At 41.4% G+C, this 532,384-nt stretch overlaps 1 protein-coding gene across 1 annotated transcript; it reads right to left on the reverse strand.

Moving 5' to 3' along the window:
* Nucleotides 1-4,221: 4,221 nt before the first annotated feature.
* On the reverse strand, nucleotides 4,222-314,536 carry LOC148442580 (interferon-induced GTP-binding protein Mx-like; the record flags this gene model as incomplete). The annotated part of the gene is made up of 7 exons (XM_088463778.1): nucleotides 314,521-314,536; nucleotides 314,197-314,387; nucleotides 308,193-308,330; nucleotides 13,315-13,469; nucleotides 9,958-10,096; nucleotides 7,272-7,470; nucleotides 4,222-4,297 (listed from the first exon to the last, which is right to left on the reverse strand). Coding segments are annotated over exons 2-7 (897 nt in total), but the record flags the coding sequence as incomplete, so codon positions are not given.
* Between the last annotated feature and the right edge of the window lie 217,848 nt (nucleotides 314,537-532,384).

A 532,384-nucleotide genomic window follows, 5' to 3' on the forward strand; every position in this document is an offset into this window, starting at 1 on the left:
GGGAGGACTTCTTCCAGTTGATCAACCACCCATGTGCCTGAAGACAAGCGACCGTCAGGTGGAGATGCTAGATCAGTACCTCCGGGGAGCTTGCCAGCAAGAGGAGGTCGTCTAGATACGGTAGCAACCGTATCCCCTGGCTCCGAAGGTGAGCCGCCATGACCGCCATCACCTTGGTAAATACCCTTGGTGCCGTGGAGAGGCCAAAGGGTAGAGCCCTGAATTGGTAGTGGTTGTGGAGAATAGCAAATCGCAGAAACCGTTGGTGCGATGTTGCTATAGGCACATGGAGGTAGGCGTTCTGGATATCCAGGGAGACCATATAATCCCCCGGTTCCATCGCCAGAATGATGGAACGCAAAGTTTCCATCCTGAATTTGGGAACCCTGAGAAACCTGTTCAGGGACTTCAAATTGAGGATGGGGCAATGAGAGCCATTGGGTTTCTGCACCAGAAACAGCGTAGAGTAATACCCCATCCCACGTTGAGATTGTGGTACGGGTATAATGACCCCCGCCGTCAGCAAGGCCTCTATGGCTTCCTGAACCTGCAAGGCCTTGGTTTTGTCCTGAGAAGGACTTGTGCAAAAAAACTGGCGAGGCGGCCTGTGCCGAAAAGACAGGGCGTACTCCTGGGAGACCACTTCTTGCACCCAGGCATCCGTGGTGGTATTGTGCCAGCATTGGGCGAATTGAAGAAGTCGGCCTCCCACTCTGGGGTCCCCTAGAGGGAGGCCCATCCCATCATGCAGAAGGCTTATCTTCTTGCTTGGATGAAGGGCGCCTAGCACTCCAGGCTTGCTTCTTTGGCCTTGAGGCGGTCTTGGTTGCGGACTGCCTCGGGAAGACTGACCCTTTGCCTTGCCCTGAACCCGAAAGGAGCGAAAGGCCGAGCTCCGGACCTTAGCAGGTGTCGTAGCTGAAGGGAGGAAGGCTGACTTGGATTTTGCCAGGGTATCTACTATTTTGTCCAGGTCCGGACCAAATAGTAACTCTCCATTAAAAGGTAAGGCCTCCAAGCCTTTCTTTGAATCAGCGTCTGCTCTCCAAGACCTCAACCACAAGGATCTGCGAGCAGACACTGCTGCCGCCGAAACCCTAGAGGTCAGCAGGCTAGCATCCAAAGATGCTTCTCCAATGTAGGAAGCGGCATCTCTCATCTGTCCTAACAACGCCCTCTGGACATCCGGAGCTTCATCCGGAAACGTATCCTCCAAGGCGTTGGCCCAACCCTCAATGGCCTTGGCCACCCAGGAGATGGCCATGGACAGCCGGGCTACAGCCCCTGAGAGAGAGTAAAAGTCTCCACCTTCCTGTCCGTAGGATCCTTCAGAGAGGATATAGACGGAAATGGCAAAGTAGCACTCCTGATGAGGCGTGTTACATGGGAATCGACCACAGGCGGAGTTTCCCATTTCCTACAATGCGCCTCCGGAAATGGATAATTGGCCGCCAACCGCTTCTGTGGCAGGAATCGCTTACTGGGCGTCTGCCAGGCCACCGCCATGTGATCCGTCAACTGATCAGACAAGGGGAACGCTGCAGAAGTAACCTTAGCTTTTTTAAAACTAGGAAACCTCGACTTGGGAGCGGGTGCCTCATCCTCAATCAGAAGAATGGCCCGCACCGCCCTAACCAGAGCCCGCACATTGATGGAAGACTTTGGGCCTCATTCAGACCCACTCGCGAGCGGCTGTCCGCTCGCAAGTGGGTCGATGGTCTGCACTGCGCATGCGCACGACGGAGGGAGCTCCGTCGTGCGCATGCGCGAGACGCGACGAGCGAAGGACTTTCCTTCGCTCGTAGTGTCTGATCAAAGGGGGCGTGCTGTCGATGTTGATTGACAGCACGCCCCCTTTGGTGGGCGTGCCGGGGGCGTGCCTGCCAGACGGAGGCGTTCCCAAGGGAACGCCTACCGTCAGAAGCCGGCCCCACTGACATCACTAGTGATGTCAGTGGGAGTGATTTTGGCTCTGATAGAGCCAAAATCACTCCCGGCCTTGCGGTTGAGAAACTCAACCGCAGGCTTCTGCTCGCAGTGGCAATGGTCGCGATGGTCAAGACCATCGCGACCATCATCCTGCACGCTCGTATGTGCTGTGGGTGGTGACCCACAGCTATACGAGCGTCCAGGAGGATGCTCCATATTTATGGAGGTGGGCCTTGATTCAGAGCGAGCGCTCTGGTCAGAGCGTCCGGCTCTGAATCAGGGCCTTAGTGTCTGCCTCCTGGACTGAGGCATCTGAGGCTGAGTCATCCTGCACATCACCATCATCTGAGGACCCCTCAGAGTCCGAAAAATGCGCAGCCCGCGCCATAACTGTGCGTTTAGACGCCCTGGAGGGCACGTCACTGCGCAACATCGACTGAAAAGCCAAAGATGCTGCCGCCAAATCTTGGACAGTGTGGGAAAGCGCATCCACCCAGGGTGGAGGAGCCGCCACAGGAGCCTGAAACGGCACCACAGCCTGCTGTGCCACAGGGGTGGACTGTATATACATTGGCAACCCCGCATAGGGACCAACAGGCTGAGATCCCGGGGGAGTCTGCAATAATTGTGGGACACCCGGGGAATGGGGGATGGTAGGCTGGGGCAATGCCCTAGTAGGGACGGCAGTCGGGACCGACAGACAGTCCGCGATGGACACCAGCACCTGGGAAAACATCGCCCATGGTGGCTCCTGCAACATAGGAGGTTTAGACGTACCAGGGACCGCCTGGCACCGTCCGCACAGACCGTCCTGTGACCAATCCTCCCTATCCACTCCTGCAGAACAGCGCCTGCAGGAGAACAATACCGGAGCCACGGAGTGCTCAATCTCCTCCTCAGACATGACAGACTATATAATTAAATATAGTTATGACATAGGAAGAAAACGTGCACACTCACCAGTGTGCTGGACAACAGCCCACAATATGGCCCTGTGTAGCACACAACTGTATGTGACGGACCTCACAAATACGTCATCTATATAAGTGAGGTCAGTAGAAACACCCTTCCCCCGCACACCTGTAGGGTTTGTAGGAGAAGGAAAGGGATAGGTATAGGCTGACAGTAAGTAGAAATTAGCACAGACAGGCAGCACTAGCAAAAGTCACATACCATGCAGGAAGATATACTCACTGCACCTTTCCACTACAATCAACCGCCCAGATTCAGTGTCTGGGAGGGCTATAGTGCTGTGTACACTGTTCTTTAGCAGGGGAGAGGTACACAGGGGGACCGGTCCGCGTGCTCCCTGAGAGTATCTGCGCTGCCACTGGAGAAAATGGCTGCTGGAGACCTCAGAGGAGGAGTGGCCGAGTATCTGCAGCTCAGCGACGCCAGACTACTAGCTGAAAGGCGCGCTGAGCTGAGGGGAGGAGCCGCTAGACAAGGAAGGCTTCCTCCCCTGGCTAGCATATTAACCCCCGGGTTGCCGGCATCCCGCTTGCCGCGTTATTTACCCTGGTGGTCTAGTGGTCTGGCGGGGTATGCCTCCAATGGAGGGGGAGCCCGCCGCCACCGCTAGCGCCCCCGGTCTGTCCCCTAGACCGGGGGCATGGGACTGCATTTAAAAGGAACCCGCGCACCGCCGCTAATCAGCGGTGCGCGGCTTACCTTGATCTCCCCGGCGTCTCCGGCAGCAGTCCCGGGGGAAACCAGAGTCCAGCTAGTACAGACTCTGGCTTCCCCCACCGCGATCCCCAGTTCAGTGCTGGCGTCGCGGCGCCAGCAGGGAGAAGGAGCGGCAGCGTGGGCGTCTGTACAGACAGCCCATCGCTGCCGCTCTGGAGAAAAAGAAAAAACTGTAGTCAAAATAAATAAATGTAACTAAGTCAAAAAAAGCCTTAGGGGGCTGCTCCTGCAGACCCCCCCCCGCAGGGTGACCCGACTCCGGCCGGGCACAATCATAAACTGAGGTGCCTGTGGCTCGGGGGCGGGGTATAGAGGAGGATGACCCAAGTGCATCCTGGGAGCAGCTAAAAGCTTTAACTCCGTGGTGCTCGAGGATCCAGGATCCAGCTATACCCCAAGGTCACCCTGTGGACCCCTATGGACCCTGAAGTAGAAATAGTGTTTTTTGATGTTACCATTCTTTTCAATAGGCCATTAATTTCAATGGGGTATGTGTTTCATGTGGAAATCCAATGGAAATGAATGTTATATAGAAATAAATAGAAGCCCTGTACACAAAATAAATAAATGCCATCGAATATCATGACATTCCGGCCAACTTACATTGATGTGCTCCACCAGTTCCGTTGTGAGTCGTGCTAGAAACGGGACAGTGGCTTTCTCTTCATTCAGGAAGTCACTGCAGCAATTAAATGAGAGAATTACATTAGCAGATGCATCACTACCGGAAAAGGGCCTGATTCTGAGTAGAACGTAATGTGGTTACAATTCCGGCCGCCTACTGCGATAGGAAGTCTCATGTGAAAATCTAAGTTGGCCGCATTATGTGACAGCACTGCCCCCAGCCCTCCGCTTGAGAGAGCCACCCTCATTACTAGTATCAGCATTTGCAACTACGCAGGAAACGAGACTGAAGGCGGACAGATCTCTGCATACTCACCTCAGAATAGGTCACAACTCAGTCAGCGCGGACATGCCATGGCCACTGGACAATTATGTGCAAATGCCCCATCACCTCCTATTTGCCACTTAGTAACTCCCAATCAGCCGCACTTGAGATGCGACTGAGATGTGGCCAACCGGGAATCGCTCATGCTTGAATAAAGTTATGTATATGCTGCTAAACATCATGGGATGCTCAGGGGTAAATGTACTAATGTGAGAGTTTCAGAGATGTTGCCCATAGCAACCAATCAGATTCTATTGACCTTTAGCTTGCACCTTTTAGAAGATAATAGCTAGAATCTGATTGGTTACTATGGGCAACATCTCCATTCTAAAAACTCTCACTTTAGTAAATTTACCCCTCAGAATCAGTCCCAAAGGGTTAATGTAGTAGCCTCGGAACTTCTGACGCTGCGGGAATATATGCGAGTCTCCCCGTATTTTTAAAGTGTCGATCCTTTTAAAGGCTAAACAAGATGGTTTAGCCTTAAAAAGGATTGTCACTTTAAAAATACGGGGAGACTCACATAAACCCCCACAGCCTCAGAAGTTCGGAGGCTACTACATTTAGCCCAAAGAGTCGATTTCCGTGCAAAGAGTAAACGTTACTGATTACTTTTTTTAAATAGTCTTTTATACACTGTCAGCCAATAACAAATATTTATTCTGTTTCCAGCATCAGGAGTTCTATTGCCGGTCTTACTGCTTGCTTAGAAACAACTTGGAGGCATCTGAGAAGATACTGTAGAAGCAAAATTAATGATTTCAAATTAATTAGAATTATTGCAATATCTGATGTCTTTTATTTGATACATTTAGCAATGTGTCTCAATTATAATGCAATGAAAGAACCTCCAATTCTTTATTCTTTTGCTGTGCGAGCTTGGAGTATATCCAACATAGGTGCATTGGGTGCAAGGATGGCTTATGAGAAGGGGGGGCCCATGTGTAGTCTCCATGTGTTCCCCCTCCTCTCTTTCCGACGGTGAGGGGAGTAGACTCGAACCCCGGGTACACAGTGCATTCTCACATACACCTCTCCCACTGTGTATGTTCAACTGGGCTCACAGAGTAACACTCAATCGCCAGTATGGGACCTCACTCACCAGAACGCTTACAAAATTATTTTGGGGGGCCCTGTGATGCTTGTCTATCAGCTCCAGGGTCCCCTGCTCTACTCTTCTGAGCATCGGCAAATCAGCCCCTCAACATTGCTTATTTTACATCGCAGCCCCTTGGGGGTGGGTAATAAAATGAAGCTTTCATAAATATCAGCGTCGCGTGCAGCCGCATATCGTGATCCAATATCTCTCTAGGTTGAATATGCCCCTATATGTGGGTTATAGACAGTAAGACGGATACAGCCATGTCTTAGATGTTGTACTATTATGTTTTATTTCTTAATCATATTAGATCAAAAGAGGCCACTATTACATTGAAAAGCAATACATTTAAAAGGCGCTATATTCTTACAATGTTTGTTGCTTCATTGTGCCCGGTAAACCACAGTTTTGCCCAAAGCACTCAGGAGCACCAGTCCTTTGCCAATATAAAATATCCATTAAATGGTCCAAAAGCTCTGTCTATTATTCTACCATAGACAACGCTTTTGGATCACTCAATTATTGTGTTTCTTTAGTGAATTGAGCTATTAGGGCCCTTAGGGGGACATTTGCCAAATTATAGGTAGGTACTGTATTAAAGCAAAATAATAAAAACTATCTAATACACAATAGTGACACATGAAATAAAAATGGATTGTATGGGGTCTATTTATTATCACTACATTTATACAAAAGATTTTCACCTACTTTTGTATAAATTAAGTGTCAGGGTTATTCATCATACATGTAACGCAGAAGATATCACTGATATCTCCTGTTCACAATTGTCCCCCGATAATTTCCAAATTCCCCATACTATAGTATGGGGATGTGTACATTATGTAATTCATCAAGTTCCGAAAAAGCTATTTTTCAGAACTTGACAGATACTGTACGCCATTCTCAGATGGCGTACAGTACCTGACTGAGCAGATTTCCCTCCCTGCTGTGTCCTCTTACCTGTAGCAGCTCCCTCCCGCCTCGCAGAGCAGTCCTCCTGTGAGCCGGGGCCAAGGGAGAGGGCACAGCAGTGGTGGGGGGCTGCATGTCTCAGTGGAGGGGGGCACAGATTTCGGCCATGCTGACAGCTGTAGCTCTGCGGAGGATGAGGGGGGTTTGGGCTGGACACAGACACCATCAGAATTGGTGAGCGGGCGGGCATACGGGCAGATAGGCAGTGGAAGGGAAGGAGGTTCTCTTTTCGCATGCTGCTGCTAGTCTCTTCTCAGTCTGTCTTCAAGCCGCACATGCACAGCTTGAAGACAGGCAGCGAAAACTGAAGGAAGACCGGCGGAGCAGGAGAAAAGTCTCTCACTTCCAAAAGACTGACTTTGTAGTAACAGCAGTATTTCAGAAGTGATAGTTTAGGGCAGGAGGCATGATGAATGCCTCCTAAATGGTGTTTGTACTCGCAGCGAGTTCATACCATAAATATCACAAGTGATAATGATGTTTTGATGAATGGGCCCCTAAGCCCGCTCACCCTCATTCTCATTAATAATTTAATGAATAAATGAGGATAAAACACTGTTTTCCCCTGTTTTCTCCTAATGATCCTTACTGAGAGCAAGAAAAACCCCAGAGAAATAATAAAGAAACACTCACGAGAAATATTTGTGCTCTTCAAAGAAAGTCTTCTCCTTCTCAATGGCCTCCTTCAGCGAGATCCTGTCCTGGATCTCCTGCTGGCCTCGGCACCTCACAATCATGTAGCCTTTCTTTAGGCGGACAGCGTTATTATTTAGTACATTGACAATCGTCTCCTCTGTGCCCTTGTCAATTAAGTCAGGTTTAGTCAGAAATCCTGCAACGGGAAACAAGGGACTAAATTGAATAATGAGGATAAAGAGATCGCTGAGGAAATCCCTGTGCCAGGTGCCTTAGAGCAAGTGTAAACTCCTGTAACTGCAATGCACCTATTATCAGCCTTATATGAATGTGCTCTCCCAGTGCTTCGGAGTATACATCAGCTAGCCTTCACGTTATACAGTAGGTGCCTGTAGGCAGGGCCCCTGGGATCTCTGTTAGGGCCCATTACTGAGGAGTGTTGCCAGGCATGAAAATGTCACCTTATATGCTTCAGGGGGTGCGGCCGTATCCTGAAACACCTGGGATCATTGGTGGGCGACCTCTTAAAAAATACGGGGATCCACGCACATCTGCAGTAACAAGTGTGTATACTTACACCCCACAATAGTTACAGCATAGACAAGTGGTTTGGTGTTAGTAAGAAGTGCAGAAGCAGCATTACTCTATGTGTACAGAATATAGTAATGTAATGACAGGTCATATACACAAAAGATAATAGAGCCTGGAAAGTTATTAATAAATGCGTAAGTCACACTCTGAATATAAAATATTATTACATACCAACACGAAAACCAGATACAAATTAAATATAAACAACTGTTGTTTTTACCTATAAAAATGAAAGGGGTCAATTTAATTGCAGACGATGTCTGCAATGGGCAACTACATCGGCGTTGGGACGAATGCAATGGCACAGCTTGGCTCCGCCCCCGCCCGCAAACTCTTGTCGTCTGGCCTCCCCCGCCCCCGTTTGCTGGCCACGCCCCCCCATTCAAGCCGATCTGGCTGCTCCCTCCCGGAAGGGGCAGCCAGATAGTCGGCAAGTATGAAGTCACCTGAAATAGTGACTCCTAGATCCCTTTCCAAAATCGCGTATTTTGCTATTCTTTCAAACACAGAGATTTACTATGGCAAACACGGGAGTGTTTTCCGTATTTTCGGAGGGGAACACGGGACGAACCCAACGTTAAAATGCACATGTAAACACAAATAGAAAATAAAACACCATCGTCTAAACACGGCAGTACTTTCCATAGACAGGAATACGACATGGGAATTTACCACAAATCGTTATTATAATTACGGGTGCAGAGCCGGCCCTAGGCATAGGCATAATAAGCAAATGCCTAGGGGCAACTGGAATGCTTAGGGGCATTCTAGGGCTCTGCCGCAGTCCCCGCCCCCCCTGCTGCATGCCCCTCCCCCTGCCCTGCTGCTGCCGCTGCCGTGTGGAAAGCCGTGCTGGGATCAAGTTGCTGATCCCAGCATCGGCACAGCAAGAGGAGATGTGTTCCCTACGGGACACATCAGTGTCCAGCGCTGGGATGCTATTTCTGCTCCCAGCACCGGGGAAGCATAGGCGGCGGGTAGGACTTGGCGCCGGTCAATTGTCGGGCAGGACTTGGCTCCGGGTGCGGGCTTACTATAGCCCGTCACCCGGTAGCCTTGGTACAGCGTCGGCCATGGCGGGTGTTTGGCTCTGGCCATGAGCCAAACCCAGCTCGCGGGCCAGCAGCCAATAGGAGGAAGAGGCCAGAAGACGCCGCGATCAAGAAGGAAGACAGCGGAGAGGACTGCGTGGGGTGGAAAGTAAAAGAGCCAACGAAGCTCCCCCCTGCAGCCTCTTCCAACAGAGCAGGTAGGCCCTCCATGAGGTCTACCATATACCCCCTCCCTAGACCACCACGGTTGTCGGGCACTAGGCTCGTGGGGGCATTGTCGGGCTATAGGCCGGTGGGCGTATAGGCGGGTGCAAGGCCCGGGCTACATAGGGGGCATTAGGCCCTAGAGGAAATTATACCCTATTAGGTGTAAGTGATCTGGGTACTAGGCCCAGGTCACTATTGAATAAAGTAGGCGTGCACTAGGCCCGTGGCCATAAGGAGGGCCACCTGTTTTTTTTCCTGTAGGGCTGTTCAGTTCCGTATGGGTAGTTGTTAGGGGGCAACAGTAAAAATTTTGCCTAGGGCACCAAATGGGCTAGGGCCGGCTCTGTATGGGTGTAATCTAAGCAAAATCGGTTAAAAATGGAGGTTTAAAATAGATCCCCTCCTGAGCAGTGTGTCTTTCTTTTTAATAAAAAACCACACATGTAGCCTGCACGTATCACACAGATATATGCCGGCTGTATGTTCAGGAGTATTGGGCTACAGGGAACACGGTAGGAAACACAATCACATACACTATCCAAAAGCTGAACATGTTTCCAACTGGTGGGCGTTAATCATCCTTCTGCCTGTCCTGTGTACATTTTACACCCCTCCCACCTTCTTGTTGACCCTTGTTGTTGACCAACACTTTCACACCCCCTGTCCTCCACAGTTCCCATCTCCGAGTGTAAGATGAGCCCAAATATGTATACGGGCGTATACATACTTTATTTTATACACCTGCACAGTTAGATAACACTTATTTTAGACAAATGACACATTTACGTCTTACTCTTACGTGAGCCCCTTTATAAGATGACCTTTGAACTCACCCACAGTTCTCTCTCCGCCAGGATCCACCAGACGAGCCATCTCCAGAGCTTCCGTTGTAGCGATGTCAACATTACAGGGGACCACAACCAGGCAGATGGTCTCCTGCTTCCCAATGTACTCTGTGATGAGCCTTTTAATCTGTAAACATAACATAATACAGGTAAAGTGCAGAATCCCGGCATTGTTATATACACAGCCGATATCTCCTGGATGTATATAGCAGAACCCCCTTCATACATCCAGGGGATGCTCAATATTTGTGGGATACCCCCCCGAAAATGCCTATTTTGGGGAGATTAATTTAAAAAATGACCTTGATAAATATGCCCCTAAATCTTACATGATACATAAATAAGACATAAAGACACGGAGACTTGTGTTTGGCGAAAACATTTGTCACAATTTATTAAAAATTAATTGGAAATTGAAATCTCAAAATAAGGTGGCGACAAAAACATTCCCCCGTCAGCTGCGCTATCCAGTCATCACATGACACGTGGTGCAGCCCAAGTACTGTATATCTCCCACTCGCTGTGTATCTGCTGCTGTTGCTGATAGAGATGGCTAGTGAGTGAGTGTCTCCACACAGTGACTCCAATCATTTAGATGTTCGAACGATTTGAGTCACTCAAAAGTTGGGGAGTCGAGACACCCACCCACCTCTCTAGCCTCCCACAGTTACATAGTCAGAGGGAGCCAGAGGTTACAGTGTGTAAATGTGTGTTATTACTGTAGTCTGCGGCAGCTCCAGGAGTCGGGACCCGGGAGAGTCATCATTCATGTGATCCTGCCAGTGTGCCTGCCTTCACTGACTCGAGTCGGGAGTCAGCAGTGCAGGGCTGTGGGGGGGCGGAGCTGTGACTCACTCAGAGTCGCGCCGCTAGAGCTGGGTCCCGGTGAGTGCGATGACTCGGGAGAGTCAGTGCAGATTAATCCGTCAGCAGCAGTGCGGGGCTGGGAGGGGCGGAGCTATCAGCGACTCACCCGGCCAATGCTCAGTCAAAGAGTCATTTCCCGAGACACTTTCTCGAGACACTCCACTGAGCTGAGCCATGTGGCTCAACCCAGTAGAGTGAATCACTCTGCCCATGTTTAGTTGATGATGATGCTGTTCCACCCATGAATAAATTCACTCCACACATAGAAAACCGTCAAGGAAGGGGCAGGCAGGTGGGAAACGTCTACTCACGGCATTCAAAAGGAATTGTGCTCAGCCACCATACGCTTATATCACCTCTCACCTCATTCCCATATATAGAAACATATGGAGGCTGCTTTCTTCCCTGGAGAGAGGGAGGGGGAGGCTGATTGACACAGAGGGAGAGGCTGATTGACACGGGATGTGTACGGGTTGCCGGCACTCACGATCCCGGCGGTAACAATCCCGACTCCGGCATCATGACAAGGTTAGGGTACCGTCACCTGTTGGTAGGTTTGAAAATCAGTTGGCGCTCCTGACCTCCCAGAAAAGTGGGCAAGTCTACCTGCCGGCTGTGTTCCCCCTGGACCCCGCCACACCCCTGCACATACCCCTGCAGTGGGGGGAAGGGGGAACAATGACGCTATTTACGCTGAATTACGTCATCATGGACTCCCTGATTCACCATGGCGGTAATCTCAACATTGTGCAGCGGGGCGGGGCCATGATGACGCGATCGCGCGGTCACACCCCCAATGACAAGTCAAGGGGGGAGCCTGAGGGGGCAGCCACAATGTCGGCAAGTATGCATTAGCGCCCATCGCTGAAACAGGCCCTTGATCACTGTGGCGCATCTATAACGGGTGCATGGTGTACATGGGCCGATGCCGCACACCCATGTTCTGTATAACTCTCCGTGGCGGCAACCCATCTGCGCATGTGTTTTGCGCTGGTCTCCGGGAAAATGGTGCAGTAGCCATCTTCCCAGAGACCTAAGTATGGGCAGTAGACTCTGGCACAATCCCATGCTTGTGCCGCCAGCTAGAGAGGAGGGGGCCTGGACAGCGACTCAACACTGGCCCCCTCCTCACTTAATAGACCCCTGCTCATCAGTTTTGTTTTCAACTTTATACCATCTGTGCACATTAAAAATGAACAGATGCGTCCTCTGTGATTTAGGGCTCTATTTATTAACATTATTTTTACTAAAATAAAGTGAAAAAGGGTGTTTTCACACCCTTTTCACATAATTTTAGCTTCACCTGTAGTTATTACAGGGCAATTGGAGTAGAATTAGTAAAATTCTACTCCAACCCCCAGTATCACTTATTTTTAGTAAAGCAGATCGCATTTCCCATAATTGTAATGGGAAATGTGATCCGACCTAAGTTACTAAAAATAAATTGTAAAAAAATACCGGGGGAAGCCCTGTGATAATAACGCCACCTGGAGGTGGCGTTATCCAGGGTCTCCCCCAGTTACCGGGCTCCCACTCTGCTCTAACGGGGAGAGCAGAGGCGGGAGCCGGTACCAGTAATCAGCTATGTGGTCTAAGTAGACCGCAAGCTGATTACTGTAAAAAAAAGAAAAAAAAATTAAACATTTTTTTTTTTACTTACCTGAATCCAGGGACCGGTGATCGGACCTCCGGTGATGGCTCCTCTCCGGTCATCTGGTTTCCCATAGTGCACTGCGGCCCGGTCATCAGGTGATCGGGCCCCAGTGCAGTATGGGAGATCACCTGATCGGGAAGCCTGGAGAAGACCACCGGAGGCCAGGAGGATGCAGGTAAGTGTAATGAAGGGAGGGGGGGTCGCGGGGGTCCGCGGTTGCGGGGGGCGGGGCTTAGCACCGGGGACGAGGCTTAGCGTCGGTGGGGGGTAATAGCGGCGGTCGGTCGGCGCATGCGCGGGCTCTTAGTCGCTGTGTTTTTTCCGAAAATACCGCGACTAGAGTGCGGATGGGATTCGCAGGGACAGAGCTTTATCGCAAGCTCTGTCCCTGCAAGGGATTTATAGTAAATCCCTGTGATATTGCTTGAATTCGCAATGCGAATTCACTCGGTAATATCACACTACAATCCGCATTCAATATGCGGATTGTAGTAAATAGAGCCCTTAGGAATTACTTTCTGCAAACAGGGATTTAATTATTTGACACAACTATAAGACTGGTGACTGCAGAAGTCGTACAACCCTTAGAACAGTCATTTAAACAAGTAATATAGTAGCCAAGTGTTAGACAGAGTGCAGTCAGGGGCCTGATTTAGAGATGTATGTAAACCCGATGGGTGCTTTTTTTCCCTTCAGGCGCCTCTTGCAGCGTTAGCATTCTTACACATCGCTACTGCAGCCAAAGAAGCAGCTGCGATGTGTTCCGCTTCCATCCCTGAATCAGGCCCAGTGGCAGCTAATTCACTAAAGGTCTCACATCTCACCTGGTCTCCAATGTCCTTTGGCTGGTCACCAACTGCCACTCTTGCAATCCCAGGGAGATCAATGAGCGTCAGGTCGGGAACCTCGGAAGAGATCACCTCAAGGCTTATAAGATCAGAACTGATCCCAAAACCTGTACCAGCCATCGCGTCCTGAGCTGCAAATGAGAAATAGGTAAAGCAACATTAGGTAAATGACTGGGTGCAACACCCCTAAAGGAAGGAACTATCCATGTAATGGCCATGTAGTGGCATGAGTGCAGGTCACACACTGGGTAACTGGAGGTACCACCATGGGGTCATGACTAATGGTGTAACGGGATTGGGGGCTTTGAAGAGGACCCCTCTTTGGTTGGCAAGATGGGTCTGTGATTGTCGCATGTGTTTCAGTTCTAGTACAAGCCACGTGGGTAACACATACTTCTCTACTTTATTAATCTCCCTTCGGGGCAAATTTATTAAACACATTTTGCAAGATATCTCCCCAAAACTGACATTCTTATACCAATAGAACCAGGAGTATCTGTTATTATAAATTCATTATTATGCGACACCCTGTTACTCCACATTCACACTTAAAATAGACTTCTCTTGTCATTCCTTTAATAGATATTGTCAGTGATATCCTCTGTCAATACTCGTCCTTAAGTTTTGGTCAGCACAGTGTTAATTAAATGAAAGGTCTTTTCCTATAGCCACAGAGATCTGTACTGCTCAGGTACTTATAATTTATAGCACTGATAAGGAGTTTCCAGCGACATCAGATGTATGTGACGCACACGCTGTGTAGTCTGTGTAAATCAGAGCCCGGTTGTTCTGCTCTTGCTTGGGAGGGTCACAAATGCTAATCCCTCATTCACTGAGCTACTTCCCTCTTGGTTATATATGGATCTTATCACTGTAGTTGTGGAATGTTATGCTGTTATTGTGATCATGAATAATAAACCGGATCCTATGATCACATTAGCTAGGCAGGGTATCTATAGGTAGCAGGGATATATATGCCGGCAGGGTTCTATCTATAGGTAACAGGGTTATACATGCAGGCAGGGTTCTATCTATAGGTAACAGGGTTATACATGCAGGCAGGGTTCTATCTATAGGTAGCAGGGTTATACATGCAGGCAGGGTTCTATCTATAGGTAACAGGGTTATACAAGCAGGCAGGGTTCTATCTATAGGTAACAGGGTTATACATGCAGGCAGGGTTCTATCTATAGGTAGCAGGGTTATATATGCCGTCAGGGTTCTATCTATAGGTAGCAGGGATATATATGACGGCAGGGTTCTATCTATAGGTAACAGGGTTATACATGCAGGCAGGGTTCTATCTATAGGTAGCAGGGTTATACATGCAGGCAGGGTTCTATCTATAGGTAACAGGGTTATACATGCAGGCAGGGTTCTATCTATAGGTAAAAGGGTTATACATGCAGGCAGAGTATCTATAGGTAGCAGGGTTATATATGCAAGCAGGGTTCTATCTATAGGTAGCAGGGTTATATATGCCGGCAGGGTTCTATCTATAGGTAACAGGGTTATACAAGCAGGCAGGGTTCTATCTATAGGTAGCAGGGTTATATATGCAGGCAGGGTTCTATCTATAGGTAACAGGGTTATACAAGCAGGCAGGGTTCTATCTATAGGTAGCAGGGTTATATATGCCGGCAGGGTTCTATCTATAGGTAGCAGGGTTATACATGCAGGCAGGGTTCTATCTATAGGTAGCAGGGTTATACATGCAGGCAGGGTTCTATCTATAGGTAGCAGGGTTATATATGCCGGCAGGGTTCTATCTATAGGTAACAGGGTTATACAAGCAGGCAGGGTTCTATCTATAGGTAGCAGGTATATATATATGCCGGCAGGGTTCTATCTATAGGTAACAGGGTTATACAAGCAGGCAGGGTTCTATCTATAGGTAGCAGGGTTATACATGCAGGCAGGGTTCTATCTATAGGTAGCAGGGTTATACATGCAGGCAGGGTTCTATCTATAGGTAGCAGGGTTATACATGCAGGCAGGGTTCTATCTATAGGTAGCAGGGTTATACATGCAGGCAGGGTTCTATCTCTAGGTAGCAGGGTTATATATGCAGGCAGGGTTCTATCTATAAGTAACAGGGTTATACAAGCAGGCAGGGTTCTATCTATAGGTAACAGGGTTATACAAGCAGGCAGGGATCTATCTATAGGTAGCAGGGTTATATATGCAGGCAGGGTTCTATCTATAGGTAACAGGGTTGTACAAGCAGGCAGGGTTCTATCTATAGGTAGCAGGGTTATATATGCCGGCAGGGTTCTATCTATAGGTAGCAGGGTTATACATGCAGGCAGGGTTCTATCTATAGGTAGCAGGGTTATATATGCCGGCAGGGTTCTATCTATAGGTAACAGGGTTATACAAGCAGGCAGGGTTCTATCTATAGGTAGCAGGGTTATATATGCAGGCAGGGATCTATCTATAGGTAACAGGGTTATACAAGCAGGCAGGGTTCTATCTATAGGTAGCAGGGTTATACATGCAGGCAGGGTTCTATCTATAGGTAGCAGGGTTATACATGCAGGCAGGGTTCTATTTCTAGGTAGCAGGGTTATATATGCAGGCATGGTTCTATCTATAAGTAACAGGGTTATATATGCAGGCAGGGTTCTATCTATAGGTAGCAGGGTTATACATGCAGGCAGGGTTCTATCTATAGGTAGCAGGGTTCTATCTATAGGTAGCAGGGTTATACATGCAGGTAGGGTTCTATCTATAGGTAGCAGGGTTATACATGCAGGCAGGGTTCTATTTCTAGGTAGCAGGGTTATATATGCAGGCATGGTTCTATCTATAAGTAACAGGGTTATACAAGCAGGCAGGGTTCTATCTATAGGTAGCAGGGTTATACATGCAGGCAGGGTTCTATCTATAGGTAGCAGGGTTATATATGCAGGCAGGGTTCTATCTATAGGTAGCAGGGTTATACATGCAGGCAGGGTTCTATCTATAGGTAGCAGGGTTCTATCTATAGGTAGCAGGGTTATACATGCAGGTAGGGTTCTATCTATAGGTTGCAGGGTTATACATGCAGGCAGGGTTCTATCTATAGGTAGCAGGGTTATACATGCAGGCAGGGTTCTATCTATAGGTAGCAGGGTTATACATGCAGGCAGGGTATCTATCTATAGGTAGCAGGGTTATACATGCAGGCAGGGTTCTATCTATAGGTAACAGGGTTATACATGCAGGCAGGGTTCTATCTATAGGTAGCAGGGTTCTATCTATAGGTAGCAGGGTTATACATGCAGGTAGGGTTCTATCTATAGGTAGCAGGGTTCTATCTATAGGTAACAGGGTTATACAAGCAGGCAGGGTTCTATCTATAGGTAGCAGGGTTATACATGCAGGCAGGGTTCTATCTATAGGTAGCAGGGTTATACATGCAGGCAGGGTTCTATTTCTAGGAAGCAGGGTTATATATGCAGGCATGGTTCTATCTATAAGTAACAGGGTTATATATGCAGGCAGGGTTCTATCTATAGGTAGCAGGGTTATACATGCAGGCAGGGTTCTATCTATAGGTAGCAGGGTTCTATCTATAGGTAGCAGGGTTATACATGCAGGTAGGGTTCTATCTATAGGTAGCAGGGTTATACATGCAGGCAGGGTTCTATTTCTAGGTAGCAGGGTTATATATGCAGGCATGGTTCTATCTATAAGTAACAGGGTTATACAAGCAGGCAGGGTTCTATCTATAGGTAGCAGGGTTATACATGCAGGCAGGGTTCTATCTATAGGTAGCAGGGTTATATATGCAGGCAGGGTTCTATCTATAGGTAGCAGGGTTATACATGCAGGCAGGGTTCTATCTATAGGTAGCAGGGTTCTATCTATAGGTAGCAGGGTTATACATGCAGGTAGGGTTCTATCTATAGGTTGCAGGGTTATACATGCAGGCAGGGTTCTATCTATAGGTAGCAGGGTTATACATGCAGGCAGGGTTCTATCTATAGGTAGCAGGGTTATACATGCAGGCAGGGTATCTATCTATAGGTAGCAGGGTTATACATGCAGGCAGGGTTCTATCTATAGGTAACAGGGTTATACATGCAGGCAGGGTTCTATCTATAGGTAACAGGGTTATACATGCAGGCAGGGTATCTATAGGTAGCAGGGTTATATATGCAGGCAGGGTTCTATCTATAGGTAGCAGGGTTATATATGCCGGCAGGGTTCTATCTATAGGTAACAGGGTTATACATGCAGGCAGGGTTCTATCTATAGGTAGCAGGGTTATACATGCAGGCAGGGTTCTATCTATAGGTAGCAGGGTTATACATGCAGGCAGGGTATCTATCTATAGGTAGCAGGGTTATACATGCAGGCAGGGTTCTATTTCTAGGTAGCAGGGTTATATATGCAGGCATGGTTCTATCTATAAGTAACAGGGTTATATATGCAGGCAGGGTTCTATCTATAGGTAGCAGGGTTATACATGCAGGCAGGGTTCTATCTATAGGTAGCAGGGTTCTATCTATAGGTAGCAGGGTTATACATGCAGGTAGGGTTCTATCTATAGGTAGCAGGGTTATACATGCAGGCAGGGTTCTATTTCTAGGTAGCAGGGTTATATATGCAGGCATGGTTCTATCTATAAGTAACAGGGTTATACAAGCAGGCAGGGTTCTATCTATAGGTAGCAGGGTTATACATGCAGGCAGGGTTCTATCTATAGGTAGCAGGGTTATATATGCAGGCAGGGTTCTATCTATAGGTAGCAGGGTTATACATGCAGGCAGGGTTCTATCTATAGGTAGCAGGGTTCTATCTATAGGTAGCAGGGTTATACATGCAGGTAGGGTTCTATCTATAGGTTGCAGGGTTATACATGCAGGCAGGGTTCTATCTATAGGTAGCAGGGTTATACATGCAGGCAGGGTTCTATCTATAGGTAGCAGGGTTATACATGCAGGCAGGGTATCTATCTATAGGTAGCAGGGTTATACATGCAGGCAGGGTTCTATCTATAGGTAACAGGGTTATACATGCAGGCAGGGTTCTATCTATAGGTAGCAGGGTTCTATCTATAGGTAGCAGGGTTATACATGCAGGTAGGGTTCTATCTATAGGTAGCAGGGTTCTATCTATAGGTAACAGGGTTATACAAGCAGGCAGGGTTCTATCTATAGGTAGCAGGGTTATACATGCAGGCAGGGTTCTATCTATAGGTAGCAGGGTTATACATGCAGGCAGGGTTCTATTTCTAGGTAGCAGGGTTATATATGCAGGCATGGTTCTATCTATAAGTAACAGGGTTATATATGCAGGCAGGGTTCTATCTATAGGTAGCAGGGTTATACATGCAGGCAGGGTTCTATCTATAGGTAGCAGGGTTCTATCTATAGGTAGCAGGGTTATACATGCAGGTAGGGTTCTATCTATAGGTAGCAGGGTTATACATGCAGGCAGGGTTCTATTTCTAGGTAGCAGGGTTATATATGCAGGCATGGTTCTATCTATAAGTAACAGGGTTATACAAGCAGGCAGGGTTCTATCTATAGGTAGCAGGGTTATACATGCAGGCAGGGTTCTATCTATAGGTAGCAGGGTTATATATGCAGGCAGGGTTCTATCTATAGGTAGCAGGGTTATACATGCAGGCAGGGTTCTATCTATAGGTAGCAGGGTTCTATCTATAGGTAGCAGGGTTATACATGCAGGTAGGGTTCTATCTATAGGTTGCAGGGTTATACATGCAGGCAGGGTTCTATCTATAGGTAGCAGGGTTATACATGCAGGCAGGGTTCTATCTATAGGTAGCAGGGTTATACATGCAGGCAGGGTATCTATCTATAGGTAGCAGGGTTATACATGCAGGCAGGGTTCTATCTATAGGTAACAGGGTTATACATGCAGGCAGGGTTCTATCTATAGGTAACAGGGTTATACATGCAGGCAGGGTATCTATAGGTAGCAGGGTTATATATGCAGGCAGGGTTCTATCTATAGGTAGCAGGGTTATATATGCCGGCAGGGTTCTATCTATAGGTAACAGGGTTATACATGCAGGCAGGGTTCTATCTATAGGTAGCAGGGTTATACATGCAGGCAGGGTTCTATCTATAGGTAGCAGGGTTATACATGCAGGCAGGGTATCTATCTATAGGTAGCAGGGTTATACATGCAGGCAGGGTTCTATCTATAGGTAACAGGGTTATACATGCAGGCAGGGTATATATCTATAGGTAACAGGGTTATACATGCAGGCAGGGTATCTATAGGTAGCAGGGTTATATATGCAGGCAGGGTTCTATCTATAGGTAGCAGGGTTATATATGCCGGCAGGGTTCTATCTATAGGTAACAGGGTTATACAAGCAGGCAGGGTTCTATCTATAGGTAGCAGGGTTATATATGCAGGCAGGGTTCTATCTATAGGTAACAGGGTTATACAAGCAGGCAGGGTTCTATCTATAGGTAGCAGGGTTATATATGCCGGCAGGGTTCTATCTATAGGTAACAGGGTTATACAAGCAGGCAGGGTTCTATCTATAGGTAGCAGGGTTATACATGCCGGCAGGGTTCTATCTATAGGTAGCAGGGTTCTATCTATAGGTAGCAGGGTTATACATGCAGGCAGGGTTCTATCTATAGGTAGCAGGGCTATACATGCAGGCAGGGTTCTATCTATAGGTAGCAGGGTTATACATGCAGGCAGGGTTCTATCTATAGGTAGCAGGGTTATACATGCAGGCAGGGTTCTATCTATAGGTAGCAGGGTTATACATGCAGGCAGGGTTCTATCTATAGGTAGCAGGGTTATACATGCAGGCAGGGTTCTATCTATAGGTAGCAGGGTTATACATGCCGGCAGGGTTCTATCTATAGGTAGCAGGGTTATACATGCAGGCAGGGTTCTATCTCTAGGTAGCAGGGTTATATATGCAGGCAGGGTTCTATCTATAAGTAACAGGGTTATACAAGCAGGCAGGGTTCTATCTATAGGTAACAGGGTTATACAAGCAGGCAGGGATCTATCTATAGGTAGCAGGGTTATATATGCCGGCAGGGTTCTACCTATAGGTAACAGGGTTATACAAGCAGGCAGGGTTCTATCTATAGGTAGCAGGGTTATATATGCAGGCAGGGTTCTATCTATAGGTAACAGGGTTGTACAAGCAGGCAGGGTTCTATCTATAGGTAGCAGGGTTATATATGCCGGCAAGGTTCTATCTATAGGTAGCAGGGTTATACATGCAGGCAGGGTTCTATCTATAGCTAGCAGGGTTATATATGCCGGCAGGGTTCTATCTATAGGTAACAGGGTTATACAAGCAGGCAGGGTTCTATCTATAGGTAGCAGGGTTATATATGCCGGCAGGGTTCTATCTATAGGTAACAGGGTTATACAAGCAGGCAGGGTTCTATCTATAGGTAGCAGGGTTATACATGCAGGCAGGGTTCTATCTATAGGTAGCAGGGTTATACATGCAGGCAGGGTTCTATTTCTAGGTAGCAGGGTTATATATGCAGGCAGGGTTCTATCTATAAGTAACAGGGTTATACAAGCAGGCAGGGTTCTATCTATAGGTAGCAGGGTTATACATGCAGGCAGGGTTCTATCTATAGGTAGCAGGGTTATATATGCAGGCAGGGTTCTATCTATAGGTAGCAGGGTTATACATGCAGGCAGGGTTCTATCTATAGGTAGCAGGGTTCTATCTATAGGTAGCAGGGTTATACATGCAGGTAGGGTTCTATCTATAGGTAGCAGGGTTATACATGCAGGCAGGGTTCTATCTATAGGTAGCAGGGTTATACATGCAGGCAGGGTTCTATCTATAGGTAGCAGGGTTATACATGCAGGCAGGGTATCTATCTATAGGTAGCAGGGTTATACATGCAGGCAGGGTTCTATCTATAGGTAGCAGGGTTATACATGCAGGCAGGGTTCTATCTATAGGTAACAGGGTTATACATGCAGGCAGGGTTCTATCTATAGGTAACAGGGTTATACATGCAGGCAGGGTATATATCTATAGGTAACAGGGTTATACATGCAGGCAGGGTATCTATAGGTAGCAGGGTTATATATGCAGGCAGGGTTCTATCTATAGGTAGCAGGGTTATATATGCCGGCAGGGTTCTATCTATAGGTAACAGGGTTATACAAGCAGGCAGGGTTCTATCTATAGGTAGCAGGGTTATATATGCAGGCAGGGTTCTATCTATAGGTAACAGGGTTATACAAGCAGGCAGGGTTCTATCTATAGGTAGCAGGGTTATATATGCCGGCAGGGTTCTATCTATAGGTAGGGTTATACAAGCAGGCAGGGTTCTATCTATAGGTAGCAGGGTTATACATGCAGGCAGGGTTCTATCTATAGGTAGCAGGGTTATACATGCCGGCAGGGTTCTATCTATAGGTAGCAGGGTTCTATCTATAGGTAGCAGGGTTATACATGCAGGCAGGGTTCTATCTATAGGTAGCAGGGCTATACATGCAGGCAGGGTTCTATCTATAGGTAGCAGGGTTATACATGCAGGCAGGGTTCTATCTATAGGTAGCAGGGTTATACATGCAGGCAGGGTTCTATCTATAGGTAGCAGGGTTATACATGCAGGCAGGGTTCTATCTATAGGTAGCAGGGTTATACATGCAGGCAGGGTTCTATCTATAGGTAGCAGGGTTATACATGCAGGCAGGGTTCTATCTATAGGTAGCAGGGTTATACATGCAGGCAGGGTTCTATCTATAGGTAGCAGGGTTATATATGCAGGCAGGGTTCTATCTATAGGTAACAGGGTTATACAAGCAGGTGATAATTTTTTTTTAGAGCCTCCGTGTTTTGGGTGTAATGATCAGGATGTGAGAGTATAATACTGGGGCTATTGTCGCTATGTTCATAGAATCATATCTCTCTTTTTTTAGTGGATGGTACTGTGTGTCCAATTCAGACGAGGTCGGAAGGCTGCGTTCGCACGCACCCGTCCACATTCAAAGTATGCAAATCCCGCTATCGCAAGCAAGACATTAACACGCCCACTATGTTTTGCCGTGCGATCGCGGAATGAAATTAGACACCTACTAGCCTGACATAAGATGCCCACTTGCCCTTAGTAACATACGTCATCTCTAGGAAGTGTATTAAACAATCGGTAACATCGGTTGACATCGGACCCGTACGGATACCGTACCGCAAGCACTGCGAGTGCTGCTGTGCTTATTTTAGCCATGTGACGTGTATGCTGACGATGCATCTTAATTATGTACTCCCCTGAAATGGCGTTTAAACGCACAGACGCGCCTGCGTTTGCACTACCACACTCCCGCTACCATAGACCTCCCTTTGTCACCACCCGCAAATAGCACGTCCTGTCACTCATGCTTGCGTTTTCCGATCACAGCGACTGGTTCGCGTACGCGCACTGCGTCTTATAAGCATGCACAGATTGCGAACATCGGCCGGCTGCGTGCGAACGCAGCCTTGCTACCAGGTCTGAATCAGGCCCCGTATTTCCAGTGAATTGTTCTTATACCAAGAGAACTAGCAGTATCTGTTATTATTAGAGATGTGCGCCGACCCTCATGTTTAGGTTTTGGTTTTGGATCTGGATCTCCCCTGCTTTTTGATCTGAATCTGGTTTTGGATTTTTTTTCCTTGGTGTTTTGTTTTCGTGTTTTGGTTTTGGATCTGGATTTTTTTCTTAAAAAATAAAAAAAAAACGATAAAATCGCATAAAATATGCCTTTTTTGTTCCTACAGTAATAATAACCTCAATAACATTTATTTCCACTCGTTTCCAGTCAATTTTGGTTACCTCACAGCTCACAATATTGATTTTTTTCATCTAGTTAAAGGGCCAAAAGGTTGCATCCAGCTTGCTGGCTCAAAACTGATTGATATAATTATTAATAGAGTTGAGGACTGTGCAAAGATGATGGTTGGGATACCCTTGAGGATTGAAGGCATGGGCCTTCATAGAGGTCAAGGAAGTTGACGGCCTTGCATTAACGTGATGACTGCTGGCAGCAGCTACAACATGTGGTTCTTGGCCTTGCTCTCCTGTCATGTGACAGCCCTCCATATTTTCTGCAGTCTTGAAGCAGTGTCACAAGCACCAATAGTGTAGCCAAGGTGCGGTTACAAAACTCACACACGTGCAGTCGTGCGCACACAGAAAAAAACTATACAAAAGACACTATTTATTTTTTTTCGGGTCCAGAACTTTGGCCCAGAGCACAGATTAGTGATGACTGGAGTCGGGCAGCACTAGGTTGTGTTGCTGTATCTTGTGTGGCTAAGCCTAACACGCGCACACACAGAAAATAAATAGACAAAAGACACTATTTTTTTGGGGGGGGGGGGGTTTCGGGTCCAGAATTTGGGCCCAGAGCACAGATTGATGACGACTGGAGTCGGGCAGCACTAGGTTGCGTTGCCAACTTGCTAGATCTTGTGCGGCTAAGCCTAACACGCACAGACACACAGACAATTATTAGAAAAAAAGACAATTGATTGTTATTTTTTTCAGCTCCAGAACTTGGGCCCAGAGCACAGATTGATCACGACTGGAGTCAGGCAGCACTAGGTTGCAACTTCGGTTGCTGGCTGGATCTTGTGCAGTACTGCGGTTAAGCCTAACACACACACACACACGCACACACACACACACACACACACACACACACACACACACACACACACAGAAACATATAAAAGACACTTTGATTGATTTTTTTTTTTACTATATATTTTTTTTTAGTTCAGAACTTGGGCCCAGATGGAGACAGCACCAGCCCAGATGTATCTGCAGTTCTGCACCAGCCCAGATGGACACAGCACCAGCCCAGATGTATCTGCAGTTCTGCACCAGCCCAGATGGACACAGCAGACATGAAAAACACCAGCCCAGAATGGATCAGCAGTCACCAGCCCAGGACACAGCAGACAGCACCAGCACCTCTTCCAGCCCTACACTACCCACCCTCCCTGTTCAGTCTCCACAGCTGGAGTGAAATGGCGTCCGTCGCGTGGTCCCTTATATACTACATTGATCATAGAGACGAAAGCTCGTGAACCGCGAGATTTCAGACTCTATCGTTTTCCTCGGTATCGAGATCCGAGTCTGGCGGGAAACTCTGAGCCTGCTTGGATCTGACTCGGTTCTGCTAAATTCTGGTCCGAGATCTGAACCCGCTCATCACTAGTTATTATAAATTCATTATTATGCAACACTGTTACTCCACATTCTCACTTAAAATAGACTTCTCATGTTATTCCTTTTACTGATATTACTGATTTAAATACCTGGAATATTAAGCAATCATCAGCATTTTCATTATCACATGGGAATTAAGATACCTGTTTATAATGCATATCGAATAAAGAAATGATTTTAAATAGAATTATAAATGTGTTTTGGGAATATGAGTGCACCCAACTGAAACTGAGGTCCTGATTCTGGTTGGATCGCAATGCTGTGTTCGCACGAGACGGACGATGTTTGCATTCTACGTATAAGACGCAGTGCACGTGCGCGAACCAGGCACTGCGATAGGGAACGCGAACGCAGGCAGTACGCAGACCCATCACTCCGTGATTGACAGGAAGTGCAGTATGTGGGTGGTGATGGTGGGTGGTCGTGCGAATGCAGGCGTGTCAGTGCGCTCGAATTTCTGTTGCAGGGGCGTGCATAAATTATTCACAGTGAACCCATGCGCAGCCTGAGGACTCACTGCGCGCAGGAAATGTAACAACTTCTGCGGCAGGGTCATGTCAACCACAAGCGTGCGTGCAGCTCCGATGTTACTCAATGTTACCGATGATTTCCCATACTTGCGCATTTGTACGGATGTGAGTAGAGGGTAAGGGGGCGGCATTATGTAGTGCTGGGCATCTACGACTCGTGCTGCGACGGCAGTGCATATGCATTCATTAGCATATTTTCGATGCGGCCGGGTACGTGCGAACGCAGCCTTGCGATCTGTGCTGAATCAGGCCCTGATTCCCTTCTTTCTCTCTTCTGGAACTTTGCATATATAATAGAATCAGTGGTGGCACCAATTACTCACTTATAGGCATGAAACTTTACCCTATAAGCTGAATATTATAGACAATATTCCCCTGGTGCTATTTACATCTACTAATAGCTTGGTGCGGGAGTTCTGGTCTTTGCTAAACTCTTAGGTGCTTATATCACACAGATAATGGCCCTCATTCAGACCCACTCGCAAGCGGGCGCACGTACGTTAGGCGTACGTACAAAATTATTTAAATTCAATGGCTCGCTCGTATTTTCGTTCGCATCTAAAATTCCTCCCTAAACTCAGGCGACCCCTCCTCTAACTAACGAGCGTGCGAAATAGCGAGCGTACATCCCCGAAATGGCTTGAAGGGAACGCACGCACAAGTGAAACCGGAAGTGGCCTTGTCAGATGTCGATTACCTGCTCCTTTATTCTGCCTACCTCCCTCAATCGTATCATGCCAATCAATGTATCAATTAGCTTAATTGTTTGTTTTTTTTCAACACAATGCAAGAAACTTTACTCTTGTCCGTGTTTGTGTTTACCCGCAGAATACGTACGGATAGAACATTCGCTTTTATTGTTCAAAAAACATGTGAACCACAATTAAACAATTGTTCTATTGCTGTGGGTCCCCGCATATTTTCCGGGGTTCATTTCTTTATTTAAATTTGCAAACGCATGTCACTGCATCAAGCCTATCATAACTCTCCAGAGATTTCTGGCCCTGTTGAACACATGACTCATACACTAACCAATAAAATTGTTCCTGTTAATTTCCAAAATACATTAGCCAATCAGAAATTTTTGCCACACTTTATCAAAAATGTTTTGTATGAAAAACACCATTGCCATCATGAGAGCCTCCGCATTCACCAGGCGCGAGCTGCTGGTGCTTACGGAGGTGATGGATAGGCGGATCACCAGCCAGCCTCCACCCATCACCAACCGGCAGAAGCGCTCCGCGTATGCGGAGGCACGGTCCCGCCTGCGGTCGTTGGGTTCACGCCGCAACATCGGGCAGCTGGAGCGCAGGTGGTCAGACCTGCAACGGCGAACGCCCTGCTTGCTGGCATGCTTTCGCATGCAGATCCTTGAAAGTAAGTGTTATGTATTGTGGTTTTCATGTTTGTGTTTGTGGGGCAAACTGCGTGTGCATGTTTTCCTGTCTGTCCTATTAATTATTTGTCCTCATATCTGCGTGTGCATGTTTTCCTGTCTGTCCTATTAATTATTTGTTCTCATATCAGCGTGTGCTTGTTTTCCCTCTATTTCTTTTTTTTTCATTCTACTCCTTTTTGCATGTTTTTTGTTGCTGGTTTTTTTTTTTTTATTTGGGCCCCGGATTTGCCCAGAAACTAACCTCAATTTGTTTGACATATTTTAGGAGGACAGCCAAGACTACGCCGTCACCGTCCGGCCAGACGGCGTTCCCGGCCACTATCCCCAACCCCCAGCCAACACTCCACCCCAAATATTTCCCCTATACCCCACTCCTCCCCAGCCTTCCCAGACCCTCTCCCGGAACTGTCGGGCCTCCTTCCCCTCCGTCCCACTTCCCCCTCTCCTCCACCCACCCCTCTTCCAATTACCCCCTCCCCGGAGTCCATCATTACCCCTCCCCGTTCTTTGGGGAATGAAGGCTCCTCCGAGGAGGAACATGGAGGGACTTCCGGAGCTCCCGTTTTGGCTCCCGGTATGTTTTTCTTTCTCATTTTTTTTAACCACAAACTGTTTGTATGTAATCATGTGTCGTGCCTTTATTCGTGCTTGTTTGGTTTACTTTTGGTGATTTAGCAGTTTGCCTTTACCTCTTCCTGCTGATTTCAACATACACATATCACACCTGTGTGAATTTGTACATAGGCCTTGTATTTTTGGCAGCACCCCCTTTTTGTTTTGGTTTTTCTTTTTTCGGTTTAGGAGTGATTTCGTTGTGTTTTTGTTTTTTTAATGTGGATTCCCTATTGTTTTATTAATCCACACACTTTTCTCACCCACAGAGGAACAGAGGCGTCGACAAGAGGTGGACGATTGTGTTGGCCAGATGCGCCAACATGTCATTGGCATTCTTGTGGCCCTTGACCGGCTGTCTGGCATCCTTCGCCAGTAGTTTTTTTTGTTTTTTTTCGTTTTGTAAATAAATTTTGTAGTTCTAATATACGTTCTGGCTCATTCTTTTTTTCAAAAACAAAAATAGTTTTCCCTGACATAAGTAGACTGTTCCTGCAAGGATTTCCCTTTTTTAAAAGTTAGATTGTATTTTGTATTTGTATGTTAAACAGCCACAAGAAACACATAACAGTAACAATGTCATTTCCCTTTTTGGGTGTAGTGTCAATTAGATATTTCGCCATTTTACAGGTTCCTAGTTGGTGTGCAAGCTGCTTAGGCCAATCTTCAAAATCCAAAGGTTTGGACAGGCTTCCTTTTGGTGTGGGTTGGGAACCTGCAAACATATTTCAGTTTACATCAACTGGTGTCAGTACTGGATTACCCTTTAGTCAAATGTAAGGTGTGTTAACCTGGTTACACTTGCTGTTAACGTCCAAAAAAAGGAAGACCATTTCACTCTCCAAACATTTATTCACAACATAAATGAGAAATCAAAGTGGTCAGTCCCAAAAAAAAAAAACAGTGATAATCTCAAATACAACACATACAAATAAAATATTTAATTAAAAAAAACAATCAAGAACTGGTTGACGAAGGACCATGCCAACATGATTCCACAAACATGGCGTTGCGATATGGGTTCCAGAATATATGGACAAAATCACCAGATCCAGGTTTGGTAAGGGTAGCAGGAAGTAGTGAGCGTTGGAGTGGCAAAGATTATGTGAACAAACAGAAGATGGTGAAAAAAAATAAATAAATTAGATGTTCGCAAACAAACACAAACACATTAGGTATAAACACTGTAGTTTGGGTCAAACTTACCTAAAAAATCTGGCCACCACATCATCGCGTATGGCCCCCCCACATACTGACCTCTGACCAACCTCGGGGGGGCCATCCTCAGGTAAGGCATCCTCTGGCTGCATTGGGACACCACTCCTTATGGCGATGTTGTGAAATATCCCACACAGGACCACAATTTTCGACACCATATCCGGCAAATACATGAGCTCGCCACCAGAGCGGTGGAGGCATCTGAATCGGCCTTTTAAAAGGCCGATACAGCGCTCCACCACTTGCCTGGTGGCTGTAAGTGCGGAATTATACTCACTTTGTGGGCCTGGTGTGGGAGCCAAATAAGGAGTGAGCAGCCAGGACATGCAAGGGTATCCACTGTCTCCTGTGAAAAATAAGAGACAACATCAGGAACACTGTGTATCAAGCTTAACATTGTTATGTACTAAAGGTCTCCACTTACCCAGAAGCCACGCATCACCAGCTTGTAGGTTGGTTAATTTCTGCCATATCCCTGATTGCCGGATGACAAAGGAGTCATGTGCACTTCCTGGTAACTTAGCATTCAGGGACAGGATCTGGAGGGAGGCATCACATACCACCATTACATTCAGGGAGTGATAGTGTTTCCTGTTTCTAAATATTGCCTCCAGCCGTGCTGGAGGCTGAAGTGGTATGTGAGTACCATCCACAACCCCTATGATGTGTGGGAAGCCAGCTATTTGGTAAAAATTGGCCTTGGCCACACTAAGGGCACCCATATCCAAAGGCATTTGAATAAAATGATGGAGGTGCTTGAAAAGTGCCTCCATCACTGCCCTCAGGATCCGGGAAAAGGAGGATTGGGAGATGCCCGCCACTATTCCCACCGTTGTTTGAAACGATCCTGAGGCACAGAAATGTAACACCGCCATAAATTGCGTCAGTGGTGGTATTGCTGTTGTACTGTCAATTTGCCGCTCAAGATCACTTTCTATTAATGAGAGAGTGTCTATGATGATTTTGAGAGGTAGACGGTAGCGTCTTAAAGCCTCATCATCGGGCATTCCAAAAAGGGTGACACGAGTTCGAAATATCTGGGGCCTTGCATGCCTACGATGCCTACGCCTGGGATGAGATTGAGGTTGGTCGGCTTCCGGGAGCATGGCCAGAACAATCCGCCCCAGATCAACCTGAAATTCAAAAATTTCAAAGTAAGGCTTTTGACCCACCCCAAAACTATATTAAAACAACTTAGCTTGATGATACCATCCATTGCTGCTTACATGCCGGGGTATTGTCATGATACATCCAAACTGAAAATAAACAACAAAATTACTTGACACATTTCACTCTGTGCATTTTTGTTGATACATTTTGTGCTAGACCAAAGTTCAAATATGCCAAACACCCATTTAGCCAAACCGCAAAGCGACATTTAACACAGTACATCAAAACGGGTCGAAATGTTGGCTCAAAAAGCGAAAGCTAAACCATCAAAAAGTTAGAATGATTATTAAGCTGTTTAAAATGCACTAATTAGTTCGCTAATACAAGTCACAAGAGTAACTACTAAAAATGCGCTAATTAGTTCGCTAATACAAGTCACAAGAGTAACTACTAAAAATGCGCTAATTAGTTCGCTAATACAAGTCACAAGAGTAACTACTAAAAATGCGCTAATTAGTTCGCTAATACAAGATAAAAAATTGACTTACCAAGAGCAAATATCTAAGATGCAAAATCAAAAGGTCTTTGGGGTCGAAAATAAACAAAATCTAAAATAGAATAAATTAGGTATCCAAAAATTACAAAATATACGAAACACAATGAAACAACAATTGAACAAAAGTTAGACTTCACAAAACTTACCAAATCAACAAACGAGGTCCCAAAAATATAAACCAACAAAGATAACGGAAAAAAAAACGCAAATCTAACCAACAAACGAATCTCCAACCTCCAACTCCTTTCTACGCAATCAATAAACTCCAGCCAAGATAACCTCCAACAATCCAAAAACGCCACCTCGACTTGAGACACACCAAGCCATAAATAGTGTTTCGTTTCCCGCACAAATTAAGGAGGGATCATAGGGCCGCACAATCAATGATGCGGCCGCAAAATAAGGATGCATGTATAAATACGTCACGAAAACACATTCAAATTCTGGTGTATTTCTTGTTTGGACCTCAGACATGGCGACAGACCAGGGAAAAAATGCACAAGAGTCAGGCGGTAAGTCTTTCATGCATTTTCTATCAACGATTAATTTGAAACATAAGATTAGGCAAGTTGTGATTTTGTGAATTCTGTAAATTTACACAAATAGGTGAGGAGGATGACATGGAAGAGGCTGCTGGGCCCAGTATTCCGGCCAAAGCGGGCAAAAAAAAAAGGCAGCCACATTTCACAAGAAAGGAGATGGAGGTTTTGATCCAGAAGTGTGTGGACATCCTGCCACAGGCAGACAGGAATATGAGTCTAAGCCAGAAGTGGAGAATGTGGGAAGAGGTAGCCGTTGCTGTCAATAGAGTGGGTGATTATGTCCGTCTAGCCCGGGATGTCAAACGGCGGTAAGTAAACCCTTGCCCCCCCTAAAAACAAACCCCATTTTAAACCAAAGGATAATGGCTTCCATTTTTCCCCACAGATGGGGCGACTTCAAATATCGCCTAAAGCAAAAACTCGCGGACAGGGCTAGGCATGCAAGGGGGACAGGTGGGGGTCCCACCCCTGTGTCATTGGAGTTGACGGATTTAGAAGAGCTGGCACAGGGGTGTGTGCAGCCTGTGGAGGTGTTTGGCGTGTCCAACATGGATATGGACATGCCAGACTTTGCGGCTCCTCATGTTGGCCCAGGTAAGTATTGTGATGTCACCAACTCTGAAATGCTATTGTGCCAATATGTAGATTCTAATGTGACTCTTTTCTCATTTTTCCAACAGAGACACAGGCGGATGAGTCTGCTCCAGAGGGAAGCCTTGGCCGCAGAATTTCTGCTGGCTCTGCAGGGGAGGAACCAGTACATCCGGCTGAGGACCCTGCAGAAGCCAGTCCAGGGCGTGCCCCCTCGCAGGCAGTGGGCCTCCTCACAGAACTCAATTTCAAATCGGATTTCCATACGGAGATTCTGCAGAGGATGGACGCCAGTCTGATACGGGTGGCTGAGGCCCTGGAGCAAAATGCTGCGGCCAACGTGACCATTGGTCAGGCCCTGGCGGAAAATACCAGGGCCAACATCCGCATCGCCGATGCCCTGGAGCAGCTCGTTCGCCAGCACATGGTGGAGCCGACCTCCCTTCCTGCCGGAACATCAGGATCCTCCACCTCTGGCACAACATCAGCCAATCCTCCAAATGTGCCTAGCCCTGTGCCTAGTCCAGAGGCCACAACATCTGCCTCTGGACAGGCCAGCCCGATGGCATCCCGGACCCGGTCTGGCGCCCACCCTCCCCCATCCAAACGGGCGAAAAAACGGTGACAGCAATGGCGACTTTTCCCACACTCCTTCTGTGCTTGGCTCATATTCCTTTCTGGTCAAAACTTCCCTCTCCTTTCTTGTGAAATGTTTTTAAGTTATTTTTGTACGTTTATGTTATCAGTTATTGATTATTTATTTTTGATAATAAGTATCTTTGGCAGAAAAAAAAAATATATATATTATGCCAATTGGTTTGTGTTTAAACAATAAATTTATGAAAAAAATCTGACATTGTATTGTGACATTATTGTACAAATGGGTTACATTTAATCCTGGCCCTAAAGGCAAAAAAGGACACAAAAAACCATTTCCTTTGTATAAAAAAAAGGCCTCTTGAAGGAACGTTTAAAAAATCACATAACGATGCAAATTGCACATTAAAAAAAAAAAGGGGAGCTAATTAAAACATGATGACATTATTGTCACAATAGGCCATAAACAACAAATTGAGGCCAAAAAAACCCCCAAAAAATGTACGCCAATTGATTGTGTAATCCTGACATTAGCAGGTATGATTTCCACCTGCGTACGGTTTTGTGCTATCCCAATAAACTGCTTTCCAAACACATACCAAGCCGGTTTTCAATACAACACTAATTGCTTTTGTGACCACCCGCGATTAATCGCTGCAACATCATGGAGTCCCGGGACGGAGGAGAAGGCCATCGCCAATGTGGTCGAGTAATCCAGACCCTAAACTGTGCGAGCATTTTGAAGGGAAAGAGGATGTTCCAGTGACGTATGTGACGGTCCGAACACATTTGACGTTCGCATCTGCTAATGTATGTACGCCCCAAAAACGCCTCGCCACGCCTGCGTTTTTCCATCTCCACCCCCGTCAACACCCAAAAACGCCCTGTTCTGTCAATCACATTTGACATGTCACTTCCTGTACGCTATTTTAGGAACGAGAGAAAAAAAGCTCGCAATCTGCCGTACGCACATGCGCAGTGTAACACCGACGCATGCGTGGTTAGTCAACATCGGAACGCAACGAGCGTACTGCTGTTTGCGAGTGGCTCTGAATGAGGGCCAATATCCGGCAGGTGCTTATATCACACAGATAATATCCGGCAGGTGCTTATATCACACAGATACTATCCAGCAGGTACTTATATCACACAGATAATATCCGGCAGGTGCTTATATTACACAGATAATATCCGGCAGGTGCTTATATCACTCAGATAATATCCGGCAGGTGCTTATATCATAAAGATACTATCTGGCAGGTGCTTATATCACACAGATAATATCCGGCAGGTGCTTATATCACACAGATACTATCCAGCAGGTACTTATATCACACAGATAATATCCGGCAGGTGCTTATATTACACAGATAATATCCGGCAGGTGCTTATATCACTCAGATAATATCCGGCAGGTGCTTATATCATAAAGATACTATCCGGCAGGTGCTTATATCACACAGATAATATCCGGCAGGTGCTTATATCATAAAGATACTATCTGGCAGGTGCTTATATCACACAGATAATATCCGGGAGGTGCTTATATCATACAGATAATATCCGGCAGGTGCTTATATCACACAGATAATATCCGGCAGGTGCTTATATTACACAGATAATATCCGGCAGGTGCTTATATCACTCAGATAATATCCGGCAGGTGCTTATATCATAAAGATACTATCTGGCAGGTGCTTATATCACACAGATAATATCCGGCAGGTGCTTATATCACACAGATACTATCCAGCAGGTACTTATATCACACAGATAATATCCGGCAGGTGCTTATATTACACAGATAATATCCGGCAGGTGCTTATATCACTCAGATAATATCCGGCAGGTGCTTATATCATAAAGATACTATCCGGCAGGTGCTTATATCACACAGATAATATCCGGCAGGTGCTTATATCATAAAGATACTATCTGGCAGGTGCTTATATCACACAGATAATATCCGGGAGGTGCTTATATCATACAGATAATATCCGGCAGGTGCTTATATCACACAGATAATATCCGGGAGGTGCTTATATCACACAGATAATATCCGGCAGGTGCTTATATCACACAGATAATATACGGGAGGTGCTTATATCACATAGATACTATCCGGCAGGTGCTTATATCATACAGATACTATCCGGCAGGTACTTATATCACACAGATAATATCCGGCAGGTGCTTATATCACACAGATAATATCCGGGAGGTGCTTATATCACACAGATAATATCCGGGAGGTGCTTATATCACACAGATAATATCCGGGAGGTGCTTATATCACATAGATACTATCCGGCAGGTGCTTATATCATACAGATAATATCCTGGAGGTGCTTATATCATACAGATAATATCCGGCAGGTGCTTATATCACACAGATACTATCCGGCAGATGCTTATATCATACAGATAATATCCGGGAGGTGCTTATATCATACAGATAATATCCGGGAGGTGCTTATATCATACAGATAATATACGGGAGGTGCTTATATCATACAGATAATATCCGGGAGGTGCTTATATCATACAGATAATATCCGGGAGGTGCTTATATCACACAGAATATATCCGGGAGGTGCTTATTTCATACAGAGAATGGCCCTCATTCAGAGCCGTACGCTCTGAGCAGAGCGCACGCTCTGAATGAGGGCAGGGCTCCATTTTCATGGAGCGTCCTCCTGGACGCTCGTATAGCTGTGGGTCACCACCCACAGGCTATACGAGCGTGCTTTATGATGGCCGCGATGGTCGAGACCATCGCGACCATCGAAATTGCGAGCCGGAGCCTGCGGTTGAGGTTTTCAACCGCAAGCTCCGGAGTGATTTTGGCTCTATCAGAGCCAAAATCACTCCCACTGACATCACTAGTGATGTCAGAGGGCCGGCTTCTGACGGGAGGCGTTCCCGTGGGAACGCCCCCGTCAGGGAGGCACGCCCCCGGCACGCCCACCAAAGGGGGCGTGCTGTCAATCAACATTGACAGCACGCCCCCTTTGATCGGACACAACGAGCGAAGGACTTTCCTTCGCTCGTCGCGTCTGGCGCATGCGCACGACGGAGCTCCCTCCGTCGTGCGCATGCTCAGTGCATAACATCGACCCACTTGCGAGCGGACAGCCGCTCGCGAGTGGGTCTGAATCAGGCCCAATATCCGGGAGGTGCTTATATCATACAGATAATATCCGGGAGGTGCTTATATCACACAGATAATATCCGGAAGGTGCTTATATCACACAGATAATATCGGGGAGGTGCTTATATCATACAGATAATATCCGGGAGGGGCTTATATCACACAGATAATATCCGGGAGGTGCTTATATCATACAGATAATATCCGACAGGTGCTTATATCATACAGATAATATCCGGGAGGTGCTTATATCATACAGAATATATATCCAGGAGGTGCTTATATCTGACAGATAATATCCGGGAGGTGCTTATATCATACAGATAATGGGCCTGATTCAGAGCCACTCGTAAACGGCAGCTCGTTCGCTCCGAGCGATGTTTGCCCAAATGCGCATGCGCACGGATCGTTATACGCATGCGCGAACCAGTCAGTGCGGCCGAAATTCTTGTGCTCGCAAAATAGCGAATGCCTGATAATTTGAGTGACAGGATGAGGCGTATGTGAGGGGTAACAGGGGAAGGTGCTTGAAGACGGGGAGTGGAGATCCGATCGCAGGCGTGCTTAAAGGTCAAAACGGGCGTTTTATGGGAGTGCATAATTAAAACAGCAGCGTCATTGACCACGTCACTGGGTTTTTTTAAGCCAGAACTGGTCGCAAAATTGTGGTAGCAAAAACCAACCACAAGAATAGCGAGCAGCTCATACCCTGTTCGATGTACTCGATTAATCTAAAAAATAGCGGACATGACGTAGGATGCGAGCGGCCAGGGGGCGTAGTTTCCCAAAAAACGACCGCAAGTTTTATTCGTTCGTTCAGACCTAGAGGCGTGAACAGACCGCAAACAGCGAACGGTGCATTTGAATAACCACCCCTATTTTCTGGACGAGCGAGCGCAAATAGGGACCGGCTCTGAATCAGGCTCAATATCCGGGAGGAGATTATATCATACAGATAAAATCCGGGAGGTGCTTATATCATACAGATAATATCCGACAGGTGCTTATATCATACAGATAATATCCGGGAGGTGCTTATATCACACAGAATATATCCGGGAGATGCTTATATCACACAGATAATATCCGGGAGGTGATTATATCACACAGATAATATCCGGGAGGTGCTTATATCACACAGATAATATCCGGGAGGTGCTTATATCATACAGAATATAACCGTGAGGTGCTTATATCACACAGATAATATCCGGGAGGTGCTTATATCACACAGATAATATCCGACAGGTGCTTATATCATACAGATAATATACGGGAGGTGCTTATATCACACAGATAATATCCGGGAGGTGCTTATATCACACAGAATATAACCGGGAGGTTCCTATATCATACGGATAAGATAATATCCGGGAGGGAGGTGCTTATATCACACAGATAATATCCGGGAGGGGCTTATATCACACAGATAATATCCGGGAGGTGCTCATTTCACACAGATAATATCCGGGAGGTGCTCATATCACACAGATAATATCCGGGAGGTGCTCATATCACACAGATAATATCCGGGAGGGGCTTATATCACACAGATAATATCCGGGAGGGGCTTATATCACACATATAATATCCGGGAGGGGCTTATAGCATATAGATAATATCCGGGAGGTGCTTATATCATACAGATAATACCCGGGAGGTGATTATATCAAACAGATAATATCCGGGAGGTGCTTATATCATACAGATAATATCCGACAGGTGCTTATATCATACAGATAATATCCGGGAGGTGCTTATATCACACAGAATATAACCGGGAGGTGCTAATATCACACAGATAATATCCAGGAGGTGCTTATATCACACAGATAATATCCGACAGGTGCTTATATCATACAGATAATATCCGGGAGGTGCTTATATCACACAGATAATATGCGGGAGGTGCTTATATCACACAGAATATAACCGGGAGGTGCTTATATCACACAGATAATATCCGGGAGGTGCTTATATCACACAGATAATATCCGGGAGGTTCCTATATCATACAGATAAGATAATATCCGGGAGGGAGGTGCTTATATCACACAGATAATATCCGGGAGGGGCTTATATCACACAGATAATATCCAGGAGGTGCTCATATCACACAGATAATATCCGGGAGGTGCTCATATCACACAGATAATATCCGGGAGGTGCTCATTTCACACAGATAATATCCGGGAGGTGCTCATATCACACAGATAATATCCTGGAGGTGCTCATATCACACAGATAATATCCGGGAGGGGCTTATATCACACAGATAATATCCGGGAGGTGCTCATATCATACAGATAATACCCGGGAGGTGATTATATCATACAGATAATATCCGGGAGGTGCTTATATCATACAGATAATATCCGACAGGTGCTTATATCATACAGATAATATCCGGGAGGTGCTTATATTATACAGAATATATCCGGGAGGTGCTTATATCACACAGATAATATCCGGGAGGTGCTTATATCACACAGATAATATCCGGGAGGTGCTTTTATCACACAGAATATAACCGGGAGGTGCTTATATCACACAGATAATATCCGGGAGGTCCTTATATCACACAGATAATATCCGGGAGGAGCTTCTATCACACAGATAATATCCGGGAGGTGCTTATATCATACAGATAATATCCGGGAGGGAGGTGCTTATATCACACAGATAATATCCGGGAGGGGTTTATATCACACAGATAATATCCGGGAGGTGCTCATATCACACAGATAATATCCGGGAGGTGCTCATATCACACAGATAATATCCGGGAGGTGCTCATTTCACACAGATAATATCCGGGAGGTGCTCATATCACACAGATAATATCCGGGAGGTGCTCATATCACACAGATAATATCCGGGAGGGGCTTATATCACACAGATAATATCTGGGAGGGGCTTATATCACACAAATAATATCCGGGAGGTGCTTATATCATACAGATAATATCCTGGAGGTGCTTATATCATACAGATAATATCCGGGAGGTGCTTATATGATACAGATAATATCCGGGAGGTGCTTATATCATACAAAATATATCCGGGAGGTGCTTATATCATACAGATAATATCCGGGAGGTGCTTATATCACACAGATAATATCCGACAGGTGCTTATATCACACAGAATATAACCGGGAGGTGCTTATATCACACAGATAATATCCGGGAGGTGCTTAAATCACACAGATAATATCCGACAGGTGCTTATATCATACAGATAATATCCGGGAGGTGCTTATATCACACAGATAATATCCGGGAGGTGCTTATATCACACAGAATATAACCGGGAGGTGCTTATATCACACAGATAATATTTGGGAGGTGCTTATATCACACAGATAATATCCGGGAGGTTCTTATATCATACAGATAAGATAATATCCGGGAGGGAGGTGCTTATATCACACAGATAATATCAGGGAGGGGCTTATATCACACAGATAATATCCAGGAGGTGCTCATATCACACAGATAATATCCGGGAAGTGCTCATTTCACACAGATAATATCCGGGAGGTGCTCATATCACACAGATAATATCCGGGAGGTGCTCATATCACACAGATAATATCCGGGAGGTGCTTATATCATACAGAATATATCCGGGAGGTGCTTATATCATACAGATAATATCCGAGAGGTGCTTATATCACACAGATAATATCCGGGAGGTGCTTATATCACACAGAATATAACCGGGAGGTGCTTATATCACACAGATAATATCCGGGAGGTCCTTATCTCACGCAGATAATATCCGGGAGGTGCTTCTATCACACAGATAATATCCGGGTGGTGCTTATATCATACAGATAATATCCGAGAGGGAGGTGCTTATATCACACAGATAATATCAGGGAGGGGCTCATATCACACAGATAATATCTGGGAGGTGCTCATATCACACAGATAATATCCGGGAAGTGCTCATATCACACAGATAATATCCGGGAGGTGCTCATATCACACAGATAATATCCGGGACGTGCTCATTTCACACAGATAATATCCAGGAGGTGCTCATATCACACAGATAATATCCGGGAGGTGCTCATATCACACAGATAATATCCGGGAGGGGCTTATATCACACAGATAATATCCGGGAGGGGCTTATATCACACATATAATATCCGGGAGGTGCTTATATCATACAGATAATATCCTGGAGGTGCTTATATCATACAGATAATATCCGGGAGGTGATTATATCATACAGATAATATCCGGGAGGTGCTTATATCATACAGATAATATCCGACAGGTGCTTATATCATACAGATAATATCCGGGAGGTGCTTATATCATACAGAATATATCCAGGAGGTGCTTATATCCTACAGATAATATCCGGGTGGTGCTTATATCATACAGATAATATCCAAGAGGTGCTTACATCACACAGATAATATCCGGGAGGTGCTTATATCACACAGATAATATCGGGGAGGTGCTTATATCACACAGATAATATCCGGGAGGGGCTTATATCACACAGATAATATCCGGGAGGTGCTTATATCATACAGATAATATCCGGGAGGTGATTATATCATACAGATAATATCCGGGAGGTGCTTATATCATACAGATAATATCCGACAGGTGCTTATATCATACAGATAATATCCGGGAGGTGCTTATATCATACAGAATATATCCGGGAGGTGCTTATATCACACAGATAATATCCGGGAGGTGCTTATATCACACAGATAATATCCGGGAGGTGCTTCTATCACACAGAATATAACCAGGAGGTGCTTATATCACACAGATAATATCCGGGAGGTCCTTATATCTCACAGATAATATCCGGGAGGTGCTTCTATCACACAGATAATATCCGGGAAGAGCTTATATCATACAGATAATATCCGGGAGGGAGGTGCTTATATCACAGATAATGGGCCTGATTCAGAGCCACTCGTAAGCGGCAGCTTGTTCGCTCCGAGCGATGTTTGCCCAACTGCGCATGCGCACGGATCGTTATACGCATGCGCGAACCAGTCAGTGCGGCCAAAATTCTTGTGCTCGCAAAATAGCGAATGCCTGATAATTTGAGTGACAGGATGAGGCGTATGTGGGTGGTAACAGGGGAAGGTGCTTGAAGACGGGGAGTGGAGATCCGATCGCAGGCGTGCTTAAAGGTCAAAACGGGCGTTTTATGGGTGTGCATAATTAAAACAGCAGCGTCATTGACCACGTCACTGGGTTTTTTTAAGCCAGAACTGGTCGCAAAATTGTGGTAGCAAAAACCAACCACAAGAATAGCGAGCAGCTCATACCCTGTTCGATGTACTCGATTAATCTAATAAATAGCGGAAATGACGTAGGATGCGAGCGGCCAGGGGGCGTAGTTTCCCAAAAAACGACCGCAAGTTTTGTTTGCTCGTTCAGACCTAGAGGCGTGAACAGACCGCAAACAGCGAACGGTTCATTTGAATAGCCACCCCTATTTTCAGGACGAGCGAGCGCAAATAGAGACCGGCTCTGAATCAGGCCCAATATCCGGGAGGTGATTATATCATACAGATAAAATCCGGGAGGTGCTTATATCATACAGATAATATCCGACAGATGCTTCTATCATACAGATAATATCCGGGAGGTGCTTATATCATACAGAATATATCCTGGAGGTGCTTATATTACACAGATAATATCCGGGAGGTGATTATATCACACAGATAATATCCGGGAGGTGCTTATATCACACAGATAATATCCGGGAGGTGCTTATATCACACAGAATATAACCGGGAGGTGCGTATATCACACAGATAATATCCAGGAGGTGCTTATATCACACAGATAATATCCGACAGGTGCTTATATCATACAGATAATATACGGGAGGTGCTTATATCACACAGATAATATGCGGGAGGTGCTTATATCACACAGATAATATCCGGGAGGTGCTCATTTCACACAGATAATATCCGGGAGGTGCTCATATCACACAGATAATATCCGGGAGGTGCTCATATCACACAGATAATATCCGGGAGGGGCTTATATCACACAGATAATATCCGGGAGGGGCTTATATCACACATATAATATCCGGGAGGGGCTTATAGCATATAGATAATATCCTGGAGGTGCTTATATCATACAGATAATACCCGGGAGGTGATTATATCAAACAGATAATATCCGGGAGGTGCTTATATCATACAGATAATATCCGACAGGTGCTTATATCATACAGATAATATCCGGGAGGTGCTTATATCATACAGAATATATCCGGGAGGTGCTTATATCACACAGATAATATCCGGGAGGTGCTTATATCACACAGATAATATCCGGGAGGTGCTTCTATCATCCAGAATATAACCGGGAGGTGCTTATATCACACAGATAATATCCGGGAGGTCCTTATAACACACAGATAATATCTGGGAGGTGCTTCTATCACACAGATAATATCCGGGAGGTGCTTATATCTTACAGATAATATCCGGGAGGGAGGTGCTTATATCACACAGATAATATCCGGGAGGTGCTTATATCATACAGATAATATCCGACAGGTGCTTATATCATACAGATAATATCCGGGAGGTGCTTATATCATACAGAATATATATCCGGGAGGTGCTTATATCTAACAGATAATATCCGAGAGGTGCTTATATCATACAGAATATATCCGGGAGGTGCTTATATCTGACAGATAATATCTGGGAGGTGCTTATATCACACAGATAATGGGCCTGATTCAGAGCCACCCGTAAGCGGCAGCTCGTTCGCTCCGAGCGATGTTTGCCCAACTGCGCATGCGCACGGATCGTTATACGCATGCGCAAACCTGTCAGTGCGGTCGAAATTCTTGTGCTCGCAAAATAGCGAATGCCTGATAATTTGAGTGACAGGATGAGGCGTATGTGGGTGGTAACAGGGGAAGGTGCTTGAAGAATGGGAGTGGAGATCCGATCGCAGGCGTGCTTAAAGGTCAAAACGGGCATTTTATGGGTGTGCATAATTAAAACAGCAGCGTCATTGACCACGTCACTGGGTTTTTTTAAGCCAGAACTGGTGGCAAAATTGTGGTAGCAAAAACCAACCACAAGAATAGCGAGCAGCTCATACCCTGTTCGATGTACTCGATTAATCTAATAAATAGCGGACATGACGTAGGATGCGAGCGGCCAGGGGGCGTAGTTTCCCAAAAAACGACCGCAAGTTTTGTTCGCTCGTTCAGACATAGAGGCGTGAACAGACCGCAAACAGCGAACGGCTCATTTGAATAGCCACCCCTATTTTCTGGACGAGCGAGCGCAAATAGCGACCGGCTCTGAATCAGGCCCAATATCCGGGAGGTGATTATATCATACAGATAAAATCCGGGAGGTGCTTATATCATACAGATAATATCCGACAGGTGCTTATATCATACAGATAATATCCGGGAGGTGCTTATATCACACAGATAATATCCGGGAGGTGCTTATATCATACAGATAATATCCGGGAGGTGCTTATATCATACAGATAATATCCGGGAGGTGCTTATATCACACAGATAATATCCGGGAGGTGCTTATATCACACAGATATTATCGGGGAGGTGCTTATATCATACAGATAATATCCGGGAGGGGCTTATATCACACAGATAATATCGGGGAGGTGCTTATATCATACAGATAATATCCGACAGGTGCTTATATCATACAGATAATATCCGGGAGGTGCTTATATCATGCAGAATATATCCGGGAGGTGCTTATATCACACAGATAATATCCGGGAGGTGATTATATCACACAGATAATATCCGGGAGGTGCTTATATCACACAGATAATATCCGGGAGGTTCTTATATCACACAGACAATATCCGGGAGGTGCTTATATCATATAGATAATATCCGGGAGGTCCTTATATCATACAGATAATATCCGGGAGGTTCTTATATCATAGAGATAATATCCGGGAGGTTCTTATATCAAACAGATAATATCCGGGAGGTGCTTATATCATACAGAATATATATCCGGGAGGTGCATATATCAGACAGATAATATCCGGGCTTATATCATACAGATAATGGGCCTGATTCAGAGCCACTCGTAAGCGACAGCTCGTTCGCTCCGAGCGATGTTTGCCCAACTGCGCATGCGCACGGATCATTATACGCATGCGCGAACCAGTCAGTGCGGCCGAAATTCTTGTGCTCGCAAAATAGCGAATGCCGGATAATTTGAGTGACAGGATGAGGTGTATGTGGGTGGTAACAGGGGAAGGTGCTTGAAGACGAGGAGTGGAGATCCGATCGCAGGCGTGCTTAAAGGTCAAAACGGGCGTTTTATGGGTGTGCATAATTAAAACAGCAGCATCATTGACCACGTCACTGGGTTTTTTTAAGCCAGAACTGGTCGCAAAATTGTGGTAGCAAAAACCAACCCCAAGAATAGCGAGCAGCTCATACCCTGTTCGATGTACTCGATTAATCTAATAAATAGCGGACATGACGTAGGATGCAAGCGGCCAGGGGGCGTAGTTTCCCAAAAAACGACCGCAAGTTTTGTTCGCTCGTTCAGACATAGAGGCGTGAACAGACCGCAAACAGCGAACGGTTCATTTGAATAGCGACCCCTATTTTCTGGACGAGCGAGCGCAAATAGCGACCGGCTCTGAATCAGGCCCAATATCCGGGAGGTGATTATATCATACAGATAAAATCCGGGAGGTGCTTATATCATACAGATAATATCCGACAGGTGCTTATATCATACAGATAATATCCGGGAGGTGCTTATATCATACAGAATATATCCGGGAGGTGCTTATATCACACAGATAATATCCGGGAGGTGATTATATCACACAGATAATATCCGGGAGGTGCTTATATCACACAGATAATATCCGGGAGGTGCTTATATCACACAGAATATAACCGGGAGGTGCTTATATCACACAGATAATATCCGGGAGGTGCTTATATCACACAGATAATATCCGACAGGTGCTTAAATCACACAGATAATATCCGGAAGGTGCTTATATCACACAGATAATATCCGGCAGGTGCTTATATCACACAGATAATATCCGGGAGGTGCTTATATAACACAGATAATATCCGGGAGGTGCTAATATCACACAGAATATAACCGGGAGGTACTTATATCACACAGATAATATCCGGGAGGTTCTTATATCATACAGATAATATCCGGGAGGGGCTTATCTCACACAGATAATATCCAGGAGGTGCTCATATCACACAGATAATACCTAGGAGGTGCTCATATCACACAGATAATATCCGGGAGGTGCTCATTTCACACAGATAATATCCGGGAGGGGCTTATATCACACAGATAATATCCAGGAGGTGCTCATATCACACAGATAATATCCGGGAGGTGCTCATATCACACAGATAATATCCGGGAGGTGCTCATTTCACACAGATAATATCCGGGAGGTGCTCATATCACACAGATAACTTCCGGGAGGTGCTCATATCACACAGATAATATCCGGGAGGGGCTTATATCACACAGATAATATCCGGGAGGGGCTTATATCACACATATAATATCCGGGAGGTGCTTATATCATATAGATAATATCCTGGAGGTGCTTATATCATACAGATAATATCCGGGAGGTGATTATATCATACAGATAATATCCGGGAGGTGCTTATATCATACAGATAATATCCGACAGGTGCTTATATCATACAGATTATATCCGGGAGGTGCTTATATCATACAGAATATATCCGGGAGGTGGTTATATCATACAGATAATATCCGGGAGATGCTTATATCACACAGATAATATCCGGGAGGTGCTTATATCACACAGAATATAACCGGGAGGTGCTTATATCACACAGATAATATCCGGGAGGTGCTCATATCACACAGATAATATCCGGGAGGGGCTTATATCACACAGATAATATCCGGGAGGGGCTTATATCACACATATAATATCCGGGAGGTGCTTATATCATACAGATAATATCCTCGAGGTGCTTATATCATACAGATAATATCAGGGAGGTGATTATATCATACAGATAATATCCGGGAGGTGCTTATATCATACAGATAATATCCGACAGGAGCTTATATCATACAGAATATATCCGGGAGGTGCTTATATCATACAGAATATATATCCGGGAGGTGCTTATATCACACAGACAATATCCGGGAGGTGCTTATATCACATAGACAATATCCGGGAGGTGCTTATATCACACAGACAATATCCGGGAGGTGCTTATATCATATAGATAATATCCGGGAGGTCCTTATATCATACAGATAATATCCGGGAGGTTCTTCTATCATAGAGATAATATCCGGGAGGTTCTTATATCATACAGATAATATCCGGGAGGTGCTTATATCATACAGAATATATATCCGGGAGGTGCATATATCAGACAGATAATATCCGGGAGGTGCTTATATCATACAGATAATGGGCCTGATTCAGAGCCACTCGTAAGCGGCAGCTCGTTCGCTCCGAGCAATGTTTGCCCAACTGCGCATGCGCACGGATCATTATACGCATGCGCGAACCAGTCAGTGCGGCCGAAATTCTTGTGTTCGCAAAATAGCGAATGCCGGATAATTTGAGTGACAGGATGAGGTGTATGTGGGTGGTAACAGGGGAAGGTGCTTGAAGACGGGGAGTGGAGATCCGATCGCAGGCGTGCTTAAAGGTCAAAACGGGCGTTTTATGGGTGTGCATAATTAAAACAGCAGCGTCATTGACCACGTCACTGGGTTTTTTTAAGCCAGAACTGGTCGCAAAATTGTGGTAGCAAAAACCAACCACTAGAATAGCGAGCAGCTCATACCCTGTTCGATGTACTCGATTAATCTAATAAATAGCGGACATGACATAGGATGCAAGCGGCCAGGGGGCGAAGTTTCCCAAAAAACGACCGCAAGTTTTGTTCGCTCGTTCAGACCTAGAGGCGTGAACAGACCGCAAATAGCGAACGGTTCATTTGAATAGCCACCCCTATTTTCTGGACGAGCGAGCGCAAATAGCGACCGGCTCTGAATCAGGCCCAATATCCGGGAGGTGATTATATCATACAGATAAAATCCAGGAGGTGCTTATATCATACAGATAATATCCGACAGGTGCTTATATCATACAGATAATATCCGGGAGGTGCTTATATCATACAGAATATATCCGGGAGGTGCTTATATCACACAGATAATATCCGGGAGGTGATTATATCACACAGATAATATCCAGGAGGTGCTTATATCACACAGATAATATCCGGGAGGTGCTTATATCACACAGAATATAACCGGGAGGTGCTTATATCACACAGATAATATCCTGGAGGTGCTTATATCACACAGATAATATCCGACAGGTGCTTATATCACACAGATAATATCCGGAAGGTGCTTATATCACACAGATAATATCCGGCAGGTGCTTATATCACACAGATAATATCCGGGAGGTGCTTATATAACACAGATAATATCCGGGAGGTGTTTATATCACACAGAATATAACCGGGAGGTACTTATATCACACAGATAATATCTGGGAGGTGCTTATATCACACAGATAATATACGGGAGGTGCTTATATCACACAGATAATATCCGGGAGGTTCTTATATCATACAGATAATATCCGGGAGGGAGGTGCTTATATCACACAGATAATATCCGGGAGGGGCTTATATCACACAGATAATATCCGGGAGGTGCTCATATGACACAGATAATATCCGGGAGCTGCTCATATCACACAGATAATATCCGGGAGGTGCTCATTTCACACAGATAATATCCGGGAGGTGCTCATATCACACAGATAATATCCGGGAGGTGCTCATATCACACAGATAATATCCGGGAGGGGCTTATATCATACAGATAATATCCGGGAGGGGCTTATATCACACATATAATATCCGGGAGGGGCTTATATCATATAGATAATATCCTGGAGGTGCTTATATCATACAGATAATATCCGGTAGGTGATTATATCATACAGATAATATCCGGGAGGTGCTTATATCATACAGATAATATCCGACAGGTGCTTATATCATACAGATAATATTCGGGAGGTGCTTATATCATACAGAATATATCCGGGAGGTGCTTATATCACACAGATAATATCCGGGAGGTGATTATATCACACAGATAATATCCAGGAGGTGCTTATATCACACAGATAATATCCGGGAGGTGCTTATATCACACAGAATATAACCGGGAGGTGCTTATATCACACAGATAATATCCTGGAGGTGCTTATATCACACAGATAATATCCGACAGGTGTTTATATCACACAGATAATATCCGGAAGGTGCTTATATCACACAGATAATATCCGGCAGGTGCTTATATCACACAGATAATATCCGGGAGGTGCTTATATAACACAGATAATATCCGGGAGGTGCTTATATCACACAGAATATAACCGGGAGGTACTTATATCACACAGATAATATCTGGGAGGTGCTTATATCACACAGATAATATACGGGAGGTGCTTATATCACACAGATAATATCCGGGAGGTTCATATATCATACAGATAATATCCGGGAGGGAGGTGCTTATATCACACAGATAATATCCGGGAAGGGCTTATATCACACAGATAATATCCGGGAGGTGCTCATATGACACAGATAATATCCGGGAGCTGCTCATATCACACAGATAATATCCGTGAGGTGCTCATTTCACACAGATAATATCCGGGAGGTGCTCATATCACACAGATAATATCCGGGAGGTGCTCATATCACACAGATAATATCCGGGAGGGGCATATATCATACAGATAATATCCGGGAGGGGCTTATATCACACATATAATATCCGGGAGGGGCTTATATCATATAGATAATATCCTGGAGGTGCTTATATCATACAGATAATGTCCGGTAGGTGATTATATCATACAGATAATATCCGGGAGGTGCTTATATCATACAGATAATATCCGACAGGTGCTTATATCATACAGATAATATTCGGGAGGTGATTATATCACACAGATAATATCCGGGAGGTGCTTATATCACACAGATAATATCCGGGAGGTTCTTATATCACACAGACAATATCCGGGAGGTGCTTATATCATATAGATAATATCCGGGAGGTCCTTATATCATACAGATAATATCCGGGAGGTTCTTATATCATAGAGATAATATCCGGGAGGTTCTTATATCATACAGATAATATCCGGGAGGTGCTTATATCATACAGAATATATATCCGGGAGGTGCATATATCAGACAGATAATATCCGGGAGGTGCTTATATCATACAGATAATGGGCCTGATTCAGAGCCACTCGTAAGCGACAGCTCGTTCGCTCCGAGCGATGTTTGCCCAACTGCGCATGCGCACGGATCATTATACGCATGCGCGAACCAGTCAGTGCGGCCAAAATTCTTGTGCTCGCAAAATAGCGAATGCCGGATAATTTGAGTGACAGGATGAGGTGTATGTGGGTGGTAACAGGGGAAGGTGCTTGAAGACGGGGAGTGGAGATCCGATCGCAGGCGTGCTTAAAGGTCAAAACGGGCGTTTTATGGGTGTGCATAATTAAAACAGCAGCGTCATTGACCACGTCACTGGGTTTTTTTAAGCCAGAACTGGTCGCAAAATTGTGGTAGCAAAAACCAACCCCAAGAATAGCGAGCAGCTCATACCCTGTTCGATGTACTCGATTAATCTAATAAATAGCGGACATGACGTAGGATGCAAGCGGCCAGGGGGCGTAGTTTCCCAAAAAACGACCGCAAGTTTTGTTCGCTCGTTCAGACATAGAGGCGTGAACAGACCGCAAACAGCGAACGGTTCATTTGAATAGCCACCCCTATTTTCTGGACGAGCGAGCGCAAATAGCGACCGGCTCTGAATCAGGCCCAATATCCGGGAGGTGATTATATCATACAGATAAAATCCGGGAGGTGCTTATATCATACAGATAATATCCGACAGGTGCTTATATCATACAGATAATATCCGGGAGGAGCTTATATCATACAGAATATATCCGGGAGGTGCTTATATCACACAGATAATATCCGGGAGGTGATTATATCACACAGATAATATCCGGGAGGTGCTTATATCACACAGATAATATCCGGGAGGTGCTTATATCACACAGAATATAACTGGGAGGTGCTTATATCACACAGATAATATCCGGGAGGTGCTTATATCACACAGATAATATCCGACAGGTGCTTAAATCACACAGATAATATCCGGAAGGTGCTTATATCACACAGATAATATCCGGCAGGTGCTTATATCACACAGATAATATCCGGGAGGTGCTTATATAACACAGATAATATCCGGGAGGTGCTAATATCACACAGAATATAACCGGGAGGTACTTATATCACACAGATAATATCCGGGAGGTTCTTATATCATACAGATAATATCCGGGAGGGAGGTGCTTATATCACACAGATAATATCCGGGAGGGGCTTATCTCACACAGATAATATCCAGGAGGTGCTCATATCACACAGATAATACCTAGGAGGTGCTCATATCACACAGATAATATCCGGGAGGTGCTCATTTCACACAGATAATATCAGGGAGGGGCTTATATCACACAGATAATATCCAGGAGGTGCTCATATCACACAGATAATATCCGGGAGGTGCTCATATCACACAGATAATATCCAGGAGGTTCTCATTTCACACAGATAATATCCGGGAGGTGCTCATATCACACAGATAACTTCCGGGAGGTGCTCATATCACACAGATAATATCCGGGAGGGGCTTATATCACACAGATAATATCCGGGAGGGGCTTATATCACACATATAATATCCGGGAGGTGCTTATATCATATAGATAATATCCTGGAGGTGCTTATATCATACAGATAATATCCGGGAGGTGATTATATCATACAGATAATATCCGGGAGGTGCTTATATCATACAGATAATATCCGACAGGTGCTTATATCATACAGATAATATCCGGGAGGTGCTTATATCATACAGAATATATCCGGGAGGTGGTTATATCATACAGATAATATCCGGGAGGTGCTTATATCACACAGATAATATCCGGGAGGTGCTTATATCACACAGAATATAACCGGGAGGTGCTTATATCACACAGATAATATCCGGGAGGTGCTTATATCACACAGATAATATCCGGGAGGTGCTTATATCATACAGATAATATCCGGGAGGGAGGTGCTTATATCACACAGATAATATCCGGGAGGGGCTTATATCACACAGATAATATCCGGGAGGAGCTCATATCACACAGATAATACCCGGGAGATGCTCATATCACACAGATAATATCCGGTAGGTGCTCATTTCGCACAGATAATATGCGGTAGGTGCTCATATCACACAGATAATATCCGGGAGGTGCTCATATCACACAGATAATATCCGGGAGGGGCTTATTTCACACAGATAATATCCGGGAGGGGCTTATATCACACATATAATATCCGGGAGGTGCTTATATCATACAGATAATATCCTGGAGGTGCTTATATCATACAGATAATATCCGGGAGGTGATTATATCATACAGATAATATCCGGGAGGTGCTTATATCATACAGATAATATCCGACAGGAGCTTATATCATACAGAATATATCCGGGAGGTGCTTATATCATACAGAATATATATCCGGGAGGTGCTTATATCACACAGACAATATCCGGGAGGTGCTTATATCACATAGACAATATCCGGGAGGTGCTTATATCACACAGACAATATCCGGGAGGTGCTTATATCATATAGATAATATCCGGGAGGTCCTTATATCATACAGATAATATCCGGGAGGTTCTTATATCATAGAGATAATATCCGGGAAGTTCTTATATCATACAGATAATATCCGGGAGGTGCTTATATCATACAGAATATATATCCGGGAGGTGCATATATCAGACAGATAATATCCGGGAGGTGCTTATATCATACAGATAATGGGCCTGATTCAGAGCCACTCGTAAGCGGCAGCTCGTTCGCTCCGAGCGATGTTTGCCCAACTGCGCATGCGCACGGATCATTATACGCATGCGCGAACCAGTCAGTGCGGCCGAAATTCTTGTGCTCGCAAAATAGCGAATGCCGGATAATTTGAGTGACAGGATGAGGTGTATGTGGGTGGTAACAGGGGAAGGTGCTTGAAGACGGGGAGTGGAGATCCGATCGCAGGCGTGCTTAAAGGTCAAAACGGGCGTTTTATGGGTGTGCATAATTAAAACAGCAGCGTCATTGACCAAGTCACTGGGTTTTTTTAAGCCAGAACTGGTCGCAAAATTGTGGTAGCAAAAACCAACCACTAGAATAGCGAGCAGCTCATACCCTGTTCGATGTACTCGATTAATCTAATAAATAGCGGACATGACATAGGATGCAAGCGGCCAGGGGGCGAAGTTTCCCAAAAAACGACCGCAAGTTTTGTTCGCTCGTTCAGACCTAGAGGCGTGAACAGACCGCAAATAGCGAACGGTTCATTTGAATAGCCAGCCCTATTTTCTGGACGAGCGAGCGCAAATAGCGACCGGCTCTGAATCAGGCCCAATATCCGGGAGGTGATTATATCATACAGATAAAATCCGGGAGGTGCTTATATCATACAGATAATATCCGACAGGTGCTTATATCATACAGATAATATCCGGGAGATGCTTATATCATACAGAATATATCCGGGAGGTGCTTATATCACACAGATAATATCCGGGAGGTGATTATATCACACAGATAATATCCAGGAGGTGCTTATATCACACAGATAATATCCGGGAGGTGCTTATATCACACAGAATATAACCGGGAGGTGCTTATATCACACAGATAATATCCTGGAGGTGCTTATATCACACAGATAATATCCGACAGGTGCTTATATCACACAGATAATATCCGGAAGGTGCTTATATCACACAGATAATATCCGGCAGGTGCTTATATCACACAGATAATATCCGGGAGGTGCTTATATAACACAGATAATATCCGGGAGGTGCTTATATCACACAGAATATAACCGGGAGGTACTTATATCACACAGATAATATCTGGGAGGTGCTTATATCACACAGATAATATACGGGAGGTGCTTATATCACACAGATAATATCCGGGAGGTTCTTATATCATACAGATAATATCCGGGAGGGAGGTGCTTATATCACACAGATAATATCCGGGAGGGGCTTATATCACACAGATAATATCCGGGAGGTGCTCATATGACACAGATAATATCCGGGAGCTGCTCATATCACACAGATAATATCCGGGAGGTGCTCATTTCACACAGATAATATCCGGGAGGTGCTCATATCACACAGATAATATCCGGGAGGTGCTCATATCACACAGATAATATCCGGGAGGGGCTTATATCATACAGATAATATCCGGGAGGGGCTTATATCACACATATAATATCCGGGAGGGGCTTATATCATATAGATAATATCCTGGAGGTGCTTATATCATACAGATAATATCCGGTAGGTGATTATATCATACAGATAATATCCGGGAGGTGCTTATATCATACAGATAATATCCGACAGGTGCTTATATCATACAGATAATATTCGGGAGGTGCTTATATCATACAGAATATATCCGGGAGGTGCTTATATCACACAGATAATATCCGGGAGGTGATTATATCACACAGATAATATCCAGGAGGTGCTTATATCACACAGATAATATCCGGGAGGTGCTTATATCACACAGAATATAACCGGGAGGTGCTTATATCACACAGATAATATCCTGGAGGTGCTTATATCACACAGATAATATCCGACAGGTGCTTATATCACACAGATAAAATCCGGAAGGTGCTTATATCACACAGATAATATCCGGCAGGTGCTTATATCACACAGATAATATCCGGGAGGTGCTTATATAACACAGATAATATCCGGGAGGTGCTTATATCACACAGAATATAACCGGGAGGTACTTATATCACACAGATAATATCTGGGAGGTGCTTATATCACACAGATAATATACGGGAGGTGCTTATATCACACAGATAATATCCGGGAGGTTCTTATATCATACAGATAATATCCGGGAGGGAGGTGCTTATATCACACAGATAATATCCGGGAGGGGCTCATATCACACAGATAATATCCGGGAGGTGCTCATATGACACAGATAATATCCGGGAGCTGCTCATATCACACAGATAATATCCGGGAGGTGCTCATTTCACACAGATAATATCCGGGAGGTGCTCATATCACACAGATAATATCCGGGAGGTGCTCATATCACACAGATAATATCCGGGAGGGGCATATATCATACAGATAATATCCGGGAGGGGCTTATATCACACATATAATATCCGGGAGGGGCTTATATCATATAGATAATATCCTGGAGGTGCTTATATCATACAGATAATGTCCGGTAGGTGATTATATCATACAGATAATATCCGGGAGGTGGTTATATCATACAGATAATATCCGACAGGTGCTTATATCATACAGATAATATCCGGGAGGTGCTTATATCATACAGAATATATCCGGGAGGTGGTTATATCATACAGATAATATCCGGGAGGTGCTTATATCACACAGATAATATCCGGGAGGTGCTTATATCACACAGAATATAACCGGGAGGTGCTTATATCACACAGATAATATCCGGGAGGTGCTTATATCACACAGATAATATCCGGGAGGTGCTTATATCACACAGATAATATCCGGGAGGGAGGTGCTTATATCACACAGATAATATCCGGGAGGGGCTTATATCACACAGATAATATCCTGGAGGTGCTCATATCACACAGAAAATATCCGGGAGATGCTCATATCACACAGATAATATCCGGGAGGTGCTCATTTCACATAGATAATATCCGGGAGGTGCTCATATCACACAGATAATATCCGGGAGGTGCTCATATCACACAGATAATATCCGGGAGGGGCTTATATCACACAGATAATATCCTGGAGGTGCTTATATCATACAGATAATATCCGGGAGGTGATTATATCATACAGATAATATCCGGGAGGTGCTTATATCATACAGATAATATGCGACAGGTGCTTATATCATACAGATAATATCCGGGAGGTGCTTATATCATACAGAATATATCCGGGAGGTGCTTATATCATACAGATAATATCCGGGAGGTGCTTATATCACAAAGATAATATCCGGGAGGTGCTTATATCACACAGATAATATCCGGGAGGTGCTTATATCACACAGATAATATCGGGGAGGTGCTTATATCATACAGATAATATCCGGGAGGGGCTTATATCACACAGATAATATCCGGGAGGGGCTTATATCATACAGATAATATCCGACAGGTACTTATATCATACAGATAATATCCGGGAGGTGCTTATATCATACAGAATATATATCCGGGAGGTGCTTATATCATACAGATAATATCCGGGAGGTGCTTATATCATACAGATAATATCCGGGAGGTGCTTATATCACACAGAATATATCCAGGAGGTGCTTATATCACACAGATAATATCCGGGAGGTGCTTATATCACACAGATAATAGCCGGGAGGTGCTTAAATCACACAGATAATATCCGGGAGGTGCTTATATCACACAGATAATATCCGGGAGGTGCTTATATCACACAGAATATAACCGGGAGGTGCTTATATCACACAGATAATATCCGGGAGGTGCTTATGTCACACAGATAATATCCGGGAGGTGCTTATATCACACAGATAATATCCGGGAGGTTCTTATATCACACAGATAATATCCGGGAGGGAGGTGCTTATATCACACAGATAATATCCGGGAGGGGCTAATATCACACAGATAATATCCAGGAGGTGCTCATATCACACAGATAATATCCGGGAGGTGCTCATATCACACAGATAATATTCGGGAGGTACTTATATCACACAGATAATATCCGGGAGGGGCTTATATCACACAGATAATATCCGGGAGGTGCTTATATCACACATATAATATCCGGGAGCTGCTTATATCATATAGATAATATCCTGGAGGTGCTTATATCATACAGATAATATCCGGGAGGTGATTATATCATACAGATAATATCCGGGAGGTGCTTATATCATACAGATAATATCCGACAGGTGCTTATATCATACAGATGATATCCGGGAGGTGCTTATATCATACAGAATATATCCGGGAGGTGCTTATATCACACAGATAATATCCGGGAGGTGCTTATATCACACAGAATAAAACCGGGAGGTGCTTATATCACAGAGATAATATCCGGGAGGTGCTTATATCACACAGATAATATCCGGGAGGTTCTTATATCATACAGATAATATCCGGGAGGGAGGTGCTTATATCACACAGATAATATCCGGGAGGGGCTTATATCACACAGATAATATCCAGGAGGTGCTCATATGACACAGATAATATCCGGGAGGTGCTCATATCACACAGATAATATCCGGGAGGTGCTCATTTCACACAGATAATATCCGGGAGGTGCTCATATCACACAGATAATATCCGGGAGGTGCTCATATCACACAGATAATATCCGGGAGGGGCTTATATCATACAGATAATATCCGGGAGGGGCTTATATCACACATATAATATCCGGGAGGGGCTTATATCATACAGATAATATCCTGGAGGTGCTTATATCATACAGATAATATCCGGTAGGTGATTATATCATACAGATAATATCCGGGAGGTGCTTATATCATACAGATAATATCCGACAGGTGCTTATATCATACAGATAATATCCGGGAGGTGCTTATATCATACAGAATATATCCGGGAGGTGGTTATATCACACAGATAATATCCGGGAGGTGCTTATATCACACAGATAATATCCGGGAGGTGGTTATATCACACAGAATATAACCGGGAGGTGCTTATATCACACAGATAATATCCGGGAGCTGCTTATATCACACAGATAATATCCGGGAGGTGCTTATATCATACAGATAATATCCTGGAGGGGCTTATATCATACAGATAATATCCGGGAGGTGCTTATATCATACAGATAATATCCGGGAGGTGCTTATATCATACAGAATATATCCGGGAGGTGCTTATATCATACAGAATATATCCGGGAGGTGCTTATATCACACAGATAATATCCGGAAGGTGCTTATATCACACAGATAATATCCGAGAGGTGCTTATATCACACAGATAATATCCGGGAGGGGCTTATATCACACAGATAATATCCGGGAGGTGCTTATATCATACAGATAATATCCGACAGGTGCTTATATCATACAGATAATATCCGGGAGGTACTTATATCATACAGAATATATCCGGGAGGTGCTTATATCACACAGATAATATCCGGGAGGTGCTTATATCACACAGATAATATCCGGGAGGTGCTTATATCACACAGATAATATCCGGGAGGTGCTTATATCACACAGAATATAACCGGGAGGTGCTTATATCACACAGATAATATCTGGGAGGTGCTTATATCACACAGATAATATCCGGGAGGTGCTTATATCACACAGATAATATCCGGGAGGTTCTTATATCATACAGATAATATCCGGGAGGGAGGTACTTATATCACACAGATAATATCCGGGAGGGGCTAATATCACACAGATAATATCCAGGAGGTGCTCATATCACACAGATAATATCCGGGAGGTGCTCATATCACACAGATAATATTCGGGAGGTGCTTATATCACACAGATAATATCCGGGAGGGGCTTATTTCACACAGATAATATCCGGGAGGGGCTTATATCACACATATAATATCCGGGAGGTGCTTATATCATATAGATAGTATCCTGGAGGTGCTTATATCATACAGATAATATCCGGGAGGTTATTATATCATACAGATAATATCCGGGAGGTGCTTATATCATACAGATAATATCCGACAGGTGCTTATATCATACAGATGATATCCGGGAGGTGCTTATATCACACAGAATATATCCGGGAGGTGCTTATATCACACAGATAATATCCGGGAGGTGCTTATATCACACAGATAATATCCGGGAGGTGCTTATATCACACAGAATAAAACCGGGAGGTGCTTATATCACAGAGATAATATCCGGGAGGTGCTTATATCACACAGATAATATCCGGGAGGTTCTTATATCATACAGATAATATCCGGGAGGGAGGTGCTTATATCACACAGATAATATCCGGGAGGGGCTTATATCACACAGATAATATCCAGGAGGTGCTCATATGACACAGATAATATCCGGGAGGTGCTCATATCACACAGATAATATCCGGGAGGTGCTCATATCACACAGATAATATCCGGGAGGTGCTTATTTCACACAGATAATATCCGGGAGGTGCTCATATCACACAGATAATATCCGGGAGGGGCTTATATCATACAGATAATATCCGGGAGGGGCTTATATCCTACAGATAATATCCGGGAGGGGCTTATATCACACATATAATATACGGGAGGGGCTTATATCATATAGATAATATCCTGGAGGTGCTTATATCATACAGATAATATCCGGTAGGTGATTATATCATACAGATAATATCCGGGAGGTGCTTATATCATACAGATAATATCCGGGAGGTGCTTATATCATACAGAATATATCCGGGAGGTGGTTATATCATACAGATAATATCCGGGAGGTGCTTATATCACACAGATAATATCCGGGAGGTGCTTATATCACACAGAATATAACCGGGAGGTGCTTATATCACACAGATAATATCCGGGAGGTGCTTATATCACACAGATAATATCCGGGAGGTGCTTATATCATACAGATAATATCCGGGAGGGAGGTGCTTATATCACACAGACAATATCCGGGAGGGGCTTATATCACACAGATAATATCCTGGAGGTGCTCATATCACACAGATAATATCCGGGAGATGCTCATATCACACAGATAATATCCGGGAAGTGCTCATTTCACACAGATAATATCCGGGAGATGCTCATATCACACAGATAATATCCGGGAGGTGCTCATATCACACAGATAATATCCGGGAGGGGCTTATATCACACAGATAATATCCGGGAGGGGCTTATATCACATATATAATATCCGGGAGGTGCTTATATCATACAGATAATATCCTGGAGGTGCTTATATCATACAGATAATATCCGGGAGGTGCTTATATCATACACATAATATCCGGGAGGTGCTTATATCACACAGATAATATCCGGGAGGGGCTTATATCACACAGATAATATCCGGGAGGTGCTTATATCATACAGATAATATCCGACAGGTACTTATATCATACAGATAATATCCGGGAGGTGCTAATATCACACAGAATATATCCGGGAGGTGCTTATATCACACAGATAATATCCGGGAGGTGCTTATATCACACAGATAATAGCCGGGAGGTGCTTATATCACACAGATAATAGCCGGGAGGTGCTTATATCACACAGATAATATCCGGGAGGTGCTTATATCACACAGATAATATCCGGGAGGTGCTTATATCACACAGAATATAACCGGGAGGTGCTTATATCACACAGATAATATCTGGGAGGTGCTTATATGACACAGATAATATCCGGGAGGTGCTTATATCACACAGATAATATCCGGGAGGTTCTTATATCATACAGATAATATCCGGGAGGGAGGTGCTTATATCACACAGATAATATCCGGGAGGGGCTAATATCATACAGATAATATCCAGGAGGTGCTCATATCACACAAAAAATAAACCCGGGAGGTGCTCATATCACACAGATAATATTCGGGAGGTACTTATATCACACAGATAATATCCGGGAGGGGCTTATATCACACAGATAATATCCGGGAGGGGCTTATATCACACATATAATATCCGGGAGGTGCTTATATCATATAGATAATATCCTGGAGGTGCTTATATCATACAGATAATATCCGGGAGGTGATTATATCATACAGATAATATCCGGGAGGTGCTTATATCATACAGATAATATCCGACAGGTGCTTATATCATACAGATGATATTCGGGAGGTGCTTATATCATACAGAATATATCCGGGAGGTGCTTATATCACACAGATAATATCCGGGAGGTGCTTATATCACACAGATAATATCCGGGAGGTGCTTATATCACACAGAATATAACCGGGAGGTGCGTATATAACACATATAATATCCGGGAGGTGCTTATATCACACAGATAATATCCGGGAGGTGCTTATATCACACAGATAATATCCGGGAGGTGCTTATATCATACAGATAATATCCGGGAGGGAGGTGCTTATATCACACAGATAATATCCGGGAGGGGCTTATATCACAGATAATATCCGGGAGGTGCTCATATCACACAGATAATATCCGGGAGGAGCTCATATCACACAGATAATATCCGGGAAGTGTTCATTTCACACAGATAATATCCGGGAGGTGCTCATATCACACAGATAATATCCGGGAGGTGCTCATATCACACAGATAATATCCGGGAGGGGCTTATATCACACAGATAATATCCGGGAGGGGCTTATATCACACATATAATATTCGGGAGGTGCTTATATCATACAGATAATAACCGGGAGGTGCTTATATCACACAGAATATAACCGGGAGGTGCTTATATCACACAGATAATATCCGGGAAGTGCTTATATCACACAGATAATATCCGGGAGGTGCTTATATCACACAGATAATATCCGGGAGGTGCTTATATCATACAGATAATATCCGGGAGGGAAGTGCTTATATCACACAGATAATATCCGGGAGGGGCTTATATCACACAGATAATATCCGGGAGGTGCTCATATCACACAGATAATATCCGGGAGGTGCTCATTTCACACAGATAATATCCGGGAGGTGCTCATATCACACATATAATATCCGGGAGGGGCTTTTATCACACAGATAAAATCCGGGAGGGGCTTATATCACACATATAATATTCGGGAGGTGCTTATATCATACAGATAATATCCTGGAGGTGCTTATATCATACAGATAATATCCGACAGGTGCTTATATCATACAGATAATATCCGACAGGTGCTTATATCATACAGAAAATATTCGGGAGGTGCTTATATCATACAGAATATATCCGGGAGGTGCTTATATCATACAGATAATATCCGGGAGGTGCTTATATCACACAGATAATATCCGGGAGGTGCTTATATCACACAGATAATATCCGGGAGGTGCTTATATCACACAGATATTATAGGGGAGGTGCTTATATCATACAGATAATATCCGGGAGGGGCTTATATCACACAGATAATATCGGGGAGGTGCTTATATCACACAGATAATATCCGGGAGGGGCTTATATCACACACATAATATCAGGGAGGTGCTTATATCATACAGATAATATCCGACAGGTGCTTATATCATACAGATAATATCCGGGAGGTGCTTATATCATACAGAATATATATCCGGGAGGTGCTTATATCATACAGATAATATCCGGGAGGTGCTTATATCACACAGACAATATCCGGGAGGTGCTTATATCACACAGACAATATCCGTGAGGTGCTTATATCATATAGATAATATCCAGGAGGTGCTTATATCACACAGACAATATCCGGGAGGTGCTTATATCATACAGATAATATCCGGGAGGTCCTTATATCATACAGATAATATCCGGGAGGTTCTTATATCATAGAGATAATATCCGGGAGGTTCTTATATCATACAGATAATATCCGGGAGGTGCTTATATCATACAGAATATATATCCAGGAGGTGCATATATCAGACAGATAATATCCGGGAGGTGCTTATATCATACAGATAATGGGTCTGATTCAGAGCCACTCGTAAGCGGCAGCTCGTTCGCTCCGAGCGATGTTTGCCCAACTGCGCATGCGCACGGATCATTATATGCATGCGCGAACCAGTCAGTGCGGCCGAAATTCTTGTGCTCGCAAAATAGCGAATGCCGGATAATTTGAGTGACAGGATGAGGTGTATGTGGGTGGTAACAGGGGAAGGTGCTTGAAGACGGGGAGTGGAGATCCGTTCGCAGGCGTGTTTAAAGGTCAAAACGGGCGTTTTATGGGTGTGCATAATTAAAACAGCAGCGTCATTGACCACGTCACTGGGTATTTTTAAGCCAGAACTGGTTGCAAAATTGTGGTAGCAAAAACCAACCACAAGAATAGCGAGCAGCTCATACCCTGTTCGATGTACTCGATTAATCTAATAAATAGCGGACATGACGTAGGATGCAAGCGGCCAGGGGGCGTAGTTTCCCAAAAAACGACCGCAAGTTTTGTTCGCTCGTTCAGACCTAGAGGCGTGAACAGACCGCAAACAGCGAATGGTTCATTTGAATTGCCACCCCTATTTTCTGGACGAGCGAGCGCAAATAGCGACCGGCTCTGAATCAGGCCCAATATCCGGGAGGTGATTATATCATACAGATAAAATCCGGGAGGTGCTTATATCATACAGATAATATCCGACAGGTGCTTATATCATACAGATAATATCCGGGAGGGAAGTGCTTATATCACACAGATAATATCCGGGAGGGGCTTATATCACACAGATAATATCCGGGAGGTGCTCATATCACACAGATAATATCCGGGAGGTGCTCATTTCACACAGATAATATCCGGGAGGTGCTCATATCACACAGATAATATCCGGGAGGGGCTTATATCACACAGATAAAATCTGGGAGGGGCTTATATCACACATATAATATTCGGGAGGTGCTTATATCATACAGATAATATCCTGGAGGTGCTTATATCATACAGATAATATCCGGGAGGTGCTTATATCATACAGATAATATCCGACAGGTGCTTATATCATACAGAAAATATTCGGGAGGTGCTTATATCATACAGAATATATCCGGGAGGTGCTTATATCATACAGATAATATCCGGGAGGTGCTTATATCACACAGATAATATCCGGGAGGTGCTTATATCACACAGATAATATCCGGGAGGTGCTTATATCACACAGATATTATAGGGGAGGTGCTTATATCATACAGATAATATCCGGGAGGGGCTTATATCACACAGATAATATCGGGGAGGTGCTTATATCACACAGATAATATCCGGGAGGGGCTTATATCACACAGATAATATAAGGGAGGTGCTTATATCATACAGATAATATCCGACAGGTGCTTATATCATACAGATAATATCCGGGAGGTGCTTATATCATACAGAATATATATCCGGGAGGTGCTTATATCATACAGATAATATCCGGGAGGTGCTTATATCACACAGACAATATCCGGGAGGTGCTTATATCACACAGACAATATCCGTGAGGTGCTTATATCATATAGATAATATCCAGGAGGTGCTTATATCACACAGACAATATCCGGGAGGTGCTTATATCATACAGATAATATCCGGGAGGTCCTTATATCATACAGATAATATCCGGGAGGTTCTTATATCATAGAGATAATATCCGGGAGGTTCTTATATCATACAGATAATATCCGGGAGGTGCTTATATCATACAGAATATATATCCAGGAGGTGCATATATCAGACAGATAATATCCGGGAGGTGCTTATATCATACAGATAATGGGTCTGATTCAGAGCCACTCGTAAGCGGCAGCTCGTTCGCTCCGAGCGATGTTTGCCCAACTGCGCATGCGCACGGATCATTATACGCATGCGCGAACCAGTCAGTGCGGCCGAAATTCTTGTGCTCGCAAAATAGCGAATGCCGGATAATTTGAGTGACAGGATGAGGTGTATGTGGGTGGTAACAGGGGAAGGTGCTTGAAGACGGGGAGTGGAGATCCGTTCGCCGGCGTGTTTAAAGGTCAAAACGGGCGTTTTATGGGAGTGCATAATTAAAACAGCAGCGCCATTGACCACGTCACTGGGTATTTTTAAGCCAGAACTGGTCACAAAATTGTGGTAGCAAAAACCAACCACAAGAATAGCGAGCAGCTCATACCCTGTTCGATGTACTCGATTAATCTAATAAATAGCGGACATGACGTAGGATGCAAGCGGCCAGGGGGCGTAGTTTCCCAAAAAACGACCGCAAGTTTTGTTCGCTCGTTCAGACCTAGAGGCGTGAACAGACCGAAAACAGCGAATGGTTCATTTGAATTGCCACCCCTATTTTCTGGACGAGCGAGCGCAAATAGCGACCGGCTCTGAATCAGGCCCAATATCCGGGAGGTGATTATATCATACAGATAAAATCCGGGAGGTGCTTATATCATACAGATAATATCCGACAGGTGCTTATATCATACAGATAATATCCGGGAGGTGCTTATATCACACAGAATATATCCGGGAGGTGCTTATATCACACAAATAATGTCCGGAAGGTGATTATATCACACAGATAATATCCGGGAGGTGCTTATATCACACAGATAATATCCGGGAGGTGCTTATATCACACAGAATATAACCGGGAGGTGCTTATATCACACAGATAATATGCGGGAGGTGCTTATATCACACAGATAATATCCGACAGGTGCTTATATCACACAGATAATATCCGGAAGGTGCTCATATCACACAGATAATATCCGGCAGGTGCTTATATCACACAGATAATATCCGGGAGGTGCTTATATAACACAGATAATATCCGGGAGGTGGTTATATCACACAGAATATAACAGGGAGGTACTTATATCACACAGATAATATCCGGGAGGGGCTTATATCATACAGATAATATCCTGGAGGTGCTTATATCATACAGATAATATCCGGGAGGTGCTTATATCATACAGATAATATCCGGGAGGTGCTTATATCATACAGAATATATCCGGGAGGTGCTTATATCATACAGAATATATCCGGGAGGTGCTTATATCACACAGATAATATCCGGAAGGTGCTTATATCACACAGATAATATCCGGGAGGTGCTTATATCACACAGATAATATCGGGGAGGTGCTTATATCACACAGATAATATCCGGGAGGGGCTTATATCACACAGATAATATCCGGGAGGTGCTTATATCATACAGATAATATCCGACAGGTACTTATATCATACAGATAATATCCGGGAGGTGCTTATATCATACAGAATATATCCGGGAGGTGCTTATATCACACAGATAATAGCCGGGAGGTGCTTATATCACACAGATAATAGCCGGGAGGTGCTTATATCACACAGATAATATCCGGGAGGTGCTTATATCACACAGATAATATCCGGGAGGTGCTTATATCACACAGAATATAACCGGGAGGTGCTTATATCACACAGATAATATCTGGGAGGTGCTTATATCACACAGATCATATCCGGGAGGTGCTTATATCACACAGATAATATCCGGGATGTTCTTATATCATACAGATAATATCCGGGAGGGAGGTGCTTATATCACACAGATAATATCCGGGAGGGGCTAATATCACACAGATAATATCCAGGAGGTGCTCATATCACACAGATAATATCCGGGAGGTGCTCATATCACACAGATAATATTCGGGAGGTGCTTATATCACACAGATAATATCCGGGAGGGGCTTATATCACACAGATAATATCCGGGAGGGGCTTATATCACACATATAATATCCGGGAGGTGCTTATATCATATAGATAGTATCCTGGAGGTGCTTATATCATACAGATAATATCCGGGAGGTGATTATATCATACAGATAATATCCGGGAGGTGCTTATATCATACAGATAATATCCGACAGGTGCTTATATCATACAGATGATATCCGGGAGGTGCTTATATCATACAGAATATATCCGGGAGGTGCTTATATCACACAGATAATATCCGGGAGGTGCTTATATCACACAGATAATATCCGGGAGGTGCTTATATCACACAGAATAAAACCGGGAGGTGCTTATATCACAGAGATAATATCCGGGAGGTGCTAATATCACACAGATAATATCCGGGAGGTTCTTATATCATACAGATAATATCCGGGAGGGAGGTGCTTATATCACACAGATAATATCCGGGAGGGGCTTATATCTCACAGATAATATCCAGGAGGTGCTCATATGACACAGATAATATCCGGGAGGTGCTCATATCACACAGATAATATCCGGGAGGTGCTTATTTCACACAGATAATATCCGGGAGGTGCTCATATCACACAGATAATATCCGGGAGGTGCTCATATCACACAGATAATATCCGGGAGGGGCTTATATCATACAGATAATATCCGGGAGGGGCTTATATCACACATATAATATCCGGGAGGGGCTTATATCATATAGATAATATCCTGGAGGTGCTTATATCATACAGATAATATCCGGTAGGTGATTATATCATACAGATAATATCCGGGAGGTGCTTATATCATACAGATAATATCCGACAGGTGCTTATATCATACAGATAATATCCGGGAGGTGCTTATATCATACAGAATATATCCGGGAGGTGGTTATATCATACAGATAATATCCGGGAGGTGGTTATATCACACAGATAATATCCGGGAGGTGCTTATATCACACAGAATATAACCGGGAGGTGCTTATATCACACAGATAATATTCGGGAGGTGCTTATATCACACAGATAATATCCGGGAGGTGCTTATATCATACAGATAATATCCGGGAGGGAGGTGCTTATATCACACAGACAATATCCGGGAGGGGCTTATATTACACAGATAATATCCTGGAGGTGCTCATATCACACAGATAATATCCGGGAGATGCTCATATCACACAGATAATATCCGGGAAGTGCTCATTTCACACAGATAATATCCTGGAGGTGCTCATATCACACAGATAATATCCGGGAGGGGCTTATATCACACAGATAATATCCGGGAGGGGCTTATATCACACATATAATATCCGGAAGGTGCTTATATCATACAGATAATATCCTGGAGGTGCTTATATCATACAGATAATATCCGGGAGGTGCTTATATCATACAGATAATATCCGGGAGGTGCTTATATCATACAGAATATATCCGGGAGGTGCTTATATCACACAGAATATATCCGGGAGGTGCTTATATCACACAGATAATATCCGGAAGGTGCTTATATCACACAGATAATATCCGGGAGGTGCTTATATCACACAGATAATATCGGGGAGGTGCTTATATCACACAGATAATATCCGGGAGGGGCTTATATCACACAGATAATATCCGGGAGGGGCTTATATCATACAGATAATATCCGACAGGTACTTATATCACACAGATAATATCCGGGAGGTGCTTATATCACACAGAATATATCCGGGAGGTGCTTATATCACACAGATAATATCCGGGAGGTGCTTATATCACACAGATAATAGCCGGGAGGTGCTTATATCACACAGAATATAACCGGGAGGTGCTTATATCACACAGATAATATCCGGGAGGTGCTTATATCACACAGATAATATCCGGGAGGTGCTTATATCATACAGATAATATCCTGGAGGGGCTTATATCATACAGATAATATCCGGGAGGTGCTTATATCATACAGATAATATCCGGGAGGTGCTTATATCATACAGAATATATCCGGGAGGTGCTTATATCATACAGAATATATCCGGGAGGTGCTTATATCACACAGATAATATCCGGAAGGTGCTTATATCACACAGATAATATCCGGGAGGTGCTTATATCACACAGATAATATCGGAGAGGTGCTTATATCACACAGATAATATCCGGGAGGGGCTTATATCACACAGATAATATCCGGGAGGTGCTTATATCATACAGATAATATCCGACAGGTACTTATATCATACAGATAATATCCGGGAGGTACTTATATCATACAGAATATATCCGGGAGGTGCTTATATCACACAGATAATATCCGGGAGGTGCTTATATCACACAGATAATAGCCGGGAGGTGCTTATATCACACAGATAATAGCCGGGAGGTGCTTATATCACACAGATAATATCCGCGAGGTGCTTATATCACACAGATAATATCCGGGAGGTGCTTATATCACACAGAATATAACCGGGAGGTGCTTATATCACACAGATAATATCTGGGAGGTGCTTATATCACACAGATAATATCCGGGAGGTGCTTATATCACACAGATAATATCCGGGAGGTTCTTATATCATACAGATAATATCCGGGAGGGAGGTGCTTATATCACACAGATAATATCCGGGAGGGGCTAATATCACACAGATAATATCCAGGAGGTGCTCATATCACACAGATAATATCCGGGAGGTGCTCATATCACACAGATAATATTCGGGAGGTGCTTATATCACACAGATAATATCCGGGAGGGGCTTATATCACACATATAATATCCGGGAGGTGCTTATATCATATAGATAGTATCCTGGAGGTGCTTATATCATACAGATAATATCCGGGAGGTGATTATATCATACAGATAATATCCGGGAGGTGCTTATATCATACAGATAATATCCGACAGGTGCTTATATCATACAGATGATATCCGGGAGGTGCTTATATCACACAGAATATATCCGGGAGGTGCTTATATCACACAGATAATATCCGGGAGGTGCTTATATCACACAGATAATATCCGGGAGGTGCTTATATCACACAGAATAAAACCGGGAGGTGCTTATATCACAGAGATAATATCCGGGAGGTGCTTATATCACACAGATAATATCCGGGAGGTTCTTATATCATACAGATAATATCCGGGAGGGAGGTGCTTATATCACACAGATAATATCCGGGAGGGGCTTATATCACACAGATAATATCCAGGAGGTGCTCATATGACACAGATAATATCCGGGAGGTGCTCATATCACACAGATAATATCCGGGAGGTGCTTATTTCACACAGATAATATCCAGGAGGTGCTCATATCACACAGATAATATCCGGGAGGTGCTCATATCACACAGATAATATCCGGGAGGGGCTTATATCATACAGATAATATCCGGGAGGGGCTTATATCACACATATAATATCCGGGAGGGGCTTATATCATATAGATAATATCCTGGAGGTGCTTATATCATACAGATAATATCCGGTAGGTGATTATATCATACAGATAATATCCGGGAGGTGCTTATATCATACAGATAATATCCGACAGGTGCTTATATCATACAGATAATATCCGGGAGGTGCTTATATCATACAGAATATATCCGGGAGGTGGTTATATCATACAGATAATATCCGGGAGGTGCTTATATCACACAGATAATATCCGGGAGGTGCTTATATCACACAGAATATAACCGGGAGGTGCTTATATCACACAGATAATATCCGGGAGGTGCTTATATCACACAGATAATATCCGAGAGGTGCTTATATCATACAGATAATATCCGGGAGGGAGGTGCTTATATCACACAGACAATATCCGGGAGGGGCTTATATCACACAGATAATATCCTGGAGGTGCTCATATCACACAGATAATATCCGGGAGATGCTCATATCACACAGATAATATCCGGGAAGTGCTCATTTCACACAGATAATATCCGGGAGATGCTCATATCACACAGATAATATCCGGGAGGTGCTCATATCACACAGATAATATCCGGGAGGGGCTTATATCACACAGATAATATCCGGGAGGGGCTTATATCACATATATAATATCCGGAAGGTGCTTATATCATACAGATAATATCCTGGAGGTGCTTATATCATACAGATAATATCCGGGAGGTGCTTATATCATACAGATAATATCCGGGAGGTGCTTATATCATACAGAATATATCCGGGAGGTGCTTATATCATACAGAATATATCCGGGAGGTGCTTATATCACACAGATAATATCCGGAAGGTGCTTATATCACACAGATAATATCCGGGAGGTGCTTATATCACACAGATAATATCGGGGAGGTGCTTATATCACACAGATAATATCCGGGAGGGGCTTATATCACACAGATAATATCCGGGAGGTGCTTATATCATACAGATAATATCCGACAGGTACTTATATCATACAGATAATATCCGGGAGGTGCTAATATCACACAGAATATATCCGGGAGGTGCTTATATCACACAGATAATATCCGGGAGGTGCTTATATCACACAGATAATAGCCGGGAGGTGTTTATATCACACAGATAATAGCCGGGAGGTGCTTATATCACACAGATAATATCCGGGAGGTGCTTATATCACACAGATAATATCCGGGAGGTGCTTATATCACACAGAATATAACCGGGAGGTGCTTATATCACACAGATAATATCTGGGAGGTGCTTATATGACACAGATAATATCCGGGAGGTGCTTAAATCACACAGATAATATCCGGGAGGTTCTTATATCATACAGATAATATCCGGGAGGGAGGTGCTTATATCACACAGATAATATCCGGGAGGGGCTAATATCATACAGATAATATCCAGGAGGTGCTCATATCACACAAAAAATAAACCCGGGAGGTGCTCATATCACACAGATAATATTCGGGAGGTACTTATATCACACAGATAATATCCGGGAGGGGCTTATATCTCACAGATAATATCCAGGAGGTGCTCATATGACACAGATAATATCCGGGAGGTGCTCATATCACACAGATAATATCCGGGAGGTGCTCATATCACACAGATAATATCCGGGAGGTGCTCATATCACACAGATAATATCCGGGAGGGGCTTATATCATACAGATAATATCCGGGAGGGGCTTATATCACACATATAATATCCGGGAGGGGCTTATATCATATAGATAATATCCTGGAGGTGCTTATATCATACAGATAATATCCGGTAGGTGATTATATCATACAGATAATATCCGGGAGGTGCTTATATCATACAGATAATATCCGACAGGTGCTTATATCATACAGATAATATCCGGGAGGTGCTTATATCATACAGAATATATCCGGGAGGTGGTTATATCATACAGATAATATCCGGGAGGTGCTTATATCACACAGATAATATCCGGGAGGTGCTTATATCACACAGAATATAACCGGGAGGTGCTTATATCACACAGATAATATCCGGGAGGTGCTTATATCACACAGATAATATCCGGGAGGTGCTTATATCATACAGATAATATCCGGGAGGGAGGTGCTTATATCACACAGACAATATCAAGGAGGGGCTTATATCACACAGATAATATCCTGGAGGTGCTCATATCACACAGATAATATCCGGGAGATGCTCATATCACACAGATAATATCCGGGAAGTGCTCATTTCACACAGATAATATCCTGGAGGTGCTCATATCACACAGATAATATCCGGGACGGGCTTATATCATACAGATAATATCCGGGAGGGGCTTATATCACACATATAATATCCGGAAGGTGCTTATATCATACAGATAATATCCTGGAGGTGCTTATATCATACAGATAATATCCGGGAGGTGCTTATATCATACAGATAATATCCGGGAGGTGCTTATATCATACAGAATATATCCGGGAGGTGCTTATATCATACAGAATATATCCGGGAGGTGCTTATATCACACAGATAATATCCGGAAGGTGCTTATATCACACAGATAATATCCGGGAGGTGCTTATATCACACAGATAATATCGGGGAGGTGCTTATATCACACAGATAATATCCGGGAGGGGCTTATATCACACAGATAATATCCGGGAGGTGCTTATATCATACAGATAATATCCGACAGGTACTTATATCACACAGATAATATCCGGGAGGTGCTTATATCACACAGAATATATCCGGGAGGTGCTTATATCACACAGATAATATCCGGGAGGTGCTTATATCACACAGGTAATAGCCGGGAGGTGCTTATATCACACAGATAATAGCCGGGAGGTGCTTATATCACACAGATAATATCCGGGAGGTGCTTATATCACACAGATAATATCCGGGAGGTGCTTATATCACACAGAATATAACCGGGAGGTGCTTATATCACACAGATAATATCTGGGAGGTGCTTATATCACACAGATAATATCCGGGAGGTGCTTATATCACACAGGTAATATCCGGGAGGTTCTTATATCATACAGATAATATCCGGGAGGGAGGTGCTTATATCACACAGATAATATCCGGGAGGGGCTAATATCACACAGATAATATCCAGGAGGTGCTCATATCACACAGATAATATCCGGGAGGTGCTCATATCACACAGATAATTTTCGGGAGGTACTTATATCACACAGATAATATCCGGGAGGGGCTTATATCACACAGATAATATCCGGGAGGGGCTTATATCACACATATAATATCCGGGAGGTGCTTATATCATATAGATAATATCCTGGAGGTGCTTATATCATACAGATAATATCCGGGAGGTGATTATATCATACAGATAATATCCGGGAGGTGCTTATATCATACAGATAATATCCGACAGGTGCTTATATCATACAGATGATATCCGGGAGGTGCTTATATCACACAGAATATATTCGGGAGGTGCTTATATCACACAGATAATATCCGGGAGGTGCTTATATCACACAGATAATATCCGGGAGGTGCTTATATCACACAGAATATAACCGGGAGGTGCGTATATCACACAGATAATATCCGGGAGGTGCTTATATCACACAGATAATATCCGGGAGGTGCTTATATCACACAGATAATATCCGGGAGGTGCTTATATCATACAGATAATATCCGGGAGGGAGGTGCTTATATCACACAGATAATATCCGGGAGGGGCTTATATCACACAGATAATATCCGGAGGTGCTCATATCACACAGATAATATCCGGGAGGAGCTCATATCACACAGATAATATCCGGGAGGTGCTCATTTCACACAGATAATATCCGGGAGGTGCTCATATCACACAGATAATATCCGGGAGGAGCTCATATCACACAGATAATATCCGGGAGGGGCTTATATCACACAGATAATATCCGGGAGGGGCTTATATCACACATATAATATTCGGGAGGTGCTTATATCATACAGATAATAACCGGGAGGTGCTTATATCACACAGAATATAACCGGGAGGTGCTTATATCACACAGATAATATCCGGGAAGTGCTTATATCACACAGATAATATCCGGGAGGTGCTTATATCACACAGATAATATCCAGGAGGTGCTTATATCATACAGATAATATCCGGGAGGGAGGTGCTTATATCACACAGATAATATCCGGGAGGGGCTTATAACACACAGATAATATCCGGGAGGTGCTCATATCACACAGATAATATCCGGGAGGTGCTCATTTCACACAGATAATATCCGGGAGGTGCTCATATCACACATATAATATCCGGGAGGGGCTTATATCACACAGATAAAATCCGGGAGGGGCTTATATCACACATATAATATTCGGGAGGTGCTTATATCATACAGATAATATCCTGGAGGTGCTTATATCACACAGATAATATCCGGGAGGTGCTTATATCACACAGATAATATCCAGGAGGTGCTTATATCATACAGATAATATCCGGGAGGGAGGTGCTTATATCACACAGATAATATCCGGGAGGGGCTTATATCACACAGATAATATCCGGGAGGTGCTCATATCACACAGATAATATCCGGGAGGTGCTCATTTCACACAGATAATATCCGGGAGGTGCTCATATCACACATATAATATCCGGGAGGGGCTTATATCACACAGATAAAATCCGGGAGGGGCTTATATCACACATATAATATTCGGGAGGTGCTTATATCATACAGATAATATCCTGGAGGTGCTTATATCATACAGATAATATCCGGGAGGTGCTTATATCATACAGATAATATCCTACAGGTGCTTATATCATACAGAAAATATCCGGGAGGTGCTTATATCATACAGAATATATCCGGGAGGTGCTTATATCACACAGATAATATCCGGGAGGTGCTTATATCACACAGATAATATCCGGGAGGTGCTTATATCACACAGATAATATCCGGGAGGTGCTTATATCACACAGATATTATAGGGGAGGTGCTTATATCATACAGATAATATCCGGGAGGGGCTTATATCACACAGATAATATCGGGGAGGTGCTTATATCACACAGATAATATCCGGGAGGGGCTTATATCACACAGATAATATCAGGGAGGTGCTTATATCATACAGATAATATCCGACAGGTGCTTATATCACACAGATAATATTCGGGAGGTGCTTATATCACACAGAATATATCCGGGAGGTGCTTATATCCCACAGATAATATCCGGGAGGTGATTATATCACACAGATAATATCCGGGAGGTGCTTATATCACACAGATAATATCCGGGAGGTGCTTATATCACACAGAATATAACCGGGAGGTGCTTATATCACACAGATAATATGCGGGAGGTGCTTATATCACACAGATAATATCCGACAGGTGCTTATATCACACAGATAATATCCGGAAGGTGCTCATATCACACAGATAATATCCGGCAGGTGCTTATATCACACAGATAATATCCGGGAGGTGCTTATATCACACAGATAATATCCGGGAGGTGGTTATATCACACAGAATATAACAGGGAGGTACTTATATCACACAGATAATATCCGGGAGGGGCTTATATCATACAGATAATATCCTGGAGGTGCTTATATCATACAGATAATATCCGGGAGGTGCTTATATCATACAGATAATATCCGGGAGGTGCTTATATCATACAGAATATATCCGGGAGGTGCTTATATCATACAGAATATATCCGGGAGGTGCTTATATCACACAGATAATATCCGGAAGGTGCTTATATCACACAGATAATATCCGGGAGGTGCTTATATCACACAGATAATATCGGGGAGGTGCTTATATCACACAGATAATATCCGGGAGGGGCTTATATCACACAGATAATATCCGGGAGGTGCTTATATCATACAGATAATATCCGACAGGTACTTATATCATACAGATAATATCCGGGAGGTGCTTATATCATACAGAATATATCCGGGAGGTGCTTATATCACACAGATAATAGCCGGGATGTGCTTATATCACACAGATAATAGCCGGGAGGTGCTTATATCACACAGATAATATCCGGGAGGTGCTTATATCACACAGATAATATCCGGGAGGTGCTTATATCACACAGAATATAAACGGGAGGTGCTTATATCACACAGATAATATCTGGTAGGTGCTTATATCACACAGATAATATCCGGGAGGTGCTTATATCACACAGATAATATCCGGGATGTTCTTATATCATACAGATAATATCCGGGAGGGAGGTGCTTATATCACACAGATAATATCCGGGAGGGGCTAATATTACACAGATAATATCCAGGAGGTGCTCATATCACACAGATAATATCCGGGAGGTGCTCATATCACACAGATAATATTCGGGAGGTGCTTATATCACACAGATAATATCCGGGAGGGGCTTATATCACACAGATAATATCCGGGAGGGGCTTATATCACACATATAATATCCGGGAGGTGCTTATATCATATAGATAGTATCCTGGAGGTGCTTATATCATACAGATAATATCCGGGAGGTGATTATATCATACAGATAATATCCGGGAGGTGCTTATATCATACAGATAATATCCGACAGGTGCTTATATCATACAGATGATATCCGGGAGGTGCTTATATCATACAGAATATATCCGGGAGGTGCTTATATCACACAGATAATATCCGGGAGGTGCTTATATCACACAGATAATATCCGGGAGGTGCTTATATCACACAGAATAAAACCGGGAGGTGCTTATATCACAGAGATAATATCCGGGAGGTGCTAATATCACACAGATAATATCCGGGAGGTTCTTATATCATACAGATAATATCCGGGAGGGAGGTGCTTATATCACACAGATAATATCCGGGAGGGGCTTATATCTCACAGATAATATCCAGGAGGTGCTCATATGACACAGATAATATCCGGGAGGTGCTCATATCACACAGATAATATCCGGGAGGTGCTCATATCACACAGATAATATCCGGGAGGTGCTCATATCACACAGATAATATCCGGGAGGGGCTTATATCATACAGATAATATCTGGGAGGGGCTTATATCACACATATAATATCCGGGAGGGGCTTATATCATATAGATAATATCCTGGAGGTGCTTATATCATACAGATAATATCCGGTAGGTGATTATATCATACAGATAATATCCGGGAGGTGCTTATATCATACAGATAATATCCGACAGGTGCTTATATCATACAGATAATATCCGGGAGGTGCTTATATCATACAGAATATATCCGGGAGGTGGTTATATCATACAGATAATATCCGGGAGGTGCTTATATCACACAGATAATATCCGGGAGGTGCTTATATCACACAGAATATAACCGGGAGGTGCTTATATCACACAGATAATATCCGGGAGGTGCTTATATCACACAGATAATATCCGGGAGGTGCTTATATCATACAGATAATATCCGGGAGGGAGGTGCTTATATCACACAGACAATATCAAGGAGGGGCTTATATCACACAGATAATATCCTGGAGGTGCTCATATCACACAGATAATATCCGGGAGATGCTCATATCACACAGATAATATCCGGGAAGTGCTCATTTCACACAGATAATATCCTGGAGGTGCTCATATCACACAGATAATATCCGGGAGGGGCTTATATCACACAGATAATATCCGGGAGGGGCTTATATCACACATATAATATCCGGAAGGTGCTTATATCATACAGATAATATCCTGGAGGTGCTTATATCATACAGATAATATCCGGGAGGTGCTTATATCATACAGATAATATCCGGGAGGTGCTTATATCATACAGAATATATCCGGGAGGTGCTTATATCATACAGAATATATCCGGGAGGTGCTTATATCACACAGATAATATCCGGAAGGTGCTTATATCACACAGATAATATCCGGGAGGTGCTTATATCACACAGATAATATCGGGGAGGTGCTTATATCACACAGATAATATCCGGGAGGGGCTTATATCACACAGATAATATCCGGGAGGTGCTTATATCATACAGATAATATCCGACAGGTACTTATATCACACAGATAATATCCGGGAGGTGCTTATATCACACAGAATATATCCGGGAGGTGCTTATATCACACAGATAATATCCGGGAGGTGCTTATATCACACAGGTAATAGCCGGGAGGTGCTTATATCACACAGATAATATCCGGGAGGTGCTTATATCACACAAATAATATCCGGGAGGTGCTTATATCACACAGAATATAACCGGGAGGTGCTTATATCACACAGATAATATCTGGGAGGTGCTTATATCACACAGATAATATCCGGGAGGTGCTTATATCACACAGATAATATCCGGGAGGTTCTTATATCATACAGATAATATCCGGGAGGGAGGTGCTTATATCACACAGATAATATCCGGGAGGGGCTAATATCACACAGATAATATCCAGGAGGTGCTCATATCACACAGATAATATCCGGGAGGTGCTCATATCACACAGATAATATTCGGGAGGTACTTATATCACACAGATAATATCCGGGAGGGGCTTATATCACACAGATAATATCCGGGAGGGGCTTATATCACACATATAATATCCGGGAGGTGCTTATATCATATAGATAATATCCTGGAGGTGCTTATATCATACAGATAATATCCGGGAGGTGATTATATCATACAGATAATATCCGGGAGGTGCTTATATCATACAGATAATATCCGACAGGTGCTTATATCATACAGATGATATCCGGGAGGTGCTTATATCACACAGAATATATTCGGGAGGTGCTTATATCACACAGATAATATCCGGGAGGTGCTTATATCACACAGATAATATCCGGGAGGTGCTTATATCACACAGAATATAACCGGGAGGTGCGTATATCACACAGATAATATCCGGGAGGTGCTTATATCACACAGATAATATCCGGGAGGTGCTTATATCACACAGATAATATCCGGGAGGGGCTTATATCACACAGATAATATCCGGGAGGGGCTTATATCACACATATAATATCCGGAAGGTGCTTATATCATACAGATAATATCCTGGAGGTGCTTATATCATACAGATAATATCCGGGAGGTGCTTATATCATACAGATAATATCCGGGAGGTGCTTATATCATACAGAATATATCCGGGAGGTGCTTATATCATACAGAATATATCCGGGAGGTGCTTATATCACACAGATAATATCCGGAAGGTGCTTATATCACACAGATAATATCCGGGAGGTGCTTATATCACACAGATAATATCGGGGAGGTGCTTATATCACACAGATAATATCCGGGAGGGGCTTATATCACACAGATAATATCCGGGAGGTGCTTATATCATACAGATAATATCCGACAGGTACTTATATCACACAGATAATATCCGGGAGGTGCTTATATCACACAGAATATATCCGGGAGGTGCTTATATCACACAGATAATATCCGGGAGGTGCTTATATCACACAGGTAATAGCCGGGAGGTGCTTATATCACACAGATAATATCCGGGAGGTGCTTATATCACACAGATAATATCCGGGAGGTGCTTATATCACACAGAATATAACCGGGAGGTGCTTATATCACACAGATAATATCTGGGAGGTGCTTATATCACACAGATAATATCCGGGAGGTTCTTATATCATACAGATAATATCCGGGAGGGAGGTGCTTATATCACACAGATAATATCCGGGAGGGGCTAATATCACACAGATAATATCCAGGAGGTGCTCATATCACACAGATAATATCCGGGAGGTGCTCATATCACACAGATAATATTCGGGAGGTACTTATATCACACAGATAATATCCGGGAGGGGCTTATATCACACAGATAATATCCGGGAGGGGCTTATATCACACATATAATATCCGGGAGGTGCTTATATCATATAGATAATATCCTGGAGGTGCTTATATCATACAGATAATATCCGGGAGGTGATTATATCATACAGATAATATCCGGGAGGTGCTTATATCATACAGATAATATCCGACAGGTGCTTATATCATACAGATGATATCCGGGAGGTGCTTATATCACACAGAATATATTCGGGAGGTGCTTATATCACACAGATAATATCCGGGAGGTGCTTATATCACACAGATAATATCCAGGAGGTGCTTATATCACACAGAATATAACCGGGAGGTGCGTATATCACACAGATAATATCCGGGAGGTGCTTATATCACACAGATAATATCCGGGAGGTGCTTATATCACACAGATAATATCCGGGAGGTGCTTATATCATACAGATAATATCCGGGAGGGAGGTGCTTATATCACACAGATAATATCCGGGAGGGGCTTATATCACACAGATAATATCCGGAGGTGCTCATATCACACAGATAATATCCGGGAGGAGCTCATATCACACAGATAATATCCGGGAGGTGCTCATTTCACACAGATAATATCCGGGAGGTGCTCATATCACACAGATAATATCCGGGAGGAGCTCATATCACACAGATAATATCCGGGAGGGGCTTATATCACACAGATAATATCCGGGAGGGGCTTATATCACACATATAATATTCGGGAGGTGCTTATATCATACAGATAATAACCGGGAGGTGCTTATATCACACAGAATATAACCGGGAGGTGCTTATATCACACAGATAATATCCGGGAAGTGCTTATATCACACAGATAATATCCGGGAGGTGCTTATATCACACAGATAATATCCAGGAGGTGCTTATATCATACAGATAATATCCGGGAGGGAGGTGCTTATATCACACAGATAATATCCGGGAGGGGCTTATATCACACAGATAATATCCGGGAGGTGCTCATATCACACAGATAATATCCGGGAGGTGCTCATTTCACACAGATAATATCCGGGAGGTGCTCATATCACACATATAATATCCGGGAGGGGCTTATATCACACAGATAAAATCCGGGAGGGGCTTATATCACACATATAATATTCGGGAGGTGCTTATATCATACAGATAATATCCTGGAGGTGCTTATATCATACAGATAATATCCGGGAGGTGCTTATATCATACAGATAATATCCGACAGGTGCTTATATCATACAGAAAATATCCGGGAGGTGCTTATATCATACAGAATATATCCGGGAGGTGCTAATATCACACAGATAATATCCGGGAGGTGCTTATATCACACAGATAATATCCGGGAGGTGCTTATATCACACAGATAATATCCGGGAGGTGCTTATATCACACAGATATTATAGGGGAGGTGCTTATATCATACAGATAATATCCGGGAGGGGCTTATATCACACAGATAATATCGGGGAGGTGCTTATATCACACAGATAATATCCGGGAGGGGCTTATATCACACAGATAATATCAGGGAGGTGCTTATATCATACAGATAATATCCGACAGGTGCTTATATCATACAGATAATATCCGGGAGGTGCTTATATCATACAGAATATATATACGGGAGGTGCTTATATCATACAGATAATATCCGGGAGGTGCTTATATCACACAGACAATATCCGGGAGGTGCTTATATCACACAGACAATATCCGTGAGGTGCTTATATCATATAGATAATATCCAGGAGGTGCTTATATCACACAGACAATATCCGGGAGGTGCTTATATCATACAGATAATATCCGGGAGGTCCTTATATCATACAGATAATATCCGGGAGGTTCTTATATCATAGAGATAATATCCGGGAGGTTCTTATATCATACAGATAATATCCGGGAGGTGCTTATATCATACAGAATATATATCCAGGAGGTGCATATATCAGACAGATAATATCCGGGAGGTGCTTATATCATACAGATAATGGGTCTGATTCAGAGCCACTCGTAAGCGGCAGCTCGTTCGCTCCGAGCGATGTTTGCCCAACTGCGCATGCGCACGGATCATTATACGCATGCGCGAACCAGTCAGTGCGGCCGAAATTCTTGTGCTCGCAAAATAGCGAATGCCGGATAATTTGAGTGACAGGATGAGGTGTATGTGGGTGGTAACAGGGGAAGGTGCTTGAAGACGGGGAGTGGAGATCCGTTCGCAGGCGTGTTTAAAGGTCAAAACGGGCGTTTTATGGGTGTGCATAATTAAAACAGCAGCGTCATTGACCACGTCACTGGGTTTTTTTTAAGCCAGAACTGGTCGCAAAATTGTGGTAGCAAAAACCAACCACAAGAATAGCGAGCAGCTCATACCCTGTTCGATGTACTCGATTAATCTAATAAATAGCGGACATGACGTAGGATGCAAGCGGCCAGGGAGCGTAGTTTCCCAAAAAACGACCGCAAGTTTTGTTCGCTCGTTCAGACCTAGAGGCGTGAACAGACCGCAAACAGCGAATGGTTCATTTGAATTGCCACCCCTATTTTCTGGACGAGCGAGCGCAAATAGCGACCGGCTCTGAATCAGGCCCAATATCCGGGAGGTGATTATATCATACAGATAAAATCCGGGAGGTGCTTATATCATACAGATAATATCCGACAGGTGCTTATATCATACAGATAATATCCGGGAGGTGCTTATATCATACAGAATATATCCGGGAGGTGCTTATATCACACAGATAATATCCGGGAGGTGATTATATCACACAGATAATATCCGGGAGGTGCTTATATCACACAGATAATATCCGGGAGGTGCTTATATCACACAGAATATAACCGGGAGGTGCTTATATCACACAGATAATATGCGGGAGGTGCTTATATCACACAGATAATATCCGACAGGTGCTTATATCACACAGATAATATCCGGAAGGTGCTCATATCACACAGATAATATCCGGCAGGTGCTTATATCACACAGATAATATCCGGGAGGTGCTTATATAACACAGATAATATCCGGGAGGTGGTTATATCACACAGAATATAACAGGGAGGTACTTATATCACACAGATAATATCTGGGAGGTGCTTATATCACACAGATAATATACGGGAGGTGCTTATATCACACAGATAATATCCGGGAGGTTCTTATATCATACAGATAATATCCGGGAGGGAGGTGCTTATATCACACAGATAATATTCGGGAGGGGCTTATATCACACAGATAATATCCAGGAGGTGCTCATATCACACAGATAATATCCGGGAGGTGCTCATATCACACAGATAATATCCGGGAGGTGCTCATTTCACACAGATAATATCCGGGAGGTGCTCATATCACACAGATAATATCCGGGAGGTGCTCATATCACACAGATAATATCCGGGAGGGGCTTATATCACACAGATAATATCCGGGAGGGGCTTATATCACACATATAATATCCTGGAGGTGCTTATATCATATAGATAATATCCTGGAGGTGCTTATATCATACAGATAATATCCGGGAGGTGATTATATCATACAGATAATATCCGGGAGGTGCTTATATCATACAGATAATATCCGACAGGTGCTTATATCATACAGATAATATCCGGGAAGTGCTTATATCATACAGAATATATCCGGGAGGTGGTTATATCATACAGATAATATCCGGGAGGTGCTTATATCACACAGAGAATATCCGGGAGGTGCGTAAATCACACAGAATATAACCGGGAGGTGCTTATATCACACAGATAATATCCGGAGGTGCTCATATCACACAGATAATATCCGGGAGGAGCTCATATCACACAGATAATATCCGGGAGGTGCTCATTTCACACAGATAATATCCGGGAGGTGCTCATATCACACAGATAATATCCGGGAGGAGCTCATATCACACAGATAATATCCGGGAGGGGCTTATATCACACAGATAATATCCGGGAGGGGCTTATATCACACATATAATATTCGGGAGGTGCTTATATCATACAGATAATAACCGGGAGGTGCTTATATCACACAGAATATAACCGGGAGGTACTTATATCACACAGATAATATCCGGGAAGTGCTTATATCACACAGATAATATCCGGGAGGTGCTTATATCACACAGATAATATCCAGGAGGTGCTTATATCATACAGATAATATCCGGGAGGGAGGTGCTTATATCACACAGATAATATCCGGGAGGGGCTTATAACACACAGATAATATCCGGGAGGTGCTCATATCACACAGATAATATCCGGGAGGTGCTCATTTCACACAGATAATATCCGGGAGGTGCTCATATCACACATATAATATCCGGGAGGGGCTTATATCACACATATAAAATCCGGGAGGGGCTTATATCACACATATAATATTCGGGAGGTGCTTATATCATACATATAATATCCTGGAGGTGCTTATATCACACAGATAATATCCGGGAGGTGCTTATATCACACAGATAATATCCAGGAGGTGCTTATATCATACAGATAATATCCGGGAGGGAGGTGCTTATATCACACAGATAATATCCGGGAGGGGCTTATATCACACAGATAATATCCGGGAGGTGCTCATATCACACAGATAATATCCGGGAGGTGCTCATTTCACACAGATAATATCCGGGAGGTGCTCATATCACACATATAATATCCGGGAGGGGCTTATATCACACAGATAAAATCCGGGAGGGGCTTATATCACACATATAATATTCGGGAGGTGCTTATATCATACAGATAATATCCTGGAGGTGCTTATATCATACAGATAATATCCGGGAGGTGCTTATATCATACAGATAATATCCTACAGGTGCTTATATCATACAGAAAATATCCGGGAGGTGCTTATATCATACAGAATATATCCGGGAGGTGCTTATATCACACAGATAATATCCGGGAGGTGCTTATATCACACAGATAATATCCGGGAGGTGCTTATATCACACAGATAATATCCGGGAGGTGCTTATATCACACAGATATTATAGGGGAGGTGCTTATATCATACAGATAATATCCGGGAGGGGCTTATATCACACAGATAATATCGGGGAGGTGCTTATATCACACAGATAATATCCGGGAGGGGCTTATATCACACAGATAATATCAGGGAGGTGCTTATATCATACAGATAATATCCGGGAGGTGATTATATCACACAGATAATATCCGGGAGGTGCTTATATCACACAGATAATATCCGGGAGGTGCTTATATCACACAGAATATAACCGGGAGGTGCTTATATCACACAGATAATATGCGGGAGGTGCTTATATCACACAGATAATATCCGACAGGTGCTTATATCACACAGATAATATCCGGAAGGTGCTCATATCACACAGATAATATCCGGCAGGTGCTTATATCACACAGATAATATCCGGGAGGTGCTTATATCACACAGATAATATCCGGGAGGTGGTTATATCACACAGAATATAACAGGGAGGTACTTATATCACACAGATAATATCCGGGAGGGGCTTATATCATACAGATAATATCCTGGAGGTGCTTATATCATACAGATAATATCCGGGAGGTGCTTATATCATACAGATAATATCCGGGAGGTGCTTATATCATACAGAATATATCCGGGAGGTGCTTATATCATACAGAATATATCCGGGAGGTGCTTATATCACACAGATAATATCCGGAAGGTGCTTATATCACACAGATAATATCCGGGAGGTGCTTATATCACACAGATAATATCGGGGAGGTGCTTATATCACACAGATAATATCCGGGAGGGGCTTATATCACACAGATAATATCCGGGAGGTGCTTATATCATACAGATAATATCCGACAGGTACTTATATCATACAGATAATATCCGGGAGGTGCTTATATCATACAGAATATATCCGGGAGGTGCTTATATCACACAGATAATAGCCGGGATGTGCTTATATCACACAGATAATAGCCGGGAGGTGCTTATATCACACAGATAATATCCGGGAGGTGCTTATATCACACAGATAATATCCGGGAGGTGCTTATATCACACAGAATATAAACGGGAGGTGCTTATATCACACAGATAATATCTGGTAGGTGCTTATATCACACAGATAATATCCGGGAGGTGCTTATATCACACAGATAATATCCGGGATGTTCTTATATCATACAGATAATATCCGGGAGGGAGGTGCTTATATCACACAGATAATATCCGGGAGGGGCTAATATCACACAGATAATATCCAGGAGGTGCTCATATCACACAGATAATATCCGGGAGGTGCTCATATCACACAGATAATATTCGGGAGGTGCTTATATCACACAGATAATATCCGGGAGGGGCTTATATCACACAGATAATATCCGGGAGGGGCTTATATCACACATATAATATCCGGGAGGTGCTTATATCATATAGATAGTATCCTGGAGGTGCTTATATCATACAGATAATATCCGGGAGGTGATTATATCATACAGATAATATCCGGGAGGTGCTTATATCATACAGATAATATCCGACAGGTGCTTATATCATACAGAATATATCCGGGAGGTGCTTATATCATACAGAATATATCCGGGAGGTGCTTATATCACACAGATAATATCCGGGAGGTGCTTATATCACACAGATAATATCCGGGAGGTGCTTATATCACACAGAATAAAACCGGGAGGTGCTTATATCACAGAGATAATATCCGGGAGGTGCTAATATCACACAGATAATATCCGGGAGGTTCTTATATCATACAGATAATATCCGGGAGGGAGGTGCTTATATCACACAGATAATATCCGGGAGGGGCTTATATCTCACAGATAATATCCAGGAGGTGCTCATATGACACAGATAATATCCGGGAGGTGCTCATATCACACAGATAATATCCGGGAGGTGCTCATATCACACAGATAATATCCGGGAGGTGCTCATATCACACAGATAATATCCGGGAGGGGCTTATATCATACAGATAATATCCGGGAGGGGCTTATATCACACATATAATATCCGGGAGGGGCTTATATCATATAGATAATATCCTGGAGGTGCTTATATCATACAGATAATATCCGGTAGGTGATTATATCATACAGATAATATCCGGGAGGTGCTTATATCATACAGATAATATCCGACAGGTGCTTATATCATACAGATAATATCCGGGAGGTGCTTATATCATACAGAATATATCCGGGAGGTGGTTATATCATACAGATAATATCCGGGAGGTGCTTATATCACACAGATAATATCCGGGAGGTGCTTATATCACACAGAATATAACCGGGAGGTGCTTATATCACACAGATAATATCCGGGAGGTGCTTATATCACACAGATAATATCCGGGAGGTGCTTATATCATACAGATAATATCCGGGAGGGAGGTGCTTATATCACACAGACAATATCAAGGAGGGGCTTATATCACACAGATAATATCCTGGAGGTGCTCATATCACACAGATAATATCCGGGAGATGCTCATATCACACAGATAATATCCGGGAAGTGCTCATTTCACACAGATAATATCCTGGAGGTGCTCATATCACACAGATAATATCCGGGAGGGGCTTATATCACACAGATAATATCCGGGAGGGGCTTATATCACACATATAATATCCGGAAGGTGCTTATATCATACAGATAATATCCTGGAGGTGCTTATATCATACAGATAATATCCGGGAGGTGCTTATATCATACAGATAATATCCGGGAGGTGCTTATATCATACAGAATATATCCGGGAGGTGCTTATATCATACAGAATATATCCGGGAGGTGCTTATATCACACAGATAATATCCGGAAGGTGCTTATATCACACAGATAATATCCGGGAGGTGCTTATATCACACAGATAATATCGGGGAGGTGCTTATATCACACAGATAATATCCGGGAGGGGCTTATATCACACAGATAATATCCGGGAGGTGCTTATATCATACAGATAATATCCGACAGGTACTTATATCACACAGATAATATCCGGGAGGTGCTTATATCACACAGAATATATCCGGGAGGTGCTTATATCACACAGATAATATCCGGGAGGTGCTTATATCACACAGGTAATATCCGGGAGGTGCTTATATCACACAGATAATATCCGGGAGGTGCTTATATCACACAGAATATAACCGGGAGGTGCATATATCACACAGATAATATCTGGGAGGTGCTTATATCACACAGATAATATCCGGGAGGTGCTTATATCACACAGATAATATCCGGGAGGTTCTTATATCATACAGATAATATCCGGGAGGGAGGTGCTTATATCACACAGATAATATCCGGGAGGGGCTAATATCACACAGATAATATCCAGGAGGTGCTCATATCACACAGATAATATCCGGGAGGTGCTCATATCACACAGATAATATTCGGGAGGTACTTATATCACACAGATAATATCCGGGAGGGGCTTATATCACACAGATAATATCCGGGAGGGGCTTATATCACACATATAATATCCGGGAGGTGCTTATATCATATAGATAATATCCTGGAGGTGCTTATATCATACAGATAATATCCGGGAGGTGATTATATCATACAGATAATATCCGGGAGGTGCTTATATCATACAGATAATATCCGACAGGTGCTTATATCATACAGATGATATCCGGGAGGTGCTTATATCACACAGAATATATTCGGGAGGTGCTTATATCACACAGATAATATCCGGGAGGTGCTTATATCACACAGATAATATCCGGGAGGTGCTTATATCACACAGAATATAACCGGGAGGTGCGTATATCACACAGATAATATCCGGGAGGTGCTTATATCACACAGATAATATCCGGGAGGTGCTTATATCACACAGATAATATCCGGGAGGTGCTTATATCATACAGATAATATCCGGGAGGGAGGTGCTTATATCACACAGATAATATCCGGGAGGGGCTTATATCACACAGATAATATCCGGAGGTGCTCATATCACACAGATAATATCCGGGAGGAGCTCATATCACACAGATAATATCCGGGAGGTGCTCATTTCACACAGATAATATCCGGGAGGTGCTCATATCACACAGATAATATCCGGGAGGAGCTCATATCACACAGATAATATCCGGGAGGGGCTTATATCACACAGATAATATCCGGGAGGGGCTTATATCACACATATAATATTCGGGAGGTGCTTATATCATACAGATAATAACTGGGAGGTGCTTATATCACACAGAATATAACCGGGAGGTGCTTATATCACACAGATAATATCCGGGAAGTGCTTATATCACACAGATAATATCCGGGAGGTGCTTATATCACACAGATAATATCCAGGAGGTGCTTATATCATACAGATAATATCCGGGAGGGAGGTGCTTATATCACACAGATAATATCCGGGAGGGGCTTATATCACACAGATAATATCCGGGAGGTGCTCATATCACACAGATAATATCCGGGAGGTGCTCATTTCACACAGATAATATCTGGGAGGTGCTCATATCACACATATAATATCCGGGAGGGGCTTATATCACACAGATAATATCCGGGAGGTGCTTATATCACACAGATAATATCCGGGAGGTGCTTATATCACACAGATATTATAGGGGAGGTGCTTATATCATACAGATAATATCCGGGAGGGGCTTATATCACACAGATAATATCGGGGAGGTGCTTATATCACACAGATAATATCCGGGAGGGGCTTATATCACACAGATAATATCAGGGAGGTGCTTATATCATACAGATAATATCCGACAGGTGCTTATATCATACAGATAATATCCGGGAGGTGCTTATATCATACAGAATATATATACGGGAGGTGCTTATATCATACAGATAATATCCGGGAGGTGCTTATATCAGACAGACAATATCCGGGAGGTGCTTATATCACACAGACAATATCCGTGAGGTGCTTATATCATATAGATAATATCCAGGAGGTGCTTATATCACACAGACAATATCCGGGAGGTGCTTATATCATACAGATAATATCCGGGAGGTCCTTATATCATACAGATAATATCCGGGAGGTTCTTATATCATAGAGATAATATCCGGGAGGTTCTTATATCATACAGATAATATCCGGGAGGTGCTTATATCATACAGAATATATATCCAGGAGGTGCATATATCAGACAGATAATATCCGGGAGGTGCTTATATCATACAGATAATGGGTCTGATTCAGAGCCACTCGTAAGCGGCAGCTCGTTCGCTCCGAGCGATGTTTGCCCAACTGCGCATGCGCACGGATCATTATACGCATGCGCGAACCAGTCAGTGCGGCCGAAATTCTTGTGCTCGCAAAATAGCGAATGCCGGATAATTTGAGTGACAGGATGAGGTGTATGTGGGTGGTAACAGGGGAAGGTGCTTGAAGACGGGGAGTGGAGATCCGTTCGCAGGCGTGTTTAAAGGTCAAAACGGGCGTTTTATGGGTGTGCATAATTAAAACAGCAGCGTCATTGACCACGTCACTGGGTTTTTTTTAAGCCAGAACTGGTCGCAAAATTGTGGTAGCAAAAACCAACCACAAGAATAGCGAGCAGCTCATACCCTGTTCGATGTACTCGATTAATCTAATAAATAGCGGACATGACGTAGGATGCAAGCGGCCAGGGAGCGTAGTTTCCCAAAAAACGACCGCAAGTTTTGTTCGCTCGTTCAGACCTAGAGGCGTGAACAGACCGCAAACAGCGAATGGTTCATTTGAATTGCCACCCCTATTTTCTGGACGAGCGAGCGCAAATAGCGACCGGCTCTGAATCAGGCCCAATATCCGGGAGGTGATTATATCATACAGATAAAATCCGGGAGGTGCTTATATCATACAGATAATATCCGACAGGTGCTTATATCATACAGATAATATCCGGGAGGTGCTTATATCATACAGAATATATCCGGGAGGTGCTTATATCACACAGATAATATCCGGGAGGTGATTATATCACACAGATAATATCCGGGAGGTGCTTATATCACACAGATAATATCCGGGAGGTGCTTATATCACACAGAATATAACCGGGAGGTGCTTATATCACACAGATAATATGCGGGAGGTGCTTATATCACACAGATAATATCCGACAGGTGCTTATATCACACAGATAATATCCGGAAGGTGCTCATATCACACAGATAATATCCGGCAGGTGCTTATATCACACAGATAATATCCGGGAGGTGCTTATATAACACAGATAATATCCGGGAGGTGGTTATATCACACAGAATATAACAGGGAGGTACTTATATCACACAGATAATATCTGGGAGGTGCTTATATCACACAGATAATATACGGGAGGTGCTTATATCACACAGATAATATCCGGGAGGTTCTTATATCATACAGATAATATCCGGGAGGGAGGTGCTTATATCACACAGATAATATTCGGGAGGGGCTTATATCACACAGATAATATCCAGGAGGTGCTCATATCACACAGATAATATCCGGGAGGTGTTCATATCACACAGATAATATCCGGGAGGTGCTCATTTCACACAGATAATATCCGGGAGGTGCTCATATCACACAGATAATATCCGGGAGGTGCTCATATCACACAGATAATATCCGGGAGGGGCTTATATCACACAGATAATATCCGGGAGGGGCTTATATCACACATATAATATCCTGGAGGTGCTTATATCATATAGATAATATCCTGGAGGTGCTTATATCATACAGATAATATCCGGGAGGTGATTATATCATACAGATAATATCCGGGAGGTGCTTATATCATACAGATAATATCCGACAGGTGCTTATATCATACAGATAATATCCGGGAAGTGCTTATATCATACAGAATATATCCGGGAGGTGGTTATATCATACAGATAATATCCGGGAGGTGCTTATATCACACAGAGAATATCCGGGAGGTGCGTAAATCACACAGAATATAACCGGGAGGTGCTTATATCACACAGATAATATCCGGGAGGTGCTTATATCACACAGATAATATCCGGGGTTGTGCTTATATCATACAGATAATATCCGGGAGGGAGGTGCTTATATCACACAGATAATATCCGGGAGGGGCTTATATCACACAGATAATATCCGGGAGGTGCTCATATCACACAGATAATATCCGGGAGGTGCTCATATCACACAGATAATATCCGGGAGGTGCTCATTTCACACAGATAATATCCGGGAGGTGCTCATATCACACAGATAATATCCGGGAGGGGCTTATATCACACAGATAATATCCGGGAGGGGCTTATATCACACATATAATATCCGGGAGGTGCTTATATCATACAGATAATATCCTGGAGGTGCTTATATCATACAGATAATATCCGGGAGGTGATTATATCATACAGATAATATCCGGGAGGTGCTTATATCATACAGATAATATCCGACAGGTGCTTATATCATACAGATAATATCCAGGAGGTGCTTATATCATACAGAATATATCTGGGAGGTGCTTATATCATACAGATAATATCCGGGAGGAGCTTATATCACACAGATAATATCCGGGAGGTGCTTATATCACACAGATAATATCCGGGAGGTGCTTATATCACACAGATAATATCGGGGAGGTGCTTATATTATACAGATAATATCCGGGAGGGGCTTATATCACACAGATAATATCCGGGAGGTGCTTATATCATACAGATAATATCCGGGAGGTTCTTATATCATACAGATAATATCCTGGAGGTGCTTATATCATACAGATAATATCCGGGAGGTGCTTATATCATACAGAATATATATCCGGGAGGTGCTTATATCATACAGATAATTTCCGGGAGGTGCTTATATCATACAGAATATATCCAGGAGGTGCTTATATCATGCATATAATATCCGGGAGGTGCTTATATCACACAGACAATATCCGGGAGGTGCTTATATCACACAGACAATATCCGGGAGGTGCTTATATCATATAAATAATATCCGGGAGGTGCTTATATCACACAGACAATATCCGGGAGGTGCTTATATCATATAGATAATATACGGGAGGTCCTTATATCATACAGATAATATCCGGGAGGTTCTTATATCATACAGATAATATCCGGGAGGTTTTTATATCATACAGATAATATCCGGGAGGTGCTTATATCATACAGAATATATCCGGGAGGTGCTTATATCACACAGATAATATCCGGGAGGTGATTATACTGTATCACACAGATAATATCCGGGAGGTGCTTATATCACACAGATAATATCCGGGAGGTGCTTATATCACACAGAATATAACCGGGAGGTGCTTATATCACACAGATAATATCTGGGAGGTGCTTATATCACACAGATAATATCCGGGAGGTGCTTATATCACACAGATAATATCCGGGAGGTTCTTATATCATACAGATAATATCTGGGAGGGAGGTGCTTATATCATACAGAATATATCCGGGAGGTGCTTATATCACACAGATAATATCCGGGAGGTGATTATACTGTATCACACAGATAATATCCGGGAGGTGCTTATATCACACAGATAATATCCGGGAGGTGCTTATATCACACAGAATATAACCGGGAGGTGCTTATATCACACAGATAATATCTGGGAGGTGCTTATATCACACAGATAATATCCGGGAGGTGCTTATATCACACAGATAATATCCGGGAGGTTCTTATATCATACAGATAATATCTGGGAGGGAGGTGCTTATATCACACAGACAATATCCGGGAGGGGCTTATATAACACAGATAATATCCGGGAGGTGCTCATTTCACACAGATAATATCCGGGAGGTGCTCATTTCACACAGATAATATCCGGGAGGTGCTCATATCACACAGATAATATCCGAGAGGTGCTCATATCACACAGATAATATCCGGGAGGGGCTTATATCACACAGATAATATACGGGAGGGGCTTATATCACACAGATAATATCCGGAAGGTGATTATACTGTATCACACAGATAATATCCGGGAGGTGCTTATATCACACAGATAATATCCGGGAGGTGCTTATATCACACAGAATATAACCGGGAGGTGCTTATATCACAAAGATAATATCTGGGAGGTGCTTATATCACACAGATAATATCCGGGAGGTGCTTATATCACACAGATAATATCAGGGAGGTTCTTATATCATACAGATAATATCTGGGAGGGAGGTGCTTATATCACACAGACAATATCCAACAGGGGCTTATATCACACAGATAATATCCGGGAGGTGCTCATTTCACACAGATAATATCCGGGAGGTGCTCATTTCACAAAGATAATATCCGGGAGGAGCTCATATCACACAGATAATATCCGAGAGGTGCTCATATTACACAGATAATATCCGGGAGGGGCTTATATCACACAGATAATATACGGGAGGGGCTTATATCACACAGATAATATCCGGGAGGTGATAATACTGTATCACACAGATAATATCCGGGAGGTGCTTATATCACACAGATAATATCCGGGAGGTGCTTATATCACACAGAATATAACCGGGAGGTGCTTATATCACACAGATAATATCTGGGAGGTGCTTATATCACACAGATAATATCCGGGAGGTGCTTATATCACACAGATAATATCCGGGAGGTTCTTATATCATACAGATAATATCTGGGAGGGAGGTGCTTATATCACACAGACAATATCCGGGAGGTGCTTATATCACACAGATAATATCCGGGAGGTGCTCATTTCACACAGATAATATCCGGGAGGTGCTCATATCACACAGATAATATCCGGGAGGGGCTTATATCACACAGATAATATCCGGGAGGGGCTTATATCACACATATAATATCCGGGAGGTGCTTATATCATACAGATAATATCCTGGAGGTGCTTATATCATACAGATAATATCCGGGAGGTGATTATATCATACAGATAATATCCGGGAGGTGATTATATCATACAGATAATATCCGACAGGTGCTTATATCATACAGATAATATCCAGGAGGTGCTTATATCATACAGAATATATCCGGGAGGTGCTTATATCATACAGATAATATCCGGGAGGTGCTTATATCACACAGATAATATCCGGGAGGTGCTTATATCACACAGATAATATCCGGGAGGTGCTTATATCACACAGATAATATCGGGGAGGTGCTTATATTATACAGATAATATCCGGGAGGGGCTTATATCACACAGATAATATCCGGGAGGTGCTTATATCATACAGATAATATCCGGGAGGTTCTTATATCATACAGATAATATCCTGGAGGTGCTTATATCATACAGATAATATCCGGGAGGTGCTTATATCATACAGAATATATATCCGGGAGGTGCTTATATCATACAGATAATTTCCGGGAGGTGCTTATATCATACAGAATATATCCAGGAGGTGCTTATATCATACATATAATATCCGGGAGGTGCTTATATCACACAGACAATATCCGGGAGGTGCTTATATCACACAGACAATATCCGGGAGGTGCTTATATCATATAAATAATATCTGGGAGGTGGTTATATCACACAAACAATATCCGGGAGGTGCTTATATCATATAGATAATATCCGGGAGGTCCTTATATCATACAGATAATATCCGGGAGGTTCTTATATCATACAGATAATATCCGGGAGGTTCTTATATCATACAGATAATATCCGGGAGGTGCTTATATCATACAGAATATATCCGGGAGGTGCTTATATCAGACAGATAATATCCGGGAGGTGCTTATATCATACAGATAATGGGCCTGATTCAGAGCCACTCGTAAGCGGCAGCTCGTTCGCTCCGAGCGATGTTTGCCCAACTGCGCATGCGCACGGATCGTTATACGCATGCGCGAACCAGTCAGTGCGGCCAAAATTCTTGTGCTCGCAAAATAGCGAATGCCTGATAATTTGAGTGACAGGATGAGGCGTATGTGGGTGGTAACAGGGGAAGGTGCTTGAAGACGGGGAGTGGAGATCCGATCGCAGGCGTGCTTAAAGGTCAAAACGGGCGTTTTATGGGTGTGCATAATTAAAACAGCAGCGTCATTGACCACGTCACTGGGTTTTTTTAAGCCAGAACTGGTCGCAAAATTGTGGTAGCAAAAACCAACCACAAGAATAGCGAGCAGCTCATACCCTGTTCGATGTACTCGATTAATCTAATAAATAGCGGACATGACGTAGGATGCGAGCGGCCAGGGGGCGTAGTTTCCCAAAAAACGACCGCAAGTTTTGTTCGCTCGTTCAGACCTAGAGGCGTGAACAGACCGCAAACAGCGAACGGTTCATTAGAATAGCCACCCCTATTTTCTGGACGAGCGAGCGCAAATAGCGACCGGCTCTGAATCAGGCCCAATATCGGGGAGGTGATTATATCATACAGATAAAATCCGGGAGGTGCTTATATCATACAGATAATATCCGACAGGTGCTTATATCACACAGATAATATCCGGGAGGTGCTTATATAACACAGATAATATCCGGGAGGTGCTAATATCACACAGAATATAACCGGGAGGTACTTATATCACACAGATAATATCCGGGAGGTTCTTATATCATACAGATAATATCCGGGAGGGAGGTGCTTATATCACACAGATAATATCCGGGAGGGGCTTATCTCACACAGATAATATCCAGGAGGTGCTCATATCACACAGATAATACCTAGGAGGTGCTCATATCACACAGATAATATCCGGGAGGTGCTCATTTCACACAGATAATATCCGGGAGGGGCTTATATCACACAGATAATATCCAGGAGGTGCTCATATCACACAGATAATATCCGGGAGGTGCTCATATCACACAGATAATATCCAGGAGGTTCTCATTTCACACAGATAATATCCGGGAGGTGCTCATATCACACAGATAACTTCGGGAGGTGCTCATATCACACAGATAATATCCGGGAGGGGCTTATATCACACAGATAATATCCGGGAGGGGCTTATATCACACATATAATATCCGGGAGGTGCTTATATCATATAGATAATATCCTGGAGGTGCTTATATCATACAGATAATATCCGGGAGGTGATTATATCATACAGATAATATCCGGGAGGTGCTTATATCATACAGATAATATCCGACAGGTGCTTATATCATACAGATAATATCCGGGAGGTGCTTATATCATACAGAATATATCCGGGAGGTGGTTATATCATACAGATAATATCCGGGAGGTGCTTATATCACACAGATAATATCCGGGAGGTGCTTATATCACACAGAATATAACCGGGAGGTGCTTATATCACACAGATAATATCCGGGAGGTGCTTATATCACACAGATAATATCCGGGAGGTGCTTATATCATACAGATAATATCCGGGAGGGAGGTGCTTATATCACACAGATAATATCCGGGAGGGGCTTATATCACACAGATAATATCCGGGAGGAGCTCATATCACACAGATAATACCCGGGAGATGCTCATATCACACAGATAATATCCGGTAGGTGCTCATTTCGCACAGATAATATGCGGTAGGTGCTCATATCACACAGATAATATCCGGGAGGTGCTCATATCACACAGATAATATCCGGGAGGGGCTTATATCACACAGATAATATCCGGGAGGGGCTTATATCACACATATAATATCCGGGAGGTGCTTATATCATACAGATAATATCCTGGAGGTGCTTATATCATACAGATAATATCCGGGAGGTGATTATATCATACAGATAATATCCGGGAGGTGCTTATATCATACAGATAATATCCGACAGGAGCTTATATCATACAGAATATATCCGGGAGGTGCTTATATCATACAGAATATATATCCGGGAGGTGCTTATATCACACAGACAATATCCGGGAGGTGCTTATATCACATAGACAATATCCGGGAGGTGCTTATATCACACAGACAATATCCGGGAGGTGCTTATATCATATAGATAATATCCGGGAGGTCCTTATATCATACAGATAATATCCGGGAGGTTCTTATATCATAGAGATAATATCCGGGAGGTTCTTATATCATACAGATAATATCCGGGAGGTGCTTATATCATACAGAATATATATCCGGGAGGTGCATATATCAGACAGATAATATCCGGGAGGTGCTTATATCATACAGATAATGGGCCTGATTCAGAGCCACTCGTAAGCGGCAGCTCGTTCGCTCCGAGCGATGTTTGCCCAACTGCGCATGCGCACGGATCATTATACGCATGCGCGAACCAGTCAGTGCGGCCGAAATTCTTGTGCTCGCAAAATAGCGAATGCCGGATAATTTGAGTGACAGGATGAGGTGTATGTGGGTGGTAACAGGGGAAGGTGCTTGAAGACGGGGAGTGGAGATCCGATCGCAGGCGTGCTTAAAGGTCAAAACGGGCGTTTTATGGGTGTGCATAATTAAAACAGCAGCGTCATTGACCAAGTCACTGGGTTTTTTTAAGCCAGAACTGGTCGCAAAATTGTGGTAGCAAAAACCAACCACTAGAATAGCGAGCAGCTCATACCCTGTTCGATGTACTCGATTAATCTAATAAATAGCGGACATGACATAGGATGCAAGCGGCCAGGGGGCGAAGTTTCCCAAAAAACGACCGCAAGTTTTGTTCGCTCGTTCAGACCTAGAGGCGTGAACAGACCGCAAATAGCGAACGGTTCATTTGAATAGCCAGCCCTATTTTCTGGACGAGCGAGCGCAAATAGCGACCGGCTCTGAATCAGGCCCAATATCCGGGAGGTGATTATATCATACAGATAAAATCCGGGAGGTGCTTATATCATACAGATAATATCCGACAGGTGCTTATATCATACAGATAATATCCGGGAGATGCTTATATCATACAGAATATATCCGGGAGGTGCTTATATCACACAGATAATATCCGGGAGGTGATTATATCACACAGATAATATCCAGGAGGTGCTTATATCACACAGATAATATCCGGGAGGTGCTTATATCACACAGAATATAACCGGGAGGTGCTTATATCACACAGATAATATCCTGGAGGTGCTTATATCACACAGATAATATCCGACAGGTGCTTATATCACACAGATAATATCCGGAAGGTGCTTATATCACACAGATAATATCCGGCAGGTGCTTATATCACACAGATAATATCCGGGAGGTGCTTATATAACACAGATAATATCCGGGAGGTGCTTATATCACACAGAATATAACCGGGAGGTACTTATATCACACAGATAATATCTGGGAGGTGCTTATATCACACAGATAATATACGGGAGGTGCTTATATCACACAGATAATATCCGGGAGGTTCTTATATCATACAGATAATATCCGGGAGGGAGGTGCTTATATCACACAGATAATATCCGGGAGGGGCTTATATCACACAGATAATATCCGGGAGGTGCTCATATGACACAGAAAATATCCGGGAGCTGCTCATATCACACAGATAATATCCGGGAGGTGCTCATTTCACACAGATAATATCCGGGAGGTGCTCATATCACACAGATAATATCCGGGAGGTGCTCATATCACACAGATAATATCCGGGAGGGGCTTATATCATACAGATAATATCCGGGAGGGGCTTATATCACACATATAATATCCGGGAGGGGCTTATATCATATAGATAATATCCTGGAGGTGCTTATATCATACAGATAATATCCGGTAGGTGATTATATCATACAGATAATATCCGGGAGGTGCTTATATCATACAGATAATATCCGACAGGTGCTTATATCATACAGATAATATTCGGGAGGTGCTTATATCATACAGAATATATCCGGGAGGTGCTTATATCACACAGATAATATCCGGGAGGTGATTATATCACACAGATAATATCCAGGAGGTGCTTATATCACACAGATAATATCCGGGAGGTGCTTATATCACACAGAATATAACCGGGAGGTGCTTATATCACACAGATAATATCCTGGAGGTGCTTATATCACACAGATAATATCCGACAGGTGCTTATATCACACAGATAAAATCCGGAAGGTGCTTATATCACACAGATAATATCCGGCAGGTGCTTATATCACACAGATAATATCCGGGAGGTGCTTATATAACACAGATAATATCCGGGAGGTGCTTATATCACACAGAATATAACCGGGAGGTACTTATATCACACAGATAATATCTGGGAGGTGCTTATATCACACAGATAATATACGGGAGGTGCTTATATCACACAGATAATATCCGGGAGGTTCTTATATCATACAGATAATATCCGGGAGGGAGGTGCTTATATCACACAGATAATATCCGGGAGGGGCTCATATCACACAGATAATATCCGGGAGGTGCTCATATGACACAGATAATATCCGGGAGCTGCTCATATCACACAGATAATATCCGGGAGGTGCTCATTTCACACAGATAATATCCGGGAGGTGCTCATATCACACAGATAATATCCGGGAGGTGCTCATATCACACAGATAATATCCGGGAGGGGCATATATCATACAGATAATATCCGGGAGGGGCTTATATCACACATATAATATCCGGGAGGGGCTTATATCATATAGATAATATCCTGGAGGTGCTTATATCATACAGATAATGTCCGGTAGGTGATTATATCATACAGATAATATCCGGGAGGTGGTTATATCATACAGATAATATCCGACAGGTGCTTATATCATACAGATAATATCCGGGAGGTGCTTATATCATACAGAATATATCCGGGAGGTGGTTATATCATACAGATAATATCCGGGAGGTGCTTATATCACACAGATAATATCCGGGAGGTGCTTATATCACACAGAATATAACCGGGAGGTGCTTATATCACACAGATAATATCCGGGAGGTGCTTATATCACACAGATAATATCCGGGAGGTGCTTATATCACACAGATAATATCCGGGAGGGAGGTGCTTATATCACACAGATAATATCCGGGAGGGGCTTATATCACACAGATAATATCCTGGAGGTGCTCATATCACACAGAAAATATCCGGGAGATGCTCATATCACACAGATAATATCCGGGAGGTGCTCATTTCACATAGATAATATCCGGGAGGTGCTCATATCACACAGATAATATCCGGGAGGTGCTCATATCACACAGATAATATCCGGGAGGGGGCTTATATCACACAGATAATATCCTGGAGGTGCTTATATCATACAGATAATATCCGGGAGGTGATTATATCATACAGATAATATCCGGAAGGTGCTTATATCATACAGATAATATGCGACAGGTGCTTATATCATACAGATAATATCCGGGAGGTGCTTATATCATACAGAATATATCCGGGAGGTGCTTATATCATACAGATAATATCCGGGAGGTGCTTATATCACAAAGATAATATCCGGGAGGTGCTTATATCACACAGATAATATCCGGGAGGTGCTTATATCACACAGATAATATCGGGGAGGTGCTTATATCATACAGATAATATCCGGGAGGGGCTTATATCACACAGATAATATCCGGGAGGGGCTTATATCATACAGATAATATCCGACAGGTACTTATATCATACAGATAATATCCGGGAGGTGCTTATATCATACAGAATATATATCCGGGAGGTGCTTATATCATACAGATAATATCCGGGAGGTGCTTATATCATACAGATAATATCGGGAGGTGCTTATATCACACAGAATATATCCAGGAGGTGCTTATATCACACAGATAATATCCGGGAGGTGCTTATATCACACAGATAATAGCCGGGAGGTGCTTAAATCACACAGATAATATCCGGGAGGTGCTTATATCACACAGATAATATCCGGGAGGTGCTTATATCACACAGAATATAACCGGGAGGTGCTTATATCACACAGATAATATCCGGGAGGTGCTTATGTCACACAGATAATATCCGGGAGGTGCTTATATCACACAGATAATATCCGGGAGGTTCTTATATCACACAGATAATATCCGGGAGGGAGGTGCTTATATCACACAGATAATATCCGGGAGGGGCTAATATCACACAGATAATATCCAGGAGGTGCTCATATCACACAGATAATATCCGGGAGGTGGTCATATCACACAGATAATATTCGGGAGGTACTTATATCACACAGATAATATCCGGGAGGGGCTTATATCACACAGATAATATCCGGGAGGTGCTTATATCACACATATAATATCCGGGAGCTGCTTATATCATATAGATAATATCCTGGAGGTGCTTATATCATACAGATAATATCCGGGAGGTGATTATATCATACAGATAATATCCGGGAGGTGCTTATATCATACAGATAATATCCGACAGGTGCTTATATCATACAGATGATATCCGGGAGGTGCTTATATCATACAGAATATATCCGGGAGGTGCTTATATCACACAGATAATATCCGGGAGGTGCTTATATCACACAGATAATATCCGGGAGGTGCTTATATCACACAGAATAAAACCGGGAGGTGCTTATATCACAGAGATAATATCCGGGAGGTGCTTATATCACACAGATAATATCCGGGAGGTTCTTATATCATACAGATAATATCCGGGAGGGAGGTGCTTATATCACACAGATAATATCCGGGAGGGGCTTATATCACACAGATAATATCCAGGAGGTGCTCATATGACACAGATAATATCCGGGAGGTGCTCATATCACACAGATAATATCCGGGAGGTGCTCATTTCACACAGATAATATCCGGGAGGTGCTCATATCACACAGATAATATCCGGGAGGTGCTCATATCACACAGATAATATCCGGGAGGGGCTTATATCATACAGATAATATCCGGGAGGGGCTTATATCACACATATAATATCCGGGAGGGGCTTATATCATACAGATAATATCCTGGAGGTGCTTATATCATACAGATAATATCCGGTAGGTGATTATATCATACAGATAATATCCGGGAGGTGCTTATATCATACAGATAATATCCGACAGGTGCTTATATCATACAGATAATATCCGGGAGGTGCTTATATCATACAGAATATATCCGGGAGGTGGTTATATCATACAGATAATATCCGGGAGGTGCTTATATCACACAGATAATATCCGGGAGGTGGTTATATCACACAGAATATAACCGGGAGGTGCTTATATCACACAGATAATATCCGGGAGCTGCTTATATCACACAGATAATATCCGGGAGGTGCTTATATCATACAGATAATATCCTGGAGGGGCTTATATCATACAGATAATATCCGGGAGGTGCTTATATCATACAGATAATATCCGGGAGGTGCTTATATCATACAGAATATATCCGGGAGGTGCTTATATCATACAGAATATATCCGGGAGGTGCTTATATCACACAGATAATATCCGGAAGGTGCTTATATCACACAGATAATATCCGAGAGGTGCTTATATCACACAGATAATATCCGGGAGGGGCTTATATCACACAGATAATATCCGGGAGGTGCTTATATCATACAGATAATATCCGACAGGTGCTTATATCATACAGATAATATCCGGGAGGTACTTATATCATACAGAATATATCCGGGAGGTGCTTATATCACACAGATAATATCCGGGAGGTGCTTATATCACACAGATAATATCCGGGAGGTGCTTATATCACACAGATAATATCCGGGAGGTGCTTATATCACACAGAATATAACCGGGAGGTGCTTATATCACACAGATAATATCTGGGAGGTGCTTATATCACACAGATAATATCCGGGAGGTGCTTATATCACACAGATAATATCCGGGAGGTTCTTATATCATACAGATAATATCCGGGAGGGAGGTACTTATATCACACAGATAATATCCGGGAGGGGCTAATATCACACAGATAATATCCAGGAGGTGCTCATATCACACAGATAATATCCGGGAGGTGCTCATATCACACAGATAATATTCGGGAGGTGCTTATATCACACAGATAATATCCGGGAGGGGCTTATTTCACACAGATAATATCCGGGAGGGGCTTATATCACACATATAATATCCGGGAGGTGCTTATATCATATAGATAGTATCCTGGAGGTGCTTATATCATACAGATAATATCCGGGAGGTTATTATATCATACAGATAATATCCGGGAGGTGCTTATATCATACAGATAATATCCGACAGGTGCTTATATCATACAGATGATATCCGGGAGGTGCTTATATCACACAGAATATATCCGGGAGGTGCTTATATCACACAGATAATATCCGGGAGGTGCTTATATCACACAGATAATATCCGGGAGGTGCTTATATCACACAGAATAAAACCGGGAGGTGCTTATATCACAGAGATAATATCCGGGAGGTGCTTATATCACACAGATAATATCCGGGAGGTTCTTATATCATACAGATAATATCCGGGAGGGAGGTGCTTATATCACACAGATAATATCCGGGAGGGGCTTATATCACACAGATAATATCCAGGAGGTGCTCATATGACACAGATAATATCCGGGAGGTGCTCATATCACACAGATAATATCCGGGAGGTGCTCATATCACACAGATAATATCCGGGAGGTGCTTATTTCACACAGATAATATCCGGGAGGTGCTCATATCACACAGATAATATCCGGGAGGGGCTTATATCATACAGATAATATCCGGAGGGGCTTATATCCTACAGATAATATCCGGGAGGGGCTTATATCACACATATAATATACGGGAGGGGCTTATATCATATAGATAATATCCTGGAGGTGCTTATATCATACAGATAATATCCGGTAGGTGATTATATCATACAGATAATATCCGGGAGGTGCTTATATCATACAGATAATATCCGGGAGGTGCTTATATCATACAGAATATATCCGGGAGGTGGTTATATCATACAGATAATATCCGGGAGGTGCTTATATCACACAGATAATATCCGGGAGGTGCTTATATCACACAGAATATAACCGGGAGGTGCTTATATCACACAGATAATATCCGGGAGGAGCTTATATCACACAGATAATATCCGGGAGGTGCTTATATCATACAGATAATATCCGGGAGGGAGGTGCTTATATCACACAGACAATATCCGGGAGGGGCTTATATCACACAGATAATATCCTGGAGGTGCTCATATCACACAGATAATATCCGGGAGATGCTCATATCACACAGATAATATCCGGGAAGTGCTCATTTCACACAGATAATATCCGGGAGATGCTCATATCACACAGATAATATCCGGGAGGTGCTCATATCACACAGATAATATCCGGGAGGGGCTTATATCACACAGATAATATCCGGGAGGGGCTTATATCACATATATAATATCCGGGAGGTGCTTATATCATACAGATAATATCCTGGAGGTGCTTATATCATACAGATAATATCCGGGAGGTGCTTATATCATACACATAATATCCGGGAGGTGCTTATATCACACAGATAATATCCGGGAGGGGCTTATATCACACAGATAATATCCGGGAGGTGCTTATATCATACAGATAATATCCGACAGGTACTTATATCATACAGATAATATCCGGGAGGTGCTAATATCACACAGAATATATCCGGGAGGTGCTTATATCACACAGATAATATCGGGAGGTGCTTATATCACACAGATAATAGCCGGGAGGTGCTTATATCACACAGATAATAGCCGGGAGGTGCTTATATCACACAGATAATATCCGGGAGGTGCTTATATCACACAGATAATATCCGGGAGGTGCTTATATCACACAGAATATAACCGGGAGGTGCTTATATCACACAGATAATATCTGGGAGGTGCTTATATGGACACAGATAATATCCGGGAGGTGCTTATATCACACAGATAATATCCGGGAGGTTCTTATATCATACCAGATAATATCCGGGAGGGAGGTGCTTATATCACACAGATAATATCCGGGAGGGGCTAATATCATACAGATAATATCCAGGAGGTGCTCATATCACACAAAAAATAAACCCGGGAGGTGCTCATATCACACAGATAATATTCGGGAGGTACTTATATCACACAGATAATATCCGGGAGGGGGCTTATATCACACAGATAATATCCGGGAGGGGCTTATATCACACATATAATATCCGGGAGGTGCTTATATCATATAGATAATATCCTGGAGGTGCTTATATCATACAGATAATATCCGGGAGGTGATTATATCATACAGATAATATCCGGGAGGTGCTTATATCATACAGATAATATCCGACAGGTGCTTATATCATACAGATGATATTCGGGAGGTGCTTATATCATACAGAATATATCCGGGAGGTGCTTATATCACACAGATAATATCCGGGAGGTGCTTATATCACACAGATAATATCCGGGAGGTGCTTATATCACACAGAATATAACCGGGAGGTGCGTATATAACACATATAATATCCGGGAGGTGCTTATATCACACAGATAATATCCGGGAGGTGCTTATATCACACAGATAATATCCGGGAGGTGCTTATATCATACAGATAATATCCGGGAGGGAGGTGCTTATATCACACAGATAATATCCGGGAGGGGCTTATATCACAGATAATATCCGGGAGGTGCTCATATCACACAGATAATATCCGGGAGGAGCTCATATCACACAGATAATATCCGGGAGGTGTTCATTTCACACAGATAATATCCGGGAGGTGCTCATATCACACAGATAATATCCGGGAGGTGCTCATATCACACAGATAATATCCGGGAGGGGCTTATATCACACAGATAATATCCGGGAGGGGCTTATATCACACATATAATATTCGGGAGGTGCTTATATCATACAGATAATAACCGGGAGGTGCTTATATCACACAGAATATAACCGGGAGGTGCTTATATCACACAGATAATATCCGGGAAGTGCTTATATCACACAGATAATATCCGGGAGGTGCTTATATCACACAGATAATATCCGGGAGGTGCTTATATCATACAGATAATATCCGGGAGGGAAGTGCTTATATCACACAAATAATAATAGGGAGGGGCTTATATCACACAGATAATATCCGGGAGGTGCTCATATCACACAGATAATATCCGGGAGGTGCTCATTTCACACAGATAATATCCGGGAGGTGCTCATATCACACATATAATATCCGGGAGGGGCTTTTATCACACAGATAAAATCCGGGAGGGGCTTTATATCACACATATAATATTCGGGGAGGTGCTTATATCATACAGATAATATCCTGGAGGTGCTTATATCATACAGATAATATCCGGGAGGTGCTTATATCATACAGATAATATCCCGACAGGTGCTTATATCATACAGAAAATATTCGGGAGGTGCTTATATCATACAGAATATATCCGGGAGGTGCTTATATCATACAGATAATATCCGGGAGGTGCTTATATCACACAGATAATATCCGGGAGGTGCTTATATCACACAGATAATATCCGGGAGGTGCTTATATCACACAGAATATTATAGGGGAGGTGCTTATATCATACAGATAATATCCGGGAGGGGCTTATATCACACAGATAATATCGGGGAGGTGCTTATATCACACAGATAATATCCGGGAGGGGCTTATATCACACACATAATATCAGGGAGGTGCTTATATCATACAGATAATATCCGACAGGTGCTTATATCATACAGATAATATCCGGGAGGTGCTTATATCATACAGAATATATATCCGGGAGGTGCTTATATCATACAGATAATATCCGGGAGGTGCTTATATCACACAGACAATATCCGGGAGGTGCTTATATCACACAGACAATATCCGTGAGGTGCTTATATCATATAGATAATATCCAGGAGGTGCTTATATCACACAGACAATATCCGGGAGGTGCTTATATCATACAGATAATATCCGGGAGGTCCTTATATCATACAGATAATATCCGGGAGGTTCTTATATCATAGAGATAATATCCGGGAGGTTCTTATATCATACAGATAATATCCGGGAGGTGCTTATATCATACAGAATATATATCCAGGAGGTGCATATATCAGACAGATAATATCCGGGAGGTGCTTATATCATACAGATAATGGGTCTGATTCAGAGCCACTCGTAAGCGGCAGCTCGTTCGCTCCGAGCGATGTTTGCCCAACTGCGCATGCGCACGGATCATTATATGCATGCGCGAACCAGTCAGTGCGGCCGAAATTCTTGTGCTCGCAAAATAGCGAATGCCGGATAATTTGAGTGACAGGATGAGGTGTATGTGGGTGGTAACAGGGAAGGTGCTTGAAGACGGGGAGTGGAGATCCGTTCGCAGGCGTGTTTAAAGGTCAAAACGGGGCGTTTTATGGGTGTGCATAATTAAAACAGCAGCGTCATTGACCACGTCACTGGGTATTTTTAAGCCAGAACTGGTCGCAAAATTGTGGTAGCAAAAACCAACCACAAGAATAGCGAGCAGCTCATACCCTGTTCGATGTACTCGATTAATCTAATAAATAGCGGACATGACGTAGGATGCAAGCGGCCAGGGGGCGTAGTTTCCCAAAAAACGACCGCAAGTTTTGTTCGCTCGTTCAGACCTAGAGGCGTGAACAGACCGCAAACAGCGAATGGTTCATTTGAATTGCCACCCCTATTTTCTGGACGAGCGAGCGCAAATAGCGACCGGCTCTGAATCAGGCCCAATATCCGGGAGGTGATTATATCATACAGATAAAATCCGGGAGGTGCTTATATCATACAGATAATATCCGACAGGTGCTTATATCATACAGATAATATCCGGGAGGGAAGTGCTTATATCACACAGATAATATCCGGGAGGGGCTTATATCACACAGATAATATCCGGGAGGTGCTCATATCACACAGATAATATCCGGGAGGTGCTCATTTCACACAGATAATATCCGGGAGGTGCTCATATCACACAGATAATATCCGGGAGGGGCTTATATCACACAGATAAAATCTGGGAGGGGCTTATATCACACATATAATATTCGGGAGGTGCTTATATCATACAGATAATATCCTGGAGGTGCTTATATCATACAGATAATATCCGGGAGGTGCTTATATCATACAGATAATATCCGACAGGTGCTTATATCATACAGAAAATATTCGGGAGGTGCTTATATCATACAGAATATATCCGGGAGGTGCTTATATCATACAGATAATATCCGGGAGGTGCTTATATCACACAGATAATATCCGGGAGGTGCTTATATCACACAGATAATATCCGGGAGGTGCTTATATCACACAGATATTATAGGGGAGGTGCTTATATCATACAGATAATATCCGGGAGGGGCTTATATCACACAGATAATATCGGGGAGGTGCTTATATCACACAGATAATATCCGGGAGGGGCTTATATCACACAGATAATATAAGGGAGGTGCTTATATCATACAGATAATATCCGACAGGTGCTTATATCATACAGATAATATCCGGGAGGTGCTTATATCATACAGAATATATCCGGGAGGTGCTTATATCATACAGATAATATCCGGGAGGTGCTTATATCATACAGACAATATCCGGGAGGTGCTTATATCACACAGACAATATCCGTGAGGTGCTTATATCATATAGATAATATCCAGGAGGTGCTTATATCACACAGACAATATCCGGGAGGTGCTTATATCATACAGATAATATCCGGGAGGTCCTTATATCATACAGATAATATCCGGGAGGTTCTTATATCATAGAGATAATATCCGGGAGGTTCTTATATCATACAGATAATATCCGGGAGGTGCTTATATCATACAGAATATATATCCAGGAGGTGCATATATCAGACAGATAATATCCGGGAGGTGCTTATATCATACAGATAATGGGTCTGATTCAGAGCCACTCGTAAGCGGCAGCTCGTTCGCTCCGAGCGATGTTTGCCCAACTGCGCATGCGCACGGATCATTATACGCATGCGCGAACCAGTCAGTGCGGCCGAAATTCTTGTGCTCGCAAAATAGCGAATGCCGGATAATTTGAGTGACAGGATGAGGTGTATGTGGGTGGTAACAGGGGAAGGTGCTTGAAGACGGGGAGTGGAGATCCGTTCGCCGGCGTGTTTAAAGGTCAAAACGGGCGTTTTATGGGAGTGCATAATTAAAACAGCAGCGCCATTGACCACGTCACTGGGTATTTTTAAGCCAGAACTGGTCACAAAATTGTGGTAGCAAAAACCAACCACAAGAATAGCGAGCAGCTCATACCCTGTTCGATGTACTCGATTAATCTAATAAATAGCGGACATGACGTAGGATGCAAGCGGCCAGGGGGCGTAGTTTCCCAAAAAACGACCGCAAGTTTTGTTCGCTCGTTCAGACCTAGAGGCGTGAACAGACCGAAAACAGCGAATGGTTCATTTGAATTGCCACCCCTATTTTCTGGACGAGCGAGCGCAAATAGCGACCGGCTCTGAATCAGGCCCAATATCCGGGAGGTGATTATATCATACAGATAAAATCCGGGAGGTGCTTATATCATACAGATAATATCCGACAGGTGCTTATATCATACAGATAATATCCGGGAGGTGCTTATATCACACAGAATATATCCGGGAGGTGCTTATATCACACAAATAATGTCCGGAAGGTGATTATATCACACAGATAATATCCGGGAGGTGCTTATATCACACAGATAATATCCGGGAGGTGCTTATATCACACAGAATATAACCGGGAGGTGCTTATATCACACAGATAATATGCGGGAGGTGCTTATATCACACAGATAATATCCGACAGGTGCTTATATCACACAGATAATATCCGGAAGGTGCTCATATCACACAGATAATATCCGGCAGGTGCTTATATCACACAGATAATATCCGGGAGGTGCTTATATAACACAGATAATATCCGGGAGGTGGTTATATCACACAGAATATAACAGGGAGGTACTTATATCACACAGATAATATCCGGGAGGGGCTTATATCATACAGATAATATCCTGGAGGTGCTTATATCATACAGATAATATCCGGGAGGTGCTTATATCATACAGATAATATCCGGGAGGTGCTTATATCATACAGAATATATCCGGGAGGTGCTTATATCATACAGAATATATCCGGGAGGTGCTTATATCACACAGATAATATCCGGAAGGTGCTTATATCACACAGATAATATCCGGGAGGTGCTTATATCACACAGATAATATCGGGGAGGTGCTTATATCACACAGATAATATCCGGGAGGGGCTTATATCACACAGATAATATCCGGGAGGTGCTTATATCATACAGATAATATCCGACAGGTACTTATATCATACAGATAATATCCGGGAGGTGCTTATATCATACAGAATATATCCGGGAGGTGCTTATATCACACAGATAATAGCCGGGAGGTGCTTATATCACACAGATAATAGCCGGGAGGTGCTTATATCACACAGATAATATCCGGGAGGTGCTTATATCACACAGATAATATCCGGGAGGTGCTTATATCACACAGAATATAACCGGGAGGTGCTTATATCACACAGATAATATCTGGGAGGTGCTTATATCACACAGATCATATCCGGGAGGTGCTTATATCACACAGATAATATCCGGGATGTTCTTATATCATACAGATAATATCCGGGAGGGAGGTGCTTATATCACACAGATAATATCCGGGAGGGGCTAATATCACACAGATAATATCCAAGAGGTGCTCATATCACACAGATAATATCCGGGAGGTGCTCATATCACACAGATAATATTCGGGAGGTGCTTATATCACACAGATAATATCCGGGAGGGGCTTATATCACACAGATAATATCCGGGAGGGGCTTATATCACACATATAATATCCGGGAGGTGCTTATATCATATAGATAGTATCCTGGAGGTGCTTATATCATACAGATAATACCCGGGAGGTGATTATATCATACAGATAATATCCGGGAGGTGCTTATATCATACAGATAATATCCGACAGGTGCTTATATCATACAGATGATATCCGGGAGGTGCTTATATCATACAGAATATATCCGGGAGGTGCTTATATCACACAGATAATATCCGGGAGGTGCTTATATCACACAGATAATATCCGGGAGGTGCTTATATCACACAGAATAAAACCGGGAGGTGCTTATATCACAGAGATAATATCCGGGAGGTGCTAATATCACACAGATAATATCCGGGAGGTTCTTATATCATACAGATAATATCCGGGAGGGAGGTGCTTATATCACACAGATAATATCCGGGAGGGGCTTATATCTCACAGATAATATCCAGGAGGTGCTCATATGACACAGATAATATCCGGGAGGTGCTCATATCACACAGATAATATCCGGGAGGTGCTTATTTCACACAGATAATATCCGGGAGGTGCTCATATCACACAGATAATATCCGGGAGGTGCTCATATCACACAGATAATATCCGGGAGGGGCTTATATCATACAGATAATATCCGGGAGGGGCTTATATCACACATATAATATCCGGGAGGGGCTTATATCATATAGATAATATCCTGGAGGTGCTTATATCATACAGATAATATCCGGTAGGTGATTATATCATACAGATAATATCCGGGAGGTGCTTATATCATACAGATAATATCCGACAGGTGCTTATATCATACAGATAATATCCGGGAGGTGCTTATATCATACAGAATATATCCGGGAGGTGGTTATATCATACAGATAATATCCGGGAGGTGGTTATATCACACAGATAATATCCGGGAGGTGCTTATATCACACAGAATATAACCGGGAGGTGCTTATATCACACAGATAATATCCGGGAGGTGCTTATATCACACAGATAATATCCGGGAGGTGCTTATATCATACAGATAATATCCGGGAGGGAGGTGCTTATATCACACAGACAATATCCGGGAGGGGCTTATATTACACAGATAATATCCTGGAGGTGCTCATATCACACAGATAATATCCGGGAGATGCTCATATCACACAGATAATATCCGGGAAGTGCTCATTTCACACAGATAATATCCTGGAGGTGCTCATATCACACAGATAATATCCGGGAGGGGCTTATATCACACAGATAATATCCGGGAGGGGCTTATATCACACATATAATATCCGGAAGGTGCTTATATCATACAGATAATATCCTGGAGGTGCTTATATCATACAGATAATATCCGGGAGGTGCTTATATCATACAGATAATATCCGGGAGGTGCTTATATCATACAGAATATATCCGGGAGGTGCTTATATCATACAGAATATATCCGGGAGGTGCTTATATCACACAGATAATATCCGGAAGGTGCTTATATCACACAGATAATATCCGGGAGGTGCTTATATCACACAGATAATATCGGGGAGGTGCTTATATCACACAGATAATATCCGGGAGGGGCTTATATCACACAGATAATATCCGGGAGGGGCTTATATCATACAGATAATATCCGACAGGTACTTATATCACACAGATAATATCCGGGAGGTGCTTATATCACACAGAATATATCCGGGAGGTGCTTATATCACACAGATAATATCCGGGAGGTGCTTATATCACACAGATAATAGCCGGGAGGTGCTTATATCACACAGAATATAACCGGGAGGTGCTTATATCACACAGATAATATCCGGGAGGTGCTTATATCACACAGATAATATCCGGGAGGTGCTTATATCATACAGATAATATCCTGGAGGGGCTTATATCATACAGATAATATCCGGGAGGTGCTTATATCATACAGATAATATCCGGGAGGTGCTTATATCATACAGAATATATCCGGGAGGTGCTTATATCATACAGAATATATCCGGGAGGTGCTTATATCACACAGATAATATCCGGAAGGTGCTTATATCACACAGATAATATCCGGGAGGTGCTTATATCACACAGATAATATCGGAGAGGTGCTTATATCACACAGATAATATCCGGGAGGGGCTTATATCACACAGATAATATCCGGGAGGTGCTTATATCATACAGATAATATCCGACAGGTACTTATATCATACAGATAATATCCGGGAGGTACTTATATCATACAGAATATATCCGGGAGGTGCTTATATCACACAGATAATATCCGGGAGGTGCTTATATCACACAGATAATAGCCGGGAGGTGCTTATATCACACAGATAATAGCCGGGAGGTGCTTATATCACACAGATAATATCCGCGAGGTGCTTATATCACACAGATAATATCCGGGAGGTGCTTATATCACACAGAATATAACCGGGAGGTGCTTATATCACACAGATAATATCTGGGAGGTGCTTATATCACACAGATAATATCCGGGAGGTGCTTATATCACACAGATAATATCCGGGAGGTTCTTATATCATACAGATAATATCCGGGAGGGAGGTGCTTATATCACACAGATAATATCCGGGAGGGGCTAATATCACACAGATAATATCCAGGAGGTGCTCATATCACACAGATAATATCCGGGAGGTGCTCATATCACACAGATAATATTCGGGAGGTGCTTATATCACACAGATAATATCCGGGAGGGGCTTATATCACACATATAATATCCGGGAGGTGCTTATATCATATAGATAGTATCCTGGAGGTGCTTATATCATACAGATAATATCCGGGAGGTGATTATATCATACAGATAATATCCGGGAGGTGCATATATCATACAGATAATATCCGACAGGTGCTTATATCATACAGATGATATCCGGGAGGTGCTTATATCACACAGAATATATCCGGGAGGTGCTTATATCACACAGATAATATCCGGGAGGTGCTTATATCACACAGATAATATCCGGGAGGTGCTTATATCACACAGAATAAAACCGGGAGGTGCTTATATCACAGAGATAATATCCGGGAGGTGCTTATATCACACAGATAATATCCGGGAGGTTCTTATATCATACAGATAATATCCGGGAGGGAGGTGCTTATATCACACAGATAATATCCGGGAGGGGCTTATATCACACAGATAATATCCAGGAGGTGCTCATATGACACAGATAATATCCGGGAGGTGCTCATATCACACAGATAATATCCGGGAGGTGCTTATTTCACACAGATAATATCCAGGAGGTGCTCATATCACACAGATAATATCCGGGAGGTGCTCATATCACACAGATAATATCCGGGAGGGGCTTATATCATACAGATAATATCCGGGAGGGGCTTATATCACACATATAATATCCGGGAGGGGCTTATATCATATAGATAATATCCTGGAGGTGCTTATATAATACAGATAATATCCGGTAGGTGATTATATCATACAGATAATATCCGGGAGGTGCTTATATCATACAGATAATATCCGACAGGTGCTTATATCATACAGATAATATCCGGGAGGTGCTTATATCATACAGAATATATCCGGGAGGTGGTTATATCATACAGATAATATCCGGGAGGTGCTTATATCACACAGATAATATCCGGGAGGTGCTTATATCACACAGAATATAACCGGGAGGTGCTTATATCACACAGATAATATCCGGGAGGTGCTTATATCACACAGATAATATCCGGGAGGTGCTTATATCATACAGATAATATCCGGGAGGGAGGTGCTTATATCACACAGACAATATCCGGGAGGGGCTTATATCACACAGATAATATCCTGGAGGTGCTCATATCACACAGATAATATCCGGGAGATGCTCATATCACACAGATAATATCCGGGAAGTGCTCATTTCACACAGATAATATCCGGGAGATGCTCATATCACACAGATAATATCCGGGAGGTGCTCATATCACACAGATAATATCCGGGAGGGGCTTATATCACACAGATAATATCCGGGAGGGGCTTATATCACATATATAATATCCGGAAGGTGCTTATATCATACAGATAATATCCTGGAGGTGCTTATATCATACAGATAATATCCGGGAGGTGCTTATATCATACAGATAATATCCGGGAGGTGCTTATATCATACAGAATATATCCGGGAGGTGCTTATATCATACAGAATATATCCGGGAGGTGCTTATATCACACAGATAATATCCGGAAGGTGCTTATATCACACAGATAATATCCGGGAGGTGCTTATATCACACAGATAATATCGGGGAGGTGCTTATATCACACAGATAATATCCGGGAGGGGCTTATATCACACAGATAATATCCGGGAGGTGCTTATATCATACAGATAATATCCGACAGGTACTTATATCATACAGATAATATCCGGGAGGTGCTAATATCACACAGAATATATCCGGGAGGTGCTTATATCACACAGATAATATCCGGGAGGTGCTTATATCACACAGATAATAGCCGGGAGGTGTTTATATCACACAGATAATAGCCGGGAGGTGCTTATATCACACAGATAATATCCGGGAGGTGCTTATATCACACAGATAATATCCGGGAGGTGCTTATATCACACAGAATATAACCGGGAGGTGCTTATATCACACAGATAATATCTGGGAGGTGCTTATATTACACAGATAATATCCGGGAGGTGCTTAAATCACACAGATAATATCCGGGAGGTTCTTATATCATACAGATAATATCCGGGAGGGAGGTGCTTATATCACACAGATAATATCCGGGAGGGGCTAATATCATACAGATAATATCCAGGAGGTGCTCATATCACACAAAAAATAAACCCGGGAGGTGCTCATATCACACAGATAATATTCGGGAGGTACTTATATCACACAGATAATATCCGGGAGGGGCTTATATCACACAGATAATATCCGGGAGGGGCTTATATCACACATATAATATCCGGGAGGTGCTTATATCATATAGATAATATCCTGGAGGTGCTTATATCATGCAGATAATATCCGGGAGGTGATTATATCATACAGATAATATCCGGGAGGTGCTTATATCATACAGATAATATCCGACAGGTGCTTATATCATACAGATGATATTCGGGAGGTGCTTATATCATACAGAATATATCCGGGAGGTGCTTATATCACACAGATAATATCCGGGAGGTGCTTATATCACACAGATAATATCCGGGAGGTGCTTATATCACACAGATAATATCCGGGAGGTGCTTATATCATACAGATAATATCCGGGAGGGAGGTGCTTATATCACACAGATAATATCCGGGAGGGGCTTATATCACAGATAATATCCGGGAGGTGCTCATATCACACAGATAATATCCGGGAGGAGCTCATATCACACAGATAATATCCGGGAGGTGCTCATTTCACACAGATAATATCCGGGAGGTGCTCATATCACACAGATAATATCCGGGAGGTGCTCATATCACACAGATAATATCCGGGAGGGGCTTATATCACACAGATAATATCCGGGAGGGGCTTATATCACACATATAATATTCGGGAGGTGCTTATATCATACAGATAATAACCGGGAGGTGCTTATATCACACAGAATATAACCGGGAGGTGCTTATATCACACAGATAATATCCGGGAAGTGCTTATATCACACAGATAATATCCGGGAGGTGCTTATATCACACAGATAATATCCGGGAGGTGCTTATATCATACAGATAATATCCGGGAGGGAAGTGCTTATATCACACAGATAATATCCGGGAGGGGCTTATATCACACAGATAATATCCGGGAGGTGCTCATATCACACAGATAATATCCGGGAGGTGCTCATTTCACACAGATAATATCCGGGAGGTGCTCATATCACAAATATAATATCCGGGAGGGGCTTTTATCACACAGATAAAATCCGGGAGGGGCTTATATCACACATATAATATTCGGGAGGTGCTTATATCATACAGATAATATCCTGGAGGTGCTTATATCATACAGATAATATCCGGGAGGTGCTTATATCATACAGATAATATCCGACAGGTGCTTATATCATACAGAAAATATTCGGGAGGTGCTTATATCATACAGAATATATCCGGGAGGTGCTTATATCATACAGATAATATCCGGGAGGTGCTTATATCACACAGATAATATCCGGGAGGTGCTTATATCACACAGATAATATCCGGGAGGTGCTTATATCACACAGATATTATAGGGGAGGTGCTTATATCATACAGATAATATCCGGGAGGGGCTTATATCACACAGATAATATCGGGGAGGTGCTTATATCACACAGATAATATCCGGGAGGGGCTTATATCACACAGATAATATCAGGGAGGTGCTTATATCATACAGATAATATTCGACAGGTGCTTATATCATACAGATAATATCCGGGAGGTGCTTATATCATACAGAATATATATCCGGGAGGGGCTTATATCATACAGATAATATCCGGGAGGTGCTTATATCACACAGACAATATCCGGGAGGTGCTTATATCACACAGACAATATCCGTGAGGTGCTTATATCATATAGATAATATCCAGGAGGTGCTTATATCACACAGACAATAACCGGGAGGTGCTTATATCATACAGATAATATCCGGGAGGTCCTTATATCATACAGATAATATCCGGGAGGTTCTTATATCATAGAGATAATATCCGGGAGGTTCTTATATCATACAGATAATATCCGGGAGGTGCTTATATCATACAGAATATATATCCAGGAGGTGCATATATCAGACAGATAATATCCGGGAGGTGCTTATATCATACAGATAATGGGTCTGATTCAGAGCCACTCGTAAGCGGCAGCTCGTTCGCTCCGAGCGATGTTTGCCCAACTGCGCATGCGCACGGATCATTATATGCATGCGCGAACCAGTCAGTGCGGCCGAAATTCTTGTGCTCGCAAAATAGCGAATGCCGGATAATTTGAGTGACAGGATGAGGTGTATGTGGGTGGTAACAGGGGAAGGTGCTTGAAGACGGGGAGTGGAGATCCGTTCGCAGGCGTGTTTAAAGGTCAAAACGGGCGTTTTATGGGTGTGCATAATTAAAACAGCAGCGTCATTGACCACGTCACTGGGTATTTTTAAGCCAGAACTGGTCGCAAAATTGTGGTAGCAAAAACCAACCACAAGAATAGCGAGCAGCTCATACCCTGTTCGATGTACTCGATTAATCTAATAAATAGCGGACATGACGTAGGATGCAAGCTGCCAGGGGGCGTAGTTTCCCAAAAAACGACCGCAAGTTTTGTTCGCTCGTTCAGACCTAGAGGCGTGAACAGACCGCAAACAGCGAATGGTTCATTTGAATTGCCACCCCTATTTTCTGGACGAGCGAGCGCAAATAGCGACCGGCTCTGAATCAGGCCCAATATCCGGGAGGTGATTATATCATACAGATAAAATCCGGGAGGTGCTTATATCATACAGATAATATCCGACAGGTGCTTATATCATACAGATAATATCCGGGAGGGAAGTGCTTATATCACACAGATAATATCCGGGAGGGGCTTATATCACACAGATAATATCCGGGAGGTGCTCATATCACACAGATAATATCCGGGAGGTGCTCATTTCACACAGATAATATCCGGGAGGTGCTCATATCACACATATAATATCCGGGAGGGGCTTATATCACACAGATAAAATCCGGGAGGGGCTTATATCACACATATAATATTCGGGAGGTGCTTATATCATACAGATAATATCCTGGAGGTGCTTATATCATACAGATAATATCCGGGAGGTGCTTATATCATACAGATAATATCCGACAGGTGCTTATATCATACAGAAAATATTCGGGAGGTGCTTATATCATACAGAATATATCCGGGAGGTGCTTATATCATACAGATAATATCCGGGAGGTGCTTATATCACACAGATAATATCCGGGAGGTGCTTATATCACACAGATAATATCCGGGAGGTGCTTATATCACACAGATATTATAGGGGAGGTGCTTATATCATACAGATAATATCCGGGAGGGGCTTATATCACACAGATAATATCGGGGAGGTGCTTATATCACACAGATAATATCCGGGAGGGGCTTATATCACACAGATAATATGCGGGAGGTGCTTATATCACACAGATAATATCCGACAGGTGCTTATATCACACAGATAATATCCGGAAGGTGCTCATATCACACAGATAATATCCGGCAGGTGCTTATATCACACAGATAATATCCGGGAGGTGCTTATATAACACAGATAATATCCGGGAGGTGGTTATATCACACAGAATATAACAGGGAGGTACTTATATCACACAGATAATATCCGGGAGGGGCTTATATCATACAGATAATATCCTGGAGGTGCTTATATCATACAGATAATATCCGGGAGGTGCTTATATCATACAGATAATAGCCGGGAGGTGCTTATATCATACAGAATATATCCGGGAGGTGCTTATATCATACAGAATATATCCGGGAGGTGCTTATATCACACAGATAATATCCGGAAGGTGCTTATATCACACAGATAATATCCGGGAGGTGCTTATATCACACAGATAATATCGGGGAGGTGCTTATATCACACAGATAATATCCGGGAGGTGCTTATATCAGACAGATAATATCCGGGAGGTGCTTATATCATACAGAATATATATCCGGGAGGTGCTTATATCATACAGATAATATCCGGGAGGTGCTTATATCACACAGACAATATCCGGGAGGTGCTTATATCACACAGACAATATCCGTGAGGTGCTTATATCATATAGATAATATCCAGGAGGTGCTTATATCACACAGACAATATCCGGGAGGTGCTTATATCATACAGATAATATCCGGGAGGTCCTTATATCATACAGATAATATCCGGGAGGTTCTTATATCATAGAGATAATATCCGGGAGGTTCTTATATCATACAGATAATATCCGGGAGGTGCTTATATCATACAGATTATATATCCAGGAGGTGCATATATCAGACAGATAATATCCGGGAGGTGCTTATATCATACAGATAATGGGTCTGATTCAGAGCCACTCGTAAGCGGCAGCTCGTTCGCTCCGAGCGATGTTTGCCCAACTGCGCATGCGCACGGATCATTATACGCATGCGCGAACCAGTCAGTGCGGCCGAAATTCTTGTGCTCGCAAAATAGCGAATGCCGGATAATTTGAGTGACAGGATGAGGTGTATGTGGGTGGTAACAGGGGAAGGTGCTTGAAGACGGGGAGTGGAGATCCGTTCGCCGGCGTGTTTAAAGGTCAAAACGGGCGTTTTATGGGTGTGCATAATTAAAACAGCAGCGTCATTGACCACGTCACTGGGTATTTTTAAGCCAGAACTGGTCGTAAAATTGTGGTAGCAAAAACCAACCACAAGAATAGCGAGCAGCTCATACCCTGTTCGATGTACTCGATTAATCTAATAAATAGCGGACATGACGTAGGATGCAAGCGGCCAGGGGGCGTAGTTTCCCAAAAAACGAACGCAAGTTTTGTTCGCTCGTTCAGACCTAGAGGCGTGAACAGACCGCAAACAGCGAATGGTTCATTTGAATTGCCACCCCTATTTTCTGGACGAGCGAGCGCAAATAGCGACCGGCTCTGAATCAGGCCCAATATCCGGGAGGTGATTATATCATACAGATAAAATCCGGGAGGTGCTTATATCATACAGATAATATCCGACAGGTGCTTATATCACACAGATAATATCCGGGAGGTGCTTATATCACACAGAATATATCCGGGAGGTGCTTATATCACACAGATAATATCCGGGAGGTGATTATATCACACAGATAATATCCGGGAGGTGCTTATATCACACAGATAATATCCGGGAGGTGCTTATATCACACAGAATATAACCGGGAGGTGCTTATATCACACAGATAATATGCGGGAGGTGCTTATATCACACAGATAATATCCGACAGGTGCTTATATCACACAGATAATATCCGGAAGGTGCTCATATCACACAGATAATATCCGGCAGGTGCTTATATCACACAGATAATATCCGGGAGGTGCTTATATAACACAGATAATATCCGGGAGGTGGTTATATCACACAGAATATAACAGGGAGGTACTTATATCACACAGATAATATCCGGGAGGGGCTTATATCATACAGATAATATCCTGGAGGGGCTTATATCATACAGATAATATCCGGGAGGTGCTTATATCATACAGATAATATCCGGGAGGTGCTTATATCATACAGAATATATCCGGGAGGTGCTTATATCATACAGAATATATCCGGGAGGTGCTTATATCACACAGATAATATCCGGAAGGTGCTTATATCACACAGATAATATCCGGGAGGTGCTTATATCACACAGATAATATCGGGGAGGTGCTTATATCACACAGATAATATCCGGGAGGGGCTTATATCACACAGATAATATCCGGGAGGTGCTTATATCATACAGATAATATCCGACAGGTACTTATATCATACAGATAATATCCGGGAGGTGCTTATATCATACAGAATATATCCGGGAGGTGCTTATATCACACAGATAATAGCCGGGAGGTGCTTATATCACACAGATAATAGCCGGGAGGTGCTTATATCACACAGATAATATCCGGGAGGTGCTTATATCACACAGATAATATCCGGGAGGTACTTATATCACACAGAATATAACCGGGAGGTGCTTATATCACACAGATAATATCTGGGAGGTGCTTATATCACACAGATAATATCCGGGAGGTGCTTATATCACACAGATAATATCCAGGATGTTCTTATATCATACAGATAATATCCGGGAGGGAGGTGCTTATATCACACAGATAATATCCGGGAGGGGCTAATATCACACAGATAATATCCAGGAGGTGCTCATATCACACAGATAATATCCGGGAGGTGCTCATATCACACAGATAATATTCGGGAGGTGCTTATATCACACAGATAATATCCGGGAAGGGCTTATATCACACAGATAATATCCGGGAGGGGCTTATATCACACATATAATATCCGGGAGGTGCTTATATCATATAGATAGTATCCTGGAGGTGCTTATATCATACAGATAATATCCGGGAGGTGATTATATCATACAGATAATATCCGGGAGGTGCTTATATCATACAGATAATATCCGACAGGTGCTTATATCATACAGATGATATCCGGGAGGTGCTTATATCATACAGAATATATCCGGGAGGTGCTTATATCACACAGATAATATCCGGGAGGTGCTTATATCACACAGATAATATCCGGGAGGTGCTTATATCACACAGAATAAAACCGGGAGGTGCTTATATTACAGAGATAATATCCGGGAGGTGCTAATATCACACAGATAATATCCGGGAGGTTCTTATATCATACAGATAATATCCGGGAGGGAGGTGCTTATATCACACAGATAATATCCGGGAGGGGCTTATATCTCACAGATAATATCCAGGAGGTGCTCATATGACACAGATAATATCCGGGAGGTGCTCATATCACACAGATAATATCCGGGAGGTGCTCATATCACACAGATAATATCCGGGAGGTGCTCATATCACACAGATAATATCCGGGAGGGGCTTATATCATACAGATAATATCCGGGAGGGGCTTATATCACACATATAATATCCGGGAGGGGCTTATATCATATAGATAATATCCTGGAGGTGCTTATATCATACAGATAATATCCGGTAGGTGATTATATCATACAGATAATATCCGGGAGGTGCTTATATCATACAGATAATATCCGACAGGTGCTTATATCATACAGATAATATCCGGGAGGTGCTTATATCATACAGAATATATCCGGGAGGTGGTTATATCATACAGATAATATCCGGGAGGTGCTTATATCACACAGAATATAACCGGGAGGTGCTTATATCACACAGATAATATCCGGGAGGTGCTTATATCACACAGATAATATCCGGGAGGTGCTTATATCATACAGATAATATCCGGGAGGGAGGTGCTTATATCACACAGACAATATCAAGGAGGGGCTTATATCACACAGATAATATCCTGGAGGTGCTCATATCACACAGATAATATCCGGGAGATGCTCATATCACACAGATAATATCCGGGAAGTGCTCATTTCACACAGATAATATCCTGGAGGTGCTCATATCACACAGATAATATCCGGGAGGGGCTTATATCACACAGATAATATCCGGGAGGGGCTTATATCACACATATAATATCCGGAAGGTGCTTATATCATACAGATAATATCCTGGAGGTGCTTATATCATACAGATAATATCCGGGAGGTGCTTATATCATACAGATAATATCCGGGAGGTGCTTATATCATACAGAATATATCCGGGAGGTGCTTATATCATACAGAATATATCCGGGAGGTGCTTATATCACACAGATAATATCCGGAAGGTGCTTATATCACACAGATAATATCCGGGAGGTGCTTATATCACACAGATAATATCGGGGAGGTGCTTATATCACACAGATAATATCCGGGAGGGGCTTATATCACACAGATAATATCCGGGAGGTGCTTATATCATACAGATAATATCCGACAGGTACTTATATCATACAGATAATATCCGGGAGGTGCTTATATCACACAGAATATATCCGGGAGGTGCTTATATCACACAGATAATATCCGGGAGGTGCTTATATCACACAGGTAATAGCCGGGAGGTGCTTATATCACACAGATAATAGCCGGGAGGTGCTTATATCACACAGATAATATCCGGGAGGTGCTTATATCACACAGATAATATCCGGGAGGTGCTTATATCACACAGAATATAACCGGGAGGTGCTTATATCACACAGATAATATCTGGGAGGTGCTTATATCACACAGATAATATCCGGGAGGTGCTTATATCACACAGATAATATCCGGGAGGTTCTTATATCATACAGATAATATCCGGGAGGGAGGTGCTTATATCACACAGATAATATCCGGGAGGGGCTAATATCACACAGATAATATCCAGGAGGTGCTCATATCACACAGATAATATCCGGGAGGTGCTCATATCACACAGATAATTTTCGGGAGGTACTTATATCACACAGATAATATCCGGGAGGGGCTTATATCACACAGATAATATCCGGGAGGGGCTTATATCACACATATAATATCCGGGAGGTGCTTATATCATATAGATAATATCCTGGAGGTGCTTATATCATACAGATAATATCCGGGAGGTGATTATATCATACAGATAATATCCGGGAGGTGCTTATATCATACAGATAATATCCGACAGGTGCTTATATCATACAGATGATATCCGGGAGGTGCTTATATCACACAGAATATATTCGGGAGGTGCTTATATCACACAGATAATATCCGGGAGGTGCTTATATCACACAGATAATATCCGGGAGGTGCTTATATCACACAGAATATAACCGGGAGGTGCGTATATCACACAGATAATATCCGGGAGGTGCTTATATCACACAGATAATATCCGGGAGGTGCTTATATCACACAGATAATATCCGGGAGGTGCTTATATCATACAGATAATATCCAGGAGGGAGGTGCTTATATCACACAGATAATATCCGGGAGGGGCTTATATCACACAGATAATATCCGGAGGTGCTCATATCACACAGATAATATCCGGGAGGAGCTCATATCACACAGATAATATCCGGGAGGTGCTCATTTCACACAGATAATATCCGGGAGGTGCTCATATCACACAGATAATATCCGGGAGGAGCTCATATCACACAGATAATATCCGGGAGGGGCTTATATCACACAGATAATATCCGGGAGGGGCTTATATCACACATATAATATTCGGGAGGTGCTTATATCATACAGATAATAACCGGGAGGTGCTTATATCACACAGAATATAACCGGGAGGTGCTTATATCACACAGATAATATCCGGGAAGTGCTTATATCACACAGATAATATCCGGGAGGTGCTTATATCACACAGATAATATCCAGGAGGTGCTTATATCATACAGATAATATCCGGGAGGGAGGTGCTTATATCACACAGATAATATCCGGGAGGGGCTTATAACACACAGATAATATCCGGGAGGTGCTCATATCACACAGATAATATCCGGGAGGTGCTCATTTCACACAGATAATATCCGGGAGGTGCTCATATCACACATATAATATCCGGGAGGGGCTTATATCACACAGATAAAATCCGGGAGGGGCTTATATCACACATATAATATTCGGGAGGTGCTTATATCATACAGATAATATCCTGGAGGTGCTTATATCACACAGATAATATCCGGGAGGTGCTTATATCACACAGATAATATCCAGGAGGTGCTTATATCATACAGATAATATCCGGGAGGGAGGTGCTTATATCACACAGATAATATCCGGGAGGGGCTTATATCACACAGATAATATCCGGGAGGTGCTCATATCACACAGATAATATCCGGGAGGTGCTCATTTCACACAGATAATATCCGGGAGGTGCTCATATCACACATATAATATCCGGGAGGGGCTTATATCACACAGATAAAATCCGGGAGGGGCTTATATCACACATATAATATTCGGGAGGTGCTTATATCATACAGATAATATCCTGGAGGTGCTTATATCATACAGATAATATCCGGGAGGTGCTTATATCATACAGATAATATCCTACAGGTGCTTATATCATACAGAAAATATCCGGGAGGTGCTTATATCATACAGAATATATCCGGGAGGTGCTTATATCACACAGATAATATCCGGGAGGTGCTTATATCACACAGATAATATCCGGGAGGTGCTTATATCACACAGATAATATCCGGGAGGTGCTTATATCACACAGATATTATAGGGGAGGTGCTTATATCATACAGATAATATCCGGGAGGGGCTTATATCACACAGATAATATCGGGGAGGTGCTTATATCACACAGATAATATCCGGGAGGGGCTTATATCACACAGATAATATCAGGGAGGTGCTTATATCATACAGATAATATCCGACAGGTGCTTATATCACACAGATAATATTCGGGAGGTGCTTATATCACACAGAATATATCCGGGAGGTGCTTATATCCCACAGATAATATCCGGGAGGTGATTATATCACACAGATAATATCCGGGAGGTGCTTATATCACACAGATAATATCCGGGAGGTGCTTATATCACACAGAATATAACCGGGAGGTGCTTATATCACACAGATAATATGCGGGAGGTGCTTATATCACACAGATAATATCCGACAGGTGCTTATATCACACAGATAATATCCGGAAGGTGCTCATATCACACAGATAATATCCGGCAGGTGCTTATATCACACAGATAATATCCGGGAGGTGCTTATATCACACAGATAATATCCGGGAGGTGGTTATATCACACAGAATATAACAGGGAGGTACTTATATCACACAGATAATATCCGGGAGGGGCTTATATCATACAGATAATATCCTGGAGGTGCTTATATCATACAGATAATATCCGGGAGGTGCTTATATCATACAGATAATATCCGGGAGGTGCTTATATCATACAGAATATATCCGGGAGGTGCTTATATCATACAGAATATATCCGGGAGGTGCTTATATCACACAGATAATATCCGGAAGGTGCTTATATCACACAGATAATATCCGGGAGGTGCTTATATCACACAGATAATATCGGGGAGGTGCTTATATCACACAGATAATATCCGGGAGGGGCTTATATCACACAGATAATATCCGGGAGGTGCTTATATCATACAGATAATATCCGACAGGTACTTATATCATACAGATAATATCCGGGAGGTGCTTATATCATACAGAATATATCCGGGAGGTGCTTATATCACACAGATAATAGCCGGGATGTGCTTATATCACACAGATAATAGCCGGGAGGTGCTTATATCACACAGATAATATCCGGGAGGTGCTTATATCACACAGATAATATCCGGGAGGTGCTTATATCACACAGAATATAAACGGGAGGTGCTTATATCACACAGATAATATCTGGTAGGTGCTTATATCACACAGATAATATCCGGGAGGTGCTTATATCACACAGATAATATCCGGGATGTTCTTATATCATACAGATAATATCCGGGAGGGAGGTGCTTATATCACACAGATAATATCCGGGAGGGGCTAATATCACACAGATAATATCCAGGAGGTGCTCATATCACACAGATAATATCCGGGAGGTGCTCATATCACACAGATAATATTCGGGAGGTGCTTATATCACACAGATAATATCCGGGAGGGGCTTATATCACACAGATAATATCCGGGAGGGGCTTATATCACACATATAATATCCGGGAGGTGCTTATATCATATAGATAGTATCCTGGAGGTGCTTATATCATACAGATAATATCCGGGAGGTGATTATATCATACAGATAATATCCGGGAGGTGCTTATATCATACAGATAATATCCGACAGGTGCTTATATCATACAGATGATATCCGGGAGGTGCTTATATCATACAGAATATATCCGGGAGGTGCTTATATCACACAGATAATATCCGGGAGGTGCTTATATCACACAGATAATATCCGGGAGGTGCTTATATCACACAGAATAAAACCGGGAGGTGCTTATATCACAGAGATAATATCCGGGAGGTGCTAATATCACACAGATAATATCCGGGAGGTTCTTATATCATACAGATAATATCCGGGAGGGAGGTGCTTATATCACACAGATAATATCCGGAGGGGCTTATATCTCACAGATAATATCCAGGAGGTGCTCATATGACACAGATAATATCCGGGAGGTGCTCATATCACACAGATAATATCCGGGAGGTGCTCATATCACACAGATAATATCCGGGAGGTGCTCATATCACACAGATAATATCCGGGAGGGGCTTATATCATACAGATAATATCCGGGAGGGGCTTATATCACACATATAATATCCGGGAGGGGCTTATATCATATAGATAATATCCTGGAGGTGCTTATATCATACAGATAATATCCGGTAGGTGATTATATCATACAGATAATATCCGGGAGGTGCTTATATCATACAGATAATATCCGACAGGTGCTTATATCATACAGATAATATCCGGGAGGTGCTTATATCATACAGAATATATCCGGGAGGTGGTTATATCATACAGATAATATCCGGGAGGTGCTTATATCACACAGATAATATCCGGGAGGTGCTTATATCACACAGAATATAACCGGGAGGTGCTTATATCACACAGATAATATCCGGGAGGTGCTTATATCACACAGATAATATCCGGGAGGTGCTTATATCATACAGATAATATCCGGGAGGGAGGTGCTTATATCACACAGACAATATCAAGGAGGGGCTTATATCACACAGATAATATCCTGGAGGTGCTCATATCACACAGATAATATCCGGGAGATGCTCATATCACACAGATAATATCCGGGAAGTGCTCATTTCACACAGATAATATCCTGGAGGTGCTCATATCACACAGATAATATCCGGGAGGGGCTTATATCACACAGATAATATCCGGGAGGGGCTTATATCACACATATAATATCCGGAAGGTGCTTATATCATACAGATAATATCCTGGAGGTGCTTATATCATACAGATAATATCCGGGAGGTGCTTATATCATACAGATAATATCCGGGAGGTGCTTATATCATACAGAATATATCCGGGAGGTGCTTATATCATACTGAATATATCCGGGAGGTGCTTATATCACACAGATAATATCCGGAAGGTGCTTATATCACACAGATAATATCCGGGAGGTGCTTATATCACACAGATAATATCGGGGAGGTGCTTATATCACACAGATAATATCCGGGAGGGGCTTATATCACACAGATAATATCCGGGAGGTGCTTATATCATACAGATAATATCCGACAGGTACTTATATCACACAGATAATATCCGGGAGGTGCTTATATCACACAGAATATATCCGGGAGGTGCTTATATCACACAGATAATATCCGGGAGGTGCTTATATCACACAGGTAATAGCCGGGAGGTGCTTATATCACACAGATAATATCCGGGAGGTGCTTATATCACACAGATAATATCCGGGAGGTGCTTATATCACACAGAATATAACCGGGAGGTGCTTATATCACACAGATAATATCTGGGAGGTGCTTATATCACACAGATAATATCCGGGAGGTGCTTATATCACACAGATAATATCCGGGAGGTTCTTATATCATACAGATAATATCCGGGAGGGAGGTGCTTATATCACACAGATAATATCCGGGAGGGGCTAATATCACACAGATAATATCCAGGAGGTGCTCATATCACACAGATAATATCCGGGAGGTGCTCATATCACACAGATAATATTCGGGAGGTACTTATATCACACAGATAATATCCGGGAGGGGCTTATATCACACAGATAATATCCGGAGGGGCTTATATCACACATATAATATCCGGGAGGTGCTTATATCATATAGATAATATCCTGGAGGTGCTTATATCATACAGATAATATCCGGGAGGTGATTATATCATACAGATAATATCCGGGAGGTGCTTATATCATACAGATAATATCCAACAGGTGCTTATATCATACAGATGATATCCGGGAGGTGCTTATATCACACAGAATATATTCGGGAGGTGCTTATATCACACAGATAATATCCGGGAGGTGCTTATATCACACAGATAATATCCGGGAGGTGCTTATATCACACAGAATATAACCGGGAGGTGCGTATATCACACAGATAATATCCGGGAGGTGCTTATATCACACAGATAATATCCGGGAGGTGCTTATATCACACAGATAATATCCGGGAGGGGCTTATATCACACAGATAATATCCGGGAGGGGCTTATATCACACATATAATATCCGGAAGGTGCTTATATCATACAGATAATATCCTGGAGGTGCTTATATCATACAGATAATATCCGGGAGGTGCTTATATCATACAGATAATATCCGGGAGGTGCTTATATCATACAGAATATATCCGGGAGGTGCTTATATCATACAGAATATATCCGGGAGGTGCTTATATCACACAGATAATATCCGGAAGGTGCTTATATCACACAGATAATATCCGGGAGGTGCTTATATCACACAGATAATATCGGGGAGGTGCTTATATCACACAGATAATATCCGGGAGGGGCTTATATCACACAGATAATATCCGGGAGGTGCTTATATCATACAGATAATATCCGACAGGTACTTATATCACACAGATAATATCCGGGAGGTGCTTATATCACACAGAATATATCCGGGAGGTGCTTATATCACACAGATAATATCCGGGAGGTGCTTATATCACACAGTAATAGCCGGGAGGTGCTTATATCACACAGATAATATCCGGGAGGTGCTTATATCACACAGATAATATCCGGGAGGTGCTTATATCACACAGAATATAACCGGGAGGTGCTTATATCACACAGATAATATCTGGGAGGTGCTTATATCACACAGATAATATCCGGGAGGTGCTTATATCACACAGATAATATCCGGGAGGTTCTTATATCATACAGATAATATCCGGGAGGGAGGTGCTTATATCACACAGATAATATCCGGGAGGGGCTAATATCACACAGATAATATCCAGGAGGTGCTCATATCACACAGATAATATCCGGGAGGTGCTCATATCACACAGATAATATTCGGGAGGTACTTATATCACACAGATAATATCCGGGAGGGGCTTATATCACACAGATAATATCCGGGAGGGGCTTATATCACACATATAATATCCGGGAGGTGCTTATATCATATAGATAATATCCTGGAGGTGCTTATATCATACAGATAATATCCGGGAGGTGATTATATCATACAGATAATATCCGGGAGGTGCTTATATCATACAGATAATATCCGACAGGTGCTTATATCATACAGATGATATCCGGGAGGTGCTTATATCACACAGAATATATTCGGGAGGTGCTTATATCACACAGATAATATCCGGGAGGTGATTATATCACACAGATAATATCCGGGAGGTGCTTATATCACACAGAATATAACCGGGAGGTGCGTATATCACACAGATAATATCCGGGAGGTGCTTATATCACACAGATAATATCCGGGAGGTGCTTATATCACACAGATAATATCCGGGAGGTGCTTATATCATACAGATAATATCCGGGAGGGAGGTGCTTATATCACACAGATAATATCCGGGAGGGGCTTATATCACACAGATAATATCCGGAGGTGCTCATATCACACAGATAATATCCGGGAGGAGCTCATATCACACAGATAATATCCGGGAGGTGCTCATTTCACACAGATAATATCCGGGAGGTGCTCATATCACACAGATAATATCCGGGAGGAGCTCATATCACACAGATAATATCCGGGAGGGGCTTATATCACACAGATAATATCCGGGAGGGGCTTATATCACACATATAATATTCGGGAGGTGCTTATATCATACAGATAATAACCGGGAGGTGCTTATATCACACAGAATATAACCGGGAGGTGCTTATATCACACAGATAATATCCGGGAAGTGCTTATATCACACAGATAATATCCGGGAGGTGCTTATATCACACAGATAATATCCAGGAGGTGCTTATATCATACAGATAATATCCGGGAGGGAGGTGCTTATATCACACAGATAATATCCGGGAGGGGCTTATATCACACAGATAATATCCGGGAGGTGCTCATATCACACAGATAATATCCGGGAGGTGCTCATTTCACACAGATAATATCCGGGAGGTGCTCATATCACACATATAATATCCGGGAGGGGCTTATATCACACAGATAAAATCCGGGAGGGGCTTATATCACACATATAATATTCGGGAGGTGCTTATATCATACAGATAATATCCTGGAGGTGCTTATATCATACAGATAATATCCGGGAGGTGCTTATATCATACAGATAATATCCGACAGGTGCTTATATCATACAGAAAATATCCGGGAGGTGCTTATATCATACAGAATATATCCGGGAGGTGCTTATATCACACAGATAATATCCGGGAGGTGCTTATATCACACAGATAATATCCGGGAGGTGCTTATATCACACAGATAATATCCGGGAGGTGCTTATATCACACAGATATTATAGGGGAGGTGCTTATATCATACAGATAATATCCGGGAGGGGCTTATATCACACAGATAATATCGGGGAGGTGCTTATATCACACAGATAATATCCGGGAGGGGCTTATATCACACAGATAATATCAGGGAGGTGCTTATATCATACAGATAATATCCGACAGGTGCTTATATCATACAGATAATATCCGGGAGGTGCTTATATCATACAGAATATATATACGGGAGGTGCTTATATCATACAGATAATATCCGGGAGGTGCTTATATCACACAGACAATATCCGGGAGGTGCTTATATCACACAGACAATATCCGTGAGGTGCTTATATCATATAGATAATATCCAGGAGGTGCTTATATCACACAGACAATATCCGGGAGGTGCTTATATCATACAGATAATATCCGGGAGGTCCTTATATCATACAGATAATATCCGGGAGGTTCTTATATCATAGAGATAATATCCGGGAGGTTCTTATATCATACAGATAATATCCGGGAGGTGCTTATATCATACAGAATATATATCCAGGAGGTGCATATATCAGACAGATAATATCCGGGAGGTGCTTATATCATACAGATAATGGGTCTGATTCAGAGCCACTCGTAAGCGGCAGCTCGTTCGCTCCGAGCGATGTTTGCCCAACTGCGCATGCGCACGGATCATTATACGCATGCGCGAACCAGTCAGTGCGGCCGAAATTCTTGTGCTCGCAAAATAGCGAATGCCGGATAATTTGAGTGACAGGATGAGGTGTATGTGGGTGGTAACAGGGGAAGGTGCTTGAAGACGGGGAGTGGAGATCCGTTCGCAGGCGTGTTTAAAGGTCAAAACGGGCGTTTTATGGGTGTGCATAATTAAAACAGCAGCGTCATTGACCACGTCACTGGGTTTTTTTTAAGCCAGAACTGGTCGCAAAATTGTGGTAGCAAAAACCAACCACAAGAATAGCGAGCAGCTCATACCCTGTTCGATGTACTCGATTAATCTAATAAATAGCGGACATGACGTAGGATGCAAGCGGCCAGGGAGCGTAGTTTCCCAAAAAACGACCGCAAGTTTTGTTCGCTCGTTCAGACCTAGAGGCGTGAACAGACCGCAAACAGCGAATGGTTCATTTGAATTGCCACCCCTATTTTCTGGACGAGCGAGCGCAAATAGCGACCGGCTCTGAATCAGGCCCAATATCCGGGAGGTGATTATATCATACAGATAAAATCCGGGAGGTGCTTATATCATACAGATAATATCCGACAGGTGCTTATATCATACAGATAATATCCGGGAGGTGCTTATATCATACAGAATATATCCGGGAGGTGCTTATATCACACAGATAATATCCGGGAGGTGATTATATCACACAGATAATATCCGGGAGGTGCTTATATCACACAGATAATATCCGGGAGGTGCTTATATCACACAGAATATAACCGGGAGGTGCTTATATCACACAGATAATATGCGGGAGGTGCTTATATCACACAGATAATATCCGACAGGTGCTTATATCACACAGATAATATCCGGAAGGTGCTCATATCACACAGATAATATCCGGCAGGTGCTTATATCACACAGATAATATCCGGGAGGTGCTTATATAACACAGATAATATCCGGGAGGTGGTTATATCACACAGAATATAACAGGGAGGTACTTATATCACACAGATAATATCTGGGAGGTGCTTATATCACACAGATAATATACGGGAGGTGCTTATATCACACAGATAATATCCGGGAGGTTCTTATATCATACAGATAATATCCGGGAGGGAGGTGCTTATATCACACAGATAATATTCGGGAGGGGCTTATATCACACAGATAATATCCAGGAGGTGCTCATATCACACAGATAATATCCGGGAGGTGCTCATATCACACAGATAATATCCGGGAGGTGCTCATTTCACACAGATAATATCCGGGAGGTGCTCATATCACACAGATAATATCCGGGAGGTGCTCATATCACACAGATAATATCCGGGAGGGGCTTATATCACACAGATAATATCCGGGAGGGGCTTATATCACACATACAATATCCTGGAGGTGCTTATATCATATAGATAATATCCTGGAGGTGCTTATATCATACAGATAATATCCGGGAGGTGATTATATCATACAGATAATATCCGGGAGGTGCTTATATCATACAGATAATATCCGACAGGTGCTTATATCATACAGATAATATCCGGGAAGTGCTTATATCATACAGAATATATCCGGGAGGTGGTTATATCATACAGATAATATCCGGGAGGTGCTTATATCACACAGAGAATATCCGGGAGGTGCGTAAATCACACAGAATATAACCGGGAGGTGCTTATATCACACAGATAATATCCGGAGGTGCTCATATCACACAGATAATATCCGGGAGGAGCTCATATCACACAGATAATATCCGGGAGGTGCTCATTTCACACAGATAATATCCGGGAGGTGCTCATATCACACAGATAATATCCGGGAGGAGCTCATATCACACAGATAATATCCGGGAGGGGCTTATATCACACAGATAATATCCGGGAGGGGCTTATATCACACATATAATATTCGGGAGGTGCTTATATCATACAGATAATAACCGGGAGGTGCTTATATCACACAGAATATAACCGGGAGGTGCTTATATCACACAGATAATATCCGGGAAGTGCTTATATCACACAGATAATATCCGGGAGGTGCTTATATCACACAGATAATATCCAGGAGGTGCTTATATCATACAGATAATATCCGGGAGGGAGGTGCTTATATCACACAGATAATATCCGGGAGGGGCTTATAACACACAGATAATATCCGGGAGGTGCTCATATCACACAGATAATATCCGGGAGGTGCTCATTTCACACAGATAATATCCGGGAGGTGCTCATATCACACATATAATATCCGGGAGGGGCTTATATCACACATATAAAATCCGGGAGGGGCTTATATCACACATATAATATTCGGGAGGTGCTTATATCATACAGATAATATCCTGGAGGTGCTTATATCACACAGATAATATCCGGGAGGTGCTTATATCACACAGATAATATCCAGGAGGTGCTTATATCATACAGATAATATCCGGGAGGGAGGTGCTTATATCACACAGATAATATCCGGGAGGGGCTTATATCACACAGATAATATCCGGGAGGTGCTCATATCACACAGATAATATCCGGGAGGTGCTCATTTCACACAGATAATATCCGGGAGGTGCTCATATCACACATATAATATCCGGGAGGGGCTTATATCACACAGATAAAATCCGGGAGGGGCTTATATCACACATATAATATTCGGGAGGTGCTTATATCATACAGATAATATCCTGGAGGTGCTTATATCATACAGATAATATCCGGGAGGTGCTTATATCATACAGATAATATCCTACAGGTGCTTATATCATACAGAAAATATTCGGGAGGTGCTTATATCATACAGAATATATCCGGGAGGTGCTTATATCACACAGATAATATCCGGGAGGTGCTTATATCACACAGATAATATCCGGGAGGTGCTTATATCACACAGATAATATCCGGGAGGTGCTTATATCACACAGATATTATAGGGGAGGTGCTTATATCATACAGATAATATCCGGGAGGGGCTTATATCACACAGATAATATCGGGGAGGTGCTTATATCACACAGATAATATCCGGGAGGGGCTTATATCACACAGATAATATCAGGGAGGTGCTTATATCATACAGATAATATCCGACAGGTGCTTAAATCACACAGATAATATTCGGGAGGTGCTTATATCACACAGAATATATCCGGGAGGTGCTTATATCCCACAGATAATATCCGGGAGGTGATTATATCACACAGATAATATCCGGGAGGTGCTTATATCACACAGATAATATCCGGGAGGTGCTTATATCACACAGAATATAACCGGGAGGTGCTTATATCACACAGATAATATGCGGGAGGTGCTTATATCACACAGATAATATCCGACAGGTGCTTATATCACACAGATAATATCCGGAAGGTGCTCATATCACACAGATAATATCCGGCAGGTGCTTATATCACACAGATAATATCCGGGAGGTGCTTATATCACACAGATAATATCCGGGAGGTGGTTATATCACACAGAATATAACAGGGAGGTACTTATATCACACAGATAATATCCGGGAGGGGCTTATATCATACAGATAATATCCTGGAGGTGCTTATATCATACAGATAATATCCGGGAGGTGCTTATATCATACAGATAATATCCGGGAGGTGCTTATATCATACAGAATATATCCGGGAGGTGCTTATATCATACAGAATATATCCGACAGGTGCTTATATCACACAGATAATATCCGGAAGGTGCTTATATCACACAGATAATATCCGGGAGGTGCTTATATCACACAGATAATATCGGGGAGGTGCTTATATCACACAGATAATATCCGGGAGGGGCTTATATCACACAGATAATATCCGGGAGGTGCTTATATCATACAGATAATATCCGACAGGTACTTATATCATACAGATAATATCCGGGAGGTGCTTATATCATACAGAATATATCCGGGAGGTGCTTATATCACACAGATAATAGCCGGGATGTGCTTATATCACACAGATAATAGCCGGGAGGTGCTTATATCACACAGATAATATCCGGGAGGTGCTTATATCACACAGATAATATCCGGGAGGTGCTTATATCACACAGAATATAAACGGGAGGTGCTTATATCACACAGATAATATCTGGTAGGTGCTTATATCACACAGATAATATCCGGGAGGTGCTTATATCACACAGATAATATCCGGGATGTTCTTATATCATACAGATAATATCCGGGAGGGAGGTGCTTATATCACACAGATAATATCCGGGAGGGGCTAATATCACACAGATAATATCCAGGAGGTGCTCATATCACACAGATAATATCCGGGAGGTGCTCATATCACACAGATAATATTCGGGAGGTGCTTATATCACACAGATAATATCCGGGAGGGGCTTATATCACACAGATAATATCCGGGAGGGGCTTATATCACACATATAATATCCGGGAGGTGCTTATATCATATAGATAGTATCCTGGAGGTGCTTATATCATACAGATAATATCCGGGAGGTGATTATATCATACAGATAATATCCGGGAGGTGCTTATATCATACAGATAATATCCGACAGGTGCTTATATCATACAGATGATATCCGGGAGGTGCTTATATCATACAGAATATATCCGGGAGGTGCTTATATCACACAGATAATATCCGGGAGGTGCTTATATCACACAGATAATATCCGGGAGGTGCTTATATCACACAGAATAAAACCGGGAGGTGCTTATATCACAGAGATAATATCCGGGAGGTGCTAATATCACACAGATAATATCCGGGAGGTTCTTATATCATACAGATAATATCCGGGAGGGAGGTGCTTATATCACACAGATAATATCCGGGAGGGGCTTATATCTCACAGATAATATCCAGGAGGTGCTCATATGACACAGATAATATCCGGGAGGTGCTCATATCACACAGATAATATCCGGGAGGTGCTCATATCACACAGATAATATCCGGGAGGTGCTCATATCACACAGATAATATCCGGGAGGGGCTTATATCATACAGATAATATCCGGGAGGGGCTTATATCACACATATAATATCCGGGAGGGGCTTATATCATATAGATAATATCCTGGAGGTGCTTATATCATACAGATAATATCCGGTAGGTGATTATATCATACAGATAATATCCGGGAGGTGCTTATATCATACAGATAATATCCGACAGGTGCTTATATCATACAGATAATATCCGGGAGGTGCTTATATCATACAGAATATATCCGGGAGGTGGTTATATCATACAGATAATATCCGGGAGGTGCTTATATCACACAGATAATATCCGGGAGGTGCTTATATCACACAGAATATAACCGGGAGGTGCTTATATCACACAGATAATATCCGGGAGGTGCTTATATCACACAGATAATATCCGGGAGGTGCTTATATCATACAGATAATATCCGGGAGGGAGGTGCTTATATCACACAGACAATATCAAGGAGGGGCTTATATCACACAGATAATATCCTGGAGGTGCTCATATCACACAGATAATATCCGGGAGATGCTCATATCACACAGATAATATCCGGGAAGTGCTCATTTCACACAGATAATATCCTGGAGGTGCTCATATCACACAGATAATATCCGGGAGGGGCTTATATCACACAGATAATATCCGGGAGGGGCTTATATCACACATATAATATCCGGAAGGTGCTTATATCATACAGATAATATCCTGGAGGTGCTTATATCATACAGATAATATCCGGGAGGTGCTTATATCATACAGATAATATCCGGGAGGTGCTTATATCATACAGAATATATCCGGGAGGTGCTTATATCATACAGAATATATCCGGGAGGTGCTTATATCACACAGATAATATCCGGAAGGTGCTTATATCACACAGATAATATCCGGGAGGTGCTTATATCACACAGATAATATCGGGGAGGTGCTTATATCACACAGATAATATCCGGGAGGGGCTTATATCACACAGATAATATCCGGGAGGTGCTTATATCATACAGATAATATCCGACAGGTACTTATATCACACAGATAATATCCGGGAGGTGCTTATATCACACAGAATATATCCGGGAGGTGCTTATATCACACAGATAATATCCGGGAGGTGCTTATATCACACAGGTAATAGCCGGGAGGTGCTTATATCACACAGATAATATCCGGGAGGTGCTTATATCACACAGATAATATCCGGGAGGTGCTTATATCACACAGAATATAACCGGGAGGTGCTTATATCACACAGATAATATCTGGGAGGTGCTTATATCACACAGATAATATCCGGGAGGTGCTTATATCACACAGATAATATCCGGGAGGTTCTTATATCATACAGATAATATCCGGGAGGGAGGTGCTTATATCACACAGATAATATCCGGGAGGGGCTAATATCACACAGATAATATCCAGGAGGTGCTCATATCACACAGATAATATCCGGGAGGTGCTCATATCACACAGATAATATTCGGGAGGTACTTATATCACACAGATAATATCCGGGAGGGGCTTATATCACACAGATAATATCCGGGAGGGGCTTATATCACACATATAATATCCGGGAGGTGCTTATATCATATAGATAATATCCTGGAGGTGCTTATATCATACAGATAATATCCGGGAGGTGATTATATCATACAGATAATATCCGGGAGGTGCTTATATCATACAGATAATATCCGACAGGTGCTTATATCATACAGATGATATCCGGGAGGTGCTTATATCACACAGAATATATTCGGGAGGTGCTTATATCACACAGATAATATCCGGGAGGTGCTTATATCACACAGATAATATCCGGGAGGTGCTTATATCACACAGAATATAACCGGGAGGTGCGTATATCACACAGATAATATCCGGGAGGTGCTTATATCACACAGATAATATCCGGGAGGTGCTTATATCACACAGATAATATCCGGGAGGTGCTTATATCATACAGATAATATCCGGGAGGGAGGTGCTTATATCACACAGATAATATCCGGGAGGGGCTTATATCACACAGATAATATCCGGAGGTGCTCATATCACACAGATAATATCCGGGAGGAGCTCATATCACACAGATAATATCCGGGAGGTGCTCATTTCACACAGATAATATCCGGGAGGTGCTCATATCACACAGATAATATCCGGGAGGAGCTCATATCACACAGATAATATCCGGGAGGGGCTTATATCACACAGATAATATCCGGGAGGGGCTTATATCACACATATAATATTCGGGAGGTGCTTATATCATACAGATAATAACTGGGAGGTGCTTATATCACACAGAATATAACCGGGAGGTGCTTATATCACACAGATAATATCCGGGAAGTGCTTATATCACACAGATAATATCCGGGAGGTGCTTATATCACACAGATAATATCCAGGAGGTGCTTATATCATACAGATAATATCCGGGAGGGAGGTGCTTATATCACACAGATAATATCCGGGAGGGGCTTATATCACACAGATAATATCCGGGAGGTGCTCATATCACACAGATAATATCCGGGAGGTGCTCATTTCACACAGATAATATCCGGGAGGTGCTCATATCACACATATAATATCCGGGAGGGGCTTATATCACACAGATAATATCCGGGAGGTGCTTATATCACACAGATAATATCCGGGAGGTGCTTATATCACACAGATATTATAGGGGAGGTGCTTATATCATACAGATAATATCCGGGAGGGGCTTATATCACACAGATAATATCGGGGAGGTGCTTATATCACACAGATAATATCCGGGAGGGGCTTATATCACACAGATAATATCAGGGAGGTGCTTATATCATACAGATAATATCCGACAGGTGCTTATATCATACAGATAATATCCGGGAGGTGCTTATATCATACAGAATATATATACGGGAGGTGCTTATATCATACAGATAATATCCGGGAGGTGCTTATATCAGACAGACAATATCCGGGAGGTGCTTATATCACACAGACAATATCCGTGAGGTGCTTATATCATATAGATAATATCCAGGAGGTGCTTATATCACACAGACAATATCCGGGAGGTGCTTATATCATACAGATAATATCCGGGAGGTCCTTATATCATACAGATAATATCCGGGAGGTTCTTATATCATAGAGATAATATCCGGGAGGTTCTTATATCATACAGATAATATCCGGGAGGTGCTTATATCATACAGAATATATATCCAGGAGGTGCATATATCAGACAGATAATATCCGGGAGGTGCTTATATCATACAGATAATGGGTCTGATTCAGAGCCACTCGTAAGCGGCAGCTCGTTCGCTCCGAGCGATGTTTGCCCAACTGCGCATGCGCACGGATCATTATACGCATGCGCGAACCAGTCAGTGCGGCCGAAATTCTTGTGCTCGCAAAATAGCGAATGCCGGATAATTTGAGTGACAGGATGAGGTGTATGTGGGTGGTAACAGGGGAAGGTGCTTGAAGACGGGGAGTGGAGATCCGTTCGCAGGCGTGTTTAAAGGTCAAAACGGGCGTTTTATGGGTGTGCATAATTAAAACAGCAGCGTCATTGACCACGTCACTGGGTTTTTTTTAAGCCAGAACTGGTCGCAAAATTGTGGTAGCAAAAACCAACCACAAGAATAGCGAGCAGCTCATACCCTGTTCGATGTACTCGATTAATCTAATAAATAGCGGACATGACGTAGGATGCAAGCGGCCAGGGAGCGTAGTTTCCCAAAAAACGACCGCAAGTTTTGTTCGCTCGTTCAGACCTAGAGGCGTGAACAGACCGCAAACAGCGAATGGTTCATTTGAATTGCCACCCCTATTTTCTGGACGAGCGAGCGCAAATAGCGACCGGCTCTGAATCAGGCCCAATATCCGGGAGGTGATTATATCATACAGATAAAATCCGGGAGGTGCTTATATCATACAGATAATATCCGACAGGTGCTTATATCATACAGATAATATCCGGGAGGTGCTTATATCATACAGAATATATCCGGGAGGTGCTTATATCACACAGATAATATCCGGGAGGTGATTATATCACACAGATAATATCCGGGAGGTGCTTATATCACACAGATAATATCCGGGAGGTGCTTATATCACACAGAATATAACCGGGAGGTGCTTATATCACACAGATAATATGCGGGAGGTGCTTATATCACACAGATAATATCCGACAGGTGCTTATATCACACAGATAATATCCGGAAGGTGCTCATATCACACAGATAATATCCGGCAGGTGCTTATATCACACAGATAATATCCGGGAGGTGCTTATATAACACAGATAATATCCGGGAGGTGGTTATATCACACAGAATATAACAGGGAGGTACTTATATCACACAGATAATATCTGGGAGGTGCTTATATCACACAGATAATATACGGGAGGTGCTTATATCACACAGATAATATCCGGGAGGTTCTTATATCATACAGATAATATCCGGGAGGGAGGTGCTTATATCACACAGATAATATTCGGGAGGGGCTTATATCACACAGATAATATCCAGGAGGTGCTCATATCACACAGATAATATCCGGGAGGTGCTCATATCACACAGATAATATCCGGGAGGTGCTCATTTCACACAGATAATATCCGGGAGGTGCTCATATCACACAGATAATATCCGGGAGGTGCTCATATCACACAGATAATATCCGGGAGGGGCTTATATCACACAGATAATATCCGGGAGGGGCTTATATCACACATATAATATCCTGGAGGTGCTTATATCATATAGATAATATCCTGGAGGTGCTTATATCATACAGATAATATCCGGGAGGTGATTATATCATACAGATAATATCCGGGAGGTGCTTATATCATACAGATAATATCCGACAGGTGCTTATATCATACAGATAATATCCGGGAAGTGCTTATATCATACAGAATATATCCGGGAGGTGGTTATATCATACAGATAATATCCGGGAGGTGCTTATATCACACAGAGAATATCCGGGAGGTGCGTAAATCACACAGAATATAACCGGGAGGTGCTTATATCACACAGATAATATCCGGGAGGTGCTTATATCACACAGATAATATCCGGGGTTGTGCTTATATCATACAGATAATATCCGGGAGGGAGGTGCTTATATCACACAGATAATATCCGGGAGGGGCTTATATCACACAGATAATATCCGGGAGGTGCTCATATCACACAGATAATATCCAGGAGGTGCTCATATCACACAGATAATATCCGGGAGGTGCTCATTTCACACAGATAATATCCGGGAGGTGCTCATATCACACAGATAATATCCGGGAGGGGCTTATATCACACAGATAATATCCGGGAGGGGCTTATATCACACATATAATATCCGGGAGGTGCTTATATCATACAGATAATATCCTGGAGGTGCTTATATCATACAGATAATATCCGGGAGGTGATTATATCATACAGATAATATCCGGGAGGTGCTTATATCATACAGATAATATCCGACAGGTGCTTATATCATACAGATAATATCCAGGAGGTGCTTATATCATACAGAATATATCTGGGAGGTGCTTATATCATACAGATAATATCCGGGAGGAGCTTATATCACACAGATAATATCCGGGAGGTGCTTATATCACACAGATAATATCCGGGAGGTGCTTATATCACACAGATAATATCGGGGAGGTGCTTATATTATACAGATAATATCCGGGAGGGGCTTATATCACACAGATAATATCCGGGAGGTGCTTATATCATACAGATAATATCCGGGAGGTTCTTATATCATACAGATAATATCCTGGAGGTGCTTATATCATACAGATAATATCCGGGAGGTGCTTATATCATACAGAATATATATCCGGGAGGTGCTTATATCATACAGATAATTTCCGGGAGGTGCTTATATCATACAGAATATATCCAGGAGGTGCTTATATCATGCATATAATATCCGGGAGGTGCTTATATCACACAGACAATATCCGGGAGGTGCTTATATCACACAGACAATATCCGGGAGGTGCTTATATCATATAAATAATATCCGGGAGGTGCTTATATCACACAGACAATATCCGGGAGGTGCTTATATCATATAGATAATATACGGGAGGTCCTTATATCATACAGATAATATCCGGGAGGTTCTTATATCATACAGATAATATCCGGGAGGTTTTTATATCATACAGATAATATCCGGGAGGTGCTTATATCATACAGAATATATCCGGGAGGTGCTTATATCACACAGATAATATCCGGGAGGTGATTATACTGTATCACACAGATAATATCCGGGAGGTGCTTATATCACACAGATAATATCCGGGAGGTGCTTATATCACACAGAATATAACCGGGAGGTGCTTATATCACACAGATAATATCTGGGAGGTGCTTATATCACACAGATAATATCCGGGAGGTGCTTATATCACACAGATAATATCCGGGAGGTTCTTATATCATACAGATAATATCTGGGAGGGAGGTGCTTATATCATACAGAATATATCCGGGAGGTGCTTATATCACACAGATAATATCCGGGAGGTGATTATACTGTATCACACAGATAATATCCGGGAGGTGCTTATATCACACAGATAATATCCGGGAGGTGCTTATATCACACAGAATATAACCGGGAGGTGCTTATATCACACAGATAATATCTGGGAGGTGCTTATATCACACAGATAATATCCGGGAGGTGCTTATATCACACAGATAATATCCGGGAGGTTCTTATATCATACAGATAATATCTGGGAGGGAGGTGCTTATATCACACAGACAATATCCGGGAGGGGCTTATATAACACAGATAATATCCGGGAGGTGCTCATTTCACACAGATAATATCCGGGAGGTGCTCATTTCACACAGATAATATCCAGGAGGTGCTCATTTCACACAGATAATATCCGGGAGGTGCTCATATCACACAGATAATATCCGAGAGGTGCTCATATCACACAGATAATATCCGGGAGGGGCTTATATCACACAGATAATATACGGGAGGGGCTTATATCACACAGATAATATCCGGAAGGTGATTATACTGTATCACACAGATAATATCCGGGAGGTGCTTATATCACACAGATAATATCCGGGAGGTGCTTATATCACACAGAATATAACCGGGAGGTGCTTATATCACAAAGATAATATCTGGGAGGTGCTTATATCACACAGATAATATCCGGGAGGTGCTTATATCACACAGATAATATCAGGGAGGTTCTTATATCATACAGATAATATCTGGGAGGGAGGTGCTTATATCACACAGACAATATCCAACAGGGGCTTATATCACACAGATAATATCCGGGAGGTGCTCATTTCACACAGATAATATCCGGGAGGTGCTCATTTCACACAGATAATATCCGGGAGGAGCTCATATCACACAGATAATATCCGAGAGGTGCTCATATTACACAGATAATATCCGGGAGGGGCTTATATCACACAGATAATATACGGGAGGGGCTTATATCACACAGATAATATCCGGGAGGTGATAATACTGTATCACACAGATAATATCCGGGAGGTGCTTATATTACACAGATAATATCCGGGAGGTGCTTATATCACACAGAATATAACCGGGAGGTGCTTATATCACACAGATAATATCTGGGAGGTGCTTATATCACACAGATAATATCCGGGAGGTGCTTATATCACACAGATAATATCCGGGAGGTTCTTATATCATACAGATAATATCTGGGAGGGAGGTGCTTATATCACACAGACAATATCCGGGAGGTGCTTATATCACACAGATAATATCCGGGAGGTGCTCATTTCACACAGATAATATCCGGGAGGTGCTCATATCACACAGATAATATCCGGGAGGGGCTTATATCACACAGATAATATACGGGAGGTGCTTATATCACACAGATAATATCCGGGAGGTTCTTATATCATACAGATAACATCCGAGAGGGAGGTGCTTATATCACACAGATAATATTCGGGAGGGGCTTATATCACACAGATAATATCCAGGAGGTGCTCATATCACACAGATAATATCCGGGAGGTGCTCATATCACACAGATAATATCCGGGAGGTGCTCATTTCACACAGATAATATCCGGGAGGTGCTCATATCACACAGATAATATCCGGGAGGTGCTCATATCACACAGATAATATCCGGGAGGGGCTTATATCACACAGATAATATCCGGGAGGGGCTTATATCACACATATAATATCCTGGAGGTGCTTATATCATATAGATAATATCCTGGAGGTGCTTATATCATACAGATAATATCCGGGAGGTGATTATATCATACAGATAATATCCGGGAGGTGCTTATATCATACAGATAATATCCGACAGGTGCTTATATCATACAGATAATATCCGGGAAGTGCTTATATCATACAGAAAATATCCGGGAGGTGGTTATATCATACAGATAATATCCGGGAGGTGCTTATATCACACAGAGAATATCCGGGAGGTGCGTAAATCACACAGAATATAACCGGGAGGTGCTTATATCACACAGATAATATCCGGGAGGTGCTTATATCACACAGATAATATCCGGGGTTGTGCTTATATCATACAGATAATATCCGGGAGGGAGGTGCTTATATCACACAGATAATATCCGGGAGGGGCTTATATCACACAGATAATATCCGGGAGGTGCTCATATCACACAGATAATATCCGGGAGGTGCTCATATCACACAGATAATATCCGGGAGGTGCTCATTTCACACAGATAATATCCGGGAGGTGCTCATATCACACAGATAATATCCGGGAGGGGCTTATATCACACAGATAATATCCGGGAGGGGCTTATATCACACATATAATATCCGGGAGGTGCTTATATCATACAGATAATATCCTGGAGGTGCTTATATCATACAGATAATATCCGGGAGGTGATTATATCATACAGATAATATCCGGGAGGTGCTTATATCATACAGATAATATCCGACAGGTGCTTATATCATACAGATAATATCCAGGAGGTGCTTATATCATACAGAATATATCTGGGAGGTGCTTATATCATACAGATAATATCCGGGAGGAGCTTATATCACACAGATAATATCCGGGAGGTGCTTATATCACACAGATAATATCCGGGAGGTGCTTATATCACACAGATAATATCGGGGAGGTGCTTATATTATACAGATAATATCCGGGAGGGGCTTATATCACACAGATAATATCCGGGAGGTGCTTATATCATACAGATAATATCCGGGAGGTTCTTATATCATACAGATAATATCCTGGAGGTGCTTATATCATACAGATAATATCCGGGAGGTGCTTATATCATACAGAATATATATCCGGGAGGTGCTTATATCATACAGATAATTTCCGGGAGGTGCTTATATCATACAGAATATATCCAGGAGGTGCTTATATCATGCATATAATATCCGGGAGGTGCTTATATCACACAGACAATATCCGGGAGGTGCTTATATCACACAGACAATATCCGGGAGGTGCTTATATCATATAAATAATATCCGGGAGGTGCTTATATCACACAGACAATATCCGGGAGGTGCTTATATCATATAGATAATATACGGGAGGTCCTTATATCATACAGATAATATCCGGGAGGTTCTTATATCATACAGATAATATCCGGGAGGATTTTATATCATACAGATAATATCCGGGAGGTGCTTATATCATACAGAATATATCCGGGAGGTGCTTATATCACACAGATAATATCCGGGAGGTGATTATACTGTATCACACAGATAATATCCGGGAGGTGCTTATATCACACAGATAATATCCGGGAGGTGCTTATATCACACAGAATATAACCGGGAGGTGCTTATATCACACAGATAATATCTGGGAGGTGCTTATATCACACAGATAATATCCGGGAGGTGCTTATATCACACAGATAATATCCGGGAGGTTCTTATATCATACAGATAATATCTGGGAGGGAGGTGCTTATATCATACAGAATATATCCGGGAGGTGCTTATATCACACAGATAATATCCGGGAGGTGATTATACTGTATCACACAGATAATATCCGGGAGGTGCTTATATCACACAGATAATATCCGGGAGGTGCTTATATCACACAGAATATAACCGGGAGGTGCTTATATCACACAGATAATATCTGGGAGGTGCTTATATCACACAGATAATATCCGGGAGGTGCTTATATCACACAGATAATATCCGGGAGGTTCTTATATCATACAGATAATATCTGGGAGGGAGGTGCTTATATCACACAGACAATATCCGGGAGGGGCTTATATAACACAGATAATATCCGGGAGGTGCTCATTTCACACAGATAATATCCGGGAGGTGCTCATTTCACACAGATAATATCCGGGAGGTGCTCATATCACACAGATAATATCCGAGAGGTGCTCATATCACACAGATAATATCCGGGAGGGGCTTATATCACACAGATAATATACGGGAGGGGCTTATATCACACAGATAATATCCGGAAGGTGATTATACTGTATCATACAGATAATATCCGGGAGGTGCTTATATCACACAGATAATATCCGGGAGGTGCTTATATCACACAGAATATAACCGGGAGGTGCTTATATCACAAAGATAATATCTGGGAGGTGCTTATATCACACAGATAATATCCGGGAGGTGCTTATATCACACAGATAATATCAGGGAGGTTCTTATATCATACAGATAATATCTGGGAGGGAGGTGCTTATATCACACAGACAATATCCAACAGGGGCTTATATCACACAGATAATATCCGGGAGGTGCTCATTTCACACAGATAATATCCGGGAGGTGCTCATTTCACAAAGATAATATCCGGGAGGAGCTCATATCACACAGATAATATCCGAGAGGTGCTCATATTACACAGATAATATCCGGGAGGGGCTTATATCACACAGATAATATACGGGAGGGGCTTATATCACACAGATAATATCCGGGAGGTGATAATACTGTATCACACAGATAATATCCGGGAGGTGCTTATATCACACAGATAATATCCGGGAGGTGCTTATATCACACAGAATATAACCGGGAGGTGCTTATATCACACAGATAATATCTGGGAGGTGCTTATATCACACAGATAATATCCGGGAGGTGCTTATATCACACAGATAATATCCGGGAGGTTCTTATATCATACAGATAATATCTGGGAGGGAGGTGCTTATATCACACAGACAATATCCGGGAGGTGCTTATATCACACAGATAATATCCGGGAGGTGCTCATTTCACACAGATAATATCCGGGAGGTGCTCATATCACACAGATAATATCCGGGAGGGGCTTATATCACACAGATAATATCCGGGAGGGGCTTATATCACACATATAATATCCGGGAGGTGCTTATATCATACAGATAATATCCTGGAGGTGCTTATATCATACAGATAATATCCGGGAGGTGATTATATCATACAGATAATATCCGGGAGGTGATTATATCATACAGATAATATCCGACAGGTGCTTATATCATACAGATAATATCCAGGAGGTGCTTATATCATACAGAATATATCCGGGAGGTGCTTATATCATACAGATAATATCCGGGAGGTGCTTATATCACACAGATAATATCCGGGAGGTGCTTATATCACACAGATAATATCCGGGAGGTGCTTATATCACACAGATAATATCGGGGAGGTGCTTATATTATACAGATAATATCCGGGAGGGGCTTATATCACACAGATAATATCCGGGAGGTGCTTATATCATACAGATAATATCCGGGAGGTTCTTATATCATACAGATAATATCCTGGAGGTGCTTATATCATACAGATAATATCCGGGAGGTGCTTATATCATACAGAATATATATCCGGGAGGTGCTTATATCATACAGATAATTTCCGGGAGGTGCTTATATCATACAGAATATATCCAGGAGGTGCTTATATCATACATATAATATCCGGGAGGTGCTTATATCACACAGACAATATCCGGGAGGTGCTTATATCACACAGACAATATCCGGGAGGTGCTTATATCATATAAATAATATCTGGGAGGTGGTTATATCACACAAACAATATCCGGGAGGTGCTTATATCATATAGATAATATCCGGGAGGTCCTTATATCATACAGATAATATCCGGGAGGTTCTTATATCATACAGATAATATCCGGGAGGTTCTTATATCATACAGATAATATCCGGGAGGTGCTTATATCATACAGAATATATCCGGGAGGTGCTTATATCAGACAGATAATATCCGGGAGGTGCTTATATCATACAGATAATGGGCCTGATTCAGAGCCACTCGTAAGCGGCAGCTCGTTCGCTCCGAGCGATGTTTGCCCAACTGCGCATGCGCACGGATCGTTATACGCATGCGCGAACCAGTCAGTGCGGCCAAAATTCTTGTGCTCGCAAAATAGCGAATGCCTGATAATTTGAGTGACAGGATGAGGCGTATGTGGGTGGTAACAGGGGAAGGTGCTTGAAGACGGGGAGTGGAGATCCGATCGCAGGCGTGCTTAAAGGTCAAAACGGGCGTTTTATGGGTGTGCATAATTAAAACAGCAGCGTCATTGACCACGTCACTGGGTTTTTTTAAGCCAGAACTGGTCGCAAAATTGTGGTAGCAAAAACCAACCACAAGAATAGCGAGCAGCTCATACCCTGTTCGATGTACTCGATTAATCTAATAAATAGCGGACATGACGTAGGATGCGAGCGGCCAGGGGGCGTAGTTTCCCAAAAAACGACCGCAAGTTTTGTTCGCTCGTTCAGACCTAGAGGCGTGAACAGACCGCAAACAGCGAACGGTTCATTAGAATAGCCACCCCTATTTTCTGGACGAGCGAGCGCAAATAGCGACCGGCTCTGAATCAGGCCCAATATCGGGGAGGTGATTATATCATACAGATAAAATCCGGGAGGTGCTTATATCATACAGACAATATCCGACAGGTGCTTATATCAAACAGATAATATCCGGGAGGTGCTTATATCATACAGAATATATCCGGGAGGTGCTTATATCACACAGATAATATCCGGGAGGTGATTATATCACACAGATAATATCCGGGAGGTGCATATATCACACAGAATATAACCTGGAGGTGCTTATATCACACAGATAATATCCGGGAGGTGCTTATATCACACAGATAATATCCGACAGGTGCTTATGTCATACAGATAATATCCGGGAGGTGCTTATATCATACAGAATATATCCGGGAGGTGCTTATATCACACAGATAATATCCGGGAGGTGATTATACTGTATCACACAGATAATATCCGGGAGGTGCTTTTATCACACAGATAATATCCGGGAGGTGCTTATATCACACAGAATATAACCGGGAGGTGCTTATATCACACAGATAATATCTGGGAGGTGCTTATATCACACAGATAATATCCGGGAGGTGCTTATATCACACAGATAATATCCGGGAGGTTCTTATATCATACAGATAATATCTGGGAGGGAGGTGCTTATATCACACAGGCAATATCCGGGAGGGGCTTATATAACACAGATAATATCCGGGAGGTGCTCATTTCACACAGATAATATCCGGGAGGTGCTCATTTCACACAGATAATATCCGGGAGGTGCTCATATCACACAGATAATATCCGAGAGGTGCTCATATCACACAGATAATATCCGGGAGGGGCTTATATCACACAGATAATATACGGGAGGGGCTTATATCACACAGATAATATCCGGAAGGTGATTATACTGTATCACACAGATAATATCCGGGAGGTGCTTATATCACACAGATAATATCCGGGAGGTGCTTATATCACACAGAATATAACCGGGAGGTGCTTATATCACACAGATAATATCTGGGAGGTGCTTATATCACACAGATAATATCCGGGAGGTGCTTATATCACACAAATAATATCCGGGAGGTTCTTATATCATACAGATAATATCTGGGAGGGAGGTGCTTATATCACACAGACAATATCCGGGAGGGGCTTATATCACACAGATAATATCCGGGAGGTGCTCCTTTCACACAGATAATATCCGGGAGGTGCTCATTTCACACAGATAATATCCGGGAGGAGCTCATATCACACAGATAATATCCGAGAGGTGCTCATATCACACAGATAATATCCGGGAGGGGCTTATATCACACAGATAATATACGGGAGGGGCTTATATCACACAGATAATATCCGGGAGGTGATTATACTGTATCACACAGATAATATCCGGGAGGTGCTTATATCACACAGATAATATCCGGGAGGTGCTTATATCACACAGAATATAACCGGGAGGTGCTTATATCACACAGATAATATCTGGGAGGTGCTTATATCACACAGATAATATCCGGGAGGTGCTCATATCACACAGATAATATCCGAGAGGGTCTTATATCACACAGATAATATCCGGGAGGTGCTAATTTCACACAGATAATATCCGGGAGGTGCTCATTTCACACAGATAATATCCGGGAGGTGCTCATATCACACAGATAATATCCGACAGGTGCTCATATCACACAGATAATATCCGGGAGGGGCTTATATCACACAGATAATATACGGGAGGGGCTTATATCACACAGAATATAACCGGGAGGTGCTTATATCACACAGATAATATCTGGGAGGTGCTTATATCACACAGATAATATCCGACAGGTGCTTATATCATACAGAATATATCCGGGAGGTGCTTATATCATACAGATAATATCCGGGAGGTGCTTATATCACACAGATAATATCCGGGAGGGGCTTATATCACACAGATAATATTCGGGAGGGGCTTATATCAGACAGATAATATCCGGGAGGTGATTATACTGTATCACACAGATAATATCCGGGAGGAGCTTATATCACACAGATAATATCCGGGAGGTGCTTATATCACACAGAATATAACCGGGAGGTGCTTATATCACACAGATAATATCTGGGAGGTGCTTATATCACACAGATAATATCCGGGAGGTGCTTATATCACACAGATAATATCCGGGAGGTTCTTATATCATACAGATAATATCTGGGAGGGAGGTGCTTATATCACACAGACAATATCCGGGAGGGGCTTATATCACACAGACAATATCCGGGAGGGTTTTATATCACACAGATAATATCCGGGAGGTGCTTATTTCACACAGATAATATCCGGGAGGTGCTCATTTCACACAGATAATATCCGGGAGGTGCTCATATCACACAGATAATATCCGAGAGGTGTTCATATCACACAGATAATATCCGGGAGGGGCTTATATCACACAGATAATATACGGGAGGGGCTTATATCAGACAGATAATATCCGGGAGGTGATTATACTGTATCACACAGATAATATCCGGGAGGAGCTTATAGCACACAGATAATATCCGGGAGGTGCTTATATCACACAGAATATAACCGGGAGGTGCTTATATCACACAGATAATATCTGGGAGGTGCTTATATCACACAGATAATATCCGGGAGGTGCTTATATCACACAGATAATATCCGGGAGGTTCTTATATCATACAGATAATATCTGGGAGGGAGGTGCTTATATCACACAGACAATATCCGGGAGGGGCTTATATCACACAGATAATATCCGGAAGGTGCTCATTTCACTCAGATAATATACGGGAGGTGCTCATTTCACACAGATAATATCCGGGAGGTGCTCATATCACACAGATAATATCCGGGAGGTGCTCATATCACACAGATAATATCCGGGAGGGGATTATATCACACAGATTATATCCGGGAGGTGCTTATATCACACAGATAATATCCGGGAGGTGCTTATATCACACAGAATATAACCGGGAGGCGCTTATATCACACAGATAATATCCGGGAGGTGCTTATATCACACAGATAATATCTGGGAGGTGCTTATATCACACAGATAATATTCGGGAGGTGCTTATATCATACAGATAATATCCGGGAGGGAGGTGCTTATATCACACAGATAATATCCGAGAGGGCCTTATATCACACAGACAATATCCGGGAGGTGCTCATATCACACAGACAATATCCGGGAGGTGCACATATCACACAGATAATATCCGGGAGGTGCTCATATCACGCAGATAATATCCGGGACGTGCTCATTTCACACAGATAATATCCAGGAGGTGCTCATATCACACAGACAATATCCGGGAGGTGCTCATATCACACAGATAATATCCGGGAGGTGCTCATATCACACAGATAATATTCGGGAGGGGCTTATATCACATAGATAATATCAGGGAGGGGCTTATATCACACAGATAATATCCGGGAGGGGCTTATATCACACAGATAATATCCGGGAGGTGCTTATATCATACAGATAATATCGGGGAGGTGCTTATATCATACAGATAATATCCTGGAGGTCCTTATATCATACAGATAATATCCGGGAGGTGCTTTTATCACACAGATAATATCCGGGAGGTGCTTGTATCACACAGATAATATCCGGGAGGTGCTTGTATCACACAGATAATATCCGGGAGGTGCTTATATCACACAGATAATATCGGGGAGGTGCTTATATCACACAGATAATATCCGGGAGGGGCTTATATCACACAGATAATATCCGGGAGGTGCTTATATCATACAGATAATATCCGACAGGTGCTTATATCATACAGATAATATCCGGGAGGTGCTTATATCCTACAGAATATATATCCGGGAGGTGCTTATATCATACAGATAATATCCGAGAGGTGCTTATATCATACAGAATATATCCAGGAGGTGCTTATATCATACAGATAATATCCGGGAGGTGCTTATATCACACAGACAATATCCGGGAGGTGCTTATATCACACAGACAATATCCGTGAGGTGCTTATATCATATAAATAATATCCAGGAGGTGCTTATATCACACAGACAATATCCGGGAGGTGCTTATATCATATAGATAATATCCGGGAGGTCCTTATATCATACAGATAATATCCGGGAGATTCTTATATCATACAGATAATATCCGGGAGGTTCTTATAGCATACAGATAATATCCGGGAGGTGCTTATATCATACAGAATATATCCGGGAGGTGCTTATATCTGACTGATAATATCCGGGAGGTGCTTATATCATACAGATAATGGGCCTGATTCAGAGCCACTCGTAAGCGGCAGCTCGTTCGCTCCAAGCAATGTTTGCCCAACTGCGCATGCGCACGGATCGTTATACGCATGCGCGAACCAGTCAGTGCGGCCAAAATTCTTGTGCTCGCAAAATAGCGAATGCCTGATAATTTGAGTGACAGGATGAGGCATATGTGGGTGGTAACAGGGGAAGGTGCTTGAAGACGGGGAGTGGAGATCCGATCGCAGGCGTGCTTAAAGGTCAAAATGGGCGTTTTATGGGTGTGCATAATTAAAACAGCAGCGTTATTGACCACGTCACTGGGTTTTTTTAAGCCAGAACTGGTCGCAAAAATGTGGTAGCAAAAACCAACCACAAGAATAGCGAGCAGCTCATACCCTGTTCGATGTACTCGATTAATCTAATAAATAGCGGACATGACGTAGGATGCGAGCGGCCAGGGGGCGTAGTATCCCAAAAAACGACCGCAAGTTTTGTTCGCTCGTTCAGACCTAGAGGCGTGAACAGACCGCAAACAGCGAACGGTTCATTAGAATAGCCACCCCTATTTTCTGGACGAGCGAGCGCAAATAGCGACCGGCTCTGAATCAGGCCCAATATCGGGGAGGTGATTATATCATACAGATAAAATCCGGGAGGTGCTTATATCATACAGACAATATCCGACAGGTGCTTATATCAAACAGATAATATCCGGGAGGTGCTTATATCATACAGAATATATCCGGGAGGGGCTTATATCACACAGATAATATCCAGGAGGTGCTCATATCACACAGATAATATCCGGGAGGTGCTCATATCACACAGATAATATCCGGGAGGTGCTCATTTCACACAGATAATATACGGGAGGTGCTCATATCACACAGATAATATCCGGGAGGTGCTCATATCACACAGATAATATCCGGGAGGGGCTTATATCACACAGATAATATCCGGGAGGGGCTTATATCACACATATAATATCCGGGAGGTGCTTATATCATATAGATAATATCCTGGAGGTGCTTATATCATACAGATAATATCCGGGAGGTGATTATATCATACAGATAATATCCGGGAGGTGCTTATATCATACAGATAATATCCGACAGGTGCTTATATCATACAGATAATATCGGGGAAGTGCTTATATCATACAGAATATATCCGGGAGGTGGTTATATCATACAGATAATATCTGGGAGGTGCTTATATCACACAGAGAATATCCGGGAGGTGCGTATATCACACAGAATATAACCGGGAGGTGCTTATATCACACAGATAATATCCGGGAGGTGCTTATATCACACAGATAATATCCGGGAGGTGCTTATATCATACAGATAATATCCGGGAGGGAGGTGCTTATATCACACAGATAATATCCAGGAGGGGCTTATATCACACAGATAATATCCGGGAGGTGCTCATATCACACAGATAATATCCGGGAGGTGCTCATATCACACAGATAATATCCGGGAGGTGCTCATTTCACACAGATAATATCCGGGAGGTGCTCATATCACACAGATAATATCTGGGAGGGGCTTATATCACACAGATAATATCCGGGAGGGGCTTATATCACACATATAATATCCGGGAGGTGCTTATATCATACAGATAATATCCTGGAGGTGCTTATATCATACAGATAATATCCGGGAGGTGATTATATCATACAGATAATATCCGGGAGGTGCTTATATCATACAGATAATATCCGACAGGTGCTTATATCATACAGATAATATCCAGGAGGTGCTTATATCATACAGAATATATCCGGGAGGTGCTTATATCATACAGATAATATCCGGGAGGTGCTTATATCACACAGATAATATCCGGGAGGTGCTTATATCGCACAGATAATATCCGGGAGGTGCTTATATCACACAGATAATATCGGGGAGGTGCTTATATTACACAGATAATATCCGGGAGGGGCTTATATCACACAGATAATATCCGGGAGGTGCTTATATCATACAGATAATATCCGGGAGGTTCTTATATCATACAGATAATATCCTGGAGGTGCTTATATCATACAGATAATATCCGGGAGGTGCTTATATCATACAGAATATATATCCGGGAGGTGCTTATATCATACAGATAATTTCCGGGAGGTGCTTATATCATACAGAATATATCCAGGAGGTGCTTATATCATACATATAATATCCGGGAGGTGCTTATATCACACAGACAATATCCGGGAGGTGCTTATATCACACAGACAATATCCGGGAGGTGCTTATATCATATAAATAATATCCGGGAGGTGCTTATATCACACAGACAATATCCGGGAGGTGCTTATATCATATAGATAATATCCGGGAGGTCCTTATATCATACAGATAATATCCGGGAGGTTCTTACATCATACAGATAATATCCGGGAGGTTCTTATATCATACAGAATATATCCGGGAGGTGCTTATATCAGACAGATAATATCCGGGAGGTGCTTATATCATAGAGATAATGGGCCTGATTCAGAGCCACTCGTAAGCGGCAGCTCGTTCGCTCCGAGCGATGTTTGCCCAACTGCGCATGCGCACGGATCGTTATACGCATGCGCGAACCAGTCAGTGCGGCCAAAATTCTTGTGCTCGCAAAATAGCGAATGCCTGATAATTTGAGTGACAGGATGAGGCGTATGTGGGTGGTAACAGGGGAAGGTGCTTGAAGACGGGGAGTGGAGATCCGATCGCAGGCGTGCTTAAAGCTCAAAACGGGCGTTTTATGGGTGTGCATAATTAAAACAGCAGCGTCATTGACCACGTCACTGGGTTTTTTTAAGCCAGAACTGGTCGCAAAATTGTGGTAGCAAAAACCAACCACAAGAATAGCGAGCAGCTCATACCCTGTTCGATGTACTCGATTAATCTAATAAATAGCGGACATGACGTAGGATGCGAGCGGCCAGGGGGCGTAGTTTCCCAAAAAACGACCGCAAGTTTTGTTCGCTCGTTCAGACCTAGAGGCGTGAACAGACCGCAAACAGCGAACGGTTCATTAGAATAGCCACCCCTATTTTCTGGACGAGCGAGCGCAAATAGCGACCGGCTCTGAATCAGGCCCAATATCGGGGAGGTGATTATATCATACAGATAAAATCCGGGAGGTGCTTATATCATACAGACAATATCCGACAGGTGCTTATATCAAACAGATAATATCCGGGAGGTGCTTATATCATACAGAATATATCCGGGAGGTGCTTATATCACACAGATAATATCCGGGAGGTGATTATATCACACAGATAATATCCGGGAGGTGCTTATATCACACAGAATATAACCTGGAGGTGCTTATATCACACAGATAATATCCGGGAGGTGCTTATATCATACAGAATATATCCGGGAGGTGCTTATATCACACAGATAATATCCGGGAGGTGATTATACTGTATCACACAGATAATATCCGGGAGGTGCTTATATCACACAGATAATATCCGGGAGGTGCTTATATCACACAGAATATAACCGGGAGGTGCTTATATCACACAGATAATATCTGGGAGGTGCTTATATCACACAGATAATATCCGGGAGGTGCTTATATCACACAGATAATATCCGGGAGGTTCTTATATCATACAGATAATATCTGGGAGGGAGGTGCTTATATCACACAGACAATATCCGGGAGGGGCTTATATAACACAGATAATATCCGGGAGGTGCTCATTTCACACAGATAATATCCGGGAGGTGCTCATTTCACACAGATAATATCCGGGAGGTGCTCATATCACACAGATAATATCCGAGAGGTGCTCATATCACACAGATAATATCCGGGAGGGGCTTATATCACACAGATAATATACGGGAGGGGCTTATATCACACAGATAATATCCGGAAGGTGATTATACTGTATCACACAGATAATATCCGGGAGGTGCTTATATCACACAGATAATATCCGGGAGGTGCTTATATCACACAGAATATAACCGGGAGGTGCTTATATCACACAGATAATATCTCGGAGGTGCTTATATCACACAGATAATATCCGGGAGGTGCTTATATCACACAGATAATATCCGGGAGGTTCTTATATCATACAGATAATATCTGGGAGGGAGGTGCTTATATCACACAGACAATATCCGGGAGGGGCTTATATCACACAGATAATATCCGGGAGGTGCTCATTTCACACAGATAATATCCGGGAGGAGCTCATATCACACAGATAATATCCGAGAGGTGCTCATATCACACAGATAATATCCGGGAGGGGCTTATATCACACAGATAATATACGGGAGGGGCTTATATCACACAGATAATATCCGGGAGGTGATTATACTGTATCACACAGATAATATCCGGGAGGTGCTTATATCACACAGATAATATCCAGGAGGAGCTTATATCACACAGAATATAACCGGGAGGTGCTTATATCACACAGATAATATCTGGGAGGTGCTTATATCACACAGATAATATCCGGGAGGTGCTTATATCACACAGATAATATCCGGGAGGTTCTTATATCATACAGATAATATCTGGGAGGGAGGTGCTTATATCACACAGACAATATCCGGGAGGGGCTTATATCACACAGATAATATCCGGGAGGTGCTCATTTCACACAGATAATATCCGGGAGGTGCTCATTTCACACAGATAATATCCGGGAGGTGCTCATATCACACAGATAATATCCGAGAGGTGCTCATATCACACAGATAATATCCGGGAGGGGCTTATATCACACAGATAATATACGGGAGGGGCTTATATCACACAGATAATATCCGGGAGGTGATTATACTGTATCACACAGATAATATACGGGAGGTGCTTATATCACACAGATAATATCTGGGAGGTGCTTATATCACACAGAATATAACCGGGAGGTGCTTATATCATACAGATAATATCCGACAGGTGCTTATATCATACAGATAATATCCGACAGGTGCTTATATCATACAGATAATATCCGCGAAGTGCTTATATCATACAGAATATATCCGGGAGGTGGTTATATCATACAGATAATATCCGGGAGGTGCTTATATCACACAGAGAATATCCGGGAGGTGCGTATATCACACAGAATATAACCGGGAGGTACTTATATCACACAGAAAATATCCGGGAGGTGCTTATATCACACAGATAATATCCGGGAGGTGCTTATATCATACAGATAATATCCGGGAGGGAGGTGCTTATATCACACAGATAATATCCGGGAGGGGCTTATATCACACAGATAATATCCGGGAGGTGCTCATATCACACAGATAATATCCGGGAGGTGCTCATATCACACAGATAATATCCGGGAGGTGCTCATTTCACACAGATAATATCCGGGAGGTGCTCATATCACACAGATAATATCCGGGAGGGGCTTATATCACACAGATAATATCCGGGAGGGGCTTATATCACAAATATAATATCCGGGAGGTGCTTATATCATACAGATAATGTCCTGGAGGTGCTTATATCATACAGATAATATCCGGGAGGTGATTATATCATACAGATAATATCCGGGAGGTGCTTATATCATACAGATAATATCCGACAGGTGCTTATATCATACAGATAATATCCAGGAGGTGCTTATATCATACAGAATATATCCGGGAGGTGCTTATATCATACAGATAATATCCGGGAGGTGCTTATATCACACAGATAATATCCGGGAGGTGCTTATATCACACAGATAATATCCGGGAGGTGCTTATATCACACAGATAATATCGGGGATGTGCTTATATTATACAGATAATATCCTGGAGGGGCTTATATCACACAGATAATATCCGGGAGGTGCTTATATCATACAGATAATATCCGGGAGGTTCTTATATCATACAGATAATATCCTGAAGGTGCTTATATCATACAGATAATATCCGGGAGGTGCTTATATCATACAGAATATATATCCGGGAGGTGCTTATATCATACAGATAATTTCCGGGAGGTGCTTATATCATACAGAATATATCCAGGTGGTGCATATATCATACATATAATATCCGGGAGGTGCTTATATCACACAGACAATATCCGGGAGGTGCTTATATCACACAGACAATATCCGGGAGGTGCTTATATCATATAAATAATATCCGGGAGGTGCTTATATCACACAGACAATATCCGGGAGGTGCTTATATCATATAGATAATATCCGGGAGGTCCTTATATCATACAGATAATATCCGGGAGGTTCTTATATCATACAGATAATATCCGGGAGGTTCTTATATCATACAGATAATATCCGGGAGGTGCTTATATCATACAGAATATATCCGGGAGGTGCTTATATCAGACAGATAATATCCGGGAGGTGCTTATATCATACAGATAATGGGCCTGATTCAGAGCCACTCGTAAGCGGCAGCTCGTTCGCTCCGAGCGATGTTTGCCCAACTGCGCATGCGCACGGATCGTTATACGCATGCGCGAACCAGTCAGTGCAACCAAAATTCTTGTGCTCGCAAAATAGCGAATGCCTGATAATTTGAGTGACAGGATGAGGCGTATGTGGGTGGTAACAGGGGAAGGTGCTTGAAGACGGGGAGTGGAGATCCGATCGCAGGCGTGCTTAAAGCTCAAAACGGGCGTTTTATGGGTGTGCATAATTAAAACAGCAGCGTCATTGACCACGTCACTGGGTTTTTTTAAGCCAGAACTGGTCGCAAAATTGTGGTAGCAAAAACCAACCACAAGAATAGCGAGCAGCTCATACCCTGTTCGATGTACTCGATTAATCTAATAAATAGCGGACATGACGTAGGATGCGAGCGGCCAGGGGGCGTAGTTTCCCAAAAAACGACCGCAAGTTTTGTTCGCTCGTTCAGACCTAGAGGCGTGAACAGACCGCAAACAGCGAACGGTTCATTAGAATAGCCACCCCTATTTTCTGGACGAGCGAGCGCAAATAGCGACCGGCTCTGAATCAGGCCCAATATCGGGGAGGTGATTATATCATACAGATAAAATTCGGGAGGTGCTTATATCATACAGACAATATCCGACAGGTGCTTATATCAAACAGATAATATCCGGGAGGTGCTTATATCATACAGAATATATCCGGGAGGTGCTTATATCACACAGATAATATCCGGGAGGTGATTATATCACACAGATAATATCCGGGAGGTGCTTATATCACACAGAATATAACCTGGAGGTGCTTATATCACACAGATAATATCCGGGAGGTGCTTATATCACACAGATAATATCCGACAGGTGCTTATGTCATACAGATAATATCCGGGAGGTGCTTATATCATACAGAATATATCCGGGAGGTGCTTATATCACACAGATAATATCCGGGAGGTGATTATACTGTATCACACCGATAATATCCGGGAGGTGCTTATATCACACAGATAATATCCGGGAGGTGCTTATATCACACAGAATATAACCGGGAGGTGCTTATATCACACAGATAATATCTGGGAGGTGCTTATATCACACAGATAATATCCGGGAGGTGCTTATATCACACAGATAATTTTCGGGAGGTTCTTATATCATACAGATAATATCTGTGAGGGAGGTGCTTATATCACACAGACAATATCCGGGAGGGGCTTATATAACACAGATAATATCCGGGAGGTGCTCATTTCACACAGATAATATCCGGGAGGTGCTCATTTCACACAGATAATATCCGGGAGGTGCTCATATCACACAGATAATATCCGAGAGGTGCTCATATCACACAGATAATATCCGGGAGGGGCTTATATCACACAGATAATATACGGGAGGGGCTTATATCACACAGATACTATCCGGAAGGTGATTATACTGTATCACACAGATATTATCCGGGAGGTGCTTATATCACACAGATAATATCCGGGAGGTGCTTATATCACACAGAATATAACCGGGAGGTGCTTATATCACACAGATAATATCTGGCAGGTGCTTATATCACACAGATAATATCCGGGAGGTGCTTATATCACACAGATAATATCCGGGAGGTTCTTATATCATACAGATAATATCTGGGAGGGAGGTGCTTATATCACACAGACAAAATGCGGGAGGGGCTTATATCACACAGATAATATCTGGGAGGAGATCATTTCACACAGATAATATCCGGGAGGTGCTCATTTCACACAGATAATATCCGGGAGGAGCTCATATCACACAGATAATATCCGAGAGGTGCTCATATCACACAGATAATATCCGGGAGGGGCTTATATCACACAGATAATATACGGGAGGGGCTTATATCACACAGATAATATCCGGGAGGTGATTATACTGTATCACACAGATAATATCCGGGAGGTGCTTATATCACACAGATAATATCCGGGAGGTGCTTATATCACACAGAATATAACCGGGAGGTGCTTATATCACACAGATAATATCTGGGAGGTGCTTATATCACACAGATAATATCCGGGAGGTGCTTATATCACACAGATAATATCCGGGAGGTTCTTATATCATACAGATAATATCTGGGAGGGAGGTGCTTATATCACACAGACAATATCCGGGAGGGGCTTATATCACACAGATAATATCCGGGAGGTGCTCATTTCACACAGATAATATCCGGGAGGTGCTCATTTCACACAGATAATATCCGGGAGGTGCTCATATCACACAGATAATATCCGAGAGGTGCTCATATCTCACAGATAATATCCGGGAGGGGCTTATATCACACAGATAATATACGGGAGGGGCTTATATCACACAGATAATATCCGGGAGGTGATTATACTATATCACACAGATAATATCCGGGAGGTGCTTATATCACACAGATAATATCCGGGAGGTGCTTATATCACACAGAATATAACCGGGAGGTGCTTATATCACACAGATAATATCTGGGAGGTGCTTATATCACACAGATAATATCCGGGAGGTGCTTATATCACACAGATAATATCCGGGAGGTTCTTATATCATACAGATAATATCTGGGAGGGAGGTGCTTATATCACACAGACAATATCCGGGAGGGGCTTATATCACACAGATAATATCCAGAAGGAGCTCATTTCACTCAGATAATATACGGGAGGTGCTCATTTCACACAGATAATATCCGGGAGGTGCTCATATCACACAGATAATATCCGGGAGGTGCTCATATCACACAGATAATATCCGGGAGGGGCTTATATCACACAGATAATATACGGGAGGGGCTTATATCACACAGATTATATCCGGGAGGTGCTTATATCACACAGATAATATCCGGGAGGTGCTTATATCACACAGATAATATCCGGGAGGTGCTTATATCACACAGAATATAACCGGGAGGTGCTTATATCACACAGATAATATCCGGGAGGTGCTTATATCACACAGATAATATCCGGGAGGTGCTTATATCATACAGATAATATCCGGGAGGGAGGTGCTTATATCACACAGATAATATCCGAGAGGGCCTTATATCACACAGACAATATCCGTGAGGTGCTCATATCACACAGACAATATCCGGGAGGTGCACATATCACACAGATAATATCCGGGAGGTGCTCATATCACACAGATAATATCCGGGACGTGCTCATTTCACACAGATAATATCCAGGAGGTGCTCATATCACACAGACAATATCCGGGAGGTGCTCATATCACACAGATAATATCCGGGAGGTGCTCATATCACACAGATAATATCCGGGAGGGGCTTATATCACATAGATAATATCAGGGAGGGGCTTATATCACACAGATAATATCCGGGAGGGGCTTATATCACACAGATAATATCCGGGAGGTGCTTATATCATACAGATAATATCGGGGAGGTGCTTATATCATACAGATAATATCCTGGAGGTGCTTATATCAAACAGATAATATCCGGGAGGTGCTTTTATCACACAGATAATATCCGGGAGGTGCTTATATCACACAGATAATATCCGGGAGGTGCTTATATCACACAGATAATATCCGGGAGGTGCTTATATCACACAGATAATATCGGGGAGGTGCTTATATCACACAGATAATATCCGGGAGGGGCTTATATCACACAGATAATATCCGGGAGGTGCTTATATCATACAGATAATATCCGACAGGTGCTTATATCATACAGATAATATCCGGGAGGTGCTTCTATCCTACAGAATATATATCCGGGAGGTGCTTATATCATACAGATAATATCCGAGAGGTGCTTATATCATACAGAATATATCCAGGAGGTGCTTATATCATACAGATAATATCCGGGAGGTGCTTATATCACACAGACAATATCCGGGAGGTGCTTATATCACACAGATAATATCCGGGAGGTGATTATATCACACAGATAATATCCGGGAGGTGCTTATATCACACAGATAATATCCGGGAGGTGCTTATATCACACAGAATATAACCGGGAGGTGCTTATATCACACAGATAATATCCGGGAGGTGCTTATATCACACAGATAATATCCGACAGGTGCTTATATCATATAGATAATATCCGGGAGGTGCTTATATCACACAGATACCATCCGGCAGGTGCTTATATCACACAGATAATATCCGGGAGGTGCTTATATCACACAGATAATATCCGGGAGGTGCTTATATCACACAGAATATAACCGGGAGGTACTTATATCACACAGATAATATCTGGGAGGTGCTTATATCACACAGATAATATCCGGGAGGTTCTTATATCATACAGATAATATCCGGGAGGGAGGTGCTTATATCACACAGATAATATCCGGGAGGTGCTTATATCACACAGATAATATCGGGGAGGTGCTTATATCACACAGATAATATCCGGGAGGGGCTTATATCACACAGATAATATCCGGGAGGTGCTTATATCATACAGATAATATCCGACAGGTGCTTATATCATACAGATAATATCCGGGAGGTGCTTCTATCCTACAGAATATATATCCGGGAGGTGCTTATATCATACAGATAATATCCGAGAGGTGCTTATATCATACAGAATATATCCAGGAGGTGCTTATATCATACAGATAATATCCGGGAGGTGCTTATATCACACAGACAATATCCGGGAGGTGCTTATATCACACAGATAATATCCGGGAGGTGATTATATCACACAGATAATATCCGGGAGGTGCTTATATCACACAGATAATATCCGGGAGGTGCTTATATCACACAGAATATAACCGGGAGGTGCTTATATCACACAGATAATATCCGGGAGGTGCTTATATCACACAGATAATATCCGACAGGTGCTTATATCATATAGATAATATCCGGGAGGTGCTTATATCACACAGATACCATCCGGCAGGTGCTTATATCACACAGATAATATCCGGGAGGTGCTTATATCACACAGATAATATCCGGGAGGTGCTTATATCACACAGAATATAACCGGGAGGTACTTATATCACACAGATAATATCTGGGAGGTGCTTATATCACACAGATAATATCCGGGAGGTTCTTATATCATACAGATAATATCCGGGAGGGAGGTGCTTATATCACACAGATAATATCCGGGAGGGGCTTATATCACACAGATAATATCCAGGAGGTGCTCATATCACACAGATAATATCCGGGAGGTGCTCATATCACACAGATAATATCCGGGAGGTGCTCATTTCACAAAGATAAAATCCGGGAGGTGCTCATATCACACAGATAATATCCGGGAGGTGCTCATATCACACAGATAATATCCGGGAGGGGCTTATATCACACAGATAATATCCGGGAGGGGCTTATATCACACATATAATATCCGGGAGGTGCTTATATCATATAGATAATATCCTGGAGGTGCTTATATCATACAGATAATATCCGGGAGGTGATTATATCATACAGATAATATCCGGGAGGTGCTTATATCATACAGATAATATCCGATAGGTGCTTATATCACATAGATAATATCCGGGAGATGCTTATATCACACAGAATATAACCGGGAGGTGCTTATATCACACAGATAATATCCGGGAGGGGCTTATATCACACAGATAATATCCGGGAGGGGCTCATATCACACAGATAATATCCGGGAGGTGCTCATATCACACAGATAATATCCGGGAGGTGCTAATTTCACACAGATAATATCCGGGAGGTGCTCATATCACACAGATAATATCCTGGAGGTGCTTATATCATACAGATAATATCCGGGAGGCGATTATATCATACAGATAATATCGGGGAGGTGCTTATATCATACAGATAATATCCGACAGGTGCTTATATCATACAGATAATATCCAGGAGGTGCTTATATCATACAGAATATATCCGGGAGGTGCTTATATCATACAGATAATATCCGGGAGGTGCTTATATCATACAGATAATATCCGGGAGGTGCTTATATTACACAGATAATATCCGGGAGGTGCTTATATCACACAGATAATATCGGGGAGGTGCTTATATCATACAGATAATATCCGCGAGGGGCTTATATCCCACAGATAATATCCGGGAGGTGATTATATCATACAGATAATATCCGACAGGTGCTTATATCATACAGATTATATCCGGGAGGTGCTTATATCATACAGAATATATATCCGGGAAGTGCTTATATCATACAGATAATTTCCGGGAGGTGCTTATATCATACAGAATATATCCAGGAGGTGCTTATATCACACAGACAATATCCGGGAGGTGCTTATATCACACAGACAATATCCGGGAGGTGCTTATATCACACCGACAATATCCCGGAGGTGCTTATATCACACAGACAATATCCGGAAGGTGCTTATATCATATAGATAATATCCGGGAGGTCCTTATATTATACAGATAATATCCGACAGGTGCTTATATCATACAGATAATATCCGGGAGGTGCTTATATCATACAGAATATATCCGGGAGGTGCTTATATCACACAGATAATATCCGGGAGGTGCTTATATCACACAGATAATATCCGGGAGGTGCTTATATCATACAGATAATGGGCCTGATTCAGAGCCACTCGTAAGCGGCAGCTCGTTCGCTCCGAGCGATGTTTGCCCAACTGCGCATGCGCACGGATCGTTATACGCATGCGCGAACCAGTCAGTGCGGCCGAAATTCTTGTGCTCGCAAAATAGCGAATGCCTGATAATTTGAGTGACAGGATGAGGCGTATGTGGGTGGTAACAGGGGAAGGTGCTTGAAGACGGGGAGTGGAGATCCGATCGCAGGCGTGCATAAAGGTCAAAACGGGCGTTTTATGGGTGTGCATAATTAAAACAGCAGCGTCATTGACCACGTCACTGGGTTTTTTCAAGCCAGAACTGGTCGCAAAATTGTGGTAGCAAAAACCAACCACAAGAATAGCGAGCAGGTCATACCTTGTTCGATGTACTCGATTAATCTAATAAATAGCGGACATGACGTAGGATGCGAGCGGCCAGGGGGCGTAGTTTCCCAAAAAACGACCGCAAGTTTTGTTCGCTCGTTCAGACCTAGAGGCGTGAACAGACCGCAAACAGCGAACGGTTCATTTGAATAGCCACCACTATTTTCTGGACGAGCGAGCGCAAATAGCGACCGGCTCTGAATTAGGCCCAATATCCGGGAGGTGATTATATCATAGAGATAAAATCCGGGAGGTGCTTATATCATACAGATAATATCCGACAAGTGCTTATATCATATAGATAATATCCGGGAGGTCCTTATATCATACAGATAATATCCGGGAGGTTCTTATATCATACAGATAATATCTGGGAGGTTCTTATATCATACAGATAATATCCGGGAGGTGCTTATATCATACAGAATATATCCGGGCGGTGCTTATATCACACAGATAATATCCGGGAGGTTCTTATCTCATACAGATAATATCCGGGAGGGAGGTGCTTATATCACACAAATAATATCCGGGAGGGGCTTATATCACACAGATAATATCCAGGAGGTGCTTATATCACACAGATAATATCCGGTAGGTGCTCATTTCACACAGATAATATCCGGGAGGTGCTCATTTCACACAGATAATATCCGGGAGGTACTCATATCACACAGATAATATCCGGGAGGTGCTCATATCACACAGATAATATCCGGGAGGGGCTTATATCACACAGATAATATCCGGGAGGGGCTTATATCACACATATAATATCCGGGAGGTGCTTATAGCATATAGATAATATCCTGGAGGTGCTTATATCATACAGATAATATCCGGGAGGTGATTATATCATACAGATAATATCCGGGAGGTGCTTATATCATACAGATAATATCCAATAGGTGCTTATATCATACAGATAATATCCGGGAGGTGGTTATATCATACAGAATATATCCGGGAGGTGCTTATATCACACAGAAAATATCCGGGAGGTGCTTATATCACACAGATAATATCCGGGAGGTGCTTATATCACACAGAATATAACCGGGAGGTGCTTTTATCACACAGATAATATCCGGGAGGTCCTTATATCACACAGATAATATCCGGGAGGTGCTTATATCACACAGATAATATCCGGGAGGTGCTTATATCACACAGATAATATCCGGGAGGGGCTTATATCACACAGATAATATCCGGGAGGTGCTCATTTCACACAGATAATATCCGGGAGGTGCTCATATCACACAGATAATATCCGGGAGGTGCTCATATCACACAGAAAATATCCGGGAGGGGCTTATATCACACAGATAATATCCGGGAGGGGCTTATATCACACATATAATATCCGGGAGGTGCTTATATCATACAGATAATATCCGACAGGTGCTTATATCATACAGATAATATCCGGGAGGTGCTTATATCATACAGAATATATCCGGGAGGTGCTTATATCATACAGATAATATCCGCGAGGTGCTTATATCATACAGATAATATCCGGGAGGTGCTTATATCACACAGATAATATCCGGGAGGTGCTTATATCACACAGATAATATCGGGGAGGTGCTTATATCATACAGATAATATCCGGGAGCGGCTTATATCACACAGATAATATCCGGGAGGTGCTTATATCATACAGATAATATCCGACAGGTGCTTATATCATACAGATAATATCCGGGAGGTGCTTATATCATACAGAATATATATCCGGGAGGTGCTTATATCATACAGATAATATCCGGGAGGTGCTTATATCACACAGATAATATCCGGGAGGTGCTTATATCACACAGATAATATCCGGGAGGTGCTTATATCACACAGATAATATCGGGGAGGTGCTTATATCACACAGATAATATCCGGGAGGGGCTTATATCATACAGATAATATCCGGGAGGTGCTTATATCATACAGATAATATCCGACAGGTGCTTATATCATACAGATAATATCCGGGAGGTGCTTATATCACACAGACAATATCCGGGAGGTGCTTAAATCACACAGACAATATCCGTGAGGTGCTTATATCATAAATAATATCCGGGAGATGCTTATATCACACAGACAATATCCGGGAGGTGCTTATATCATATAGATAATATCCTGGAGGTCCTTATATCATACAGATAATATCCGGGAGGTTCTTATATCATACAGATAATATCCGGGAGGTTCTTATATCATACAGATAATATCCGGGAGGTGCTTATATCATACAGAATATATCCGGGAGGTGCTTATATCAGACAGATAATATCCGGGAGGTGCTTATATCACAGATAATGGGCGTGATTCAGAGCCACTCGTAAGCGGCAGCTCGTTCGCTCAGAGCGATGTTTGCCCAACTGCGCATGCGCACGGATCGTTATACGCATGCGCGAACCAGTCAGTGCGGCCGAAAATTCTTGTGCTTGCAAAATAGCGAATGCCTGATAATTTGAGTGACAGGATGAGGCGTATGTGGGTGGTAACAGGGGAAGATGCTTGAAGACGGGGAGTGGAGATCCGACCGCAGGCGTGCTTAAAGGTCAAAACGGGCGTTTTATGGGTGTGCATAATTAAAACAGCAGCGTCATTGACCACGTCACTGGGTTTTTTTAAGCCAGAACTGGTCGCAAAATTGTGGTAGCAAAAACCAACCACAAGAATAGCGAGCAGGTCATACCTTGTTCGATGTACTCGATTAATCTAATAAATAGCGGACATGACGTAGGATGCGAGCGGCCAGGGGGCGTAGTTTCCCAAAAAACGACCGCAAGTTTTGTTCGCTCGTTCAGACCTAGAGGCGTGAACAGACCGCAAACAGCGAACGGTTCATTTGAATAGCCACCACTATTTTCTGGACGAGCGAGCGCAAATAGCGACCGGCTCTGAATTAGGCCCAATATCCGGGAGGTGATTATATCATAGAGATAAAATCCGGGAGGTGCTTATATCATACAGATAATATCCGACAAGTGCTTATATCATATAGATAATATCCGGGAGGTCCTTATATCATACAGATAATATCCGGGAGGTTCTTATATCATACAGATAATATCTGGGAGGTTCTTATATCATACAGATAATATCCGGGAGGTGCTTATATCATACAGAATATATCCGGGAGGTGCTTATATCACACAGATAATATCCGGGAGGTTCTTATCTCATACAGATAATATCCGGGAGGGAGGTGCTTATATCACACAAATAATATCCGGGAGGGGCTTATATCACACAGATAATATCCAGGAGGTGCTCATATCACACAGATAATATCCGGTAGGTGCTCATTTCACACAGATAATATCCGGGAGGTGCTCATTTCACACAGATAATATCCGGGAGGTACTCATATCACACAGATAATATCCGGGAGGTGCTCATATCACACAGATAATATCCGGGAGGGGCTTATATCACACAGATAATATCCGGGAGGGGCTTATATCACACATATAATATCCGGGAGGTGCTTATAGCATATAGATAATATCCTGGAGGTGCTTATATCATACAGATAATATCCGGGAGGTGATTATATCATACAGATAATATCCGGGAGGTGCTTATATCATACAGATAATATCCAATAGGTGCTTATATCATACAGATAATATCCGGGAGGTGGTTATATCATACAGAATATATCCGGGAGGTGCTTATATCACACAGAAAATATCCGGGAGGTGCTTATATCACACAGATAATATCCGGGAGGTGCTTATATCACACAGAATATAACCGGGAGGTGCTTTTATCACACAGATAATATCCGGGAGGTCCTTATATCACACAGATAATATCCGGGAGGTGCTTATATCACACAGATAATATCCGGGAGGTGCTTATATCACACAGATAATATCCGGGAGGGGCTTATATCACACAGATAATATCCGGGAGGTGCTCATTTCACACAGATAATATCCGGGAGGTGCTCATATCACACAGATAATATCCGGGAGGTGCTCATATCACACAGAAAATATCCGGGAGGGGCTTATATCACACAGATAATATCCGGGAGGGGCTTATATCACACATATAATATCCGGGAGGTGCTTATATCATACAGATAATATCCGACAGGTGCTTATATCATACAGATAATATCCGGGAGGTGCTTATATCATACAGAATATATCCGGGAGGTGCTTATATCATACAGATAATATCCGCGAGGTGCTTATATCATACAGATAATATCCGGGAGGTGCTTATATCACACAGATAATATCCGGGAGGTGCTTATATCACACAGATAATATCGGGGAGGTGCTTATATCATACAGATAATATCCGGGAGCGGCTTATATCACACAGATAATATCCGGGAGGTGCTTATATCATACAGATAATATCCGACAGGTGCTTATATCATACAGATAATATCCGGGAGGTGCTTATATCATACAGAATATATATCCGGGAGGTGCTTATATCATACAGATAATATCCGGGAGGTGCTTATATCACACAGATAATATCCGGGAGGTGCTTATATCACACAGATAATATCCGGGAGGTGCTTATATCACACAGATAATATCGGGGAGGTGCTTATATCACACAGATAATATCCGGGAGGGGCTTATATCACACAGATAATATCCGGGAGGTGCTTATATCATACAGATAATATCCGACAGGTGCTTATATCATACAGATAATATCCGGGAGGTGCTTATATCACACAGACAATATCCGGGAGGTGCTTAAATCACACAGACAATATCCGTGAGGTGCTTATATCATAAATAATATCCGGGAGATGCTTATATCACACAGACAATATCCGGGAGGTGCTTATATCATATAGATAATATCCTGGAGGTCCTTATATCATACAGATAATATCCGGGAGGTTCTTATATCATACAGATAATATCCGGGAGGTTCTTATATCATACAGATAATATCCGGGAGGTGCTTATATCATACAGAATATATCCGGGAGGTGCTTATATCAGACAGATAATATCCGGGAGGTGCTTATATCACAGATAATGGGCGTGATTCAGAGCCACTCGTAAGCGGCAGCTCGTTCGCTCCGAGCGATGTTTGCCCAACTGCGCATGCGCACGGATCGTTATACGCATGCGCGAACCAGTCAGTGCGGCCGAAAATTCTTGTGCTTGCAAAATAGCGAATGCCTGATAATTTGAGTGACAGGATGAGGCGTATGTGGGTGGTAACAGGGGAAGATGCTTGAAGACGGGGAGTGGAGATCCGACCGCAGGCGTGCTTAAAGGTCAAAACGGGCGTTTTATGGGTGTGCATAATTAAAACAGCAGCGTCATTGACCACGTCACTGGGTTTTTTTAAGCCAGAACTGGTCGCAAAATTGTGGTAGCAAAAACCAACCACAAGAATAGCGAGCAGCTCATACCCTGTTCGATGTACTCGATTAATCTAATAAATAGCGGACATGACGTAGGATGCGAGCGGCCAGGGGGCGTAGTTTCCCAAAAAACGACAACAAGTTTTGTTCGCTCGTTCAGACCTAGAGGCGTGAACAGACCGCAAACAGCGAACGGTTCATTAGAATAGCCACCCCTATTTTCTGGACGAACGAGCGCAAATAGCGACCGGCTCTGAATCAGGCCCAATATCCGGGAGGTGATTATATCATACAGATAAAATCCGGAAGGTGCTTATATCATACAGATAATATCCGACAGGTGCTTATATCATACAGATAATATCCGGGAGGTGCTTATATCATACAGAATATATCCGGGAGGTGCTTATATCACACAGATAATATCCGGGAGGTGATTATATCACACAGATAATATCCGGGAGGTGCTTATATCACACAGATAATATCCGGGAGGTGCTTATATCACACAGAATATAACCTGGAGGTGCTTATATCACACAGATAATATCCGGAAGGTGCTTATATCACACAGATAATATCCGAAAGGTGCTTATGTCATACAGATAATATCCAGGAGGTGCTTATATCATACAGAATATATCCGGGAGGTGCTTATATCACACAGATAATATCCGGGAGGTGATTATACTGTATCACACAGATAATATCCGGGAGGTGCTTATATCACACAGATAATGTCCGGGAGGTGATTATATCACACAGAATATAAAACCGGGAGGTGCTTATATCACACAGACAATATCCGGGAGGTGCTTATATCACACAGAATATAACCGGGAGGTGCTTATATCACACAGATAATATCCGGGAGGTGCAAATATCACACAGATAATATCCGGGAGGTGCTTATATCACACAGATAATATCCGGGAGGTTCTTATATCATACAGATAATATCTGGGAGGGAGGTGCTTATATCACACAGACAATATCCGGGAGGTGCTTATATCACACAGATAATATCCGGGAGGTGCTTATATCACACAGAATATAACCGGGAGGTGCTTATATCACACAGATAATATCCGACAGGTGCTTATATCATACAGATAATATCCGACAGGTGCTTATATCAAACAGATAATATCCGGGAGGTGCTTATATAACACAGATAATATCTGGCACAAGCTTATATCACACAGATAATATCTGGGAGGTGCTTATATCACACAGATAATATCCGGGAGGTGCTTATATCACACAGTTAATATCCGGGAGGTTCTTATATCATACAGATAATATCCGGGAGGGAGGTGCTTATATCACACAGATAATATCCGGGAGGGGCTCATATCACACAGATAATATCCAGGAGGTGCTCATATCACACAGATAATATCCGGGAGGTGCTCATATCACACAGATAATATCCGGGAGGTGCTCATTTCACACAGATAATATCCGGGAGGTGCTCATATCACACAGATAATATCCGGGAGGTGCTCATATCACACAGATAATATCGGGGAGGGGCTTATATCACACAGATAATATCCGGGAGGGGCTTATATCACACATATAATATCCGGGAGGTGCTTATAGCATATAGATAATATCCTGGAAGTGCTTATATCATACAGATAATATCCGGGAGGTGATTATATCATACAGATAATATCCGGGAGGTGCTTATATCATACAGATAATATCCGACAGGTGCTTATATCATACAGATAATATCCGGGAGGCGCTTATATCATACAGAATATATCCGGGAGGTGCTTATATCATACAGATAATATCAGGGAGGTGCTTATATCACACAGATAATATCCGGGAGGTGCTTATATCACACAGAATATAACCGGGAGGTGCTTATGTCACACAGATAATATCCGGGAGGTCCTTATATCACACAGATAATATCCGGGAGGTGCTTCTATCACACAGATAATATCCGGGAGGTGCTTATATCATACAGATAATATCCGGGAGGGAGGTGCTTATATCACACAGATAATATCAGGGAGGGGCTCATATCACACAGATAATATCCGGGAGGTGCTCTTATCACACAGATAATATCCGGGAGGTGCTCATATCACACAGATAATATCCGGGAGGTGCTCATTTCACACAGATAATATCCGGGAGGTGCTCATATCACACAGATAATATCCGGGAGGTGCTCATATCACACAGATAATATCCGGGAGGGGCTTATATCACACAGATAATATCCGGGAGGGGCTTAAATCACACATATAATATCTGGGAGGTGCTTATATCATACAGATAATATCCTGGAGGTGCTTATATCATACAGATAATATCCGGGAGGTGCTTATATCATACAGATAATATCCAGGAGGTGCTCATATCACACAGATAATATCCGGGAGGTGCTCATATCACACAGAAATTATCCGGGAGGTGCTCATTTCACACAGATAATATCCGGGAGGTGCTCATATCACACAGATAATATCCAGGAGGTGCTCATATCACACAGATAATATCCGGGAGGTGCTCATATCACACAGATAATATCCGGGAGGTGCTCATTTCACACAGATAATATCCGGGAGGTGCTCATATCACACAGATAATATCCGGGAGGTGCTCATATCACACAGATAATATCCGGGAGGGGCTTATATCACACAGATAATATCCGGGTGGGGCTTATATCACACATATAATATCCGGGAGGTGCTTATATCATACAGATAATATCCGACAGGTGCTTATATCACACAGATAATATCCGGGAGGTGCTTATATCACACAGATAATATCCAGGAGGTGCTCATATCACACAGATAATATCCGGGAGGTGCTCATATCACACAGATAATATCCGGGAGGTGCTCATTTCACACAGATAATATCCGGGAGGTGCTCATATCACACAGATAATATCCGGGAGGTGCTCATATCACACAGATATTATCCGGGAGGTGCTCATATCACACAGATAATATCCAGGAGGGGCTTATATCACACAGATAATATCCGGGAGGGGCGTATATCACACATATAATATCCGGGAGGTGCTTATAGCATACAGATAATATCCGAGAGGTGCTAATATCATACAGAATATATCCAGGAGGTGCTTATATCACACATATAATATACGGGAGGGGCTTATATCACACAGATAATATCCGGGAGGGGCTTATATCATACAGATAATATCCTGGAGGTGTTTATTTCACACAGATAATATCCGGGAGGTGCTCATATCACACAGATAATATCCGGGAGGTGCTCATTTCACACAGATAATATCCGGGGGGTGCTCATATCACACAGATAATATCCGGGAGGTGCTCATATCACACAGATAATATCCGACAGGTGCTTATATCATACAGATAATATCCGGGAGGTGCTTATATCATACAGAATATATATCCAGGAGGTGCTTATATCATTCAGATAATATCCGAGAGGTGCTTATATCATACAGAATATATCCAGGAGGTGCTTATATCATACAGATAATATCCGGGAGGTGCTTATATCACACAGACAATATCCGGGAGGTGCTTATATCACAAAGACAATATCTGTGAGGTGCTTATATCATTTAGATAATATCCAGGAGGTGCTTATATCACACAGATAATATCCGGGAGGTGCTTATATCACACAGAATATAACCTGGAGGTGCTTATATCACACAGATAATATCCGGGAGGTGCTTATATCACACAGATAATATCCGACAGGTGCTTATATCATACAGATAATATCCGGGAGGTGCTTATATCATACAGAATATATCCGGGAGGTGCTTATATCACACAGATAATATCCGGGAGGTGATTATACTGTATCACACAGATAATATCCGGGAGGTGCTTATATCACACAGATAATATCCGGGAGGTGCTTATCTCACACAGAATATAACCGGGAGGTGCTTATCTCACACAGATAATATCTGAGAGGTGCTTATATCACACAGATAATATCCGGGAGGTGCTTATATTACACAGATAATATCCGGGAGGTTCTTATATCATACAGATAATATCCGGGAGGGAGGTGCTTATATCACACAGATAATATCCGGGAGGGGCTTATATCACACAGATAATATCCGGGAGGTGCTCATATCACACAGATAATATCCGGGAGGTGCTCATATCACACAGATAATATCCGGGAGGGGCTTATATCACACAGATAATATACGGGAGGGGCTTATATCACACAGATAATATGCGGGAGGTGCTCATTTCACACAGATAATATCCGGGAGGTGCTCATATCACACAGATAATATCCGGGAGGTGCTCATATCACACAGATAATATCCGGGAGGTGCTCATTTCACACAGATAATATCCGGGAGGTGCTCATATCACACAGATAATATCCGGGAGGTGCTCATATCACACAGATAATATCGGGGAGGGGCTTATATCACACAGATAATATCCGGGAGGGGCTTATATCACACATATAATATCCGGGAGGTGCTTATAGCATATAGATAATATCCTGGAAGTGCTTATATCATACAGATAATATCCGGGAGGTGATTATATCATACAGATAATATCCGGGAGGTGCTTATATCATACAGATAATATCCGACAGGTGCTTATATCATACAGATAATATCCGGGAGGCGCTTATATCATACAGAATATATCCGGGAGGTGCTTATATCATACAGATAATATCAGGGAGGTGCTTATATCACACAGATAATATCCGGGAGGTGCTTATATCACACAGAATATAACCGGGAGGTGCTTATGTCACACAGATAATATCCGGGAGGTCCTTATATCACACAGATAATATCCGGGAGGTGCTTCTATCACACAGATAATATCCGGGAGGTGCTTATATCATACAGATAATATCCGGGAGGGAGGTGCTTATATCACACAGATAATATCAGGGAGGGGCTCATATCACACAGATAATATCCGGGAGGTGCTCTTATCACACAGATAATATCCGGGAGGTGCTCATATCACACAGATAATATCCGGGATGTGCTCATTTCACACAGATAATATCCGGGAGGTGCTCATATCACACAGATAATATCCGGGAGGTGCTCATATCACACAGATAATATCCGGGAGGGGCTTATATCACACAGATAATATCCGGGAGGGGCTTAAATCACACATATAATATCTGGGAGGTGCTTATATCATACAGATAATATCCTGGAGGTGCTTATATCATACAGATAATATCCGGGAGGTGCTTATATCATACAGATAATATCCAGGAGGTGCTCATATCACACAGATAATATCCGGGAGGTGCTCATATCACACAGAAATTATCCGGGAGGTGCTCATTTCACACAGATAATATCCGGGAGGTGCTCATATCACACAGATAATATCCGGGAGGTGCTCATATCACACAGATAATATCCGGGAGGTGCTCATATCACACAGATAATATCCGGGAGGTGCTCATTTCACACAGATAATATCCGGGAGGTGCTCATATCACACAGATAATATCCGGGAGGTGCTCATATCACACAGATAATATCCGGGAGGGGCTTATATCACACAGATAATATCCGGGTGGGGCTTATATCACACATATAATATCCGGGAGGTGCTTATATCATACAGATAATATCCGACAGGTGCCTATATCACACAGATAATATCCGGGAGGTGCTTATATCACACAGATAATATCCAGGAGGTGCTCATATCACACAGATAATATCCGGGAGGTGCTCATATCACACAGATAATATCCGGGAGGTGCTCATTTCACACAGATAATATCCGGGAGGTGCTCATATCACACAGATAATATCCGGGAGGTGCTCATATCACACAGATATTATCCGGGAGGTGCTCATATCACACAGATAATATCCAGGAGGGGCTTATATCACACAGATAATATCCGGGAGGGGCGTATATCACACATATAATATCCGGGAGGTGCTTATAGCATACAGATAATATCCGAGAGGTGCTAATATCATACAGAATATATCCAGGAGGTGCTTATATCACACATATAATATACGGGAGGGGCTTATATCACACAGATAATATCCGGGAGGGGCTTATATCATACAGATAATATCCTGGAGGTGCTTATATCACACAGATAATATCCGGGAGGTGCTCATATCACACAGATAATATCCGGGAGGTGCTCATTTCACACAGATAATATCCGGGGGGTGCTCATATCACACAGATAATATCCGGGAGGTGCTCATATCACACAGATAATATCCGACAGGTGCTTATATCATACAGATAATATCCGGGAGGTGCTTATATCATACAGAATATATATCCAGGAGGTGCTTATATCATTCAGATAATATCCGAGAGGTGCTTATATCATACAGAATATATCCAGGAGGTGCTTATATCATACAGATAATATCCGGGAGGTGCTTATATCACACAGACAATATCCGGGAGGTGCTTATATCACAAAGACAATATCTGTGAGGTGCTTATATCATTTAGATAATATCCAGGAGGTGCTTATATCACACAGATAATATCCGGGAGGTGCTTATATCACACAGAATATAACCTGGAGGTGCTTATATCACACAGATAATATCCGGGAGGTGCTTATATCACACAGATAATATCCGACAGGTGCTTATATCATACAGATAATATCCGGGAGGTGCTTATATCATACAGAATATATCCGGGAGGTGCTTATATCACACAGATAATATCCGGGAGGTGATTATACTGTATCACACAGATAATATCCGGGAGTTGCTTATATCACACAGATAATATCCGGGAGGTGCTTATCTCACACAGAATATAACCGGGAGGTGCTTATCTCACACAGATAATATCTGAGAGGTGCTTATATCACACAGATAATATCCGGGAGGTGCTTATATTACACAGATAATATCCGGGAGGTTCTTATATCATACAGATAATATCCGGGAGGGAGGTGCTTATATCACACAGATAATATCCGGGAGGGGCTTATATCACACAGATAATATCCGGGAGGTGCTCATATCACACAGATAATATCCGGGAGGTGCTCATATCACACAGATAATATCCGGGAGGTGCTTATAGCATATAGATAATATCCTGGAAGTGCTTATATCATACAGATAATATCCGGGAGGTGATTATATCATACAGATAATATCCTGGAGGTGCTTATAGCATACAGATAATATCCGACAGGTGCTTATATCATACAGATAATATCCGGAAAGTGCTTATATCATACAGATAATATCCGGGAGGTGCTTTTATCACACAGATAATATCCGGGAGGTGCTTATATCACACAGAATAGAACCGGGAGGTGCTTATGTCACACAGATAATATCCAAGAGGTCCTTATATCACACAGATAATATCCGGGAGGTGCTTATATCATACAGATAATATTCCGGAGGGAGGTGCTTATATCACACAGATAATATCAGGGAGGTGCTCATATCACACAGATAATATCCGACAGGTGCTTATATCATACAGATAATATCCGGGAGGTGCTTATATCATACAGAATATATATCCGGGAGGTGCTTATATCATACAGATAATATCCGAGAGGTGCTTATATCATACAGAATATATCCAGGAGGTGCTTATATCATACAGATAATATCCGGGAGGTGCTTATATCACACAGACAATATCCGGGAGGTGCTTATATCACACAGACAATATCCGTGAGGTGCTTATATCATTTAGATAATATCCAGGAGGTGCTTATATCACACAGACAATATCCGGGAGGTGCTTATATCATATAGATAATATCCGGGAGGTCCTTATATCATACAGATAATATCCGGGAGGTTCTTATATCATACAGATAATATCCGGGAGGTTCTTATATCATACAGATAATATCCGGGAGGTGCTTATATCATACAGAATATATCCGGGAGGTGCTTATATCTGACAGATAATATCCGGGAGGTGCTTATATCATACAGATAATGGGCCTGATTCAGAGCCACTCGTAAGCGGCAGCTCGTTCGCTCCGAGCGATGTTTGCCCAACTGCGCATGCGCACGGATTGTTATACGCATGCGCGAACAAGTCAGTGCGGCCGAAATTCTTGTGTTCGCAAAATAGCAAACGCCTGATAATTTGAGTGACAGGATGAGGCGTATGTGGGTGGTAACAGGGGAAGGTGCTTGAAGAATGGGAGTGGAGATCCGATCGCAGGCGTGCTTAAAGGTCAAAACGGGCGTTTTATGGGTGTGCATAATTAAAACAGCAGCGTCATTGACCACGTCACTGGGTTTTTTTAAGCCAGAACTGGTCGCAAAATTGTGGTAGCAAAAACCAACTACAAGAATAGCGAACAGCTCATACCCTGTTCGATGTTCTCGATTAATCTAATAAATAGCGGACATGACGTAGGATGCGAGCGGCCAGGGGGCGTAGTTTCCCAAAAAACGACAACAAGTTTTGTTCGCTCGTTCAGACCTAGAGGCGTGAACAGACCGCAAACAGCGAACGGTTCATTTGAATAGCCACCCCTATTTTCTGGACGAGCGAGCGCAAATAGCGACCGGCTCTGAATCAGGCCCAATATCCGGGAGGTGATTATATCATACAGATAAAATCCGGGAGGTGCTTATATCATACAGATAATATCCGACAGGTGCTTATATCACACAGATAATATCCGGGAGGTGCTTATATCACACAGATAATATCCGACAGGTGCTTATATCATACAGATAATATCCGGGAGGTGCTCATATCACACAGATAATATCCGGGAGGGGCTTATATCACACAGATAATATCCGGGAGGGGCTTATATCACACATATAATATCCGGGAGGTGCTTATATCATATAGATAATATCCTGGAGGTGCTTATATCATACAGATAATATCCGGGAGGTGATTATATCATACAGATAATATCCGGGAGGTGCTTATATCATACAGATAATATCCGGGAGGTGCTTATATCATACAGAATATATCCGGGAGGTGCTTATATCACACAGATAATATCCGGGAGGTGCTTATATCACACAGATAATATCCGGGAGGTGCTTATATCACACAGAATATATCCGGGAGGTGCTTATATCACACAGATAATATCCGGGAGGTGCTTATATCACACAGATAATATCCGGGAGGTGCTTATATCATACAGATAATATCCTGGAGGTGCTTATATCACACAGATAATATCCGGGAGGTGCTCATATCACACAGATAATATCCGGGAGGTGCTCATTTCACACAGATAATATCCGGGGGGGTGCTCATATCACACAGATAATATCAGGGAGGTGCTCATATCACAAAGATAATATCCGACAGGTGCTTATATCATACAGATAATATCCGGGAGGTGCTTATATCATACAGAATATATATCCGGGAGGTGCTTATATCATACAGATAATATCCGAGAGGTGCTTATATCATACAGAATATATCCAGGAGGTGCTTATATCATACAGATAATATCCGGGAGGTGCTTATATCACACAGACAATATCCGGGAGGTGCTTATATCACACAGACAATATCCGTGAGGTGCTTATATCATTTAGATAATATCCAGGAGGTGCTTATATCACACAGACAATATCCGGGAGGTGCTTATATCATATAGATAATATCCGGGAGGTCCTTATATCATACAGATAATATCCGGGAGGTTCTTATATCATACAGATAATATCCGGGAGGTTCTTATATCATACAGATAATATCCGGGAGGTGCTTATATCATACAGAATATATCCGGGAGGTGCTTATATCTGACAGATAATATCCGGGAGGTGCTTATATCATACAGATAATGGGCCTGATTCAGAGCCACTCGTAAGCCGCAGCTCGTTCGCTCCGAGCGATGTTTGCCCAACTGCGCATGCGCACGGATTGTTATACGCATGCGCGAACAAGTCAGTGCGGCCGAAATTCTTGTGCTCGCAAAATAGCAAACGCCTGATAATTTGAGTGACAGGATGAGGCGTATGTGGGTGGTAACAGGGGAAGGTGCTTGAAGAATGGGAGTGGAGATCCGATCGCAGGCGTGCTTAAAGGTCAAAACGGGCATTTTATGGGTGTGCATAATTAAAACAGCAGCGTCATTGACCACGTCACTGGGTTTTTTTAAGCCAGAACTGGTCGCAAAATTGTGGTAGCAAAAACCAACCACAAGAATAGCGAGCAGCTCATACCCTGTTCGATGTACTCGATTAATCTAATAAATAGCGAACATGATGTAGGATGCGAGCGGCCACGGGGCGTAGTTTCCCAAAAAACGACCGCAAGTTTTGTTCGCTCGTTCAGACCTAGAGGCGTGAACAGACCGCAAACAGCGAACGGTTCATTTGAATAGCCACCCCTATTTTCTGGACGAGCGAGTGCAAATAGCGACCGGCTCTGAATCAGGCCCAATATGCGGGAGGTGATTATATCATACAGATAAAATCCGGGAGGTGCTTATATCATACAGATAATATCCGGGAGGTGCTTATATCACACAGATAATATCCGGGAGGTGCTTATATCACACAGTATATAACCGGGAGGTGCTTATATCACACAGATAATATCCGGGAGGTGCTTATATCACACAGATAATATCCGGGAGGTGCTCATATCACACAGATAATATCCGGGAGGTGCTCATTTCACACAGATAATATCCGGGAGGTGCTCATATCACACAGATAATATCCGGGAGGGACTTATATCACACAGATAATATCCAAGAGGGGCTTATATCACACATATAATATCCGGGAGGGGCTTATATCATACAGATAATATCCTGGAGGGGCTTATGTCATACAGATAATATCCGGGAGGTGCTTATATCATACAGATAATATCCGACAGGTGCTTATATCATACAGATAATATCCGGGAGGTGCTCATATCACACAGATAATATCCGGGAGGTGCTCATATCACACAGATAATATCCGGAGGTGCTCATATCACACAGATAATATCCGTGAGGGGCTTATTTCACACAGATAATATCCGGGAGGTGCTCATATCACACAGATAATATCCGGGAGGTGCTCATATCACACAGATAATATCCGGGAGGGGCTTATATCACACAGATAATATCCGGGAGGGGCTTATATCACACATATAATATCCGGGAGGTGCTTATATCATACAGATAATATCCGACAGGAGCTTATATCATACAGATAATATCCGGGAGGTGCTCATATCATACAGATAATATCCAGGAGGTGCTCATATCACACAGATAATATCCGGGAGGTGCTCATATCACACAGATAATATCCGGGAGGTGCTCATTTCACACAGATAATATCCGGGAGGTGCTCATATCACACAGATAATATCCGGAGGTGCTCATATCACACAGATAATATCCGGGAGGGGCTTATATCACACAGATAATATCCGGGAAGGGCTTATATCACACATATAATATCCGGGAGGTGCTTATAGCATACAGATAATATCCGAGAGGTGCTTATATCATACAGAATATATCCAGGAGGTGCTTATATCACACTTATAATATACGGGAGGGGCTTATATCACACAGATAATATCCAGGAGGTGCTTATATCATACAGATAATATCCTGGAGGTGCTTATATCACACAGATAATATCCGGGAGGTGCTCATATCACACAGATAATATCCGGGAGGTGCTCATTTCACACAGATAATATCCGGGGGGGTGCTCATATCACACAGATAATATCAGGGAGGTGCTCATATCACACAGATAATATCCGACAGGTGCTTATATCATACAGATAATATCCGGGAGGTGCTTATATCATACAGAATATATATCCGGGAGGTGCTTATATCATACAGATAATATCCGAGAGGTGCTTATATCATACAGAATATATCCAGGAGGTGCTTATATCATACAGATAATATCCGGAAGGTGCTTATATCACACAGACAATATCCGGGAGGTGCTTATATCACACAGACAATATCCGTGAGGTGCTTATATCATTTAGATAATATCCAGGAGGTGCTTATATCACACAGACAATATCCGGGAGGTGCTTATATCATATAGATAATATCCGGGAGGTCCTTATATCATACAGATAATATCCGGGAGGTTCTTATATCATACAGATAATATCCGGGAGGTTCTTATATCATACAGATAATATCCGGGAGGTGCTTATATCATACAGAATATATCCGGGAGGTGCTTATATCTGACAGATAATATCCGGGAGGTGCTTATATCATACAGATAATGGGCCTGATTCAGAGCCACTCGTAAGCCGCAGCTCGTTCGCTCCGAGCGATGTTTGCCCAACTGCGCATGCGCACGGATTGTTATACGCATTCGCGAACAAGTCAGTGCGGCCGAAATTCTTGTGCTCGCAAAATAGCGAACGCCTGATAATTTGAGTGACAGGATGAGGCGAATGTGGGTGGTAACAGGGGAAGGTGCTTGAAGAATGGGAGTGGAGATCCGATCGCAGGCGTGCTTAAAGGTCAAAACGGGCGTTTTATGGGTGTGCATAATTAAAACAGCAGCGTCATTGACCAAGTCACTGGGTTTTTTTAAGCCAGAACTGGTCGCAAAATTGTGGTAGCAAAAACCAACCACAAGAATAGCGAGCAGCTCATACCCTGTTCGATGTACTCGATTAATCTAATAAATAGCGGACATGACGTAGGATGCGAGCGGCCAGGGGGCGTAGTTTCCCAAAAAACGACCGCAAGTTTTGTTCGCTCGTTCAGACCTAGAGGCGTGAACAGACCGCAAACAGCGAACGGTTCATTTGAATAGCCACCCCTATTTTCTGGACGAGCGAGCGCAAATAGCGACCGGCTCTGAATCAGGCCCAATATCCGGGAAGTGATTATATCATACAGATAAAATCCGGGAGGTGCTTATATCATACAGATAATATCCGACAGGTGCTTATATCATACAGATAATATCCGGGAGGTGCTTATATCATACAGAATATATCCGGGAGGTGCTTATATCACAAAGATAATATCCGGGAGGTGATTATATCACACAGATAATATCCTGGAGGTGCTTATATCACACAGAATATAACCGGGAGGTGCTTATATCACACAGATAATATCCGGGAGGTGCTTATATCACACAGATAATATCCGACAGGTGCTTATATCATACAGATAATATCCGGGAGGTGCTCATATCACACAGATAATATCCGGGAGGGGCCTATATCACACAGATAATATCCGGGAGGGGCTTATATCACACATATAATATCCGGGAGGTGCTTATATCATATAGATAATATCCTGGAGGTGCTTATATCATACAGATAATATCCGGGAAGTGATTATATCATACAGATAATATCCGGGAGGTGCTTATATCATACAGATAATATCTGACAGGTGCTTATATCATACAGATAATATCCGGGAGGTGCTTATATCATACAGAATATATCCGGGAGGTGCTTATATCATACAGATAATATCCGGGAGGTGCTTATATCACACAGATAATATCCGGGAGGTGCTCATATCACACAGATAATATCCGGGAGGTGCTCATTTCACACAGATAATATCCGGGAGGTGCTCATATCACACAGATAATATCCGGGAGGGGCTCATATCACACAGATAATATCCGGGAGGGGCTTATATCACACAGATAATATCCGGGAGGGGCTTATATCACACAGATAATATCCGGGAGGGGCTTATATCATACAGATAATATCCTGGAGGTGCTTATATCATACAGATAATATCCGGGAGGTGATTATATCATACAGATAATATCCGACAGGTGCTTATATCATACAGATAATATCCGGGAGGTGCTTATATCACACAGAATATATCCGGGAGGTGCCTATGTCACACAGATAATATCCGGGAGGTGCTTATGTCACACACATAATATCCGGGAGGTGCTTATGTCACACACATAATATCCGGGAGGTGCTTATATCACACAGATAATATCGGGGAGGTGCTTATATCATACAGATAATATCCGGGAGGGGCTTATATCACACAGATAATATCCGGGAGGTGCTTATATCATACAGATAATATCCGGGAGGTTCTTATCTCATACAGATTATATATCCGGGAGGTGCTTATATCATACAGATAATATCCGGGAGGTGCTTATATCATACAGAATATATCCAGGAGGTGCTTATATCACACAGATAATATCCGGGAGGTGCTTATATCACACAGAATATAACCGGGAGGTGCTTATATCACACAGATAATATCCGGGAGGTGCTTATATCACACAGATAATATCCGGGAGGTGCTTATATCACACAGAATATAACCAGGCGGTGCTTATATCACACAGATAATATCCGGGAGGTGCTTATATCACACAGATAATATCCGGGAGGTGCTTATATCACACAGATAATATCCGGGAGGTTCTTATATCATACAGATAATTTCCGGGAGGGAGGTGCTTATATCACACAGATAATATCCGGGAGGGGCTTATATCACACAGATAATATCCAGGAGGTGCTCACATCACACAGATAATATCCGGGAGGTGGTCATATCACACAGATAATATCCGGGAAGTGCTCATTTCACACAGATAATATCCGGGAGGTGCTCATATCACACAGATAATATCCGGGAGGTGCTCATATCACACAGATAATGTCCGGGAGGTGCTTATATCATATAGATAATATCCTGGAGGTGCTTATATCATACAGATAATATCCAGGAGGTGATTATATCATACAGATAATATCCGGGAGGTGCTTATATCATACAGAAAATATCCGACAGGTGCTTATATCATACAGATAATATCCGGGAGGTGCTTATATCACACAGAATATATCCGGGAGGTGCTTATATCACACAGATAATATCCGGAAGGTGCTTATATCACACAGATAATATCCGGGAGGTGCTTATATCACACAGAATATAACCGGGAGGTGCTTATATCACACAGATAATATCCGGGAGGTGCTTATATCACACAAATAATATCCGGGAGGTGCTCATATCACACAGATAATATCCGGGAGGTGCTCATATCACACAGATAATATCCGGGAGATGCTCATATCACACAGATAATATCCGGGAGGTGCTCATATCACACAGATAATATCCGGGAGGTGCTCATATCACACAGATAATATCCGGGAGGTGCTCATATCACACAGATAATATCCGGGAGGGGCTTATATCACACATATAATATCCGGGAGGTGCTTATATCATACAGATAATATCCTGGAGGTGCTTATATCACACAGATAATATCCGACAGGTGCTTATATCATACAGATAATATCCGGGAGGTGCTCATATCACACAGATAATATCCGGGAGGGGCTTATATCACACAGATAATATCCGGGAGGGGCTTATATCACACATATAATATCCGGGAGGTGCTTATATCATATAGATAATATCCTGGAGGTGCTTATATCATACAGATAATATCCGGGAGGTGATTATATCATACAGATAATATCCGGGAGGTGCTTATATCATACAGATAATATCCGGGAGGTGCTTATATCATACAGAATATATCCGGGAGGTGCTTATATCACACAGATAATATCCGGGAGGTGCTTATATCACACAGATAATATCCGGGAGGTGCTTATATCACACAGAATATATCCGGGAGGTGCTTATATCACACAGATAATATCCGGGAGGTGCTTATATCACACAGATAATATCCGGGAGGTGCTTATATCATACAGATAATATCCTGGAGGTGCTTATATCACACAGATAATATCCGGGAGGTGCTCATATCACACAGATAATATCCGGGAGGTGCTCATTTCACACAGATAATATCCGGGGGGGTGCTCATATCACACAGATAATATCAGGGAGGTGCTCATATCACAAAGATAATATCCGACAGGTGCTTATATCATACAGATAATATCCGGGAGGTGCTTATATCATACAGAATATATATCCGGGAGGTGCTTATATCATACAGATAATATCCGAGAGGTGCTTATATCATACAGAATATATCCAGGAGGTGCTTATATCATACAGATAATATCCGGGAGGTGCTTATATCACACAGACAATATCCGGGAGGTGCTTATATCACACAGACAATATCCGTGAGGTGCTTATATCATTTAGATAATATCCAGGAGGTGCTTATATCACACAGACAATATCCGGGAGGTGCTTATATCATATAGATAATATCCGGGAGGTCCTTATATCATACAGATAATATCCGGGAGGTTCTTATATCATACAGATAATATCCGGGAGGTTCTTATATCATACAGATAATATCCGGGAGGTGCTTATATCATACAGAATATATCCGGGAGGTGCTTATATCTGACAGATAATATCCGGGAGGTGCTTATATCATACAGATAATGGGCCTGATTCAGAGCCACTCGTAAGCCGCAGCTCGTTCGCTCCGAGCGATGTTTGCCCAACTGCGCATGCGCACGGATTGTTATACGCATGCGCGAACAAGTCAGTGCGGCCGAAATTCTTGTGCTCGCAAAATAGCAAACGCCTGATAATTTGAGTGACAGGATGAGGCGTATGTGGGTGGTAACAGGGGAAGGTGCTTGAAGAATGGGAGTGGAGATCCGATCGCAGGCGTGCTTAAAGGTCAAAACGGGCATTTTATGGGTGTGCATAATTAAAACAGCAGCGTCATTGACCACGTCACTGGGTTTTTTTAAGCCAGAACTGGTCGCAAAATTGTGGTAGCAAAAACCAACCACAAGAATAGCGAGCAGCTCATACCCTGTTCGATGTACTCGATTAATCTAATAAATAGCGAACATGATGTAGGATGCGAGCGGCCACGGGGCGTAGTTTCCCAAAAAACGACCGCAAGTTTTGTTCGCTCGTTCAGACCTAGAGGCGTGAACAGACCGCAAACAGCGAACGGTTCATTTGAATAGCCACCCCTATTTTCTGGACGAGCGAGTGCAAATAGCGACCGGCTCTGAATCAGGCCCAATATGCGGGAGGTGATTATATCATACAGATAAAATCCGGGAGGTGCTTATATCATACAGATAATATCCGGGAGGTGCTTATATCACACAGATAATATCCGGGAGGTGCTTATATCACACAGTATATAACCGGGAGGTGCTTATATCACACAGATAATATCCGGGAGGTGCTTATATCACACAGATAATATCCGGGAGGTGCTCATATCACACAGATAATATCCGGGAGGTGCTCATTTCACACAGATAATATCCGGGAGGTGCTCATATCACACAGATAATATCCGGGAGGGACTTATATCACACAGATAATATCCAAGAGGGGCTTATATCACACATATAATATCCGGGAGGGGCTTATATCATACAGATAATATCCTGGAGGGGCTTATGTCATACAGATAATATCCGGGAGGTGCTTATATCATACAGATAATATCCGACAGGTGCTTATATCATACAGATAATATCCGGGAGGTGCTCATATCACACAGATAATATCCGGGAGGTGCTCATATCACACAGATAATATCCGGGAGGTGCTCATATCACACAGATAATATCCGTGAGGGGCTTATTTCACACAGATAATATCCGGGAGGTGCTCATATCACACAGATAATATCCGGGAGGTGCTCATATCACACAGATAATATCCGGGAGGGGCTTATATCACACAGATAATATCCGGGAGGGGCTTATATCACACATATAATATCCGGGAGGTGCTTATATCATACAGATAATATCCGACAGGAGCTTATATCATACAGATAATATCCGGGAGGTGCTCATATCATACAGATAATATCCAGGAGGTGCTCATATCACACAGATAATATCCGGGAGGTGCTCATATCACACAGATAATATCCGGGAGGTGCTCATTTCACACAGATAATATCCGGGAGGTGCTCATATCACACAGATAATATCCGGGAGGTGCTCATATCACACAGATAATATCCGGGAGGGGCTTATATCACACAGATAATATCCGGGAAGGGCTTATATCACACATATAATATCCGGGAGGTGCTTATAGCATACAGATAATATCCGAGAGGTGCTTATATCATACAGAATATATCCAGGAGGTGCTTATATCACACTTATAATATACGGGAGGGGCTTATATCACACAGATAATATCCAGGAGGTGCTTATATCATACAGATAATATCCTGGAGGTGCTTATATCACACAGATAATATCCGGGAGGTGCTCATATCACACAGATAATATCCGGGAGGTGCTCATTTCACACAGATAATATCCGGGGGGGTGCTCATATCACACAGATAATATCAGGGAGGTGCTCATATCACACAGATAATATCCGACAGGTGCTTATATCATACAGATAATATCCGGGAGGTGCTTATATCATACAGAATATATATCCGGGAGGTGCTTATATCATACAGATAATATCCGAGAGGTGCTTATATCATACAGAATATATCCAGGAGGTGCTTATATCATACAGATAATATCCGGAAGGTGCTTATATCACACAGACAATATCCGGGAGGTGCTTATATCACACAGACAATATCCGTGAGGTGCTTATATCATTTAGATAATATCCAGGAGGTGCTTATATCACACAGACAATATCCGGGAGGTGCTTATATCATATAGATAATATCCGGGAGGTCCTTATATCATACAGATAATATCCGGGAGGTTCTTATATCATACAGATAATATCCGGGAGGTTCTTATATCATACAGATAATATCCGGGAGGTGCTTATATCATACAGAATATATCCGGGAGGTGCTTATATCTGACAGATAATATCCGGGAGGTGCTTATATCATACAGATAATGGGCCTGATTCAGAGCCACTCGTAAGCCGCAGCTCGTTCGCTCCGAGCGATGTTTGCCCAACTGCGCATGCGCACGGATTGTTATACGCATTCGCGAACAAGTCAGTGCGGCCGAAATTCTTGTGCTCGCAAAATAGCGAACGCCTGATAATTTGAGTGACAGGATGAGGCGAATGTGGGTGGTAACAGGGGAAGGTGCTTGAAGAATGGGAGTGGAGATCCGATCGCAGGCGTGCTTAAAGGTCAAAACGGGCGTTTTATGGGTGTGCATAATTAAAACAGCAGCGTCATTGACCAAGTCACTGGGTTTTTTTAAGCCAGAACTGGTCGCAAAATTGTGGTAGCAAAAACCAACCACAAGAATAGCGAGCAGCTCATACCCTGTTCGATGTACTCGATTAATCTAATAAATAGCGGACATGACGTAGGATGCGAGCGGCCAGGGGGCGTAGTTTCCCAAAAAACGACCGCAAGTTTTGTTCGCTCGTTCAGACCTAGAGGCGTGAACAGACCGCAAACAGCGAACGGTTCATTTGAATAGCCACCCCTATTTTCTGGACGAGCGAGCGCAAATAGCGACCGGCTCTGAATCAGGCCCAATATCCGGGAAGTGATTATATCATACAGATAAAATCCGGGAGGTGCTTATATCATACAGATAATATCCGACAGGTGCTTATATCATACAGATAATATCCGGGAGGTGCTTATATCATACAGAATATATCCGGGAGGTGCTTATATCACAAAGATAATATCCGGGAGGTGATTATATCACACAGATAATATCCTGGAGGTGCTTATATCACACAGAATATAACCGGGAGGTGCTTATATCACACAGATAATATCCGGGAGGTGCTTATATCACACAGATAATATCCGACAGGTGCTTATATCATACAGATAATATCCGGGAGGTGCTCATATCACACAGATAATATCCGGGAGGGGCCTATATCACACAGATAATATCCGGGAGGGGCTTATATCACACATATAATATCCGGGAGGTGCTTATATCATATAGATAATATCCTGGAGGTGCTTATATCATACAGATAATATCCGGGAAGTGATTATATCATACAGATAATATCCGGGAGGTGCTTATATCATACAGATAATATCTGACAGGTGCTTATATCATACAGATAATATCCGGGAGGTGCTTATATCATACAGAATATATCCGGGAGGTGCTTATATCATACAGATAATATCCGGGAGGTGCTTATATCACACAGATAATATCCGGGAGGTGCTCATATCACACAGATAATATCCGGGAGGTGCTCATTTCACACAGATAATATCCGGGAGGTGCTCATATCACACAGATAATATCCGGGAGGGGCTCATATCACACAGATAATATCCGGGAGGGGCTTATATCACACAGATAATATCCGGGAGGGGCTTATATCACACAGATAATATCCGGGAGGGGCTTATATCATACAGATAATATCCTGGAGGTGCTTATATCATACAGATAATATCCGGGAGGTGATGATATCATACAGATAATATCCGACAGGTGCTTATATCATACAGATAATATCCGGGAGGTGCTTATATCACACAGAATATATCCGGGAGGTGCCTATGTCACACAGATAATATCCGGGAGGTGCTTATGTCACACACATAATATCCGGGAGGTGCTTATGTCACACACATAATATCCGGGAGGTGCTTATATCACACAGATAATATCGGGGAGGTGCTTATATCATACAGATAATATCCGGGAGGGGCTTATATCACACAGATAATATCCGGGAGGTGCTTATATCATACAGATAATATCCGGGAGGTTCTTATCTCATACAGATTATATATCCGGGAGGTGCTTATATCATACAGATAATATCCGGGAGGTGCTTATATCATACAGAATATATCCAGGAGGTGCTTATATCACACAGATAATATCCGGGAGGTGCTTATATCACACAGAATATAACCGGGAGGTGCTTATATCACACAGATAATATCCGGGAGGTGCTTATATCACACAGATAATATCCGGGAGGTGCTTATATCACACAGAATATAACCAGGCGGTGCTTATATCACACAGATAATATCCGGGAGGTGCTTATATCACACAGATAATATCCGGGAGGTGCTTATATCACACAGATAATATCCGGGAGGTTCTTATATCATACAGATAATTTCCGGGAGGGAGGTGCTTATATCACACAGATAATATCCGGGAGGGGCTTATATCACACAGATAATATCCAGGAGGTGCTCACATCACACAGATAATATCCGGGAGGTGGTCATATCACACAGATAATATCCGGGAAGTGCTCATTTCACACAGATAATATCCGGGAGGTGCTCATATCACACAGATAATATCCGGGAGGTGCTCATATCACACAGATAATGTCCGGGAGGTGCTTATATCATATAGATAATATCCTGGAGGTGCTTATATCATACAGATAATATCCAGGAGGTGATTATATCATACAGATAATATCCGGGAGGTGCTTATATCATACAGAAAATATCCGACAGGTGCTTATATCATACAGATAATATCCGGGAGGTGCTTATATCACACAGAATATATCCGGGAGGTGCTTATATCACACAGATAATATCCGGAAGGTGCTTATATCACACAGATAATATCCGGGAGGTGCTTATATCACACAGAATATAACCGGGAGGTGCTTATATCACACAGATAATATCCGGGAGGTGCTTATATCACGCAAATAATATCCGGGAGGTGCTCATATCACACAGATAATATCCGGGAGGTGCTCATATCACACAGATAATATCCGGGAGGTGCTCATATCACACAGATAATATCCGGGAGGTGCTCATATCACACAGATAATATCCGGGAGGTGCTCATATCACACAGATAATATCCGGGAGGTGCTCATATCACACAGATAATATCCGGGAGGGGCTTATATCACACATATAATATCCGGGAGGTGCTTATATCATACAGATAATATCCTGGAGGTGCTTATATCATACAGATAATATTCGGGAGGTGATTATATCATACAGATAATATCCGGGAGGTACTTATATCATACAGATAATATCCGACAGGTGCTTATATCATACAGATAATATCCGGGAGGTGCTTATATCATACAGAATATATCCGGGAGGTGCTTATATCATACAGATAATATCCGGGAGGTGCTTATATCACACAGATAATATCCGGGAGGTGCTTATATCACACAGATAATATCGGTGAGGTGCTTATATCATACAGATAATATCCGGGAGGGGCTTATATCACACAGATAATATCCGGGAGGTGCTTATATCATACAGATAATATCCGACAGGTGCTTATATCATACAGATAATATCCGGGAGGTGCTTATATCATACAGAATATATATCGGGAGGTGCTTATATCATACAGATAATTTCCAGGAGGTGCTTATATCATACAGAATATATCCAGGAGGTGCTTATATCATACAGATAATATCCGGGAGGTGCTTATATCACACAGACAATATCCGGGAGGTGCTTATATCACACAGACAATATCCGTGAGGTGCTTATATCATAAAAATAATATCCGGGAGGTGCTTATATCACACAGACAATATCCGGGAGGTGCTTATATCATATAGATAATATCCGGGAGGTCCTTATATCATACAGATAATATCCGGGAGGTTCTTATATCATACAGATAATATCCGGGAGGTGCTTGTATCATACAGAATATATCCGGGAGGTGCTTATATCAGACAGATAATATCCAAGAGGTGCTTATATCATACAGATAATGGGCCTGATTCAGTGCCACTCGTAAGCGGCAGCTCGTTCGCTCCGAGCGATGTTTGCCCAACTGCGCATGCGCACGGATCGTTATACGCATGCGCGAACCAGTCAGTGCGGCCGAAATTCTTGTGCTCGCAAAATAGCGAATGCCTGATAATTTGAGTGACAGGAAGAGGCGTATGTGGGTGGTAACAGGGGAAGGTGCTTGAAGACGGGGAGTGGAGATCCGATCGCAGGCGTGCTTAAAGGTCAAAACGGGCGTTTTATGGGTGTGCATAATTAAAACAGCAGCGTCATTGACCACGTCACTGGGTTTTTTTAAGCCAGAACTGGTCGCAAAATTGTGGTAGCAAAAACCAACCACAAGAATAGCGAGCAGCTCATACCCTGTTCGATGTACTCGATTAATCTAATAAATAGCGGACATGACGTAGGATGCGAGCGGCCAGGGGGCGTAGTTTCCCAAAAAACTACCGCAAGTTTTGTTCGCTCGTTCAGACCTAGAGGCGTGAACAGACCGCAAACAGCGAACGGTTCATTTGAATAGCCACCCCTATTTTCTGGACGAGCGAGCGCAAATAGCGACCGGCTCTGAATCAGGCCCAATATCCGGGAGGTGATTATATCATACAGATAAAATCCGGGAGGTGCTTATATCATACAGATAATATCCGACAGGTGCTTATATCATACAGATAATATCCGGGAGGTGCTTATATCATACAGAATATATCCGGGAGGTGCTTATATCACACAGATAATATCCGGGAGGTGATTATATCACACAGATAATATCCTGGAGGTGCTTATATCACACAGAATATAACCGGGAGGTGCTTATATCACACAGATAATATCCGGGAGGTGCTTATATCACACAGATAATATCCGACAGGTGCTTATATCATACAGATAATATCCGGGAGGTGCTCATATCACACAGATAATATCCGGGAGGGGCTTATATCACACAGATAATATCCGGGAGGGGCTTATATCACACATATAATATCCGGGAGGTGCTTATATCATATAGATATTATCCTGGAGGTGCTTATATCATACAGATAATATCCGGGAAGTGATTATATCATACAGATAATATCCGGGAGGTGCTTATATCATACAGATAATATCTGACAGGTGCTTATATCATACAGATAATATCCGGGAGGTGCTTATATCATACAGAATATATCCGGGAGGTGCTTATATCATACAGATAATATCCGGGAGGTGCTTATATCACACAGATAATATCCGGGAGGTGCTTATATCACACAGAATATAACCGGGAGGTGCTTATATCACACAGATAATATTCGGGAGGTGCTTATATCACACAGATAATATCCGGGAGGTGCTCATATCACACAGATAATATCCGGGAGGTGCTCATTTCACACAGATAATATCCGGGAGGTGCTCATATCACACAGATAATATCCGGGAGGGGCTCATATCACACAGATAATATCCGGGAGGGGCTTATATCACACAGATAATATCTGGGAGGGGCTTATATCACACATATAATATCCGGGAGGGGCTTATATCATACAGATAATATCCTGGAGGTGCTTATATCATACAGATAATATCCGGGAGGTGATTATATCATACAGATAATATCCGGGAGGTGCTTATATCATACAGATAATATCCGACAGGTGCTTATATCATACAGATAATATCCGGGAGGTGCTTATATCACACAGAATATATCCGGCAGGTGCTTATGTCACACAGATAATATCCGGGAGGTGCTTATGTCACACACATAATATCCGGGAGGTGCTTATGTCACACACATAATATCCGGGAGGTGCTTATATCACACAGATAATATCGGGGAGGTGCTTATATCATACAGATAATATCCGGGAGGGGCTTATATCACACAGATAATATCCGGGAGGTGCTTATATCATACAGATAATATCCGACAGGTGCTTATATCATACAGATAATATCCGGGAGGTTCTTATATCATACAGAATATATATCCGGGAGGTGCTTATATCATACAGATAATATCCGGGAGGTGCTTATATCACACAGAATATATCCAGGAGGTGCTTATATCACACAGATAATATCCGGGAGGTGCTTATATCACACAGAATATAACCGGGAGGTGCTTATATCACACAGATAATATCCGGGAGGTGCTTATATCACACAGATAATATCCGGGAGGTGCTTATATCACACAGATAATATCCGGGAGGTGCTTATATCACACAGAATATAACCAGGAGGTGCTTATATCACACAGATAATATCCGGGAGGTGCTTATATCACACAGATAATATCCGGGAGGTGCTTATATCACACAGATAATATCAGGGAGGTTCTTATATCATACAGATAATTTCCGGGAGGGAGGTACTTATATCACACAGATAATATCCGGGAGGGGCTTATATCACACAGATAATATCCAGGAGGTGCTCATATCACACAGATAATATCCGGGAGGAGGTCATATCACACAAATAATATCCGGGAAGTGCTCATTTCACACAGATAATATCCGGGAGGTGCTCATATCACACAGATAATATCCGGGAGGTGCTTATATCACACAGATAATATCCGGAGGGGCTTATATCACACAGATAATATCCGGGAGGGGCTTATATCTCACAGATAATATCCGGGAGGTGCTTATATCATACAGATAATATCCTGGAGGTGCTTATATCATACAGATAATATCCAGGAGGTGATTATATCATACAGATAATATCCGGGAGGTGCTTATATCATACAGATAATATCCGACAGGTGCTTATATCACACAGATAATATCCGGGAGGGGCTTATATCACACAGATAATATCCGGGAGCTGCTTATATCATATAGATAATATCCTGGAGGTGCTTATATCATACAGATAATATCCAGGAGGTGATTATATCATACAGATAATATCCGGGAGGTGCTTATATCATACAGATAATATCCGACAGGTGCTTATATCACACAGATAATATCCGGGAGGTGCTTATATCACACAGAATATAACCGGTTGGTGCTTATATCACACAGATAATATACGGGAGGTGCTTATATCACACAGATAATATCCGGGAGGTGCTTATATCACACAGATAATATCCGGGAGGAGCTCATATCACACAGATAATATCCGGGAGGTGCTCATATCACACAGATAATATCCGGGAGGTGCTCATATCACACAGATAATATCCGGGAGGTGCTCATATCACACAGATAATATCCGGGAGGTGCTCATTTCACACAGATAATATCCGGGAGGTGCTCATATCACACAGATAATATCCGGGAGGTGCTCATATCACACAGATAATATCCGGGAGGGGCTTATATCACACATATAATATCCGGGAGGGGCTTATATCATACAGATAGTATCCTGGAGGTGCTTATATCATACAGATAATATCCGGGAGGTGATTATATCATACAGATAATATCCGGGAGGTGCTTATATCATACAGAATATATCCGGGAGGTGCTTATATCATACAGATAATATTCGGGAGGTACTTATATCATACAGATAATATCCGACAGGTGCTTATATCATACAGATAATATCCGGGAGGTGCTTATATCATACAGAATATATCCGGGAGGTGCTTATATCATACAGATAATATTCGGGAGGTGCTTATATCACACAGATAATATCCGGGAGGCGCTTATATCACACAGATAATATCCGGGAGCTGCTTATATCACACAGATAATATCGGGGAGGTGCTTATATCATACAGATAATATCCGGGAGGGGCTTATATCACACAGATAATATCCGGGAGGTGCTTATATCATACAGATAATATCCGACAGGTGCTTATATCATACAGATAATATCCGGGAGGTGCTTATATCATACAGAATATATATCGGGAGGTGCTTATATCATACAGATAATTTCCGGGAGGTGCTTATATCATACAGAATATATCCAGGAGGTGCTTATATCATACAGATAATATCCGGGAGGTGCTTATATCACACAGACAATATCCGGGAGGTGCTTATATCACACAGACAATACCCGTGAGGTGCTTATATCATATAAATAATATCCGGGAGGTGCTTATATCACACAGACAATATCCGGGAGGTGCTTATATCATATAGATAATATCCGGGAGGTCCTTATATCATACAGATAATATCCGGGAGGTTCTTATATCATACAGATAATATCCGGGAGGTTCTTATATCATACAGATAATATCCGGGAGGTGCTTATATCACACAGAATATATCCGGGAGGTGCTTATATCACACAGATAATATCCGGGAGGTGCTTATATCACACAGATAATATCCGGGAGGTGCTTATATCACACAGAATATAACCGGGAGGTGCTTATATCACACAGATAATATCCGGGAGGTGCTTATATCACACAGATAATATCCGGGAGGTGCTTATATCACACAGATAATATCCGGGAGGTGCTCATATTACACAGATAATATCCGGGAGGTGCTCATATCACACAGATAATATCCGGGAGGTGCTCATATCACACAGATAATATCCGGGAGGTGCTCATATCACACAGATAATATCCGGGAGGTGCTCATATCACACAGATAATATCCGGGAGGTGCTTATATCACACATATAATATCCGTGAGGTGCTTATATCATACAGATAATATCCTGGAGGTGGTTATATCATACAGATAATATTCGGGAGGTGATTATATCATACAGATAATATCCGGGAGGTACTTATATCATACAGATAATATCCGACAGGTGCTTATATCATACAGATAATATCCGGGAGGTGCTTATATCATACAGAATATATCCGGGAGGTGCTTATATCATACAGATAATATCCGGGAGGTGCTTATATCACACAGATACTATCCTGGAGGTGCTTATATCACACAGATAATATCCGGGAGGTGCTTATATCACACAGATAATATCGGGGAGGTGCTTATATCATACAGATAATATCCGGGAGGGGCTTATATCACACAGATAATATCCGGGAGGTGCTTATATCATACAGATAATATCCGACAGGTGCTTATATCATACAGATAATATCCGGGAGGTGCTTATATCATACAGAATATATATCGGGAGGTGCTTATATCATACAGATAATTTCCGGGAGGTGCTTTTATCATACAGAATATATCCAGGAGGTGCTTATATCATACAGATAATATCCGGGAGGTGCTTATATCACACAGACAATATCCGGGAGGTGCTTATATCACACAGACAATATCCGTGAGGTGCTTATATCATATAAATAATATCCGGGAGGTGCTTATATCACACAGACAATATCCGGGAGGTGCTTATATCATATAGATAATATCCGGGAGGTCCTTATATCATACAGATAATATCCGGGAGGTTCTTATATCATACAGATAATATCCGGGAGGTTCTTATATCATACAGATAATATCCGGGAGGTGCTTATATCATACAGAATATATCCGGGAGGTGCTTATATCAGACAGATAATATCCAAGAGGTGCTTATATCATACAGATAATGGGCCTGATTCAGTGCCACTCGTAAGCGGCAGCTCGTTCGCTTCCGAGCGATGTTTGCCCAACTGCGCATGCGCACGGATCGTTATACGCATGCGCGAACCAGTCAGTGCGGCCGAAATTCTTGTGCTCGCAAAATAGCGAATGCCTGATAATTTGAGTGACAGGATGAGGCGTATGTGGGTGGTAACAGGGGAAGGTGCTTGAAGACGGGGAGTGGAGATCCGATTGCAGGCGTGCTTAAAGGTCAAAACGGGCGTTTTATGGGTGTGCATAATTAAAACAGCAGCGTCATTGACCACGTCACTGGGTTTTTTTAAGCCAGAACTGGTCGCAAAATTGTGGTAGCAAAAACCAACCACAAGAATAGCGAGCAGCTCATACCCTGTTCGATGTACTCGATTAATCTAATAAATAGCGGACATGACGTAGGATGCGAGCGGCCAGGGGGCGTAGTTTCCCAAAAAACGACCGCAAGTTTTGTTCGCTCGTTCAGACCTAGAGGCGTGAACAGACCGCAAACAGCGAATGGTTCATTTGAATAGCCACCCATATTTTCTGGACGAGCGAGCGCAAATAGCGACCGGCTCTGAATCAGGCCCAATATCCGGGAGGTGATTATATCATACAGATAAAATCCGGGAGGTGCTTATATCATACAGATAATATCCGACAGGTGCTTATATCATACAGATAATATCCGGGAGGTGCTTATATCATACAGAATATATCCGGGAGGTGCTTATATCACACAGATAATATCCGGGAGGTGATTATATCACACAGATAATATCCTGGAGGTGCTTATATCACACAGAATATAACCGGGAGGTGCTTATATCACACAGATAATATCCGGGAGGTGCTTATATCACACAGATAATATCCGACAGGTGCTTATATCATAAAGATAATATCCGGGAGGTGCTCATATCACACAGATAATATCCGGGGGGGGCTTATATCACACAGATAATATCCGGGAGGGGCTTATATCACACATATAATATCCGGGAGGTGCTTATATCATATAGATAATATCCTGGAGGTGCTTATATCATACAGATAATATCCGGGAAGTGATTATATCATACAGATAATATCCGGGAGGTGCTTATATCATACAGATAATATCTGACAGGTGCTTATATCATACAGATAATATCCGGGAGGTGCTTATATCATACAGAATATATCCGGGAGGTGCTTATATCATACAGATAATATCCGGGAGGTGCTTATATCACACAGATAATATCCGGGAGGTGCTTATATCACACAGAATATAACCGGGAGGTGCTTATATCACACAGATAATATCCGGGAGGTGCTTATATCACACAGATAATATCCGGGAGGTGCTCATATCACACAGATAATATCCGGGAGGTGCTCATTTCACACAGATAATATCCGGGAGGTGCTCATATCACACAGATAATATCCGACAGGTGCTTATATCATAAAGATAATATCCGGGAGGTGCTTATATCATACAGATAATATCCGGGAGGTGCTTATATCACACAGATAATATCCGGGAGGTGCTTATATCACACAGAATATAACCGGGAGGTGCTTATATCACACAGATAATATCCGGGAGGTGATTATATCACACAGATAATATCCTGGAGGTGCTTATATCACACAGAATATAACCGGGAGGTGCTTATATCACACAGATAATATCCGGGAGGTGCTTATATCACACAGATAATATCCGGGAGGGGCTTATATCACACATATAATATCCGGGAGGTGCTTATATCATATAGATAATATCCTGGAGGTGCTTATATCATACAGATAATATCCGGGAAGTGATTATATCATACAGATAATATCCGGGAGGTGCTTATATCATACAGATAATATCTGACAGGTGCTTATATCATACAGATAATATCCGGGAGGTGCTTATATCATACAGAATATATCCGGGAGGTGCTTATATCATACAGATAATATCCGGGAGGTGCTTATATCACACAGATAATATCCGGGAGGTGCTTATATCACACAGAATATAACCGGGAGGTGCTTATATCACACAGATAATATCCGGGAGGTGCTTATATCACACAGATAATATCCGGGAGGTGCTCATATCACACAGATAATATCCGGGAGGTGCTCATTTCACACAGATAATATCTGGGAGGTGCTCATATCACACAGATAATATCCGGGAGGGGCTCATATCACACAGATAATATCCGGGAGGGGCTTATATCACACAGATAATATCTGGGAGGGGCTTATATCACACATATAATATCCGGGAGGGGCTTATATCATACAGATAATATCCTGGAGGTGCTTATATCATACAGATAATATCTGGGAGGTGATTATATCATACAGATAATATCCGGGAGGTGCTTATATCATACAGATAATATCCGACAGGTGCTTATATCACACAGATAATATCCAGGAGGTGCTTATATCACACAGAATATATCCGGGAGGTGCTTATGTCACACAGATAATATCCGGGAGGTGCTTATGTCACACACATAATATCCGGGAGGTGCTTATATCACACACATAATATCCGGGAGGTGCTTATATCACACAGATAATATCGGGGAGGTGCTTATATCATACAGATAATATCCGGGAGGGGCTTATATCACACAGATAATATCCGGGAGGTGCTTATATCATACAGATAATATCCGACAGGTGCTTATATCATACAGATAATATCCGGGAGGTTCTTATATCATACAGAATATATATCCGGGAGGTGCTTATATCATACAGATAATATCCGGGAGGTGCTTATATCACACAGAATATATCCAGGAGGTGCTTATATCACACAGATAATATCCGGGAGGTGCTTATATCACACAGAATATAACCGGGAGGTGCTTATATCACACAGATAATATCCGGGAGGTGCTTATATCACACAGATAATATCCGGGAGGTGCTTATATCACACAGATAATATCCGGGAGGTGCTTATATCACACAGAATATAACCAGGAGGTGCTTATATCACACAGATAATATCCGGGAGGTGCTTATATCACACAGATAATATCCGGGAGGTGCTTATATCACACAGATAATATCAGGGAGGTTCTTATATCATACAGATAATTTCCGGGAGGGAGGTGCTTATATCACACAGATAATATCCGGGAGGGGCTTATATCACACAGATAATATCCAGGAGGTGCTCATATCACACAGATAATATCCGGGAGGTGGTCATATCACACAGATAATATCCGGGAAGTGCTCATTTCACACAGATAATATCCGGGAGGTGCTCATATCACACGGATAATATCCGGGAGGTGCTTATATCACACAGATAATATCCGGGAGGGGCTTATATCACACAGATAATATCCGGGAGGGGCTTATATCACACATATAATATCCGGGAGGTGCTTATATCATATAGATAATATCCTGGAGGTGCTTATATCATACAGTTAAAATCCAGGAGGTGATTATATCATACAGATAATATCCGGGAGGTGCTTATATCACACAGATAATATCCGACAGGTGCTTATATCACACAGATAATATCCGGGAGGTGCTTATATCACACAGAATATAACCGGGAGGTGCTTATATCACACAGATAATATCCGAGAGGTGCTTATATCACACAGATAATATCCGGGAGGTGCTTATATCACACAGATAATATCCGTGAGGTGCTCATATCACACAGATAATATCCGGGAGGTGCTCAAATCACACAGATAATATCCGGGAGGTGCTCATATCACACAGATAATATCCGGGAGGTGCTCATATCACACAGATAATATGCGGGAGGTGCTCATTTCACACAGATAATATCCGGGAGGTGCTCATATCACACAGATAATATCCGGGAGGTGCTCATATCACACAGATAATATCCGGGAGGGGCTTATATCACACATATAATATCCGGGAGGGGCTTATATCATACAGATAATATCCTGGAGGTGCTTATATCATACAGATAATATCCGGGAGGTGATTATATCATACAGATAATATCCGGGAGGTACTTATATCATACAGATAATATCCGACAGGTGCTTATATCATACAGATAATATCCGGGAGGTGCTTATATCATACAGAATATATCCGGGAGGTGCTTATATCATACAGATAATATTGGGGAGGTGCTTATATCACACAGATAATATCCGGGAGGTGCTTATATCACACAGATAATATCCGGGAGCTGCTTATATCACACAGATAATATCGGGGAGGTGCTTATATCATACAGATAATATCCGGGAGGGGCTTATATCACACAGATAATATCCGGGAGGTGCTTATATCATACAGATAATATCCGACAGGTGCTTATATCATACAGATAATATCCGGGAGGTGCTTATATCATACAGAATATATATCGGGAGGTGCTTATATCATACAGATAATTTCCGGGAGGTGCTTATATCATACAGAATATATCCAGGAGGTGCTTATATCATACAGATAATATCCGGGAGGTGCTTATATCACACAGACAATATCCGGGAGGTGCTTATATCACACAGACAATATCCGTGAGGTGCTTATATCATATAAATAATATCCGGGAGGTGCTTATATCACACAGACAATATCCGGGAGGTGCTTATATCATATAGATAATATCCGGGAGGTCCTTATATCATACAGATAATATCCGGGAGGTTCTTATATCATACAGATAATATCCGGGAGGTTCTTATATCATACAGATAATATCCGGGAGGTGCTTATATTATACAGAATATATCCGGGAGGTGCTTATATCAGACAGATAATATCCGGGAGGTGCTTATATCATACAGATAATGGGCCTGATTCAGTGCCACTCGTAAGCGGCAGCTCGTTCGCTCCGAGCGATGTTTGCCCAACTGCGCATGCACACGGATCGTTATACGCATGCGCGAACCAGTCAGTGCGGCCGAAATTCTTGTGCTCGCAAAATAGCGAATGCCTGATAATTTGAGTGACAGGATGAGGCGTATGTGGGTGGTAACAGGGGAAGGTGCTTGAAGACGGGGAGTGGAGATCCGATCGCAGGCGTGCTTAAAGCTCAAAACGGGCGTTTTATGGGTGTGCATAATTAAAACAGCAGCGTCATTGACCACGTCACTGGGTTTTTTTAAGCCAGAACTGGTCGCAAAATTGTGGTAGCAAAAACCAACCACAAGAATAGCGAGCAGCTCATACCCTGTTCGATGTACTCGATTAATCTAATAAATAGCGGACATGACGTAGGATGCGAGCGGCCAGGGGGCGTAGTTTCCCAAAAAACGACCGCAAGTTTTCTTCGCTCGTTGAGACCTAGAGGCGTGAACAGACCGCAAACAGCGAACGGTTCATTTGAATAGCCACACCTATTTTCTGGACGAGCGAGCGCAAATAGCGACCGGCTCTGAATCGGGCCCAATATCCGGGAGGTGATTATATCATACAGATAAAATCCGGGAGGTGCTTATATCATACAGATAATATCCGACAGGTGCTTATATCATACAGATAATATCCGGGAGGTGCTTATATCATACAGAATATATCCGGGAGGTGCTTATAACACACAAATAATATCCGGGAGGTGATTATATCACACAGATAATATCCGGGAGGTGCTTATATCACACAGATAAAATCCGGGAGGTGCTTATATCATACAGATAATATCCGACACGTGCTTATATCATACAGATAATACCCGGGAGGTCCTTATATCACACAGATAATATCCGGGAGGTGCTTATATCACACAGATAATATCCGGGAGGTGCTTATATCATACAGATAATATCCGGAAGGGAGGTGCTCATATCACACAGATAATATCCGGGAGGTGCTCATATCACACAGATAATATCCGGGAGGTGCTCATTTCACACAGATAATATCCGGGAGGTACTCATATCACACAGATAATATCCGGGAGGTGCTCATATCACACAGATAATATCCGGGAGGTGGTCATATCACACAGATAATATCCGGGAAGTGCTCATTTCACACAGATAATATCCGGGAGGTGCTCATATCACACAGATAATATCCGGGAGGTGCTTATATCACACAGATAATATCCGGGAGGGGCTTATATCACACAGATAATATCCAGGAGGGGCTTATATCACACATATAATATCCGGGAGGTGCTTATATCATATAGATAATATCCTGGAGGTGCTTATATCATACAGTTAAAATCCAGGAGGTGATTATATCATACAGATAATATCCGGGAGGTGCTTATATCACACAGATAATATCCGACAGGTGCTTATATCACACAGATAATATCCGGGAGGTGCTTATATCACACAGAATATAACCGGGAGGTGCTTATATCACACAGATAATATCCGAGAGGTGCTTATATCACACAGATAATATCCGGGAGGTGCTTATATCACACAGATAATATCCGTGAGGTGCTCATATCACACAGATAATATCCGGGAGGTGCTCATATCACACAGATAATATCCGGGAGGTGCTCATATCACACAGATAATATCCGGGAGGTGCTCATATCACACAGATAATATGCGGTAGGTGCTCATTTCACACAGATAATATCCGGGAGGTGCTCATATCACACAGATAATATCCGGGAGGTGCTCATATCACACAGATAATATCCGGGAGGGGCTTATATCACACATATAATATCCGGGAGGGGCTTATATCATACAGATAATATCCTGGAGGTGCTTATATCATACAGATAATATCCGGGAGGTGATTATATCATACAGATAATATCAGGGAGGTACTTATATCATACAGATAATATCCGACAGGTGCTTATATCATACAGATAATATCCGGGAGGTGCTTATATCATACAGAATATATCCGGGAGGTGCTTATATCATACAGATAATATTCGGGAGGTGCTTATATCACACAGATAATATCCGGGAGGTGCTTATATCACACAGATAATATCCGGGAGCTGCTTATATCACACAGATAATATCGGGGAGGTGCTTATATCATACAGATAATATCCGGGAGGGGATTATATCACACAGATAATATCCGGGAGGTGCTTATATCATACAGATAATATCCGACAGGTGCTTATATCATACAGATAATATCCGGGAGGTGCTTATATCATACAGAATATATATCGGGAGGTGCTTATATCATACAGATAATTTCCGGGAGGTGCTTATATCATACAGAATATATCCAGGAGGTGCTTATATCATACAGATAATATCCGGGAGGTGCTTATATCACACAGACAATATCCGGGAGGTGCTTATATCACACAGACATTATCCGTGAGGTGCTTATATCATATAAATAATATCCGGGAGGTGCTTATATCACACAGACAATATCCGGGAGGTGCTTATATCATATAGATAATATCCGGGAGGTCCTTATATCATAGAGATAATATCCGGGAGGTTCTTATATCATACAGATAATATCCGGGAGGTTCTTATATCATACAGATAATATCCGGGAGGTGCTTATATCATACAGAATATATCCGGGAGGTGCTTATATCAGACAGATAATATCCGGGAGGTGCTTATATCATACAGATAATGGGCCTGATTCAGTGCCACTCGTAAGCGGCAGCTCGTTCGCTCCGAGCGATGTTTGCCCAACTGCGCATGCACACGGATCGTTATACGCATGCGCGAACCAGTCAGTGCGGCCGAAATTCTTGTGCTCGCAAAATAGCGAATGCCTGATAATTTGAGTGACAGGATGAGGCGTATGTGGGTGGTAACAGGGGAAGGTGCTTGAAGACGGGGAGTGGAGATCCGATCGCAGGCGTGCCTAAAGCTCAAAACGGGCGTTTTATGGGTGTGCATAATTAAAACAGCAGCGTCATTGACCACGTCACTGGGTTTTTTTAAGCCAGAAATTGTGGCAAAATTGTGGTAGCAAAAACCAACCACAAGAATAGCGAGCAGCTCATACCCTGTTCGATGTACTCGATTAATCTAATAAATAGCGGACATGACGTAGGATGCGAGCGGCCAGGGGGCGTAGTTTCCCAAAAAACGACCGCAAGTTTTCTTCGCTCGTTGAGACCTAGAGGCGTGAACAGACCGCAAACAGCGAACGGTTCATTTGAATAGCCACACCTATTTTCTGGACGAGCGAGCGTAAATAGCGACCGGCTCTGAATCGGGCCCAATATCCGGGAGGTGATTATATCATACAGATAAAATCCGGGAGGTGCTTATATCATACAGATAATATCCGACAGGTGCTTATATCATACAGATAATATCCGGGAGGTGCTTATATCATACAGAATATATCCGGGAGGTGCTTATAACACACAAATAATATCCGGGAGGTGATTATATCACACAGATAATATCCGGGAGGTGCTTATATCACACAGATAAAATCCGGGAGGTGCTTATATCATACAGATAATATCCGACACGTGCTTATATCATACAGATAATACCCGGGAGGTCCTTATATCACACAGATAATATCCGGGAGGTGCTTATATCACACAGATAATATCCGGGAGGTGCTTATATCATACAGATAATATCCGGAAGGGAGGTGCTCATATCACACAGATAATATCCGGGAGGTGCTCATATCACACAGATAATATCCGGGAGGTGCTCATTTCACACAGATAATATCCGGGAGGTACTCATATCACACAGATAATATCCGGGAGGTGCTAATATCACACAGATAATATCCGGGAGGGGCTTATATCACACAGAAAATATCCGGGAGCGGCTTATATCACACATATAATATCCGGGAGGTGCTTATATCATACAGATAATATCCGGGAGGTGCTTATATCACACAGATAATATCCGACAGGTGCTTATATCATACAGATAATATCCGGGAGGTGCTTATATCATACAGAATATATCCGGGAGGTGCTTATATCATACAGATAATATCCGGGAGGTGCTTATATCATACAGATAATATCCTGGAGGTGCTTATATCACACAGATAATATCCGGGAGGTGCTTATATCACACAGATAATATCGGGGAGGTGCTTATATCATACAGATAATATCCGGGAGGGGCTTATATCACAGATAATATCCGGGAGGTGCTTATATCACACAGATAATATCCGACAGGTGCTTATATCATACAGATAATATCCGGGAGGTTCTTATATCATACAGAATATATATCCGGGAGGGGCTTATATCACACATATAATATCCGGGAGGGGCTTATATCATACAGATAATATCCTGGAGGTGCTTATATCATACAGATAATATCCGGGAGGTGATTATATCATACAGATAATATCAGGGAGGTACTTATATCATACAGATAATATCCGACAGGTGCTTATATCATACAGATAATATCCGGGAGGTGCTTATATCATACAGAATATATCCGGGAGGTGCTTATATCATACAGATAATATTCGGGAGGTGCTTATATCACACAGATAATATCCGGGAGGTGCTTATATCACACAGATAATATCCGGGAGCTGCTTATATCACACAGATAATATCGGGGAGGTGCTTATATCATACAGATAATATCCGGGAGGGGATTATATCACACAGATAATATCCGGGAGGTGCTTATATCATACAGATAATATCCGACAGGTGCTTATATCATACAGATAATATCCGGGAGGTGCTTATATCATACAGAATATATATCGGGAGGTGCTTATATCATACAGATAATTTCCGGGAGGTGCTTATATCATACAGAATATATCCAGGAGGTGCTTATATCATACAGATAATATCCGGGAGGTGCTTATATCACACAGACAATATCCGGGAGGTGCTTATATCACACAGACATTATCCGTGAGGTGCTTATATCATATAAATAATATCCGGGAGGTGCTTATATCACACAGACAATATCCGGGAGGTGCTTATATCATATAGATAATATCCGGGAGGTCCTTATATCATACAGATAATATCCGGGAGGTTCTTATATCATACAGATAATATCCGGGAGGTTCTTATATCATACAGATAATATCCGGGAGGTGCTTATATCATACAGAATATATCCGGGAGGTGCTTATATCAGACAGATAATATCCGGGAGGTGCTTATATCATACAGATAATGGGCCTGATTCAGTGCCACTCGTAAGCGGCAGCTCGTTCGCTCCGAGCGATGTTTGCCCAACTGCGCATGCACACGGATCGTTATACGCATGCGCGAACCAGTCAGTGCGGCCGAAATTCTTGTGCTCGCAAAATAGCGAATGCCTGATAATTTGAGTGACAGGATGAGGCGTATGTGGGTGGTAACAGGGGAAGGTGCTTGAAGACGGGGAGTGGAGATCCGATCGCAGGCGTGCCTAAAGCTCAAAACGGGCGTTTTATGGGTGTGCATAATTAAAACAGCAGCGTCATTGACCACGTCACTGGGTTTTTTTAAGCCAGAAATTGTGGCAAAATTGTGGTAGCAAAAACCAACCACAAGAATAGCGAGCAGCTCATACCCTGTTCGATGTACTCGATTAATCTAATAAATAGCGGACATGACGTAGGATGCGAGCGGCCAGGGGGCGTAGTTTCCCAAAAAACGACCGCAAGTTTTCTTCGCTCGTTGAGACCTAGAGGCGTGAACAGACCGCAAACAGCGAACGGTTCATTTGAATAGCCACACCTATTTTCTGGACGAGCGAGCGTAAATAGCGACCGGCTCTGAATCGGGCCCAATATCCGGGAGGTGATTATATCATACAGATAAAATCCGGGAGGTGCTTATATCATACAGATAATATCCGACAGGTGCTTATATCATACAGATAATATCCGGGAGGTGCTTATATCATACAGAATATATCCGGGAGGTGCTTATAACACACAAATAATATCCGGGAGGTGATTATATCACACAGATAATATCCGGGAGGTGCTTATATCACACAGATAAAATCCGGGAGGTGCTTATATCATACAGATAATATCCGACACGTGCTTATATCATACAGATAATACCCGGGAGGTCCTTATATCACACAGATAATATCCGGGAGGTGCTTATATCACACAGATAATATCCGGGAGGTGCTTATATCATACAGATAATATCCGGAAGGGAGGTGCTCATATCACACAGATAATATCCGGGAGGTGCTCATATCACACAGATAATATCCGGGAGGTGCTCATTTCACACAGATAATATCCGGGAGGTACTCATATCACACAGATAATATCCGGGAGGTGCTAATATCACACAGATAATATCCGGGAGGGGCTTATATCACACAGAAAATATCCGGGAGCGGCTTATATCACACATATAATATCCGGGAGGTGCTTATATCATACAGATAATATCCGGGAGGTGCTTATATCACACAGATAATATCCGACAGGTGCTTATATCATACAGATAATATCCGGGAGGTGCTTATATCATACAGAATATATCCGGGAGGTGCTTATATCATACAGATAATATCCGGGAGGTGCTTATATCATACAGATAATATCCTGGAGGTGCTTATATCACACAGATAATATCCGGGAGGTGCTTATATCACACAGATAATATCGGGGAGGTGCTTATATCATACAGATAATATCCGGGAGGGGCTTATATCACAGATAATATCCGGGAGGTGCTTATATCACACAGATAATATCCGACAGGTGCTTATATCATACAGATAATATCCGGGAGGTTCTTATATCATACAGAATATATATCCGGGAGGTGCTTATATCATACAGATAATTTCCGGGAGGTGCTTATATCATACAGATAATATCCGGGAGGTTCTTATATCATACAGATAATATCCGGGAGGTGCTTATATCATACAGAATATATCTGGAAGGTGCTTATATCAGACAGATAATATCCGGGAGGTGCTTATATCATACAGATAATGGGCCTGATTCAGAGCCACTCGTAAGCGGCAGCTCGTTCGCTCCGAGCGATGTTTGCCCAACTGCGCATGCGCACGGATCGTTATACGCATGCGCGAACCAGTCAGTGCGGCCGAAATTCTTGTGCTCGCAAAATAGCGAATGCCTGATAATTTGAGTGACAGGATGAGGCGTATGTGGGTGGTAACAGGGGAAGGTGCTTGAAGACGGGGAGTGGAGATCCGATCGCAGGCGTGCTTAAAGGTCAAAACGGGCGTTTTATGGGTGTGCATAATTAAAACAGCAGCGTCATTGACCACGTCACTGGGTTTTTTTAAGCCAGAACTGGTCGCAAAATTGTGGTAGCAAAAACCAACCACAAGAATAGCGAGCAGCTCATACCCTGTTTGATGTACTCGATTAATCTAATAAATAGCGGACATGACGTAGGATGCGAGCGGCCAGGGGGCGTAGTTTCCCAAAAAACGACCGCAAGTTTTGTTTGCTAGTTCAGACCTAGAGGCGTGAACAGACCGCAAACAGCGAACGGTTCATTTGAATAGCCACCCCTATTTTCTGGACGAGCGAGCGCAAATAGCGACCGGCTCTGAATCAGGCCCAATATCCGGGAGGTGATTATATCATACAGATAAAATCCGGGAGGTGCTTATATCATACAGATAATATCCGACAGGTGCATATATCATACAGATAATATCCGGGAGGTGCTTATATCATACAGAATATATCCGGGAGGTGCTTATATCACACAAATAATATCCGGGAGGTGATTATATCACACAGATAATATCCAGGAGGTGCTTATATCACACAGATAAAATCCGGGAGGTGCTTATATCATACAGATAATATCCGACACGTGCTTATATCATACAGATAATATCCGGGAGGTGCTTATATCATACAGAATATATCCGGGAGGTGCTTATATCATACAGATAATATCCGGGAGGAGATTATATCACACAGATAATATCCGGGAGGTGCTTATATCACATAGATAATATCCGGGAGGTGCTTATATCACACAGAATATAACCGGGAGGTGCTTATATCACACAGATAATATCCGGGAGGTGCTTATATCACACAGATAATATCCGACAGGTGCTTATATCACACAGATAATATCCGGGAGGTGATTATATCACACAGAATATATCCGGGAGGTGCTTATATCACACAGATAATATCCGGGAGGTGCTTATATCACAGATAATATCCGGGAGGTGCTTATATCACACAGAATATAACCGGGAGGTGCTTATATCACACAGATAATATCCGGGAGGTGCTTATATCACACAGATAATATCCGGGAGGTGATTATATCACACAGAATATAACCGGGAGGTGATTATATCATACAGATAATATCAGAGAGGTGCTTATATCATACAGATAATATCCGACAGGTGCTTATATCATACAGATAATATCCGAGAGGTGCTTATATCACACAGAATATATCCGGGAGGTGCTTATATCACACAGATAATATCCGGGAGGTGCTTATATCACACAGATAATATCCGGGAGGTGCTTATAACACACAGAATATAACCGGGAGGTGCTTATATCACACAGATAATATCCGGGAGGGGCTTATATCACACAGATAATATCCGGGAGGGGCTTATATCACACATATAATATCCGGGAGGTGCTTATATCATACAGATAATATCCTGGAGGTGCTTATATCACACAGAATATAACCGGGAGGTGCTTATATCACACAGATAATATCTGGCAGATGCTTATATCACACAGATAATATCCGGGAGGTGCTTATATCACACAGATAATATCCGGGAGGTGCTTAAATCACACAGATAATATCCGGGAGGTTCTTATATCATACAGATAATATCCGGGAGGGAGGTGCTTATATCACACAGATAATATCCGGTAGAGCCTTATATCACACAGATAATATCCAGGAGGTGCTCATATCACACAGATAATATCCGGGAGGTGCTCATATCACACAGATAATATCCGGGAGGTGCTCATTTCACAAAGATAATATCCGGGAGGTGCTCATATCACACAGATAATATCCGGGAGGGGCTTATATCACACAGATAATATCCGGGAGGGGCTTATATCACACATATAATATCCGGGAGGTGCTTATATCATACAGATAATATCCGACAGGTGCTTATATCATACAGATAATATCCGGGAGGTGATTATATCATACAGATAATATCCGGGAGGTACTTATATCATACAGATAATATCCGACAGGTGCTTATATCATACAGATAATATCCGGGAGGTGATTATATCATACAGATAATATCCGGGAGGTACTTATATCATACAGATAATATCCGACAGGTGCTTATATCATACAGATAATATCCGACAGGTGCTTATATCACACAGATAATATCGGGGAGGTGCTTATATCATACAGATAATATCCGGGAGGTGCTTATATCACACAGATAATATCCGGGAGGTGCTTATATCATACAGATAATATCCGACAGGTGCTTATATCATACAGATAATATCCGGGAGGTGCTTATATCATACAGAATATATATCGGGAGGTGCTTATATCATACAGATAATTTCCGGGAGGTGCTTATATCATACAGAATATATCCAGGAGGTGCTTATATCATACAGATAATATCCGGGAGGTGCTTATATCACACAGACAATATCCGGGAGGTGCTTATATCATACAAAATATATCCAGGAGGTGCTTATATCATACAGATAATATCCGGGAGGTGCTTATATCACACAGACAATATCCGGGAGGTGCTTATATCTTATAAATAATATCCGGGAGGTGCTTATATCACACAGACAATATCCGGGAGGTGCTTATATCATATAGATAATATCCGGGAGGTCCTTATATCATACAGATAATATCCGGGAGGTTCTTATATCATACAGATAATATCCGGGAGGTTCTTATATCATACAGAAAATATCCGGGAGGTGCTTATATCACACAGAATATATCCGGGAGGTGCTTATATCACACAGATAATATCCGGGAGGTGCTTATATCACACAGATAATATCCGGGAGGTGCTTATATCACACAGAATATAACCGGGAGGTGCTTATATCACACAGATAATATCCGGGAGGTGCTCATATCACACAGATAATACCCGGGAGGTGCTCATATCACACAGATAATATCCGGGAGGTGCTCATATCACACAGATAATATCCGGGAGGTGCTCATATCACACAGATAATATCCGGGAGGTGCTCATATCACACAGATAATATCCGGGAGGGGCTTATATCACACATATAATATCCGGGAGGTGCTTATATCATACAGATAATATCCTGGAGGTGCTTATATCATACAGATAATATTCGGGAGGTGATTATATCATACAGATAATATCCGGGAGGTACTTATATCATACAGATAATATCCGACAGGTGCTTATATCATACAGATAATATCCGGGAGGTGCTTATATCATACAGAATATATCCGGGAGGTGCTTATATCATACAGATAATATCCGGGAGGTGCTTATATCACACAGATACTATCCTGGAGGTGCTTATATCACACAGATAAATCCGGGAGGTGCTTATATCATACAGATAATATCCGAGAGGTGCTTATATCACACAGAATATATCCGGGAGGTGCTTATATCACACAGATAATATCCGGGAGGTGCTTATATCACACAGATAATATCCGGGAGGTGCTTATATCACACAGAATATAACCGGGAGGTGCTTATATCACACAGATAATATCCGGGAGGGGCTTATATCACACAGATAATATCCGGGAGGGGCTTATATCACACATATAATATCCGGGAGGTGATTATATCATACAGATAATATCCGGGAGGTACTTATATCATACAGATAATATCCGACAGGTGCTTATATCATACAGATAATATCCGGGAGGTGATTATATCATACAGATAATATCCGGGAGGTACTTATATCATACAGATAATATCCGACAGGTGCTTATATCATACAGATAATATCCGACAGGTGCTTATATCACACAGATAATATCGGGGAGGTGCTTATATCATACAGATAATATCCGGGAGGTGCTTATATCACACAGATAATATCCGGGAGGTGCTTATATCATACAGATAATATCCGACAGGTGCTTATATCATACAGATAATATCCGGGAGGTGCTTATATCATACAGAATATATATCGGGAGGTGCTTATATCATACAGATAATTTCCGGGAGGTGCTTATATCATACAGAATATATCCAGGAGGTGCTTATATCATACAGATAATATCCGGGAGGTGCTTATATCACACAGACAATATCCGGGAGGTGCTTATATCATACAGAATATATCCAGGAGGTGCTTATATCATACAGATAATATCCGGGAGGTGCTTATATCACACAGACAATATCCGGGAGGTGCTTATATCTTATAAATAATATCCGGGAGGTGCTTATATCACACAGACAATATCCGGGAGGTGCTTATATCATATAGATAATATCCGGGAGGTCCTTATATCATACAGATAATATCCGGGAGGTTCTTATATCATACAGATAATATCCGGGAGGTTCTTATATCATACAGATAATATCCGGGAGGTGCTTATATCACACAGAATATATCCGGAAGGTGCTTATATCACACAGATAATATCCGGGAGGTGCTTATATCACACAGATAATATCCGGGAGGTGCTTATATCACACAGAATATAACCGGGAGGTGCTTATATCACACAGATAATATCCGGGAGGTGCTCATATCACACAGATAATACCCGGGAGGTGCTCATATCACACAGATAATATCCGGGAGGTGCTCATATCACACAGATAATATCCGGGAGGTGCTCATATCACACAGATAATATCCGGGAGGTGCTCATATCACACAGATAATATCCGGGAGGTGCTCATATCACACAGATAATATCCGGGAGGGGCTTATATCACACATATAATATCCGGGAGGTGCTTATATCATACAGATAATATCCTGGAGGTGCTTATATCATACAGATAATATTCGGGAGGTGATTATATCATACAGATAATATCCGGGAGGTACTTATATCATACAGATAATATCCGACAGGTGCTTATATCATACAGATAATATCCGGGAGGTGCTTATATCATACAGAATATATCCGGGAGGTGCTTATATCATACAGATAATATCCGGGAGGTGCTTATATCACACAGATACTATCCTGGAGGTGCTTATATCACACAGATAATATCCGGGAGGTGCTTATATCATACAGATAATATCCGAGAGGTGCTTATATCACACAGAATATATCCGGGAGGTGCTTATATCACACAGATAATATCCGGGAGGTGCTTATATCACACAGATAATATCCGGGAGGTGCTTATATCACACAGAATATAACCGGGAGGTGCTTATATCACACAGATAATATCCGGGAGGGGCTTATATCACACAGATAATATCCGGGAGGGGCTTATATCACACATATAATATCCGGGAGGTGCTTATATCATACAGATAATATCCTGGAGGTGCTTATATCACACAGAATATAACCGGGAGGTGCTTATATCACACAGATAATATCTGGCAGATGCTTATATCACACAGATAATATCCGGGAGGTGCTTATATCACACAGATAATATCCGGGAGGTGCTTATATCACACAGATAATATCCGGGAGGTTCTTATATCATATAGATAATATCCGGGAGGGAGGTGCTTATATCACACAGATAATATCCGGGAGGGGCTTATATCACACAGATAATATCCAGGAGGTGCTCATATCACACAGATAATATCCGGGAGGTGCTCATATCACACAGATAATATCCGGGAGGTGCTCATTTCACAAAGATAATATCCGGGAGGTGCTCATATCACACAGATAATATCCGGGAGGGGCTTATATCACACAGATAATATCCGGGAGGGGCTTATATCACACATATAATATCCGGGAGGGGCTTATATCATACAGATAATATCCGACAGGTGCTTATATCATACAGATAATATCCGGGAGGTGATTATATCATACAGATAATATCCGGGAGGTACTTATATCATACAGATAATATCCGACAGGTGCTTATATCATACAGATAATATCCGGGAGGTGATTATATCATACAGATAATATCCGGGAGGTACTTATATCATACAGATAATATCCGACAGGTGCTTATATCATACAGATAATATCCGACAGGTGCTTATATCACACAGATAATATCGGGGAGGTGCTTATATCATACAGATAATATCCGGGAGGTGCTTATATCACACAGATAATATCCGGGAGGTGCTTATATCATACAGATAATATCCGACAGGTGCTTATATCATACAGATAATATCCGGGAGGTGCTTATATCATACAGAATATATATCGGGAGGTGCTTATATCATACAGATAATTTCCGGGAGGTGCTTATATCATACAGAATATATCCAGGAGGTGCTTATATCATACAGATAATATCCGGGAGGTGCTTATATCACACAGACAATATCCGGGAGGTGCTTATATCATACAGAATATATCCAGGAGGTGCTTATATCATACAGATAATATCCGGGAGGTGCTTATATCACACAGACAATATCCGGGAGGTGCTTATATCATATAAATAATATCCGGGAGGTGCTTATATCACACAGACAATATCCGGGAGGTGCTTATATCATATAGATAATATCCGGGAGGTCCTTATATCATACAGATAATATCCGGGAGGTTCTTATATCATACAGATAATATCCGGGAGGTTCTTATATCATACAGATAATATCCGGGAGGTGCTTATATCACACAGAATATATCCGGGAGGTGCTTATATCACACAGATAATATCCGGGAGGTGCTTATATCACACAGATAATATCCGGGAGGTGCTTATATCACACAGAATATAACCGGGAGGTGCTTATATCACACAGATAATATCCGGGAGGTGCTCATATCACACAGATAATACCCGGGAGGTGCTCATATCACACAGATAATATCCGGGAGGTGCTCATATCACACAGATAATATCCGGGAGGTGCTCATATCACACAGATAATATCCGGGAGGTGCTCATATCACACAGATAATATCCGGGAGGTGCTCATATCACACAGATAATATCCGGGAGGGGCTTATATCACACATATAATATCCGGGAGGTGCTTATATCATACAGATAATATCCTGGAGGTGCTTATATCATACAGATAATATTCGGGAGGTGATTATATCATACAGATAATATCCGGGAGGTACTTATATCATACAGATAATATCCGACAGGTGCTTATATCATACAGATAATATCCGGGAGGTGCTTATATCATACAGAATATATCCGGGAGGTGCTTATATCATACAGATAATATCCGGGAGGTGCTTATATCACACAGATAATATCCGGGAGGTGCTTATATCACACAGATAATATCCGGGAGGTGCTCATTTCACATAGATAATATCCGGGAGGTGCTCATTTCACACAGATAATATCCGGGAGGTGCTTATATCACACACATAATATCCGGGAGGTGCTTATATCACACAGATAATATCGGGGAGGTGCTTATATCATACAGATAATATCCGGGAGGGGCTTATATCACACAGATAATATCCGGGAGGTGCTTATATCATACAGATAATATCCGACAGGTGCTTATATCATACAGATAATATCCGGGAGGTGCTCATATCATACAGATAATATCCAGGAGGTGCTCATATCACACAGATAATATCCGGGAGGTGCTCATATCACACAGATAATATCCGGGAGGTGCTCATATCACACAGATAATATCCGGGAGGTGGTCATATCACACAGATAATATCCGGGAGGTGCTCATTTCACACAGATAATATCCGGGAGGTGCTCATATCACACAGATAATATCCGGGAGGTGCTCATATCACACAGATAATATCCGGGAGGGGCTTATATCACACTTATAATATCCGGGAGGTGCTTATATCATATAGATAATATCCTGGAGGTGCTTATATCATACAGATAATATCCTGGAGGTGATTATATCATACAGATAATATCTGGGAGGTGCTTATATCACACAGATAATATCCGGGAGGTGCTTATATCACACACATAATATCCGGGAGGTGCTTATATCACACACATAATATCCGGGAGGTGCTTATATCATACAGATAATATCCGGGAGGGGCTTATATCACACAGATAATATCCGGGAGGTGCTTATATCATACAGATAATATCCGACAGGTGCTTATATCATACAGATAATATCCGGGAGGTGCTTATATCATACAGAATATATATCCGGGAGGTGCTTATATCATACAGATAATATATCCGGGAGGTGCTTATATCATACAGAATATATCTGGGAGGTGCTTATATCATACAGATAATATCCGGGAGGTGCTTATATCACACAGAATATAACCGGGAGGTGCTTATATCACACAGATAATATCCGGGAGGTGCTTATATCACACAGAAAATATCCGGGAGGTGCTTATATCACACAGATAATATCCGGGAGGTGCTTATATCACACAGAATATAACCGGGAGGTGATTATAATATCACACAGGTAATATCTGGGTGGTGCTTATATCACACAGGTAATATCCGGGAGGGGCTTATATCACACAGATAATATCCGGGAGATGCTCATATCACACAGATAATATCCGGGAGGTGCTCATATCACACAGATAATATCCGGGAGGTGCTCATTTCACACAGATAATATCCGGGAGGTGCTCATATCACACAGATAATATCCGGGAGGGGCTTATATCACACAGATAATATCCGGGAGGGGCTTATATCACACAGATAATATCCGGGAGGTGCTTATATCATACAGATAATATCCTGGAGGTGCTTATATCATACAGATAATATCCGGGAGGTGCTTATATCATACAGATAATATCCGACAGGTGCTTATATCATACAGATAATATCCGGTAGGTGCTTATATCATACAGAATATATCCGGGAGGTGCTTATATCACACAGATAATATCCGGGAGGTGCTAATATCACACAGATAATATCCGGGAGGTGCTTATATCATACAGAATATAACCGGGAGGTGCTTATATCACACAGATAATATCCGGGAGGTGCTTATATCACACAGATAATATCCGGGAGGTGCTTATATGACACAGATAATATCCGGGAGGTGCTTATATCATACAGATAATATCCGGGAGGGAGGTGCTTATATCACACAGATAATATCCGGGAGGGGCTCATATCACACAGATAATATCCGGGAGGTGCTCATATCACACAGATAATATCCGGGAGGTGCTCATATCACACAGATAATATCCGGGAGGTGCTCATTTCACACAGATAATATCCGGGAGGTGCTCATATCACACAGATAATATCCGGGAGGTGCTCATATCACACAGATAATATCCGGGAGGGGCTTATATCACACAGATAATATCCGGGAGGGGCTTATATCACACAGATAATATCCTGGAGGTGCTTATATCATACAGATAATATCCGGGAGGTGATTATATCATACAGATAATATCCGGGAGGTACTTATATCATACAGATAATATCCGACAGGTGCTTATATCATACAGATAATATCCGGGAGGTGCTTATATCATACAGAATATATCCGGGAGGTGCTTATATCATACAGATAATATCTGGGAGGTGCTTATATCACACAGATAATATCTGGGAGGTGCTTATATCACACAGATAATATCCGGGAGGTGCTTATATCATACAGAATATATATCCGGGAGGTGCTTATATCATACAGATAATATCCGGGAGGTGCTTATATCATACAGAATATATCCAGGAGGTGCTTATATCACAGAGATAATATCCGGGAGGTGCTTATATCACACAGACAATATCCGGGAGGTGCTTATATCATACAGATAATATCCGGGAGGGACTTATATCACACAGATAATATCCAGGAGGTGCTTATATCATACAGATAATATCCGGGACGTGCTTATATCATACAGATAATATCCGGGAGGTGCTTATATCATACAGTATATATCTGGGAAGTGCTTATATCATACAGATAATATCCGGGAGGTGCTTATATGATACAGAATATATCCGGGAGGTGCTTATATCATACAGAATATATCCGGGAGGTGTTTATATCAAACAGATAATATCCGGGAGGTGCTTATATCACACACACAAAATCCGGGAGGTTCTTATATCATACAGATAATATCCGGGAGGGAGGTGCTTATATCACACAGATAATATCCGGGAGGGGCTCATATCACACAGATAATATCCAGGAAGTGCTCATATCACACAGATAATAGCCTGGAGGTGCTCATATCACACAGATATTATCCGGGAGGTGCTCCTTTCACACAGATAATAACCGGGAGGTGCTCATATCACACAGATAATATCCGGGAGGTGCTCATATCACACAGATAATATCCGGGAGGTGCTCATATCACACAGATAATATCCGGGAGGAGCTTATATCACACAGATAATATCCGGGAGGGGCTTATATCACACATATAATATTCGGGAGGTGCTTATATCATATAGATAATATCCTGGAGGTGCTCATATCACACAGATAATATCCGGGAGGTGATTATATCATACAGATAATATCCGGGAGGTGCTTATATCACACAGAATATAACCGGGAGGTGCTTATATCACACAGATAATATCCAGGAGGTGCTTGTATCACACAGATAATATCCGGGGGGTGCTTATGTGACACAGATAATATCCGGGAGGTGCTTATATCATACAGATAATATCCGGGAGGGAGGTGCTTATATCACACAGATAATATCCGGGAGGGGCTTATATCACACAGATAATATCCGGGAGGTGCTCATATCACACAGATAATATCCGGGAGGTGCTCATATCACACATATAATATCCGGGAGGTGCTCATTTCACACAGATAATATCCGGGAGGTGCTCATATCACACAGATAATATCCGTGAGGTGCTCATATCACACAATTAATATCCGGGAGCTGCTCATATCACACAGATAATATCCGGGAGGGGCTTATATCACACAGATAATATCCGGGAGGGGCTTATATCACACAGATAATATCCTGGAGGTGATTATATCATACAGATAATATACGGGAGGTACTTATATCATACAGATAATATCCGACAGGTGCTTATATCATACAGATAATATCCGGGAGGTGCTTATATCATACAGAATATATCCGGGAGGTGCTTATATCATACAGATAATATCCGGGAGGTGCTTATATCATACAGATAATATCCGGGAGGGGCTTATATCACACAGATAATATCCGGGAGGTGCATATATCATACAGATAATATCCGACAGGTGCTTATATCATACAGATAATATCCGGGAGGTGCTTATATCATACAGAATATATATCCGGGAGGTGCTTATATCATACAGATAATTTCCGGGAGGTGCTTATATCATACAGAATATATCCAGGAGGTGCTTATATCATAGAGATAATATCCGGGAGGTGCTTCTATCACACAGACAATATCCGGGAGGTGCTTATATCACACAGATAATATCCGGGAGGGGCTTATATCACACAGATAATATCCAGGAGGTGCTTATATCATACAGATAATATCCGGGACGTGCTTATATCATACAGATAATATCCGGGAGGTGCTTATATCATACAGTATATATCCAGGAGGTTCTTATATCATACAGATAATATCCGGGAGGTGCTTATATGATACAGAATATATCCGGGAGGTGCTTATATCATACAGAATATATCCGGGAGGTGTTTATATCATACAGATAATATCCGGGAGGTGCTTATATCACACAGACAATATCCGGGAGGTGCTTATATCACACAGATAATATCCGGGAGGGGCTTATATCACACAGATAATATCCAGGAGGTGCTCATTTCACACAGATAATAAACGGGAGGTGCTCATATCACACAGATAATATCCGGGAGGTGCTCATATCACACAGATAATATCCGGGAGGAGCTCATATCACACAGATAATATCCGGGAGGGGCTTATATCACACATATAATATCCGGGAGGTGCTTATATCATATAGATAATATCCTGGAGGTGCTCATATCACACAGATAATATCCGGGAGGTGATTATATCATACAGATAATATCCGGGAGGTGCTTATATCATACAGATAATAACCGACAGGTGGTTATATCATACAGATAATATCCGGGAGGTGCTTATATCACACAGAATATATCCGGGAGGTGCTTATATCACACAGATAATGTCCGGGAGGTGCTAATATCACACAGATAATATCCGGGAGGTGCTTATATCACACAGAATATAACCGGGAGGTGCTTATATCACACAGATAATATCCGGGAGGTGCTTATATCACACAGATAATATCCGGGAGGTGCTTATATCACACAGATAATATCCGGGAGGTGCTTATATCATACAGATAATATCCGGGAGGGAGGTGCTTATATCACACAGATAATATCCGGGAGGTGCTCATATCACACAGATAATATCCGGGAGGTGCTCATATCACACAGATAATATCCGGGAGGTGCTCATTTCACACAGATAATATCCGGGAGGTGCTCATATCACACAGATAATATCCGGGAGGTGCTTATATCACACAGATAATATCCGGGAGGGGCTTATATCACACAGATAATATCCGGGAGGGGCTTATATCACACAGATAATATCCGGGAGGTGCTTATATCATACAGATAATATCCTGGAGGTGCTTATATCATACAGATAATATCCGGGAGGTGATTATATCATACAGAAAATATCCGGGAGGTACTTATATCATACAGATAATATCCGACAGGTGCTTATATCATACAGATAATATCCGGGAGGTGCTTATATCATACAGAATATATCCGGGAGGTGCTTATATCATACAGATAATATCCGGGAGGTGCTTATATCACACAGATAATATCCGGGAGGGGCTTATATCACACAGATAATATCCGGGAGGTGCTTATATCATACAGATAATATCCGACAGGTGCTTATATCATACAGATAATATCCGGGAGGTGCTTATATCATACAGAATATATCCGGGAGGTGTTTATATCATACAGATAATATCCTGGAGGTGCTTATATCATACAGATAATATCCGGGAGGTGATTATATCATACAGATAATATCCGGGAGGTACTTATATCATACAGATAATATCCGACAGGTGCTTATATCATACAGATAATATCCGGGAGGTGCTTATATCATACAGAATATATCCGGGAGGTGCTTATATCATACAGATAATATTCGGGAGGTGCTTATATCACACAGATAATATCCGGGAGGGGCTTATATCACACAGATAATATCCGGGAGGTGCTTATATCATACAGATAATATCCGACAGGTGCTTATATCATACAGATAATATCCGGGAGGTGCTTATATCATACAGAATTTATATCCGGGAGGTGCTTATATCATACAGATAATTTCCGGGAGGTGCTTATATCATACAGAATATATCCGGGAGGTGCTTACATCATACAGACAATATCCGGGAGGTGCTTATATCACACAGACAATATCCGGGAGGTGCTTATATCATACAGATAATATCCGGGAGGGGCTTATATCACACAGATAATATCCAGGAGGTGCTTATATCATACAGATAATATCCGGGACGTGCTTATATCATACAGATATAATCCGGGTGGTGCTTATATCATATAGTTTATATCCGGGAGGTGCTTATATCATACAGATAATATCCGGGAGGTGCTTATATGATACAGAATATATCCGGGAGGTGCTTATATCATACAGAATATATCCGGGAGGTGTTTATATCATACAGATAATATCCGGGAGGTGCTTATATCACACAGACAATATCCGGGAGGTGCTTATATCACAAAGAATATAACCGGGAGGTGCTTATATCACACAGATAATATCCGGGAGGTGCTCATTTCACACAGATAATATCCGGGAGGTGCTCATATCACACAGATAATATCCGGGAGGTGCTCATATCACACAGATAATATCCGGGAGGGGCTTATATCACACAGATAATATCCGGGAGGGGCTTATATCACACAGATAATATCCGGGAGGTGCTTATATCATACAGATAATATCCTGGAGGTGCTTATATCATACAGATAATATCCGGGAGGTGATTATATCATACAGAAAATATCCGGGAGGTACTTATATCATACAGATAATATCCGACAGGTGCTTATATCATACAGATAATATCCGGGAGGTGCTTATATCATACAGAATATATCCGGGAGGTGCTTATATCACACAGATAATATCCGGGAGGTGCTTATATCACACAGATAATATCCGGGAGGGGCTTATATCACACAGATAATATCCGGGAGGTGCTTATATCATACAGATAATATCCGACAGGTGCTTATATCATACAGATAATATCCGGGAGGTGCTTATATCATACAGAATATATCCGGGAGGTGTTTATATCATACAGATAATATCCTGGAGGTGCTTATATCATACAGATAATATCCGGGAGGTGATTATATCATACAGATAATATCCGGGAGGTACTTATATCATACAGATAATATCCGACAGGTGCTTATATCATACAGATAATATCCGGGAGGTGCTTATATCATACAGAATATATCCGGGAGGTGCTTATATCATACAGATAATATTCGGGAGGTGCTTATATCACACAGATAATATCCGGGAGGGGCTTATATCACACAGATAATATCCGGGAGGTGCTTATATCATACAGATAATATCCGACAGGTGCTTATATCATACAGATAATATCCGGGAGGTGCTTATATCATACAGAATTTATATCCGGGAGGTGCTTATATCATACAGATAATTTCCGGGAGGTGCTTATATCATACAGAATATATCCGGGAGGTGCTTACATCATACAGATAATATCCGGGAGGTGCTTATATCACACAGACAATATCCGGGAGGTGCTTATATCATACAGATAATATCCGGGAGGGGCTTATATCACACAGATAATATCCAGGAGGTGCTTATATCATACAGATAATATCCGGGACGTGCTTATATCATACAGATATAATCCGGGTGGTGCTTATATCATATAGTTTATATCCGGGAGGTGCTTATATCATACAGATAATATCCGGGAGGTGCTTATATGATACAGAATATATCCGGGAGGTGCTTATATCATACAGAATATATCCGGGAGGTGTTTATATCATACAGATAATATCCGGGAGGTGCTTATATCACACAGACAATATCCGGGAGGTGCTTATATCACAAAGAATATAACCGGGAGGTGCTTATATCACACAGATAATATCCGGGAGGTGCTCATTTCACACAGATAATATCCGGGAGGTGCTCATTTCACACAGATAATATCCTGGAGGTGCTTATATCACACACATAATATCCGGGAGGTGCTTATATCACACAGATAATATCGGGGAGGTGCTTATATCACACAGATAATATTCAGGAGGGGCTTATATCACACAGATAATATCCGGGAGGTGCTTATATCATACAGATAATATCCGACAGGTGCTTATATCATACAGAATATATCCGGGAGGTGCTTATATCATACAGATAATATCCGGGAGGTGCTTATATCACACAGAATATAACCGGGAGGTGCTTATACCACACAGATAATATCCGGGAGGTGCTTATATCACACAGATAATATCCGGGAGGTGCTTATATCACACAGATAATATCCGGGAGGTGCTTATATCACACAGAATATAACCGGGAGGTGCTTATATCACACAGATAATATCTGGGAGGTGCTTATATCACACAGATAATATCCGGGAGGTTCTTATATCATACAGATTATATTCGGGAGGGAGGTGCTTATATCACACAGATAATATCCGGGAGGTGCTTATATCACACAGATAATATCCGGGAGGTGCTTATATGACACAGATAATATCCGGGAGGTGCTTATATCATACAGATAATATCCGGGAGGGAGGTGCTTATATCACACAGATAATATCCGGGAGGGGCTCATATCACACAGATAATATCCGGGAGGTGCTCATATCACACAGATAATATCCGGGAGGTGCTCATATCACACAGATAATATCCGGGAGGTGCTCATTTCACACAGATAATATCCGGGAGGTGCTCATATCACACAGATAATATCCGGGAGGTGCTCATATCACACAGATAATATCCGGGAGGGGCTTATATCACACAGATAATATCCGGGAGGGGCTTATATCACACAGATAATATCCTGGAGGGGCTTATATCATACAGATAATATCCGGGAGGTGATTATATCATACAGATAATATCCGGGAGGTACTTATATCATACAGATAATATCCGACAGGCGCTTATATCATACAGATAATATCCGGGAGGTGCTTATATCATACAGAATATATCCGGGAGGTGCTTATATCATACAGATAATATCTGGGAGGTGCTTATATCACACAGATAATATCCGGGAGGGGCTTATATCACACAGATAATATCCGGGAGGTGCTTATATCATACAGATAATATCCGACAGGTGCTTATATCATACAGATAATATCCGGGAGGTGCTTATATCATACAGAATATATATCCGGGAGGTGCTTATATCATACAGATAATATCCGGGAGGTGCTTATATCATACAGAATATATCCAGGAGGTGCTTATATCATAGAGATAATATCCGGGAGGTGCTTATATCACACAGACAATATCCGGGAGGTGCTTATATCATACAGATAATATCCGGGAGGGACTTATATCACACAGATAATATCCAGGAGGTGCTTATATCATACAGATAATATCCGGGACGTGCTTATATCATACAGATAATATCCGGGACGTGCTTATATCATACAGTATATATCTGGGAAGTGCTTATATCATACACATAATATCCGGGAGGTGCTTATATGATACAGAATATATCCGGGAGGTGCTTATATCATACAGAATATATCCGGGAGGTGTTTATATCAAACAGATAATATCCGGGAGGTGCTTATATCACACACACCAAATCCGGGAGGTTCTTATATCATACAGATAATATCCGGGAGGGAGGTGCTTATATCACACAGATAATATCCGGGAGGGGCTCATATCACACAGATAATATCCAGGAAGTGCTCATATCACACAGATAATAGCCTGGAGGTGCTCATATCACACAGATATTATCCGGGAGGTGCTCCTTTCACACAGATAATAACCGGGAGGTGCTCATATCACACAGATAATATCCGGGACGTGCTTATATCATACAGATAATATCCGGGACGTGCTTATATCATACAGATATAATCCGGGTGGTGCTTATATCATATAGTTTATATCCGGGAGGTGCTTATATCATACAGATAATATCCGGGAGGTGCTTATATGATACAGAATATATCCGGGAGGTGCTTATATCATACAGAATATATCCGGGAGGTGTTTATATCATACAGATAATATCCGGGAGGTGCTTATATCACACAGACAATATCCGGGAGGTGCTTATATCACAAAGAATATAACCGGGAGGTGCTTATATCACACAGATAATATCCGGGAGGTGCTCATTTCACACAGATAATATCCGGGAGGTGCTCATATCACACAGATAATATCCGGGAGGTGCTCATATCACACAGATAATATCCGGGAGGGGCTTATATCACACAGATAATATCCGGGAGGGGCTTATATCACACAGATAATATCCGGGAGGTGCTTATATCATACAGATAATATCCTGGAGGTGCTTATATCATACAGATAATATCCGGGAGGTGATTATATCATACAGAAAATATCCGGGAGGTACTTATATCATACAGATAATATCCGACAGGTGCTTATATCATACAGATAATATCCGGGAGGTGCTTATATCATACAGAATATATCCGGGAGGTGCTTATATCACACAGATAATATCCGGGAGGTGCTTATATCACACAGATAATATCCGGGAGGGGCTTATATCACACAGATAATATCCGGGAGGTGCTTATATCATACAGATAATATCCGACAGGTGCTTATATCATACAGATAATATCCGGGAGGTGCTTATATCATACAGAATAAATCCGGGAGGTGTTTATATCATACAGATAATATCCTGGAGGTGCTTATATCATACAGATAATATCCGGGAGGTGATTATATCATACAGATAATATCCGGGAGGTACTTATATCATACAGATAATATCCGACAGGTGCTTATATCATACAGATAATATCCGGGAGGTGCTTATATCATACAGAATATATCCGGGAGGTGCTTATATCATACAGATAATATTCGGGAGGTGCTTATATCACACAGATAATATCCGGGAGGGGCTTATATCACACAGATAATATCCGGGAGGTGCTTATATCATACAGATAATATCCGACAGGTGCTTATATCATACAGATAATATCCGGGAGGTGCTTATATCATACAGAATTTATATCCGGGAGGTGCTTATATCATACAGATAATTTCCGGGAGGTGCTTATATCATACAGAATATATCCGGGAGGTGCTTACATCATACAGATAATATCCGGGAGGTGCTTATATCACACAGACAATATCCGGGAGGTGCTTATATCATACAGATAATATCCGGGAGGGGCTTATATCACACAGATAATATCCAGGAGGTGCTTATATCATACAGATAATATCCGGGACGTGCTTATATCATACAGATATAATCCGGGTGGTGCTTATATCATATAGTTTATATCCGGGAGGTGCTTATATCATACAGATAATATCCGGGAGGTGCTTATATGATACAGAATATATCCGGGAGGTGCTTATATCATACAGAATATATCCGGGAGGTGTTTATATCATACAGATAATATCCGGGAGGTGCTTATATCACACAGACAATATCCGGGAGGTGCTTATATCACAAAGAATATAACCGGGAGGTGCTTATATCACACAGATAATATCCGGGAGGTGCTCATTTCACACAGATAATATCCGGGAGGTGCTCATTTCACACAGATAATATCCTGGAGGTGCTTATATCACACACATAATATCCGGGAGGTGCTTATATCACACAGATAATATCGGGGAGGTGCTTATATCACACAGATAATATTCAGGAGGGGCTTATATCACACAGATAATATCCGGGAGGTGCTTATATCATACAGATAATATCCGACAGGTGCTTATATCATACAGATAATATCCGGGAGGTGCTTATATCACACAGAATATAACCGGGAGGTGCTTATACCACACAGATAATATCCGGGAGGTGCTTATATCACACAGATAATATCCGGGAGGTGCTTATATCACACAGATAATATCCGGGAGGTGCTTATATCACACAGAATATAACCGGGAGGTGCTTATATCACACAGATAATATCTGGGAGGTGCTTATATCACACAGATAATATCCGGGAGGTTCTTATATCATACAGATTATATTCGGGAGGGAGGTGCTTATATCACACAGATAATATCCGGGAGGTGCTTATATCACACAGATAATATCCGGGAGGTGCTTATATGACACAGATAATATCCGGGAGGTGCTTATATCATACAGATAATATCCGGGAGGGAGGTGCTTATATCACACAGATAATATCCGGGAGGGGCTCATATCACACAGATAATATCCGGGAGGTGCTCATATCACACAGATAATATCCGGAAGGTGCTCATATCACACAGATAATATCCGGGAGGTGCTCATTTCACACAGATAATATCCGGGAGGTGCTCATATCACACAGATAATATCCGGGAGGTGCTCATATCACACAGATAATATCCGGGAGGGGCTTATATCACACAGATAATATCCGGGAGGGGCTTATATCACACAGATAATATCCTGGAGGGGCTTATATCATACAGATAATATCCGGGAGGTGATTATATCATACAGATAATATCCGGGAGGTACTTATATCATACAGATAATATCCGACAGGTGCTTATATCATACAGATAATATCCGGGAGGTGCTTATATCATACAGAATATATCCGGGAGGTGCTTATATCATACAGATAATATCTGGGAGGTGCTTATATCACACAGATAATATCCGGGAGGGGCTTATATCACACAGATAATATCCGGGAGGTGCTTATATCATACAGATAATATCCGACAGGTGCTTATATCATACAGATAATATCCGGGAGGTGCTTATATCATACAGAATATATATCCGGGAGGTGCTTATATCATACAGATAATATCCGGGAGGTGCTTATATCATACAGAATATATCCAGGAGGTGCTTATATCATAGAGATAATATCCGGGAGGTGCTTATATCACACAGACAATATCCGGGAGGTGCTTATATCATACAGATAATATCCGGGAGGGACTTATATCACACAGATAATATCCAGGAGGTGCTTATATCATACAGATAATATCCGGGACGTGCTTATATCATACAGATAATATCCGGGACGTGCTTATATCATACAGTATATATCTGGGAAGTGCTTATATCATACACATAATATCCGGGAGGTGCTTATATGATACAGAATATATCCGGGAGGTGCTTATATCATACAGAATATATCCGGGAGGTGTTTATATCAAACAGATAATATCCGGGAGGTGCTTATATCACACACACCAAATCCGGGAGGTTCTTATATCATACAGATAATATCCGGGAGGGAGGTGCTTATATCACACAGATAATATCCGGGAGGGGCTCATATCACACAGATAATATCCAGGAAGTGCTCATATCACACAGATAATAGCCTGGAGGTGCTCATATCACACAGATATTATCCGGGAGGTGCTCCTTTCACACAGATAATAACCGGGAGGTGCTCATATCACACAGATAATATCCGGGAGGTGCTCTTATCACACAGATAATATCCGGGAGGTGCTTATATCACACAGATAATATCCGGGAGGAGCTTATATCACACAGATAATATCCGGGAGGGGCTTATATCATACAGAATATATCCGGGAGGTGCTTATATCACACAGATAATATCCGGGAGGTGCTAATATCACACAGATAATATCTGGGAGGTGCTTATATCATACAGAATATAACCGGGAGGTGCTTATATCACACAGATAATATCCGGGAGGTGCTTATATCACACAGATAATATCCGGGAGGTGCTTATATGACACAGATAATATCCGGGAGGTGCTTATATCATACAGATAATATCCGGGAGGGAGGTGCTTATATCACACAGATAATATCCGGGAGGGGCTCATATCACACAGATAATATCCGGGAGGTGCTCATATCACACAGATAATATCCGGGAGGTGCTCATATCACACAGATAATATCCGGGAGGTGCTCATTTCACACAGATAATATCCGGGAGGTGCTCATATCACACAGATAATATCCGGGAGGTGCTCATATCACACAGATAATATCCGGGAGGGGCTTATATCACACAGATAATATCCGGGAGGGGCTTATATCACACAGATAATATCATGGAGGTGCTTATATCATACAGATAATATCCGGGAGGTGATTATATCATACAGATAATATCCGGGAGGTGCTTATATCATACAGAATATATCCGGGAGGTGCTTATATCATACAGATAATATCTGGGAGGTGCTTATATCACACAGATAATATCTGGGAGGTGCTTATATCACACAGATAATATCCGGGAGGTGCTTATATCATACAGAATATATATCCGGGAGGTGCTTATATCATACAGATAATATCCGGGAGGTGCTTATATCATACAGAATATATCCAGGAGGTGCTTATATCACAGAGATAATATCCGGGAGGTGCTTATATCACACAGACAATATCCGGGAGGTGCTTATATCATACAGATAATATCCGGGAGGGACTTATATCACACAGATAATATCCAGGAGGTGCTTATATCATACAGATAATATCCGGGACGTGCTTATATCATACAGATAATATCCGGGAGGTGCTTATATCATACAGTATATATCTGGGAAGTGCTTATATCATACAGATAATATCCGGGAGGTGCTTATATGATACAGAATATATCCGGGAGGTGCTTATATCATACAGAATATATCCGGGAGGTGTTTATATCAAACAGATAATATCCGGGAGGTGCTTATATCACACACACAAAATCCGGGAGGTTCTTATATCATACAGATAATATCCGGGAGGGAGGTGCTTATATCACACAGATAATATCCGGGAGGGGCTCATATCACACAGATAATATCCAGGAAGTGCTCATATCACACAGATAATAGCCTGGAGGTGCTCAAATCACACAGATATTATCCGGGAGGTGCTCCTTTCACACAGATAATAACCGGGAGGTGCTCATATCACACAGATAATATCCGGGAGGTGCTCATATCACACAGATAATATCCGGGAGGTGCTCATATCACACAGATAATATCCGGGAGGAGCTTATATCACACAGATAATATCCGGGAGGGGCTTATATCACACATATAATATTCGGGAGGTGCTTATATCATATAGATAATATCCTGGAGGTGCTCATATCACACAGATAATATCCGGGAGGTGATTATATCATACAGATAATATCCGGGAGGTGCTTATATCACACAGAATATAACCGGGAGGTGCTTATATCACACAGATAATATCCGGGAGGTGCTTGTATCACACAGATAATATCCGGGGGGTGCTTATGTGACACAGATAATATCCGGGAGGTGCTTATATCATACAGATAATATCCGACAGGTGCTTATATCATACAGATAATATCCGGGAGGTGCTTATATCATACAGAATTTATATCCGGGAGGTGCTTATATCATACAGATAATTTCCGGGAGGTGCTTATATCATACAGAATATATCCGGGAGGTGCTTACATCATACAGATAATATCCGGGAGGTGCTTATATCACACAGACAATATCCGGGAGGTGCTTATATCATACAGATAATATCCGGGAGGGGCTTATATCACACAGATAATATCCAGGAGGTGCTTATATCATACAGATAATATCCGGGACGTGCTTATATCATACAGATATAATCCGGGTGGTGCTTATATCATATAGTTTATATCCGGGAGGTGCTTATATCATACAGATAATATCCGGGAGGTGCTTATATGATACAGAATATATCCGGGAGGTGCTTATATCATACAGAATATATCCGGGAGGTGTTTATATCATACAGATAATATCCGGGAGGTGCTTATATCACACAGACAATATCCGGGAGGTGCTTATATCACAAAGAATATAACCGGGAGGTGCTTATATCACACAGATAATATCCGGGAGGTGCTCATTTCACACAGATAATATCCGGGAGGTGCTCATTTCACACAGATAATATCCTGGAGGTGCTTATATCACACACATAATATCCGGGAGGTGCTTATATCACACAGATAATATCGGGGAGGTGCTTATATCACACAGATAATATTCAGGAGGGGCTTATATCACACAGATAATATCCGGGAGGTGCTTATATCATACAGATAATATCCGACAGGTGCTTATATCATACAGAATATATCCGGGAGGTGCTTATATCATACAGATAATATCCGGGAGGTGCTTATATCACACAGAATATAACCGGGAGGTGCTTATACCACACAGATAATATCCGGGAGGTGCTTATATCACACAGATAATATCCGGGAGGTGCTTATATCACACAGATAATATCCGGGAGGTGCTTATATCACACAGAATATAACCGGGAGGTGCTTATATCACACAGATAATATCTGGGAGGTGCTTATATCACACAGATAATATCCGGGAGGTTCTTATATCATACAGATTATATTCGGGAGGGAGGTGCTTATATCACACAGATAATATCCGGGAGGTGCTTATATCACACAGATAATATCCGGGAGGTGCTTATATGACACAGATAATATCCGGGAGGTGCTTATATCATACAGATAATATCCGGGAGGGAGGTGCTTATATCACACAGATAATATCCGGGAGGGGCTCATATCACACAGATAATATCCGGGAGGTGCTCATATCACACAGATAATATCCGGGAGGTGCTCATATCACACAGATAATATCCGGGAGGTGCTCATTTCACACAGATAATATCCGGGAGGTGCTCATATCACACAGATAATATCCGGGAGGTGCTCATATCACACAGATAATATCCGGGAGGGGCTTATATCACACAGATAATATCCGGGAGGGGCTTATATCACACAGATAATATCCTGGAGGGGCTTATATCATACAGATAATATCCGGGAGGTGATTATATCATACAGATAATATCCGGGAGGTACTTATATCATACAGATAATATCCGACAGGCGCTTATATCATACAGATAATATCCGGGAGGTGCTTATATCATACAGAATATATCCGGGAGGTGCTTATATCATACAGATAATATCTGGGAGGTGCTTATATCACACAGATAATATCCGGGAGGGGCTTATATCACACAGATAATATCCGGGAGGTGCTTATATCATACAGATAATATCCGACAGGTGCTTATATCATACAGATAATATCCGGGAGGTGCTTATATCATACAGAATATATATCCGGGAGGTGCTTATATCATACAGATAATATCCGGGAGGTGCTTATATCATACAGAATATATCCAGGAGGTGCTTATATCATAGAGATAATATCCGGGAGGTGCTTATATCACACAGACAATATCCGGGAGGTGCTTATATCATACAGATAATATCCGGGAGGGACTTATATCACACAGATAATATCCAGGAGGTGCTTATATCATACAGATAATATCCGGGACGTGCTTATATCATACAGATAATATCCGGGACGTGCTTATATCATACAGTATATATCTGGGAAGTGCTTATATCATACACATAATATCCGGGAGGTGCTTATATGATACAGAATATATCCGGGAGGTGCTTATATCATACAGAATATATCCGGGAGGTGTTTATATCAAACAGATAATATCCGGGAGGTGCTTATATCACACACACCAAATCCGGGAGGTTCTTATATCATACAGATAATATCCGGGAGGGAGGTGCTTATATCACACAGATAATATCCGGGAGGGGCTCATATCACACAGATAATATCCAGGAAGTGCTCATATCACACAGATAATAGCCTGGAGGTGCTCATATCACACAGATATTATCCGGGAGGTGCTCCTTTCACACAGATAATAACCGGGAGGTGCTCATATCACACAGATAATATCCGGGACGTGCTTATATCATACAGATAATATCCGGGACGTGCTTATATCATACAGATATAATCCGGGTGGTGCTTATATCATATAGTTTATATCCGGGAGGTGCTTATATCATACAGATAATATCCGGGAGGTGCTTATATGATACAGAATATATCCGGGAGGTGCTTATATCATACAGAATATATCCGGGAGGTGTTTATATCATACAGATAATATCCGGGAGGTGCTTATATCACACAGACAATATCCGGGAGGTGCTTATATCACAAAGAATATAACCGGGAGGTGCTTATATCACACAGATAATATCCGGGAGGTGCTCATTTCACACAGATAATATCCGGGAGGTGCTCATATCACACAGATAATATCCGGGAGGTGCTCATATCACACAGATAATATCCGGGAGGGGCTTATATCACACAGATAATATCCGGGAGGGGCTTATATCACACAGATAATATCCGGGAGGTGCTTATATCATACAGATAATATCCTGGAGGTGCTTATATCATACAGATAATATCCGGGAGGTGATTATATCATACAGAAAATATCCGGGAGGTACTTATATCATACAGATAATATCCGACAGGTGCTTATATCATACAGATAATATCCGGGAGGTGCTTATATCATACAGAATATATCCGGGAGGTGCTTATATCACACAGATAATATCCGGGAGGTGCTTATATCACACAGATAATATCCGGGAGGGGCTTATATCACACAGATAATATCCGGGAGGTGCTTATATCATACAGATAATATCCGACAGGTGCTTATATCATACAGATAATATCCGGGAGGTGCTTATATCATACAGAATATATCCGGGAGGTGTTTATATCATACAGATAATATCCTGGAGGTGCTTATATCATACAGATAATATCCGGGAGGTGATTATATCATACAGATAATATCCGGGAGGTACTTATATCATACAGATAATATCCGACAGGTGCTTATATCATACAGATAATATCCGGGAGGTGCTTATATCATACAGAATATATCCGGGAGGTGCTTATATCATACAGATAATATTCGGGAGGTGCTTATATCACACAGATAATATCCGGGAGGGGCTTATATCACACAGATAATATCCGGGAGGTGCTTATATCATACAGATAATATCCGACAGGTGCTTATATCATACAGATAATATCCGGGAGGTGCTTATATCATACAGAATTTATATCCGGGAGGTGCTTATATCATACAGATAATTTCCGGGAGGTGCTTATATCATACAGAATATATCCGGGAGGTGCTTACATCATACAGATAATATCCGGGAGGTGCTTATATCACACAGACAATATCCGGGAGGTGCTTATATCATACAGATAATATCCGGGAGGGGCTTATATCACACAGATAATATCCAGGAGGTGCTTATATCATACAGATAATATCCGGGACGTGCTTATATCATACAGATATAATCCGGGTGGTGCTTATATCATATAGTTTATATCCGGGAGGTGCTTATATCATACAGATAATATCCGGGAGGTGCTTATATGATACAGAATATATCCGGGAGGTGCTTATATCATACAGAATATATCCGGGAGGTGTTTATATCATACAGATAATATCCGGGAGGTGCTTATATCACACAGACAATATCCGGGAGGTGCTTATATCACAAAGAATATAACCGGGAGGTGCTTATATCACACAGATAATATCCGGGAGGTGCTCATTTCACACAGATAATATCCGGGAGGTGCTCATTTCACACAGATAATATCCTGGAGGTGCTTATATCACACACATAATATCCGGGAGGTGCTTATATCACACAGATAATATCGGGGAGGTGCTTATATCACACAGATAATATTCAGGAGGGGCTTATATCACACAGATAATATCCGGGAGGTGCTTATATCATACAGATAATATCCGACAGGTGCTTATATCATACAGATAATATCCGGGAGGTGCTTATATCACACAGAATATAACCGGGAGGTGCTTATACCACACAGATAATATCCGGGAGGTGCTTATATCACACAGATAATATCCGGGAGGTGCTTATATCACACAGATAATATCCGGGAGGTGCTTATATCACACAGAATATAACCGGGAGGTGCTTATATCACACAGATAATATCTGGGAGGTGCTTATATCACACAGATAATATCCGGGAGGTTCTTATATCATACAGATTATATTCGGGAGGGAGGTGCTTATATCACACAGATAATATCCGGGAGGTGCTTATATCACACAGATAATATCCGGGAGGTGCTTATATGACACAGATAATATCCGGGAGGTGCTTATATCATACAGATAATATCCGGGAGGGAGGTGCTTATATCACACAGATAATATCCGGGAGGGGCTCATATCACACAGATAATATCCGGGAGGTGCTCATATCACACAGATAATATCCGGAAGGTGCTCATATCACACAGATAATATCCGGGAGGTGCTCATTTCACACAGATAATATCCGGGAGGTGCTCATATCACACAGATAATATCCGGGAGGTGCTCATATCACACAGATAATATCCGGGAGGGGCTTATATCACACAGATAATATCCGGGAGGGGCTTATATCACACAGATAATATCCTGGAGGGGCTTATATCATACAGATAATATCCGGGAGGTGATTATATCATACAGATAATATCCGGGAGGTACTTATATCATACAGATAATATCCGACAGGTGCTTATATCATACAGATAATATCCGGGAGGTGCTTATATCATACAGAATATATCCGGGAGGTGCTTATATCATACAGATAATATCTGGGAGGTGCTTATATCACACAGATAATATCCGGGAGGGGCTTATATCACACAGATAATATCCGGGAGGTGCTTATATCATACAGATAATATCCGACAGGTGCTTATATCATACAGATAATATCCGGGAGGTGCTTATATCATACAGAATATATATCCGGGAGGTGCTTATATCATACAGATAATATCCGGGAGGTGCTTATATCATACAGAATATATCCAGGAGGTGCTTATATCATAGAGATAATATCCGGGAGGTGCTTATATCACACAGACAATATCCGGGAGGTGCTTATATCATACAGATAATATCCGGGAGGGACTTATATCACACAGATAATATCCAGGAGGTGCTTATATCATACAGATAATATCCGGGACGTGCTTATATCATACAGATAATATCCGGGACGTGCTTATATCATACAGTATATATCTGGGAAGTGCTTATATCATACACATAATATCCGGGAGGTGCTTATATGATACAGAATATATCCGGGAGGTGCTTATATCATACAGAATATATCCGGGAGGTGTTTATATCAAACAGATAATATCCGGGAGGTGCTTATATCACACACACCAAATCCGGGAGGTTCTTATATCATACAGATAATATCCGGGAGGGAGGTGCTTATATCACACAGATAATATCCGGGAGGGGCTCATATCACACAGATAATATCCAGGAAGTGCTCATATCACACAGATAATAGCCTGGAGGTGCTCATATCACACAGATATTATCCGGGAGGTGCTCCTTTCACACAGATAATAACCGGGAGGTGCTCATATCACACAGATAATATCCGGGAGGTGCTCTTATCACACAGATAATATCCGGGAGGTGCTTATATCACACAGATAATATCCGGGAGGAGCTTATATCACACAGATAATATCCGGGAGGGGCTTATATCATACAGAATATATCCGGGAGGTGCTTATATCACACAGATAATATCCGGGAGGTGCTAATATCACACAGATAATATCCGGGAGGTGCTTATATCATACAGAATATAACCGGGAGGTGCTTATATCACACAGATAATATCCGGGAGGTGCTTATATCACACAGATAATATCCGGGAGGTGCTTATATGACACAGATAATATCCGGGAGGTGCTTATATCATACAGATAATATCCGGGAGGGAGGTGCTTATATCACACAGATAATATCCGGGAGGGGCTCATATCACACAGATAATATCCGGGAGGTGCTCATATCACACAGATAATATCCGGGAGGTGCTCATATCACACAGATAATATCCGGGAGGTGCTCATTTCACACAGATAATATCCGGGAGGTGCTCATATCACACAGATAATATCCGGGAGGTGCTCATATCACACAGATAATATCCGGGAGGGGCTTATATCACACAGATAATATCCGGGAGGGGCTTATATCACACAGATAATATCATGGAGGTGCTTATATCATACAGATAATATCCGGGAGGTGATTATATCATACAGATAATATCCGGGAGGTGCTTATATCATACAGAATATATCCGGGAGGTGCTTATATCATACAGATAATATCTGGGAGGTGCTTATATCACACAGATAATATCTGGGAGGTGCTTATATCACACAGATAATATCCGGGAGGTGCTTATATCATACAGAATATATATCCGGGAGGTGCTTATATCATACAGATAATATCCGGGAGGTGCTTATATCATACAGAATATATCCAGGAGGTGCTTATATCACAGAGATAATATCCGGGAGGTGCTTATATCACACAGACAATATCCGGGAGGTGCTTATATCATACAGATAATATCCGGGAGGGACTTATATCACACAGATAATATCCAGGAGGTGCTTATATCATACAGATAATATCCGGGACGTGCTTATATCATACAGATAATATCCGGGAGGTGCTTATATCATACAGTATATATCTGGGAAGTGCTTATATCATACAGATAATATCCGGGAGGTGCTTATATGATACAGAATATATCCGGGAGGTGCTTATATCATACAGAATATATCCGGGAGGTGTTTATATCAAACAGATAATATCCGGGAGGTGCTTATATCACACACACAAAATCCGGGAGGTTCTTATATCATACAGATAATATCCGGGAGGGAGGTGCTTATATCACACAGATAATATCCGGGAGGGGCTCATATCACACAGATAATATCCAGGAAGTGCTCATATCACACAGATAATAGCCTGGAGGTGCTCAAATCACACAGATATTATCCGGGAGGTGCTCCTTTCACACAGATAATAACCGGGAGGTGCTCATATCACACAGATAATATCCGGGAGGTGCTCATATCACACAGATAATATCCGGGAGGTGCTCATATCACACAGATAATATCCGGGAGGAGCTTATATCACACAGATAATATCCGGGAGGGGCTTATATCACACATATAATATTCGGGAGGTGCTTATATCATATAGATAATATCCTGGAGGTGCTCATATCACACAGATAATATCCGGGAGGTGATTATATCATACAGATAATATCCGGGAGGTGCTTATATCACACAGAATATAACCGGGAGGTGCTTATATCACACAGATAATATCCGGGAGGTGCTTGTATCACACAGATAATATCCGGGGGGTGCTTATGTGACACAGATAATATCCGGGAGGTGCTTATATCATACAGATAATATCCGGGAGGGAGGTGCTTATATCACACAGATAATATCCGGGAGGGGCTTATATCACACAGATAATATCCGGGAGGTGCTCATATCACACAGATAATATCCGGGAGGTGCTCATATCACACAGATAATATCCGGGAGGTGCTCATTTCACACAGATAATATCCGGGAGATGCTCATATCACACAGATAATATCCGGGAGGTGCTCATATCACACAATTAATATCCGGGAGCTGCTCATATCACACAGATAATATCCGGGAGGGGCTTATATCACACAGATAATATCCGGGAGGGGCTTATATCACACAGATAATATCCTGGAGGTGATTATATCATACAGATAATATACGGGAGGTACTTATATCATACAGATAATATCCGACAGGTGCTTATATCATACAGATAATATCCGGGAGGTGCTTATATCATACAGAATATATCCGGGAGGTGCTTATATCATACAGATAATATCCGGGAGGTGCTTATATCATACAGATAATATCCGGGAGGGGCTTATATCACACAGATAATATCCGGGAGGTGCATATATCATACAGATAATATCCGACAGGTGCTTATATCATACAGATAATATCCGGGAGGTGCTTATATCATACAGAATATATATCCGGGAGGTGCTTATATCATACAGATAATTTCCGGGAGGTGCTTATATCATACAGAATATATCCAGGAGGTGCTTATATCATAGAGATAATATCCGGGAGGTGCTTCTATCACACAGACAATATCCGGGAGGTGCTTATATCACACAGATAATATCCGGGAGGGGCTTATATCACACAGATAATATCCAGGAGGTGCTTATATCATACAGATAATATCCGGGACGTGCTTATATCATACAGATAATATCCGGGAGGTGCTTATATCATACAGTATATATCCAGGAGGTTCTTATATCATACAGATAATATCCGGGAGGTGCTTATATGATACAGAATATATCCGGGAGGTGCTTATATCATACAGATAATATCCGGGAGGTGCTTATATCACACAGACAATATCCGGGAGGTTCTTATATCATACAGATAATATGCGGGAGGGAGGTGCTTATATCACACAGATAATATCCGGGAGGGGCTTATATCACACAGATAATATCCAGGAGGTGCTCATTTCACACAGATAATAAACGGGAGGTGCTCATATCACACAGATAATATCCGGGAGGTGCTCATATCACACAGATAATATCCGGGAGGAGCTCATATCACACAGATAATATCCGGGAGGGGCTTATATCACACATATAATATCCGGGAGGTGCTTATATCATATAGATAATATCCTGGAGGTGCTCATATCACACAGATAATATCCGGGAGGTGATTATATCATACAGATAATATCCGGGAGGTGCTTATATCATACAGATAATAACCGACAGGTGGTTATATCATACAGATAATATCCGGGAGGTGCTTATATCACACAGAATATATCCGGGAGGTGCTTATATCACACAGATAATGTCCGGGAGGTGCTAATATCACACATATAATATCCGGGAGGTGCTTATATCACACAGAATATAACCGGGAGGTGCTTATATCACACAGATAATATCCGGGAGGTGCTTATATCACACAGATAATATCCGGGAGGTGCTTATATCACACAGATAATATCCGGGAGGTGCTTATATCATACAGATAATATCCGGGAGGGAGGTGCTTATATCACACAGATAATATCCGGGAGGTGCTCATATCACACAGATAATATCCGGGAGGTGCTCATATCACACAGATAATATCCGGGAGGTGCTCATTTCACACAGATAATATCCGGGAGGTGCTCATATCACACAGATAATATCCGGGAGGTGCTCATATCACACAGATAATATCCGGGAGGGGCTTATATCACACAGATAATATCCGGGAGGGGCTTATATCACACAGATAATATCCGGGAGGTGCTTATATCATACAGATAATATCCTGGAGGTGCTTATATCATACAGATAATATCCGGGAGGTGATTATATCATACAGAAAATATCCGGGAGGTACTTATATCATACAGATAATATCCGACAGGTGCTTATATCATACAGATAATATCCGGGAGGTGCTTATATCATACAGAATATATCCGGGAGGTGCTTATATCATACAGATAATATCCGGGAGGTGCTTATATCACACAGATAATATCCGGGAGGGGCTTATATCACACAGATAATATCCGGGAGGTGCTTATATCATACAGATAATATCCGACAGGTGCTTATATCATACAGATAATATCCGGGAGGTGCTTATATCATACAGAATATATCCGGGAGGTGTTTATATCATACAGATAATATCCTGGAGGTGCTTATATCATACAGATAATATCCGGGAGGTGATTATATCATACAGATAATATCCGACAGGTGCTTATATCATACAGATAATATCCGGGAGGTGCTTATATCATACAGAATATATCCGGGAGGTGCTTATATCATACAGATAATATTCGGGAGGTGCTTATATCACACAGATAATATCCGGGAGGGGCTTATATCACACAGATAATATCCGGGAGGTGCTTATATCATACAGATAATATCCGACAGGTGCTTATATCATACAGATAATATCCGGGAGGTGCTTATATCATACAGAATTTATGTCCGGGAGGTTCTTATATCATACAGATAATTTCCGGGAGGTGCTTATATCATAAAGAATATATCCGGGAGGTGCTTACATCATACAGATAATATCCGGGAGGTGCTTATATCACACAGACAATATCCGGGAGGTGCTTATATCATACAGATAATATCCGGGAGGGGCTTATATCACACAGATAATATCCAGGAGGTGCTTATATCATACAGATAATATCCGGGACGTGCTTATATCATACAGATATAATCCGGGTGGTGCTTATATCATATAGTTTATATCCGGGAGGTGCTTATATCACACAGATAATATCCGGGAGGTGCTCATTTCACACAGATAATATCCGGGAGATGCTCATTTCACACAGATAATATCCTGGAGGTGCTTATATCACACACATAATATCCGGGAGGTGCTTATATCACACAGATAATATCGGGGAGGTGCTTATATCACACAGATAATATTCAGGAGGGGCTTATATCACACAGATAATATCCGGGAGGTGCTTATATCATACAGATAATATCCGACAGGTGCTTATATCATACAGAATATATCCGGGAGGTGCTTATATCATACAGATAATATCCGGGAGGTGCTTATATCACACAGAATATAACCGGGAGGTGCTTATACCACACAGATAATATCCGGGAGGTGCTTATATCACACAGATAATATCCGGGAGGTGCTTATATCACACAGATAATATCCGGGAGGTGCTTATATCACACAGAATATAACCGGGAGGTGCTTATATCACACAGATAATATCTGGGAGGTGCTTATATCACACAGATAATATTCGGGAGGTTCTTATATCATACAGATTATATTCGGGAGGGAGGTGCTTATATCACACAGATAATATCCGGGAGGTGCTTATATCACACAGATAATATCCGGGAGGTGCTTATATGACACAGATAATATCCGGGAGGTGCTTATATCATACAGATAATATCCGGGAGGGAGGTGCTTATATCACACAGATAATATCCGGGAGGGGCTCATATCACACAGATAATATCCGGGAGGTGCTCATATCACACAGATAATATCCGGGAGGTGCTCATATCACACAGATAATATCCGGGAGGTGCTCATTTCACACAGATAATATCCGGGAGGTGCTCATATCACACAGATAATATCCGGGAGGTGCTCATATCACACAGATAATATCCGGGAGGGGCTTATATCACACAGATAATATCCGGGAGGGGCTTATATCACACAGATAATATCCGGGAGGTGATTATATCATACAGATAATATCCGGGAGGTACTTATATCATACAGATAATAACTGACAGGTGCTTATATCATACAGATAATATCCGGGAGGTGCTTATATCATACAGAATATATCCGGGAGGTGCTTATATCATACAGATAATATCTGGGAGGTGCTTATATCACACAGATAATATCCGGGAGGGGCTTATATCACACAGATAATATCCGGGAGGTGCTTATATCATACAGATAATATCCGACAGGTGCTTATATCATACAGATAATATCCGGGAGGTGCTTATATCATACAGAATATATATCCGGGAGGTGCTTATATCATACAGATAATATCCGGGAGGTGCTTATATCATACAGAATATATCCAGGAGGTGCTTATATCATAGAGATAATATCCGGGAGGTGCTTATATCACACAGACAATATCCGGGAGGTGCTTATATCATACAGATAATATCCGGGAGGGACTTATATCACACAGATAATATCCAGGAGGTGCTTATATCATACAGATAATATCCGGGACGTGCTTATATCATACAGATAATATCCGGGAGGTGCTTATATCATACAGTATATATCTGGGAAGTGCTTATATCATACACATAATATCCGGGAGGTGCTTATATGATACAGAATATATCCGGGAGGTGCTTATATCATACAGAATATATCCGGGAGGTGTTTATATCAAACAGATAATATCCGGGAGGTGCTTATATCACACACACAAAATCCGGGAGGTTCTTATATCATACAGATAATATCCGGGAGGGAGGTGCTTATATCACACAGATAATATCCGGGAGGGGCTCATATCACACAGATAATATCCAGGAAGTGCTCATATCACACAGATAATAGCCTGGAGGTGCTCATATCACACAGATATTATCCGGGAGGTGCTCCTTTCACACAGATAATATCCGGGAGGTGCTAATATCACACAGATAATATCCGGGAGGTGCTTATATCACACAGATAATATCCGGGAGGTGCTTATATGACACAGATAATATCCGGGAGGTGCTTATATCATACAGATAATATCCGGGAGGGAGGTGCTTATATCACACAGATAATATCCGGGAGGGGCTCATATCACACAGATAATATCCGGGAGGTGCTCATATCACACAGATAATATCCGGGAGGTGCTCATATCACACAGATAATATCCGGGAGGTGCTCATTTCACACAGATAATATCCGGGAGGTGCTCATATCACACAGATAATATCCGGGAGGTGCTCATATCACACAGATAATATCCGGGAGGGGCTTATATCACACAGATAATATCCGGGAGGGGCTTATATCACACAGATAATATCCTGGAGGTGCTTATATCATACAGATAATATCCGGGAGGTGATTATATCATACAGATAATATCCGGGAGGTGCTTATATCATACAGAATATATCCGGGAGGTGCTTATATCATACAGATAATATCTGGGAGGTGCTTATATCACACAGATAATATCTGGGAGGTGCTTATATCACACAGATAATATCCGGGAGGTGCTTATATCATACAGAATATATATCCGGGAGGTGCTTATATCATACAGATAATATCCGGGAGGTGCTTATATCATACAGAATATATCCAGGAGGTGCTTATATCACAGAGATAATATCCGGGAGGTGCTTATATCACACAGACAATATCCGGGAGGTGCTTATATCATACAGATAATATCCGGGAGGTGCTTATATCATACAGATAATATCCGACAGGTGCTTATATCATACAGATAATATCCGGGAGGTGCTTATATCATACAGAATATATCCGGGAGGTGCTTATATCATACAGATAATATCCGGGAGGTGCTTATATCACACAGATAATATCCGGGAGGGGCTTATATCACACAGATAATATCCGGGAGGTGCTTATATCATACAGATAATATCCGACAGGTGCTTATATCATACAGATAATATCCGGGAGGTGCTTATATCATACAGAATATATCCGGGAGGTGTTTATATCATACAGATAATATCCTGGAGGTGCTTATATCATACAGATAATATCCGGGAGGTGATTATATCATACAGATAATATCCGGGAGGTACTTATGTCATACAGATAATATCCGACAGGTGCTTATATCATACAGATAATATCCGGGAGGTGCTTATATCATACAGAATATATCCGGGAGGTGCTTATATCATACAGATAATATTCGGGAGGTGCTTATATCACACAGATAATATCCGGGAGGGGCTTATATCACACAGATAATATCCGGGAGGTGCTTATATCATACAGATAATATCCGACAGGTGCTTATATCATACAGATAATATCCGGGAGGTGCTTATATCATACAGAATTTATATCCGGGAGGTTCTTATATCATACAGATAATTTCCGGGAGGTGCTTATATCATAAAGAATATATCCGGGAGGTGCTTACATCATACAGATAATATCCGGGAGGTGCTTATATCACACAGACAATATCCGGGAGGTGCTTATATCATACAGATAATATCCGGGAGGGGCTTATATCACACAGATAATATCCAGGAGGTGCTTATATCATACAGATAATATCCGGGACGTGCTTATATCATACAGATATAATCCGGGTGGTGCTTATATCATATAGTTTATATCCGGGAGGTGCTTATATCACACAGATAATATCCGGGAGGTGCTCATTTCACACAGATAATATCCGGGAGGTGCTCATTTCACACAGATAATATCCTGGAGGTGCTTATATCACACACATAATATCCGGGAGGTGCTTATATCACACAGATAATATCGGGGAGGTGCTTATATCACACAGATAATATTCAGGAGGGGCTTATATCACACAGATAATATCCGGGAGGTGCTTATATCATACAGATAATATCCGACAGGTGCTTATATCATACAGAATATATCCGGGAGGTGCTTATATCATACTGATAATATCCGGGAGGTGCTTATATCACACAGAATATAACCGGGAGGTACTTATACCACACAGATAATATCCGGGAGGTGCTTATATCACACAGATAATATCCGGGAGGTGCTTATATCACACAGATAATATCCGGGAGGTGCTTATATCACACAGAATATAACCGGGAGGTGCTTATATCACACAGATAATATCTGGGAGGTGCTTATATCACACAGATAATATTCGGGAGGTTCTTATATCATACAGATTATATTCGGGAGGGAGGTGCTTATATCACACAGATAATATCCGGGAGGTGCTTATATCACACAGATAATATCCGGGAGGTGCTTATATGACACAGATAATATCCGGGAGGTGCTTATATCATACAGATAATATCCGGGAGGGAGGTGCTTATATCACACAGATAATATCCGGGAGGGGCTCATATCACACAGATAATATCCGGGAGGTGCTCATATCACACAGATAATATCCGGGAGGTGCTCATATCACACAGATAATATCCGGGAGGTGCTCATTTCACACAGATAATATCCGGGAGGTGCTCATATCACACAGATAATATCCGGGAGGTGCTCATATCACACAGATAATATCCGGGAGGGGCTTATATCACACAGATAATATCCGGGAGGGGCTTATATCACACAGATAATATCCGGGAGGTGATTATATCATACAGATAATATCCGGGAGGTACTTATATCATACAGATAATAACTGACAGGTGCTTATATCATACAGATAATATCCGGGAGGTGCTTATATCATACAGAATATATCCGGGAGGTGCTTATATCATACAGATAATATCTGGGAGGTGCTTATATCACACAGATAATATCCGGGAGGGGCTTATATCACACAGATAATATCCGGGAGGTGCTTATATCATACAGATAATATCCGACAGGTGCTTATATCATACAGATAATATCCGGGAGGTGCTTATATCATACAGAATATATATCCGGGAGGTGCTTATATCATACAGATAATATCCGGGAGGTGCTTATATCATACAGAATATATCCAGGAGGTGCTTATATCATAGAGATAATATCCGGGAGGTGCTTATATCACACAGACAATATCCGGGAGGTGCTTATATCATACAGATAATATCCGGGAGGGACTTATATCACACAGATAATATCCAGGAGGTGCTTATATCATACAGATAATATCCGGGACGTGCTTATATCATACAGATAATATCCGGGAGGTGCTTATATCATACAGTATATATCTGGGAAGTGCTTATATCATACACATAATATCCGGGAGGTGCTTATATGATACAGAATATATCCGGGAGGTGCTTATATCATACAGAATATATCCGGGAGGTGTTTATATCAAACAGATAATATCCGGGAGGTGCTTATATCACACACACAAAATCCGGGAGGTTCTTATATCATACAGATAATATCCGGGAGGGAGGTGCTTATATCACACAGATAATATCCGGGAGGGGCTCATATCACACAGATAATATCCAGGAAGTGCTCATATCACACAGATAATAGCCTGGAGGTGCTCATATCACACAGATATTATCCGGGAGGTGCTCCTTTCACACAGATAATATCCGGGAGGTGCTAATATCACACAGATAATATCCGGGAGGTGCTTATATCATACAGAATATAACCGGGAGGTGCTTATATCACACAGATAATATCCGGGAGGTGCTTATATCACACAGATAATATCCGGGAGGTGCTTATATGACACAGATAATATCCGGGAGGTGCTTATATCATACAGATAATATCCGGGAGGGAGGTGCTTATATCACACAGATAATATCCGGGAGGGGCTCATATCACACAGATAATATCCGGGAGGTGCTCATATCACACAGATAATATCCGGGAGGTGCTCATATCACACAGATAATATCCGGGAGGTGCTCATTTCACACAGATAATATCCGGGAGGTGCTCATATCACACAGATAATATCCGGGAGGTGCTCATATCACACAGATAATATCCGGGAGGGGCTTATATCACACAGATAATATCCGGGAGGGGCTTATATCACACAGATAATATCCTGGAGGTGCTTATATCATACAGATAATATCCGGGAGGTGATTATTTCATACAGATAATATCCGGGAGGTGCTTATATCATACAGAATATATCCGGGAGGTGCTTATATCATACAGATAATATCTGGGAGGTGCTTATATCACACAGATAATATCTGGGAGGTGTTTATATCACACAGATAATATCCGGGAGGTGCTTATATCATACAGAATATATATCCGGGAGGTGCTTATATCATACAGATAATATCCGGGAGGTGCTTATATCATACAGAATATATCCAGGAGGTGCTTATATCACAGAGATAATATCCGGGAGGTGCTTATATCACACAGACAATATCCGGGAGGTGCTTATATCATACAGATAATATCCGGGAGGGACTTATATCACACAGATAATATCCAGGAGGTGCTTATATCATACAGATAATATCCGGGACGTGCTTATATCATACAGATAATATCCGGGAGGTGCTTATATCATACAGTATATATCTGGGAAGTGCTTATATCATACAGATAATATCCGGGAGGTGCTTATATGATACAGAATATATCCGGGAGGTGCTTATATCATACAGAATATATCCGGGAGGTGTTTATATCAAACAGATAATATCCGGGAGGTGCTTATATCACACACACAAAATCCGGGAGGTTCTTATATCATACAGATAATATCCGGGAGGGAGGTGCTTATATCACACAGATAATATCCGGGAGGGGCTCATATCACACAGATAATATCCAGGAAGTGCTCATATCACACAGATAATAGCCTGGAGGTGCTCATATCACACAGATATTATCCGGGAGGTGCTCCTTTCACACAGATAATAACCGGGAGGTGCTCATATCACACAGATAATATCCGGGAGGTGCTCATATCACACAGATAATATCCGGGAGGTGCTCATATCACACAGATAATATCCGGGAGGAGCTTATATCACACAGATAATATCCGGGAGGGGCTTATATCACACATATAATATTCGGGAGGTGCTTATATCATATAGATAATATCCTGGAGGTGCTCATATCACACAGATAATATCCGGGAGGTGATTATATCATACAGATAATATCCGGGAGGTGCTTATATCACACAGAATATAACCGGGAGGTGCTTATATCACACAGATAATATCCGGGAGGTGCTTGTATCACACAGATAATATCCGGGGGGTGCTTATGTGACACAGATAATATCCGGGAGGTGCTTATATCATACAGATAATATCCGGGAGGGAGGTGCTTATATCACACAGATAATATCCGGGAGGGGCTTATATCACAGAGATAATATCCGGGAGGTGCTCATATCACACAGATAATATCCGGGAGGTGCTCATATCACACATATAATATCCGGGAGGTGCTCATTTCACACAGATAATATCCGGGAGGTGCTCATATCACACAGATAATATCCGGGAGGTGCTCATATCACACAATTAATATCCGGGAGCTGCTCATATCACACAGATAATATCCGGGAGGGGCTTATATCACACAGATAATATCCGGGAGGGGCTTATATCACACAGATAATATCCTGGAGGTGATTATATCATACAGATAATATACGGGAGGTACTTATATCATACAGATAATATCCGACAGGTGCTTATATCATACAGATAATATCCGGGAGGTGCTTATATCATACAGAATATATCCGGGAGGTGCTTATATCATACAGATAATATCCGGGAGGTGCTTATATCATACAGATAATATCCGGGAGGGGCTTATATCACACAGATAATATCCGGGAGGTGCTTATATCATACAGATAATATCCGACAGGTGCTTATATCATACAGATAATATCCGGGAGGTGCTTATATCATACAGAATATATATCCGGGAGGTGCTTATATCATACAGATAATTTCCGGGAGGTGCTTATATCATACAGAATATATCCAGGAGGTGCTTATATCATAGAGATAATATCCGGGAGGTGCTTCTATCACACAGACAATATCCGGGAGGTGCTTATATCACACAGATAATATCCGGGAGGGGCTTATATCACACAGATAATATCCAGGAGGTGCTTATATCATACAGATAATATCCGGGACGTGCTTATATCATACAGATAATATCCGGGAGGTGCTTATATCATACAGTATATATCCAGGAGGTGCTTATATCATACAGATAATATCCGGGAGGTGCTTATATGATACAGAATATATCCGGGAGGTGCTTATATCATACAGAATATATCCGGGAGGTGTTTATATCATACAGATAATATCCGGGAGGTGCTTATATCACACAGACAATATCCGGGAGGTTCTTATATCATACAGATAATATGCGGGAGGGAGGTGCTTATATCACACAGATAATATCCGTGAGGGGCTTATATCACACAGATAATATCCAGGAGGTGCTCATTTCACACAGATAATAAACGGGAGGTGCTCATATCACACAGATAATATCCGGGAGGTGCTCATATCACACAGATAATATCCGGGAGGAGCTCATATCACACAGATAATATCCGGGAGGGGCTTATATCACACATATAATATCCGGGAGGTGCTTATATCATATAGATAATATCCTGGAGGTGCTCATATCACACAGATAATATCCGGGAGGTGATTATATCATACAGATAATATCCGGGAGGTGCTTATATCATACAGATAATAACCGACAGGTGGTTATATCATACAGATAATATCCGAGAGGTGCTTATATCACACAGAATATATCCGGGAGGTGCTTATATCACACAGATAATGTCCGGGAGGTGCTAATATCACACAGATAATATCCGGGAGGTGCTTATATCACACAGAATATAACCGGGAGGTGCTTATATCACACAGATAATATCCGGGAGGTGCTTATATCACACAGATAATATCCGGGAGGTGCTTATATCACACAGATAATATCCGGGAGGTGCTTATATCATACAGATAATATCCGGGAGGGAGGTGCTTATATCACACAGATAATATCCGGGAGGTGCTCATATCACACAGATAATATCCGGGAGGTGCTCATATCACACAGATAATATCCGGGAGGTGCTCATTTCACACAGATAATATCCGGGAGGTGCTCATATCACACAGATAATATCCGACAGGTGCTTATATCATACAGATAATATCCGGGAGGTGCTTATATCATACAGAATATATCCGGGAGGTGCTTATATCACACAGATAATATCCGGGAGGTGCTTATATCACACAGATAATATCCGGGAGGGGCTTATATCACACAGATAATATCCGGGAGGTGCTTATATCATACAGATAATATCCGACAGGTGCTTATATCATACAGATAATATCCGGGAGGTGCTTATATCATACAGAATATATCCGGGAGGTGTTTATATCATACAGATAATATCCTGGAGGTGCTTATATCATACAGATAATATCCGGGAGGTGATTATATCATACAGATAATATCCGGGAGGTACTTATATCATACAGATAATATCCGACAGGTGCTTATATCATACAGATAATATCCGGGAGGTGCTTATATCATACAGAATATATCCGGGAGGTGTTTATATCATACAGATAATATCCTAGAGGTGCTTATATCATACAGATAATATCCGGGAGGTGATTATATCATACAGATAATATCCGGGAGGTACTTATATCATACAGATAATATCCGACAGGTGCTTATATCATACAGATAATATCCGGGAGGTGCTTATATCATACAGAATATATCCGGGAGGTGCTTATATCATACAGATAATATTCGGGAGGTGCTTATATCACACAGATAATATCCGGGAGGGGCTTATATCACACAGATAATATCCGGGAGGTGCTTATATCATACAGATAATATCCGACAGGTGCTTATATCATACAGATAATATCCGGGAGGTGCTTATATCATACAGAATTTATATCCGGGAGGTGCTTATATCATACAGATAATTTCCGGGAGGTGCTTATATCATAAAGAATATATCCGGGAGGTGCTTACATCATACAGATAATATCCGGGAGGTGCTTATATCACACAGACAATATCCGGGAGGTGCTTATATCATACAGATAATATCCGGGAGGGGCTTATATCACACAGATAATATCCAGGAGGTGCTTATATCATACAGATAATATCCGGGACGTGCTTATATCATACAGATATAATCCGGGTGGTGCTTATATCATATAGTTTATATCCGGGAGGTGCTTATATCATACAGATAATATCCGGGAGGTGCTTATATGATACAGAATATATCCGGGAGGTGCTTATATCATACAGAATATATCCGGGAGGTGTTTATATCATACAGATAATATCCGGGAGGTGCTTATATCACACAGACAATATCCGGGAGGTGCTTATATCACAAAGAATATAACCGGGAGGTGCTTATATCACACAGATAATATCCGGGAGGTGCTCATTTCACACAGATAATATCCGGGAGGTGCTCATTTCACACAGATAATATCCTGGAGGTGCTTATATCACACACATAATATCCGGGAGGTGCTTATATCACACAGATAATATCGGGGAGGTGCTTATATCACACAGATAATATTCAGGAGGGGCTTATATCACACAGATAATATCCGGGAGGTGCTTATATCATACAGATAATATCCGACAGGTGCTTATATCATACAGAATATATCCGGGAGGTGCTTATATCATACAGATAATATCCGGGAGGTGCTTATATCACACAGAATATAACCGGGAGGTGCTTATACCACACAGATAATATCCGGGAGGTGCTTATATCACACAGATAATATCCGGGAGGTGCTTATATCACACAGATAATATCCGGGAGGTGCTTATATCACACAGAATATAACCGGGAGGTGCTTATATCACACAGATAATATCTGGGAGGTGCTTATATCACACAGATAATATCCGGGAGGTTCTTATATCATACAGATTATATTCGGGAGGGAGGTGCTTATATCACACAGATAATATCTGGGAGGTGCTTATATCACACAGATAATATCCGGGAGGTGCTTATATGACACAGATAATATCCGGGAGGTGCTTATATCATACAGATAATATCCGGGAGGGAGGTGCTTATATCACACAGATAATATCCGGGAGGGGCTCATATCACACAGATAATATCCGGGAGGTGCTCATATCACACAGATAATATCCGGGAGGTGCTCATATCACACAGATAATATCCGGGAGGTGCTCATTTCACACAGATAATATCCGGGAGGTGCTCATATCACACAGATAATATCCGGGAGGTGCTCATATCACACAGATAATATCCGGGAGGGGCTTATATCACACAGATAATATCCGGGAGGGGCTTATATCACACAGATAATATCCTGGAGGTGCTTATATCATACAGATAATATCCGGGAGGTGATTATATCATACAGATAATATCCGGGAGGTACTTATATCATACAGATAATATCCGACAGGTGCTTATATCATACAGATAATATCCGGGAGGTGCTTATATCATACAGAATATATCCGGGAGGTGCTTATATCATACAGATAATATCTGGGAGGTGCTTATATCACACAGATAATATCCGGGAGGGGCTTATATCACACAGATAATATCCGGGAGGTGCTTATATCATACAGATAATATCCGACAGGTGCTTATATCATACAGATAATATCCGGGAGGTGCTTATATCATACAGAATATATATCCGGGAGGTGCTTATATCATACAGATAATATCCGGGAGGTGCTTATATCATACAGAATATATCCAGGAGGTGCTTATATCATAGAGATAATATCCGGGAGGTGCTTATATCACACAGACAATATCCGGGAGGTGCTTATATCATACAGATAATATCCGGGAGGGACTTATATCACACAGATAATATCCAGGAGGTGCTTATATCATACAGATAATATCCGGGACGTGCTTATATCATACAGATAATATCCGGGAGGTGCTTATATCATACAGTATATATCTGGGAAGTGCTTATATCATACACATAATATCCGGGAGGTGCTTATATGATACAGAATATATCCGGGAGGTGCTTATATCATACAGAATATATCCGGGAGGTGTTTATATCAAACAGATAATATCCGGGAGGTGCTTATATCACACACACAAAATCCGGGAGGTTCTTATATCATACAGATAATATCCGGGAGGGAGGTGCTTATATCACACAGATAATATCCGGGAGGGGCTCATATCACACAGATAATATCCAGGAAGTGCTCATATCACACAGATAATAGCCTGGAGGTGCTCATATCACACAGATATTATCCGGGAGGTGCTCCTTTCACACAGATAATAACCGGGAGGTGCTCATATCACACAGATAATATCCGGGAGGTGCTCATATCACACAGATAATATCCGGGAGGTGCTTATATCACACAGATAATATCCGGGAGGAGCTTATATCACACAGATAATATCCGGGAGGGGCTTATATCACACATATAATATTCGGGAGGTGCTTATATCATATAGATAATATCCTGGAGGTGCTCATATCACACAGATAATATCCGGGAGGTGATTATATCATACAGATAATATCCGGGAGGTGCTTATATCACACAGAATATAACCGGGAGGTGCTTATATCACACAGATAATATCCGGGAGGGAGGTGCTTATATCACACAGATAATATCCGGGAGGGGCTTATATCACACAGATAATATCCGGGAGGTGCTCATATCACACAGATAATATCCGGGAGGTGCTCATATCACACAGATAATATCCGGGAGGTGCTCATTTCACACAGATAATATCCGGGAGGTGCTCATATCACACAGATAATATCCGGGAGGTGCTCATATCACACAATTAATATCCGGGAGCTGCTCATATCACACAGATAATATCCGGGAGGGGTTTATATCACACAGATAATATCCGGGAGGGGCTTATATCACACAGATAATATCCTGGAGGTGATTATATCATACAGATAATATACGGGAGGTACTTATATCATACAGATAATATCCGACAGGTGCTTATATCATACAGATAATATCCGGGAGGTGCTTATATCATACAGAATATATCCGGGAGGTGCTTATATCATACAGATAATATCCGGGAGGTGCTTATATCATACAGATAATATCCGGGAGGGGCTTATATCACACAGATAATATCCGGGAGGTGCTTATATCATACAGATAATATCCGACAGGTGCTTATATCATACAGATAATATCCGGGAGGTGCTTATATCATACAGAATATATATCCGGGAGGTGCTTATATCATACAGATAATTTCCGGGAGGTGCTTATATCATACAGAATATATCCAGGAGGTGCTTATATCATAGAGATAATATCCGGGAGGTGCTTCTATCACACAGACAATATCCGGGAGGTGCTTATATCACACAGATAATATCCGGGAGGGGCTTATATCACACAGATAATATCCAGGAGGTGCTTATATCATACAGATAATATCCGGGACGTGCTTATATCATACAGATAATATCCGGGAGGTGCTTATATCATACAGTATATATCCAGGAGGTGCTTATATCATACAGATAATATCCGGGAGGTGCTTATATGATACAGAATATATCCGGGAGGTGCTTATATCATACAGAATATATCCGGGAGGTGTTTATATCATACAGATAATATCCGGGAGGTGCTTATATCACACAGACAATATCCGGGAGGTTCTTATATCATACAGATAATATGCGGGAGGGAGGTGCTTATATCACACAGATAATATCCGGGAGGGGCTTATATCACACAGATAATATCCAGGAGGTGCTCATTTCACACAGATAATAAACGGGAGGTGCTCATATCACACAGATAATATCCGGGAGGTGCTCATATCACACAGATAATATCCGGGAGGAGCTCATATCACACAGATAATATCCGGGAGGGGCTTATATCACACATATAATATCCGGGAGGTGCTTATATCATATAGATAATATCCTGGAGGTGCTCATATCACACAGATAATATCCGGGAGGTGATTATATCATACAGATAATATCCGGGAGGTGCTTATATCATACAGATAATAACCGGCAGGTGGTTATATCATACAGATAATATCCGGGAGGTGCTTATATCACACAGAATATATGTCCGGGAGGTGCTTATATCACACAGATAATGTCCGGGAGGTGCTAATATCACACAGATAATATCCGGGAGGTGCTTATATCACACAGAATATAACCGGGAGGTGCTTATATCACACAGATAATATCCGGGAGGTGCTTATATCACACAGATAATATCCGGGAGGTGCTTATATCACACAGATAATATCCGGGAGGTGCTTATATCATACAGATAATATCCGGGAGGGAGGTGCTTATATCACACAGATAATATCCGGGAGGTGCTCATATCACACAGATAATATCCGGGAGGTGCTCATATCACACAGATAATATCCGGGAGGTGCTCATTTCACACAGATAATATCCGGGAGGTGCTCATATCACACAGATAATATCCGACAGGTGCTTATATCATACAGATAATATCCGGGAGGTGCTTATATCATACAGAATATATCCGGGAGGTGCTTATATCACACAGATAATATCCGGGAGGTGCTTATATCACACAGATAATATCTGGGAGGGGCTTATATCACACAGATAATATCCGGGAGGTGCTTATATCATACAGATAATATCCGACAGGTGCTTATATCATACAGATAATATCCGGGAGGTGCTTATATCATACAGAATATATCCGGGAGGTGTTTATATCATACAGATAATATCCTGGAGGTGCTTATATCATACAGATAATATCCGGGAGGTGATTATATCATACAGATAATATCCGGGAGGTACTTATATCATACAGATAATATCCGACAGGTGCTTATATCATACAGATAATATCCGGGAGGTGCTTATATCATACAGAATATATCCGGGAGGTGCTTATATCATACAGATAATATCCGGGAGGTGCTTATATCACACAGATAATATCCGGGAGGGGCTTATATCACACAGATAATATCCGGGAGGTGCTTATATCATACAGATAATATCCGACAGGTGCTTATATCATACAGATAATATCCGGGAGGTGCTTATATCATACAGAATTTATATCCGGGAGGTGCTTATATCATACAGATAATTTCCGGGAGGTGCTTATATCATACAGAATATATCCGGGAGGTGCTTACATCATACAGATAATATCCGGGAGGTGCTTATATCACACAGACAATATCCGGGAGGTGCTTATATCATACAGATAATATCCGGGAGGGGCTTATATCACACAGATAATATCCAGGAGGTGCTTATATCATACAGATAATATCCGGGACGTGCTTATATCATACAGATATAATCCGGGTGGTGCTTATATCATATAGTTTATATCCGGGAGGTGCTTATATCATACAGATAATATCCGGGAGGTGCTTATATGATACAGAATATATCCGGGAGGTGCTTATATCATACAGAATATATCCGGGAGGTGTTTATATCATACAGATAATATCCGGGAGGTGCTTATATCACACAGACAATATCCGGGAGGTGCTTATATCACACAGAATATAACCGGGAGGTGCTTATATCACACAGATAATATCCGGGAGGTGCTCATTTCACACAGATAATATCCGGGAGGTGCTCATTTCACACAGATAATATCTGACAGGTGCTTATATCATACAGAATATATCCGGGAGGTGCTTATATCATACAGATAATATCCGGGAGGTGCTTATATCACACAGAATATAACCGGGAGGTGCTTATACCACACAGATAATATCCGGGAGGTGCTTATATCACACAGATAATATCCGGGAGGTGCTTATATCACACAGATAATATCCGGGAGGTGCTTATATCACACAGAATATAACCGGGAGGTGCTTATATCACACAGATAATATCTGGGAGGTGCTTATATCACACAGATAATATCCGGGAGGTTCTTATATCATACAGATTATATTCGGGAGGGAGGTGCTTATATCACACAGATAATATCCGGGAGGTGCTTATATCACACAGATAATATCCGGGAGGTGCTTATATGACACAGATAATATCCGGGAGGGAGGTGCTTATATCATACAGATAATATCCGGGAGGGAGGTGCTTATATCACACAGATAATATCCGGGAGGGGCTCATATCACACAGATAATATCCGGGAGGTGCTCATATCACACAGATAATATCCGGGAGGTGCTCATATCACACAGATAATATCCGGGAGGTGCTCATTTCACACAGATAATATCCGGGAGGTGCTCATATCACACAGATAATATCCGGGAGGTGCTCATATCACACAGATAATATCCGGGAGGGGCTTATATCACACAGATAATATCCGGGAGGGGCTTATATCACACAGATAATATCCTGGAGGTGCTTATATCATACAGATAATATCCGGGAGGTGATTATATCATACAGATAATATCCGGGAGGTACTTATATCATACAGATAATATCCGACAGGTGCTTATATCATACAGATAATATCCGGGAGGTGCTTATATCATACAGAATATATCCGGGAGGTGCTTATATCATACAGATAATATCTGGGAGGTGCTTATATCACACAGATAATATCCGGGAGGGGCTTATATCACACAGATAATATCCGGGAGGTGCTTATATCATACAGATAATATCCGACAGGTGCTTATATCATACAGATAATATCCGGGAGGTGCTTATATCATACAGAATATATCCAGGAGGTGCTTATATCATAGAGATAATATCCGGGAGGTGCTTATATCACACAGACAATATCCGGGAGGTGCTTATATCATACAGATAATATCCGGGAGGGACTTATATCACACAGATAATATCCAGGAGGTGCTTATATCATACAGATAATATCCGGGACGTGCTTATATCATACAGATAATATCCGGGAGGTGCTTATATCATACAGTATATATCTGGGAAGTGCTTATATCATACAGATAATATCCGGGAGGTGCTTATATGATACAGAATATATCCGGGAGGTGCTTATATCATACAGAATATATCCGGGAGGTGTTTATATCAAACAGATAATATCCGGGAGGTGCTTATATCACACACACAAAATCCGGGAGGTTCTTATATCATACAGATAATATCCGAGAGGGAGGTGCTTATATCACACAGATAATATCCGGGAGGGGCTCATATCACACAGATAATATCCAGGAAGTGCTCATATCACAGAGATAATAGCCTGGAGGTGCTCATATCACACAGATATTATCCGGGATTTGCTCCTTTCACACAGATAATAACCGGGAGGTGCTCATATCACACAGATAATATCCGGGAGGTGCTCATATCACACAGATAATATCCGGGAGGTGCTCATATCACACAGATAATATCCGGGAGGAGCTTATATCACACAGATAATATCCGGGAGGGGCTTATATCACACATATAATATTCGGGAGGTGCTTATATCATATAGATAATATCCTGGAGGTGCTCATATCACACAGATAATATCCGGGAGGTGATTATATCATACAGATAATATCCGGGAGGTGCTTATATCACACAGAATATAACCGGGAGGTGCTTATATCACACAGATAATATCCGGGAGGTGCTTGTATCACACAGATAATATCCGGGGGGTGCTTATGTGACACAGATAATATCCGGGAGGTGCTTATATCATACAGATAATATCCGGGAGGGAGGTGCTTATATCACACAGATAATATCCGGGAGGGGCTTATATCACACAGATAATATCCGGGAGGTGCTCATATCACACAGATAATATCCGGGAGGTGCTCATATCACACAGATAATATCCGGGAGGTGCTCATTTCACACAGATAATATCCGGGAGGTGCTCATATCACACAGATAATATCCGGGAGGTGCTCATATCACACAATTAATATCCGGGAGCTGCTCATATCACACAGATAATATCCGGGAGGGGCTTATATCACACAGTTAATATCCGGGAGGGGCTTATATCACACAGATAATATCCTGGAGGTGATTATATCATACAGATAATATACGGGAGGTACTTATATCATACAGATAATATCCGACAGGTGCTTATATCATACAGATAATATCCGGGAGGTGCTTATATCATACAGAATATATCCGGGAGGTGCTTATATCATACAGATAATATCTGGGAGGTGCTTATATCACATAGATAATATCCGGGAGGGGCTTATATCACACAGATAATATCCGGGAGGTGCTTATATCATACAGATAATATCCGACAGGTGCTTATATCATACAGATAATATCCGGGAGGTGCTTATATCATACAGAATATATATCCGGGAGGTGCTTATATCATACAGATAATTTCCGGGAGGTGCTTATATCATACAGAATATATCCAGGAGGTGCTTATATCATAGAGATAATATCCGGGAGGTGCTTCTATCACACAGACAATATCCGGGAGGTGCTTATATCACACAGATAATATCCGGGAGGGGCTTATATCACACAGATAATATCCAGGAGGTGCTTATATCATACAGATAATATCCGGGACGTGCTTATATCATACAGATAATATCCGGGAGGTGCTTATATCATACAGTATATATCCAGGAGGTGCTTATATCATACAGATAATATCCGGGAGGTGCTTATATGATACAGAATATATCCGGGAGGTGCTTATATCATACAGAATATATCCGGGAGGTGTTTATATCATACAGATAATATCCGGGAGGTGCTTATATCACACAGACAATATCCGGGAGGTTCTTATATCATACAAATAATATGCGGGAGGGAGGTGCTTATATCACACAGATAATATCCGGGAGGGGCTTATATCACACAGATAATATCCAGGAGGTGCTCATTTCACACAGATAATAAACGGGAGGTGCTCATATCACACAGATAATATCCGGGAGGTGCTCATATCACACAGATAATATCCGGGAGGAGCTCATATCACACAGATAATATCCGGGAGGGGCTTATATCACACATATAATATCCGGGAGGTGCTTATATCATATAGATAATATCCTGGAGGTGCTCATATCACACAGATAATATCCGGGAGGTGATTATATCATACAGATAATATCCGGGAGGTGCTTATATCATACAGATAATAACCGACAGGTGGTTATATCATACAGTTAATATCCGGGAGGTGCTTATATCACACAGAATATATCCGGGAGGTGCTTATATCACACAGATAATGTCCGGGAGGTGCTAATATCACACAGATAATATCCGGGAGGTGCTTATATCACACAGAATATAACCGGGAGGTGCTTATATCACACAGATAATATCCGGGAGGTGCTTATATCACACAGATAATATCCGGGAGGTGCTTATATCACACAGATAATATCCGGGAGGTGCTTATATCATACAGATAATATCCGGGAGGGAGGTGCTTATATTACACAGATAATATCCGGGAGGTGCTCATATCACACAGATAATATCCGGGAGGTGCTCATATCACACAGATAATATCCGGGAGGTGCTCATTTCACACAGATAATATCCGGGAGGTGCTCATATCACACAGATAATATCCGACAGGTGCTTATATCATACAGATAATATCCGGGAGGTGCTTATATCATACAGAATATATCCGGGAGGTGCTTATATCACACAGATAATATCCGGGAGGTGCTTATATCACACAGATAATATCCGGGAGGGGCTTATATCACACAGATAATATCCGGGAGGTGCTTATATCATACAGATAATATCCGACAGGTGCTTATATCATACAGATAATATCCGGGAGGTGCTTATATCATACAGAATATATCCGGGAGGTGTTTATATCATACAGATAATATCCTGGAGGTGCTTATTTCATACAGATAATATCCGGGAGGTGATTATATCATACAGATAATATCCGGGAGGTACTTATATCATACAGATAATATCCGACAGGTGCTTATATCATACAGATAATATCCGGGAGGTGCTTATATCATACAGAATATATCCGGGAGGTGCTTATATCATACAGATAATATCCGGGAGGTGCTTATATCACACAGATAATATCCGGGAGGGGCTTATATCACACAGATAATATCCGGGAGGTGCTTATATCATACAGATAATATCCGACAGGTGCTTATATCATACAGATAATATCCGGGAGGTGCTTATATCATACAGAATTTATATCCGGGAGGTGCTTATATCATACAGATAATTTCCGGGAGGTGCTTATATCATACAGAATATATCCGGGAGGTGCTTACATCATACAGATAATATCCGGGAGGTGCTTATATCACACAGACAATATCCGGGAGGTGCTTATATCATACAGATAATATCCGGGAGGGGCTTATATCACACAGATAATATCCAGGAGGTGCTTATATCATACAGATAATATCCGGGACGTGCTTATATCATACAGATATAATCCGGGTGGTGCTTATATCATATAGTTTATATCCGGGAGGTGCTTATATCATACAGATAATATCCGGGAGGTGCTTATATGATACAGAATATATCCGGGAGGTGCTTATATCATACAGAATATATCCGGGAGGTGTTTATATCATACAGATAATATCCGGGAGGTGCTTATATCACACAGACAATATCCGGGAGGTGCTTATATCACACAGAATATAACCGGGAGGTGCTTATATCACACAGATAATATCCGGGAGGTGCTCATTTCACACAGATAATATCCGGGAGGTGCTCATTTCACACAGATAATATCCGGGAGGTGCTTATATCACACACATAATATCCGGGAGGTGCTTATATCACACAGATAATATCGGGGAGGTGCTTATATCACACAGATAATATTCAGGAGGGGCTTATATCACACAGATAATATCCGGGAGGTGCTTATATCATACAGATAATATCTGACAGGTGCTTATATCATACAGAATATATCCGGGAGGTGCTTATATCATACAGATAATATCCGGGAGGTGCTTATATCACACAGAATATAACCGGGAGGTGCTTATACCACACAGATAATATCCGGGAGGTGCTTATATCACACAGATAATATCCGGGAGGTGCTTATATCACACAGATAATATCCGGGAGGTGCTTATATCACACAGAATATAACCGGGAGGTGCTTATATCACACAGATAATATCTGGGAGGTGCTTATATCACACAGATAATATCCGGGAGGTTCTTATATCATACAGATTATATTCGGGAGGGAGGTGCTTATATCACACAGATAATATCCGGGAGGTGCTTATATCACACAGATAATATCCGGGAGGTGCTTATATGACACAGATAATATCCGGGAGGGAGGTGCTTATATCATACAGATAATATCCGGGAGGGAGGTGCTTATATCACACAGATAATATCCGGGAGGGGCTCATATCACACAGATAATATCCGGGAGGTGCTCATATCACACAGATAATATCCGGGAGGTGCTCATATCACACAGATAATATCCGGGAGGTGCTCATTTCACACAGATAATATCCGGGAGGTGCTCATATCACACAGATAATATCCGGGAGGTGCTCATATCACACAGATAATATCCGGGAGGGGCTTATATCACACAGATAATATCCGGGAGGGGCTTATATCACACAGATAATATCCTGGAGGTGCTTATATCATACAGATAATATCCGGGAGGTGATTATATCATACAGATAATATCCGGGAGGTACTTATATCATACAGATAATATCCGACAGGTGCTTATATCATACAGATAATATCCGGGAGGTGCTTATATCATACAGAATATATCCGGGAGGTGCTTATATCATACAGATAATATCTGGGAGGTGCTTATATCACACAGATAATATCCGGGAGGGGCTTATATCACACAGATAATATCCGGGAGGTGCTTATATCATACAGATAATATCCGACAGGTGCTTATATCATACAGATAATATCCGGGAGGTGCTTATATCATACAGAATATATCCAGGAGGTGCTTATATCATAGAGATAATATCCGGGAGGTGCTTATATCACACAGACAATATCCGGGAGGTGCTTATATCATACAGATAATATCCGGGAGGGACTTATATCACACAGATAATATCCAGGAGGTGCTTATATCATACAGATAATATCCGGGACGTGCTTATATCATACAGATAATATCCGGGAGGTGCTTATATCATACAGTATATATCTGGGAAGTGCTTATATCATACAGATAATATCCGGGAGGTGCTTATATGATACAGAATATATCCGGGAGGTGCTTATATCATACAGAATATATCCGGGAGGTGTTTATATCAAACAGATAATATCCGGGAGGTGCTTATATCACACACACAAAATCCGGGAGGTTCTTATATCATACAGATAATATCCGAGAGGGAGGTGCTTATATCACACAGATAATATCCGGGAGGGGCTCATATCACACAGATAATATCCAGGAAGTGCTCATATCACAGAGATAATAGCCTGGAGGTGCTCATATCACACAGATATTATCCGGGAGGTGCTCCTTTCACACAGATAATAACCGGGAGGTGCTCATATCACACAGATAATATCCGGGAGGTGCTCATATCACACAGATAATATCCGGGAGGTGCTCATATCACACAGATAATATCCGGGAGGAGCTTATATCACACAGATAATATCCGGGAGGGGCTTATATCACACATATAATATTCGGGAGGTGCTTATATCATATAGATAATATCCTGGAGGTGCTCATATCACACAGATAATATCCGGGAGGTGATTATATCATACAGATAATATCCGGGAGGTGCTTATATCACACAGAATATAACCGGGAGGTGCTTATATCACACAGATAATATCCGGGAGGTGCTTGTATCACACAGATAATATCCGGGGGGTGCTTATGTGACACAGATAATATCCGGGAGGTGCTTATATCATACAGATAATATCCGGGAGGGAGGTGCTTATATCACACAGATAATATCCGGGAGGGGCTTATATCACACAGATAATATCCGGGAGGTGCTCATATCACACAGATAATATCCGGGAGGTGCTCATATCACACAGATAATATCCGGGAGGTGCTCATTTCACACAGATAATATCCGGGAGGTGCTCATATCACACAGATAATATCCGGGAGGTGCTCATATCACACAATTAATATCCGGGAGCTGCTCATATCACACAGATAATATCCGGGAGGGGCTTATATCACACAGATAATATCCGGGAGGGGCTTATATCACACAGATAATATCCTGGAGGTGATTATATCATACAGATAATATACGGGAGGTACTTATATCATACAGATAATATCCGACAGGTGCTTATATCATACAGATAATATCCGGGAGGTGCTTATATCATACAGAATATATCCGGGAGGTGCTTATATCATACAGATAATATCTGGGAGGTGCTTATATCACATAGATAATATCCGGGAGGGGCTTATATCACACAGATAATATCCGGGAGGTGCTTATATCATACAGATAATATCCGACAGGTGCTTATATCATACAGATAATATCCGGGAGGTGCTTATATCATACAGAATATATATCCGGGAGGTGCTTATATCATACAGATAATTTCCGGGAGGTGCTTATATCATACAGAATATATCCAGGAGGTGCTTATATCATAGAGATAATATCCGGGAGGTGCTTCTATCACACAGACAATATCCGGGAGGTGCTTATATCACACAGATAATATCCGGGAGGGGCTTATATCACACAGATAATATCCAGGAGGTGCTTATATCATACAGATAATATCCGGGACGTGCTTATATCATACAGATAATATCCGGGAGGTGCTTATATCACACAGTATATATCCAGGAGGTGCTTATATCATACAGATAATATCCGGGAGGTGCTTATATGATACAGAATATATCCGGGAGGTGCTTATATCATACAGAATATATCCGGGAGGTGTTTATATCATACAGATAATATCCGGGAGGTGCTTATATCACACAGACAATATCCGGGAGGTTCTTATATCATACAAATAATATGCGGGAGGGAGGTGCTTATATCACACAGATAATATCCGGGAGGGGCTTAAATCACACAGATAATATCCAGGAGGTGCTCATTTCACACAGATAATAAACGGGAGGTGCTCATATCACACAGATAATATCCGGGAGGTGCTCATATCACACAGATAATATCCGGGAGGAGCTCATATCACACAGATAATATCCGGGAGGGGCTTATATCACACATATAATATCCGGGAGGTGCTTATATCATATAGATAATATCCTGGAGGTGCTCATATCACACAGATAATATCCGGGAGGTGATTATATCATACAGATAATATCCGGGAGGTGCTTATATCATACAGATAATAACCGACAGGTGGTTATATCATACAGTTAATATCCGGGAGGTGCTTATATCACACAGAATATATCCGGGAGGTGCTTATATCACACAGATAATGTCCGGGAGGTGCTAATATCACACAGATAATATCCGGGAGGTGCTTATATCACACAGAATATAACCGGGAGGTGCTTATATCACACAGATAATATCCGGGAGGTGCTTATATCACACAGATAATATCCGGGAGGTGCTTATATCACACAGATAATATCCGGGAGGTGCTTATATCATACAGATAATATCCGGGAGGGAGGTGCTTATATCACACAGATAATATCCGGGAGGTGCTCATATCACACAGATAATATCCGGGAGGTGCTCATATCACACAGATAATATCCGGGAGGTGCTCATTTCACACAGATAATATCCGGGAGGTGCTCATATCACACAGATAATATCCGGGAGGTGCTCATATCACACAGATAATATCCGGGAGGGGCTTATATCACACAGATAATATCCGGGAGGGGCTTATATCACACAGATAATATCCGGGAGGTGCTTATATCATACAGATAATATCCTGGAGGTGATTATATCATACAGATAATATCCGGGAGGTGATTATATCATACAGAAAATATCCGGGAGGTACTTATATCATACAGATAATATCCGACAGGTGCTTATATCATACAGATAATATCCGGGAGGTGCTTATATCATACAGAATATATCCGGGAGGTGCTTATATCATACAGATAATATCCGGGAGGTGCTTATATCACACAGATAATATCCGGGAGGGGCTTATATCACACAGATAATATTCGGGAGGTGCTTATATCATACAGATAATATCCGACAGGTGCTTATATCATACAAATAATATCCGGGAGGTGCTTATATCATACAGAATATATCCCGGAGGTGTTTATATCATACAGATAATATCCTGGAGGTGCTTATATCATACAGATAATATCCCGGAGGTGATTATATCATACAGATAATATCCGGGAGGTACTTATATCATACAGATAATATCCGACAGGTGCTTATATCATACAGATAATATCCGGGAGGTGCTTATATCATACAGAATATATCCGGGAGGTGCTTATATCATACAGATAATATCCGGGAGGTGCTTATATCACACAGATAATATCCGGGAGGGGCTTATATCACACAGATAATATCCGGGAGGTGCTTATATCATACAGATAATATCCGACAGGTGCTTATATCATACAGATAATATCCGGGAGGTGCTTATATCATACAGAATTTATATCCGGGAGGTGCTTATATCATACAGATAATTTCCGGGAGGTGCTTATATCATACAGAATATATCCGGGAGGTGCTTACATCATACAGATAATATCCGGGAGGTGCTTATATCACACAGACAATATCCGGGAGGTGCTTATATCATACAGATAATATCCGGGAGGGGCTTATATCACACAGATAATATCCAGGAGGTGCTTATATCATACAGATAATATCCGGGACGTGCTTATATCATACAGATATAATCCGGGTGGTGCTTATATCATATAGTTTATATCCGGGAGGTGCTTATATCATACAGATAATATCCGGGAGGTGCTTATATGATACAGAATATATCCGGGAGGTGCTTATATCATACAGAATATATCCGGGAGGTGTTTATATCATACAGATAATATCCGGGAGGTGCTTATATCACACAGACAATATCCGGGAGGTGCTTATATCACACAGAATATAACCGGGAGGTGCTTATATCACACAGATAATATCCGGGAGGTGCTCATTTCACACAGATAATATCCGGGAGGTGCTCATTTCACACAGATAATATCCGGGAGGTGCTTATATCACACACATAATATCCGGGAGGTGCTTATATCACACAGATAATATCGGGGAGGTGCTTATATCACACAGATAATATTCAGGAGGGGCTTATATCACACAGATAATATCCGGGAGGTGCTTATATCATACAGATAATATCCGACAGGTGCTTATATCATACAGGTAATTTCCGGGAGGTGCTTATATCATACAGAATATATATCCGGGAGGTGCTTATATCATACAGATAATATCCGGGAGGTGCTTATATCATACAGAATATATCCGGGAGGTGCTTATATCATACAGATAATATCCGGGAGGTGCTTATATCACACAGAATATAACCGGGAGGTGCTTATACCACACAGATAATATCCGGGAGGTGCTTATATCACACAGATAATATCCGGGAGGTGCTTATATCACACAGATAATATCCGGGAGGTGCTTATATCACACAGAATATAACCGGGAGGTGCTTATATCACACAGATAATATCTGGGAGGTGCTTATATCACACAGATAATATCCGGGAGGTTCTTATATCATACAGATTATATTCGGGAGGGAGGTGCTTATATCACACAGATAATATCCGGGAGGGGCTTATATCACACATATAATATCCGGGAGGTGCTTATATCATATATATAATATCCTGGAGGTGCTTATATCATACAGCTAATATCCGGGAGGTGATTATATCACACAGATAATATCCGGGAGGTGCTTATATCACACAGATAATATCCGGGAGGTGCTTTTATCACACACATAATATCCGGGAGGTGCTTATATCACACACGTTATCCGGGAGGTGCTTATATCACACACATAATATCCGGGAGGTGCTTATATCATACAGATAATATCCGGGAGGGGCTTATATCACACAGATAATATCCGGGAGGTGCTTATATCATACAGATAATATCCGGGAGGTGCTTATATCATACAGAATATATATCCGGGAGGTGCTTATATCATACAGATAATATATCCGGGAGGTGCTTATATCATACAGATAATATCCGGGAGGTGCTTATATCATACAGATAATATCCGGGAGGTGCTTATATCATACAGAATATATATCCGGGAGGTGCTTATATCATACAGATAATATATCCGGGAGGTGCTTATATGATACAGATAATATACGGGAGGTGATTATATCATACAGATAATATCCGGGAGGTACTTATATCATACAGATAATATCCTGGAGGTGCTTATATCATACAGATAATATCCGGGAGGTGATTATATCATACAGATAATATCCGGGAGGTACTTATATCATACAGATAATATCCGACAGGTGCTTATATCATACAGATAATATCCGGGAGGTGCTTATATCATACAGAATATATCCGGGAGGTGCTTATATCATACAGATAATATCAGGGAGGTGCTTATATCACACAGATAATATCCGGGAGGGGCTTATATCACACAGATAATATCCGGGAGGTGCTTATATCATACAGATAATATCCGACAGGTGCTTATATCATACAGATAATATCCGGGAGGTGCTTATATCATACAGAATATATCCGGGAGGTGTTTATATCATACAGATAATATCCTGGAGGTGCTTATATCATACAGATAATATCCGGGAGGTGATTATATCATACAGATAATATCCGGGAGGTACTTATATCATACAGATAATATCCGACAGGTGCTTATATCATACAAATAATATCCGGGAGGTGCTTATATCATACAGAATATATCCGGGAGGTGCTTATATCATACAGATAATTTCCGGGAGGTGCTTATATCATACAGATATAATCCGGGAGGTGCTTATATCATATAGTATATATCCGGGAGGTGCTTATATCATACAGATAATATCCGGGAGGTGCTTATATGATACAGAATATATCCGGGAGGTGCTTATATCACACAGAATATAACCGGGAGGTGCTTATATCACACAGATAATATCCGGGAGGTGCTTATATCACACAGATAATATCCGGGAGGTGCTCATTTCACACAGATAATATCCGGGAGGTGCTCATTTCACACAGATAATATCCGGGAGGTGCTTATATCACACACATAATATCCGGAAGGTGCTTATATCACACAGATAATATCGGGGAGGTGCTTAAATCACACAGATAATATCCGGGAGGGGCTTATATCACACAGATAATATCCAGGAGGTGCTTATATCATACAGATAATATCCGACAGGTGCTTATATCATACAGATAATATCCAGGAGGTGCTTATATCATACAGAATATATATCCGGGAGGTGCTTATATCATACAGATAATATCCGGGAGGTGCTTATATCATACAGAATATATCCGGGAGGTGCTTATATCATACAGATAATATCCGGGAGGTGGTTATATCACACAGAATATAACCGGGAGGTGCTTATACCACACAGATAATATCCGGGAGGTGCTTATATCACACAGATAATATCCGGGAGGTGCTTATATCACACAGATAATATCCGGGAGGTGCTTATATCACACAGAATATAACCGGGAGGTGCTTATATCACACAGATAATATCTGGGAGGTGCTTATATCACACAGATAATATCCGGGAGGTTCTTATATCATACAGATAATATTCGGGAGGGAGGTGCTTATATCACACAGATAATATCCGGGAGGGGCTTATATCACACATATAATATCCGGGAGGTGCTTATATCATATAGATAATATCCTGGAGGTGCTTCTATCATACAGATAATATCCGGGAGGTGATTATATCACACACATAATATCCGGGAGGTGCTTATATCACACACGTAATATCCGGGAGGTGCTTATATCATACAGATAATATGCGGGAGGGGCTTATATCACACAGATAATATCTGGGAGGTGCTTATATCATACAGATAATATCCGGGAGGTGCTTATATCATACAGAATATATATCCGGGAGGTGCTTATATCATACAGATAATATATCCGGGAGGTGCTTATATCATACAGAATATATCCAGGAGGTGCTTATATCATACAGATAATATCCGGGAGGTGCTTATATCACACAGAATATAACCGGGAGGTGCTTATATCACACAGATAATATCCGGGAGGTGCTTATATCACACAGATAATATCCGGGAGGTGCTTATATCACACAGATAATATCCGGGAGGTGCTTATATCACACAGAATATAACCGGGAGGTGCTTATATCACACAGGTAATATCTGGGTGGTGCTTATATCACACAGATAATATCCAGGAGGGGCTTATATCACACAGATAATATACGGGAGGTGCTCATATCACACAGATAATATCCTGGAGGTGCTTATATCATACAGATAATATCCGGGAGGTGCTTATATCACACAGATAATATCCGGGAGGTGCTTATATCACACAGATAATATCCGGGAGGTGCTTATATCACACAGAATATAACTGGGAGGTGCTTATATCACACAGGTAATATCTGGGTGGTGCTTATATCACACAGATAATATCCGGGAGGGGCTTATATCACACATATAATATCCGGGAGGTGCTTATATCATATAGATAATATCCTGGAGGTGCTTATATCATACAGATAATATCCGGGAGGTGATTATATCATACAGATAATATCCGGGAGGTGCTTATATCACACAGACAATATCCGGGAGGTGCTTATATCACACAGAATATAACCGGGAGGTGCTTATATCACACAGATAATATCCGGGAGGTGCTTATATCACACAGATAATATCCGGGAGGTGCTTATATCACACAGATAATATCCGGGAGGTGCTCATTTAACACAGATAATATCCGGGAGGTGCTTATATCACACACATAATATCCGGGAGGTGCTTATATCACACAGATAATATCGGGGAGGTGCTTATATCACACAGATAATATCCGGGAGGGGCTTATATTACACAGATAATATCCGACAGGTGCTTATATCATTCAGAATATATATCCGGGAGGTGCTTATATCATACAGAATATATCCGGGAGGTGCTTATATCATACAGATAATATCCGGGAGGTGCTTATATCACACAGAATATAACCGGGAGGTGCTTATATCACACAGATAATATCCGGGAGGTGCTTATATCACACAGATAATATCCGGGAGGTGCTTATATCACACAGATAATATCCGGGAGGTGCTTATATCACACAGAATATAACCGGGAGGTGCTTATATCACACAGATAATATCTGGGAGGTGCTTATATCACACAGATAATATCCGGGAGGTTCTTATATCATACAGATAATATCCGGGAGGGAGGTGCTTATATCACACAGATAATATCCGGGAGGGGCTTATATCACACAGATAATATCCAGGAGGTGCTCATATCACACAGATAATATCCGGGAGGTGGTCATATCACACAGATAATATCCTGGAGGTGCTCATTTCACACAGATAATATCCGGGAGGTGCTCATATCACACAGATAATATCCGGGAGGGGCTTATATCACACAGATAAAATCCGGGAGGGGCTTATATCACACATATAATATCCGGGAGGTGCTTATATCATATAGATAATATCCTGGAGGTGCTTATATCATACAGATAATATCCGGGAGGTGATTATATCACACAGATAATATCCGGGAGGTTCTTATATCACACAGATAATATCCGGGAGGTGCTTATATCACGCACATAATATCCGGGAGGTGCTTATATCACACAGATAATATCGGGGAGATGCTTATATCATACAGATAATATCCGGGAGGGGCTTATATCACACTGATAATATCCGGGAGGTGCTTATATCATACAGATAATATCCGACAGGTGCTTATATCATACAGATAATATCCGGGAGGTGCTTATATCATACAGAATATATATTCGGGAGGTGCTTATATCATACAGATAATATCCGGGAGGTGCTTATATCATACAGAATATATCCAGGAGGTGCTTATATCATACAGATAATATCCGGGAGGTGCTTATATCACACAGAATATAACCGGGAGGTGCTTATATCATACAGATAATATCCGGGAGGTGCTTATATGATACAGAATATATCCGGGAGGTGCTTATATCATACAGAATATATCCGGGAGGTGTTTATATCATACAGATAATATCCGGGAGGTGCTTATATCACACAGACAATATCCGGGAGGTTCTTATATCATACAAATAATATGCGGGAGGGAGGTGCTTATATCACACAGATAATATCCGGGAGGGGCTTATATCACACAGATAATATCCAGGAGGTGCTCATTTCACACAGATAATAAACGGGAGGTGCTCATATCACACAGATAATATCCGGGAGGTGCTCATATCACACAGATAATATCCGGGAGGAGCTCATATCACACAGATAATATCCGGGAGGGGCTTATATCACACATATAATATCCGGGAGGTGCTTATATCATATAGATAATATCCTGGAGGTGCTCATATCACACAGATAATATCCGGGAGGTGATTATATCATACAGATAATATCCGGGAGGTGCTTATATCATACAGATAAAAACCGACAGGTGGTTATATCATACAGTTAATATCCGGGAGGTGCTTATATCACACAGAATATATCCGGGAGGTGCTTATATCACACAGATAATGTCCGGGAGGTGCTAATATCACACAGATAATATCCGGGAGGTGCTTATATCACACAGAATATAACCGGGAGGTGCTTATATCACACAGATAATATCCGGGAGGTGCTTATATCACACAGATAATATCCGGGAGGTGCTTATATCACACAGATAATATCCGGGAGGTGCTTATATCATACAGATAATATCCGGGAGGGGGGTGCTTATATCACACAGATAATATCCGGGAGGTGCTCATATCACACAGATAATATCCGGGAGGTGCTCATATCACACAGATAATATCCGGGAGGTGCTCATTTCACACAGATAATATCCGGGAGGTGCTCATATCACACAGATAATATCCGGGAGGTGCTCATATCACACAGATAATATCCGGGAGGGGCTTATATCACACAGATAATATCCGGGAGGGGCTTATATCACACAGATAATATCCGGGAGGTGCTTATATCATACAGATAATATCCTGGAGGTGATTATATCATACAGATAATATCCGGGAGGTGATTATATCATACAGAAAATATCCGGGAGGTACTTATATCATACAGATAATATCCGACAGGTGCTTATATCATACAGATAATATCCGGGAGGTGCTTATATCATACAGAATATATCCGGGAGGTGCTTATATCATACAGATAATATCCGGGAGGTGCTTATATCACACAGATAATATCCGGGAGGGGCTTATATCACACAGATAATATTCGGGAGGTGCTTATATCATACAGATAATATCCGACAGGTGCTTATATCATACAAATAATATCCGGGAGGTGCTTATATCATACAGAATATATCCCGGAGGTGTTTATATCATACAGATAATATCCTGGAGGTGCTTATATCATACAGATAATATCCCGGAGGTGATTATATCATACAGATAATATCCGGGAGGTACTTATATCATACAGATAATATCCGACAGGTGCTTATATCATACAGATAATATCCGGGAGGTGCTTATATCATACAGAATATATCCGGGAGGTGCTTATATCATACAGATAATATCCGGGAGGTGCTTATATCACACAGATAATATCCGGGAGGGGCTTATATCACACAGATAATATCCGGGAGGTGCTTATATCATACAGATAATATCCAACAGGTGCTTATATCATACAGATAATATCCGGGAGGTGCTTATATCATACAGAATTTATATCCGGGAGGTGCTTATATCATACAGATAATTTCCGGGAGGTGCTTATATCATACAGAATATATCCGGGAGGTGCTTACATCATACAGATAATATCCGGGAGGTGCTTATATCACACAGACAATATCCGGGAGGTGCTTATATCATACAGATAATATCCGGGAGGGGCTTATATCACACAGATAATATCCAGGAGGTGCTTATATCATACAGATAATATCCGGGACGTGCTTATATCATACAGATATAATCCGGGTGGTGCTTATATCATATAGTTTATATCCGGGAGGTGCTTATATCATACAGATAATATCCGGGAGGTGCTTATATGATACAGAATATATCCGGGAGGTGCTTATATCATACAGAATATATCCGGGAGGTGTTTATATCATACAGATAATATCCGGGAGGTGCTTATATCACACAGACAATATCCGGGAGGTGCTTATATCACACAGAATATAACCGGGAGGTGCTTATATCACACAGATAATATCCGGGAGGTGCTCATTTCACACAGATAATATCCGGGAGGTGCTCATTTCACACAGATAATATCCGGGAGGTGCTTATATCACACACATAATATCCGGGAGGTGCTTATATCACACAGATAATATAGGGGAGGTGCTTATATCACACAGATAATATTCAGGAGGGGCTTATATCACACAGATAATATCCGGGAGGTGCTTATATCATACAGATAATATCCGACAGGTGCTTATATCATACAGGTAATATCCGGGAGGTGCTTATATCATACAGAATATATATCCGGGAGGTGCTTATATCATACAGATAATATCCGGGAGGTGCTTATATCATACAGAATATATCCGGGAGGTGCTTATATCATACAGATAATATCCAGGAGGTGCTTATATCACACAGAATATAACCGGGAGGTGCTTATACCACACAGATAATATCCGGGAGGTGCTTATATCACACAGATAATATCCGGGAGGTGCTTATATCACACAGATAATATCCGGGAGGTGCTTATATCACACAGAATATAACCGGGAGGTGCTTATATCACACAGATAATATCCGGGAGGGGCTTATATCACACATATAATATCCGGGAGGTGCTTATATCATATATATAATATCCTGGAGGTGCTTATATCATACAGCTAATATCCGGGAGGTGATTATATCACACAGATAATATCCGGGAGGTGCTTATATCACACAGATAATATCCGGGAGGTGCTTTTATCACACACATAATATCCGGGAGGTGCTTATATCACACACATGTTATCCGGGAGGTGCTTATATCACACACATAATATCCGGGAGGTGCTTATATCATACAGATAATATCCGGGAGGGGCTTATATCACACAGATAATATCCGGGAGGTGCTTATATCATACAGATAATATCCGGGAGGTGCTTATATCATACAGAATATATATCCGGGAGGTGCTTATATCATACAGATAATATATCCGGGAGGTGCTTATATCATACAGATAATATCCGGGAGGTGCTTATATCATACAGATAATATCCGGGAGGTGCTTATATCATACAGAATATATATCCGGGAGGTGCTTATATCATACAGATAATATATCCGGGAGGTGCTTATATGATACAGATAATATACGGGAGGTGATTATATCATACAGATAATATCCGGGAGGTACTTATATCATACAGATAATATCCTGGAGGTGCTTATATCATACAGATAATATCCGGGAGGTGATTATATCATACAGATAATATCCGGGAGGTACTTATATCATACAGATAATATCCGACAGGTGCTTATATCATACAGATAATATCCGGGAGGTGCTTATATCATACAGAATATATCCGGGAGGTGCTTATATCATACAGATAATATCAGGGAGGTGCTTATATCACACAGATAATATCCGGGAGGGGCTTATATCACACAGATAATATCCGGGAGGTGCTTATATCATACAGATAATATCCGACAGGTGCTTATATCATACAGATAATATCCGGGAGGTGCTTATATCATACAGAATATATCCGGGAGGTGTTTATATCATACAGATAATATCCTGGAGGTGCTTATATCATACAGATAATATCCGGGAGGTGATTATATCACACAGATAATATCCGGGAGGTGCTTATATCACACAGATAATATCCGGGAGGTGCTTATATCACACACATGTTATCCGGGAGGTGCTTATATCACACACATAATATCCGGGAGGTGCTTATATCATACAGATAATATCCGGGAGGGGCTTATATCACACAGATAATATCCGGGAGGTGCTTATATCATACAGATAATATCCGGGAGGTGCTTATATCATACAGAATATATATCCGGGAGGTGCTTATATCATACAGATAATATATCCGGGAGGTGCTTATATCATACAGATAATATCCGGGAGGTGCTTATATCATACAGATAATATCCGGGAGGTGCTTATATCATACAGAATATATATCCGGGAGGTGCTTATATCATACAGATAATATATCCGGGAGGTGCTTATATGATACAGATAATATACGGGAGGTGATTATATCATACAGATAATATCCGGGAGGTACTTATATCATACAGATAATATCCTGGAGGTGCTTATATCATACAGATAATATCCGGGAGGTGATTATATCATACAGATAATATCCGGGAGGTACTTATATCATACAGATAATATCCGACAGGTGCTTATATCATACAGATAATATCCGGGAGGTGCTTATATCATACAGAATATATCCGGGAGGTGCTTATATCATACAGATAATATCAGGGAGGTGCTTATATCACACAGATAATATCCGGGAGGGGCTTATATCACACAGATAATATCCGGGAGGTGCTTATATCATACAGATAATATCCGACAGGTGCTTATATCATACAGATAATATCCGGGAGGTGCTTATATCATACAGAATATATCCGGGAGGTGTTTATATCATACAGATAATATCCTGGAGGTGCTTATATCATACAGATAATATCCGGGAGGTGATTATATCATACAGATAATATCCGGGAGGTACTTATATCATACAGATAATATCCGACAGGTGCTTATATCATACAAATAATATCCGGGAGGTGCTTATATCATACAGAATATATCCGGGAGGTGCTTATATCATACAGATAATTTCCGGGAGGTGCTTATATCATACAGATATAATCCGGGAGGTGCTTATATCATATAGTATATATCCGGGAGGTGCTTATATCATACAGATAATATCCGGGAGGTGCTTATATGATTCAGAATATATCCGGGAGGTGCTTATATCACACAGAATATAACCGGGAGGTGCTTATATCACACAGATAATATCCGGGAGGTGCTTATATCACACAGATAATATCCGGGAGGTGCTCATTTCACACAGATAATATCCGGGAGGTGCTCATTTCACACAGATAATATCCGGGAGGTGCTTATATCACACACATAATATCCGGAAGGTGCTTATATCACACAGATAATATCGGGGAGGTGCTTAAATCACACAGATAATATCCGGGAGGGGCTTATATCACACAGATAATATCCAGGAGGTGCTTATATCATACAGATAATATCCGACAGGTGCTTATATCATACAGATAATATCCAGGAGGTGCTTATATCATACAGAATATATATCCGGGAGGTGCTTATATCATACAGATAATATCCGGGAGGTGCTTATATCATACAGAATATATCCGGGAGGTGCTTATATCATACAGATAATATCCGGGAGGTGGTTATATCACACAGAATATAACCGGGAGGTGCTTATACCACACAGATAATATCCGGGAGGTGCTTATATCACACAGATAATATCCGGGAGGTGCTTATATCACACAGATAATATCCGGGAGGTGCTTATATCACACAGATAATATCCGGGAGGTGCTTATATCACACAGAATATAACCGGGAGGTGCTTATATCACACAGATAATATCTGGGAGGTGCTTATATCACACAGATAATATCCGGGAGGTTCTTATATCATACAGATTATATTCGGGAGGGAGGTGCTTATATCACACAGATAATATCCGGGAGGGGCTTATATCACACATATAATATCCGGGAGGTGCTTATATCATATATATAATATCCTGGAGGTGCTTATATCATACAGCTAATATCCGGGAGGTGATTATATCACACAGATAATATCCGGGAGGTGCTTATATCACACAGATAATATCCGGGAGGTGCTTTTATCACACACATAATATCCGGGAGGTGCTTATATCACACACATGTTATCCGGGAGGTGCTTATATCACACACATAATATCCGGGAGGTGCTTATATCATACAGATAATATCCGGGAGGGGCTTATATCACACAGATAATATCCGGGAGGTGCTTATATCATACAGATAATATCCGGGAGGTGCTTATATCATACAGAATATATATCCGGGAGGTGCTTATATCATACAGATAATATATCCGGGAGGTGCTTATATCATACAGATAATATCCGGGAGGTGCTTATATCATACAGATAATATCCGGGAGGTGCTTATATCATACAGAATATATATCCGGGAGGTGCTTATATCATACAGATAATATATCCGGGAGGTGCTTATATGATACAGATAATATACGGGAGGTGATTATATCATACAGATAATATCCGGGAGGTACTTATATCATACAGATAATATCCTGGAGGTGCTTATATCATACAGATAATATCCGGGAGGTGATTATATCATACAGATAATATCCGGGAGGTACTTATATCATACAGATAATATCCGACAGGTGCTTATATCATACAGATAATATCCGGGAGGTGCTTATATCATACAGAATATATCCGGGAGGTGCTTATATCATACAGATAATATCAGGGAGGTGCTTATATCACACAGATAATATCCGGGAGGGGCTTATATCACACAGATAATATCCGGGAGGTGCTTATATCATACAGATAATATCCGACAGGTGCTTATATCATACAGATAATATCCGGGAGGTGCTTATATCATACAGAATATATCCGGGAGGTGTTTATATCATACAGATAATATCCTGGAGGTGCTTATATCATACAGATAATATCCGGGAGGTGATTATATCACACAGATAATATCCGGGAGGTGCTTATATCACACAGATAATATCCGGGAGGTGCTTATATCACACACATGTTATCCGGGAGGTGCTTATATCACACACATAATATCCGGGAGGTGCTTATATCATACAGATAATATCCGGGAGGGGCTTATATCACACAGATAATATCCGGGAGGTGCTTATATCATACAGATAATATCCGGGAGGTGCTTATATCATACAGAATATATATCCGGGAGGTGCTTATATCATACAGATAATATATCCGGGAGGTGCTTATATCATACAGATAATATCCGGGAGGTGCTTATATCATACAGATAATATCCGGGAGGTGCTTATATCATACAGAATATATATCCGGGAGGTGCTTATATCATACAGATAATATATCCGGGAGGTGCTTATATGATACAGATAATATACGGGAGGTGATTATATCATACAGATAATATCCGGGAGGTACTTATATCATACAGATAATATCCTGGAGGTGCTTATATCATACAGATAATATCCGGGAGGTGATTATATCATACAGATAATATCCGGGAGGTACTTATATCATACAGATAATATCCGACAGGTGCTTATATCATACAGATAATATCCGGGAGGTGCTTATATCATACAGAATATATCCGGGAGGTGCTTATATCATACAGATAATATCAGGGAGGTGCTTATATCACACAGATAATATCCGGGAGGGGCTTATATCACACAGATAATATCCGGGAGGTGCTTATATCATACAGATAATATCCGACAGGTGCTTATATCATACAGATAATATCCGGGAGGTGCTTATATCATACAGAATATATCCGGGAGGTGTTTATATCATACAGATAATATCCTGGAGGTGCTTATATCATACAGATAATATCCGGGAGGTGATTATATCATACAGATAATATCCGGGAGGTACTTATATCATACAGATAATATCCGACAGGTGCTTATATCATACAAATAATATCCGGGAGGTGCTTATATCATACAGAATATATCCGGGAGGTGCTTATATCATACAGATAATTTCCGGGAGGTGCTTATATCATACAGATATAATCCGGGAGGTGCTTATATCATATAGTATATATCCGGGAGGTGCTTATATCATACAGATAATATCCGGGAGGTGCTTATATGATTCAGAATATATCCGGGAGGTGCTTATATCACACAGAATATAACCGGGAGGTGCTTATATCACACAGATAATATCCGGGAGGTGCTTATATCACACAGATAATATCCGGGAGGTGCTCATTTCACACAGATAATATCCGGGAGGTGCTCATTTCACACAGATAATATCCGGGAGGTGCTTATATCACACACATAATATCCGGAAGGTGCTTATATCACACAGATAATATCGGGGAGGTGCTTAAATCACACAGATAATATCCGGGAGGGGCTTATATCACACAGATAATATCCAGGAGGTGCTTATATCATACAGATAATATCCGACAGGTGCTTATATCATACAGATAATATCCAGGAGGTGCTTATATCATACAGAATATATATCCGGGAGGTGCTTATATCATACAGATAATATCCGGGAGGTGCTTATATCATACAGAATATATCCGGGAGGTGCTTATATCATACAGATAATATCCGGGAGGTGGTTATATCACACAGAATATAACCGGGAGGTGCTTATACCACACAGATAATATCCGGGAGGTGCTTATATCACACAGATAATATCCGGGAGGTGCTTATATCACACAGATAATATCCGGGAGGTGCTTATATCACACAGAATATAACCGGGAGGTGCTTATATCACACAGATAATATCTGGGAGGTGCTTATATCACACAGATAATATCCGGGAGGTTCTTATATCATACAGATAATATTCGGGAGGGAGGTGCTTATATCACACAGATAATATCCGGGAGGGGCTTATATCACACATATAATATCCGGGAGGTGCTTATATCATATAGATAATATCCTGGAGGTGCTTCTATCATACAGATAATATCCGGGAGGTGATTATATCACACACATAATATCCGGGAGGTGCTTATATCACACACGTAATATCCGGGAGGTGCTTATATCATACAGATAATATGCGGGAGGGGCTTATATCACACAGATAATATCTGGGAGGTGCTTATATCATACAGATAATATCCGGGAGGTGCTTATATCATACAGAATATATATCCGGGAGGTGCTTATATCATACAGATAATATATCCGGGAGGTGCTTATATCATACAGAATATATCCAGGAGGTGCTTATATCATACAGATAATATCCGGGAGGTGCTTATATCACACAGAATATAACCGGGAGGTGCTTATATCACACAGATAATATCCGGGAGGTGCTTATATCACACAGATAATATCCGGGAGGTGCTTATATCACACAGATAATATCCGGGAGGTGCTTATATCACACAGAATATAACCGGGAGGTGCTTATATCACACAGGTAATATCTGGGTGGTGCTTATATCACACAGATAATATCCAGGAGGGGCTTATATCACACAGATAATATACGGGAGGTGCTCATATCACACAGATAATATCCTGGAGGTGCTTATATCATACAGATAATATCCGGGAGGTGCTTATATCACACAGATAATATCCGGGAGGTGCTTATATCACACAGATAATATCCGGGAGGTGCTTATATCACACAGAATATAACTGGGAGGTGCTTATATCACACAGGTAATATCTGGGTGGTGCTTATATCACACAGATAATATCCGGGAGGGGCTTATATCACACATATAATATCCGGGAGGTGCTTATATCATATAGATAATATCCTGGAGGTGCTTATATCATACAGATAATATCCGGGAGGTGATTATATCATACAGATAATATCCGGGAGGTGCTTATATCACACAGACAATATCCGGGAGGTGCTTATATCACACAGAATATAACCGGGAGGTGCTTATATCACACAGATAATATCCGGGAGGTGCTTATATCACACAGATAATATCCGGGAGGTGCTTATATCACACAGATAATATCCGGGAGGTGCTCATTTAACACAGATAATATCCGGGAGGTGCTTATATCACACACATAATATCCGGGAGGTGCTTATATCACACAGATAATATCGGGGAGGTGCTTATATCACACAGATAATATCCGGGAGGGGCTTATATTACACAGATAATATCCGACAGGTGCTTATATCATTCAGAATATATATCCGGGAGGTGCTTATATCATACAGAATATATCCGGGAGGTGCTTATATCATACAGATAATATCCGGGAGGTGCTTATATCACACAGAATATAACCGGGAGGTGCTTATATCACACAGATAATATCCGGGAGGTGCTTATATCACACAGATAATATCCGGGAGGTGCTTATATCACACAGATAATATCCGGGAGGTGCTTATATCACACAGAATATAACCGGGAGGTGCTTATATCACACAGATAATATCTGGGAGGTGCTTATATCACACAGATAATATCCGGGAGGTTCTTATATCATACAGATAATATCCGGGAGGGAGGTGCTTATATCACACAGATAATATCCGGGAGGGGCTTATATCACACAGATAATATCCAGGAGGTGCTCATATCACACAGATAATATCCGGGAGGTGGTCATATCACACAGATAATATCCTGGAGGTGCTCATTTCACACAGATAATATCCGGGAGGTGCTCATATCACACAGATAATATCCGGGAGGGGCTTATATCACACAGATAAAATCCGGGAGGGGCTTATATCACACATATAATATCCGGGAGGTGCTTATATCATATAGATAATATCCTGGAGGTGCTTATATCATACAGATAATATCCGGGAGGTGATTATATCACACAGATAATATCCGGGAGGTTCTTATATCACACAGATAATATCCGGGAGGTGCTTATATCACGCACATAATATCCGGGAGGTGCTTATATCACACAGATAATATCGGGGAGATGCTTATATCATACAGATAATATCCGGGAGGGGCTTATATCACACTGATAATATCCGGGAGGTGCTTATATCGTACAGATAATATCCGACAGGTGCTTATATCATACAGATAATATCCGGGAGGTGCTTATATCATACAGAATATATATTCGGGAGGTGCTTATATCATACAGATAATATCCTGGAGGTGCTTATATCATACAGAATATATCCAGGAGGTGCTTATATCATACAGATAATATCCGGGAGGTGCTTATATCACACAGAATATAACCGGGAGGTGCTTATATCACACAGATAATATCCGGGAGGTGCTTATATCACACAGATAATATCCAGGAGGTGCTTATATCACACAGATAATATCCGGGAGGTGCTTATATCACACAGAATATAACCGGGAGGTGCTTATATCACACAGGTAATATCTGGGTGGTGCTTATATCACACAGATAATATCCGGGAGGTTCTTATATCATACAGATAATATCCGGGAGGGAGGTGCTTATATCACACAGATAATATCCGGGAGGGGCTTATATCACACAGATAATATCCAGGAGGTGCTCATTTCACACAGATAATATCCGGGAGGTGCTCATATCACACAGATAATATCCGGGAGGTGCTCATATCACACAGATAATATCCGGGAGGGGCTTATATCACACAGATAATATCCGGGAGGGGCTTATATCACACATATAATATCCGGGAGGTGTTTATATCATATAGATAATATCCTGGAGGTGCTTATATCATACAGATAATATCCGGGAGGTGATTATATCATACAGATAATATCCGGGAGGTGCTTATATCATACAGATAATATCCGACAGGTGCTTATATCATACAGATAATATCCGGGAGGTGCTTATATCACACAGAATATATACGGGAGGTGCTTATATCACACAGATAATATCCGGGAGGTGCTAATATCACACAGATAATATCCGGGAGGTGCTTATATCACACAGAATATAACCGGGAGGTGCTTATATCACACAGATAATATCAGGGAGGTGCTTATATCACACAGATAATATCCGGGAGGTGCTTATATCACACAGATAATATCCGGGAGGTGCTTATATCTTACAGATAATATCCGGGAGGAAGGTGCTTATATCACACAGATAATATCCGGGAGGGGCTCATATCACACAGATAATATCCGGGAGGTGCTCATATCACACAGATAATATCCGGGAGGTGCTCATATCACACAGATAATATCCGGGAGGTGCTCATTTCACACAGATAATATCCGGGAGGTGCTTATATCACACAGATAATATCCGGGAGGTGCTTATATCACACAGATAATATCCGGGAGGTGCTTATATCATACAGATAATATCCGGGAGGGAGGTGCTTATATCACACAGATAATATCCGGGAGGGGCTCATATCACACAGATAATATCCGGGAGGTGTTCATATCACACAGATAATATCCGGGAGGTGCTCATATCACACAGATAATATCCGGGAGGTGCTCATTTCACACAGATAATATCCGGGAGGTGCTCATATCACACAGATAATATCCGGGAGGTGCTCATATCACACAGATAATATCCGGGAGGGGCTTATATCACACAGATAATATCCGGGAGGGGCTTATATCACACAGATAATATCCGGGAGGGGCTTATATCATACAGATAATATCCTGGAGGTGCTTTTATCATACAGATAATATCCGGGAGATGATTATATCATACAGATAATATCCGGGAGGTACTTATATCACACAGATAATATCCGACAGGTGCTTATATCACACAGAATATATCCGGGAGATGCTTATATCACACAGATAATATCCGGGAGGTGCTTATATCACACAGATAATATCCGGGAGGTGCTTATATCACACAGATAATATCCGGGAGGTGCTTATATCATACAGATAATATCCGGGAGGGGCTTATATCACACAGATAATATCCGGGAGGGGCTTATATCACACAGATAATATTCGGGAGGTGCTTATATCACACAGATAATATCGGGAGGGGCTTATATCACACAGATAATATCCGGGAGGTGATTATATCATACAGATAAAATCCGGGACGTGCTTATATCATACAGATAATATCCGGGAGGTGCTTATATCATACAGATAATATCCGGGAGGTGCTTATATCATACAGTATATATCCGGGAGGTGCTTATATCATACAGTATATATCCGGGAGGTGCTTATATCATACAGTATATATCCGGGAGGTGCTTATATCACACAGACAATATCCGGGAGGTGCTTATATCATACAGATAATATCCGGGAGGTGCTTATATCATACAGTATATATCCGGGAGGTGCTTATATCATACAGTATATATCCGGGAGGTGCTTATATCATACAGATAATATTCGGGAGGTGCTTATATCACATGGATAATATCCGGGAGGTGCTTATATCACACAGACAATATCCGGGAGGTGCTTATATCACACAGACAATATTCGGGAGGTGCTTATATCATATAGATAATATCCGGGAGGTGCTTATATCATACAGATAATATCCGGGAGGTGCTTATATCACACAGACAATATCAGGGAGGTGCTTATATCACACAGATAATATCCGGGAGGGGCTTATATCACACAGATAATATCCGGGAGGTGCTTATATCACACAGATAATATCCGGGAGGGGCTTATATCACACAGATAATATCCGGGAGGTGCTTATATCATACAGATAATATCCGAGACGTGCTTAAATCACACAGATAATATCCGGGAGGTTCTTATATCATACAGATAATATCCGGGAGGGAGGTGCTTATATCATACAGAATATATCCGGGAGGTGCTTATATCATACAGATAATATCCGGGAGGGGCTTATATCACACAGATAATATCCGGGAGGTGCTTATATCATACAGTATATATCCAGGAGGTGCTTATATCATACAGATAATATCCGGGAGGTGCTTATATCACACAGAATATATCCAGGAGGTGCTTATATCACACAGATAATATCCGGGAGGTGCTTATATCACACAGACAATATCCGGGAGGTGCTTATATCACACAGACAATATCCGGGAGGGGCTTATATCACACAGATAATATCCGGGAGGTTCTTATATCATACAGATAATATCCGGGAGGGAGGTGCTTATATCACACAGATAATATCCGGGAGGGGCTTATATCACACAGATAATATCCGGAGGTGCTTATATCATACAGATAATATCCGACAGGTGCTTATATCATACAGATAATATCCGGGAGGTGCTTATATCATACAGAATATATCCGGGTGGTGCTTATATCACACAGATAATATCCGGGAGGTGCTTATGTCACACAGATAATATCCGGGAGGTGCTTATATCACACAGAATATAACAGGGAGGTGCTTATATCACACAGATAATATCCGGGAGGTGCTTATATCACACAGATAATATCCGGGAGGTGCTTATATCACACAGATAATATCCGGGAGGTGCTTATATCACACAGATAATATCCGGGAGGGAGGTGCTTATATCACACAGATAATATCCGGGAGGGGCTTATATCACACAGATAATATCCGGGAGGTGCTCATATCACACAGATAATATCCGGGAGGTGCTCATATCACACAGATAATATCCCGGAGGTGCTTATATGATACAGAATATATCCGGGAGGTGCTTATATCATACAGATAATATCCGGGAGGTGCTTATATCACACAGACAATATCCGGGAGGTGCTTATATCACACAGACAATATCCGGGAGGTGCTTATATCATATAGATAAAATCCGGGAGGTGCTTATATCATACAGAATATATCCGGGAGGTGCTTATATCATACAGATAATATCCGGGAGGTGCTTATATCACACAGATAATATCTGGGAGGGGCTTATATCACACAGATAATATCCGGGAGGGGCTTATATCACACAGATAATATCCGGTAGGGGCTTATATCACACAGATAATATCCGGGAGGTGCTTATATCATACAGATAATATCCGGGACGTGCTTATATCATACAGATAATATCCGGGAGGTGCTTATATCATACAGTATATATCCGGGAGGTGCTTATATCATACAGATAATATCCGGGAGGTGCTTATATGATACAGAATATATCCGGGAGGTGCTTATATCACACAGATAATATCCGGGAGGTGCTTATATCACACAGACAATATCCGGGAGGTGCTTATATCACACAGACAATATCCGGGAGGTGCTTATGTCATATAGATAATATCCGGGAGGTGCTTATATCATACAGAATATATCCGGGAGGTGCTTATATCATACATATAATATCCGGGAGGGGCTTATATCACACAGATAATATCCGGGAGGTGCTTATATCACACAGATAATATCAGGGAGGTGCTTATATCACACAGATAATATCCGGGAGGTGCTTATATTATACAGATAATATCCGGGAGGGAGGTGCTAATATCACACAGATAATATCCGGGAGGGGCTTATATCACACAGATAATATCCGGGAGGTGCTCATATCACACAGAGAATATCCGGGAGGTGCTCATATCACACAGATAATATCCGGGAGGTGCTCATTTCACACAGATAATATCCGGGAGGTGCTCATATCACACAGATAAAATCCGGGAGGTGCTCATATCACACAGATAATATCCGGGAGGGGCTTATATCACACAGATAATATCCGGGAGGGGCTTATATCACAGATAATATCCGGGAGGTGCTTATATCATACAGATAATATCCTGGAGGTGCTTATATCATACAGATAGTATCCGGGAGGTGATTATATCATACAGATAATATCCGGGAGGTACTTATATCATACAGATAATATCCGACAGGTGCTTATATCATACAGATAATATCCGGGAGGTGCTTATATCATGCAGAATATATACGGGAGGTGCTTATATCATACAGATAATATCCGGGAGGTGCTTATATCACACAGATAATATAGGGAGGGGCTTATATCACACAGATAATATCCGGGAGGTGCTTATATCATACAGATAATATCCGACAGGTGCTTATATCATACAGATAATATCCGGGAGGTGCTTATATCATACAGAATATATATCCGGGAGGTGCTTATGTCATACAGATAATTTCCGGGAGGTGCTTATATCATACAGAATATATCCAGGAGGTGCTTATATCATACAGATAATATCCGGGAGGTGCTTATATCACACAGACAATATCCGGGAGGTGCTTATATCACACAGACAATATCCGTGAGGTGCTTATATCATATAAATAATATCCGGGAGGTGCTTATATCACAGAGACAATATCCGGGAGGTGCTTATATCATATAGATAATATCCGGGAGGTCCTTATATCATACAGATAATATCCAGGAGGTTCTTATATCATACAGATAATATCCGGGAGGTTCTTCTATCATACTGATAATATTAGGGAGGTGTTTATATCATACAGAATATATCCGGGAGGTGCTTATATCAGACAGATAATATCCGGGAGGTGCTTATATCATACAGATAATGGGCCTGATTCAGAGCCACTCGTAAGCGGCAGCTCGTTCGCTCCGAGCGATGTTTGCCCAACTGTGCATGCGCACGGATCGTTATATGCATGCGCGAACCAGTCAGTGCGGCCGAAATTCTTGTGCTCGCAAAATAGCGAATGCCTGATAATTTGAGTGACAGGATGAGGCATATGTGGGTGGTAACAAGGGAAGGTGCTTGAAGACGGGGAGTGGAGATCCGATCGCAGGCGTGCTTAAAGGTAAAAACGGGCGTTTTATGGGTGTGCATAATTAAAACAGCAGTGTCATTGACCATGTCACTGGGTTGTTTTAAGCCAGAAATTGTGGCAAAATTGTGGTAGCAAAAACCAACCACAAGAATAGCGAGCAGATCATACCCTGTTCGATGTACTCGATTAATCTAATAAATAGCGGACATGACGTAGGATGCAAGCAGCCAGGGGGCGTAGTTTCCGAAAAAACGACCGCAAGTTTTGTTCGCTCGTGCAGACCTAGAGGCGTGAACAAACCGCAAACAGCGAACGGTTCATTTGAATAGCCACCCCTATTTTCTGGACGAGCGAGCGCAAATAGCGACCGGCTCTGAATCAGGCCCAATATCCGGGAGTTGATTATATCATACAGATAAAATCCGGGAGTTGCTTATATCATACAGATAATATCCGACAGGTGCTTATATCATACAGATAATATCCGGGAGGTGCTTATATCAAACAGAATATATCCGGGAGGTGCTTATATCATACAGATAATATCCGGGAGGTGCTTATATCATACAGATAATATCCGGGAGGTGCTTATATCACACAGATAATATCCGGGAGGTGCTTATATCATACAGATAATATCCGACAGGTGCTTATATCATACAGATAATATCCGGGAGGTGCTTATATCACACAGAATATATCCGGGAGGTGCTTATATCATACAGATAATATCCGGGAGGTGCTTATATCATACAGAATATATCCGGGAGGTGCTTATATCATACAGATAATATCCGGGAGGTGCTTATATCACACAGATAATATGCGGGAGGTGCTTATATCACACAGATAATATCCGGGAGGTGCTTATATCATACAGATAATATCCGGGAGGTACTTATATCATACAGATAATATCCGACAGGTGCTTATATCATACAGATAATATCCGGGAGGTGCTTATATCATACAGAATATATCCGGGAGGTGCTTATATCATACAGATAATATCCGGGAGGTGCTTATATCACACAGATAATATAGAGAGGGGCTTATATCACACAGATAATATCCGGGAGGTGCTTATATCATACAGATAATATCCGACAGGTGCTTATATCATACAGATAATATCCGGGAGGTGCTTATATCATACAGAATATATATCCGGGAGGTGCTTATGTCATACTGATAATTTCCGGGAGGTGCTTATATCATACAGAATATATCCAGGAGGTGCTTATATCATACAGATAATATCCGGGAGGTGCTTATATCACACAGACAATATCCGGGAGGTGCTTATATCACACAGACAATATCCGGGAGGTGCTTATATCATATAAATAATATCCGGGAGGTGCTTATATCACAGAGACAATATCCGGGAGGTGCTTATATCATATAGATAATATCCGGGAGGTCCTTATATCATACAGATAATATCCGGGAGGTTCTTATATCATACAGATAATAACCGGGAGGTTCTTCTATCATACAGATAATATCCGGGAGGTGCTTATATCATACAGAATATATCCGGGAGGTGCTTATATCAGACAGATAATATCCGGGAGGTGCTTAAATCATACAGATAATGGGCCTGATTCAGAGCCACTCGTAAGCGGCAGCTCGTTCGCTCCGATCGATGTTTGCCCAACTGTGCATGCGCACAGATCGTTATATGCATGCGCGAACCAGTCAGTGCGGACTAAATTCTTGTGCTCGCAAAATAGCGAATGCCTGATAATTTGAGTGACAGGATGAGGCGTATGTGGGTGGTAACAAGGGAAGGTGCTTGAAGACGGGGAGTGGAGATCCGATCGCAGGCGTGCTTTAAGGTAAAAACGGGCGTTTTATGGGTGTGCATAATTAAAACAGCAGCGTTATTGACCATGTCACTGGGTTGTTTTAAGCCAGAAATTGTGGCAAAATTGTGGTAGCAAAAACCAACCACAAGAATAGCGAGCAGATCCTATCCTGTTCGATGTACTCGATTAATCTAATAAATAGCGGACATGACGTAGGATGCGAGCGGCCAGGGGGCGTAGTTTCCCAAAAAACGACCGCAAGTTTTGTTCGCTCGTGCAGACCTAGAGGCATGAACAGACCGCAAACAGCGAACGGTTCATTTGAATAGCCACCCCTATTTTCTGGACGAGCGAGCGCAAATAGCGACCGGCTCTGAATCAGGCCCAATATCCGGGAGTTGATTATATCATACAGATAAAATCCGGGAGTTGCTTATATCATACAGATAATATCCGACAGGTGCTTATATCATACAGATAATATACGGGAGGTGCTTATATCAAACAGAATATATCCGGGAGGTGCTTATATCATACAGATAATATCCGGGAGGTGCTTATATCACACAGATAATATCCGGGAGGTGCTTATATCATACAGATAATATCCGACAGGTGCTTATATCATACAGATAATATCCGGGAGGTGCTTATATCATACAGAATATATCCGGGAGGTGCTTATATCATACAGATAATATCCGGGAGGTGCTTATATCACACAGATAATATCCGGGAGGTGCTTATATCACACAGATAATATCCGGGAGGTGCTTATATCACACAGATAATATCCGGGAGGGGCTTATATCACACAGAAAATATCCGGGAGGTGCTTATATCACACAGATAACATCCGGGAGGGGCTTATATCACACAGATAATATCCGGGAGGGGCTTATATCATACAGATAATATCCGGGACGTGCTTATATCATACAGATAATATCCGGGAGGTGCTTATATCATACAGTATATATCCGCGAGGTGCTTATATCATACAGATAATATCCGGGAGGTGCTTATATGATACAGAATATATCCGGGAGGTGCTTATATCACACAGATAATATCCGGGAGGTGCTTATATCATATAGATAATATCCGGGAGGTGCTTATATCACACAGAATATATCCGGGAGGTGCTTATATCACACAGACAATATCCGGGAGGTGCTTATATCACACAGACAATATCCGGGAGGTGCTTATATCATATAGATAATATCCGGGAGGTGCTTATATCACACAGATAATATCCGGGAGGTGCTTATATCACACAGATAATATCCGGGAGGGGCTTATATCACACAGATAATATCGGGGAGGTGCTTATATCATACAGATAATATCCGGTAGGTGCTTATATCATACAGAATATATCCGGGAGGTGCTTATATCATACAGATAATATCCGGGAGGTGCTTATATCATACAGAATATATCCGGGAGGTGCTTATATCACACAGACAATATCCGGGAGGTGCTTATATCACACAGACAATATCCGAGAGGTGCTTTTATCACACAGATAATATCCGGGAGGGGCTTATATCACACAGATAATATCCGGGAGGTTCTTATATCATACAGATAATATCCGACAGGTGCTTATATCATACAGATAATATCCGGGAGGTGCTTATATCATACAGATAATATCCGGGAGGTGCTTATATCATACAGAATATATATCCGGGAGGTGCTTATATCATACAGATAATATCCGGGAGGTGCTTATATCATAAAGAATATATCCGGGAGGTGCTTATATCATACAGATAATATCCGGGAGGTGCTTATATCACACAGAATATAACCGGGAGGTGCTTATATCACACAGATAATATCCGGGAGGTGCTTATATCACACAGATAAGATCCGGGAGGTGCTTATATCACACAGATAATATACGGGAGGTGCTTATATCACACAGAATATAACCGGGAGGTGCTTATATCACACAGATAATATCTGGGAGGTGCTTATATCACACAGATAATATCAGGGAGGTTCTTATATCACACAGATAATATCCGGGAGGGAGGTGCTTATATCACACAGACAATATCCGGGAGGTGCTCATATCACACAGATAATATCCGGGAGGTGCTCATATCACACAGATAATATCCGGGAGGTGCTCATTTCACACAGATAATATCCGGGAGGTGCTCATATCACACAGATAATATCCGGGAGGTGCTCATATCACACAGATAATATCCGGGAGGGGCTTATATCACACAGATAATATCCGGGAGGGGCTTATATCACACATATAATATCCGGGAGGTGCTTATATCATATAGATAATATCCTGGAGGTGCTTATATCAAACAGATAATATCCGGGAGGTGCTTTTATCATACAGATAATATCCGACAGGTGCTTATATCATACAGATAATATCCGGGAGGTGCTTATATCACACAGAATATATCCGGGAGGGGCTTACATCACACAGATAATACCCGGGAGGTGCTTATATCACACAGATAATATCCGGGAGGGGCTCATATCACACAGATAATATCCGGGAGGGGCTTATATCACACAGATAATATCCGGGAGGGGCTTATATCACACAGATAATATCCGGGAGGTGCTTATATCATACAGATAATATCCTGGAGGTGCTTATATCATACACATAGTATCCGGGAGGTGATTATATCATACAGATAATATCCGGGAGGTACTTATATCATACAGATAATATCCGACAGGTGCTTATATCATACAGATAATATCCGGGAGGTGCTTATATCATACAGAATATATCCGGGAGGTGCTTATATCATACAGATAATATCCGGGAGGTGCTTATATCACACAGATAATATAGGGAGGGGCTTATATCACACATATAATATCTGGGAGGTGCTTATATCATACAGATAATATCCGACAGGTGCTTATATCATACAGATAATATCCGGGAGGTGCTTATATCATACAGAATATATATCCGGGAGGTGCTTATGTCATACAGATAATTTCCGGGAGGTGCTTATATCATATAGAATATATCCAGGAGGTGCTTATATCATACAGATAATATCCGGGAGGTGCTTATATCACACAGACAATATCCGGGAGGTGCTTATATCACACAGACAATATCCGTGAGGTGCTTATATCATAGAAATAATATCCGGGAGGTGCTTATATCACAGAGACAATATCCGGGAGGTGCTAATATCATATAGATAATATCCGGGAGGTCCTTATATCATACAGATAATATCCGGGAGGTTCTTATATCATACAGATAATATCCGGGAGGTTCTTCTATCATACAGATAATATCCGGGAGGTGCTTATATCATACAGAATATATCCGGGAGGTGCTTATATCAGACAGATAATATCCGGGAGGTGCTTATATCATACAGATAATGGGCCTGATTCAGAGCCACTCGTAAGCGTCAGCTCGTTTGCTCCGAGCGATGTTTGCCCAACTGTGCATGCGCACGGATCGTTATATGCATGCGCGAACCAGTCAGTGCGGCCGAAATTCTTGTGCTCGCAAAATAGCGAATGCCTGATAATTTGAGTGACAGGATGAGGCGTATGTGGGTGGTAACAAGGGAAGGTGCTTGAAGACGGGGAGTGGAGATCCGATCGCAGGCGTGCTTAAAGGTCAAAACGGGCGTTTTATGGGTGTGCATAATTAAAATTGCAGCGTCATTGACCACGTCACTGGGTTTTTTTAAGCCAGAACTGGTCGCAAAATTGTGGTAGCAAAAACCAACCACAAGAATAGCGAGCAGCTCATACCCTGTTCGATGAACTCGATTAATCTAATAAATAGCGGACATGACGTAGGATGCGAGCGGCCAGGGGGCGTAGTTTCCCAAAAAACGACCGCAAGTTTTGTTCGCTCGTGCAGACCTAGAGGCGTGAACAGACCGCAAACAGCGAACGGTTCATTTGAATAGCCACCCCTATTTTCTGGACGAGCGAGCGCAAATAGCGACCGGCTCTGAATCAGGCCCAATATCCGGGAGTTGATTATATCATACAGATAAAATCCGGGAGTTGCTTATATCATACAGATAATATCCGACAGGTGCTTATATCATACAGATAATATCCGGGAGGTGCTTATATCATACAGAATATATCCGGGAGGTGCTTATATCATACAGATAATATCCGGGAGGTGCTTATATCATACAGATAATATCCGGGAGGTGCTTATATCACACAGATAATATCCGGGAGGTGCTTATATCATACAGATAATATCCGACAGGAGCTTATATCATACAGATAATATCCGACAGGTGCTTATATCATACAGATAATATCCGGGAGGTGCTTATATCATACAGAATATATCCGGGAGGTGCTTACATCACACAGACAATATCCGGGAGGTGCTTATATCACACAGACAATATCCGAGAGGTGCTTATATCACACAGATAATATCCGGGAGGGGCTTATATCACACAGCTAATATCCGGGAGGTTCTTATATCATACAGATAATATCCGACAGGTGCTTATATCATACAGATAATATCCGGTAGGTGCTTATATCATACAGATAATATCCGGGAGGTGCTTATATCATACAGAATATATATCCGGGAGGTGCTTATATCATACAGATAATATCCGGGAGGTGCTTATATCATACAGAATATATCCGGGAGGTGCTTATATCATACAGATAATATCCGGGAGGTGCTTATATCACACAGAATATAACCGGGAGGTGCTAATATCACACAGATAATATCCGGGAGGTGCTTATATCACACAGATAATAACCGGGAGGTGCTTATATCACACAGATAATATCCGGGAGGTGCTTATATCGCACTGAATATAACCGGGAGGTGCTTATATCACACAGATAATATCTGGGAGGTGCTTATATCACACAGATAATATCAGGGAGGTTCTTATATCACACAGATAATATCCGGGAGGGAGGTGCTTATATCACACAGATAATATCCGGGAGGGGCTTATATCACACAGATAATATCCGGGAGGTGCTCATATCACACAGATAATATCCGGGAGGTGATCATATCACACAGATAATATCCGGGAGGTGCTCATTTCACACAGATAATATCCGGGAGGTGCTCATATCACACAGATAATATCCGGGAGGTGCTCATATCACACAGATAATATCCGGGAGGTGCTCATATCACACAGATAATATCCGGGAGGTGCTCATTTCACACAGATAATATCCGGGAGGTGCTCATATCACACAGATAATATCCGGGAGGTGCTCATATCACACAGATAATATCCGGGAGGTGCTCATTTCACACAGATAATATCCGGGAGGTGCTCATATCACACAGATAATATCCGGGAGGTGCTCATATCACACAGATAATATCCGGGAGGGGCTTATATCACACAGATAATATCCGGGAGGGGCTTATATCACACATATAATATCCGGGAGGTGCTTATATCATATAGATAATATCCTGGAGGTGCTTTTATCATACAGATAATATCCGGGAGGTGATTATATCATACAGATAATATCCGGGAGGTGCTTTTATCATACAGATAATATCCGACAGGTGCTTATATCATACAGATAATATCCGGGAGGAGCTTATATCACACAGAATATATCCGGGAGGGGCATATATCACACAGATAATATCCGGGAGGTGCTTATATCACACAGATAATATCCGGGAGGTGCTTATATCACACAGATAATATCCGGGAGGGAGGTGCTAATATCACACAGATAATATCCGGGAGGGGCTTATATCACACAGATAATATCCGGGAGGTGCTCATATCACACAGATAATATCCGGGAGGTGCTCATATCACACAGATAATATCCGGGAGGTGCTCATTTCACACAGATAATATCCGGGAGGTGCTCATATCACACAGATAATATCCGGGAGGTGCTCATATCACACAGATAATATCCGGGTGGGGCTTATATCACACAGATAATATCCGGGAGGGGCTTATATCACACAGATAATATCCGGGAGGTGCTTATATCATACAGATAATATCCTGGAGGTGCTTATATCATACAGATAGTATCCGGGAGGTGATTATATCATACAGATAGTATCCGACAGGTGCTTATATCATACAGATAATATCCGGGAGGTGCTTATATCATACAGAATATATCCGGGAGGTGCTTATATCATACAGATAATATCCGGGAGGTGCTTATATCACACAGATAATATCCGGGAGGTGCTTATATCACACAGATAATATCCGGGAGGTGCTTATATCACACAGATAATATCCGGGAGGGGCTTATATCACACAGATAATATCCGTGAGGTGCTTATATCACACAGATAATATCTGGGAGGGGCTTATATCACACAGATAATATCCGGGAGGGGCTTATATCATACAGATAATATCCGGGACGTGCTTATATCATACAGATAATATCCGGGAGGTGCTTATATCATACAGTATATATCCGGGAGGTGCTTATATCATACAGATAATATCCGGGAGGTGCTTATATGATACAGAATATATCCGGGAGGTGCTTATATCACACAGATAATATCCGGGAGGTGCTTATATCACACAGACAATATCCGGGAGGTGTTTATATCATATAGATAATATCCGGGAGGTGCTTATATCATACAGAATATATCCGGGAGGTGCTTATATCACACAGATAATATCCGGGAGGGGCTTATATCACACAGATCATATCCGGGAGGTGCTTATATCATACAGATAATATCCGACAGGTGCTTATATCATACAGATAATATCCGGGAGGTGCTTATATCATACAGTATATATCCGGGTGGTGCTTATATCATACAGATAATATCCGGGAGGTGCTTATATCACACAGAATATATCCGGGAGGTGCTTATATCACACAGACAATATCCGGGAGGTGCTTATATCACACAGACAATATCCGGGAGGTGCTTATATCACACAGACAATATCCGGGAGGTGCTTATATCATACAGAATATATATCCGGGAGGTGCTTATGTCATACAGATAATTTCCGGGAGGTGCTTATATCATACAGAATATATCCAGGAGGTGCTTATATCATACAGATAATATCCGGGAGGTGCTTATATCACACAGACAATATCCGGGAGGTGCTTATATCACACAGACAATATCCGTGAGGTGCTTATATCATATAAATAATATCCGGGAGGTGCTTATATCATATAGATAATATCCGGGAGGTCCTTATATCATACAGATAATATCCGGGAGGTTCTTATATCATACAGATAATATCCGGGAGGTTCTTCTATCATACAGATAATATCCGGGAGGTGCTTATGTCATACAGAATATATCCGGGAGGTGCTTATATCAGACAGATAATATCCGGGAGGTGCTTATATCATACAGATAATGGGCCTGATTCAGAGCCACTCGTAAGCGGCAGCTCGTTCGCTCCGAGCGATGTTTGCCCAACTGTGCATGCGCACGGATCGTTATATGCATGCGCGAACCAGTCAGTGCGGCCGAAATTCTTGTGCTCGCAAAATAGCGAATGCCTGATAATTTGAGTGACAGGATGAGGCGTATGTGGGTGGTAACAAGGGAAGGTGCTTGAAGACGGGGAGTGGAGATCCGATCGCAGGCGTGCTTAAAGGTCAAAACGGGCGTTTTATGGGTGTGCATAATTAAAACTGCAGCGTCATTGACCACGTCACTGGGTTTTTTTAAGCCAGAACTGGTCGCAAAATTGTGGTAGCAAAAACCAACCACAAGAATAGCGAGCAGCTCATACCCTGTTCGATGTACTCGATTAATCTAATAAATAGCGGACATGACGTAGGATGCGAGCGGCCAGGGGGCGTAGTTTCCCAAAAAACGACCGCAAGTTTTGTTCGCTCGTGCAGACCTAGAGGCGTGAACAGACCGCAAACAGCGAACGGTTCATTTGAATAGCCACCCCTATTTTCTGGACGAGCGAGCGCAAATAGCGACCGGCTCTGAATCAGGCCCAATATCCGGGAGTTGATTATATCATACAGATAAAATCCGGGAGTTGCTTATATCATACAGATAATATCCGACAGGTGCTTATATCATACAGATAATATCCGGGAGGTGCTTATATCATACAGATAATATCCGGGAGGTGCTTATATCACACAGATAATATCCGGGAGGTGCTTATATCATACAGATAATATCCGACAGGTGCTTATATCATACAGATAATATCCGGGAGGTGCTTATATCATACAGAATATATCCGGGAGGTGCTTATATCACACAGATAATATCCGGGAGGTGCTTATATCACACAGATAATATCCGGGAGGTGCTTATATCACACAGATAATATCCGGGAGGTGCTTATATCACACAGATAATATCCGGGAGGTGCTTATATCACACAGATAATATCCGGGAGGGGCTTATATCACACAGATAATATCCGGGAGGTGCTTGTATCACACAGATAATATCCGGGAGGGGCTTATATCACACAGATAATATCCGGGAGGGGCTTATATCATACAGATAATATCCGGGACGTGCTTATATCATACAGATAATATCCGGGAGGTGCTTATATCATACAATATATATCCGGGAGGTGCTTATATCATACAGATAATATCCGGGAGGTGCTTATATGATACAGAATATATCCGGGAGGTGCTTATATCACACAGACAATATCCGGGAGGTGCTTATATCACACAGACAATATCCGGGAGGTGCTTATATCATATAGATAATATCCGGGAGGTGCTTATATCATACAGAATATATCCGGGAGGTGCTTATATCACACAGATAATATCCGGGAGGGGCTTATATCACACAGATAATATCCGGGAGGTGCTTATATCATACAGATAATATCCGACAGGTGCTTATATCATACAGATAATATCCGGGAGGTGCTTATATCATACAGTATATATCCGGGTGGTGCTTATATCATACAGATAATATCCGGGAGGTGCTTATATCACACAGAATATATCCGGGAGGTGCTTATATCACACAGACAATATCCGGGAGGTGCTTATATCACTCAGACAATATCCGGGAGGTGCTTATATCACACAGACAATATCCGGGAGGTGCTTATATCACATAGATAATATCCGGGAGGTGCTTATATCACACAGATAATATCCGGGAGGTGCTTATATCACACAGATAATATCCGGGAGGGGCTTATATCACACAGATAATATCGGGGAGGTGCTTATATCATACAGATAATATCCGGTAGGTGCTTATATCATACAGAATATATCCGGGAGGTGCTTATATCATACAGATAATATCCGGGAGGTGCTTATATCATACAGTATATATCCGGGAGGAGCTTATATCATACAGATAATATCCGGGAGGTGCTTATATCACACAGATAATATCCGGGAGGTGCTTATATCACACAGATAATATCCGGGAGGTGCTTATATCACACAGACAATATCCGGGAGGTGCTTATATCACACAGACAATATCCGGGAGGTGCTTATATCACACAGATAATATACGGGAGGTGCTTATATCACACAGACAATATCCGGGAGGTGCTTATATCACACAGACAATATCCGGGAGGTGCTTATATCACACAGATAATATCCGGGAGGGGCTTATATCACACAGATAATATCCGGGAGGGGCTTATATCACACAGATAATATCCGGGAGGTGCTTATATCATACAGATAATATCCGGGACGTGCTTATATCATACAGATAATATCCGGGAGGTGCTTATATCATACAGTATATATCCGGGAGGTGCTTATATCATACAGATAATATCCGGTAGGTGCTTATATGATACAGAATATATCCGGGAGGTGCTTATATCACACAGATAATATCCGGGAGGTGCTTATATCACACAGACAATATCCGGGAGGTGCTTATATCACACAGACAATATCCGGGAGGTGCTTATGTCATATAGATAATATTCGGGAGGTGCTTATATCATACAGAATATATCCGGGAGGTGCTTATATCAGACAGATAATATCCGGGAGGGGCTAATATCACACAGATAATATCCGGGAGGTGCTTATATCACACAGATAATATCTGGGAGGTGCTTATATCACACAGATAATATCCGGGAGGTGCTTATATCATACAGATAATATCCGGGAGTGAGGTGCTTATATCACACAGATAATATCCGGGAGGGGCTTATATCACACAGATAATATCCGGGAGGTGCTCATTTCACACAGATAATATCCGGGAGGTGCTCATATCACACAGATAATATCCGGGAGGTGCTCATTTCACACAGATAATATCCGGGAGGTGCTTATATCTTATAGATAATATCCGGGAGGGGCTTATATCACACAGATAATATCCGGGAGGGGCTTATATCACACAGATAATATCCGGGAGGTGCTTATATCATACAGATAATATCCTGGAGGTTCTTATATCATACAGATAATATCCGACAGGTGCTGCTTATATCATACAGATAATATCCGGGAGGTGCTTATATCCCACAGATAATATCCGGGAGGTGCTCATATCACACAGATAATATCCGGGAGGTGCTCATATCATACAGATAATATCCGGGAGGTGCTCATATCATACAGATAATATCCGGGAGGTGCTTATATCATACAGATAATATCCGGGAGGTGCTTATATCATACAGATAATATCCGGGAGGTGCTTATATCATACAGATAATATCCGGGAGGAGCTTATATCATAAAGATAATATCCGGGAGGTGCTTATATCATACAGATAATATCCGGGAGGTGCTTATATCATACAGATAATATCCGGGAGATGCTTATATCACACAGATATTATCCGGGAGGTGCTTATATCATACAGATAATATCCGGGAGGTGCTTATATCATACAGATAATATCCGGGAGGTGCTTATATCACACAGATAATATCCGGGAGGTGCTTATATCACACAGATAATATCCGGGAGGTGCTTATATCATACAGATAATATCCGGGAGGTGCTTATATCATACAGATAATATCCGGGAGGTGCTTATATCACACAGATAATATCCGGGAGGTGATTATATCACACAAATAATATCCAGCAGGTGCTTATATCATACAGATTATATCCAGCAGGTGCTTATATCATACAGATAATATCCGGGAGGTGCTTATATCACACAGATAATATCCGGGAGGTGCTTATATCATACAGATAATATCCGGGAGGTGCTTATATCATACAGATAATATCCGGGAGGTGATTATATCACACAGATAATATCCGGGAGGTGCTTATATCATACAGATTATATCCAGCAGGTGCTTATATCATACAGATAATATCCGGGAGGTGCTTATATCACACAGATAATATCCAGCAGGTGCTTATATCACACAGATAATATCCGGGAGGTGCTTATATCATACAGATAATATCCGGGAGGAGCTTATATCACACAAATAATATCCGGAAGGTGCTTATATCACACAGATAATATCCGGGAGGTGCTTATATCATACAGATAATATCCGGGAGGTGCTTATATCACACAGATAATATCCGGGAGGTGCTTATATCATACAGATAATATCCGGGAGGTGCTTATATCATACAGATAATATCCGGGAGGTGATTATATCACACAGATAATATCCGGGAGGTGCTTATATCATACAGATTATATCCAGCAGGTGCTTATATCATACAGATAATATCCGGGAGGTGCTTATATCACACAGATAATATCCAGCAGGTGCTTATATCACACAGATAATATCCGGGAGGTGCTTATATCATACAGATAATATCCGGGAGGTGCTTATATTCCTCACCTTTCATGATTTCCTTCTCCACCTCCTCGGGGTTCTCCAGCTCCTGGCTGGTGGTTTTATAGCTGATTTTTCCCTTCCTTTCTGAACCATTTTTACTTTTCACAAGTTTAAGCTCCAGGGGACATCGGGTGACGATACCTGTAGAGCAAAGAGAGATAGTAATGATCACGTATCATAGATCTATAATATGATTTCTCACATTGGGCGGGATCCAGCAAAGGGAGAAATGTGGTCAAAACCCCCCAAGGTGCACTCCGGGGCTTGGATGCGGTGGGTAACCTCATCTTCTATTTCTTTAGTATGTAAGCTCTCACGAGCAGGGCCCTCTTCCCTCATGTGCTTCTCCTTCCCTTACTTATATTTTAATTTACAACAGCCCCTGACACCCTGCTGCTTATGTAAGTGTTATGCAGCAATGTATATAAATCCTGTATTTGTCCTTCATTGTTTGTACTGTTAATAACTGTGTTTCTTGTGTGCTCATTTGTTTATGTGCTATGTAACCCTTGTGGCGCCCTATAAGTAAAGGATAATAATAATAATAATCTTCTGATGGCGTTACCCTATAGAAGTCTATGGGCTTCTATCCAGAGAGTGCTGTGAGAGGGAGACAAACAGATGCACCCCCAGCACCCCCGCGGCATGCACAGAAGGACACCAGAGGGGCTTCTGGGTCATAGACCCGGAGGTTCCTCCATCGCAAAGGGCCGCTCTTACCGAGGGAGAGAGAGACGTCCCTTTGTGATTTTCGTCATGCATCCCACCCTTTATAAGGGCATCACATTACCCCATGGGACAGAAAACTACAATTACATGAAAGTAACCCATTGGGATAAGGAGAGCAGCAGGTCTGATGTAAGAGATGTGCAGGTCTCTATAGTAGCATAGAAGCTTGGTCTGTAACCAATACCACAATCTAGGAGCCGTATGGGGAGGGAGCCATCTGTCACAGATATCTCATATGGTTATCACATACAATTACACAGTTACAATTGTACATTAAGCCTTAGGCTTGTATTAGGTGTCTGCTTAGGGCCAATGACTGGGGTAGGATCACATTTAGGACTAAGGGTTTCTTGTCATCCTAGGCAACAAGGTGGATGATATAGAAGATAATATGCCCCACGCCCTAGTAGGCCCAGGGCAAATTGCTATTTTGCCTCTTTATTAAAATGTCCCTCGTGAGCATGGAATTAATTAAAAAATGACTGCAAGGAATTATAACTGATTAAAATATATATTTTTTAGGATATCGATTTATCTGGACTTGAGAGCCCTCTTTCACTAATTAATATATTTACTGTGTTGCTGATTGTGAAGTCAAAACGGATGTCCATTCGCCGAGCTCCATAGCAAATCACGGGATAGTGCGCTGGCAACTCTATGTACAGAGGCCACTGTTCTGCCCTCCTGGGCATGTACGAGGGCTAGGCCTTCATTCCCAGCATCATATGGATCAGCACCAGGCTCCATAGCCTCCACACCCCAGGCTACAGCGGGAGCTCCACCACTGATCACTGCCCTGTCCTGTGACTGTCACGTGTCTGATAAGAAAGTGAAGTTATTCAGCCTGCAGGTGAGAGGGGAAGTGGTGCAGGAGCTGGAAGTGGGAGAAGGTCTAATGAGTGAAGCCAACAAGTACAATGTTGGTGTTTTAAATGGTCAGTTTATCTGCGGTGTGTTCCAGCCACTGTCAGAGAATGTACAGAAAGTCTCTCTCTATACAAACGTTTATATGAATGTACTAATATGTATTATTATTAGACCTGTCATTCGTCTGGGCGCTAGCTATTGTTCCCTCTCTTCCCCCACATCCCATCTCTCTCTACCCCTCTTCCTTCCATCTCTCTCTAGGGAGCATAGCAGGGTTAGGGTTAGGCACCCCTGGGGGGGGGAAGGCACAACTGGGGGGGAGGTTGGGGTTAGGCACTAAGGGGGGAGGTTAGGGTTAGGCACCACTGTGGGGGAGGTTGGGGTTAGGCACTAAGGGGGGAGGTTAGGGTTAGGCACTAAGGGGGAGGTTAGGGTTAGGCACTAAGGGGGAGGGTTAGGTACTAAGGGGGGAGGGTTAGGTACTAAGGGGGGAGGGTTAGGGTTAGGCACCACTGGGGGGGAGGTTGGGGTTAGGCACTAAGGGGGGAGGTTAGGGTTAGGCACTAAAGGGGGAGGGTTAGGGTTAGGCACTAAGGGGGGAGGGTTAGGTACTAAGGGGGGAGGGTTAGGTACTAAGGGGGGAGGGTTAGGGTTAGGTACTAAGGGGGAAGGTTAGGCACTAAGGGGAGAGGGTTAGGCTTAGGCACTAAGGGGGAGGTTAGGGTTAGGCACTAAGGGGGGAGGTTAGGGTTAGGCACTAAGGGGGGAGGGTTAGGGTTAGGTACTAAGGGGGGAGGTTAGGGTTAGGCACTAATGTGGAGGGGGCGGGTGGGGAGGGTTAGTAGGGGAAGAGGGGAGGGTAAGTATATCTACCTGACCCCTGTCGGGATACCAACCTTCGGGATGCCGATGTCGGTATTCTGACTTTAGGCTTTCCGACAGCCGGCACTACATACCGATTCTGTATAACCCACAGTTATCATACCTCTTTGTATGATGCATAAGGTGTTCTGATTTGCAGGACCTCTGGTGGTGGGGTAGTACTGGGGGGGGGTTCATGGGATGATTTGTGGGACCTTTAGTGGATAGAAGGAGCTGGTGGTTCATAGAGATGCATGGCTCCATCTGGTTTGACCTGCTGCTTCCCCATCTACATGTGGTGGTACATCCTTGGAGGGGTATTCAATATGAAACGTTAACCTCGCCAGCGAGGTTTTCGCCGCACATCAGAGGTTTTGCCAGCAAAAAAGTATTGCGCGCGCTCCCGCTTTTCCCCGTATTCAATTTGAAATGAGCTAAAACAGGGCCCGGCGAAAATTGGATCGGCGAAAAAAAACGGGAATTGCAGTTAATAATTTTAGGACCCTCCTAAAGATGTCCAGACCTCGGGGATCACTATGGGTACCCCCGTTTTTGCCTGCAGAAGAAAGTCGGGATTTTTAAATAGCCGCGTAGGTGTTTTTTTTCCCAACATTGAAGAAGTGATGCAGAAGAGCTCTTAGGTTATTTTTTTCATTTTTTTAAGTGGTGCCATAACTTCACTGTAAAATAAATAGTTAAAAAAAGACAAAACACACACACCGTGTCCAGTATAAGTTTATTACACACACCTACCCATTCACACATACTTACCTATACCAGATGTTCTGTGGCCTTCTACAGTAGATATCCATGATGAGTGGCCCTGCAAAGAAAGATTTCATACTCACCTACATCCAGCGCTGGTCTCAGCAGTAATCCATGGCAGTTTAAAAACAATAAAACGCATTTAGCCGATCCACGCTACTAGCTATGTGTATGTGTGTTTCCACACATGCTGATAGCTCCCGAATGGCCGCTGCCGGCACTTCACGGGGCATTGCAGTCCCGTCAGCCAATCAGCGGCCTCGCTGACTGTAGAGTGGCCGCTGATTGGCTCCGGCTACTGACAGTTCCCACGTGGTGTGACTGGCCCACGTGGGAACTGTCAGTAGCCGGAGCCTATCAGTGACTGCTCTACAGTCAGCGCGGCCGCTGATTGACTCTCAGGACTGGCAGCTCCGTGGATGTGCCGTCAGCTGGCATTCGGGAGTTATGAGTATGCGTGGGAACACACATATTCATAGCTCGTTCGTGGGTCACGTATTCGTTTTTTTTTTTTGCCAAGTACGTGGATTACTGCAGAGACCAGCGCCAGGATATAGGTGAGTATGAAATCTTCCTTGCAGGGCCATGTTTTAAGGACTTCTACTGGAGAAGAGGACAGAATCATCTGGTATAGGTAAGTATGTATGAATGGGTAGGTGTGTGTAATAAACTTATACTGGGCACGGTGTGTGTGTTTTGTCTTTTTTAAACTATTTATTTTACAGTGAAATTACAGGTGCCGCATGTCTGCTGGCACTTGTAGTTCCATAAGTGCAAAATGGCAGGCATGCTGTCACTGTAAAGTACAATAGTGTAACATTATTTGGCCCCCCTATTACCCCCATACCCACCGCTCCAGGGGTATGGGGCTCAGCCTCAGGCTTCAGCGTAAGCCTGTGGTGCTCGGGAGAGGGGGAACTCTTTTTTGGGGAGTCCCCAACTCCCCCGAGATCACCGGCTTGTGCTGACCGACTTGGGGTATAATGCTTTGGACATGGAGCCCCGGTGACTGGGTCTCCGGGCTGTGGCACTACACCCCAGTCGGTTGGGTCTGGTGCTGGTCTTAAATATAGGGGGTATCCCACATCGTTTTTGCCCCCTATATTTAAAACCAGCACTAGTCCCTGCAGCCTGGTGTTGGTTTCTAAAATACGGAGGAACCCTACACATTTTGTTCCCCATATTTTTAGAAACCACCACTGGCTGCAAGCCTGGGGCTGGTTTGGCTTTTGGGGGGGGGACCTTATGTAATTTTTTTTGTAATTTTTTACTAATTTTTTTTACAGGTTAACAAAAATGGGAATTTTCGGAAAATATTCTTGGGACCCCCTAAAGATGTCTAGACATGGGGGATCACTATGGGTATCCCCATTTTTAACTACTGAAGGAAGTCGGGGTTTCTAATAGCCGCAGCAAGTGCATAAATGCGACTTTGAAGAAAGTGATGCAGAAGAGCATTTAGATTTTTTTGGGGGGAGAAATAACTATGCCCAGCAAATTTGGGGTACTTGAAAATGGGGGTCAGCATATTTTAAAGTTGCTAAAGTGACTTGAAAAAATCGTGAAAAACCCACCCGCCGCAGGCAGCTGCAATGAAAAAAACACCTGGGGCATACTTGGGGACCCCCCCCAGAGTCAAGTTCGCTATTTTTAAACTTTGTCCCCCAACATTTTTTTTTTGGCCCCCAAATTCAAAGTTCTTTTTTTGGGCTGTCCCGATTTTTTTTTTTTTGACACAGATCGTTTCAAGGGGTCATTCTGAAGGGTGCAGGCTATTTTTTTTAAGCCTGCACCCCTAAACCCCAATTCTGCACTTTTTTTCACCATATATTCAGTGGTGAAAAGTTATCCCCGTTTTTTTTCAAAGACTTGTCGAACCTGCGAAAAGTCTTTGAAATTGAATACGGTGTAATACCAAAACCAGCGAAAATGAGGTCATCGGTGCGAAAACATCGCAGAAACTGACTTTTCGCTCCAAATTGAATACCCCTGTTAAACTGCATGAGCGGAGGTGCAGGCCGGCTGGTTTCATGTGCTCTGCCTGTGGGTCAGTAGAGCTGTTGGGGACCTTCTCCTCCAGCGGCGAGTATCTGAGGGGGTCGTCTGTCCGGTGCCAGTCACTCAGCTGTATTTTTGTGATTAATGCCGGAGATTTGTCATTTTTGTTTCAGTGCTATTGTAAACCCTTACGCAGGCACTGTCATTATTGTAAATAATTTTAGGAAAAAGTTACCACAGGGCCTAATTCAGAGCTGTCGGCATTGCACAGCTGTAGGGAATCGGCTCTGCGATACCGCACAACTAATACGCCAATGCAGCAGGAGGTGTCTGGTGTAATTAGAGGTCTCCTGCTGGCAACACAGGATCAGAGTGCTGTGTCCTAAGGGAACTCAGATTGGAGTATTTGCATCATTAGGCCACTCCCCCTCATGGAAAAATCCTGTTAATTGCGCTTATTTAAATAGGGGGCAGGGCCAAAGGGCGCGATTCTATGATAATATTCTCTGCCCTCTACGTTCGGACCTCGGATTTCCGGTAAGATTCTCCCTATTCCTGCTCACTTCACTAGGATGTGGGCAGGATGCGGGAGAAGTGCCGACTGTACTGGGGGTGCGGGAGCTACCCGAAAAATCGTGAGCCTCCCGCAGGTCCCGGTACAGTAGGTAAGTATGATATATGATATGTGTAACATGGATGTTATCAGGATCCTTGCACCTGAATCGCTCTTCCTCACTGCAGTAACTGTTGTGTCTACATTTCGTAGTGATGAAAAGATTCCTCTCACCGCTGCCTCGGGGGAGAGTGACTCCAGACAGAGCCTCCAGAACTGAGCTTTTCCCGGAGCTCTGGTCACCGATGACCGCGATCGCCGGTAGCGCCAGGTCCTTCTCCACCCCCAGGGACCTCAGTGAATCAATGAGATCTATACATGGACGGATCTTCTCCTCGTATGTGTCATACAAGTAGTTAGGCATTCTGTAAGAAAACAAAAAAAATCTATATATACAGGGCTGCCATCAGAAATTGTGGAGCCCGGGACTGACAAAGTAGGCAGGGACCCCCCTCCCCCTTTCTCCGCTACCGCTAAGTCTCATGAGTCATGACTTACCTTATCTCCTTGACGAATGCTCCTTCCTTCTGGCTTGTTCTCCTCACGCTCTCCTGCCCCTCTGACCTCTTCCTTCCAGCAGCGTGGCGTGACCTCATGAAGTCACGTGCACCAACTGTAATGGAAGATAAAACATTATTATTGAACAGAGGGACTGCTTCAGACCCGGTCGCTAAGCTGCGTTCGCTCGCAGCCGGGCAATTGTTGCAAACTGCGCATGCATATAAGTCGCAGTTCGCATGCGCGGACCAGTCACTGCGATCGGGAGACGATCGCTCTCTGCATATTGCCAGAGCGCTAGTTTGAGTGACAGAACAGGGCGTGGGTGGCTGGTGGATGGGGCAGGTCTGTGTAAATGGGGAGTGCTTGCACTAGCACAGGCGTGGCTGGGCGTCTTTACACCCACTTTAAGGAGTGCATAATTACAACGCAGCGTCAGCATACGCGTCATGCGGGTGAAATACAGACAGCGGTGATCGCAGTGCTTGAGGTAGCCTAAGGTTTACCCAAGCACTGCGCACTGGTTTGATATCGCCCGATGGTCAATGTTTTCATACACTTCCTGGAGTTGAGGTCTGAAAGTGGGCGTCTTTACTCCAGGCTGGTGGGCGTCTAAGTTTAGCTGCCGATCGCACATTAAGACATACATACTCTCTAACACATACATACACACACACACATATATACACACTAACACATACATACACATATATACACTCTATCACATACATACACATATGTACACTAACACATACATACACATATATACACTAACACATACATACACACTAACACATACGTACACATATATACACTCTAACACATACATGCACCAATTACACACTAACACATACATACACTCTAACACATATATACACTCTAACACATACATACACATACATACACTCTAACACATACAGCAAATACACTTTAACACATATATACACACTAACATACATACACATATATACACAATAACACATGCATACACATATATTATATACACTAACATATATACAGTATACACACACTAACACATATATAACACACTAACATACATACACCCACACTAACACATACATACACATATATAGACACTAACATACATACACATATACACACACTAACACATACATACACATATATAGACACTAACATACATACACATATACACACACTAACACATACATACACATATATAGACTAGGGGTGTGCACCGGACACTTTTCGTGTTTTGTGTTTTGGTTTTGGATCTGGATCTTTCTTCGTGTTTTGGATCTGGATTGGTTTTGCCAAAACCACCCTTCCGTGTTTTGGGTTCTGGGTTTTGTGTTTTGGATCTGGATTTTTTCTTAAAAAATAAAAAAAAAACGCTAAAATCACATAAATGGGCCTTTTTTTGTTCCTACGCTATTAATAACCCCAATAACATTAATTTCCACTCATTTCCACTCTATTCTGAACACCTCACACCTCACAATATTGTTTTTAGGCCAAAAGGTTGTACCGAGGAAGCTGGATGACTATGCTAAGCGACACAAGGGGGCGGCACAAACACGTGGCCCATCTAGGAGTGGCACTGCAGTGGCAGACAGGAAGCCAATCAGCGTTATGGTGCCCATTTGCATGTAGCACGAACCCGGGAGATCCGTGCTACATGCATCTGTGTGATTGGCACAGAGCAATGACAGGTCCGTGAGACCCGTCTGTGCTGCTGTGGTAAAAAAAAAAAAAAAAAACCTGTGTAAAAAAAGAAAAAAATGGCGTGCACCCCCCCAAAAAAGAGCAACCAGCCCCGGGCATTAGTAACCCAGTGCTGGGTGTGCTTAAATACAGGGGACAAACGACGTAGGGGTCCCCTGTACTTAAGCACAACCAGCACCGGGCTAGTCAGAACCAGCGCTGGTTGCCAAAATACGGGGGACAAACGACGTAGGGGTCCCCTGTATTCTGCGCAACCAGCTCTGGGCTCTGATCCGGTCCTGGTTCTGGAAATATAGGGGACAAAAAATGAGTAGGGTTCCCCTGTATGTTCCAGAACCAGCACTGGACTTTTTCTAGCGGGGGGCTGATGCCACAGCCAGGGGAGCCCTTTCACCGGGCCCCCCAGCCGCAGCATCAACCCTGACCGCTAGTCAGCCCAGGCCGGGGATCCCTGGAGAGCTGGGGACCCCCCCAATAAAGGGGTCACCCTCTCCAGGGCACCCCAGGCCCAGGCTGATAGCCCGGGGCTATCCCCGCCACCCCTGGTGGCGGTGGGTGGCGGGTTGATTGTGTGGTGTGGTGTAAATAAAGAATATCAAACATTGTCTTTACAAGTAGAACTGCAAGTCCCAGCTAGCCTGCCCCGCATGCTGGTACTTGGAGAACCACAAGTACCAGCATGCAGGGCATTAAGGGCCCACTAGTACCTGTAGTTCACCTGTAAAAAAAATGTTTAAAAAAACACAGGACACACACACCGTGACAGTATAAGTTTATTAAACATACATACACACACACACATGTACACATACTCACCTATGTAACCTGTAGCATCGGTCCACTTGTCCGGTAAAGTATCCCTAGGGGACCTGTGAAAAAAAACATACTCACCATCTCCTATGCGAGGTTCTGTCCTCTTCGTTCCAAAGTAGGCATCCCCGGACTTGGCAAAAAAAAAAAACGAAAACGCGATCCACGAACTTAGTACCGTTCTATAGAACGGTACTTCCCGAATGAGAGCTTAGCGGCGGGGTATCACCATGGAAACCCCGCTGCTAAGCGTTCATTGGCTGAGAGAGGTCATCTCCCGTCTCTCAGCCAATGAACGGCTCCCTCCATTGTAGTCAATGGTGGGAACCGCAGGGTAAACTTTAATAACCTTGCGGCTCCCAGCATTGACTACAATGGAGGGAGCCGTTCATTGGCTGAGAGACGGGAGATGGCCTCTCTCAGCCAATGAACGCTTAGCAGCGGGGTTTCCATGGTGATACCCCGCCGCTAAGCTCTCATTCGGGAAGTACCGTTCTATAGAACGGTACTAAGTTCGTGGATCGCGTTTTCGTTTTTTTTTTTTGCCAAGTCCGGGGATGCCTACTTTGGAACGAAGAGGACAGAACCTCGCATAGGAGATGGTGAGTATGTTTTTTTTCACAGGTCCCCTATGGATACTTTACCGGACAAGTGGACCGATGCTACAGGGTTACATAGGTGAGTATGTGTACATGTGTGTGTGTGTGTGTGTGTGTGTATGTATGTTTAATAAACTTATACTGTCACGGTGTGTGTGTCCTGTGTTTTTTTTAAACATTTTTTTACAGGTGAACTACAGGTACTAGTGGGCCCTTAATGCCCTGCATGCTGGTACTTGTGGTTCTCCAAGTACCAGCATGCGGGGCAGGCTTGCTGGGACTTGCAGTTCTACTTGTAAAGACAATGTTTGATATTCTTTATTTACACCACACCACACAATCAACCCGCCACCCACCGCCACCAGGGGTGGCGGGGATAGCCCCGGGCTATCAGCCTGGGCCTGGGGTGCCCTGGAGAGGGTGACCCCTTTATTGGGGGGGTCCCCAGCTCTCCAGGGATCCCCGGCCTGGGCTGACTAGCGGTCAGGGCTGATGCTGCGGCTGGGGGGCCCGGTGAAAGGGCTCCCCTGGCTGTGGCATCAGCCCCCCGCTAGAAAAAGTCCAGTGCTGGTTCTGGAACATACAGGGGAACCCTACTCATTTTTTTCCCCTGTATTTCCAGAACCAGGACCGGATCAGAGCCCAGAGCTGGTTGCGCAGAATACGGGGGACCCCTACGTCGTTTGTCCCCCGTATTTTGGCAACCAGCTCTGGTTCTGACTAGCCCGGTGCTGGTTGTGTTTAAGTACAGGGGACCCCTATGTCGTTTGTCCCCTGTATTTAAGCACACCCAGCACTGGGTCACTAATGCCCGGGGCTGGTTGCTCTTTTTTTTGGGGGGGGGCACGCCATTTTTTTCTCTTTTTACACAGGTTTTTTTTTTTTTATTTACCACAGCAGCACAGACGGGTCTCACGGACCCGTTAGTGCTCTGTGTCAATGACACAGATGCAAGTAGCACGGATCTCCTGGTCCGTGCGTGCATCTGTGTCATTGAAATACACAGCAGCACAGACGGGTCTCACTGACCCATCTGTGCTCTGTGTCACTGTCAATCACACAGATGCATGTAGCACGGATCTCACGAGTCCGTGCTACATGCAAATGAGCACCATAATGCTGATTGGCTGAGAGCCGTGACAGACGGCTCTGTCAGCCAATCAGCACTTTGCCCATTAAAGGCAAAGGCATTTTTTTTTAAATGGCCGCTCGAGGCAAAACCTCGAGATCCGACAGCAGATCTCGAGGTTTTGCCTCGGGAGAGGGATCCGGTGCAGACAGGGAGATCCGAGCTTGGGCTCGGATCGCCCCGGATCCCCGAAGTTCGGGTGGGTTCGGTTCTCAGGGAACCGAACCCGCTCATCCCTAATATAGACACTAACATACATACACATATAGTATATACATTCTAACACATACATACACACTAACACATACAGACAGAAACATACGCATGCTACAACACAAACACACTTATTACTTAAACTTCTAATGTAACAGCAGGTTACTAATGGGAACGGGCACCTCACATCATTAGGCCCGCCCCCATACACCCGCAAATCACAAATCCGACCCAATTGCAATCAGAGACTGTAGAGGGGAATCGGTCCATGGGGGGTGAGGGTAGTGCACACTCACAGAATGGGTCCTGCGCACGCTGCTATTCAGCAATATTTTGAGCAGGGGCAGTGGTTGCAGTAACACGATGTCCCTGCGATGTCACAGAAGCCATTGTTTTCCTGGATTCTGAAAACAATCGCTTCTGTTTGTTCCTCTGCGCATGCTGAGTCGCGCGTTCGGGAATAGTCTCCATCCAGTGGCGTATCTATAATGGGTGCAGTGTGTGCAGGGCACACGGGCCCCTGGGGGGGGGGCCCCGCACCGCACACCCTGCACCCATATTATTTAAAACTCATCTGTCCGTGGTCCCGCGTCGGGTGTCAGCGCTGCTCAGAACACCGGAAAATGCCCGCATCGGCCATTTTTCCGGTGTTCTGCAAATGTGCAGAAGACTCCGGGCACACTCTAGTGCCCAGAGGGCCCGATTCAGAGGCGCTCGCACAAAGCGAGCGCTCGCTCTGAATCAGGGCAGGAGCTGTTTTTTTTAGTTGCGGCGTCCTGGCCGCTCGCATAGATCGCTTTTTTAGTTGCGGCCTCCTGGCCGCTCGCATGGATGACCACCCACAGCTATTGCGAGTGGCCAGGATGATGGTCGCGATGGTCAAGACCATCGCGACCATCGGGCTTACGACGAGAGCCTTGTAGTAGGGTCTCGTGGCCGCAAGCCCCAGAGAGCTTCTGGCTCTAATAGAGCCGGAAGCTCTCTCACTGACATCACTGGTTTTTTGAAAAACATTTTATTGTTAGGAAAGCGGCATATTGTAATACAATTACATCTTAAATAATCTTCAGCATGATAAACACATTGCCGAGAATCATCCAACAAAACAATTATAATATTTGCAGTATATAAATCCAAATATAAATATAAATTGCAGTTGCACAACCAAGATGATCTCTGTCTGTCTGAGATGACAGTCATTTTCCCTCCTCGAGTGCCCAAGCAATCCGTAGACCCCCTTTAGGGGTGAATACACGGGCAAGACGTGGACGAGGAGGACCACACGGAGAGGTGGACAATGCCGCCGCAACAACAAAGAAGGACAAGAGCAGGGCACGCAACAAATGAACTTATCATCTCCAGTATTCACTGAAACAGAAATGAGGGTTCTAAACAAAGGGCTAAGTTTTGTGCCCACCACCCCTTTCAACAACTGTGAGTGGAAAGTGGAGCAGCATATTTTATATCGACAGTTGAAACTTAAAGAGTTTTTTGGAGCTGAGATAAGTACAGTTGATAAGCAAGATAAGATATTTCGAAAAAAAAATCGCATTTTGATCCGATTTCCAATAACCTTTCGATACAATGTTTCATGAAGGCATTAGATGCACAAGTATCTGACCATATGATTACAGAAATACCGAATACAAGATATAACCTCTCTAAGGAAGAACGTAGAGCCATTAAAGATTTAGGCTCCTATATTGACATCATTTTTCGGCCAGCGGACAAGGGTGGAGGCCTGGTTATTCAAGATCTTGATCAGTATAAGGCTGAATTGGATAGACATTTAATGGATGAGGCTGTTTATGTCACATTGGAGAACAATCCGACACAAAAATTCAAGGAAGAACTAGACTCTATAATCGATAATGCTATTAATAATAAAATAATAGATGTAGCGATAGGTGATTATCTTAAAACAGACCATCTGAAAGCCCCACTCTTGTATAGTGTCCCGAAGATACACAAAAATTTGGACAGGCCTCCGGGCCGTCTGATAATATCGGCCAGGGGCTCTCTCTTAAGCAATGTATCTGAATATTTAGATTTTTTTATACAGCCTTGTGTGCAGGCTGAGGAAACGTATCTTAAGGATACAACTATGTTGTTAAACAAACTAGAGGAACTTGACGACTTACCCACTAATTTGTGGATGTGTACCTTAGACATAGTTAGCCTCTATACTAATATTCCTCACCAAGAAGGTATTAGGGCTACCTATGATCTGTTGCATAATAATGATTTATATAGGGGTCCAGAACTTAATTTCTTTTTGTCATTGCTTGAGCAGGAGTTATATAAAAATTATTTTTATTTTAATGGCCAATTCTATTTGCAGCGCACGAGATGCGCAATGGGCTCGCATGTTGCCCCGGTTTATGCTAACACATATATGTTTGCAATTGAGAGGGACTTCTTTTTTGGCAGAGATGTGAGAGATAGAATAAAATTCTACTGTTGTTATATAGACGACGTACTTTTATTTTGGCAGGGGGATTATAGTGACTTTATTAGTTTAATGGAAGACATTAATGCCCGTGACTGCCCAATAAAATTTACATTCCATCTCAGCCTTGAGCAGGTCAACTACTTGGACGTCACACTTAAAAGGGATAATAATTAGATTATCACAAGTATTTATACCAAGCAGACAGATCGCAATACACTACTTACTGCATCTAGCCACCATCCGATGGCCACCAAAACAAGCCTACCTTTTCCCCAATTGGTTAGAGTCAAGCGGATCACTAGTGACCCTGAGAAATTAGATGATCTTATCAAAATGTGTAACAAGTTTAGGGTCAGGGGATATGCGCCCCACATTTTAACTCAAGCTAGACAAAGGGTAGATCGATTGGATAGAAATGATCTACTGAAAAAAAGCATTAAAGAAAAAACTGATACTTGTATACATTGGCCACGTAGGTTTACTTCTGCCAATAAAATCATTAATCAAACTACACATAGTCTTTGGCCTATTATACAACAAGATAAGGACCTTAAGTGTCTAAAACAGACCAGGATTCTACCATGCCTTAGAAAAGGTAAAAACCTCAGAGACCATATAGTTAAATCTGACATTACAGATATGGTAAAATTGTCTAACAACATACAGCTGAAAAGTGGAGGTTGCTACAGGTGCATAGGTTGTATAACGTGTAGCCATATGACAATTGGGAAGTTCTTTTATCATCCTTATACCGGCCATAAATATACAATTAGGTATCCACTGACCTGTTCTAGTTCCTTTGTGGTCTATTTTATCAAATGTCCATGCGGACTATATTATGTAGGCAAGACCATTCGTTCTTTTAAAGAACGCATGGCACTACATAGGTCCGCAATTAGATCAGCACTAAGCGGTAAAAAATCTGAACAGCCTGTGGCTAGGCATTTCTGGCCAGGTTAAGACACTATGGGGCCCATTTATTAAGGATCGCATTTTGCAATGCGATCAGGGCATGCAGTACCGCCCATGATCGCATTGCAAAATGCGATCATACCGGCCGAATGTATGACCCGGCACATGCAGGGAGACGGGCTCCGAAAAGAGCCCGTCCCTGCGATGTGGCCGGAGCGCATTCCGGGCTGCTGCGCATGCGCAGTCCCGCGGACTGCACATGAGCGGCGCCCATTGCCGGCGGAGGGATCTGGAAGATCCCTCCGCCGGCTGAAATGCGGGTAAGTGCCCATAGGACACAGCGGCTAACGCTATCTTTAGATGGAGTTTGCTGATGGGGTCAATATCGGGAATGCTTCACCAGCCAATCAGCTCCTAACTGTCATTTTTCAAACACAACCTGTAACAGGACAGTTAGGAGCTGAGTGGCTGGTCGTTTATCACTCTCCAATTTATCACTTTCCAGAGCTTAGTACATCTCCCCATTATTATTATTTTAGCTGCAATATAGGAGGTTTAATAATGAACACAGATAATTTGCATCCTAAATAACTCTGCTATGTTTGGATCCATAAATCCTGTATTTGAATAAATGGCTAGGGAGCATCTATGTAAGTGGGGTGTGGTGAATTGGTATTACTCACAGGCACAGCTCCACTGTCTACCAAGGCGCCTTCCCTCCTCTAGCAATGTCACCCGCATTGTCCAGCTGAGAGCTGGCTCCCAATGTAATCACCGGCCGGGATACTCGTAGCCGCTGTCTGTTACAACTGCTGCTGCTGGTGACTCACTTGGTGCCTCATTTATCAACGAGTTTATCACTCACGAGTGATATAACTCCCTGCATATGATAAATGGTGCTCCAGCCAATCAGCTCCCAACTGTCATTTTTCAAACAGATGACAGTTGGGAGCTGATTGGCTGGAGCACCTTTTTTCATATGCAGCGAGTTTTATCACTCGTTGTGAGTGATAAAACTTGTTGATAAAGGAGGCCCCCGGTATGCAGCGTCTAGCAGTCCCCAGCTTCCTCTGCTACGCCCACTCTCACTACTGGAGCTGCTCACTAGTCTCCCTTGGCTTCTCCACACAGGCCTCTGCCTCTCTGACTGGAAGCACTGGAGGGGGGAACGGCAGATTGGCTTAACCGCCACTGTTCCCCCTGTATATAGCCCCTACCTGCCTCGCGACCCTCTCCTCTCCCGTTAGTGACACGAGCTCCCTCAGAGCCTCTCATGCCCCATCTACCACCTTCTTTCAGTCCTATAGACCCTGTCTTTCCCACCTATACTGCACCTATAGCACGAGCCTCTACCCTGTGTGCTCGCACTCCTGCAGGGACATCTACTCAATCCATACACAAAGTCAGAGCATACACAGATTACATATATAAATATACGTGAGCACCCCCTTCTATATAATATACATGCCCACTATAAATATAAAACAATATATATTTGACCTCACATAGGCTTCATATTATCAAATAAACCACTATGAATTTTAATACATAGGTATATGACTGGCTATCCTCCTACTGTACCTCTCTGGCCAATCCTTCTCTCTGTCTCCTCTCATGACTCCACTTCCCCCCACTTCCACTTACAGTAGGTGTCCCCCAAGGCTCTGTTCTTCGACCTCTCCTGTTCTGCCTCTATATGTCTTCTGTAGGTTGAGCTCATCAGCTCATTTGTCCTCCAATATCATATTTTATGCTGATGATACTCTAGATCTACCTTCTCCTCCCCTGACCTCTCCCCCTCTGTCCTCAGACACATCTCCAACTATCTCTCTGCTGTCTCTTCCTGGATGTCCCAGTGCTTTCTTACACTTAACATGTCTAAGGCTGAACTCATCATCTTCCCTTCCAAGTCCCTGCCTCCATCTAACCTCACTTCCCACAATTTCATTATCTATTCATAGAATAAAATCCTTTTGCCCCTATGTGCGCTGTCTTGGAGTTATCTTTGACACCTTCAAACCACACATTCAGTATCTCTCACAGTCCTGCTGTTTCCAGCTCAAAAATATTGCCAGTATCAGACCTTTCCTCTCCCTGGATGCAGCTTAAGCCGTGTACCCGGCCGACGTCAGATGCGCCAAACGACATATCTTGTGCTCCGTACACACCACATGATCTGGTAAACAAACACACAATATGTCATTTCCCTGCTGCATCACACTGCATCCAAATACATGGAGTCATCAGTCAGATCCTCAGAATGAGCAGCATGTATGGTAGGTCTGAGGATGCAACGGACTACCCTATGGGAGCGCACATAGTGATTGTCAGAAAATGACAATCATTTAAAAAAATCATCTTGGGTGTGCACAGCTTAAGACCCTCATTCACTCATCAGTCATCCCCAGATCAAGAACGTGCAGTCAGAGTAGGCAGGGGAGTCAGAGCCTCCCCTGTCATACTCCTGAGATTTGATATAAAAATTATTAAGATATTTCTAACCTATAAACATCCTCTTTGTTTATTGTAATCATTTTTATAGTTAACCCTCACCAACTATGTGGAGCTCCCTGGGACTGCAGGGAGACGAGAGATGACGCAGCAACAGCTCAGCCTCACTTCTATATAGTCAGACACTGCTTGCAGAGCTGTGTGTGGGGCCACACCATGGGCAGTAAGCTGTACAGAAAGAGAGCTAATAGAGGCATGCCTCTGAGCATGGGTGGCATGCCTTGAGCACTGATGGACACCTCAGATGTGTCATGTGACCAGAAAGTGTATTGCAGTGTTTAGAGATCAAAGCTCAGTGCAGCAGCAGCTAGAGAAGACACAGTGATGCAGGTAGGGAAATCAATGGACACGGAAGCTTAGTGTAGTGAGGGGAGAGTTACAGTGAGTAGGGGATGAGACAGGCTCCCAGCACTCAGACCCATCTCCATGTGTCACTCCCCAGTCATTGACTTCACCGCACGTCACTGCCCCAGATTGGACTACTATAACCTCCTCCTATGTGGCCTTGCTAAATCTCACCTCTCTCCACTCCAATCTATCCTCAATGCTGCTGTCTGGTCTATCTTCCTCTCCAAACATACTACACCTGTCTCCCCTCTCCTACAAGCCCTTCACTGGCTCCCTCTCCCCTTCAGCACCCAATTCAAGCTTCTCACACTCACTTACAAAGCCTCACCCATTCCTCTCCCATTTACATCTCTGACCTTATCTTCCTTCACACTCCTGCCCATCCTCTTCCATCTGCAAATTAATGCTGCCTCTCCTGCCAACTGATTACTTCCTCCCATAACCACCTCCAAGATTGTGCACTTGCTACTCCCTACCCCTGGAATTCTCTACCTCGCCCTATCAGACTCCACCTCTTTACTAAACTTCAAATGGTCTCTCAACACCCACTTCTTTATCAAAGCCAGCCATCTCTCACCCTAACCCTCTGGGTCTCATTCAGACCCGCTCACGAGCACAGGACGCTCGCAAGCGGGTTGATGGTACCCAAATGCACATGCGCACGATGGAGGGAACTCCGTCGTGCGCATGCGCGAGACCCGGCGAGCGACGGGGTAGCCGTCGCTCGGGGTCTCGCACCAAAGGGGGCGTGCTGTCGATGGTGAGTGACAGCACGCCCCCTTTGGTGGGCGTGCCGGGGGCATGGCTGCCAGATGGAGGCGTTCCCATGGGAACGCCTATGTCTGGGTCCGACCCAATTACATCACTAGTGATGTCAGTGGGAGTGATTTTGGCTCTGATAGAGCCAAAATCACTCCAGGGCTTGCGGCAGCGAGACCCTACCGCAGGGTCTCATCGCAAGCCAGATGGTCGTGATGGTCTTGACCATCGCGACCATCATCATGGACGCTCGCATAAGCTGTGGGTGGTAACCTACAGCTATGCGAGCATCCAAGAGGCCGCTCCAAGTTTAGGTAGGAGGGCCCTGATTCAGAGCGAGCGCTCTGGTCATAGCGTCCGGCTCTGAATCAGGCCCTCTGTCCCATGCTTACTGTGTACTCCATCTATGTCACACCTGTCTGTCTGCCCCTCCCCTCCCTAGAATGTAAGCTCTGATGAGCAGGACCCTCTTCCCCATGTGCTTTTCCTTCCGTTACTTATACTATTATCTACTCCACGCTCCTTACAGCAGCACCTAACCCTTGCCTTCTGCCACCCTGCTACTTATTTGTGTGATATGATCGCTGTTGTAGCAATGTTTATATACCATGTACTTGTGCTGCAATTTCTTGTACTGAAAGTCACTGTCCTTTTGTTCTGCTGAACTGTAAGGCGCAGCGGAACCCTTGTGGTGCCATATAAATAAAGGATACTAATAAGAATAATACTAATAATAATACTAATAATAATACTAATAAATAATAATAATTATATGGCAAATTATGTGTCAAATTAGCAGTCCAAAGGTCCATGGATTTGCATCAATAGGTGAACGGGAGAGGTAACAGGTTAGCAGGATATGGTCTGTAACTGGATGGGGAGTACCAAGTCGTACAATACAATTCATCTTTATAGGGATGTTAAAGACATGTCGTTAATGTTACAAAGTTGATGAGTCGGCATAGGGGGGCGCTAACATCTATCTTAGCTTTGTGTTACTGGGATGAATTTACACCACTGATACCCTGGAACTAATACTTTTAGTTTGCAACTTTAAACAGCCCTTGACCGTGACTGTAACTGAGATGTCAGTACTACAACTTAGGAAGAATCCATCTTGGTTCCTGTATCCTGTGTGTTGTGTCTTACTCTGTTCCTGATATTGTGCATGTAATTCTCTTAGGGTCTCATTCAGGTTGGATTACACGGCTGTGTTCGCACGCAGCCGGCCAATGTTTGCATAGTGCGCATGCATCACAGTGCGCATGCGCAAACCGGCCCCTGTGATCAGGAATCAATCGCAGTGAGCACGCAGAGCCTTCACAGAGTGACTGACATGAAGTGACCGTTTGGGGGTGGAGAGGTGGGGTGGTCGGCGGAGGGCAGGGTTGCCTGTGTGTAGAACACCATTACAGGAGCGTGCATAATTAAGGCCCTGCGATTGCAGATGCTGGCAGAGGTCTAGATGGTGACAGTAAGTTTAGCACCTTGTGCGGCAGGGTCAGGTCACCCACATCTGTGCGACTGGTTCCGATGTTACTAATGTTATCGCTGACTTGCGGATGTGTCATGGGAAGTGGGCGGCTTTATAAAGTGATGGGCGTCTTGGTATAGCGCTGCGGTTGCTGTGAGATCGCACTCATTAGCGCATACCTCCCAACTGTCCCGCTTCCAGCGGGACAGTCCCGTTTTTCTGGGACTGTCCCGCTGTCCCGCCCGCGGGCCGCAGTGTCCCGCGGTGGGGGGGAAGTTGGGGAGAGCACACCCGCTGCTCTGCCTAGCAGAGCAGCGGGTGTGCAGAAGGTGAACAGATGCCGTGCGCATCGCACGGCATCTGTTCACTAGCATAGGGAGAGCCTGGGGGGCTGTCCAGCATCTCGGAGAGTGCTGGGCACGCCCCCTATAGTGATGAAAACGGGGGGAAGCCGCGAGGCTCCTCCCAGTTTTAAGTTGGCTCCACCCCCTTTTAGAAGCCACACCCCTTTTCGGACGCGCGCGCCTTCGGCGTGCGCCCTGTCCCTCCTTCAGCTGTTGAAAAGTTGGGAGGTATGTTAGCATATTCCCGCAGCTAGCAGGTGTGTGAGAACGCAGCCGTGTGATCTGGGCTGTATCAGGCTATTAGTTTGTACATAAACTCCATCTTGCACCTGACTACTCTTCTTGTTGTTCTGCATCAGTCTGACTATAAGACGTCAGCCCAACAAACCAGCATCATAACACACCCGTGTAACACAAGATTTCATGATGTGGGGCAAGATATTCCCTCAACAGAAGTATTATTACATGTCCTCAGAGGCGTGTGACAAAGACTCCCTATGGTGACGCTGCTGGAAGAACGCCGTAAACCTACCTTTGTGTGGATTACGGTTACCGCTACCAAGACCATGCTACTCATTACCATCGGTGGGGACAGGTGAGGCAGGATGGTCCAGCAGGGATCCTAAAGGTATAAAAACCAGGATGAAGTGGTGATATCCATGTTTTTATATATGATATGTGAGTGTAATGTGGAAATAAATTGATTACACTATTGTGGCGATTTTTTGTGCTTATTTATCTTTAAGTGTCAAACATCCTATCAAAATGGCTAAAGATACACTGTGAGATCTGTGGAATAGTAAGTTGGAATGTGAATGTTGGAGCGACTACGCACCAGAAACAGCGGACAAAAGACTAGGGGGTAAATTTACTAAAGTGAGAGTTTTTAGAAGTGGAGATGTTGCCCATAGCAACCAATCATTCTAGCTCTTATCTTCTAGAAGGTGCTAGTTACATGTTACGTAGAATCTGATTGGTTGCTATGGGCAATATCTCTATTTCTAAAAACTCTCACTTTATTACATATACCTCTGGGAGCTTTATTTGAAGTGTAAGACTTTTTATTTATGGGCGCATGCGCAGAAGGACGCCGGAGGGGCTTCTGGGTCATAGACCCAAAATCCCCTCTGTAATACCCCTTAAATGTGCCTGCTACATTTGTAATGCCCCCTAAATGTGCCCCCGCTATTGGTGACAGTGGCCGGGACTGGAGCAGCTGTAGTGCGTGCTGCCATGCGGGTGAAATCCCTGATCACCGCGCGCTGCAGTTACAGTTAGAGGGAGAACAATCCGGGCACCAAAGGGGGCTTCACTGTGGGACTCACCGGCCATTAGCGGCAGTTGCTGAGAGGACCGGAGGAGAAGAGGGCTGTGCTGCCGTCGCTGGTCATTTGTTTGGAGGGAGCCATTGCCGCGGACAGAGAGGAGACCAGGCGGAGCAGAGAGCAGCAGCCTCTTAGATTAGCAGCATCTGTGAGACGGCCCCTAGAGGAGGAGTCAGACTACCTTAAGCCGTCCCACCCCAGTGATAGAAGATAGGAGAGGTGCAGCTCCCCAGGAGAGGGTGGAGCCAGGGGCGGAGTAGTGGTGTCTGCCCTGCGCTGTCTGTCGGAGCTGAGCTGATGGAAGCGCTGGGGAAGATGAGTGCAGAGAGGTACCAAAGAGACTGGCTGAGGATCTGAGTGCCTACAGGTGCATCACATCAACGTGGATAAGATCTGTTATCATATAACCAACTGACTGTCACTTGCTAAGGATCATAGCACTATCCAGCATCCACATCACTACAACAGGCATTATTACCCCACCGTCTTAGGAATCTGTCACTGCACATTCACTTTGGGCTCTATTTACTACAATCCGCATATTGAATGCGGATTGTAGTGTGATATTACCGAGTGAATTCGCATTGCGAATTCAGGCAATATCACAGGGATTTACTACAAATCCCTTGCAGGGACAGAGCTTGCGATAAAGCTCTGTCCCTTCGGATCCCATCCGCACTCTAGTCGCGGTATTTTCGGAAAAAATACCGCGACTAATAGCCCGCGCATGCGCCGACCGACCACCGCTACTACCCCCCCACCAATGCTAAGCCCTGCCCCCCGATGCTAAGCCTCGCCCCCCGCGATCACGGCCCCCCACGACCCCCCCCGCGACCCCCCCTCCCTTCATTACACTTACCTGCATCCTCCTGGCCTCCGGTGGTCTTCTCTGGGCTTCCCGATCAGGTGATCTCCATTACTGCACTGGGGCCTGATCACCTGATGACCAGGCCCCAGTGCACTGTGGGAGACCAGCTGACCAGAGAGGAGCCATCACCGGAGGCCCGATCACCGGTCCCTGGAGTCAGGTAAGTAAAAAAAAAAATATTTAATTTTTTTTTCTTTTTTTTACAGCAATCAGCTTGCGGTCTGATTAGACCACATAGCTGATTACTGGTACCGGCTCCCGCCTCTGCTCTCCCCGTTAGAGCAGAGTGGTAGCCCGGTAACCGGAGGAGACCCTGGATAACGCCACCTCCAGGTGGCGTTATTATCACAGGGCTTCCCCCGGTATTTTTTTACAATTTATTTTTAGTAACTTGCACACAGATCACATTTCCCATTACAATTATGGGAAATGCGATCTGCTTTACTAAAAATAAGTGATACTGGGGGTTGGAGTAGAATTTTACTAATTCTACTCCAATTGCCCTGTAATAACTACAAGTGAAGCTAAAATAATGTGAAAAGGGTGTGAAAACACCCTTTTTCACTTTATTTTAGTAAAAATAATGTTAATAAATAGAGCCCTAAGTGAGGAGTCAGCTAACAGGGAAAGAACTATAGTTGTGATCATCCATTAAGCTTTGACAAGTAGCCACCTCATGCTAAGTCCCTCAGGAACAGGATTATTACATTTCTGATTATTCATAACTGAGCAAGAGAACAAATCTATGCTCAGTCAGACTGGTGCAGGAGTGATAGTGATAGAGTCAGTGCACACTGTAACAAGAGAACAAAGCTATGCTCAGTCAGACTGGTGCAGGAGTGATAGTGATAGAGTCAGTGCACACTGTAACAAGAGAACAAATCTGTGCTCAGTCCGACTGGTGCAGGAGTGATAGTGATAGAGTCAGTGCACACTGTAACAAGAGAACAAATCTATGCTCAGTCAGACTGGTGCAGGAGTGATAGTGATAGGGTCAGTGCACACTGTAACAAGAGAACAAATCTATGCTCAGTCAGACTGGTGCAGGAGTGACGGTGATAGAGTCAGTGCACACTGTAACAAGAGAACAAATCTATGCTCAGTCAGACTGGTGCAGGAGTGATAGTGATAGAGTCAGTGCACACTGTAACAAGAGAACAAATCTATGCTCAGTCAGACTGGTGCAGGAGTGATAGTGATAGAGTCAGTGCACAGTGTAACAAGAGAACAAATCTATGCTCAGTCAGACTGGTGCAGGAGTGATAGAGATAGAGTCAGTGCACACTGTAACAAGAGAACAAATCTGTGCTCAGTCAGACTGGTGCAGGAGTGACGGTAACAAGAGAACAAATCTATGCTCAGTCAGACTGGTGCAGGAGTGATAGTGATAGAGTCAGTGCACACTGTAACAAGAGAACAAATCTATGCTCAGTCAGACTGGTGCAGGAGTGATAGTGATAGAGTCAGTGCACACTGTAACAAGAGAACAAATCTATGCTCAGTCAGACTGGTGCAGGAGTGATAGTGATAGAGTCAGTGCACACTGTAACAAGAGAACAAATCTATGCTCAGTCAGACTGGTGCAGGAGTGATAGTGATAGAGTCAGTGCACACTGTAACAAGAGAAAGTATAAACGGACACTGACATCATTTTATAGCCTCACATATCCACAGAGAGAGAGACTTACACCTAAGATTGTACTTATACCTGTCTGTGCTGTTACTGCCATTATTGTATTATTAGCTTCCTAAATAGTTACATCATTTCACCTAAGATAGCTTAGCGACAAGAGATACACAATTTGTTCCAGGCATGTAACAGGCCATTACTTGTTATTGTGATATATATATATATATATATATATATATATATATATATATATATATATTTGAGGAATATTGTATGACGTATTATTAATTATTTCTTATGCAGAAAGATCCCCTAATTAGAAGAAGAGTTCCAGTGAAATAAAAAGCAATACGTTGTATTTTGTGTGTCGGTCATTGTGTTAGGCCTTGGGAAGTCCTCTGCCTCTCTAACGTGACACTAGGAAGCCCCAAAGACTACAGGTACATTACAGACAGCAACTAACCACCCGGGTTGCTACATATGATGCACCTACAGCGTCACGCACAGTACTTTTATGAATGTTACACTGCGGTATGGCCAGCAGCGTCACAGTGCTTATATATGTATACACTGGGGGGGAGTACGGCACACAGCATCACAGTGCTTATATATGTATACACTGGGGGGGAGTATGGCACACAGCGTCACAGTGCTTATATATGTATACACTGGGGGGGAGTATGGCACACAGCGTCACAGTGCTTATATATGTATACACTGGGGGGGAGTACGGCACACAGCATCACAGTGCTTATATATGTATACACTGGGGGGGAGTACGGCACACAGCGTCACAGTGCTTATATATGTATACACTGGGGGGGAGTACGGCACACAGCATCACAGTGCTTATATATGTATACACTGGGGGGAGTACGGCACACAGCGTCACAGTGCTTATATATGTATACACTGGGGGGGAGTACGGCACACAGCGTCACAGTGCTTATATATGTATACACTGGGGGGGAGTACGGCACACAGCGTCACAGTGCTTATATATGTATACACTGGGGGGGAGTACGGCACACAGCATCACAGTGCTTATATATGTATACACTGGGGGGGAGTACAGCACACAGCGTAACAGTACTTATATATGTATACACTGGGGGGGAGTACGGCACACAGCATCACAGTGCTTATATATGTATACACTGGGGGGGAGTACGGCACACAGCGTCACAGTGCTTATATATGTATACACTGGGGGTAGTACGGCACACAGAGTCACAGTGCTTATATATGTATACACTGGGGGGGAAGTACGGCACACAGCATCACAGTGCTTATATATGTATACACTGGGGGGAGTACAGCACACAGAGTCACAGTGCTTATATATGTATATACTGAAGGGAGTGCGGCACACAGCGTCACAGTGCTTATATATGTATACACTGGGGGATACGGCACACAGCGTCACAGTGCTTATATATGTATACACTGGGGGGGAGTACGGCACACAGCATCACAGTGCTTATATATGTATACACTGGGGGATACGGCACACAGCGTCACAGTGCTTATATATGTATACACTGGGGGGGAGTACGGCACACAGCATCACATTGCTTATATATGTATACACTGGGGGGGAGTACGGCACACAGCACCACAGTACGTATATATGTGTACACTGGGGGTGAGTACGGCACACAGCGTCACAGTGCTTATATATTTATACACTGGGGGGAGTACGGCACACAGCGTCACAGTGCTTATATATGTATACACTGGGGGGGAGTACGGCACACAGCATCACAGTACTTATATATGTATACACTGAGGGGGTACGGCACACAGCGTCACAGTACTTATATATGTATACACTGGGGGGGAGTACGGCACACAGCGTCACAGTGCTTATATATGTATACACTGGGGGGGAGTATGGCACACAGCGTCACAGTGCTTATATATGTATACACTGGGGGGGAGTATGGCACACAGCGTCACAGTGCTTATATATGTGTACACTGGGGGGAGTACGGCACACAGCATCACAGTACTTATATATGTATACACTGGGGGGGTACGGCACACAGCGTCACAGTACTTATATATGTATACACTGGGGGGGAGTACGGCACACAGCGTCACAGTGCTTATATATGTATACACTGGGGGGGAGTATGGCACACAGCGTCACAGTGCTTATATATGTATACACTGGGGGGGAGTACGGCACACAGCGTCACAGTGCTTATATATGTATACACTGGGGGGAGTACGGCACATAGCATCACAGTACTTATATATGTATACACTGGGGGGGTACGGCACACAGCGTCACAGTATTTATATATGTATACACTGGGGGAGAGTACGGTACACAGCGTCACAGTGCTTATATATGTATACACTGGGGGGGAGTACGGCACACAGCTTCACAGTGCTTATATATGTATACACTGTGGGGGGGAGTACGGCACACAGTGTCACAGTGCTTATATATGTATACACTGGGGGGAGTATGGCACATAGCGTCACAGTGCTTATATATGTATACACTGGGGGGGAGTATGGCATACAGTGTCACAGTGCTTATATATGTATACACTGGGGGATACGGCACACAGCGTCACAGTACTTATATATGTATACACTGGGGGGGAGTATGGCACACAGCGTCACAGTGCTTATATATGTATACACTGGGGGGAGTACGGCACATAGCGTCACAGTGCATATATATGTATACACTGGGGGGGAGTACGGCACACAGCGTCACAGTACTTATATATTTATACACTGGGGGGAGTACGGCACACAGCGTCACAGTACTTATATATGTATACACTGGGGGGGTACGGCACACAGCGTCACAGTACTTATATATGTATACACTGGGGGGAGTACGGCACACAGCGTCACAGTGCTTATATATGTATACACTGGGGGGGAGTACAGCACACAGCTTCACACTACTTATATATGTATACACTGGGGGGGAGTACGGCACACAGCGTCACAGTACTTATATATGTATACACTGGGGGCAGTACGGCACACAGCGCAACAGTGCTTATATATGTATACACTGGGGGGGAGTACAGCACACAGCGTCACACTACTTATATATGTATACATTGGGGGGGAGTACGGCACACAGCATCACAGAAGTTATATATGTATACACTGGGGGGGAGTACGGCACACAGCATCACAGTACTTATATATGTATACACTGGGGGGAGTACTGCACACAGCATCACAGTACTTATATATGTATACACTGGGGGGGAGTACGGCACACAGCATCACAGTACTTATATATGTATACACTGGGGGGGAGTACGGCACACAGCATCACAGTACTTATATATGTATACACTGGGGGGAGTACTGCACACAGCATCACAGTACTTATATATGTATACACTGGGGGGGAGTACAACACACAGCATCACAGTACTTATATATGTATACACTGGGGGGGGAGTACGGCACACAGCATCACAGTACTTATATATGTATACACTGGGGGGGAGTACGGCACACAGCATCACAGTACTTATATATGTATACACTGCGGGGAGTACGGCACACAGCGTCACAGTACTTATATATGTATACACTGGGGGGAGTACGGCACACAGCGTCACAGTACTTATATATGTATACACTGGGGGGAGTATGGCACACAGCGTCACAGTACTTATATATGTATACACTGGGGGGAGTACGGCACACAGCGTCACAGTACTTATATATGTATACACTGGGGGGAGTACAGCACACAGCATCACAGTACTTATATATGTATACACTGGGGGGAGTACGGCACACAGCGTCACAGTACTTATATATGTATACACTGGGGGGGAGTACAGCACACAGCATCAAAGTGCTTATATATGTATACACTGGGGGGAGTACAGCACACAGCATCACAGTACTTATATATGTATACACTGGGGGGAGTACGGCACACAGCGTCACAGTACTTATATATGTATACACTGGGGGGAGTACAGCACACAGCATCACAGTACTTATATATGTATACACTGGGGGGAGTACGGCACACAGCGTCACAGTACTTATATATGTATACACTGGGGGGGAGTACAGCACACAGCATCAAAGTGCTTATATATGTATACACTGGGGGGAGTACGGCACACAGCGTCACAGTACTTATATATGTATACACTGGGGGGAGTACAGCACACAGCATCACAGTGCTTATATATGTATACACTGGGGGGGTACGGCACACAGCATCACAGTACTTATATATGTATACACTGGGGGGTACGGCACACAGCGTCACAGTACTTATATATGTATACACTGGGGGCGTACGGCACACAGCGTCACTCTACATATATATGTATACACCATACTTGCCTACCCTCCCGCTTTCCGCGGGAGCCTCCCATTTTAAGGTGGGAGCTCCCGCTACCCCGCAATATAAAAAGAATCTCCCGTTTTCCCCACTGCCCGTCAAAACATCCTAACTGCGCATGCGCGACTCAGTCTGGCTGTGACAAGGGTGGGGTTTGAGTGGGCATGACGCGCATGTCTGGACGTCATGCTTATTGGCCGGCCACTGCGGGATTGTGAGTGAGTAGCGGTGGCCAGCCGCCTAACCCAGCCCGATCCCGTGGCTGTATAAGAGAACATGCGCGGGTGGTCGGGCGTGTTGTGCTGCGGCAGAGCTGCCCTTACGTCCTCTCCACAATGCAGCAGAAGCCGCCTTCTCCTCCTCCATAGCCACGAGAACTGAGCAGCAGCAGAGTCATGTGAACCAGGTAAGTAACTGTGGAGACTGCACACTGGCCCGGGAGGGTGATTAGAGTGATATATGAGGGGAGGGGACACAGCTTCTAGTACACACTGATATGTGGTATTATTATATAGGGTAGAAGGGGCTGTACAGTGATATATGAGGGGAGGGGACACAGCTCCCAGTACATACTGATATGTGGAATTACTGTATAGGTGAGAAGGGACTGTACAGATATATGTGAGGGGAGGGGACACAGCTCCCAGTACATACTATGTGGTATTATTATTATATAGGGGAAGATGGACTGTACAGTGATATGAGAGGAGGGGACACAGCTCCCAGTACACTCTGATATGTGGTATTATAATAATATAGGGGAGAGGGGACTGTACAGTGATATGAGAGGAGGGGACACAGCTCCCAGTACACTCTGATATGTGGTATTATAATAATATAGGGGAGAGGGGACTGTACAGTGATATATGAGGGGGAATAGCACAGCTCCCAGCACACACTATTGTGGTATTATATAGGGGGAGGGGACTGTACAGTGATATATGAGGGGGTATAACACAGCTCCCAGCACACACTATTGTGGTATTATATAGGGGGAGGGGACTGTACAGTGATATATGAGGGGGAATAACACAGCTCCCAGCACACACTATTGTGGTATTATATAGGGGAGAGGGGACTGTACAGTGATATATGAGGGGGAATAGCACAGCTCCCAGCACACACTATTGTGGTATTATATAGGGGAGAGGGGACTGTACAGTGATATATGAGGGGGAATAACACAGCTCCCAGCACACACTATTGTGGTATTATATAGAGGAGAAGGGACTGTATAATGATATATGACACATCGTGACCGCAGCAACAGCATTGAGACACCAGCCCCCACACACCAACTGGACAGCCATTACTCTTACCCACAATCCCCAGCACCTGCATTTTGCAGTATCCAACCCCATTATTGCCGGCGTCTCACCCCTGAGTAGAAATAGATATGGTAGTGTATAGATCCATTTCAGTAGATGTACCGAGAAGTGACGTAAAGTGGGGGTGGAAGTAAGGCCACCAAAAGTAGAAATTTGTTCGCTTGCCACGCTTCACTTGCCTCAGGCTTATATTTCCCCTCCATGTGCACATGGATAGTAACCATTGACGTTGGACATTGAGTGATGACCTCAGGGTACATCTACTGAAGGGGATCTATCCACTATCAAATAGATATGCCCATAGGTAAAGCTAGACACGCCCCTTGCGCGGAGCATGACACCCCCCCCTCGATGACACATACTACAACCGACTATAATCTCCCTGAAACTAATTTTCAAAAGTAGGCAAGTATGGTATACACTGGGGGTGAGTACGGTACACAGCGTCACTGTGCTTATATATGTATACACTGGGGGGGAGTACAGCACACAGCATCACAGTGCTTATATATGTATACACGGGGAGTACGGCACACAGCATCACAGTGCTTATATATGTATACACTGGGGGGGTACAGCACACAGTGTCACAATGCTTATATATGTATACACTGGGGGGAGTACAGTACACAGCATCACACTACTTATATATGTATACACTGGGGGGAGTACAGTACACAGCATCACACTACTTATATATGTATACACTGGGGGGGAGAACGGCACACAGCATCACAGTGCTTATATATGTATACACTGGGGGGGAGTACGGCACACAGCATCACAGTACTTATATATGTATACACTGGGGGGGACTACGGCACACAGCGTCACAGTGCTTATATATAGGTATACACTGGGGGGGAGTACGGCACACAGCATCACAGTGCTTATATATGTATACACTGGGGGGGAGTACGGCACACAGCATCACAGTACTTATATATGTATACACGGGGAGTACGGCACACAGCATCACAGTGCTTATATATGTATACACTGGGGGGGTACAGCACACAGTGTCACAATGCTTATATATGTATACACTGGGGGGAGTACAGTACACAGCATCACACTACTTATATATGTATACACTGGGGGGAGTACAGTACACAGCATCACACTACTTATATATGTATACACTGGGGGGGAGAACGGCACACAGCATCACAGTGCTTATATATGTATACACTGGGGGGGAGTACGGCACACAGCATCACAGTACTTATATATGTATACACTGGGGGGGACTACGGCACACAGCGTCACAGTGCTTATATATAGGTATACACTGGGGGGGAGTACGGCACACAGCATCACAGTGCTTATATATGTATACACTGGGGGGGAGTACGGCACACAGCATCACAGTACTTATATATGTATACACTGGGGGGGACTACGGCACACAGCGTCACAGTGCTTATATATAGGTATACACTGGGGGGGAGTACGGCACACAGCGTCACAGTGCTTATATATATGTATACACTGGGGGGACTACGGCACACAGCGTCACAGTGCTTATATGTGTATACACTGGGGGGAGTACGGTACACAGCATCACACTACTTATATATGTATACACTGGGAGGGAGTATGGTACACAGCATCACAGTGCTTATATATGTATACACTGGGGGGGAGTACGGCACACAGTGTCACAGTGCTTATATATGTGTACACTGGGGGGGAGTACGGCACACAGCGTCACAGTGCTTATATATATGTATACACTGGGGGGGACTACGGCACACAGCGTCACAGTGCTTATATATGTATACACTGGGGGGGAGTACGGTACACAGCATCACAGTGCTTATATATGTATACACTGGGGGGGAGTACGGCACACAGCGTCACAGTGCTTATATATATGTATACACTGGGGGGGACTACGGCACACAGCGTCACAGTGCTTATATATGTATACACTGGGAGGGAGTATGGTACACAGCGTCACAGTGCTTATATATGTATACACTGGTGGGGAGTACGGCAAACAGCGCCACAGTGCTTATATATGTATACACTGGGGGGGAGTACGTCACACAGCATCACAGTACTTATATATGTATACACTGGGGGGGAGTACGGCACACAGCGTCACAGTGCTTATATATGTATACACTGGGAGGGAGTACAGTACACAGCGTCACAGTGCTTATATATGTATACACTGGTGGGGAGTACGGCAAACAGCGCCACAGTACTTATATATGTATACACTGGGGGGGAGTATGGCATACAGTGTCACAGTACTTATATATGTATACACTGGGGGGGAGTACGGCATACAGTGTCACAGTGCTTATATATGTATACACTGGTGGTGGAACGGCACACAGCATCACAGTACTTATATATGTATACACTGGGGGGGAGTACGGCACACAGCGTCACAGTACTTATATATGTATACACTGGGGGGGGGAGTACTGCACACAGCGTCACAGTACTTATATATGTATACACTGGGGGAGTACGTCACACACACCGTCACAGTACTTATATATGTATACACTGGGGGGGGAGTACGGCACACAGCATCACAGTGCTTATATATGTATACACTGGGGGGAGAGTACGGCACACAGCGTCACAGTACTTATATATGTATACACTGGGGGGAGAGTACGGCACACAGCGTCACAGTGCTTATATATGTATACACTGGGGGGAGTACGGCATACAGTGTCACAGTGCTTATATATGTGTACACTGGGGGGGAGTATGGCACACAGCATCACAGTGCTTATATATGTATACACTGGGGGGAGTACAGCACACAGCGTCACATTGCTTATATATGTATACACTGGTGGGGAGTACAGCACACAGCGTCACAGTGCTTATATATGTATACACTGGGGGAGGAGTACGGCACACAGCGTCACAGTGCTAATATATGTATACACTGGGGGGAGTACAGCACACAGCGTCACAGTGCTTATATATGTATACACTGGGGGGGAGTACAGCACACAGCGTCACAGTGCTTATATACAGTATGTATACACTGGGGGGAGTACAGCACACAGCGTCACAGTGCTTATATATGTATACACTGGGGGGGAGTATGGCACACAGCGTCACAGAGCTTATATATGTATACACTGGGGGGAGTACAGCACACAGCGTCACAGTGCTTATATATGTATACACTGGGGGGAGTACAGCACACAGCATCACAGTGCTTATATATGTATACACTGGGGGGGGAGTATGGCACACAGCGTCACAGTGCTTATATGAATAAACTGGGGTACAGCGGAAAAAAAAATCTTTTCAACTTTTTTTAACTAATTATTTTTTATTTTATAGCCAGTGTGCAGTTTCTTCACATCCATAGAGAATTATAAATGTCCACACCTAAAATAGGAACACTATACAGCCACAAATGTCCAAATGTTTGCACCAATTCCTAATCTTCAGACCGCTGCTCCCTTGTGACACCTGACAAATCACTGTTAGAAGGTGACTTTGGTATAGGCACATGGGCCTGTGGTGCCCTTTCCCTTCATGACTGCTCTGTTTTATTCTGTGTACTATTGGAAAATGCTGCATAATACAATGGTATAAAGTAGTGGTAGGGCTCAATACAATTAGCCGCATGGCCATGGGCGTAACTACCATAGGTGCAAGGGGTGCAGCTGCTATGTGACCCAGAGCTGAGGGGGGGCATCATCCTTGTCATAGTAACGTGTGTTATATACATTTCTCCACATTGGGTGGTACATATGGGCCCTCACACACTTTGTTATGGGAATTAGAATGTAATTGTTGGCATCATCTGCATGCTGGTGAACAAAGGCCATTTTCTTGTAGCCCAGCTATCCCTGGTAAACAAACATTATAGTAAAGCATGTGAGTCATTACATGCAGTGGTGGAAAGCAGGCAGGTTGAGGCTGATGATGTCACAGGCTGCCTTTGTGATGTCACTCAGGTGTGGGAAAAAAGGCCCTGCTTGGTACAGGACAATCAGTTATTGGATGAGAGTGAGTTGTGTGCTAGTTATATATCGGTATAGCTATCTACACGCATTTTTTTCATTACTTTAACGCTTTTTGCTGATACAAGAGTCTAAGGTAAGAATATTTTAAAGTAAATATAATTTTAAAATGTAGTTTAATAACATGGCACTATTATAGTGGGACCATCTAAGCCTGGCATAGACCGGTGCTGGTTGCAGCTTTTTGGGGGACCTCACAACCATGTTTGTACCCGTGTATTAGCTGTAAGTAGACCATGCTATGACCATTTGTGCTTAGTTAGAGCTATGTTGTATTATTAGCAGGGTGGGATATTATTTTCCCTGTCATCTTTTCTTTATTTATTTCTAATTGTTTTTGTTGCCAATCATCATTAATCATATTTTCTTCTACAATTGGGCTTTCCACACCTATAATATAAATAAGCGCCTTAGAATGTATCTCATCAATATCAGAATTAGAATTTCTTATTGTACTCTCCTGTTCTGTCTGTTTCATGCTGTGACTTGTTTGTCCTACATCAGTGGGATTCAACATGCATCCCTCCAGCAGCTGCGGAACTACACTTACCAGCATGCCCTGCTCAGCTTTATCATGCCCTAACAGCAAAACTGAGGCAGAGCATGCTGGGATGTGTAGTTCTACAGCCACTAGAGGGCCACAAGTTGAATATCCCTGGCCTACACAATCAGCTCTATGTGGATATTTTAACACATAAATGACTGTAATACAATCACTTGATTCCAGGCCCCCAGTGATGAATAGGCCCCTAATCACATAGATATACCAGGCATACTCTGCATATTACATATGTCACTGACTAATAACAACCATTGCTAAACTCATACAGACTACTAAGGAATGGCTTAGTACACCATCTTATCCCCTCTCCCTTACGCTATACATATATTAGGGGGCTTATTCTGAGTCACATGCAAAGTGGCTATATATACAGTAATTGTATTCAGAGTCACTACCTTATACTAATGCGGCTATACATTCAGCTCATGCAGGAGTTTGTGCATCTGTACCTAGAAACCCGCGCCGCCCATTAATATTACGCCGGCCGCCATAACCATCATTATTAGTACTTGCACCACCTACATGCTGGGCACAAGAGAAGAGATACATCAGACACAGACTTCCATTCCCCCTATGTACAACTCAGAATCACATATGGCTTTTACTACATGTCCACAACAATCCCATGGCACTCCCACACGTCAGGGAGGTTACGTGTGATCACATTGTCACTGCCCAGTTCCCACTCTGCAATGACATGACATGGAAACGGCAGTGTCTGCATGCTTCATGTGCTACAGTGACATGGGAGAGGGATCTGGCAGATGGTCAGTGCACATGTGAGAGTATACTACTGCACCCTGACACTGTCCTAATTCACTCCACATCTCACCATTGGGAAACATAATAAGTTACAGAATGTTATCAGCACTCACATGACTAAGAAGAAAGATGCCTGACAGTCAGGACCTCTTTCCTGGTTACTGATATCTAGTGAAGCCCCTGAAAACACAAATACTGTAGGCCAAAGTTACCTACCATGACTTTCCTACTCTTTCCTTAATAGGCCATCACAGCCAGGCCACACTGACTTTATCATAACTGCAACCGAATAATAATAACCCACAGCTACATTGTCATCAGCCAGAACATAAACGTGCTACAATGCCATCTTACAGTGACATTTGTGCACAGCGGCATAAAGGCACAGAATGGGCAAAAGCAGTCATGTGACCTTACGGCTTTGGCTTTCATTCTTTACCAGTCTTATGTTTTATTGTTCCCGGTTTGCTGCAAAACATCGGTGTTCTTTAGGACCGGATTTCATATACCAACATGTCTCCTTTATGCTATATGTTTTGTTATATACCACTAATTAATTTTACTCTCATTGGCTTCCGACAAATACTTTGACTATACTGTTACATTGATTACATATGTAGTACCCTACCACCCTTGTATACCATTACCTAGTGTCCTAAGCAATGGGCAAATGCTGTGCATGTGTCTTTATAGCACATGTAAATAACATTGGTTTAGTAGGTAGAAACATATTGCCATTTATCCCTAATTCCACTTTTTTCTTGCACATTTACAGATAATGTGGCTGGCTCATTTATGGCTAACACATGAACATAGACTCAGCCTGCAGGGCCGCGGGCCTCTGGAAGGCGACATCATTGATGCCGCCCAGAACATACTGCGACGACAATTTAATACGCAAGGCTTGCAAAGCACATGGGGAGCAATATTTAGCTCGTACATCCCCGTCTCTGGGCCTGCAGTACAGATCCACCCAGATAAGTGTCACGAACACTGTTTCGTGTCCTGCTTTCGTAATGGGGAGATACAAGTTGCAGACAGTCTTCAAGAGTTAATGTTTACCCCCTGTGCTCTTAAACAACTACAAGACCTCTACGGAACTGTTGTTCCAAGAAACACGCTGAAAATGATCAGAATCCTGGACGTGGAACAACAGCCGGAAAACTCACTTGACTGTGTGGTATATGCCATAGCAAATGCTGTGGAGCTGCTCTTCTACAACGACATTCCCACCAGCAGCTACAACAATGAACTAATGAGGGAACATCTCATAAAGTGCCTAGAAGCTGGAACCTTTACACCATTTCCAAAAAATAGGAAGAGAAAACTTTGTGAAAAGTATGGCACTAACAAAAGGAGGAGACTTAGTTCAGCTTACCTAGAAACTGGATGTCTAGAAACTGGATGCCTAGAAACTGCAATAGTTACACCACTTACAAAAACTATGAAGAGAAAACGTAGTGAGGATGAGGAGTATGTCAGTAACAAAAAGAGGAGACTTAGTCCAGGTGATTAGATGCAGTTTCACATAAAATCCCAGTTGAAGCTGTGATTGGCCGACCTACTACAGACATGCCCACCTGGCCGCACGCTGCCATGCTGCTAAGTTACCGAGCTAGCAGAGGACTGAACGCTGCACCAGTGGCGGACTTCTGGCTAAACCAGGCATGACACAACCGCATGGTTAATATAGAACAGAGATCTACTTTCCACAGTGCTGGAGCACACTCCTTGGTGCTACAGACCCTATTGCCACTACAACGGACACCGCTGCTGTCCAGTCTGGCCGGGTGAATACAAAAGCAGGATGAGGCAGAGACAGACATCCGGCAGCTTAGCCGCCTGTCTGAGCCCTGTGAATAAGACACAGGCAGTGCTCACTTACACTGTACACCTGGACCTCCGGGACTCACCTGTAGAGGAGGGTTACAGTGATATGCAGGAACAGAATACAGAAGCAGGATCAGATGGAGACAGACATCCGGCAGCTTAGCCGCCTGTCTCAGCACTGTGAATAAGACACAGGCAGTGCTCACTTACACTGTACACCTGGACCTCCAGAAGTCACCTGTAGAGGAGGGTTACAGTGATATGCAGGAACAGAATACAGAAGCAGGATCAGATGGAGACAGACATCCGGCAGCTTAGCCGCCTGTCTCAGCACTGTGAATAAGACACAGGCAGTGCTCACTTACACTGTACACCTGGACCTCCGGGAGTCACCTGTAGAGGAGGGTTACAGTGATCTGCTGGAGCAGAATACAGAAGCAGGATCAGATGGAGACAGACATCCAGCAGCTTAGCCGCCTGTCTCAGCACTGTGAATAAGACACAGGCAGTGCTCACTTACACTGTACACCTGGACCTCCGGGACTCACCTGTAGAGGAGGGTTATGGTGATCTGCAGGAGCAGAATACAGAAGCAGGATCAGATGCAGACAGACATCCGGCAGCTTAGACGCCTGTCTCAGCACTGTGAATAAGACACAGACAGTGCTCACTTACACTGTACACCTGGACCTCCGGGACTCACCTGTAGAGGAGGGTTACAGTGATCTGCAGGAGCAGCATACAGAAGCAGGATCAGATGGAGACATACATCCGGCAGCTTAGACGCCTGTCTCAGCACTGTGAAGAAGACACAGACAGTGCTCACTTACACTGTACACCTGGACCTCCGGGACTCACCTGTAGAGGAGGGTTACAGTGATCTGTAGGAGCAGAATACAGAAACAGGATCAGATGGAGACAGACATCCGGCAGCTTAGCCGCCTGTCTCAGCACTGAGAATAAGACACAGACAGTGCTCACTTACACTGTACACCTGGACCTCCGGGAGTCACCTGTAGAGGAGGGTTACAGTGATCTGTAGGAGCAGAATACAGAAGCAGGATCAGATGGAGACAGACATCCGGCAGCTTAGCCGCCTGTCTCAGCACTGTGAATAAGACACAGGCAGTGTTCACTTACACTGTACACCTGAACCTCAGGGAGTCACCTGTAGAGGAGGGTTACAGTGATCTATAGGAGCAGAATACAGAAGCAGGATCAGATGGAGACAGACATCCGGCAGCTTAGCCGCCTGTCTCAGCACTGTGAATAAGACACAGGCAGTGCTCACTTACACTGTACACCTGGACCTCTGGGAGTCACCTGTAGAGGAGAATTACAGTGATCTGCAGGAGCCGAATAGAGAAGCAGGATCAGATGGAGACAGACATACGGCAGCTTAGCCACCAGTCTCAGCACTGTGAATAAGACACAGGCAGTGCTCACTTACACTGTACACCTGGACCTCCGGGACTCACCTGTAGCGGAAAATTACAGTGATCTGCAGGAGCAGAATACAGAAGCAGGATCAGATGCAGACAGACATCCGGCAGCTTAGACGCCTGTCTCAGCACTGTGAATAAGACACAGACAGTGCTCACTTACACTGTACACCTGGACCTCCGGGACTCACCTGTAGAGGAGGGTTACAGTGATCTGCAGGAGCAGAATACAGAAGCAGGATCAGATGGAGACAGACATCCGGCAGCTTAGACGCCTGTCTCAGCACTGTGAAGAAGACACAGACAGTGCTCACTTACACTGTACACCTGGACCTCTGGGACTCACCTGTAGAGGAGGGTTACAGTGATCTGTAGGAGCAGAATACAGAAGCAGGATCAGATGGAGACAGACATCCGGCAGCTTAGCCGCCTGTCTCAGCACTGTGAATAAGACACAGACAGTGCTCACTTACACTGTACACCTGGACCTCCGGGAGTCACCTGTAGAGGATGGTTACAGTGATCTGTTGGAGCAGAATACAGAAACAGGATCAGATGGAGACAGACATCCGGCAGCTTAGCCGCCTGTCTCAGCACTGAGAATAAGACACAGACAGTGCTCACTTACACTGTACACCTGGACCTCCGGGAGTCACCTGTAGAGGAGGGTTACAGTGATCTGTAGGAGCAGAATACAGAAGCAGGATCAGATGGAGACAGACATCCGGCAGCTTAGCCGCCTGTCTCAGCACTGTGAATAAGACACAGGCAGTGTTCACTTACACTGTACACCTGGACCTCCGGGAGTCACCTGTAGAGGAGGGTTACAGTGATCTATAGGAGCAGAATACAGAAGCAGGATCAGATGGAGACAGACATCCAGCAGCTTAGCCGCCTGTCTCAGCACTGTGAATAAGACACAGGCAGTGCTCACTTACACTGTACACCTTGACCTCTGGGAGTCACCTGTAGAGGAGAATTACAGTGATCTGCAGGAGCCGAATAGAGAAGCAGGATCAGATGGAGACAGACATACGGCAGCTTAACCACCAGTCTCAGCACTGTGAATAAGACACAGGCAGTGCTCACTTACACTGTACACCTGGACCTCCGGGACTCACCTGTAGCGGAAAATTACAGTGATCTGCAGGAGCAGAATACAGAAGCAGGATCAGATGGACACAGCAGGGGTGTATCTAGGGATCCAAGCGCCCCTGGCATTGTAATGGACTGGCGCCCCCCCTATGCAGAGCCCCCAGTAGTAACCCTCCAGTAGCAATCCCCCTATGCTGCGTTGCCCCCATTAGTAGCCCCCCCTATACAGTGCCCCCAGCAGAGTGTCCCCCCTATACAGTGCAACCCCCCTAAATTACCCCCAGTAGTGGCCACCCCTATACAGTGCCCCCAGTAGTGGCCACCCCTATACAGTGCCCCCAGTAGTGGCCACCCCCCTAAATTGTCCCCAGTAGTGGCCACCCATATACAGAGCCCCCAGTAGCAGGCACCCCCCCATAAAGTGCCCCCAGTAGCGGCCATCCCTTATTTCAGTGCCCCCAGTAGTCGCCACCCCTATAGAGTGCCCCCAGTAGTGGCCTACCCTATAGAGTGCCCCCAGTAGTGGCCACCCCTATACAAAGCGGTCACCCCCTATTTCAGTGCCCCCCCTACACACACACACACACACACAAAGAGAGATAAAAATAAACTTACCTGATTCTCATTTCTGACGCGACCGCCGCTGTCCGCTTAGTCCCGCCAGCTCTTCTCCTGCATGGGAGAGACATCATACGTCATGATGTCTCGCCCATCACATGCCTGCAGAGGGAGCCGGAAGACGGAGCTCATTAGTGAGAAAGAACATACTTCTATACCCCAGGGAGAAGCTAACAGATAATGATCACCACATCCTGGGTGTAAAAGACATCAATATTGCACCTGTTTGGGACCCACTCCCCAGAGAAAGCCAAGATGGAAATTTAGGACAGAGATTTTGGTGATCATACGTGTGGTACACCGCTTCCATTTCTTATCAGTCACCCCTAAGTTTACGTCCCTCACTGATGGTCTAATAGAAAACCACATCAGGGTAACGTATGGAACTGACAAGATAAAAGACCTTACGGAAAGACAATCCCTGAAAGAGCATCTCATCCTGCACAGTGAGAAGGTGATTGGGGTACATACAGCCATCCCTAATTGGGATTTAGAGATTTTAATATCAATAAACATAATTACTTTATACGTCTTTGTAATTGATATGGTTTTTCCACATACTTCACATCCTCAGTTGAGTGTATATCCCTCACTCCAAGGGGGGTCCCCACTTCCCCAGGGAACCTTAACCTGGGCTGGCTAGCAACATTACACCCCCGCTAAAAAAGAGTCCAATGCTGGTTTTGGAAAATACAGGGGACCCTATTCATTTTGTTCCCCGTACAAGGACTCACTGAGCCCGGTGCTGGATGTTGAAAATATGGGAGAACCCTACATCTTTTGTCCCCCTGTATTTTCAAACCAGGACTGGCTCAGAAAAGCCTGGTGCTGGTTGTGCATTTAGAGGGATACCCCATGTGGATTTTAATTTTATTTTACACTTTTAATGAGTTTTTTTCACACAGAAAGATGCACGGATCTCACAGGTCTCTGCATGTTTCTGTGTAACTGGCACCTGCTCATGCTAAAATTACCAGATCTATTATTTTGGGTGATTTTGAGTTCGATTCCGTGTTTAAGAAATCACTAGTCAAAATCTTACCACATCAAATTCAATTTAGAAAACGCTTACAGAATCAAATTTCTGTAAATGTGGGATTTTGTCAGTGATATCTTGATTTGATTTGATTTCAGGTGAGCTAAATTGAACATAAAATCAAATGCAAAACAGAACTTTGATGAATAGACCCATTAGATTACACTGACTCCAATTTACACAGTCTTACTTGGTCAATATGACCTAGACTAATTTCCAGTACTGTCCATTTAGTACATTAATAAGTAGGGATGTGCGCCGACCCCGTGCAATTTCCAGATTGCCTTTTTTTCCTGCCAGTACTCAAACGGACTGTCTGACATGCCAATTTGGCCGTTATCATTAAAATAGTCCTCAAGCATTCTTTGAATGGTGACCTTATCAGATGGAGTCATGATAGAGGTCTCATTAATTGTAGGCAATTCTTTTAGACCCAGTAATGCAGAAACAAGCCTAAATGCCCCCATACATCAGCAATCTGAAAACCACAATTGAACAATTTGACGATTTATTGCCCGATTTTAGGATTTCCCAATCTAGCAATCTGCGCCCATACATTACAGATCTTTTTCAGTTATTGGCAGATCATTTTCAGCAAACACAGATCTGCAAATCTTGAAAGGCCCATCATTTTACTTGTAATGGTCTGCAAATCTGCTGATCATTTCCATATACTAGTAATCTACTGTCCCAATTGATCTGTGAAATCCAATATGTTGGACAATCAGATTTAACAATTCCAATCACTTTTTGGATGCAATCTGCGATCTGTGAAGCCCATACATTGAAGATATTTTTATACAATCATCTGCAAATTGCAGAATTGCCAGAATCGATTGCTGATGTATGGGGGCCTTTAGTCAGCCCCAAGGTAAAAAATAAGTAACAATGTGTATAGCAGCTTTTGAACCAAGGAGTGGATACAATTGACACGTTCACTAAAACTTCATATAAGAATCAATTATTTTTTGCTATAAATTCTGATTTATTAAAATAAAATATAATCACTGAGATTAATCAGTATAAAACATATATACTCCAACAGTGTGTATTATATTATTCTCCTCTATCTAAAATAATGGCACCCGTATAAAAGCACATGGACTTTTAACAGTGTATCAATTCACAATAGTATCACTGTATTTCTCTTTCTTCAAAGGATTAGTATATATTAGTGCTGCAATAGATGAATACCTGTAAGGTGCTTTTATCAGAGTCCTTTTTAGAATTGTCCTGTAAATATATTCAGAGCTCTGAGGATATGAGAGACATAGCTCTATCCTTGATCGGGGAGCTGATAATATTCCAAACGGAGTGTTCAACTGTAAAAACCCCTTATGCTATGCGTCCAATGTTAAGGAGTCTAGTATTAGAATTATACCTGTCAGGCTCCATGTGGTGGTCTCCCCTGATGACCGTATGTTTTTCCCACCGGAATGGTAAGCACAGGGGATCTGTAACTGGAACACTGTTCTGCTGTGCGAAGGTCATGATATCTCAGCTCTACCCACTTGTGAGGAGCCTGGATCTCCGTTTGTCAGTCTTTTCCGGTGGCTGTAGCTTCCATTGCAGGTGTAGATGTAAGATACAAGTAAGTTAGTGAAGTTTAGACGGGTAAGAACAGATTAGGTAGCAGCACTAATATAAGTTATTAGAGCGGCAAACGTTCAAAAGATAAAAATTTCTTTCAAAGTGCCCCTTGGAGAAAGAAATGTCATATCCATTCCAGCATATGTTATTTAGAGATGTGCACTTACCCCCATGTTTTGGTTTTGGATCTGGATCCTCCTCTGGTTTTGGATCTGGATTGGTTTTGCCAAAATCTCACCTCCGTGTTTTGGTTTTCGGTTTTGGTATTGGATCTGGAATTTTTCTTAAAAAATCATAAAAATCGCTAAAATCACATAAAATGGGCCTGTTTTTGTCCTACAATATACTAACCTCAATAACATTTATTTCCATTCATTTCCAGTTAATTTTGACCACCTCACAGCTCACTATATTGTTTTCATCCAATTTAGGCCCCAAAATTTGCACCAAGCTAGCTGGCTGACTAAGCTAAGCGGCAGCAGTGGGCCGCACAAACAAATGGCAGTTCAACTTCAGGAAACACTTTTATGATTCAAGAGAGGCCTGAGGGAGTTGGAGTATGTATGTAGTTGAGGCAGGGCAGGGACAGAAGGGTTGATTGGTAGTAAATTTTATTTCATAATTTGATTCTGAAGAAAACTTATGAGGGAGATGAGGAGGGGAGGAGGCATTTACAAAAAAATCTTTTACACATTCACATCAGTCCTTGCCACAGAATAATCCTTGAGCATGGCTGTTGCTGGGAGTGGATTTTCTCATCCCAGAAGGGGACCAGGAAGACTTCTAGTAGTGCTTTCCACATGAAAAAGCATTTCCCAACCTGTACAGGGACATTAAAAAAAACAGAGTTAGTTAGTGGCCTCAAGCGTAAGATCTATGATTTAAGGCAGGGTTAGCCAACCCTGAGAGCTACCAACAGTGCATGTTTTCCAGGTCTCCTCACAGAATAATAACTGTAATAATTAACTCCACCTGTGGATCTTTACAAATGTATTGGTGATTAAGGAATACACCTGTGCACCAGCTAGGTGGTCTGGAAAAACATGAACTGTTAGTAGCCCTCGAGGACCGAGGTGGCTACCCCTGATTTAGGCCTTACATTGCGTCTTTCTTGAGAATCCTGCGCCTGCTTCTGTGCTAGGAGTGGATTTTCATCCCAGAAGGGGACCAGGAAGAGTGTTTCCAAAAACAATTGATTTCAATAATCCTTTGGATTAGTGGAAGTAAAGGCATTTCCCAACCTGTACAGGGACATTAAAAAAAACAGAGTTAGTTAGTGCCTTCAAATTGCCATTGTTCCCACTGTCCACTTAACCATATTACTACTTAGAAATGTGAACAAGCAGAACAGAGCATTGAATGCAACATTTCAGTTTAAGGTTTAAGTTTTACGTTGTGTCTTTCTTGGGAATTCTTGAGCGCCGTGCCTGCTTGCTGAGAGTGGATTTTCATCCCAGAAGGGATGAAGACTTTGTTTTTTCTTCCCAACGGACACAGATCTGAAAATAAAGAGATACATGTAAGTAACTACTGGTAGGAAAAAGAGGCAATTTGGGGGTAATTTTAGTTTTACTAAAGTTTCTAAAAAGTGTTCATGTTGCCCATAGCTACCAATCAGATTGTAGTTATCATTTCTCTATTGCATTCTACAAAATGATAGACAGGATCTGATTGATTGCTATGGGCAACATGAACACTTTTCATTTTTAGAAACTTTAGTAAATAAATATACCCTTTGGAGGCCCTTACACATAAAACTGCCTTTGCTTTACTTGAGCTGCCCACCTTCCAGTGTGTACTCAGAAAGAGTTTTCAGCACAGCCGGGAACCTTGTCAGTGATCGGCCTTAGACTACTTCCCCAAAATGTGGAAAAGATGATGTCCATCAAAATGAAATACAAATTCTACGAGAACAACCTTTACTGTCAATTACATTCAAAAATTACAGAGGCACCTGTAATGGTGGATTCCAGCGGGGACAAATTAATATTGTGTGAAGATGATGTATACATCACTCCAGATTATACCATCACCCAAGCCTAAATCGTCATTCCATCCTGTGTTGTGTATAAATTACTGTTGCGCTCCCTGTTAGATTGGGGATCATTGTCCACTTTAGTGGATGTGAGCTCCATTTTTAGTCCATATCATCACCACACCCCCTACACATCTTCTGACCTGGACTACAGGAGTAGCAGCTGCACTCTGGAATATGGCTGCATGGAGTTGCCCCTCTGACTCACTGAAAGTCAGGTAGAGGGGCCATGGGTAGGGAGTAGGGACACTATAATCAGAGAACGCAGTTTTAGCTGCTTTATTCCATTTTTTAAACCATATCCTCTATTTTCACCTTTGAAAATGTTTATGCAAATCTCAGCAGAGGCGTTTTGTGATGACATGGCTAATGTGCACACACACAAAAAAAACTGATTGATTGATTAACTAATATTTTTTTGGCACTTGGGAGGGAGCAGAGCCGTAACTAGACTTTTTGTTGCCCTGTACCAGAAAGAGCATTGGTGCCCCCCTTATTTTTCAAAGGGACATAATGCACCCAAAAAAGGGCCATGGCTTCATGGGGAAGGGCCAGGAAAGAGATAGGAGAGGCCAGGAGATGCTGGGGATGAAATAAGAGGAAGCTACAAGCAAGAATGATAATAAACAGAAATTTGACAGGCCCAAACAGCACTCTCTGACCTGTGGTGCCCTGTGCGATGGCACCGTCCGTACTACCGTAGCTACGGCCCTGGGAGGGAGAGCACCCGAATGAGGCAGCAGCCTCTTAATAAACAACACAGGCAGCACAGCACCCCTGCGCACCTACGCCGATGACAGGTGTGGCTAACACGCACACAAAAAAAATTGTTTCTTATTTTTTGGGCAGCAGCCCCTTGACAGACAGCACCCCTGCGCACCTACGCCGATGACAGGTGTGGCTAACATGCACACAAAAAAAATTGTTTCTTATTGTTTGGGCAGCAGCCCCTTGACAGACAGCACCCCTGCGCACCTACGCCGATGACAGGTGTGGCTAACATGCACACAACAATAATTGCTTATTTTTTTTATTTGAACTCTGGGGTGAACCCCTGAAAGAGGCAGCAGCCCCTTAACAGACAGCAGCACAGCACCCCTGCATTGATGACAAGTGTGGCTAACACACACCAAAAAATTATTATTATTACTTTTCTTTCACACTGGGGGGTGGGTGAAGAGCACCCCTGAAGAACAGAGCACCCCCTGGACAATACAGCACTACAACCAGCCAGCCCCTATAGACAGGACAACAGCCAGCCAGCCCCTCTGTAGATAACAGCCAGCCAGCCCTTATGGACAGGACAACAGCCAACCCCTCTATAGACAACAGCCAGCCGTTATGGACAGGAAAACAGCCAGCCCCTATATGGACAACAATAGCCAGCCCCTATGCACAGCGTCAGCGTACAACATCCACAGCACAGATCCCAGATCCCTCCTTCTTCACTCTCCACAGCCGTATTGAAAAAATGGCGGCGATCACCGGACCTTTATAGAATCCAAAACCCGCGAGAATCCGACAGCGGGATGATTGCCTCATTTTCAGATCTGAGTCAGGCAGGAAAACCCGAGCTGACTCGGATCTGCCTCGGATCCCCGAAGTTCGGGCGGGTTCGGATCTCTGAGATCCGAACCCACTCATCCATACTATTAACCACAGTGGAGTGCTTTTATTGGTGTTCACTGTTATACACCGTTTTGATGGAGCTGAACTTGAGTGGGGCAGGTTAGTATACAACTCACCAGCTGATGAGTATATCTGGTGACTGTATAGCCATACAGGGATGCTGGAAGGCATTGTGACTACTGCCCCCCACTGTGACACTCAACAGTGGGAGACAGTAGAGCTTTAAACATGTCCTATACATTTAACGGGTCCCTGCTCCTGAACGTTGCAGTTTGGTGTAGAATATACACTTCGAGTTTATGTAAAAACTAGGGGTGAGCGGGTTCGGATTTCTGAAACCCGAACCCCCCCAAGCCCCCCCGATCCGAGGCCGATCCGAGTCAGGCTCGACTTTTCCAGCCTGACTCGGATCTGAAATCGAGGCAAAACGTCATCATCCCGCCTTCCGGGTCTCGCGGGTTTTGGATTCTATATAAGGTACCCACGTCGGCGCCATTTTATCACTCGGCTGTGGACAATGAAGAGGGAGGGTGGGAGTTAGGGCTGGCTGGGCTGTGTAGTGTAGTGTAGTGCAGTGTAGTGTTGTGCTGTGCTGTATTGAGCTGTGCTGCTGTTGTCCATAGGGGCTGTGTCCACTCCTCCAAAGTCCATAGGGGCTGGCTGTGTTGTGCTGTGCTGCTGTTGTCCATAGGGGCTGTGTCCACTCCTCCAAAGTCCATAGGGGCTGGCTGGACTGTGTTGTGCAGTCAGTTGTCCATGGGGCTGTGTTCACTCCAAAGTCCTGTGCAGTGTCCCAGTTCTAAAGGGGTGCTGTAGTGTTGTCCAGGGGGTGCTCTGTCCATCAGGGGTGCTCCCCCAAGTGCAAAAATAAAAAATAAAAATTCTGTGTTTGTGAATTGTGTGCGCATTAGCCGCACGTGCATCAACAAAGTAGCGCCAAGCGTGCACCTGTGTCATAAGTAAAGGGCCATCTGGCTTGACCATTAAAGGGTGCTGTAACTCCCAAAGTGCACTCCAAAAAAAAATTTTTTTTTTCTGTGTTTGTGAATTGTGTGCGCAGTAGCCGCACGTGCATCAACAAAAGTACTGTAGTTCCAAGCATGCCCCTGTGTCATAAGTAAAGGGCCGGCTGGCTCGTCTGTTAAAGGGTGGTGTAACCCCCAAAGTGCACTCTAAACAAATAAAAAAAATATTATTTCTGTGTTTGTGAATTGTGTGCGCTGTAGCCGCACGTGCATCAACAAAGTAGCGCCAAGCGTGCGCCTGTGTCATAAATCAAGGGCCGGCTGGCTTGTCCGTTAAAGGGTGCTGTAACCCCCAAAGTGCCCCTGTGTCATAATTAAAGGGCCGGCTGGCTCGTCTGTTAAAGGGTGCTGTAACCCCCAAAGTGCACTCCAAACAAATAAAAAAATAATTATTTCTGGTTTGTGAATTGTGTGCGCTGTAGCCGCACGTGCATCAACAAAGTAGCGTCAAGCGTGCACCTGTGTCATAAGTAAAGGGCCGGCTGGCTTGACTGTTAAAGGGTGCTGTAACCCCCAAAGTGCACTCCAAACAAAATAAAAAATAATTTTCTGTGTTTGTGAATTGTGTGCACTGTGGCTGCACGTACATCAACAAAGGAGCAACGCCAAGCGTGCGCCTGTGTCCCATAAGTAAAGGGCCAGCTGGCTCATCTCTTAAAGGGTGGTGTAACCCCCAAAGTGCACTCCAACACAAATAAAACATTTTCTTCTGTGTTTCTGAATTGTGTGCACTGTACGTGCATCCTCAAAGCAGCAGCGCCAAGCGTGCATCTGTCTGTGAATGTGTAATCCCCAAAGTGCGCTCCACAAAAAGTAAAAAATTCTATTTTTTTCTGTCTTTGTGAATTGTGTGGGCTGTAACAGCACCTGCATCCTCAAAGCAGCAGCGCCAAGCGTGTGTCTGTCTGTTAAAGGGTGGTGTAACCCCCAAAGTGCGCTCCACAATAAATAAACAATTATTTTTTTCTGTGTTTGTGAGTGAAATGTATGCACAGTAGCTGGACCTGCATCCTCAAAGCAGCAGCACCAAGCGTGCATCTGTCTGTGAATGGGTGCTGTAACCCCCAAAGTGCGCTCCACAAAAAATTAAAAATTCTTATTTTTTTTCTGTCTTTGTGAATTGTGTGGGCTGTAGCCGCACCTGCATCCTCAAAGCAGCAGCGCCAAGCGTGAGTCTGTCTGTTAAAGGGTGGTGTAACCCCTAAAGTGCGCTCCACAAAAAAGAAACAATTCTTTTTTTTCTGTGTTTGTGTGCGAAATGTATGCACAGTAGCCGCACCTGCATCCTCAAAGCAGCAGCGCCAAGCGTGGGTCTGTCTGTTAAAGGGTGGTGTAACCCCCAAAGTGCACTCCAACAAAAATAAAACATTTTCTTCTGTGTTTGTGAATTGGGTGCACTGTACGTGCATCAACAAAGGAGCAGCGCCAAACGTGCACCTGTGTCCCATAAGTCTGTTAAAGGGTGGTGTAACCCCCAAAGTGCGCTCCACAAAAAATAAACAATAATTTTTTTTCTGTGTTTGTGTGCGAAATGTATGCGCAGTAGCCGCACCTGCATCCTCAAAGCAGCAGCGCCAAGCGTGGGTCTGTCTGTTAAAGGGTGGTGTAATCCCCAAAGTGCACTCCAACAAAAATAAAACATTTTCTTCTGTGTTGTGAATTGGGTGCACTGTACGTGCATCAACAAAGGAGCAGCGCCAAACGTGCACCTCTGTCCCATAAGTCTGTTAAAGGGTGGTGTAACCCCCAAAGTGTGCTCCACAAAAAATAAACAATTCTTTTTTTTCTGTGTTTGTGAGTGAAATGTATGCGCTGTAGCCGCATGTGCATCAACACAGTAGCAGCGCCATGCGTGCCCCTGTGTCATAAGTCAAGGGCCGGTTTGGACATCTGGTCCAGACTGAAGGACGTGCCAACAATTTCTGACATGTCTACTGTCACTGCACATGATATTGTCACCATTGACAGAATGGTGGAGGATTACATCAGTGACAGCATCCAAGTAGGCATGTCAGACAGTCTGTACCTGTACTGGCAGGAAAAAGAGGCAATTTGGAGGCCCCTGTACAAACTGGCTCTATTTTACCTGAGTTGCCCCCCTCCAGTGTGTACTCCGAAAGAGTGTTTAGTGCAGCCGGGAACCTTGTCAGCGTAAGGCATAGGAGGTTGCTTCCACAAAATGTGGAGAAGATTATGTTCATAAAAATGAATTATCAACTCTTCCAGGGAGATCAGCCTCCAGATCGTACAGAGGGACCTGTGGTGGTGGATTCCAGCGGGGATGAATTAATACTCTATGAGGATGAGGATGTACACAACACTGAAGAGGGTGAGGAATCGGTGGATGAGGAGGATGAGGACGACATCTTGCCTCCGTAGAGCCAGTTTGTGCAGGGACAGATTAATTGCCAGCTTGTTTTGTGGGGGCCCAAACGAACCAATCATTTCAGCCACAGTCGTGTGGCAGACCCTGGCGCTGAAATGATTGGTTTGTTAAAGTGTGCATGTCCTGTTTATACAACATAAGGGTGGGTGGGAGGGCCCAAGGACAATTCCATCTTGCACCTCTTTTTTTTTCTTTGCATTATGTACAGTTTGGGGCCTAGTTTTTCAAACTGCCATCGTGTCTGCCACTGCAGTGTCACTCTTAGATGGGCCACATGTTTGTGCCGCCCACTCGTATCGCTTAGCATAGTCATCCACCTACCTCGGTGCAACCTTTTGGACATAAAAACTAGGGGTGTGCACCGGCCACTTTTCGTGTTTTGTGTTTTGGTTTTGGATCTGGATCTTTCTTCGTGTTTTGGATCTGGATTGGTTTTGCCAAAACCACCCTTCCGTGTTTTGGGTTCTGGGTTTTGTGTTTTGGATCTGTATTTTTTTTAAAAAAAGCATAAAAACAGCTAAAATCACAGAATTTGTGGGTTTTTCTGCTCCTATGCTATGATTAACCTCAATAACCTTAATTTCCACTCATTTCCAGTCTATTCTGAACACCTCACAATAGTGTTTGTATGTGAATATATAGTTACATTATATAGGAGTATATGTGAATATATAGTTACATTATATAGGAGTATATGTGAATATATAGTTACATTATATAGCAGTATATGTGAATACATAGTTACATTATATAGGAGTATATGTGAATATATAGTTACATTATATAGGAGATTATGTAAATATATAGTTACATTACATAGTCGATTATGTGAATATATAGTTACATTATATAGGAGTATATGTGAATATATAGTTACATTATATAGGAGATTATGTGAATATATAGTTACATTATATAGGAGATTATGTGAATATATAGTTACATTATATAGGAGTATATGTGAATATATAGTTACATTATATAGTAGATTATGTGAGTACATGGTGACATTATATAAGTGTTTATGTGAATATATAGTTACATTATATAGGATATTATGTTAATATATAGTTACATTATATAGGAGTATATGTGAATATATAGTTACATTATATAGATTATGTGAATATATAGTTACATTATATAGGTGTATATGTGAGTACATGGTGACATTATATAAGTGTATATGTGAATACATAGTTACATTATATAGGAGTATATGTGAATATATAGTTACATTATATAGGAGATTATGTAAATATATAGTTACATTATAGAGGAGTATATGTGAATATATAGTTACATTATATAAGAGTATATGTGTATATATAGTTACATTATATAGGAGATTATGTGAATATATAGTTACATTATATAGGAGTAAATATGAATATATAGTTACATTATATAGGAGATTATGTGAATATATAGTTACATTATATAGGAGATTATGTGAATATATAGTTACATTATATAGGAGATTATGTGAATATATAGTTACATTATATAGTAGATTATGTGAATATATAGTTACATTATATAGGAGTAAATATGAATATATAGTTACATTATATAGGAGATTATGTGAATATATAGTTACATTATATAGGAGATTATGCTAATATATAGTTACATTATATATGAGTATATATGAATATATTGTTACATTATATAGGAGATTATGTGAGTACATGGTGACATTATATAAGTGTTTATGTTAATATATAGTTACATTATATAGGATATTATGCTAATATATAGTTACATTATATATGAGTATATATGAATATATTGTTACATTATATAGGAGATTATGTGAATATATAGTTACATTATATAGGTGTATATGTGAGTACATGGTGACATTATATAAGTGTATATGTGAATATATAGTTACATTATATAGCAGTAAATGTGAATACATAGTTACATTATATAGGAGATAATTTGAATATATAGTTACATTATAGAGGAGAATAGGTGAATATATAGTTACATTATATAGTAGATTATGTGAATATATAGTTACATTATATAGGAGATTATGTGAATATATAGTTACATTATATAGGAGATTATGTGAATATATAGTTACATTATAGAGGAGATTATGTGAATATATAGTTACATTATATTGGAGTATATGTGAATATATAGGTACATTATATAGTAGATTAAGTGAGTACATGGTGACATTATATAAGTGTTTATGTGAATATATAGTTACATTATATAGGATATTATGTTAATATATAGGTACATTATATAGGAGTATATGTGAATATATAGTTACATTATGTAGTAGGTTATGTGAGTACATGGTGACATTATATAAGTGTTTATGTGAATATATAGTTACATTATATAGGATTTTATGCTAATATATAGCTACATTATATAGGAGATTATGTAAATATATAGTTACATTATAGAGGAGTATATGTGAATATATAGTTACATTATATAGTAGATTATGTGAATATATAGTTACATTATATAGGAGTATATGTGAATATATAGTTACATTATATAGGAGATTATGTGAATATATAGTTACATTATATAAGAGTATATGTGTATATATAGTTACATTATATAGGAGATTATGTGAACATATAGTTACGTTATATAGGAGTATATGTGAATATATAGTTACATTATATAGAAGTATATGTGAATATATAGTTACATTATATAGGAGATTATGTGAGTACATGGTGACATTATATAAGTGTTTATGTGAATACATAGTTACATTATATAGGAGATTATGTGAATATATAGTTACATTATATAGTAGATTATGTGAATATATAGTTACATTATAAAGGAGTAAATATGAATATATAGTTACATTATATAGGAGATTATGTGAATATATAGTTACATTATATAGGAGATTATGTGAATATATAGTTACATTATATAGGAGTATATGTGAATATATAGTTACAATATGTAGTAGGTTATGTGAGTACATGGTGACATTATATAAGTGTTTATGTGAATATATAGTTACATTATATAGGATATTATGCTAATATATAGTTACATTATATATGAGTATATATGAATATATTGTTACATTATATAGGAGATTATGTGAATATATAGTTACATTATATAGCTGTATATGTGAGTACATGGTGACATTATATAAGTGTATATGTGAATATATAGTTACATTATATAGCAGTAAATGTGAATACATAGTTACATTATATAGGAGATAATTTGAATATATAGTTACATTATAGAGGAGAATAGGTGAATATATAGTTACATTATATAGTAGATTATGTGAATATATAGTTACATTATATAGGAGATTATGTGAATATATAGTTACATTATATAGGATATTATGTGAATATATACTTACATTATATAGGAGATTATGTGAATATATAGTTACATTATATAGGAGTATATGTGAATATATAGTTACATTATATAGTAGATTAAGTGAGTACATGGTGACATTATATAAGTGTTTATGTGAATATATAGTTACATTATATAGGATATTATGTTAATATATAGGTACATTATATAGGAGTATATGTGAATATATAGTTACATTATATAGATTATGTGAATATATAGTTATATTATATAGGTGTATATGTGAGTACATGGTGACATTATATAAGTGTATATGTAAATATATAGTTACATTATATAGGAGTATATGTGAATACATAGTTACATTATATAGGAGTCTATGTGAATATATAGTTACATTATATAGGAGATTATGTAAATATATAGTTACATTTTAGAGGAGTATATGTGAATATATAGTTACATTATATAGTAGATTATGTGAATATATAGTTACATTATATAGGAGTATATGTGAATATATAGTTACATTATATTGGAGATTATGTGAATATATAGTTACATTATATAGGAGTATATATCTGAGTACATGGTGACATTATATAAGTATATGTGTATATATATTGTTACATTATATAGGAGATTATGTGAATATATAGTTACATTATATAGGAGATTATGTGAAAATTTAGTTACATTATATAGTAGTATATGTGAATATATAGTTACATTATATAGAAGTATATGTGAATATATAGTTACATTATATAGGAGTATATGTGAATACATAGTTACATTATATAGGAGATTATGTGAATATATAGTTACATTATAGAGGAGTATATGTGAATATATAGTTACATTATATAGTAGATTATGTGAATATATAGTTACATTATATAGGAGTATATGTGAATATATAGTTACATTATATTGGAGATTATGTGAATATATAGTTACATTATATAGGAGATTATGTGAAAATATAGTTACATTATATAGGAGATTATGTGAATATATAGTTACATTATATAGGAGTATATGTGAATTTATAGTTACATTATGTAGTAGGTTATGTGAGTACATGGTGACATTATATAAGTGTTTATGTGAATATATAGTTACATTATATAGGATATTATGCTAATATATAGTTACATTATATATGAGTATATGTGAATATATTGTTACATTACATAGGAGATTATGTGAATATATAGTTACATTATATAGGTGTATATGTGAGTTCATGGTGACATTATATAAGTGTATTTGTGAATATATAGTTACATTACATAGCAGTATATGTGAATACATAGTTACATTATATAGGAGATTATGTGAATATATATTTACATTATAGAGGAGTATATGTGAATATATAGTTACATTACATAGTAGATTATGTGAATATATAGTTACATTATATAGGAGTATATGTGAATATATAGTTACATTATATAGGAGATTATGTGAATATATAGTTACATTATATAGGAGATTATGTGAATATATAGTTACATTATATAGGAGTATATGTGAATATATAGTTTCATTATATAGTAGATTATGTGAGTACATGGTGACATTATATAAGTGTTTATGTGAATATATAGTTACATTATATAGTATATTATGTTAATATATAGTTACATTATATAGGAGTATATGTGAATATATAGTTACATTATATAGATTATGTGAATATATAGTTACATTATAGAGGTGTATATGTGAGTACATGGTGACATTATATAAGTGTATATGTGAATATATAGTTACATTATATAGCAGTATATGTGAATACATAGTTACATTATATAGGAGATTATTTGAATATATAGATACATTATATAGGAGTATATGTGAATATATAGTTACATTATATAGGAGATTATGTGAATATATAGTTACATTATATAGGAGATTATGTGAATATATATTTACATTATATAGGAGTATATGTGAATATATAGTTACATTATATAGTAGATTATGTGAGAACATGGTGACATTATATAAGTGTTTATGTGAATATATAGTTACATTATATAGGATATTATGTTAATATATAGTTACATTATATAGGAGTATATGTGAATATATAGTTACATTATATAGGTGTATATGTGAGTACATGGTGACATTATATAAGTATATATGTGAATACATAGTTACATTATATAGGAGTATATGTGTATATATAGTTACATTATATAGGAGATTATGTAAATATATAGTTACATTATAGAGGAGTATATGTGAATATATAGTTACATTATATAGGAGATTATGTGAATATATAGTTACATTATATAGGAGTATATGTGAGCACATGGTGACATTATATAAGTATATGTGTATATATAGTTACATTATATAGGAGATTATGTGAATATATATTTACAATATATAGGATATTATGTGAACATATAGTTACATTTTATAGGAGTATATGTGAATATATAGTTACATTATATAGAAGTATATGTGAATTTATAGTTACATTATATAGGAGATTATGTGAGTACATGGTGACATTATATAAGTGTTTATGTGAATATATAGTTACATTACATAGGAGATTATGTTAATATATAGTTACATTATGTAGGAGATTATGTGAACATATAGTTACATTATATAGGAGTATATGTGAATATATAGGTACATTATATATGTGTATATGTGAGTACATGGTGACATTATATAACTGTATATGTGAATATATAGTTACATTATATTGGTGTATATGTGAGTACATGGTGACATTATATAAGTGTATATGTGAAAATATAGTTACATTATATAGAAGATTATGTAAGTGTATATGTGAATATATAATTACATTATATAGGTATATATGTGAGTACATGGTGACATTATATAAGTGTATATGTGAATATATAGTTACATTATATAGGAGATTATGTGAATATATAGTTACGTTATATAGGAGTATATGTGAATATATAGTTACATTATATAGGAGTATATGTGAATATATAGTTACATTATATACAGTAGTATATGTGAATACATAGTTACATTATAAAGGAGTATATGTGAATACATATTTACATTATATAGGAGATTATGTGAATATATAGTTACATTATATAGGAGTGTATGTGAATATATAGTTACATTATATAGGAGTATATGTGAATATATAGTTACATTATATAGGAGATTGGGAATATATAGTTACATTATACACAGCAGTATATGTGAATACATAGTTACATTATAAAGGAGTATATGTGAATATATAGTTACATTACATAGTAGATTATGTGAATATATAGTTACATTATATAGGAGTATATATGAATATATAGTTACATTATATTGGAGATTTTGTGAATATATAGTTACATTATATAGGAGTATATGTGAGTACATGGTGATATTATATAAGTATATGTGTATATATAGTTACATTATATAGGAGATTATGTGAATATATAGTTACATTATATAGGAGATTATGAGATCATATAGTTACATTATATAGGAGTATATGTGAATATATAGTTACATTATATAGAAGTATATGTGAATATACAGTTACATTATATAGGAGATTATGTGAGTACATGATGACATTATATAAGTGTTTATGTGAATATATAGTTACATTATATAGGAGTATATGTGAATACATAGTTACATTATATTGGAGATTATGTGAATATTTAGTTACATTATAGAGGAGTATATGTGAATATATAGTTACATTATATAGTAGATTATGTGAATATATAGTTACATTATAAAGGAGTATATGTGAATATATAGTTACATTATATATTAGATTATGTGAATATATAGTTACATTATATAGAAGATTATGTGAATATATAGTTACATTATATAGGAGATTATGTGAATATATAGTTACATTATATAGGAGTATATGTGAATATATAGTTACATTATGTAGTAGGTTATGTGAGTACATGGTGACATTATATAAGTGTTTATGTGAATATATAGTTACATTATATAGGATTTTATGCTAATATATAGTTACATTATATATGAGTATATGTGAATATATTGTTACATTATATAGGAGATTATGTGAATATATAGTTACATTATATAGGTGTATATGTGAATATATAGTTACATTACATAGTAGATTATGTGAATATATAGTTACATTATATAGGAGTATATGTGAATATATAGTTACATTATATAGGAGATTATTTGAATATATAGTTACATTATATAGGAGATTATGTGAATATATAGTTACATTATGTAGGAGTATATGTGAATATATTGTTACATTATATAGTAGATTATGTGAGTACATGTTGACATTATATAAGTGTTTATGTGAATATATAGTTACATTATATAGTATATTATGTTAATATATAGTTACATTATATAGGAGTATATGTGAATATATAGTTACATTATATAGATTATGTGAATATATAGTTACATTATATAGGTGTATATGTGAGTACATGGTGACATTATATAAGTGTATATGTGAATATATAGTTACATTATATAGCAGTATATGTGAATACATAGTTACATTATATAGGAGATTATTTGAATATATAGTTACATTATAGAGGAGTATATGTGAATATATAGTTACATTATATAGTAGATTATGTGAATATATAGTTACATTATATAGGAGTATATGTGAATATATAGTTACATTATATAGGAGATTAAGTGAATATATAGTTACATTATAAAGGTGATTATGTGAATATATTGTTACATTATATAGGAGAATATGTGAATATATAGTTACATTATATAGGAGATTATGTGAATATATAGTTACATTATATAGGAGTATATGTGAGTACATGGTGACATTATATAAGTATATGTGTATATATAGTTACATTATATAGGAGATTATGTGAATATATAGTTACATTATATAGGAGATTATGTGAACAAATAGTTACATTATATAGGAGTATATTTGAATATATAGATACATTATATAGAAGTATATGCGAATATATAGTTACATTATATAGGAGATTATGTGAGTACATGGTGACATTATATAAGTGTTTATGTGAATATATAGTTACATTACATATGAGATTATGTTAATATATAGTTACATTATATAGGAGAATATGTGAATATATAGTTACATTATAAAGGTGTATATGTGAGTACATGGTGACATTATATAAGTGTATAAGTGAATATATAGTTACATTATACAGTTTATGTAAGTGTATATGTGAACATATAGGTACATTATATAGGTGTATATGTGAGTACATGGTGACATTATATAATTGTATATGTGAATATATAGTTACATTATATTGGTGTATATGTGAGTACATGGTGACATTATATAAGTGTATATGTGAAAATATAGTTACATTATTTAGGAGATTATGTAAATGTATATGTGAATATATAGTTACATTATATAGGTATATATGTGAGTACATGGTGACATTATATAAGTGTATATGTGAATATATAGTTACATTATATAGGTATATATGTGAGTACTTGGTGACATTATATAAGTATATGTGAATATATAGTTACATTATATAGGAGATTATGTGAATATATAGTTACATTATAAAGGAGTATATGAGAATACATAGTTACATTATATAGGAGATTATGTGAATATATAGTTACGTTATATAGGAGTATATGAGAATATATAGTTACATTATATAGGAGTATATGTGAATATATAGTTACATTATATACAGTAGTATATGTGAATACATAGTTACATTATAAAGGAGTATATGTGAATACATATTTACATTATAAAGGAGATTATGTGAATATATAGTTACATTATATAGGAGTGTATGTGAATATATAGTTACATTATATAGGAGATTGTGAATATATAGTTCCATTATATAGGTGTATATGTGAATACATAGTGACAGTATATAAGAGTATATGTGAATATATAGTTACATTATATAGGAGATTATGTAAGTATATATGTGAATATATATTTACATTATATAGGTGTATATGTGAGTACATGGTGACATTATATAATTGTATATGTAAATATATAGTTACATTATATAGGTATATATGTGAGTACATGGTGACATTATATAAGTATATGTAAATAAATAGTTACATTAAATAGGAGTATATGAGAATATATAGTTACATTATATAGGAGTATATGTGAATATATAGTTACATTATATACAGTAGTATATGTGAATACATAGTTACATTATAAAGGAGTATATGTGAATACATATTTACATTATAAAGGAGATTATGTGAATATATAGTTACATTATATAGGAGTGTATGTGAATATATAGTTACATTATATAGGAGATTGTGAATATATAGTTCCATTATATAGAAGTTTATGTGAATACAAAGTTACATTATATAGGAGTATATGTGAATATATAGTTACATTATATAGGAGATTATGTAAGTGTATATGTGAATATATAGTTACATTATATAGGTATATATGTGAGTACATGGTGACATTATATAAGTGTATATGTGAATATATAGTTACATTATATAGGTATATATGTGAGTACATGGTGACATTATATAAGTATATGTGAATATATAGTTACATTATATAGGAGATTATGTGAATATATAGTTACATTATAAAGGAGTATATGAGAATACATAGTTACATTATATAGGAGATTATGTGAATATATAGTTACGTTATATGGGAGTATATGTGAATATATAATTACATTATATACAGTAGTATATGTGAATACATAGTTACATTATAAAGGAGTATATGAGAATACATAGTTACATTATATAGGAGATTATGTGAATATATAGTTACGTTATATAGGAGATTATGTGAATATATAGTTACATTATATAGGAGTGTATGTGAATATATAGTTACATTATATAGGAGATTGTGAATATATAGGTACATTATATAGGTGTATATGTGAATACATAGTGACAGTATATAAGTGTATATGTGAATATATAGTTACATTATATAGGTGTATATGTGAGTTCATGGTGACATTATATAAGTGTATATGTGAATATATAGTTACATTATATAGCAGTATATGTGAATACATAGTTACATTATATAGGAGATTATTTGAATATATAGTTACATTATAGAGGAGTATATGTGAATATATAGTTACATTATATAGTAGATTATGTGAATATATAGTTACATTATATAGGAGTATATGTGAATATATAGTTACATTATATAGGAGATTAAGTGAATATATAGTTACATTATAAAGGAGATTATGTGAATATATAGTTACATTATATAGGAGATTATGTGAATATATAGTTACATTATATAGGAGATTATGTGAATATATAGTTACATTATATAGGAGTATATGTGAGTACATGGTGACATTATATAAGTATATGTGTATATATAGTTACATTATATAGGAGATTATGTGAATATATAGTTAAATTATGTAGGAGATTATGTGAACATATAGTTACATTATATAGGAGTATATTTGAATATATAGATACATTATATAGAAGTATATGCGAATATATAGTTACATTATAGAGGAGATTATGTGAGTACATGGTGACATTATATAAGTGTTTATGTGAATATATAGTTACATTACATAGGAGATTATGTTAATATATAGTTACATTATATAGGAGAATATGTGAATATATAGTTACATTATAAAGGTGTATATGTGAGTACATGGTGACATTATATAAGTGTATAAGTGAATATATAGTTACATTATACAGTTTATGTAAGTGTATATGTGAACATATAGGTACATTATATAGGTGTATATGTGAGTACATGGTGACAATTTATAATTGTATATGTGAATATATAGTTACATTATATTGGTGTATATGTGAGTACATGGTGACATTATATAAGTATATGTAAATATATAGTTACATTAAATAGGTGTATATGTGAATATATAGTTACATTATAAAGGAGTATATGTGAATATATAGTTACATTATATAGAAGTTTATGTGAATACAAAGTTACATTATATAGGAGTATATGTGAATATATAGTTACATTATATAGGTATATATGTGAGTACATGGTGACATTATATAAATATATGTGAATATATAGTTACATTATATACAGTAGTATATGTGAATATATAGTTACATTATATAGGAGTATATGTGAATATATAGTTGCATTATATACATTAGTATATGTGAATATATAGTAACATTATATAGGAGTATATGTGAATATATAGTTACATTATATACAGTAGTATATATGAATATATAGGTACATTATATACAGTAGTATATGTGAATACATAGTTACATTATAAAGGAGTATATGTGAATACATATTTACATTATATAGGAGATTATGTGAATATATAGTTACATTATATAGGAGTGTATGTGAATATATAGTTACATTATATAGGAGATTGTGAATATATAGTTACATTATATAGGTGTATATGTGAGTACATGGTGACATTATATAATTGTATATGTAAATATAGAGTTACATTATATAGGTATATATGTGAGTACATGATGACATTATATAAGTATATGTAAATATATAGTTACATTAAATAGGTGTATATGTGAATATATAGTTACATTATAAAGGAGTATATGTGAATATATAGTTACATTATATAGAAGTTTATGTGAGTACATGGTGACATTATATAAGTGTATATGTGAATATATAGTTACATTATATAGGTATATATGTGAGTACATGGTGACATTATATAAGTGTATATGTGAATATATAGTTACATTATATAGCTATATATGTAAGTACATGGTGACATTATATAAGTATATGTGAATATATAGTTACATTATATAGGAGATTATGTGAATATATAGTTACATTATAAAGGAGTATATGAGAATACATAGTTACATTATATAGGAGATTATGTGAATATATAGTTACGTTATATAGGAGTATATGTGAATATATAGTTACATTATATAGGAGTACATGTGAATATATAGTTACATTATATACAGTAGTATATGTGAATACATAGTTACATTATAAAGGAGTATATGTGAATACATATTTACATTATATTGGAGATTATGTGAATATATAGTTACATTATATAGGAGTGTATGTGAATATATAGTTACATTATATAGGAGATTGTGAATATATAGTTACATTATATAGGTGTATATGTGAATACATAGTGACAGTATATAAGTGTATATGTGAATATATAGTTACATTATATAGGAGATTATGTAAGTATATATGTGAATATATATTTACATTATATAGGTGTATATGTGAGTACATGGTGACATTATATAATTGTATATGTAAATATATAGTTACATTATATAGGTATATATGTGAGTACATGGTGACATTATATAAGTATATGTAAATATATAGTTACATTAAATAGGTGTATATGTGAATATATAGTTACATTATAAAGGAGTATATGTGAATATATAGTTACATTATATAGAATTTTATGTGAATACAAAGTTACATTATATAGGAGTATATGTGAATATATAGTTACATTATATAAGAGATTATGTGAACATATAGTTACATTATATAGGAGTATATTTGAATATATAGTTACATTATATAGAAGTTTATGCGAATATATAGTTACATTATATAGGAGATTATGTGAGTACATGGTGACATTATATAAGTGTTTATATGAATATATAGTAACATTACATAAGAGATTATGTTAATATATAGTTACATTATATAGGAGAATATGTGAATATATAGTTACATTATGTAGGAGATTATGTGAATATATAGTTACATTATATAGGTGTATATGTGAGTACATGGTGACATTATATAAGTGTATAAGTGAATATATAGTTACATTATACAGATTATGTAAGTGTATATGTGAACATATAGGTACATTATATAGGTGTATATGTGAGTACATGGTGACAATTTATAATTGTATATGTGAATATATAGTTACATTATATTGGTGTATATGTGAGTACATGGTGACATTATATAAGTATATGTAAATATATAGTTACATTAAATAGGTGTATATGTGAATATATAGTTACATTATAAAGGAGTATATGTGAATATATAGTTACATTATATAGAAGTTTATGTGAATACAAAGTTACATTATATAGGAGTATATGTGAATATATAGTTACATTATATAGGTATATATGTGAGTACATGGTGACATTATATAAATATATGTGAATATATAGTTACATTATATACAGTAGTATATGTGAATATATAGTTACATTATATAGGAGTATATGTGAATATATAGTTGCATTATATACATTAGTATATGTGAATATATAGTAACATTATATAGGAGTATATGTGAATATATAGTTACATTATATACAGTAGTATATATGAATATATAGTTACATTATATACAGTAGTATATGTGAATACATAGTTACATTATAAAGGAGTATATGTGAATACATATTTACATTATATAGGAGATTATGTGAATATATAGTTACATTATATAGGAGTGTATGTGAATATATAGTTACATTATATAGGAGATTGTGAATATATAGTTACATTATATAGGTGTATATGTGAGTACATGGTGACATTATATAATTGTATATGTAAATATAGAGTTACATTATATAGGTATATATGTGAGTACATGATGACATTATATAAGTATATGTAAATATATAGTTACATTAAATAGGTGTATATGTGAATATATAGTTACATTATAAAGGAGTATATGTGAATATATAGTTACATTATATAGAAGTTTATGTGAGTACATGGTGACATTATATAAGTGTATATGTGAATATATAGTTACATTATATAGGTATATATGTGAGTACATGGTGACATTATATAAGTGTATATGTGAATATATAGTTACATTATATAGCTATATATGTAAGTACATGGTGACATTATATAAGTATATGTGAATATATAGTTACATTATATAGGAGATTATGTGAATATATAGTTACATTATAAAGGAGTATATGAGAATACATAGTTACATTATATAGGAGATTATGTGAATATATAGTTACGTTATATAGGAGTATATGTGAATATATAGTTACATTATATAGGAGTACATGTGAATATATAGTTACATTATATACAGTAGTATATGTGAATACATAGTTACATTATAAAGGAGTATATGTGAATACATATTTACATTATATTGGAGATTATGTGAATATATAGTTACATTATATAGGAGTGTATGTGAATATATAGTTACATTATATAGGAGATTGTGAATATATAGTTACATTATATAGGTGTATATGTGAATACATAGTGACAGTATATAAGTGTATATGTGAATATATAGTTACATTATATAGGAGATTATGTAAGTATATATGTGAATATATATTTACATTATATAGGTGTATATGTGAGTACATGGTGACATTATATAATTGTATATGTAAATATATAGTTACATTATATAGGTATATATGTGAGTACATGGTGACATTAAATAAGTATATGTAAATATATAGTTACATTAAATAGGTGTATATGTGAATATATAGTTACATTATAAAGGAGTATATGTGAATATATAGTTACATTATATAGAAGTTTATGTGAATACAAAGTTACATTATATAGGAGTATATGTGAATATATAGTTACATTATATAAGAGATTATGTGAACATATAGTTACATTATATAGGAGTATATTTGAATATATAGTTACATTATATAGAAGTTTATGCGAATATATAGTTACATTATATAGGAGATTATGTGAGTACATGGTGACATTATATAAGTGTTTATGTGAATATATAGTAACATTACATAAGAGATTATGTTAATATATAGTTACATTATATAGGAGAATATGTGAATATATAGTTACATTATGTAGGAGATTATGTGAATATATAGTTACATTATATAGGTGTATATGTGAGTACATGGTGACATTATATAAGTGTATAAGTGAATATATAGTTACATTATACAGATTATGTAAGTGTATATGTGAACATATAGGTACATTATATAGGTGTATATGTGAGTACATGGTGACATTATATAATTGTATATGTGAATATATAGTTACATTATATTGGTGTATATGTGAGTACATTGTGACATTATATAAGTGTATATGTGCAAATATAGTTACATTATATAGGAGATTATGTAAGTGTATATGTGAATATATAGTTACATTATATAGGTATATATGTGAGTACATGGTGACATTATATAAGTGTATATGTGAATAAATAGTTACATTATATAGGTATATATGTGAGTACATGGTGACATTATATAAGTATATGTGAATATATAGTTACATTATATAGGAGATTATGTGAATATATAGTTACATTATAAAGGAGTATATGAGAATACATAGTTACATTATATAGGAGATTATGTGAATATATAGTTACGTTATATAGGAGTATATTTGAATATATAGTTACATTATATAGGAGTATATGTGAATATATAGTTACATTATATACATTAGTATATGTGAATACATAGTTACATTATAAAGGAGTATATGTGAATACATATTTAAATTATATAGGAGATTATGTGAATATATAGTTACATTATATAGGAGTGTATGTGAATATATAGTTTCATTATATAGGAGATTGTGAATATATAGTTACATTATATAGGTGTATATGTGAATACATAGTGACAGTATATAAGTGTATATGTGAATATATAGTTACATTATATAGGAGATTATGTAAATATATATGTGTTATATATTTACATTATATAGGTGTATATGTGAGTACATGGTGACATTATATAATTGTATATGTAAATATATAGTTACATTATATAGGTATATATGTGAGTACATGGTGACATTATATAAGTATATGTAAATATATAGTTACATTAAATAGGTGTATATGTGAATATATAGTTACATTATAAAGGAGTATATGTGAATATATAGTTACATTATATAGAAGTTTATGTGAATACAAAGTTACATTATATAGGAGTATATGTGAATATATAGTTACATTATATAGGAGTATATGTGAATATATAGTTACATTATAAAGGAGTATATGTGAATGCATAGTTACATTATATACAGTAGTATATGTGAATATATAGTTACATTATATACAGTAGTATATGTGAATATATAGTTACATTATATAGGAGTATATGTGAATATATAGTTACATTATATAGGAGTATATGTGAATATATAGTTGCATTATATACATTAGTATATGTGAATATATAGTAACATTATATAGGAGTATATGTGAATATATAGTTACATTATATACAGTAGTATATATGAATATATAGTTACATTATATACAGTAGTATATGTGAATACATAGTTACATTATAAAGGAGTATATGTGAATACATATTTACATTATATAGGAGATTATGTGAATATATAGTTACATTATATAGGAGTGTATGTGAATATATAGTTACATTATATAGGAGATTGTGAATATATAGTTACATTATATAGGTGTATATGTGAATACATAGTGACAGTATATAAGAGTATATGTGAATATATAGTTACATTATATAGGAGATTATGTAAGTATATATGTGAATATATATTTACATTATATAGGTGTATATGTGAGTACATGGTGACATTATATAATTGTATATGTAAATATAGAGTTACATTATATAGGTATATATGTGAGTACATGGTGACATTATATAAGTATATGTAAATATATAGTTACATTAAATAGGTGTATATGTGAATATATAGTTACATTATAAAGGAGTATATGTGAATATATAGTTACATTATATAGAAGTTTATGTGAATACAAAGTTACATTATATAGGAGTATATGTGAATATATAGTTACATTATATAGGAGATTATGTAAGTGTATATGTGAATATATAGTTACATTATATAGATATATATGTGAGTACATGGTGACATTATATAAGTGTATATGTGAATATATAGTTACATTATATAGCTATATATGTGAGTACATGGTGACATTATATAAGTATATGTGAATATATAGTTACATTATATAGGAGATTATGTGAATATATAGTTACATTATAAAGGAGTATATGAGAATACATAGTTACATTATATAGGAAATTATGTGAATATATTGTTACGTTATATAGGAGTATATGTGAATATATAGTTACATTATATTGGAGTATATGTGAATATATAGTTACATTATATACAGTAGTATATGTGAATACATAGTTACATTATAAAGGAGTATATGTGAATACATATTTACATTATATAGGAGATTATGTGAATATATAGTTACATTATATAGGAGTGTATGTGAATATATAGTACATTATATAGGAGATTGTGAATATATAGTTACATTATATAGGTGTATATAATTGAATACATAGTGACAGTATATAAGTGTATATGTGAATATATAGTTACATTATATAGGAGATTATGTAAGTATATATGTGAATATATATTTACATTATATAGGTGTATATGTGAGTACATGGTGACATTATATAATTGTATATGTAAATATATAGTTACATTATATAGGTATATATGTGAGTACATGGTGACATTATATAAGTATATGTAAATATATAGTTACATTAAATAGGTGTATATGTGAATATATAGTTACATTATAAAGGAGTATATGTGAATATATAGTTACATTATATAGAAGATTATGTGAATACAAAGTTACATTATATAGGAGTATATGTGAATATATAGTTAAATTATATAGGAGATTATATGAACATATAGTTACATTATTTAGGAGTATATTTGAATATATAGTTACATTATATAGAAGTATATGCGAATATATAGTTACATTATCTAGGAGATTATGTGAGTACATGGTGACATTATATAAGTGTTTATGTGAATATATAGTTACATTACATAGGAGATTATGTTAATATATAGTTACATTATATAGGAGAATATGTGAATATATAGTTACATTATGTAGGAGATTATGTGAATATATAGTTACATTATATAGGTGTATATGTGAGTACATGGTGACATTATATAAGTGTATAAGTGAATATATAGTTACATTATACAGATTATGTAAGTGTATATGTGAACATATAGGTACATTATATAGGTGTATATGTGAGTACATGGTGACATTATATAATTGTATATGTGAATATATAATTACATTATATTGGTGTATATGTGAGAACATGGTGACATTATATAAGTGTATATGTGAAAATATAGCTAATTTATATAAGAGATTATGTAAGTGTATATGGGAATATATAGTTACATTATATAGGTATATATGTGAGTACATGGTGAAATTATATAAGTGTATATGTGAATATATAGTTACATTATATAGGTATATATGTGAGTATATGGTGACATTATATAAGTATATGTGAATATATAGTTACATTATATAGGAGATTATGTGAATATATAGTTACATTATAAAGGAGTATATGAGAATACATAGTTACATTATATAGGAGATTATGTGAATATATAGTTACGTTATATAGGAGTATATTTGAATATATAGTTACATTATATAGGAGTATATGTGAATATATAGTTACATCATATACATTAGTATATGTGAATACATAGTTACATTATAAAGGAGTATATGTGAATACATATTTAAATTATATAGGAGATTATGTGAATATATAGTTACATTATATAGGAGTGTATGTGAATATATAGTTTCATTATATAGGAGATTGTGAATATATAGTTACATTATATAGGTGTATATGTGAATACATAGTGACAGTATATAAGTGTATATGTGAATATATAGTTACATTATATAGGAGATTATGTAAATATATATGTGTTATATATTTACATTATATAGGTGTATATGTGAGTACATGGTGACATTATATAATTGTATATGTAAATATATAGTTACATTATATAGGTATATATGTGAGTACATGGTGACATTATATAAGTATATGTAAATATATAGTTACATTAAATAGGTGTATATGTGAATATATAGTTACATTATAAAGGAGTATATGTGAATATATAGTTACATTATATAGAAGTTTATGTGAATACAAAGTTACATTATATAGGAGTATATGTGAATATATAGTTACATTATATAGGAGTATATGTGAATATATAGTTACATTATAAAGGAGTATATGTGAATGCATAGTTACATTATATACAGTAGTATATGTGAATATATAGTTACATTATATACAGTAGTATATGTGAATATATAGTTACATTATATAGGAGTATATGTGAATATATAGTTACATTATATAGGAGTATATGTGAATATATAGTTGCATTATATACATTAGTATATGTGAATATATAGTAACATTATATAGGAGTATATGTGAATATATAGTTACATTATATACAGTAGTATATATGAATATATAGTTACATTATATACAGTAGTATATGTGAATACATAGTTACATTATAAAGGAGTATATGTGAATACATATTTACATTATATAGGAGATTATGTGAATATATAGTTACATTATATAGGAGTGTATGTGAATATATAGTTACATTATATAGGAGATTGTGAATATATAGTTACATTATATAGGTGTATATGTGAATACATAGTGACAGTATATAAGAGTATATGTGAATATATAGTTACATTATATAGGAGATTATGTAAGTATATATGTGAATATATATTTACATTATATAGGTGTATATGTGAGTACATGGTGACATTATATAATTGTATATGTAAATATAGAGTTACATTATATAGGTATATATGTGAGTACATGGTGACATTATATAAGTATATGTAAATATATAGTTACATTAAATAGGTGTATATGTGAATATATAGTTACATTATAAAGGAGTATATGTGAATATATAGTTACATTATATAGAAGTTTATGTGAATACAAAGTTACATTATATAGGAGTATATGTGAATATATAGTTACATTATATAGGAGATTATGTAAGTGTATATGTGAATATATAGTTACATTATATAGGTATATATGTGAGTACATGGTGACATTATATAAGTGTATATGTGAATATATAGTTACATTATATAGCTATATATGTGAGTACATGGTGACATTATATAAGTATATGTGAATATATAGTTACATTATATAGGAGATTATGTGAATATATAGTTACATTATAAAGGAGTATATGAGAATACATAGTTACATTATATAGGAAATTATGTGAATATATTGTTACGTTATATAGGAGTATATGTGAATATATAGTTACATTATATTGGAGTATATGTGAATATATAGTTACATTATATACAGTAGTATATTTGAATACATAGTTACATTATAAAGGAGTATATGTGAATACATATTTACATTATATAGGAGATTATGTGAATATATAGTTACATTATATAGGAGTGTATGTGAATATATAGTACATTATATAGGAGATTGTGAATATATAGTTACATTATATAGGTGTATATGTGAATACATAGTGACAGTATATAAGTGTATATGTGAATATATAGTTACATTATATAGGAGATTATGTAAGTATATATGTGAATATATATTTACATTATATAGGTGTATATGTGAGTACATGGTGACATTATATAATTGTATATGTAAATATATAGTTACATTATATAGGTATATATGTGAGTACATGGTGACATTATATAAGTATATGTAAATATATAGTTACATTAAATAGGTGTATATGTGAATATATAGTTACATTATAAAGGAGTATATGTGAATATATAGTTACATTATATAGAAGTTTATGTGAATACAAAGTTACATTATATAGGAGTATATGTGAATATATAGTTAAATTATATAGGAGATTATGTGAACATATAGTTACATTATTTAGGAGTATATTTGAATATATAGTTACATTATATAGAAGTATATGCGAATATATAGTTACATTATCTAGGAGATTATGTGAGTACATGGTGACATTATATAAGTGTTTATGTGAATATATAGTTACATTACATAGGAGATTATGTTAATATATAGTTACATTATATAGGAGAATATGTGAATATATAGTTACATTATGTAGGAGATTATGTGAATATATAGTTACATTATATAGGTGTATATGTGAGTACATGGTGACATTATATAAGTGTATAAGTGAATATATAGTTACATTATACAGATTATGTAAGTGTATATGTGAACATATAGGTACATTATATAGGTGTATATGTGAGTACATGGTGACATTATATAATTGTATATGTGAATATATAATTACATTATATTGGTGTATATGTGAGAACATGGTGACATTATATAAGTGTATATGTGAAAATATAGCTAAATTATATAGGAGATTATGTAAGTGTATATGGGAATATATAGTTACATTATATAGGTATATATGTGAGTACATGGTGAAATTATATAAGTGTATATGTGAATATATAGTTACATTATATAGGTATATATGTGAGTACATGGTGACATTATATAAGTATATGTGAATATATAGTTACATTATATAGGAGATTATGTGAATATATAGTTACATTATAAAGGAGTATATGAGAATACATAGTTACATTATATAGGAGATTATGTGAATATATAGTTACGTTATATAGGAGTATATGTGAATATATAGTTACATTATATAGGAGTATATGTGAATATATAGTTACATTATATACAGTAGTATATGTGAATACATAGTTACATTATAAAGGAGTATATGTGAATACATATTTACATTATATAGGAGATTATGTGAATATATAGTTACATTATATAGGAGTGTATGTGAATATATAGTTACATTATATAGGAGATTGTGAATATATAGTTACATTATATAGGTGTATATGTGAATACATAGTGACAGTATATAAGTGTATATGTGAATATATAGTTACATTATATAGGAGATTATGTAAGTATATATGTGAATATATATTTACATTATATAGGTGTATATGTGAGTACTTGGTGACATTATATAATTGTATATGTAAAAATATATTTACATTATATAGGTATATGTGAGTACATGGTGACATTATATAAGTATATGTAAATATATAGTTACATTAAATAGGTGTATATGTGAATATATAGTTACATTATAAAGGAGTATATGTGAATATATAGTTACATTATATAGAAGTTTATGTGAATACAAAGTTACATTATATAGGAGTATATGTGAATATATAGTTACATCATATAGGAGTATATGTGAATATATAGTTACATCATATAGGAGTATATGTGAATATATAGTTACATTATAAAGGAGTATATGTGAATGCATAGTTACATTATATACAGTAGTATATGTGAATATATAGTTACATTATATACAGTAGTATATGTGAATATATAGTTACATTATATAGGAGTGTATGTGAATATATAGTTACATTATATAGGAGTATATGTGAATATATAGTTACATTATATAGGTATATATGTGAGTACATGGTGACATTATATAAATATATGTGAATATATAGTTACATTATATACAGTAGTATAAGTGAATATATAGTTACATTATATAGGAGTATATGTGAATATATAGTTACATTATATACATTAGTATATGTGAATATATAGTAACATTATATAGGAGTATATGTGAATATATAGTTACATTATATACAGTAGTATATATGAATATATAGTTACATTATATACAGTAGTATATGTGAATATAAAGTTACATTTTATACAGTAGTATATGTGAATATATAGTTACATTTTATACAGGAGTATATGTGAATATATAGTTACATTATATAGGAGTATATGTGAATATATAGTTACATTATATACAGTAGTATGTGTGAATATATATTACATTATATAGGAGTATATGTGAATATATAGTTACATTATATATAGTAGTATATGTGAATATATAGTTACATTATATACTGTAGTATATGTGAATACATAGTTACATTATATAGGAGTATATGTGAATATATAGTTACATTATACAGGAGGATATGTGAATATATATTTACATTATATATAGTAGTATATGTGAATATATAGTTACATTATATACAGTAGTATATGTGAATATATAGTTACATTTTATACAGTAGTATATGTGAATATATAATTTCATTATTTAGGAGTATATGTGAATATATAGTTACTTTATATAGGAGTATATCTGAATATATAGTTACATTATATAGGATTATATGTGAATATATAGTTACATTATATAGGAGTGTATGTGAATATATAGTTACATTATATAGGAGTATATGTGAATATATAGTTACATTATATATAGTAGTATATGTGAATATATAGTTACATTATATACAGTAGTATATGTGAATATATAGTTACATTATATAGTAGTGTATGTGAATATATAGTTACATTATATAGGAGTATATGTGATTATATAGTTACATTATATAGTAGTGTATGTGAATATATAGTTACATTATATAGGAGTATATGTGAATATATAATTACATTATATAAGAGTATATGTGATTATATAGTTACATTATATAGGAGTGTATGTGAATACATAGTTACATTATATAGGAGATTATGTGAATATATAGTTACATTATATACAGTAGTATATGTGAATATATAGTTACATTATATACAGTAGTATATGTGAATATATAGTTACATTTTATACAGTAGTATATGTGAATATATAGTTACATTATATAGGAGTATATGTGAATATATAGTTACATTATATAGGTATATATGTGAGTACATGGTGACATTATATAAGTGTATATGTGAATATATAGTTACATTATATAGGTATATATGTGAGTACATGGTGACATTATATAAGTATATGTGAATATATAGTTACATTATATAGGAGATTATGTGAATATATAGATACATTATAAAGGAGTATATGAGAATACATAGTTACATTATATAGGAGATTATGTGAGTATATAGTTACGTTATATAGGAGTATATGTGAATATATAGTTACATTATATAGGAGTATATGTGAATATATAGTTACATTATATACAGTAGTATATGTGAATACAAAGTTACATTATAAAGGAGTATATGTGAATACATATTTACATTATATAGGAGATTATGTGAATATATAGTTACATTATATAGGACTGTATGTGAATATATAGTTACATTATATAGGAGATTGTGAATATATAGTTACATTATATAGGTGTATATGTGAATACATAGTGACAGTATATAAGTGTATATGTGAATATATAGTTACATTATATAGGAAATTATGTAAGTATATATGTGAATATATATTTACATTATATAGGTGTATATGTGAGTACTTGGTGACATTATATAATTGTATATGTAAAAATATATTTACATTATATAGGTATATGTGAGTACATGGTGACATTATATAAGTATATGTAAATATATAGTTACATTAAATAGGTGTATATGTGAATATATAGTTACATTATAAAGGAGTATATGTGAATATATAGTTACATTATATAGAAGTTTATGTGAATACAAAGTTACATTATATAGGAGTATATGTGAATATATAGTTACATTATATAGGAGTATATGTGAATATATAGTTACATCATATAGGAGTATATGTGAATATATAGTTACATTATAAAGGAGTATATGTGAATGCATAGTTACATTATATACAGTAGTATATGTGAATATATAGTTACATTATATACAGTAGTATATGTGAATATATAGTTACATTATATAGGAGTGTATGTGAATATATAGTTACATTATATAGGAGTATATGTGAATATATAGTTACATTATATAGGTATATATGTGAGTACATGGTGACATTATATAAATATATGTGAATATATAGTTACATTATATAAAGTAGTATATGTGAATATATAGTTACATTATATAGGAGTATATGTGAATATATAGTTACATTATATACATTAGTATATGTGAATATAAGTAACATTATATAGGAGTATATGTGAATATATTGTTACATTATATACAGTAGTATATATGAATATATAGTTACATTATATACAGTAGTATATGTGAATATATAGTTACATTTTATACAGTAGTATATGTGAATATATAGTTACATTATATAGGAGTATATTTGAATATATAGTTACATTATATAGAAGTTTATGCGAATATATAGTTACATTACATAAGAGATTATGTTAATATATAGTTACATTATATAGGAGAATATGTGAAAATATAGTTACATTATGTAGGAGATTATGTGAATATATAGTTACATTATATAGGTGTATATGTGAGTACATGGTGACATTATATAAGTGTATAAGTGAATATATAGTTACATTATACAGATTATGTAAGTGTATATGTGAACATATAGGTACATTATATAGGTGTATATGTGAGTACATAGTGACATTATATAATTGTATATGTGAATATATAGTTACATTATTTTGGTGTATATGTGAGTACATGGTGACCTTATATAAGTGTATATGTGAAAATATAGTTACATTATATAGGAGATTATGTAAGTGTATATGTGAATATATAGTTACATTATATAGGTATATATGTGAGTACATGGTGACATTATTTAAGTGTATGTGTGAATATATAGTTACATTATATAGTTATATATGTGAGTACATGGTGACATTATATAAGTATATGTGAATATATAGTTACATTATATAGGAGATTATGTGAATATATAGTTACATTATAAAGGAGTATATGAGAATACATAGTTACATTATATAGGAGATTATGTGAATATATAGTTACGTTATATAGGAGTATATGTGAATATATAGTTACATTATATAGGAGTATATGTGAATATATAGTTACATTATATACAGTAGTATATGTGAATACATATTTACATTATATCGGAGATTATGTGAATATATAGTTACATTATATAGGAGTGTATGTGAATATATAGTTACATTATATAGGAGATTGTGAATATATAGTTACATTATATAGGTGTATATGTGAATACATAGTGACAGTATATAATTGTATATGTGAATATATAGTTAGATTATATAGGAGATTATGTAAGTATATATGTGAATATATATTTACATTATATAGGTGTATATGTGAGTACATGGTGACATTATATAATTGTATATGTAAATATATAGTTACATTATATAGGTATATATGTGAGTACATGGTGACATTATATAAGTATATGTAAATATATAGTTACATTAAATAGGTGTATATGTGAATATATAGTTACATTATATAGGAGTATATGTGAATATATAGTTACATTATATAGAAGTTTACGAGAATACAAAGTTACATTATATAGGAGTATATGTGAATATATAGTTACATTATATAGGAGTATATGTGAATATATAGTTACATTATAAAGGAGTATATGTGAATGCATAGTTACATTATATACAGTAGTATATGTGAATATATAGTTACATTATATACAGTAGTATATGTGAATATATAGTTACATTATATAAGAGTGTATGTGAATATATAGTTACATTATATAGGAGTATATGTGAATATATAGTTACATTATATAGGTATATATGTGAGTACATGGTGACATTATATAAATATATGTGAATATATAGTTACATTATATACAGTAGTATATGTGAATATATAGTTACATTATATAGGAGTATATGTGAATATATAGTTGCATTATATACCTTAGTATATGTGAATATATAGTAACATTATATAGGAGTATATGTGAATATATAGTTACATTATATACAGTAGTATATATGAATATATAGTTACATTATATACAGTAGTATATGTGAATACATAGTTATATCATAAAGGAGTATATGTGAATACATATTTACATTATATAGGAGATTATGTGAATATATAGTTACATTATATAGGAGTGTATGTGAATATATAGTTACATTATATAGGAGATTGTGAATATATAGTTACATTATATTGGTGTATATGTGAATACATAGTGACAGTATATAAAAGTATATGTGAATATATAGTTACATTATATAGGAGATTATGTAAGTATATATGTGAATATATATTTACATTATATAGGTGTATATGTGAGTACATGGTGACATTATATAATTGTATATGTAAATATATAGTTACATTATATAGGTATATATGTGAGTACATGGTGGCATTATATAAGTATATGTAAATATATAGTTACATTAAATAGGTGTATATGTGAATATATAGTTCATTATAAAGGAGTATATGTGAATATATAGTTACATTATATAGAAGTTTATGTGAATACAAAGTTACATTATATAGGAGTATATGTGAATATATAGTTACATTATATAGGAGATTATGTAAGTGTATATGTGAATATATAGTTACATTATATAGGTATATATGTGAGTACATGGTGACATTATATAAGTGTATATGTGAATATATAGTTACATTATATAGCTATATATGTGAGTACATGGTGACATTATATAAGTATATGTGAATATATAGTTACATTATATAGGAGATTATGTGAATATATAGTTACATTATAAAGGAGTATATGAGAATACATAGTTACATTATATAGGAGATTATGTGAATATATAGTTACGTTATATAGGAGTATATGTGAATATATAGTTACATTATATAGGAGTATATGTGAATATATAGTTACATTATATACAGTAGTATATGTGAATACATAGTTACATTATAAAGGAGTATATGTGAATACATATTTACATTATATAGGAGATTATGTGAATATATAGTTACATTATATAGGAGTGTATGTGAATATATAGTTACAATATATAGGAGATTGTGAATATATAGTTACATTATATGGGTGTATATGTGAATACATAGTGACAGTATATAAGTGTATATGTGAATATATAGTTACATTATATAGGAGATTATGTAAGTATATATGTGAATATATATTTACATTATATAGGTGTATATGTGAGTACATGGTGACATTATATAATTGTATATGTAAATATATAGTTACATTATATTGGTATATATGTGAGTACATGGTGACATTATATAAGTATATGTAAATATATAGTTACATTAAATAGGTGTATATGTGAATATATAGTTACATTATAAAGGAGTATATGTGAATATATAGTTACATTATATAGAAGTTTATGTGAATACAAAGTTACATTATATAGGAGTATATGTGAATATATAGTTACATTATATAAGAGATTATGTGAACATATAGTTACATTATATAGGAGTATATTTGAATATATAGTTACATTATATAGAAGTATATGCGAATATATAGTTACATTATATAGGAGATTATGTGAGTACATGGTGACATTATATAAGTGTTTATGTGAATATATAGTTACATTACATAGGAGATTATGTTAATATATAGTTACATTATATAGGAGAATATGTGAATATATAGTTACATTATGTAGGAGATTATGTGAATATATAATTACATTATATAGGTGTATATGTGAGTACATGGCGACATTATATAAGTGTATAAGTGAATATATAGTTACATTATACAGATTATGTAAGTGTATATGTGAACATATAGGTACATTATATAGGTGTATATGTGAGTACATGGTGACATTATATAATTGTATATGTGAATATATAGTTACATTATATTGGTGTATATGTGAGTACATGGTGACATTATATAAGTGTATATGTGAAAATATAGTTACATTATATAGGAGATTATGTAAGTGTATATGTGAATATATAGTTACATTATATAGTTATATATGTGAGTACATGGTGACATTATATAAGTGTATATGTGAATATATAGTTACATTATATAGGTATATATGTGAGTACATGGTGACATTATATAAGTATATGTGAATATATAGTTACATTATATAGGAGATTATGTGAATATATAGATACATTATAAAGGAGTATATGAGAATACATAGTTACATTATATAGGAGATTATGTGAGTATATAGTTACGTTATATAGGAGTATATGTGAATATATAGTTACATTATATAGGAGTATATGTGAATATATAGTTACATTATATACAGTAGTATATGTGAATACATAGTTACATTATAAAGGAGTATATGTGAATACATATTTACATTATATAGGAGATTATGTGAATATATAGTTACATTATATAGGAGTGTATGTGAATATATAGTTACATTATATAGGAGATTGTGAATATATAGTTACATTATATAGGTGTATATGTGAATACATAGTGACAGTATATAAGTGTATATGTGAATATATAGTTACATTATATAGGAGATTATGTAAGTATATATGTGAATATATATTTACATTATATAGGTGTATATGTGAGTACTTGGTGACATTATATAATTGTATATGTAAAAATATATTTACATTATATAGGTATATGTGAGTACATGGTGACATTATATAAGTATATGTAAATATATAGTTACATTAAATAGGTGTATATGTGAATATATAGTTACATTATAAAGGAGTATATGTGAATATATAGTTACATTTTATAGAAGTTTATGTGAATACGAAGTTACATTATATATGAGTATATGTGAATATATAGTTACATTATATAGGAGTATATGTGAATATATAGTTACATCATATAGGAGTATATGTGAATATATAGTTACATTATAAAGGAGTATATGTGAATGCATAGTTACATTATATACAGTAGTATATGTGAATATATAGTTACATTATATACAGTAGTATATGTGAATATATAGTTACATTATATAGGAGTGTATGTGAATATATAGTTACATTATATAGGAGTATATGTGAATATATAGTTACATTATATAGGTATATATGTGAGTACATGGTGAAATTATATAAATATATGTGAATATATAGTTACATTATATACAGTAGTATAAGTGAATATATAGTTACATTATATAGGAGTATATGTGAATATATAGTTACATTATATACATTAGTATATGTGAATATATAGTAACATTATATAGGAGTATATGTGAATATATAGTTACATTATATACAGTAGTATATATGAATATATAGTTACATTATATACAGTAGTATATGTGAATATAAAGTTACATTTTATACAGTAGTATATGTGAATATATAGTTACATTTTATACAGGAGTATATGTGAATATATAGTTACATTATATAGGAGTATATGTGAATATATAGTTACATTATATACAGTAGTATGTGTGAATATATATTACATTATATAGGAGTATATGTGAATATATAGTTACATTATATATAGTACTATATGTGAATATATAGTTACATTATATACTTTAGTATATGTGAATACATAGTTACATTATATAGGAGTATATGTGAATATATAGTTACATTATACAGGAGGATATGTGAATATATATTTACATTATATATAGTAGTATATGTGAATATATAGTTACATTATATACAGTAGTATATGTGAATATATAGTTACATTTTATACAGTAGTATATGTGAATATATAATTTCATTATTTAGGAGTATATGTGAATATATAGTTACTTTATATAGGAGTATATCTGAATATATAGTTACATTATATAGGATTATATGTGAATATATAGTTACATTATATAGGAGTATATGTGAATATGTAGTTACATTATATAAAGTAGTATATGTGAATATATAATTACATTATATACAGTAGTATATGTGAATATATAGTTACATTATATAGGAGTGTATGTGAATATATAGTTACATTATATAGGAGTATATGTGAATATATAGTTACATTATATATAGTAGTATATGTGAATATATAGTTACATTATATACAGTAGTATATGTGAATATATAGTTACATTATATAGTAGTGTATGTGAATATATAGTTACATTATATAGGAGTATATGTGAATATATAATTACATTATATAAGAGTATATGTGATTATATAGTTACATTATATAGGAGTGTATGTGAATACATAGTTACATTATATAGGAGATTATGTGAATATATAGTTACATTATATACAGTAGTATATGTGAATATATACTTACATTATATACAGTAGTATATGTGAATATATAGTTACATTTTATACAGTAGTATATGTGAATATATAGTTACATTATATAGGAGTATATGTGAATATATAGTTACATTATATAGGAGATTATGTAAGTGTATATGTGAATATATAGTTACATTATATAGGTATATATGTGAGTACATCGTGACATTATATAAGTGTATATGTGAATATATAGTTACATTATATAGGTATATATGTGAGTACACGGTGACATTATATAAGTATATGTGAATATATAGTTACATTATATAGGAGATTATGTGAATATATAGTTACATTATAAAGGAGTATATGAGAATACATAGTTACATTATATAGGAGATTATGTGAATATATAGTTACGTTACATAGGAGTATATGTGACTATATAGTTACATTATATAGGAGTATATGTGAATATATAGTTACATTATATACAGTAGTAAATGTGAATACATAGTTACATTATAAAGGAGTATATGTGAATACATATTTACATTATATAGGAGATTATGTGAATATATAGTTACATTATATAGGAGTGTATGTGAATATATAGTTACATTATATAGGAGATTGTGAATATATAGTTACATTATATAGGTGTATATGTGAATACATAGTGACAGTATATAAGTGTATATGTAAATATATAGTTACATTATATAGGTATATATGTGAGTACATGGTGACATTATATAAGTATATGTAAATATATAGTTACATTAAATAGGTGTATATGTGAATATATAGTTACATTATAAAGGAGTATATGTGAATATATAGTTACATTATATAGAAGTTTATGTGAATACAAAGTTACATTATATAGGAGTATATGTGAATATATAGTTACATTATATAGGAGATTATGTGAACATATAGTTACATTATATAGGAGTATATTTGAATATATAGTTACATTATATAGAAGTATATGCGAATATATAGTTACATTATATAGGAGATTATGTGAGTACATGGTGACATTATATAAGTGTTTATGTGAATATATAGTTACATTACATAGGAGATTATGTTAATATATAGTTACATTATATAGGAGAATATGTGAATATATAGTTACATTATGTAGGAGATTATGTGAATATATAATTACATTATATAGGTGTATATGTGAGTACATGGCGACATTATATAAGTGTATAAGTGAATATATAGTTACATTATACAGATTATGTAAGTGTATATGTGAACATATAGGTACATTATATAGGTGTATATGTGAGTACATGGTGACATTATATAATTGTATATGTGAATATATAGTTACATTATATTGGTGTATATGTGAGTACATGGTGACATTATATAAGTGTATATGTGAAAATATAGTTACATTATATAGGAGATTATGTAAGTGTATATGTGAATATATAGTTACATTATATAGTTATATATGTGAGTACATGGTGACATTATATAAGTGTATATGTGAATATATAGTTACATTATATAGGTATATATGTGAGTACATGGTGACATTATATAAGTATATGTGAATATATAGTTACATTATATAGGAGATTATGTGAATATATAGATACATTATAAAGGAGTATATGAGAATACATAGTTACATTATATAGGAGATTATGTGAGTATATAGTTACGTTATATAGGAGTATATGTGAATATATAGTTACATTATATAGGAGTATATGTGAATATATAGTTACATTATATACAGTAGTATATGTGAATACATAGTTACATTATAAAGGAGTATATGTGAATACATATTTACATTATATAGGAGATTATGTGAATATATAGTTACATTATATAGGAGTGTATGTGAATATATAGTTACATTATATAGGAGATTGTGAATATATAGTTACATTATATAGGTGTATATGTGAATACATAGTGACAGTATATAAGTGTATATGTGAATATATAGTTACATTATATAGGAGATTATGTAAGTATATATGTGAATATATATTTACATTATATAGGTGTATATGTGAGTACTTGGTGACATTATATAATTGTATATGTAAAAATATATTTACATTATATAGGTATATGTGAGTACATGGTGACATTATATAAGTATATGTAAATATATAGTTACATTAAATAGGTGTATATGTGAATATATAGTTACATTATAAAGGAGTATATGTGAATATATAGTTACATTTTATAGAAGTTTATGTGAATACGAAGTTACATTATATATGAGTATATGTGAATATATAGTTACATTATATAGGAGTATATGTGAATATATAGTTACATCATATAGGAGTATATGTGAATATATAGTTACATTATAAAGGAGTATATGTGAATGCATAGTTACATTATATACAGTAGTATATGTGAATATATAGTTACATTATATACAGTAGTATATGTGAATATATAGTTACATTATATAGGAGTGTATGTGAATATATAGTTACATTATATAGGAGTATATGTGAATATATAGTTACATTATATAGGTATATATGTGAGTACATGGTGAAATTATATAAATATATGTGAATATATAGTTACATTATATACAGTAGTATAAGTGAATATATAGTTACATTATATAGGAGTATATGTGAATATATAGTTACATTATATACATTAGTATATGTGAATATATAGTAACATTATATAGGAGTATATGTGAATATATAGTTACATTATATACAGTAGTATATATGAATATATAGTTACATTATATACAGTAGTATATGTGAATATAAAGTTAAATTTTATACAGTAGTATATGTGAATATATAGTTACATTTTATACAGGAGTATATGTGAATATATAGTTACATTATATAGGAGTATATGTGAATATATAGTTACATTATATACAGTAGTATGTGTGAATATATATTACATTATATAGGAGTATATGTGAATATATAGTTACATTATATATAGTACTATATGTGAATATATAGTTACATTATATACTGTAGTATATGTGAATACATAGTTACATTATATAGGAGTATATGTGAATATATAGTTACATTATACAGGAGGATATGTGAATATATATTTACATTATATATAGTAGTATATGTGAATATATAGTTACATTATATACAGTAGTATATGTGAATATATAGTTACATTTTATACAGTAGTATATGTGAATATATAATTTCATTATTTAGGAGTATATGTGAATATATAGTTACTTTATATAGGAGTATATCTGAATATATAGTTACATTATATAGGATTATATGTGAATATATAGTTACATTATATAGGAGTATATGTGAATATGTAGTTACATTATATAAAGTAGTATATGTGAATATATAATTACATTATATACAGTAGTATATGTGAATATATAGTTACATTATATAGGAGTGTATGTGAATATATAGTTACATTATATAGGAGTATATGTGAATATATAGTTACATTATATATAGTAGTATATGTGAATATATAGTTACATTATATACAGTAGTATATGTGAATATATAGTTACATTATATAGTAGTGTATGTGAATATATAGTTACATTATATAGGAGTATATGTGAATATATAATTACATTATATAAGAGTATATGTGATTATATAGTTACATTATATAGGAGTGTATGTGAATACATAGTTACATTATATAGGAGATTATGTGAATATATAGTTACATTATATACAGTAGTATATGTGAATATATACTTACATTATATACAGTAGTATATGTGAATATATAGTTACATTTTATACAGTAGTATATGTGAATATATAGTTACATTATATAGGAGTATATGTGAATATATAGTTACATTATATAGGAGATTATGTAAGTGTATATGTGAATATATAGTTACATTATATAGGTATATATGTGAGTACATCGTGACATTATATAAGTGTATATGTGAATATATAGTTACATTATATAGGTATATATGTGAGTACACGGTGACATTATATAAGTATATGTGAATATATAGTTACATTATATAGGAGATTATGTGAATATATAGTTACATTATAAAGGAGTATATGAGAATACATAGTTACATTATATAGGAGATTATGTGAATATATAGTTACGTTACATAGGAGTATATGTGACTATATAGTTACATTATATAGGAGTATATGTGAATATATAGTTACATTATATACAGTAGTAAATGTGAATACATAGTTACATTATAAAGGAGTATATGTGAATACATATTTACATTATATAGGAGATTATGTGAATATATAGTTACATTATATAGGAGTGTATGTGAATATATAGTTACATTATATAGGAGATTGTGAATATATAGTTACATTATATAGGTGTATATGTGAATACATAGTGACAGTATATAAGTGTATATGTAAATATATAGTTACATTATATAGGTATATATGTGAGTACATGGTGACATTATATAAGTATATGTAAATATATAGTTACATTAAATAGGTGTATATGTGAATATATAGTTACATTATAAAGGAGTATATGTGAATATATAGTTACATTATATAGAAGTTTATGTGAATACAAAGTTACATTATATAGGAGTATATGTGAATATATAGTTACATTATATAGGAGATTATGTGAACATATAGTTACATTATATAGGAGTATATTTGAATATATAGTTACATTATATAGAAGTATATGCGAATATATAGTTACATTATATAGGAGATTATGTGAGTACATGGTGACATTATATAAGTGTTTATGTGAATATATAGTTACATTACATAGGAGATTATGTTAATATATAGTTACATTATATAGGAGAATATGTGAATATATAGTTACATTATGTAGGAGATTATGTGAATATATAGTTACATTATATAGGTGTATATGTGAGTACATGGTGACATTATATAAGTGTATAAGTGAATATATAGTTACATTATACAGATTATGTAAGTGTATATGTGAACATATAGGTACATTATATAGGTGTATATATGAGTACATGGTGACATTATATAATTGTATATGTGAATATATAGTTACATTATATTGGTGTATATGTGAGTACATGGTGACATTATATAAGTGTATATGTGAAAATATAGTTACATTATATAGGAGATTATGTAAGTGTATATGTGAATATATAGTTACATTTTATAGGTATATATGTGAGTACATGGTGACATTATATAAGTGTATATGTGAATATATAGTTACATTATATAGGTATATATGTGAGTACATGGTGACATTATATAAGTATATGTGAATATATAGTTACATTATATAGGAGATTATGTGAATATATAGATACATTATAAAGGAGTATATGAGAATACATAGTTACATTATATAGGAGATTATGTGAGTATATAGTTACGTTATATAGGAGTATATGTGAATATATAGTTACATTATATAGGAGTATATGTGAATATATAGTTACATTATATACAGTAGTATATGTGAATACATATTTACATTATAAAGGAGTATATGTGAATACATATTTACATTATATAGGAAATTATGTGAATATATAGTTACATTATATAGGAGTGTATGTGAATATATAGTTACATTATATAGGAGATTGTGAATATATAGTTACATTATATAGGTGTATATGTGAATACATAGTGACAGTATATAAGTGTATATGTGAATATATAGTTACATTATATAGGAGATTATGTAAGTATATATGTGAATATATATTTACATTATATAGGTGTATATGTGAGTAAATGGTGACATTATATAATTGTATATGTAAATATATAGTTACATTATATAGGTATATATGTGAGTACATGGCGACATTATATAAGTATATGTAAATATATAGTTACATTAAATAGGTGTATATGTGAATATATAGTTACATTATAAAGGAGTATATGTGAATATATAGTTACATTATATAGAAGTTTATGTGAATACAAAGTTACATTATATAGGAGTATATGTGAATATATAGTTACATTATATAGGAGTATATGTGAATATATTGTTACATTATAAAGGACTATATGTGAATGCATAGTTACATTATATACAGTAGTATATGTGAATATATAGTTACATTATATACAGTAGTATATGTGAATATATATTTACATTATATAGGAGTGTATGTGAATATATAGTTACATTATATAGGAGTATATGTGAATATATAGTTACATTATATAGGTATATATGTGAGTACATGGTGACATTATATAAATATATGTGAATATATAGTTACATTATATACAGTAGTATGTGTGAATATATATTACATTATATAGGAGTATATGTGAATATATAGTTACATTATATATAGTACTATATGTGAATATATAGTTACATTATATACTGTAGTATATGTGAATACATAGTTACATTATATAGGAGTATATGTGAATATATAGTTACATTATACAGGAGGATATGTGAATATATATTTACATTATATATAGTAGTATATGTGAATATATAGTTACATTATATACAGTAGTATATGTGAATATATAGTTACATTTTATACAGTAGTATATGTGAATATATAATTTCATTATTTAGGAGTATATGTGAATATATAGTTACTTTATATAGGAGTATATCTGAATATATAGTTACATTATATAGGATTATATGTGAATATATAGTTACATTATATAGGAGTATATGTGAATATGTAGTTACATTATATAAAGTAGTATATGTGAATATATAATTACATTATATACAGTAGTATATGTGAATATATAGTTACATTATATAGGAGTGTATGTGAATATATAGTTACATTATATAGGAGTATATGTGAATATATAGTTACATTATATATAGTAGTATATGTGAATATATAGTTACATTATATACAGTAGTATATGTGAATATATAGTTACATTATATAGTAGTGTATGTGAATATATAGTTACATTATATAGGAGTATATGTGAATATATAATTACATTATATAAGAGTATATGTGATTATATAGTTACATTATATAGGAGTGTATGTGAATACATAGTTACATTATATAGGAGATTATGTGAATATATAGTTACATTATATACAGTAGTATATGTGAATATATACTTACATTATATACAGTAGTATATGTGAATATATAGTTACATTTTATACAGTAGTATATGTGAATATATAGTTACATTATATAGGAGTATATGTGAATATATAGTTACATTATATAGGAGATTATGTAAGTGTATATGTGAATATATAGTTACATTATATAGGTATATATGTGAGTACATCGTGACATTATATAAGTGTATATGTGAATATATAGTTACATTATATAGGTATATATGTGAGTAGACGGTGACATTATATAAGTATATGTGAATATATAGTTACATTATATAGGAGATTATGTGAATATATAGTTACATTATAAAGGAGTATATGAGAATACATAGTTACATTATATAGGAGATTATGTGAATATATAGTTACGTTACATAGGAGTATATGTGACTATATAGTTACATTATATAGGAGTATATGTGAATATATAGTTACATTATATACAGTAGTAAATGTGAATACATAGTTACATTATAAAGGAGTATATGTGAATACATATTTACATTATATAGGAGATTATGTGAATATATAGTTACATTATATAGGAGTGTATGTGAATATATAGTTACATTATATAGGAGATTGTGAATATATAGTTACATTATATAGGTGTATATGTGAATACATAGTGACAGTATATAAGTGTATATGTAAATATATAGTTACATTATATAGGTATATATGTGAGTACATGGTGACATTATATAAGTATATGTAAATATATAGTTACATTAAATAGGTGTATATGTGAATATATAGTTACATTATAAAGGAGTATATGTGAATATATAGTTACATTATATAGAAGTTTATGTGAATACAAAGTTACATTATATAGGAGTATATGTGAATATATAGTTACATTATATAGGAGATTATGTGAACATATAGTTACATTATATAGGAGTATATTTGAATATATAGTTACATTATATAGAAGTATATGCGAATATATAGTTACATTATATAGGAGATTATGTGAGTACATGGTGACATTATATAAGTGTTTATGTGAATATATAGTTACATTACATAGGAGATTATGTTAATATATAGTTACATTATATAGGAGAATATGTGAATATATAGTTACATTATGTAGGAGATTATGTGAATATATAGTTACATTATATAGGTGTATATGTGAGTACATGGTGACATTATATAAGTGTATAAGTGAATATATAGTTACATTATACAGATTATGTAAGTGTATATGTGAACATATAGGTACATTATATAGGTGTATATATGAGTACATGGTGACATTATATAATTGTATATGTGAATATATAGTTACATTATATTGGTGTATATGTGAGTACATGGTGACATTATATAATTGTATATGTGAAAATATAGTTACATTATATAGGAGATTATGTAAGTGTATATGTGAATATATAGTTACATTTTATAGGTATATATGTGAGTACATGGTGACATTATATAAGTGTATATGTGAATATATAGTTACATTATATAGGTATATATGTGAGTACATGGTGACATTATATAAGTATATGTGAATATATAGTTACATTATATAGGAGATTATGTGAATATATAGATACATTATAAAGGAGTATATGAGAATACATAGTTACATTATATAGGAGATTATGTGAGTATATAGTTACGTTATATAGGAGTATATGTGAATATATAGTTACATTATATAGGAGTATATGTGAATATATAGTTACATTATATACAGTAGTATATGTGAATACATATTTACATTATAAAGGAGTATATGTGAATACATATTTACATTATATAGGAGATTATGTGAATATATAGTTACATTATATAGGAGTGTATGTGAATATATAGTTACATTATATAGGAGATTGTGAATATATAGTTACATTATATAGGTGTATATGTGAATACATAGTGACAGTATATAAGTGTATATGTGAATATATAGTTACATTATATAGGAGATTATGTAAGTATATATGTGAATATATATTTACATTATATAGGTGTATATGTGAGTAAATGGTGACATTATATAATTGTATATGTAAATATATAGTTACATTATATAGGTATATATGTGAGTACATGGCGACATTATATAAGTATATGTAAATATATAGTTACATTAAATAGGTGTATATGTGAATATATAGTTACATTATAAAGGAGTATATGTGAATATATAGTTACATTATATAGAAGTTTATGTGAATACAAAGTTACATTATATAGGAGTATATGTGAATATATAGTTACATTATATAGGAGTATATGTGAATATATTGTTACATTATAAAGGACTATATGTGAATGCATAGTTACATTATATACAGTAGTATATGTGAATATATAGTTACATTATATACAGTAGTATATGTGAATATATATTTACATTATATAGGAGTGTATGTGAATATATAGTTACATTATATAGGAGTATATGTGAATATATAGTTACATTATATAGGTATATATGTGAGTACATGGTGACATTATATAAATATATGTGAATATATAGTTACATTATATACAGTAGTATATGTGAATATATAGTTACATTATATAGGAGTATATGTGAATATATAGTTGCATTATATACATTAGTATATGTGAATATATAGTAACATTATATAGGAGTATATGTGAATATATAGTTACATTATATACAGTAGTATATATGAATATATAGTTACATTATATACAGTAGTATATGTGAATACATAGTTACATTATAAAGGAGTATATGTGAATACATATTTACATTATATAGGAGATTATGTGAATATATAGTTACATTATATAGGAGTGTATGTGAATATATAGTTACATTATATAGGAGATTGTGAATATATAGTTACATTATATTGGTGTATATGTGAATACATAGTGACAGTATATAAGTGTATATGTGACTATATAGTTACATTATATAGGAGATTATGTAAGTATATATGTGAATATATATTTACATTATATAGGTGTATATGTGAGTACATGGTGACATTATATAATTGTATATGTAAATATATAGTTACATTATATAGGTATATATGTGAGTACATGGTGACATTATATAAGTATATGTAAATATATAGTTACATTAAATAGGTGTATATGTGAATATATAGTTACATTATAAAGGAGTATATGTGAATATATAGTTACATTATGTAGAAGTTTATGTGAATACAAAGTTACATTATATAGGAGTATTTGTGAATATATAGTTACATTATATAGGAGATTATGTAAGTGTATATGTGAATATATAGTTACATTATATAGGTATATATGTGAGTACATGGTGACATTATATAAGTGTATATGTGAATATATAGTTACATTATATAGCTATATATGTGAGTACATGGTGACATTATATAAGTATATGTGAATATATAGTTACATTATATAGGAGATTATGTGAATATATAGTTACATTATAAAGGAGTATATGAGAATACATAGTTACATTATATAGGAGATTATGTGAATATATAGTTACGTTATATAGGAGTATATGTGAATATATAGTTACATTATATAGGAGTATATGTGAATATATAGTTACATTATATACAGTAGTATATGTGAATACATAGTTACATTATAAAGGAGTATATGTGAATACATATTTACATTATATAGGAGATTATGTGAATATATAGTTACATTATATAGGAGTGTATGTGAATATATAGTTACAATATATAGGAGATTGTGAATATATAGTTACATTATATAGGTGTATATGTGAATACATAGTGACAGTATATAAGTGTATATGAGAATATATAGTTACATTATATAGGAGATTATGTAAGTATATATGTGAATATATATTTACATTATATAGGTGTATATGTGAGTACATGGTGACATTATATAGGTGTATATGTGAGTACATGGTGACATTATATAATTGTATATGTAAATATATAGTTACATTATATAGGTATATATGTGAGTACATGGTGACATTATATAAGTATATGTAAATATATAGTTACATTAAATAGGTGTATATGTGAATATATAGTTACATTATAAAGGAGTATATGTGAATATATAGTTACATTATATAGAAGTTTATGTGAATACAAAGTTACATTATATAGGAGTATATGTGAATATATAGTTACCTTATATAGGAGATTATGTGAACATATAGTTACATTATATAGGAGTATATTTGAATATATAGTTACATTATATAGAAGTATATGCGAATATATAGTTACATTATATAGGAGATTATGTGAGTACATGGTGACATTATATAAGTGTTTATGTGAATATATAGTTACATTACATAGGAGATAATGTTAATATATAGTTACATTATATAGGAGAATATGTGAATATATAGTTACATTATGTAGGAGATTATGTGAATATATAGTTACATTATATAGGTGTATATGTGAGTACATGGTGACATTATATAAGTGTATAAGTGAATATATAGTTACATTATACAGATTATGTAAGTGTATATGTGAACATATAGGTACATTATATAGGTGTATATGTGAGTACATGGTGACATTATATAATTGTATATGTGAATATATAGTTACATTATATTGGTGTATATGTGAGTACATGGTGACATTATATAAGTGTATATGTGAAAATATAGTTACATTATATAGGAGATTATGTAAGTGTATATGTGAATATATAGTTACATTATATAGATATATATGTGAGTACATGGTGACATTATATAAGTGTATAATTGAATATATAGTTACATTATATAGGTATATATGTGAGTACATGGTGACATTATATAAGTATTTGTGAATATATAGTTACATTATATAGGAGATTATGTGAATATATAGATACATTATAAAGGAGTATATGAGAATACATAGTTACATTATATAGGAGATTATGTGAGTATATAGTTACATTATATAGGAGTATATGTGAATATATAGTTACATTATATAGGAGTATATGTGAATATATAGTTACATTATATACAGTAGTACATGTGAATACATAGTTACATTATAAAGGAGTATATGTGAATACATATTTACATTATATAGGAGATTATGTGAATATATAGTTACATTATATAGGAGTGTATGTGAATATATAGTTACATTATATAGGAGATTGTGAATATATACTTACATTATATTTGTGTATATGTGAATACATAGTGACAGTATATAAGAGTATATGTGAATATATAGTTACATTATATAGGAGATTATGTAAGTATATATGTGAATATATATTTACATTATATAGGTGTTTATGTGAGTACATGGTGACATTATATAATTGTATATGTAAATATATAGTTACATTATATAGGTATATATGTGAGTACATGGTGACATTATATAAGTATATGTAAATATATAGTTACATTAAATAGGTGTATATGTGAATATATAGTTACATTATAAAGGAGTATATGTGAATATATAGTTACATTATATAGAAGTTTATGTGAATACAAAGTTACATTATATAGGAGTATATGTGAATATATAGTTACATTATATAGGAGTATATGTGAATATATAGTTACATCATATAGGAGTATATGTTAATATATTGTTACATTATAAAGGAGTATATGTGAATGCAGCATAGTTACATTATATACAGTAGTGTATGTGAATATATAGATACATTATATAGGAGTATATGTGAATATATAGTTACATTATATAGGTATATATGTGAGTACATGGTGACATTATATAAATATTTGTGAATATATAGTTACATTATATACAGTAGTATATGTGAATATATAGTTACATTATATAGGAGTATATGTGAATATATAGTTACATTATATACATTAGTATATGTGAATATATAGTAACATTATATAGGAGTATATGTGAATATATAGTTACATTATATACAGTAGTATATATGAATATATAGTTACATTATATACAGTAGTATATATGAATATATAGTTACATTATATACAGTAGTATATGTGAATATATAGTTACATTTTATACAGTAGTATATGTGAATATATAGTTACATTTTATACAGGAGTATATGTGAATATCTAGTTACATTATATAGGAGTATATGTGAATATATAGTTACATTATATACAGTAGTATGTGTGAATATATATTACATTATATAGGAGTATATGTGAATATATAGTTACATTATATATAGTAGTATATGTGAATATATAGTTACATTATATACTGTAGTATATGTGAATATATAGTTACATTATATAGGAGTATATGTGAATATATAGTTACATTATATAGGAGGATATGTGAATATATAGTTACATTATATATAGTAGTATATGTGAATATATAGTTACATTATATACAGTAGTATATGTGAATATATAGTTACATTATATACAGTAGTATATGTGAATATATAGTTACATTTTATACAGTAGTATATGTGAATATATAGTTACATTATATAGGAGTATATGTGAATATATAGTTACTTTATATAGGAGTATATGTGAATATATAGTTACATTATATAGGAGTATATGTGAAAATATAGTTACATTATATATAGTAGTATATGTGAATATATAGTTACATTATATACAGTAGTATATGTGAATATATAGTTACATTATATAGGAGTGTATGTGAATATATAGTTACATTATATAGGAGTATATGTGAATATATAGTTACATTATATATAGTAGTATATGTGAATATATAGTTACATTATATACAGTAGTATATGTGAATATATAGTTACATTATATAGTAGTGTATGTGAATATATAGTTACATTATATAGGAGTATATGTGAATATATAATTACATTATATAAGAGTATATGTGATTATATAGTTACATTATATAGGAGTGTATGTGAATACATAGTTACATTATATAGGAGATTATGTGAATATATAGTTACATTATATAGTAGTATATGTGAATATATAGTTACATTATATACAGTAGTATATGTGAATATATAGTTACATTATATACAGTAGTATATGTGAATATATAGTTACATTTTATACAGTAGTATATGTGAATATATAGTTACATTATATAGGAGTATATGTGAATATATAGTTACTTTATATAGGAGTATATGTGAATATATAGTTACATTATATAGGAGTATATGTGAATATATAGTTACATTATATACATTAGTATATGTGAATATATAGTTACATTATATAGGAGTATATGTGAATATATAGTTACATTATATATAGTAGTATATGTGAATATATAGTTACATTATATACAGTAGTATATGTGAATATATAGTTACATTATATAGGAGTGTATGTGAATATATAGTTACATTATATAGGAGTATATGTGAATAAATATTTACATTATATATAGTAGTATATGTGAATATATAGTTACATTATATACAGTAGTATATGTGAATATATAGTTACATTATATAGGAGTGTATGTGAATATATAGTTACATTATATAGGAGTATATGTGAATATATAATTACATTATATAGGAGTATATGTGAATATATAGTTACATTATATAGGAGTGTATGTGAATACATAGTTACATTATATAGGAGATTATGTGAATATATTGTTACATTATATAGGAGTATATGTGAATATATAGTTACATTATATACAGTAGTATATGTGAATATATAGTTACATTATATAGGAGTATATGTGAATATATAGTTACATTATATAGGAGTATATGTGAATATATAGTTACATTATATATAGTAGTATTTGTGAATATATAGTTACATTATATACAGTAGTATATGTGAATATATAGTTACATTATATACAGTAGTATATGTGAATATATAGTTACATTTTATACAGTAGTATATGTGAATATATAGTTACATTATATAGGAGTATATGTGAATATATAGTTACTTTATATAGGAGTATATGTGAATATATAGTTACATTATATAGGAGTATATGTGAATATATAGTTACAATATATAGGAGTATATGTGACTATATAGTTACATTATATATAGTAGTATATGTGAATATATAGTTACACTATATACAGTAGTATATGTGAATATATAGTTACATTATATAGGAGTGTATGTGAATATATAGATACATTATATAGGAGTATATGTGAATATATAGTTACATTATATATAGTAGTATATGTGAATATATAGTTACATTATATACAGTAGTATATGTGAATATATAGTTACATTATATAGGAGTGTTTGTGAATATATAGTTACATTATATAGGAGTATATGTGAATATATAATTACATTATATAAGAGTATATGTGAATATATAGTTACATTATATAGGAGTGTATGTGAATACATAGTTACATTATATAGGAGATTATGTGAATATATAGTTACATTATATAGTAGTATATGTGAATATATAGTTACATTATATACAGTAGGTATATATGTGAGTACATGGTGACATTATATAAATATATGTGAATATATAGTTACATTATATACAGTAGTATATGTGAATATATAGTTACATTATATAGGAGTATATGTGAATATATAGTTACATTATATACATTAGTATATGTGAATATATAGTAACATTATATAGGAGTATATGTGAATATATAGTTACATTATATACAGTAGTATATATGAATATATAGTTACATTATATACAGTAGTATATGTGAATATATAGTTACATTTTATACAGTAGTATATGTGAATATATAGTTACATTTTATACAGGAGTATATGTGAATATATAGTTACATTATATAGGAGTATATGTGAATATATAGTTACATTATATACAGTAGTATGTGTGAATATATATTACATTATATAGGAGTATATGTGAATATATAGTTACATTATATATAGTAGTATATGTGAATATATAGTTACATTATATACTGTAGTATATGTGAATATATAGTTACATTATATAGGAGTATATGTGAATATATAGTTACATTATATAGGAGGATATGTGAATATATAGTTACATTATATATAGTAGTATATGTGAATATATAGTTACATTATATACAGTAGTATATGTGAATATATAGTTACATTATATACAGTAGTATATGTGAATATATAGTTACATTTTATACAGTATTATATGTGAATATATAGTTACATTATATAGGATTATTTGTGAATATATAGTTACTTTATATAGGAGTATATGTGAATCTATAATTACATTATATAGGAGTATATGTGAATATATAGTTACATTATATAGGAGTATATGTGAATATATAGTTACATTATATATAGTAGTATATGTGAATATATAGTTACATTATATACAGTAGTATATGTGAATATATAGTTACATTATATAGTAGTGTATGTGAATATATAGTTACATTATATAGGAGTATATGTGAATATATAATTACATTATATAAGAGTATATGTGATTATATAGTTACATTATATAGGAGTGTATGTGAATACATAGTTACATTATATAGGAGATTATGTGAATATATAGTTACATTATATAGTAGTATATGTGAATATATAGTTACATTATATACAGTAGTATATGTGAATATATAGTTACATTATATACAATAGTATATGTGAATATATAGTTACATTTTATACAGTAGTATATGTGAATATATAGTTACATTATATAGGAGTATATGTGAATATATTGTTACTTTATATAGGAGTATATGTGAATATATAGTTACATTATATACAGTAGTATATGTGAATATATAGTAACATTATATACAGTAGTATATGTGAATATATAGTTACATTATATAGGAGTATATGTGAATACATAGTTACATTATATATAGTAGTATATGTGAATATATAGTTCCTTTATATACAGTAGTATATGTGAATATATAGTTACATTATATAGGAGTGTATGTGAATATATAGTTACATTATATAGGAGTATATGTGAATATATATTTACTTTATATATAGTAGTATATGTGAATATATAGTTACATTATATACAGTAGTATATGTGAATATATAGTTACATTATATAGGAGTGTATGTGAATACATAGTTACATTATATAGGAGATTATGTGAATATATAGTTACATTTTATAGGAGTATATGTGAATATATAGTTACATTATATAGGAGTATATGTGAATATATAGTTACATTATATACAGTAGTTTATGTGAATATATAGTTACAATATATACAGTAGTATATGTGAATATATAGTTACATTTTATACAGTAGTATATGTGAATATATAGTTACATTATATAGGAGTATATGTGAATATATAGTTACTTTATATAGGAGTATATGTGAATATATAGTTACATTATATAGGAGTATATGTGAATATATAGTTACATTATATACAGTAGTATATGCGAATATATAGTTACATTATATAGGAGTATATGTGAATACATAGTTAAATTATATATAGTAGTATATGTGAATATATAGTTCCTTTATATACAGTAGTATATGTGAATATATAGTTACATTATATAGGAGTATATGTGAATATATAGTTACATTATATAGGAGTATATGTGAATATATATTTACATTATATATAGTAGTATATGTGAATATATAGTTACATTATATACAGTAGTATATGTGAATATATAGTTACATTATATAGGAGTGTATGTGAATACATAGTTACATTATATAGGAGATTATGTGAATATATAGTTACATTTTATAGGAGTATATGTGAATATATAGTTACATTATATAGGAGTATATGAGAATATATAGTTACATTATATACAGTAGTTTATGTGAATATATAGTTACATTATATACAGTAGTATATGTGAATATATAGTTACATTTTATACAGTAGTATATGTGAATATATAGTTACATTATATAGGAGTATATGTGAATATATAGTTACTTTATATAGGAGTATATGTGAATATATAGTTACATTATATAGGAGTATATGTGAATATATAGTTACATTATATACAGTAGTATATGCAAATATATAGTTACATTATATAGGAGTATATGTGAATACATAGTTACATTATATATAGTAGTATATGTGAATATATAGTTCCTTTATATACAGTAGTATATGTGAATATATAGTTACATTATATAGGAGTGTATGTGAATATATAGTTACATTATATAGGAGTATATGTGAATATATATTTACATTATATATAGTAGTATATGTGAATATATAGTTACATTATATACAGTAGTATATGTGAATATATAGTTACATTATATAGGAGTGTATGTGAATATATAGTTACATTATATAGGAGTATATGTGAATATATAATTACATTATATAGAAGTGTATGTGAATACATAGTTACATTATATAGGAGATTATGTGAATATATAGTTACATTATATAGGAGTATATGTGAATATATAGTTACATTATATACAGTAGTATATGTGAATATATAGTTACATTATATAGGAGTATATGTGAATATATAGTTACATTATATAGGAGTATATGTGAATATATAGTTACATTATATAGGAGTATATGTGAATATATAGTTACATTATATAGGAGTATATTTGGATATATATAGTTACATTATATAGGAGTATATGTGAATATATAGTTACATTATATAGGAGTATATGTGAATATATAGTTAAATTATATAGGAGTATATGTGAATATATAGTTACTTTATATAGGAGTATATATGAATATATAGTTACATTATATAGGAGAATATGTGAATATATAGTTACATTATATAGGAGTATATGTGAATATATAGTTACATTATATATAGTAGTATATGTGAATATATAGTTACATTATATACAGTAGTATATGTGAATATATAGTTACATTATATAGGAGTGTATGTGAATATATAGTTACATTATATAGGAGTATATGTGAATATATAGTTACATTATATATAGTAGTATATGTGAATATATAGTTACATTATATACAGTAGTATATGTGAATATATAGTTACATTATATAGGAGTGTATGTGAATATATAGTTACATTATATAGGAGTATATGTGAATATCTAATTACATTATATAAGAGTATATGTGAATATATAGTTACATTATATAGGAGTGTATGTGAATACATAGTTACATTATATAGGAGATTATGTGAATATATAGTTACATTATATAGGAGTATATGTGAATATATAGTTACATTATATAGGAGTATATGTGAATATATAGTTACATTATATACAGTAGTATATGTGAATATATAGTTACATTATATACAGTAGTATATGTGAATATATAGTTACATTATATAGGAGTATATGTGAATATATAGTTACATTATATAGGAGCATATGTGAATATATAGTTACATTATATTGGAGTATATGTGGATATATATAGTTACATTATATAGGAGTATATGTGAATACATAGTTAAATTATATAGGAGTATGTGGATATATAGTTACATTATATACAGTAGTATATGTGAATATATAGTTACATTATATAGGAGTATAAGTGAATATATAGTTGCATTATATAGGAGTGTATGTGAATATATAGTTACATTATATAGGAGATTATGTGAATATATAGTTACATTATATAGGAGTATATGTGAATATATAGTTACATTATATACAGTAGTATATGTGAATATATAGTTACATTATATAGGAGTATAAGTGAATATATAGTTGCATTATATAGGAGTGTATGTGAATATATAGTTACATTATATAGGAGATTATGTGAATATATAGTTACATTATATAGGAGTATATGTGAATATATAGTTAAATTATATAGGAGTATATGTGAATATATAGTTACATTATATAGGAATATATGTGGATATATAGTTACATTATATAAAGTAGTATATGTGAATATATAGTTACATTATATACAGTAGTATATGTGAATATATAGTTACATTATATAGGAGTATATGGATATATAGTTACATTATATAGGAGTATATGGATATATAGTTACATTATATACAGTAGTATACGTGAATATATAGTTACATTTTATACAGTAGTATATGTGAATATATAGTTACATTATATAGGAGTATATGTGAATATATAGTTACTTTATATAGGAGTATATGTGAATATATAGTTACCTTATATAGGAGTATATGTGAATATATAGTTACATTATATATAGTAGTATATGTGAATATATAGTTACATTATATACAGTAGTATATGTGAATATATAATTACATTATATAGGAGTGTATGTGAATATATAGTTACATTATATAGGAGTATATTTGAATATATAATTACATTATATAAGAGTATATGTGAATATATAGTTACATTATATAGGAGTGTATGTGAATACATAGTTACATTATATAGGAGATTATGTGAATATATAGTTACATTATATAGGAGTATATGTGAATATATAGTTACATTATATAGGAGTATATGTGAATATATAGTTACATTATATAGGTGTATATGTGAATATATAGTTACATTATATAGGAGTATATGTGAATATATAGTTACATTATATACAGTAGTATATGTGGATATATATAGTTACATTATATAGGAGTATATGTGAATATATAGTTACATTATATAGGTGTATATGTGAATATATAGTTACATTATATAGGAGTATATGTGAATATATAGTTACATTATATAGGAGTATATGTGGATATATATAGTTACATTATATAGGAGTATATGTGAATACATAGTTACATTATATAGGAGTATGTGGATATATAGTTACATTATATACAATAGTATATGTGAATGTATAGTTACATTATATACAGTAGTATATGTGAATATATAGTTTCATTATATAGGAGTATATTTGAATATATAGTTACATTATATAGGAGTATAAGTGAATATATAGTTTCATTATATAGGAGTATATTTGAATATATAGTTACATTATATAGGAGTATAAGTGAATATATAGTTACATTATATAGGAGTGTATGTGAATATATAGTTACATTATATAGGAGATTATGTGAATATATAGTTACATTATATAGGAGTATATGTGAATATACAGTTAAATTATATTGTAGTGTGAGGACATGAGATGTGTGTTACAAATGTACTGGCAGCATCTCAGTCCTTGCAGAGATCAATTTACTTTTTAGTCCTTTTGTGTTCAACTTGCCGTCTCCTAGTGTATGTGTGATCATTCTCAGGACACACATTTCCATTAGCATGTCTATTATGTACTGTAATAATGTAAGTTATTGAAATGTTTAATACTGGATAAGCCTTGATGTTAGCCTGGTCCATATGTCTGTGTTAGAGCAAGGTGACACCTCCCAAAACAAAAGACCCTCTAAGTTAATTCCCACCTCCCCAGGGTACGCTCAGGATTTACTCCTCCTTCCATTTGCCTGTTTTGTGCTTCACGTGAACCTGGTAGACTGAACGGAACCATCCCAGCAGGTGTTCGTCAGGGAAGTAATACCCAGAGGAGGTAGGAGAAAGTGACAGCATAAGGGACTCGCACCAATCAGGAAACGGTGCAACCCCCCCTGGGAGGTCGCAATATCGTGAGAAATTGGAAGATTTTAAAACAGGTCACTGAAGGCAACTCCACATGTTAGTCGCTGACTTTGGCTAAGAGGCCTCGCTCTGCCAAGGTGCTAGTGGAACGCATCACCAGTTCTGTGGATTTATACTTGGAAATTCTGCAAGGACCTATACGCTATTCATTGCTGTGTGTTCTGTGATTAGCTTATACTGCATGGGGTCCTGGAAATGCTTGATTGTACCCAGGGACTATCACTGCTGTGTGATCTCTGATAGTTTCTACGTGTGGGGTCCTGGAAGTGATTGAGTGGACATACGCTATGCACTGCTGCGTGATCAGTGATAGTTTCTACTATGGGGACTGAGGGTCTCTAGCTATTTCGTGGAATTGTTCTGGGACATTATACTCTACTGGGACTGCCTCTGTCTGGACTGCTACCTGTTTATTGCCCGTTCACTGGATTTACTGCTTGTCCTGACATATTATCTATTTCTGTGTGCTGTGGAAAAATAAACCATCACGTTGGTTTCATCTGCTCGGTGTCTGGGTGATTGAGTGAACCCCGTATCCTCACATTTGGCGGCAGCGACAGTGGGATCATTCAGACATCAATCAAGGAGCAGTGGAAGCGTGAAGTCACTCACAATAGAGAAGAGAGGATCAGGCCAACTGAGTGGTCGTCAGTCCTGTAAAAGGTAAAATGGTGCTAAGGAATGAAAGTCAGTGCCTCAAGTCTCCCAGGGCAGTGAAGCTCGTGGACGGAGGTACGTCGGTATGTCGGCAGGCTAGGAAGCCGGATATATTATTTATTATAAGGATGAAGTACATATGGGCATACTGGAATGATGCTCGGAGGATGATTAGCGGGTGGAGAGTATCCAGCTTATAAGACAAATTGTGTTATCTGGGAGATGCTTTCATGCACTGCAGAAGTGAAGCAGTCACATGGAAGATGCTGGATGAACCAGAGTTTGAAGAATTCGCGGAGGAAGTTAAGGCTACAATGGCCCAAATGATACAAGGAAGCCACTGTACAAAGACAGAAGGGCAGGTCCAGGATAAGTGGTCCTCCTGGACAGACCCAGAGGAAAGATCCGAAATAGAACTACTGCAACCCGGCCAGACAACCGAGGGGGTTGCCCCAAAATTAACTGTTACCAGTGGAGCGGGGTCATTGTCAGGGGGGCCCCTAAGCCCTCTGGACGAAATGAGCATGGAGGAGTTGGTAGCAGAATGCCAGCTGCGGGGCATCCCTGGCCAATTCGGCACACGCAGGGAAATCCTTCAGTGTATACTCCAGGACGAGGGGGACCCCACCAAAGCGTTCACTGATTATCGGACATTTATACTCCATCTCGGCCCACGGATGAGAGTGGGGGAACAGCTGGAGTGTCTGGAGTCATGCTTTGCTGTGGCAGAAGAAGAGGCCTCAGATCGTGGTCTCCTGGATACCCCAGGCTGGCGGGACCAGTGTTGCAGGGTGAAAGCAGAAAGGCACCGCCTGCAACAGCTTCTCCCACTCCCAAAGGACACAGCTGCCCAGTGTACTATACTGGGAGAGGCCTAGCGCCCAAGTGAAGGAAGCAGTGCCCATAATACAGGCACCCCAGGAGGAGTCGCACTACACCTTCCCTTTTGCTGAGGTGGAAGATGGAGACCTATTAACCAGCTGCCAGGGGATCTATGAGGACGGTGTCCGAGAGGAGATCACCAAGGTTGGGGGAGTATCATCTCACTTCCCAACCACAAGCATACCAGTCGCAGATGGCATCGTGGTCCAGGCGGTTCAGCATACTCAGCTGGGAGAGGCCCATCATGATGAACTGGCAATGGCAGACTCTTTTATTTCATCGGCGGAGGCTGAGGAGAAAATGCCCTGTGTATGTCCTACTATCCTAACTCCCCCTGAAGGATATGAAGGATTGTACCCGATCCCCTATTTGGAAGCTGAGGAATTGCAGGCAAAATGTTGGTACGTACCCTGTGATTTAAATGGAACATGGGTAGCAAAGACTGTTAACCTAACATCAGATCATAAATCAGAAGAGGATTTGTTATCACCCTGTAATAACTCGGACAGTGGTGTGGACTGTAACTATGTGCCAGGGGATTTGCCTGCCCTTAGTAAGATTCCAGCAAATACAGACCAGGTGGATGTCAGGAGACAGCGCTTGCAACCCCTTCTCCCACCCCAGGGAGAAGGCACTGCATCACCCGGCCCCCTGCATCTCACAGAACACGAGGCATTTGTGGAGATAATTTTGGAGTGTTCAGCGGTTAAAACCTGGTGTGGTACCCAACCAGTTATCTAGCCGACCGGGCTAGAAGAGGGAGTTACCAAGGAGGAGGACAGTCCAGAAGAAGTTCCAGGTGAGACTCTGGCTTTTGAGGGGGGAGGGCTGGGACAGGACCAGCCTGTCCTGGTGGCTCCCCTGCAGCCACTAACTGCATTGTTCCATATACAAGGTTCATCCTGGGGCCCGAGCCGTGAGGAGCCCACATGTTGCACTGAAAGTTGTCAGCCCCCCAGTTGGTGTTTGGGGGAGGAAGGAATGGACACTGCCACAGAAGTGCCATGTAAAGAGACCCAATATTTGCCTGCCCCTGGGCAACCGTTACTTGTACAAGGTGGTGAGGGGGAAGGTACCCACTGCCCCTGTGTTCCAGAAGTGAGGGTGTTAGGATGCCCGATTAGTATGATTTGGGGAAAGGGGTGTGATAATGTGAAGGGGGAACACCGAACGTCTGACTTGGGGGAATTGCTAAATCCTCTGGTGGAAAAAGGGGACATGTTATATTGTAATTTTGTACTTGCGGATTGTCTAACTAGGCTGCTTCTTACATCCTGGGTCTTATGTTACATTACTCTGTGGGACACTGGTGGCACACTCACCCACAAGATGCTTTACCCTGCACCCCACCTCGCCCAGTCAGTAGTGGTTCTGGATCCCCCAAGGGAACAAGGCCTAAAAAGTGGGAGAGGAATGTGAGGACATGAGATGTGTGTTACAAATGTACTGGCAGCATCTCAGTCCTTGCAGAGATCAATTTACTTTTTAGTCCTTTTGTGTTCAACTTCCCGTCTCCTAGTGTATGTGTGATCATTCTCAGGACACACATTTTCATTAGCATGTCTATTATGTACTGTAATAATGTAAGTTATTGAAATGTTTAATACTGGATAAGCCTTGATGTTAGCCTGGTCCATATGTCTGTGTTAGAGCAAGGTGACACCTCCCAAAACAAAAGACCCTCTAAGTTAATTCCCACCTCCCCAGGGGACGCTCAGGATTTACTCCTCCTTCCATTTGCCTGTTTTGTGCTTCACGTGAACCTGGTAGACTGAACGGAACCATCCCAGCAGGTGTTCGTCAGGGAAGTAATACCCAGAGGAGGTAGGAGAAAGTGACAGCATAAGGGACTCGCACCAATCAGGAAACGGTGCAACCCCGCCTGGGAGGTCGCAATATCGTGAGAAATTGGAAGATTTTAAAACAGGTCACTGAAGGCAACTCCACATGTTAGTCGCTGACTTTGGCTAAGAGGCCTCGCTCTGCCAAGGTGCTAGTGGAACGCATCACCAGTTCTGTGGATTTATACTTGGAAATTCTGCAAGGACCTATACGCTATTCATTGCTGTGTGTTCTGTGATTAGCTTCTACTGCATGGGGTCCTGGAAATGCTTGATTGTACCCAGGGACTATCACTGCTGTGTGATCTCTGATAGTTTCTACGTGTGGGGTCCTGGAAGTGATTGAGTGGACATACGCTATGCACTGCTGCGTGATCAGTGATAGTTTCTACTGTGGGGACTGAGGGTCTCTAGCTAATTCGTGGAATTGTTCTGGGACATTATACTCTACTGGGACTGCCTCTGTCTGGACTGCTACCTGTTTATTGCCCGTTCACTGGATTTACTGCTTGTCCTGACATATTATCTATTTCTGTGTGCTGTGGAAAAATAAACCATCACGTTGGTTTCATCTGCTCGGTGTCTGGGTGATTGAGTGAACCCCGTATCCTCACAAGGAGGATATGTGAATATATAGTTACATTATATAGGAGTATATGTGGATATATATAGTTACATTATATAGGAGTATATGTGAATATATAGTTACGTTATATAGGAGTATATGTGAATATATAGTTACATTATATATGAATATATGTGGACATATAGTTACATTGTATAGGAGTATATGTGGATATATAGTTACATTATATAGGAGTATATGTGAATATATAGTTACATTATATATGAATATATGTGGATATATAGTTACATTATATAGGAGTATATGTGGATATATAGTTACATTATATAGGAGTATAAGTGAATATATAGTTACATTATATAGGAGTATATGTGAATATATAGTTACATTATATATAGTAGTATATGTGAATATATAGTTACATTATATAGGAGTATATGTGAATATATAGTTACATTATATAGGAGTATATGTGAATATATAGTTACATTATATACAGTAGTATATGTGAATATATAGTTACATTATATAGTAGTATATGTGAATATATAGTTACATTATATAGGAGTATATGTGAATATATAATTACATTATATAAGAGTATATGTGATTATATAGTTACATTATATAGGAGTATATGTGAATATATAGTTACATTATATAGGAGTATAAGTGAATATATAGTTACATTATATAGGAGTATATGTGAATATAGTTACATTATATAGGAGTATATGTGAATATATAGTTAAATTATTTAGGAGTATATGTGAATATATAGTTACATTATATAGGAGTATATTTGGATATATATAGTTACTTTATATAGGAGTATATGTGAATATATAGTTACATTATATAGGTGTATATGTGAATATATAGTTACATTATATATGAATATATGTGGATATATATTTACATTATATAGGAGTATATGTGAATATATAGTTACATTATATATGAATATATGTGGATATATAGTTACATTATATAGGAGTATTTGTGGATATATAGTTACATTATATAGGAGTATATGTGAATATATAGTTACATTATATACAGTAGTATATGTGAATATATAGTTACATTATATAGGAGTATATGTGAATATATAGTTACATAATATACAGTAGTATACTGATGTGCCCAACTATAACGTGGCATCACAGCGCTATCTCTCACGCCACACACCATGCCATGAGTCGCGCCACAAAGAAAGTTTATTAGTGAAAAAAGTCATTACGTGTAATACAACATTTTGCCCACCAGATGTCACTTTTCCTAAACTTCATAGCGCATGCGTCTGATTTCATTAAGTGTAATACAACATTTTGCCCACCAGGTGTCACTTTTCCTAAACTACATAGCGCATGCGTGTGATTTCATTACGTGCAATACAACATTTTGCCCACCAGGTGTCACTTTCCAATGTACCTTACGGTATGTTCTGTATCACCGGCCGATGATTGTTTGACAGAAGCTTAGACATTAGACTTTACAAACTACAGAACTCTAGTAATGGGTGAAGCGTGTGGACTAGCGGTCTAATGCCTAGTCTCACTGCTTCTCCTCTCTTCTTGTTCCGTGGGTTCGAGACCTTGAAAATAAAGTATGTTTTTTTAATTTATTTTTAAAATCTTCACTTAAAATATTCAGTATTCAATACAGTACATGTGGAGCGCATGTCTGCCCAGTGCTTCGGGAGTCAAACAGCGAAACTAGGATTTTTATTATTGTACATACAGTACTGTACCTTAGAACGCAAACTTGCGTCAATGCCGGCACTGACATGAATGCGGACATTATAGTGATTTATTATGACCATCAAGTGGCAATGGGCCCTGTTAAAGAGACTGGTTTCTGTATATCAAACTGACTGCGCGTTTAAACTGCAAAATTGCGTCAATGTCTGCGCGTGCCCAGTGGTCGGATTTTAATCACAATGGAATGTGTGCCCCATGTCCAGTGGAGCCAAGCCATACATTAAGTAGCGCTATTTTATGGCGCATGCCCAGTTGTCTGTATTGCTAACAGTACTGTTGAATTTTCACACTAGTGCCATTCTGCACTGTCCGAGACTTACCGTGCCGCACAGTATACACAATAGTAAATTCATTACTACATAAGGTTCTACAGTAGTGGACTAACAGCAGTTTGTAGGGCAGATGCAGAGCGCAAACTTGCGTCAATGAAAATGCTGTCTTAGACTTGGTAACATTAGTAATTTAATATGTTTAGTAACTGATAGTTGACTGTGTATAAGAGAGGGGTCTCTATAGTACAAACTGACTCTGCGTTTAAACCGCAAAATTGCGTCAATGTCAGCACAGTTTGCGTTGTGGTAACTTATAGCCAGTTCTGATGGGTTACGGTACAAATAGGATCTCTGGCTTGTGCCCAGTGGCGGGGTTGCAATGCATTGCCAGTGGTGCTGTGCCATAGCCATACCCTTATAGCGCTATGGCTACAGTATGTACTGTACGCCATGGCGTACAGTATGGAATATCATACTGTACAGTACCAGGTCATGATTCACACACAGTGAAAGTGTGTTATTATTACACTGACTGTGTAATAATAATATTAAAAATAAAAAGTGTAACCTTGACTGTCTAATAATAATGAAAAGCTTCATTATTAAGCTTCCTGGTTTCGAACCCGGGTTGTACAGACGTCTGCAATGTAGAAGTTCGATTTCTTACCTCTACGCTACAGACGCCTGAGTACTGTACTTCATCGTATGGTACTGTAGATGTCACATAAATTACTGTAGAGGACTAGGAGAGACTTGTGAGCAAGGGCTTAGGTGATCCGTCCTGCTTACACTCCTCTCCTTATGTTCGAGACCTTTATAATTTAATTTATTTTTTTAATGTTCACTATAGTACTGTAGTTCAGTCTTGTTATCCAACCCTTACAAAAATCAATCTATTGTACTGTAGATGTGCCCAGCTACAGTACTGTAGTTTGTTGCTCCATACAGTACGCCATACAGTATACCGCATTGTTGCGCGCTACACCGTGGCGTATTGAGTCTCATAGCACTGCGCATGCCCAGTTGTCTGTATTATACGGTACTTATAACTGTAGTTGTAAGTACAATACGGTAGACATTGTAGTGATTCCCTGACTCTAGGAACTACAGTACAGTAGATGCAGTAGTCTAGGGGGCTAATGCCTAGCCCTACTGCATCTACCATTTTCTTGTCCCGCTGGTTCGAGACCTTTAAAGTACATACTGTATACGGTAATTTTATTTTGTTTTAAATCTTCACTAATACAGTACATTATCCAGAAATTCTGGTATTTCTATGCCACAGTACTTTGACCAAAAAGTCTAACCTTGTTAATAAAAAATAAAAAGTGTAACCTTTCAAGCTTCGAACCCGCAAAAGGGTTGTACAGGCAGCGTAATGTATTGGTTTGATTATTTACCATTACACTACAGCCGCCTGCAATACCAAGTTTGCACCTGGCTTGAGTGTTTCCTACAATATTGTACGTCATCGTATCTCAGACGCATGCCCAGATCTACTGTATACCCATTTAGCGCTTTTTTTTTTTTTACTAAACTCAGTACATTTTATGTATTAGGGGGTAAATGTACTAAGATGGTAGTGCTATTAAGTGAAGTTGCCCATAGCAACCAATCTGATTCCAGGTATTACTGTACGGTATCTTCTAGAAGGTGCTACTGTAGATAAATGCTAAGTACAGTAGAATCTGATTGGATGCTATGGGCAGCATACAGTACAGTAACTTCTTAAATCGAACTCCCATCTTAGTAAATTTACCCCTACAAGTTTCACTTTTTCCCCCCAATTTTTTTTCTTCCGCCCCCCAAAATGAAAGTGAATTTTTAGTGTGTTCTGACTTTTTTTTTTAAAAGTTACGCAGTTTACAGTACCTTTAGGGGACGTTGAAGGCTTCCCGCAACATTGCACCCCAATTCACCAAATTTTTCCACCTGCTATTCATACAGTAGGCAAAACTTTTTAACATACTGTCTTACTGTACATTGCATTGACTTCCCGCCTACAGTAGGCAGAAAAGCTTTCAAATTGAATACAGCAATAATTTTACGCCTGGCAAAATGACGTAATCTCCCAAACTGTTTTCAGCCAATCCCGTGTTTTTGCTCCAATGGGTGAAAAAGTGCCAACCAATGTTCTCCCAACTGTCATCTCACAGGCTGTGTTTGAAAAATGACAGTTGGGAGCTGATTGACTGACACCTTATAACTTTTTTATCACTTCTCACTGTCTAACACTGCTTAGTACAGTAAATAGACCCCCTTGGAGTGAAAAGACGAGACCGGCTAAAAACAGTAAATAGACCACCCCAAAATTGAAAACGTCCCTCAGTGTATACAGTACTGTATGTCTACTGTACTGTATTCTACTGTAAGTGCCGGGCAGCTGTGAAATCACTGTGATGGGCAACAGGGATACTGTACAGTATATGACTGTGGGCGTCAACCCCCATCGGCCGGCGCACCCCTGGTGAGTGAAATCCTGGCAAATAGGACGATACACCCCTGCATCTGTGTGTTATTGACTTTTTGTACAGTACCTTTTTAATGACAGATGCACGTGTTGGGTCTCAGGCGCACTTAAAGACTGAATTACATACAGTACAAACACCAATTGTATAAATTAATGAAAATTTTTATTTAACCTACAGTAACATGCTTTAAAAGAGGGGGGGGGGCGGGGGAACTTGTTTAGCTTTCCACTCCTGTAGTCCTCTACTGTCACACGCTTCTTTCTTCTGCCGTTGGCATGTCCTGGAGTTCCAAGCTGGACACGGACATGACTACTGTACAGTACCTACAGTAGGAGGAAAGAGATGATGTGAGAACAGTCCTTCCTCAATGCAGACCGATACGCCCTACTGGACCGAGGACTACACAAAAAGAGTTGGCTTTTAATTTAAAATCATCACTGGCACTTTTGGCCTCAGATTCAGAGTTTCACCTATACCAGGTGCAGACTCTACCGTGCATCAGAGTGCAAGGTCCACTGTACGCCCAGTAATGTAGAGTATGTCAGAGTCGTGCATTGTACTGTATTCGTTATTGTACAGTATACTGTAATTCATGTGATTATACAGCAATACTGCACTTACTTCGCCTTATACGCCTCCGGATGCGCTGTAGGCGAGGCCTATCCCTCCTCAGCAGGTCCGACCACCTGCGCTGCAGTGAGCGAACGTTGCAGCGCAGGCCGTATAGCCTGTGTATTTCACGGCTTGTACTTCTGTAGGCGAGCTCTTTGTCTTGGTTACTGGCGAACGCTTGGTCCCGCCACTTAACCAACATAAAGTAGCGTCTTGCCCTCATAGAAGCCATTTTGACTAGCCAGTGACGCACGTCGTACTTCGCACGACGCACGACGCACGGCATCCTCCTACTGGGCATGCGCCCACCAGAGATGGAAATGCAACAGCACTACAGTAGAGTACAAATATGGTTTTTGGGCGCACACGCACACAGACGGGGGATGGTGTCCTTGGCAATGGTGACAATTCGTAGCATTTTTCAGGACACTAGGGCAGAGCTGACTGCTTACAGTAAATGGATTAACAAAGCTTCCTTTATTATGGTAATGTGAGGCTCTTGGCTTGCTTTGGGGGAAGAGACCTGATGCACTGTGTATGACTCTCGGCCCACTGGGCATGCGCCAGAAATCCCATCGCAACCCTCCTACTGGGCATGCGCCCGCCAGAGATGGAAATGCAACAGCATTACAGTAGAGTACAAATACTGTACTGACTGCAGTAATACAGCCAACTGCGCATGCTCAGTGATAGCATAGCGCTACATGGCGTATGGCTTGGTGCCACAGATCCCATTGTACCCCCCTCCATTTCTAATCCATCGCAGATGGCTGACAGCCACCATAGCGCCAACCGTGTAATACAGAGAGCTCTCTCTAATACAGATCCCACTACTACCGTACTTAGTGTGCAAGGTTGGAGCAGCATCACCAATGTCATCAGTTTGCGATGCAATGCTATTTTGCGCAGCAAACGCACAGTCAGCTTTGAACACAGAGCGCTCTCTCACAGACGGAAACCACTCTCAGACACAGTCCAAGGGACGTAGCCATAGTGCACAAGGCTGAGACCGCATATGCGTTGTCGCATGTTTGCGTTTTGCGGTTTTTGGGCACACAGTATGTGATGCAGAGCCCTGTCTCACATTCTAGACAGTAGATTCACTAACAGTTTCTGCAGTTATGAAATCACTATTCTGTGGTGCTAAATTGTACGGCACCGTCAGTTTTGAATATTCAGTAAAGGCACATTCATAGCGGCACACTAGTTGTCCTAGCAGACGGGGGATGGTGTCCTTGGCAATGGTGACAATTCGTACCATTTTTCAGGACACTAGGGCAGAGCTGACTCCTTACAGTAAATGGATTAACAAAGCTTCCTTTATTATGGTAATGTGAGGCTCTTGGCTTGCTTTGGGGGAAGAGACCTGATGCACTGTGTATGACTCTCGGCCCACTGGGCATGCGCCAGAAATCCCATCGCAACCCTCCTACTGGGCATGCGCCCGCCAGAGATGGAAATGCAACAGCATTACAGTAGAGTACAAATACTGTACTGACTGCAGTAATACAGCCAACTGCGCATGCTCAGTGATAGCATAGCGCTACATGGCGTATGGCTCGGTGCCACAGATCCCATTGTACCCCCCTCCATTTCTAATCCATCGCAGATGGCTGACAGCCACCATAGCGCCAACCGTGTAATACAGAGAGCTCTCTCTAATACAGATCCCACTACTACCGTACTTAGTGTGCAAGGTTGGAGCAGCATCACCAATGTCATCAGTTTGCGATGCAATGCTATTTTGCGCAGCAAACGCACAGTCAGCTTTGAACACAGAGCGCTCTCTCACAGGCGGAAACCACTCTCAGACACAGTCCAAGGGACGTAGCCATAGTGCACAAGGCTGAGACCGCATATGCGTTGTCGCATGTTTGCGTTTTGCGGTTTTTGGGCACACAGTATGTGATGCAGAGCCCTGTCTCACATTCTAGACAGTAGATTCACTAACAGTTTCTGCAGTTATGAAATCAGTATTCTGTGGTGCTAAATTGTACGGCACCGTCAGTTTTGAATATTCAGTACAGGCACATTCATAGCGGCACACTAGTTGTCCTAGCAGACGGGGGATGGTGTCCTTGGCAATGGTGACAATTCGTAGCATTTTTCAGGACACTAGGGCAGAGCTGACTCCTTACAGTAAATGGATTAACAAAGCTTCCTTTATTATGGTAATGTGAGGCTCTTGGCTTGCTTTGGGGGAAGAGACCTGATGCACTGTGTATGACTCTCGGCCCAATGGGCATGCGCCAGAAATCCCATCGCAACCCTCCTACTGGGCATGCGCCCACCAGAGATGGAAATGCAACAGCATTACAGTAGAGTACAAATACTGTACCGACTGCAGTAATACAGCCAACTGCGCATGCTCAGTGATAGCATAGCGCTACATGGCGTATGGCTCGGTGCCACAGATCCCATTGTACCCCCCTCCATTTCTAATCCATCGCAGATGGCTGACAGCCACCATAGCACCAACCGTGTAATACAGAGAGCTCTATCTCCTACAGATCCCACTACTACCGTACTTAGTGTGCAAGGTTGGAGCAGCATCACCAATGTCATCAGTTTGCGATGCAATGCTATTTTGCGCAGCAAACACACAGTCAGCTTTGAACACAGAGCGCTCTCTCACAGACGGAAACCACTCTCAGACACAGTCCAAGGGACGTAGCCATAGTGCACAAGGCTGAGACCGCATATGCGTTGTCGCATGTTTGCATTTTGCGGTTTTTGGGCACACAGTATGTGATGCAGAGCCCTGTCTCACATTCTAGACAGTAGATTCACTAACAGTTTCTGCAGTTATGAAATCACTATTCTGTGGTGCTAAATTGTACGGCACCGTCAGTTTGCAGATGCAGAGCCCTGTCAGCCACCATAGCCACAGTATGATATCACTATTCAGTGAAATACAGTACAGTACAGAGCCCTCTCTGGGCACTACAGATCCCATTGTAAACCCTCCACTGGGCATGCGCATGAAATCCGACTGATGAAAGCGCAGACATTGACGAAAGTTTTGCACTATTGAAACACACAATCTGTTTGTAATGTCTTACTTTTAAGCAGCCTTTTAAACAACAACACAATAGCCTTTTAAACAAGTTTCACTATAGTGTCCAGAGCAGACAGTGACAAAAAAAAAATATACAGTACGGGATATTCTTTTCCAGGGATCGAACCCGGGACCATAATTCTACCAAAGTGATCACCTATCCACTAGCCCACACGACAGCTACAGTGAACCACAGAGAGTGGCCTCATCCTTGTGCACTCCTCCCGCTGCTGTTTTTTAATTAAAAAAAAATAAATTGTCAAACTGTAATGCATCCCCTATCAGTGAAAGCTGTGCGTGCATCTCATTATTCTACAGTATCGGTTATACCGTGACAACAACTCCGGCAACTTCTCTACTATTCAGTTACTGCACCGTACCGTATGTACAATACAGTATGTGCAGTGATTTGCATCCTGTTATAAGATGTTACGTACAGTACGGTACAGTACTATATACTGTATATGTATATTATGCGACATTAAAAATACAGTATGGGTTGTGCGTTCATGCAAATGCTGTGAATATGATAGACATTCAGTACAGTGGAGCACTCGCCACCCAGTGGTTAAGCACTGTATTACATGCCGTAGCATATCCTTCGTTGAAGAATACCACGGTATTCCACAAGTCCATGGCGCGACTCAGAGGCCTGCACGCCACGCCACAAGTCCATGGCGCGACTCACGCCACGCCATGAGCAACAAAATAGCTGGGCAGATCTGTATGTGAATATATAGTTACATTATATAGGAGTATATGTGAATATATAGTTACATTATATAGGAGTATATGTGAATACATAGTTACATTATATAGGAGTATATGTGAATATATAGTTACATTATATAGGAGTATATGTGAATATATAGTTACATTATATAGGAGTATATGTTGATATATATAGTTACATTATATAGGAGTATATGTGGATATATAGTTACATTATATACAATAGTATATGTGAATATATAGTTACATTATATACAGTAGTATATGTGAATATATATTTACATTATATAGGAGTATATGTGAATATATAGTTACATTATATAGGAGTATATGTGAATATATAGTTACATTATATAGGAGTGTATGTGAATATATAGTTACATTATATAGGAGATTATGTGAATATATAGTTACATTATATAGGAGTATATGTGGATATATAGTTAAATTATATAGGAGTATATGTGAATATATAGTTACATTATATAGGAGTATATGTGGATATATAGTTACATTATATAGGAGTATATGTGGCTATATAGTTACATTATATAGGAGTATATGTGAATATATAGTTACATTATATAGTATATGTGAGTACATGGTGCATGCGCAGAACGGGTCCTGTGATTTCGCTCACAGACCTCCCCCCAACAGGGATGTCTTAAGAGAGGAGGGGGCCCATGTGCACTCCCCATGCGGGGCCCCCTCCTCTCTCCCCGGTGGCCAGCAGCCAACCAACGTGGCAGGCCAGCCACCGGAGCATTAGTACACTATGGGCACTAGAGGGTGCCCGGAGTCTACTGCGCATGCGTAGAACACTGGAAAAATGTCAGCGGCCATTTTTTGGTGTTCTGAGCCGCGTTGACACCCGACGCGGGACCACAGACAGGTAAGTTTAAAATAATATGGGTGCAGGGTGTGCGGTGCGGGGCCCCCCTGATCCTGGGGGCCCGTGTGCCCCGCACACACTGCACCCATTATAGATATGCCACTGCCCCCCAAACAGCAGCATGATTGACAGGCTGCGACATTTGGGGGGCACAGCTGAGGTGTGGCTGTCCACCATTACTGGAAACGGAGGCTTATCTCCCCCATTTTCTATGAGGGATGAGGCCAGGGTATGCGTTGGTGGAGGCAGATTTCCTGGCCTCGCAAGGACCCGGTTAAACTGCGGTAAGGTCCAGGCTCACCTTCCTCCTTGGTGTCACCGCCAGACCCTGCCACCCCGACATGGTGGTAGGATCTCTCTGGATCCTGGCCCACAGCGATGCCCGAGTCCTCCTCAGAGCCCCGACACCCTCACCCCCCAGGTGTGGAGGGTAATGGTGCACAGTAGCAGGTCCAGACCACAATAGTACAATAGTATAGACTCTCATTGACTGCTGCAGCACCCACTGCAAGAGCCGGACTTCCGTCCGGCTCCTGCAATGGGTAATGGGACAGACGTCATGACGTCATGACGTCTGTCCCATTATGCTGAGTGCACCAGCCCAGGAGGACTGGCGGGCGGTGGCGGTGGGAGCGGCGTCGCAGACTGGAGGAGCAGCAGCGTGGATTCAGGTAAGTTTTTATATATATATTTTTAAAAACCTGTCAGCACTACTGGGGGCACAACGGGGGTGGCTACCACTGGGGGGACCTCTACTGGGGTGGGGGCACAACGGAGGGGGGTGGCTACTACTGAGGTCACCATTATTAGGAGGACCTCTACTGGGGGGGGGCTATTACTGGGGACACCATTATTGGGAGGACCTCTACTGGGGGGGCTATTACTGGGAGCACCATTATTAGGAGGACCTCTACTGGGGGGGGCTATTACTGGGGGCACCATTGTTGGGAGGACCTCTACTGGGGGGGGCTATTACAGGGGGCACTTAATCGGGAGGGGGAACCTCTGCTGGGGACCACTACTTGGGGGGGGGGGAAGTACTACTGGGGGCATTATAAAAGGGGCCTACTGCTAGGGGCACTGCACTGGGGGGACCACAACTGGGGGCAATAACAGGAAGGACCACTACAGGGACCACTGGATAGGGGGGGTCACTACTGGGAGCCTGCATCAGGGGGACCACTACTGGGGGCACTACATGGGAGGGGGGGACTACTGCTGGGGGCACTATATAAGGGGCTTACTGCTAGGGGCACTGAGGGGACCACTACAGGGGGCACTAGATAGGGGGGATCACTACTGGGTGCCTGCATAAGGGGGCCCACTACTGGGAAAACTGCAAGGAGGGGGACTACTGCTGGGGGCACTATAAAGGGCACTGCATAGTTGGGGGGACTACTACTAGGGGCACTATATAAAGGGCACTGCATATGGGGATACCACTACTGGGTGCACTGCATTGTGGGGACTGCTACTGGGGGCACTGCATAAGGGGGAACACTACATAGGGCACTGCATTTGGGGGGACCACTACTGGGGGCACTGAGTAAGGGGAACTAATTGGGGGCTGTATAAGGGGGACCACTACTGGGGATACTGTATAAGGGGCACTACTATGGGCCTGCATAAGAGGGACCACAACTGCATACTGGGGGTACTATATAAGGGGCACTACTGGGGTTAAGGTACATATGGATCGGAATGTTCAGTGTGAAAATAAAGGGGTGTGTCATGTTGACATGCCCCATTTTTAAGTGACCACGCGCCAAAGGCGCGCGCACATATCGGGATGTTGGGGGGGGGCTCCGTTTTCAAATTTGCCCTGGGCTCCAAATACCCTAGTTACGCCACTGTCTGACTGACATCAATATAAGCATATTTATATACAGGTTGAGTCTCCCATATCCAAAATGCTCGGGACCAGGGGTATTTTGGATAACGGAATATTCCATATTTTGGAATATTTGCATACCATAATGACATATCTTGGGAATGGGACCCCAATATAGACACAGAATGCATTTATGTGTTATATACACCTTATACACACAGCCTGCAGGTCATTATATACACCTTATACACACAGCCTGCAGGTCATTATATACACCTTATACACACAGCCTGCAGGTCATTATATACACCCTATACACACAGAATGCATTTATGTGTTATATACACCTTATACACACAGCCTGCAGGTCATTATATACACCTTATACACACAGCCTGCAGGTCATTATATACACCTTATACACACAGCCTGCAGCTCATTATATACACCTTATACACACAGCCTGCAGCTCATTATATACACCTTATACACACAACCTGCAGCTCATTCTATACACCTTATACACACAGCCTGCAGGTCATTATATACACCTTATACACACCGCCTGCAGGTCATTATATACACCTTATACACACAGCCTGCAGGTCATTATATACACCTTATACACACGGCCTGCAGGTCATTATATACACCTTATACACACGGCCTGCAGGTCATTATATACACCTTATACACACGGCCTGCAGGTCATTATATACACCTTATACACACGGCCTGCAGGTCATTATATACACCTTATACACACGGCCTGCAGGTCATTATATACACCTTATACACACGGCCTGCAGGTCATTATATACACCCTATACACACGGCCTGCAGGTCATTATATACACCTTATACACACAGCCTGCAGGTCATTATATACACCTTATACACACAGCCTGCAGGTCATTATGTACACCTTATACACACAGCCTGCAGGTCATTATATACACCTTATACACACACAGCCTGCAGGTCATTATATACACCCTATACACACAGCCTGCAGGTCATTATATACACCTTATACACACAGCCTGCAGGTCATTATATACACCCTATACACACAGAATACATTTATGTGTTATATACACCTTATACACAGAGCCTGCAGGTCATTATATACACCCTATACACACAGCCTGCAGATCATTATATACACCTTATACACACAGCCTGCAGGTCATTATATACACCCTATACACACAGAATACATTTATGTGTTATATACACCTTATACACACAGCCTGCAGGTCATTATATACACCTTATACACACAGCCTGCAGGTCATTATATACACCCTATATACACAGAATACATTTATGTGTTATATACACCTTATACACACAGCCTGCAGGTCATTATATACACCTTATACACACAGCCTGCAGGTCACTATATACACCTTATACACACAGCCTGCAGGTCATTATATACACCCTATACACACAGAATGCATTTATGTGTTATATACACCTTATACACACAGCCTGCGGGTCATTATATACACCCTATACACACAGAATACATTTGTGTTATATACACCTTATACACACAGCCTGCAGGTCATTATATACACCTTATGCACACAGCCTGCAGGTCATTATATACACCCTATACACACAGAATGCATTTATGTGTTATATACACCTTATACACACAGCCTGCGGGTCATTATATACACCTTATACACACAGCCTGCAGGTCATTATATACACCTTATACACACAGCCTGCAGGTCATTATATACACCTTATACACACAGCCTGCAGATCATTATATACACCTTATACACACAGCCTGTAGGTCATTATATACACCCTATACACACAGAATACATTTATGTGTTATATACACCTTATACACACAGCCTGCAGGTCATTATATACACCTTATACACACAGCCTGCAGCTCATTATATACACCTTATACACACAGCCTGCAGGTCATTATATACACCCTATATACACAGAATACATTTATGTGTTATATACACCTTATACACACAGCCTGCAGGTCATTATATACACCTTATACACACAGCCTGCAGCTCATTATATACACCTTATACACACAGCCTGCAGGTCATTATATACACCCTATATACACAGAATACATTTATGTGTTATATACACCTTATACACACAGCCTGCAGCTCATTATATACACCTTATACACACAGCCTGCAGGTCATTTTATACAATATATTCAATAATTTTGTGGCTCAAACAAAGTTTGTCTACAGAAGTGAAATTCATTTATGTTTCATATACACCTTATACACACAGCCTGAAGGTAATTTTATACAATATCTTTAATAATTTGTGCCTTAGACAAAGTTTGTGTACATTGAACCATCAAAAATCAAAGGTTTCATTATCTCAGTCATGCCAAAATAATTCCGTATTTCGGAATATTTGGATATGGGAGACAGCCTGTACTGTAATGGAAATAGTTACAGCACCTCAGGACTATAGTATAATTATTAGGGCAGGTGGATGGTAGTATGCCCATTTTAATCTGTTGTCCATTTGTTACATAGCCTGTGTATGCCCTTTCCCAAACTACATGAGAAGTTTACAGCATTGAACAGAAACACTGCAGAAACCTAGTTATAACCTCCCATGTTACAAAGTCCATTGGCACTATTAGAGCCAGGGGTACCAGTGGCGTCACAAGGGGGGTGTGCGGGCCACAACCGGGTGTCACCCGCCAAGGGGTGACACCAAGGTGCAGACTCGGTGACAGGAGCCAGGTGCTGCACTGTAGCATTAAGGGCAGCACTGGGCTCCTGACACTGTGAGAAAGTCGGCACTGCACACAGGGCAGTCCGCACCTCCGGCACCCCATTCCCCCAGTAATAAGCACTGGACATGGGGGTTTATGCCGCGAGGCAACGCCTTCTTCCCACATGGCCACGCCCCTCTTCGGCAGCTGCGCACACTGCATCCCTCCCTGCACCAGGTGACACTGCAGGGAGGGACACCACTGAGAGCTACCACACACACACACATACTGTAATGTATGGAAGTATTGCATGCTGAAAGCGTATAGCTATAACTTCTAATATTGGACATAATAATAACATTAATAATAATATTATTGTGTTGGAAACCGTTGAGGAGAGAATTAAAAGTTATTTTGATTGAAATACACGTACCAGCTTACATAACTAGAAGAACCATTTTTGCAATACACATATTTACAGGATATAATTAATAGGAAACACCCAGCAGTCACACATCTAAACTGGATAACTGAATTTGTTATATATAGTGTTTCCCAATTCCGCTCCTCCTGCCCCCTAGCAGCTCATGTCTGTAGAAATAGGTAGAATAATTAGTGACCCATCCATGTAAGCTAAGGGTCTGATTTGTAGATGCACGCTAATTCCACCGCTTCTGCGCAGACACCGGGAGATGTATTGAGACCTGCGGCTTTGCAAATCCCAGCATCTGCATACAAAGGCTCAATATCGCTTGCAGATCATTCGATTATCGCAGTCCTGGGTAATCTAGTGGTCGGGCAGAATGGCCGCGGGAACTGAGACACCGGAGACGTATTTCTTGCGTACTGAGTGCAGACGCAGGTAGTGACACACCCCGAAACGGTCGTGACACACATGCGTTATTTACAGCCACTTCCCGTTGCCTCCTCCAAACATTCCCGGACTGTCAATCACACTGCACGTTATAAGTCACTGCGAGCGACTACAGTAAGTGCCTCTGCTTGATTAAAGCAATCCTGAAAACATGAGCAGTTGGAGGTGCATCAGGACACACTATTTTAATAGTTTAATAGCTGGGCAGTGGATTGTCTCTACATCGCCACCTGCAGATCACAAGTTATATTGTAAAAAAAATAAAGAACTATTTAAGAAGATATTATAAGCAAAGCTACAGTGGTAACTTAGGGGGCTATGTATTAATAATCACGGCAGTGCCACGATTATTAACAGTCCATATCGCAATGGACTTTTTCATTTTTAACAAAACGTTTCCTTCTATGCAATAAATGTAGGTCGCAGGGACAGTGGCCGGTAGCAATGATCGATGTCCCTGCGAGTTACTGTACATCCCCACCGCATCGCTGGAGTCTTTCACTTTGTCAAAAGTCTCCTCCAGAGAACCTGACACTGAGCTTGTGCACAATGGGCCTGATTCAGCAAGGAACGCACAAGAGAGAACGCACGCACTTGGCCAATGTTTTTGCTCTGTGCATGCATATGCATCGCACTGTGCGTGCGCGAACTTGCCAGTGCAATTAGATTATGGTACGCAGACTACACGCAGTGTGCACGCAAACCCTTCCGAAAATTATTGACAGGTAGTGCCGTTTGTGGGTGGTGACGGGGCGTGGTCAGGCGAATGCAGGCGTTATTACGCCGTTATAGGGGCGTGCATAATTAAGGCAGTGCGGTGGCAAATGCAGCCATACTGTAAGCTGTAAAAAGGAAGCGGCCAAACTCCTGCGGCAGGTCAGGTCAACCACTATTATGCTAATAGGTCCGATGGTTCTCGATGTTACCGATGTTTACGCTATCTTGCGTGCTGATCAGGCTGTGAGTAATGGGAGATGGGCGGCTTAGTATGGGGCTGGGCGTCTGCATCTTGTGCTGCGGTCTCCGTGCGTAGGCATTGATTAGCATATTCCCACAGCGGCCGGGTGCGTGCGTTCCTTGCTGAATCAGGCCCAATGTCAGTTTCTGGAGCGGGACTGAGGCAGAATGTCTCTAAATCCAAAAATCTGAGGATGGCGTAAACTTATGCGGCAAAATGTAAGAAGAGAAACCGAAAGATTGCATAAGAAAAGAGGTGTTTTAAACCTCTAGGATGGGGGCAGGCATGTATGCAAATTACTTGTGGGAGTTAGCCTATGGCAAGCAGGGGCGGGTTTGTAACAGGAACATTATATAGTGGGATAAAAGTGTGGGCCAAAGCCTCTTTGTTCCAGATTCCTCCAGGACAGGGAAGTGCATTTTGTCAGTTGTCATTTTCCTTAATAAAACTCTCTTAGTGCTTCTCCTTCTTCTCTTCTTCTCTCCTCCTTTTCCTTATTGTATTTAGTCTCTTTTCATTTACTTCATATCATTGCTTTTACTTTTCCTTTCTGTCCTCAATCACTGTCTTTTCTGATTTCTTGTTCTGCTGGGGGTGGGTGTAGCTATGTCCTGCCTAGTAATGAGCCTCCCCAGACCCTGGTCCCTGGCTCCACAGTGTCCCCATGTTATTAGGAGCTGCAGGTGTGGTTCCCCTATTGATAGTTCTATCCCCCCTCAGGCTGCAGCAGCTTTGTGGAAGGTGTGCCAGTGCGGGGGAGGGGTGCTTCCCTTTAGTCCTTAATGCCCCTGGTCAATATTATCTTTGTGGCTGCAATGGCCAGCACCATAGGCAAATGCAGGAGGGGTTTATGAGTGCCTTACCTGAACCCCCCCTCAGCCCACACCATGATGACTACAATAGAAATAGCATATAATACTAAAGTTGCATGTTTTTTAGGATCCCCTCAGTGTCACAAATGAAATAACTAGCACTACAGTCCCTGTTGATCTTTTAAATGTGTCAGCCAGTAGAAAAAGTTAAAAAGCCAGTAATGAATATTGTTGTGCACCAACTAGATCTGGAAAACATGCACTGTACGGGGTGCACTGATATGGATCACCTATTGGATCAATTATTAATACTGGATAATACACCATCCAGTACATAAGGGGACCAATCTGTGCATCTATGTCCAGGACAGTGCATGGTTTCTTTTTCTGCCCTCTCCCAGATTCCCCAACTTGCTCATATGATCTGTAAAGGAGCCGGCACATGAAATAAAAAGATTCAGCTCAGACAGGATGGCCCTACTTGTACATATAATTACTTACTGTGTTTGCTGGTCCTGTATATGCCAGAATTATATCATTCAGTACATTCGTATGATGTATTTTATAGATGGTCTAAGTGCTGATTATGCCCTCTTAATGGTAGAAAACAGTTGCAGCAAACAGTGTCAGTATTATGCTGGGCATTGAGGTATCATTGGGGGAATAGAATGCTTTAGTGATGCGTTATATGACAGTAAGGGGTAATGGCTTTGACTCTGCTTTATTTATCTATAGCACCTAAGATCAAGCTTTTATCTCCTTTGAATCATTATTATCAGCCAATAGAGGAGATTGTATTATATACTGTATTCTGAGCATTTAACTTACAAAATAGACAGAATACATGTGCTACAGTGAATTTCTACAGGGTGCACAGCTTATTATTGCAATCACTGCCCCAAGCAGCTATCACCGGGAAGCTCCATTCTCAGCTATGCTCCTACTTCGACAAATATACATTGCTGGAGGTCACGCAGCCTTCGCGTCCTGCCTATGAGGGGTACCAGTCTTTTGACGATGCTTTGGACGTCATTAGGTGTTATGGTCCGGGCGCACTGATGGCTAAGATAGATGTTGAGTCAGCTTTTCGTCTACTTCCTTTGCACCCAGAGTCATTCCAGTTTATGGGTTTTTAGCTTGGACAACGGATATTGCATAGACAAATGCTTGCCTATGGGGTGTTCTGTGTCCTGTGCGTTTTTCGAGCATTTTAGCACCTTCCTACACTGGTGCGCGGAATTTATTTATTTAATTTTTGCGGTAGTCATGGAATAGCCCACTATCTCGATGACTTTCTGTGTGTCGGCCCTTCCGGTTCAGGCAGATGCAGTTATCTTTTGTTTTCTTTACGAGCGCTGTTTTTTCATTTGGAGTTCCCGTTGCTGTGGACAAAACGGAGGGCCCTTCCCCTTGTCATTCCTGGGTATCGAGATCTGTACCTCGGTGGGTTCTTGTCGCATTCCTCTCGATAAGCCTGTCAAGTAATGCCATAGCGGAATGCACGGCTTCCAGTAGAATTACCCTGCGGCAGGCGCAATCCCTCCTGGGCCTGTAAAGTAATTCCAATGGGCAGAGCTTTTTCACATAAATTGGAAAGGGCCACGGCTGGTGTCACTAACCGAGACATTTGCTACGTTTATCCTCAGAGATTAAGCAGGACCTCTCTGTCTGGGTCTCGTTTCTTCGGGATTTTAATGGCGTTCGGTTGTGGATGTCTCCAGCCGCTGACAATTTGCAGCTGCAGCTGTTCACCGACGCAGCAGGCACCACGGGGTTCGGATGTTACCTTGATGGCTCCTGGTGCGTTGGCCGTTGGCTGGAAGAATGGGTGGGAAAGGGTTTGACTAAGGACTTACTCCTTCTCAAACTCTTTCCCATAATGGTTTCCTTGGAAATCTGGGGGGAATGGTTACGCAATCGCAGCATCATTATCAGGTGTGACAACCTGGGCATGGTCCATGCGATACAATCAGCATCATGCGGCTTCCCTGCTGGTTTTGCGCTTGCTAGCGCAGCTGTGCTCACATGTTTGCGCTGTAACATCATGTTTAAGGCAAGACACATTCCTGGGGTGGAGAATGAGATAGACGATGCGTTATCACGTTTCCAGTGGGCTAGGTCCCGATCTGTGGCCCCTGGTGCTGACGTTGTGCTTTGCCCCTCTTATGTTTGGCAGGTGATCGAGCCGGCATGGAGGGCTAAGCAGAACAGTCTTTAGCCCCCTCCACGTTGCGAGCATATCGGCAGGCATGGAATGAATGGGAAGATTATTCCCGTAGCAGCAAACAGGCAGGTAAGAGTCAGCATCGTTCGATGCTTTCTTTTATTTGGAGTCTCCGTTTGGCTGGCAGATCCAGGGCTTCTGTTGCGCGCTCTTTGGGGGGCATTGCATTTTATTGTAAATTGAAGGGCCAACCTGACTTTACTAAAAGTTTTCTGATAGTGAAGGCTTTAAAGGGTTTGGCACGGGTCTCCCGGCCAGTAGCTGACCGTAGGAGACCTGTGGACGCTCATCTGCTTCCGGCAGTATTAGGGGCGGTTCTCGGAGTGGCTCTTACTGCGTATGAGGCGGTCCTGATTCAAGTGGTGTTTTCGGAGGCTTTTCACGGCACCTTGAGGGTATCGGAGCTGGTGGCATCATCCAAATGGGTTGATGCCGCCATGCTCCTCTCGGATATCCTGGTCAGTGAGAGGTCTGTTCTCTGTAGGATTCGGCAGTCGAAGACCGACCAGACTGGTAGGGGTAGGTGGATCTCGTTGGGTCCATCTAGGGACGAACAGATCTGCCCCGTGGCACTAGCTATGCGGTATGAGTTATTGCGGCCGGATGTTCCTGGTTCATGACTCATGCATATGGACAGGACTCCGCTTACCAAATACCAGTTTGGTTGGTTTTTGAAGAGGTGTGTATCAGTTTTAGGCCTCCCGCCTCAAGATTTTGGTACACACTCGTTTCTGATCGGAGCCGCAACTTCGGCGGCAGCTGCGGGTTTCTCGGCATCAGAAATTAAGGCCCTAGGACATTGGAAATCGGATAGTTATAAAGGTTACATTCGACCTAGGCATGAAGGCCCTTTGTTTAAAGTCATTTCACAGTCTGTTCCGGTTACGTTTATATTTTATGCTTGCCTGGTTTTTGTCTTGTCTCATGTACTGTCCTGTCTTGTCTGTTACCCCTGTCCGTCCTACTCGGGATTAGCTACTCGCCATTGCTGGCAATGGGAGTCTTGAGGGATTTTACAATTTTTACCTGAACTGACGGATTCAATTCGGCTATTCTCAATCATTTAATTAGGCCATAGTCCATCCCTCAGCAGGTTTTTATTTTACCTCTTGCCGAGTTCACCTGTTTTTTCCCAATTCCCCCCCACCCATTCTTCCCCTTTGTGTCTTCTGTTTGTCTCAGCCACTTCAAATAGTAAAGTCGGCGACCAATAGAAAAGTTTTCTTTTTGGCAGATACTCACTTATGTTCTATCAGATCCCACTAATACACCATAAAATTTTATTGTTTTATGACAATTACTAATTTTTTATTTACTGCTTTCCTCCACCTTTAGGATTGCTCTTTGACACGCAGGACATTTGGGTTATAGGCCACTCATATATTTTCTGGGCTGCTAGGTTTGAGTTCAGATCAAGCTCCAATTTTTGAATATTTAGCTAGGGTCCGTGGGATAGGTTCCAGAGGTATGAGATGGCATTCCTTTTGTCCTAAACTGTTAGAGTATGCAAGGCTTTTTGGTAGGCCACGTATTTTGGTGGCTTATTTAGGAGGCAACGACTTAGGGCAGAGGTCCACTGTAGAATTACGAGTTGATATTGTCAACGATTTGGCGAGGGTGCTATCGGCCTGGCCCTTGTGTAAATTAATTTGGTCTTGCATTGTACCTCGACAGGTCTGGCGTGGGGTTAGGAGTTTTCCTGCTAATGACGAAGCTAGGAAGAAACTTAATTTCGCAGTTGCCAAATTTGTGATGGCCAATTATGGCCGTTTCATTTACCATAATAACATTCAATTTCGATTTAGTTATATGTATAGACCTGATGGAGTTCATTTAACAGAGGAGGGTGTGTCATTGTTTATTGGGGATCTTTTTGAGGAGTTGGCGTTATTGGGGTAGTACTTGGTATGGTGGCGGTGCGGCGGTTCTATAAGCTGAACCTTGCTGTGGCGGGAAAGAACGGCAGGTCGCCAGTCCGGGTGCAATTATGATTTAAGGGCGCTCCCTTCGTTGACTGGTAGTTGGCTGTACCAACCTAACGGGGGGCAGTATCACCACCTAAACGGGTGGGAAGTCAAGATGGGGTGAGCGTTACCTTTTGTTGATGATATGAGTTACATGGTTATGTGTATGCACTCTGGGCGATCTACGCCTGCTATGCCTTTTGTTGTTTGTGTGTGGGCATAGCAGATCTGGCTGATTTCTGGCCGTCCTTTCTTTGCCACCATACATCCTTAAATAAATAATAATTATTATTGCTCCAATAAATCGCCATCAAGTTATCTGCCAAATCCACGTCTCAGTGTCTTTATTTTATGTTAGTATGATAAGTGGTTTGCACACATGACAACACCTCATCCGATAGAAGGTTTAGAGAAACCGAAAGATTGAATAAGAAAAGAGGTGTTTTAAACCTCTAGGATGGGGGCAGGCATGTATGCAAATTACTTGTGGGAGTTAGCCTATGGCAAGCAGGGGCGGGTTTGTAACAGGAACATTATATAGTGGGATAAAAGTGTGGGCCAAAGCCTCTTTGTTCCAGATTCCCCACCCTCCCTCCCCTATAAATTTTGGTATGTTGTGGGTTTGGTTTTGGGTGGCGGGAAAGAACGGCAGGTCGCCAGTCCGGGTGCAATTATGATTTAAGGGCGCTCCCTTCGTTGACTGGTAGTTGGCTGTACCAACCTAACGGGGGGCAGTATCACCACCTAAACGGGTGGGAAGTCAAGATGGGGGTGAGCGTTACCTTTTGTTGATGATATGAGTTACATGGTTATGTGTATGCACTCTGGGCGATCTACGCCTGCTATGCCTTTTGTTGTTTGTGTGTGGGCATAGCAGATCTGGCTGATTTCTGGCCGTCCTTTCTTTGCCACCATACATCCTTAAATAAATAATAATTATTATTGCTCCAATAAATCGCCATCAAGTTATCTGCCAAATCCACGTCTCAGTGTCTTTATTTTATGTTAGTATGATAAGTGGTTTGCACACATGACAACACCTCATCCGATAGAAGGTTTAAAGCTAATAATGGGGACTGTGATCTGCAGCGCTATTTAGCCTTTCTCAGGAGATTTCTGTGAAATCCCCCTGAATTAGGCTGTTAGTACATAGCAACAGTTTATATAAAAAAAAAATAGTCAGAAACTGCAGTTTCTACATAATTTTATGGAAATAACGCTTGATGCATAGGCCCCTTAATCGTTTAATATGTAACTTGCAGGAAATTTAATATCATATGATAAGCAAGGGTTTCATAAATAATAGAGATGAGCGGTTCGGATTCTGTGGAATCCGAACCGCTCCGAACATAGGGGATTCGAGTCCACCGGAACCCTGTTCGGGTGTTCCCCGCCTGACTCAGATCCCCGTTCGGGGCCGAACGGTGGCCGCCTGATGTCGGATTCTCACTAGAGAATCCGACATCAGGGCTCCTCGCGTGTAGGGCAGACCGCAGTGATAGTGCTCTGCCCTACACAGAACAAACACACAGCCGGCAGCTGGCGGCTGTGTGTTTGTTACAGCAGCCAATGAGGGGGCATACTACAGGGGGCCTGCTACTGGGGGGGCATACCACAGGGGGCCTGCTACTGGGGGGGCCTACTACTGGGGGGGCATACTACTGGGGGCCTGCTACTGGGAGGCCTACTACTGGAGGGGGCATACTACAGGGGGCCTGCTACTGGGGGGCCTACTACTGGGGGGGCATACTACAGTGGGGGCATACTACTGGGGGCCTGCTACTGGGGGGCCTGCTACTGGGGGGCCTACTACTGGGGGGCCTACTACTGGGGGGGCATACTACAGTGGGGGCATACTACTGGGGGCCTGCTACTGGGAGGCCTACTACTGGGGGGGCATACTAAAGAGGGGGCCTGCTACTGGGGGGCCTACTACTGGGGGGGCATACTACAGTGGGAGCATACTACTGGGGGGCCTGCTACTGGGGGGCCTACTACAGGGGGGGCATACTACAGGGGGCCTGCTACTGGGGGGCTACTATTGGGGGGGCATACTACAGGCGGCCTGCTACTGGGAGGCCTACTACTGGGGGGGCATACTACAGGGGGCCTGCTACTGGGGGGCATACTACAGGGGGCCTGCTACTGGGAGGCCTACTACTGGGGGGGGCATACTACAGGGGGCCTGCTACTGGGGGCCTACTACTGGGGGGGCATACTACAGTGGGGTCATACTACTGGGGGCCTGCTACTGGGGGGGCATACTACAGGGGCCTGCTACTGGGGGGCATACTACAGGGGGCCTGCTATTGGGAGGCCTACTACTGGGGGGGCATACTACAGTGGGGGCCTGCTACTGGAGGGCCTACTATTGGGGGGGCATACTACAGGTGGCCTGCTACTGGGAGGCCTACTACTGGGGGGGCATACTACAGGGGCCTGCTACTGGGGGGCATACTACAGGGGGCCTGCTATTGGGAGGCCTGCTACTGGGGGGCATACTGCTGGGGGCCTGCTATTGGGGGGGCATACTGCTGGGGGCCTGCTATTGGGGGGGCATACTACTGGGGGCCTGCTAATGGGGGGACATACTACTGGGGGAGCCTACTACTGGAGGGGCATACAACTGGGGGCCTGCTTATGGGGGCATACTACTGGGGGCCAGCTAATGGGGGCATTCTACTGGGGGGTCATACTACTGGGGTCCAGCTAATGGGGGGCATACTACTGGGGGCCTGCTTATTGGGGCATACTACTGGGGGGGCATACTCCTGGGGAGGGCATACTACTGGGGGCCTGCTACTGGGGGGCATACTACTGGGGAGCATACTACTACTGGGAGCACTGCATAGGGGGCCCTACTACTAAGGGGACTGCATAGGGGGCACCACTATTGGGGGCATTGTGTAAGGGACACCACTGCTGGGGGCATTGTGTAAGGGACACTATTGCTGTGGGCATTGTATAAGTGGCACTACTGCTGTGGTCATTGTATAAGGGGCATTACTACTGTGGGCTTTGTGTATAAGGGTCACTACTGTGGGCATTGAGAAAAAGGGTCACTACTGTGGGCATTGTGTAAAAGGGTCACTACTGTGGGCATTGTGTAAAAGGGACACTACTGTGGGCATTGTGTAAAAGGGGCACTACTGTGGGCATTGTGTAAAAGGGGGAATTCTGTGGGCATTGAACCAAATCCAAATCCGGAAAAATGTTCCGGCGCACATCCCTAATAAATAACAAAACAATTCTCATTATTTTAATGTTATAATTACAGTAACTTTGATCTAGTGGTTAAACTAGCTTATATTTTCACAGGCTAAACTCTATTTACAAGTACATTGACACAGTGACTGCGGATTTACTTTATTCTCACAGAGACCTACAGTAAGGGGTATATTTTTTAAAGTGAGAGTTTTTAGAAGTGGAGATGTTGCCCATAGCAACCAATCAGATTCTAGCGATTATCTTCTAGAAGGTGCTAGGAAAATGTTAAGTAGAATCTGATTGGGTTGCTATCGGTAACATCTCCATTTCTAAAAACTCTCACTAAATATACCCCCTACAGTACCACCACTCAAATGCCACAAACAGTATTATATCCCAAACAGTCCAGCACCCGAAATGTATGTTTTACGAAACTAAACACTCTGCATAATGTTGCTTTTAAAGTTGTTGGGTTTTTTATAATTAAAAATAAATTGCTATCATTTTGGGAAATAAAAAGGAACAAAAACATGTTTGCATTCTGAATATCTCTGACAAACCCTATGCACTAAACACAAAGTAAAGTATATGATTGACTTGACATATAATGACATATAATACCATAGATGTTAATATTTACTTATGTATAGTCCCTGTAAAATAGCCAATATGAAATAAGTACTGAAATGCAACATAGTAGAAAAGAGGGGTAACTACAGAAGTGTCCATTGTGGTTACCCCTCTTTTCTGCTATGTAGTATTTCTGACTTTATTGGTGAATAACTAGGTAACACCATAGGCTGTTACCGGGCGCTATAAAAAGCGCCAGGTTGTGTCTACCTCTTTTCTTTGTTTTAGGGTTGTGCACCGGCCACTTTTCGTGTTTTGTGTTTTGGTTTTGGATCTGGATCCTTCTTCGTGTTTTGGATCTGGATTGGTTTTGCCAAAACCACCCGTCCGTGTTTTGGGTTCTGGGTTTTGTGTTTTGGATCTGTATTTTTTTTTTAAAAAGCATAAAAACAGCTAAAATCACAGAATTTGTGGGTTTTTCTGCTCCTATGCTATTATTAACCTCAATAACCTTAATTTCCACTCATTTCCAGTCTATTCTGAACACCTCACACCTCACAATTGTGTTTTTATGTCCAAAAGGTTGCACCAAGGTAGCTGGATGACTATGCTAAGCGACACGAGTGAGTGGCACAAACACATGGTCCATCTAGGGGCGGAATTCAATTGATTTTGTGGCCCGCATTCAATTGTGCCAGCGTTTCACGCTGATCGCACCCAAAGTGGTTGGGTTTAGCTGCGTAAAACGGCTGACCCCGACCAAAGTGCTGGGCATGATCGCGAAAAGTGATGTTTGGGCGCCCAAACATGTCACTTTTCGCACATTTCAGCTCTCATCCCCCAGGGGCTGCGAGCTGAAATGTAGCGCTTAGCAGCTGATCGCGCCCGACAGGAGCAAGAATAGAATAGCTCCGTTGGGCGTGATAGGGGATGAAAAGAATTGAATTCCGCCCTAGGAGTGACATTGCAGTGGCAGACAGGATGGCAGTTTGAAAAACTAGGCCCCAAACAGTACATAATGCAAAGAAAAAAAAGAGGTGCAAGATGGAATTGTCCTTGGGCCCTCCCACCCACCCTTATGTTGTATAAACAGGACATGCACACTTTAACAAACCAATCATTTCAGCGCCAGGGTCTGCCACACGACTGTGGCTGAAATGATTGGTTTGTTTGGGCCCCCACAAAACAAACTGGCAATTAATCTGTCCCTGCACAAACTGGCTCTACGGAGGCAAGATGTCGTCCTAATCTTCCTCATCCACCGATTCCTCACCCTCTTCAGTGTTGTGTACATCCTCATCCTCACAGAGTATTAATTCGTCCTCGCTGGAATCCACAACCACAGGTCCCTCTGTACGTTCTGGAGGCTGGTCTCCCTGGAAGAGTTGATAATTTATTTTATGAACATCATCTTCTACACATTTTGTGGAAGCAACCTCCTACGCCTTTCGCTGACAAGGTTCCCGGCTGCACTAAACACTCTTTCGGAGTACACACTGGAGGGGGGGGCAACTCAGGTAAAATACAGCCAGTTTGTACAGGGGCCTCCAAATTGCCTCTTTTTCCTGCCAGTACAGGTACGGACTGTCTGACATGCCTACTTGGATGCTGTCACCGATGTAATCCTTTAACAGACAGACGCATGCTTGTCACTGCTGCTTTGAGGATGCAGGTGCGGCTACTGCGCATACATTTCACACACAAACACAGAAAAAAAGAAGATTATTTTATTTTGTTGGAGCGCACTTTGGGGGTGTCACCACCCTTTAACAGACAGACACACGCTTGTCGCTGCTGCTTTGAGGACAGTATCATATGCAGTGACAGTAGACTTGTCAGAAATTGTTGGCACGTCCTTCAGTCCGGGCCAGATGTCCAAACCGGCCCTTGACTTATGACACAGGCGCACGCTTGGCGCTGCTACTGTGTTGATGCACGTGCGGCTACATCGCACACAAGTCACAAACACAGAAATTTTTTATTTTTATTTTTTGGAGCACTTTGGGGGTAACACCACCCTTTAACAGACTTATGGGACACAGGCGCACGCTTGGCAATGCTCCTTTGTTGATGCACGTGCAGCTACAGCGCACACAATTCACAAAGACAGAAAAAAAAGAATTTTTGATTGTTTGTGGAGCGCACTTTGAGGGTTACACCACCCTTTAACAGACAGACGCACGCTTGTCGCTGCTGCTTTGAGGATGCAGGTGGAATCCAGACGGGATTTGGAACCAGGGACACACTACCTCAATTGTCTAAATCCCATTGCACTAATGGCGGATACCGGACGCACGTCTAACACCAACATAGCAGTCAAGGCCTCAGTTATACGTTTTGCTTCAGGATGACTGCTGTCGTACTTCATCCTCCTCGCTAAGGACTGTTGGAGGGTCAATAGTTTAGTAAAAGTAGTGGTGTTCCCACTTCCTCTCTGGGATGATGAACAACTCCCAGCAGCAGCAACAGAACTAGGAGGAAGTGGTTCTTGATTTTTCCCTATTTTATTTTTATCGGAGAAAGTTTGGTCCTCCATTTATGTTATATTGATATATACTTGCGGCTAAGGCACACACAAACACAGAAAATAATTTTTTATTTTTGTTGGAGACTAGTGCACTTTGTGGGTTTCACCACCCTTTAAGAAATGAGCCAACCGGGCCTTTACTTATGGGACACAGGCGCACGCTTGGCGCTGCTCCTTTGTTGATGCACGTGCAGCCACAGTGCACACAATTCACAAACACAGAAAATATTTTTTTATTTTGTTTAGAGTGCCCTTTGGGGGTTACAGAACCCTTTAGCGGTCAAGCCTGCCGGCCCTTTACCTATGGGACTCAGGCACACGCTTGGCGCTGCTCCTTTGTTGATGCACGTGCAGCCACAGTGCACACAATCCACAAACACAGAAAAAAAATATATATTTTTTGCACTTGGGGGGAGCACCCCTGATGGACAGAGCACCCCCCGGACAACACTACAGCACCCCTTTAGGACTGGGACACTGCACAGCCTATGGACAACTGACTGCACAACACAGTCCAGCCAGCACCTATGGATGAAGGAGTGAACGTAGCCCCTATGGACAACAGCAGCACAGCGCAGCACAGCACAACACTACACTGCACTACACTACACTACACAGCCCAGCCAGCCCTAACTCCCACCCTCCCTCTTCACTGTCCACAGCCGAGTGAGAAAATGGCGCCGACGCGGGTACCTTATATAGGATCCAAAACCCGTGAGACCCGGAAGGTGGGATGATGACGTTTTGCCTCGATTTCAGATCCGAGTCAGGCGGGAAAAGTCGAGCCTGACTCGGATCGGCCTCGGATCGGGGGGGCTCGGGAGGGTTCGGATTTCAGAAATCCGACCCCGCTCACCCCTAATTTAAAGTAGGCCTTTCTAACACAGTGGAGGCAACCATTTTGTGGGCTGAAGCATGCATGCAGCAGCCAGCATCCACTAAATAAGTTGTACCGCAGTGATGTCATTGGTTTTTAGTATACCTCCCAACTTTTCTAACAGTGCAGTCCGGACTAAATGCACACCCCAATGGGGCATGTGCCCAAAAAGGAGGCATGGCCTGCTAGGCCACGCCTCCTAATGTGCTGTTACAGGAGCATGACCGTCTGTCGTGCCCCATTTTTGCTGGTCCGCCCACAGCCTCCTCCCAGCAGTAAATGGACAACCAGTGCTTCTGTGTTATGCACAGGAGTGGCGACAGAGTGTCCCTCAACCTCCCCTGTGGGCAGGACTATTGGACAGTGTCCGAAAGCGGGACTGGCAGGACTGTCCCGCTGAAGTCGGAATGGTTGGGAGGTATGGTTTTAAGCAGATATAAAATATTATCATACAAATTGCTTCAGTTTACAAAATGGCTGCCTCCATTGTCCACTTTAGAGCATACTATCCAACTCAGGGGCTGGCTGGCAACTTTCAGTCTGGGGGGCAGAGACAAGTAAGCGGCCCCAACTTTTCTACCAGCGTATTGCAATGGAAACACAGGCTTCACAAAAACCCCTGTAGGCCTGGTTTGTCTAATGTGAGTGTGGTTTAAATAACGAAGAAACATGTGAAAAATAGGATTATTTTTATACCTATATAATTATATATATATATAAGTCCAGAAGGGTGGCACTCCCATCAATCCAAATGCAAATAGCAGGTGCCTTCCAAAAAAGACCATCCACTGGTCTCATCCATAAAGTCCTGGCAGGCGGCACTCAGAATAAAAACACCCAGTACAGGTATAGTGTGAAAAACAACGACGTTTCGGAGCCACTTTATTGCCCCTTCTTCAAGGTAAGTGAAATGACATATACACATACAACATGCATTTATACTCGCATAACAACATGACATGGTCCGCATCTGGCTGCGTTATGACGTCATCACCACCAGCCCTCATCTCGGCGCACAAACCGCGTCAGACCCGGGATGGGGGATCCGCCCAAGGCTTGCATCACCGTTGCCTAGGCAACACACATGTAACGGACTAACAACAAAGACATATAAAAACTTTTAAAAGCAGAAGACACATCATAGTACTAACGCACAATATTACTTAATGTGTCACAATGTATACATTATACGACAAATCACATAAGGAAAAGTACACAGGCCTAATTAGCAACATCTAAATAAATCCATTGTATAACACCCTGAAGAGAATAATCTACCATGAAGGACACAGACCACCTAACCTGCCCACAATCTATATGAAAATATCAATTTTAACCCATATACTTTGCTTAACTACTAAACAGATAATTGTGTTTTGGAGAGAACATCAAAACTCTACACCCCGGCCTTGCAAATCAAATGATGAGAAAACAGTCCCCATCAGATTCATAGAAAATAGTCCCCATCAGATTCATAGAAAATAGTCCCCATCAGATTTATAAAAAAACAATGGAGCCCAAGGTTTTCATTCAAACCCCGGGGTGCCAGGGATTGTAATCGAAAGATCCATGCAGATTCACATTTTAACAACTTGCGTGATCTATCACCCCCACGTGTAGAATCAGGTACATGATCAATGATCATGTACCTAAGAGATGCCAAGTTATGTCCCCTCGCAACAAAATGGCGAGCTACAGGTTGCTAGCTCTCCCCTGTTGCAATGGCTGCCCGAATCGCTGACCGATGTAAGGCCATCCGTTCTCTTAATGTCCTGTCGGTCTTCCCCACATACATTAATCCACATGGACAGATAATAACATAAGTGATGAATTTTGTGGTACAAGTTACCCGATGTCTAATATTAAATTTACGTCCACTATATGGATGGCAAAAACTCCCACCTGCAACAACGGAGCTTGTATACACTCATAGGGATATTCAATATGGGTGCGATAAGTCAGTTTTTGCGTTAATATCACACTTTTTTAACGTTTTTGCGTTAATATCACTGGTTTTAGTTTTACACCATATTCAATTTCAAAGACATCGCAGTTTTGAAAAGTCTTTGATAAAAAACGGGGATAACTTTTCACCACTGAATAGGTGGCGAAAAAAATTGCAGAATTGGGGTTTAGTGGTGCAGGTTAAAAAAAAATAGCCTGCACCCTTCAGAATGACCCCTTGAAACGATCTGTGTCAAAAAAAAAAAAAATGGGGACACCCCAAAAAAAGGACTTTGGATTTAGGGGCCTGAAAAAAAAATGTTGGGGAACAAAGTTAAAAAATAGCGAACTTGACTCTGGGGGGGGTCCCCCAGTATTCCCCAGGTGTTTTTTTCATTGCAGCTCCTTGTGCAAGTGGGTTTTTCAAGATTTTTTCAAGTCTCTTTTGCAACTTTAAAATATGCTGACCCCCATTTTCAAGTACCCCAAATTTGCTGGCCATAGTTATTTTTAGCAAAAAAAAATTCTAAATGCTCTTCTGCACCACTTTCTTCAAAGTCGCATTTATGCACTTGCCGCGGCTATTAGAAACCCCGACTTCCTTCAGGAATTAAAAATGGGGGTACCCATAGTGATCCCCCATGTCTAGACATCATTAGGGGGGTCCCAAGAATATTTCCCCAAAATTCCCGTTTTTGTTAACCTTTAAAAAAAAATTTTTAAAATGTAGAAAAAAAATGACATAAGGTCCCCCCCCCAAAAGCCAAACCAGCCCCAGGCTTGCCAGCCAGTGGTGGTTTCTAAAAATACGGGGAACAAAATGTGTAGGGTTCCACCGTATTTTAGAAACCAACACCAGGCTGCAGGGACTAGTGCTGGTTTTAAATATAGGGGGCAAAAACGACGTGGGGTACCCCCTATATTTAAGACCAGCACCAGACCCAACCGACCGGGGTGCAATGCCACAGCCCGGAGACCCAATCACCGGGGCTCCAGGTCCACAGCATTACACCCCAAGTCGGTCAGCGCAAGCCGGTGATCTCAGGGGAGTCGGGGACCCCCCAAAAAAGGGTCCCCCCTATCCCGTGCACCACAGGCTTACGCTGAAGCCTGGGGCTCATCCCCATACCCCTGGAGCGGTGGGTATGGGGGTAATAGGGGGCCAAATAATGTAACCCTATTGTACTTTACAGTGGAACTACAAGTGCCAGCATGCCTGCCATTTTGCACTTGTGGAACTACAAGTGCCAGCAGACATGCGGCACTTGTAATTTCACTGTAAAATAAATAGTTAAAAAAAGACAAAACACACACACCGTGCCCAGTATAAGTTTATTACATACACCTACCCATTCACACATACTTACCTATACCAGACGTTTCTGTCCCCTTCTCCACGTAGAGATCCATGGTAGCTGGCCCTGCAAGATAGATTTCATACTCACCTACATCCAGCGCTGGTCTCCGCAGTAATCCATGGGGGTTTTAAAAAAAATAAACGAGTTACCCGATCCACGCTACTAGCTATGTGTATGTGTGTTGTTGTCACACATACACATAGCTCCCGAATGGCCGCTGCCGGCACCTCACGGGGCATTGCAGTCCTATCAGCCAATCAGCGGCAGCGCTCACTGTAGAGCGCCCGCTGATTGGCTCCGGCAACTGACAGTTCCCACGTAGGCTGACTCACCACACTTTTGAAATGAAAATTGATCCTATTTTAAAAGAGAAAAGGTTCCTCTGGACTAAGGGCTTATACAGTAGGTGCAGCTGCACACTCCTCCCTTACTGCTCTGATAGATAATGTAGATGTACCTGTCCATGAATATCATGCCCTGTACTACTGCTTCACCTGTCCATGAATATCATGCCCTGTACTACTGCTTCACCTGTCCATGAATATCATGCCCTGTACTACTGCTTCACCTGTCCATGAATATCATGCCCTGTATTACTGCTTCACCTGTATTTATGCTGAGGCTGTTTCTTAATGTCAGCGACGCTTTGACTTTAAGGCAAAAATATATCAGCACTTTCAAATGTTAGATCCTGTACATGCACAATGGCTATAACCTCCTTCCCTGTTATGCTGGGTACACACTGAACGATGTGTACCCAGCACAATCCTGTTTGCGATGGGACCCGGCATCGGCAAGTGCATACACATGCACCGATGCCGGAAGTGACGGAGCAGCAGCATGGCCCCCGCTGACGATAACGCCCGTTGGACCTCCATGCACATGAACGCAGATCATCAGCGACATAGCTGGTACACACAGAGATGCCAGAGCCATTTTTACTAATTATGGGATCACAGTCGCAGTCTATGACATGCCCCCACAATGGGCACGACACGCCTGCGTTTGAGGGGCCACTCCCTCGTTGTCTCCCACAAATTATCCCTGACTGTCAGTCACACTGTGGCCAAATCCCCACCGCGACCACCAACGCTAATGAAACTTGGCACGTGCGCAGGATGACTAAATAGCATGCGCAGACCACTGATAATCGCTCAACTGCGAAAACAGCAGCATTGCGTCCATCCCTGAATAAGGCCCAAAGTGCAGCAATAACACCTAGACAGCAGATAGGGTCTTCTTTTAATTTAGCATTTGCGCTCAATTTTAAAACTTGTTTGGAAATATTTATATATCTTATTTTATTATATTTCCTACACCACTGTAAAGACTGAACTGTTGAGTTCATTTTGCAGGGAACAACTGACTATAAATTACTTTGTAGAGTTGACTCGTGTGGTTCTCAAACTCTATCCTCCAGTATCCTAACTGTCCATGTCTGTGCATAGATGGTATAATCCAAGTGACTGAGGGAATTATTCATCACCGAAGTTGATGCGTTACCTCTCCCTCATATGCCCGTCTACGCATGCGCAAAGCCACCAGGGAGACAGTAAGTAGGTGGCGGATCGGATACCTCTTTGCTTCCCCGGAACGCCTTCCCACAGGAAGGCGTGGAGATCCGAGAACGAGCGCTGTCTGAAGGTGGCACTTGTTCTCACAAGCGAACTCCAAAAACTTTCAGTTTTGCAGAGTTTGCTGTATATCAGGTGGTCTAATTCGGACCCTTGATGATGAATGGCCCGGTAAACTAAATAAATGTGGCACTGGATATTTGGTCACCTTGGATCTGACAGCGTCCAGAAATGAATGATTGGGATGATTACAGGTATATCCGTGACTGATGCAGAGAAACCTGTATGTGAAAGCTGTAAAATAGGTAAGCAAATTTGTCAGCCATTTCCAAAGTCAGCAAGCAGAGCATAGGTACAATTACAGTTAGTACATACAGATGTGTGTGGTACAGTGGAAGTCAAGTCAATATGTGGTTACAGATATTTTATCATTTTCAACGATGACTTTACAAGAATTACATGATTTACTTCATTAACGGAAAGTCTGAAGAAGTGAAAAAGAAATTGAAGATTACAAGAGTTGAAGAACAAACTGGTCACAGATTAAAGCTGCATACACACACAACGATTTTGTTACCAACGATTTTATGAACGATTTTCTGTCAGATTATCTGTCAGATTTTTTAAAGTGTAATGAACGATTTTTTTGAACTACAAATAATTTTTGCATATTACCTTAATGAAAATCGTTCAGTTGGTCAGTCTGACTGAACTACAAACTACAAACGTGAATACGCATGAACGATAATCGTTCATCATTTTAACTCAGAAAGTGAATGATTTTTTTCAACGATTGAACGATAAATGATATCGTTATCGATAATCGTTCAAAAAAATCGTTGTGTGTGTATGCACCTTTAAGATCTGATAATGGAGGGGAATATATAAACAAGAATTGAGCATCAATTGACCATTGTAATTGAGCATGCTCACCAAACATTTGTGGGCAAAGCCAGATGCATGCTGAATGTTGAAGGCCTAAACAAGCAATTTTTGGCGGGTAGCAGTATCCATGGCAGTTTACACTTAAGAATTGTTCTCCCACAGTGGCCTTAAAAGACAAAACACTAATTGAAGCATGGTCAGAATAAACCCCAAATGTAACGCATGTCAAAGTTTTGGGAGTACCGCTTATGCACACATACCAAAAGAGAGAAGATGCAAGTCTACTCAAAGTCTATCAAGTGTATCATGCTTGGTTATTGCCAAGAAAGTAAAGGGTACAGACTCTGGAATCCAAGTATCAGAAAACTTTTCAAGTCAAGAGATTCCACTTAGCTCGGTGAGACCCTGCATTTACCGCTTGACCCACAGTTATGATACTGCTAGTATCTTGTACTGCTACCATCATACAGTCACCGGTTGTTGGTCTGTATACTCGTCTCAAGCTCCGCTGCATGCTGAGAGTCTGTTATGTGCATAACTGTGAGTACACTGTACAACCAGATTACTGCTGAATAAACCACTTTACTGGTTAAGTACTGGGCTGTTAATTGACTTCAGGGGATCCAATAGTGTGTCCATTACTTTGCCATACCTTTTCCAATAGTACACACATTCCAGCAAGTATGGCCTAGGTAAAGTATGTTAAACACCTATAATGCTATGATGATTTATTATCCTCTACCAGAAAGACAGAGTAAACTGTTAGAATTGTATTTTCATTTACTTAAACAGTACTACACTGTTATGCTAATACAATGGAGTGTTCCAAGCACTTACACAGTTACACAGGTAACAGAATTGTATTCACAGGGACATTTACTGCCACAGTAAGGGGATGTGTGGTGACCCCTGTGTTTTGGTTTTGGATCTGTATCTCCTTCGAGGTTTTGGATCTGAATTTGTTTTTTACAAAACCACCCTTGTGCGTTTTGGTTTTGGATCTGTATTTCTTCTAAAAAAAATTCATAAAAACAGCTGAAATCACATCATTTGGGCCTATTTTGGTTCCTACAGTATTATTAATCTCAATAACATTTATTTCCAGTCATTTCCAGTCACCCCACCTCATAGCTCACAATATTGATTTCATCCAGTTTAGGCCAAAAGGTTGCATCAAGCTAGCTGGCTGAATAAGCTAAACGACATCAGTGGGCGGCACTAACATGTGACAGTTCAGCTTCCAACATGGCACAGAGTGGCACTGCAGTGGTAGACAGGATGGCAGTTTAATAAACTATAAAATTAAGAATGTCAGGCAGCAATGCCCCAAACAGCACATAATGCGAAGAAAAGAGGAGCAAGATATTGTTGTCCTTGGGCTCTTCCACCCACCCTTATGTTCTATATAGTAAACGACATGCACAGTTTAGCAAACCAATCACTTCAGTGACAGGGACGGCCAATTGTGGCTGAAGCAACTGATTTGTTTGGGTCCCCACAAAACAAGCTACCAACCGGCAGCTGACATTGCTGGCAATGATCTCTCCATGCACAAACTGGCTTTACAGAGGCAAGAGGTTGTCACCATCATCATCCGATTCCTCACCCTCATCAGTGTGTACATCATCTTCACCTACCCTCCAACATGACCCCTTCCATTAGGTACACAATGCTCTGCTCCTGGACTTCCCAACTAATGTATGATTGCAGTCACCTGTGTTGAACTAGGTAATTGATGAGACAGGTGTTTCACCACAGGTGGCTGCAATCATACATTAAGAAGGAAGCTCAGGAGCAGAGCATTTTGTACCTAATAGAACGGGTCATGTTGGAGGGTCTGACTTCACACAATATTAAATAATTTGTCCTCCTTTGAATCCATCATTACAGCCCCAGGTGCCTCTGTCAATTTTGGACGTAATTGGCGGTAAAGGTCTTCCTTATGAAATTTGTAGTTCATTTTGATGAACATCATCTTTTCCACATGTTGGGGAAGTAGCCTCCTACGCTGATCACTGACAAGGTTCCCGGCTGTCCTGAAAACTCTTTCTGAGTACACACTGGAGGGTGGGCAGCTCAAGTAAAGCAAAACCAGTTTGTGAAAGGGCCTCCAAATTGCCTTTTTTCCTGCCAGTACTCAAACGGACTGTCTGACATGCCTATTTGGCTGCTATCATTAAAATAGTCTTTGAATGGTGACCCTATAAGATGGAGTTACGGTAGAGGTCTCATTAATTGTAGGCAATTCTTTTAGACCCAGTAATGAAAAAACAAGCCTTAGGGTCGTATTCAATTAGCGGCGAAGAAAAACTAAATCGGCAGTTTTTTGCCAAAAAATAGGCGAAAACCCAATTGACAAAGAAAAACTGGAGAAAAGCTTTCTTCATCCCAGACCAAGCAAAAAAAAAGGCAAAATCCCTATTTTTGGCTAAAAATTTGGGGATTTCTTTCAGATCCCTTTGGACACCCCCCTAATGATAAATTGCCCCAAATTTTTTTCGTAAGTTGCGCACTTGGGTCAAAAAATGACCGGTGTATTCCCACTGTGTTCCCGATGTGTATGCAGGACTGCAAGGTATTAAGCATGTGAGAAAGCGGTAGTTGGCATCTCTATGCTGTCTGTGTGATGGCACTGCGATTGCAGTCATTAGCATATTTTTGCAGCAGATCTGCATGTGTAATAGCAGCGGTGATCGCAATAGTGATACATAGTGATCAGGTACAGAGGACCTCATTCAGAGTCAGTCATAGCGGCCGCACGGTCGTACGCCACCGATGTTCGCTAAACTGCGCATGCGTAAAGTTCGCAATGCGCGTGCGCAAACTAGCCACTACATTCAGAAATTTCTCTCTCCTTGAACACAGCCAGGTCGGTAGTTTGAGTGACAGAATGAGGCGTTTGTGGGTGGTAACAGGGAAAGGTGCTTGAAAACGGGGGAGTGGAGATCCGAACGCAGGCGTGCCTAATTATGCGAACGGCGTTTTATGGGAGTGCATAATTAACAAAGTAGTGTCATGGCACACGTGACATGGGAGGTTTGTACACTGACATGATCGTAGAGCTTAAGAGAGGGTATGGTCAACCTTAAGCTCTACGACCAGTTCCGATGGTTCCTGATGATCTCGATTAATCCTTATATGCCCGGAGATGACGTGTAATGCATACGAGAAGGGGGCGTATTTTTTTGTCTTCCGGCCGCTTCCTCCCCTTGGTCGGCCAGCTAACTATCCCATCTTAGGGACGCAACATGCGAGTGCATCATTTGCATATCCGGCCCCTTTTCCCGTACGACCGTGCGGCCGCAACGACCGACTCTGAATGAGGTCCAGAGTCCTATCAGTAAGATCATATTAGTATAATGTATCAGACATTAGCATAGATCTGTGTGTGTAATCACAGTGGTGATCGCAGTAGTGATACATAGTACATAGTGACTCAGGTACAGAGGCCCTGATTCAGAGCTGGTCGCTCTGAAAGAGCGCTCGCTCTGAAAGAGCGCTCGCTCTGAATCAGGGCCGGTCTTTTTTTTTTTTTAGAACGGGCCCCTGGCCGCTTGCATAGCTGTGGGTGACCACCCACAGCTATAGCGCGTGGCCGGGAAGATGGTCGCGATGGTCAAGACCATCACAACCATCGGGCTTGCGACGAGACCCTTTTGGTATGGTCTCGTTGCCGCAAGCCCCAGAGAGATTTCGGTTCTAACAAAGCCGGAATCTCTCCACTGACATCACTTGTGATGTCAGTGAGGCCGCCCCCAAACGGTAGGCGTTCACATGGGAACGCCTCAGTTTGGGCAGCCACCCCCCCGGCCCGCCCACCACAAAGGGGGCGTGCTGTCACTCAACATTGACAGCACACCCCCTTTGGTGCGAGACCTGGAGCGACGCATTGCCCGTCGCAATCCGGGTCTCACGCATGCGCACGACGGAGCTGGATCCGTCGTACGCATGCGCTCTGTGCCACCATCGACCCGGTTGCGAGTGCTCAGCGCTTGCGACCGGGTCTGAATCAGGCCCAGAGTCCTATCAGAAAGATCATATTAGTTTAATGTATCAGTCATTAGCATAGATCTGTGGCCCTGATTCAGAGCCGGACGCTCTGACAGAGCGCCCGCTCTGAATCAGGGCCGTCCCTCTGAATTTTTAGAGCGGCGTCCTGGCCGCTCGTATAGCTGTGGGTGACCACCCATAGCTATAGCGAGTGGCCAGGAAGATGGTCGCGATGGTCAAGACCATCGGGCATGCGACGAGACCCTTTTGGTAGGGTATTGTGGCCGCAAGCCTTGCAGTGCTTTCGGCTCTATCAGAGCCGAGAGCACTCCCACTGACATCACTTGTGATGTCAGTGGGGCCAGCCCCAGACGGTAGGCGTTCCCGAACGCCTCCGTCTGGCCAGCCACGCCCCCCAAAGGGGGCATGCTGTCACTCACCATCGATAGCACGCCCCCTTTATAGCGAGACCCATAGCGACGGCTTGCCCGTTGCTATCCGGGTCTCGCGCATGCGCATGATGTAGCCGCCTCCATCGTGCGCATGCTCACTGGCCTAACATTGACCTGCTTGCGAGCACTCAGCGCTCGCGAGCGGGTCTGAATTAGGCCCTGTGTGTGTAATCACAGTGGTGATCGCAGTAGTGATACATAGTGACTCAGGTACAGAGGCCCTCATTCAGAGGCGCAAGCAAAGAAGCGAGCGCTTGTTCTGAATGAGGGCGGCTGCTTCATTTTTGAAGTGCGACCTCTTGGTCGTTAGGTAAGCTGTGGGTTACCACCCACAGCTTAACGACCGACCAGGTTGATGGTCGCGATGGTGAACACCATCGCGACCATCGGGGCTTGCGACAAGACCCTAAGTTTGGGTCTCGGCAGCCGCAAGCTCCAGGGAGCTTCCTGCTCTGAAAGAGCAGAAAACTCCCCACTGACATCACTGATGATGTCAGTGCGGCCGCCCACAAAATGGTAGGCATTCGTTAAGGAACGCCTCTGTTTTGGAAACCACCCCCCGGCTCGCCTACAAAACGGGGCGAGCTGTTGATCAACATCGACAGCCTCCCCTTTTGTAGAGAGCTCCGGAGCAAGAGAGTTTCTCTCTCGCTCCGGGGCTTGCGCACGCGCAGTGCGGCCGCTGCAGGTGCGCAGGGCTAACTATTGACCCGGATGCGAGCACATCGGTGCTTGTGACCGGGTCTGAATGAGACCCAGAGTCCTATCAGAAAGATCATATTAGTATAATGTATCAGTCATTAGGCTGCACCTAAAAAAATAAAAAATAAAAATTACTGCGCTCTGATATTACTACTGGGACAAGGAACAACACAACCACGTGATCTGTCTATAAACCATTTAATTATCTAAAAAACACAGTACAATAGAGGTACCATGCATAGACATATAATATGGAGGACACAATATAAGACTCCACTATGAATAAATGCACATATTACAATATCTTTTTAAAAGTTGCAGAGAGAGGAAACAAATGATGGAGTTGATCAGGCTCCAATAATAAGTCTCCAATAACACCTGTGACAAGGGGATAACAACAAAGTAACTGGAGAGCCTGATGAGGGCTCTAACATACGATATTAACTGATTGTAACACTGAAAAGCCTATTAAAGGCAACTCTCCCTATTAGTAATGGGACTGTAATATTGTGTGCCCATCACAGTGAATATTCCAACCAATTGTTGTAGCAAAGTCACGACTAGTTTTAGTCAGCTTAATTGTGGAACTGACAACAAATGGATATCATATAACGAAATGGAGGTACTAATAATGGTCAGTTGACTACACAACATCAGTTGCAATAATGTGAACAAATTGTAGCAAAGTCGATAGTGTACCTGTGAATAAGGCAACAGAGTCTCTAATAGTGAGACTAGTGGTCCTTGTATGGCTCAATGTGGGGAGCCAGCAGCTGACACCAGTGATAGTGTAGCGGGGCACTGTTCCTCTCTGGCCGGTAGAGAACTCCGTCTGAAATCCACGTGTGATGAAAACGCTCAACCTGAGAACGGGCAGTGGAAGCTGTTTAGCGGAGACTCCGGCTGACGGTGGAAGGAAGTGGCCTCCCGTCTACTGAAGCCAGCAGTGGGAACTGATAGCGGAGCCACCGGCTAAATGAGGGATAATACCTTCCGTCTCTCCTATTTGGAGGGAGCAATAGACGCTGTAGATAAAGACGTCAGCTGGCGGTGAGCAGATGTATCTCCCGTCTATTGAGGCCAGCGATGGGAGCTGATAATAAAGCCGCCGGCTGGCGGTGAAAGATGATGCCTCCCGTCTATCCAAGCCAAGCGGTAGTCAGCAGCAAGAAAAGTTCTTAGGTCTTAACTAGGGAGAAGTTCCAGTAATATGTATAGAGACAGCACAGAAACGCGTTTCAGATACTCCTGTATCCTTTTTCAAGCTGCGATGCTCCCTTATCTGGCGGTCACTGTGAACTTATCTGCATTATTCAGAGGTCATTGCAATGTTCTATTCTTTTCATGTTGGTCACTGTAAACCTCTGCATTATACGGTAGTCACTGCAATGCTCTTTGTATTATATGGCAGTCACTGCAATACTCTCTGTATTATATGGCGGTCACTGCAATGCTCTCCATATTATATGGCGATCACTGTGATGCTCTCTGCATTATATGCTTGAAACGGAAATGTTCTTTGCATTATATGCTGGTTACTATGAAGTTCTTTGTATTATATGGCGGTCACAGTAATGCTCTCTGTATTATATGGCGGTCACTGCAATGCTCTCCATATTATATGGCGATCACTGCGACACTCTTTGCATTATATATTTGTAATGAGATGTTCTTTGCATTATTTGCTGGTCACTATGAAGTTCTCTGCATTACTGTATATGGCGGTCACTGTAATGCTCTCTGCATTATCTTGTGGCTATTGTTATGATCTCTGAATTATATGGTGGGAACCGTAATATTCTCAGCATTATATGGCTGTCACTGTTATGTTCTCTGCAGTATATGGTGGTCACAGTAATATTCTCACCATTATATGGCTGTCACTGTTATGTTCTCTGCAGTATATGGTGGTCACAGTAATATTCTCAGCATTATATGGCTGTCACTGTTATGTTCTCTGCAGTATATGGTGGTCACAGTAATATTCTCAGCATTATATGGCTGTCACTGTTATGTTCTCTGCAGTATATGGTGGTCACAGTAATATTATCTGCATTATATGGCTGTCACTGTAATGCTCTCTGCATTATCTTCTGGCTATTGTTATGATCTCTGCAGTATATGGTGGTCACAGTAATATTATCTGCATTATATGGCTGTCACTGTTATGTTCTCTGCAGTATATGGTGGTCACAGTAATATTATCAGCATTATATGGCTGTCACTGTTATGTTCTCTGCAGTATATGGTGGTCACAGTAATATTCTCAGCATTATATGGCTGTATCTATGATGTTCCTTGCTCTATATGGTGGCCGCCGTAATTTTCTCTGTATTACAATAGAGGTCACTGCAACACTCTCTGTGTATTATATTATATACCAGTTACTGGCCACTGTTTGAATAATCTAAAGTCTCTCCTCCCTTATGCTAGAAAAATAAGTATGTTAGGTGAAATTAAAGAATAATTCTTAAGGACAGGGTGCCCAGTGTGCAAAAATGTCTATGGGGCATATTCAATTAGCCGCGGGGCTTACCCCGTGGCTAATTTGCGCGCTGGACGGGATTCATTTAGCGGGGATTCCACACGCGGGTGTCCCTGAGACCCCGCGCGCGAGTCCCCGCTATTTGACTTAACCTCGCACCTCATGTAGGTGCGAGGTAAAATCAGCGTGAGGCCACCCTATTCGGCCTCGCGCGAGGAAGAATAACACACTGATTCCGCAGTTCTCGCAGAATCAGTGTGTTCTCGCGTGGAAGTCCTGTTTTTTGACACGGGGAAAAAGCTATTCTATTGAATAGCTTAACCCCGCGCCACTGGACTTTCACCCCTCAATTACTCGCGGGAGAAGTCCCGCGGGTTACTGAATATGCCCCTAAGTGTGGCTATATGTGTGACAGTGGACATAGCTCTGTTAAAGAGCCAGACCCAATTCCAGGATCTTATGTAGCTGCTTACATTTACAATGTTTTTCCTAAACTATATTCTAACTAGGGGTGAGCGGGTTCGGATTTCTGAAATCCGAACCCCCCCGAGCCCCCCCGATCCGAGTCCGATCCGAGTCAGGCTCGACTTTTCCCGCCTGACTCGGATCTGAAATCGAGGCAAAACATCATCATCCCGCCTTCCGAGTCTCGCGGGTTTTGGATCCTATATAAGGTACCCGCGTCGGCACCATTTTCTCACTCGGCTGTGGACAGTGAAGAGGGAGGGTGGGAGTTAGGGCTGTGTAGTGTAGTGTAGTGTAGTGCTGCTGTTGTCCACTACTTCAAAGTCCATAGGGGCTGGCTGTGTTGTGCTGTGCTGCTGTTGTTAATAGGGGCTGTGTCCACTACTTCAAAGTCCATAGGGGCTGGCTGGACTGTGTTGTGCAGTCAGTTCTCCATAAGGGCTGTGTCCACTCCAAAGTCCTAAAGGGGTGCTGTAGTGTTGTCCAGGGGGTGCTCGGTCCATCAGGGGTGCTCCCCCCAAGTGCTAAATAAATTATATATTGTCTGTGTTTGTGAATTGTGTGCGCAGTAGCCGCACGTGCATCAACAAAGTAGTGCCAAGCGTGCGCCTGTGTCATAAGTAAAGGGCCGGCTGGCTTGACCGTTAAGGGTGCTGTAACCCCCTAAAGTACACTCCAGTCCAAACCAAAAAAAAAATTATTTTCTGTGTTTGTGAATTGTGTGCGCAGTAGCCGCACGTGCATCAACAAAGTAGTGCCAAGCGTGCGCCTGTGTCATAAGTAAAGGGCCGGCTGGCTTGACCGTTAAGGGTGCTGTAACCCCCGAAAGTACACTCCAGTCCAAACCAAAAAAAAAATTATTTTCTGTGTTTGTGAATTGTGTGCGCAGTAGCCGCACGTGCATCAACAAAGTAGTGCCAAGCGTGCGCCTGTGTCATAAGTAAAGGGCCGGCTGCCTTGACCGTTAAAGGGTGCTGTAACCCCCGAAAGCACACTCCAGTCCAAACCAAAAAAAAAATTATTTTCTGTGTTTGTGAATTGTGTGCGCAGTAGCCGCACGTGCATCAACAAAGTAGTGCCAAGCGTGCGCCTGTGTCATAAGTAAAGGGACGGCTGGCTTGACCGTTAAAGGGTGCTGTAACCCCCAAAGTGCACTCCAGTCCAAACAAAAAAAAATATTATTTTCTGTGTTTGTGAATTGTGTGCGCAGTAGCCGCACGTGCATCAACAAAGTAGTGCCAAGCGTGCGCCTGTGTCATAAGTAAAGGGCCGGCTGGCTTGACCGTTAAAGGGTGCTGTAACCCCCAAAGAACACTGCAGTCCAAACCAAAAAAATATATATTTTCTGTGTTTGTGAATTGTGTGCGCAGTAGCCGCACGTGCATCAACAAAGTAGTGCCAAGCGTGCGCCTGTGTCATAAGTAAAGGGCCGGCTGGCTTGACCGTTAAAGGGTGCTGTAAACCCCAAAGTACCCTCCAGTCCAAACCAAAAAAAAAATTATTTTCTGTGTTTGTGAATTGTGTGCGCAGTAGCCACACGTGCATCAACAAAGTAGTGCCAAGCGTGCGCCTGTGTCATAAGTAAAGGGCTGGCTGGCTTGACCACTAAAGGGTGCTGTAACCCCCAAAGTACACTCCAGTCCAAACCAAAAAAAAAATATTTTCTGTGTTTGTGAATTGTGTGCGCAATAGCCGCACGTGCATCAACAAAGTAGTGCCAAGCGTGCGCCTGTGTCATAAGTAAAGGGACGGCTGGCTTGACCGTTAAAGGGTGCTGTAACCCCCAAAGTACACTCCAGTCCAAACCCCCAAAAAAATTATTTTCTGTGTTTGTGAATTGTGTGCGCTGTAGCCGCACGTGCATCAACAAAGTAGTGCCAAGCGTGCGCCTGTGTCATAAGTAAAGGGCCGGCTGGCTTGACCGTTAAAGGGTGCTGTAACCCCCAAAGTACACTCCAGTCCAAACCAAAAAAAAATTAGTTTCTGTGTTTGTGAATTGTGTGCGCAGTAGCCGCACGTGCATCAACAAAGTAGTGCCAAGCGTGCGCCTGTGTCATAAGTAAAGGGCCGGCTGCTTTGACCGTTAAAGGGTGCTGTAACCCCCGAAAGCACACTCCAGTCCAAACCAAAAAAAAAATTATTTTCTGTGTTTGTGAATTGTGTGCGCAGTAGCGGCACGTGCATCAACAAAGTAGTGCCAAGCGTGCGCCTGTGTCATAAGTAAAGGGCCAGCTGGCTTGACTGTTATAGGGTGCTGTAAACCCCGAAAGTACACTCCAGTCCAAACCAAAAAAAAATTATTTTCTGTGTTTGTGAATTGTGTGCGCAGTAGCCGCACGTGCATCAACAAAGTAGTGCCAAGCGTGCGCCTGTGTCATAAGTAAAGGGCCGGCTGGCTTGACCGTTAAAGGGTGCTGTAACCCCTGAAAGTACACTCCAGTCCAAACCCAAAAAAAAATTATTTTCTGTGTTTGTGAATAGTGTGCGCAGTAGCCGCACGTGCATCAACAAAGTAGTGCCAAGCGTGCGCCTGTGTCATAAGTAAAGGGCAGGCTGGCTTGACCGTTAAAGGGTGCTGTAACCCCCAAAGTACACTCCAGTCCAAACCAAAAAAAAAATATTTTCTGTGTTTGTGAATTGTGTGCGCAGTAGCCGCACGTGCATCAACAAAGTAGTGCCAAGCGTGCGCCTGTGTCATAAGTAAAGGGCCGGCTGGCTTGACCGTTAAAGGGTGCTGTAACCCCCAAAGTACACTCCAGTCCAAACCCAAAAAAAAATTATTTTCTGTGTTTGTGAATTGTGTGCGCAGTAGCCGCACGTGCATCAACAAAGTAGTGCCAAGCGTGCGCCTGTGTCATAAGTAAAGGGCAGGCTGGCTTGACCGTCAAAGGGTGCTGTAACCCCCAAAGTACACTCCAGTCCAAACCAAAAAAAAAATTATTTTCTGTGTTTGTGAATTGTGTGCGCAGTAGCCGCACGTGCATCAACAAAGTAGTGCCAAGCGTGCGCCTGTGTCATAAGTAAAGGGACGGCTGGCTTGACCGTTAAAGGGTGCTGTAACCCCCAAAGTACACTCAAGTCCAAACCAAAAAAAATATTATTTTCTGTGTTTGTGAATTATGTGCGCAGTAGCCGCACGTGCATCAACAAAGTAGTGCCAAGCGTGCGCCTGTGTCATAAGTAAAGGGCCGGCTGGCTTGACCGTCAAAGGGTGCTGTAACCCCCAAAGTACACTCCAGTCCAAACCAAAAAAAATATATATTTTCTGTGTTTGTGAATTGTGTGCGCAGTAGCCGCACGTGCATCAACAAAGTAGTGCCAAGCGTGCGCCTGTGTCATAAGTAAAGGGCCGGCTGGCTTGACCGGTAAAGGGTGCTGTAACCCCCAAAGTACACTCCAGTCCAAACCAAAAAAAAAATTATTTTCTGTGTTTGTGAATTGTGTGCGCAGTAGCCGCACGTGCATCAACAAAGTAGTGCCAAGCGTGCGCCTGTGTCATAAGTAAAGGGCCGGCTGGCTTGACCGTTAAAGGGTGCTGTAACCCCCAAAGTGCACTCCAGTCCAAACCAAAAAAATATATATTTTCTGTGTTTGTGAATTGTGTGCACAGTAGCCGCACGTGCATCAACAAAGTAGTGCCAAGCGTGCGCCTGTGTCATAAGTAAAGGGCCGGCTGGCTTGACCGTTAAAGGGTGCTGTAACCCCCAAAGTACACTCCAGTCCAAACCAAAAAAAAAAAAAATTTCAGTATTTGTGAATTGTGTGCACTGTGGCTGCACATGCATCAACAAAGGAGCAGCGCCAAGCGTGCGTCTGTGTCCCATAAGTAAAGAGCCGGCTGGCTCATTTCTTAAAGGGTGGTGTAACCCACAAAGTGCACTACTCTCCAGCAAAAATAAAAAAATATTTTCTGTGTTTGTGTGCGCTTTAGCCGCACGTATATATCAATATAACATAAATGGAGGACCAAACTTTCTCCGATAAAAATAAAATAGGGAAAGATCAAAAACCACTTCCTCCTTGTGCTGTTGCTGCTGCTGGGAGTTGTTCATCATCCCAGAGAGGAAGTAGGAACATCACTACTATTACAAAACAATTGACCCTCCAACAGTCCCTAGCGATGAGGATGAAGTACGACAGCAGTCATCCTGAAGCAAAACGTATAACTGAGGCCTTGACTGCTATGTTGGTGTTAGACGTGCATCCGGTATCCGCCTTTATGGAGGTAGTGTGTCCCCGGTTCCAAATCCCGTCTAGATTCCACCTGCATCCTCAAAGCAGCAGCGACAAGTGTGCATCTGTCTGTTAAAGGGTGGTGACACCCTCAAAGTGTGCTACACAAACAATAAAAATATTCTTCTTTTTTTTCTGTCTTTGTGAATTGTGTGGGCTGTAGCTGCACTTGCATCCTCAAAGCAGCAGCGACAAGCGTGCGTCTGTCTGTTAAAGGGTGGTGACACCCTCAAAGTGTGCTACACAAACAATAAAAATATTCTTCTTCTTTTTTCTGTCTTTGTGAATTGTGTGGGCTGTAGCCGCACTTGCATCCTCAAAGCAGCAGCGACAAGCGTGCGTCTGTCTGTTAAAGGGTGGTGACACCCTCAAAGTGTGCTATACAAACAATAAAAATATAGTTCTTTTTTTTTCTGTCTTTGTGAATTGTGTGGGCTGTAGCCGTACTTGCATCCTCAAAGCAGCAGCAACAAGCGTGCGTCTGTCTGTTAAAGGGTGGTGTAACTCTCAAAGTGCTCCAAAAAATAAAAAACTATTTTTTTAATGTGTTTGTGACTTGTGTGCGATGTAGCCGCACTTGCATCCTCAAAGCAGCAGCGACAAGCGTGCGTCTGTCTGTTAAAGGGTGGTGACACCCTCAAAGTGTGCTATACAAACAATAAAAATATTGTTCTTTTTTTTTCTGTCTTTGTGAATTGTGTGGGCTGTAGCCGTACTTGCATCCTCAAAGCAGCAGCAACAAGCGTGCGTCTGTCTGTTAAAGGGTGGTGTAACTCTCAAAGTGCTCCAAAAAATAAAAAACTATTTTTTTAATGTGTTTGTGACTTGTGTGCGATGTAGCCGCACTTGCATAATCAAAGCAGCAGCGACGAGCGTGCGTCTGTCTGTTAAAGGGTGGTGACACCCTCAAAGTGTGCTACACAAACAATAAAAATATTCTTCTTCTTTTTTCTATCTTTGTGAATTGTGTGGGCTGTAGCCCCACTTGCATCCTCAAAGCAGCAGCGTGTGGCAGACCCTGGCGCTGAAATGTTTGGTTTGTTAAAGTGTGCATGTCCTGTTTATACAACATAAGGGTGGGTGGGAGGGCCCAAGGACAATTCCATCTTGCACCTCTTTTTTTTCTTTGCATTATGTATAGTTTGGGGCCTAGTTTTTCAAACTGCCATCCTGTCTGCCACTGCAGTGCCACTCCTAGATGGACCACGTGTTTGTGCCGCCCACTCGTATCTCTTAGCATAGTCATCCAGCTACCTCGATGCAACCTTTTGGACATAAAAACACTATTGTGAGGTGTGAGGTGTTCAGAATAGACTGGAAATGAGTGGAAATTAAGGTTATTGAGGTTAATAATAGCATAGGAGCAGAAAAACCCACAAATTCTGTGATTTTAGCTGTTTTTATGCTTTTTTTCAAAAAAATACAGATCCAAAACACAAAACCCAGAACCCAAAACACGGAAGGGTGGTTTTGGCAAAACCAATCCAGATCCAAAACACGAAGAAAGATCCAGATCCAAAACACAAAACACGAAAAGTGGCCGGTGCACACCCCTAATTCTAACTAGTCAGTGAGTAAAAACATGTATGTCACACTTTCACTGCTGCTGCCATTGTTAGATGTGTTGAACTCTTGCTTGACTGTGGACCTCATTCAGAACCGGACGCTATTTGCGCTCACTCGTCCAGAAAAGGGGCTGGCTATTTAAATTGACCGTTCGCTCTTTGCGGTCTGTTGACGCCTCTATGTCTGAACGAGTGAACAAAACATGCGGACGTTTTTTTGTAAAAAACGCCCCCTGGCCGCTCGCATCATACGTCATCTCCGCTATTTATTACATTAATCGAGTACATCGAAAGGCAAATGAAGTGCTCGCTATTCTTGTGGTTGCATTTTCCTACCGCAATCATGCAAGCAGTTCTGGCTAAAAGACAACAAAGTGACGTGGTCGATGACGCTGCTTTGTTAATTATGCACACCATTAAAACACCCGTTTTGACCGTTAGGCACGCCTGCATTCGGATCTCCACTCCCCGTTTTCAAGCACCATCCCCTGTTACCACCCACAAACGCCTCATTCTGTCACTCAAATTAGCAGGCATTCGCTATTTTGCGAGCACACGATTTTCGACCGCACTGACTGGTTCGCGCATACGCGTACTAAAACTAGGGATGTGCGCCGGACCATTTTTGCCGGATTTGGATTTGGTTCTAATTCGTCGTCCGGCTTTGGATTTGGATTTGCCAAACTGCGGTGACTGGCTTTGGATTTGGATTTGGATTTTTTTACAAAAATTGTCAAAAAAAGCTAAAATCACATAAATTGGTCTTTTTTTTTCTTCCTAGAGTATTATTAACCTCAATAACATTAATTTCCAGTCAATTTAGACCATATCACAGCTTATAATATTGTTTTCAACATTATTGGCCAAAGGTTGCAGTGAGCTGACTGGTTACTAAGCGACAAAGCAGCGGCACAACGACACAGACACCACAGTATAAAGCACATCTATGACACATTGCCACACAGCAGTGGCAGAAATGAAAAGTAGTGCACCCACCCAGTGGGTACGGCCAGCAGAGTCACAGTACTTGTTTACATAGTGGGCTATGGCCCAAGGAGTCACAGTGCACAATCTTATTCACATTACACCGCACATAGGGTCTGATTCACATTACACCATAAAGTAGTGTCTCTTATTTATGTTACGACACACAGTAGTGCCCCTTTTACACAATGCCCACAGTAGTGACTCTTTTACACAATGCCCACAGTAGTGACCCTTTTACACAATGCCCACAGTAGCGGTGTCCCTTACACAATGCCCCCAGCAGTGGTGCCCCCTATGCAGTCCCCTTAGTAGTAGGGTCCCCTATGCAGTGCCCCCAGTAGAATGCCCCCCAGTAGTATGCCCCCCATTAGCAGGCCCCCCATTAGCATGCCACCCAGTAGTATGCCCCCCATTAGCAGCCCCCCCAGTAGTATGGCCCCCCCAGTAGTATGCCCCCCCCAGTAGTAGGCTGCCCCAGTAGCAGGCCCCCCTGTAGTATGGCCCCCCCTGAAGTATGGCCCCCCCTGTAGTAGTAAGCCCCCCCAGTAGTATGCCCCCCCAGTAGTAGTAAGCCCCCCCCAGTAGTATGCCCCCCCAGTAGTATGGCCCCCCCAGTAGTATGGCCCCTCAGTAGTATGGCCCCCCCCAGTAGCAGACCCCCCCAGTAGCAGACCCCCCTGTAGCAGACCACCCCCCAGTAGTATAGCCCCCCCAGTAGTATAGCCCCTCAGTAGTATAGCCCCTCAGTAGTATGGACCCCCAGTAGCAGACCCCCCCAGTAGTATAGCCCCCCCAGTAGTATAGCCACCCCCAGTAGCAGACCCCCCCAGTAGTATAGCCCCCCCCAGTAGCAGGCCCCCTCAGTAGTATGGACCCCCAGTAGCAGACCCCCCCAGTTGCGCCCCCAGCCCTTGCACAAGTAAAAAAAATAAAAATAAAAACTTACCTGTATCCCCACTCCCGCGCCGTCCGCTCTGCTGTCACACGCTGAGGAGGGAGCCGGAAGACGGAGCTCATGTGTGAGCTCCAGCCGGCTCCCTCCGTGCAGCAGCCAATGAGAGTCTGTGTGACTCTCATTGGCTGCTGTAACAAACACACAGCTGCCGCTGGTGGCTGTGTGTTTGTATCTGTGTAGGGCAGACCGCTATCACAGCGCTTTGCCCTACACAATAGGAGCCCTGATGTCGGATTCTCTAGTGAGAATCTGACATCAGGCGGCCGCCGTTCGGCCCCGGATCCCCAATGTTCGGAGCGGTTCGGATTCCACAGAATCCGAACCGCTCATCTCTAACTAAAACCCATAAGCATGCGCAGATGTGCGAACATCGCTCGGAACGAACGAGCGGCCGCTTACGAGCGGCTCTGAATCAGGGCCTGTGGCCTATAAGTTCTCATATGAGGTTTTTAATTAATAGATATTTGCCGTTCCATCGCCTTTGAACTTATCAATGAAAACAGTACATGTACTGCAGCTTCATAGCCTATGAGCATAATGCAGATATTCTAACTGGGCTGTTTGCTCATTGTTCCCTAACAAGTAGTAGAATATACCTGTTACTAGAACTTTGGCCCTCATTCAGAGGCGGTCGCAGGAAGCGAGCGCTCGTTCTGAATGAGGGCAGCTGCTTTTTTTTTTACTGCGGCCTCCTGGTCGCTAGCTAAGCTGTGGGTTACCATCCACAGCTTAGCGACCGACCAGGTAGATGGTCACGATGGTCAAGACCATCGCGACCATCGGGGCTTGCGATGAGACCCTAAGGTTGGGTCTCGGCAACCGCAAGCCCCAGGGAGCTTCCTGCTCTGATCAAGCAGGAAGTTCCCCACTGACATCACTACTGATGTCAGTGTGGCCACCCACAAAATGGCAGGCGGTTGCTTGGGAACACCTCCATTTGTGTAGCCAACCCCCCGCCCTGCCTATAAAATGGGGCGAGCTGCCCGCCCCTTTTGTAGTGAGCTCCAGAGCGAGAGAAATTCTCTCTCGCTCCGGGGCTTGCGCATGCGCAGTGCGGCTGCTGTGCATGCTCAGGGCCTTAACATTGACCCGGTTGCGAGCGCTCAGCGCTTGCGACCGGGTCTGAATGAGGTCCATGTCTGCTCCTCCCCTTTAGAATGTAAGCTCTTGCGAGCAGGGCCCTCTACCCTCTTGTGCTTCTCTGTTCTCTACTTTCATCTACTTCTTACTCCCCAACTAGGGCACCTAACACTTGGTTACTTACACTCTGTTGCTTATATGGGTGTTATCGTCGCAAATGTAGCAATGTATGTTATCCTTGTCCTGTATTGTATTGTACTGTAAGTCACTGGTCACTTGTTTCTGTACTATGTAAGGCGCTGCGGAACACTTGTGGTGCCATATAAATAAAGGATAATAATAATAAAGTATTATTATATATTGGGTACTAGAATGGTCCATGCATTATATATCGGTCATTAAAATGGTCTCTGTATTCTATACCAGTCACTAGACTGTCCCCTATATTGCATATCAGTGACTAGAATGGTCCCTGCATTGTATATTGGTCACTAGAATGGTCCCTGCATTGTATATTGGTCACTAGAATGGTCCCTGCATTGTATATTGGTCACTACAATTGTCCCTGCATTATATATTGGTCACTAGAATTGTCCCTGCATTGTATATTGGTCACTAGAATGCTCCCTTTATTATATATCTGTCACGAGAAATGTACCTGTGCTGTATCTTAGTAACGAGAATAATCCCTGTATTGTATAATGGTCACAGGAATGGTCCCTGTATCCCTGTATTCAGGGGCTGGCTGGCAAATTTTAGCCTGGGGGACAAGTACAAGACAGTGGCCCTGGTTTACCGATAATCCCTCCACTCCGTAAACATTGGTATTGCATACAACTCTGAATCAGGCCCTCTGCTAATACTCTAAAGTGTATAGGAATACAAATGATGCAGAGCTGTGTGTGTTTCAAGTGCATCTTCACTTATGGCTGAATATGTGTAACAGTACTCTAACAGGGCGCTCCCATATAGTCACAGCTCAGTGAGGGTGGGTTGACGGGACTGAGGGCCTGATTCAGACCCGCTCACGAGTGCGCAGCACTCGCAAGCGGGTCGATGGTCCCCCACTGCGCATGCGCGAGACCCGGCCAGCGACGGGCGTTCCGTCGCTACTGGTCTCGCACCAAAACGGGGAGGCTGTTGATTATGATTAACAGCACGCCCCATTCTGGAGGCGGGCAGGGGGGGTGGCCGGCCAAACGGAGGCGTTCCAGACGGAATGCTTGCCGTTTGCGGGTGGCCTCAGTAGTGAGCTTCCGGCTCTATTAGAGCCAGAAGCTCACTGGGGTTTGCGATGGACGAGACCCTACCATAAGGGTCTCGTCGCAAGCTCCGATGGTCGTGATGGTCTCGACCTTCCCGACCATCAGCTGGCCGCTCGCTAAAGCTGTGGGTGGACACAAAACAAAAAAAAAGGCTGGTCCTTATTCAGAGCGAGCGCTCTTTCAGAGCGTCCGACTCTGAATCAGGGCCTGAGGCCACAGAGTTGTTCACAAGTATAAATATGCGCATCTTTTGCAACACGTGTAGGCTGATGCACACTGAAGAATAGTAGCAAACTAAATATACAGTTAGGGAGCAGGCGCACCACATAGCCGCAAGAGTCCAAGCTCCTGAATGCTGTCCAACTCGGCATCACATATATACAGCATCAGCATATATACTGTACATACACCGGTGCCCCCCTCCATTACCGACCCTGTGCAGAGAGGAAAATACAACATATAAATTCTTGAATAGGCGGCAATTTGTGGGGTTCAGAGTATTCTTTGAAAGTCACCAGAGTGCCGCCTATTCAAGAATTTATTTATACAATATATATATATATATATAAAATATATATATATATAGCAAGTGGATGAGTAGTGCTCTAGACGTATATATATATATATATATGTATGTATAAATATATACATATATCTATATGTATATATATATATATACTGTATATACATGTGTGTGTATATATATATATATATATATGTATATATACATGTATGTATGTGTGTGTATATATATATATATATATATATACACATACTTGGCAGGCAGACATATTTGAAATATAGCAAAACAGTGTTACTTACTTACTGTGATAACAGTCAGAATGTGCAGGCTGGTGCTGTTCCCGGTCGTCTGTGTGTGCGGCTGCTTGTTGTCGCAGCGTGCACATCATAGAAGATGGTCCTCAGACTGGCTGGAGGTGGAGGCTCCGCAAAGGCTTATGGGAGGAGCTGCTGCTAAACATACGCAGCAGCTCCCCCGGCAGCCATTTTTCTTTATGTACAGTAAGCTGTACCCTGCCCGATTGGAGCTGAGCTCCGATCGCGGCAGCTGGGGCGCAGAGCAGAGGGAAGGGTGACCAGCGGCCACTGGTCCCTACAGGCATCAAAGGGAATGGCCCAGCGGGAACTATCCCAGCCGTCCAATCCCCCCCGAGATACCCACCCTCCCGCTCCACCTCCACTGCTAACTCCTCCTCACCCAGAGTGTTCCCGCTACGCGTCCTCCCTCATGTCTGCTACTCATGCCCACCAGATCCTCCTCAGTCAGTCACCCATCTGGCCATTTCTGCGGAGGAGGCGGCCCGGGACAGTAGATGGCGCAGCGGCCCGGAGGGCACATGGCACCCTGCCCCCTGGCCCAGCCCGCCACTGCCTGTATTGTATATTGGTAAGTAGAATGGTTCCTGCATTGTATATTGGTCACTAGAATGGTCCCTGCATTGTATATTGGTCACTAGAATTGTCCCTGCATTGTATATTGGTCACTACAATTGTCCCTGTATTGTATATTGGTCACTAGAATGCTCCCTTTATTATATATCTGTCACGAGAAATGTACCTGTGCTGTATCTTAGTAATGAGAATAATCCCTGTATTGTATAATGGTCACAGGAATGGTCCCTGTATCCCTGTATTGTATATTGGTCATTAGAATGGTCCCTGCATTGTATATTGGTCACTAGAATGGTCCCTGCATTGTATATTGGTCACTAGAATGCTCCCTTTATTATATATCTGTCACGAGAAATGTACCTGTGCTGTATCTTAGTAATGAGAATAATCCCTGTATTGTATAATGGTCACAGGAATGGTCCCTGTATCCCTGTATTGTATATAGGTAAGTAGAATGGTTCCTGCATTGTATATCCGTCACTATACCGCTGTGTGCATTTTGCAGTGGTCACTAGAATGGTTTCTGGTTTGGGATGGGGCTGGTCTTTGTATTTGTTTATAGCACTTTGACATAACAATATTTCATATATTTAATTGGTTATTTAAAGCACACCCACATTAGACAAGCCACACCTACAGAGGCTATTATCATGTGACTTTCTCCACTGCAATGCGCTGGTGGAAAAACCAGGCCACTTACTTGTGCCTGCCCCCTAGGCTTAGAGATGCCAGCCCCTGCCTACAGGTGACAATACATTATTACTTGCTAGATCTATTGTCACTGAAACATTTGCAGAACCCGAGAGCTAATGGGAAATATCCACTATCATGCGCTTGCAGTAACACGCTACACAGTCCAGGCTCTCAGGCTCAGATATTACTTCTATTTCAAGATCTGAACCACAGAAAAAAGAAGCCAGCATTGGGAGGATGTGCTGGTCTATATAGTGCTATTTGGAGGTTTTTGGGTTACCTCCTAGGTGAGTCAGCTCTCAGCTTATACATGTGCTGTTATCATGCAGTACATTAATTGTAATTATATGACCCAGAGTGGGTGCTACTATTTTGTAGCAATCATTATTTTGGGGTGAGCATTTGGGCGTGGGGCCCCCGGAGTGGCTCTGGCTGGGCCTTTTTCAGGGCATCACCACTTAATTCACATAGATATTTTTTCATCACCTTTCCATTTGTTTGTTTATTATTTAGGCAATTTTAATTCTTTCTTATTATATTAACACTTATTGATTATCTTGACACATCTATACTTTACACTTCACTATCACCTTTCTTCCATTTTTCCTGTGATGCCCTGGGAGTGGTCCTTGGCTGGGTTCTTTTGGGCTGCTCTGCGCCTCGGACGTGAACCCCTTAATGTTAGGGATGCCAGTATAAAGAAGCCTTGACGCTGGCCCGGCGCTTAATCATATATTTGCAAATGTATGCAACCAATACCTCTAAATCTCTATTATTATGTAGGATTCAAGTATTTTTGCTAATACTGCTGCAGTGTACTAGAGGGAATCTTCTTTTTTCTGTGGTTCAGTATAAACCTCGGCCTTTACAAGCACCTGAGCAATATCATTAAGCCGATGTGAGCGGCCACCATACTTTCTATTTGTATTTCAAGATCTGGAAGGGAAGTAATGAGAATATACAATCTGACAAGAGGTTTAATGGTGAATATTGAGATGGTGCTTTGTGACACCTGACAAATCACTGTTTGAAGGTGGCTTTGGTATAGGCACATGGGCCTGTGGTGCCCTTTGGCTTCAGGACTGCTCTGTTTTATTCTGTGTAGTATTGCATAATGCCTCATAATACAATGGCATAAAGTAGTAGTCATTAAAACATTTAGGGCTCGATACAATTAGCCGTGTGGCCATGGGAGTAACTACCATAGGTGCAAGGGGTGCAGCTGCTATGTGACCCAGAGCTGAGGGGGGGGGCATCATCCTTGTTATAGTTACAAGTGTTATATACATTTGTCATCCATTGTGTGGTACATAGGGGCCCTCACACACTTTTGTTATGGGAATTAGAATGTAATTGTTGGCATCATCTGCATGCTGGTGAACAAAGGCCATTTTCTTGTAGCCCAGCTATCCCTGGTAAACAAACATTATAGTAAAGCACGTGAGTCATTACATGCAGTGGTGGAAAGCAGGCAGGTTGAGGCTGATGATGTCACAGGCTGCCTTTGTGATGTCACTGAGGTATGGGAAAAAAGGCCCTGCTTGGTACAGGACAATCAGTTATTGGATGAGAGTGAGTTGTGTGCTAGTTATATATCGGTATAGCTATCTACACGCATTTTTTTCATTACTTTAACGCATTTTGCTGATACGAGAGTCTAAGGTAAGAATATTTTAAAGTAAATATAATTTTAAAATATAGTTTAATAACATGGCACTATTATAGTGGGACCATCTAAGCCTGGCATAGACCGCTGCTGGTTGCAGCTTTTTGGGGGACCTCACAACCATGTTTGTACCCGTGTATTAGCTGTAAGTAGACCATGCTATGACCATTTGTGCTTAGTTAGAGCTATGTTGTATTATTAGTAGGGTGGGATATTATTTTCCCTGTCATCTTTTCTTTATTTATTTCTAATTGTTTTTGTTGCCAATCATCATTAATCATATTTTCTTCTACAATTGGGCTTTCCACACCTATAATATAAATAAGCGCCTTAGAATGTATCTCATCAATATCAGAATTAGAATTTCTTATTGTACTCTCCTGTTCTGTCTGTTTCATGCTGTGACTTGTTTGTCCTACATCAGTGGGATTCAACATGCGTCCCTCCAGCAGCTGCGGAACTACACATACCAGCATGCCCTGCTCAGCTTTATCATGCCCTAACAGCAAAACTGAGGCAGAGCATGCTGGGATGTGTAGTTCTACAGCCACTAGAGGGCCGCAAGTTGAATATCCCTGGCCTACGCAATCAGCTCTATGTGGATATTTTAAAACATAAATGACTGTAATACAATAACTTGATTCCAGGCCCCCAGTGATGAATAGGCCCCTAATCACATAGATATACCAGGCATACTCTGCGTATTACATATGTCACTGACTAATAACAACCATTGCTAAACTCATACAGTCTACTAAGGAATGGCTTAGTACACCATCTTATCCCCTCTCCCTTACCCTATACATATATTAGGGAGCTTATTCTGAGTCACATGCAAAGTGGCTATATATACAGTAATTGTATTCAGAGTCACTACCTTATACTAATGTGGCTATACATTCAGCTCATCTAGGAGAATGTGCATCTGTACATAGAAACCTGCGCCGCCCATTAATATTACGCCGGCCGCCATAACCATCATCATTAGTACTTGCACCACCTACATGCTGGGTACAAGAGAAGAGATACATCAGACACAGACTTCCATTCCCCCTATGTACAACTCAGAATCACATATGGCTTTTACTACATGTCCACAACAATCCCATGGCACTCCCACACGTCAGGGAGGTTACGTGTAATCACATTGTCACTGCCCAGTTCCCACTCTGCAATGACATGACATGGAAACGGCAGTGTCTGCATGCTACATGTGCTACAGTGACATGGGAGAGGGATCTGGCAGATGGTCAGTGCACATGTGAGAGTATACTACTGCACCCTGACACTGTCCTAATTCACTCCACATCTCACCATTGGGAAACATAATAAGTTACAGAATGTTATCAGCACTCACATGACTAAGAAGAAAGATGCCTGACAGTCAGGACCTCTTTCCTGGTTGCTGATATCTAGTGAAGCCCCTGAAAACACAAATACTGTAGGCCAAAGTTACCTACCATGACATTCCTACTCTTTCCTTAATAGGCCATCACAGCCAGGCCACACTGACTTTATCATAACTGCAACCGAATAATAATAACCCACAGCTACATTGTCATCAGCCAGAACATAAACGTGCTACAATGCCATCTTACAGTGACATTTGTGCACAGCGGCATGAAGGCACAGAATGGGCAACAGCAGTCATGTGACCTTACGGCTTTGGCTTTCATTCTTTACCAGTCTTATGTTTTATTGTTCCCGGTTTGCTGCAAAACATCAGTGTTTTTTAGGACCGTATTTCATATACCAACATGTCTCCTTTATGCTATTTGTTTTGTTATATACCACTAATTCATTTTACTCTGATTGGCTTCCAGCAAATACTTTGACTATACTGTTACATTGATTACATATGTAGTACCCTACCACCCTTGTATCATACTTGCCAACTCTCCCTCATTGTCAGGGAGACTCCCTGAAATAGCAGCAATCTCCTTGTCTCCCTGAAGAGTCTACCAATCTCCCTCATTTCACCTTCCCCCCATTATGACACTGTTATATAAAAGAAAAAAAAGAGATATATACATTCAAATGGGATCATTAGTATAATTTCCCTGCATTGGGTATAAGGCACAATGGCCCTCATTCAGAGCCACTCACTAGCGGCAGTACGCTAGTTCCGAGCGATGTTCGCACATCTGCGCATGCGTACGGATCGTTATACGCATGCGCGAACCAGTCAGTGCGGCCAAAATTCATGTGCTTGCAATATAGCGAATGCCTGCTATTTTGAGTGACAGGATGAGGCGTATGTGGGTGGTAACAGGGGAAGGTGCTTGAAAATGGGGAGTGGAGATCCGAACGCAGGCGTGCTTAAAGGTCAAAACGGGCGTCTTATGGGTGTGCATAATTAATACAGCAGCGTCATTGACCACGTCACTGGGTTATTTTATAGCCAGAACTGCTCGCAAGATTGTGGTAGCAAAAACCAACCACAAGAATAGCGAGCAGTTCATACGCTGGTCGATGTATTCCAGTAATCTAATAAATAGCGGACATGACGTATGGTGCGAGCGGCCAGGGGGCGTTTTTAACAAATAAACGAGCGTATGTTTTGCTCGCTCGTTCAGACTTAGAGGTGTGAACAGACTGCAATTTGCGAACGGATCATTTGAATAGCCTCCCCTTGTTTTTGAACGAACGACCGCAAATAGCGAACGGCTCTGAATCAGGCCCAATGATCCCTATGGCTACATGCATTTTCTGATAAGTATCAGTTTGATTTCATCAACAAGTAGATCTTACTAACTGCTTTGGGGCTCATTTACATGTGGATGTAAATCAGTTTTATGGCACGCCCCTCAGATTAGCCGTCCACACCCACTTTACCCCTGCGCTCATAGGTGCTGATTTCACAATCTCCCTGAAATGCTTTTTCAAAAGTAGGCAAGTATGCCTTGTATACCATTAGCTAGTGTCCTAAGCAATGGGCAAATGCTGTGCATGTGTCTTTATAGCACATGTAAATAACATTGGTTTAGTAGGTAGAAATATATTGCCATTTATCCCTAATTCCACTTTTTTCTTGCACATTTACAGATAATGTGGCTGGCTCATTTATGGCTAACACATGAACATAGACTCAGCCTGCAGGGCCGCGGGCATCTGGAAGCCAGCATCATTGATGCCGCCCAGAACATACTGCAGCGACAATTTAATACGCAAGGCTTGCAAAGCACATGGGGAGCAATATTTAGCTCCTATATTCCCGTCTCTGGGCCTGCAGTACAGATCCACGCAGATAAGTGTCACCAACACTGTTTCCTGTCCTGCTTTCGGAATGGGGAGATACAAGTTGCAGACAGTCTTCAAGAGTTAATGTTTACCCCCTGTGCTCTTAAACAACTACAAGACCTCTACGGAACTGTTGTTCCAAGAAACACGCTGAAAATGATCAAAATCCTGGACGTGGAGCAACAGCCGGAAAACTCACTTGACTGTGTGGTATATGCCATAGCAAATGCTGTGGAGCTGCTCTTCTACAACGACATTCCCACCATCAGCTACAACAATGAGCTAATGAGGGAACATCTCATAAAGTGCCTAGAAGCTGGAACCTTTACACCATTTCCAAAAAATAGGAAGAGAAAACTTTGTGAAAAGTATGGCACTAACAAAAGGAGGAGACTTAGTTCAGCTTACCTAGAAACTGGATGCCTAGAAACTGGATGCCTAGAAACTGCAATAGTTACACCATTTCCAAAAACTATGAAGAGAAAACGTAGTGAGGATGAAGAGTATGTCAGTAACAAAAAGAGGAGACTTAGTCCAGGTGATTAGATGCAGTTTCACATAAAATCCCAGTTGAAGCTGTGATTGGCCGACCTACTACAGACATGCCCACCTGGCCGCACACTGCCATGCTGCTAAGTTACCGAGCTGGCAGAGGACTGAACGCTGCACCAGTGGCGGACTTCTGGCTAAACCAGGCATGACACAACCGCATGGTTAATATAGAACAGAGATCTACTTCCCACAGCACTGGAGCACACTCCTTGGTGCTACAGACCCTATTGCCACTACAACGGACACCGCTGCTGTCCAGTCTGGCCGGGAGAATACAGAAGCAGGATGAGGCAGAGACAGACATCCGGCAGCTTAGCCGCCTGTCTCAGCACTGTGAATAAGACACAGGCAGTGCTCACTTACACTGTACACCTGGACCTCCGGGACTCACCTGTAGAGGAGGGTTACAGTGATCTGTAGGAGCAGAATACAGAAGCAGGATCAGATGGAGACAGACATCCGGCAGCTTAGCCGCCTGTCTCAACACTGTGAATAAGACACAGGCAGTGCTCACTTACACTGTACACCTGGACCTCCGGGACTCACCTGTAGAGGAGGGTTACAGTGATCTGCACGAGCAGAATACAGAAGCAGGATCAGATGGAGACAGACATCCGGCAGCTTAGCCGCCTGTCTCAGCACTGTGAATAAGACATAGACAGTGCTCACTTACACTGTACACCTGGACCTCCAGGACTCACCTGTAGAGGAGGGTTACAGTGATCTGTAGGAGCAGAATACAGAAGCAGGATCAGATGGAGACAGACATCAGGCAGCTTAGCCGCCTGTCTCAGCACTGTGAATAAGACACAGACAGTGCTCACTTACACTGTACACCTGGACCTCCGGGACTCACCTGTAGAGGAGGGTTACAGTGATCTGTAGGAGCAGAATACAGAAGCCGGATCAGATGGAGACAGACATCCGGCAGCTTAGCCGCCTGTCTCAGCACTGTGAATAAGACACAGACAGTGCTCACTTACACTGTACACCTGGACCTCCGGGAGTCACCTGTAGAGGAGGGTTACAGTGATCTATAGGAGCAGAATACAGAAGCAGGATCAGATGGAGACAGACATCCGGCAGCTTAGCCGCCTGTCTCAGCACTGTGAATAAGACACAGGCAGTGCTCACTTACACTGTACACCTGGACCTCCGGGACTCACCTGTAGAGGAGGGTTACAGTGATCTGTAGGAGCAGAATACAGAAGCAGGATCAGATGGAGACAGACATCCAGCAGCTTAGCCGCCTGTCTCAGCACTGTGAATAAGACACAGGCAGTGCTCACTTACACTGTACACCTGGACCTCCGGGACTCACCTGTAGAGGAGGGTTACAGTGATCTGTAGGAGCAGAATACAGAAGCAGGATCAGATGGAGACAGACATCCGGCAGCTTAGCCGCCTGTCTCAGCACTGTGAATAAGACACAGGCAGTGCTCACTTACACTGTACACCTGGACCTCCGGGACTCATGTGTAGAGGAGGGTTACAGTGATCTGCAGGAGCAGAATACAGAAGCAGGATCAGATGGAGACAGACATCCGGCAGCTTAGCCGCCTGTCTCAGCACTGTGAATAAGACACAGACAGTGCTCACTTACACTGTACACCTGGACCTCCGGGACTCACCTGTAGAGGAGGGTTACAGTGATCTGTAGGAGCAGAATACAGAAGCAGGATCAGATGGAGACAGACATCAGGCAGCTTAGCCGCCTGTCTCAGCACTGTGAATAAGACACAGACAGTGCTCACTTACACTGTACACCTGGACCTCCGGGACTCACCTGTAGAGGAGGGAACAGTGATCTGTAGGAGCAGAATACAGAAGCAGGATCAGATGGAGACAGACATCCAGCAGCTTAGCCACCTGTCTCAGCACTGTGAATAAGACACAGACAGTGCTCACTTACACTGTACACCTGGACCTCCGGGACTCACCTGTAGAGGAGGGTTACAGTGATCTGTAGGAGCAGAATACAGAAGCCGGATCAGATGGAGACAGACATCCGGCAGCTTAGCCGCCTGTCTCAGCACTGTGAATAAGACACAGACAGTGCTCACTTACACTGTACACCTGGACCTCCGGGACTCACCTGTAGATGAGGGTTACAGTGATCTGTAGGAGCAGAATACAGAAGCAGGATCAGATGGAGACAGACATCCGGCAGCTTAGCCCCCTGTCTCAGCACTGTGAATAAGACACAGACAGTGCTCACTTACACTGTACACCTGGACCTCCGGGAGTCACCTGTAGAGGAGGGTTACAGTGATCTATAGGAGCAGAATACAGAAGCAGGATCAGATGGAGACAGACATATGGCAGCTTAGCCGCCTGTCAGCACTGTGAATAAGACACTGGCAGTGCTCAATTACACTGTACACCTGGACCTCCGGGACTCACCTGTAGAGGAGGGTTACAGTGATCTGCAGGAGCAGAATACATAAGCAGGATCAGATGGAGACAGACATCCGGCAGCTTAGCCGCCTGTCTCAGCACTGTGAATGAGACACAGGCAGTGCTCACATACACTGTACACCTGGACCTCCAGGACTCACCTGTAGAGGAGGGTTACAGTGATCTGCAGGAGCAGAATACAGAAGCAGGATCAGTTGAAGACAGACATCCGGCAGCTTAGCCGCCTGTCTCAGCACTGTGAATAAGACACAGGCAGTGCTCACTTACACTGTACACCTGGACCTCTGGCAGTCACCTGTAGCGGAGAATTACAGTGATCTGCAGGAGCAGAATACAGAAGCAGGATCAGAAGGAGACAGCAGGGGTGTATCTAGGGATCCAAGCGCCCCTGGCAATGTAATGGCCTGGCGCCCCCCCTATGCAGAGCCCCCAGTAGTAACCCTCCAGTAGCAATCCCCTATACAGTGCAGCCCCCCTAAATTACCCCCAGTAGTGGGCACCCCTATACAGTGCCTCCAGTAGTGGCCACCCCTATACAGTGCCCCCAGTAGTGGCCACCCCTATACAATGCCCCCAGTAGTGGCCACCCCCCTAAATTGTCCCCAGTAGTGGCCACCCATATACAGAGCCCCCAGTAGCAGGCACCCCCCCATAAAGTGCCCCCAGTAGCGGCCATCCCTTATTTCAGTGCCCCCAGTAGTGGCCTCCCCTATAGAGTGCCCCCAGTAGTGGCCACCCCTATACAAAGCGGCCACCCCCTATTTCAGTGCCCCCCCTACACACACACACACAGAGAGAAAAAAAAAAACTTACCTGATCCTCGTTCCTGACGCGACCGCCGCTGTCCACTTAGTCCCGCCCGCTCTTCTCCTGCATGGGAGAGACATCATGACGTCTCGCCCATCACATGCCTGCAGAGGGAGCCGGAAGATGGAGCTCATTAGTGAGAAAGAACATACTTCTATACCCCAGGGAGAAGCTAACAGATAATGATCACCACATCCTCGGTGTAAAAGACATCAATATTGCACCTGTTTGGGAACCACTCCCCAGAGAAATCCAAGATGGAAATTTAGGACAGAGATTTTGGTGATCATACGTGCGGTACACCGCTTCCATTTCTTATCAGTCACCCCTAAGTTTACGTCCCTCACTGATGGTCTCATAGAAAACCACATCAGGGTAACGTATGGAACTGACAAGATAAAAGACCTTACGGAAAGACAATCCCTGAAAGAGCATCTCATCCCGCACAGTGAGAAGGTGATTGGGGTACATACAGCCATCCCTAATTGGGATTTAGAGATTTTAATATCAATAAACATAATTACTTTATACGTCTTTGTAATTGATATGGTTTTTCCACATACTTCACATCCTCAGTTGAGTGTATATCCCCCATTCCAAGGGGGGTCCCCACTTCCCCAGGGAACCTTAACCTGGGCTGGCTAGCAACATTACACCCCCGCTAAAAAAGAGTCCAATGCTGGTTTTGGAAAATACAGGGGACCTTATTCATTTTGCTCCCCGTACAAGGACTCACTGAGCCCGGTGCTGGATGTTGAAAATATGGGAGAACCCTACATCTTTTGTCCCCCTGTATTTTCAAACCAGGACCGGCTCAGAAAAGCCTGGTGCTGGTTGTGCATTTAGAGGTATACCCCATGTGGATTTTAATTTTATTTTACACTTTTAATTAGTTTTTTTCACACAGAAAGATGCACGGATCTCACAGGTCTCTGCATGTTTCTGTGTAACTGGCACCTGCTCATGCTAAAATTGCCAGATCTATTATTTTGGGTGATTTTGAGTTCAATTCTGTGTTTAAGAAATCACTAGTCAAAATCTTACCACATCAAATTCAATTTAGAAAACGCTTACAGAATCAAATTTCTGTAAATGTGGGATTTTGTCAGTGATATCTTGATTTGATTTGATTTCAGGTGAGCTAAATTGAACATAAAATCAAATGCAAAATAGAACTTTGATGAATAGACCCATTAGATTACACTGACTCCAATTTACACAGTCTTACTTGGTCAATATAACCTAGACTAATTTCCAATACTGTCCATTTAGTACATTAATAAGTAGGGATGTGCGCCGACCCCGTGCAATTTCCAGATTGCCTTTTTTTCCTGCCAGTACTCAAACGGACTGTCTGACATGCCTATTTGGCCGTTATCATTAAAATAGTCCTCAAGCATTCTTTGAATGGTGACTTTATCAGGTGGAGTCATGATAGAGGTCTCATTAATTGTAGGCAATTCTTTTAGACCCAGTAAAGCAGAAACAAGCCTAAATGCCCCCATATATCAGCAATCTGAAAACCACAATTGAACAATTTCACGATTTATTGCCCGATTTTAGGATTTCCCAATCTAGCAATCTGCGCCCATACATTACAGATCTTTTTCAGTTATTGGCAGATCATTTTCAGCAAACACAGATCTGCCAATCTTGAAAGGCCCATCATTTTACTTGTAATGGTCTGCAAACCTGCTGATCATCTCCATACACTAGCAATCTACTGTCCCAATTGATCTGTGAAATCCAACATGTTGGACAATCTGATTTAACAATTCCAATCACTTTTTGGATGCAATCTGCGATCTGTGAAGCCCATACATTGAAGATATTTTTATACAATCATCTGCAAATTGCAGAATTGCCAGAATCGATTGCTGATGTATGGGGGCCTTTAGTCAGCCCCAAGGTAAAAAATAAGTAACAATGTGTATAGCAGCTTTTGAACCAAGGAGTGGATACAATTGACACGTTCACTAAAACTTCATATAAGAATCAATTATTTATTGCTATAAATTCTGATTTATTAAAATAAAATATAATCACTGAGATTAATCAGTATAAAACATATATACTCCAACAGTGTGTATTATATTATTCTCCTCTATGTAAAATAATGGCACCCGTATAAAGCACATGGACTTTTAACAGTGTATCAATTCACAATAGTATCACTGTATTTCTCTTTCTTCAAAGGATTAGTATATATTAGTGCTGCAATAGATGAATACCTGTAAGGTGCTTTTATCAGAGTCCTTTTTAGAATTGTCCTGTAAATATATTCAGAGCTCTGAGGATATGAGAGACATAGCTCTATCCTTGATCGGGGAGCTGATAATATTCCAAACGGAGTGTTTAACTGTAAAAACCCCTTATGCTATGCGTCCAATGTTAAGGAGTCTAGTATTAGAATTATACCTGTCAGGCTCCATGTGGTGGTCTCCCCTGATGACCGTATGTTTTACCACCGGAATGGTAAGCACAGGGGATCTGTAACTGGAACACCTGTTCTGCTGTGCGAAGGTCATGATATCTCAGCTCTACCCACTTGTGAGGAGCCTGGATCTCCGTTTGTCAGTCTTTCCCGGTGGCTGTAGCTTCCATTGCAGGTGTAGATGTAAGATACAGTAAGTTAGTGAAGTTTAGACGGGTAAGAACAGATTAGGTAGCAGCACTAATATAAGTTATTAGAGCGGCAAACGTTCAAAAGATAAAAATTTCTTTCAAAGTGCCCCGTGGAGAAAGAAATGTCATATCCATTCCAGCATATGTTATTTAGAGATGTGCACTTACCCCCATGTTTTGGTTTTGGATCTGGATCCTCCTCTGGTTTTGGATCTGGATTGGTTTTGCCAAAACCTCACCTCCGTGTTTTGTTTTTCAGTTTTGGTATTGGATCTGGAATTTTTCTTAAATATCATAAAAATCGCTAAAATCACATAAAATGGGCCTGTTTTTGTTCCTACAATATTATTCACCTCAATAACATTTATTTTCATTCATTTCCAGTTAATTTTGACCACCTCACAGCTCACTATATTGTTTTCATCCAATTTAGGCCCAAAATTTGCACCAAGCTAGCTGGCTGACTAAGCTAAGCGGCAGCAGTGGGCGGCACAAACAGTTCAACTTCAAACATGGCACATCAGGAAACACTTTTATGATGCAAGAGAGCCCTGAGGGAGTTGGAGTATGTATGTAGTTGAAGGCAGGGCAGGGACAGGAAGGGTTGATTGGTAGTAAATTTTATTTCATAATTTGATTCTGAAGAAAACTTATGAGGGAGATGAGGAGGGGAGGAGGCATTTACAAAAAAATCTTTTACACATTCACATCAGTCCTTGCCACAGAATAATCCTTGAGCATGGCTGTTGCTGGGAGTGGATTTTCTCATCCCAGAAGGGGACCAGGAAGACTTCTAGTAGTGCTTTCCACATGAAAAAGCATTTCCCAACCTGTACAGGGACATTAAAAAAAACAGAGTTAGTTAGTGGCCTCAAGCGTAAGATCTATGATTTAAGGCAGGGTTAGCCAACCCTGAGAGCTACCAACAGTGCATGTTTTCCAGGTCTCCTCACAGAATAATAACTGTAATAATTAACTCCACCTGTGGATCTTTACAAATGTATTGGTGATTAAGGAATACACCTGTGCACCAGCTAGGTGGTCTGGAAAACATGAACTGTTAGTAGCCCTCGAGGACCGAGGTTGGCTACCCCTGATTTAGGCCTTACATTGCGTCTTTCTTGAGAATCCTGCGCCTGCTTCTGTGGCTAGGAGTGGATTTTCATCCCAGAAGGGGACCAGGAAGAGTGTTTCCAAAAACAATTGATTTCAATAATCCTTTGGATTAGTGGAAGTAAAGGCATTTCCCAACCTGTACAGGGACATTAAAAAAAACAGAGTTAGTTAGTGGCCTTCAAATTGCCATTGTTCCCACTGTCCACTTAACCATATTACTTAGAAATGTGAACAAGCAGAACAGAGCATTGAATGCAACATTTCAGTTTAAGGTTTAAGTTTTACGTTGTGTCTTTCTTGGGAATTCTTGAGCGCCGTGCCTGCTTGCTGAGAGTGGATTTTCATCCCAGAAGGGATGAAGACTTTGTTTTTTCTTCCCAACGGACACAGATCTGAAAATAAAGAGATACATGTAAGTAACTACTGGTAGGAAAAAGAGGCAATTTGGGGGTAATTTTAGTTTTCTAAAGTTTCTAAAAAGTGTTCATGTTGCCCATAGCTACCAATCAGATTGTAGTTATCATTTCTCTATTGCATTCTACAAAATGATAGACAGGATCTGATTGATTGCTATGGGCAACATGAACACTTTTAATTTTTAGAAACTTTAGTAAATAACTATACCCTTTGGAGGCCCTTACACATAAAACTGCCTTTGCTTTACTTGAGCTGCCCACCTTCCAGTGTGTACTCAGAAAGAGTTTTCAGCACAGCCGGGAACCTTGTCAGTGATCGGCCTGAGACTACTTCCCCAAAATGTGGAAAAGATGATGTCCATCAAAATGAAATACAAATTCTACGAGAACAACCTTTACTGTCAATTACATAAAAAAATTACAGAGGCACCTGTAATGGTGGATTCCAGCGGGGACAAATTAATATTGTGTGAAGAAGATGATGTATACATCACTCCAGATTCTACCATCACCCAACCCTATATCGTCATTCCATCCTGTGTTGTGTATAAATTACAGCTGCGCTCCCTGTTAGATTGGGGATTCAATGTCCACTTTAGTGGATGTGAGCTCCATTTTTAGTCCATATCATCACCACACCCCCTACACATCTTCTGACCTGGACTACAGGAGCAGCTGCACTCTGGAATATGGCTGCATGGAGTTGCTCCTCTGACTCACTGAAAGTCAGGTAGAGGGGCCATGGGTAGAGAGTAGGGCCACTATAATCAGAGAACGCAGTTTTAGCTGCTTTATTCCATTTTTAAACCATATCCTCTATTTTCACCTTTGAAAATGTTTATGCAAATCTCAGCAGAGGCGTTTTGTGATGTCATGGCTAACGTGAACACACACAAAAAAAACTGATTGATTAATATTTTTTTGGCACTTGGGAGGGAGCAGAGCCGTAACTAGACTTTTTGTTGCCCTGTGCCAGAAAGAGCATTGGTGCCCCCCTCATTTTTCAAAGGGACATAATGCACCCAAAAAAGGGCCATGGCTTCATGGGGAAGGGCCAGGAAAGAGATAGGAGAGGCCAGGAGATGCTGGGGATGAAATAAGAGGAAGCCACAAGCAAGAATGATAATAAACAGAAATTTGACAGGCCCAAACAGCGCCCCCTGACCAGGGGCGTATCTACCCATTGGCCAGGATGGCACTCGCCAGGGGCACCGACCAAAGGGGGGTCGCCACCCGGCAGTGCCAACAGTAGCCAAGGGGTGGACAAGTCCCTCGGCCCCACAAGTGTAGGGCAGACCTCAGAGATAGCGGTCTGCCCTACACAGTTTACAAACACGCAGCCACCAGTGGCGGCTGTGTGTTTGTAATAGCAGCCAGCTAATGAGAGTCTGCCTGACTCTCATTAGCTGCTGCGTCGTCCGCGGAGGGAGCTGGCTGGAGCTCACTAATGAGCTCCGTCTTCCGGCTCCCTCTGCAGGCATGTGATGGGAGAGACATCATGACGTATGATGTCTCTCCCATCACATGCCTGCACAGGGAGCCGGAAGAGCGGGCGGGACTAAGCGGACAGCAGTGGTCGCGTCAGGAGAAAGGATCAGGTAAGTTTTTTTTTCTCTCTTTGTGTGTGTGTGTAGGGGGGGCACAGAAATAGGGGGTGACCGCTTTGTATAGGGGTGGCCATTACTGGGGGCACTCAATAGGGGTGGCCACTACTGGGGGCACTGAAATAAGGGATGGCCACTACTGGGGGCACTTTATGGGGGGGTGCCTGCTACTGGGGGCACTGAATAGGGGTGGCCACTACTGGGGGCACTGTATAGGGGTGGCCACTACTGGGGGCACTGTATAGGAGTGGCCACTACAGGGGGTAATTTATGGGGGTTGCACTGTATATGGGGGACACTCTACTGGGGGCACTGTATAGGGGGGGCCTACTCTTGGGGCAACGCAGCATAGGGTGATTGCTACTGGAGGGTTACTACTGGGGGCACTGCATAGGGGGGGCGCCAGTCCATTACATTGCCAGGGGCGCTTGGATCGCTAGATACACCCCTGCCCCTGACCTGTGGTGCCCTGTGCGATGGCACCATCCGCACTACCCTTGCTACGGCCCTGGGAGGGAGAGCACCCGAATGAGGCAGCAGCCTCTTGATAAACAACACAGGCAGCACAGCACCCCTGCGCACCTACGCCGATGACAGGTATGGCTAACACACACACAAAAAAAATTGTTTCTTATTTTTTGGGCAGCATCCCCTTGACAGACAGCACCCTTGCGCGCCTATGCCGATGACAGGTGTGGCTAACATGCACACAAAAATAATTGCTTATTTTTTTTATTTGAACTCTGGGGTGAACCCCTGAAAGAGGCAGTAGCCCCTTAACAGACAGCAGCACAGCACCCCTGCATTGTTGACAAGTGTGGCTAACACACACACAAAAATTATTATTATTACTTTTTTTTCACACTGGGGGGGTGGGTGAAGAGCACCCCTGAAGAACAGAGCACCCCCTGGACAACACAGCACTACAACCAGCCAGCCCCTATGGACAGGACAACAGCCAGCCCCTATAGACAGGACAACAGCCAGCCCCTCTGTAGATAACAGCCAGCCAGCCCTTATGGACAGGACAACAGCCAGCCCCTCTATAGACAACAGCCAGCGGTTATGGACAGGAAAACAGCCAGCCCCTATAGGGACAACAATAGCCAGCCCCTATGCACAGTGTCAGCTTACAACAGCAACAGCACAGATCCCAGCTCCCTCCTTCTTCACTCTCCACAGCCGTAATGAAAAAATGGCGGCGATCACAGGACCTTTATAGAATCCAAAACCCGCGAGAATCCGACAGAGGGATGATTAAATTTTTCCTCGTTTTGAGAACCGAGTCAGGCGGGAGAACCCGAGCCGACTCGGATCTGCCTCGGATCTCCAAAGTTCAGGTGGGTTCGGTTCTCAGGGAACCGAACCCGCTCATCCCTACAGGCAGGGGCGGGCTGGGCTGGGGGGCAGGGTGCCATATGCCCTCCCGGGCTGGTACACTTTTCCTTCAGTGAGGGCCAGGCACATGGATGACTGATGGCCGGGTGACAGGCAGAAAGTACTCTGCAGTTGCTCCGACAATAGAATCATCAGAGCGGTTGGGCAGCATTCTCTGCCTGTTACCCGGCTGTCTGTCACATCCATGCAGCTTGTAGCTGCACACTGAGCACTGATCCAAGTCTGCTCCACAGCAGTGGCTGTGCAGGGTGCACTGGTACAGTACTTTACCTGCTTCCTGCATAAGAAGAGTCTGTGTCAGTCCCTCCCTGCTTGAGACACCCCTGAGTCTCCACACCTGCTATCTCCTCTCTGTCACTACTGAATACTCTCCCCAGTGTCCCAGGCAAGATCCCGCCCCCTCCTCTACCCTCTCTGGCTCTTCTAAACTTGTTCCTATCCCACCCCCTTACAAGGAGGCCCGCCCCCTCTCCAGCCCTACCTGGCTATTTTAATCCACCTCCTCCTGCCCCTGCCCAAGACCCCGCCCCCTCACCCCAAGTCTCCACCACCTCAAGTCCATTTGATCTCTTTTCCTGTACCTGGAGCTCCGCAGGGACCAGACAGATCATTCCAGACAGGTGTCAGTGGAGATATGAAATGTTTAAATGATATTTGGAGGGGTGGGGGATGGAATACTTATGTAATGGGGAGAGGTGGAGTTGCTTTTTTTGTTTTCTGTGGGGGGGGAGGTGTTTTAATACTGTCTGTGCTGGGGTTGGTGTAATAACGTGTTTATGGGGGGGATGATTATTGTGTGTTAGAGGATATTCATAATATCTGTGTTATACGTGGGTCTCTATTGGTCTCTGCATTATATGGCGATTACTGCGATGCTCTGCATTATCTGGCAGCCACTGCGATGCTCCCTGTTCTGACATCACTGGGAACCTCTCTGCATTATATGGCACATCCCTGCACGCTCCCAGATCTGACGATCACTGGGAACCTCTCTGCATTATATGGCACATCACTGCAATGCTCCCTGATCTGACGATCAATGGGAACCTCTCCGCATTATATGGCACATCACTGCAATGCTCCCTGATCTGACGATCACTGGGAACCTCTCTGCATTATGTGGCACATCCCTGCACACTCCCTGATCTGACGATCACTGGGAACCTCTCTGCATTATATGGCACATCTCTGCAATGCTCCCTCATCTGATGGTCACTGGGAATCTCTCTGCATTATATGGCAGTCTCTGCAACGTTCCCTGATCTGACGATCACTGGGAACCTCTCTGCATTATGTGGCACATCCCTGCACACTCCCTGATCTGATGATCACTGGGAACCTCTCTGCATTATATGGCACTTCTCTGCAACGCTACCTGATCTGACGGTCACTGGGAATCTCTCTGCATTATATGGCAGTCTCTGCAACGCTCCCTGATCTGACATCACTGGGAACCTCTCTGCATTATATGGCACATCACTGTGATGCTCCCTGATCTGACATCACTGGAAACCTATCTGCATTATATGGCAGTCTCTGCAACGCTCCCTGATCTGACATCACTGGGAACCTCTCTGCATTATATGGCACATCACTGTGATGCTCCCTGATCTGACATCACTGGAAACCTATCTGCATTATATGGCACATCTCTGCAACGCTCCCTGATCTGACGTCACTGGGAACCTCTCTGTATTATATGGCACATAACTGTGATGCTCCGTGATCTGACGGTCACTGGGAACCTCTCTGCATTATATGGCACATCACTGCGATTCTCCCTGATCTGATGGTCACTGGGAAGTTCTCTGCATTATATGGCACATCACTGCGATGCTCCCTGATCTGACGGTCACTGGGAACCTCTCTGCATTATATGGCACATCACTGCGACGGTCTCTGATCTGACGCTCACTGAGAACCTCTCTGCATTATACGGCACATCACTGCGACTCTCCCTGATCTGACACTCACTGGGAACCTCTCGGCATTATATGGCACATCACTGTGATGTTCCCTGATCTAACGGACACTGGGAACCTCTCTGCATTATATGGCACATCACTGTGACACTCCCTGATCTGACGGTCACTGGGAACCTCTCTGCATTATATGGCACATCACTGTGACGCTCCCTGATCTGATGGTCACTGTGACCTCTCTGCATTATATGGCATATCACTGCGACGCTCCCTGATCTGACGGTCACTGGGAACCTTTCTGCATTGTATGGCACATCACTGCGATGCTCCCTAATCTGATGGTCACTGGGAACCTCTCTGCATTATATGGCACATCACTGCGATGCTCCCTTATCTGACGGTCACTGGGAACCTCTCTGCATTATATGGCACATCACTGCGATGCTCCCTTATCTGACGGTCACTGGGAAACTTATCTGCATTTTTCAGAGGTCATTGCAATGTTCTTTGTATTATATGGCAGTCACTGCAATACTCTTTACCACCCACAGCTTAGCGACCGACCAGGTTGATGGTCATGATGGTCAAGACCATCGCGACCATCGGGGCTTGTGACGAGACCCTAAGGTTGGGTCTCGGCAACCGCAAGCCCCAGGGAGCTTCCTGCTCTGATCGAGCAGGAAGCTCCCCACTGACATCACTACTGATGTCAGTGCAGCCGCCCACAAAACGGCAGGCGGTCGCTTGGGAACGCCTCCATTTGTGTAGCCACCCCCCCGCCCTGCCTATAAAATGGAGCGAGCTGTCGATCAACATCGACAGCCGCCCCTTTTGTGGTGAGCTCCAGAACGAGAGAAATTCTCTCTCGCTCCGGGGCTTGCGCACGCGCAGTGCGGCCGCTGTGCATGCTCAGGGCCTTAACATCGACCCGGTTGCGAGCGCTCAGTGCTTGCGACCGGGTCTGAATGAGGTCCATTGTCTGCATCCACATCTGTGTCATGCCTGACTGTCTGCTCATCCCCTTTAGAATGTAAGCTCTTGCGAGCAGGGCCCTCTACCCTCTTGTGCTTCTCTGTTCTCTACTTTCATCTACTTCTTACTCCCCACTAGGGCACCTAACACTTGGTTACTTACACTCTGTTGCTTATCTGGGTGTTATGGTCGCAAATGTAGCAATGTATATTATCCTTGTCCTGTATTGTATTGTACTGTAAGTCACTGGTCACTTGTTTCTGTACTATGTAAGGCGCTGCGGAACACTTGTGGTGCCATATAAATAAATGATAATAATAATAAAATATTATTATATATTGGGTACTAGAATGGTCCATGCATTATATATCGGTCATTAAAATGGTCTCTGTATACTATACCAGTCACTAGACTGTCCCCTATATTGCATATCAGTGACTAGAATGGTCCCTGCATTGTATATTGGTCACTAGAATGGTCCCTGCATTGTATATTGGTCACTACAATTGTCCCTGCATTGTATATTGGTCACTACAATTGTCCCTGCATTGTATATTGGTCACTAGAATGGTCCCTGCATTGTATATTGGTCACTAGAATGGTCCCTGCATTGTATATTGGTCACTAGAATGGTCCCTGCATTGTATATTGGTCACTAGAAATGTCCCTGCATTGTATATTGGTCACTAGAATGGTCCCTGCATTGTATATTGGTCACTAGAATGGTCCCTGCATTGTATGTTGGTCACTAGAATTGTCCCTGCATTGTATGTTGGTCACTAGAATTGTCCCTGCATTGTATATTGGTCACTAGAATGGTCCCTGCATTGTATATTGGTCACTACAATGGTCCCTGCATTGTATGTTGGTCACTAGAATGGTCCCTGCATTGTATATTGGTCACTAGAATGGTCCCTGCATTGTATATTGGTCACTAGAATGCTCCCTTTATTATATATCTGTCACGAGAAATGTACCTGTGCTGTATCTTAGTAACGAGAATAATCCCTGTATTGTATAATGGTCACAGGAATGGTCCCTCTATCCCTGTATTGTATATTGGTAAGTAGAATGGTTCCTGCATTGTATATTGGTCATTAGAATGGTCCCTGCATTGTATATTGGTCACTAGAATGGTCCCTGCATTGTATATTGGTCACTAGAATGCTCCCTTTATTATATATCTGTCACGAGAAATGTACCTGTGCTGTATCTTAGTAACGAGAATAATCCCTGTATTGTATAATGGTCACTGGAATGGTCCCTGTATCCCTGTATTGTATATTAGTAAGTAGAATGGTTCCAGCATTGTATATCCGTCACTATACCGCTGTGTGCATTTTGCAGTGGTCACTAGAATGGTTTCTGGTTTGGGATGGGGCTGGTCTTTGTATTTGTTTATAGCACTTTGACATAACAATATTTCATATATTTAATTGGTTATTTAAAGCACGCCCACATTAGACAAGCCACACCTACAGAGGCTATTATCATGTGACTTTCTCCACTGCAATGCGCTGGTGGAAAAACCAGGCCACTTACTTGTGCCTGCCCCCTAGGCTTAGAGATGCCAGCCCCTGCCTACAGGTGACAATACATTATTACTTGCTAGATCTATTGTCACTGAAACATTTGCAGAACCCGAGAGCTAATGGGAAATATCCACTATCATGCGCTTGCAGTAACACGCTACACAGTCCAGGCTCTCAGGCTCAGATATTACTTCTATTTCAAGATCTGAACCACAGAAAAAAGAATCCAGGATTTGGAGGATGTGCTGGTCTATATAGTGCTATTTGGAGGTTTTTGGGCTACCTCCTAGGTGAGTCAGCTCTCAGCTTATACATGTGCTGTTATCATGCAGTACATTAATTGTAATTATATGACCCAGAGTGGGTGCTACTATTTTGTAGCAATCATTATTTTGGGGTGAGCATTTGGGCGTGGGGCCCCCGGAGTGGCTCTGGCTGGGCCTTTTTCAGGGCATCACCACTTAATTCACATAGATATTTTTTCGTCACCTTTCCATTTGTTTGTTCATTATTTAGGCAATTTTAATTCTTTCTTATTATATTAACACTTATTGATTATCTTGACACATCTATACTTTACACTTCACTATCACCTTTCTTCCATTTTTCCTGTGATGCCCTGGGAGTGGTCCTTGGCTGGGTTCTTTTGGGCTGCTCTGCGCCTCGGACGTGAACCCCTTAATGTTAGGGACGCCGGTATAAAGAAGCCTTGACGCTGGCCCGGCGCTTAATCATATATTTGCAAATGTATGCAACCAATACCTCTACATCTCTATTATTATGTAGGATTCAAGTATTTTTGCTAATACTGCTGCAGTGTAATAGAGGGAATCTTCTTTTTTCTGTGGTTCAGTATAAACCTCGGCCTTTACAAGCACCTGAGCAATATCATTAAGCCGATGTGAGCGGCCACCATACTTTCTATTTGTATGGTGAATATTGAGATGGTGCTTTGTGACACCTGACAAATCACTGTTTGAAGGTGACTTTGGTATAGGCACATGGGCCTGTGGTGCCCTTTCCCTTCAGGACTGCTCTGTTTTATTCCGTGTACTATTGCATAATGCCTCATAATACAATGGCATAAAGTAGTAGTCATTAAAACATTTAGGGCTCGATACAATTAGCCGCGTGGCCATGGGAGTAACTACCATAGGTGCAAGGGGTGCAGCTGCTATGTGACCCAGAGCTGAGGGGGGGGGCATCATCCTTGTTATAGTTACAAGTGTTATATACATTTGTCATCCATTGGGTGGTACATAGGGGCCCTCACACACTTTTGTTATGGGAATTAGAATGTAATTGTTGGCATCATCTGCATGCTGGTGAACAAAGGCCATTTTCTTGTAGCCCAGCTATCCCTGGTAAACAAACATTATAGTAAAGCACGTGAGTCATTACATGCAGTGGTGGAAAGCAGGCAGGTTGAGGCTGATGATGTCACAGGCTGCCTTTGTGATGTCACTGAGGTATGGGAAAAAAGGCCCTGCTTGGTACAGGACAATCAGTTATTGGATGAGAGTGAGTTGTGTGCTAGTTATATATCGGTATAGCTATCTACACGCATTTTTTTCATTACTTTAACGCATTTTGCTGATACAAGAGTCTAAGGTAAGAATATTTTAAAGTAAATATAATTTTAAAATATAGTTTAATAACATGGCTTTATTATAATGGGACCATCTAAGCCTGGCATAGACCGGTGCTGGTTGCAGCTTTTTGGGGGACCTCACAACCATGTTTGTACCCGTGTATTAGCTGTAAGTAGACCATGCTATGACCATTTGTACTTAGTTAGAGCTATGTTGTATTATTAGCAGGGTGGGATATTATTTTCCCTGTCATCTTTTCTTTATTTATTTCTAATTGTTTTTGTTGCCAATCATCATTAATCATATTTTCTTCTACAATTGGGCTTTCCACACCTATAATATAAATAAGCGCCTTAGAATGTATCTCATCAATATCAGAATTAGAATTTCTTATTGTACTCTCCTGTTCTGTCTGTTTCATGCTGTGACTTGTTTGTCCTACATCAGTGGGATTCAACATGCGTCCCTCCAGCAGCTGCGGAACTACACATACCAGCATGCCCTGCTCAGCTTTCTCATGCCCTAACAGCAAAACTGAGGCAGAGCATGCTGGGATGTGTAGTTCTACAGCCACTAGAGGGCCACAAGTTGAATATCCCTGGCCTACGCAATCAGCTCTATGTGGATATTTTAAAACATAAATGACTGTAATACAATAACTTGATTCCAGGCCCCCAGTGATGAATAGGCCCCTAATCACATAGATATACCAGGCATACTCTGCGTATTACATATGTCACTGACTAATAACAACCATTGCTAAACTCATACAGTCTACTAAGGAATGGCTTAGTACACCATCTTATCCCCTCTCCCTTACCCTATACATATATTAGGGAGCTTATTCTGAGTCACATGCAAAGTGGCTATATATACAGTAATTGTATTCAGAGTCACTACCTTATACTAATGTGGCTATACATTCAGCTCATCTAGGAGAATGTGCATCTGTACATAGAAACCTGCGCCGCCCATTAATATTACGCCGGCCGCCATAACCATCATCATTAGTACTTGCACCACCTACATGCTGGGTACAAGAGAAGAGATACATCAGACACAGACTTCCATTCCCCCTATGTACAACTCAGAATCACATATGGCTTTTACTACATGTCCACAACAATCCCATGGCACTCCCACACGTCAGGGAGGTTACGTGTAATCACATTGTCACTGCCCAGTTCCCACTCTGCAATGACATGACATGGAAACGGCAGTGTCTGCATGCTACATGTGCTACAGTGACATGGGAGAGGGATCTGGCAGATGGTCAGTGCACATGTGAGAGTATACTACTGCACCCTGACACTGTCCTAATTCACTCCACATCTCACCATTGGGAAACATAATAAGTTACAGAATGTTATCAGCACTCACATGACTAAGAAGAAAGATTCTTGACAGTCAGGACCTCTTTCCTGGTTGCTGATATCTAGGGAAGCCCCTGAAAACACAAATACTGTAGGCCAAAGTTACCTACCATGACATTCCTACTGTTTCCTTAATAGGCCATCACAGCCAGGCCACACTGACTTTATCATAACTGCAACCGAATAATAATAACCCACAGCTACATTGTCATCAGCCAGAACATAAACGTGCTACAATGCCATCTTACAGTGACATTTGTGCACAGCGGCATGAAGGCACAGAATGGGCAACAGCAGTCATGTGACCTTACGGCTTTGGCTTTCATTCTTTACCAGTCTTATGTTTTATTGTTCCCGGTTTGCTGCAAAACATCAGTGTTTTTTAGGACCGTATTTCATTGACCAACATGTCTCCTTTATGCTATTTGTTTTGTTATATACCACTAATTCATTTTACTCTCATTGGCTTCCAGCAAATACTTTGACTATACTGTTACATTGATTACATATGTAGTACCCTACCACCCTTGTATCATACTTGCCAACTCTCCCTCATTGTCAGGGAGACTCCCTGAAATAGCAGCAATCTCCTTGTCTCCCTGAAGAGTCTACCAATCTCCCTCATTTCACCTTCCCCCCATTATGACACTGTTATATAAAAGAAAAAAAAGAGATATATACATTCAAATGGGATCATTAGTATAATTTCCCTGCATTGGGTATAAGGCACAATGGCCCTCATTCAGAGCCACTCGCTAGCGGCAGTACGCTAGTTCCGAGCGATGTTCGCACATCTGCGCATGCGTACGGATCGTTATACGCATGCGCGAACCAGTCAGTGCGGCCAAAATTCATGTGCTCGCAATATAGCGAATGCCTGCTATTTTGAGTGACAGGATGAGGCGTATGTGGGTGGTAACAGGGGAAGGTGCTTGAAAATGGGGAGTGGAGATCCGAACGCAGGCGTGCTTAATGGTCAAAACGGGCGTTTTATGGGTGTGCATAATTAATACAGCAGCGTCATTGACCACGTCACTGGGTTATTTTATAGCCAGAACTGCTCGCAAGATTGTGGTAGCAAAAACCAACCACAAGAATAGCGAGCAGTTCATACGCTGGTCGATGTACTCGAGTAATCTAATAAATAGCGGACATGACGTATGGTGCGAGCGGCCAGGGGGCGTTTTTAACAAATAAACGAGCGTATGTTTTGCTCGCTCGTTCAGACTTAGAGGTGTGAACAGACTGCAATTTGCGAACGGATCATTTGAATAGCCTCCCCTTGTTTTTGAACGAACGACCGCAAATAGCGAACGGCTCTGAATCAGGCCCAATGATCCCTATGGCTACATACATTTTCTGATAAGTATCAGTTTGATTTCATCAACAAGTAGATCTTACTAACTGCTTTGGGGCTCATTTACATGTGGATGTAAATCAGTTTTATGGCACGCCGCTCAGATTAGCCGTCCACACCCACTTTACCCCTGCGCTCATAGGTGCTGATTTCACAATCTCCCTGAAATGCTTTTTCAAAAGTAGGCAAGTATGCCTTGTATACCATTAGCTAGTGTCCTAAGCAATGGGCAAATGCTGTGCATGTGTCTTTATAGCACATGTAAATAACATTGGTTTAGTAGGTAGAAATATATTGCCATTTATCCCTAATTCCACTTTTTTCTTGCACATTTACAGATAATGTGGCTGGCTCATTTATGGCTAACACATGAACATAGACTCAGCCTGCAGGGCCGCGGGCATCTGGAAGCCAGCATCATTGATGCCGCCCAGAACATACTGCAGCGACAATTTAATACGCAAGGCTTGCAAAGCACATGGGGAGCAATATTTAGCTCCTATATCCCCGTCTCTGGGCCTGCAGTACAGATCCACGCAGATAAGTGTCACCAACACTGTTTCCTGTCCTGCTTTCGGAATGGGGAGATACAAGTTGCAGACAGTCTTCAAGAGTTAATGTTTACCCCCTGTGCTCTTAAACAACTACAAGACCTCTACGGAACTGTTGTTCCAAGAAACACGCTGAAAATGATCAAAATCCTGGACGTGGAGCAACAGCCGGAAAACTCACTTGACTGTGTGGTATATGCCATAGCAAATGCTGTGGAGCTGCTCTTCTACAACGACATTCCCACCATCAGCTACAACAATGAGCTAATGAGGGAACATCTCATAAAGTGCCTAGAAGCTGGAACCTTTACACCATTTCCAAAAAATAGGAAGAGAAAACTTTGTGAAAAGTATGGCACTAACAAAAGGAGGAGACTTAGTTCAGCTTACCTAGAAACTGGATGCCTAGAAACTGGATGCCTAGAAACTGCAATAGTTACACCATTTCCAAAAACTATGAAAAGAAAACGTAGTGAGGATGAGGAGTATGTCAGTAACAAAAAGAGGAGACTTAGTCCAGGTGATTAGATGCAGTTTCACATAAAATCCCAGTTGAAGCTGTGATTGGCCGACCTACTACAGACATGCCCACCTGGCCGCACACTGCCATGCTGCTAAGTTACCGAGCTGGCAGAGGACTGAACGCTGCACCAGTGGCGGACTTCTGGCTAAACCAGGCATGACACAACCGCATGGTTAATATAGAATAGAGATCTACTTCCCACAGCACTGGAGCACACTCCTTGGTGCTACAGACCCTATTGCCACTACAACGGACACCGCTGCTGTCCAGTCTGGCCGGGAGAATACAGAAGCAGGATGAGGCAGAGACAGACATCCGGCAGCTTAGCCGCCTGTCTCAGCACTGTGAATAAGACACAGGCAGTGCTCACTTACACTGTACACCTGGACCTCCGGGACTCACCTGTAGAGGAGGGTTACAGTGATCTGTAGGAGCAGAATACAGAAGCAGGATCAGATGGAGACAGACATCCGGCAGCTTAGCCGCCTGTCTCAGCACTGTGAATAAGACACAGGCAGTGCTCACTTACACTGTACACCTGGACCTCCGGGACTCACCTGTAGAGGAGGGTTACAGTGATCTGCAGGAGCAGAATACAGAAGCAGGATCAGATGGAGACAGACATCCGGCAGCTTAGCCGCCTGTCTCAGCACTGTGAATAAGACACAGACAGTGCTCACTTACACTGTACACCTGGACCTCCGGGACTCACCTGTAGAGGAGGGTTACAGTGATCTGTAGGAGCAGAATACAGAAGCAGGATCAGATGGAGACAGACATCAGGCAGCTTAGCCGCCTGTCTCAGCACTGTGAATAAGACACAGACAGTGCTCACTTACACTGTACACCTGGACCTCCGGGACTCACCTGTAGAGGAGGGAACAGTGATCTGTAGGAGCAGAATACAGAAGCAGGATCAGATGGAGACAGACATCCAGCAGCTTAGCCGCCTGTCTCAGCACTGTGAATAAGACACAGACAGTGCTCACTTACACTGTACACCTGGACCTCCGGGACTCACCTGTAGAGGAGGGTTACAGTGATCTGTAGGAGCAGAATACAGAAGCCGGATCAGATGGAGACAGACATCCGGCAGCTTAGCCGCCTGTCTCAGCACTGTGAATAAGACACAGACAGTGCTCACTTACACTGTACACCTGGACCTCCGGGAGTCACCTGTAGAGGAGTTTTACAGTGATTTATAGGAGCAGAATACAGAAGCAGGATCAGATGGAGACAGACATCCGGCAGCTTAGCCGCCTGTCTCAGCACTGTGAATAAGACACAGACAGTGCTCACTTACACTGTACACCTGGACCTCCGGGACTCACCTGTAGAGGAGGTTTACAGTGATCTGTAGGAGCAGAATACAGAAGCAGGGTCAGTTGAAGACAGACATCCGGCAGCTTAGCCGCCTGTCTCAGCACTGTGAATAAGACACAGGCAGTGCTCACTTACACTGTACACCTGGACCTCCGGGACTCACCTGTAGATGAGGGTTACAGTGATCTGTAGGAGCAGAATACAGAAGCAGGATCAGATGGAGACAGACATCCGGCAGCTTAGCCACCTGTCTCAGCACTGTGAATAAGACACAGACAGTGCTCACTTACACTGTACACCTGGACCTCCGGGAGTCACCTGTAGAGGAGGGTTACAGTGATCTATAGGAGCAGAATACAGAAGCAGGATCAGATGGAGACAGACATATGGCAGCTTAGCCGCCTGTCTCAGCACTGTGAATAAGACACTGGCAGTGCTCACTTACACTGTACACCTGGACCTCCGGGACTCACCTGTAGAGGAGGGTTACAGTGATCTGCAGGAGCAGAATGCATAAGCAGGATCAGATGGAGACAGACATCCGGCAGCTTAGCCGCCTGTCTCAGCACTGTGAATAAGACACAGGCAGTGCTCACATACACTGTACACCTGGACCTCCGGGACTCACCTGTAGAGGAGGGTTACAGTGATCTGCAGGAGCAGAATACAGAAGCAGGATCAGTTGAAGACAGACATCTGGCAGCTTAGCCCCCTGTCTCAGCACTGTGAAGAAGACACAGGCAGTGCTCACTTACACTGTACACCTGGACCTCTGGCAGTCACCTGTAGCGGAGAATTACAGTGATCTGCAGGAGCAGAATACATAAGCAGGATCAGAAGGAGACAGCAGGGGTGTATCTAGGGATCCAAGCGCCCCTGGCAATGTAATGGCCTGGCGCCCCCCTATGCAAAGCCCCCAGTAGTAACCCTCCAGTAGCAATCCCCTATACAGTGCAGCCCCCCTAAATTACCCCCAGTAGTGGGCACCCCAATACAGTGCCCCCAGTAGTGGCCACCCCTATACAGTGCCCCCAGTAGTGGCCACCCCTATACAGTGCCCCCAGTAGTGGCCACCCCCCTAAATTGTCCCCAGTAGTGGCCACCCATATACAGAGCCCCCAGTAGCAGGCACCCCCCCATAAAGTGCCCCCAGTAGCGGCCATCCCTTATTTCAGTGCCCCCAGTAGTGGCCACCCCTATAAAGTGACCCCAGTAGTGGCCTCCCCTATAGAGTGCCCCCAGTAGTGGCCACCCCTATACAAAGCGGTCACCCCCTATTTCAGTGCCCCCCCTACACACACACACAAAGAGAGAAAAAAAAAAACTTACCTGATCCTCGTTCCTGACGCGACCGCCGCTGTCCACTTAGTCCCGCCCGCTCTTCTCCTGCATGGGAGAGACATCATGACGTCTCGCCCATCACATGCCTGCAGAGGGAGCCGGAAGATGGAGCTCATTAGTGAGAAAGAACATACTTCTATACCCCAGGGAGAAGCTAACAGATAATGATCACCACATCCTCGGTGTAAAAGACATCAATATTGCACCTGTTTGGGAACCACTCCCCAGAGAAATCCAAGATGCAAATTTAGGACAGAGATTTTGGTGATCATACGTGCGGTACACCGCTTCCATTTCTTATCAGTCACCCCTAAGTTTACGTCCCTCACTGATGGTCTCATAGAAAACCACATCAGGGTAACGTATGGAACTGACAAGATAAAAGACCTTACGGAAAGACAATCCCTGAAAGAGCATCTCATCCCGCACAGTGAGAAGGTGATTGGGGTACATACAGCCATCCCTAATTGGGATTTAGAGATTTTAATATCAATAAACATAATTACTTTATACGTCTTTGTAATTGATATGGTTTTTCCACATACTTCACATCCTCAGTTGAGTGTATATCCCCCATTCCAAGGGGGGTCCCCACTTCCCCAGGGAACCTTAACCTGGGCTGGCTAGCAACATTACACCCCCGCTAAAAAAGAGTCCAATGCTGGTTTTGGAAAATACAGGGGACCTTATTCATTTTGCTCCCCGTACAAGGACTCACTGAGCCCGGTGCTGGATGTTGAAAATATGGGAGAACCCTACATCTTTTGTCCCCCTGTATTTTCAAACCAGGACCGGCTCAGAAAAGCCTGGTGCTGGTTGTGCATTTAGAGGTATACCCCATGTGGATTTTAATTTTATTTTACACTTTTAATTAGTTTTTTTCACACAGAAAGATGCATGGATCTCACAGGTCTCTGCATGTTTCTGTGTAACTGGCACCTGCTCATGCTAAAATAACCAGATCTATTATTTTGGGTGATTTTGAGTTCAATTCTGTGTTTAAGAAATCACTAGTCAAAATCTTACCACATCAAATTCAATTTAGAAAACGCTTACAGAATCAAATTTCTGTAAATGTGGGATTTTGTCAGTGATATCTTGATTTGATTTGATTTCAGGTGAGCTAAATTGAACATAAAATCAAATGCAAAACAGAACTTTGATGAATAGACCCATTAGATTACACTGACTCCAATTTACACAGTCTTACTTGGTCAATATAACCTAGACTAATTTCCAATACTGTCCATTTAGTACATTAATAAGTAGGGATGTGCGCCGACCCCGTGCAATTTCAGATTGCCTTTTTTTCCTGCCAGTACTCAAACGGACTGTCTGACATGCCTATTTGGCCATTATCATTAAAATAGTCCTCAAGCATTCTTTGAATGGTGACCTTATCAGATGGAGTCATGATAGAGGTCTCATTAATTGTAGGCAATTCTTTTAGACCCAGTAAAGCAGAAACAAGCCTAAATGCCCCCATACATCAGCAATCTGAAAACCACAATTGAACAATTTGATGATTTATTGCCCGATTTTAGGATTTCCCAATCTAGCAATCTGCGCCCATACATTACAGATCTTTTTCAGTTATTGGCAGATCATTTTCAGCAAACACAGATCTGCCAATCTTGAAAGGCCCATCATTTTACTTGTAATGGTCTGCAAATCTGCTGATCATCTCCATACACTAGCAATCTACTGTCACAATTGATCTGTGAAATCCAACATGTTGGACAATCTGATTTAACAATTCCAATCACTTTTTGGATGCAATCTGCGATCTGTGAAGCCCATACATTGAAGATATTTTTATACAATCATCTGCAAATTGCAGAATTGCCAGAATCGATTGCTGATGTATGGGGGCCTTTAGTCAGCCCCAAGGTAAAAAATAAGTAACAATGTGTATAGCAGCTTTTGAACCAAGGAGTGGATACAATTGACACGTTCACTAAAACTTCATATAAGAATCAATTATTTATTGCTATAAATTCTGATTTATTAAAATAAAATATAATCACTGAGATTAATCAGTATAAAACATATATACTCCAACAGTGTGTATTATATTATTCTCCTCTATGTAAAATAATGGCACCCGTATAAAGCACATGGACTTTTAACAGTGTATCAATTCACAATAGTATCACTGTATTTCTCTTTCTTCAAAGGATTAGTATATATTAGTGCTGCAATAGATGAATACCTGTAAGGTGCTTTTATCAGAGTCCTTTTTAGAATTGTCCTGTAAATATATTCAGAGCTCTGAGGATATGAGAGACATAGCTCTATCCTTGATCGGGGAGCTGATAATATTCCAAACGGAGTGTTTAACTGTAAAAACCCCTTATGCTATGCGTCCAATGTTAAGGAGTCTAGTATTAGAATTATACCTGTCAGGCTCCATGTGGTGGTCTCCCCTGATGACCGTATGTTTTACCACCGGAATGGTAAGCACAGGGGATCTGTAACTGGAACACCTGTTCTGCTGTGCGAAGGTCATGATATCTCAGCTCTACCCACTTGTGAGGAGCCTGGATCTCCGTTTGTCAGTCTTTTCCGGTGGCTGTAGCTTCCATTGCAGGTGTAGATGTAAGATACAGTAAGTTAGTGAAGTTTAGACGGGTAAGAACAGATTAGGTAGCAGCACTAATATAAGTTATTAGAGCGGCAAACGTTCAAAAGATAAAAATTTCTTTCAAAGTGCCCCGTGGAGAAAGAAATGTCATATCCATTCCAGCATATGTTATTTAGAGATGTGCACTTACCCCCATGTTTTGGTTTTGGATCTGGATCCTCCTCTGGTTTTGGATCTGGATTGGTTTTGCCAAAATCTCACCTCCGTGTTTTGTTTTTCGGTTTTGGTATTGGATCTGGAATTTTTCTTAAAAAATCATAAAAATCGCTAAAATCACATAAAATGGGCCTGTTTTTGTTCCTACAATATTACTAACCTCAATAACATTTATTTCCATTCATTTCCAGTTAATTTTGACCACCTCACAGCTCACTATATTGTTTTCATCCAATTTAGGCCCAAAATTTGCACCAAGCTAGCTGGCTGACTAAGCTAAGCGGCAGCAGTGGGCCGCACAAACAAATGGCAGTTCAACTTCAGGAAACACTTTTATGATTCAAGAGAGGCCTGAGGGAGTTGGAGTATGTATGTAGTTGAAGGCAGGGCAGGGACAGGAAGGGTTGATTGGTAGTAAATTTTATTTCATAATTTGATTCCGAAGAAAACTTATGAGGGAGAAGGGTAGGGGAGGAGGCATTTACAAAAATTTTTTTACACATTCCCATCAGTCCTTGCCACGGAATAATCCTTGAGCATGGCTGTTGCTGGGAGTGGATTTTCTCATCCCAGAATGGGACCAGGAAGACTTCTAGTAGTGCTTTCCACATGAAAAAGCATTTCCCAACCTGTACAGGGACATTAAAAAAAACAGAGTTAGTTAGTGGCCTCAAGCGTAAGATCTATGATTTAAGGCAGGGTTAGCCAACCCTGAGAGCTACCAACAGTGCATGTTTTCCAGGTCTCCTCACAGAATAATAACTGTAATAATTAACTCCACCTGTGGATCTTTACAAATGTATTGGTGATTAAGGAATACACCTGTGCACCAGCTAGGTGGTCTGGAAAACATGAACTGTTAGTAGCCCTTGAGGACCGAGGTTGGCTACCCCTGATTTAGGCCTTACATTGCGTCTTTCTTGAGAATCCTGCGCCTGCTTCTGTGGCTAGGAGTGGATTTTCATCCCAGAAGGGGACCAGGAAGAGTGTTTCCAAAAACAATTGATTTCAATAATCCTTTGGATTAGTGGAAGTAAAGGCATTTCCCAACCTGTACAGGGACATTAAAAAAAACAGAGTTAGTTAGTGGCCTTCAAATTGCCATTGTTCCCACTGTCCACTTAACCATATTACTTAGAAATGTGAACAAGCAGAACAGAGCATTGAATGCAACATTTCAGTTTAAGGTTTAAGTTTTACGTTGTGTCTTTCTTGGGAATTCTTGAGCGCCGTGCCTGCTTGCTGAGAGTGGATTTTCATCCCAGAAGGGATGAAGACTTTGTTTTTTCTTCCCAACGGACACAGATCTGAAAATAAAGAGATACATGTAAGTAACTACTGGTAGGAAAAAGAGGCAATTTGGGGGTAATTTTAGTTTTACTAAAGTTTCTAAAAAGTGTTCATGTTGCCCATAGCTACCAATCAGATTGTAGTTATCATTTCTCTATTGCATTCTACAAAATGATAGACAGGATCTGATTGATTGCTATGGGCAACATGAACACTTTTCATTTTTAGAAACTTTAGTAAATAAATATACCCTTTGGAGGCCCTTACACATAAAACTGCCTTTGCTTTACTTGAGCTGCCCACCTTCCAGTGTGTACTCAGAAAGAGTTTTCAGCACAGCCGGGAACCTTGTCAGTGATCGGCCTGAGACTACTTCCCCAAAATGTGGAATAGATGATGTCCATCAAAATGAAATACAAACGACCTTTACTGTCAATTACATAAAAAAATTACAGAGGCACCTGTAATGGTGGATTCCAGCGGGGACAAATTAATATTGTGTGAAGAAGATGATGTATACATCACTCCAGATTCTACCATCACCCAACCCTATATCGTCATTCCATCCTGTGTTGTGTATAAATTACAGCTGCGCTCCCTGTTAGATTGGGGATTCAATGTCCACTTTAGTGGATGTGAGCTCCATTTTTAGTCCATATCATCACCACACCCCCTACACATCTTCTGACCTGGACTACAGGAGCAGCTGCACTCTGGAATATGGCTGCATGGAGTTGCTCCTCTGACTCACTGAAAGTCAGGTAGAGGGGCCATGGGTAGGGAGTAGGGCCACTATAATCAGAGAACGCAGTTTTAGCTGCTTTATTCCATTTTTAAACCATATCCTCTATTTTCACCTTTGAAAATGTTTATGCAAATCTCAGCAGAGGCGTTTTGTGATGTCATGGCTAACGTGAACACACACAAAAAAAACTGATTGATTAATATTTTTTTGGCACTTGGGAGGGAGCAGAGCCGTAACTAGACTTTTTGTTGCCCTGTGCCAGAAAGAGCATTGGTGCCCCCCTCATTTTTCAAAGGGACATAATGCACCCAAAAAAGGGCCATGGCTTCATGGGGAAGGGCCAGGAAAGAGATAGGAGAGGCCAGGAGATGCTGGGGATGAAATAAGAGGAAGCCACAAGCAAGAATGATAATAAACAGAAATTTGACAGGCCCAAACAGCGCCCCCTGACCAGGGGCGTATCTACCCATTGGTCAGGATTGCACTCGCCAGGGGCGCCGACCAAAGGGGGGTCGCCACCCGGCAGTGCCAACAGTAGCCAAGGGGTGGACAAGTCCCTCGGCCCCACAAGTGTAGGGCAGACCTCAGAGATAGCGGTCTGCCCTACACAGTTTACAAACACGCAGCCGCCAGCGGCGGCTGTGTGTTTGTAATAGCAGCCAGCTAATGAGAGTCTGCCTGACTCTCATTAGCTGCTGCGTCGTCCGCGGAGGGAGCTGGCTGGAGCTCACTAATGAGCTCCGTCTTCCGGCTCCCTCTGCAGGCATGTGATGGGAGAGACATCATGACGTATGATGTCTCTCCCATCACATGCCTGCAGAGGGAGCCGGAAGAGCGGGCGGGACTAAGCGGACAGTGGTGGTCGCGTCAGGAGAAAGGATCAGGTAAGTTTTTTTTTTCTCTCTTTGTGTGTGTGTGTAGGGGGGGGGCACAGAAATAGGGGGTGACCGCTTTGTATAGGGGTGGCCATCACTGGGGGCACTCTATAGGGGTGGCCACTACTGGGGGCACTGAAATAAGGGATGGCCACTACTGGGGGCACTTTATGGGGGGGTGCCTGCTACTGGGGGCACTGAATAGGGGTGGCCACTACTGGGGGCACTGTATAGGGGTGGCCACTACTGGGGGCACTGTATAGGAGTGGCCACTACAGGGGGTAATTTATGGGGGTTGCACTGTATATGGGGGACACTCTACTGGGGGCACTGTATAGTGGGGGCCTACTCTTGGGGCAACGCAGCATAGGGTGATTGCTACTGGAGGGTTACTACTGGGGGCACTGCATAGGGGGGGCGCCAGTCCATTACATTGCCAGGGGCGCTTGGATCGCTAGATACACCCCTGCCCCTGACCTGTGGTGCCCTGTGTGATGGCACCATCCGCACTACCCTTGCTACGGCCCTGGGAGGGAGAGCACCCGAATGAGGCAGCAGCCTCTTGATAGACAACACAGGCAGCACAGCACCCCTGCGCACCTACGCCGATGACAGGTTTGGCTAACACACACACAAAAAAAATTGTTTCTTATTTTTTGGGCAGCATCCCCTTGACAGACAGCACCCTTGCGCGCCTATGCCGATGACAGGTGTGGCTAACATGCACACAAAAATAATTGCTTATTTTTTTTATTTGAACTCTGGGGTGAACCCCTGAAAGAGGCAGTAGCCCCTTAACAGACAGCAGCACAGCACCCCTGCATTGTTGACAAGTGTGGCTAACACACACACAAAAATTATTATTATTACTTTTTTTTCACACTGGGGGGGTGGGTGAAGAGCACCCCTGAAGAACAGAGCACCCCCTGGACAACACAGCACTACAACCAGCCAGCCCCTATGGACAGGACAACAGCCAGCCCCTATAGACAGGACAACAGCCAGCCAGCCCCTCTGTAGATAACAGCCAGCCAGCCCTTATGGACAGGACAACAGCCAGCCCCTCTATAGACAACAGCCAGCGGTTATGGACAGGAAAACAGCCAGCCCCTATAGGGACAACAATAGCCAGCCCCTATGCACAGTGTCAGCTTACAACAGCAACAGCACAGATCCCAGCTCCCTCCTTCTTCACTCTCCACAGCCGTAATGAAAAAATGGCGGCGATCACAGGACCTTTATAGAATCCAAAACCCGCGAGAATCCGACAGAGGGATGATTAAATTTTTCCTCGTTTTGAGAACCGAGTCAGGCGGGAGAACCCGAGCCGACTCGGATCTGCCTCGGATCTCCAAAGTTCAGGTGGGTTCGGTTCTCAGGGAACCGAACCCGCTCATCCCTACAGGCAGGGGCGGGCTGGGCTGGGGGGCAGGGTGCCATATGCCCTCCCGGGCTGGTACACTTTTCCTTCAGTGAGGGCCAGGCACATGGATGACTGATGGCCGGGTGACAGGCAGAAAGTACTCTGCAGTTGCTCCGACAATAGAATCATCAGAGCGGTTGGGCAGCATTCTCTGCCTGTTACCCGGCTGTCTGTCACATCCATGCAGCTTGTAGCTGCACACTGAGCACTGATCCAAGTCTGCTCCACAGCAGTGGCTGTGCAGGGTGCACTGGTACAGTACTTTACCTGCTTCCTGCATAAGAAGAGTCTGTGTCAGTCCCTCCCTGCTTGAGACACCCCTGAGTCTCCACACCTGCTATCTCCTCTCTGTCACTACTGAATACTCTCCCCAGTGTCCCAGGCAAGATCCCGCCCCCTCCTCTACCCTCTCTGGCTCTTCTAAACTTGTTCCTATCCCACCCCCTTACAAGGAGGCCCGCCCCCTCTCCAGCCCTACGTGGCTATTTTAATCCACCTCCTCCTGCCCCTGCCCAAGACCCCGCCCCCTCACCCCAAGTCTCCACCACCTCAAGTCCATTTGATCTCTTTTATCTCTTCCTGTACCTGGAGCTCCGCAGGGACCAGACAGATCATTCCAGACAGGTGTCAGTGGAGATATGAAATGTTTAAATGATATTTGAAGGGGTGGGGGATGGAATACTTATGTAATGGGGAGAGGTGGAGTTGCTTTTTTTGTTTTCTGTGGGGGGGGAGGTGTTTTAATACTGTCTGTGCTGGGGTTGGTGTAATAACATGTTTATGGGGGGGATGATTATTGTGTGTTAGAGGATATTCATAATATCTGTGTTATACGTGGGTCTCTATTGGTCTCTGCATTATATGGCGATTACTGCGATGCTCTGCATTATCTGGCAGCCACTGCGATGCTCCCTGTTCTGACATCACTGGGAACCTCTCTGCATTATATGGCACATCCCTGCACGCTCCCTGATCTGACGATCACTGGGAACCTCTCTGCATTATATGGCACATCCCTGCACGCTCCCTGATCTGACGATCAATGGGAACCTCTCCGCATTATATGGCACATCACTGCAATGCTCCCTGATCTGACGATCACTGGGAACCTCTCTGCATTATGTGGCACATCCCTGCACACTCCCTGATCTGACGATCACTGGGAACCTCTCTGCATTATATGGCACATCTCTACAACGCTCTCTGATCTGATGGTCACTGGGAATCTCTCTGCATTATATGGCAGTCTCTGCAACGTTCCCTGATCTGATGATCACTGGGAACCTCTCTGCATTATGTGGCACATCCCTGCACACTCCCTGATCTGATGATCACTGGGAACCTCTCTGCATTATATGGCACTTCTCTGCAACGCTACCTGATCTGACGGTCACTGGGAATCTCTCTGCATTATATGGCAGTCTCTGCAACGCTCCCTGATCTGACATCACTGGGAACCTCTCTGCATTATATGGCACATCACTGTGATGCTCCCTGATCTGACATCACTGGAAACCTATCTGCATTATATGGCAGTCTCTGCAACGCTCCCTGATCTGACATCACTGGGAACCTCTCTGCATTATATGGCACATCACTGTGATGCTCCCTGATCTGACATCACTGGAAACCTATCTGCATTATATGGCACATCACTGTGACGCTCCCTGATCTGACGTCACTGGGAACCTCTCTGCATTATATGGCATATCACTGTGACGCTCCCTGATCTGACGGTCACTGGGAACCTTTCTGCATTGTATGGCACATCACTGCGATGCTCCCTAATCTGATGGTCACTGGGAACCTCTCTGCATTATATGGCACATCACTGCGATGCTCCCTTATCTGACGGTCACTGGGAACCTCTCTGCATTATATGGCACATCACTGCGATGCTCCCTTATCTGACGGTCACTGGGAACCTCTCTGCATTATATGGCGCATCACTGCGATGCTCCCTTATCTGACGGTCACTGGGATCCTCTCTGCATTATATGGCTCATCACTGCGATGCTCCCTTATGTGGCGGTCACTGGGAACCTCTCTGCATTATATGGCGCATCACTGCGATGCTCCCTTATCTGACGGTCACTGGGAACCTCTCTGCATTATATGGCTCATCACTGTGATGCTCCCTTATCTGACGGTCACTGGGAAACTTATCTGCATTATTCAGAGGTCTTTGCAATGTTCTTTGTATTATATGGCAGTCACTGCAATACTCTTTACCACCCACAGCTTAGCGACCAACCAGGTTGATGGTCATGATGGTCAAGACCATCGCGACCATCGGGGCTTGTGACGAGACCCTAATGTTGGGTCTCGGCAACCGCAAGCCCCAGGGAGCTTCCTGCTCTGATCGAGCAGGAAGCTCCCCACTGACATCACTACTGATGTCAGTGCAGCCGCCCACAAAATGGCAGGCGGTCGCTTGGGAACGCCTCCATTTGTGTAGCCACCCCCCCGCCCTGCCTATAAAATGGAGCGAGCTGTCGATCAACATCGACAGCCGCCCCTTTTGTAGTGAGCTCCAGAGCGAGAGAAATTCTCTCTCGCTCCGGGGCTTGCGCACGCGCAGTGTGGCCGCTGTGCATGCTCAGGGCCTTAACATCGACCCGGTTGCGAGCGCTCAGTGCTTGCGACCGGGTCTGAATGAGGTCCATTGTCTGCATCCACATCTGTGTCATGCCTGACTGTCTGCTCATCCCCTTTAGAATGTAAGCTCTTGCGAGCAGGGCCCTCTACCCTCTTGTGCTTCTCTGTTCTCTACTTTCATCTACTTCTTACTCCCCACTAGGGCACCTAACACTTGGTTACTTACACTCTGTTGCTTATCTGGGTGTTATGGTCGCAAATGTAGCAATGTATATTATCCTTGTCCTGTATTGTATTGTACTGTAAGTTACTGGTCACTTGTTTCTGTACTATGTAAGGCGCTGCGGAACACTTGTGGTGCCATATAAATAAACGATAATAATAATAAAATATTATTATATATTGGGTACTAGAATGGTCCATGCATTATATATCGGTCATTAAAATGGTCTCTGTATACTATACCAGTCACTAGACTGTCCCCTATATTGCATATCAGTGACTAGAATGGTCCCTGCATTGTATATTGGTCACTAGAATGGTCCCTGCATTGTATATTGGTCACTACAATTGTCCCTGCATTGTATATTGGTCACTACAATTGTCCCTGCATTGTATATTGGTCACTAGAATGGTCCCTGCATTGTATATTGGTCACTAGAATGGTCCCTGCATTGTATATTGGTCACTAGAATGGTCCCTGCATTGTATATTGGTCACTAGAATGGTCCCTGCATTGTATATTGGTCACTAGAATTGTCCCTGCATTGTATATTGGTCACTAGAATGGTCCCTGCATTGTATGCTGGTCACTAGAATTGTCCCTGCATTGTATGTTGGTCACTAGAATGGTCCCTGCATTGTATATTGGTCACTAGAATGCTCCCTTTATTATATATCTGTCACGAGAAATGTACCTGTGCTGTATCTTAGTAACGAGAATAATCCCTGTATTGTATAATGGTCACAGGAATGGTCCCTTTATCCCTGTATTGTATATTGGTAAGTAGAATGGTTCCTGCATTGTATATTGGTCATTAGAATGGTCCCTGCATTGTATATTGGTCACTAGAATGGTCCCTGCATTGTATATTGGTCACTAGAATGCTCCCTTTATTATATATCTGTCACGAGAAATGTACCTGTGCTGTATCTTAGTAATGAGAATAATCCCTGTATTGTATAATGGTCACAGGAATGGTCCCTGTATCCCTGTATTGTATATAGGTAAGTAGAATGGTTCCTGCATTGTATATCCGTCACTATACCGCTGTGTGCATTTTGCAGTGGTCACTAGAATGGTTTCTGGTTTGGGATGGGGCTGGTCTTTGTATTTGTTTATAGCACTTTGACATAACAATATTTCATATATTTAATTGGCTATTTAAAGCACGCCCACATTAGACAAGCCACACCTACAGAGGCTATTATCATGTGACTTTCTCCACTGCAATGCGCTGGTGGAAAAACCAGGCCACTTACTTGTGCCTGCCCCCTAGGCTTAAAGATGCCAGCCCCTGCCTACAGGTGACAATACATTATTACTTGCTAGATCTATTGTCACTGAAACATTTGCAGAACCCGAGAGCTAATGGGAAATATCCACTATCATGCGCTTGCAGTAACACGCTACACAGTCCAGGCTCTCAGGCTCAGATATTACTTCTATTTCAAGATCTGAACCACAGAAAAAAGAAGCCAGCATTGGGAGGATGTGCTGGTCTATATAGTGCTATTTGGAGGTTTTTGGGCTACCTCCTAGGTGAGTCAGCTCTCAGCTTATACATGTGCTGTTATCATGCAGTACATTAATTGTAATTATATGACACAGAGTGGGTGCTACTATTTTGTAGCAATCATTATTTTGGGGTGAGCATTTGGGCGTGGGGCCCCCGGAGTGGCTCTGGCTGGGCCTTTTTCAGGGCATCACCACTTAATTCACATAGATATTTTTTCATCACCTTTCCATTTGTTTGTTCATGATTTAGGCAATTTTAATTCTTTCTTATTATATTAACACTTATTGATTATCTTGACACATCTATACTTTACACTTCACTATCACCTTTCTTCCATTTTTCCTGTGATGCCCTGGGAGTGGTCCTTGGCTGGGTTCTTTTGGGCTGCTCTGCGCCTCGGACGTGAACCCCTTAATGTTAGGGACGCCGGTATAAAGAAGCCTTGACGCTGGCCCGGCCTTAATCATATATTTGCAAATGTATGCAACCAATACCTCTACATCTCTATTATTATGTAGGATTCAAGTATTTTTGCTAATACTGCTGCAGTGTACTAGAGGGAATCTTCTTTTTTCTGTGGTTCAGTATAAACCTCGGCCTTTACAAGCACCTGAGCAATATCATTAAGCCGATGTGAGCGGCCACCATACTTTCTATTTGTATTTCAAGATCTGGAAGGGAAGTAATGAGAATATACAATCTGACAAGAGGTTTAATGGTGAATATTGAGATGGTGCTTTGTGACACCTGACAAATCACTGTTTGAAGGTGACTTTGGTATAGGCACATGGGCCTGTGGTGCCCTTTCCCTTCAGGACTGCTCTGTTTTATTCCGTGTACTATTGCATAATGCCTCATAATACAATGGCATAAAGTAGTAGTCATTAAAACATTTAGGGCTCGATACAATTAGCCGCGTGGCCATGGGAGTAACTACCATAGGTGCAAGGGGTGCAGCTGCTATGTGACCCAGAGCTGAGGGGGGGGGCATCATCCTTGTTATAGTTACAAGTGTTATATACATTTGTCATCCATTGGGTGGTACATAGGGGCCCTCACACACTTTTGTTATGGGAATTAGAATGTAATTGTTGGCATCATCTGCATGCTGGTGAACAAAGGCCATTTTCTTGTAGCCCAGCTATCCCTGGTAAACAAACATTATAGTAAAGCACGTGAGTCATTACATGCAGTGGTGGAAAGCAGGCAGGTTGAGGCTGATGATGTCACAGGCTGCCTTTGTGATGTCACTGAGGTATGGGAAAAAAGGCCCTGCTTGGTACAGGACAATCAGTTATTGGATGAGAGTGAGTTGTGTGCTAGTTATATATCGGTATAGCTATCTACACGCATTTTTTTCATTACTTTAACGCATTTTGCTGATACGAGAGTCTAAGGTAAGAATATTTTAAAGTAAATATAATTTTAAAATATAGCTTAATAACATGGCATTATTATAGTGGGACCATCTAAGCCTGGCATAGACCGGTGCTGGTTGCAGCTTTTTGGGGGACCTCACAACCATGTTTGTACCCGTGTATTAGCTGTAAGTAGACCATGCTATGACCATTTGTGCTTAGTTAGAGCTATGTTGTATTATTAGCAGGGTGGGATATTATTTTCCCTGTCATCTTTTCTTTATTTATTTCTAATTGTTTTTGTTGCCAATCATCATTAATCATATTTTCTTCTACAATTGGGATTTCCACACCTATAATATAAATAAGCGCCTTAGAATGTATCTCATCAATATCAGAATTAGAATTTCTTATTGTACTCTCCTGTTCTGTCTGTTTCATGCTGTGACTTGTTTGTCCTACATCAGTGGGATTCAACATGCGTCCCTCCAGCAGCTGCGGAACTACACATACCAGCATGCCCTGCTCAGCTTTATCATGCCCTAACAGCAAAACTGAGGCAGAGCATGCTGGGATGTGTAGTTCTACAGCCACTAGAGGGCCGCAAGTTGAATATCCCTGGCCTACGCAATCAGCTCTATGTGGATATTTTAAAACATAAATGACTGTAATACAATAACTTGATTCCAGGCCCCCAGTGATGAATAGGCCCCTAATCACATAGATATACCAGGCATACTCTGCGTATTACATATGTCACTGACTAATAACAACCATTGCTAAACTCATACAGTCTACTAAGGAATGGCTTAGTACACCATCTTATCCCCTCTCCCTTACCCTATACATATATTAGGGAGCTTATTCTGAGTCACATGCAAAGTGGCTATATATACAGTAATTGTATTCAGAGTCACTACCTTATACTAATGTGGCTATACATTCAGCTCATCTAGGAGAATGTGCATCTGTACATAGAAACCTGCGCCGCCCATTAATATTACGCCGGCCGCCATAACCATCATCATTAGTACTTGCACCACCTACATGCTGGGTACAAGAGAAGAGATACATCAGACACAGACTTCCATTCCCCCTATGTACAACTCAGAATCACATATGGCTTTTACTACATGTCCACAACAATCCCATGGCACTCCCACACGTCAGGGAGGTTACGTGTGATCACATTGTCACTGCCCAGTTCCCACTCTGCAATGACATGACATGGAAACGGCAGTGTCTGCATGCTACATGTGCTACAGTGACATGGGAGAGGGATCTGGCAGATGGTCAGTGCACATGTGAGAGTATACTACTGCACCCTGACACTGTCCTAATTCACTCCACATCTCACCATTGGGAAACATAATAAGTTACAGAATGTTATCAGCACTCACATGACTAAGAAGAAAGATGCCTGACAGTCAGGACCTCTTTCCTGGTTGCTGATATCTAGTGAAGCCCCTGAAAACACAAATACTGTAGGCCAAAGTTACCTACTATGACATTCCTACTCTTTCCTTAATAGGCCATCACAGCCAGGCCACACTGACTTTATCATAACTGCAACCGAATAATAATAACCCACAGCTACATTGTCATCAGCCAGAACATAAACGTGCTACAATGCCATCTTACAGTGACATTTGTGCACAGCGGCATGAAGGCACAGAATGGGCAACAGCAGTCATGTGACCTTACGGCTTTGGCTTTCATTCTTTACCAGTCTTATGTTTTATTGTTCCCGGTTTGCTGCAAAACATCAATGTTTTTTAGGACCGTATTTCATATACCAACATGTCTCCTTTATGCTATTTGTTTTGTTATATACCACTAATTCATTTTACTCTGATTGGCTTCCAGCAAATACTTTGACTATACTGTTACATTGATTACATATGTAGTACCCTACCACCCTTGTATCATACTTGCCAACTCTCCCTCATTGTCAGGGAGACTCCCTGAAATAGCAGCAATCTCCTTGTCTCCCTGAAGAGTCTACCAATCTCCCTCATTTCACCTTCCCCCCATTATGACACTGTTATATAAAAGAAAAAAAAGAGATATATACATTCAAATGGGATCATTAGTATAATTTCCCTGCATTGGGTATAAGGCACAATGGCCCTCATTCAGAGCCACTCGCTAGCGGCAGTACGCTAGTTCCGAGCGATGTTCGCACATCTGCGCATGCGTACGGATCGTTATACACATGCGCGAACCAGTCAGTGCGGCCAAAATTCATGTGCTCGCAATATAGCGAATGCCTGCTATTTTGAGTGACAGGATGAGGCGTATGTGGGTGGTAACAGGGGAAGGTGCTTGAAAATGGGGAGTGGAGATCCGAACGCAGGCGTGCTTAAAGGTCAAAACGGGCGTTTTATGGGTGTGCATAATTAATACAGCAGCGTCATTGACCACGTCACTGGGTTATTTTATAGCCAGAACTGCTCGCAAGATTGTGGTAGCAAAAACCAACCACAAGAATAGCAAGCAGTTCATACGCTGGTCGATGTACTCGAGTAATCTAATAAATAGCGGACATGACGTATGGTGCGAGCGGCCAGGGGGCGTTTTTAACAAATAAACGAGCGCATGTTTTGCTCGCTCGTTCAGACTTAGAGGTGTGAACAGACTGCAATTTGCGAACGGATCATTTGAATAGCCTCCCCTTGTTTTTGAACGAACGACCGCAAATAGCGAACGGCTCTGAATCAGGCCCAATGATCCCTATGGCTACATGCATTTTCTGATAAGTATCAGTTTGATTTCATCAACAAGTAGATCTTACTAACTGCTTTGGGGCTCATTTACATGTGGATGTAAATCAGTTTTATGGCACGCCCCTCAGATTAGCCGTCCACACCCACTTTACCCCTGCGCTCATAGGTGCTGATTTCACAATCTCCCTGAAATGCTTTTTCAAAAGTAGGCAAGTATGCCTTGTATACCATTAGCTAGTGTCCTAAGCAATGGGCAAATGCTGTGCATGTGTCTTTATAGCACATGTAAATAACATTGGTTTAGTAGGTAGAAATATATTGCCATTTATCCCTAATTCCACTTTTTTCTTGCACATTTACAGATAATGTGGCTGGCTCATTTATGGCTAACACATGAACATAGACTCAGCCTGCAGGGCCGCGGGCATCTGGAAGCCAGCATCATTGATGCCGCCCAGAACATACTGCAGCGACAATTTAATACGCAAGGCTTGCAAAGCACATGGGGAGCAATATTTAGCTCCTATATTCCCGTCTCTGGGCCTGCAGTACAGATCCACGCAGATAAGTGTCACCAACACTGTTTCCTGTCCTGCTTTCGGAATGGGGAGATACAAGTTGCAGACAGCCTTCAAGAGTTAATGTTTACCCCCTGTGCTCTTAAACAACTACAAGACCTCTACGGAACTGTTGTTCCAAGAAACACGCTGAAAATGATCAAAATCCTGGACGTGGAGCAACAGCCGGAAAACTCACTTGACTGTGTGGTATATGCCATAGCAAATGCTGTGGAGCTGCTCTTCTACAATGACATTCCCACCAGCAGCTACAACAATGAGCTAATGAGGGAACATCTCATAAAGTGCCTAGAAGCTGGAACCTTTACACAATTTCCAAAAAATAGGAAGAGAAAACTTTGTGAAAAGTATGGCACTAACAAAAGGAGGAGACTTAGTTCAGCTTACCTAGAAACTGGATGTCTAGAAACTGGATGCCTAGAAACTGCAATAGTTACACCACTTACAAAAACTATGAAGAGAAAACGTAGTGAGGATGAGGAGTATGTCAGTAACAAAAAGAGGAGACTTAGTCCAGGTGATTAGATGCAGTTTCACATAAAATCCCAGTTGAAGCTGTGATTGGCCGACCTACTACAGACATGCCCACCTGGCCGCACACTGCCATGCTGCTAAGTTACCGAGCTGGCAGAGGACTGAACGCTGCACCAGTGGCGGACTTCTGGCTAAACCAGGCATGACACAACCGCATGGTTAATAGAGAACAGAGATCTACTTCCCACAGCACTGGAGCACACTCCTTGGTGCTACAGACCCTATTGCCACTACAACGGACACCGCTGCTGTCCAGTCTGGCCGGGAGAATACAGAAGCAGGATGAGGCAGAGACAGACATCCGGCAGCTTAGCCGCCTGTCTCAGCCCTGTGAATAAGACACAGGCAGTGCTCACTTACACTGTACACCTGGACCTCCGGGACTCACCTGTAGAGGAGGGTTACAGTGATCTGTAGGAGCAGAATACAGAAGCAGGATCAGATGGAGACAGACATCCGGCAGCTTAGCCGCCTGTCTCAGCACTGTGAATAAGACACAGGCAGTGCTCACTTACACTGTACACCTGGACCTCCGGGACTCACCTGTAGAGGAGGGTTACAGTGATCTGTAGGAGCAGAATACAGAAGCAGGATCAGATGGAGACAGACATCCGGCAGCTTAGCCGCCTGTCTCAGCACTGTGAATAAGACACAGGCAGTGCTCACTTACACTGTACACCTGGACCTCCGGGACTCACCTGTAGAGGAGGGTTACAGTGATCTGTAGGAGCAGAATACAGAAGCAGGATCAGATGGAGACAGACATCCAGCAGCTTAGCCGCCTGTCTCAGCACTGTGAATAAGACACAGACAGTGCTCACTTACACTGTACACCTGGACCTCTGGGACTCACCTGTAGAGGAGGGTTACAGTGATCTGTAGGAGCAGAATACAGAAGCAGGATCAGATGGAGACAGACATCCAGCAGCTTAGCCGCCTGTCTCAGCACTGTGAATAAGACACAGACAGTGCTCACTTACACTGTACACCTGGACCTCCGGGACTCACCTGTAGAGGAGGGTTACAGTGATCTGCAGGAGCAGAATACAGAAGCAGGATCAGATGGAGACAGACATCCGGCAGCTTAGCCGCCTGTCTCAGCACTGTGAATAAGACACAGACAGTGCTCACTTACACTGTACACCTGGACCTCCGGGAGTCACCTGTAGAGGAGGGTTACAGTGATCTATAGGAGCAGAATACAGAAGCAGGATCAGATGGAGACAGACATCCGGCAGCTTAGCCGCCTGTCTCAGCACTGTGAATAAGACACAGACAGTGCTCACTTACACTGTACACCTGGACCTCCGGGACTCACCTGTAGAGGAGGGTTACAGTGATCTGCAGGAGCAGAATACAGAAGCAGGGTCAGTTGAAGACAGACATCCGGCAGCTTAGCCGCCTGTCTCAGCACTGTGAATAAGACACAGACAGTGCTCACTTACACTGTACACCTGGACCTCCGGGAGTCACCTGTAGAGGAGGGTTACAGTGATCTATAGGAGCAGAATACAGAAGCAGGATCAGATGGAGACAGACATATGGCAGCTTAGCCGCCTGTCTCAGCACTGTGAATAAGACACAGGCAGTGCTCACTTACACTGTACACCTGGACCTCCGGGACTCACCTGTAGAGGAGGGTTACAGTGATCTGCAGGAGCAGAATACAGAAGCAGGATCAGATGGAGACAGACAACCGGCAGCTTAGCCGCCTGTCTCAGCACTGTGAATAAGACACAGGCAGTGCTCACATACACTGTACACCTGGACCTCCGGGACTCACCTGTAGAGGAGGGTTACAGTGATCTGCAGAAGCAGAATACAGAAGCAGGATCAGTTGAAGACAGACATCCGGCAGCTTAGCCCCCTGTCTCAGCACTGTGAATAAGACACAGGCAGTGCTCACTTACACTGTACACCTGGACCTCTGGCAGTCACCTGTAGCGGAGAATTACAGTGATCTGCAGGAGCAGAATACAGAAGCAGGATCAGAAGGAGACAGCAGGGGTGTATCTAGGGATCCAAGCGCCCCTGGCTATGTAATGGCCTGGCGCCCCCCCTATGCAGAGCCCCCAGTAGTAACCCTCCAGTAGCAATCCCCTATACAGTGCAGCCCCCCTAAATTACCCCCAGTAGTGGGCACCCCTATACAGTGCCCCCAGCAGTGGCCACCCCTATACAGTGCCCCCAGTAGTGGCCACCCCGATACAGTGCCCCCAGTAGTGGCCACCCCCCTAAATTGTCCCCAGTAGTGGCCACCCATATACAGAGCCCCCAGTAGCAGGCACCCCCCCATAAAGTGCCCCCAGTAGCGGCCATCCCTTATTTCAGTGCCCCCAGTAGTGGCCACCCCTATAGAGTGCCCCCAGTAGTGGCCTCCCCTATAGAGTGCCCCCAGTAGTGGCCACCCCTATACAAAGCAGTCACCCCCTATTTCAGTGCCCCCCCTACACACACACACACAAAGAGAGAAAAAAAAAAACTTACCTGATCCTCGTTCCTGACGCGACCGCCGCAGTCCGCTTAGTCCCGCCCACTCTTCTCCTGCATGGGAGAGACATCATACGTCATGACATCTCGCCCATCACATGCTGCAGAGGGAGCCGGAAGATGGAGCTCATTAGTGAGAACATACTTCTATACCCCAGGGAGAAGTTAACAGATAATGATCACCACATCCTGGGTGTAAAAGACATCAATATTGCACCTGTTTGGGACCCACTCCCCAGAGAAAGCCAAGATGGAAATTTAGGACAGAGATTTTGGTGATCATACGTGCGGTACACCGCTTCCATTTCTTATCAGTCACCCCTAAGTTTACGTCCCTCACTGATGGTCTCAGAAAACCACATCAGGGTAACGTATGGAACTGACAAGATAAAAGACCTTACGGAAAGACAATCTCTGAAAGAGCATCTCATCCCGCACAGTGAGAAGGTGATTGGGGTACATACAGCCATCCCTAATTGGGATTTAGAGATTTTAATATCAATAAACATAATTACTTTATATGTCTTTGTAATTGATATAGTTTTTCCACATACTTCACATCCTCAGTTGAGTGTATATCCCCCATTCCAAGGGAGGTCCCCACTTCCACAGGGAACCTTAACCTGGGCTGGCTAGCAACATTACACCCCCGCTAAAAAAGAGTCCAATGCTGGTTTTGGAAAATACAGGGGACCCTATTCAGTTTGCTCCCCGTACAAGGACTCACTGAGCCCGGTGCTGGATGTTGAAAATATGGGAGAACCCTACATCTTTTGTCCCCCTGTATTTTCAAACCAGGACCAGCTCAGAAAAGCCTGGTGCTGGTTGTGCATTTAGAGGTATACCCCATGTGGATTTTAATTTTATTTTACACTTTTAATGAGTTTTTTTCACACAGAAAGATGCACGGATCTCACAGGTCTCTGCATGTTTCTGTGTAACTGGCACCTGCTCATGCTAAAATTGCCAGATCTATTATTTTGGGTGATTTTGAGTTCAATTCTGTGTTTAAGAAATCACTAGTCAAAATCTTACCACATCAAATTCAATTTAGAAAACGCTTACAGAATCAAATTTCTGTAAATGTGGGATTTTGTCAGTGATATCTTGATTTGATTTGATTTCAGGTGAGCTAAATTGAACATAAAATCAAATGCAAAACAGAACTTTGATGAATAGACCCATTAGATTACACTGACTCCAATTTACACAGTCTTACTTGGTCAATATAACCTAGACTAATTTCCAATACTGTCCATTTAGTACATTAATAAGTAGGGATGTGCGCCGACCCCGTGCAATTTCCAGATTGCCTTTTTTTCCTGCCAGTACTCAAACGGACTGTCTGACATGCCTATTTGGCCGTTATCATTAAAATAGTCCTCAAGCATTCTTTGAATGGTGACTTTATCAGGTGGAGTCATGATAGAGGTCTCATTAATTGTAGGCAATTCTTTTAGACCCAGTAAAGCAGAAACAAGCCTAAATGCCCCTTATATCAGCAATCTGAAAACCACAATTGAACAATTTGACGATTTATTGCCCGATTTTAGGATTTCCCAATCTAGCAATCTGCGCCCATACATTACAGATCTTTTTCAGTTATTGGCAGATCATTTTCAGCAAACACAGATCTGCCAATCTTGAAAGGCCCATCATTTTACTTGTAATGGTCTACAAATCTGCTGATCATCTGCTGAAATCTGCGATGGTCTCTGATCTGACGCTCACTGAGAACCTCTCTGCATTATATGGCACATCACTGCGACTCTCCCTGATCTGACACTCACTGGGAACCTCTCGGCATTATATGGCACATCACTGCGATGTTCCCTGATCTGACGGTCACTGGGAACCTCTCTGCATTATATGGCACATCACTGTGACACTCCCTGATCTGACTGTCACTGGGAACCTCTCTGCATTATATGGCACATCACTGTGACGCTCCCTGATCTGATGGTCACTGTGACCTCTCTGCATTATATGGCATATCACTGTGACGCTCCCTGATTTGACGGTCACTGGGAACCTTTCTGCATTGTATGGCACATCACTGCGACGCTCCCTAATCTGATGGTCACTGGGAACCTCTCTGCATTATATGGCACATCACTGCAATGCTCCTTGATCTGAAGGTCACTGGGAACCTCTCTGCATTATATGGCACATCACTGCAATGCTCGTTGATCTGACAGTCACTGGGAACCTCTCTGCATTATATGGCACATCACTGCGATGCTCCCTGATCTGACGGTCACTGCGAAACTCTCTGCATTGTCTGGCAGCCACTGCGATGCTCCCTTATCTGACGGTCACAGGGAACCTCTCTGCATTATATGGCACATCACTGCGATGCTCACTGATCTGACGTTCACTGCGAACCTCTCTGCATTGTCTGGCAGCCACTGCGATGCTCCCTTATCTGACGGTCACTGCAAACCTCTCTGCATTGTCTGGCAGCCACTGCGATGCTCGCTTATCTGACGGTCACTGGGAACCTCTCTGCATTATATGGCACATCACTGCGATGCTCACTGATCTGACGGTCACTGCAAACCTCTCTGCATTGTCTGGCAGCCACTGTGATGCTCCCTTATCTGACTGTCACTGGAAACCTCTCTGCATTATATGGCACATCACTGCAATGCTCCCTGATCTGATGGTCACTGCGAACCTTTCTGCATTGTCTGGCAGCCACTGCGATGCTCCCTTATCTGACGGTCACTGGGAACCTCTTTGCATTATATGGCACATCACTGCAATGCTCCCTGATCTGACGGTCACTGCGAACCTCTCTGCATTGTCTGGCAGCTACTGTGATGCTCCCTGATCTGACTGTCACTGGAAACCTCTCTGCATTATATGGCACTTCACTGCAATGCTCCCTGATCTGATGGTCACTGCAAACCGCTCTGCTTTGTCTGGCAGCCACTGCGATGCTCCTTTATCTGACGGTCACTGGGAACCTCTCTGCATTATATGGCACATCACTGCGATGCTCACTGATCTGACGGTCACTGCGAACCTCTCTGCATTGTCTGGCAGCCACTGCGATGCTCCCTTATCTGACGGTCACTGGGAACCTCTCTGCATTATATGGCACATCACTGCAATGCTCCCTGATCTGACGGTCACTGCGAACCTCTCTGTATTGTCTGGCAGCCACTGTGATGCTCCCTTATCTGACTGTCACTCGAAACCTCTCTGCATTATATGGCACATCACTGCAATGCTCCCTGATCTGATGGTCACTGCGAACCCCTCTGCATTGTCTGGCAGGCACTGCGATGCTCCCTTATCTGATGGTCACTGGGAACCTCTCTGCATTATATGGCACATCACTGCGACGCTCCCTGATCTGACAGTCACTGGGATCCTCTCTGCATTATATGGCACATCACTGCGATGCTCTCTGATCTGACGGTCACTGGGAACCTCTCTGCATTATATGGCACATCACTGCGATGCTCCCTTATCTGGCGGTCACTGTGAACTTATCTGCATTATTCAAAGGTCATTGCAATGTTCTATTCTTTTTATGTTGGTCACTGTAAACCTCTGCATTATACGGTAGTCACTGCAATGCTCTTTGTATTATATGGCAGTCACTGCAATACTCTCTGTATTATATGGCGGTCACTGCAATGCTCTCCATATTATATGGCGATCACTGTGATGCTCTCTGCATTATATGCTTGAAACTGAAATGTTCTTTGCATTATATGCTGGTCACTATGAAGTTCTTTGTATTATATGGCGGTCACAATAATGCTCTCTGTATTATATGGCGGTCACTGCAATGCTCTCCATATTATATGGTGATCACTGCGACACTCTTTGCATTATATGTTTGCAATGAGATGTTCTTTGCATTATTTGCTGGTCACTATGAAGTTCTCTGCATTACTGTATATGGCGGTCACTGTAATGCTCTCTGCATTATCTTGTGGCTATTGTTATGATCTCTGAATTATATGGTGGGAACCGTAATATTATCTGCATTATATGGCTGTCACTGTTATTTTCTCTGCAGTATATGGTGGTCACAGTAATATTCTCAGCATTATATGGCTGTCTCTATGATGTTCCTTGCTCTATATGGTGGCCGCCGTAATTTTCTCTGTATTACAATAGAGGTCACTGCAACACTCTCTGTGTATTATATTATATACCAGTTACTGGCCACTGTTTGAATAATCTAAAGTCTCTCCTCCCTTATGCTAGAAAAATAAGTATGTTAGGTGAAATGAAAGAATAATTCTTAAGGACAGGGTGCCCAGTGTGCCAAAATGTCTAAGGGGCATATTCAATTAGCCGTGGGGGCTGACCCCGCGGCTAATTTGCGCGCTGGACGGGATTAATTTAGCGGGGATTCCACACGCGGGTGTCCCTGAGACCCCACGCGCGAGTCCCCGCTGTTTGACTTAACTTCGCACCTCATGTATGTGCGAGATAAAATCAGCGTGAGGCCGCCCTATTCGGCCTTGCGCGAGCAAGAATAACACACTGATTCCGCAGTTCTCGCGGAATCAGTGTGTTCTCGCATTGAAGTCCTGTTTTTTGACACGGGAAAAAGCTATTCTATTGAATAGCTTAACCCCGCGCCGCTGGACTTTCACCCCTCAATTACTCGCGGGAGAAATCCCGCGGGTTATTGAATATGCCCCTAAGTGTGGCTATATGTGTGACAGTGGACATAGCTCTGTTAAAGAGCCAGACCCAATTCCAGGATCTTATGTAGCTGCTTACATTTACAATGTTTTTCCTAAACTATATTCTAAGTAGTCAGTGAGTAAAAACATATAAGTCACACTTTCACTGCTGCTGCCATTGTTAGATGTGTTGAACTCTTGCTTGACTGTGGCCTATAAGTTCTCATATGAGGTTTTTAATTAATAGATATTTGCCGTTCCATCGCCTTTGAACTTATCAATGAAAACAGTACAAGTACTGCAGCTTCATAGCCTATGAGCATAATGCAGATATTCTAACTGGGCTGTTTGCTCATTGTTCCCTAACAAGTAGTAGAATATACCTGTTACTAGAACTTTGGCCCTCATTCAGAGGCGGTCGCAGGAAGCGAGCGCTCGTTCTGAATGAGGGCAGCTGCTTTTTTTTTTTTAGTGCGGCCTCCTGGTCGCTAGCTAAGCTGTGGGTTACCACTAGGGGTGTGCACCGGCCACTTTTCGTGTTTTGGTTTTGGATCTGGATCTTTCTTCGAGTTTTGGATCTGGATTGGTTTTGCCAAAGCCACCCTTCCGTGTTTTGGGTTCTGGGTTTTGTGTTTTGGATCTGTATTTTTTTTAAAAAAAGTATAAAAACAGCTAAAATCACAGAATGTGTTGGTTTCTCTGCTCCTATGCTATTATTAACCTCAATAACCTTAATTTCCACTAATTTCCAGTCTATTCTGAACACCTCACACCTCACAATAGTGTTTTTATGTCCAAAAGGTTGCACCGAGGTAGCTGGATGACTATGCTAAGCGACACGAGTGGGCGTCACAAACACGTGACCCATCTAGGAGTGACACTGCAGTGGCAGACAGGATGGCAGTTTGAAAAACTAGGCCCCAAACTGTACATAATGCAAAGAAAAAAAAGAGGTGCAAGATGGAATTGTCCTTGGGCCCTCCCACCCACCCTTATGTTGTATAAACAGGACATGCACACTTTAACAAAGCAATCATTTCAGCGCCAGGGTCTGCCACACAACTGTGGCTGAAATGATTGGTTCGTTTGGGCCCCCACAAAACAAGCTGGCAATTAATCTGTCCCTGCACAAACTGGCTCTATGGAGGCAAGATGTCGTCCTCATCCTCCTCATCCACCGATTCCTCACCCTCTTTAGTGTTGTGTACATCCTCATCCTCACAGAGTATTAACTCGTCCCACCACCACAGGTCCCTCTGTACGTTCTGGAGGCTGGTCTCCCTGGAAGAGTTGATAATTAATTTTTATGAACATCATCTTCTCCACATTTTGTGGAAGCAACCTCCTACGCCTTTCGCTGACAAGGTTCCCAGCTGCACTAAACACTCTTTCGGAGTACACACTGGAGGGGGGGGGGCAACTCAGGTAAAATAGAGCCAGTTTGTACAGGGGCCTCCAAATTGCCTTTTTCCTGCCAGTACAGGTATGGACTGTCTGACATGCCTACTTGGATGCTGTCACCGATGTAATCCTCCACCATTCTGTCAATGGTGACAGTATCATATGTAGTGACAGTAGACATGTCAGAAATTGTTGCCAGGTCCTTCAGTCCGGACCAGATGTCCAAACTTGGCCCTGTCTGCCCTGCATCACCGCCAGCGGGTTGCTTAGGATATCTAAGTTTTTTCCTGGCAGCCCCAGTTGCGGGAGAAAATGAAGAAGGAGCTGTTGACGTGTCACGTTCTGCTTCAGCTGACAGTGTTTTCACCAGCAGGTCTTTGCACATCTGCAGGCTTGTGTCAGCCGGAAAGAGAGACACCACATAGGCTTTAAACCTAGGATCGAGCACGGTGGCCAAAATGTAGTGGTCTGATTTCAACAGATTGACCACCCTGGAATCCTGGCAAAGCGAATGAAGGGCTTCATCCACAAGTCCCACATGCCGAGCGGAATCGCTCCGTCTTAGCTCCTCCTTCACTTTCTCCAGCTGCTTCTGCAAAAGCCTGATGAGGGGAATGACCTGACTCAAGCTGGCAGTGTCTGAACTGACTTCACGTGTGGCAAGTTCGAAGGGCTGGAGAACCTTTCACAACACGGAAATCATTCTCCACTGCGCTTGAGTCAGGTGCATACCCCCTCCTTTGCCTATGTCATAGGTGGATGTATAGGCTTGAATGGCCTTTTACTGCTCCTCCATTCTCTGAAGCATATAGAGGGTTGAGTTCCACCGCATCACAACCTCTTGCTTCAGGTGATGGCATGGCAGGTTCAAGAGTGTTTGCTGGCGCTGAATGGCGAAAGTGGCCAGAAATTTTTTGGGCCACCCAAAGCATCTCCTGCACACCCCTGTCGCTTTTCAGAAAATTCTGCACCACCAAGTTTATTGTGTGAGCAAAACATGGGACGTGCTGGAATTTGCCCAGATGTAATGCCCGCACAATATTGGAGGTGTTGTCAGATATCACAAATCCCCAGGAGAGTCTAAGTGTGGTAAGCCACTGGGCGATGATTTCCCTCAGTTTCTCTAAGAGGTTGTCGGCGGTGTGCCTCTTACTGAAACCGGTGATACACAGCGTAGCCTGCCTTGGAACGAGCTGGCGTTTCTGAGATGCTGCTACTGGTGACGCTGCTGCTGTTGCTGCGTAAGGTGATACATCTACCCAGTGGGCTGTCACAGTCATATAGTCCTTAGTCTGCCCTGTTCCACTTGTCCACATGTCCGTGGTTAAGTGGACATTGGGTACAACGGCATTTTTCAGGACACTGAGGACACTTTTTCTGACGTTTCTGTACAGTCTCGGTATCGCCTACCTAGTGAAGTGGAATCTAGATGGTATTTGGAACCGGGGACACACTACCTCCATCAATTGTCTAAATCCCACTGCACTAATGGCGGATACCGGACGCACGTCTAACACCAACATAGCAGTCAAGGCCTCAGTTATACGTTTTGCTTCAGGATGACTGCTGTCGTACTTCATCCTCCTCGCTAAGGACTGTTGGAGGGTCAATTGTTTAGTAAAAGTAATGGTGTTCCTACTTCCTCTCTCGTGAGTCACACCACATGGGAACTGTCAGTTGCCGGAGCCAATCAGCGGGCGCTCTACAGTGAGCGCTGCCGCTGATTGGCTGACGGGACTGCAATGCCCCGTGAGGTGCCGGCAGCGGCCATTCGGGAGCTATGTGTATGTGTGACAACAACACATACACATAGCTAGTAGCGTGGATCGGGTAACACGTTTATTTTGTATTTTAATCCCATGGATTACTGCGGAGACCAGCGCTGGATGTAGGTTAGTATGAAATTTTTCTTGCAGGGCCAGCTACCATGGATCTCTACGTGGAGAAGGGGACAGAAACGTCTGGTATAGGTAAGTATGTGTGAATGGGTAGGTGTATGTAATAAACTTATACTGGGCACGGTGTGTGTGTTTTGTCTTTTTTTAACTATTTATTTTACAGTGAAATTACAGGTGCCGCATGTCTGCTGGCACTTGTAGTTCCACAAGTGCAAAATGGCAGGCATGCTGGCACTTGTAGTTCCACTGTAAAGTACAATAGTGTTACATTATTTGGCCCCCCTATTACCCCCATACCCACCGCTCCAGGGGTATGGGGATGAGCCCCAGGCTTCAGCGTAAGCCTGTGTTGCTCAGGAGAGGGGGGGCACTTTTTTGGGGGGTCCCCGACTCCCCCGAGATCACCGGCTTGCGCTGACCGACTTGGGGTGTAATGCTTTGGACCTGGAGCCCCAGTGATTGGGTCTCCGGGCTGTGGCATTGCACCCCGGTCGGTTGGGTCTGGTGCTGGTCTTAAATATAGGGGGTACCCCACGTCGTTTTGCCCCCTATATTTAAAACCAGCACTAGTCCCTGCAGCCTGGTGTTGGTTTCTAAAATACGGTGGAACCCTACACATTTTGTTCCCCGTAATTTTAGAAACCACCACTGGCTGGCAAGCCTGGGGCTGGTTTGGCTTTTGGGGGGGGGGCCTTATGTCATTTTTTTTCTAAATTTAAAAAAAAATTTTTTTAAAGGTTAACAAAAACGGGAATTTTTGGGAAATATTCTAGGGACCCCCCTAATGATGTCTAGACATGGGGGATCACTATGGGTACCCCCTTTTTTAACTCCTGAAGGAAGTCGGGGTTTCTAATAGCCGCGGCAGGGAAAATCACCTTGCAAAGCTATTTAAAAATCCAACTTTCTTTTGCAGGCAAAAACGGGGTTACCCACAGTGATCCTCCATGTCAGGACATCTTTAGGGGGGTCCCAGGCATATTTCCCAAAAATTCCAGTTTTTTTCCTTAAATGGGCTCAAGGGTCATTTTTTGAAAAACAGGGATAATTTTTCTAAGCACTATAGCAAGTGAAAAAAAAATGCAGAATAGGGGTTTGGGGGTGTAGGCTTATAAAAAATAGCCTGTAGTTTTGGGAATGTCCCCTTAAAAGGAAATGTTCAAAAAAAAAATGTCCTACAAAAAATCGGGACATCCTTAAAAAAATAAATTTGGGTTTAAAAAAAAAAATAGGGACACCCCAAAAAATGTATTTAAAAATTGGGGTAAAAAAAAAATTGGGAAAAAATTGTTTAACAATAGGGAAATAGGTTCAGGGCTATTCTGCAAGTATGCGGCAGGTGTTTTGAAGAATAGAATTATAGCGGCATGTGCACATATGCAGAATTTTTAAAAACTTACTTTAGGGACTTAAAAATATGCTAGTACCCATTTTAATGTACCCCAAATTTGATGGGACCACTTAAAAAAAAGAAAAAAATAACCTAAGTGCTCTTCTGCAACACTTCTTCAATGTCGGGAAAAAAACACCTGCTGCGGCTATTTAAATCCCCGACTTTCAATTAAAGGCTAAAACGGGGGTACCCAGAGTGATCCCCCATGTTTTTACAACTTTAGGGGGGTCTTACAATTATTTTAAGGAAAAATTCGTAACTTTACGCAAATCCAACTTTGGAGTTTCCCGTTTTCGATAATTTTATATTGAATACGGGGATAAGCGGGAGCGCGCCCGATACTTTAACGCAGGTAAAAACTCCGATATGAAACGTTAACTTTGGCAGTAAAGTTAACGTTTCATATTGAATACCCCTCTGAGCCTGAAAAACAAAACTTCACAAATCCACGAGGAGAGTCTAAGGGTGTCCACATGTGTTATGTGTCAGTCTGACATTCATGAAACTAATTGTGGAGAAGCTTCCTTCCACCATTTTTGCACCCTCTGCAAATATGAGGATGAGTAGAAGTAAAAGTAAAAATGGTTACATATAAATTGAAGAATGATACTATGGAAGTGCAACAGGATTTGGGGGATATTTGAGTATCTGTCAATACTGAATATATTGTTGATGAATGTGTTGGACAAGAAAAAGTTGATCAAATCAGGAGGAGGATGTTGTTTGTGTCAAAGTAAGTTAGCCACCAGTGGCAGCAGTTCTTGCCTGTGAAAAGAAGGCTATTGTCATGCCTGGCAATAAGACCAAAAAGCCATCTCTTTTGTGTGGAATTATTTTTAGCTAAATCCTGACAACATTTGTCAAGCCATCTGTATTGCTTGTGAGGTCAAAGTAGGAGGTAGGGACATTAGCCATCTAGGAACCTCCTCCATGTTACATCAAATGCTACTGCCAGAAAAAATTTACCTTTCCCAAGAGACCCACTGGTGATGAGGATGAGTCAATTCAGTGCACCAGAGTGAAACAACATTAAGACATCTAGTTAGGATTAAAAGTGTTGCCCAAATTTATTGACACGTCTACAGTGACTCAATATGATACTCTAAGGGGTAAATTTACTAAGAATCGAGATAGGTCGAGATGACCATCTCAGTAAAGTTTAGGTATGATTTTCAACTTGCAAATTGAATAAGGGCAAAGTCAGGTGAGGTACAGAGAGATTTCTCTCATCTCACTCATAAAACTCGGGTGAGATAGCAAACTCAAATCTTATCACCATTGGGCAAACTCGGAAGTACTTTTCACCTAAAAGATACAACTCGCAAATTTACCAAGAATTGAGATGACAATCTCGGGTGAGATGCCTGCAAACTCTCTGCCAAATTGAAGTTTTAAACACTCACCTCCAGAGCTGCGAGTTTGGCTGAAACATACACAAATCACTGTGATTGTGTATTTTGTGTATGTTTCTGCCTGTAAATCTTTTAAATAGGGGATGTTTATAAAAAAAAAAAAGACAGTGGAAAAGTTTCGCCATTGAATACCCGGTGGAAAACAGTGCAGAATTGGGGTTTTGGGGTACAAAATTGCGGCAACCCCCCTAAACCCCTTTTAACACCCCCTTGACACTAACTGCATCAAAAAATGTGAAAAACCAACAAAGGACACCCCAAAAAAGCACTTTGAAAAAGTGGGTGAAAAAAAATCAAAGTGGGGGTACAAAATAAAAAACTAGCGAAATAGCCTTTGGGGGGGTCTGCAAGAATGGGGGAGGTGTTTTTTGGATTGCTGGTGTTTGCTGAAGGTGCGTTTTTGGTGCTTTTTAATGCTTTACTTTAGCAACCTTAGAATATGCTTGCACCCATTTTCATGTACCCCAAATTTGATGGGACTACTTATTTTCCAAAAACAGAATGGCTAAATGCTATCCTTCACCACTGTCACCAAAGACGCCAAATACCTTCAGCAGGGCTAATCGGGGGTACCCTTAGTGAACCCCCATGTCAGAACATCTTTTGGGGGGTGTCAGGCTGATTTCCCCAAAAATAACATAGGGTCCACCCCAAAAGGCTAACCAGCCCTGGACTTGTCAGCCTGTCCTGGTACCTAAAATTACGGGGAACAAAATGAGTAGGGTTCCACTGCAAATAAGGTACCAGCACCAGGCTGCAGGGCCAGTCCTGGTTTTAATTATAGGGGGGAAAAATTGCGTAGGGGTCCCCCTATATTTAAAACTAGCTCTGGACCCTTTCTAATGTAGGACTGATGTCACAGCCAGGGGAGCCCTTTCACCGTGTCCCACAGCCGCAGCATCAGCCCTGACCGCTAGTCAGCCCAGGCCAGGAATCCCTGGGGAGTTGGTGACCCCCCCAATAAATGTACCCCTGGTCTAGGCTGATAGCCCGGGGCTATCCCCGCCACCCCTGGGCAGTGGGTGGCAGGTTGATAATGTAGGTGTAGTGTAATAATAGTGAATTGTTCACATTGTCTTTACAGTAAAACTGCAGGTCCCGGCAAGCCTCCCCAGCATGCTGGTACTTGAAGAACTACAAGTACCAGCGTGTGGGGCATTAAGGGCCCGCTGGTAACTGTAGCTCACCTGTAAAGAAATGTGTACAAAAACGCAAGACACACACACCATGAAAATAAAGTTTTATTACATACATACACATTCACACATACTCACCTGCTCCCAGATGTTTACATCTCCTTGTCACCGTCAAGTATCCTATGGAAGTACCTGAAAAAAGATCCAATAGTCTCCTTTTGTCTCACGATGTTCTCTGCAGAAATCCAATAAGGCCCATGGACACACTGTGACAACTCGCTTCAGCATGTTGTTACAGTACATGAATGACAGCTCATGGGAATGAGCTGTCATTTGTACCGGGCTGCAAGCCAATCAGCGGCGGCTTCACATTAGTGGCCACTCATTGGCTGGGACCCACGTGGGTCCCAGCCAATGAGCGGCTCCTCCATTGAAGTCAATGGAGAGCCACAGGGTAACTAAAGTTTACTTTGCAGTTCCCACCATTCACTTAGCCTGTCCCAAGTGGGGGTCCCGAGCCTGTCGTCCCAAGTGGGGGTTCCAAGTTTCCAGCCCAATTGGGGGTTCCAAGTTTCCAGCCCCAAATGGGGGTTTGAAGCCTACCTGTCCTGAGGAGGGACTTCTGTCTGCCACTCCTATAAGTAATTTGAAGTCTGATTCACCTCATAAGAGTTCTAAAGCTCCAGAAGGGATCTCGAGTTCCAAAGCCCCAGGAGGAGTCTCAAAAACCCAACTCCAAAGAAGGGTTTCTAGTGCCTCAGCCCTAGCGAAGGTTTACAGTGCTTTAGGCCTGGAGGGGTCTCTGAGTGCCATGCCCATGGAAGGGTCTCCGAGTGCTGTGCCCCAGTAGGGATCACTGAGTGCCATGCCCCAGGAGGGGGTTTCGAGTGTCCAGCCCCAGGAGGGGGTTTTGAGTGTCCAGCCCCAGGAAGAGGTTTTGAGTGTCCAGCCCCAGGTGTGGGTTTCGAGTGTCCTGCCCCAGAAGAGGGTTTCGAGTATCCAGCCCCAAGAAGGGGTTCCAAGTCTTGTACCCCAAAAGGGGGTCTCAAGTCTCTCTCTCCAAGAGGGAGTTTCAAGTTTCACATCCCAGGAGAGAATCTGAAGTCTTTCACCCCAGAAGGGGTTTTCAATCATTATACCCTTGAAGGGGTTTCAAAGTATTATACCCCAGAAGGGAGTCTCAAGTCTTTTGCCCCAAGAATAGGTTTCAAGTTTTGGGCCCCAGGAGGGGGCACTGAGCACAAAGTAAATTTCAGGAGGGGAGTCCAGCATCTTGGCTTCTCACAGCACAGCCTCTGCATCTGATCATGAGAACACTGCTGTACTTAAGAAATTTGGCCCGTGTTCCCATCAGCCTTTAGGGAATCCGTCCATCTCAGTTGCGGACTCTCATCTGCCCGTATATTTGGAAGAGTCATCTTATCAGCACGCTGCCAATTTCGACAGTATCGCCCTTGCCTTCGGGCATGAGGATCCACCTGCCCTTGCCTTCGTGCATGAGGTCCCATCTGCCCTTGCTTTCGTGCATGAGGTCCCATCTGCCCTTGCCTTCAGGCATGCGGTTTCATCCATTGTTCTGAGTGCCACAGTGTTGGTCACCAGTCCATGTGCTGTTCTCTCTACTTTTTCTTTCAGGGTCAACCAGTCATCTGGGGTTCTTGCCCAGCCGGGGCCATCTGAGGTTCCTGTCCAGCCAAGGCCATCCAAAGTTCCTGCCCAGCCGGAGCCGTCCGAGGTTACTGCCCAGCCGGGGCCGTCCGAGGTTACTGCCCAGCCAGGGCTGTCCGAAATTCCTGCCCAGCGGGGGCTGTCCGAGGTTCCTGCCCAGCCTGGGCCATCCAAGGTTTCTGCCCAGCCGCGGACGTCCGAGGTTTCTGCCTAGCTATCTGAGATTCCAGACCAGCCAATGTCACCTGCCAAACCAGGGTCATCTGAGTCTGCTACCCTTCCAGAGTCATCTGAGGTTTCGTTTCAAACCCCTGAGTGTCCAGCTAATACCCAGCCATCTAATTACTTTGATGGGGATATTGGCCAGATTAGCACTTTAGTGCGCCAATGCATCAGGTATTTTCAAGAGCCAACCTCAGGCTCTGTCACTCCAGCTTGGATAGAGGGTTATTTTCTTCTAGCCTTCAGAGGGGAAGCCTTGGAGTGGGCCAATCAATTAATGCAATCAAAAGATCCAATGCTTCAAGATCCCTTAGCCTTCTGTGATGCGGTATTTCAGAAGTTTGGTTTACCTGCTTCTCAGTCCTCTGGGTGTCCTTTGGCAGTCCAATCTTCCAAGTGTCCACCTGCTTCTATAAAATCTCCCACATGCTATAGTTCTAAGCCTGCAGAGCCTGTACATCATTCACAAGTTTCTATGAAAATCGGGTTTACTTAACTAGATTTTTCTTCTGACCGTTTGATGGATTCAGATTCAGCAAAAATGCTACCTGGTCCTGAGGAAGTAAGTGGTTGTTGCAAACTATGGATTTTGATTCTGACTCTGAAAGTGAATTTGTGGATGATTCTGGTCTTGTATTTGGGGGTCCCGTATTACCAAGTCACGTTTTCTCCTCTGAAAAAAATCTCGACATCCTCAAAGGGGTCTAAAGGTTCTCGGAAGAGGGGAAAGGGAAGAAAGGAAATCGTCTGGAATTCGCTCCTTAGGGATGGGGTACTGTCACGGTCTGTGTAGTTCCTCCTCCCTACCTATGGTGTCGCTCTTGCCTGAGGCCCTGTCTAGCCTATTCCATTCTGCCTAGTCTTGATTACCTTAATCAAGCAGCAGTGGTTTGCACCTGGGAACTATGGGTGTACATATATATATATCTCCTCAGAACTGTGCTATCAGTGCCAGGTCATCTAGTCTATCTCTGTATCCCAAGGTTACCATTTCCAAAGTTATCTCTGCTTGTTACCACCTTGGATCCTGGCTCATTGCAACCAAGGTTTTCACCTTCCCTGTGTGAGTAATCAAGGACATTATCATTATTTCTTACCTTGCACCAACTGACCAGGGCTTGTTTATTTGCATTACAATTCCTCTGGATTTATTATCAGCAATTACTACATCTACCTCACTTCATCTGTACCTGTTTTGCACTGCATTTGCTACCTTGGACTTTAGTGTGTGAATCCAGTCCGGGTCCAGCCAGTATACCTGTATTCACATTGCCAGTTCTATATCCATTTGTAGCTCAGTGACTGCTCATCAATATCAGCAAACAGAACTTTGTCTATATTCAGTGATCATCCATCTGCATTACTCCTGTACTGTTTTCTTTCTGACAATCCCTGCATTTATGAGTAACCCTTGTTGCTAATAAATCTTTATTTAATTTCACCTGACTGCTGTAAATAACCTTATTCAAGTATTTTGAGTACTTCATGCGCACACACAAAACTTAGGGATCGTGACACCGGGGCTGTTTATGATTTAGGGGGGAGGGAAACCTACATCATTTTTATTATAACATTTGACCCGATTTTTACAGGTCTTAATACACAAGCAGCCAGCACATACTGTATCTCACTGATATGTGCAGGCTGCTAGCTCGGGAGAGATTTGCAGAGAGTAAACATTATAATCTCATCTTCACTTGCAACTCGGGGAGATATCTCGATCTGCTTCACCATCGGCCAACTCACTTTCAGCTAAACTGACTTTGCAAGATGAAAAACAGGAAATCACCCAAGATTTGGCGATGCTAATCGAGATAAAAAAAAACTAAACTCGACCTATCTCGATTCTTAGTAAATTTAACCCTAAGCATCAATAGAATGCGGAGGACTATTTTAATGAAAATGTACAAATTACTGTAGCATGTCACACAGTCACTTTGAATACTGGGAGGAAAAAAAGGGATTTTGGAGTCTCTTGAAAAAACTAACTTTGTTTTACTTAAGCTACCCACCCTCCAGCATGTGTACTCGGAAACAGTATTTAGCACAGCTAGGAACCTTGTGAGCAATCGGCATAGGAGGCTACTTCCTTAAAATGTGGATTTTCATAAAAATGAACTACAAATTCTATAAGCAAGACCTTTGCCACCAATTACAACCAAGTACAGAGACTACTGTAAAGGTGGATTCCAGTGTGGATAAACTAATATTGTGTAATGAGTATAAAAACAATGAGGTTGAGGATAAAAATTACATCTTACAACTGTAGAAATGATTAACAAGACTGTTAGCTGCCTTAAGCCCATTGGTAGCTTGTTTTGTGGGGACCCAAACAAACCAAGCACTTCAGCCACAGAAGTTGCAGTCCCT

This window comes from Taudactylus pleione, unplaced genomic scaffold (assembly GCF_031769625.1).
Source record: "Taudactylus pleione unplaced genomic scaffold, aTauple2 ptg001445l, whole genome shotgun sequence".
NCBI classification, from domain to species: domain Eukaryota; kingdom Metazoa; phylum Chordata; class Amphibia; order Anura; family Myobatrachidae; genus Taudactylus; species Taudactylus pleione.